Source organism: Lynx rufus, unplaced genomic scaffold (genome assembly GCF_022079265.1).
Source record: "Lynx rufus isolate CCGP_SWC_20201006 ecotype Redwood Valley unplaced genomic scaffold, mLynRuf1.p SCAF_7, whole genome shotgun sequence".
NCBI classification, from domain to species: domain Eukaryota; kingdom Metazoa; phylum Chordata; class Mammalia; order Carnivora; family Felidae; genus Lynx; species Lynx rufus.
Genome location: NW_025814889.1, coordinates 52,311,991 through 52,888,706, shown reverse-complemented (window position 1 = coordinate 52,888,706; position 576,716 = coordinate 52,311,991). Strand labels below are relative to the sequence as shown.

The 576,716-nt window shown below is 37.9% G+C and overlaps 2 protein-coding genes and 1 non-coding gene across 4 annotated transcripts; all 3 read right to left on the bottom strand.

The window, feature by feature from the left end:
* Positions 1 to 50,437: 50,437 nt before the first annotated feature.
* AEBP2 (AE binding protein 2) lies at positions 50,438 to 122,794 on the bottom strand. 2 transcript variants are annotated; one of them, XM_047066077.1, is made up of 9 exons: positions 122,043 to 122,794; positions 100,116 to 100,323; positions 92,279 to 92,386; positions 68,057 to 68,243; positions 64,114 to 64,238; positions 57,865 to 57,932; positions 55,193 to 55,306; positions 52,555 to 52,581; positions 50,438 to 52,017 (listed from the first exon to the last, which is right to left on the bottom strand). In XM_047066077.1, the coding sequence occupies exons 1-9, from the start codon at positions 122,708 to 122,710 to the stop codon at positions 51,972 to 51,974; spliced, it is 1,551 nt and encodes a 516-aa protein (XP_046922033.1). In that variant the 5' UTR covers positions 122,711 to 122,794; the 3' UTR covers positions 50,438 to 51,971. The 2 variants fall into 2 exon arrangements, with proteins under 2 accessions (XP_046922033.1, XP_046922034.1); XM_047066078.1 differs by lacking the exons at positions 64,114 to 64,238; positions 68,057 to 68,243.
* A 50,078-nt stretch (positions 122,795 to 172,872) lies between these two features.
* On the bottom strand, positions 172,873 to 173,059 carry LOC124502829 (U2 spliceosomal RNA). Its single transcript, XR_006960076.1, has one exon. It is a non-coding gene; the product is annotated as a U2 spliceosomal RNA (small nuclear RNA).
* A 3,226-nt stretch (positions 173,060 to 176,285) lies between these two features.
* Positions 176,286 to 418,613, bottom strand: PLEKHA5 (pleckstrin homology domain containing A5). Its single transcript, XM_047066453.1, has 26 exons — positions 418,522 to 418,613; positions 418,292 to 418,371; positions 415,916 to 415,973; positions 275,165 to 275,248; positions 274,122 to 274,242; positions 271,177 to 271,281; positions 268,369 to 268,441; positions 262,115 to 262,215; positions 257,994 to 258,109; positions 253,771 to 254,238; positions 247,236 to 247,701; positions 243,936 to 244,019; positions 217,444 to 217,506; positions 215,544 to 215,624; positions 215,262 to 215,411; positions 204,892 to 204,993; positions 201,619 to 201,730; positions 199,821 to 199,867; positions 197,876 to 197,993; positions 188,688 to 188,806; positions 184,977 to 185,186; positions 183,916 to 184,056; positions 183,159 to 183,283; positions 180,955 to 181,100; positions 179,220 to 179,325; positions 176,286 to 177,158 (listed from the first exon to the last, which is right to left on the bottom strand). Exons 1-25 carry the CDS (start codon positions 418,611 to 418,613, stop codon positions 179,231 to 179,233), a joined length of 3,357 nt encoding a protein of 1,118 aa, XP_046922409.1. The 3' UTR covers positions 176,286 to 177,158; positions 179,220 to 179,230.
* Between the last annotated feature and the right edge of the window lie 158,103 nt (positions 418,614 to 576,716).

Genomic DNA, 576,716 nt, shown 5'->3' with positions numbered 1-576,716 from the left:
CCCTCTCTTCCTGTTGTACATATGCCACAGCTCACTAAGAGGTAGGGGTAAGTTCCCCTTTCTTTGGACCTGGGCTAATCCTGTGCATATTTTCACCTATAGGATGCAACATAGATGATGTTTTGGGACTTACAAGCCCAAACTTTGAAAGAACTGGCTACTCACACTTTCTGCCACTTGAAACTGTGTTAGAATACGCTGTAAGAAGCCCGATCCAGGGGCACCTGGGTGGCTCAGTCAGTTAAGCGGCCGACTTCAGCTCAGGTCATGATCTCACAGTTCATGGGTTCAGGCCTCACATCAGGCTCTGTACTGACAGCTCATAACCTGGAGCCTGCTAAGAATTCTGTGTCTTCCTCTCTCTCTGCCCCTCCCCCACTCATGCTCTGTCTCTCTCTGTCTCAAAAATAAATAAAACATTTAAAAAAATTTTTAAAATACATATATAAATTAAAAAAAGAATCCTGACCCACATGGAGAAGCTGAATTGAGGAGAATCAAGGTCAGTGAACCCAGCTGAGCTCCAGACCAACAGCCAGCACCAACTGACAAGACATCTTAGATATCCTAGCCCATTCAACCCTTTAGATGCCAACAGCCCCAGTAAACATCCCACAGACCAGAGGAATCACCCAGGTGATCCTAGCCAAGTTAAAGAATCATGAAAGATAATAAAATGTTCGTTTTTTTACACCACTAGGTTTTTGGTGGTTAGTAATGCAGCAATAAATAACTGAAATAATTCTTAGGTGACAATATGAACATAGTATATGATGATAATATAGAAAACAAAGTCACATCATAAGACTGGAAACACTGTAAAGATCATCTATTTTAGGCCAATGTGTTCCTCACTCCAGGAGAGAAAATGTAGGCCACACAGTAAGTTCATGAAGAGCCAATTCTAAAACCCATTTCTCCTGCCTTCCTAATCTATTGAGGGCTTCAAACAAAATGGCTGAACAGACAGACCTATGTTCTCCCCATCAGTTACATTTCAGAATTATTCTTGAATGTGATATTAAATCCTATTTTATTCTTTCAAAAAAGAGCAGAGGCAGCAATTTCTTAGATGTTAATATAGAGTTTCTGAGCCGACATGTCTATGACTATGTGGTATGTCTGAGGCAATTTTTGATAAATTTATTTGAACGAATGATTTAGAGAATGTCTCTCTTCATATAAAACTTCAGACGAGAAAAGGCTGATGGAGGAGAAAGAAACGTTCATTTAAAAAAAATTCTATAAAGAACAGGAAAGATCTGGCTGTTGTTCACAGTCATTTTTCAGGTGGCAAGGAGGTCTGGAGACCATATGTTGTTTTCAAGGTGAGGAGAATGCTATGGAAAGCGAAGCCTTAAAACAGCTATACTGTGCATGGCAATCTATGCTGAGTGAAATAAGTCAATCAGAGAAAGACAAATATCATATGTTTTCACTCCTATGTGGATCTTGAGAAACTTAACAGAAGACCATGGGGGAAATGGAAGGGGGGAAAAGCAGTTACAGAGAGGGAGGGAGACAAACCATAAGAGACTCTGAAATACAGAGAACAAACTGAGGATGGATGGGGATGGGGATGGGGGAGAGGGGAAAATGGGTGAAAATGGGCATTGAGGAGGGCACTTGTTGGGATGAGCACTGGGTATTGTAAGCCAATTTGACAATAAATTATATTTAAAAAAAAATAAAAGTGGGGCGCCTGGGTGGCTCAATCGGTTAAGCGACCGACTTCGGCTCAGGTCACGATCTCACGGTTCGTGAGTTCGAGCCCCGCATCGGGTTCTGTGCTGACAGCTCAGAGTCTGGAGCCTGTTTCAGATTCTGTGTCTCCCTCTCTCTGACCCTCCCCTGTTCATGCTCTGTCTCTCCCTGTCTCAAAAATGAATGAAACGTTAAAAAAAAGGTTTTTTTAATAAAAAAATAAAAATAAATAAAAGTAATAAATAAATAAATAAATAAAGCTACCCAAAATGGAGGTGTCTAGAAAATCATTCCTTTATCCTTTGAAGGACCCTGAAAGAGGCACTTTTTCTCAAAAACTTTTGATGATTCATTCTCAAGCAGATTTACAAACACGCCATCATCTGCTTTTCTTCATTTCTGTGACAACTATCTTATTCTTTGGAAACATACACCAGAGGATTTGTAGTCTTTTAAACTGAACTGTTGTCTTTTAAAATGAGTATGTATTAAAATCTTAGCAGGGAAAACATTTGACGACAGTCTGATTTTATTTATGTGAACAAATGAGACAGAAGAGGGAGGAAAGTGTCCTTTTCACCGTCGTACCATTGCTAGTTTTTAAATAAACTTAATGAAATTCAACATTTTCAGTTTAAACGTCATCATGTGTCATATCACACAAATATTCAATGTACTTACTCAGTGTTGCCTGCCAAAGTATCAAAATTTAGGAAAAAATATAAATATGGATGATAGAGGGGGGCCTGAGTGGCTGAGTCTGTTAAGCGTCTGACTTCAGCTCAGGTTATGATCTTGCGGTCCATGAGTTTGAGCCCCGCGTTGGGCTCTATGCTGACACCTTGGAGCCTGGAGCCTGCTTTGGATTCTGTGTCTGCCTCACTCTCTGCCCCTTCCCTGCTCGCTCTCTCTCTCTCTCAAAAATAAATAAACATAAAAAATAAATAAACAAATGGATGATAGAGCTGTATTCTGGTAATTATATTACCATTATTTGCACCACAGGAAAAAAACTATGAGCTTTGAACAAACTGCATGGTTTGCCTTGGCTCCTTGCCTTGCAAAAGAAGTAAATATCTGGTACTAATTGCTAATTAAGCCAAAATTAAGACTCAATTCACCTCTTTAAATGGTCTTGATAAACCTACCCCTTCATTGTTCATAGGCCTTAATGAGTTGTGTTTTATAACTTCTATTTTTATTGCTTTCCAGATTATAGAATCTCTTTTCACATGAGACTTACTTATATAACTTGCTCTGACCCTTTTCTCTTCATAAAAATTCAATAAGCTTGTAACTAGCACATTATGCCTTTACAATGTGTCATGGCACTTTTTATCGGTAGGAAAGGGGGCATGGTTTCCCAAACAGAACCATAGAAAGTTTAATTGTGATTTCTGTCACCAAAACAAGAGAACACTGAATATCTAATAAATAAGATTCTTGAACACAGAACACCGAATTTTCCAAATCAGCATTCTTACGAATTAAAAGATGAATCTGAGATTTGGATGAAATTTTCTCTAAAATATGTATAGATTAAACAAAAGGGAAAAGAATTAAACAAAAGGGAAGAGAAATAAAAGCATCTTAGGTTTTGCTCACTATTTGGACAGATACTTAATATGATACTATCATATCTATTGATGCCATTATACCTATTTGTTCTTCTCAGGAAGAAAATATATCCGTCAATTTATCTTTTTAAAAATATTAATTAATATCAAAGTAATAAATGTTTAATGACAGTTTTGTTATTAAAATTTCTTTTAAAAAATTGTACTGATAACCAGTTTATGTAAGCCCTACTGATTACATTTCTATGACTTTTTCAAAATGTATTGTTTTTACATAATCTTTATTGATAAAAAATTATCTTTTAATTTTTTTACTTAAAATTCTTTTGCTACATACATACAACTCTTTTTGTTCTATGTATATAAAATGTATACAGGGGCACCTGGCTGACTCAGTTTGTATAGCATGCAACTCTTGATCTCAGGGTTGTAAATTTTGAGCCCCCTGTTGGATGTAGAAATTACTTAAAAATAAAATCTTTTAGGGGCACCTGGGTGGCTCAGTCGGTTAAGAACCTGACTTTGGCTAAGGTCATGAACTCGCTGTTGGTGAGTTCAAGCCCCGCATCAGGCTCTGTGCTGACAGCTCAGAGCCTGGAGCCTGCTTCAGATTCTATGTCTCCTTCTCTCTCTGCCCCTCCCCTGCTCACACTCTGTCTCCCTCTCCCTCAAAAATAAATAAACATTTAAAAAACAATTTTTTTAGAAGAAGGTTGAACCAATTAATAGTGCCTCCAAGAAATCGTGATTTGCCAATTTCTCCCAAATCTTATCAATGGATTTTTAAACTTTTGTTTATATTATTCTTAGCTTGCTTTCCTTTCAACAATTTATAAATGTTAAATGAATATTTGTATATCATTGTATGCAATTTCTCTATCACCATAGCCACTGTCCACTTTTCCATTGCAAACTTAATAATTTCCTTAAAAATATTTTTCTTTATAAATATTTTTGATATCAGGCTTTAATTGATCATTTACCATACATATTTGCCATTTCTGTTTCTTTTACTTTCATTGCACAGAAGTTTTATCTGTGCCTCTAAAAGGAAAAGGAATCTCATATTTAGATAAGCACACCACTTTTAATTTTTTATGAATCTTCTTTGAATAGTTAACACTCTAATTAATGGGTGACCTATGACACAATGGCTTAACATACATTTAACAAACATGTTCTCGCCCACAATTCTTTCAACTATGTTAGAGAAGTATTCTCTAATTTTTGTGCTATGTATAAATTCCTAGCTGCAGGACAAACTGTGTATAATAGTGGGATGGAAAAGAGAAGGAGAATACTCATGTTATATCTTCACTATATTTCTTATATATCTTTTTTGTTCTATTATATACACTTTGGCTATCTTTTATTTTTTCCTATGTATCTTTCTGAAAAGTTCAGGGAAAAACTAAAAAAACTGGTTCATTGTTTGTGACTACTCTATCATACTAATATATAAGATGTTCATAAGGGGAAATTGAGTGTGGGATATGTGGGAACTCTGAACGCCTTCACAGTTATTTTTCTAAAACTACTCTAAAATAAAATTTTATTTTCTAAAACTCTACTATATATCCAATTTAAAACTTATTCATCCAACACAACTTCCCAATCCCAAGCACCAGTCTCTCTTCCCCAGGGAAACCATTGGATCCCCCTAAGCATGATGTAATTGCACTTTATTTGGTTCAGTCCCTGTGACACTGGTTCCAAATCCTCCCATCACGTGGCTTAAGGGACCCATGGATAAAGACTCCTCTTCTATAAGGGCCAGAGAGATAAAATTTCACAAAACTCTACTACAAAATCCTTTGAGTAAATTTCTTTCTCTCTCCAATGAAAATTAGTAAATGGGTCCAGTATACCTCTTTAATGTGGGATTTTAATAACCATAGTACCCAGTTCTGGGACCTCAGCCAAAACCTAAGACAAAAGAAAAAGTTTCATTTAACATCATTTTACTCTAGCATAGAAGACTCTTCTTTCTTGTACAGTATTTCACTGAAATTTTAGTGGACCTGACTATTATATAGGTACCCCGGGTTTAGATTCAAAATCTCCCCAGAAATCACCACAACAACTCTTTAGGCCACATCTTTTGAAATCATTGAAAGGTAGATTAACAAATGTCCAAACCATCAATACACAATAGAACTCTGGCCATAAAGAGTACATTAATTCAATTTACACTAAATAGTCCTGCTGACCTCCTATTATCCTTGTTAGGTTAACATCTGGGTCTTAAAAATACTTAGCTTGAGACTATAATTGTAAATTAGTAGACACTGGTTAAGCCTCTCCTCTATTCTTCCTCACTTGCTTAGAGAAAATGTGTGTTGTTAAGACACAGCATGGGTGTGAGTGAATCTTGATATTCTTCAAGATTTTGGAATAAAAACTTGGCTTTGTCAAGCTTGGCTTTGGCTGAACAAAGTACTTTTCATGAAGATGGGAACTCAGGAAAATGAAGGTCTAGTGGGTAAGACAATGGATTTAGATTCAGACTAGGTAACTGAATGGAAATGTTAACAGATTAGGCAGATATATAGGTCTGAAGCTCAGGATAAAAAGGGATGGAATTGTCGACATGCAAAATACTTGAAACCAAGAAAATGGAGATTATTGAGGGGAAACATGTTAAGTGGGCCAGGAAGACAGCTCCAGATAGAACCCTAAAAATTGCCAACTTAAAGGATAAAGAAAGACAAGCCCACAAGGCTAAAATTGATGAGACAGGAAGAAACGTAGAAGAGGGGAGGGTCATAAAAACAATAGAAGGAGGCATTTGAAGAAGAAAGGAGTCCATAGTGTTAAATACTGATAAAGAGTCTACAAATAAAGATTGATAAATTTTTGGATTTAGAACATGGAGTTCACTGGTAGAAGAGATTCAGTGCAGTGGTGGGCTAGAAGTTAAACTAGAATCAGCTGAAGAGGGGAAAGACAATACATGGAAACAATGAATGAAGTTAACTCTTAACTGTTTTTATGAACATTGGTCATGCAGGGTATAAAGGAGTTCAGTTCACCGGCAGATAAATTTTTACACAGCTAAGAGATACTAGCTCTTTACAAAAAGGTGCCAATATGGTCTCCTGGCTGGCTCAGTCAGTAAAGCATGCGACCCTTAATCTCAGGATTGTAAATTCAAGCCCCACGCTGGGAGTAGGGATCACTTAAAAATAAAATCTCCAGGGGCACCTGGCCGGTTTAGTTAGTGGAGCCTGCGACTCTTGGTCTCAGGGTTGTGAGTTCAGGTCTGAGTTGGGCATAGAGCCTACTTTTAAAAAAATAAATAAGTAAAAATAAAAAATAAAAAATAATTTTTTAAGTGCTATAAAGAGGAACAGGTTGAAGTATTGCACAATGAGGTTTTCTGGCCATTCACTCAATTCATTACTTTTTCCTTTTCACTTCTAATTTGAAAGAAGTTTAAATAAACCAAGTAAAAAAGCAGAGGATTGTTAGCATCTTAACTTAGTGAAGTTTCACCAGATATGCAGAAAATGTAATAAAAGAAAATTACATTGTGTCTTTTATTCTCCCCTGTGGTCCACTGGAAATTAGTACATTAAATTGATCCAACTTGGTGGGAGTAACTATCCATAGGGCTTGTTTTTTAAAGAAAAAGTATTGTTGGGGCGCCTGGGTGGCGCAGTCGGTTAAGCGTCCGACTTCAGCCAGGTCACGATCTCACGGTCCGTGAGTTCGAGCCCCGCGTCAGGCTCTGGGCTGATGGCTCAGAGCCTGGAGCCTGTTTCCGATTCTGTGTCTCCCTCTCTCTCTGCCCCTCCCCCATTCATGCTCTGTCTCTCTCTGTCCCAAAAATAAATAAACGTGGAAAAAAAAAATTTTTTTTTAAAAAAAGAAAAAGTATTGTTTAGACAGCAAAATTATGAGCCTACCTAGGCATGTTGCAAAGGTATTTGAAAAATAACTCAGACCAAGTTGTATGAATGGAAATGTGGTGCTCAAGTTACATTCTGCTTAAAAAGGTTGTGATAAATAAAGATAAATAAAAAAACAATGTAGAACACACATAAGTCACTTCCTCATCTTCAGACATAATGACCCAGAAATAGCTCCCTTTTGATTTGTAGAGTATAAAATCTGAAAGTAAGAAAGAGGGACCAAGAAGTACTTAAAATTCTAGAGAGATTAGAAAGTTTTAAAATAGTCATTGTGGGGGCGCCTGGGTGGCGCAGTCGGTTGAGCGTCCGACTTCAGCCAGGTCACGATCTCGCGGTCCGTGAGTTCGAGCCCCGCGTCAGGCTCTGGGCTGATGGCTCGGAGCCTGGAGCCTGTTTCCGATTCTGTGTCTCCCTCTCTCTCTGCCCCTCCCTCGTTCATGCTCTGTCTCTCTCTGTCCCAAAAATAAATAAACGTTGAAAAAGAAAAATTTTTTTTAAAAATAAAATAGTCATTGTGGGTGGGGTGCCTGGGTGGCTCGGTCAGTTGAGTGTCTGACTTCAATTTGAAGAACTATCTGATGTTCTATTACTACTCACTAAATAGTGAATGCCAACCATGTGCTAAACATCATTCTAGAAACTCAGGATCCAACACTGATCAAGGTAAAAAAAAGACCTTATTTTCAATACATTTAAATTCTAGAAGGATGACACCAATAACAAAAAAGTAAACAACTGAATATTATTAATTATTATTTTAGATGATTGCCTGGAGATAGTTAAGAGAGAATAGGAGGAGCGAATGAGTATACAATGATTATAAACAACACTTTCAAGGAGGTTAGAAACAATAAATTGAGAAATGAGGAAACAGAGGAAAGACCCATGGGGTCAACCAATGGGAGACACTTAGGCGTTTATGTGCTGACAGAACCAGTCCTGGAAGGACAGGGACATCATGATGCAGGAGAGTCCAGGAGAAGATGAGAGGGACAGGAATCTGGAATATAGGTGAAGGAGTTGGTTGTGACAGAGGCAGGGGCATTAAAAAGTGAGAAAAGGCAGACAGCATGGGTATAAATGAAGGTGGGCTAGTAGATCTGAATGAAGGTAGGAAGACGAAGAAGTTCCTCTAGCTTTTCCTCAAGAGTATTTCTCTCTTATTTGCAACTTTAACTTGTTTCCCTTAATTGTATCATAAGAGACATTTCTTCACTTCTGAGGATGGAGAAACAGTATCCACATCTATGTGATTCTGACCCCAGCTCTGGGCCTTCAAAAACAGCACAGGTTTATACTGAAGTTTTTACTGTACAATCTCTTCCCCATCAGGACCTTTTTCCTTTTTTGTAAATCCCTCAATGTTACTTTTAGTCGGAGACTGAGACTCACCTATGTAGTAAACTTTTTACCTGAATTACTAGCCAGAGTGGTTTTTCCTTGTTGCCTACTTAAGAAAACGGCTAGATGGGGGCACCTCGGTGGCTCAGTTGGTTAAGCATCCAACTTCGGCTTAGGTCATGATCTCTTGGTCTGTGAGTTCAAGCCCCACGTTGGGCTCTGTGCTGACAGCTCAGAGCCTGGAGCCTTCTTCAAATTCTGTGTCTCCCTCTCTCTCTCTCTGCCCCTCCCCTGCTCAGTCTCTCTCTCTCTCTCTCTCTCAGAAATAAAATAAAAAATGTTTTTAAATCCCAAAACTACAGGGTTCAGACAACTTCTAAGTTAATGAACACATCCATGTGACAGGAAGCTGGCACACCCCCAACTCCAAGGGGAAAGAAGCCCTCATGCTCAGGACCCTTCCGGACTTTTCCCTATGTACGCCTTCACCTGGCTGTTTATCTGTATGCTTTATGATATCCTTCATAATAAACCAGTAAACATAAGTGTTTCCCTGAGTCAGGTGAGCCGTGATAGCAAATTACTGAACCAGAGGATGGGGTTGGAGGAGCCCCTGATTTATAGCCTGTTGGTCAAAAGTACAGGTGACAACTTGGGGCTTGCTACTGGGGGTGGTCTTGGGATCACTTGACCTCTGGGGTCTCTGCTAATTCTGGATAGCATCAGTTGAAGCATAGGACACCCAGTTGGTTTTGAAAGGGCTGGTGTGGGAAAAAACCCCACACATGTGTTGTCAGAAGTGTTCTGTGGGTAGGGAATTTTTTCTTCCTTTTAACAGGGATCCTGCTACCTCTATTCTCACCTTTCAATGATTTCTCTTCTCCTTCCTTTCTTCCTTGAGGCCACCAGTTCGCATTTTCTCTACAAAGAAAATCTCCTCACCATCACCAGTGTTTAAGGGGATGACTCTGCCGTGCTTGTGTTAATCCTTGAGAAATCAAAGTATAATTGTCATCATCACTCAGCATCAGAAAACTGAAGAATTTCCTCTTTGAAGGAACTTTCTACATCTTGTAGACAAGCTGTTTTCAAATAAATTTCAAGGAAGAAATGGTTGATTTTTAAGGAGCTCATTGTGTTTGTTTAATTTTTGTGGCATGATGACATTTCAAAGTCTTAACGGTGTGCTCTTTCCTACCTGCTCACCTGATCCCCCCACAGCATAATCTTTTGCTATAAAACAAGGAGAGAGAGAAAGACACCACATTCTTCATCTCTAAGGTCAACAGGAAATTGCCTCCCCCACCTCTACCCAGAGAAAGACAACAAAATATTACAAGTAGATCTAAACCGAGAGATTTTCTTCTGTTCCTCCACCCCTCACCACAACTAGATTTTTAAAAGCTTTCGAAGGGAGAAAGAAAAAGGAGAGCTTTGGAGAAGGAAACAGCATAATGTTTCCTTTGGAGAAGGAAACAGCATAAAAGGAGAGCTTTGGAGAAGGAAACAGGAGCCAGTCACCAGAGAAGACTATATGGAAAACCTGTAAACTAGGAAATCCCAAGGTAAAGAGAACATGTGTTCAGCTCCAAATTGAAGTATTTTGAAAGTCACAGCCTACAGATCTCTCTGGGCTCTAAGGGGGTAAGACAGCAGAGAAGGCAACAAGGCGTTATCCATACCACAGAGGAGCTAAAAACAAGCCCCTGGGTTTCCCTGCAGCTCCTAAGGGGATGAAGGAGATCCAGAAGTTTCCATGGGCCCCATGTGGGTAGACATGGATGTACACCTGCCTAGAGGCCATCTGCAGGGAAAAGGAACACGTTACAAAGCTAAGGCATGGACTTCCTGACGTAAGTAAAAGAGAACGCAGGTAAATTCGAGAGCCATCCTGTGTGCCAAGTTGTTTGCTGTGAATTCAATAAACACAGGCTAACTTGCCATTCACTCCCCACTGAAACAAGCCAAGGAAAGACCAAGAAATAAAGTGTCCCCTCCTCCACTATCTCAAACAGTGATTGTGTCAGCCCCTGGGGGTTTAGAATTGGGAGCTGGGTGAGGGAAAAAGAGAAAATCTTGAGAAGGGCCCATGTCTGCACCAGAATTGTTTAAACTGAAGCTGACATAGAAATGATGAGATTGGATTGAGGAAAAAGAAAAGGATGGAGCTAGCTCGGACCAGACCAAGCAATACTGTTAGGCAGACTGAGAGTCCAGGCAGGTCGAAATCAGCCAGTATACATTATAACTATTTTTAAAGTGTCATTAAAAACACCAACTTTCGGGGCGCCTGGGTGGCTCAGTCGGTTGAGCGTCCGACTTCAGCTCAGGTCACGATCTCACGGTTCGTGAGTTCGAGCCCCGCGTCAGGCTCTGGGCTGATGGCTCAGAGCCTGGAGCCTGCTTCCGATTCTGTGTCTCCCTCTCTCTCTGCCCCTCCCCCGTTCATGCTCTGTCTCTCTCTGTCTCAAAAATAAATAAACATTAAAAAAAAATTAAAAAAAAAAAAACACCAACTTTCAGGGCGCCTGGGTGGCTCAGTCGGTTAAGTGTCCGACTTCAGCTCAGGTCATGATCTCACGGTTCGTGAGTTCAGGCCCTGCATTGGGCTGTGCACTGACAGCTCAGAGCCTGGAGCCTGCTGCGGATTCTGTGTCTCCCTCTCTCTCTGTCCTTCCCCCACTCACACACACACACACACACACACACACACACACACTTTCTCTCTCTCTCAAAAACAAATAAACATTAAAAAAAAGCACCAATTTTGGGGTGCCTGGGTGGCACCCCAGTCAGTTATGCATCCAATTTACACTCAAGTCATGAACTCATGGTTCATGAGCTTGAGCCCTGCATCTGGCTTCGTGCTGATAGTGCTGAGGCTGTTTAGGATTCTCTCTCTCTCTCTCTCTGCCCGTTCCCCACTCGCACTTTCTTTCTCTCTCAGAATAATTAAATAAACTTTAAAAAATTTTTTTAAATACACCAACTTTGAAGGGTGCCTGGGTGGCTCAATCAGTTAGGCATCCAGCTCTTGATCTCAGCTCAGATCTTGATCTCAGGGTCGGAAGTTCAAGCCCCACAAGTGTGGCACCTCCTTAAAAAGAAGTTTATTTTAAAACACTGGAGACCACCATCGTATTTACCTTTATTCCAATTTCTTCATTTTATTATATTTTTTTAAGTTTTTTTTTGAGAGAGAGAGAAATTGAGGGGCAGAGGGAGAGGGGGAATCCTAAGCAGGCTCCACACCCGGTGCAGAGCCCAACTCAGGGCTTGATCTCAAGACCATAAGATCATGACCTGAGCCAAAATCAATAGTCAGACGCTCAACTGACTGAGTCACCCAGGCGTTCCACAGGTTTCTTCATTTTTATGATGGGACCCTGAACTATAACTTTTTTTTCTCTTTTTTTAGTCATCTTTGGGATATATATAAAATACACTAAATAGGTAGTAATTCTGCACCAGTGTTGCTGTTTTTTTGTTTTTGTTTTTTTTTAATCCAGACTTGCACATGGCCTCTCCTGTAAAATGATACAGGGAAGTAGACTAACCCTAGCACACATTAATCAAATTTGTCAAATGCCTGACGAGGCTCAGATGCTTCTGCCCAGGGCTTGCTCTTGTCAGAAAGCCACAGAAAGCTGTGCAGCAAACAAGTAACATATGTCATGATAATTATTTAAGCTTAGGATTTATGGTGAGTTTTGGATACGTTTTCTTTAAATTTTTTTGAAAAATTTCTAGTGAGATGAAGTAATTACCTTCAAAAGTAGAAATGAGTCATTGGTTGAAAAATTAAGCTTAATGAGAAAATATGTTAAATAAATATGATTGTACCTCATCATGAAAAGGGCCAATTTGGTACTAAGTGATGTTCTACTAATGATCAACCACAGCATGGTACAACAATACATGAAATGAACACAAGTGCCCATGATTATATGGTCAACTAACCCTTGACAAAGCAGGAAAAAATATCCAATGGAAAAAAGACAGTCCCTTCAACAAATGGTGTTGGGAAAACTCAACAGCAACATGAAGAATGAAACTGGACCATTTTCTTAAACCATACATAAAAACAAACTCAAAATGGATTAAAGACCTGAATGTGAGATAGGAAACCGTCAAACTCTTAGAGGAGAAAGCAGGCAGCAACCTCTCTGACCTCGGCTGGAGTAACTTCTGACCAGACACGTCTCAAAAGCAAATAGCATGAACCACTGGGACCTCATGAAGATAAAAAAAAAAGTTCTGCACAGCAAAAGAAACAGTCAACAAAACTAAAAGGCAGCCTACAGAATCGGAGAAGATATTTTCAAATGGCATATCAGATAAAGGGTTAGTATCCAAAAATCTATAAAGAACCTACCAAACTCAGCACCCAAAAAACAAATAATATCTTAAGAAATGGGCAAAAGACATGAATACACATTTTTCCAAAGAAAATGGCTAACAGACACATGAAAAGAGGCTCAACATCACACATCATCAGGGAAATAAAAATCAAAACCAAGATGAAATATCATCTCATACCTGTCAGAATGGCTAAAATTAAGAATTCAGGAAACAACAGATGTTGAAGATGCAGAGAAAGGGAACCCTCTTGCACTGTTGGTGGGAATACAAGCTGATGCAGCCACTGTGGAAAGCAGTATGGAGGTTCCTCAAAAACTTAAAAACAGAACTACCCCAAACCTAGCAATTGCACTACTAGGTATTTACCCAAAGGGTACAAAAATACTGATTTGAAGGGACACATACACCCCAACGTTTGTAAGAGCATTATCAACAATAGCCAAACTATGGAAAGAGCCCGAGTGTCCAACGACTGATGAATAGTTATAGAAGATGTGGTATATATATGCAATGAAATATTACTTGGCCATCAAAAAGAATGGCATGTTGCCATTTGTAATGACGTGGATGGAGCTAGGATGTATTATGTTAAATGAAATAAGTCAGGCAGAAAACACAAATACCATATGATTTCATTCATATGTGGAATTTAAGAAACAATACAGATGAACATAGGGGAAGGGGGAAAAAAAGAGAGATGGAAACAATAAGAAACTCTGATTTCTATAGAGAACAAACTGAGGGTTGCTGGAGGGAAGGGAGGGATGGGCTAAATGGGTGATGGGCATTAAGGAAGGCACTTGTGTTGAGCACTGGGTGTTATATGCAAGTGATGAATCAATAAATTCTACTTCTGAAACCAATATTACATTATATGTTAACTAGAATTTAAATAAGAATTGGGGCGGGGGGGGGAAGGAAAGAAAACAAGTGCCTATATACGTTTCACATGAAAGTTTTTGAAGGCAAGAAAGTACAATGAAAGCGGTCACCCAGTCTCATTCATTTTAGTGTGACTAAAATTGCTCAGCTTCTTATAGTTCAGGCAGTGAAATCTTCCAATCTCTTGTTCTGCTACATGATTTTGAAACAAAACACAAAAGTTCCAAAAACAAGCAACTCAGACACTCCTGCCTAACTGAACTACTTAGTGTCATCAACAAAAATTTCCTATGAACAAAACTTAAATCAGACAATAAAAGCTCCTTAACAGGCCCATCCAAAGTCACAAGTGAGGAAAAGACAAATTCTACCAGAAAGAGCTTTTTAAAGTCCGGGTTATGTTCAACAAGCAGATGTTTACAAAAACATAATCTCCCTTCCTGTCTGCTGGCATTTAAGGGAGACAAGTGAAGGTCAGTTAGCATCATCCTTGGCTCCAGAAAGGATGCCCTTAGGTATCAAGACAACCAAAAACGTCCCCCCAAATTTCCAAATCCCTATGAGAGCCCATCCCATGCTGGCTATCATCACTGATCTAACCCCAAATTAGACATTCAAAGTACACATCTGGCAAACTCCTTGAAAGTTTAGGTTTTATGATTCAGACCAATGAAAATATGGAGTTTTGGGTGTCTGTGTTTTGCTTGTTTTTACACAAAGTCACACAAATGAAACAAGGAATACTTTTAAAATGGGGGGAGGGGGCACCTGGCAGGCTCAGATGGTGGAGTGTGAGACTCTTGATCTCGGGATCGTGAGTTCAGACACCATGTAGAGTGGAGAGATTACTTAAAAAACAAACAAACAAACAGGGTACCTGGGTGGCCCAGTTGGTTAAGCACCTGACTTCAGCTCAGCCCAGGACACGATCTCACCGCTTGTGAGTTCGAGTTTGAGCCCCATATCAGACTCTGTGCTGACAGCTCAGAGCCTGGAGGCTGCTTCAGATTCTGTGTCTCCCTCTCTCTGTCCCTCCCCTGCTCACACTCTCTCTCTCAAAAACAAATAAACGTTAAAAAAATTTTTTTTAATGAGCACATAGAAGACTTACTACATAAAACATGACTGGAGAAAAAATTAGGTTTTTAGATTAGATTATGATATACCATCAAATAACTTGTCAAAAGTGTATCATATCTACTCCGATGACATAGAAATTGGTGCTCAGATAAAAGCAGTTGCTGAAACATGCTTGTGGTCATCATCCGTGTAGAATAATGGTCTACACGGCATCGTGAAAGGAGTTGGATAAGCATGAAAATTGACCAAATTTATTGAGGCAGAGTCTTTAAACTTAGGCGGACTTCTCAGAGTTATTTTAACGATAAGGGTGGCAAGTTCCTGAATGTATGTTTTCACACTGAAGTTTTTAGGAGTTCCAAGATAAGGTCCTACTACATATATTTCAAATTAAAATATAAATAACTTCTGTGCTTAAAAAAAAAAACAAAAACCTTCCATTAATTAAACATCTTCAAATGTAATTTAGTTGTAATCAGCTGTGGTAGCTAGATGCTATTTGTTTTTAATTTTTTTTTATGTTTATTTATTTTTGAGAGAGAGAGAGAGAGAGCATGACTGGGGGAGGAGCAGAGCGAGAGGGAGACACAGAATCTGAAGCAGGCTCCGGGCCCCGAGCTGTCAGCACAGAGTCCGATACAGGGCTTGAACTCACAGACCCAGGTGCCCCCTCATTCCCTAATTTTTTAATAAAGATGGTTATTTAGGATTCATCAATTATCTAATAAAATATAGCTTTTATCTACATTATGTACTAGAGTTTATGTAAGATTACATTTGCAAAGAGGACACTGCTATGAAAAACATAAAATTAAAAAAGTTCAAATTCACTGCCTCGGTTCAACCACATCACTCCACTCACCTGTCCACCAAGGCAGAGAGGGAGACAAATGACTTGCTCAAGATGACAGAGAAAATTCATAGTAGAGACTGAGCTAAGGCATGGACATCTCTTGATTTCTAACCCAGGATTCTTCTCCTGTCCCTCTGGATGAGGCTTCACTCTCCAGGGCTGGAAGCCAAGAATGATTTGAAAAAGACAGACTTTCCAACATAAAAATATTTAAATAGCATGGTTCCCACACAAAGCTCTCAAGAGACTGCCTTTCATATTGAAATAAATATCCATTCTTTACCATAGGCAGGTCTAGGTTTCATCATAAATCTAAAAACAATCCTCACGTATTTGGGAAGAGGGTTGAATTCTGCCCTTGATGATGGCAAAAGCAAACAAACTTCAAACAGTCGTATTCTATTGAGTCAGAAAAAAGACAAAAGAACAAGAGAACAGGGATTATGATGGCTACCACGTCCATTATGAATAAAATAACTACTTTTTTTCACCCTAAGAGATTACTTATTAAAAAGAAAAATAAAAAGGTAATAGCATCTTTATATTTCCTATCACGCTGGTGTTGCTAAGGGAAGCAACTTGCAGGGGGGATTTGGGCCCTTTTTCGGGAAGATATGTGCTCCAACGTTGTGCTTTGTCCAATCTTCAGAAGTTTGATCCAGTTTAATTTCTTGGCTGAGTCCTTGCCTTGGTTGAATTCTTTCCAAAGGTTTAGGTCAGAGGGGCCTCACTAACAACAGGCAGCCGTCTCTCCAAATGGAGAAAAGCCTCAAATTGGGAAAAGAATGCAAAGGCGGCAGTGCCTTTTCTGTTTCTACAAATCATCAGTAATAGGGAAGGTCAAGCAAGCAGGGCTGAGATGGAAACAGTGTGTTTCCATTTTAAAGAAGAATGTTAACGGGATGGGAAAAATTTGCAAACATGGAGATGAGTGGAGTTTAACTGAGTCTCAGGGACCAAAGGTGGAAAGTTCCTCTGCTTCCAGCAGCATCAAGAGGTCCTAAGGAATGGGGTGCCTGGGTGACTCAGTTAGTTGGACATCCGACTTAGGCTCAGGTCATGATCTCACAGGTTCGTGAGTTGGAGGTTCGTGTCGGGCTCTGTGCTGACAGCTCGGAGCCTGGACCCTGCTTCAATTACCCCTCTCTGTCTGCCCCTCTCTCACTCATGCTCTGTCTCAAATATAAACATTACAAAATTTTAGAGAAAAAAAAGATGTCCTAAGGACAAAACATGACTTGTCTTAAGGAAAACATGACTGGTTAAGAAAAAGTTCCAAGGGGCGCCTGGGTGGCTCAGTTGGTTGGGCAGCCAACTTTGGCTCAGGTCATGATCTCACGGTCAGTGAGTTCAAGACCCGCATCGGGCTCTGTACTGACAGGTCAGAGCCTGGAGCCTGCTTCAGATTCTGTCTCCCCTCTCTCTCTGCCCCTCCCCCACTCATGCTCTGTTTCACTCTGTCCCTCAAAAATAAATGTTAAAAAAAAAAAAGAAAGAAAAAGGTACTGAGCCAAACGTAATAAAGAAAAGTTCAGTCCTTGGCTGTAGAGAAAACAGAAACCTCCAAAAAAGCCCGTTTCTCTCATTGCTGAATTTACAGTTCTGAACTTGAACATAATCACCCTGGGAGGCATTGGCTGCTTCCTCCCAGCCCAGGCGCCCTTACACCTCATTCTTCCAAATGTGCTGTGTCTCTAGTCATATCTAGAACTTGCCATAAATCTAAAAATCATCACCACCACCTGAAAGCCATCCCAATTAGTGACAGCAGGTTTTGCACCCCATTTGGGCTGCACAGAAGAGCTGCAAGGGCCGAGTTTGTGTTTGGAGACCAGCTTTGAGAGCTCCATATGAGAGGTCGAGGGTGACTTCTGTGAACAAAATTTTAAATTATTTCATTCTCCCGTCAAGCTTCCAGAAAAAAGCTTGCCGCCAGATTTGTTTAAAAGGATTCCATGCCATGTGAGTGATTTCTTGGCACGAAGAACCTTTCCTTTCATGTTATATTAAGAGCGTGTGTACCACATTCCTTCAAAAGGCAACTTTTCTTGCACAAACAGAAAGTGAGCTCGTGGAGCCTACAGCAATCCTAAACAAAGCTACAGGTGGGTATTCCAATTCCCCAGCTTTGGGAAAGCCTGAAGTAGATTTACCACCTCAAACATCTTCCTTGCTTTGCCTGAATTGGTCACTATTTTGAAATAGTACTTTTTTTTTTTTTTTTTTGCAGAAAAGGAAACAAGTTTCTTTGCTTCTTGGTGCTAAAATCATACAGGGGCTTTCTTGCATTGGAAAATATGACTATGACACCAAAAACTATGTTTACGGGCGCAGCAAACATGCATGTCCCAATACTATGGAGAAGAAATCAAAGGCACTTCGTGGCGTCAACTGCCTGGCAGCTGGAATCTCTCTCCAGACAGAAAAGAAGGTAGAGACACAGAGCAAGACCTCAGGCAGTATTCAGCTGACGACAAGCAAGTTGATATGTGAGCAAGAATAAAAATGGCTCTCTTGCCCCACACCACAGGTGGTATTCCCTGTCTATTCACCTAGTTAATGTTGTGTATTGAGATTCAGAGAAATCAGTAGCCCCTTCACAGCCATGCAGACGCATCCCTTTCCCGGTTTTTACCTGAAGTCATTAGTGGGCTTCTGAGGTCAAACAGAAGATTTGATGCAAAACATCAAGAAATGCAGCTCTCCAGGTCATTTTCAGACTCAGTGGTTTGAAATTAATTTTAGTCCTCCACTTAAGACTGTGAGGCACATTGGGTATATTATTGCATTTATTACATCTGCTGTGCACAGAGAAGCATAACATTTTTATTTAGGAATTTCTGCTTTTCTCCTCTCCACATCCTTTTCCCATGAGAAGCTGTATCAAGTTAAGTACATCAGTAACCAGATCGTGTTTCACTTTTTTTATGCACACCAAAAATGAGCTATAAGATTATGAAGGATTTCGAAAAATAAGATCTTACACCCTCTGTTTTTAGGACAAAGAGGTAGAAAAATTAAGACTTCTCAGATGGGACCGGGCTCAGTCTCCCACTTGCTGAGATATCATGGACATGCTACCCAAACTCCAGCGACTTCACTGTCAAATGGAACAGATAACACCTTCCTTTCAAGGTTGTTGTGAGAATTAGAAACAATGCATTATGTAAAGTGCCTATTACATTATTCTTGTTATTATTGCCAAAACTATTAATGCCTAATAAAAATTACATGCTTAAAGGTTATTTGTTTTGTGGATGAAAGAATTGATAACATGAATATTTACAAGTGATTCTGCTTAAGGGTGCCTGGGTGGCTCAGTCAGTCGGTTGAGGGGCTGGCCGACTCTTGATTTCAGCTCAGATTATGATCCCAGGGTCATGGGATTGAGCCTCGCACCAGGCTTCATGCTGAGCATGGAACCTGCTTAAGACTTCCTCTCTCTCTCTCTCTCTCAGGGCACCTGGGTGGCTTAGTCGGTTAAGCATCCAACTCTTCACTTGGGCTCAAGTCATGATTTCACGGTTTGTGAGTTCAAGCCCCACATTGGGCTGTGCACTGATAGTGCAGAACCTGCTTGGGATTCTCTCTCTCCTCTCTCTGTGCACCCTGCTTCTCTCTCAAAATAAATAAACTTTTAAAAAAGACTCTCTCTCCCTCTGCCCCTCTTAACTGCTCTCTCTTTCTCTCTAAAATTAAAACACACACACACACACACACGCACACACACACAAATGGTTCTGCTTAGAGCCTCTTGATTATCTGTGATGTTATTCATATACTAAAACCGTGGGGCACCTGGGTGGTTAAGTGTCTGACTTCGGTTCAGGTCATGATCTCATGGTTCATGGGTTCAAGCAGACAGCTCAGAGCCTGGAGCCTGCTCAGATTCTGTGTCTCCCTCTCTCTCTGCCCCTCCCCCACTCGCAGTCTGTCTGTCTGTCTCTCTCTCTCTCAAAAATAAACATTAAAAAATAAATTTAAGGGGCACCTAGGTGGCTCAGTCGGTTAAGCTTCCGACTTCAGCTCAAGTCATGATCCTGCAGTTCATGAATTCAAGCCCCATATGGGGCTCTGTGCTGACAGCTCAGAGCCTGGAGCCTGCTTTGGATTCTGTGTCTCCCTCTCTCTCTGCCCCTTCCCTGCTCACACTCTGTCTCACTCTGTCTCTCTCTCTCTCTCTCTCTCTCTCACTCTCAAATAAACATTAAAAAATTTTTAAAAATATATATATACTAAAATAGTGCCTCTTGAACTTTAAAGGACCTACCAGTCACCTGAGAATCATGTTAAAATGCATATTCTGAGTCAGTAAGTCTAGGGTGGAGTCTGAAACTCTGCATTTTTAACAAGCTCCCAATCAAGGCTGACACCCTGACTTTTAAATTCCTAAATAATTCCATGATGGAGGAATAGAACAACCAGTTCTTTAGATACTCACATGACACCAACATATATTGTATCCAAATAAAGACTGAACACCAGTTAGACATAATTGTTTTTTTCCATCGCAGCAACTAATAATGGATTCCCAACAGTACTATTATCTCGGCTCAAGTGATCAGGGAGCTCAGCTCCAGTTCTCTCATCAATGAACTTCTCACATGCAATGAACTAAGAATTAAATGGCAGCCTATCCTTCTTCTTTTTTTCCTTTAATTTTTTTTAATGTTTATTTTTTTATTTTTGAGAGAGAGAGAAAAAGATAAGAGACCAAGCAGGGGAGGGGCAGAGAGAGAGGGGAAGACACAGACTCCAAAGCAAGCTCCAGGCTCTGAGCTGTCAGCACAGAGTGCAATGCAGTGCTCGAACCTACGAACTGTGAAATCGTGACCTGAACCAAAATCAAGAGTCGGACATTTAACCAGCTAAACCACCCAGGTGCCCCAGCAGCCCATCCTTCTTAACAAGACTTGGGTCACACCTATCTCTAGTTTTGTCTTACAACTCAGAAAACATCTGCTATGGCTCGTGGTAACTAGAAACTGAGTTTTGAAGGTCCCCATAACAAAACCCAAGAATACATGTGAAAATAACATTTATTTGTGACTCCAGTTTCTTTTGTGTCCATTACGTACCAGGCAACATAAACACCAGAAGTGGGGAAACACCGGTTCCATGGAACTTAACAGTCTAGTGAAGAAGACACATGGGCACAGATGGACACGAACACGATCAGTACTTTGGTACCACAGGACCTAAGCTAAAACAGGGGAGCCTAAGTGAGATAGAGGGGCACCAACGAATGCTGCTCTGAGGAAGTGATGCTCAAGCCAAGATCAGAGGATGAATGCTCAAGACCAGGGATTCAGGTAGAAAGGTGTGGACACTGTTCCAGGTAGAAGGAGCAGCATATTTAAAGGCACCAAAGCACAAGAGGGAAGGGAGCGTTGAAAGAATGGAAACTGGTCCAAAATGGCTTCTCTCCACCAGCTGAACATTCACATAGGGAAGATAAGAGGGTAGAGAAGCAAGAAACTCCACAAAACCCATATGCCAAGACCTGTCAAGATTTTTAATAAGCATTTATTTATTTATTATTATAATACAACTATAATAAATATTATACTATTTATTTATTTTACTTATAAGTAAATGCTTATTAGCTTTATATGGCATGTAACTAATAGGTACTATAAAAGTGCAAATAAGTAAACAAATAAATACCTAAATACATAAATACACTGCTGATAGGCTTTATTCTGCCAGGTCACTTGAGATCACCTGGCAAATGAACACGACAGAGAGACCTCTCTGTCCAAAGATAGAGGGGGAAAAAAAAAAAAAGACCAGAATAATCTGGTTTCCCTGTAAGTCTGGAAATTACTGAATGAAAACACTATATATTCTCTGCCCCTCTCCCACTCACTCCTTCTCTCTCTCAAAAATCAATGAATAAACTAAAAAATAAAAAATTAAACATTAACTCACTTTCATTCCCTCGTGATCTCAGCTGCCATGGCTATTTGTACTCATCATTCTCACTCATGTCTCATTTGAGCAGATTTCATTAAACCTTTGACACTTCTCTCCAACTGCCTTCAGGAGTCCTGTTTTGATGCGAGGATCTCATTTCTAACTCCCTGAACCACCCAGGCTAAGTCTCCACCTCCTATCCCCTTCATGGATGGTTGAAACCAAGTGCTTGTCTAAATCGCCAGGAGTGACTCACATCCCATCCCACATCCCCCATCCCTGCACATACATACAACAGACACCACCAGTATCTTTGTCCAGAGCAGTATCAACCTATACTAAGGAGGATATTCAGATCAGTCTAAATCACCATAAAACTACAACCAAAATTCACTTTCTGTGTTTACTCTGTGAACTGACACGAGACCCATTTAGTTGGAGGAAAATGGGACCTCCCATATTCCTAAAAAAATAATTGCTCAGGCAGAAGATCAAAACCCCAAAAAATTGTGAAGGAGAAGAAATAAAAGAAGAAAAAACGGGCACCTAAAAACCACAAACTTTTTTTTTTAATTTTTTTTTTTAATTTTTTTTTTCAACGTTTATTTATTTTTGGGACAGAGAGAGACAGAGCATGAACGGGGGAGGGGCAGAGAGAGAGGGAGACACAGAATCGGAAGCAGGCTCCAGGCTCTGAGCCATCAGCCCAGAGCCCGACGCGGGGCTCGAACTCACAGACCGCGAGATCGTGACCTGGCTGAAGTCGGACGCTTAACCGACTGCGCCACCCAGGCGCCCCTTTTTTAATTTTTTTTAACATTTATTTATTTTTGAGACAGAGAGAGACAGAGCATGAACGGGGGAGGGTCAGAGAGAGAGAGAGACACAGAATCTGAAACAGGCTCCAGGCTCTGAGCTGTCAGCACAGAGCCCAACGCGGGGTTCGAACTCACGGACCGCGAGATCGTGACCTGAGCCGAAGTCGGACGCTCAACCGACTGAGCCACCCAGGCGCCCCTAAAAACCACAAACTTTGATGCCAAGAGAGGGGAGCTTTGACTTTCCAGGAAGAAAAAGATTTCTGAGAAGAGAGTGGCCTTTCTTACAAAGATGGGCAGTTTTACAAAAACTTCTAGGGGCAGACAGCTTTAAAGACAGGGATTGGGTTGGGAATGCAAGCTGGTGCAGCCACTCTGGAAAACAGCATGGAGGTTCCTCAAAAAATTAAAAACAGAACTACCCTACGACCCAGCAATTGCACTACTAGGTATTTATCCATGGGATACAGGTGTGCTGTTTCGAAGGGACACATGCACCCCAATGTTTATAGCAGCACTATCAACAACAGCCAAAGTATGGAAAAAACCCAAATGTCCATCGATGGATGAATGGATAAAGAAGAGGTGGTATATACATACAATGGAGTATTACTTGGCAATGAAAAAGAATGAAATCTTGCCATTTGCAACTACATGGATGGAACTGGAGGGTATTATACTAAGTGAAATTAGTCAGTCAGAGAAAGACAAAAATCATATGACTTCACTCATATGAGGACTTTAAGAGACAAAACAGATGAACATAAGGGAAGGGAAACAAAAATAATATAAAAACAGGGAGGGGGACAAAACAGAAGAGACTCATAAATATGGAGAACAAACTGAGGGTTACGGGAGGGGTTGTGGGAGGGGGGATGGGCTAAATGGGTAAGGGGCACTAAGGAATCTACTCCTGAAATCATTGTTGCACTGTATGCTAATTTGGATATAAATTTAAAAAAATAAAAAATTAAAATAAATTTTTAAAAAAAGGATTAAAAATTCAATTAGACCAAAAAAAAAAAAAAAAGATAGGGACTGGGTGTTCCTGGCCTGGGTGAGAGGGACACTGGTTTTTCCTGGCTCCAAATTTCCACACTTCCTCCACCAGGACCAACTCAGGAGTTGTTATAAGAGAGACTTAGAAGCAGCAACACAATTGGTAAAGAGGCTAAAAGAATGATCCAGAGATGAATTTGCACAGAGTCTCACAATTCATACTTAGATTGTTAGGTAACATGTCAACTGAAGTAACAAAGTTACTTAAAAGTTATTTTCGGGCGCCTGGTTGGCTCAGTCAAAAGAGCATGTGACTCTTGATCTCAGGGTCATGAGTTTGAGCCCCGCATTGTGTGTAGAGATTACTTAATTAAATAAAAGTTAAAAAAAAAAAAAGTCTTTTCGTTTATAATTTACTTAAGTTTCATATAAGATCCACTGCCCTTGTCAAATAGTTTTTTTTTCCAATTTGAAGTAATTTTAGGGGTGAGGATGGATGAATTTTGAAAAAACTACCCCCATTTCACCTCCACCTTCAATCTCAGCAGATGACCTACCTCACCTCAGACTTCTAAGACGAAAGTGAATTCACCCATCAAGAACTTCTTCGTGGATGGAACTAGAGTGTATTGTGCTAAGTAAAATAAGTCAGTCAGAGAAAGACAAATATCACATGATTTCACTCACATGTGGAATTTAAAATACAAAACAGATGAACATAAGGGAAGGGAAGCAAAAATAATATAAAAACAGAAAGGGAGACAAACCAGAAGAGCCTCTTAAATACAGAGAACAAACTGAAGGTTGCTGGGAGGCTGCTGGGTCGGGGGGGATGGGCTAAATGGGCAAAGGGCATTAAGGAGGACGCTAGTTGGGATGAGCACTGGGTGTCGTATGGAAGTGATGAATCACTAAATTCTATTCCTGGAATCATTATTACACTTTATGTTAACTAACTTGGATTTGAATTAAAAAAAAAAAAAAGAACTTCTTTAGTTCCCTCAACTGTAAAATGGAGATAATAATAGTATCTATCACATAGCAGTGTTGTGAGGATTAAACAAGTTGTAATTCGTGAAGCACTTGGATCAGCAAGTGGGGTGGGAAGCACTGTCAGCAGCTGTAATTATTACCTCTCAACCTCCCCCAGCACATCTATAAACCTACCTGTGTCTGCACCCACCAACTTTCCTTCCCTCTTCCTGCTATAAGAAAGATAACTCCTCTCCTCCCCTGGTGCTCTGGAGATCCCATCTTTTCCAGCCTTCTACAGGACATATTAGCAATCATTTTCCCTCATTTCTGTATCTTCAACCTTGTCCTCTCCATAGGCTCCTTCCCATCATAAGAAACTATAAACTCATTTACATTCCCACAGCAATAAATCCATATTGTAATAACTTGTTCACTGTTTAGACAGATTGTTGCTAATTACTGGTTACGGCCCCAAATTTAACTCATCTAGCTGTTCTTGGAGACTATTGGTTCAGTTTCCCTGAAGGCTTACCTCGAATATTCACCATGAAATTAATATATTTCTCCTATATTAGTCTCCTCTCTTAGCTTGGGCTGCAGCAAGAGATAGCCCCCATTGTCACTAGTTTAAAACGATTGATTTCTTTCTTTTATTTCCACCATCTGAAACATGCTAGTCACAGCAGCAGTGAGAAGGAGATAGAGAGAAAGGGAAATTTTGCTGCAGTTCTTAAATGTTTCCTTTAAACATTTCCTTAAATGTTTACTTGAGAGTGTATGTTATCTCCACTCATATTTCACACAGCTGTAATACAAAGAGGTGAAATATAATCCACCATCCACTCAGCAGGAGAGAAGAAACAGTGGTGAGTGGTCCACGTGTCTACAAAATTGGAAATAATAATGAGTCATTCTTGTATCTACTACATCTCCTTGTGTCTGACAAATAGGACTAATAACCTGCTGCTGTTGTCTTTTGACCTTATCCAATATTTGATAATATTTTCCTAAAGGACAAATAATGTATACATTATGCAGTAGTCCCTCCTTATCCACAGGGAATATGTTCCAAGACTCCCAGTGACTGCTTGATGTTGTGGATAGTACCAAACCCTATATATACCATGATTTTTCCTATACATACATACCTATCATCAATCTCATACACAGTAAGAAATTAACAATAAAAGAATTATAACAATATATGATAATAAAAGTTCTGTGAACATGTTCTCTTTCAAAATTTCTTACTGAACTGTACTCACATTTCTTGTGATGATATGATAAAATGCCTACGTGATGACATGAAATGAGGTGAATGATGTAGGCATTGGGACGTAGTATTAGGCTACTATTGACCTCTGACCATACCTCAGAAAGAGTCATCTGCTTCCAGATCCCAGTTGACCACGGCTAACTGAAACCTCAAAAAGTGAAACTGTGGGTAAGGGCGGACCGCTGTATTTACATTTTGCAACAAGCATGAAAACATAAAATGCTTGCACACAGAACTAATTGTAAAGCTAAAACTATAAAACTTTAAAAGAAAACATAGGAGAAAATCTTTATTACTGTGAGGTAGGCAAACATCTTTTTGGCTAGGACATACAAAACCAACCATTTAAAAAAAAGCTAATACACTACACTTCAAAAAAAATGGAAAACTTTTGTTTTTCAACAGATATTAAAAAGAGATAAAATAGCAAACTGCATTACATATATTCATATATCTGACCAAACAGAAAGTGTATCCACGATATATAGTAAACTCTTACAATATAATAATTTAAAAATAACCAAAGAAGCTAAGTAAAAAATAAGCAAAAGATTTGAACACAAACTTCAAAGAAACATATAAATAGCCAATACATATACATCATTAGTCAACAGAGAAATACAAAATAAAAGCACAGAGATAATACTATACTGCGTACCAGATACCAGTTGGAATGGTTGAATTAAAAATACAAACAGGGGCGCCTGCGTGGCTCAGCTGGTTAAGCGTCCAACTTCGGCTCAGGTCATGATCTTGCGATTTGTGAGTCTGAGCCCTGCATGGGCTCTGTGCTGACAGCTCAGAGCCTGGAGCCTGCTTCAGATTCTATCTCCTCCTCTCTCTGCCCCTCCCACGTTCATGCTCTGTCTCTCAATAATAAATAAACATTAAAAAAAATTTTTTTTTAATGCAAACAATACAGGGGCACCTGGCTGGCTCAGTTAAGAGTCTGACTCTTGATTTTGGCTCAGGTCATGATCTCAAGGTTCATGGGATCAAGCCCCATGTTGGGCTCCGTGTGGACAGCACAGAGCCTGCCTGGGATTCTCTCTCTCCCTCTCTCTCTCTGCTCTGCCCCCATTCATCCTTTCTCTCTCTCTCTCTCCCTTAAAATAAATAAACTTAAAAAAATTAACATAAATAAACATGCAAACAATACCAAGTGTTGATGATATGGAACACCTGAACTTTTATTCACTAATGCTAGACATGGTACAACCATTTTGGAAAACAATGTGGCTATTTCTTCTTATACAATTAAACATACTTACACTTACCATATATCCCAGCATTTCCACATGTTGGTATTTACCCTAGAGAAATGAAAACATATGTCCACACAAGACTTTGACAGAAATACTCATGACAGCTTTATTCTTAATAGCCAAAAAATGGAAGCAATCTAAATGTCCATCCATTACAGGTGAATTGCAGTACATCCATGCAATGGAACACTACACAGCAATACAAAGGGACAAACTATTAATAAGCCGTGCAAAAGAAGTCTGACACAAAAAATTACAACATGATTCCAATTATATGAAACCCTAGAAAAGAATCCTACCTAATTCATGGTGGCAGGAAGGTGGTAAGCAGTTGCTTGGGGCTGAGCTGAGGGTAAAGGAACAGACTTGAATGGGACATAAGAGAACTTCTTGGGGTGATGGAAATGTCCCATACCCAGGCCTAGATCTTGGCTCCTAAATGTTCTCTCCCTTAAATGGAGCCAGGGCTCCTTAGAAAAATGCTCAGGGAAAGTGCAAAGTGAACAAAGCAAGTATAAGTTGAGTCTAGAACAACTCGTTGTGCCAGGAAAGAAGGGCTCACCAAATGGGGACACATCAAAAAAGAAAGGGAAAAGACAGAAGAATGCCAACAAATAAATACCTAAAGATGACAGAAATTGAAAACCATCATTTTATGATACCATCGTCATAACTGACCCAGGCTATAATTATGGATATTGAAACCACTGGATAAAAGACTGATGGAAAACAGAATTTAGAAAAACAAGGCAGACTACTTGCCAAAAGATCAAATATCAATAATAATTGGACAAACTGCTATTATGTGCCTCCTCATGTATTGCACTTAAGTGACCAAAACATCACCTACATATTACTGTAAGTATTGCTGTAAGTAAATGTTCCAGATCAGTCTCGAGAAAGATATTGGACAAATCTAAATTAAGGGGTATTCTGTAAAATAACTGACCTGGACACTTCAAAAACTGTGTCATGAAAGACAATAATAATAATAATAATAATAATAATAATAATAATAAAGCTACTAAACTATACTGGTTAGCCTAAAGGAGAGTTAAAGAGACAAAACAAATAAATGTATCACTTGTTCCTTCATTGGGTCTTTGTTATAATAACTATAAAGTTCACGTGGACAACTGGGGGAAATTTGAACATAATTAGGTAATACTGTTGCATTAACATTATATTTCTGGAAGTGATTAATTGTATCTTCTTAGGAGACAAGGCTGAAGTATTTAGGGGTGATGTCTACAAAGAGCACTCAAGTGGTTCAGCAAAATATATGTGCGTGATGCCAAGGTGGTCACGGAAAAGCAAACAGGACAAAATGCAAAGAAAAAAAAAAGAAGAAAGTGAAGAAAAAGCAAAACTTCATTGTCAGAAACAAAAGAACACTTAAATAAATGAAAAAGATACATGTTCCGGGTAGGAAAACTCAATACTGTCAAGATGTCAATTCTTACGTAGTAAGAATACTGTATTTCTCCATTCATTTGAAATGACACTTATATAATAACTCCTGTATTATAAAAGTGGCACTTTAATGAAGAATTTAAGATTATATTTTAAATGGTACTGGTTAGGGGCACCAGGGTGGCTCAGTAAGTTAAGTTCCAACTTTGGCTCAGGTCACAATCTCACAATTTGTGAGTTTGAGCCCTGCATTGGGCTCTGCGCTGATAGCTCAGAATCTGGAGCTTGCTTCAGATCCTGTGTCTCCCCCTCTCGCTCTGCTCCTCCCCCATTCTCTCTCTCTCTCTCTCTCTCTCAAAAATAAATAAACATTAAAAAATGTTTTAATAAAAAAGAATGGTATTGGTTAACTGTTAGAAGCAAAGGGCAAGAAGTAAACCCTAGCTTCAAAATATACATTAAAAAAAATCAGCTGCATTACAGAGTCAAAAAAAATTTTAAGCCATTTCTTCAACAAAAATAAGGGGAGGAAGGAAGGGGAAAATATGGAGGAGATAGCTACAGATTAAAAGAAACTTCAATATGTATCAAACAAAAGCAATGGGTGGACCTTATTTGATAACTAATTTCAAATTTTTAAAAACAATTATAAGTCAATTAGGAAAATGACACTGAACGACGGATATTAGGTTCTTTCCCTAAATTCTTTATGTGTTATAAGTGATCCTGTGGTTATGTTTAAAAACTGAAACCCTAAATATCAACAGATTAAATGATATTCAGATGTCTGGAATTTGTTCCAAACTGCCCAAAGAGGGTCTGGAGGCAGATAGAGATGGAATAAGATTGGCCATATATTGATATTTGCTAAAAATGAGTGATAGGTACCACAGGCTCATTATGCCTCTCTCTACTCTTAAATATGGTTCAAATTTCACATAATTGTTTTTTTTAATGAAACCAAGAAATAATCTGAAGTAAACAACTTATTCTGATATTAGATGGGAAAGGACTGTCTATACATTAACAAGAAAAGATCAATAATGAAAAAGCTTGAGATTTGATTAAAAATCTGTTTAAAAATAACAAAAGTTAGACAAACACTGCCTACAACATACAAAAGGATTAGTGTTCTTAGATATGTGAATAATAAAATAAGAAATATAACTGACCAGGGACACCTGGGTGGTTCCGTCAGTTGAGAGTCTGACTTGGGCTCAGATTATGATCTCGCGGTTCATGGGTTTGAGCCCCATGTCGGGTTCTGCTGACAGCTCAGAGCCTGGAGCCTGCTTCGGATTCTGTGTCTCCCTCTCTCTGACCCACCCCCACTCACACTCTGTCTCTCTCTCAAAAATAAATAAACATTAAAAAAAAATTTTTTAAGAAATATAATTGACTAATAAGCATAATAATATACCCAGGTTTTATTGTAGTAAAATAAATGTAAATTAAAACAATGAGCTCTCCTTTATACTTCTTAATGTTTTTTTTTTATTTTAATGATAATATTCAGGATTGGAAGAGCACTTAAAAACAATGCCACATATCATTTCTAGAATGCAAATAACAAAAGACACCAGAACTAAAAAAAGGCTTCTACTCTTTGAGAAAGTAATTCCCATTGCAGGAACTTAATTTAGAGAAGTAACCAAATACACAAAGTTTTCAGTTCAAAGATGTTTATGAAAGCACTATTTATACTGGTGAGACACTGGAAACTGAAATATTAAAGGACAGGTGACCTGCCCACTGAAGTACAGCACACACATACAATACAATATTACATCAGCACTAGGAGTCCAATGATGTGAAGATGCTCAACTTATCCACAATCCTTTAACCTAACCTGAAAAAAAAAAATGTGTAGATAGAAGAAAACATCCTCAATACGTTGATACCCAATATATTAACAAAACATGATTAGATCATATTCTTTTTTAATGTTTTTATTTATTTTTGAAGGAGAGAGAGAGAGACAGAGCATGAGCGGGGGAGGAGCAGACAGAGAGGGAGACACAGAATCCGAAGAAGGTTCCAGGCTCTGAGCTGTCAGCACAGAACCCGATGAGGTGCTCGAACTCACAGACTACAAGATCATGACCTGAGCTGTAGTCGAATGCTTAACCGACTGAGCCACCCAGGCACCCCGATTAGATCATAAATTTTGCTTATTTTTGTCAGTTTTTCCTAAATTCTCTACATAGAATATGTTACTTTCATACTTAGAAAATGTTCAAGGAGACTATTTCAGACTTTAGAAAATGTACTTTGTTGGCTAAGAATTACTCTAATTTTTTGTTCTTTTGATTTGTTTTGTTTTTTGAGAGGGGGGGGGCACAGTGAGCGAGGGGCAGAGAGAGAGTGAGAGAGAGAGAAGTGGGGCTCACCTGAAGCAGGGCTTGCTTGAGCTCACCTAACGTGGCACTTGAACTCAGGAACCGTGAGATCATGACCTGAGCCAAAGCCAGATACTTAACCAACTGAGCCACCCAGGTGCCCAATTTTTTGTTCTTTTACCAAGGGGCTCAGGTAAAAAGAAACACAAATGAACAATGCTCAAAATGAAGTCACCATTTTTCCTTGTATGCTATCCTGCTATTTTAAATGAAAACTATCTGGAGTGTTCCAGTTTCTTCTGAAATTTCAACCTGTTTTCTCCTCCCAAAAGTAAAGCCAACACAACTTAAATGGAGATTCAATACATATTTCCTCCTTATGAATTAGCTAATCTTGTAACCTAAAAGGAAGGCTACCTTCGGACATGACATACTATCTCCTGTGGGGTCCACCAGTCCCTGGGTCTTGTCACTGAGACAGTAATTGATTTAGAACCAAAACCTCCTTCTTCCATACTGTGTACATAAAAGACTGCAAACAACTAAGAGGTTTCTTCATCAATTTTCCAAATATCCTAAGTTTTCCTCTTAACTTCTATCTGGCTAGTCCTAGATAAAAAGCAAAAACTCCCCCAATTTCTCCTGTAAATCATGGCCAAAGGAACATTTCTCAGCTAGTTATATGGCACCTAGTAAAAACGAGTTCAGATATTTTTCATTAGATAAAGGGGAGAAATCTACAACCACAAAATTGGAGCAGTCTGCACAAACTATGGCTGTAAATGAGAGTTGTTGCCTAAGCCAAGTAGGCAAATAAAATTTGTCAAAGCCATTAGCCTTTCCAAACCCAGCTGCACTCTACTGCTCTTTTCACAGGGAAATGATCTCCATTCTTGATCACTAATGCCCTTAGCGGTTCTTAGGAGATTTGTAAATTTTAAAAGAACTCTAGAGACAAATCTAACATCACAACAACATCACCGTTCATTCACTTAACAAATACTTCTTGAGCACATATGTAGATAAAGGCTTTTTTTTTCCTGCTGCCTTCTAAATAGTCTATAAACTCAATATACTTCTATATACACTCTATGCCTGGTCCTATTCTTGGATTGATTTTTTTTAATGGGAATAAATTGATATCTCTATTTTTCTTTGTTTTTTTTTAAATCTTTATTTATTTTTGAGAGAGAGAGACAGCATGTGAGCAGGGGAGGAGCAGAGAGAGAGGGAGACACAGAATCCAAAGCAGCCTCCAGGCTCTGAGCTATGAGCACAGAGCCCGACGCGGGGCTCGAACTCACAAGCCATGAGATCGTGACCTGAGCTGAAGTCGGACACTCAACCGACTGAGCCACCCAGGTGCCCCTAGATACCTCTATATTTTTAATGAAAAGTGAGCATCTTGATTTAAAGAATATTCCTTTAGGGACACCTGGGCGACTCCGTCAGTTAAGCGTCCGACTTCAGCTCAGGTCATGATCTCATGACTTGTGAGTTCGAGCCTGCGTGGGGCTCTGTGCTGACAGCTCACGGCCTGGAGCCTGCTTCAGATTCTGTGTCTCCCTCTCTCTCAGCCCCACCCCAGCTCACGCTCTGTCTCTGTCTCTGTCTCTCAAAAATAAACATTTAAATAAATAAATAAATAAATAAATAAATAAATAAATAAATAAATAAATAAAACTCCTTTACAGATTACTTTTTAGGAGCTACTTAAAGGAAATGAGAAATACCTGCATCTGAGACTGAAATCCTTGAAAGAGAAAAGATCAAATTGCAAACATCAGAAATAAATTCATTTTCCTGCATTTGACCCAACTGAGTTTTAAATAACCCTGATCATATCTTATTATAAACATACTTTAGCTATAACACACTGGTTGTTCAATATTACAGATTACAAAATTCTTATTTTTTTTTTTTTTTAATTTTTTTTTTTTCAACGTTTATTTATTTTTGGGACAGAGAGAGACAGAGCATGAACGGGGGAGGGGCAGAGAGAGAGGGAGACACAGAATCGGAAACAGGCTCCAGGCTCTGAGCCATCAGCCCAGAGCCCGACGCGGGGCTCGAACTCACGGACCGTGAGATCGTGACCTGGCTGAAGTCGGACGCTTAACCGACTGCGCCACCCAGGCGCCCCAACAAAATTCTTATTAACAGAAAGACGTTATACCCTTTAGAATTATTTACATATAAAAAATTAGGAAATGGCACATACTTTAAGCAAAATATGCCAATTAGAACCATTATTTTCTACTTTCATCATGTTGTATTCACATAAAGGGTGAAAAACTGCTTCTGAAAAAGCAGTTTAATTTTAGGAAGTCTTTTATATTCATTCAATAACAATTTTTGAACATCTTCCAAAACATAAAACATGGTAGAGACTAAAATAGAGACAAATATAACATGATGCATGTCAGTTATAATGATTTTAGAGTACTTATGATTTATGTGACGCTTGCCTCCATGCATAGTCTTGATCTCCGCTACTATTCTTATGATCATTCTGATTCCAAAATGCATATAAAGGATTAATGGCACACTCTAGCCTCTCAGTTACTGGACTTCCTTACATCCAATGATCACATCCTCACTCTCACCTCAATCACCCACTCTCAACGGGATCTGTTGGATATTTAGCTTAGCAACTAATGTATCATGAGCAAAGTCTTAATTTCAAGCAGTCTGCTCAGACCAAACTCCTGCCTTTCCAGTTCATTTCCTCTAGTGACAATGAGTCCAATAGTTCTTCAACCCCACCAGAACCTGTGATCTCTTGATATTTTATTCCCTGACCAAACTGGATTCCACAGACCACATATTTTCCTAGGAATCTCTTCCTCCATTCTACCTGCCTAGTAAAATCCAACTTTTAGTTAAAACCAACCTTCCACTAACTCCACACCTGCACCCACATAGTTCACTGTGGCTGAGGGAAAATGTACATAGTAATGGTATCTGCTCTCACTTTAAAGTTAGGATGACGGGGGGCCTGGGTGGCTCAGTCAGTTGAGCATCCGACTCTTGAATTTGGCTCAGGTCAGTATCCCAGCATCGTGGGACTGAGCCCCAAGTTAGGCTCCATGCTGAGCATGGAGTCTGCCTAAGATTCATTCTCGCTCTTTCCCTCTCTCTCTCTCTCTCTCTTCCTCTGCCCCCACCCCACTCATGCACACCTGTGTTCTGTCTAAACTAAAAATTCAAATTAAAAAAATAAATTAGGATAAACCTCATGTTAGCTCAGTGCTATTACATTTCCTTATTCCATTCACTCTTCCAGATAATTTTCACACCTTTGTCTCTCTTCCTGGAAGAGAGAATGGAATACATCCAGTTGCCTACTCACTTCTGGCACTCAGACGTCTAAACAGGCATCTCAAATTTAACCTAACTCATTTGCTCCACCAAATCTTATTCTTCCCCAAACTAGTAAGGTGTTCCACCTTTTACTCAGTTGTTCAAATATCCTTAGTCACCCCTCTACACACACACACACACACACACACACACACACACACACACTCTCTCTCTCTCTCTCTCTCTCTCTCAACTCCTACCCCTTCTTCCCAGTCCCGCTACCTCAGTCGACTCATACAAAACCCTCAATAGCTTTCCCTGCTTCTACTCTTGTGTGAACAATACACTCTGTTCCCCATAAAGCAACCAGTAATCCTTTTAAGGTAAGTCCTATCCCATTCACCTACTCAACACGCTCCAGTGACTCTGGTCATATTCAGAATAAAACCCAGAGTGTTCTCCAACAGATTATGAGACCCTAAATTACTAGTTAGGAAACTAGGGTCAACAGGCAAAACCTGGCTCATTGCTTGTGTTTGTAAAAAAGGCTTTTATGAGGGGCACCTGGCTGGCTCAGTGGGTTAGGCATCTGACTTCTGCTCAGGTCATGACCTCATGGATCATGGGTTTGAGCATTGAGCTCTGTGCTGACATCTCAGAGCCTGGAGCCTGCTTCGGATTCTGTGTCTCCCTCTCTCCCTGCCCCTCCCCTGCTTGTGCTTGCTTTTGCTCACTTTCTTTCTCTCTCTTTCTCTCTCAATAATAAAACATTAAAAATTTTTTAAAAAAAGGTTTTTCTGGAACACAGCCACACCCGCTTGTCCATGTAACACCTGTGGCTGCTTTCCTGCTACAATGTCAAAGATTAGCAGCTATGACAGAGACCTTAAAGCACCCTAATATTTTTACTGAAAGAAGTTTGATGTGCCTCTGGTCTCCCCTCACTCGCTGTGCTGCAGCCACATTGGTGACCTTCTTCTTCCATGCTGAGCCCACTCCCACCTCAGGCCTCGGTACTTACACCCTCTGCCCGGAACATGCTTCTCCCACATGCCCCACATAGATCAGGCCTCTCTGCTCACATTACCACCACCAAGAGAACTTCCCTGACTGTGCCAATAAAATAGCGTCCGACATTTCTAGCTCCTCACTCTGCTTTACTCCTCTCTATGGCCCTTAGGAGTGACCTCCTATAGGTCATCCCTCGCTTCCCCATGGAATGTAAGTTCCATGAGTGCAGGCCTTTTGTTCCAGTCACTCCTGTATGCCCAGCACACTGCACATAGCAGGAATTCAGTAGGTACCGAACAAATGAATTTTTTTGATCCGCATTTGATCCTTCCTTTTTGCTCATTTGATTCCTTTTTTTTCTTCAAGTTCCTTTATTTTGAATAGATGGTAGAGGAAAAACAAAACTTAAAAATCGTTAAGAACAAAAATTCTGTAATTCTGCCTGAGAATGCTTAATGTAAGAGGATATAAATTATATAACAGGCCATCTGAAAATACATCCCTGATCCTTGTATATGCTTAATTCTCATTGTCAGTAATGAAGCCAGAGAAATGGATGAATCAATAGCAGATTACTATTTATTTCTAACAGTTTGAATTCTGGTTTCTAGTCCGGCATGGAAGGAATTTGGAAGACATCATCACTCTGTCCTAGGAACAAGTGAAAATGCTGAATTGTAAATCAACAACTCTTCTTAGATCCATTAGAGAATTGAGATCACATGGCCAACCCCTGCTCCCAAAACTAGAGAGACAGCTGGATACAGAGAATCACAACTTACCTGGGGCAGAAATCTCCATGGGAACCAGTACTGGGGTAGAAAAACCTAACCTGTAATTGGCTAATTGCCAAGGTCCGATGTGGACAAATCGGAGAGGTGAAAACTCCAAGGGGACCCAGTCATAGGGAAGGGCTTCCTGTAATTTTCTAAGTTTTACCTCCAGGAGTTCTAACAAATCTCATAGTGAAGACAGAGAAAAAGCCCTTTCCTGCTTTTGGCAGAAGAGAGAAAGTAGACATTTCGAAATACGCCCAAAGCATTCATCAGTTCTTAACAAGACCTGCCCTCATAGGAAACTATTTTACCAGAACCTAAATTTACAAGGTTTTATGAGAGCCTAGCTGACCGGGGAGAAGTCTTCCAGTGGGAGGTCAATACCCAATTCCAGCCTCCTCCAGCCATGCTGCCCCGCCTGAGGAAGGAGAAACAGGAAGCAGTTGTGAAGGTCACAGCCTCGGGGCACATGCTCACCTAATCAGGGGACTATAGACCACTTGCCCTCCCCCAATACCTTATCACCACACTGCCCAGGCCTATTCACCACAGCACGCTGTACCAGGCACATCATGTCCTGCTTTAAACAATTACATGGATACTAAAGGGCAAAAAGCACACTTTAAAGACACAGAGTAAGCCCTGAGATACAGCAGGCATGCTGGAATTATTAGACTGAGAAATTTTAAAACTTAATATGGTAAGAGAGGATTAATATGCTAATGAAAAAAGTAGACAACCTTTAAGAACAGAGTAATGGAAGCAGAGAGATGGAAATTAACAGAATCAAAAAAAAAAAAATGCTAGAGGGGCGCCTGGGTGGCTCAGTCGGTTAAGCATCCGACTTTGGCTCAGGTCATGATCTCTCGGTCCGTGAGTTCGAGCCCCGCGTCGGGCTCTGTGCTGACAACCCAGAGCCTGGAGCCTGTTTCGGATTCTGTGTCTCCCTCTCTCTGACCCTCCCCTGTTCATGCTCTGTGTCTCCCTGTCTCAAAAATAAATAAAACATTAAAAAAAAAATTTTTTTTAAATGCTAGAAATCAAAAACACTGTAAATGACTGGATACAGTTGAGGAAAGCATCTGTGACCTTGGGGTATATCAATAGAAACTTCCAGAACTAGGATGCTTGGGTGGCTCAATTGGTTAAGCATCTGACTCTTGATTTTGGCTCAGGTCATAGTTTCACACTTCATGAGATTGAGCCCCTTGTCAGGCTCTGCACTGACAGCAAAGGGCCTGCTTGGGATTCTCTCTCTGCCCTTCCCCCTCCCATCCCCCCCCCACTCTCTCTCTCTCTCTCTCTCTCTGTCAAAATAAATAAACATTAAAAAAAAAAAAACTTCCAAAACTGAAAAGCAAAGCAAACAAACAAACAAACAAGGAACAAAATGTCCAAGGACCGTGGGACCACTACAAAGGCACAACATACATGTAATGGGAATACAAAAAGAGAGAGAAATAAACAGAAGAAATATGTGAAGCAAAGGAGACTGAGAATTTCCTAACATTAATGTCAGACAGCAAACCACAGATACAGGAAGCTCAAAGAACAAGCAGGATAAAAATAAAAACAAACAACAAAAAAATTTACTACTAGGCATATCATATTCAAACTGCAGAAAATCAAAGATAAGGGAAAAATCTTGGAAGAAGTCAGAGGCAAAAAATATCTTCTCTATAGAGGAGCAAAAATAAGAACAATATCAGACAACACCTCAGAAACCATGCAATTAAGGAAAGTGGAATGCAATATTTAAAGTGTTGAGGGAAAAGGATAATAATAAAATACTGAAAGAAAAAAAAAGCTAGAATTCTGTATCCTGTGAAATTATCCTTCAAAAGTGAAGGAGAGACACAAATACCATATGATTTCATTTATATGTGGAGTCTAAAAAACAAAATAAATGAACAAAACAGAAACAGACTCAGATACAAAGAACAATCCAGTTGCCAGAGGCGAGGGGAGGTGGGAGGATGGGTGAAATAGAGGGAAGGGATTAAAAACAAACTTCCAGTTATAAAATGTACAGCAGAGACAATATAGTTAACAATATGATAACAATTTTGTGTGGTGACATGGTGGCTAGATTTGTCATGGTGATCATTTCATAATGTGTACGTGTGTATATGTTTGTGTGTGTGTGTATATATGCTTTCTCAGGCAAACAAAAATTGAGGGAATTTGTTACCAGTAACCTGCCTTGCAAGAAATATTAAAAGATGTTCTTCAGGGGGTTCCTGGCTGGCTCAGTTGGTACAGCATGTGACTCTTGATCTCGGGGTTATAAATTTAAGCCCCATGTCAGGCATAGAGCCTACTTAAAAAATTAATAATAAATAAAATATATTTTTTAAGTTCTTCAGGGGCACCTGGGTGGTTCAGTTGGTTAAGCCTCTCACTTAGGCTCAGGTCATGATCTCACTGTTCACGAGTGCTGACAGCTCAGAACCCGGAGCCTGCTTCGGATTCTGTATCTCCCTCTCTCCCTGCCTCTCCCCTGCTCATGCTCTGTTTCTCAAAAATGAATAAAAGTTAAAAAAAAATTTTTTTTTTTTAAGTTCTTCAGAGAGAAGGAAATGATATAGGTCAGAAGCTCAGATCTGTATAAAGGAAGAGCAATAGAGAAGAAATAAGAGGATGAAATACTTTTTTTTTTGTTTTGTTTTGTTTTTTTTTTGCCATATTTACCTTGTTACATGCTGCAAATTAAAAGTAATTTCAGGGGGCGCCTGGGTGGCGCAGTCGGTTAAGCGTCCGACTTCAGCCAGGTCACGATCTCACGGTCCGTGAGTTCGAGCCCCGCGTCGGGCTCTGGGCTGATGGCTCAGAGCCTGGAGCCTGTTCCCGATTCTGTGTCTCCCTCTCTCTCTGCCCCTCCCCTGTTCATGCTCTGTCTCTCTCTGTCCCAAAAATAAATAAACGTTGAAAAAAAAATTAAAAAAAAAAAATAAGAAATAAAAAAAAAATAATAAAATAAAAGTAATTTCAGGGGCACCTGGGTGCCTCGGTTGAGCGTCCAACTTCGACTCAGGCCATGATCTCGTGGTTTGTGAGTTCCAGCCCTGTGTTGGGCTCTGTGCTGACAGCTCAGAGCCTGGAGCCTGCTTTGGATTCTGTGTCTCCTCCTCTCTCTGCCCCTCCCATGCTCTCTCAATAATGTTAAAAAAAAAGTTATTTTAAGTCATTTCAATTTTTTTTAATGTTTATTTATTTGGGGGGGTGGGCGTGGAGAGGAAGAGGTGGAGAGAAAGAGAGGCAGAGGCAGAGGGAAAGAGAGAGGAAGAATCCCAAGCAGGCCCTGTGCTTTTATCACAGAGCCTGATACGAGGTCTCGATCCTTTGAACCGTGAGATCATAACCTGAGCTGAAATCAAGAGTCAGATACTTAACCGACTGAGCTACTCAGGTGCCCCCCGCCCAGTTTTTTAAAGTAATTTCAATCTGTAGGCAATCAGAGTTGTATTAATAAGTGGAAATAGGGGCGCCTAGGTGGCTCAGTCGGTTGGGCATCCAACTTCAGCTCAGGTCATGGTCTCACGGTTCATGGGTTCAAGCCCCACATCAGGTTCTGTGCTGACAGCTCAGAGCCTGGAGCCTGCTTCAGATTCTGTGTCCCCCACCCCACCCCCGCTCCCTGCCCCTCCCCCACTTACGCTGTCTCTCAAAAGTGAATGAACATTAAAAAAAAAAAATTAGTAAGTGGAAATAGCTTGGAAGCCGACAAGAAGAAGAGGAAAACTTGGTTAAAACTGTTTTCTTTCTGAGATCCTTAGTTAAGACTTTTTTGTTTTGTTTTGTTTTTTAAACAGGCTGCACGCCTATTGTGGAAGCCAATGCAGGGCTTGAACTCAAGACTCTGAGATCAAGACATGAGCTGAGATCAAGAGTTGGACACTTAACCAACTGAGCCAAACAGGTACCCCTTATTTAAGGTTTTTAAAACAGCCTTGACAAATACATCCAAATAATTAACCATGTATCAAAAAGGCATAGTAGTAAGGCCTCTGGGTTTAAAATCAGGCAAAACCAGTTCAAACTCCAGTCTCAGCAACTTGCTGGCTATATAGTTTTGGGAAAGTTACCTAAGTAACTCATCCATAAAACAAAATTAGTGAAACCCATATTTTGTACATTAATTGTAAGGATTAAATGTGAAGGATATGCAAATTAACTTAGCTCTCTGTCCAGCCAATGACAATTGGCTAAGGCTTAATGATGGAGTGTAAACACTATAAATCTTGTAACTTTCTGTTTACGTTAACTTCATAAACTAGCTTAAAGGTAACAATTTTATAGCCAACGTCTAGTAAATATATAAAATACCAGAGCATGCATTTTGTGGACATCACTCCAGCTGTACCTTATTTTAAAATTTTTCCTACATCTTACATTTATTAGTTTTTTTAATAAAATCGCTTCATAATAGTATAAAACCTTTGAAAACAAGAGGGGAACTAAAAAGGTAAGAAACAAACCAGTAGTTTTCTATATTCTCTAAGGGATGGAGGAAATGATCCTAGAAGGGCATTTTAAAAGTATCTCAACCTCCAGGGTGCCTGGATGGCTCAGTTAAGCATTCAATTCTTGATTTTGGGTCAAGTCATGATCTCATGGTTTGCCCTGCACTGACAGCTGACAGGGGATCCTCTCTCTCCCTCTCTCTGCCCCTTCCCCCACTTGTGCATGCACACTTGCTCTCTCAAAAATAAACCAACAACAAAATATCTCAACTTCCAATACTTCATAATATGGCATCTAGGCAGACCCAGTGGCCCATATTAACAGCCATAGGAAATGCCTGCTACATACTCTTTGTTGCTTACTATAAATCACTTCTGTATTTTCTTTTGCCCTTTTTTTTCCTAGCAAAGAAGATAAAATTTCAACTGATATTAGCTAAATTTGCTTTGAATTTGTCTTGTGTTCAAATTTCCTTACAAACTATAACTATCAACTGTCTTCTCCATACTAAATATTGTTCTCTACTTCAGGAAATATGTTGCTAAGTTCCTAAGTGGTTTGCCAAGATAAGTCATAATGCTGAAGGCAAAAAACAAATAATTTTTGGTTCAGTCCTATGGTAACAAGGCTGTATTTTTCCCTATTTGGAAATGCATCTAGGTAGAACTTGTCTGCCAGATTGAATATAACATACCATAAAGGCAAGACCCACTTTTAAGTGCTTTGAGGACATTTCTGATGTTTTACCTCTCACAAAGATAAAAGGAGCAACGCATTGTTCTGTATTATGCCATTACTTTTTTACATCCCATTTTAAAAGAAAACCTGTAATGGTACAATCAGAGCATCACAGAGCTAAAAAGGACACTCATTCTAGCCCCTTACCTCACTCCAAAGCAAGTCTGAATTTGATAGTATATTTGATTAAAACCTGATATTAGGGGTGCTAATGGGCTTACTCAGTTAAACATCAGACTTCAGCTCAGGTCATGATCTCATGGTTCATGAGTTCAAGCCCCACATTGGGCTCTTTGCTATCAGGGCAGAGCCTGCTTCGGATCCTCTGTTCCCCTCTGTCTCTGCCCCTCCTCCTCTTGCCCTCTCTCTCTCCAAAATAAACATTTAAAACAAAACAAACAAAACAAAACAAAACAAAACAAAACAAGACACCGGATCTTAACTTTCCCAATAATGAATTCTATTATTTTAAAATCTTGGGAACTTACTTTTCAGTAAAATTTAAACTTTGAAAATTATGATTTACTTTTTTTTTTTAATGTTTATTGATTTTGAGAGAAAGAGAATGAGCATTGGAGGGGGGGGGGAGAGAGAGAGAGAGAGAGAGAGAGAGAGAGAGGGAGAATCCCAAGCAGGATCCGTGCTGTCAGCACAGAGCCCAACATGGGCCTTGATCCCACGAACCATGAGATCATACCCTGAGCCAAAATCAAAAGTCAGACACTCAACTGACTAAGCCACCCAGGCTTCCTGATTTACTCCTTATTTTCTGCTATCTGGAAAGCAAGACAGAGCAACAGCCTTCGGACTGGTATTTCCATTGCCTCTTCACCAGGCCCAGCTTTGCATCTACTACTAGACAGGGTGGTCCAAACAAATCTGACCGTCATTTCCCTTCTTGCAACCTCAATTTACTTACACTAATTTTTTACGTAAAGTGCAAACTGTGACAAATGGAGACGAGACCCTCAGCAGGGGACCCTCCCTACCTCTGCAGACTTCCCACACACCCATTAGGCAACCCCTCCACCTAAACACCAGGCTGTTCCTTGCTGCGGCACATGGAGATCCTATGTTAAACCACCCTATGACCCCCTCCATTCTCCAGCACTAAGTTGGTCATAATCTTTAAAAGGTAACTGTGGGTTCTCCTCTGAGGGGAGCCCGCCCTGATGCTCTGGGACTGGCCAAATGCTCTCTGTGCTTCCACCATGCTCCAGACAGAGCTCCGACGTGACACTTCACACTGGACAGAAATTATGTTACACATACTTCTCCCTACTCCCAAGTCTGCAAAGCATAAAGAGAACGTATTCATTTTTGTTCAAAGTAGTAAGTTTGTGTTGGGTACTAAATATTTATACCATTGTACTAAACTTTTTGTCTTCTTTGAACATGCCATTTCCTCTGGCAAATTTCACCATGTCCTACATCCAGTTTATTTTTATAAGTAGGTTTCACGGCCAGCATGGAGCCCACTGTGGGGCTTAAACTCATAACCCTGTGATCAAGACCCAAGCTGAGTCGGTCACTTAACCGACTGAGCCACCCAAATGCCCCTTCTATGTCCAGTTTCAAAATTGCTTTCTCTGGGATATCACTCACAAATTCTGTAAGAAATTTCTCCAAATACTTGTTATTTACATGATCTTGGAAACATCATTCACCCTCTCTGCATCTGCTTCCTCCACCATAAAATGGAGTAATATCAACTTCAGTTATTGTAAGGATAAAATGAGTTAATGTACTAAGAACAGAGTCTGGTACTTGGTGTTCACTATTCCTATTATTCCAAGAGATAATGTTAATGCCTACTTAACCCACATTATTAAGGAAAAATATGTAAGATGACTCACTTAACTGCAAATGATATATCCAATTAAGGGGTTACATTCACAATATATATAGAACTCCTACAACTCAACACGAAAAAAATATAATCATCCAATTAAAAGATGGCAGATGGGGGCGCCTGGGTGGCGCAGTCGGTTAAGCGTCCGACTTCAGCCAGGTCACGATCTCGCGGTTCGTGAGTTCGAGCCCCGCGTCGGGCTCTGGGCTGATGGCTCAGAGCCTGGAGCCTGTTTCCGATTCTGTGTCTCCCTCTCTCTCTGCCCCTCCCCCGTTCATGCTCTGTCTCTCTCTGTCCCAAAAAAGACAGTGATTAACAGACACATAAAAAGATGCTCAATTTTCACTAGTCATCAGGAAAGTGCAAATCATAACCACAATGAAGAGGCACCTGGATGGCTCAGTTGGTTGAGCATCCAACTCTTGCTCTTGGCTCAGGTCATGATTGCAATCATGTTGTGGGATTGAACCCTACATGGAGCCTGCTTAAGATTCCTTCTCCCTCTGCCCCTCTCTCCCATTTACACTCCCTCTAAAATAAAAAACAAAACAAAACAACAGAAAAACCTATAATGAGGTATCACCTGAGTCACACTGGCTAGTATCAAAAACACAAGAAATAAAAGGTGTTGCTAAGGATGTGGAGAAAAGGGAACTTCTGTTCACTGTTGGTGGGAAAGCAAATTGGTGCAACCAATGTGGAAAACAGTATGAAGATTCCTCAAACAATTAAAAATAGAAATACCATATGACCTAGTAACTCCACTGCTAGGTGTTTGAAGAAAACACAAAACCTCTAATTCAAAAAGATATATGCATCCTTATGTTTATTGCAGAATTATTTACAATAGCCAAGATATGAAAGCAGCCCAAGTGTCCATTAATAAAGTATGGTATATGTGTGTGTGTGTAAAATATACAATATATATACATATGTATTGTAATATGTATATAATGTATATGTATATTATGTATGTACTAATATATATAATGTATTAATATGTATATATATATTGTATTGTAATATGTATATAACTATATTGTACACACACACACATATATTATGTATATGTAAAAATAATGAAATACCTATCAGCAATAAGAAAAAAGATCTTGCCTTTTGCAACAATATGGATGGACCTAGAGGGTATTTTGCTAAGTGAAATAAGTCAGAGAAAGGCAAATATTATGACTTTACTTACATATGGAATCTAAACAAATGAGTAATAATTTTTTTAAAAAGACTCATAAATAAAGAGCAGAAACTGATGTGGGGTGGTGGGAGAAGCAGGTGAAGGGGATTAAGAGATATAAACTTCCAGTTATAAAGTCATGTGGATGACAAGTACAATGTAAAGAATATAGTATTATGTAATGTACGGAACTGTTGAATAACTATGTTGTACGCCTGACACGAATATAACATTGTCTAGCAACTAGATTTCAATTAAAAAAATTTCTGGCTGAAACATAAAATAAAAAATAAAACGTTGTCACACTGGTTAAAAAAAAAGTGACTCATTTAAATTGGTGTTTGGTACACAGGCTGTAAGGGATAAGCAGTTGTCTTAGTGTACCTAAATTTTTTATCACAAGTAACTAGAACCATTGATCATTCTTTACCGCCATTTGGCAGCTGATAAGCATATCAAATAGTATCTGTCTCTACTAGGTCTTAGGTTGAATTCCTGAATAAGCATTCAGTTTTTAAATGCTTTTCCAAGGGGTGCCTGGCTGGCTCAGTTGAGAGCAGGCTCTCTTGATCTCAGGGTCATGAGTTTGAGCCCCATGTTGGGTGTAGAAATTACCTAAATAAAACTTAAAAAAAAAAAAAAGAGAAAGAAAATGGTCTTCCAGCTTCTGCCTTTGCTCCCTTATAGTTAATTCTTCAGTCTGGGTGACTCTTGAAAAACATAATCCAGATCCTTTTCTCAAATTCCTCCAGTGGCTCCCCATCTGCTCAAAGATAAAGTCCTTTCACATCAACCCCAGCCCTACAACACACAATGCATGATGTAATGTAAGCTCCAAGCAGCTAGAATTTTTAATGTTTTGTTGAATGCAGCATCACCAGTACCTGGAATCCTAGTAGGACAACGTAAGAAACTCATGTGTATTTAAATAAATGATCTTGCCTCAAGGGTTTTTACACTTGCTGTTCTCTCTGCCAGGAATGCTAATCCCTCAGATACCTGCATGACTTCCCACTCAGCCTCTCAGGGCTTTGCTCAAATGTCACCGATCAATAAGGTTTTACCAACTACCCTACTTAAATCACATCACAAATTCTCTATCCCTCCCTCCACTTTGTTTTCCTTCACAGAATTTCCACCACCTTTCCCCCTCTATATGTATTACTCATCTGCATATTGCCTGTCATCTCCCATCCCCACACTTGTAAGTTCCATGAGATCAAGAATATTTTATTTTGTTCACTGCTTGAACCCGTAGCATCCAGAGCAGCGCCTTGCACATTGCAAATGCCCTAAGAGTTTGTGTTCCATTAATCTTTTATTAAATTTGAAGGCTAACAGTTAACTTCATGACATTCCCTAGTACAACAGCAACAAATTTCTTTGCTAGAAATATTTGCTCTAAAATCTCCAGTATAAATACTTAGACTTCCATCTGAAGCCACACAAGTAACCTAAAAACTGACATAAATTATGTTAAACGGATAATTCATTCTTCAACATTGCCTAATCACATCCCAGAAGTCTTTTTGTACTTATAGTAAATCTGAAATAATGATCTGAAATAATAATCTGAAGTCAGAAGAGTTCAGAAATCTTGTGCCCCCACTACCTAAAATATGAGCAGAAAATAACAAAAAATGTTCAGTATCACTAGATCAGCAGAAAATGTAAATACTTACAGTATTTATTGATCTATTTCAAGATCATTATGCTGAGTGAAAGCCAAACACAATCGAGTACATACTGTATGATTCTGTTTATTTAAATTTTAGAAAATGCAAACCAATCTACATGGAGACTAGAGCTCAGTGGTTGCCTGGGCTGGGCTGTAAGAGAAGGACAAACAAGCATGAGGAAACTTACGGAAGTGATGGTAATGTTCTGTCTTAACTGTTGATTTCAAAGTTAGGTGCATCTGTCAAAACTCACCTAACTGTACAATTAAGATTGACTGGCAAATAAAATACTTACTGAAGTTAGTTAAGATTATTTTTGTGATCACCCATGACTGGGGAGTTTTTTATTCCCCAAGAATAATCAGAAAGATGAAGGAACCTACATAGATTTCTTCCAATGACAAGAAAAGACCATACATCTCAAGTGGGTTTGAAAGGATAAGATAAACAGGTTAAGACTGTACCCGTCAAACCATGCTCATCAAAACAAGGACTATACAAATCCTCTTAGGTAATAATAGCATGCCATTTTATAAATGAAAAAAAGCAGGCATAGAGGGTTCAACTTCCCCCAAACCACAGTTTTCAGCTGAACTGAGAATCAAACACAAGCGATTCTCTTAACTCACTTTTCCACCTTAGAATGACTAAATTTAAAGGTTGGTAATATTCAAGTATTGGTACAGGGCAGGGAAAAAAGCATTCACATCCAGTTTATGTTGGCACCACCCTTTCAGAAAAACATTTCAGTAATAACAAACTTAAAATAGACACAACTCACAACTCTTTTAAGCCAGCTAATACTCCCTTGCAGGAAATGACACTACAGAAATCTTTTCAACTATATTTTCAAGAATGCTGCTGTATTAATTACATGACAATAAATTTGTAAGCAATCTTAATGTCAACCAATAAGAAATGGCTAAATAATTTAAGGTGTATCACACCTGGCCATAAAAAAAGAATGAGATCTATACAGATGTCTTGAGTAAAAGCCAAACCCTAGAACTGAGTGTATAACAATTTAAGAAGCAAACACAAAGGTTGGGAAGGAATCATCAAAATACTTATCTGGAGACCAGGAAAAGCGTGCTCAGTTGAAGGTAATGACTTTCACTTTTATCCCTGTTTCTCATACTGTTAATTCCTTCATTTTTGCAAATATAATTTAATAACAAAGAAACTAAGATATATTTTTAACGACTATCAATGTTAAAGACAAATTCTGAATGAACTGCCAACTGTTCTGAATTACATTTAAAAAGAAAATTAGACATTTTGGTTGATTTAGGGAAGAACAAACAGTGAAAGAGATTCACAGAAACTTAACTAAGCTTTCTTACCTTCTATAAAGAATGACATTTACTACAATCTTTTAGGGGCATTATGCAGGTATTAAAAAGATATTTAAGTAATAAGAAGATAACCAATTAGGCTTTCTTAATCTCTGAAATTCAAGAAGACATACCTGGGAATCTCCTGACCCACTCTTCTGCAACACTCAATAACATTTATATAAAACTATCCACACTGGGCCCAGCTATTAAGAGTAAATATGCTCATGTTTTACAATCTATTATTATTCCTTTGCTACATATTCTCCAGAAAATTATTTCTGCTTTTCTAAAAGGAAAGACCCCAAATGTAAACCTAATATAAGAGCTGTTAGGCATAGATTCATGAAATGGTTGTAATAAACATATAAATCCTTGGCAATTTCTTAATAAATTCATAAGATTTGTAAGACACATAAATTCATTAAGATTTTTCTTTAGCAGAAGCATATAAATATCGGAGAGAAAAAGGTCCTTGAGTGGGGACAATGCTCTGGGACAACAAAACATTTAAATAAAGAAATCAAGTGCTGGATAACTCCTTCAAAATACTATTACTTAAACATATTACTCATATCATAAATACAATTGAGGTCTTATTGTAATAAAAAAAATGGGGCTTTACCAAAAACTACATTAAGCACCTTTTTCACAAAATTAAATAAACCAAAAATGGTTACAACTGAATATATAAAAATACAGCATCAGTAATCCTTTACACTGAGCATGTTTAGACAAACTACAATTCCCTTTATAGGTTTATAAATAAAAGTACATAACATTATCACAGTATGGTTTAAGCTGACTGCTTCAACCCTACTAGTGTTTTATGGACAGAATTCTCCAAAATATGTTACTATAACAAGTACTCACCTATAATACTCTTTCAACAAATCCTTTACAGACTATTTTGTGCCATGTATCATGCTAGGGACTGGCTGTGGCAGAAACACTGAAAACAACTTTATAGTGGTATTGCAATTGTACATTTATTTCCTCTCTCACATTGTGAAAAGCAGTGTGGTATAGTGAAAAGAATACTGATGTAGAAAAAAATGTGGGTTGCAATTCCTGACCTAACCACTAACAACTCCTTTTTATGTTCATTCAGAGTAATAGAACTATGTGTTATGTACCATGCAAAACTGATTCAGAAAAATCTGATTGGAGTATGTAAATGTTAAAAAAAAATTTTAATTAAAAATAAGAATACAGCATTTCATTACATTTTTAAGGCTCTGAGGCTCATAACCATTGGAAATGACAAAATACTCTAACCTAAAAAGAAAAAAGAATTCTGTAGGCTCTTATTTATATTAAAGCTATAATGTTAGAATTATATAACCTTCTACCAGGTCACAGATTCTTTAAGAATTAAAAAAGAAAAACATGTAAGAATTTTTCTAACAAATTTTATCCTTTTAAGAAATAGTCTCTAATTGTCTAGAAAAATATTTCCTCTCTCAAAAACCCACAACAGGGGCGCCTGGGTGGCGCAGTCGGTTAAGCGTCCAACTTCAGCCAGGTCACGGTCTCGCGGTCCGTGAGTTCGAGCCCCGCGTCGGGCTCTGGGCTGATGGCTCGGAGCCTGGAGCCTGTTTCCGATTCTGTGTCTCCCTCTCTCTCTGCCCCTCCCCTGTTCATGCTCTGTCTCTCTCTGTCCCCAAAATAAATAAACGTTGGAAAAAAAAAAAAAGAAAAAAAGAAGAAGAAAAAAAAAAAAAACCACAACATTCAGGGTGCCTGGCTGGCTAAGTCGGGGGAGCATGCAACTCTTGATCTTGGGGTTGTGAGTTCAAGCCCCACACTGGGCATTACTTAAAAATAAAATCTTAAAAAAAAAAAAAATTCAAATAACATATATGACTTAACTACTTTTCTAAAAAAGACTATGTATGTATATTAGCATCTCTTTGTAGGTCTACAACCCTAGGCCTTCTTTACAGATAAATATCAGTTTTTCGTACTGAGAATCTACCTAAACCAAGAATTTGTGTCTGCCTTTTAGAGAACTATGCAGTGGTATTAAAGGTTTAACAACAACAACAAAAAAAGTTTATACAGAAAGCACCCAACTATTTTACAGACTCCAACCATATTTTTCCATTTAAAATTTTATCCAAATATCTAACACTTCTGTTGATCATATATTATTAAAACAAGAATTCAAATAGCAAACAATAAAAGATGTTTTAAGTAACTGTGGCAAATTCTATCCTTTTAAGAGTACTTGCATATTTAAAACATTTTATTAAGGTGTGAAAGGGAAAAAAGTTTTACAGTCAAAGATTTACTGACATGATTATCAATGCTTTCAATCAGAGTTAAACAAATCTTAAAATACGCATTGAGAGTTAATTATTGTCCATCTTAATTTCCTTTCATCTGAAATTCAGAAGTCATGTGTCCACTTTAGGGAAGATTTATATATGAAAAAGTTTATTAGAAAAATAAACAACTTTAAATTTTACAATATTTTCCACTTCCAAAATTCTTTTATATAGAGCAAATGTGCCTTATGGTTTAAACAAAAACTTGACTTACAAAATCTCATTTAGTCCTAAAGATACAAAAACACAAATGGTGAAATTGAGAAATTCAATGTAAAAATTTTTTTTAAAAACACCATTTGTTGCAGATACCTAATATGGCAATATTTACTGAAAAGTATAAACAACTTTTACTGAACTTTACTGTACTGGTGTATTACCAAAATTAACATTATCAAATCAAAATGTAGATTAAGTTGTGTGGTTTAGGTTTATTTTTCCAAAAATTTTATCAACTATACCAGGAACTGGCAAATTTTTCCTTAAAAGGTCAGAGAGTAAATATTTTAGGTTTGCAGGCCCTAAGTTCTCACTACCCAACTCTGCTACTACAGGGAGAAAGCAGTCATACTTTCTCCTGAATGGATACACCTGTGGGCTGCAGTCTGTCTGCTGCTGAACTAGACAATGGATTTTGAGTAAGAGATTATTTCAGGTGCCATATTACAAATATGTCACATATAGGGGTCAGGAGGAACAATATAAAAGTAAACATCACTAAATGAACTATTATAAGTTAAAAATTTCACACTTATTTCCCAATCTTAATTGTATGTGTGTATATATACAAGTTACAAAACTATTTCAATTCCATATTCTTTTTGGTGTGTTAATATAGTATCAGACCGAAGTCAGATAAGCAGCAAAGTACCATCAGAGATTCAGTACTCAGAGGCTAGCTAATCAATAACCATGAAATTAGGTTTTGACATCTAAATATTTCTACACGAAAAAATTAATTTATTTGCTGTGCCCCTAAAGAAAATGAGATGTATATTTCAGATGTCGTTTTAAAATTCAATTGAATTGTTACAATTTTGAAGCTAAATGTGATTTGCTTTGTTTTATTAGAAAAAATACTCAGGCAAGGTCTACAATCATCGGTCAATTAAGAATGACTTACAAGAACATGAGGCAATAAAATAAAAAATACAGGTACAAACTATATATCTGAAACACTTCTATTTGGCAATTTTATAACAAATCAAAATTTTAAAAGAACAAAGGAGATCGCAGATTACTTCGTAGATACAGAATAAAGCAATTGATGAAGTGCTTAAGCAAAAGAAAACAAAAAAAGTAAAACACACTGCTTTCCTTTTCTTTTTAAAAAATAAATCACATTTGCTACAGATCAAATGGATAATACCCTTATTAAACAACCATTCCAGAATGTCTTATAGTAGCAGTGCTTTTATTTGCACTTCATTTAATTTTATATGACTCATTTCATGTATATAGATAGCTCTTTACCCCACTGTTAACGAATAAAGTCTCCCATAATTTTTATTATTTTAAAAATTTTTTTAAAGTAAATGAGAAATGATTTATGTATCATGGAACCTTTCCCATTTTGGAACCAAAGGCTTAATTCTATATTTTTGTCTATTCTTTTCTTTAAAAAATTTAGTGTAAAAACTGCTGGTTTTTATATCACTGTAGTAAAGTGAAAACTCCTCAATCAGGAGTATTTTTCTGCAGTTTGACTGCATATAACCACATATACTTTACAATATGTCCTTCCAACAGTAAGGAAATAATTGATTTCACGGTCACTGTCAGAAATGAGTGCCATAATTCTATTATGGGTATAGGTCCTCCCTCAAAGACTTTCTGGAAGGATGTTCAATGTGTTTTGTTCTTATAGATATTAACAGTAGTACATAGTCCCTTAAGTCTGCAAAGACATTTATTGTTAAAGAAGGTGCTTTATTAACAATTCCTCTGGCAGCACTAGTGAATTACAATATCCTTCAATATTATTTCTACCCATAATATATACATTTAACTTTCATGCCTCTAGAAAAACATCTACAGTACATTTCATAATATAAAAATATATTACAAATCTGCTGAATTATTTACAAGCAATGTTCTATTATCTCTATGCAACATTTGTTTGATACAATACTAACAAGTTACACATATTTCCATTTCTGTAAGTTAAAAAAAATCCATATGGCTTCTTGCTTACCAAGCAAGAAAGTGATTTTATTTTCCTTTTCAAAACCAACTTTGGTGCATAAAGGATTCAGTTTGAAGATACTTAAAAAAAAAAAAAATACAATTTTTCTTATGTTAAGATAAAACAGCTCATAAACCAAATGCTATCCTCAGAAAAAAAATTAGAGGCTTATATAGGTTAAAATGAAAATATGAGGATTATTCAAATAATTTGAAATAGAGGTTTTTCAAAAACCGTTAACAGATTAGTTATATAGGTAAATATTAACATACTGTACTCCATGAGAAAACCCTAGTCCTGAAAAGGGAGCCACCAGACATACTGCAACACTCTTTAACAGAAATTTTCAGCCCTAATTCGATAGACGAATTTTTAGTTGATTGCAAATGTCGTTCACTGTTTGCTTAAATACAAATTGAACACTTTTCTTATCAGAGTTCTGCAAAAGAACACAAATGGCAACCAATCACATCTATTTATCATAATTATCTCTTGATAATTTTCATTGTCTAAATATTTCCTAATATGACTTCAACTCAACAGACACTGTCAAGACAAATATCCTTACAGTGCTTTTGGTAATTTAAGGGCACATGTTGTAATTGTTTTTCTTTCCAATATAAACTACTGTAATTGCTAAAGGGGGAAAAAAAAGCAGCTTAAAGCAGCAAGCATGCAAAGCCTTTAAGAAGCTGTTCCACTAAGTTGCCAGAAGAGTGTTTGCTCAGTCTCCCACAGTACCATTCCATGAAAATGTGGATATACAGTAATATATTAATATATTCCACAGAAGAGCCTACTTCATTCACAGAATGTTTACACTAAGCATAAATATTATTCTAAATACCGGATTTAAGAAAAAAAAAAGGAAGGGGGTTATGACTCTAATGTGCAACTTTTACTAAACCCATTGTCAGTGACTAAGACTGCAGGTGTCCCCGCTTGTTTGCTTTTTATGTATTTATTTATTTTTTACCTCTTCAACCTCTTCTGCGGCATTGTTCTAGAAAAAGAGAAAAAGGAATATTCTTTTATTGGACTGAATCAAAAACACATTAAGTATTTCAAAAGAGACATTAAAAACATTAATAAGATACAGGCAGTGTGATAATCACTGATCATTAAAATTTATTTCCAAAGCATTCATACATTAATGGATGCAAATTTCAGTTATATAATATAGCTTTTTAATAAATCCTTTTTATGTAGGCTAATGTGATTCTAAAAAAGAATATCATGCCTAACACATGTATGTTAGCCAACTAGGACTTTAAAACTGATGTTTAAACCTTGAATAAATATGTTCTTTTTAGTTTCATTTTGAAGTTAATATATTTTTAGGTTTGTCATGCTTTCATTTTGAGATGTGTATAAGCCACAAAATATTTCTCCTAAAACAAGTCTGAATAATCACTTTATTCTTTTTACTTAATTTCACAAGTTCTCCAAATCAAAATCCAGACCTCGCTCACATGTTACACCACAGCAAATGTAGCCAGTTCTATTAATCTGTACCACTTTAGGAAAGACTCCATTCTAATTCCGGAATAGCAGAATCATGAAAATTTAGAGTCAAAATTAAATGTTAAGACCGGGGCAGGGGGCAGTAATACAGTTAAAGAAAATTAACTCCACAGATGCATTTAATATGTCTTAAGAACACCTTCATTACCCAAGAGTGACATCAATTTAGAATTGCAGACTTAACACTTTTCAGAACATACAATGCAATTCCTATGCTCTTTTGGACAATAGTTCTGCACCCAAATGGTTTTTTATTTTTTTAAGTTAATTTCACTAATATCTAAATTGCTTCCTATATACACAAAATAGCAAAAATAAGCTGTCTGTGAAAAAGGAAGAGCCTCAGAGAGGGAGAAGTAGAATGCAGGGCAGAAACACAAAGTTAGTCTGAATCTTGTAATTAAGATTCATGCCCCTTTGTCAACTCTCTGCCTAAGGGATGTTTACAACCAGTTCTAATAGCAGGGTGGCTCTCCCCAAATATCACTCTTTTAAAATGCTAATTTTAATTACTCCCTTCAAAGAGTCAGCAGAAATAAACCCTAAATTAAGTACCAGTAAATAAAGAATATTCAATTATTTTTCTTAAAAAGAAAAAGGTAAATCATGACTTGCCCGTATTTTTGATAGTGGATTTCCCTCAATCTCTCCTCTGAGGTAATTTCACCATTTTTTCTCAATAGTTAATAGTTAATTTCTCAAGAACACAGTTCCGTCACACAGAAAACAAGTTTTTATTGTACTTATTATTAGCATCTGCACTAGAAGATCTTTAAAACAATTTGCGGGGTTGGAGTGCCTGGGTAGCTCAGTCGGAAGCATCAAACTTTTCATTTCAGCTCAGGTCATGATCTCACAGTCGTTGGATCGACTCCAAGTTGGGCTCTATGGTGACAATGCAGAGCCTGCTTGGGATTCTCTCTTCCTCTCTCTGCCCTCCCCCTCCAATCAAAATAAATAAACTTAAAAAATAATAATTTGGGGGGAATAGGGAAAACTTAAGAATCTTGGGGTTTCCACAAGGCAAGTCCCATTCATTATGTGAGAATTTCCCTCAGAAGAGATCTTAAATTATAGAAATCCTATTATACTGAATTACATTCCAGAAAGTTGAGTCATAGAATAAACAGAACCTTCAGAGTGTTTAACTGCTACAGGATTTGACATAGGGACAGAGTCTCTTTATGACAGCTAAAATTCACACTTGGGATGATCAATTATTATATGCAACTTATTCTTATTCAACCTATTCCTATGCAAAATACGTATCAAGTTGAAATTGATTTTTAAAACATAAAAATCTGCTCATAAAGAGTGCCTTTTAAGCATTTTCCCCACTTTCTGAATCACCCTAGTATACGTCATTTGGATGGAGGCAGTGTGGAGTTCAGTCATACCCTATCTGTGTAACCTTAGGCAAGCTATTTAAACTCTTGCCTCAGTTTTCCAATCTGTAAAACAGAGATAGTAACACCTACTTCACAGGCTGCTGTGAGGATGAAGTGTATGTAAAGCACCTAGCAAAGTGACTCAGCACATAGTCAGAAATGTTGGTCTCTTCTCCTTCCCCCCCTATACCTTCATAAGCACAGCACACTAAAACAAAGGTCAGATCAGAAAATTATTAGCAATGTGAACACTGAGCTACCTCTTAAAAACAAACACAACAATATTTAAACTGTTCTAAAGGCTTGGGTAGAGTAGAAGTTTAAAAATTCATCATTTATGGTATTTTAGGGCATTTGTGGTATATTCCCAGATCCATAAAAGTCTGGTATTGTAAAAAGAATTACGTATGTAAACAAAAGACACTTATTTTCAAAATAGTATGTACATTAGAATTTAAGCTACGTAAGATAAATCTGGAATTAAGTTGGCATATAAACTTTACCAAAATAATTATCTTTCTGGATTCTACAATTTATAAGCTTTTGTGATGTAATTTCCATATACAAAGCTCCAGAAAGCAAGCTATGCTTGGTACTGAAATTCAGTACTTAAAATTAAGTCCTAACCTTATATCCAAAAAGTTTAGGGAAATTTAAGATTATGATTCAAAAATTAAAACATCTAATCAAGAATTAAATTACCTGTATATGTTTGGATCCAAAAGCAAGGCAGTATCTTTGGGTAGCTTTGATAAATGAACTACTTTAGTTTTTAATTGATGTCGTTCACTTTCATTCACCCACACGTCAGGCAGACTATGGATTAAAAAACAAGTCATAAATGAAAAAGCATTCATTTTAAACTTACCCTTTATATAACTTCACATTACCTAGACTTTTCTGTTAGTGTGACTGAGCCACAGAAATTAACAACCTTCTCAGAAGCCAAAGAAATAGCAACGGGATGCGGAGTCCCAGGTAAAATAATGACAGTGAAATTTCAGGCATGAATTTGGGAATGAATTAGGAATTTTTGCTGGCAAAGCCATATCAAACTTAGAAACACATATTATAGAACACTGCCTTGTCTTTTAGTTCAATGAGTAAATGTCATACTTGAGCTTGACTTGATGGAGTTTTTCTTTTTTTTTTTTTTATTCAAGTATAGTTGACATCCAATGCTGTATTAGTTTCAGGTATACAACATAGTAATTCGACAATGCCAAAAATTACTCTCTCACCATATCATATTATTATAGTAATATTGACTATATTCCTTACGGTAACACCAAGTTGAGAAATAAGTAAACACTCAAGTAGATTAAACTCTACTTTAAAAAAATGCACATGACCAAAATCCTGAATTCAAAGAAATTCAATCCTATCAGGAAATTCAAATAAAAACAATTTGATTGATATTTATACTGATCAATATCCAAAATACTAAAAATACACAGATATTTGACTATACTTTAAAGAAACTGTTTATAACCTTAATATAAAAAGAGCTCTTACAAATCAGTATGAAACAGGTGAATATTCATCAGGGTAAAAGGAACACGATAGACAAAGGATACAAACCAACAATTCACCAAAGATAAAAACAGTTTAAAAATTATCTTATTTGTAATCAAAGAAATATAAAATGTAAGAATGATAACAGTGTTAATAACCAGAGAAATAAGCTCTCTAATGTAGTGGGTAGGATTATAATTGGCACAAATTTTCAGGAAGGTGATGTGTATTGAAACCCATCAATAATTTGCATATTTTGTGCACTGGCTGATCTTAATATCTCTTTAACAGTAGAGAAAAACGGGGACCTTTAGTGTTTCAGCAAAAAAAGGAGTTCATTAAATAAATTTTACACAGCCATTTCAAAATATTTTACAGTAGCATTTCCACAAAACCTGGATGGAGGGGATGTGTGTGGAAAATATATTCTACGTTAATGGAAGTTTGATAGTCACAGGATTAAAAAAAAAAGCTAGATTTCTTTACTAATATGCTAACATGTATTGTAAACTCTCAAATCTATTGAAGAACTCTTAATTCACATCACATTAACATCTCCTTAGAATGAAGTCTGAGAAACAATACTGTAGAAAAATACTGAGTAACAAAAGATAAATGTTAACCACATACTATTAATTTCTGTAAAACCAAGTATACACAATGAGAGTCCATTCATTTATTCTATTCTTGGTATTTATTGATTTTACCCCAAACTTCTATGATTTATATACTTTTATTACCTTTTCTAACAAAAAGAATTTTAATAAAAACATAAAAGGAGGGGCACTTGAGCAGCTTAGTCGGCTAAGCTTGATTTTGGCTCAGGTCACAATCTCACAGTGCGTGGGTTTGAGCCCTCCATCAGGCTCTGTGCTGACAGTGCTGAGCCTGCTTGGGATTCTCTCTCCCCCTCCTCCTCCTCCTCCTCCTTCTCTGCTCCTCCCCCAATTGTGCTCTCTCTCTCTCCAAAATAAACAAATAAACATTAAAAAAAAAAAAGATAAAAGGAAAATTAAACATAAAAACATGAAAAACCTAAGGATTTTCAGGGCCAGAAAAATATAATGCTTTTGGAAAACAAGCCAAATGATTTTTCTTTATCACTGTGAGCTAGAAAATGTTTAGAATTTTTTTAAATGATTCAAACACAGGCAAAACTAAGGCTGCTTGCATACTGCCTGAGGGTCATCTAAAAATCATAAAAATAATTACATTCTAAAAATGATTAAAAATTGCTACAACAACTTTTATTGAAAACAGAAAGAGCTAGTTGTAAAGGTTGTAACTTGAGTCAGGTACTATAAGAACTTTCACAGATTCTTTAACCCTGACAGGTCAAAATGTTTTGCAGTCTAATTTCTGTAATTCTTTTATATTCAAACACAGTAACTATTCAAACACAGTAAATATTTGAGTATAAGATCATAATAAAAATAAGAGAGTCTATGGGGCACCTGAATGGCTCAGTTATTAAGCATCTGACTTCAGCTCTGCTGTCAGTACAGAGCCACTTCAGATCCTCTGTCCCCTCTCTTTCTGCCCCACCCCCACACCTGTATACTCACTCTCTCAAAAATAAACATTAAAAAGAAAATAAGAAGGATGCCTGAGTGGCTCAGTCAGTTAAGCGTCTGACATTGGCTCAATCATGATTTCGTGGTTTGTGAGTTTGAGCTCCGCACTGGGCTTTGGGCTGACAGCTCAGACCCTGGAACCTGCTTTGCATTCTGTGTCTCCCTCTCTCTCTCTGCCCCTCCACAGCTCGCACTCTCTCTGTCTCTCTCAAAAATAAACATTAAAAAAATTTTTTTAAAGAAAATAAGAGAGTCTATTAATTATACAGTATTTCAAATACTTACATGTCTTCAGGCATCCAATGAAGCAAAAGTTTTATCTTTCCAGAATCCTCTTTTCTCTTAGCTATTACCTAGCAATGATATAAGAGATCATAAAAATGATTTGTAAAACATTATTTTAATGCATCAATAAAAAGCAGTTTTGATTCTAATTAAGAATTTTTAAGTATTCATATCCTGGACCAGATATTATCACAGAATTTTGTTCTGACCTGCTTTAATAGCAGCTTCACCTTTTGATCATATATTTTCACAAAAGAAACAGAGGAAAAAAGGAGTTGAAAAAATTTTGTATGCCCAAATATTAATACCATATTATCTTTATTAAGGGACTGAAAAATGCTATTTATTTTACTATTAAAGTCTGAAGATTAGCTAGACTGCCAACCAACAATGCATTATTAGTTGAAAATTTTTTTTTAATTTTTTTAATGTTTATTTATGTTTGAGACAGAGAGAGACAGAGTGCAAGTGGGGGAGGGGCAGAGAGAGAGGGAGACACAGAATCTGAAACAGGCTCCAGGCTCTGAGCTGTCAGCACAGAGCCCGACGCGGGGCTCAAACCCACGAACCGTGAGATCATGACCTGAGCTGAAGTCGGACGCTCAACCGACTGAGCCACCCAGGTGCCCCTAGTTGAAATATTTTTAAAGAATAAGATGGTAAAGAAAAAAGAACTGCGGAGATGGGAGAAGTCTATAATTTATGACTAAGATATTTGTTGTTTGCTTGGGTGTTTTTGTTTGCTGGTTGGTTTGTGTTACTTTAAATGAAACAGCCAATCAGTGTTTAGGTTCAATTATAAGGAATGTACAGATCAACCTAAATTAAAAAGACCTACATAACATAAAGTATAAAAAAGGGAATATACTGGGGTGCCCAGTTAAGTGCCCAACTTCAGCTCAGGTCATGATCTCGCGGTCCGTGAGTTCGAGCCCCCCGTAGGGCTCTGTGCTGACAGCACAGAGCCTGGAGCTGCTTGGAATTCTGTGTCTCCCTCACTCTCTGACCCTCCCCGGTTCATGCTGTGTCTCTTTCTCAAAAATAAACATTTTTAACAAAGGGTAATATACTGGTCATTCATTACTAGATTCTGAAAATTAAGATAATGCTTAAATAATAACTGACCAAAATGGTATTTTGTAACTCTTACAACTTCCATATTAGCAAAATTAGCACTGTAGTGTTCTCATAATCGAAGTCTCAGTATTTTCACCAACTTTAAGCTGCAAACAGCCACCTCAAAACATGTTGAAGCATTATATTAAAGTAAAAACAGCACTTCATACATCAGTAAAACTTATAACTCCCATTACTTAAAAATCAATAGTTAGGTACTCTAATTCTAGACTTGACAATAAGATTAATTTAAAAGACTAAAGACAAATCTGAGGATGCTGAAACAAAACACCTCTACAAAAAATTATAATATAAAAACAATGCAAACCAACTGACTAGTAACTAGGATTCTGCTGACCTCTTCTGGAGAAGGCTCGGAAGAAAATGTTTCAATTAAAGACAACAAATTAGGCAAACTGCATATAGCATAGTACCACCTCACACATATACTTTTCTGCAAAACCGTTTCATTATCTACACAGTTATTTCCTATAAATGCTTATTTGATTACTAAGGAAACTTAAAATTGCAGTTCATATTGAATATCTGACTGCTAAAAAAAGCGATTCTGTTTAACACATACCACCTCCATCAAAACCTTTCTAGTCATGGAACTTGGGTGAACCTGTCCACCTAACTCCTTTCTTTTCTTTTTTTTTAAATTTTTGTTTACATTTATTTATTTCTGAGAGACAGAGAGATAGAACATGAGTGGGAGAAGGGCAGAGAGAGAAGGAGACACAGAATCCGAAGCAGGCTCCAGGCCCTGAGCTGTCAGCACAGAGCCCCATGCGGGGCTCGAACTCAAGTTGTGAGATCATGATCTGAGCTGAAGTCGGACGCTTAACCGACTGAGCCACCCAGGTGCCCCACTCCTTTCTTTTCTATTATGTCCACGAAGACCTGTTCCCAGACTGATGCCTCTTCCATCCACTTTCCTCAGCAAAAAGCATTCCTCAAGATTACACTCTACTTTTGTGGCTCTTCCTTAGTCAAGGTACTTGTGCTTCCACAAGGTCACTTGAGATGCAAATCATCCCTACTCCTTAGTTTTTATGGAAAAAAAACTTGTCATACCTTGTATGACAAACATAGGTATATTCTTAAAATCTCTCAAATGTTTTCTACAGCTAAAAAGCTTATTTTCATCTTCATAAATGGTTTTGTCTCTGTAAATTAAAAAAGAATTTTTCCAGACTCCTAATGTCATCACCACTATTTTTAGGTCCTTCACTTTTTTGATCATAACTATTCCTCCCATGGTGAACCTAAGGATTTCATCACAAGGGAGATGCTCTAATGAAAGCATGTGAATGTTGATGCTTCATTTCTTAAAACACAACTGTACTCATCATTGTCACCACTATTCCCTAATATGTAGAGATACTTGCTCATTACCAAACCGTTATTTCATCAGATTTATTGTCCTTTAAAATCAGTGACAAGCCCCAAATCTCACTCCTTAGACTTCTTTATTTATACTTAGTTCCTACATGATTCTATCCAGTCTGATTCCTTTAAATACCACTAATATGCTGAAAACTTACATATTTGTATCTGTGGCCATACTTCTTCTCTGAGCTCAAACTCTTACATCCGTGTGCCTAAGTTAAAGAGGGAGTAGATTCTCTACTGAATGTATCAAAATTATAGCTCTTGACACTCCCCTCTCCCCCAATCTGCTTTCCCCAAAGCCTCTATTAAATAGCAACTCCACTACTTTGCCCAGTTGCCCAGGCCAGAAACACTGTGGGCATCCCTTACTTTCATTACCAAACCTGACATCTGATCCATCATAATTCTGGTTAGTAGTACTTTCAAAAGATATCCAGAATCTAACCCTTCTCCACATCTAACCATTCTAAGCATCTCCACCATAACCATTCTGGCCTTTTCTCACCTGAGATAAAAAGGCTGATATCTCTTTCCCCCACCCTGACCTACATCCTGTCCTCAACACACAAAACAAGTGAGCACATTAAAATCCACATGAAAGAGGGGCACCTAGGTGACTCAGTCGGTTAAGCGTCCGACTTCAGCTCAGGTCATGACCTCAGGGTTTGTGAGTTCGAGCCCCATGTCAGGCTCTGAGCCAACAGCTCAGAGCCTGAAGCCTGTTTCAGCTTCTGTGTCTCCCTCTCTCTCTGCCCCTCCCCTGCTTGAACACTCTCTCTCTCTCTCAGAACTAAACAAAAAAAAAAAAAATCCACAAGAGAAAAGAGATCAGTGAGTTCACCAGGGTAGGGGATGGAGGCAGAGATGAACTATAAAATTACAGTAGAAAACCTTTGAGTGATGGGAATGTTCTGTATCTTAATTATGGTGGCAGTAGTGGTTTCACAGGTAAGTACAACAGATAACTGTTTAAGTGGGTACAGTTTTATTACACCTCAATAAAAATTATTATAAAAAAAAAATCAGACCATGGCTACTCAAATTTCTTCAACGGCTTCCCATCACACAAAGAATAAAAGCCACAGTCTTAGTCAAACAAGGTTCTCCCCACTCTGACTTAACTCTTACTCTCTCTGCTTTCGTGCATACTTGGCCTATTTTCAAACATACTTGGCATATTCCCACTTTGCAATTCTATATTTGATTTTCCCTCTAGCGATGATGTTCATCCCCCTAATAACTGAATGGTTCATACCCTCACTTCCTCTACTATTTCATCTTATCATGTCTCTTCCACTAGACATAGTTTATTGTTTTGTTTTAATCAGTTTTGTTCTCTGCTGTAACATTAGTACAAAGCAGGTGCTCAGTATTTAAGTGAATGGACAAATGAGTACTAATGCCATACTATGGGTCTGGAGACCACAACTTACTTATTGACCTTTGAAAAGAAGAACAATTATAGACCAAATCATAAGCCTACGTTACCAAACTTCAAAGGAGGACTTCAACCATCACTGCTGAACTTGCTGAATCCCAACAAAATTCCCATTACAGCCATTTTAACTTTGGTCTTCACAAAATCTGTTTTTCCTTTCAATCCTTTTATTCTTATTTAGATAACTATATTTCCAATGTTTTTTTATATTTATTTTTGAGAGAGACAGAGACAGAAAAACACAGACACACACACACGCAGACACACACACACACACACACACACACACACACACACAAAGGATCCAAAGCAGGCTCCCGGCTCTGAGCTGTCAGCACAAAGCCTGACGTGGGGGGGCTTGATCTCACGAACCGTGAGATCATGACCTGAGCCAAAGTCAGACACTTAACAGACTGAGTCATCCAAGTGCCCCTCCAATATTTTTTTAATCCAATTTTTCTTCATAGAGAATATACAGTTTCACCTTTCCTCAAACCCAAACTCACACCTCTCATGTGCTCCAATCTCAGAGCAATGGTCCCCTTGCTTTGTGTCTAATCTTCTACATTTGTTGCCTTTAATTCTGGCAATCATAGTCAAAACTGGGAATTTTTCATTGGAAGTATAAACAAATGAAAAAGTAAAAATGCAATGCAACAAAACCTCAAGGTTACAGGAGATGGAAAAAACAGATATTCAAACCAGCAGAGAAATTGGTATCAATATGATCTTTTGTATTTTATCCTTGTGTATTCTGATTGATCTAAATACTAAAACCTAAATTTAGTATATTTTATATTTCAAGAGTCAAAACAATCTCTTTCTCCAGAGATTCAAATCAACAAGGTCTGACCTAAAATTTACCTCGGGGTGCCTAGGTGACTTAGTTGGTTAAGCATCTGACTCTTGATTTCAGCTCAGGTCATGACCTCACGGTTCGCAAAACCAAGCATGGCCCACGTTGGGCTCCACACTGCATATGGGACCTGCTTGGGATTCTCTTTCTGCCTCTCTCTTTGCTCCTCTCCTCCCCACCCCCACCCCCCGCTCTCAAAATAAATAAACATTTTTTAAAAACACTTAAAAAAATAATAAAGATGACTGCATAATAAAACAGCAAAGGGCCTGGGAAAAAGAACAACTCTGTTACCTCCTAGCTAACCAAAAATAGTTACTGCTTTTTCAAATTTTCCTATATTGAACAACACAGTCATTCAGCAAATAAACGGACTACTGTGTGTCAGGAACAATTACAGAAACTTGGGATACATCAGTAGAATAAATAAATAAAAATTCCCTCCTTCAGGGCACCTGGGTGGCTCAGTCAGTTAAGCATCAGATTCTTGGTTTGGCTCAGGCTGATCTCACAATTTCATGAGTTCAAGCCCCATGGTGGGTTCTGTGCTGGCAGCACAGAGCCTGCTTGGGATTCTCTCTCCCCCACTCACAATGTCTCCATGTCTCTCTCTCTCAAAATAAATACATAAACTTAAAAAAAAATCCCTCTTTCATAAATCTTTAATTTGATGGCCATTATCTTATTTCTGTTTAATACCAACTTTAGATGTGTTTCTGAGGCTGAAGGAAAAGCATGTAAGCACTCAGGGATAAGACTTAAAAGAAGTCTAATACTCTAACTTTACAAATGAGGAAACCAGGAAAGACACCTAATTATAAGGTCAAAGCCTGATCTGCAAATGCCTACAAGCCCAAAAGTCACCCTAATATTCCTAAATAGCTCAAATTAAAGGCTAAAATATTCAACTGAATCATCAAAATGTTGAACTGTGGGGAATACAGTTGACTCTTGAACAACCCAGAGGTTAAGGCTGCCAACCACTCACCCAGTCAAAAACCCACATATAACTTTTGACTCCCCAAAAACTAACAGCCTACTGTTGACCAGAAACCTTACCGAAAACATAAACAGTCGATTAACACATATTTTGTACATTATGTGTATTATATACTACATTCTGACAAAAAAGTAAACTAAAAGAAAACACTAAAATCATAAGGAAGAAAAAATACATTTACAGTACTTTACTATGTTTATTAAAAAAAATCTGTATGTAAGTGGATCTGTGCAGTTTAAACCCATGTTGCTTAAGAGTTAACTGTATTTGTTTTACAACCAACAATACATGTAATTTTTAAAATACTGATAAAGCAGAACTTTTTGATTCTGTTAAAATATATATTCTAAGGTTTTGAGCAGTTTAGAAATGTGATTGTGAAAGTCAAAATACATGTTCTTGCAGACCTACATAGATAATTAAAAAACAAAAACAAATACTTACAGTACTATGAAAAACAACACTGTGTCCCTTCCCTAAACTTTCTATATGAGCTGAGAGGTTAAAGCATATGGCTCGATGTCTTATCGCATCCAGTGTTTGTGCATCGAAGAAATCATGTGGTCGTGCTAAAAGTCAACACAAAAGAAGTAAAGAATATTTAGAAAAATGTAACAATTTGCCAAACAGCCAAATAGTCCATTTTCTACAAAAAAATGTAATAAGTAAGGGTTAAAACAATTAACAAATATCTATCTGGTGTTTAAATAAAAAATTTTATTTTGCTTTCAGAACATGGGTTCTAGCTGACAAGAAGAATATACAAAAGCTAATGAGTGAATGTGGCTTAACTGTGCCGTTTGGTGTGGGAGGTTGTAACCTCAGACCTCATGATTCCACATTTCGCTATCTTTTCCATGTAATTTCATATTTTACTCCTGCATCTTGCCTGAGCACCAGTCCTGCATTTTCAACAATCTGATGAGTATCTCCGTCTATCAACACACTGAAATCTAATTCACCACAGCCAAACATATAACATGTATGTCAGGAATACTCTATATTTATAAACATGTAATCAAAAATTGTCCAAATTTGGGGCACCTGGCTGGCTCAGTGGGAGGAGCATGCGACTCTTGATCTCAGGGTCATGAGTTCATGGCCCACGCTGGGTGTAGAGATTATCTGAATAAATAAACTTAAAAAAAAAATTCCAAATTTGACAAACTGGTAATATTATTTTGGAGTTCTTGACAATTATTTTCTTGACTGTAAATAACTCTTCCAACAACAATCTAAGAAAATTATGAATACATCCTTGAATGCCAATGAGTCCGCCAAAATTCTTTCTAACTCCCAACTCCACCAGTTATTAGCTGTGCAACTTTAGGCAAACTGCTTAATCTACTTGGCCTGTTTCCTTATTTGTGAAACGGAGATAACAACAGCTATAGTTTAGGAAAAAGAAATGCATGTGAAAAATGCCTTCATAAGTCACAAAGCAGTTTATATTAATAAGCTTATACTACTTTTAAAAATAAACTCACAAACCTAGAGTAAGCTTTAGTGTAATCACAAAACTATACACTAAAGGTTTAATTTGGTAAGAACATTTTTTAAATTTCTATTTTCATCCCGCTAGTATTATTATAAATTGTGCTATTTTTATTCCTAATAAGAACATTGCTCACAACAAGGAAAATGAATTTATTTTACAATTGTGGAGCTTACTAATACATGTAATTTTTCAAGATCGTATGTAATTAAGAATTACATTTTATTGACATTAAAAGAGAGGGCTTGATTTCCTGTTACAGCATATTCTGAATTACATGTATGCTGATTTACCACATTATTCTGATTTACTACTATATGAAGTGGATTTTCCTCTACTAATCATGGAGTTCTCAGAACACCTACACAAATCCACCAGAGCTTTTGTGGGGAAATGTTTCACCAGTTGGCATACTCAATACAACAACCTAAATAGCTCTTTTTTTTACTGGATCTTTCTTCAAAAGGAAATAAGCAAACAACATCAAGTAATAAACTAGCAGAACCCACAACACTAGGAATGCAACAGGAAATCAGTAAGAAAAAAATATCTGACATTTATGGAATAAAAAAGTCATGATTTTACTTAAACACTGAGAAACAAATTCCCTTCCTGTTAGATTTGTGGCTACTGGGAGGAAAATAAAGCATACTCTATTCTGTCCATGCTCTCCAAATACGCTTTTTCCTGAGCATGATAAGCACTTAAGAAAAATAGAAACTAAAATAATAGTCTCCAAAGCAGGTCTTGCCATGATCCATTAGGGTAAGGGAAGAAAACAGTATCACTACTTTTTTTATTCCATCTCAATGTTTTTTTCATATATCCTTCTTGGTAATTGTTTTATAACGTGCATGAGCAGCATTACCTGTGTGTACTGTGTAAGTACATGTTGGGATAGGGTGCCCAAGCATTTTTTTTTTCTAACTGATGAGCTGTACAATCAAAAACTTCTGGAGACCACAAAAATAGAGACTCTATTTTCCTGTGGTTCAGAATTAAACATACCATCTGATTTCTTTTTTTGCCCTTCAGGTATGGTATTATGGGTATCCTTCCCAAGAACAGTACTATAGTTATGTAAAAGAATATTCTTAGGAGATGCATTCTTAGAATCTATGTTGTAATCAGAACAAAAAAACTACATATATAGGGAGATAAAGCAAATATGGCATATTCTCTAAATGAAGGATATGCAAGTATTTATTGTACTCTTCTTTCCACTTTACTTTGAAGTATGTTAAAACAGAAAAGCTTTGAAATAAATTTTATAAATTGTATCAAAGAGAAAATGACTTAAGCTGCAGTTCTACTGTTCATTGATATACTTCTCTCCCAGTTAAGTGAAAATGACCTTTCTGAATCACATGAGGAAGGCACTAGCAAAGTGATGATTTTACTACACTGCTACAGATAGGCACATTTTTAAAGAAGGAATGGACTGCAACAGCAGCAACCCTGCCATTCAAATCTTAATAGTGACTGCTCACAACGACAGCTCCTGAATCTTTTAAAGCTCATATACTCAGGATTATCTTTATTCTCCCCCCATAAAACAGGAAACAAAAAGATTGTTTTTCCCCACCACTCTCCCTACACAGCCTGTTTTACTAGTTAATACTGGAAAAAACAACACTCTCAAAAGAGGCCATATACTTAAGCAGGCACCAGTCCCTCCTTCTCTAAGAAAGAACTAGATATTTAACTAACCCATTCTCTTTAAAAGAACTAGCAAATTGCATAGATACTACCAAATAATACGAAACAGTCAGTAAGTTTAAATGATTACTACGTATACACAGAGATGAAAATAGTAATGAGGCTACTGAGTCAAAGAGGCGGGAAAGTGATTCCCAACTTTGAATACCATAATATGTATTTAGCAATTTTCTGTGTGACTGCAAGTACCACATCAATATTCAAGTAAAAAAAAAACAGATGTAATTTCTGTTTTTCTAAAAGGAAGTCAAAAGGAAAATGGATCCATAACCTAAATTCAATAGCCAACTTTGAAAAATAAACATTTATTTCAAAAATAAGAAACTTAAAAGAGAGCTTAGAAAAGTTTGTCACCCACGGTTTGTTCATTTGTCCACTGTAGCTTTGTAGTAACAAAAAAAAAATTGAACATTTTAGAGACAAGCCTTCTAGTCTGGATTAGTGTCTGGAGTCTCTTCTACGTTCTAATCAAATCCCAAGAGAAAAGGTAAGGTACAATCTATTTTTTTTCTATCTAGTTCACCCTTGCAGTGGACTCCCTTTCAATAACAGCTTCAGTCAATTCTCGCTCTCTATTCAGGATGTGCTGAATCAGCCAGCTGACACCACAAACCAGGCAGAGTGCTAGGCTCTGGAGCTTCAACATCAATTCCTGCTCCCCGCATATATAAAACTTATCATCTAGACTATATCCTAAATATTGAGGATACATTTCATAATCTGGTAATTAAACATATTAACATATGTGTTACAACACATTTAAGTACAGAGACACACACTACCAATAGTTTTGCTATTCACACATACCACTCTGCAGCAGATTGGTTACTTTTACTTCATTATTACCTTTAACATGTTCAAATTTTCTAAAATACCAACACCGCCATATTTTAAATTTTCTTGTTTTACAGCAGAATCAAAGGACCCCTCAAACTCTAACTGTATACAGACTTTGTATTCTAAGGCCACATATACTTACCCTCTCTTAACTAGAAAGGTAAGACAAAACATACATCACTGAACTCTCACACTAACACCCAAGGGATCCCATCTGTTTATTACTGTTAACAAAAATACACAGAGTTAAAGAACAGTAAAACCTGAATTTGCATGAAAGCCCAACATAGAAACAAAAGCTATCTACTACATACAGATTTTTAGTGAAAAACTTACGTAATGAACGTCGTCTTTTGTTCTTTAATTTTCTCCTTTTGTTCATTCCAGCTTTAGAAGGAGATTCTTCTTTGGCCTTTGGCTGGCTAGAAACTTTTGAGGAGTTCTGCTGACTGAAGTGTGTGGGTACATGGCGAGCTAGCCCTCCCTGAGAAGCAAAGCTGGCATTGCAGCCACCAACAACACACTAGATAAAGATAAAAAAGGATGTCAGGGATGCCATGCAAGGCACAAGTATATGAAGGAGTGAATATTCTGTTATTTTCAGAAGTAAATGAGTAACACTATAGAACTATTCCAGATAGAAACTACGAGAGATTACTACACCCTTTCTTTTTATAAGGTGCCCCAAATAATACACATTAGGCAGTGGCAGAGCTGGGAAATAAAACTCTAGTGTCACGACTCTCCAGTTTACTGCTCTTCCCACTGTACACAAGACAAAGATAGTGAGATCTTCTTCCCAGAAAAATCGGGTTTTGAATTAATCATTTTGCTAAGAAAAACAGTAACTTTTTTTTAAATCAGAGAATTACAGATCCTGACAATTACTTGGGACTCCTAGATTTCTTTTTTAATGTTTATTTATTTATTTGAGAGACAGAGCACGAGAGCGCGATGAGCATGGGAAGGATAGAGAGAGAGGGAGAGAAAAGAATCCTAAGCAGGCTCCGTCCTGTCAGCACAGAGCCTGACGCGGTGCTCAAACTCATGACATGTGAGATCATGACCTGAGCTGAAATCAAGAGTCGGATGCTTAACTAACTGAGACACCGAGGCACCTGGGGACTCCTAGATTTCTAAAATTATTTTTATCTTAACCATATATACTACTTCAATACATTCAGCAGCCTCCCTACTGTTCTACCCTGTTGTAACAGGGAAGAAATACAGTGATACTGACTTTTAAACAATTAGATCCAGCCACTCCGAGAAGACTTACCCCCTCAGGGTTGGTTTTACCCAACTCGTTAAGTTCCATTAAATACTGCCTGCCTCTTTAGCCTTCAGCACTTGCCAAGACTGAGATAACTACCCAAGTCACCTGGCAGATCTGCTACTCCAACAATGAATGCAGAACGTTTAGATATCACTAAAATTATAATAAACAAATTACCTACAGTACAAAGTGTATGACATCTAACAAGTGAATGTTAGTAATTAAAACAAATGCCATTTACAAAATGATCACCACAGCAAAATTCATAGCTAGATTTCCAGGGGCTCTTCTATTGGTAACTAAGCCAATTTACTTAGATTCTGACTTGACAACCAAACTCCAAGCATCCAAATCCGCCAAATCATGTCAAACACCAAATAAATCTATCACATTGTTCCTAGGTGGTTCAACATACAATAGAGTTTATCTAGATAATACCACAAAAAAATGTACATGTTTCCAGTCTCTTTCTTTCAATCCAGGCAACTTTACCATTTTAAACTTCAACTCTCTACTAGGGATCATATCTTTATTCAGTCTCTCTAAATCTACCCAACTTAAGAAAAGTTCATCCCTTTGCAACTACATGGATGGAACTTGAGGGTATTATGCTAAGCAAAATTAGAGAAAGACAAATATCATATGAATTCACTCATATGAGGAATTTAAGATACTAAACAGGTGAACATAAGGGAAGGGAAGCAAAAATAATATAAAAACGAGGGGGACAAAACCTAAGAGACTCTTAAATATAGAGAACAGAGGGCTGCTGGAGGGGATGTGGGGGGGGGGGGGCTAAATGGGTAAGGGGCATTAAGGAATCTACTCCTGAAATCATTGTTGCACTATATGCTAACTTGGATGTAAATTAAATAATAATTAAAAAAAACTCATCCTCCTTTGAAGATACCCTCACACTTTCAGACTGCTTATCTACGTATCGCAATTAATCCTTTCTCCATGTATTTTGAAGGCAAGAACATACTTATACGAATATATATACGTATACATATGTGTGTGTGTATCCAGAACCACCTTGCAAATCATAGCTATTTCTAAATATACCTGAAGAACTCAACTATTTATAGATTCTGGTAAAACTGATGCTGGCTGAAACATTTCAGAGCAAGCCCCTTAGGCAGTGCCATTCATAAATATTCTATTTATTCTGTATACAACAGACCTTTTATGGGCTTAATGGCACTCAGCATTGCTAATAAAAACCTTTGCCCATTCTAAGGTGTACACTAAGAGGCAGAGGAATGATTCAAGGTTTTAGTTCAAATACTTATTTAAAAAAAAATTTTTTTTTTTTTTAAGGGCACGGGGCAGGGGGACCAGAGTGGCTCTCAGTCAGTAGAGCATCTGACTCCTGGTATCGGCTCAGGTCATGATCTCAGGGTGGTGGGATCGGGTCTGTGTCAGGCTCAAGCACGGAGCCTATTTGGGGATTCTCCCCCCCCCCCATTTGCACACGCGAGCTCTCTCTCCCTCAAAATAAAATAAAAAATATTTACTCTATGTACTATGCACCATGCAAGATGCTAGAAGTATAAGGATGAATAAGACACAGTACCCCCCTGAAAGAGCTTACAATATGTCAGTAGGCATATGACACCTTAAAGAACTACAGTTAGGCTTAGGGGGCAGAGTGCTATGGGAACCCTGAAAAGGAGCAATTAACCATATCCAGTGCTTGAAAGTATTTCACTCAATTCTTTTAATATTTTTTTAAATGTTTATTTCTGAGAGAAAGAGAGACAGTCAGTCAGTTTGAGAAAGTGCACGTAGGGGAGGGTCAGAGAGAGAGGGAGACAGAGATCCAAAGCAGGTTCTGTGCTGACAGCAGACAGCCCCAAGTGGGGCTCGAATTCAAGAACCACAAGATCATGACCTGAATCAAAGTTGGACAATTAACCAACTGAGCCACCTAGGTGCTCCTCATTCAAGTCTTACAATGACCTTATCAATAGTGTTACCCTCAGCCTGTATCAAGAATGTTCAGCTACAGATTCTGGCGATGAAAAGTTTAGCATCTAATGGTTACTGAATTCTTAGAATTAAAAAATTTATATTTAAAAAAATATATATATTTCAAGTGCCAAGAAAAAATAATGCTTTTTAAAAGTTTCCATCTCCTATTGATTACCACACTGCCATAGAACGACACTGTCCACAAAAGCCACTAGCCAAATGTTGCTACTTAACACTTTAAGGCAACTGTAACTAAGAAACAAAATTTTAATTTTATTTAAATTAATTTTTATTTATTGAGGTGAAATTCATGTAACACACTACTTTAAAGTGTATAATGCAGTGGTCTTTAGTGCATTCACAACATTGTATAACCACCAGCTAGCTCCACATCCTTGTCAACACTTGTTATTTTCAGTTTATTTTATTAATCTTTTATTGAGGAGGGCACCTGTTGGGATGAGCACTGGGTGTTGTACGGAAACCAATTTGACAATAAACTGCATATTAAAAAAGAATAAATAATAAATAAATAAAATCTTAAAAAAGCAAAAAAAAAAAAAAGTAATCTTTTACTATTAACATTCAGGCCAGCCCTTCCATTTTAATTTCCAATTAAATACCTGATACTCAATTTCACTACTGAAAAACTTTTAAATGTATCTGCAATAGCTTGCTATGTGAATCTACCTCTCCAACTACAAATTTTTGAAATCTAAATAAAGATCAAGTATTCAGCATCTGAAATGAGAAGGCTTAAGTAAAATTACCCTCATGGGTTAGTTTTACACTGTCCAACACATTTTAATCATTAGATACCTATAGTACTAAGCACTTGAAATATGGCTCTTCTTAAAAAATATTTTAAGTATAAAATATGAACTGAACTTTGAAGATTTAGTACCCAAAAAAGCAAAAACTTTCATTAATTCTGTATATTGCTAAGATGTTGAAACAATACAAGGAGTTAAGCCAAAGATATTGTTTAAATTATTTTCACCCATTTCAATTATTTTAATGAAACACTGGAGAATTTAAAATTAGATATTTGGTTCACACATATTTGTGTTACACAGTACTGCACAGAATAAAGCCACAGAGTATTTATTTTTCTTACTTTTCAATTTTAGAAGATATCATCCCTGTATTTCCTAACATCTACTTTAAAAACATACATTAATTGTCTTTGGTGGCCCATGTGTCAGATACTTTAAGGAATACAATGTAAGTAAGATAGTCTTTGCCCTGGAATTCCCAGTTTAATAGTGGTTATTCAAACAAATCTGTTGGAAAAACATCACATTTCAAACTTCCGAATAGCTACCTGAATACAATTAAGGCAGAGATGACAGTAACAGTTTCAGATCCAAGCCCCCAGGTTTAAATTCAGAAGGATTTTGTGATATAATTCGATCCAGCATTACCCTTAATTATAAGGGTACCAATACACTAGCAGATACATTTTGTCCCAGAATCCTTCAAGACTGCAACGAATAGGCCCTGAAAGCATCTAGAACTGAGTAAATATCACAAGTGTATTTTAATCAGTGGTGATTCAATGCTCTGGAAACGAATAATGAGAATTCTACTAGAAAATAGTTTTATCTTTGCTTTTAATCATTCATCCATCAAGAATCATAAACAAATCTAAAAAAGAAAACCTAAAAGTACAATGAGAATTTAAAATGAAGAGCGTCCTTTATTAAAAAGAAATACGAGAATCACACACATTTCACTTAAATACAAATTTTACCCTAGAAAATAATTCTACGCATCATCTAATGAAAATTCCATCCATTATGTATATATCACAGAGAACAAGGTAAGAGACAAATCAGCTATTGCCTCAAGTGGACTTTCATTCCTCTCAACAAGAGCATTTCATGATGAATGTGGTTTTAATGTTCAAAGATTCATTTTTTCCCCAACACATACAATGATCCATGAATTCAAGCCACCACATTGATGTCCTGATTTCAACAATCAGGGGAAAATCTGGTTGTTGGATACCAAATGCTTTAAATGATCTATTTCCCAAATCCACTGAAATACTCTCTATATACTGACTACTATTGTGGTCAAGCAGCTGTTCTAAAATGTGGAATCACTGTTTTTATTTTTTGCCCCAAACATGTTCAAATTAAGCAATACTAACAATGTCTTTTCTAGTACTAAGACTGCCTTATTCATATATTCCCAGAAGTGCTATGAAAATCTACAAGGGGCTACTGAAACACCGAGGACAAAACATCAGTTTCACAGGAGACATGGTAGTATTTATTAATAAAGTAGGTAATCTAAAGAAAAATAAAAATTCCGGGCAGGTAGAAATGTTGGTTTTTTTAGTTGTGACAAATGTATCACAGTAATATGAATGAGGCAACACTAAGGGGAACAAACTAGGTGAAGGCACATGAATAGTCTGTTATATCTCTGCAGCTTAACTTTTCTGTAAATCTAACATTTTTCCAAAATAAAAAGCTTTTAAAAATTCCATGTAGAGGGATGCCTAGGTGGCTCAGTCAGTTGAGCGTCCAACTCTTGATTTTGGCTCAAGAATCTCACGGTTCCCGAGATCGGCCCCCATGGTGGGCTCTGCACTAACAGTGCAGAACCTGCTTGGGATTCTCTCTTTCTGTCTGTCCCTCTCCACCCCTCCCCTGTTCACATGGGTCCACACACTTGCTGTCTCTCTCTCAAACAAACAAACAAACAAACAAACAAAAAATCCAAGTAGAAAGCACAGCCACAATGATTGTGATTCATTTGAGAACTACAAGTAGTTCTTATGGCTGGAACACTACAGTAAGGAACAAATGAGTCATGAAGCAGATAAATAACAGGTATGAAGATCTTATTATGCATCATGCTAAGAAATAGGGATTTTAATTTGGAAAGAGAAGTTATCATGGATTTCAAACTGAGTGACTAACAGAACCACAGAAGATAAACGGGGGATAAAAGAGTAGAGTGAGAAGTAGCAGTCATATTCAAAATATAATGAGGATCTGTGCCTGGGTGGCTCAGAGTTAAGCATCTGACTTTGGCTCAGGTCATGACCTTGCGGTTCATGGGTTCCAACCCCACATTGGGCTCTGTGCTGACAGCTCAGAGCCTGGAGCCTGCTTTGGATTCTGTGTCTCCCCCTCTCTCTGCCTGTCCCCCATTCGTGCTCTGGTCCCTCTCTCAAAAATAAATAAACGTTAAAAAAAATTTTTTTTAATATACAGAGGGTCAAATTGACAGGATTTGCTAATGTATTTACAGGAGTACAGGAGAAGTTAAGAGAGGAATCAAGAATGATACAGGGCTCTTAAAGTCAGAGCCCTTGATCTTACTATTTACCGAGTCTAGAATAGAACCATGTTTGAAATGAAAAACCTCAAGATTTTGTCCATGTTAGGTTCAAGATACTCTATTAGACATCCAAGCCAAATATTCCATTCTGGAATCCAAGAGGGAATATTGTTAGGGCTAGAGATAAACATCTGAGAGTAATCAGAATATAAAAAGTATTTACTAGTATTTAAAACCAAAGGACACCTAGGGTAAGAACTTTGAGAGCACTCTCCAACATTTAGAAGTCAGGTATACCAAGCAGAGATCAGCAAAACTGACTAGACAGGAGCAGCAGCCAATGGCTTTGGAAATAGAGGTTGGAGGGATGAAGAATAGGCAAGTGTGGTATAAAAGAGGACTAGAGGGGCACCTGGGTGGCGCAGTCGGTTAAGCGTCCGACTTCAGCCAGGTCACGATCTCGCGGTCCGTGAGTTCGAGCCCCGCGTCAGGCTCTGGGCTGATGGCTCGGAGCCTGGAGCCTGCTTCCGATTCTGTGTCTCCCTCTCTCTCTGCCCCTCCCCCGTTCATGCTCTGTCTCTCTCTGTCCCAAAAATAAATAAACGTGGAAAAAAAATTTTTTAAAAAGAGGCCTAGAAAAGAAAGGTTACATCAATAAAAATAAGATCCCAGGGGCGCCTGGGTGGCTCAGTCGGTAAAGCGGCCGACTTCGGCTCAGGTCATGATCTCACGGTCCGTGGGTTCGAGCCCCGCGTCGGGCTCTGTGCTGACAGCTCAGAGCCCGGAGCCTGTTTCGGATTCTGTGTCTCCCTCTCTCTGACCCTCCCCCGTTCATGCTCTGTCTCTCTCTGTCTCAAAAATAAATAAATGTTAAAAAAACTAATAATAAAAAATAAAAAAAATAAAAATAAGATCCCAAATATGACATGCACACAGTACACACAGCTTATCTTTTTCCCCTCAATGCTTTCTCCCCCCCTTTCAAAGACCATTGAACTGGCAGTCACATTTACCATAGAAATGCTACTTAGTTAGTATAGAGTACCTGGAAAGAGAAATATCTTGTAGAACAGTAATTCTGAAGCCTAAGCACACATCCAAATCACCTAATTTTTTTTTAAAAATGTTAATTTATTGAGAGAGAGGCAGAGCAAGCAGGGAAGGGGGCAGAGAGAGAGGGAGAGAGAGAATCCCAACCAGGCTCACGCTGTCAGCACGGAGCCCAGTGCAGGGCTCAAACTCACGAACTGTGAGAGTCGGATACTAAACTGAGTGAGTCACCCAGGTGCCCCTCAATTTTTTTAAACATAGCAAAATGCCTGGCTGTGTGCCCCAGATTCTGATTTAACTAGTCCTGGATACAACTCTAGCACCAGGATTTGGACAGCCAGTAGCACAATTCATACAGTAAAGGAAGAACTACTTCAGTCTTAACAGCTTTCCAAATAATGAGATCCCTGTCATTGTCCAATGGTGACCAACTCGTTTTTCTTTTGGGGGAATAAAAGGAATCATTTTTTGTCTTTTAGAATCATGATGACCAATGCAGTTATTATTCTTATTTATAGTCAAATAATTCCATGTTTGGTCAGCAGGAGCCTCCTAATAAGCACTGGCTGCCAAGGCTAGGGAGCTTCAAATTTTTTTTTTTTCAACGTTTACTTTTTTTGGGGGACAGAGAGAGACAGAGCATGAACAGGGGAGGGGCAGAGAGAGAGGGAGACAAAGAATCTGAAACAGGCTCCAGGCTCTGAGCCATCAGCCCAGAGCCTGACGCGGGGCTCTAACTCAAGGACCACGAGATCGTGACCTGGCTGAAGTCTGACGTTTAACCAACTGCGCCACCCAGGCGCCCCAAGGTAGGGAGCTTCAAATACAGACATACAAAATGTCAAAGAAGAATTAAAGATAGCAGAACAGGGTATTTAAAGCTTCATATTATTACAGAGAATGTGTCTTAAAAATAAAAAGACTCTTACAAATATATATATTAAAATACATATATATATGAGGTGATGGATGAGTTAACTAGATGGAGAGAATACTTTCATAACTGTATACACGTATCAAATCACCACGATGTATAATTTAAATTTCTTACAATTTTATTTGTCAATTATACCTCAAAAGCCTGGGGAAAAAAAGCAAGCGATTTAAAAATTATCAAAATCAACTATCATTACAAAACAGGTCCATTAAAGAACATGAGAAGGAAATTATTTCATCATCCACCACAGTGAATACCAGTATCATTCACTATGTAACAAATTACCAGAAACTGCCTGAATGCACAACTGTAAAGTTATCATAGGTTAAATATGGTTTGATAAAAAATTTTTTCTTTATCAAGAATGTAGGCTAGGGTTTTGATTCCAAAACACCTAAAAAGAATGGTTACTTTATGTATCAAGCTTGAAAGAAAATCTGAGTTTTCAAGCACTACTCTAACACAATGAGAAGTTATTCAAATGTGTCAATATTACAAATGGAGTCAATCATATTGAGCTACAGGACGCTATCTGCTGAGGAAAAGTCACAATCAATAAATTAACCCGAGATAATTAAACAACTATACTCTGTTCAAAGTAAGGAGAAACATGTAAGGGAAGCAAAACTACATATCGAGCTTATCTCATAAAAAGTATAACTACATAATTTCAAACATATACAAATCCATCAAGACAAACCACGGCCCCATTAGCAATAAAGGAAATCAAAAGAATCACCAAATATGCTGTATATAACTACTTTTTTTTTCTTCAGTTAGGCAAAATATGTATTTCTAAGTGTGGTGGTATTGAAGCCACTTGGCTCTGATAAAGCTTAACACCAGATAACAAGAATCAAATTTAAATTGAAAAGGAAAAAAAAGACCAATAGTTTAAAATATTGCCATATTCTACTACTGTGAACACATGTAATGTTTTGTTTGCTTTTAAAGATTTTAAGTAATCTCTACACCCAATGTGGGGCTCAAATTTACAATCCCAAGATCAAGAGTCCCATGCTCTACCAACTGAACCAGCCAGGCATTCCAACACATGTAATGTTTTCCAAACCTTTAATAACTAAAATATTTCACTACATTTAACAAAATGGCAGCAGCAACTCCCCTTCCCACAAAGTCTAAATGTATATATAAAGCACAGGTATATATATCCGACAAAGTGAACGTGAGGTGGGGGAATTTTATCTAGGAACAATCCTTGTACTTTAATTATCAAATATAAATATCATAAAAGCCCTTGGCAAAGAAACTGTATTTGCATTTTAAGAGTACACTGATTTTACAAAACTAAAGTTTCATAAGCTAACATGATTATTTTCATATGATACTATCTTCTTATCAGACATTAAGTTTAGGAAACATAAAACTAGCCTTAAACCTAATGACACATCCACGACTTTCTTTTATTTCTAATAACAAGTTACTTAGGTCTTAATGGCTTTCAGTTTCAAGCCTCTGCCATTGCCAACACTACAATGGAGACTACTACCCTTCAAATATTTAGACAGTTGCCCCAGAAACTACATATATATTCAGATATATATATTCAGATATATTCAATATTTTAAAATCTGATTAGATGAGCATCAAAATAATAATAGTCATGAATTACAAACCAAGAAATAAAACAAGAACACAAGTTAAGGGGCGCCTGGGTGACTCAATCAGTTAAGCATCTTACTTCGGCTCAGGTCATGATCTCATGGTTCGTGGGTTCAAGCCCCAGCTTGGGTTCTGTGCTGACAGCTCAGAGCCTGGAGCCTGCTCCAGATTCTGTGTTTCCCTCTCTGCCCCTCTTCCACTCACGCTCCATCTCTCTCTCTCTCTCTCTCAAAAATAAACACTAAGAAAAATTAAAAAAAACAAAACAAAACAAAACCCACAAGTCCATTCCTAAATAAATGATTAATTGGCAGACAGACATATAAAGAACAAAGAAGGCTCTATAAACAGAATACTTACCAAAAAGTTTAGATTGAGAAGCAGAAAACATACTCATTTTGTAATCCTTATATTAATAATTGATTCAGCCAAGAATCATCAATAGAAACTAAAAGTAATTCCAATGGGAAACAACTTATTTACGTACGTTCAAAGTATCTCTCCAAAACTATTATAAAGGGACAAAGAATAAGTTTACAGTGGAGAACTTGGCAAATTCCACGTTCATTAAGTGATCTAGGTAACATTATCTACGATGGAACAAACTGTCATCAAGTATCCCTTGACATAATAGTGAGAATTTTGTTGTATTTTCTCCAAAAATTCATAAACCCAATCTCACCATTACCAACAATCCCAAAACAGGGAATATACTACAAAATAAAAGGTTTATATTCTTCAAAAATATCAGTGCCATGAAAAATACAGAAAGGCTGAGAAAACTTTATGAAAACTAAATGCAATATGAGATCCCCAACTGGATTCTAAGCAGACGGAGAAAAAAAAAAATTAAAAACAAATAAAACCAACAAAAAAACCAAACAAACAAAAAAAAACCTGCTACAAAAGACATTAGTGGGACAATCAGTGAACTTCAATAGCTAATAGCATCAATGTTAAATTTCTGGGTCTTGACAACTATTCTAAGGTTATGTAAATGAATATCCTTGTTCTTAGGAAATGTACACACTGAAGTATTTAGGGATTTTGCTCCTCTCAAATGTTTTCCAAAAAATGTGTGTGTAGGTAGGTGAGGAAGGAGAAAGAGGGAGAAAGGGAAGGAAGGTAGACAGATGAAGAAACGGATGATGGATAAATATAGAACAAATGTAGTAAAAAGTTAATTGGTGAATCCGGGTTAGGATATATGGAATTTATACATTCATGTGAGAGAGAGAAAATATATGGGAGCTTTTCATCTTCTCTGCAAGTTGAAATTACTTCAAAATTAAGTTTTAAAACTCTGCATTTTAGAAAAAGCACCATAAAAAGTAAAGGAAAAAAATCAAAATAAGAAAAATATTTAATTCCTATCATAGCAGGGAAATGTTTTTCCTACTTTTAAGCAGATTAATAAGATTTCCAACCTAAAATTACAAAAATAATACAGGAAGAAAGGTAATGAAAATATATAGAAACATATTTACATTGTGTAATCATGTATTTACATTTACATTGTGTGTAACTACATGTATATATGTAGAAATGTACAATATCAATATACAGAAGCTTCCAGATGGCAGAACAAACAAAATTTTATGAGAAATGACAAGCTAGACCAAAATATCTGTTACAGCAAACATGTACACTTTATATTAAGCTTTGGGGTTTTTTTTGAGAGAGAAAGAGGGTGCAAGTGAGCAAGGGGCTGAGAGAGAGACAGACAGACAGACAGACACGGAAGTGAGAGAGAAGCAGGGCTTGAGTTCACCAGATGGGGGACTCCAGATCAACCAAAGTGGGGCATGAGCTCACCCGATGTGGGACTCAAACTCACAAACCGTGAGATCATGACCTGAGCCGAAGCAGATGCTTAATGACTGAGCCACCTAGGGCCCAATATTAAGGTTTTTATAAATCAGAAAGAAAAAATCCAGGATGCCTGGGTGGCTCAGTTGGTTAAGTGTCCGACTCTTGATTAAGGCTCAGGTCATGCCCCTCCCCCATTCACACAAGCTCTATCTCAAAATAAATAAACTTAAAAAATAACAATAAAAAGCAAGCCTATACATACTCTTTGACCTAGTAACATAGGTTTTAGGGATTTGTATTAGCTCCCAAAAGCAGTTTATAAAAATGTTAATTACATTGTTCTTTACATTGGGGATAATTGTGCAAAAAACGATCCATCAAGAAAGGACTATTAAATATGATAAACTATCACATAGGAATACTATACAACCACTAAAAAGTAATAAATTTATAAATGTGAAGCAATGTCCAATATAGAAATGAAAACGTAAGTTACATGTAGGTGCAAAATGATTCCATTTATTTCTTTGCTTTGTACAGGTTAAGAAATCAAATAAGTACTAAAAAATAAACAATGGTTTTCTATAGATGTTAAAGTTATACTATCTTCCTGAAGCTTTTCAGAATTAAAATTCTTTAGTAGTAGCAAGTATTACATTTGTTATACTTATTTCCATGTGACAGAGTGGAAGACCAAGCAACTACTAGGAATTCAGAAAAAATTTTGCTGGTCGTGAAATTCCAAGGTCTGTCAGAGAGGGGCAAATTTAGGTACTATATACTAAGCCCTTCCTTTCCCTATTCTCCATCCCTTTTCTTTATTCAGACTTCATCCTAAAGAATTAAATATTTTTAGCAAAAACAGTACACATTAAAAAAAACCCATATCAATTTTTAAAAACTTTTTTATTTTTACTTACGTATGTACTTTTTTCATTTTAATTTTTTTTGAAAGAGAGAGAAAGGGAGGGGCAGACAGAGAGGGAGACAGAAGATCTGAAGCGGGCTCTGTACTGACAACAGAGAGCAGCACACTTCGGGGCTCAAACTCAAGAACCATGAGATCATGACCTGAGCCGAGGTAGGGGCTTATGCTGCTGAGCCACCCAGGTGCCCCAAGGTAATTTAATCAATTATCCACACACAGAGCACAACTGTAGAGCAGCCACACTGTCATTTTTTTAAGGTATGAATAAAACCATTTTTTTTTTGGTGAATGCTTAAAGCATATTATAAACACAATGAAAAGGCCAAAATATACAATGCAAACTCCTTAGAATCAAATTCCAAGCTAAGATACAGTGAGAGGTAATAACAGTAATCTAAACACAAATATACAATACATATATTACACAAAAGCCATTCTGCATTATAAATTACCAGAGTACAAATGGTTAAGGACACAGACCCTGGGTTTATACTACCCCTGAAGTCCTGAATCTGCCACTAACTGCCCATGACCTTAGAAAATATTTCATTTCAGGGCACATGGGTGGCTCAGCTGAGTAAGGGTCTGACTCCTGGTTTAGGCTCAGGCCATGATCTCACCATTCGTGAGTCAGAGCCTTGCATTGGGCTCTGTGCTGACAGTGTGAAGTCAGCTTGGGATTCTCTCTCTCTGACCCCACCCCTGCATCCCCTCTCTCAAAATAAACCAAAACTTAGAGAAAAAAAAGAAAATATTTCTTCTCTTCCAACATCAATCTCCTCATGTATAAAATGAGGGCAGGCACCTGGGAAGGCTCAGTCGGTTAAGCAACAGGCTTTTGATTTTGGAAGGTCATGATCTCACGATTCATAAGATTGACACCAACACGGGGCTGCTTAAAACTACCACTGCGGAGCCTGTTTGGGATTTTCTCTCTCCCTCTCTCTCTGCCTTCCCTGCTTGCTTTAAATAAATAAACTTTAACATTCAATGCAATCCCAATCAAAATTGCACCAGCATTCTTCTCGAAACTAGAACAAGCAATCCTAAAATTCATATGGAACCACAAAAGGCCCCGAATAGCCAAAGGAATTTTGAAGAAGAAGACCAAAGCAGGAGGCATCACAATCCCAGACTTCAGCCTCTACTACAAAGCTGTCATCATCAAGACAGCATGGTATTGGCACAAAAACAGACACACAGACCAATGGAATAGAATAGAAACCCCAGAACTAGACCCACAAACATATGGCCAACTCATCTTTGACAAAGCAGGAAAGAACATCCAATGGAAAAAAGACAGCCTCTTTAACAAATGGTGCTGGGAGAACTGGACAGCAACATGCAGAAGGTTGAAACTAGACCACTTTCTCACACCATTTACAAAAATAAACTCAAAATGGATAAAGGACCTAAATGTGAGACAGGAAACCATCAGAACCTTAGAGGAGAAAGCAGGAAAAGACCTCTCTGACCTCAGCCGTAGCAATCTCTTACTCGACACATCCCCAAAGGCAAGGGAATTAAAAGCAAAAGTGAATTACTGGGACCTTATGAAGATAAAAAGCTTCTGCACAGCAAAGGAAACAACCAACAAAACTAAAAGACAACCAACGGAATGGGAAAAGATATTTGCAAATGACATATCGGACAAAGGGCTAGTATCTAAAATCTATAAAGAGCTCACCAAACTCCACACCCGAAAAACTAATAACCCAGTGAAGAAATGGGCAGAAAACATGAATAGACACTTCTCTAAAGAAGACATCCAGATGGCCAACAGGCACATGAAAAGATGTTCAGCGTCGCTCCTTATCAGGGAAATACAAATCAAAACCACACTCAGGTATCACCTCACGCCAGTCAGAGTGGCCAAAATGAACAAATCAGGAGACTATAGATGCTGGAGAGGATGTGGAGAAACGGGAACCCTCTTGCACTGTTGGTGGGAATGCAAATTGGTGCAGCCGCTCTGGAAAACAGTGTGGAGGTTCCTCAGAAAATTAAAAATAGACCTACCCTATGACCCAGCAATAGCACTGCTAGGAATCTACCCAAGGGATACAGGAGTACTGATGCATAGGGGCACTTGTACCCCAATGTTCATAGCAGCACTCTCAACAATAGCCAAATTATGGAAAGAGCCTAAATGTCCATCAACTGATGAATGGATAAAGAAATTGTGGTTTATATACACAATGGAATACTACGTGGCAATGAGAAAAAATGAAATATGGCCTTTTGTAGCAAAGTGGATGGAACTGGAGAGTGTGATGCTAAGTGAAATAAGCCATACAGAGAAAGACAGATACCATATGGTTTCACTCTTATGTGGATCCTGAGAAACTCAACAGGAACCCATGGGGGAGGGGAAGGGAGAAAAAAAAAAAAAAGACGTTAGAGTGGGAGAGAGCCAAAGCATAAGAGACTGTTAAAAACTGAGAACAAACTGAGGGTTGATGGGGGGTGGGAGGGAGGGGCGGGTGGGTGATGGGTATTGAGGAGGGCACCTTTTGGGATGAGCACTGGGTGTTGTATGGAAACCAATTTGTCAATAAACTTCATAAAAAAAAAAAATAAAAAAAAAAAAATAAAAAAATAAAAAAAAAAAATAAATAAATAAATAAATAAACTTTAAAAAAATAAAATAAGGGGCGCTTGGTTTTCTCAGTAGGTTAAGCGTCCGACTTCACCTCTTCACCGACTTCAGCTCATGATCTCAACAGTTCATGGGTCCCAGCCCTGCATTGGGCTCTGTGCTGACAGCTCAGAGCCTGAAGTCTGCTTCTGATTTTGTGTCTCCCTCTCTCTCTCTGCCCCTCCCCCACTCACGCTGTCTCTCAAAAATAAATAAACCTTTAAAAATAAATAAATGAAATGAGGGCAAAACAGTAATTACTTCACAGAATTGTTTTAAGAGGTAGTTAAAATAGGTAATACAATAAAATATGTAGGTAATGTGCAAGCCACAAAGTAGCATTATTAAAGCCTTTGCTAATCATGATTATTTCTGACCCTTACCTTCATCTTGTTCATTATACAACAAATACTCAAACATTAAATATGAAAAACTTTTTTCTAATATTTGTTTATTTTTGAGACAGAGAGAGAGACAGAGAGAGAGACAGAGACAGAGAGAGACAGAGCACAAGTGGAGGAGGGGAAAAGAGAGATTGAGATACAAAATCTGAAGCAGCTCCAAGCTCTGAGGTGTCAGCACAGAACCTGACATGGGGCTTGAACCCACAAGCCACAAGATCATGACCTGAGCCAAAGTCGGACACTCAACTGATTGAGCCATCCAGGCATCCCAATATGAAAAAGTTATGAAACCAATTGCTTATACATTTAATTTCTAGATAGTCCAGGCTCACCAGTCTACAGAACTAGGTCTGAAAATATTTCAGGGGTGCCTGGGTGGCTCACTTGGTTAAGCATCCAACTCTTTTTTTGTTTGTTTATTTTTGAGAGAGAGAGAGAGAGAGAAAACACACAGACACAAGCAGGTGAAGGGCAGAGAGGAGACATTCCAAAAGAGACATATTCCATTTCCAAAGCCCTCCAAAGAGGGCTCCACGCTGACAGCAGGGAGCCCGATGTGGGGGTTGTGGGGCTCAAACTCACAAACCATGAGATCAAGGCATCCAATTCTTGATTATCAGCTTAGGTCATGATCTCATGATTCACGAGATCAAGCCCCATGTCAAGCTCTGCACTGACAAGGTGGAGCCTGCTTGGGATTCTCACTCTTTCAAAACAAATAATTTAAACTTCAAAAAAACTTTTTAAGGGGCACCTGGGTGGCTCAGTCAGTTGACTGTCCAACTTTGGCTCAGGTCATGATTTCACGGTTCGTGGGTTCGAGCCCCATGTTGGGCTCTGTGCTGACAGCTCAGAGCCTGAAGCCTGCTTCGAATTCTGTGTCTCCCTCTCTCTCTAGCCCCTCCCCTATTTGTGCTCTCCCTCTCCCCCCAAAATAAATACACTTAAAAAAAAATGTTTTAATATTTCAAATTCCCACAATAAAGTACCATCTATATATATGAAACATACTACTCCCTAAATAGTCCACTCATTCTTTTATGTTTCCTTTTCTTTCTCCCAAAGGCACTTCCATCTACAATTAAGTAGTGGTGATGGTTGCAGAACACTATGAATACACTAAAAAAAAACTACTAAATTGTACACTTGGGTAAACTTTACAGAATGAAAATTTATTTAAATATATACCTGAAATGATCTTCCTATAACCATAAAATAAAACTCAGCTTTTCTGTAAGAGCCTCCTCATCTTCACACACTAAAGGTAGGCAAAAATGTTTTAAACAATACAAAAGGCATTAACTATAAAAAATAAAAGCTAGAGAACTACAGGCCAATATCCCTGATGAATATGGATGCAAAAATTCTCAATAAGACACTAGCAAATAAAATTCAACAGCATATAAAAAGAATTATTCACCATGATCAAGTGGGATTCATTTCTGGGATGCAGGGCTGGTTCAACATTCGCAAATCAATCAACGTGATACATCACATTAGTAAAAGAAAAGAAAAGAACCATATAATCCTGTCAATCGATGCAGAAAGGCCTTTGACAAAATTCAGCAACCTTTCTTAATAAAAACCCTCGAGAAAGTCAGGATAGAAGGAACATACTGAAAGATCATAAAAGCCATTTATGAAAAGCCCACAGCTAACATCATCCTCAATGGGGAAAAACTGAGAGCTTTTTCCCTGAGATCAGGAACACGACAGGGATGTCCACTCTCACCGCTGTTGTTTAACATAGCGTTGCAAGTTCTAGCATCAGCAATCACACAACAAAAGGAAATCAAAGGCATCAAAATTGGCAAAGATGAAGTCAAGCTTTCACTTTTGCAGATGACATGATATTATACATGGAAAATCCGATAGACTCCACCAGAAGTCTGCTAGAACTGATACATGAATTTAGCAAAGTTGCAGGATACAAAATCAACGTACAGAAATCAGTTGCATTCTTATACACTAATAATGAAGCAACAGAAAGACAAATAAAGAAACTGATCCCATTCACAATTGCACCAAGAAACATAAAATACCTAGGAATAAATCTAACCAAAGATGTAAAAGATCTGTATGCTGAAAACTATAGAAAGCTTATGAAGGAAATTGAAGAAGATACAAAGAAATGCAAAAACATTCCATGCTCATGGGTTGGAAGAATAAATACTGTCAAAATGTCAATACTACCCAAAGCTATCTACACATTCAATGCAACCCCAATCAAAATTGCACCAGCATTCTTCTCGAAACTAGAACAAGCCATCCTAAAATTCATATGGAACCACAAAAGGCCCCGAATAGCCAAAGGAATTTTGAAGAAGACGACCAAAGCAGGAGGCATCACAATCCCAGACTTTAGCCTCTACTACAAAGCTGTCATCATCAAGACAGCATGGTATTGGCACAAAAACAGACACATAGACCAATGGAATAGAATAGAAACCCTAGAACTAGACCCACAAACATATGGCCAACTAATCTTTGACAAAGCAGGAAAGAATATACAATGGAAAAAAGACAGTCTCTTTAACAAATGGTGCTGGGAGAACTGGACAGCAACATGCAGAAGGTTGAAACTAGACCACTTTCTCACACCATTCACAAAAATAAACTCAAAATGGATAAAGGACCTGAATGTGAGACAGGAAACCATCAAAACCCTAGAGGAGAAAGCAGGAAAAGACCTCTCTGACCTCAGCCGTTGCAATCTCTTACTTGACACATCCCCAAAGGCAAGGGAATTAAAAGCAAAAATGAACTACTGGGACCTTATGAAGATAAAAAGCTTCTGCACAGCAAAGGAAACAACCAACAAAACTAAAAGGCAACCAACGGAATGGGAAAAGATATTCGCAAATGACTTATCGGACAAAGGGCTAGTATCCAAAATCTATAAAGAGCTCACCAAACTCCACACCCGAAAAGCAAATAACCCAGTGAAGAAATGGGCAGAAAACATGAATAGACACTTCTCTAAAGAAGACATCCGGATGGCCAACAGGCACATGAAAAGATGTTCAATGTCGCTCCTCGTCAGGGAAATACAAATCAAAACCACACTCAGATATCACCTCACGCCAGTCAGAGTGGCCAAAATGAACAAATCAGGAGACTATAGATGCTGGAGAGGATGTGGAGAAACGGGAACCCTCTTGCACTGTTGGTGGGAATGCAAATTGGTGCAGCCACTCTGGAAAACAGTGTGGAGGTTCCTCAAAAAATTAAAAATAGACCTACCCGATGACCCAGCAATAGCACTGCTAGAATTTACCCAAGGGATACAGAAGTACTGATGCATAGGGGCACTTGTACCCCAATGTTTATAGCAGCACTCTCAACAGTAGCCAAATTATGGAAAGAGACTAAATGTCCATCAACGGATGAATGGATAAAGAAATTGTGGTTTATATACACAATGGAATACTACGTGGCAATGAGAAAAAATGAAATATGGCCTTTTGTAGCAACGTGGATGGAACTGGAGAGTGTGATGCTAAGTGAAATAAGCCATACAGAGAAAGACAGATACCATATGGTTTCACTCTTATGTGATCCTGAGAAACTTAACAGAAACCCATGGGGGAGGGGAAGGAAAAAAAAGAGGTTAGAGTGGAAGAGAGCCAAAGCATAAGAGACTCTGAAAAACTGAGAACAAACTGAGGGTTGATGGGGGGTGGGAGGGAGGGGAGGGTGGGTGATGCGTATTGAGGAGGGCACCTTTTGGGATGAGCACTGGGTGTTGTATGGAAACCAATTTGACAATAAACTTCATATATTGAAAAAGAAAAGCTGATAAATTAGATTTCGTTGAAATTTAAAACTTTTTCAAAAGATCCCATTAGGAAACCAAACACAGAAGGGATGTGCATATAACTGACAAAGAACTTATATCCAAAATATATAAAAATTTATACAATAGGGGCGCCTGGATGGCTCAGTCACTTAAGCCATCTGACTTTGGCTGAGGTCATGATCTCATGGTTTATGGGTTCAAATAGGCACTTCCCCAAAACAGGAAATTCAAATAGCCATAAGCACATGAAAATGTGCTCATCATTATTCACTGGGGAAATAAAAATGAAAGCAAAAATGAGATACCACTTATATATCCACCAGAATGGCTAAAATTAAAAGACATTTGATAATATAAGATAGAGCAACTAAAAACTCTAAGTCACTGCTGGTGGAAATGTAAATAATATGACCAATTTGGAGAAGAGTTTGTCATTTCCAAAGCTAAAAATGCCCTATTCTGGGGTGCCTGTGTAGCTCAGTCAGTTGAGCATCCTTCTCTTGATCTTGGCTCAGGTGGTGATCTCATGGTTCATGGGATCAAGTCCTGTGTCAGGCTCCTCACTGGCAGTGTAGCACCTGCTTGGGATTCTCCACCTCCCTCTCTCTCTCAAAAATAAATAACCTTTTAAAATGTAAATAAATAAACTGGTACAGCCAGAACTAAACCAGATGACAGAAATCTAATATGGCCTGAGGAGAATAACAGAGGACAGAATAGACTGGAAAATCATAATATGGCCTGCGGGGAAAAACAGAGGACAGGAGAAGAATAGATTGGAAAGGGTCATTAAAGAAATTCTATTTTACTAAAAAATATTTTTCATCAGGGTGGTGGTGACACAGGTGCATACATCACAGGTACATACACACATATGAAACATATCTTTACACTGTTGAACACTTAAGTATAAAGACACTTTATTATACATTATAAGTAAAAACTTTAAAAAAAAAAGAGACTCACCTCAAACATCATCACCTCATGACCTTCTTTCTATAGCTGACTCCCACTTACCTTCCACTATTCCTCCACAGTCCCTATTATAGTATTTAATTGATACCTAATCTAAGTTTCCATAGAACCTTTCATACGTCACTATTAAAACACATAAAACATTTCATTACTTAAATTTAGATCTTATTTACCTTGCTTCCAAAGTGCCTAGCACACTGCCATGTACTATAGATATCAATAAATGCTTTCTGAATTTAAATGATTCCTATGACTTACAGAACAATGCCTCACTAATTCATACTCCTTAACTTCTGTCTTTTTTTTTTTTTTTAATGTTTATTTATTTTGAGGGAGAGAGAGAAAAGTATACGTGGTGGGAGGGGTAGAGGGAGAAGGAGACACAGAGTCTGAAGCAAGCTCCAGGCTCTGAGCTGTCAGCACAGAGCCTAAGGTGGGGCTTGAACTCACGAACAGCAAGATCATGACCTGAGCCAAAGTCAGACACTTAACTGACTGAGCCACCCAGGCGCCCCAACTTTTATCTTTTAAAGACAACTTCATTCCCCCTCTCCAATGGGAATCTTCTACAGTTTCTAAAAGGAGGATCTGGGAGAAAAAAAGCATTTGACAGGCTTTGAAATCAATCTGCACATCACAATCAACCAGGAGGATTGCTGCCTTAAAGAAAAACATATAGAAATACAGTAAAAAAGTAAATGATTCTTTCACTTTAACAACAATAATCTCTTATGTTTATTGGATACATACTGTATGGCTCTATGAGGTAACTATTCTTACTAGCTACATCTTAATGGGAAGTTTAAAAACTGTCCCAGATCATACACTTCCAGAACATACCAGGGGTAGGATCTATAGTAAGACCCCAAGAAAGACTAGGGTGTTAAAGTTATAAGACCCACATGCCAACAGAAAGGTCAAAGAGATCATTTATTTAAAAAAGAATAAAGAGGGGCTCCTGGCTGCCTCAGTCAGTAGAGCATTAGACTCTTGACCTCAGTATCATGAGTTCAAGCCCCATGCTGGGCAAAGAGCTTGCTTAATAAAAATTTTAAAAAAATTTTAAAGTAAATAGACAAAATTAAAAAGAAAGAAAAATAAACCCGAATAGTTAAACATAAGAATAGATAACCAGGGGCGCAGAGCTTGCTTAATAAAAATTAAAAAACTTTTTTAAAGTAAATAGACAAAATTAAAAAGAAAGAAAAATAAACCCGAATAGTTAAACATAAGAATAGATAACCAGGGGTGCCTGGGTGACTCAGTCGGTTAAGCATCTGACTTCGTCTCAGGTCATGATCTCACAGCTAGTGGGTTCGAGCCCCATATCGGGCTCTGTGCTGACAGCTCAGAGCCTGGAGCCTGCTTCGCATTCTGTGTCACCCTCTCTCTTTGCCACTATCCTCTTCATCCTCTGTTTCTCTCAAAAATAAACATTAAAAAAAGAAAAAAGAAAAAGAAAAAAAGGATACCCAAACTTCCTCATAATGAAAGAGAAGCAAATTAAAACTACATTAGGATGAAAACCAGAAAAAAACCTACACAACGATGGAATTTCTAATCTATTAGATTGGCAAAAATCCAAAAGTTTGAGAACACCTTCTTATCTTAGCACAGCTACTGAGAAGGCAGACGTTCTAACAATGATGATGAGGACACAAACCCTAAGGAGGGCAATTTGGCAAGATTTATCAAAATCATCAATGCTTATATAGCCTTTGATCCACCCACTCATGTCACTTCGGGGAATTCTTCCTCCATATATATTTACACATGTACAAAATGACACGTATGTTCCAAGATTTATCACTGCAGCACTATTTATAATAGCCAAAGACTAGAAATAACCCAAGTGTCTATACAAATTTGGTTAAATAAACTGAAAGAATACTCTCTAGGAGCAAATATAGAAAGATCTCTAGAATACAGTAAGTTTAAAAAGCAAGGTACACATACATGCAAGAAAGAGGTTAACAGTGGGAGAAACTTATACCCTATGCATAGGGTATAAGGGAACTTTATAATCCTTGTAATATTACTGTATATCTAAAACTGCTCTAAAATAAAAGGTTGATTAAAGAAAAAAATAATAAGGTATATGGGGTGCCTGGCTGGCACAGTCAGTAGAGCATGCGACTTCTGATTTCAGAGATTTGAGTTTGAGTCCCACACTGGGTATAGAGATTACTTAAAAATAAAATCATTAAAAAAAAAAAAAAATTACAGGGGTATCTGGGTAGCTCAGTCGGTTAAGCATCCGACTTAATTTCGGCTCAGGTCATGATCTCGCGGTTCCTGAGTTTGAGCCCTGCATACAGCTCTGCACTGACAGTGTAGAGACTGCTTGGGATTCTCTGTCTGACCCTCCCCTGCTTGTGCACGCTCTCTCTCTCTCTCTCTCTCTCAAAATCAATCAACCAACCAACCAACAAACATTAAAAAAAAATAGTTAGAAATAAAGTACAGACAGTATATAGTTTACTGGATTTTGTGTAAGAAAGAAGAATGAAACTACATATATTGGTTCATAAAGAAATACTAGAATTCACTAGAAACTAGTAACAGTGGTTACATATTTGAGGAAGAGGGAAGAAGGAAAGAAGAAAAGGGAGCAAGATTTCTCTACATAAATAATTTCCTTAAAAATTTTTTTAACTTGGGGCGCCTGGTGGCCCAGTTGGTTGAGAGTCTGACATTAGCTCAGCTCATAATCTCATGGTGCCTGAGTTTGAGCCTCGCATTGGGGTCTGTGCTGACAGCTTAAAGCCTGAAGCCTGCTTCTGATTCTGTGTCTCCTCTCTCTGCCCCTCCCCTGCTGGCACTGTGTCTCTCTCTCTCTCTCTCTCTCTCTCAAAATTAAACATTAAAAATTTAAAAAAAAAATTTTTTTTAACTTGTTAAAGATTGTCTTTTCAAAATAAACTAATTTTTTAAAAAGCAGCTCCATAAGAATTACCTCTTTCTCTAATGAAACCCAAGGGAAGTTTCTGGCACGGTATTTACATACCAGTAAATTATGGGTTTAACAGCTATTAAAGTTTTCTAAACACAAACTTTTAACCTCTATGGTATATGCTTTCCATAATTACAAACCAAAATATTTTGTTTAATTTTTAATGAAGATAAATGGAAAAACGGTTTTTACAGAACTGGTTCTTCATACAATTTTTCAGAATACATCTATTTGACACAGTAATTTACAACTAAACTCAGTACCATGACCTCAAACCTGAGTGAAAGCAATCAATTCCCTTAACGTTGTACAATTTCACTTTTTGGAATTATTAATAATCAGTGTTGTTTGCTAATAAAAAGGCTGAAACCTATAGCAGTGAAAACACACATCACAAGGTATTAAAAGCCACCAATTTTAAAGACATGCATTCAAACAGGTCTGCCCATTAGCTATTCTGAATCCACCCTCCACAGTGACTTTCTTCTGTTCTCCAAATTTTACAAATTGGATTAAATTATCTTTACCTCCATCGCTTTTTTAAATTCCATGTATCTACAGACATATTTTTAAACATTGCTAGAAGGGCAAAAATATGCCCATTAAGAAATATATCAACCAGGGGCACCTGGGTGGCTCAGTTGGTTAAGCGTCTGACTTCGGCTCAGGTTATGAACTCGCAGTTTGTGAGTTCGAGCCCCACGTCGGGCTCTGTGCTGACAGCTCAGAGCCTGGAACCTGCTTCAGATTCTGTGTCTCCCTCTCCCTCTGCCCCTCCCCTGCTCACGCTCTGACTCTCTCTGTCCTTCAATAATAAATAAACGTTTAAAAAAAATTTTTTTAAGAAATACATCAACTAAAAGTTAAAAACAACTCACATATACTTACTTACCTTAAAAGGTTTGTCTCCACTGTGTGTCAGCATATGCCTCTGTAACCAACTCTGACTGGTTGATGGAGTGTTATATACTTTACAACCTTTCCATAAGCAAACAAATACCTGTTAAAAGAAGAGCCATAATAATTTTCATCACTTATTTCAACAGAGTTTTATTCCTTGTAAGTTCAAATGAACATGCTGCAAGTCTTTAACTGACAGAAAGAGCCATTAATGTAGGAGTCAATCAAAATGCTTAACATAGTTAAACTTCTGAACTTCCAGTATGAAAAGCACAGTGTCAACCCTTTCCCCTTAAGGCTGCTGTCCAATTCCCTCAATGGGGACTGAAAAACCAATCCCAAAGTGTCACTCAGAAGGCAAAATTCAAAATATTAACAATATACCCTTGGAACCAGAACTATACACCATTATTTTGTATTTACTGCATGAGGGAACTAACATGTATTATTTATAACAGGAAAATATAACAGTATAAAAAAATAATGAAAATAAATCAAAATACTCAAATATTAATCTCTGAAGATGAATGTCAGAAAATGAGTATAGTAATTAAATTACTAAGTTAAAATTTTCTGCTCTAGATTCCTTATTCTCATATGCATGCTAATACTTATTTTTATACTGTTCTATTCTTTAAAAATTATTTCCCATTATCTTATGAAACAAAATCTAATACAAAATGTTAAATTAATACAGCTGTAAAAGCAATGGGCATAAGCTGTTTATCATAACAGATCCACATTCTTGGATTCAGGTAATTGAGTATGACTGGGTTTGGAAAATACCAGTCTAACAACTAACAATCTAATCTTTATCATCTTCTTACTAGTGACATATCAAGTTTCTAACTGATTGTATTTCCATCAAGCTGAACATTTAAAATTGCTTCCCAACACCAGTAAAAGAAGTCTGAATCCACTGTAGTTATAGCCTTCAAAGAGCCACTTATATATAAGCTCTGTTCTTTTCTAAGGGAAGAGTAATTATAAACAGAGCCATACTTTCAAGACTGTAACATACTACATGTAGAATAGAATGAAGATACATGCAAAAATGAAGCATCATTAAACAGTTTAAAATAAACTTTTTTTAAAGCCTAGAAAAATCAACAGTCTAAAATAACTGAATTTTTACTCAAAACCAAAGTCATTTTATATTAGATAGGTCTAACAAGGCAATACTGCTATTGCTGTTTGATATGACTGTTTATAGAGTTATCATGTATCCTGATTCCTCTATAGATTGGCTCATTTCTTTCAATTAAACAGACATAGAAATCAAAACATTTCTTCCTTCATATTTAAAATCCTTGACCCTAGTTTGTGTTTATAAAATGATTCCACAAGTTCCCAGAATTCAAAGCTACTTTTTAAAATGAATCCAAAAAAAGGAAAAAATGTTTTCAAAACTACATGAATTGTGTTGTGGAAATTAATTCAATAATGTTTAATAATCACATGCAGATAATCAGTAGTGCTATCTATCAACTTCCTGACAACTCTGAGTCTTAAATGTTCAAGCAATAAATAGGAATCAGAGATTGATTTAAAATTCTCTCACAAGCCATACCACATAAAGAGAGATGCATTAAAGTAACTGGAAACATATCTACCGTCATTTATGTAATAATTTTTAAAACAGTGAAGAATTCTGTTGTCTTAACTCTTAAGTAACTCTGTGCTGAGTTACTCTCAAAGAAACAAGAAGATAAATATTCAAACACTGCCCCTTACATTAGCCAACCACTATATGTGAAAGAAACAACAATCTCTGACTAGCAATTTTTTTTTCCTAGAAATAAACACAAATATGGAGACAATGGCAGACTGTAATTCCACCACATAATAGCCTTCAAGATGAGTAGTTATGGTCCAGACTCTAGATGAAATAATGTCTAGTAACACTATTAGAGCAACACCTTCAGGTTCAAAGAAAAACCATAACCTTCAACCTAATGAATTTTATAGGAAATGGAAGTAAGTGTAAAGAGACCAAAGCTAACTATATTTAGCTATACTGGGGTGAAATATTTAGAAAATAATTTTGGGGTTTGGAGAGAGGGGGAGAGGAAGCACTAAACTTGCACAAAGACAAAACAGGCACTAAAACTCCACACCATGGATCCACAAAAATCACAAAACTGTTAAAAGCTGAATTTCTTTCCCTAATCTATGTTAGGACACCCTTTGATAAAGAGTTAAAATCTGACAGAAGGGTCTTTCTTCAAACTTGAGAGTTTTTAGATGCACAATATATGAAAAACATTCTCAATCAATTTTTAGAAACTTCTTCATTGTAAAAATTAACTCTGAAAACCAAACACCACAGGAATCTAATCCAAATGTGAAAGGAATTATTCAAGCATAAAATCTATCATGCTTCCTCTATAATACCTTAAGATGAATTAAGTTCTAAAAAAAAATGAATTAAGATCTAGCTATACTAATCAGAATACTGAGGCACATAGGTACATAGTCTAGTCTCTCATAATAGACAGACTATATTAGGTTATTAGATGTAACAAAAATAGCACAAAGTAAATGACCTGAATTGTATACAGAGCTTTCATTCTTTGCAGCTTTGTAATCTTGGAAGAATCATTTCTTTAAGCGTCTATTTCCTTTCTCATCAAACAGACACTACGAGCACACATTTGCTAACTCCAAAATACAATGAAAATGCAAGATGATACTCTAAACTATTTAACAGAAAAATTGGGTTTATATTAGACACTGGAGGCCCCTTTTCAAAATAACTGCCACCAAATAAATTTTTCTGCCAAACTATCTTTAAAAATCAAATCAAAACACACAGTTATTAAAAGAATATTTGTGGAGGTGGCTGGGTGGCTTGGTCAGTTAAGCGATCGACTCCCTGATTTCAACTCAGGGATACCCACATCAGGCTCCATGCTGGGCGTGTAGCCTGTTTTGGATTCTCTTTCCTTCTTTCTCCCTCTCGCTCTCTCCCCTCCTTCTCCCCCAACCCCCATCCCTCCCTGGCTCTCTCTCAAACAAAACTAAATTAAATTAAATTAAATTAAATTAAATTAAATTAAATTAAACTAAACTAAATTAAATCAGAATATTTTTGGACTACCAAAGAATCTTCAAATTTACAATGACCCAACTAAAGATGTAGAGGTCTAAAATTTCAATTTTATAGGTTTGGGCTTTCTGTTGAGAAGTCCTTCAGAAATCCTCACTCATTCAAACTGCCAACTTTAAGGCAACTCCTCCAAAATGCCCAAAATGGAAAAGACTGGTACAAACCTGAGAACCAAGAGTAGTGTTAAGTGTTCTTCACTTTCATCAATTTCTTTGACCAAATGCAGCAACATATTTTTCTGAATTTATTCATGGCCTACACCTTTGACAGCTTGTGTAACAGTATAAAGATACTTGTACTTATCTGGTCACTAACATTTCACACTAAAGTGTGCAAATGATCCATTAAAATTTTCTGTAAGTAAATTGTAAAATCTACCGCAAAAAAAAAATGCAATGTAACCTGACAGAATCTAAGTATGCATAAGGAAAATTCAGTTAGTAGTAAGGTAAATTAAAATCAGCCAAATATATTCTAAATAGAGCCAGAAGGCAATATAATTTACATGCAGGAGTGGGGGAAGGGGCTGGCTTTACTAAGGAATTAGATTCCTTTTGCAATAAAATGATACAAAAAGATTTTGTATAAAGCAAGAGATAACACCATCTAAAATCAGGAAGGGATTGGATGACTTTTATGGATCCCTTAAACTTTCATTTCTTTTTTTGTTTAATGTTTTATTTTATTTTTGAGGGTGGGGGGCAGAGAGAAAGGGAGACATAGAATGTGAAGAGGGTCTAGGCTCCAAGCTATCAGCACAGAGCCCAACGCGAGGCTTGAACCCATGAACTGTGAGGTCATGACTTGAGCCAAAGTCGGATGCTTAACTGACTGAGCTACCAGGCACCCCAAGCTTTAATATTACTTAGAAAAAACCCAGCTCACTCTTTTACAAAATGCGAACAAAAGAGAAATAAAGTATTTTTTACATGTAATTATTGTTTCTAATCAGTTTGTTCTTCCAAGATCTAAAACAACAGCTATCATTTTATATCCTATTACTTTTAGCCACATTAAATGAACATTTTCAATTTTCTCTGTTAAAAGAACAGAGGACAAATTTAATAAAACAGAGGACAAAAATATTTAATAGAACACTCAAATTACAAGAATTAAGTATTTTTCCTTTATTACAAAATCTATGACCAATTTCATGCATGTTTTAGGAGCTATCATATAGGCAATCAAAACTCAAAGTGACTTCCTAAGATTGATTTCACTTTCTAGTCTCATTCCAATTTAACCCTGAGTGTCATTTTATGTAACATATAAAGGTAACTGATCTTATTCAAGCCTTTGAATAATACCCTACCATCCCTTCCCCAAAATCTCCTTCAGGCCCTCTGCCCTCAAACACACCAAAGAACATACACAAAAATGAACTTAATAAAATGACACGTGTAAAATAACTCGTGCATCAAGAAACACAAACAGGTTTCTTTCTGGCAAATCTGGTTTTTTTTTTTTAATAAGAAATAGTTAAGACGGAAAGAACACAACACTAATGGATGTTACTAAACCACAGAAATCCTAGAAGACAAAGTTTCCTGCTTACCAAGACTTCAGTGTATATGAACAGGACACTGGGATTTGAAATGTGATTAATAAAATACCTCATTCTAGTTTTTGAAATCCAATCATGCACAGAAGTATGACCCCAGAACCCGATTCTATTATACCTAATGAAAAAAAGTTAAAAAATGTTTTGCCTCTTTTAGTATTTTAAATAGGAAAAAGTACTTTCATGAGTCTTCCTTAAAAGGCATATTCACTCACGCACGCTCTCTCTCAAAAATAAACATGAAAGAAAGAAAGAAAAAGAAAGAAAGAGAAGAGAAGAGAAGAGAAGAGAAGAGAAGAGAAAAGAAAAGAAAAGAAAAGAAAAGAAAAGAAAAGAAAAGAAAAGAAAAGAAAAGAAAAGAAAAAAAAGAAAAGAAAAGAAAAGAAAATTGGGGCAGGTAGGTGGCTCAGTAAGTTAAGCATACGACTTCAGCTCAGGTCATGATCTTGCAGTTCGTGAGTTTGAACCCCGCATCAGGCTCTGTGCTAACAGCTAGGACCCTAGAGCCTGCTTCGGATTCTGTCTCCCTCTCTCTCTGCCCCTCCCCCACTCATGCTGTCTCTCTCTCAAAAATAATAAACATTTTTTTAAAAAGGTATTTTTTAAAAATTAAAAAAAAAAGGTACACTCACAATCTGGTGTTTAAGTGGTTAGCTTAACTTCTGAAATAGAAGAATCTACCCACTTTGATATATGAAAAGGTCAATGAAGACCCAAACTCTACCCAATTTCAGCCTCCAAATATAATTAAAGTCCATGTGACATGGAAATATAAAAAGCTTAAAGGGGGGATGGGGGGAGAGAGAAGTTTCTAAGCTATTATATGATGGTTTTGTTTTCCCAGGGTGAAGATTAGAGTGGGATGAGAAAAAGAACAGGAATTAATATAGTATTCAGATCTTGCTAACATACTACTCCAATAAAACTGTCAACTTTTAGTAAGTAGAAGCATAAAGTCCTCTAGAGTTACCAATTTTTTCCTCATTTGCTTCTGTTCCATTAAGACAGTTTAACACTTGGGGTAGAAAGAAGAGATAAGAAATCTAAACAAAAATTATGTTATGAAAATCAGCTGTTTTCCAGGTGTATGAGGTACCTAGAACAAAGTCATGAAGACTGAAAGTAGAACTGGGGTGCTGAGGAAAGGGAGCAATGGGGAATTATTGTTGAATGGGTACAGATGTCAGTTTGATATATTAAACAATTCTGGAGATAGACAGTGACGATGGTTGTACAACAATATAAACGTACTTAACGTCAATGAACTCTACACTTTTTAAAAACGCTTATTTTTTTAAAGTTCCCTTCAAAGAGGCCATAAAAAAAAAAAAAAGATGTCCCAACCAACATCCACTCTATTTTAAGCACAAAACCAGATCAAGATTTCCTGTTACATAGTTGTACATAGTTTTCAAAATTTCATTCATTCATCGGTATACAGACTGAAAGCTTGATCTATAGGCCAATGACTGATATGTAAAAATAATCTGAGTGTATTTTCTCTATTCTCTAATATTTGTAGTTTAGCAATTAATGTCCTTCAAAGATCAGGCCTCCTTTCTGTGGTCAAAACAGCATTAAGCTTAAAATTAGCCAGAGAATCCTATTTTTAATAAAGTAATTTTATGAGTATTTGAGAAATGACACGGGGGGGGGGTCATTTCAACAAGTTTATACTTATTGTAGAAATACCAAGACTTCATGCCTTGCTCTATGACATAAGGTAAATATAGCTGCCGTGACTACATGATAGATTCAGTCTGCACCTCGATTCCTTCTGTAGATCCTTAAAGAGCTGAAAACATTCTCATAAGGCTATGTACCAACTCCTCAATGTGTAAGATCTAAGACTTAGAAATGTGAGATTTTCCCACACCTACTACATGAAGCTCAGTAACCTTCTACATAGTTCATGATCCTATAGATAGTTGCTAAATCAAGTGACTAAAAAAGCATCATGCCATGGCTCAAAAGACTATCTTAGTGATATATACTGAATGATATCAAGCACTGGCTCACAAAAAACAACTCTATCATAACTAGGAAACCAACTTGGTTAACATAGCTCACAATAAAAATCTGATGTATGTAAGAAGGGAAAAAAGACTGTTACAAAAGTAACCTAACCACTGAGCTGGGTTGGGTTAAGCGGTGAAAATACCATATGATGGGCAGATTTCTTTAATACACTATCTGTTGTCTACCTAGACATCACAAAATTCAAATCTAGTAAGACAAATATTTACTTATCAAATTTCAGTAATCAAAAAATTGCTGATACATTACAACATACTGTGACAACGGCAAAGATTTCTTAAAAGATTTCAATGCACAAATACCACTGGTTACAATGTGAGAGGTTCTTATATGGTTGCATGTTTTTAAAAAAGATCAATGCAATCTAACCATCAATGCAACCTTGGAAACAGCTACCCACTCACTTAAACCATAATGATCCTAAACCATTTTAGTATCAGTAGATCTCAACAGTGATGGCAAGCTGATACGAAATATGTGGCCTAAAGATTATCTGTACTTAACAATGTGACATTAATTTCTGGAAAGTGCACTAAAGTGTGGTTAACTATTCAAGACAAACCTAGATAAAATTGAAAAAAGTTGTAAGTAACATTATAATACTTTGATCCATTACACTTTGACTCACCTAATTTGCTTAGCTCTTAAATCACTATCCAATAAAAATTATATAGACTGACACAATTAAATTTATTCCTAAAAAGGTATAGGTCAATACTCACTAACCAGAACTTCCTATCTAAGCCAGCTCTGTTAAGACCTGGGAAAAGATGATAATTCTCATTCACAAATAATGACTGCAAGCCGTAATTTAACAGAACTGTTTATACTAATCCTGTAGAAAGTCTAATATTACCGTTGTATTTTAGAAAACTGAATTTCTTCGCACTGTATTTTAGAAAGTCTAATCTCTTCTAAGAGCAAATTAAAATCCAACACATATGTTCATTTGATCCTATCAAGTTATGTGGGAAATAAATGAAAAAAAAATTGAAAAAAATAAAGCCTGTGTAAAAACAATCTCGAATTACTTTAAAAAAAAAAAAAAAAGCCTAGCTAGCAATTACAAATTAATAAAACTAATGAAAACAGGGAGTGAAAAAAAGAAATGACAAAACCAACCCCTCCTCGCTGACCATCTACATGTATGGAACGGATGTGATCTGCCAGATCTGGACTAGAGTTGAAGCAAGCCTGGCACTGGTCCCAACAACAATTATAGGCAATATTTTTGCTTGAAGAAGTAGTGCTTCCTTGTCCATTCATCATTGCTGGAGTTGAACGCCCACTGGAAATTGTGCTGTCTACATCCATTATAGTACTGCTTATGCTACAAAAGAAGAAAAAAGGCTGTGTTATTCCTAGAAATTCACTAACATGAATATGATCTTATACTTAATTAAGATTACTACTTGACATTCTGCTCCATACAAAGCATACTAAACCATATTTTCTATTAGAAAACAACACTGCTTTGAAATCATTTAGTTGGCAATAAAGTGCAAATCAAGGCAAAAAAAAAAAAAAAGAAAGAAATGCTGGTACCTCAAAACTAGATATGGGATAATTTAAGTAACTTTTGGCAGACATGAACTCGATACTATAACCTACAGAAAGCAAAGCAAACACACACACACACCATACATACAGCTCATCAAATTTCGGCCCTTGCATAGTTCTGAGAAGCACAATAGAGTTATAGTGTCCAGCTATAAATATTTCAGAACCAAGAGTATGTTTACAATTCTGCAAATCACTTGTTAATCCATAATCATTTCCTCTATTCACTAATCTAAGAATACAACTGCTGTCATATCCTACTTCTCTCCATCTCAAAAAAGTTGGGAAATTGTGCAATATTTTCCCTTCTAAATAAACAAGCAGAAGAGAGAAAACTGGGTGCAATAAAAAGTTTCTCCAATTTTACCAAAGTCCAAATAAAATGTCTTTTTCTAGACCTCAATTTTTTTTTTTTTTTGCTAATCTCTATCCACAAAAAAAGGACTGAAAAAGCCAATCTTTTTTATTTTTTATTCACTAAAGTATAACATATTAGTGACCCTTTTATTTACTAAGAAAATTACATACTAGTAGAAATAAAAGTAAAAAGAAAAAAATGGAAGCCTTCCTTTCAAAAGCAATTCATTTAAGGGGACGGCTGGCTGGCATAGTCAGTAGAGCATCTGACTCTTGATCTCAGGGTTGTAGGTTCAAGCCCCATGCTGGATGTAGAGATCACTTAAAAATAAAATCTTTTTGGGGCGCCTGGGTGGCTCAGTCGGTTAAGCATCCGATTTCAGCTCAGGTCATGATCTTAAGGTTCAAAAGTTCAAGCCCTGCATTGGGCTCTGTGCTGACACAGCCCAGAGCCTGGAGCCTGCTTCGGATTCTGTGTCTCCCTCTCTCTACCCCTCACTCGCTCACACTCTATCTCTCTCTCTCTCACAAATAAACAAAATTTTTAATAAAATAAAAATAAAAATAAAATTTTTAAAAAATTAAAAGCAATTCATTAAAACAATTTTTTTCAGTATCTTCCCAACAGAGACTACAGGAAAGTAGCTTCAACCAGAGGGCTCAACAGTAAGAATGTTTGCACATTAAATCCATCAAAAGCTATTTATTTATCTGCTTGCAATCTAAGTACCAATAAATTATGAAAATTATATTAACTTTTAAGGAGTATGCTTCCCGACTCCCAAGTTTTTACTACAGAAAATTTCAAAGACACAGAAAAGTTACATAAATCTGAACTTAATTTATATTTTGGGGACACCTGGCTGGCTCAGTCGGTACAGCCTGCGACTCCTGATCTCAGGGTTGTGAGTTCAAGTGTCATGTTGGGTATAGAGATCACTTAAAATAAATTTTTTTTTAAATTTACATTTTGTCCTACTTGCTATATGTAATTTGTTTTTCTCAATCATCTGCAAGTTGCAAACGTGATACTTCAACCACAATCACTTCAGCACACACCATCTAAAAATAAGAACATTTATCTATAATCACAACTTCATTTGCTTATATGTAAGAGTCAAAATAAAGTTTAACTTATTAAAGTAAAAATGATTTGTGTCTGGGGGTAGCTCAATCAGTTGAGCGTCAGACTCCTGATTTCAGGTAGTGATCCCAGGGTTATGGGCTTGAGCCCCGCGTCAGGCTGCAAGCTGAGTATGGAGCCGACTTGAGATTCTCCATCTCCCTCTGCCCTTCTCCTGCTAGGGCTCTCTCTTGAAATAAATAAATACATAAACTTTAAAAAAAAAAAAAGTGTCTAACATCCAATGCACCCATTTAAAAAGAGCTAGCAAAAATGTTTTTTTTTTTTAATAGGATGCTTCAGACATGAAAAATGTCTGATTCCCCTTTAAAGAATATTCACATGCTTAAATTCATCTGGCTATCTACCAGTCAATGTAAGTTCTAAATTAGAACTTTAAAACTTCATTCTAAACTTTGTAATCTTGGGGCACCTGGATGGTTCAATCCATAGAACATGCAACTCTTTACCTCAGGGTCGTGAGTTTGAGCCCCACGTTGGGTGTAGATATTAAAAAATTTTTCTGTAATCTCTATTAAGTTCTCAAATGCAAATAAGCTTGGTTATCTGAATACTTAGTCATATTTTTTGCAGGAATAAATTGTGACTATGGCGTTTTTTCTATACAGAAATACATTATTTTTATTTGGGCCCTAGGAATTTCAAGTTTCACGAGGCCCTTAACCCATGAAACAATCACCTATTTTCCTAGATTTCATAGATTTTAAAACATTTTAACTGTAATGCTCATACTTTTATAAACCATACTAATTAACACCAAAGGCAAATAAAATATTAATAGTTTTCAGTGGACAACCAACCACACTCAAATTATAAACCATCTTAGGAAAAGAGATTAATCTCAATGATCTATTGCAATGCAATCTCTAAGGTATAGCAAAGTGTAACACACACACACACACACACACACACACACACACACACACACACAGGGTAGTAATGCTCCAATTTCCATATCCATACCTAGGCCGGGGAGGGAGACAGATATAGACATGGGTGTTCTCTCAAGACAAAACTTTTGTTTTTTTTTTTTAAGGCAAAACTTCTTTTGAAGGATACACAAAACATCATCCATGTTTTTTTGGAGGGGCAGATGGAGGATCAGAAGGAGAGAAACTTTCACTATAAATACCTTTTTGTATCACTTTTAATCACATACCTGTACTGCTTTTATGGAAAAGTCCAAACTTAGTTGAAAATAAAACCAATTTTCTTTAAATTGGACAAAGAAAGGCCAAGAGACTCATAATAAATTCAACTAGCAATATACAGTCTATCTAGATAGTGCTTAATGTACTTTTGTTTATTAATCTTACCATAGAAGGGGAACCTTGTAACTGCAAACATCCATATACACTGAAGATCATGTAATCAGTCTATGTGCAGTATCACTGAAACACAAGCCTTCATGTGGATACAGATCCTCATAAAAAGACAGTATAATGCTGATATTAAGAATATGAACTGTGTCTATCACTGGCAACTGAGCTGCATATGCAGTGGCAGAGGTGGTAAGGGACAGACCTCATGCCCTAGAAGACTCAAGAGACCTTCACATATGTGCAGCATACCACAGAGCCTCCCAAAGCCTAGCAGGGCCAAATGGAGTCCTGCTGCGCAGCCCCTCTTAGGCTCCTGCAAATTCTAGATGTCCAAATCCTAAGCCTCCAGGATCCCTTTTGGCCCTAGATCCATGCTGGAATCTATGGTTTTCTCCACTCCTAAGACAAAAAGGCAACAGTCCTGACGTGGGAGAGCAAAAGAGACAAGTTATAGTTAATTTTTTATTTTGACAGGACACTGAGCTAGATATAGATCCCATAGAAAACAGTGTCCTTCCTCCTGTAACAGTAAGATAACAAGATGATCTGAACTAGAAGAAGACATTCCACCTGATCCTGTAATATTCCTAGGATCCTACATATTAACATTTTTCATTCACTTAGTTCTCCTTCCCAGTGAACACCTACTAATTCTGTAAAATGTGAACAAAAGCAGCCTAGTATTTGGAAGGAAACTTAAGCCAGAAAAAAGCACTCCTACTATTCAGATAGTTACAATAATCTAATGCAGTGCTTCTCAATTTAATATTCTAACAATCACCTGGGATCTTATTACGTGCAGATACCAATTTAGTGAATTTTGGGGTAGGACCAGAGATAACTGTATTTTTCTTTTGAGATACTGTATTTTTAATAAGCACCTACTTGTTGATGCTACTGCTACAACATTTTGAGTAGCAAGACTAAAAGATCTTTTACTATTACCCAAGTAAGACAGGTCAGACTATCTCATGAAGTGTGTGTCTGATACTGCACAATGATATAAACTAAAGCATACACAAAAACAGACACACACACACACATATCCTGTGACAACACATAATCCATAAGTTTCAAAAAAAAAAAAAAAGAAAATCCCACACGATGTTAGAAATTCACACGCAATATTTAGGGAAGGACAGGAAGGATTTTCAACATAACAAAATTTTCTCTCTTTTCCATGGACCCTTTTCCTCTTAAGAAACTACCCGGCACAACAGCCATTTCTACCATAACATCTAGAGTAAACTACATTGCTATTATGAAAATTATTTCCTCTGGGGGCACCTGGGTGGCTCAGTCGGTTAAGCGTCCGACTTCGGCTCAGGTCATGATCTCACGGTTTGTGAGTTTGAGCCCCGCATTGGGCTCTGTGCTGACAGCTCAGAGCCTGGAGCCTGTGTCTCCCTCTCTCTCTCTCTAGGCCCCTCCCCGCCCCTGCTCACACTCTGCTTTCTCTCTCAAAAATAAATAAACATTAAAAAAAAAATTATGTCCTCTGGGAACTCAAGGGCCAACCAACACATGTAAGAATATACCCTTCTTTGAGAACTCAAATTACTGTCAAGCAAAACATTTGTGTGTAGACATAACCATAGCCATCAGGGTTGCCAACTTTGAAAAGCAAAGGGCAGATTACTAATGACAAAACACAGGAATAGAGGAAGCAATACATGGATGTTACATTATCAAGATGGAGGACAAGCCCACGGTCTAAATGCAACAGAATAAGAAAAGCTCACTGATATAGTTTCAGATTCCACATTGCAAACACTGTAAAAAAACTATCACCTGTCAAGTTTGGGTGTATAATCAAATAGCCACACAATTAATCTAAAAAGGTTATTAAAAAACTCCTTCCTTTTCCAACTACATATCTGTATGAGGCCAGTCTTTACATAGTTCAACCAAATCAATTCACTACAACAGACTGAATGCAGAAGTAGATATGAAAAACTAGCTGTAAAGTCAGATATTAAAGATGTTAAATATAAAACAACATCACTCTTCTATTTTTTTAACAGTAAAAGTTATTTTACATTAAGGGGTGCCTGGCTGGCTCAGTTGGTAAAGCATGCAACTACTGGTCTCAGGGTCTTAAGTTCAAGCCCCACATTAGGCATGAAGCCTATGCTGAAGGAAGGAAGGAAGGAAGGAAGGAAGGAAGGAAGGAAGGAAGGAAGGAAACATATAATTGGTTTATGTTTAATGTTTCTAAAGTTCTTGGTTTTAATTTCTAATCCTATAAGTTTATTGATAAATATAACCCACAGAAACAAAAGATCTTTAATTTTTTTTAATAACTTTAACAGGTTTATTGAGATATAATTCATATTCCTAAATACTTAAGAAAGCAAAGGGGTTTTTTAAAGTAAAATGTTCAAGAACCACTGTTCTGGTGCAAAGTTTAAATGACTCTCTAAAATGTACTGGAAAGAGTAGGTTTCTGAGCTGGAATATTTTTATTTTATTTGGAGTTTAATTCCTGAATTCGAAATTGAATCTGAGGTCCAATGGGTAGAGAAGCCTTATCAGGAGCCTTCTTTTCAGTTACCTGTAAGGAAATTCATTTGTACTATGGATTCTCCTTGGTATCTTTGGGTCCTTTTCTTTCTCCTGCTCTTAATTACAAGGCTACTGAAATGTCTAACTTTATTTTTTTTTTAATTTTTTTTAATGTTTATTTATTTTTGAGAGAGAGAGAGAGAGAGAGAGAGAGCAAGCATGAGTGGGGGAGGGGCAGAGAGAGAGGGAGACACAGAATCCGAAACAGGCTCCAGGCTCTGAGCTGTCAGCACAGAGCCCAACACAGGGCTTGAACTCACAGACAGCGAGATCATGACTTGAGCCGAAGTTGGACGCTCAACCGAATGAGCCACCCAGGTGCCCCCCTAAAATGTCTAACTTTAAAGGAAAGTTAGGAACAGAGACCCGAATGGATATGGGTGTATAATTTGAATTTAAGTATAATTTACTCTCTTCACTCAAAAAAAAATTAAAACATCAGAATTTCCTATAAATATGTCATTCATTAGCAAAGTTGCAGGTCTGTACTATAGACTTAATTTAGGCCTCCACATGTCCATTTATAAAAAATTAGATCTGTAAATCATACCCTTATGCCCTACCCAATTAAACACCTTCCAAGAAGACCAGTTCCTTACTATGTGCTCTCCTCTCCTGGGGAGCTAATAACAAATTAAAGGGCTGACATAAGACAATTATTAAGAATTTTATAGCTTAAGTTTGAGGTTCTAGTCACTTTTGCATTTGTGATATAAAGACAATTAAGATCATTAGGTAATGGTGTTTTTCAAACAAAATTTCCATACTAGTAATCCCCTTTCATAGCTCTTGATCAGCAGAACTAAAGTGTAGTACATGGAGACTGAAAGACAAGCTGCCCATATCTGCAAGTCAAATTTTCAAGACTAAGCAGCCAAAATAGAACAAGGAAATTCTGTTTGAATACTGACATATATTTGTAACATTCACAAACCCTACTTCGAATTTAAATTTACTTAAAAAGTTATACTGTTCTGAGTGACTTTATAAATTAATGTAAAGTTTTTGAGATTACAAAAACTAAATACTAATAAAATACCATTTTAACATGTCTCAGGCACTGGAGTTCCACACAAAAACTCATTTGGGGAAAAAATTTCATCCACTACTCAATCTGTAAATTGTTTAGACTGTTTATGTTCTCAACAACAGTCCTTAAAATTATGAAACTACTAACTATGAAATGAATGGCATTTTACATTAAAAAGTGAGAAAACGGGCGGCTAGCTGGCTCAGTCAGTAGAGCATGCAACTCATAATCTCAGGGTCCTGATGGTGTAGAGCCTATTTTAAAAAAAATTAAAAACAAACAAAAAGTTAAAAAAAACCATAGAGCTGTATTACATACAGAGTAAGAGACATCAAGGATAAAAGATACCATAAACTTAAAGAATGTAGTAGCAAGGGGCGCCTGGCTGGCTCAGTTGGAGCCTGTGACTCTTGATCTGGGGATTGTGAGTTCAAGCCCCACACTGGGTATAAAGATTACTCAAAAATAAAATCTTAAGGGGCGCCTGGGTGGCTCAGTCAGTTGAGTGTCCGACTTCAGCTCAGGTCATGATCTCACAGTCTGTGAGTTCGAGCCCCGCGTTGGGCCCTGTGCTAACAGCTCAGAGCCTGGAACCTGCTTCAGATTGTGTGTTTCCCTCTCTCTCTGACCCTCCCCCATTCATGCTCTGTCTCTGTCTCAAAAATAATAAAATAAAACACTAAAAAAAAATTTTTTTAATCTTAAAAAAAAAGAATTTAATAGGAAAAAAGGATGATCAAGGCATTTAACCAATTCTTTCAGGATCTGGAAGTTCTTTTTTTTTTTTTTTTTTAACGTTTTTTATTTATTTTTGGGACAGAGAGAGACAGAGCATGAACGGGGGAGGGGCAGAGAGAGAGGGAGACACAGAATCGGAAACAGGCTCCAGGCTCCGAGCCATCAGCCCAGAGCCTGACGCGGGGCTCGAACTCACGGACCGCGAGATCGTGACCTGGCTGAAGTTGGACGCTTAACCGACTGCGCCACCCAGGCGCCCCAGGATCTGGAAGTTCTTGATTGAGGTTCCACAAAAGAACCTCACTAATCTCTAAAGAAACAAGGCGGTTTTATTTTTGTTCTCTGATGAAAACTATATGTTTAGGAAGTCTTAGGTTCATAGCTTCCATCTGAATTATTATAAAACAAATATTCGGGGAGCCTGGGTGGCTCAGTCAGTTAAGCGTCTGACTTCAGCTCAGGTCACGATCTCATGGCTTGTGAGTTCGAGCCCCACGTCGGGTTCTGGGCTGATAGCTCAGAGCCTGGAGCCTGTTTTGGATTCCGTGTCTCCCTCTCTCTGTCCCTCCCCTGTTCACACTCTGTCTCTGTCTCTCTCAAAAATAAATAAACATTAAAAAAAAATTTTTTTTAAACAAAAAAACCAAATATTCTATAATTCTCATTTTTAAAGAATGGAACATGGTCCTCCATAGGGACTGAAGAAAGTGGCATGAGATAAAAGGAAACAAAAATTCTACAGGTTTATAAGTTACATTTAACAAGGCAAAATCGAGCATTATAAACTTAGCTTAACTTTGTAATTGGTAATAAGCTTTGTGTAGAAATAAGTATACTATATAAAGTTTCAAAGTATTTACCAAATTATAGGTAAACATTATACCCACACATCAGGGATTCCTAATGTAATCACAGTGCAGGGTAAGTTGTTATTTGGCTAACAGGTGGGTGACGTTCCTTTCATCTATGAAATTGCCACTTACTAGTAGAATGATTATGTCTCTTCTATACTTATAATCAAATTTATTACAGGCTAAAATTCAAGAGTGCCAAGCACTTAAGACAAGCCTTCTTCAAAAGTATGAAGTTGTATACCTAATATTATATGGATATTATATTAATAATATACAACTTTAAGAGTGAAATTCTACCATTCCTCACCTCCATTTGTTGGAATAGACTATAATTTTGTGCCCTGCTCCTTATTCTAGGCACTGACAATGAGATTAAAAGCCAAAACTAAACCAGTTAAAAGAGACAGGCACTTCAAGGGGCGTCTGGCTAGCTCAGTCAGAGGAGCGTGCCACTGTTAGTCTTGGGGTCGTGAGTTCAAGTCCCACACTGGGTGTAGAGATTACTTAAATAAATAAAAACTTAAAAAAAAAAAAAAGACAGAAACAGGCAGTTCAAGAAAATTATGGGAGCTCCTGGGTGTCTCAGTCGGTTAAGCATCTCTTGGTTTTGGATCAGGTCATGATCTCATGGTTCACAAGATCCAGTACATCGGGCTCTACCCTGGCAGCACAGAGCCTGCTTGGTATTCTTTCTCTCCCTCTCTGCCCCTCCCCCAAACACTCTCTCTCAAAATAAATAAACATTTAAAAAAAAAGAAAATTATGAATTGCCTGCCTGTTACATTTTATAACTTTCTGTTAAGGAAAAAAAGGGATCATGTAACTTACTACATCAAAATTTGTATCACAAAAACAAGATAGCCTATCTAAATCTGACTTCCTATACTTTATCATAACTGCCAATACTTACTGAGTCTATTTCCCAAAGACAGCCACACCATATACACTTTCCACATCCTCTTCTTTCAAAATGGCATGGGGATGGGACTGAATATTACCTACCCTTGAATCTGAACAAGACCAAGACTACTGCAAAAGTGACACTGCAAGACTTCCAAGGTAAGGTCATATACTACAGCTACCAGCTGACTCTCTCAGGACACACAGCTTGGAAGCCCAGACCTACCATGTAAAGAAATCTGGTTCCCCTGAAACCAACCATGCTGAAGAGATCTTACGAAAAAAGTACACAGACCTAGAGAGAGATACCAGGGAGTCCCAGATGTTTCAGTCTTCTCAGCCCAGGCACACACGTGTGACTGATAATGTCAGTGGGTGAGTTTTTTGGTGACTACAGTCCCCAGCCTTTATGCTGTTCTAGGCTGACACCAAGTGGAACAGGAATGATCTAACCCTACCCAGCCCTGCTCAGATCTTAGATTTATAAGCAACGTGACTGTTTTAAGCCATTAAATGTTGGGAGTTGGTTATCATGCAGCCATAGTAACTAGAAGAATGCTTGATATGTAGTAACTCATTTAATGTTTACAACAACCATATCAGGTAGGTACTATTAGTATCCTCATCTTAATAAAACAGACTGAGACACAGAATTACATGACTTGCCCAAAGTCAGACAAATATAAAACACTAATGCCAAAGTTGATTGCCAGACTTACACATAGTAAAAATCTGAGTAAATCACAGATTTGAGAAATACTGAAATACAACCCATATCATACATCAAAATAACTGACAGTTTCACTTGGTGTGCACACACAAGAAGTTGTTTCTTTGCTTTTGCACACCTATATAGCACACACAAAGGATATTTAAGACTTAGCTATAACTTGACTCATTTAGGCAGATAGATAGCTTTGATAACAAGATAAACTATTAAATTTGATTCCTACAAGTCAATTAGTTTCATAAAAAAAGTAATTCAAGGTCACAGAAAGCAACCCAATCCTCAGGTAGAACTTGTCCCAAATTTAGAACTTAGACCATTAGAACAGGAGCCTAACAAAGTCAACATAAAATCCAACTCCAAATATTAATTTGTTTAGAGATAAAGGGGAAGTCACTTTCATTTTTCTTTATCAAGAACAAATAATGGGGGGGGTTTGGGTGGCTCAGTCAGTTAAGCGTTCGACTTAAGCTTAGGTCATGATCTCACAGTTTGTGGGTTTGAGCCCCACGTCTGGCTCTGTGCTAAGAGCTCAGAGCCTGGAGCCTGCTTCAGATTCTGTGTCTCCCTCTCTCTCTGCCCCTCTCCCACTCACACTCCGTCTTTCTCAAACACTAAAAAAAATTTTTAAAAAAGATCAAATAATTATGAAATTGGTCGTAAATGGGACTAAAGAATTTAGATCACATCAGATTTCTGTAAGGCCATCTAATTTTGTCTTCCAAACTGCTATGGTACCACAGGCTTTTAGATCTCTAAACTCAGAAGCAATTAGAAAAAATAAGTAAGAAAGAAAAAAAGAAGTAAAGACAAGTGCTTGTTTTATTACGTGTGCTACACATGCTCAAGTCACATCTCCCTAAGGCCCTCCCTACTCACCTAAGGTGGAAAGAATTCTGCTTCCTTATGATCTGGTTGATTTGTATTATGAATCACCTATAAGCCTCTCATTTGGAGTAAACTCCCTAAATCTAGGTAGTGCAGTGCCTTGCACACAGTAAATGCTCACATACTTTTAGTGACAAATTTAAGTAGGATTTTTAAGGCAAGGAAAATATATGGCTTTGTCACACTGAGATAATCATAAAAATTAATTGGAGGCACACTAAAAATCATTAGCCAAAACCAAGATATTATTATTACTATTGTTACTGTAATTACAAGCTATTATCACTGTAATTTAAAAAGCTAAAATGGGTTTTTCTAATCAAGAAAAAGACTACTCTCCATCCCTACAATTATTTCTCTGAATAAAAACAAAAGATTTTTTCCTTAAGACCCAGCAGCATTCACTAAATTGGTCAAAAGGGACTTTATGCAACAATGATGAAATATAGCCTATGGAAAACAAGTAGGTTGCATTCTTATATCACTACTATGCACTGTGCACATCATTTTAAATTTCCTTCTCATTTCTAGTCTAGTCCAGAAAGCAATAGTCTAGTCTATTGCTCTTTAAGATTACTCCACCCACATTTTTCACAGTTTAAGACAAGATCAGCAAGAAATTATCTTCAAAAACACTGTAATACTAGAAACGTTCTATTTCAATATAATTACGTTACAAGGAGTTATCTTTTACCTTTTTTATCTTTTACCTTCTTAAAAAGATTTCCAGGAAAATGTCTATATGCAAAGACAGTACGTAAAAAAATCTGCTGTGAAGGATAACACCCATTTTATACAGAAGCAATCATTACTTGGTTTGTTTTTTAAGTTAGTTTTAAATCATAAATATGATTTTATCAGATGATTTCAGTACACACATTTCTGACAAAAATGCCTCCAGTAGTCCTCAACACCTCAAAAGACATTTCAAATGACTGTCAACATGAATTTAAAGCACTAAAAAATTCCACAGCTGATTCATCCACTATCAGAACTTTAACAAGTATTTATAAAAAGCAATGACATAAGTTTTATAATTTAGAAATGAACTTGGGGCGCCTGGGTGGCTCACTTGGTTAGGTGACCAACTTCAGCTCAGGTCATGATCTCACAGTTTGCGAGTTCGAGTTTTTTTCAAAAAAAAAAAAAAAAGAATACATTACAATGCTAGTTTATATCAACATCAGTACATAGAAGGAAAAAAAAAGAAATGAACTAGTAAATGTATTTACTGAGAAATACAAATGTCCTTCTAAAATCCCTGTTTTCTCTAATTAGTATCACTTCATCTTTCTAGAATATTGAAACATAAATGAAAACCAGAAAGACAGAGACTTAGAAAAGCATTAAAAGAAATAAAATGCCAATAAAGACTCTCTATTCCCCTAAAGACTGAAAAACTACAACACTTAAATATCAACTTTTGTACTTCATAGTCTTAAAAGAGATACAGGCTATGTATATTATAATTACAAATGAAAATGAGGCCCAGAAATGTAAATGAATTCAAGTACTTAAGTTATTCTTTGCAAAAGAAACAGGTTGAAATTTAAAATAGCCACTGACTTAATACTATTTTAATTAAACTTTCCTAGTCCAGGCTGGTTATAAGAATCACTTAGGCAATATAGTAGCTAAGACCACATCCAGAGCCAGGACTGCCTACATTCTCAAGGAGCTGTGTAACTCTGGGCAAGTTATGTCTGTGCTTTCTCGCCTCATTAGCGGTTTGTGAGGATGCAGTGAACTGAAGTTCATAAAATCTTTTCAATTAGCTCAAGAGTCTCAGATTCATAAGCAAAATAGATACTCGCAGTTTTCTCCTAAAATAGTATATGCATTTATTTTTTGTTGTTGGGAAACAAAATATGGGAGGTCCACTTTCTAAATAATTCAAAAATCAAAAAATAAATAATTCAAACATCATGGTTTTTCTCAAATACTGTTTCCACATATGCTGTTAAAAAGAATGGGGGGAAGGGATGCCTTGGTGCCTCAGAAGAGCACGTGACTCAATTTCAGGGTCATGAGTTCAAGCCCCATAATGGGTTTAGAGATTACTTAAATCAAAAAAAAAAAAAAAAAAAAAAAAAAAAACTTAAAAAGAAAAGATTTTGGGGAAGATATAAGGCACAAAACAGTTCTCCTTATTTCTTATAGTCCTGATAGTAAGAAAGAAGAAATTGTGTATCAAGTACATTCACATGCAATTAAATTCAACCAATCCCTGAATTCTGAAGATAGGCAATGCAATAGGTGAGTGAGTGCAGCTGAAGGTAAGTAAAGGAAGTATAAAAATAAATAGAACCAGATTTTAATTCTTAAAAAATGTTACAGCCTAGACAAGACAAACACAAATGAATATTTCAATACAACACCATAAATTACGGTGATTTTTGAACCCAGAAGAACCTATCTAAAGTATCTTTGAGATCCTGGATAAAGCAAAGCCATGCTTGCAATATTCTGGGTTTGTCTAAAGGATAAAAGAGAATATTTGCCAAGTCTACATCTGAATTATCGTATTTGAGCTCCAAATTATTTTATGTTGTTTAAACCCTCACTTTTAAGAAAAAGAATCAATCTGAAGTTCAAAGAAATGAAATGATTACAAGCAGTCTCTAGTAAAGCCAGTACTACAATTTCAATCACTTATTTTCACCAGAGTTTTCTTTTCACATCTCTAGGCATGAGAAAGGGAAGGATAAATGACTCTCTGAATTAAATAGAGCCCTAGGCCCTTTACATATTCCATCTCATTTAATCACAACACGAAGGTATTCTATTTTGCAGGCAGGGAAACAACTTCTAAGAAGTTAAATTATAATTCCTTCTAACTTAAGGTTCATGCTCTTTCACTACCCAACTTTTCTTTTAGTTATTTTAGTGCTGGATATGTCTGGAAAAGTAAGCAAGCTATTGTTCCAAAGAAATCCTCAAGAAAAAAGCTTTTTACTCAGAAATAATAACAATATTTTTCTTACAGGGCACTCAGGAAATTACCTTTTCTTTCCTTTGATTCTGTTTCCCAAGCATGACTTTTCCTCCAACTTCTACCCCAGCTCAAATCTCTGCAGTTCACACCTGTACTATTCCTACTACTTCCTAATTGGTCTCCCAGCTCCCAAAATTTCCAACCTTTGCCACATTTTCCTTTAACACAGCAGTTTCATCATTCATCCAAAATACATTCAAGAATACCTAAGGGGTACCTGGCTGCCTCAGTCAGTAGAGCATGTGACTCTTGATCTCAGGGTTACATAAATTCGAGCCCTATGTTAGGTCTGTAGAGATTACTTAAAAATAAAATCTTGGGGCGCCTGGGTGGCGCAGTCGGTTAAGCGTCCGACTTCAGCCAGGTCACGATCTCGCGGTCCGTGAGTTCGAGCCCCGCGTCGGGCTCTGGGCTGATGGCTCGGAGCCTGGAGCCTGTTTCCGATTCTGTGTCTCCCTCTCTCTCTGCCCCTCACCCGTTCATGCTCTGTCTCTCCCTGTCCGAAAAATAAATAAACGTTGAAAAAAAAAATTTTTTTTTTAAAAAATAAATAAAAAAAATAAAATCTTGGGGCACCTGGGTGGCTCAGTCAGGGGCATGATTTTGGCTCAGGTCACGATCCCAGCATCATGGGAACTGCTCAGGGTACAACCTGCTTGGGATTCTCTCTCTCTCCCTCTGCTCCTCTCCCTCACCCCCGCACTGCTCACTCGCTCTCTCTCTCTCTCTAAAATAAAAAGAAAAATTTTTAGTAAATAAATAAAATCTTAAAAAAAAAAAAACCTAAAATAAGCATCAGGCACTGTGCCAGGTGCTGTGAATAGAACAATCATCAAGAGACACAATTCCTATTCTCAGGGAGCATACATTCTAGCAGGAGAGATAAACAGTAAATAATAAAATTGTTAACAAGGTCAAGGAAGAACCTGGGAATGCTAGCAATGTGACTAACATAGAATCAGGAATAGTTTGCCTGAGAAAATGCTTGAGATAAGATCTGAATGTGACTAGGATTGACAAAAACAGAAGTTGGGGTGAGGAAAAAGAATCTGATTCACAAACCTATACTGACAAAATGCCCACATCTGTGTTGGCATGCAAAATCTCACTTTAGCCATTCTTATTTCTCAGTTCCAATGTGAATCCTCTGATCTAGGCAGAAAGCTTCGTGAACATGGTGGGCTCTTTCTTTTCTGTTTCATTTAGGCTTTCTAAAAATTTCTCATCACTCACCTAACCCTAAAACTCAGCCCTCTCCCTACCAAAACTTTAATCACTGACTACAAAACTCTCCAGTTTTTATTTTAATGTACTGTGTCACAAACAATTTACAGAAAAACTAGGAAAAACAACGGAGTCATCTTTTTAGTCTTCTCATTAAAAACTAAGTATCTGGGGGTGCCTGGCTGACTCAGTCTGCCCAGCAGGGGACTCTTAATCTCAAGGTAGTGAGTTCAAGCCCCACACTGGGCATGGAGTCTACTTTAAAATAAAATTAAATTAAATTAAAATAAAAACGAAGTATCTGGGGAGGTGCTATCACATTTCTCTCTTATCACTAAACAGAGCACCATGCTAACTACCAGAGTAAATGCTCAAAATGTGATTTTTTTTTTTTTAAACATCCATCCATCCCTCTGATCCATGCCCAAAATTGTCCATTTAGTTCTAAGGCCAATATAACCACTATTTTCACAAAAGCAAACTATTAGTCATAAAAATGAACTCAACATGTGGTTAGATCACTGCAAATCCATTACCATTACTAGAAAACATACCCCAAAGACTTTTAGTAATAGGTCAGCAGCTTCGCTTACATATTAAAAACCATTAAAAAGTATTGAGGCCTTTTAGGTCAACCACTGAATAGATATACATGTTAAAGAAAGCTGATTAAAATGTAGATTTTGTAATGAAATATTTGACCTGGCATTTCCTTTTGCAAGTTTCTGCAGCACTCATTTACAGATACTTGCCACACATTTAACAGCTGGTCTGGCACTTTTTGGCATTCAGATCTTATACTGCTTCATAACAACAAAAGATCATTACTAGCTATTTCTAGTTCATTTGTACAGTCTGTCTCCCCTCCTCGTGAGGTCTCCTAGTCACCAGTTTAAGTGAGAGCCAGAATTCAAACCACACATTCAGACTCAAATCACAGACTTAAACCACTACTCCTTACACTTTCTCCTTAACTTCAAAATTTCCATTTAACTTTAATAAAATGTTAAGCATTTTTATACAATAAATGCCTTAACAATGATTTGGAAAAAACCCTCTGGTGACTATCCATTTTGGATTTTCCATACTCATACTCATTTATAAAAACGTGTTTTATAAAAATTCACAATTTCAGAATTGTCCAATCACTTAATAAACATTTATCATGCACCTCTGGACCTCCTCTAAGTTGGCAGGGGTTTTTTTTTGGGGGGGGGGGTTTGGTAAAGTAAACCCTAGTCCCAACATGGGCCTTGAACTCACAATCCTGAGATCAAGAGTCATATGTTCTACCAACTGAGCCAGCAGTAGTTCTTAACCTAGACCAAACTCTTTTGAAAAGCTGATAGAAGTTGTTGACATCTTCTCAGAGACACATAAAATTTTGCATATGACCTCAATGGCCTTACTGGAGTACACTGACCCAATACCCTTTTAAATTTATCAATACCACAATACAATGATCCAACCAAAGGCACTAATTCCTAGCCCTCAGTTTATAGTCTCCTTTATTTATACAAATTCTATTGTTGGCATTTCCATTTAATTATAATAACTGAGTACCCACTATATCCAAGATACTGTGTTTAGACACAATAAAGATCTAAATGAACTGAACTGTCCCTGTTCTCAAAAATACCACAACAAAAAAGGATAAAGCAAGCATTCAAATAGCATGGATTCTTCAGAAAATTTCACAGGACTCTTAAAATCTTCACAGTAAAAGCTAAACTTTCTTCACAGTTAAGAAACTAAGACTCAAAGATATTACTTAAAATCATAATACAAAGATCTGAATTGTTTCCTTTAACTCAGATTACATGCTCTTAATACTGAAATATTCTACACCTCTCCACCTATAGAATAGAGCCATAGGATGGGAGAGAAAAAAGACAAAAAATACATATGTGAGAACTAAAAGGAAAAAGAAATGAAAACCAGGAAAGGATTCGTTGTGGCATTTTGATGGGTTTTAAAAGGTGGCCTCAGTGAAAAAATCTGAAAGAATTATTGTGTAATAGGGTATGAATGAAAAGAAAAATAGGAAAAACTTCTCTGCTGAATAAAAAGACAGGAAGAATAAAACATAAGCAGGTATATTTAGGTCATAAAAAGCCTTTGTGGCTTCTTCCTGCTGTCTCAGATCACTTACTCTGAGGGAAAATAGCTGCTATGTCAGGAGCACACACAAACAGATATTGACTTGGTGAGTAACTGAAGCATCCTGCCAAGTGCTACAATAAGTGAGCCATCTTGGAAACACTTTTCTAGCCCCAGTCAAGTCTTCAGATGACTGCAATGCTGGCCAACATTTTCACTGCAACCTCATGAAACCCTGAGCCAGAACCACCCAGTTAAGCCTATCCACTCCTCTCAGAAACCACACGTGGTAAGAAATTCTGTTCCCTGAAGTTGCTAAAGTTGAGACAAATTTATTACACGGCAATAAACAGCTAATACAATTGGCAAGGTGTGAAATTTGACTTTGTTTACATTAGAGCCAATGAAGTTTTGTGCTAGGAACTAGAGCAAAACCTACAGTTGGAATTAAGTCTCACAGCAATATGCAACATGAAGTGGGAAGTATTTTTTCCTCCCATTTTCCACAATACTCAGTAAAGAGTCCTGCACATAGTAAATACCTATTTGGTTAGTAAGTCAACTTACACACAGGATTCTCTAACTGACTAAACATAGTAGTCTTTATGTTTCTTAAAAGTAAAATGGCCCCTTAGAATCTCTCCATAAATTCAACCCTGAAGTCTAGTTTTTTTCATGGTTTGTTTTTGGCACAGAGCCATACCTTCCTTAACTGACAGTTACAGATTATCAATGAAAACTGAGAGCTACTACAAGCTTCTTTCCCTAATCAAAATAAAAAGGTAGCTTAAAGAATGATTTCAGAGCCTATAGACAGCTGCTTCAGAGTTGAAGCGGCAAATACTGAAAGTTCATCATGGAGACACCTGGGTAGTTCAGTTGGTTAAGCATCTGACTCTTCAGCTCAGGTCCCAATCTCATGGTTCTTAAGATGGAGGCCCTTGTGGGGCTCTGCACCGGCAACATGGAGCCTACTTGGGATTCTCTCTTTCTCTGCCCCTCCCCACTCACTTGCACAAGCCTTCTCTCAAAATAAAAAAAATTTTTTTTTTTAAAAGGAGTCCAAGGGGCACCTGGGTGGCTCAGTCGGTTAAGTGTCCGACTCTTAATTTCTGCTCAAGTCATGATCTCATGGTTGGTCATGAGAGACAGAGAAGAGCCCCACATTGGGCTCTGGGCTGACACTGTGGAGCCTGCTTGAGATTCTCTCTCCCTCTCTTTTTGCCCCCCTCCCCCCCCCCCCCCCCGCCCCGCACACTCAGGCTATCTCTCAGAACTAAATAAATGAAAGAATGAATGACTGGTTAGCCTCTATGTCATAAGATCTTCCAAATCATACTAATGAGAAATTGGGCAATATAGGTCTATCTCACCAGCATCTGAGCAATGTTAGTTATACCTCAAAGTTTGCAACCTGTAAGGCTGGGATTCCAAATTTTGATCCACAAAATGGTAAGGGCCTCTGGCCTTCCTGATCATTAAGTTTCAAACTATATGCCCTTCCCTATCATCCCATCCTTACACATGCCCTTTTACTTAACATCTGGACTTACCCAGAAAGGCTGATAAAAGTGGCTGAAAAGTAGTCTTGGCTTTTTCAAAATAGGTCATGGTTTCTATTCTAGTTGAAAAAATATATATATAGACATATATACAAAAAGACAACCACAAAAAAGTTATTATCAGTTCACTTATACAGATAAGAAGGTAAGAATATTTTCAATGTATAATCTGACTCAATAGCTAAAATTTGTCAACTAAAAAAATTTCAGAGACATTTTAAATTCTAAAATTCTATTTAAACATTAATTAGCCTCTAAAGTAACCCAAAAGGTTGTAATTTTTAAGTGGTAATTTTTTAAAAAGTACTTAAGCTTAGGTTCAAAGTAAAAGAGAAACTAGTTTTTAATGGTCTTGCACAGCTCAATATTCCTCCAAAGAAAAGAAATTACATTTCTTTTTCTAACTTTATCAAAATAAACACACTAATAACACACTTACTCCGGTTTTGAATAACTTTCTCACAGGGAAAATAACCAATGTTTTTGTACCAAGTGTCATTTATTCATTTTATAAATTAGTCACTTTTCACCACACAACACTTAGAGTACACACTTGTAGACTGACACTTTGGATCATGAGCTTTCATATCTAAGTCTTTATATCTAAATGTTTCTTAAAAAGAAGCACTTACAGTCAAAAATATTTAAGATATTTCAACAAATGCTAAAGTATGCTAGATAAACTCAAAAGCATGATCTCATTTCAAAGTGAGAAAAACTGAATGGCATTCTAAAAGAAACAGTAAATTCTAATGATAAAATCATTTTGCTAGGAATGCCTCAAGTTTTTTAAAAGCACTTTAAAACCACAATATCTTTCCATCGGTTACAAAAATATACACCTCCTACCATGAAATCAACTTATAAAATCCACATAGATTAGTGTAATCTGCAGGGCAGTTCATAAGAACTATGATTCCTTCCCAAATTTAAAAGGACTCTTAAAAAAAAAAACTTAAAAGGCAACAAGGGGTCATTTCAGAATTAAGATTATCAAGACCACCATAACCAGCTTCACCAGTAAAGCTTTTTCATACAAGTGATAAATTTATTACCTTGAAACAGTAAAATGATTACAATATTTTGTACACTCTTATGTTCAAGCATGAAGAAAACCAAGTATGTTTGATTATCAGGTCTGAACCTTATTTGGACTTGTGGCACTAATATCTCTTACTCCTTACTCTGAGATATGATGTAAAATTAGATATTCCAGTGTATACCTTATAAATATGAAGTCAAAACTCCACTTCCTGAAATACTACTTGACCAACCATCATCCCCTAAAGGGATGTAGTAGACAGATATTTAAAAAAAAAAAAAAAAAAACAAGATTAAGAAAAAAAAATCCTGACACATACACTTTGCTATTTAAGGTGAAGTATTTTTACTCTTGTGAAATGGAAATAGCAGGGGACTTGATAATGTACTTTATTCAGATCCAGCTCTACCACTTGCATTCTATACTTACTGTTTTGAGTAAGACACTCAACTTGCTTCTTCATCTGTTAAATGGAAGTCAAAATAATACCTATCTTGCACCAGAGTTGTGCGAATGAGGCGGAGATATTTAAATTGTGCAGTACTAAGTGTGTGTGTGTGTCCGCACTCTAGATAAATGGAAGAACTATGGTAGATGCTAACTATATAAACTAATATCAACTTTCAAACGTCTACTGGTATCAATGAAGGAGGATATAATAAAATGATAAATAACATATACTTCATTGTGTGGTTCTCATCAATTTTTAGTGGTCTTGAAGACATTCTCCTTCCTGCCATGCCTATGTAGTTTAGTACAATTTTTGTAGTCTATTTTAGCCCATCGAAGATGTTTTCCTCACTAGCTGTATCTAAAGCTGTATTTTCATAATATTTAAAGCTTGGTATTCCTTATAATATTAAATATGAACCAAAATGGTCTTTTTATCAGTTACCAATCAGAATTTCTAGAACTTTAGAATAAAGCTTTTCAAGCCAAATCAATATGGATTGTTAAAAATTCTACTGTTCATCAAAATACTAGATGGTCAAAATACATGCTAGTATACTTTAGAAGCAGAACATACATGACATGGTTCTCTGTGCTTAAAAAAGTACATTAAAAACCAATTAGTTTCCAAAGTGATCAAAAGTAATAACAACAATTGAAACATACTAATAAATTTTAATGTCTTGAAAAAAATGAAGCTTATTTTTGTTGGTATCCACGTTATTTCTCACAAGCTTTAAAAAAATGTTACTTTCTTCAGCGAGCTCTCCAATACATGACTTTAAATATTATCCTCTAAAATCATGACATCCATGTTAAAGCACTACTATATAAAGATTATAAACCACACACTAATAGAGTGTTTCCTTCCAGACTGTATTTTATTATGATTCCAACTCTTTGATTCCGTAAAATTACTTTAAAGGATATCAACTCATTATTCTTTTCTACAATAATTTATACTTGTTTTAAACTTTCTCCCAGATTTGATCACAAATAGAAGCTACTAAAATCAGTTTGGAGATCATATTAATGACCACACATGAGGAATTTTAGAAGCACTGATTAAATATAAAAGACTAGTCTTTTCCCTATTAAGTAGCGAAAAGTGATAGTTGGGGTCTCCTCCCCGAACAAGGAAGTTCTGTTAAATCCAGGCGAGACCAGCCATGTTGGAAAACACTTGTCAATTATAGTTCTGACAAGTGTTCGCGAACACGGTTGGATGAAGCTAACCTTGTGTACTGAGGTGTGTACATCAAGGCCCTCTTAAGCCCTGCCAGAGGATCTGGGCCTACTTTGAGGATTGTTTCTGAGTTAGAGCTGTCCTTAGGTTCGTAAAGAGTGTAGAGCCGAGGGGAAAGAGGGCGGGGAAAGGAGAGTTGGGGGGGAAATGGTTTGAGAGTTAGAAGCGGCTATCCGCAGCGAGAGGGGCGCGGCGACCAGGAGAGATTTGCGAGTTGAGAAGCTGGGGGAAGGGCTGAAGATTTGGGGAGCGGGGAGATCTCAGCAAAAAGTCCCCTCGGCCCCCTCTGAGGGGCCCATGAGTGCAAAAGAAGGAAGAGAAGGGAAAACGCTTCAATGCACTGACCTGTCCTCCGAGTCCATGCGGCTCAGGGGTTCCCCATCCGACGACATCTCCAAGCTGCCTCGCCGGCCCCCGGAGGTCGCGCTGCTTCCGCCACCCCCGGTCCCGTAGCCCTCATCGCCGCCACTAGAGACGACGCTGCTGCTACTGCTGCCGCCCCCGCCGCCGCCCTGGCTGCCCCGCGGTCCCTTGGGTTCCTCCAGGCCCTCCTTGCCGTCCCCATCCCCGCTGCTGCTGCTGGCGGCGCCGGGGCTGAGCGAGCGCGTCTCGTCGCTGCTGCTCCCGCCGCTGCTGCCCACCAGGCTCTCGGCGCTACTCTCCTCCTCGCCCCCGCCGCTGCTGCTGCTCTCGTCCTCCTCCTCCTCGTCCTCTTCTTCGTCCTCGTCCTCCCCGGCCTGGCTGGCGCTCTCGGGGCTCGGCTCCGACATCGTCTCCGCCTCGCCGCCCCCCACTCCGCCGCCACCGCCGCCGCCCCCACCGCCGCCGCCGCCGTTCAACAGCAGCACAGCCACCGCCTCGGCCTCGGCCTCCTCTTCCTCCTCCTCTTCTTCCTCCTCCTCCTCGGGGGGCTCAGCCCGGCCCCGCGCCGCCGGGCCAGGGCTGCCGGGGGGCAGAGGGCTCAGGCGAGAGAGCTCCTCCAGGTCGGCCATGTCGGTGATAGCGGCGGCCATGGCGGCGCCTGCTCCTCCTCCTCCTCCTCCTCCCCGCCGCCGCCGCCTCCCTCTCCCGACTCTAGCTCCCTCGCCCCCTCCCAAACGCCCAAAACTCCGCCGACGCCGCTGCAGAGCAGGAGGAGGGCCCGCGAGCTGCGTCAGCCTACACACGCGCTACGGAGCCCGCGCGGGGACAGGCGCGCGACTGCGCGCATTCACGCGGAGACGGTTGCGCGCCTGCGCGGCGGCACGAGGTAGCGCCTCCCCCGGGCCGCGGATTCCGCGCCCGCGCCCCCACCCGTGTACCCGCCCGGCACCCGCCCGGATCCTCCGAGTCCTCAGAGTTTCTTTGGGGCCTTCCCACGCCTTCCCCTTCCTCGCAGCCGCCAGGACACGCAGAACGAAAGCTTGAGTGCTAGCCGGGGATTTTAACAGCCGTCTGAGTTCTCACGATAAAGTCATTCATTCCGGGGATGTTTGGGGAGTGCCCCTGGGTACCGGCAATGAGCCAGGCAATGAGCCCTGGGCTTCTGAGAGCTTGTAATGTACGAGGAGAGATCTTTAAAATGGATAAAAATAAGTAATACAATGCAAGGTACTAAATCCATACGGGCAGCCACAGGTTTTGGTCCAACCTTCGTTTGAATACCCCAAGAAATGGTTAAATCAGTATCAGAGCTAATGTGTCTTATGTTCAAGATCTTCAAACTTGTTAGCTCAGGAGTCCTGTAAAACAATTTTGTACATCCTTAATATAGTTTAAAAATAAATATACATTTTTCTTCAGCTTGTTATAAATATTTTATAACTGTCACACTTTTAAATGTAGCCAATGAACTCTAAATACTGCAGGGATTTAATATCCACCAATATCCACTTTTTAAAATACAATTTCTTTTATACTTGGTTAATTTCCATCCTTCCTTTATCTTCTGGAACTCTTTTATATTCGGCATTCCCTCCAGAATTTTATACTAATAATGAATGTCCTATTTGAACTGTTGTATTGATCATCTTATATTTCCTTGTAATAAAATGAAATAAATTGAAATTTAAGGGTTTTTTAATTTCCTGTTATCATAAAATCCTAAATCTTATTATTTCAATTGATTAAATACTTACATGTATGTAAGTATTAAACACAAAAGTTAAATTTTGTTGGAAATGCATCTTACAGAGATGGAACTCCTAGTTCCAACTAGTCTATTTTATTGGTGGATGAGTAATTACTAGAATGAGAACAAGTTCAGCATCAATTCTATTCCAAGTTTTCAATTCCATGGATGCATGCATTGAAGAAACTTGTTTCCAAAAATGAGTGGATGAAAATGAATGGAGTTTTTAGTAATGCCACTCGAATCTTTGAACCCTTTCCAAGTTATATACCAAAAAAAAAAAAAAAAAAAAAAAATCACAAAGATCTATAACAAAAAGTACTTTCATTTTTTATTAAATGTTTTATTTATTTCTGAGAGAGCACAGGCAGGGGAGGGACAGAGAGAGGGGGACAGAGGATCTGAAACAGGCTCTGCACTGACAGCCGAGTAACTGATGTGGGTGGGGTTTGAACTCCTGAGCCTAGAGGTCATGACCTAAGCCAATCAGAGACTAACCGACTGAGCCACCCAGGTACCCCTAACAAAAATGGTCAGCTGACAGCTCTTATTAGTTTATAAACTTTGTTGAAAGCAAGTAACCTGAAACCAGGAGACTTGTAAAGGATGTGTTACCCATTCTCATTTACCAGTCAACTGTTCCTTTTCTGATGTCCTAGGGATTTTTGCTCCCCCATCCCCACCCCGCCCCAGGGTATTGCACCTAGGTAAAATTTGGGATGGGGAAGAATAATGCCTTTCTTTTTTTAAAGTAGGGGAGGGGCGGTTGGGATAAGGAAGGCTGGAAAGAACTTTACACTCTGACCCCAGAGGCATACTTTCAGGCAGATCACTTTTAGAGACAGCCACCTGAGAGAAGTGAGGATCTGAAAACTGATTATGTTAAAACAGTAGTCTCCTACTCATACACATCTTGAAAAGTCTTCATAGACCATGAGTACTCCAGTTTTGTATCTGCTGCCTTAGGCCTTTGGATAGCTATTATATGTTCCATATGTTGCCTCAAGGGAAAGCAAAAAAATTTTAAATAATAGTATGGGGCATTATGGTTTACAAATACCTTTAGACACACATACAATGCAAAATCCTAACCTCAAACATTTCAGCCTCAAAGCCACTCTTTGAAAAAGACAAGGAATGTCCTATCCTGTATTGTAAATTAAGTACTATCAGAGAGTTTAACTGAAAAGTGTATACTAAGTGTATGTGCCAGGCACTGTACTAAACCCTGGAAATTAGGGTTAACATTTAGCTGAGCTAATCAAGGAAAACTTCATAAAGGATGTAGGATTTGAACAAATTTGTATAGTAACATATATAACTACATGTAAGCTTAATTAATTTGAGCTGAATCTTCAAGAGTGACGAATAGAATTCTATGTGAGGGGGAGTTCTAGGACTGAGAAATAAAAACATGGAAACACATAAAAATTTATCCTGGACAGTGTTAATCAACCATGAGAAAGCAATCTAGAAAACTAAAAAAGACTTTAAGATTAGATTGCATAAAATCTTGAACAAATTGACTTTGGAAGACAACATACACTGAGATTTGTTTTTTAAAGATGTGCTGATATGATTGAAGTTATTTGTGACGGTGGCTAATGCATAGGGGATAAGAAGAAAAGTGTGAAGAGAGTGAAAGTGAATGGGGATTCAACATGTGGAAATGGCAGGTATCAAAGCGACAAGTGAATGCATTAGCTGCAGTATTTGTTGGACTTGGAGAATACAATGAGCTATCTTGGAACTGGCTAAAGTTCAGGTCCCACCCATCCCCAGAGACTTTTTTTTTTTTAATTACAAATTTTCTGAAAATTTCAAAGAAATAATAAACAACTATACATTTGTATAGATTCATCAATTATTAACATTTTGCCACTTTAGCACAGCCTGTGTTCCTCTGTCTCTCAGTCCCTCCTCCTCTCTCTCTCTCTTTTAAAATTCATTTATTTAATTTGGAGAGAGAGCAAGGGACAGGCTGAGAGAGAGGGAGGCAGAGCATCCCAAGCAGGCTCCGTACTGTCAGTGCAGAGCCCAATAGGGGACTCAAACTCACAAACCAGGAGATCATGACCTCAGCCAAAATCAAGATTTGGACACTTAACCAACTGAGCCACCCAGGTGCCCCTTCTTCTCTCTTCTTTACCCCTCCACTTTACCCCTCCCCCTTCCTCTCTTCTAACCCCTACCTCTACCCCCTCTCCTTTTCTCTCTCCATCTGGGTTTAGTTTCAGATCATTACTCTGCATGTATCTCCTTAGAACAGGGCCACTCTCCTACATAACCACAATGTTAAAGTGTCATTATCCCACTCACTGAAGTGTGTGGCTAGAGGCCAGACTTGTGGATGATGGATTTCCTTCCGGTGGCATCAGGTGAGAGGTGGGTGGATAGGACCACCAGAAGCACTGTCTACCGACCTGTGCACCTCCATAAACTATTTGTTACTGGTCTGTAGCTAGATAAGTACTGAAATTAGCTTCTGGAAACTTCTATAACCACTTGACAGAGTAATTTTATGCCTACTGAATCTAATAAAAAAAATGGGGCTTATATTTTGATGTCATCAGTTTATTCTATTATTCTAGTAATTCACTTTTACTATATTTTGCAAAAGTATCAGTCCACTAAATTTAAGAAAAAAAAAAATACTGGTCCTTTGCAGATTGAAAATCACTGCTTCTATAGTTCCCTTCTTCCCGCTAGGAGAATATGTGATTCTATGCATATTAGAAGTTACCAGATAATACACCATTGCATAAGAACTATTTGATTAGGAATAGTATTCAAACCCATCGACCACAGTACTAATGGGGTTGGATTAGCAGTAATTTGAATTCCTCTGCTTTTCTACCTACCAAGCCTACTAACAAAGTAAGGACCCCTCTGGCTTTCCAGGAGCCTCTGGGGTGCGAGGTCTTTCATATACTCACACATTCTTCTCCCAGGGGCCTCTTCTAGGCATTGCAGGCTCCATTCTGGGACCTGTGACACAGGCAAAACAGGCAAAGCCACAATGTAGCCTGCAGAAATGGAGATGATTGTGTGGACCCGTTTTAGGGGAACCCTGAGGCAGACTGCTTGTGCCCAATATCAGAGAAGGTTTTCAGTGAAATAGCTCTTTATGTTTTTACTCAGAGCTCTGTTTCTCTTAGGCACCCAGACATGCTTTCATGGGCCTTGGATTGGCGACAGATTTGAGTAACAGCCACCCCAAGCTGCATTTATTATTCCCCATCCAATGACTAAGTCTTTCTTATAGAGCTTCTCTGTCTCATTCTCTTCCACTAAAATGAGTTCTGTTCTAGGAAGCAGTCTCAGCCCCCATGTCAGCAGGTTTCTTTCAGGCCTGCCTCACCAGTTTGCCAGACATGCCCAGACATGCTGGAACCCAGCAACAGACCCAGCTTAGATTTAAGCTGAGATTCCTGCTACACCACACGTGAGATACTTCTGAAAACGACAAATGATGTCTCTAAAACATGCAGCTGTCACACATTTTGCACCTTTACAGCCTCCTCATTCTGCATGTAGGTACTGCCATAGTGAGCAAGATCAATAGCAACATAATGACTTCATTCTCTGATTGACTTGGAGTCTAAAGATAGTATACATGAGGGTGCCTGGGTGGCTTAGTCGGTTAAGTGTCCAACTTCGGCTTAGCTCATGATCTCGTGGGTTTGTGGGTTTGTGTCCCCCGTCGGGCTCTGTGCTGACAGCTCTGGAGCCTGGAGCCTTTCTTGAATTCTGTGTCTCCCTCTCTCTGTGCCCCTCCCCCAATCACACTCTGTCTCTGTCTCTCAAAAATGAATAAACATTAAAAAAATTTTTTTTAAAAGTATACATGAAATGATAGAACATCTTACCAAATGAAGGAAAGATAGGATCAAAGCTGGAAAGAACTAGAAATCTGATGAAAGCTTTTCCAACCTATAGATTGTAATCCAACCAAAACACAACCAAATAATGATTATAGTTTTTTCATAGTCTTTTTTTTTTAGTTTATTTATTTTGAGAGAGAGAGAGAGAGAACCCGTGCAGGGGAGTGGCAAAGAGAGAGGAAGAGAAAGAATCCCAAGCAGGCTCTTGGGACTTGATCTCACAAACCATGAGATCATGGCCTGAGCCAAAATCAAGAGTTGGATACTTAACCAACTGAGCCACCCAGGCACCCCATTTTTCTTTCTTTTTTTTTTTCTTTCAGTTTTATAGTTGTGTATACATATATAGATTATAGTTAAAATTTGTTAGTATATTTTGAGACACAACTGCTTTTGGCTGGCAAATTCCCACAATAAGGAGATCATGTGCATGTCTGGTATTTTGAATAGTCAGTCATTTGGAATTTACTAAATATGCTTTCCTATAAGCTATCAGTGAATGGGTAGGCACAATGTGAAAGGTGAATAACTTAAACACATTTCTTGCTCTCTTTTGTATTTTGCATCTGACTTGCTAACCAAATAATTTTTTTCAATGTTCAAAATGCTCTCAATGATTAAATTTGAATTTTCTGGGTTAGTTATTGTAGCATACAACTTACAAGACCATCAAATCTCTAAGAAGACAGGGCAAAATCTAAACAAAATACATAATGGGTGAAATATTTAAAAAAGCAAATCAGCAGTTTGGATAAATTACCTTGGCTTCAAGCCAAAACAAAAAACAAAAAAAGGTATCCCACCCCTTCTTTTATTGAAGTATGCATGGCATCTATTTTGACCACTAACCTTACTCATACACTTTTTTCCCCTTTGTTCTTCCCTTTCTCCCTTATTTTGTTACTTGTTTTGATAGCTACTTTGTAGCCCTTTATACATCCTTTGGTAAATTATCTCAAATTATTATTTTTTTAAATAAACTCCATTCCCAGTGTGGGGCTTGAACTGATGACCCCAAGACCAAGAATCACATGCTCTACTGACTGAGCCAGCCAGTTGCCCCTCAAATTAATTTTTAAAGGTGTTTTGTGGGACCTGGGTGGCTCAATCAGCTAAGCGTCTGACTCTTGATTTCTGCTCAGGTCATGATCTCATGATTCATGAGTTCAAGCCCTGAGTGTAGCTCTGTGCTGATAGCACAAAACCTGCTTGGGATTCTCTCTCTCTCTCTCTCTCTCTCTCTCTCTGCCCCTCTCCCACTAGTGCTCACATGCTCACTCTCTCAAAATAAATAAATAAACTTAAAAAAAAATGAGTTTTGTGGGGTGCCTGGGTGGTTCAGTCGGTTGAACATCCAACACTTGATTTGGGCTCAGGTCATGATCCCAGGGTCATGGGATCAACCCCTGCATAGGGCTCTACTAAGTGTGGAGCCTGTTTGGGATTCTCTCTCCCTCTGTCACACTCTCTCTAAAATGAAAATAAAAATAAAAAATTAACCTCCCCGCATCTCTTACAGCTAGATTTGGCCATGTGACTAAGTTCTAATGAGCCAGGAGCAGAAGGATCACATCCTCCCACAGAAAGCTGCTTGCCCACCCTCCTTTCACACTTTTGTTGTGTCTTGTCCTTGGGCTGGGGCATATACTTGAACGGGGATGAGCCAGCCTCAACCACGCATACCAGAACCAGACCCTAGGATAACAGAGCCACAAGAGAAGGGACCCGTGTCCCTAGATGAGGATGAAGGAATCAGGGTATCATTTTACAGTGCCATCCACTCCCATTGACTAATAACTCAGATTTTTTGTAGGTAGAAAGAAATTTTTTATGTAGTTAGTCTGTTCTAAACCAGCCAAATCAGGCCCACCTGAGTGGATCAGATGGTTAAGCATCTGTCTCTTTATTTCAGCCTAGGTTGTGATCTCACAGTCTGTGAGATGGAGCCCTTTATGGAGCTCTGCGGCGACAACACAAGGCCTCCTTGGGATTCTCTCTCTCTCTCTCTCTCTCACCCTCTGTCCCTCCCCCTCCTTTCTCTCTCACTCTCTCAAAATAAATAAGTAAACATGAAAAAAAAATTAGGGGCACCTGGGTGGCACAGTCAGTTAAGCATCCAACTCTTGATCTCTGCTCCAGTCATGATCTCACTGTACTTGAGTTCTTGATTCTGTCTCTCCTTCTCTCTGCCCCTCCCCCACCTCTCCTCATTCTCTCTAAATAAATACATAAATAAACAAATAGCAGCATATCTTTTAAAAAATTAAAATAAAAAAAAAATTAAACCTTGCAACAACATGGGTGGAACTAGAAAGTATGATGCTGAGCATAATTAGTCACAGAAAGACAAATATCATATGACTTAACTCCAATGTGGAATTTAAGGCACAAAACAAATGAACATAAGGGAAGGGAAGCAAAAATATAAAAACAGGGAGGGGGACAAAACAGAGACTCTTAAATATAGAGAACAAACCGAGGGTTGCTGGAGGGTTTGCAGGTGGGGGGATGGGCTAAATGGGCAAGGGGCATTAAGGAGGACACTTGTTGGGATGCGCACTGGGTGTCATATGTAGGGGATGGATCACTGGATTCTATTCCTGAAATCATTATTGCAGTATATGCTACCTAACTTGGATGTAAATTAAAAAAAAAAATTTAAACCAGCCAAATCAATATCCTAATTAATGCAGGTAAAATGAACAAATTAGATAGCGTTCCTAACTACTTCCAGTTTGGCACTGCCCGATTGGAATCAATTTTGCTCATACAAACTCTTAAAAAATAAAATATGTAAAAAAATTTTTTTTTAATTTTTCTTTAACGTTTATTTATTTTTGAGACAGAGAGAGACAGAGCATGAACAGGGGAGGGGCAGAGAGAGAGGGAGACACAGAATCGGAAACAGGCTCCGGGCTCTGAGCCATCAGCCCAGAGCACGACGCCAGACTCGAGCTCACAGACCGCGAGATCGTGACCTGAGCTGAAGTCGAACGCTTAACCAACTGAGCCACCCAGGCGCCCCAATATGTAAAAAATTTAAAAATAATAGGGATACCTGGCTGGCTCAATAGGTGGATCATGTGACTCTTTTTTTTTTTTTTAATGTTTATTATTTGACAGAGAGAGAGAGAGAGATAGAGAATGAGCAGGGGAGAAGCAGAGAGAGAGGGAGACACAGGATCAGAAGCAGGCTCCAGGCTCTGAGCTGCCAGCACAGAGTCCAACGCGGGGCTCGAACCCACAAACCACGAGATCATGACCTGAGCTGAAGTCAGCCGCCCAACTGACTGAGCTGCCCAGGTGCCCCTGGATCATGTGACTCTTGATCTCAGGTTGGTGAATTCAAGCCCCTTGTCTGATGTAGAGATTACTAAAAATACCTACATACATACACAAATACACAAATAAAATAAATAGGGGTGCCTCAGTGGCTCAATCACTTGAGCATCCGACTCTTGATTTCAGCTCAGGTCATGATCTCACGGTTTGTGCGTGTGAGCCCAATGTCAGGCTCTGTGCTGACAGTGCGGACCCTGCTTGGGATTCTCTCTCTCCCCCCCCCCCCCTCTGCCCTTCACTCCTCTCAAAAAATGAAAATAAATAAATAAATAAACATTTAAAATAAACAAACAGGCAAATATCGTTTCTTATTTCCCAGAAATCTGAGATCCTCAGGACAGAGGTCTTCCTTTTTCTGCTCCTTCACCTATAAAATCATCTATATCCACACTCATTTTTCCTTCCCTATGTAAGCCTAAGCACTCTACTGTGGCAAACTCTTAGGTGTCCTGAAAAAGGAGGGAAAATGACCATATGTGTATATATGGTCTTTTTTTTCTCCTCACCCTCTACTTGGGCTCTTGGCTCCTTCATGCTCCCTTACATTTGGTTATTTAACCTAAGCAATATTTTGTTAATCCAAATATTGGATCCTTTCAGGTAGAGAGCAGTAGTTTCCAAAGAACTGTAAATATAACACGTTGTGTAAGCAAGGTGAAATTGCAGCTTTCTTTGTCCTTGTAGGTGCTCTGATGACAGGTTGAATGAAAGATACACTCAAAACAAATACAAAAACATCTCAGAGGCAGGATTCTGTGCCCTTATAGTTACCATCACAGAATCAGAAATCCAAATAGCTCAGAATAGGACAGCTTAGGACAAGCATCATGAGGAATCCCTAAGATACCAGATAGCAAAACTTGCTGTTCCTACAAACATAAGGAAAGTCTCCTGACTATCATAGATAATCCTTATACCTTGAGTAACTTTAATTTCACTGTCTCAAACATCCATCATTCTGTTTAACAAATCACTAGCTTCCCTAATATAAAACCCATTTCTAACATTCATTATGCCATTTACCAAGGCTTTGTGGAGATCTTGATAGTGAAAGATCATGTTGGCAGCAAATTCTGGAGTATGCCCCTTTCTGATGGACTGCTAACTAAAGACTACTGACCTGGGATTTTTTTTTTCTTAGCATATTAATTGAGTCTATAGAATTAAAGCTTACATTGTTGTTACATACATAGTATCACATAAACCACCTAAAGTACAGGACTTTGAACTGAATTATGGAAGTATTAATGGTTAATATTAGTTCCATGACTGAATTCTCACCAAGAGAATGTGAACAGAGGTAATATGTACAACTTCCACCTAAATTGTTCTTGACTTCCTTTCCCATGTGCTAGAACAGTGCTGTACCATTGACCCAACTTCAACATGCAGTAATGGAAGCAATCATATGGAAGGAATATAGGTCCCTGAGTAACTTCACCGTCTGGAGCTGGCAGCCAGTCTACACTGACCAAGCTGCTACATGGCAGAGAAATAAACGTCTATTTTATTCAAGCTACTGTATTTTAGAGTCTCTTTTTTTTTTAAGTTTATTTATTTTTGAGAGAGAGAGAGAGAGAGAGAGAGAGCACAAGCGAGAGAGAGGGAGACACAGAATCAGAAGTAGATTCCAGGCTCCAGCTGTCAGCACAGAGGCCAACGTGGGGCTTGAACTCAGGAACTGTGAGATCATGACCTAAGTCAGACACTTAACTGGCTGAGCCACCCAGGCACCCTAGAGTCTCTTTTTTTTTAAAGACAACTTTACTTGTCATTAAATGATAAACCTTTACATCTTGACCCATCAGCTTCCATCTCCTCTTCTATGTCTTCAACCTCACCCTCTATACCTGCTCCTTTTCAGTTTACAAACATGATCAAGTCCTTACAAAGTATTTCTTTCTTTTTCATCCAAATTTTTTTTTATTTTAAAAGCGTTTATTTTTGAGAGAGAGAGAGCAAGGGAGACAGACAGAGACAGAGAGTGAGGGAGGGGCAGAGAGAGAGGGGGACAGAGGATCTGAAGCAGGCTCTGCACGGTCAGCACAGAGACTGACGTGTGGCTCGAACTCATGAACCATGAGATCATGACCTGAGCTGAAGTTGGATGCTTAACCAACTGAGCCACCCAGGTGCCCCTTTTTCATCCAAATTTCTGGAAATATGAACTATACTTGCTTGTTCCATCTTCTTACCTCCCATACACTGTCTTTCTACTACAAAGTGATATCCATTCCCACATTTTTTTTTTTCCAACGTTTTTATTTATTTTTGGGACAGAGAGAGACAGAGCATGAACAGGGGAGGGGCAGAGAGAGAGGGAGACACAGAATTGGAAACAGGCTCCAGGCTCCGAGCCATCAGCCCAGAGCCTGACGCGGGGCTCGAACTCACAGACCGCGAGATCGTGACCTGGCTGAAGTTGGACGCTTAACCGACTGCGCCACCCAGGCGCCCCATTCCCACATTTTTTAAGATGACTCCCAGTAAAACTATTAATTAAATCTGGAGGATACTCCTCAGTTCTACACTTACAACTTGCTATCACCTTATAATGAAAATAAGTCTCAGGCCAAATTCTGCACCATGTACATCGCTGCATTTTCTCCTCTGCTCCGTCCTCATTTTCTCTCCTCTCTTATTTCAACAATGCCACACCTTCTAGACTGCTGGTCTCTTTCATAGATTTTTCTTGACCTCCCTGTTTTTGAAATGTTGGTTCCCAAGTCTACATCCTTGACTCATTCTCTTCTGGTTCTACAAAGTCTTCCTGGCAAATAACATCTCTCCTGCTGATTCTGATCTCTGATGAGAACCTCCTGGATTCATTCATTCATATTTTTGGAGAGCACTGATTCTTTCTTGAGGTAGAAGATCCTTGATTTATACTGACATCAATAAACAAAATTGTATGTGCTTTTGTCTCAGTTTTCCCCATGTATCGCAAATTGACTTCAGTCTATTTGGCCTTTCAGCAACTGTCAGGTTCTGTTAGTAAATGTCAATAGCATCTATTGATTGGACTAGGTGGAAGCTGGGCATGCCCTTCTCCAAACATTGATATCATGTGATAGATTACAAGGAAAGCAAGACTTCATTGTAATTCTTCCAAATGTATAAACTTTTATTAGCAAGTGGACAAAAAAGTCATATAACATGTTCATCTAAGTTTTCAGGAAATCCTCACTCTTTGTCCTCGGACATGCCCACAAGCATCTCGTATGAGAGACTCACTCTGAGGTGGCTGTAGCAATATCCAAGCAGCAGAATCAGCCAACCTTCTATTCAGATCTGTCAGTCTATGTCTCCAAACACTGAATAGAAGGCCCTGGGGAGAGGTGGATAACACAGAATCAAATAGAACTTAGACCAAGAAGGTAGTAGATTGCTGGGCTTCCCAGCAACTTCTTCACCATGTATTGATTATGTTGAGTGTCTACTATGTGTCAGGCACTGTTCTTAGCATTGCGTATATAGCTACGAATAAAGCCAATAAAAATCCCTGCTCTTGTGAAACTTATACTCTGGTCAGTTGTGTTGTATCTCATTCACACAAGAGTGACAGGGCTGTGAAATCTCTCTAACCAGCCATACATCTGGGACATCATTTATTTCACCAATGAAAATGTATTTCTAAACTCCCTTTTACTAATTAATGAACCTTTGGATATAAATTTCAATACAGATCCTTGAAATGCTTAAATAGCCACCTGGGGAGTATGGATCCCTGATTAGGGTACTTCAGATTATAACTAACCACCCCTAGAGTGTGAATTCCTAATAGGGTAACTCTAATGATAACTAACCTTCCCTAGAGTGTAGATGAAAGCTAATTTACACACAAGTACATTACACTGTTTATAAGGAAGTATTTTAAAGTAAATTATGACAGAGGTAATATAACAACATGGCATGAAGCATGGTTGCACAGAGCTCCCAAGTTTCACATATAGGTTTTAAAATACTGAAAGATACCAACCATCTCTCTTAGGACTTCTGAGTTCTCCTCGTGATCTAGCAACTACAGGTACAACAAAAGGTATGTCAGACCATCCTAGTGTAACACGGTTCGCAATCATTCTGAATGGCCAGTTCCCATACCACTCCAACCACTGAATATGTTCAATAGCATTGTTGCTCAAGTCTTTAGCCATGAAGAAACTGACAAGGCTCTCTGAATTTCAGCTCCAAATACCTTGAGGAAAAAATAATAACTGTCCCAGTCTGGACCTAAGATTCATGCCCAAATTGATTGGGATTGGTAAGGGCATAGGACCTTTATAACTTGTTTGATGGGATGATGGAGATGCTTGCAGAAACTCTTAGGAGGTTATGAAACTCTCAGGGTTTTGTCAGGAGAGTAAATCAAAGGGGGAAAGAACCAAAAGAGTTAGAGATATATACAGGAGAGTGAACAATGACATTTAAGCTGGGTAGAAAAGGAAGTAAAAACAGGATTTTATCAGGGTAGCTGGCTGGCTCAATTGATAGAGCATGCAACTCTTGATCTCAGGGTTTTGAGTTTGAGCCCCATGCTGGGTGTATAGATTACTTGAAAAAACAACAGCAACAACAATAGGACTTTATTAAATCATTTGTAGTAGAGAATAGTATTTATATCAAAAGAGATATTGGGGCACCTGGGTGACTCAGCTGGTTAAGTGTCTGACTTCAGCTCAGGTCATGATCTCGCAGTTCATGAATTTGAGCCCTGCATCAGGCTTTCCTGTCAGTACAAAACCCACTCTGGATTCTCTGTCTCCCTCTGTCTGTGCCCCACTTACACGTGTTCTCTCTCTCTCTAAAAAATGAATAAACATTAAAAAAAAAAAAAACAGAGAGAAAGATGCATACTTGAAATGCTATCTGTTCTGGTCCATTTATATAAATATATATATGTAGTTCCACAGATGATCTGGTAGTATTAATAACTGTTACTTTATTTCTTTTTTTAGGTTTATTTATTTTTGGGGGGTGCCTGGGTGGCTCAGTCGTTTAAACCGCTGACTCCTGATATTGGCTCAGGTCATAATCTCACAGTTTGTGGGATTGTGCCCCGTGTCAGGCTCTGCAGTGACAGTGTGGACCCTGCTTGGGATTCTCTCTCTCCCTCTCTTTCTGCCTCTCCCCTCCTCTGATGTGTTCACACATGTGCTCTTTCTCTCTCAAAATAAATAAACTTAAAAACGAAACATATATATATATATGTTTTATGTATATATGTATATATATACATATATGTATATGTATATGTGTGTATACATATATGTATTTATATATGTATATATATATATATACAGCTGAAGAATAGCATGTTTCTCATATTATTAAAATAGCAAATAGTTCAAAACTAGGAAATGGAAGCAATGAACAAATATTGAAAACCTATTATGCGCAAGTTCTGTTCTTGCAAATTAATATGAGACAATTTGGGCATGCACAACTCTTAGGTTCTTTTTGGCAGATACAAGTAGCCAAAAACTTTCTTTTCAAGTAAAAGCCAAGATTGCAGAGGGAAAATTGGGTCAGGCACCCAGATTCCTCCAGTGTTTTTTTTTTTTCTTTTTTTTTTTTTTTTTTTTTTTTAAATTTTTTTTTCCCACGTTTATTTATTTTTGGGACAGAGAGAGACAGAGCACGAATGGGGGAGGGGCAGAGAGAGAGAGGGAGACACAGAACCGGAAACAGGCTCCAGGCTCTGAGCCATCAGCCCAGAGCCCGACGCGGGGCTCGAACTCACGGACCGCGAGATCGTGACCTGGCTGAAGTCGGACGCTTAACCGACTGCGCCACCCAGGCGCCCCCTTCCAGTGTTTTTGACTAGAGACCCCTTGAAGGATTTAGCCTAGGGCATCATTGCTAAGGACATAGGCTATAAGCCTCTTGAGATTTGTATTCCCTACTTATGCTAGAGCAGGGAGAGTCTGGAATATTTTTAGATAACCATATATCTTGAATATCTTTATTTTGCCATTAAAAAAAAAACCTCATTTCCAACATTCATCATGTTGGTCAACAAGCCATTGTTTTTATCAGTAAAACCTATTTCTTACATTTAGTAGGCAAATTACAAAGAATCATTGTTATCAAGATACTGATAACAGAAGCATTTATAAAAGCTACCTCTGAATGTTAGAAAAACCACCACCCTGCACAGTGAATTCTTTTTTTTTCTTTAGCTTTTCATTATTACCATTTTTATATATATGAAATGTACAGAGAATAGTATAACGAACACCCAAACACTCATCACCTAGATTTAATAACTCTTATAATTTCCTCATTATTTGCTCAAGTATTACATAGTTAATTATAGACATCATGACATTTCACCCTTAATTACTTTAGTACGCACTTCTAACAACCTAAATACATTTCCCCATGATCACCCTTAAATACATTTCCCCACGATCACACTTAATAAAATCAACAGTAATACCCTAATATCCTCTAATGCTCAGTCTGTACTCAGATTTCCACATTTGTCCCTAAAGTGTCTTTTACAGTTGATTTTTAAATACCAGATCCAATGAGAATCTTGCCTTGCATTTGGTTATTAGTGACTTGCACCTTCCGGATTAGAATGTTGGCAGCCTCTGGGTTATAGTTTAAGCCAAATGGTACACACATAACATCACAATGTATATATTAAAATTTTTAAAAAATAATGACAGACCTCCCAATGACTTTACTTGATACTTTTGTCAACATTACCTTATCTATTTCTTTCTTTTTAAATACATATGTATTTTTAAGTAATCTCTACACCCAATATGGGGCTCAAACTCATGACCCCAAGATCAAGAGTCATAGGCTCTATCAAATAAGCCATCCAGGCGCTCCCTTATCTATTTTTTTCCCAGAGAGGAGGAAGGTTTCCAAGGGACTCAACCAGACTAACGTGTATTCTTTATAGAAAAGACCTTTTTAATCAGTTTGGGAATTCTTAAGTTAAAAGCACAGAGGATTCCAACACCACACTTTGAGAAACTGACCCATAGGGAATGACTCTAAAAACACTCTGGGATTTGGCCTCTAACCACTTTTCTATTGTCTTTTGCACCCATCTAGATCCCCTGAGCTCTTCAGTGTTCACTGATAAGGCCAGGATTAGGGTGAGGAGAGATGCCTAGGACAGAAAAAAGAAGGAGGAACTACTCTCATGTGCCAGGCCTACACTTATGTGACCGAAGAGTAATATCTGATGTGATAATAGTAATAATAATAATATTTATTAAGTCTTTACTTGTGCCAGGGACTGTTCTAAGAACTTTACATGGATTAACTCATTTAATCCTCCCAACCCCATGAGGTCGGAATTTGTAAAATCCCCATTTAGAGATGCACAAAAGCCCTCTCACCAGAGCGCTGGGGCTAGTCTGGCTCTACAGGCAAAAGAGGACATTCTCTCTTTACACAGTCACCTTTCTTCTCTAGTCCACGTGGCTATCTGGCCACCTTGGTGTTGTCTATCAGTCAGGCCATACACACTGCCTGCCCTGGGCCTTCCATGCTGAGATGGTGAGCTATATCCTCTCCTTTGACCACTCTCTAATACTGTGAATTCTCAGATTAGGTATACAGTTCTAAAAAATTTTTTTCTTCTTCTTCTTCTTTTCAATGTTTATTTATTGGGGCATCTGGGTGGCTCAGTTGGTTAATTTTCCGACCTTGGCTCAGGTCATGATCTCACAGCTTGTGAGTTCGAGGCCTGCATTGGGCTCTGTGCTGACAGCTCAGAGCCTGGAGACTGTTTCAGATTCTGTGCCTCCCTCTCTATGTCCCTCCCCTGCTTTCTCTCTCTCTCTCTCTCTCTCAAAAATAAAGATTAAAAAGAAACTTTAATGTTTATTTATATTTGAGAGAGAGACAGACAGACCACAAGCAGGGGAGAGACAGAGAGATGGAGACAGAATCTGAAGCAGGCTCCAGGCTGTCAGCACAGAGCCTGATGCAGGGCTCAAACTCACGAACCATAAGATCATGACCTGAGCCAAAGTTGGATGCTTAACTGACTGAGCCACCCAGGCACCCATCACAGTGAAGCTAGTAATGAACACTAGATCCTAAGATGATATCCTTGTTTTATGAAATATCAGAATAGATTTGTCTGTTAGCAGACTTGAATACTTTCAGAATATCCACTTCCAAATCCAAAAGTTTAAGTTCCCACACACAGACTTTTAATAGTTTGCTTTGCCAGTTCTTTAGTTTATGTGTCAGCAACAAGGGTGTGTGTTTCACACCTAACCTCCCTGGAAGCTTTCAAGGAGCCTACTCAATGCTGCTATCATCAACTTCTTCTCTGCCATTGATATGGAGGTTAACTCTAGTTTAAGTAACAAAGGTTCGTTTACCCAAAACAAACTATGCATTTTAGCAATTGTAAAGCACTTAAGCCTTCCCTTCACTGCCTGAAATGCAGCTATCTGCATTTTTAGCTAGCTACATATTTTAGCATATCACTGACAAGTCTCTTCAAGCTCACAGCCATGACACATCTTCCAAAGGCTTCCAGCCCCAGAATTCTTAGCTATCAAGATCCACATAGGCAGAAATAGTTCTGATCACTACCAGAAGTTCGGCAAACAGGTCACACATTCGATAATTTGGTATTTTTATTTATTCAACAAATATGCACTGAACACCTACTATGTGCCAGGATTTGTAAGGTCTCTGGCAAAGAATTCAGAACTCTTGTTTTGGTGGGAGAAAGGGTGGATAAAGCCTGGAAACTGGAGAGCCGCAATTCCTAAGGGCACCAACAGGCTTTGGAGAGAGCAAGGCATTCGCATTGACTCTCTTGGCTAGAGAAAACGTCTGTAAAGGACCAGACACAAAGCAGGTTCTGTCTCAAATATTTGAATCTATTCCATCTACACCATTTGGCTGGCAGGAAGTCCCTGCTCTCTGTGGATTTACTAATGGGAGACACAAACCTCTGACATAATGAAGTGGCAGGAGGTGTGTTTTACTCCAGTTTCTCTTGAAGGGCAAGAATAGCAGCAAAAGTTTCTTCGGTTAATCCCATGGCACACATTTCCGTGTGGGTGCGCATGCTGGTATGTGCTCGTCTGTTAAATACAACAGGCTTCGGCTCTGTAAGAGAGAGTGAATTAATTTATGTATATTTTTGAACAATAAAAAAAAAAAGGAAGCCTGGCAGTGAAGGTAGCACACTGGGCCTATTTTATTTTATTTTATTTTATTATTTTATTTTATTTTATTTCAGAGTGTGGGACCCTATTTTAAAAAGAGACAGTCTGATCTCTTAGAAGAGGTATGCCAGTACTTTTTTCTGGCCCTGTTTGGCTCCATTCTTACACATAGATGACAACTACACGAACAGGCTACAGGCTGAAATTGATTCCCTTGAGCACACTGAGATATCTACGAATTTAGGGGCTATTCTAGATTTTAGAAGGTTAAATCAGACAATGATTCAGAAAGTTTGTTTTTAAAGAAAGAAGCTATAGAATTGTTGCTCAGAAGAAAAATTTTAATGCAGCCCAAAGATAATTAGCTACAAAACCTAAATTAGATGTAGTACTTGCCAAATTGACTTTCTATAACTTAGAAAAAAAGATTCCTAAGCAAAGCTTACAGTGTTATAATGAAAAAAGCCGTCTACTAAGCCTGGTCTGATTGACTTGGTCAAATGGTATATAAATTAAATCCATCTGAAGAATCTGATCTCCAAATGGGATTTTCATTTCCATCAGACTGCAGTTTAAAAATGTACATGAAGTAAGAAAGTAAGAGTAAAATCATTTCCCCCCATGACTGGTGAACTTGGCAGCCCACGTGGAAAATGAGCCAGCTCTTCCCCTGCTGAACAAATCCATTCAAAATGATTTCATAGTTTTCCTTCCTCATCCTTTGGAATGTGGAAGCCATTTTCCAGTGGGCTTTTTAAAAAAAATGTCTGAATTTAACCCTTTGAAAGAAGATATTTATTCTCTTTTTGTTTTTGTTTTCCAAGGGTATGTAGAATAATGCAATGGGGATTTTTTTTTTTTTTTTTTTTTAGCACAATAGCTGTAGGCAGGAACTTGACTCCATCTTATTTAATTAGGACCCACGGGAGATAGTTGTGTCTAATATAATGCAAAGTTCTATAATTGAACTAATGTGATTTTGCAGCCACCTGCCAGGGAAATACCAATGCAGGTAGCTTAAATGATACAGGAAAAAGTGTTTTTTTTGCTTTGGTATTGCAAAATTAAATAAGCAAATTAAAAATCAGTAGTTGAAGACTGCTAGCTTTTGTAGTCAGGTTGGATTTGTTTTGGGGTATCTTTCTTCCTTGGCCTAATTTCCCCATATCTTATGCCAAACTCTATTCCAGGCAAAAAAGATATATACATATTTGCTTATATACACATAAAATATATCTTCTAGAAGGGAAACACACAAAAAACTTTAATTTTTGTATTTTTTATATTTTCTTTTTTTGTATCGATAAAGTTAATTCACATATTGGGACCCACAAAATGGAGGCTGCACCAGTGGTGGAGATCATGTCACAAAATGAATTAAGTCAGCCTGCACTTACAGGAAACACCTGTCAAGGAATCCTAACAAACATCACTCACAATCTTCTAACTCAGCTTTGGCTAGCTTACCTTAGTCTAGAAAATAGGATCTGCTAACCTTATAAGGAAATTCCGGACTCTTAGCCTACCATACCCTGTTTCTGGGTTGCCTCTTCTAACACTTTATAAAATTCACTCTTTCCCAAAATCCCTTGGGAAGAATGCTCCACTGCTTGTTAGGCATGGTACTCCCCCAATCCACAGATTATTTTCCCTTGAATAAAGCACATCAGATTTGTTACTAAATCATTTATGTGTTGTCATTTGACAGTATATACTCATTCATATTAATTCATTCACATTACTCCAAATTGAAAAAGGGTTTATAGTGTTGGGGAGCAAGAATATCCTGTCCCCTTCAAGGTCCTTCTAGCTGGACTAAGAATTAAATTGACATGAGATAGATTAACAAAAGAAAATCAAATTTAATAGCGTACGCACGGGAATCCACACAGACATTGAAATTCCAAAGACAGGCAAAATGAGGTATGCATGCCATCCTGAAGTGAGGAGAAGAGGATAGGGGTCTGGGACTTCCAAGAGAAGGAACGCAATTCATAGGGCAATAAGAAGAGCCGATGTTTGGCAATTAGATACTTGCCTTGCCATATAGATGGGTACTTAGAAAAATTTATCTTTGGTAATAATTGTAATTCTGGGAAAGACCCCAGATTTAGAATCTTCTGAGTAAAGAAGGGGCAAAATTTTCTGTTGAGTCTACAGGGTCTCAATTGCTTTCAGCTCAGAATAGTCTTCATGTGAGGGGTGCCTGCATGGCTCAGTTGGTTAAGCATGCAACTCTTCATTGCGGCTCAGGTCAAGATCTCACAGTTTGTGGGTCCAAGCCCCACATTGGGCTCTGTGCTGACAGCACGGGACCTGCTTGGGATTCTCTCTTTCTTCCTCTCTCTGCCCCTACGCTGCTCATGCTCTCTCTCAAAATAAATAAATAAACTTTAAAAAAAAACTTTTTTTTTTTTATTAAAGAAAAATAATAGTCTTCATGTCTCATGGCCCCTCTTGGGGCAGCCTGCCCTAGGCCCCTACAACAGGAAAAGTCTTTCCACCTTTACCTCCTAGCTACCCAATTTTCATTTTCAAAACAACTAATATTGTAAGTTTGTTTCAACTTTGTTTTTGTTGCAGTGAGGACTATAACTCTTTCTGAGACATTTTATAGATATTTAAGCAGCTATACACATACACATATATATCTATATATATATATCTATATATATATCTATATATATATATACACACATATGTGTGTGTGTGTATATATATATATATATATTCCATAAACCCCAATCTTTTTAAAAAAATTTTTTTTTAATGTTTACTTATTTTTGACAGAGAGAGAGACAGAGACAGAGACAGAGCATGAGTGGGGCAGGGGCAGAGAGACAGGTAGACCCAGAATCCGAAGCAGCCTCCAGGCTCTGAGCTGTCAGCACAGAGCCCATCGCGGGGCTCGAACTCATGGACTGTGAGATCATGGCCTGAGCCAAAGTCGGACGCTCAACCAAATGAGCCACCCAGGCGCCCCCCTTCCCCCATCTTTATATATATATTTTTTAATGTGTATTTATTTTTGAGAGAGAGAGAGAGGGACAGAGTGCAAACAGGGGAGGAGCAGAGAGAGGGAGTCACAGAATCGGAAGTAGGCTCCAGGCTCTGAGCTGAGCTGTCAGCACAGAGCCCATCGCAGGGCTCACACTCATGGAGTGTGAGATCATGACCTGAGCCGAAGTCGAACACTCAACTGACAGAGCCACCCAGGCATCCCTCTTTATTTTTATACAAAGGTTAACATTCATCTGTATCCTTTTTGTAACCCCCAATGTATATTTGACAAAGGAGCAAAGTCTGGAACAAGTGGATATCCATGTCCAAAAAATGAACCTAGATACAGACCTTACACCCTTCACAAAAATTAACTCAAAATGGACACACCTAAATGTAAAATGCAAAAGTATCACACTCTTAGAAGAGGATATAGGAGAAAAACTAGATGATCTTGGGTTTGATGATGACCTTTAGATACAACACCAAAGGCTGATCCATGAAAGAAATAGTTACTCAGCTAGATTCCATTAAAATTAAAAACTCTGGTCTATGAAAGACACTGCCAAGAAGATAAAAAGAGAAGCCAAAGACTGGAGAAAATAATTGTAAATACACATCTGATTACGGACTATTATTTAAAATATACAAAGAACTCTTAAAACTCGACAAATGGCTATAATAAAAATATATTTGGTCTTTGTTCCCAGTTCCTTTTTTGTTTGTTTAAGTCTCGTTTATTTATTTAAGTAATCTCTACACCCAATGTGGGGCTCGAACTTATAACCGCGGAATCAAGCGTTCCATGCTCCAGCAACTGAGCCAGCCAGGTGCCCCTCAATTTACACTCTTATCCGCAAAATATGAGTTTCTGCGTCTGTTTCTCACAACCTCAAAACAGAGTGCTTATCAAATATTTGGATTTTTGCCAATCTGATGGGCTTAAAATGTTATTTCAGGTCAGTTTTTATTTAAAAAAAAATTTTTTTTTTTTAACATTTATTTATTTTTGAGACAGAGAGAGACAGAGCATGAATGGGGGAGGGGCAGAGAGAGAGGGAGACACAGAATCGGAAGCAGCCTCCAGGCTCTGAGCCATCAGCCCAGAGCCTGACGCGGGGCTCGAACTCACAGACCGCGAGATCGTGACCTGAGCCGAAGTCGGACGCTCAACCAACTGAGCCACCCAGGCGCCCCTCAGGTCAGTTTTTTTTTTTTTTTTTTTTTTTTTTTTAATTTTTTTTTTTTCAACGTTTATTTATTTTTGGGACAGAGAGAGACAGAGCATGAACGGGCGAGGGGCAGAGAGAGAGGGAGACACAGAATCGGAAACAGGCTCCAGGCTCTGAGCCATCAGCCCAGAGCCCGACGCGGGGCTCGAACTCACGGACCGCGAGATCGTGACCTGGCTGAAGTCGGACGCTTAACCGACTGCGCCACCCAGGCGCCCCTCAGGTCAGTTTTTAAAACAATTTTTCTTATGGGTATTTTATATTTCCTGCATTTTTTTTTTATTTTTAGATTTTAACTTTTTGGTGGTTAATCCATCTGGAATTTATTTTGGGGAGCAGTGTGACAAAGAGATTACTATTTTTCCTTCAGTATTATGTAATAAGGAAACATTGTCCACTCTTTCTTTACCCATTTGAAAGGCTCCCTCTTTCTGGATGCTATTCTCTTTTGTGGCTGTATTTTATTATACCTAATACCAATATCTTTTTTTTTTTTTAAGTTTATTTATTTATTTATTTTAAGAGAGAAAGAGAGAAAGAGGGACAGGTAGAAAGGGTGGGAGAGAGGGAATTGCAAGCAGGTTCTGTGCTGTCAGTGCAGAGCCCTATTCCAGGCTAAAACTCACAAACTGTGAGATTATGACCTGGGCTGAAACCAAGAGTCAGACGCAAAACGTAACCCAGGTGCCCCCCAATACCAATATGTTCATGGTTTTAATAACTATGGCACCAGACTACGCTCTGTATCTAACAGGGCAAGACTTTACTTACTAATCTTTCTTCTCTAAAATTGTTCTTCTATTCCTTATCATTTCTTCTACCAAATGAATTTAAGAATCACCTTGCCAATTTACATAAAGAATCTCTATGAGAAATGATTAGGACTTACAGTGAATCCATTGGTAGATTTCATGGGACAACTGTATTTTTTTGGGGGGGGGAACAACTGTATTTCAATTTAGGAATATGACATATGTCCCCACTTAAGCCTTCTTTTACTTCCTTCAATAATGTTTTCTATTTCTTGTTTAATTTACTCTTAGGCACTTTTAGGGGTTCTGTTGTCATCATGGCCCAGATCTGTTTTTTTGTTTGTTTTTTTTTAATTTTTTAAATGTAATCTCTATACCCAACACAGGGCTTGAATTCAGAACCCTGAGATCAGGAGTCACATGCCTTACTGACTGAACCAGCCAGGAGCCTCTCAGATCTTTTTCTTATTACATTTTTTGAACTTTAGAATAGTTATACTTATTGTGTAAGATAAACATTTTTCTTTAATATTAACATTTTTTTTTTTAAATGAAGACATTTTCTTTTTTTTTTTTTTATTTTTTTTTTTCAACGTTTATTTATTTTTGGGACAGAGAGAGACAGAGCATGAACGGGGGAGGGTCAGAGAGAGAGGGAGACACAGAATCGGAAACAGGCTCCAGGCTCTGAGCCATCAGCCCAGAGCCCGACGCGGGGCTCGAACTCACGGACCGCGAGATCGTGACCTGGCTGAAGTCGGACGCTTAACCGACTGCGCCACCCAGGCGCCCCTAATATTAACATTTTTAATGAGATGTAGCTTATATGTGGTGACTCTCTTTCAGAATGAAATATATTATTTTCCCTGAAATGACATAAGGTTAAAAAAATGTTGGGGCACCTGGGTGGTTCAGTCAGTTAAGTGGCCAACTTCGGCTCAGGTCATAATCTCAGTTTGTGAGTTTGAGCCCTGTATCAGGCTCTGTGTTGACAGCTCAGAGCCTGGAACCTACTTCAGATTCTGTGTCTCCCTCTCTCTCTGCCCCTCCCCTGCTCACACTCTGTCTCTCTCTGTCTCTCAATAATGAACGTTAAAAAAAAATTTTTTTTAATGTTTATTTATTTATTTGGAGACAGAGAAAGAGAGAGCACTGGGGAGGAGCAGAGAGAGAATGAGAAAGAGAATCCCAACTAGGTTCTGCACTGTCAGCACAGAGCCTGAAGCGGGGCTCAATTTCGTGAACCGCGAGACCATGACCTGAGTTGAAATCCAGAGCTGGATGCTTAACTGACTGAGCCACCCAGGCACCCCAACACAAGCTTTTGAACAGGAATGAAACCTAGCATTTACTATGCAAGGAAAAGTACTATTTGCTGAATACCTACTATACTAGCAATAGCTAATACTTATTTAGCACAATTATATGTCAGCCACTATTTCAAGTGTTTTATATACTTTAATTCCTGACAACAATCCTGTGAGGGAGTTTGTAATATTTGTATTGTATAGGTGTATCAACTAGGTCACAGAGAAGTTAAGAAACATGCTCAAAGTCACACAGCTAGAGAGTAGTGGAGCTAGGAATAATAAGCAGTTGGCTTCAAAGGTCTTCTTTTTTTTTTTTTTTTTTTTTTTTAAATTTTTTTTTTTTCAACGTTTATTTATTTTTGGGACAGAGAGAGACAGAGCATGAACGGGCGAGGGGCAGAGAGAGAGGGAGACACAGAATCGGAAACAGGCTCCAGGCTCCGAGCCATCAGCCCAGAGCCTGACGCGGGGCTCGAACTCCCGGACCGCGAGATCATGACCTGGCTGAAGTCGGACGCTTAACCGACTGCGCCACCCAGGCGCCCCTCAAAGGTCTTCTTAATCATTAGGCCATATTCACCACTAGTTGCCAAATATTGAATTTTAATCTATTATTTCATTTTTAATCTGTATAGCCGTATCACATTGAAAACTATTAAACTCATTTTACATCTGGGGCAATTTAGGCTAAGAGAAATTAAGGAACATGCTCATAGTTCACATCACAGTCCTGGAGTTACTGGTATTCCAAAGTCAACCTGCTTTCCATTGCTCTTTGCTACATCTCATTTCGTCTGTAAAACTGCATTTTTATTTAGCCATTAATTTGATTTTTGGTCAAAGGTAAATAAATCTTGCAATCAGAGCTTCTTTTTTTATTTTTTATTTTTTTTATTTTAACATTTATTTATTTTTGAGACAGAGAGAGACTGAGCATGAACGGGGGTGGGGCAGAGAGAGAGGGAGACACAGAATCGGAAGCAGGCTCCAGGCTCCGAGCCATCAGCCCAGAGCCCGACGCGGGGCTCGAACTCACGGACCGCGAGATTTTGACCTGAGCTGAAGTCCGACGCTTAACCGACTGAGCCACCCAGGCGCCCCACAATCAGAGCTTCAAATGAGGGTGAGGTTACCAGAGATACCATATTAACACGTATCATTTCAGTCAAAACAAATGACTTGATATTTTAGCTAATCTGTGAAGCTCTTTTACAGGGAAATTCATTCTTTTCCTTGCACTTTTAGAAAATGGCACAGTGGCCCCTTTTCATTCTACCATCTTAAAGGGCAGAACTCATGCTCTCACGAAAAATAATTACCAGACTTTTCTCTTCAGTATACTATAAGATGCATTAATTTAATATTTATCACTTAAAATGGCAAACAACAGTCGTAGTCTCTACACTTACAGGAGTTTTATTCTAGTGGGGAGGCATATATTAAGAAATAATCTATGAAGTGTGATCATTGCTCCAACGGGAAACACAAAGTGATTTGAGAGCGACTGGTCTAGTCTTGGTGTGTGTTGGGCAAGGGTATCAAAGACAAGTTCTTCAGGAAAAAAATTTGAGCCAAGATCTGAAGAATGGGTCATCAAGGAGGTTATGTTCAAGGAGCTAAGAGGACTGGGTGGGGGGGGGGGGGGGCGGGGGGAGTTGGGTGCAGAGAACTGATGAGAGAGAGCAACTCACATTAAGGTTGAAGAAGTAACCGTGAACTAGAGAGCATGCAGGCTTTGTGAATTTTAAGGGCTTTTCCTTTTTGGCCCTAAATTAATGGGAACCCTTTGAAGAGTTTCAGTAGTTTCTATTCAAAACCTTTCTGACAGCAAATGAGATTTTTTTGCTTCCTGACACCAAATACGTGGTGTCTTTTCCAATACCACTTCAACTATCTGATACCAACTGGATATACAACAATTAATTTCGATTCTGACACTACCTGGAGTTAGCATCAGATCCCACAGGCTAAAGGACTTTGTCCCACAAGAGTGCTCCCACCTCAGACACCAATTACAAGTCTGCACTACTCTTCCTTCTAACTGAACAGCTATAAACTTGAGGGTTCCCACAACTCCTCTCTCAGGTCTGATAATTAGCTAGAATGACTCAGAACTCAGGAAAAGGGTTTTGCTTATATTACTGGTTTCTTATACAAGCTAGAACTCAGGGGCGCTGGCTGACTCTGCTGGTGGAGCATGTGACTCTGATCTCTGGGTTGTGAGTTCGAATCCCACAGTGAGTATAGAGATTACTAAAAAATAAATAAATAAAAACTTAAGAGTTAGAACTCAGACACAGCCAAATGGAAGAGATGCACAGAGCAACATATGGGGACAGAACTTAAAGGTCCCATGCTCTCTGGGTGGGTGTGCCATGCTTCTGGCATCTCCATGCGAGGTCATCATGGTTGGTGGTTGGTTATGGAGGTTTCATGGTGCAGGCATAATTGGTGAAATCACTTGGCATTGGCGGCTAGACTCAATCTCTGGTCCATCTCCCCTCCCTCGAATTTGGAGTGTGGAGCTGGAAGGTCCAGCTCTCTAATCACAGCATTTGGTCTTTCTGGTGAACAGCCTCCATCCTGGAGCTATCTAGGAGGCCCCGGCCACCAGTCACCTCAATAGCATACAAAAGACACTGTTATCACTCCAGAGATTCCAAGGGTTTGATGAGCTGTGTACTAGGGACTGGGGCAAAGATTAAATATTTATCTTTTATGGTACTGCAGGCTTTAAGTGGAAGGACATGCTCAGGTTTCCATTTTTTGCACATACTACTCTGCAGGATGGAAAATGGATTGGGGGAGATAAATCAAAGTGAGTGTTGATGGAAGCTTGATCCAGGGGATGGAGGAAGAGATGGAGAGAAGAGTGTACACAAGGGATATGAAAATACAATAGCAGGATGGGGAGGTGGCTAGGATGTCAGAAGTGAAGCAGGAAGAGGCATGTCAGGGATAGCTCCTTGGGGTCTGTCTGTACAGCTGGAAGGATGGTGATGAACGCATCATGAGGTAAGAACTGAAGGAGGACGAGGTTTAGACAGTGTGTGAATTCAGTACATTATATTAAAGGTAATATTGAGATATTTGATTGGAGATGTCAAACAAGCACCTGGAGATATTCATTTACAACAATGGCATGCTTCCAGATAACTCTGGCTGCAGATATTCATAAGATCACCAAGGGACATAATATAAAGTGAGAAAAGCCAAAGACTGAAGCATGGGTTGATTAGTTCATGAATTTGACCAAACTGTCTTCTCTTCTAGTGTTAATCGTTTGGTCCCTGATAGGTACTGAATAAATGTTTGAAGAATAAAATTTTAAAGATATTTCCTTTCTTTCTTTTTAATTTATTTTTTAAAAAGGTTTATTATTTTTTATGGGGGAGAAGGAGAGGGAGAGAGAGAGAAAATCTTAAGCAGGCTTCACGATGTGGAGCCTGACACAGGGCTCGATCCCATGACTCTGGGATCATGACGTGAGCCTAAATCAAGGTTCAACTGATTGAACCACCCAAGTACCCCTTAAAAATATTTTTAATGATTATTTGGACATCATCTTGGGCTGGTCATAAGAGCAAGTAAAATATCATTGACACACCTTCCTCATTCCTTCTCTATTACACAATTTTTAGGGCATGGAAAAGGGATAATGCTAGGAATCATTTATTTGGTACTTAGTTGAAACACAGTAGAAGAGAACTCTGACCTTTATCTGACCACTAAATTTCAACTGACATTTCCTCTGGGAAAACCTTTCCTTGTCCTCCTCATCTCTTTTAAAGTTCCCAGCAACCCCTTCCCCCAAAATGTTCCCAGGCCCAATTTCAACGTGTGTGTGTATGTGAGGGGCTCCTCCCACCCCAACAGCAAGCAATTCTTGGATAGCACCGAGGTATCCAAGAGTTCAACATAATTCTGATACTATCTACCTAGAAATAACATCAGATTCCACAGGTTAAGGGTTTACTTCTACAGGGGCACCTGGCTGGCTCTTTTGGTAGAGCATGCAACTCTTCATCTTGAGGCTATTAGTTTGAGCCCCACATTGGCTATAGAGATTACTTAAAAATAAAATATTTAAGGGTGCCTGGGTGGCTCAGTCGGTTAAGCGTCTGACCTTGGCTCAAGTCATGATCTTGTGGTTTGTGAGTTTGAGACCCGTGTCGGGCTCTGTGCTGACAGCTCGGAGCCTGGGGCCTGGTTCAGATTCTGTGTCTCCCTCTCTCTCTGCCCCTCCCCCGTTTGTTCTCTGTCTCTCAAAAAGGAATAAATGTAAAAAAAAAAAATTAAAAAACATTGATGAGAAATGTGTGACTTCTGTAAATAATAAAACCATGAATACCACACTGTTTTTTAAAAAAATAAAATATTTAAAAAGGAAAAAAGAATTCACTACTACAAGACTACTTCTCATCCCCTACTTCAGATACTAGTCACAAACCCCAGGCTGTTACCTGTGCTTCTGAGAAACCAGCTACAGATTGGAGGTTCTAACTGCCTCCTTCTTAGGTTCAAGCATGTTACAAGCATTCTGGTTCTCCAAGTGTGGAAGCTTTCTGAAGAAAAAGAACCACACTGTCCTCTTGGTTTTTTTTTTTTTTTTTTTTTTTTTTTTTTTTTATGAAGGCTTCATTACATAGTCATGATTGACTAAGCCATTGGCCACTAGCAACCTCTAGCCCCTCACCTCTCCCCGGAGCTCAGGGGGTAGGGTGGGACTGAAAGTTCCAACCCTCTAATGCTGGCAGTCAGCCCCCACATTTGGGTGGGATCCAAGAGTCGCCTTGATTAATAGGAAGACACCCATTTCACCTTTATGAAATGAACAAATATATATTTCTTATAAGTCATTATATAATGCAACATCCCACAGAAGAAAATGCAATCTTTGGATCTCCTTATACTCAGGATATATTTCCATCATAGTGCCACCCAGCATTCCGATAGAGTATTGAGCATTTCTTTGTTTACAGGTCTGTCTCCCTATAAGACTGAGAGCTCGTTAAAGGCATATACATTGTCTTAATCCATCTTTGTATTTACAATACGTTGTTTAGCATGCAGTAGGAAGTACTCAACACATTTTTTATTTTATTTTATTTTTTTCAACGTTTTTATTTATTTTTGGGACAGAGAGAGACAGAGCATGAACGGGGGAGGGGCAGAGAGAGAGGGAGACACAGAATCGGAAACCAGGCTCCAGGCTCCGAGCCATCCGCCCAGAGCCTGACGCGGGGCTGGAACTCACGGACTGCGAGATCGTGACCTGGCTGAAGTCGGACGCTTAACCGACTGCGCCACCCAGGCGCCCCTCAACACATTTTTTAAATTAATACATTTTATCTTTTAGAGTAGTTTCAGGATCACAGCAAACTGGAGCAGAAAGTATAGAATTCCCATATAACCCCTGCCCCCACACATGCAGCCTCCCACACTGTGGACATCCTGCTCCTGAGTGCTGTATTTGGTGTAACCGATGAACCAACATTGACACACTGTAATCATCCAAAGTCTATACTTCACATTAGAGTTCACTTTCGGTATGGAAAATTGTATGGGTTTGGACAAATGTATAATGATATGTATCCACCATTATAGTGTCACACAGCATAGTTTCACTGCTCTGGAAATCCTCTGTGCTCAGTCTGTTCCTTCCTCCCTTCTCTAACCCCTAGGAATCACTGATCTTTTAACTGTCTCCATACTTTTTCCTTTTCCAGAATGTCATGTGGTTGAAATCATACAATGTGTATGTAGTCTTTTTACTTTTGCTTCTTTCACTTAGTAATATGCATTTAAATTTCTTTCATATCTTCTCATGGCTTGACAGCTCATCTCTTTTTATCATTAAGTGACACCCATTGTTTAGATTTATCAGTTTATTTATCCATCCAGCTACTGGAGGATATCTTGGTTGCTTACAAGTTTTGGCAATTATGAATAAAGCTACTGTAAATATCCACGTACAGTTTTTTTGTATGGACATAAACTTTTGATTTATTCATGTAAATGTTGAGCAGTGTAAATGCTGGACTGTGTGGTAAGAGTATGTTTAGTTTGTAAGAAATGGCCAAACTACGGGGCACCTGGGTGGCGCAGTCGGTTAAGCGTCCGACTTCAGCCAGGTCACGATCTCGCGGCCCGTGAGTTCGAGCCCCGCGTCAGGCTCTGGGCTGATGGCTCAGAGCCTGGAGCCTGTTTCCGATTCTGTGTCTCCCTCTCTCTCTGCCCCTCCCCCGTTCATGCTCTGTCTCTTTCTGTCCCAAAAATAAATAAACGTTGGAAAAAAAAAAAAAAAAAAAGAAATGGCCAAACTACCTTCCAAAGTGGCTGTACCATTTTGCATTCCCACCAACAATGAATGAGAGCTCCTATTGGTCCGCATCCTTGCGAGCACCACTACATACTATTTGAGGGCCAAAGTACCTTAAAGATTTTTTTCCATGTAAATGGATGGATCGTACTTATTGGTAAGGTGATGTGAAGCAACTCAGAGCTAATAATTACCTAGGGGTTCCCTTGTAAATGAACTATAAATTCAAACTTCTAAAACTTTGGGAAAATTAGATTTAGAAACAAAATACAGACTTTATTTATTTGGCCCCTATTAGTGTGTAAAAATACTCTTTATTCTTTTTTTTTTTTTAAGATTTTATTTTTAGGGGCGCCTGGGTGGCTCAGTCCGTTTAAGCATCTGACTTTAGCTCAGGTCATGATCTTATGGTTCATGAGTTCAAACCCTGCATTGGGCTGTGCACTGATGATGCAGAGCCTGCCTGGGATTCTCTCTCTCTCCCTCTCTCTCTGCCCCTCCCCCACTCAAAAAATAGTAAGATTTTATTTTTAAGTAATCTCTACACCCAATGCAGGGCTCAAGCTCACAACCCTGAGATCACAAGTGATCATGAGTTGTCCGTTCTTCCTACTGAGCCAAAATACTCTTTATTCTTATAATAAGCATAACATTGGCAGATTAATGACAACAAGAAAGAACTAGATTTTGAGTATACCTGCAGACTGATTAAAAGTTGAAGGAACAATTTGGAAAGCTTATTGATCATTGTTGATTAAAATAAATGACAATGATTTGTTGCTGTATATCATTTGGGGAAAAAACAGGACATTAGGTCGCTAATGTTTGCCTATTTGTAAGATGAGCCAAAGCTATAAGTTATGTCTACAAGGCTGTCCTTATTCACTTGAAATGCCCTTTAATATCCTACCAAGAAACCTCCTATTCAATTACTTAGAACACTTAAACTTCATAAATTATGAGCTGTTTGAACAGGTTGATTCAATTAAGAGTATAGAAAAAACCCATATAACTATTGTCATAAAATTCCTTAAAATTATGCAAAAGCCACATGATCTTCCTGAGGTAGGACTGAAACACAAACAGAGCTGTTTTCTTTCTACTGTGTGTTATTAAGAGTAATTGCTTCATTCTCGTGATTGCTTTTGAAAGAGAAGGAATCAATCAAGCTTTCACCAAAAGCGGATGCCATTGCATTATGTATGAGGTTGGCAAGGGAAGAGAGACCTGTGACCTAGAAGGAAATCAGGATCTAAAGCACTTACAAATGTGAGGCTCTCATGTGTCCAAGTCTCCTTTGTCAAGGGGCATGCTTCCTTTGAACATGAACTTCAACATTATTCACGTCATATAAGTTTCTTAAGTTTATTTTCTAACATAGGGCAGTCCCTTGAATATGAAGATAATGTTACTGATATATTACAAAAATATAAAGACACACTTCCCCAGGAGTGTTGAAAGGCCCTGTCTACACTGCCTCTTCAGAGTCGCCTGGGAATATACAGCATTCATTTTTGAGATGGCAAAGCAGGATTAGGAGTATTGATGATTGAAGAAAATTATCCTCTGTTTGAATCTCCTGGCTCCTAAGGGCAAGCCCTTGGCCTCATTGGTACCATTGCACCCAATAAGGTGAGTGAATTGGCCTAGATTCTTTTTTTTTAAGCTTATTTGTTTGTTTTATATATATTTTTTAATGTTTATTTTTTTTTTCAACGTTTATTTATTTTTGGGGCAGAGAGAGACAGCATGAACGGGGGAGGGTCAGGGAGAGAGGGAGACACAGAATCGGAAACAGGCTCCAGGCTCCGAGCCATCAGCCCAGAGCCCGACGCGGGGCTCGAACTCACGGACCGCGAGATCGTGACCTGGCTGAAGTCGGATGCTTAACCGACTGCGCCACCGAGGCGCCCCTGTTTATTTATTTTTGAGAGAGAGAGAGACGGAATGAGAGTGGGTGAGGGGCAGAGAGAGGGAGACACAGAATCTGAAGCAGGCTCCAGGCTCTGAGCTGTCAGCACAGCACAGAGCCCAACACGGGGCTTGAACCCACGAGCTGTGAGATCATGACCTGAGTGAAGTTGGGGGCTTAACCGATTGAGCCACCCAGATGCCCTTGTTTATTTGTTTTTTTTAAAGTTTATTTATTTATTTTTGAGAAAGACAGTGTGAGCAGGGGAGTGGAAGAGAGAGAGGGAGAGAGAGAATCCCAAGCAGGTTCTACACTGTCAGCACAGAGCCCAACGCAGGGCTTGAACTCAGCAGGTGTGTATCATGACCTGAGCCTAAATTGGACACTTTAACACACTGACGGCTCGTGGGTTTGAGCCCGCATCAGACTCTGTGCTGACAGTGCAGAGCCTGCTTGGGATTCTCTCTCTCCCCCTCTCTCTGCCCTTCCCCCACTTGTGTGCACTTTCTCTCTCTCAAATTAAATAAATAAACTTAAACAAAACAAAACAAAAAAAAGAACCCGTGTTACCTCCAGCACAGTTCCAGAAGAGTTTCTTATTTTGAAAGCTTTCTCATTCAACCTGCCAGCAAGACCAGGATTCCTTAATGTGTGATTTGCTTGTCATCTTTGTATACACAGTTCAGTAGGCAGCAGAAACAGCTGGCAAAGGCAGGATATCTTAGGTGGAGATGAATCTCTGGAGGAAAAATAAGAATTTGGTAGAGAAAGCATCTTTAATGGACTTTTCTCTAGAGAAATCACATTGTCTTCTGGCCTGACAGAGACTGGACTCTAATCATTATGGTTCCATTGAACCCACCTATCATTAAGCAGCAACTTAAAATCCACTTTTCTATAAAAGAGGCATTTTTTTCTTAAGTGTCTAATTTCCCTTTTATTAAGAGTAGTTTTGGGGCGCCTGGGTGGCGCAGTCGGTTAAGCGTCCGACTTCAGCCAGGTCACGATCTCGCGGTCCGTGAGTTCGAGCCCCGCGTCGGGCTCTGGGCTGATGGCTCGGAGCCTGGAGCCTGTTTCCGATTCTGTGTCTCCCTCTCTCTCTGCCCCTACCCCGTTCATGCTCTGTCTCTCTCTGCCCCAAAAATAAATAAACTTTGAAAAAAAAAAAATTAAAAAAAAAAAAAAAGAGTAGTTTTAATGTACTAAATGCTTGAACATGGACTGGACTTCTTGAACACATATCCCTTTCTTCACAGCTCTTAGTAGGGTGGAGAGGAGGGAGAGGGAACTAACATTTTTTGAGACTTCGCAAGGGCCAGATTCAGGAGCTGGTAATTTCCCAACTTGCTTTGTAATCAGATGAGGAAACTCTGGGAGAAGCCAGGGTGTCTGAGTCCAGGCAGAGGGTTGGGTAACCTCTAAACAGGGACTATAGTCTGGTTCAGGCCACTATCCTTGCTAAAGAACTGGTCCCTGGTAGAAGGGAGAAAAAGAGGGATCACTAGAGTGGGTTATACAGAAAAGTGACACAAAGGTGTCCCCTTCATTTTGGCAACACTAATGGAGTGTCCTTCTGTGCTGTGACCATGTCCTACACAGCCCAAACAACACCTACTACAGTGCTGGGAACATGGTGGGTCCACAAGGGAGGTTTTTGGAAGTAATTCCCATTAACATCATTTAAAGCATGTGTTTAATGTCAGCTGTCACCACTGCTGTGACAGATTTTGGTCATCATTTGAATCCATTAAAAAAAATTTTTCTTAGGGGCACCTGGGTGGCTCAGTCGGTTAAGTGTCCGACTTCGGCTCAGGTCATGATCTCACGGTCCATGGGTTCGAGCCCCGCGTCGGGCTCTGTGCCGACAGCTCAGAGCCTGGAGCCCGTTTCAGATTCTGTGTCTCCCTCTCTCTCTGCCCCTCCCCTGTTCATGCTCTGTCTCTCTCTGTCTCAAAAATAAATAAACGTTAAAAAAAAATAAAAAACTAATTTTTTTTTAATGTTTATTCATTTTTGATAGAGAGAGAGACAGAGCCAAGCCAGGGAGGGGCAGAGAGAGAGGGAGACACAGAATCCGAAGCAGGCTCCAGGCTCCGAGCTGTCAGCACAGAGCCTGAGTGGGGCTTGAACCCATGAACTATGAGATCATGACCTGAGCTGAAGTCAGATGCTTACCCGACTGCACCACCCCAGCTCCCCAAAATCCATACTTAATATCACATTAACAGCTCAGAATTTGGTTAATCTCTTAGTTAGAAGGCACTAGGCATTAAAGACAAGCCAAATGAAGTTGGCCGTCAGGAGCTCAGTTATCTGGCTCCACGTGCTGCAGAATCTCTCAAGAGGTTTCCTCTGATGGGTTCAGGGGCTCTGCCAGCATGGCGCAAAAGGCTCAAATACCTCAGGTGCCACTCCGAAGGCAAGAGGAGATGGAAGGATACGTAGAGTGTGAGAAACTGGACCAGGGCTGCCTGAGCAGTAGGGCACCAAACAGACATACTGCCTCCGGGGGAAAATGTCTTACTTGTCTTCTGAAGTTAGTAGAAGTATCAAAACGTGGGCACTGCCCTTTCTCTCTCTCCCATTTTTAGAAAGATGTGGAGACAGAAAGACTTCTCTTTTGCACGATTTTATATTGAATTGAATAGGTAATGGTCGGACCAAGTTCCCCACAAAAACTTACATGCTCAAGTTGGAGTCTTGTATGGGTGTCGATGCCTCGTAACAAATGACCACAGATCCAGTGGCTTGCCACAGCACCCATTTATTAGCCACAGTTCTGTAGGTCAGAAGTCCTGGAGGCTTCAGGTCAAAATCAAGGCATCATGCTCGCCGCTTTATGATCTGGAGGCTCTGAGGAAGATTCTCTTCCAAGACCATTCAGGTTGTTGGCAGAATTCAGGTCCTTGTAGTTGTAGGACTAAAGAGGTCCCATTTCCTTGCTGGCTGTCAACCAGGGGCTATTCCTGCTCTTGGAGGCCACTTCTGTTCCTTCTTATGTGGTCCTCTTCATCATCGAATCAGCAACAGTGTGGTATCTAGCCCTTCAGATGTTAATCTCTGATTTTTCCTGCTGCTTCTTGACAGGGAAGTCTCCATGATTAAAAAAAATTTTTTTTGTAATGCTTATTTTTTGAGAGAGAGAGTGAGAGAGAGTGAGGGGCAGAGAGAGAATGAGACACAGAATCTGAAACAGGCTCCAGGCTCTGAGCTGTCAGCACGGTGACGTGAGCAGAAGTAGAACGCTTAACCGCCTGAACCACGCAGGTGCCTCCATGATTTTAAAGGGCCCTTTAGGGAGATTAGGTGCATCTGGATAATCTCCCTTTTCCATGTAATGTAACCTAATCATAGGAGGGGGGAGGCAGGTTTACCAGGGTTCGCTGGACCATTCTTAGAATTCTGCCTACCCTAAGTCACAAAATCTGTTCCTTTCTCAAAGGATGGTAAAGAGAAGAGATCAGGTAGGCACACTTGAAAGGCATCAGTTCAGTACTTCCTTTTCAACCTTCTTGCTGTCAGCATTGGAAAAGGCAAGACCTATTATCCTGATGGCCTAGGTGCAATGCTCTACCCGGGGCATGAAGAGGTTGGTGCGTCCCACCTTCCCACCTGAATGCGTTGCTCTCTTAAAGCAAGGGTCAGACTTTCAGAATGTGAAAGCATTTCTTGTTACTCTCTTTCCCTGTATCTGAGATCCCACATTCGTGCAGCCTTGGGAGACAGGGAGATAAAAAATTTGGTTGTTAAACAGCAAACGTTGGGACGCGTGGGTGGCTCAGTCTGTTGAATGTCTGACTCTTGGTTTTGGCTCAGGTCATGGTCTCATAGTTGATGAGTTCAAGCCCTGCATCAGGCTCTGCACTGGCAGCCCAGAGCCTGCTTGGGATTCTCTGTCTCCCTCTCTCTCCCTGCCCCTCCCAACTGTCTCAAAATAAATAAGTAACCTTTAAATTTTTAATTAAAAAAACAGCAAACATTTACTACATATTCATTCAGCAAAGATTTACCATGTGCAAAGCACTCTGATAAGCAGTGGGATTACAGTGATGACACAAAGGCTGACCTCCCAAGGGTCCTAAATGTTATGATAGGGGAGAAGCTAAAGCTGTGAGGGACTCAGAAAAGGAATGTTTTATCCCAAGAGGGATGATGTAGTCAAGAAATTCTCCTAGAGGTAGTGAGGTCTAAGCTGACTCAAGGGTAGGTGGGAGTTCCTTAGAGGCTAAGTGTGTGTGAGTGAGTGCCTGTGTGTCTGCCAGGGAGATGGTCACCAGCGGTGGGAACAGCATGGCTCTGTGGTCAGTATGGATCTCCACGCTCCATGAATGATGGGCAAGTGTAAGATTTGTGGTGACAAAGGTAGTGAGAGGCTTGTAATTAAGTGCACTGATTCTGAAGCCTTCTCTTTTTTAAATTGTGGTAAAATACACATCACATAAAGTTAACATTTTAGCCACTTTTTTTATTATTAAAAAATTTTTTTTAATGTTTATTTATTTTTGAGAGGCAGAGACAGAGCATGAGTGGCTGGGGTGGGGGGAGAGGGAGAGAGAGAGGGAGACACAGAACTCATAGCAGGCTTCAGGCTCTGTGCTATTAGCACAGAGCCTGATGCAGGGCTTGGACTCATGAGCTGTGAGATTATGACCTGAGCCGAAGTCGGAGGCGTAACCCACTAAGCCACCCAGGCGCCCCCAATTTTGACCACTTCGAAGTGTTCAATTCTGTGGCATTAAGAACATTTGCAATTATCTAGTTACAAATGTTTTCATCCCCAGATGGCAATCCTTTACCAATTAAGTAGTCATTTCTTTTTTTTTAAGTTTATTTGTTTATCTTGAGAGAGAGAGAAAGAATGAGAGTACGGGTGCAGGAGGGGCAGAGAGAGAGGAGAGAAAGAATGCACAGAGCCAGATGTGGGGCTCGAACTCTCGAACTGTGAGATCATGATCTGAGTCAAAACCAAGGGTTGGACACTTAACCGACGGAGCCACCCAGGTGCCCCAAAGAATCACTTCTTATATCCCTCCTCTCCCCAGCCTCTGGCAATTGTGTATCTGCTTTCTGTCTCTATGGATTTGCCTACTGTGGACATCTCACACTTATGGAATCATACAATATGTGGCCTTTTGTGTTTGGCTTCTTTCACTCCACATACTTTTTTTTTTTTTTAAGATTTTATTTTTTAAGTAATCTCTACACCCAACGTGAGGCTTGAATTTACAATCCTGAGATCAAGAGTCACATGCTCTACTGACTGAGCCACCCAGGCTCCCCACTCTGCATAATGTTTTAAGGTTCATCTGGGGTGAAGCAATAGTCCATTCCCTTTTATGACTGAATAATATTCCATTGTACGATATACCACAATTTGTTTATCCATCCATCCATTGATGGATATTTGCATTGTTTCCATCTTTTGGCTTTGTGAATAGTGCTGCAATAAACATTTGTGTACAGGTTTTTGTTTGAACATCTGTTCTCAATTCTTTTGGGCATATACCTACAAATAAAATCACTGGGCCATGTTGAGGAACCACCAAACTCTTTTCCACAGCGGCTGTACCATTTTAGGTTTCCGCCAACAATATGTGAGGGTTCCAATTGCTCCATAACCCTGTCTGGCTTTTGATCCTGGCTATACCAGCTTACCAGTTGTTAAACCTTGGCAAGTCCTTAGCTTCTCTGTGCCTCAGTTTTCTCTCATCTGTAAAGAATGAAATCATGATGCCTCCTTTACCAGGTTGTTGTGAAGATTACACTCAGTTAATAAGAATACACGTTGTTAATATGTGTATAGGGCAATGTTTGGCATGCATTGGTTGCACCATATGAAATTGCTGATCAACTGTTAATTGGTGTACAGAAAAGGTAATTTTATATGACTCAACCTGATAGCAAGCATTGTATAGCAGTTTGTTTTAATTAGGTAAGGGCCAGGTTAGCATAGTTCATCTTTCGTCTAAGACTAACAGGGTCCTCGTTAAGGGATTTGAAACAGAGCAGTGACATGATGACATATAATAAATAGATTGGAAGTGAAGAGTTGTGGCAAGGGTGCAGGGAGAACTGAAGAAAAGGGGGAAAAAAGGAAGCAAAAGTTAACTCTGCATGTGGTCAGTTTGGAAGCTGGTGCAGTAATCCAGGTGAGATACAACAGTGGCTGTGAGGATGAAATTAAGTAGATGTAATCAAGGGCGCTTTAGAAGGTAAAATGGACAAAGAGGGTATACTGATCACATGTGAGCATATGCCGCTTCTGTTGACTTTATCTCTTAAATGCAAATATTATTCAAACATCGTTAGTTTGCTCCATCTCTGTTATCACTCAGCAGTCCAAATTACCATCATCTCTCAAATAGCCTGCCGTAATGATCTCCTAATAGCCTTTCCATGTCAATTATGATTTTCATTCCATGTTGTTCCTCCATTTTTTCCAATCCAATCTCCATATTATGAAGTGGCATTAAGGAAGTACTTCAGGGGCGCCTGGCTGGCTCAGTCAGTAGAGCATGTGACTCCAGATCTCCGGGTTGTGAGTTCAAGTCCCACATTGGATGCAGAGATTAGTCAAAAATAAAATCTTAAAAAAAAAAAAAAGAAAATACTTGAGATACACAAAAACAAAAAAGAATAATGTATATCCACATATCCAACTCATATATTTACAAAACAAGAATACATATGGCTATGTCCCTCTTGTAACCCTCCCCAGTCATACTCTCCTCATTATGTCCGTAATTCAATGTTACAGATAGGGCTAACTACCACGCTGATTTTGGTATTTACCATTTTCTCACATTTTTATACTTTTATAGCATTTACAGGTGTCCATATGTGTATGTGTATTTGTATACTTTCTTCAATATTTTAATGCTTCATGTGGAAGAAATCACATTGTATGCATTCTTCTGTCACTGCTCCTCACCCCCCACCCCACTTATCTCATTAGTGTGAAGTTTTCACGCTGAAACATGTGTCCTACTCAGTCCAGCGATTTTCAGTGTAGCAGAATCTTCATCGTATGATTTTCAGTGCAGCGGAATCTTCATTGTACGAGTGTACCAAAATGACAGTTATCTATTCAAAAGGCAAATCCGATCATGTCAATCTCCTGCTTCAAATACCTCAGCAGTTTTCTACTGCTCTGAGGCTTAAGACTACAATCAGGCCTGGCTTCATTTCAAACTCCTTCCAGAGCAACGCCTCATCTTAGGCTCCTTGTCTTCTCCTATTAACGAACTCCACTCATTCTTCAGACCTCAGCTCAAATTTACTTCCTTGCTGACTGGTTAAAGCAGGACTACTTTTGGGGTGCCTGGCTGGCTCAGTCAGTGGGGCATGCAGCTCTTGATCTCAGGGTTGTGAGTTCAAGCCCCACCTTGGGTGTAGAGATTACCTAAAAATAAAATCTTGAAAAAAACAAAAAAACAAATCAAGGCTACTTTCCTTACACGGGGTAAAGGGAACCTCAGCACCAGGTTAGGTAACTGCTGAGCAGGCATGTGTTCATTGGTTGACCTGGGCCTTCCTCTTCTGGGAGAACTGAGCGTAGAAACTTAGTCAAGTTTTGCTTTGCTGCTACAGGGCTTAGCGTGAGCAACTCCATCTTGGGCCTTCCTGAGGTATTTTAGCAATTTCACAATATATAATTTAACAATATATATTCCAGAATTTAATTTAATTGAATTTACTTTGATGATGGGGTATCTGGGACTAGATACACCCTCCCTCCGTAAACAACTAGAGAACTGGACAAAGTCTATAAACAACTGTTTTCAGACATTGGACCACAAACAGTGCAGGACTATGATCCCTGAAAGAAGGGAAACAAGGCCAGTCCTACTAGGTCGTGGGGATATTTTTTTGGACGATGGTGCAGGGAGGGAGATCTTAAGCAGAGATAGCACTGGACTCAGAAGGAAAAAAGAAAACAGAACTAAAGAACAGATAAGACAATAGTAAACAAAGAGTAAAATGGCAGATTTAAACTCAACCATGTTGATCATTACATTAAATGCTGATAGTCAAAACATTCCAACTAGGATCCAGAGATTGTCACATTGAACATAAAAGCAAGGTCTGGGGTTCCTGGCTGGCTCTGTTGGTGGGGCATGAGACTCTTGATCTGGGAGTTGTGGGTACCAGCATGATACTGGGTGTAGAGATTACTTAAAAATAAAATCTTTAAAAAAAAGAAAATGAGGTCCAACTATTGTGCTATCTATAAGAAATGCACTTTATTTTCTATTTATTCTTTTTTCTTTCTTCTTTTCTTTTTTTTTTTTAATTTTTTTTTCAACGTTTTTTATTTATTTTTGGGACAGAGAGAGACAGAGCATGAACGGTGGAGGGGCAGAGAGAGAGGGAGACACAGAATCAGAAACAAGCTCCAGGCTCTGAGCCATCAGCCCAGAGCCTGACGTGGGGCTCGAACTCACGGACCGCGTGACCTGGCTGAAGTTGGACGCTTAACCGACTGCACCACCCAGGCGCCCCTTTTTTTTTTTTTTTTTTTTTTTTTTTTTTTTTTTTGAGAGAGAGAGAGAGAGAGAGTGCGAGCTGGGGAGAGAGGCAAAGGGAGAGAGAAAATCTCAAGCAGTCTCCATGCTCAGCACAGAGCTGATGCAGGGCTTGATCATGACCTGAGCTGAAATCAAGAATCAGACACTCAACCAACTGAGCCACCCAGGTGCCTGTATTCATTTTTTAATGTAAGCTCTATGCCCAACATGGGGCTTAAACTTACAACCATGATATCAAGAGTCAGGCCACCCACCGATTAAGCCAGGCAGGTGCTCTAAGAAATGCACTTCATTTATTAAAAAAAATTTTTAATGTTTATTTTTGAGAGAGAGAGACAGAGTGTGAGCAGGGGAGGGGCAGAGAGAGAGAGGGAGACACAGAATCAAAGCAGGCTTCAGGCTCTGAACTGTCAGCACAGAGCCTGATGTGGGGCTGGAACCCATGAACTGTGAGATCATGACTTGAGCTTAAGTTGGACACTTAACCAACTGAGCCACTCAGGCGCCCCAAAAAATGCACTTTAAATATAAAGATACATATAGGGTAAAAGTAAAAGTGTAGAAAAAGACACTAGGCAAACACTAATTATAAAAAAAAAAAGGTAAAGTTGCTATATTAATATCAACAAAATGGACATCAGGACAAGAAATTTCACCAGAGTAAAAGAGTGACACTTCATAATGACAAAAAGTGAATTCATTGAGGGCCATCTGGCTGGTTCAGTCAGAAGAGCATGCAACTCTTGATCTTAGGGTTGTGAGTTCAAGCCCCACATTGGGTGTGGAGATATGCATGCACCTAAAAACCAAAATTTCAAAATACGCTAAGCGAAACCTGACAGAACCAAACAGAGAAATAGACAAATCCAAAGCCACAATTTCAGTTGGAGATTTCAATATGGCTCTCCCAGTGATTTATAGAACAGGAAGATAGAAAATCTCTAAAAACAAAGATGAGAAACAATATTACCTCATCAAGTACACATGGAACATTTACCAAGATAGATAGTAATCTAGGCCATAAACTGAGGTCTCAATAAATGTGAAAACTACAGAATGGTTTTTTTTTTACTACAATAGAATTAAATTAGAAATTAATTACAAAAGTTATACTAAGCCCCCCACCCCCACCACAAATATTTGGAAATTAAACAGCATACTTTTTCTTTTTCTTATTTTTACGTAAGTTCCACACCCACCATGGGGCTCAAAGTAGGGACCCCAAGTTCAAGAGTTGCACGCTCTACTGACTGAGCCAGCCAGGCACCCCAACAACACATTTTTTCATAACCATGGGTCAGAGAAGAAGTTGCAAAGGAAATGAGAGAATATTTTAAAATGAAGAATAATAGGGGCGCCTGGGTGGCGCAGTCGGTTAAGCGTCCGACTTCAGCCAGGTCATGATCTCGCGGTCCGTGAGTTCGAGCCCCGCGTCGGGCTCTGGGCTGATGGCTCAGAGCCTGGAGCCTGTTTCCGATTCTGTGTCTCCCTCTCTCTCTGCCCCTCCCCCGTTCATGCTCTGTCTCTCTCTGTCCCAAAAATAAATAAACGTTGAAAAAAAAATTAAAAAAAATAATATAAAATGAAGAATAATATATCAGAGATAATCAATAAAATGGATAAACCTGTAATTAGACTGATTTAAAAAATAGTAATACAAATTACCATATCAGGTATAAGAGGGTCATCTTTGAACATACTGAAGGTCTAATAAGTAGTATGAACAATTTTATGCCAATCAATGAAATGAGCAAATCTGTTGAGGGCATAAGGTACCAAAATTATCTCAAGAAGAAATAAAAATTTGAGTATTTTTATATCTATTAATTAGATGGAATTTATTATTTTTTTATTATTTAAAATTAAAAAAAAGAAGTTTATTTATTTTTGAGAGAGAGTGTGTCAGTGGGAGAGGAGCAGAGAGGGAGACACAGACTCTGAAGCAGGCTCCAGGCTCCAAGCTGTCAAGACAGAGCTTGACATGGGGCTCGAACTCATGAACCATGAGATCATGACCTATGAGATCATGACCTGAGACAAAGTCAGACGCTAAACTGACTGAGCCACCCAGGCGCCCCAGATGGAATTTATATTTAAATATTTTTCCATAAAGCAAACTCCAGTCTCATAGGGATTCACTGGTGAAGTCCATGAAACATTTAAGGAAGAAATGGTACACCAGCTCTTTCAGAAGACAGAGGAAAGAACCCTTCCAACTCATTTTAGGAAATCACTATCCACCAACACTAGACAAAGTCATTATAAGATTAATATTGCTCACGAGGGATGGACATAAAAATCCTTAACATTAGCAAACGGAATCCTGAAATGGAAATGCAGACTAGCCAAAACAAACTTGAAAATAAAGAACAAAAATGGAGGTCTTGCAGTATCTGATTTCAAAGCACGTTACAGTAATCCAGATAATGTGAGGCTCAGGAATTTATATTAAAACAAAACAAAATCTCCAAATGATTCTGTTGATCAACGAGGTTTAAGAAATACAGACAGTTTAGGAAACACTGATAGTCAGGCACATTTTAAAGTGTGTTTTTCTTTTTTTATTAGAAATTTTTTTTAGTAATCTCTACACCCAACAGGGGCTTGAACTCACCACCCCGAGATCAAGAGCCACATGTTCTTCCAACTAAGCTGGACAGGCACCTCAGGCACATTTTAAAATTTGATTTTAAACAGTATATTCTTTGGGTTTCACCATTTTATGAAGCTGCTCAGTGAGCTCTATACTTGAGCGCCCTTAACCTTCATTATTCTCTTAGCCCTGATCTACCTTCTTCTGGTCCTTGCTCCCTTCTGCCTCCAATCCTCACAATTATATCCTTAATGTTGTTTCCAGATTTTTACCTTCTTTACTTCCTTTTTCTTTTGGATTTCTTCTACTTTTGTAAAAGGAGATAAAGGGGATCATAGCTCATCTATTGTTTCCGTAAAGTGTGTTGATTCTTCTTTTGGTTCATCCACTGGAATTTTATGACAATCGATTATTGTCACTTTGAAAATTATCACAGTTTTCCAGAACCCTTTCGACCAGATACTGTTAGTGTCAAAGCCTAGTGCCTCTTCAGACCTGAGGATTTGGGGACAATATAGATTTATTTATGCTACTATTTTTGAAAATAAGTTCACTTAAAAATTTTATTTATTTATTTATTTGTTTTGAAAGAGAGAGAGAAAGAGCAAGACTGGGAGGGTGAGAAAGAGAGGAGACAGAATCCCAAGCAGTCTCTGCCCTAACAGGACATCAAACTCACAAAGTGTAAGAACATGACCTGAGCCAAAACTAAGAGTTGGACGCTCAACCAACCAAGCCACTCAGGTGCCCCCAAATAGGGCTACTTTTGATTTAAAAATGTAACTCTGCACATTGTCTACACAATGTCTTTTGAGCCATCTATCAGCAATCAAATAAACCAGATCACTTGAAACTCCAAGGAGAGCTTATGCTTTATGTTGCTGTTCCTGAAATTTCCTTGGAGATGATACACTTACTGCAACAAATCCCACCGGACCAATTCACAAAGAACTTTCCACTTAGCGTCCTCAGCCATGACTTCTTTTTGGCATACCGATCAGCTTTCCTGCAGACTCTGGTTCTTCGTGATTTTGAACTGAGCGTACTCCTGCAGTAATGACCACCTGGCTTCACTGAGCTTTGGTCAGGCAATGGAGGATGTGCGGGAGTTTGTCCTCTTACAAGCAAAGTGAAATGTAGCAGATTGCAAGTCACGGTATTTTCCAAAATGACTGATTTATGGTTTTCTCTTTGTACTTGGCTTTGAGTCAACCTCGAGAAAGTTTTATGGCTAAGATTTGGAGGTCACTTGGGGGCAGGAGGCCTCATCAAGTTGATTTTAACAGACTAGTTTATCTCCTGTTTCAGGTCCAATGAGAACTCAAAACTGGAAATTTATGATCTGTTCTTTGTTCTAAAACAAAGACATGATTGCTTGCCAAAAAAATTCGGAGAATGTAGTCTCCTTAAAGGAGATCCAGAATTAATACCATGCATATAGCATTGCTAGGTAATTGTGAGTGTGTACTGTCCACGCGTTTTTAGCAAAATGGGATCTTGTGAAACACAGTGTAATTTACTCTTTTTACTAAATATTCAGCGAACAGGATTAACCACATAATACATGGCTGCATAGTATGGGTATTCTCTACTTTATTTAACCAGTTCCCTAACAACAACAACGGCAACAATGACAAAATAAATTTCCTATAGGTGAACATGTAGGTCCTGGGGTATTTTTTGCAACTTGGCTCATTCGACACTCACTTCAACTGCCTTTCACTGCTGTCCTCTATTCTAGAAGCTGGAAAGATAAACACTTGCTTTCCCAGGCACCCTTACAGGTCAGGCCGCATATCATTTGGTTCTGGCCAACGAGACAGAAACAGAGCTGCTGATAACACCTCCTGGGCTTCTGCTGTCCACGTGGCACACCCGAGGAAGAGTGGTCACCGCTGATGGCAGAGCAGGAAGAGAGGAGTCTGGCTCCCTCACAGCATTCCCTGCCATGGGCTCCCCACTGTTTGTTTATGGCAAGAGATAAATGATTTAAACCCTTTGCAAAACAAACTACAAATGCTTCTGGGTAGTCATTAGATTATTTCTTTAGGATACATCCCCAGAAGTAGCATTGCTGGGTCAGAGTATGTGTTTTTAATGCTTTTGAAAAGTTGTATCAACTGACAGTCTCACCAGCTCTATATGAGTAGATCTATCCTCTTCCTGCACCCTGCTGACTGGACATTATCACTCTTTTTTTTTTTTTTTAAGCACAGCTTCATTGAAGGTATGACTGATATACAAAGAACTGGATATATTTAATGTGTACAGTTTGATGACTTTGGACACATTAACACCTGTGAAACCATTGCCACAACCAAAGTAAGAAAGATATCCAACCCCTCCCAGAGTGTCCTTGTGTCCTTCGTGGGTATTGTTGTGCGCGTGGGTGGTTAGGAACACCTAACGTGAGGTCTACCCTCAACACATTTTTTCCAGCTTGATTTATTTATTTTTTAAAATTAAAAACATATATATTTTTTAATTTTAGAGAGGGAGAGAGTGCATGAGTAGGGAGGGGGCAGAGGGAGAGAGAGAGAGAATCCAAAGCAGGTTCCATGCTCAGCAGAGCCTGATGTGGGGCTCAAACCCACAAACCTGACCCAAAACCAAGAGTCTGATGCTCAACCGACTGAGCCACGTAGGCACCCACCTCTCATCTACCCATTAAAAAAAATGTTTATTTATTTTTGAGAAGTGGGGGGGAAGGGCTGAGAGAGAGAGGGACAGAGGATCTTAAGTAGACTCTGTACTGTCAGTGCAGAGCCTAATGCGGGGCTTGAACTAATGAACTGTAAGATCATGACCCAAGCTGAAGGTGGATGCTTAATTCACTGAGACACCCAGGTGACCCTCATTTACTCATTTTTAACTGATGTTTTTGTAATCCCCCAGGGCTAAAGAGAAGAAGGAAGTTTGAGCTGGGCATGAGAGCTAGATTCAAAATTCAAATACACTTGGCAGATGAAGGCAGGGCCAAAGCTTACACAGAAGAAAACAACAGGTAGTCTAGGAGGCCTCAACCTTTCTAGACCTTTGTATGTCTGAATGTTGCCTTTCCAAATCATTTGTCATGAATGATTGAGCCTGCAGGGCCCAAGAGGGATCTAAAAGCTCTGGATGGCACTCAGAGACATTGGAGCTTTCAATGCAAGGAGCAGATGGGCAATGAATTGTGAGTGGTAGCAGCAAGCATGTTTCTTGGAAAGATGGGCTGATGTCTTCTATTTGCCTGCTGGATCTCACATTTTCCAGCTGTGCCCTCAGAAGAGGCTGACCTATATGGACTATACAGGGAGTTCTCAAACTTTTGGGTCTCATGATTTTCGCATGCTTAATAACTATTGAGAAATCTAAATAGCTTGTTTTGTGGGTTATATCTATTGGTATTTACTGTAGTAGTAATTAAAGCTGAGAAATGTTGAAAATATTTACTCATTCATCTATTTTTATTTTATTTTTTTTCTTTTAAGTAGGCTCCATGCCCAACGTGGGGGTTCAAACTAACGACCCTGGGACTGTAGAGCAGAGTAGCACAGCGGAAGCGTGCTGGGCCCATAATGACTCTGGGATCAAGAGTTGCATGCTCTATCGGCTGAGCCAGTCAGAAGCCCCTTTACTCGTTCATCTAAAGCAACAGTAATAAGGGCACCTGGGTGGCTCAGTTGGTTAAGCGTTCAACTTCAGCTCAAGTCATGATCTCAGGGCTTGTGAGTTTGAGCCCCACACTGGGCTCCAGGCTGACAGTGTGGAAACCTGCTTCGGATTCTTTCTCTGTACCCTCCTCCCACTTTCTCTCTCTCAAAAATAAACTTAAAATAATAAATAAAATAACAGTAATAAACTCACTATGTGTTAACATAAATAACATCCTTTCTTATCTTTTAAAAGATTTTATTTATTTTATTTTTACAAGATTTTATTTTTTTTAAGTAATCCCTACACCCAACATGGGGCTCGAACCCACAACTCTGAGATCAAGAGTCACATGCTTTATACTCTGAGACAGCCGGGCACGACCAACATTGTTTTTAAATAAAAAACATTGCCTTCCATGTTTGTAACTCTCCTCAACATGTGGATTAACAGAAGACAGCTGGATCTTCACATCTCCTTCTGCATTCAATCAGTAGAAATATCACAGGTCAGACATCCTTTGGGAAAGGCCGTTGTTCACTACTGAGAGAATAGAAGTGAAAAAGGCAAATAACATCTTAGTATCATTATGAAAATAGTTTTGACTTCAAGGATCCTCTGGAAAGGTCTTGAAAACCCCCAGGCATTCCCAGCTACACCCAATACAACTCTTGTGACCTCTTAATCTACTGGGTTCAGCCAATAGGAGCCCTAGGGAGAAACTGCAGTGATAAGTCGGTGCCCAGAACATTTATTCTCCTGTCTTTATCCATGTAGGGTTGCCTACACTGAGGCTGGCTTTGTCTCTTGAAAAAAAAAAAAAAAAAGAGGAAGGGGTTCTCAGAAGTAACTCTCTTCTTTGGATTCCAGTTACTTCCCTCATCCCTTTGGGCCTTCGTGTGAAACATCTGAGTTACTACGTTATCTTCCTTAGTTCTTCTATGTTCTATGCACACCTTTGTCAATAAAAACCTCTGAATTTATCCGAATACTCTATCACCACATATAAATGAAACAAAAATTCAATATACAACACAGAGCCTTATTACATGTTAGTGGTTTTCCAAGACTAGTCCCTGGAGCATCAGCATTATCTGGGAACTTATTGGAATTAGAATTCAAATTTTTGGACCACACCTCAGACTGACTAAATTCTAGGGACCTGTTTTAACAAGCCTTTTGGGTGGGTTTAATATATGCTAAATTGTAACCCAATCTGAAAACACTGCTCAAACAAGATAATTAGTAGTGCCCTGGTAAAGTTAGAAACTGTACAGTTAGATAAAGTTAGCCCTTAGTTAATAAAACCTAATAGCAGCAAGCATTTACATGGTGCCAGGCAATATTGTAAACACTTGACACATGTTAACTCATTTAGTCTTTATTTTTAAAAATTATTTGTGTATGTATTTATTTATTTTTGAAAGAGAGAGAGAGAACGAGCTGGGAGGGGCAGAGAGAGAAGGACAGAAAGAAGCCCAAGCAGGATCAGTGCTGTTAGCATGGAGCCCGACGTGGGGCTCGAACCCACAAACTGTGATATCAAGACCTGAGCCGAAAACCAAGAGTCTGGCGCTTAACCGAATGAGCCACCTAGGCACTCCACTCATTTAGTCTTTACAACAATCCTAGGGTAATAATAACTGTGAAACCAAATTTTGATTATGTGGAAAAAAACTAGGCATAGACAGGATCAGTACCTTGGCCAAAGGACACACAGTTAGTAAGAGCAAGAGCTAGGCTCCAATCCAGGTAATCCAGTGCCAGACTTTGTGCTCCCATCTGCTACGCAATGGGGCCTGTAGCAGAAAAAAGGGTCTGGAGGGACTCGGGTTTCCTAGCAACAGAGGTGGTGGAAGGTCCCTTCAGCCAGCCCGCCAACCTAGGACGATTGCTTACACTGTTTCCCAGCACTGGAGGAAAGGAGGTGAGCCCTTTCTAGGAAGCAGCTGGAGTGAATGAGCCTTCCCTCAAGTAGACGAGATAGGCTTCTCTGAACATAGCTAATAGAGGATGTAAGGGACTTTCCAGGAAGTTTGTGAGGCACTGAGCTTGTGAGAGAGACACGGCTCTGGGGTTCTATCCTAAACTTAAATGTGTTCTCCCAGGCTTGATTTACATGAAACAGCTTGTGCTGTATTCCCTCACACCTCTGCCCCAGTCTTTCACCTTATGTTTTAGGTTGCCTTTTCATTTCTATTTTAAAATAAAAAATTAATGTTAAATGTAAAAGTTAAATTAAAAACATTAAAGTTTCTGCTTTTACAATACCAACCACATACTGCAAAGATTTATTTTCAACTTATGGATGAAGGATGTGATCCATTTTTCTGGAAGACTTCTGGGAAAACTTTCCAAATTTAGCATAACAGAAAATTTGTTTCTGCATTAAGTCAGCTTATTCCTCATACATAGTTGTTCAAAATTGTTGAATAGTGAGTTTCTCTGCCATGTGCTAAATCTATATAAAGCCTTTATGTGGTTAAAGTGACCACATATGCATGAATGAATACACTTAACACATATTTTAATGGCCAGATCGTCTAGGAATCCATTCAAATCAGTACACAGAAACATTTCAAAGGTATGTGGGCAAGGATGCTTTCAATGGACTTGGTACCCAGAACGTTCCCTTCCACATAAACTCCTGCCTCAAACATATCACCCCTCAGCCTCCTGAGATCAAGGCACTCCTTTCCAGAGCATTAGCTTCTTTCTCCCTTACACATGAAAACCTTACTTCTCTGAATCTTACCTTTACCCTTCAGGGTGTAAATCCTCCAGCATGGTGAAAAGTGAACGGCCACAATGGCTGAGTAACGAGATCTCACAGAAATGGATGGAATTAGAATTACATTTAACGTATCCTAATTTGTTGTGATCAAGTATGTTCGGGGAAGTACAATGGAAATGTAAGTTCAAGGAGAAAAAGAAACGATGTAACATTTCCTACTTAAAAAAAAAAAAAAAAGCTTTTGGGGCTCCTGGCTGGCTCAGTGCGTATAGCATGCGAATCTCAGGGTTGTGAGTTTGAGCCCTGTGTTGGGCAAAGAGGTTACTTAAAAAGAAATATTAAAAAAAAAAAAAATCTTGTGTGGCGCCTGGATGGCTCAGTCAGTTGAGGGTCTGACTTCAGCTCAGGTTATGATCTCATGGTTGGGGAGTTTGAGCCCCACGTAGGGCTCTGTGGTGACAGCTCAGAACCTGGAGCCTGCTTCAGATTCTGTGTCTCCCTCTCTCTCTGCCTTTCCCCCGCTGTCTCTCAAAAATGAATAAACATTAAAAAAAATTTTTAAAAACTTTAATAAATTTTTAATTAGCTAATTAATTTTTAATAAAAAATTCTATTTAATTGATTTAGTTAATTATTGAATGTTTTTTTTTTTAAGCTCCCCGAGGGAGTGCACCATTCCCAGAGGTACTGCGATACCAGGTCGATGCCCGGGGAGGACGGAGCAAGCTCCTATTCCATCCCTCTGCTCCAGAAATCCACTTAGTATATTGTCCTCGGATAGATGACGTCTCAGATATCAAACTGATACGAACAGATACTATGATATTAGCCAAAAGGCCAAGAAATGATTAATCTTTTTTTTTTTTTAAAGTAAGCTCTATGCCCAAGGTGGGACTCAAATTCACAACCCCGAGATCAAGAGTCATGCTCTACCAATTGAGCCCCAGGTGCCCCCTTGTTTGCATCTCGTAAAAATGGATAATGAGAGGGGTGCCTGAGTGGCTCAGTCAGTTAAGCACCCGACTTTGGCTCAGGTCATGATCTTGCAGTTCATGAGTTTGAGCCCCGTGTCGGGCTCTGTGCTGACAGCTCAGAGCCTGGAGCCTGCTTCAGATTCTGTGTTTCCCTCTTTCTCTGCTCCTTCCCTGCTCACGCTCTGTCTCTCAAAAATAAATAAACATTAAAAAATTAAAAAAAAAGATGGATAATGAGGGGTGGCCGGGTGGCTCAGTCAGTTAAGCACCTGACTTCGGCTCAGGTCATGATCTCTCAGTTCTTGAATTTGAGCCCAGGGTAGGGCTCTGTGCTGACAGCTCAGAGGCTGGAGCTTGCTTCAGATTCTGTGTCTCCCTCTCTCTGCCCCTCCCCCACTCATGCTCTGTCTCTCAAAAATGAATAAATGTTAAAAAAAAAAAAAAAAAAGAAAAAGATGATGAAGGGTGCCTGGGTGGCTCAGTTGGTTGAGCATCTGGCTTCTGATTTTGGCTCAGGTCATGATCCCAGGGTTGCGGGATCAAGCCCCGTGTTGCGCTCTGTGCTGAGTGTGGAGCCTGCTTGAGATTCTCTCTCTCCCTCTACCCCTCTCCCCTGCTCACACTTATTCTCTAAAGTAAAATTAAAAAAATAAATGAAACTATCAAAACAGTATTTAGATTCTGTTGGGCACATTTAAAAAACTGATTTAATAATTTTATTTTACAAAGCCAAATTTACAGTTTGCTAAAAATTGCATCTTTTCAACTTCAACTTTTGAAAAACCATAGATGTCAATTTTAAAATGTGCAAAGGGAAACATAATTTTTAAAAACACTCTTGTGGATGTGCAAATAAGTTTGCAGATTGCTTGTTTATGGTTATGTTTAATTTCTGACCACCATGGAAGTATGGCTATCAACCTTCTATAAATTGGGAGCAGGTGCATATGGGGGACTTGGATGTGATGTTTAACCGACCCAATAAGGCACACACTAAGCTTTGGAGCTTGCTTCCATGCTGGAAGGGTGGTGCCGGTGACGAACCCCCATTTGGAGTAAGGTTCTTTCCGGCTTGTCTGCCCTCCTTAGTATGAGTCTCTGTACTCCCTGGGCTCTCTGCACACCTCTCCAGTAAGATGGAGTTGAGTAAGGTAAGCTTTAGGTGAGATAGAAAGTTTTGATCTAGTCCATATTTTTGGAGAAGAGTCCCTTTTGCTATCTCCTGTTACAGGTACCCTTGCTGACCTACAGTTTTTAAGCACCTGATTTTCATCTGGCTTTGTGAAAGGTTGACAAAAGTTACAAGTACTCTGTACTGCTTTTTCTAAACTCCTTTGACTTGCAGGTATTCAAGTATGGGATGTTCTTCCTTCTTGAAACAGCTCAGAAAATGTTGTGTTTAATAAAGCCAAGTGACACACACCACATACACACATCAATCAAACCTAAAAAGCCTCACCAAGAAACCCCGAAGGGAAAACCCAAGAATAACAGTAACTCAACCCACTGACAAAAGATCTGGAACCATAACCATCTCGTGCTTGGAAAGAAAGTATAATCTTTTGCCTATTTCCTTTGGAAGACTTTGGCTGGCATGATGTCTTTAGATAAAGGTGGTATGTGTAAACATGTTTACGTGGATACAGAGAGCTGAGCCCTGTCCTTCCATCTTAACCTCTCTTCTCATTCACCTCCTACAATACAGACTGTATCTATTTGCATTTCATTTTGTGTGTTTCTGTTTGGAGCAGATGAATTTTTGTACATCTGCATTTTGAATTAAATTTAAATCCTCTTTACCATAGCATGGGAAAAAAAGAAAAAAAGAAAGACTGACCGGTGCCAATTTAGTTTCAGCCATTTCATATAGGAATCCAAAAGCATCAAATTTCCTTGTACTCTGGGAACAATATATAGCATGAACAAAAGGTTATAGAGGGAAGAAAATGTAATTGATTCTGAAGAGCGTGAACATCTGCAAAGAATGTATTGTAAGGGAAAATGATCTCTGAGGGTCCTACTCCTGATGATGAAACAGTTTCTAGTTCCCCATGTCAGAGGAATAACACTCCGCTCCACACAGGCCTCTCCAGGCCCAATGCACTGAGCAGAGTGTCAACGCTTGGAGCTAGTTTCCACAACACAGAAACAAACAGAAGTGTGAAGACTTCAGGAAACAAAACCTGCCCTGCGGTGCTGAGCTAATGGCCTCAGAGGAAAAGTGAAGAAAGAAAAGTATATTCTGGTCCAAACTCTGTCATTACATATAATGTGACTGTGGCCAAGTCAATGTATCTCTCGGAGCCTCAAGGTCCTCAAACTCTCACATGGGAGAGCCAGACTGGATGGCAGAAGAGGCCTTTTTATGATGTGATCTACAATAATACGATTAACAGTCTATTATTTCATAGAGAAGTCCCCTGAGTCTCAGACTTTCCATTTTATTTATTTTTTATTTTTTTGAAAGATTTTGTTTTTCTCAAGTAATCTCTACACCCAAAGTGGGGCTTGAACTCACAGCCCGGAAATTACGAGTTGCATGCTCCACTGACAGAGCTAACCAGGTGCCCCACAGTCTTCCCATTTTATTTTTTTAGTTTTTTGAATGCTTATTTTTGAGAGAGAGAGAGACAGACCGACACATGGAGTGCGAGTGGGGGAGGGGCAGAGAGAGAGGGAGACCCAGAAGCAGGCTCCAGGCTCTGAGAAGGCAGCACAGAGCCCGATGTGGGGCTCAAACTCATGAACCATGAAATCATGACCTGAGCCTAAGTTGGATGCTTAACCGACTGAGCCACCCAGGTGTACCTATTTTATTTTATTTTATTTTATTTTATTTTATTTTTAATGTTTTAACCATTTTCTGAGAGAGAGAGACAGAGAGAGAGAGACAGAGAAAGCAGGAGAGGAGCAGAGAGAGAGAGGGAGACACAGAATCCGAAGCAGGCTCCATGGCTCGGAGCCTGACGTGGGGCTTGAACTCACGAACCATGAGATCATGACCTGAGCTGTAGTCAGATGCTTAACTGACTGAGCCACCCAGGTGCCCCTAGGCGTACCCGTTTTAGATGGAAGAGAGCAAAAAATTCTAACACGAGTGATTTAAGAACATCAACATTTATTTAACATGATAAAAAAGAAATGAGATATGAACATTTGCATTTAAACAATAGTAAGTAGCCTTTAATACTTACATGTGCTCATTGTATAATATATACACAATGAACATAATTACATTTGTACACAAACTAAGTACTGGATTGGAAAACCTGCTTATTGCTGTACACATCTATCCCAATGAAGTATAAGCCCAGTACTTCAAAATACCTACATTTTAAATTGTACCTTTAAGAAACAGGAAGCGGTAACATTTGTGTTTAAGCTGACAAGAGTGTGGCAGTAACTGCTGACGCTGCAATCTGAGAAATAATAGTAGCAGAAAACAGGACATTCTTCACTTAGCAGTAATAAAATGGCACATTTTAAATATATATATAAAATTTTTACAAATCAAGTGTGAAACAAAGCATTGCAGTAGCCAAAAATGGGAAGGAAAAAAAAAAAAAAAAAAAAGGAAAACAAGCTTCATTCGAAATAATAACTAAATTTATGTACTGAAAAGCAAAAAGAAATATAAATCCACCTAAATTTTAGAAACATCAAAATCTGGAAATCAGCAACTGAGTAAGCTCTGGATGTAGACCGCACATTAAAAAAGCACCTTTACTTATGTGCTCTGAAATCATAGCAGCAAGCTGGTGTCAGAACAACAACCTTAGGATTACGGAGTGTACATATGAGCCATTAAAGCTGTTTGGAATAAACATTTTCCAGAAGTGATAAAATGATGCTCTGTGGCCAAAAGCATCAGAACTATGAATTTCATAGATTTAAAGTATACTGTACAATATCTTCTCACATTGCTGAAGGTCCACGTCCTTAGCTTTCAATGGTTTTGACAGAAGTCAGGGTAGCTGAAAAATAAAGACAGGGAAAATTACTTTGACACCTGCAAGTTAATGAGTGACCATTTCCTAAAGTAACTGAGGGCAATGTTCTACAACGGCAGAGCTGACAGGCATGGCCATGAAAATCCTAAAATATAATACAACAGAAGGACGTTTCTTGTCATTTCGTAGGTTTAATTTACCAGGCCAAGGATGCAATTAAATAACATTTCAGAATTTTAAAAAAGAGTACCCAAATTTATGGCTGAATCAAAAAGATCAACAAAATAAGCAAAGATTTGCATAACTTTGCTAAAATATCTAACAATATATTAAGCTGCCTGCACAGCAGTGTCCTGCACTGCACAGCAGTTTCCCAAAGTCCTGCCAAAACTACTAGGTCAGCAACATGACATACACTCAACGAGAAGACATAAAAAAATACAAGTCTGAGTGCTACTTGTCGTTCTGGCCATATGCCAGAAGACAAGCAAATACCCGGCAATAACTGGACCCCATTCCAGCTTATAATGCCACTGGCTCTTAGAGGGAAAGTAAAACAAAACAAAATCCAATAATAACAACTTAAGGAACCCGGAAATGTACTTGAGTTTTAACTGTACATATTCTTTATTGTCAGACAACATTCTTTCATATCATTGGTCTGTGTACAGAGAATTGTAACCTGTTTATTGAACCAAAGATAATGAGAGTGGACTTTAATTTACATTCCTCCATGAAGATGGACAGAGGCCATCTATCAGCTCTTCGCACAGGAGGAATCACACAAGCATGCTGCTATTCCTATTCTGGTGGTATTCTTGTCACTAGTTGCAACTGTCACTTCAGAACCTATTAAGTTAAAAGTTTAAACGCATGAATGACAGAGGCAAGACACAGGTAAGACTATAACAAACAGGTGGTTTGTCACTCCAGAAAGGATGTCAATCCTGCATAAATGCCAACTGACAACAAACAAAGGCCTCTTCTAGGCTCTAGGTAGACATAATCTCAAACAGAGGTTATAAATATGCCAAGACAGTTAGACACAAGTCCATCTGGATGAAAAAAAGGACACAGATTACAGTTGCTACAAAAGGTATGAATGGAAGTGGATTCTAGAAAATAAGCACTACTGGATGAACTTAGTCAGTGTTTGTACTAATTTGAGAATCTGTAAGTCAAAGCATATGTTAGCAACAATGCTTATAATGTCTCTATGTGTTTCTGCTGCTTATAATTGTTTAACAGAAATGTGCTGGTAGTCCTAATGCACACATTACTAGATCTGATAGACACTGAAGAAAAAAAAAGGAAAAAGGCATAAATAGCTTCACATCTCAAAGCTTTTCTGAAAAGTAAAAAAAAAAAAAAAAAAAAGGTATGTATTTACAAGTACAAAAGGCAAGTAAAATTTAGCAGCTGTTTATAAAAGTGTTAACAGTAAGACCTTAGGAAATTATTGTCAGTTCCCAAACTGTGGTCTATGGCACAATGTTCAGTCAGGTTCTGTCCTTCCCCCTGCATCCACCCACAGCTTTTTTAGTAGCTACCTCTCTTACTTAAACAAAATTAATTATTTAGGAATAGTTTCTGATAGATCTTAAGGACTGTAATATTCCTTGTAGTTGGCTGTACCACAAACACTTCTTTGTCCTTTTAAAATAATAAACTCCCGATGCGGTAGGTGGGTTGCACAAACTGTAAAAAAACATTACTTGATCAACATGTAATAGCTTCAACAGAATTCTCAGGTCCGACTACGGAAAGGAATGCTAAGTGGGGGCACAGCTGCAAAACCCTGTGCGGCCTGTCTTGGCACGGGCTATACCTTTCCCGTTTTGCTGTTTTTATGGACGATGAAATAAGAGACAGAGAAAATGTTGTCACACAGCAAATCACTGGAAGGGCTGATGGAGATCTGAGTTAGTGCCTGTGGCTCAAATATATGGCCTCCTTGCTCTGCCAACAATCTCTAGTGCACGGCCCAGAATTAATCTCAGTTTTTGTTCACTAAAGCAACAAATGAATACAACTCAAGTTAAAAACTCTGAAGTTAAAGCACGGACGCAAAGGGAACAGACGTACTTTTTCTGAGACTACACACACATGAAATGGGATCCTTCTGTGAGCTGCGGCTGGGCGGCTGGAACCGGAGATGCCGAGGACTCAGGAGATGGGGACAGACTTTTCACTAAAACAGACCAAGAGAATGCAAGAAGGTACACATGTTTAGGATACACTTGGAGAAGGAAATCCTGATGTTGTGATCCCATAAAATAGGAACATGTTTCAGGAAGGAATTAATAGTTGTACTTGGTTTCTGTTGTTTTCTAAATTGGCAATTGATTATTTAGCATGAAATGTCTCTTGAAGACTGTTAAAAGTCTTCTTCCTTATATACCTTAAACATCGTATACAATGTTATGTGTCAATTATACCTCAACCAAATTGGAAAAAAAAATTCTTGTCTTTTTTTTTTTGGCTTTGAGGTTAATTTTCAGGTGTCTGTCAGGGAAGCCCTCTTGTTGGGTCTGTTTATCTATCTATCTATCTATCTATCTATCTATCTATCTATCTATCTAGTAAGCTCTGTGCCCAACATGGGGCTTGAACTCATAATCCTGAGATCAAGAGTTGCATGCTCTACTGACTGAGCCAGCCAGGCACTGCTGGGTCTCACTTTAACAGACTTTCTAGTTTCATGCAGCTAAATAGTATGAACAGTTTAAATGTTGTGATTTTAATGCACCCACACACTTTATGCAGACGTGCCAAAACAGTAACAGGAAGTGGTCAGTGACAAAAAACTGCCTTATAAGCGACAGAGGCAAAAGACAATGCTTAATGTTGGCTACAGGGAAACACGACTCAATATAAATTTGCATGTTACATGCATGTAAGATACAGAAAATACTCTGCCAGAATCCAATGCTCCTCCTAAGAAGAACAGTACCAAATAATTGAATTTCATTGTATTTGCTTGTCTGCAAAATGATGGGGAGAAAGGTGAAGGGAGGCAGGATTAAGAATAGTTTTTTCCAGGGGTGCTTGGGTGATTCAGTCAGTTATCCAATTCTTGATTTTGGCTCAGGTCATGATCTCACGGGTTCAGGAGTTTAAGCCCAGTGAGGGGCTCTGTGCTGACAGCCTGGAGCCTGCTTGGGATTCTCTGTCTCACTCTCTCTCTGCCCCTCCCCCACTTTCGCTCTCTCTCAACATAAAGAAATAAACATTAAAAAATAAAGAATGGATTTTTTGCTTATGGACTATGAGAAGCAAGGCTGATAATATGCACCAGTGGTATGATCCCTCTCCCCACCCCTTGCCAAACATCATAAAGAAAAAAAGAGAAAAAAAATCTGTGAAGATTCTAAAAACAAAAATAGAAATTTTTTTTTGACGTACTATGGATCACGATTTTCTCTCAAGGAAACGTCCAAGTGTGGATTCTAGCGGGGGCTAGAGTAAACAAGGTCATGCTACTAGTTTAGATATTAAATCTTACACAGTTCCCGAAGTGGTAGGTACTCTGAGAGTCCAGCCTCAGAGAAGCAGGTACATTCTCCATGTACTGAAAGATCTTAGTAGAAATAATTTGTGGTATATGTGTTAAGGTTGAGATGGGAGGGAGAGAGAGAGAGAGAAGCAACAGATTCCCAAGCCAGGACAGACCCTGTGGATCTAGCTGGGTAGGCACGTGTCCCCTTTCCTTCCTTTCCAGTGACATCCTTCCTGAAGGTGCATGTGGGAAAGCAAAGGTATGCGTTGAGAAATTCAGAGGAAGCACCAGTGAGAAAAGTATGAAATGTGGAATATCTACCTGCCATCGTTTGATTTCCTCTAGAAGCCTCAGGAGTTTGTTCACAAGAAGCAATAGTTTCTTCCTGCTCATGAATATCGTCCTTTATATTTTCTTCAGGGTGGCTTTCTGCTTTATGATTTGGGATCTGTGTCTCATCCTGAGGGCTAATGAAAACAGATATTTTAAAATTTGTTATTACAGAATGCAATACATTTTTTCCTTCCAATTTACTGTTATGTAAAATTTTAACCATACACAAAGGATGTCACCATCTCCATATTTAGTAACTGCTGACATTTTGCTTGTAATTAATCTCTTTTCTTTTCCCCCCTTACAGAAATTTTAATTATAAAAAAATCAGAGCAAATAATATATGAAACTTATACCCTCAGCTTCAATAATGATCCATGTTTTACCAATTTTGTTTCATATACACTGCCAGTTTCCTACTCCCCAAATTATTTTAAAATAGATTCCAGACAAATCATTCAGTCTGTAAACACTTCAGTTTGTATTTATAATACCTAAATGTCATCAAATATCCAGTCAGTGCTCAAATTTCCTTGATAGCCTCATTATACCAATTTTAGAGTTATGTTTCAAGAAGATCCAAAGTCCACATTTGTATTTGCCTGACAAGTCTCTTAAACTTTAAAATACCCCACAACACCCATCCTTTTTATTCTTTGCCACTTATCTGTGAAAGAACCTGCTTTCTCCATCCTACATAGTTTATCACATTCTGTATTTTGATGATTTTATTCCTCTTATTTATTAAAAAAATTTTTTTTAAGTTTATTTATTTATGAGAGATAGAGACAGCATGAGTGAGGGAGAGGCAAAGAAAGAGACAGAGACACAGAATCCAAAGCAGGTTCCAGGCTCCGAGCTGTCAGCACAGAGCTGACATGGGGCTTGAACCCACAAACCGTGAGATCATGATCTGAGCTGAAGTCAGACGCTTAACTGACTGAGCCACCCAGGCGCCCCTCCTCTTATTTTTTATAAACTGATAGCATTTTGAAGCTTGATCAGATTTAGGTTTTTTGGGGAAAGGGGCAAACAGTAGATCATTAGGTGGGGTTTGTGCCCTACTGCATTAACAAGTTCTATTCTTTATGTTGAAAATGATTAGTGAGTTCAAGGGTTATCAGCTTGATCCACTCACTATAAAGTTCCCTGTCAGATTTTCAGCTAACAGCTTTTCCAGCCATTGAGGAGTATTGCCTAAATCCCTTATTTCTTTAAGGCTAGCAAAGCAGTGATAGTGTAAGTCTCTCATTCCTTATTGAATAAAATTCTTCTAAAAAGAAAAACATTTCCTCAAAAACTTTTTGGTTGCAATTTGTTTGGGAAAGGCAAGAAAAATACTTGATTCTTTGCCTTTATGCACCAGACTTTGGAATAAGAAGTCAACTCCTTAGCATCGTCCAGAGTGGCCAACAAATGATTTTTTGTTGTTGTATCATTATAAACTCATAGATTTTTAATTGAGGGTAAGATTGAGGGTATACACATAAGAAGGCTAGTTAAGAAATGCAGCTAAACAATAAGTAGCAAATCACTATAATTTTTGGAACACATCAGATAACTTAGATATCTGATCAATGTCTATCATTGCCTATCATTATGCAGGCAATACTGAAGTGGCTCACTTTGATAGACCTTATACATCTCTTGGCATTTTTAAAAAGGTATTTATTGAATTCCTGGGTGAGAAGCATAGTGATAAGTGCTATACTTGTATTTTCTTATTTAATCATTGCAACACATTTGTGAGATAGATACTATTATCATCCTCATTTTTACAAGTAAGGAACCTGCAGTTTAGGAAGTTTATGTAAATTGTTTAAGATCCTACAGCTCTTAAGTAGCTAAGCTGGGACAGGAATCCAAGACTTTTTGACTCTGAAGTTCACCATGCTTTCTTCTAATGTATGACTGTTTATTTTTGAGAGAGACAGAGAAAGAGAAAGGGAGGGAGGGAGCGCAAGCAGGGGAGGGGCAGAGAGAGCTGGAGACACAGAATCCAAAGCAGGCTCCAGGCTCTGAGCTGTTAGCCTGACGTGGGGCTCGAACTCACGGACCGCGAGATCATGACCTGAGCCGAAGTAGGACGCCCAATTGACTGAGCCACCCAGTCACCTCTGAAGTTCACCATTCTTAAGTAGTCATAGTATTTGGGGAATGATTCCTTTGTTGTTTTCCCTATTACTTATTACCTGAATGAAACATCCTCAGACATTTTCTCTTTGTTTCTCTCTTTATCCATCACTTCCTCAGAATTCACTCCATTTGGTTCAGGTTTAAAAAGTGTTGTGGAAAAAATGTCCTCAGTGCTTTTCAACTATAGAATAAGAAGAAAAATGATTCAAAAATAAATGTGTATTAAACAATTAGACCCTGTCAAATAGTTACTGAAATACATATTCAGATTCAAGTATATTAAAAATATTAACATTCTTTTTTTTTTATATGTTTTATTTATTGATTTTGAGAAGAGAGACAGAGCGCCAGCAGAGGAGGGGTAGAGAGAGAAGGAGAGAGAGAATCACAAACAGGCTCTGCCCTAAGAAGCGCAGAGGCTGACAGGTGTCTGAACTCAAGAACAAAGAGTTGGACACTTAACTGACTGAGCCACCTACGCACCTCTAAAAATATTAACATCCTTTAGTACTGGAAGCAAAAAGTTTTTTGCCTAAAGGGCTGATGCACGTTGCTAACAGCTGGGTGTTTTGGGACATAAGATTCTTTAACTGGGGTTAACAATAATTTATTCTAGCCTTACTTATGTTTTAACTTTTCAATTAACCCATTTTTTGATGTGCTGAATACATCACTCAAATTAACAAAACCTATTTCACTTAGACGTAGGGTCTCTGTGATGAAATGAAACATAACTATTTTCAACCTTACCACTTGATCTAATCTTCAAAAATCTACCCCTTTGGAATATCTGTTCAAAAGTAATCTCTTTACCTCTTTGCTGAAATCTGTATTTTGAGGTTCACTTTCTTTTAGTCGAACAATTTCTGCTGCAGGAGTTTCATGGTTTGGCTTCACATCATTTTCTCTAATGACAGTATCCAGTTCCTTAATGTTATCATCCCTTTTTCGAGTCTGTCCGAAAGACATATAGCAGAGATTCATACTATGTACAGTTTTTAGATAGCATCTGTTATTTTGAAAAAAAAAAAAAAAAAAAAAGGTTGATCTTCACGTACAAGGAGGTTCTCTTATGAAAACCAATAGGAAGAAAAAATATATATATATCAGTATTCCATGCATTTTTTTTCTCTTTTAATCACCCATTTTGTAATTTGAAGAATGTGCAATTTCAGCGGTTAATCTACTGAATCTTTAGTAGCAGTGCCTGGATGCTCCTGATTAGATGGAAAGGGGATTTCTAGGAAGACAGGGAAACCCTTTCAGCTGGTGCATGTCTACTAACAGGGACAGGCCAGACGGAAGCTACTGAAAAGGTTTGCCCGTCTGCTATCTCTGTATTTATGAATTGGGGTAACAAACAAACAAACAATAAGAAATGGAATGGTGTCTCTTTGCAAGGCAGGAGTTGGGATGTAAGGAATAGTAGACTTACGCTTTTACTGAGAAGCTCTGTCCTGCTACAATTTAGGTCATGTTAAATTAGGACACAGAGTAATACACATTTTATTGGAGGGGGAATTGGGGAATATCTCGTTAACTTGCGTGGCATTTTACATTCGCTGAGAGCACTTTTACCGTAGTATCTCTGTGAAGTAGACAGGGTAGGGCTGTGTCATCTGATTTACAGCAGAGAAGAGTAAGGCCACAACTGGTACAAGTATGTCCAACAAGTAAGATGGCTCTGGTTTTCTGAACCCAGGGCTATTTCCACTTTACTGAGCTGTCTTAGCTTATTATTATGGGCATTAGGTAAAATCAAATAACTATCCATACTGCAGACATTTGAAAACCCATCAATCATGTAACTCCAGATCCTGACTCAAGTGATACTACATTTACACACAAGAATGGTTAAAAGCAAATTGATGTACCTGGGTAATCCTGAACGGATTATCCCTTAAGCCTGAGGGACTTTGTAAGGGTGACTGGTCTAAAGAACCAATAACATTTAATCCTTTTTTCTTTTCCCTCAGGCATGCTTGTTGATGTCTCCTTATTCTTTCCATCTGCTCTTCCACAGTCATCCTAGGTCGAGTACTTTCAGCCAAACAGAGCTGTTCCACTGCACTTCTTGGTCTTTCCTTTAAATTAGAAATAGACATATGAATACATCAATACAGAATAACTTCTGAAAAGTATGTTGGGATAAAAAATGTTCTGAAAGGATTTATTTTGTTCTCAAAATCAGAAGTGGAGCTTTGAGTGTTAATTTAGTTAACACCAGAAAGGCAAACTGGTTTTTCCTTCACTGGTGATTGGTGATGCACAGTCAATGAAACAGGAAATTGTATAAAACTCATACTAGGAGAACACAGGGGGCACAGTTTCTAAATATAAGACTTTATTTTATTTATTTTAAACATTTTATTTATGTTGAGAGAGCAGGAGCAGGGGAGAGGCAGAGAGGCAGAGAGAGAGAGAATCCCAGGCAGCTCTCCGCTGACAGGCTGACAGTGCGGAGCCCAATGTGGGGCTGCATCTCAGGAACCATGAGATCATCACCTGAGCTGAAATCAAGAGTCAGAGGCTTAACTGACTAAGCCACAAAGGTGCCCCCCTCCTTTTTAATTTTTTTTTCCTAAGGTTTAGTTTTCAGTAATCTCTATACCAATGTGGGGCTCAAACTCATAACTCCAAGATCAAAAGTTGCATGCTCTACTGACTAGGCAGCCAGGTGCCCAAAGATATATTTTAATGAAAATTTAATTTGTTAAAAAAGTTTATTTATTTGTTTAGGGGGGGGAGAGAGAGAGAGAGAGAACCAGCAGGGAAGATGCAGAGAGAGAGGGAACCAGCAGGGAAGATGCAGAGAGAGAGGGAGACAGAGAATCTGAAGCGGGCTCTGTGCTAACAGCATGAGCCCAATGTGGGGCGAACTCACAAACCACGAGATCATGACCTGAGCTGAAGTCAGACGTTTAACCAACTAAGCCACCCAGGTGCTCCAAAATATATGTTTTAAGTCCAACATTTACTGTGAAAAGACTTCGCAGAGAAAACATCCTCAGTTTATGATCAATAAGGATTTAAAAATTAAACAACCAATTCTTAATCTCACTTTCTTATTAAAGACACAAAACAATATCGGTATAAAATGCCAAATAAGAACTTCAATATTAGTCACAAGCAAATTTTAGCTTATTTTATGTAACAGAAAATTTGAAGACTGAACATATTCTAGGATCTATGGCATAGAATCCATAGGTTTCTTTGGTCTGGGTTGGTGGGAACTGACTGAGATATTGGTGAAGTTGCTTTCTTTTGAAAAAACCAAGGGCAGAGATGAGCATTTCGGTGAGGAAGCAATATGTCAGGCAAACCCACTAAGATCCTTTTTTCTCTTGAGCAATCTGGAAAATGCTTGCAGGGCAGGAGTGATAGCTCTAGAGCCATTTTCTATTGTATAGAATAAATATCTTAAAGAGCTCAAGTAAAATCTAAAAGAGGAAAACTGAAAAGCCTTAATTTGCAGAAGTAACGATGATTTTCATTTATATGTAAAATAAAACACATTAGCTTTGGAAAGAAAAAACAAAACACCAACCAAACCAAAAAAAAAAAAAATTAAAAAAAGTAAATTCTAAATATAGATTGGGAATTGGCTACTATAGTCATCCCTTTCATTTTTATTTCAGATTTTATTAAAGTTTCTTATTTTATCCTTTTATTTTTAGTAACAATAAACATGCAGTCTTCCTGGCTTTTCTACGTTTATACAATAATGTCACACTGCAACTTTCTTCTCAGGTGGTCATATAGCAAAAATCTGTTTTTATTTATTTGTAATTAAAAAAATTTTTTTTTGAGAGAGTGAGAGAGCCAGAAAATGAGTGGGGGAGGGGCAGAGAGAGAGGGAGACAGAATCCAAAGCAGGCTCCAGGCTCTGAGCTGTCAGCATAGAGCCTGATGCAGGGCTCGAACTCATGAACTGTGAGATCATGATGGAGCCAGTGTCGGACGTTTAACAAACTGAACCACTCAGGAGCCCCTGTAAAAATCTGTTTTTAAAGGTCAGATATTGTTAATTTTTGGATCTTTTCTCTAATGATAACTGGAAAAGAATATGTCATTACAGTTTTAGTTATTAGTATTCTAAAAATTATTATGGGGTTGAAGAATATTTGTGAATTATTGTTACATATTTTCCATAGAAAAGAAACTCTTAAAAATAACTTATGTATATTCATTCCTCATATATTATGGAAATTTTGTGTTATATTCCAAGTGTTTTATTCTGACACTGATTTTGCTTATAAAGGTCTTTTTTGTACCAATAATAAACTGTAGTCTTCTATACTCCCTTCCCCACTCCTGTATTTGGTGATATAGAAGTCTTTCTTCTACTATTTAAGATAGTTACATATTAAAAAAAAAGAAAGAATATAAGTCCACTAATATCTTTCTTCTTTATCTCAACATACACTGTTAACTTTTTTAAAAAGTATTTTCATTTATTTATTTATTTATGCATAATCTCCACACCCAACGTGGGGCTTGAACTCACAACCCCAAGATCAAGAGTCATACCACCCTCTACCCTCCACCAACTAAGCCAGCCAGGGGTCCCTTAACTTTTTTTTTTTTTTTTTAACATAAACTCTATGTCCAGCGTGGGGCTTAAATTCACCACCCTGACATCAAGAATTGCATGCTCTACTAACTGAAACAGTCAGCTGCCCCTCAACATACATTTTTAAAACCTTTTTCTGTTGATTTTTTTTAGCATTACAATTTCCAAAGAAAATACCCTTTCCATCTGTAAAAAAATGCCTCTAAACAAACAATAGTATTATAGAACCATGACTGCAAATATATAGCTATTCATTTATTTTGATTCTACAATAATTATCTTTCTAGGTCTTTATAATTTTGTACTCATTAAAATATTATATTTCTTGTATATAAATTTGTCAGATGTTTTAGGCATATACTTTGTACCTGTAGTTTAATATCTCTCAAGAATAACCATAAATCTTATCATTTGTAGTACTTTTCATTCTTTTCTTATAGTTTAAAATTATCAAATTACCCATACCAAATAAGTATAGAATTTATAAAGATGAAAAGTAAAAGTTGTTTTGCACCCCAAATTTTTGAGACTACTTGGTAAAAAGGAGTTAAGTATGCTGATATCTTCTCAATATGACCAAGCTTAGACTGGTTTACAGCCAGTTTGAATTAAATGGATCTCAGATGAATATGTGAAATATAGAAGCTATTTCCCCAATCCCAATTCACATTTCTCAGAGTAACCAGAGGATTGGCAAACTCCAAATCTACCATAGCTGAAAGGCCCTGTAAACTCGGGCTGGCTTGGAAATCCATTACCTTGGATGACCATAGGACATGTCTATCACTCTCTTTAAGGAAATTCTTAGAGGTATCAAGAGATGTAACATGGGACACCTGTCTGAAAACAGATTCCACAAACTGTGGACTAAGACCCCATGTCAAAGCTGATCAAAACAAACCTAGACTAGGTATTGAGTAGGTCTGTCCCCTAGACACTAATTTCCTCAATGGAATTAAAACAATAAATAGGCCTTAAGAATCCTTTTAAAGATTAACTTCTAGTTAAATACCGTTCTTGAATCCATCATCTTCTTAGTTTTCCTTAAGGTTACATAAGAGGCTATCGTTGAAGATTCAGGTGTTGGTGATTTGGTCCTTGGAGGAACTACTCCAACAGGAAAATGGGAACCTAAAAATGAAAACACCAGTAAGTTCTACAAAACATCTTTCACACAACATTGCTTTCTTTTGAGGTACTCAATTTCTAATTAAAAACATTTTTTTTTAATTTTAGAGAGAGCAAGAGAACATGTGTGTGTGGGGGGCGGGTGGGGAGAGAGGCAGTGGGAGAGAGAAAATCTTAAGCAGAGCCCAATCAGGGCTTGATCCCATAACCCTGGGATCATCACCTGAGTGAAATCAAGAGTTGGATGCTCAATCAACTGAGCCACCCAGGAGCCCCTGACATACTCCATTTCTGAGGTTTTCAAAATCAAAAGGCAAATTTATTTTTATTGGTTTATTGTTTTAAAGATTTTATTTTTAACTAACCTCTATACACAACATGGGGCTCAAACTTACAACCCTGAGATCAATAGTCATATTCTCTACCGACTGAGCCAGCCAGATGCTCCAAAAGGCAGATTTATCGTTTAAAAAGAGCCAGGGAAAATGTAGTAGCCTTCCATTAGTTACTCTGTCTAAAGTTCTACAGATTTTTTTTTAATTAAAAAATTTAATTATAAAATCAGTAATAGTGGATCAGACACCTTCACAACAATCTTCTAAAGAAAAGAAGGTAAATGAACTGCAGTGTCTGCATTAATTTACTTCCTCAAGTCCATGCAGCTCATCAGCAGCATGGCTGGGGCCTCTTTGCTGTAGCCTTCTTTCCATTTGCAGTATTTTCAGAGGTTGAAAAGGACCTTAATCCTCTCACATGTTGCAGATCAGGAAAGGAATGGCCCAGAAAGGTTAAGTGATTTACCTAAATGCCCTTAATTTCCATTTGGTCTCTTTTCAATCACACTGTACTGTCTCAAGAGAATCCACTAACAATGTTAACAACAGTTAACTATAGGTAATCACTGTGACTTTTTTGCATTTTCAATAATTTCTAAAATGGACACACACCATAGAAAACAAAACACACAACACAAAATCATTAACCCAATAACAATAAAAGCTAAAAGTAAGTTAATACATAAAATGTACGTAGTTATATCGCATTAATTTTGTTTAAGTAGAATATATGCACTATTATCCACTGAGGACACTAGCAAAAGAACAAATTATTAAAATCTCAATGGCTTACTTAAAAAAAAAAAAAACAACAAAAAAACAAACCACTCTCTTTGAGCTCACTTAAAGTTACATCAACTAAGTAGAAAAAAGAAGTCTAGTTTCTCCCCCAAAGACAAATGGTACATCAGTCATTCAGGGTCCCTTTAATTTACACACCAAACAATCTGTAGCTTAGGTTTTAATATTGTTTATGAACTGTGTGAGTATTGTAAGGCTGTATATTTAAGAACGTGAAGTGCTGAACTGCTACACAATATAGGTAATTCTGCAGTTCAAACTAAGAGAAAGACTCTATTATCCCAGTTAGTGATCCATTTTTAAAAGTTCTACTTTAAGTCATGTGGCACAAATTACACCATAATTTATCTGTGTATTTCAGACAATTTATTCAGGTGAGAGCTTATAAGTTAAAAAAAAAAAAAACAACAAAAATTCAAACATCTAGGGATGCCTAGCTGGCTCAGTTGGTAGAGCATGTAACTCTTGATCTCAGGGTCATGAGTTCAAGCCCCACTAAGTGATCTCTTATTTCAGAGATCATTAAAAATAAAAATAAAAAATCAGGGGCAGCTGGGTGGCTCAATCGCTTTAGTGTCCCACTTTGGCTCTGATCTGCAGGTCGGTCGTGATCTCACAGTTTGTGAGTTCAAGCTCTGCATTGGGCTCTTTGCTGTCAGCACACAGCCCACTTTGGATCTTCTGTCTCCTCCTCTCTCTCAAAAATAAAGATTAAAAAAAACCAGACAATAGAATTCTTTCAAAAAATAAAAAAAACAAACACCTAAATTTTAAAAGCAGCAAAACTCTGAAGAAGAATCCAAACCCTACAGAGAACATATGCCAGACAAGGTTTTTTTTTTTTTAACGTTTATTTATTTTTGAGACAGAGAGAGATAGAGCATGAACGGGGGAGGGTCAGAGAGAGAGGGAGACACAGAATCTGAAACAGGCTCCAGGCTCTGAGCTGTCAGCACAGAGCCCGACGCGGGGCTCGAACCCATGAACTGTGAGATCGTGACCTGAGCTGAAGTCGGACGCTTAGCCGACTGAGCCACCCAGGCGCCCCAAGGTATTTTTTATGAGTAAAGATATGGCATTGACTTTTGTCCCCCCTCTCTGTACCTTCCCCCGCTTATTCTTTGTCTGTCTGTCTAAAATAAAATAAACATTAAAAAAAAGTCTACTGATGAGTTGAACTCACTTATTAAATAATTTCTAAATTTTGTAGACTTGACTGGCGACAATTATCACTTATAGATCATGGGGTATTATGACTATGTAGGAACCAGAAAAAGAATGGAATAGAAAATGCAAAATCAAAGCATAAAATGTAGTCCTTATTTTATATATGCTCTAAATACTTTGCCCACAGGGATTAAGAATGTTACACATGTGATAAATAGCAACTTCCTCCCCCCCCACCCCGCATATGCTTTTTGAAGAGGGTAGATGTTAGGTCTAGGAAACCAGTGCTGTTGAAACAGGGGCACTCTGGCTAGATTTACTGATTTCTTGTAATTTTTAAGTAATCTCTACACCCAACAATGTGGGGCTCAAACTTACACATTCAAGATCAAGAGTCATATGCTCTACTGACTGAGCCAGCCAGGAGCCCCTAGATCTATTGGGTATTTAAGAAAACCTAGGAAGTCCCAATTTTTATTTATTTATTTTCTTAAAATTTTTAGCTTGAAAGAGAGACAGACAGCAAGAAGAGGAAGGACAGAGAGAGAGAATCCCAAGCAAGCTTCACATTGTTAGCATAGACATGGCTGTGCTCAGCGTGGAGCTTGATCCCACGAACCTTGAGATCATGACCTGAGCTGAAATCAAGATTCTGATGCTTAACTACTGAACAACACAGGCACCTCTAAAGTCCCAATTTTTAAAAATTTTTTATTATTTATTTTTAAAAATCTAAATCCTAGTTAACGTATAGTATAATAATAATTTCAGGAATAAAATTTAGTGTTTCATCACTTACATGTAATACCCAGTGCTCATCCCAACTAGTGTCCTCCTTAATACCCCTTGCCCATTTAGTCCTTCCCTTCACCTTACACCCCTCCAGCAACCATCAGTTTGTTTTCTGTATTTAAGAGTCTCTTATATAAAAAAAAAAAAAAAAAAGTCTCTTATAGTTTGTCTCCCTCTGTTTTTATATTATTTTGGCCTCCCTTCCCTTATGTTTATTTGTCTTGTATCTTAAATTTCACATGTGAGTGAAATCATGATATCTGTCTTTCTTTGACTCATTTTGCTTAGGATAATACACTCTAGTTCCATCTACGTTGTTACAAGTGGCAAAATTTCATTCTTTTTGATCACCCAGGAATGTTCCATTGTATGTATGTATGTATGTATGTATGTATGTATGTACGTATATATGTATGTGTGTATGTATGTATGTATGTGTGTATGCATGTGTGTGTGTGTGTGTATCTTCCTTATCCATTCACCAGTCAATGGGTTATTTGGGCTCTTTCCATACTTTGGCTATTATCAATATTGCTGCTATGAACCTTGGGGTGCATGTGCCCCTTAGAATCAGCACTCCTGTATCCTCTGGATAAATTCTATAAAATTCTATAAAAATTCTATAAAGTTCTATTTTTAATTTTTTGAGGAACTGTTTTCCAGAGTAGCTGCACTCATTTGCATTCCCACCAACAATGCAAAAGAGAACCTCTTTTTCCGCATCCTCACCAACACCTGTTGTTGCCTGAGTTGTTAATTTTAGCCATTTTGACAGTTGTGAGGTGGTATCTCATTGTGGTTTTGATTTGTATTTCCCTGATGATAAGTGATGTAGTGATGTTGAGCATTTTTCACGAGTCTGCTAACAATCTGGATGCTTTCTTTGGAAAAGTGTCTATTCATGTCTTTTTGCCCATTTCTTCACTAAAGTCCCAATTTTTAAATGTTGGCAACCAACACTTTTTGAGCCAGTGGCTCAGTTGGTTGAGCATCCTACTCTTGGTTTCCACTTAGGTCATGATCCCAGGGTTGTGAGATCAAGCACCATGCTGCTTAAGATTCATTCTCTCTCTCCCTCCCTCCCTCTCTCTCTCTCTCTCTCTCCCCCCCTCTCTTTCTCAGTACCTGGGTGGTTCAGTAGGTTAAGCATCTGACTCTTGATTTGGGGTCAGGTTAGGATCTTGCAGTTTGTGGGTTTGAGGCCTCTGTCGGGCTCTGTGCTGACAGTTTGGAATCTGGAGTCTGCTTCAGATTCTGTCTCCCTCTCCTTCTCTACCCCCTCCACTTGTGTGTGCATGTGTGCGTGTGTGCTCTCTCTCAAAAATAAACATTAAAAAAACAAAAACTATGGAAAAAAAAAGTCTCTTTCTCTCCCTGTTTGCCCCTCTCCCCAGCTCCTGCTCTCTTTTTAAATTTTTTTAAATTTTTTTTTTTTTCAACGTTTATTTATTTTTGGGACAGAGAGAGACAGAGCATGAACGGGGGAGGGGCAGAGAGAGAGGGAGACACAGAATCGGAAACAGGCTCCAGGCTCTGAGCCATCAGTCCAGAGCCTGACACGGGGCTTGAACTCCCGGACCGCGAGATCGTGACCTGGCTGAAGTCGGACGCTCAACCGACTGCGCCACCCAGGTGCCCCCTTTTTTTTTTAAATTTTTTTTTTTTTCAACGTTTATTTATTTTTGGGACAGAGAGAGACAGAGCATGAACGGGGGAGGGGCAGAGAGAGAGAGGGAGACACAGAATCGGAAACAGGCTCCAGGCTCTGAGCCATCAGCCCAGAGCCTGACATCTTTTTAAATTTTTTTAATGTTTATTTATTTTTAGAGAGAATGAGAGACAGAGCATGAACAGGGGAGGGGCAGAGAGAGGGAGACACAGAGTCAGAAGCAGGCTCCAGGTTCCAAGCTGTCAGCACAGAGCCTGACGTGGGGCTCGAACTCACAAATCACGAGATCATGACCTGAGCCGAAGTCGGACACTTAACCAACTGAGCCACCCAGGCGCCCCAAGTCTATTTCTTTTCTTTATCTTATCCTTAAGCATGTACACTAAACTTATTAAAATATGAAGGTAATCATGATCATTACCATCCTCTGGAACAATACAAGGACTTTAGAACATGTTAATATCAACAAAATTAGTCCTGGTTATATGCTATTGGTATCCAATATTTTAGTTCTCTGCTTCTTAGACCTTCCCTATCTGACCAGTTTGCTTCCATCTGAAAACTGTAGAACTCTCTCAAGTGACGGTTAAGTGGCAAACTCTCTAGTTTTTATCTTTATCTTTACTGTTTCTTCAAGTTTTATTGACGCAAAATGTATAACTAAAATGAATAGATCTTAAGTGCACAACTGGTGAAGTTTTATAAATGTATTCTTACCCCTAGCTGCACATGCATATGCCAGTGTAATTATCTCAGTGAAGACAAAGACCATCTTCGTCACCCCACAAAATTCCCTTCCAGGCAATCCCACCCTTCTGCCAAAGACAACCACTGTTCTGTTGTCTATCACCAATAGATGAGTTTTGCCTGTTCTCAAACTTCACATAAAGGGATTCATACACTAGGTCTCCTTTGTGTTAAGCTTTTTTCACTTAATACAATTTTTTTTCACATTTATACATGTTGCTAAGTTACACATGTACATCTATCAGTAGTGTTTTTTAATTGTTAAGGAGTTTGAAGATACCATAATTTGTTTATCCATACTCTTGTTTACAGAAATACAGGTTGCTTCCAATTTTTATCTACTATGAATTAAAACTATGGTTAAAAATCCTTGTATAAGTTTTTTTGAGGAATGATGTTTCCATTTTTCTTAGGTAAATATGTAGGAGAATTGCTGGATATGATAATTGCATGTTCAATTTTGTAAGAAACTACAAAACTGTTGTTCTTTCTTACACCACCATCAGAATTGTGTTTGAGATCCAACTGTTCTATGTCCTAACAAACACTTGGTAGTCTTAATTTTAGCTATTCCAGAAGGTGTGAATTATGATTTTAATTTGCATCAAAACTGCATTTATGCTTGATCAGTTGTAAACTTTTTCATATACTTGTATACTTTATTTGTTAAGTGTTTAAGTCTTTTGCCTACTTTCTTATTGGGTTGTCTTTATTATTGATTTGTAAGAGTTGTTTATATATTCTGAATACGAAGACTTTGTCAGGTATATATACTAATGATATTTTCTCCGATTCTAATGGATAGAAGTTTTAAATTTTGATGAAATCTAATTAATCTCAGTTTTCATAGAGAGTACAGCCTTTGGAGGGTTCCAGCTTTCCTTGAGGGGGTGTCTTATCAGACTTGGTTTTTTGTTTAAAAATGTTGTTTATTTATTTTTGAGACAGAGAGAGAGACAGACGGACAGACAGACTGAGAGAGGCAGAGGGGCAGAGAGAGAAGGAGACACAGAATCCAAAGCAGGCTCCAGGCTCCGAGTTGTCAGCGCAGAGCCCGATGTGGGGCTCAAACCCACAAACCATGAGGTCACGACCTGAGCCATAGTTGGACGCTTAACCAACTGAGCCACGCAGGCGCCCCAAGACTTGTAATTTCTTCAGGATCTGAGCTTTGTCTTGTCACAAGGCACTTTAGTGCTCCACTTAACTTATTGGATCCCTCCTACTACAAACTGAATTATGACTTTCTAAAATTCATGTGAGGTCTTAACCCGTGATGTGACTATATTTGGAGATAGAGCCTATGAGGAGGTAATTAAGGTTAAGTGAGGTCATAAAGGCATGCCCCTGATCCAACAGGATTAGTAACCTTCTAAAAAGAGAGCTAACATGTGCTCTCTCTCTGCTTGTACTGAGAGGAAAGGCCTGGTGAGATGCAGCAAGAGGCAGCATCTGCAAGCCACGAATAGAGTCTTTCCCTGAAACCAAACCCAGCTGGACCCTGATCTTGGACTTCTACCCTCCAGAACTGTGAAAACAAAATTCTGTTGTTTAAGCCACTCAGTCTATGATATTTTGTTATGGCAGCCTGAGGAAACAAATACACTACCTTTCACATAAGGTAAGCATCCCTTTCTTTACTTTTCCTTAACTTGTTGAAGATTCTCAAAAAAATTTAGAATGGTATCACCCAGCAATTAGAATCACTTTCTATAGGAATAGGAGGATTGGCCAGGGCATCTAGTTAGCTATACTGCTAAAACATTTGTTTGCAGTTTAATATTTCCTGTGTATTTATAATAATATGCACCATTGGGGCACCTGGGTGGCTCAGTTGGTTAAGTGTCAGACTCTTGATTTTGGCTCAGGTCATGATCTCACAGCTGGTGACCTCCAGCCCTGCATCAGGCTCCACACTAATAGCATGGGGCTGTCCAATGTGAGGCTTGAACTCACGACCCCAAGATCAAGAGTCACATACTCTACAGACTGCCAGCCAGGTGTCCCTGCATATAATTTTTAATTACTCAAAATCTTAGCTACTAACAGCCTACTGGTGACCAGACAATTAACACATTATTCTGTATGGTACATGTGTTATATACAGTATCCTTACAATAAAGTAAGCTAGGAAAAAGAAAACCGTATGAAGAAAACCAAATGGGGGGGGTGCCTGGGTGGCTCAGTTGGTTAAGCATCTGACTTCGGCTCAGGTCATGATCTTGCGTTTCATGAGCTCAAGCCCCGCACTGGGCTCTGTGCTGACAGCACAGAGCCTGGAGCCTGTTTCGGATTCTGTGTCTCCCCCTCTCTCTGCCCCTCCCCTGCTTGTGCTCTCTTTCTGTCTCTCAAAAAAAATGAATAAACGTTAAAAAAATGTTTTTAAAAGAAAACCATATGGAAAATACATTTATAGTACTATACTGCATTTATTGAAAAAAAATCTGCATTTAAGTAGACCCTCATAGTTGAAACTTGTGTTGTTCAAGTCAACTGTATGTGAACACACACACACACAAATTTTGGTGAACCATTTACACATTCTCCTATACAACCACAATTTCACTTAACTGTCAATAATCTCCAGAACATATTTAAGTTTCCATAATTGTCCCAAGAACGTCTTTAGAGACTTAAAATTTTTTTATTAAAAAATATATAGTATTTATTTATTTATTTATTTGAGGGAGAGAGAGAAAGTGCAAGCTGGGTGGGTGGGGGTGGGAACACGCTCAACTGACTGAGCCACCCAGGCGCCCCGATTGAGACTTTTTTTTAAACCACAATCCAATCAAGGTTAAGTATTGCGTTGTATCTGGGCTTTTCTACCTTTTAATCTTGAATAGTGCCTCCTCTATCCTTTTTCTTCACAACACTGAATAATGACCAGCATTAAAAAAAGAAAAAAAGTCTGGCTCAGTTGGAGAGTGTGCAACTCTTGATCTCAGGGTTGAACTAACAACCCCAACGTTGGGTGTAGAGATTAGTTTCTGGTAAAAATGAAATACAATATAAAAATCAGAGTACACCCATAGTAGTATTATTTCATGGAATTTGTTTTTTAGTTTATTTATTTGTTAAGTAAACTCTATGTCCGATGTGGGGCTCCAACTCACGACCCTGAGATCAAGTGTCACAGGCTCTACTGACTGAGTCAGCCAGGTGTCCCTCAGCCCTTAATCTTTTATGTATAATTCTGAAACAGAAAAAACTTAAAACCTCCCTCTCCCCAAATCTCAGGAAACGGAAAACTTTTCAAAAGTTTGGCATATGAACCTTTTAGTCTTTATCCCACTTAGGATGAATATTCCAGGAATGTTAATTGATTTCAAAAGAGGATGCTGCCTCATGCCTAGCTGAAATGACATGTAATATATGGTTTACATATGGGTCATGTTACCTTCCTAATACCTGAAATTTCTGAATTCAGAAGCTCTTCAGATTCCAAAGGTTTCAGATAAGGGACTATGGATTTGTCTATGTACTGGGCCAACATGTACACTGAGCTTATTGCTAAAATGTCTGAAAAACACAGGAGATAAAACATATCCTAATGCTGACCTTTAACAGAAGTTTCCATTTCTGAAACAGGTTCTGATTTTTCTTCTCCATTAGACTCATCAACTTCTGCCACTGTTGTTAACTCTGGTTCACTTTTGTAGAGTCTATAATCCGGACCCTTGAAAAGAAGATGTGCAATTTTAAAACAAAAGAAAAAAAATTGCTACAAGTTTCTTTTAAAATGCTTACCTCAAATCAAACCTTGAAAACTAAAAGTCTCAGCCAGCTATATTGCGGACAGCACAACTGACATATATGTTACAGCTTAGGTGGAAAAAATCTGAAATATTTTAATCAGTAAAAGTTTTGGCTTTTAAATGAAAAATATTCCTCTTAGGGACAAAGTCAGAATATTTTTTATCATAGTAAAACTGAAATCTGAAAATAATTATATCATATTAACTCAATTGGCCCTATTCCCTACCTTCCTACTTCTCTTCTAGCTTACCACATTTTACATTTATTTAACCCCAAACCTCTTATTTTCAGCTTCCGTGGATAATGAATGTTTCTCCTTGGCAATGTCCATATCCTCTAATAGTTTTCTTAGATGGAATGGCCCATATCCCAACCCTTTTATCATTCTTAGAATGATCTTTTTCATTCTTGTTTCCTTCTGATCTAAATATATCATTTTGTCTCTAATATCCTGAAATGGTATATTTAAAATAAGACGTCTTAGACAAATGTAAAGTAACCACTTTGCAAAAACATTAGAAATATGAAATTATGAAGTATTAAAATTATAAAAACATTAAGAAATGAGAATGGTAAAACCAAAACAGGAAAAACACAGATAATAACATTAAATACAAACAAAAACCAAACAAACAAAAAAGCACTGGCTAAAAGTGGGGTTATAACAAAAAAAAAGTTTGAGTGTAAAATAAATTAACTTTCAAAAATGAGAGGGCATGTACATGATTGATTATTCTGTGGCTATTGAAGCCACTTACACAGTGAGATCCATTTCTTGGATATCCTTGAACTTGATGAATCTTCTTTTCTTCAGGCAGATGGACTGGGCCCCTGCTATAACAGAGCAAGGAGCTGCTATCACTGGGCAGAGGGGGGATTATGGGAGGCTGCTCTGTAAAGTCATAGGACCGAGGAAGTGGAGGACGAGGTGGGACTACTTCCTCTTCCTAAAGATTGTAGAATAGTCACCTTATTTAGATAAGCATATTGAATTAAGTATATCTAAATTCTTTGCAATGGTAAATTAACTTAAAAATCACTTTAAGATAATTAAAGGGACACTGCCAAGCCAAAAGTCAGTCTCATACTGAAAAGTAAAATAAAGAATGTTTATGATAGTCAGTAACTGGGTCTTAAAAAAATAGTTTTATCTAATTTTTTCCTGTAACATTCAGGTTAGCTTTAATCTGAAACTCAAAATCAAAACAGATGTGAGACTACAGTGTTTCACTTTAAAAGTAGAAGAAAATAATTAATTTAAAAATCTTATTGCCTATTTGTTTTTGCAATTTTTAAGGGAAAAAATAAACGTCTTTTTGTTTGGTTTTAATATAAAATTCAAGACCACAAATGCTTTCAGTTAGGTTGACAGTATCTCTTTGTAGTTGTAATTTCTTTATGGTATGCACGACACACAGCGAACTTATCTATCAATCATCCTATAAATTTTACCAAGAATAAGACACAATGATAAATATTCAAATTACTTATATTAGAAAAAGTATGACAATGTTAAAGTTCTAACATAAATGAAAAGTAATGATTTTTTTTTTTTTTTGCATTAAGGGAAGAAAAATTGCCATCTGTTAGAAGGATCAAATTACTGAAACAGTGAAATTTCAAGATTAAAACAATAACTTAAATATATTTAGGAAACATTTTTGTTATGAAGAAAAGACAATTAAATTCCAATTCATGTTTTACACATTTAAAATAATTTAGAGATAGACAAACAATCCAAACTTACCTCGTTTTTGTACTTAACTGTTGAGAAAGGCTTTGATCCTGCCATACCTATTAAAAAAATTATAAAACATAACTTATATTAAATATATCTTTTAAATCCACATAAAAAAGGAGTAATTTTATTTATTTTATTTTTTCTAGAAATTCCATTGTTAAGTAGTCTCTACAGCAGACATGGGGCTTGAACTAACAAATCCCGAGATTAAGAAAAACATACTAGGGGCGCCTGGGTGGCGCAGTCGGTTAAGCGTCCGACTTCAGCCAGGTCACGATCTCGCGGTCCGTGAGTTCGAGCCCCGCGTCAGGCTCTAGGCTGATGGCTCAGAGCCTGGAGCCTGTTTCCGATTCTGTGTCTCCCTCTCTCTCTGCCCCTCGCCCGTTCATGCTCTGTCTCTCTCTGTCCCAAAAAAAATAAATAAACGTTGAAAAAAAAAAAAAAAATCACATACTATACAGACTGAGCCAGCTGGGCGTCCCCATTTGACTTATTTTAAATGAAGCTTTCAGTTCTAACCCCTCATTTATTAATGTTTTCAGAATTGGAAGCCAATTACATTAAAAAATACAAGTTAAAATATCTAGTTTATTTTTATTTTTTAAGTTGATTTATTTTTTATTTTTGTTATTATTTTTGAGAGAGAGAGAGAGAGAGAGAGAGAGAGAGTGTGAGTGGGGGAGGACAGAGCATTAGAAGTGGGCTCTGTGTTGACAGCAGTTAAGTCCAATGCGAGGATCAAACTCATTAATACCGGGCTTGAATTCACAAACTGTGGGATCATGACCTGAGCCAAAGGTAGATGGTCAGTCGACTGAGCCACCCAGGCGCCTTTAAGTTTACTTATTTTTGAGAGAGAGGGGTGGTGGAGGGGCAGAGAGAGAGAGACAGAAAGAATCCCAAGCAGCCTCCATGATGTCAGTGTTGAGCCTGATGCAATGTGAGATCATGAGCCAAACCTGAGCCAAAATCATGAATCAGACACTTAACTGACTGAGCCATCCAAGTGCCCCTAAAATATCTAGTTTAAATAAGAGTACAGGGAAATGTGTTTTCTGAAGTACTGTTGATGTAAATATAAGTCAGTACCATTTTTTAAGAGGGCAATCTGGCAGTGACTATGAAAATGGAAGATGCGTGCTCATTTCCCACTTCTTCTAATCCATAAGTACTAGCATGTGTGTTTAGTCATATATACAGTAATGTTCATTACAGCATGGCTTATGATAGAAAACAAACAAACTCAAAACCTGGAAACAAACTACATATGCAAAAACACAGAAATGGACATATTATAATTCATCTATACAATGAATTCTTACACAGCTATTACTGCATTGTATTGTTAAGGAGAAAGAAACCAAATTGTTGAAAAATAAGTATAGTATGATTCCATTTTTTGTTGTGGGGAAAAAAAATTCCTAAAAGCAAAACATTTTGTGTGTGTATAATTAAATACATAAAACAGTAATTTATTTTTGTTGTGGGTGAGGTTGCCAGAACTTTTGCTTTTTACCGTCTAAACTTGTGTACTGACTCAATGTTACAGGAGTGCCTGTTTTCTGATGTCAAAAGTCCATTAACAAAAGAAACCCAATTCTATGTATCATTCCATTTATTTTTTAAAAAAGTTTATTTATTTATTTTAAAGAAATTTCTACACCCAATGAGGGGCCCAAACTCTTAACCCTGAGATCAAGAGTTGTATACTTTTCTAAATGAGCCAGCCAGATGCCCTGTGTCACTTCATTTAGATATAATATTATGGTCAATTACTGCAGAATAAAACACAAAGCTAATTTACCTGTTTCTGTAGTGCCTCTTTGCTGTTTGTGTTTACTCAGTCCTTCCATGACATCTTGAATTCTCCAAAGTTCTTTCTGAATCTGTGCACGCTGAATTCCTGCTGATTCAGTCTATCAGTAAAAAGAGATCACATACAGGAAAAAATAAAGTTGTAAACTAAACTAAGTATATATTTTAAAAAATGAGAACTGCAGTAGATTAAGTTTTGAGGACTATGAACTCTCCCAATTTTGCAACTTTTGTGGCAAAGATAAAAGTCGAAAAAAAAAATTCAGTTTCTCAGACCTAAGTGCATTATTTCACTTCTTTTCAATAAGCTTTGCCTTGCATTATTGCTGATCACAAGACACTAACACATGGAAAAAAAAAAAAAGAAAACAAAATAAAGTAGAAACTCACAAAACCCAAATTAAAAAAAAAAAATTTAAAGGAGAAGAAAAAAAAATGGGAAGTATACTAATTTCCTAAGTACTAGAAATTCTAGAAAATAAGATCATATTGGTATTATTGGTCTTACTGAAAGTAAGATTCTAATAGAACTCTATGACTTTATCAGTACTTCTGATAAAAAGAATTATGTTTTGGAATGTAAATTTATTTTTTTTAAAAAAAGGGCAATGAAGTAAGTACTGTCACAGTTACCAAAAAAATTTTTTTTCACTTGATATATGTTTTTGACAATCATAGATATTAGAATAAAATCAATATGTTTCATTAGTAAGCTAAAAAGTCCTCCAAGGGGTGAAAACATGCTTTCAAAGTCTATAAATGTAAAGACTATGTACTAATGCTGCTTCAAAAAGGCACTACACAACTTTAGTTATCCAGTTTTCTAAGCTACAGGGCTGGAAGCATCAAAGTAAATGAAGGAAATATTCACACAAGAGCCAAACACAATGATAACCCAGAGACGTGAATACTGACATAGACTTCTAGGGAGTGAATTTCAGTTATAAAAACCAGATATGTGCACATGTCCTATATAGAATATATATTATTTTTGCAGTAATTAAAAAAATATATAGCCTATCTGAAAAGTATACAATGAAAGTCTCATTTTTGTATTATTTCTCATTTATCTGATTACTGGTGCAAACAATATTCAAACACTTGTTAGCAATCTGAGTTTCACTTTCTATAGATTAAAGCTGGTCATATTCTTCATCCATTTTTCTAATGTATTGCTTTCCCAAACCAAAAAGAAAATTCCTTGGAGATCTAAATACTAACTTTTGTTGAATCAGTGGTTAACAATACTTCTCCCCAGTATGCCATCTTTTTGTTTAAGCCATTATCTTCTTACTGACTTATTACTTTTTAAAAAGTAGGTTCTATGCTCAACATGGGGCTTGAACTCACAACCTTGAGATCAAGAGTCGCCTGCTCTACCGACTGAGCCAGGCAGGCACTCTGTTTACTTATTTATTTATAAGCACTTATCAGTATGTTTTATATGCCTGATACTATTTTAAGTGCTTCAAAAATATCAACATATTAGCCATTATAATAACCCGATAGAGGTAGGCACTATTATTTTATAGTCATGAAAACTGAAGTGCAGAGTTGTCATGTAACTGGTCTATGTGCAATGTTATCTCTCATAGAGTGTGCCTTGTAGTTCTTTAGATTTTCAAAACAATAACTATTGTGGCTTTTATTATACCTTTAAAATATGAGAACCATTTTGTTAATTTTTTCGAAAATTTCTGGATGAAATTTGGTTAGGATAGAATTTGAGTTTATAGGAAGAATTTTTACTGAGATAATGTTAAAGCATGCCATCCATGAACATGGTATACCAATTCCACTTCTCCATTTATGTCCTATAACATAGAAATTACATTTTCATGATGAATGTTTTTGTTAAGTTAAATCAAGTTAAACTACTTTGGCCTGAAAGCTAAAAATGAATTTTCTCATTTAAAATGTTTCTCATTCTCAAAAACAAAACCATCCAAGATTATGTGACAAAGTGTATATACCTGCAACATCTACAACATTTTAATATCTGGCCTTATACAGAAAAAGTTTGCTGACCCATGGGTAAGTTCTTAGATATTACAGTTTTTTTTCTTACTGTATTTAGTATTTAAAAAAAATTTTTTTTAAATGTTTAGTTTTGAGAGAGCCAGGGAGGGGCAGAGAAAGAGAGAGAGGGAGACACAGAATCCGAAACAGGCTGCAGGCTCTGAGCTGTCAGCACAGATGTGGGGCTCAAACTCACAAACCATGAGATCATGACCTGAGCCAAAGTCAAACACTTAACTGACTGAGCCACCCAGGCGCCCCGTACTGTATTTAGTATTAACCCTACTGTTCAACATAGAAGTCACAACCACATGTGGCTACTTAAATTTACATAATTAAAATTAAATACAATGAAAAACTCAGTTTCTCAGGCATACTGGCAACATTTCAATTGCCCAACAACTGCATGTGGCTAGTGGCTACTATACTGAACAGCAAAGATGGAGGACAGTTGGTTTTCTCCAAGTCAACTTTACTAACCTTTACTCCTTGTATTGACTTGTCTGTTGAGTCCACAGAGTTTCCAATGCAGATGACCAAATTTACATAGGGTCACAAGCATGAAGTGACTTTTATTATTTTCTTAAATGTATATTATCTCCACTTCTCAGAACAACACTTTAAGACAGGTATTATTGTTCCATTTTATAGAATAGAAAATTAACACCTGGAACCTGATTCCAGATATGATTGTTTATGCTAAATGGTGCTGCATCTTTCCCCATTCAGTAATATACCAAAAGTCTATAGGCTAAATACAGTTTGATAAGAAAGAGACATTTAATATAGAATGGATTAGAATACATTTTTATTTTTTTATTTTTAAGTAATCTCTACACCCAGTGTTGGGGGTTGAACTTACAACCCCGAGATCAAGAGTTGCATGCTCTTCTGACTGAACCAGCCAGGTGCTCCAGATTAGAATAAATTTTATAAGACACAAATTACCCTTTATTTGATAAATCCATTTAATTCAACACTTTAATACTAACTTCCATATAGTTAGCTAGGAGCGCAAAACATGACAGGGATCACACCATGTACCCAACAGAATAAAGAACTTTTAAACAATGAGAGATGGGCTACTTTGTGGGATATTAAGAGTCCTATTATTGAAAGTATTAAAACCCAGGTCTTAGGTGGCCAGTAATGTAAAAACTGTTAAGGGCATGCATGGATAACAAGGTATACAGTACCAGTCAAAACCAGTTGAGACAATGCAAAAAGACATTCACTTCTGTACCTGAACTTCACCAAGGCGATCTAGCTGTTCTTGCATCTGGTTCCTGGTAACAGTCACATCATATTCTAACTTATCATACTCTCTCCATGCTCGTTCCAGTTCCTAAAATCAAAGAGCTTTAATTACTTTAATAGGGAAAATGTGCTTTTATATTGTTATCACTGCAGTGGCAAGCTTTCTAGATTTTAGAAAATTGTGTAAGTTTATACTGGGTGAAAGAAAAACTTTTGTAATTCATTTTCCCTTTCCTTTACTGTTTTAAAGCACTTTCTTAACTGCCCTGATTAAAATTTCTCCATAAATAAAAATACTAAGTAGGTTGTATTTTAGCATGTTGGATTTTCAATCATACCAGAAGCCTAACGTACCCTTACTTGTAATAAATTTACAGTAATGTAATAAACCTAACTCAGCTAACTAAACAAGTCAGCGAATCCTGCCCACAGAGACTCAACATATATGCTATCCACCTACTCTTTTCTTCTTTGGAAAAAAAATCACCAACCCTAAAATCAGAAAGGTTTTTCACATTTGGTTTTTAACCACCTGTCATCTAATACAGGATGTCAAAAATACATCATCATTTCATTGTTTCAGAACTCTATTCTACAGGAGTGCAAGTATTCTTCTATGGGTTGTAATTACTCTTCAGACATTTCAGAGCGGTATGAAGTCAACAAATTGATAAAGACAGGGGCTTTGACCAGTTTTATCATTAGTATTAGTGTGGTGTTGGCACATGTAACACAACCAACACATACATGCTGAACACTGTTATAAAATGAATTAGTAACTCTTGTCTAAGAACCTTTCATGACCAGAGATTTCTTGCCCTGAACTGTGCTGAATGAAGCCGCCCTGGGAAATGTCAGTTTAACAATAGCAACAGTCTTGGGATAAGGCAAGAAGATACTGAGTGTGGAGGAAAGGGTACTGAAAATAATTTTAAGAGTTTGTTTTTTTTTAATGTTTATTTGAGAGAGAGAGAGAGAGAGAGAGTGAGCGCACGCGCAAGTGAGCATGTGTGAATAGGAGAGGGGCAGAGACAGAGAACCCCAAGCAGGCTCCACACTCAGTGTGGAACCCAATGAGGGACTTGATCTCACAACTGAGAGATCATGACCTGAGCCAAAATCAAGTTGAGAGCTTAACTGACTGGGCCACCCACGCACCCCAACAAGGATTTTTTAAGTTGAAGAATAGTTGACACATGATACACAATAATCTTAACAGTTTATTTGTAAAGGTTCTCTTTTAAAGAGTTATTTTACTTTTCATACTGTGCAACTAGCTTAAAATCACTTTTAAAAATGCAGGTAATGAAAAATTATTCAAGGTACACACTTTTAAAAATTAAAATGAGTGTTAGAATATGGCCATTTGGAATAATTGCTTTTTGAATCTAAGATATTTCCTTAAGCAGGTTTTACAATGAATTATATTTTTTAAAAAGTAAAAAAAAAAAAAAAACAAAAAAAAAAACCACTGGAGATTTTCTTTTAAAGCTTTATTTTATTTATTTTGACAGAGAGAGTGTCCACGTAAGCAGGGAAGGGACAGAATCCCAAGCAGGCTCTGTGCTGTCAGCCCAGACCCCGACGTGGGGCTCATGAACTGTGTGATCATAACCTGAGGTGAAATCAAGATTTAAAGATGCTTAACTAACTGAGCCACCCAAGTGTCCCACCACTGGAGATTTTTTTTTTAATCATCTCTTTATTATATAGATAATTTAGGGAGTCTAACTGATTTCACAATAAAATTTTTAAAAGGCAAAGTGATAAAGGACTAACGATTTTTATGTCATCTATATTCGTAAATGCTAGTCGTCTTACTTGGCTTCAGCAAACTATTTTTAACTGAATAAATAAGGATATTGATCTCCTTTAATAAACTTTGCTTTTAGACATCTTCTAATTTGTGTACATCACAAAAATTACAAATTTAAATAGTGGGCCTTTGAAGGCTTCACAGGGAGGGTAAAACGAAGCTGACAGACCCAATGGCCGCCCAGCAATTAAGTACAGATGGCATTGCCAGGCTAACACCTGACCTCTCTTGTAGAAAAGCCAGTTTCATGGTGGATCCAAAGGCTATAGAGGCATCTAAATGTCAGAACATTTTAGTATGGTAAGAATCCTTGTCTTTCTTATGGAAACACATAATCTAGAGCTACAGACTAAGAGCTAGAAATTATTTTAAGGGTGAAGAAACTCAATATACTTTCAATTTTTCTAGCCTGGAAAGTGCACTCTAACATTTGGACTAAGTCCCATAATCCTCCGGGGCTTACCTGCTTCTGCCTTCACCTCTGGGCTCCTCAAACATGATTATGCATGGGCAGAACACAAATCAACAGCGGATGGCAAAAAAAGGGGCAGCACTGGAATAACATCAGTTTCTCCCAATACCTGGCTGAGCATTTCATTAAAGAATTTAATGGATTACACAAGTTGTTTTTTTTTTTTTTGTCAAGAAGATAATATACTTGTATGACAAAGCAATTAAAAGGGGTAATGACTTTTAAATATACAATTATCTTAAAATCACAGGCATTAAGTCAGGAAACAGTGCTTTTGATAAAAATGTGGAGAGTTTCATGCTATATACAGTTAAGAGAATGAATGAAATTTTGCAGTCTACAAACCATACGGATGACTGTCATAATGTTAAAAGAAGCCAAAGAGCATATACCATATATCCCATCCTTTTAAAGTTCAAAAATAAGCAAAAAGCTAACATATAGTTTAAAAGTCAGGTAGCGGTGTTCTAGGGAAGCAGTTGCTGGAAAGGGAGTTTCTGGTGTGCTAGTAAAATTCAGTATCTTGATATGGATGTCAGCCATACCTGTGCACATAAATTGTGTAATTTTCTGGCAATATGTTATACGCTAACAAAGGTAAAAAAAAAAAGTATGTTTTAAAAAAAGTATGTTTTTTTAAAAAGAAAGATTGTTACAGGGATGGCAGAAGACTTCTCAAAAATTTGACTTAGTCTAACTTTAGGATGTGGAACAAGTAACTTTTTTTTTTTTTTTTAAATTTTTTGTTTTTTTTTTTTATTTTGGAGACAGAGTGCACGAGCTGGGGAAGGGGGGCAGAGGGAGAGAGAGAATCTTTTTTTTTTTTTTTTAAATGTTTATTTATTTTTGGGACAGAGAGAGACAGAGCATGAACGGGGGAGGGGCAGAGAGAGAGGGAGACACAGAATCGGAAACAGGCTCCAGGCTCTGAGCCATCAGCCCAGAGCCCGACGCGGGGCTCGAACTCACGGACCGCGAGATCGTGACCTGGCTGAAGTCGGACGCTTAACCGACTGCGCCACCCAGGCGCCCCTGGAACAAGTAACTTTTAATCGCGGTGACTTCTTTATAGTCTACGCCGAGATGAGACCTGGCCACTATGGGGGAAAACCTTCAAGTAGGTCTGCAGCACTCAGATGTAATGAAATGCCAGACTACCAAAAATGAGGATTTTAATATTTATAATGGAACTATGGTAATTACACATTTTTATCTTTATTAAGAAAGTAATAGGACTAATGATTCATTTCCAAGTTTTTAATGTAATAAGATCTTTCCTCTTTTCTTTCAAGATCTTTCTTTCAAGATCTCTCTACACGCAATGTGGGGCTCAGCTCGAACTCAAAACCCCGAGATCAAGAGTTGCATGCCCTACTGACTGAGCCAGCCAGGTGCCCCACCTTTTCTTGTCCAGAATCAATCATAATTTATAACCAAATCCACCCATGGGAACAGTTACACAATATGCTACATACAAATAAATGTGTAATCTTTATTTATAATCTTTAACTTGTATCTGTAGTTTCTCTTCTAATCTCTTTGAAATAAATTCCATCTGAAAGAAGTGGTTATTGTTTGCTGTACAAATTTGAAATGTAATAAATTTGTATCATTATAAATGTAGAAAAGCTAGTAAATAGGGAAAGAAAAAGAAAAAAATACCTATTATTGTGCTACACTTCTGTTAGCATTTTCATGGATTTTCTTGTAACCTTTTTCACACATGCACAATGTCCAAATACACACAAAAGTAGGGCCCACTCCAATTTCAACAGTTATGGATATAGGGCCAGTCTGGTTTCATCTATAGTACTCATATTCTACCTCTTTGGGATTATTTTAAAGAAAACACCAAGCATCATGTTATTTCATTTATAAATACTGCAGTATGTATTTCTAAAGAAAAGAAACCAAAATGAAAAAAAAAACATGGAAATTCTTACTTTTAAAATCATTAATATGCATTCCTTAAAAAATTCCTTAAAAACAATTTCCCCTGTTCTCCTCTCTATTCCCTTACTACTTATTAAAAAAATTTTTTTTAATGTTTATTTATTTTTGAGAAAGAGAGAGAGAGACAGAGTGCAAGTGGGATAGGTCCAGAGAGACAGGAAGACACAGAACGTGAAACAGGCTCCAGGCTCTGAGCTGTCAGCACAGAGCCCGATGATCTGACCTGAGCCGAAGTTGGACACTTAACCTACTGAACTACCCAAGTGCCCTTCTGTTCCCTTGCTACTGATATGGGGACGAGATTGGGTCACTTACTCTGCAGAATTTCTTGTATTCTACATTTTGCCAACTGAATTCCTGTGGGATTCCTTAGCATGCTCTTCTGTTTGCTTTGTTTCCTATAAACTCGTAGTTAGTTACACACTGACGCTTGCTACATTCAGATTTGATTGTTCGTTAAAAATAGCTTGCAATTGTTGTTGGGTACTTCCTACTGCAGCAAATCAGGAGGCATATCATATCTGCCTACCTCTTTTTTGGGGGATGTTGTTAATTATAAAATAACCAAGTATTCAGAAATTATCTTAAAATCTTTCAAAACTTATTCCATAGCAATTCATGGATATTGATGGAACTACTACAAAAAATTACACTTTACTATAACCATGATTCTCAGAAACTCTTTATTACATTGAGAATGAGTATATGAAGGTATTTAATGTGTAAGCTTCTCCCCAAGACAGTTCATTTGTCCTGCTTCCCTGCCCCTGTAAATTTACAATCCTAGAATCTAGTATATCCACTGGAATCTAACATCCGTTTACTCAAGGTCCTCCTCCTAGCTAGAATCCAGCTTAGAACACAAATCAGTTTAATGGAAGTCTATACATACTACTTACTCATTGTAAGCCTGGGCAATCTGTCTCAGTTTTCCATTTTTAACATAGTAATAAGAGTACCCATTCCAAGGGGTTATGGGGATTATGTGCATGTAAAGCCCTTAATAACTGCTCCAAAAAATATTCATGATGGTTATTATTATTATTTCATATACTGCATTATTTCATAGTGGGTAAATGCATAAACTACCAGCATTATTTAGGATGAATGGGGGGCTTTTATACCTCCCTTATGATGGCTGAAATTCCAATTTTAGATTTTTGAGTTAATATAATCTAAATTTGATTCCAAGTTCCAGAAACTACAAGTTATGTGACCACGTAGATAGTGAGGCAGAATAGAAGGTACACGCAATTCATTTAGCTTCCATGAGCCTCAGTTTATCTGTGCAGGGAAGATAATAAAAATGAAAATAAATGGAGATAATAATTATATTTACTTTGCACATGCTTTTCTTAAAGATCAAACCAGGTAACATATGAGAGAAACAATTACAAATATATTTTGCTGCCATTATTGGATGAGTCACAAAATATCTGGTTCCTTGAATTGCTAGGTCGAGTAAGAGAAGCACCTGATGAACTGATAAAACCTAAGAATATTTCTCTTCCATTTGGAGACAAGGCCTAATGTAAATTCCCCAAGAGAGGTGCCTGCAGTGGACGTTTACGGAAGTCCACACCATACCCCTTTTGCCCACTCAATTTCAAGGAGCTATGTTAAGTTCCATGCCTGCTAGTGTCTCACAGCAAGCAAGCTAAGGCAGTTTGGAAGTATGGGTGAATTAAGGACACTGGGGCAACTTCAACCAATGCGTGATAGACACCCCAGTCTGTCCCAGACTTTGGTAGAAAATTCTGACGCATTCGGCTCATTTCCTCAGTCCCCAGTGGAATTAAACCCCAGCTGACGACAGTGGGAACCAGCTCGGTAGTGAAACCCTTACAGGCTTTTCTCCTTCTGTCTCATTCTTCACTCACACTCTCTCACTTCTGCTTCTAGAAATGATCCCAAAAGAAGATGGTGACACATTGAAAAATTTCAAGTATAACTGATTGTTGTAACAATCTTTGCCACTAATCAGGCTTAAGTAAAAAGAAGTAAAAGCAAGGTGAGAACACAGAGGCACTAGGTGCTTAAAACATGTAAGGTTGTTGGATGGGGCTTATGGAAAGAAGACACAATATCAAGAATTTAATAGAATATAACAGGAACACTGCCTTACATGCTTGCCTTGTGTTAATCCTAGTTTTACCTACTTAAATGGCCAACCAGGTGAGGAGAAGATGTTCTCAGAATCAAAGCTTTCATCTTTGGAGGCATTAATGTTATACCTCTTGTATCTTTTATACCTCATGACTTGGATTTGAACCAATGACCTCAATCAACTGCAAAAGAATCAGAAGAATCCTTCGGGATTCTGCTAGCACAAATGTAATTCAATTTTAAATCTAATCAACATCCACCCAGTGTCAACCATATGCCCAATATGATGTTAGGCATCATTTGTAGTCTTGAGCTACAAGTATGAACAACTTTACAAAGGCAGAAGTAACATAGTTTGTATTCTGTGTAGTAAGACATATCTTAGAAGAACATATTGAGGGTTTGTAATGACCAATGAATAACGCTGAAGACAAAGAAAAAGAAACTGGGAAAGTGATTACAGGGAATAACAACCAGAAAAATGGGATAATCAACATCATTAATGTCTACTAAAACATTAAAAACAATTTTTTTTAATGTTTATTATTTACTTTTGAGAGAGAGAGACAGAGCACGAGTGGGGTAGGGGCAGAGACAGAGGGAGACACAGAATCTGAAGCAGGCTCCAGGCTCTGAGCTGTTAACACAGATCCCAACACAGGGCTCGAACTCACGGACCATGAGATTGTGACCTGAGCTGAGTCAGAAGATTACCCAACTGAGCTACCCAGGTGCCCCTCTACTAAAACATTTTTAACAAACTTCCATCAGAGTTGGGAGTTAACCTTCAGATAAAGCAAATTGTAAGCCTACTGATCAAATTTAAGTTACTAAACCCATTTGGTAAGGGAAAAAAAAAACCAATTCAACTGAACACTGTACATCCTCAGAATTTTCTAAAACAGATACCAAATCATGAAAGTTTCCAACTACATTTTGATTCAATTCAGGTTGCCACAGAGATACCGAGTTTTTCATTAGCTTGGCATTGACAGCTTAGCCCCATTTTCCCTTTCTAATGGTATATTCCTGATCCTCTATTCCAGTCAGTTACTTCTATTTCTTTTATTTTTTTTTTAACGTTTATTTATTATTGAGACACAGAAAGACACAAAGCATGAGCAGGGGAGGAGTAGAGAGAGGGGGAGACACAGAATCCAAAGCAGGCTCCAGGCTCTGAGCTTTCAGCACAGAGTCCGATGCGAGGCTCGAACTCACAAACTGTGAGATCATGACCTGAGCCAAAGTCGGACACTTAACCGACTGAGCCACCCAGGCACCCCCAGTTACTTCTATTTCTTGTAGAAGAACACGTCTCCTACTTTCTTATCTCTGTGTTGTGGTTCAAGGCATTTTATCCTGCATGGACCACTCTTTACTGCCCTTTCCTATCCAAATCCTACCCACCACTGGTTAACTAAGTGACTATTTCCTTGTAGACAACATTTCAGGTGCAACTATTTCCTTTGTGACCATATTATAAAAATCTATGTAGATTTAAGTTTTCAGGGATTATGTTTAGAAGACCTGGGATTGAGTTCTAGGCATAGCATTGATTAGCTCTGTAACACTGGGTAAGTCATCTGGTTCAATCATCAAAATGTTAACGCACATCCTACAGTGTTGGATGCTAGGACTACAAAGATGAATGAGATAGGGTTTTGATATCAAGGAGTTCACAACTGAAAGGATATTAAATTCTTTTTTATTTCTTATCAGAGAGAGTGTGTGCAAGAGGGGAGGGGCAGAGAGAAAGATAAGAAGAGAGAGAATCCCAACCAGGCTCCTGAGCTGTCAGCATGGAGTCTGATGTGGGGGTCAATAGCACAAACCGTGAGATCATGACCTGAGCCAAAATGAAGATTCGGACGCTTAACCGACTAAACCACCAAGGTGCCCTCAAAGGGTCTATGAACATTACAGTATAACAGAATCAAATGAAATAATGGAAATAACAGTACTTAACAAATAGGAATAGGATATTAAATATAAGGTATTTAAGAATCACAAAAAGTATGTTTTGATTTATGATCAAGGTATATTCCTTTAAAAACTGCTCATGTTTGGAATATTAATTTAGTGTTTAGAACTGAAGCCATGTTGAGATTCTGGTATCTTGTTAGCTTAGACCTCTCTTAGTTTAGCTATAACTGTCTATGGATGACTTTCATTTTTTTTTTTTAAATGCTTATTTTATTTTTGAGAGAGAGAGAGCATGAGTGTGGGAGGGAGGATACAGAGAGAGAGAGAGAGAGAGGGACAGAGGTTCCAAAGCATGCTCTGTGCTGATAGCAGAGAGCCCGATGTGGGGCTTGAACTCACCAACCATGAAATCATGACTTAAGCTGAAGTTGGACACTTAATAGACTGAGCCATCCAGCTGCCACTGTCTGTGGACCTTCTTATATATTTTTTAATATGGAATTTATTGTCAAATTGGTTTCCATACAACACCCAGTGCTCATCCCAACAGCTGCCCTCCTCAATGCCCATCACCCACCTTCCCCTCCCCCCTTCCATCAACCCTCAGTTTATTCTCAGTTTTTAAGAGTCTCTTATGGTTTGCCTTCCTCCTTAACTTTTTTTCCCCCTTCCCCTCCCCTATAATTTGTTATGTTCCCCTCCCCCTTAACTTCTGTTAAGTTTCTCAGGATCCTCTGTGGACCTTCTTAGAAGGTAGCTCCTCCCTATCTGAATATACCCTTATAGACAAGGGTATATTAGCAGTTTTCTATAACTGGTGGCTTCTGCTAGGATTTTTCTTTCAAAAGGCCACTTGGGTAGGAGTTCTTACTAGGTTTAGAGATAACCGTCACAAGATCTAAAGCAGATGGTTTAAACTCAAAATAGTCAATTTATAAACTCTAAGAATTTTAGATTTGGTAATCTCAAGAGACTTTAAAAAAAATTTTTTTTTAATGTTTACTTATTATTGAGAGACAGAGAGACACAGAGTGTGAGCAGGGGAGGGGTAGAGAGAGGGGGAGACACAGAATCCGAAGCAGGCTCCAGGCTCTGAGCTGTCAGCACAGAGCACGATGCGGGGCTTGACCTCACAAACTGCGAGATCATGACCTGAGCTGAAGTCTGTCGTGAAGAGACTCTTTATAAAGTAACACGACTATGGATTAAAAGGTTCTAGTTATATTTCCTACTCAAAGCCTCTATCAAAGCTGAGATCACACCGCAGCTATGAGATGATAATGTCAGTGGCTGCTTAAAAGCATTTCACAGGTGCCTTTTATTGAAATGGTTGGTTAAATGAATCTAATTACCATCTTCTCCAAATTATTCTAACTCCCTAAAATCTATGAAATACTTTTCTTCTTCTTTTATTTAAAGATTTTATTTTTAATTAATCTCTACACCCAACTTGGGGCTCAAACTCACAACTCTAAGATCAAGAGTCACATGCTCTACTGACTGAGCCAGCCAGGTGCCCCGAAATACTTCTTTTCTTTTTTTTTTTTATTTTTTTTTTCCACGTTTATTTATTTTTGGGACAGAGAGAGACAGAGCATGAATGGGGGAGGGGCAGAGAGAGAGGGAGACACAGAATCGGAAACAGGCTCCAGGCTCTGAGCCATCAGCCCAGAGCCCGACGCTGGGGCTCGAACTCACGGACCGTGAGATCGTGACCTGGCTGAAGTCGGACGCTTAACCGACTGCGCCACCCAGGCGCCCGAAATACTTATTTTCTTAATGTAATAAATATTAACATATTGAAGGGTTTTCATTTGAATAATTCATAAACAGGAGTATTTGTCTCCCCTGTAAAACAACTATTTCACAAGGAACAGGATGTTTACTATAAGAGAAATAATTATATTTATTTTGCATCAGAAAATAAATCACCCTTTATTTTTATTAATAACAAATTATTTTTTGTTATAGTAAAGAACAATCCTAAAGTCAGTCCAATTACATAGAAACATAAATAGGAAAAAAGAAAAAAAAAAGAACCGCATAATATTTCAGTGACTCTTACTAGAAAAAATCTGTTACTTACGGCAGTGGCTCGAGAGAGTTCTCTACACGTACTAAGCAGTCCATTTTGTAAATCGTCCCTCTGTAACACCACGGTCTGAATGGCTGCTGGGTTATCTGCGTTCATTTCTATCTCTTGGCTGGCTGATAGCAAAGCTTGCTCAAGCGTGTACTATTATAATAAAAATAATTATACTTAATGTTCTGCATCATCGGATTAATTCTTTTTACTTTAGTTATCAGTGTCCTGATAATGAGCATATAAAGTAACATCAATTGCAGATAATAAACGTAATTGTCCTACTTTCTCCTTGTGGAGTTGCTGAAGTTTCTCTTCCAGAGCATGTACCACTTTATCTTGTTCACATAACCGGCTTAGCTTGGCCTAGGTTATAAGAGAAAATCTGTTGTTAGCAAATTTTCTTTTTTCCTGTAGTTGGAGGTAAGTGTAATAAGAAAACACATTTAAAATAGCCATAGAATACCTAATTAGGCCCATCTTTATTTCAATCAGTAAAATAAAAATTAAAATAGCTTTTAAAGACACAGTGCTTAACAAACATGCACATAAAGTGAAAAAGCATTTCAACCATACTATTTAACCTACACAATTCAAAATATTCGTAGTGAACAAGCAGTCTCATATAACTTTAATGGATTTCAATGTAGTTTTTTCCCTACAAACTGCTAGATAGGTTAAGCGACATATGCAGTCCTTAATTAAAATATCGACTGGATTCTGTTTTTATTTTTTTTTTAATTTTTTTTTCAACGTTTTATTTATTTTTGGGACAGAGACAGAGCATGAACGGGGGAGGGGCAGAGAGAGAGGGAGACACAGAATCGGAAACAGGCTCCAGGCTCTGAGCCATCAGCCCAGAGCCCGACGCGGGGCTCGAACTCATGGACCGCGAGATCGTGACCTGGCTGAAGTCGGACGCTTAACCGACTGCGCCACCCAGGCGCCCCTGTTTTTATATTTTAAAAATTATGCTTTTACGTTCAGAAAAGAATATAAACAAAAGATTGCTTTTAACTGCAATAATACAAATAAAACCTTGCTAAATGGAGAAAAAAATCACTTTCAATAGTTTAAATGTTTTGAATTCTTGGTATTACCCCAATTTTTAAATTATGAAAATATCATATAATGACAAGCGAGAAATCGGAGATTTCACTTTCTTTGCCATGTACCTGTTAAAGTAACTACCTTATGTTTATTAGACAACAAAACTCAAGCTATACCAAATGGCATATACTGAAATGAGAAGGTATAACTCAACGGAATAAAACCAGGGGAAATGAGGGAAGAATGAGATAAAGAAGAATGGGGCACCTGGGTGGCTCCGTTGGTTTAAGCGTCTGACTTCAGCTCAGGTCATGATCTCACGGTTTGTGAGTTCGAGCCCCACACTGAGTTCTGTGCTGACAGCTTGGAGCCTGGAGCTTGCTTCAGATTCTGTGATTCCTTCTCTCTGCCCCTCCCCCACTTGCACTCTGTCTCCGTCTCTCTCAAAAATAAATAAAAACTCAAAAAAATTTTTTCTTAAATAAAGAAGAATGCATGGCAAGTTAGTCAATCTAACTAATTAATTGTATTGATTGTATTTTAGATACAATTAAAAGACTAAATTTTAAAAAGGAAGGAGTTACAAAATTTCTAGAGACTGATACTTTCTCTAGAAGACAGAAAACTTTACTTTGTTTCCAGTTCTCCATACTTTTTTTAAAATCAGAAATAGTCCTTTTTACTTTAAAAAATTGTTTTTATTTTAGAGAGAGCATGTGCACATGTGCAGGAGCAGGGGAGGGACAGAGGGAGGGAGAGAGAATCCCAAGGAGGCTCCACACTCAATGCAGAGCCTGACCCGGGCCTGATTCCATGACCCCAGGACCATACCTGAGCCCAAATCAAGAGGTGCTAAACCAACTGAGCCAACCAGGTGCCCCTAGTCTTTTACTTTCATTTAAGTGATTTTTTCCTATATTCAACTGTTAATTATGGGGAGGGGGGATAGTTACAGAATAGGGGAGTGATGATATAACTTAACCTAAGCATAAAATAAAAGAAAATGCTAATTTATTTGGTGTTATTTTGGAGGGCAATAGAGGAAGAGGAAGTTTTTTGTCATGCATACTTCCAATGTTTTGGCAGAGAATATAACAGAGTACTGACAATATATATGTAGCATACTAACACTTACATCAATATCCACTTCTTCAGGTCTGTATTTGTATAATGTGCCTCTACATTCATCTTGTGACAGCTATAGGGAAAAATGTCAGGTAGCAAGTTTAAAAATAGTATTTAAAAAAATATATTTGGCCTATAGTTAACATTTTAGATTTATATAATAAGAAAATGGGATTTTAATGATTCTTATACTTTAAGAAGTTTAATTCAAACACAGATCATTACAAAAGTAGAAAAATATTTAACAGTGATGCAATATGCAAGATACATGAAAATGATGTTAACTTAAGCTTGTCAAACAAAATAATAAGTTGGTCAAACAAATTATACGGCACCTTACATCTTCCATTTGTAAGACACACGTCATTTTAATGGAAAATTGACAAATACAATCATGGCAACTGTACTGAATCAAATATTCGAACCAGGCATATTTCAGCAGCCAGAACCATCCTTCACGGTATACACATAACCACACAACTGTGTATGCGTATACTCAAATGCCAACACATCTTAGTACAACTTTAGTAACAAAACCTGTAACATACTGCATACATATACATAATATATAAACACACATACACAATATAGACTTATCTTGTTCTTCTGTCTTAAGAACTAAAAGATAATGGGGGAAAAGGATGGGTTTAATTGAAAAGAGGAAACTCATTCAAAACCTCATAGAACTGAAAGCCTATGTTATTAAACTATGAATAGTCAAATTGCATAAAAAGTTTGTATGTTGATTGACACCATTTGTTTTATTACACTATAAGAAATGCTTGCTCAGTGCATTTAAACATCCTTTCTTCAAACTCTTTCCCAGTATCTTTCAGTCAAAGGAATCTTCATTTTTGCTTGTGTTTATCAAGATTTCAAAAGTCATCCCGGTCAGTTATACCACAGCCTCTGCAAGCAATATTTCACTTTCTCCCTGGTCTTCTGACTTTATATCGACTGCTAGACAGTAACAAAAACATAGTTGGAAAAACTTACTTTGGGCTCACTGCATATTTACTAACTGGCACACTTTTTCTCAAAGTGGGGATGGGAGTAATGTTTCCCCACTACATTCCAGATTGGAAAATTAAACTTCATCTAATGCATCATAATGCATCTAATTCATCACAAATGCATAAAAATGTATAAGTTTTAACTATCTACGTCCACTTGGCAAAAAACTGCTTGCCAGTTACATCTTTAGAAGGAAGCATAATTTAAAAGCAGATAACTTTGAATGGATCTAGAAATGTAGGTTATCAGGAGGTTAAAAATGTAAGCATTACAAACATACAATAATAAATCCTGGATTTATGTGTTTCATTTCAAGACATAACTTTCACGTCCTCATGCAAATGAATCTGTGACTATTTAAGGGTATGCAGTGATTATTAAACAAAACTTTCATAGAAATGAGTTATCACATGAAAAATGAATTTAATGAGAAAAGTCAGAATACTTGTGCAGTATTTTCAAATAAAGAGCATTAAATATGTTGTAAGAAGTATCAATTTTTATTCTAAATTAAAGCACCTAGATCCAAGAAAATAATTTGTACTTTCATCTGAAAAAAAAAAAAGTAATGAAAAGGAAGTTTTAAAATGCTTAGATCCATGATAAAAAAATGTAAGACAATGCCAAAATTAAATTTCCCATTTATAAGAAATTAGAGATGTAAAGCCTTTAGCTACTAAATGTTCAAATATACTTTACTTAATAATATTTAAAGTTAAATGCAGAGCAGCTTTACCAAACCATGGAATGTAAAGTTTGAATGTAACTAATGCATAGTGCTACATGTAGATTAAAATATGAACATCGTATCCTAATTGCCAGGGTCAACAGAAAAAAAGACTAATATTTTAAAATGGAAATGTAGCAGTCTATAATAAAAATTTAGGGTGTTGGTATACTATTTTTATTTATGGAATCTTACTGCATATTCATTTTCTTTCTCTTTTTTTTTTTAAATCAATTTTCTTAATGTTTATTTATTACTGAGAAAGAGAGAGAGACAGAGCATCAGCAGAGGAGGGAGAGACACAGAATCCGAAGCAGGCTCCAGGCTCTGAGCTGTCAGCACAGAGCCCTACACGGGGCTCGAACTCATGAACTGTGAGATCATGACCTGAGCCGAAGTCGGTCACTCAACCAACTGAGCCACCCAGACACCCCTGCAATATATTCATTTTCACATCAGCTGACAAAGTAAAAAATGTGTACTGTGTTGATAGAATTTAAGAGTGATATATCCTTATAACCATATGAATATATTACCTAAGTTAGATTTACTTTATCATTATGTTTAGTACCACTGAAAAATTTATTAAAACCTTTTAGCAAGTTATTCAATAAAGATATTCATTATTAGACACTAATGAAATCTTAAAATAATCAGCCTTCCACTATACATTGCTTTTACCTATTAGAAGGAAAGAATAAAAAAACATGATTATTCTTTAAAAAAATTAACCTTTAAGCATGGCCTATTTTCCATTACTGATAATAATAACTGAGGCTTTTCTTAAGAAAAGATGGATATAGTTTATTGAAAGTATTTCCACTTGGAATTGAAGTTTGCTATTTGGTCCTCACTATGAAAATCTTACTTATAAGAAAAAAAGTAATTTCGTTAATATTCTCATTACTTAAGATCTCCATAAAATCATGTTTCACTTTTTATCATTTTTCAAATGCATCTTTAGCAAAAGGAAAAAAGTTCTGGGTTTGAATACCTTTTTTTTTGAAGTACCTGAGCAATACTAGAAAAGCACATGAAAAGGGGCAACGGAGAATGTATAAGGGTTAGCAGTGCTCAAGCTTCAACCTGAGAAGTGTATTATACAGACTTTACTGACATCTAGACATATGAAGATATATGCTCTATTTAGAAAGTCAGAACTTTTTCATAATAAAATATCTAATAACCTTTTAAAAAACTGGCTTGGCATTAAAACAAAATTACTTTTGTTTATCAAAATTCAACTTTCTATAGTATCCCTTTTAAGAATGTGAATATACATATACTTTAAAGTTAATGAATATATATAAACCCCAAAAAGGTTTTTTGGGGAAATATTTGATAGAATTAGACATTTTGTGGGGGCTCAAAAATAGTCACAGGACGGTAGGTATTTGCTAATATTAGTATGTACCTTTCAAAACAATTATTTATCAGGTGATTAATCTCACAGATATTATTTTATAAAAACTCTAGTACAAAAATTAATTGGGAAAGGCAGTAGAATGACTAATAAATGAGAAGATTTTTCAATACCAAGTGCGCTCATTTAGCATTTTTTTTTTTTCGGATTCAGTTTTAGATCCTTTTTATATCACCAATTCAAAGAAAATTAACTGAATAGGTAATTTTTCGGGTGTCTTCTTTCTTCCAAGAAAATGCAAACTTAAAGGTTCTCCTGAGAGAAAATCTAAATGGCTATGATTTAGAATAACAGGTCATAAAACATCATATTTTAAGTTGTATTTCAGGAAACTATTAACACAGCATTGTAATGCAATGTCAGAGAGGCATATTGTTAGAGTGTATAATAGAAACTTTCATAAAGATTTCCTTTGGATATTAACACGGTAAGGGAAATCTGGAGAAAAAAATAAGATCGAATTTCAATTTATGTAAATTAATAAGCAAATTTAAGAAATGTGTCTGAAAGTCATTTTTGTTTTTTAATGCTTATTTTGAGAGACAGAGACAGAGACAGAGAGAGAGAGAGAGAGAGAGAGAGAGAGAAAACGAGTTGGGTAGGAACAGAGACAGAGAGGGAGAGAAGGAATCCCAATCAGGCTCTGTGCTGTCTGTAGAGCCAGAGGGGCTTGATCTCATGAATCATGAGATCATGACCCGGGCCGAAATCAAGAGCCAGATGCTGAACTGACTGAGCCACCCAGATGCCCCTGAAGGTCACTTTCATCTACCAGCAGTGCCCTGTAACAATTAAGTACTTCATTAGTGGCTGACTTTTAAAAAAGAATTCTCTAAAGACACCCTCAATTTGACAGGACTGGCAGTCAACACTGATTACCTGGTAATCGGTTGCCTATCTCATGCCCAGGAATGGCTGCTGATGGTAGACGTTCAGATCTTCCAGTTTTGTACAAATTTAGTTTTTTCTTTCAAGTATTCATATTTAATGAGGAAACACATTTATACAAATCGATTGTTCTGGTCAGTGATGCTAGTATATAAGACCACTCTAACATATCTCCACACTTTTGAAAAACTCCGATTAGAACGTTTAGTGCAACTGAGTAATTTCAATCAGCGATGACTTCTGCATCACCAACCCTGATTACTGATCATTATAAAAAAGAAAAACCCAACCCAACAAAACTGAAAATCCAGGCTATAACTCTTACTGAGAATATGCAAAATGTGAAAATAAAACCCATTAAAACATAATACCTTTGACTTTTACCAATATAAAAATGATAAAGTGCAGCTTCAGAAAAAGGTATTAATTCCAGAACAAAGGCTAAGGTTCTCAGCAGTGGCATTTTGGAATGAAGTGTCAAGTTCCTTTAATCTGGTTACTTTAAAAATGAAAGATTTTCTTTTTTTAACTTTTATTTTTTTAAGTTTATTTATTCATTTCTAGAGAGACAGAGTGAGTGGAGGAAGGGCAGAGGGAGAGGGAAAGAGAGAATCCCAAGCAGGCTCTGTACTGTCAGTGCAGAGCCCGATGCAGGGCTTGAACTTGTGAAACCTGAGATCATGACCCGAACCAAAACCAAGAGTTGGACACTTAACCGACTGAGCCACCCAGGCGCCCCAGAAAGATTTTATTTTCTTTTGAAAAGTAAAGCTGTTTAACTTTAAATATTTAATCCTTTGTTTCTTTATTGATAGAATAAAAACTGGGCCCAGAAACAGGGCTCACCCTTCTATCAACTGTTTCAATCTCCCAGCTACAAGGCCCATGATACTGATCCCTAGGTGACTAAAGCAAACCAGAAGACTTTAAAGCCAGTGAGCTCAAGGTGCTTCTTTTCACTAGGTGCTTTTACACATGTTAATCAAAATACATTCATTTTTCATGTTTGTTAATTTTCTTCTTCGGTATGAATTTTAAAGTACTATAACAGGTCATAGGCCACAGTAATTTGAAGGTGTTGAAGTGGAAGAAGCTGATGTTGCAAAACACACAGCTAAGAACATTTAGACCATGAAATACAAAAAAAAAAAAAAACAAAAAAAACAAAAAAACAAAAATGACTGGATAGGAATGTATAAAATGACTTCTTTTGCAGATCTGCAGATTACCAAGGTCCTAAATTAAAGCCAGCCAGCTCCATGGCACATATTTTGAGTTAGGGAAAAGAATGAGGTAAGATGATGCATATGATGGCATAAGAATGGTAAGAATACAGGGAGAAGATATCCCCAGTATGTTAAGAAGTGGCTATCATTAGGTCTTACTACACCACAGTACAGAAACTAGATTTAAACAACTCCCATACAAATATAATCTATTCCTGAAACAGTGGGTGGGGGTGGGGTAGGGTGGGTTGCGGGCCGCCCCTAAAAGGAAAAAAAAAGTTTTTTAAAGTTCTCCCTAGAAATCAGTGAAAATGCTTTTAGAGTAAATTGGAATTAACGGCAATCCAGTACCAAATTTGCAAATGTACTGCAGACCTCCAAGTACGTACGTATCAATCAAATACTCTGCACAACAACTTCAGGAAAATGGCACACTTAATATTCAACAGCAAAATGTTCAGCAAAGCCATGCTAAGAATACTGCAGCATCTTAAAAAGCATGGATGAATTGCATTTTTCCAAATAGACATAAACAAAAAAAATGAAATAAGAAAACACTAATGTTATGAGTAACTCTGAGGATAAACCAAAACTGTCACTGAGGGATTTTGCAGATGATAAAGCAGTATCATTCACTGTCCAAGACCTTACTTGCTGGTACAGTTGGGGTCTTAGCGCCGAGTTCTCAATCATTGTGTGAACCATGGTGATAATAGGTTCATTTTCTTTCATCTATTTCAAATCAGGAGGAGCATACAGCAAACATCAGTTTACAGCACAGCTAGATTTGAAAGACGACACTGTAAATATAGCCTCTACTTTAATATCTTCCTAATAGTGCAGTTGCTTACATTTTACCCCAAGGTTGTACAGATTTAACTTACATAAACCATTTCGAGCAAGTATTAAATGATGTTAAAATACCTCCAAAGTTATATAAAAGCTTATTAATTGCAATATTGCTACAACTAGGTTTTACCTTATGAATATAATCATATAGTCAATGAATATTTTTACATGTACTACAAAAGATGATAAAGCAGCACGTCTTATTCAAAGAATAAAGTGCAAGGACCTACTTAAAAGGAGAAATGGCATAATTTGACTGTTTAGTAAAAAAGCTTAAAACAATATTCAGTTCTTTGTAAAGTTAATCAGAAAAATATTAGTCCTCTGCAAATATTAAAATCTTATAATAATCAGTATATCTTATTGAAATAATTACATATTTCATTAATGTTAATTTTGATAGATATCTGTAATACACCGTTTTGGATTTTCTCCCAGTATAACACCACGTGTAAAATTATTTCAAGGACATGCAAACTGAAATTTATTTAGCAAAGATCAATGTATCTCCCTAGTTCCTAAAAAGGCTGAAACCATATTTCACATTTCCAGCTATGTTGTACTTAATTACTGCCTCCAGAAAAATACTTGTTTTAGTAGGCTCTGGACTCAACAGCTAAAGCATTCAAAAGAGAATCATCATGACATATAGAGAGTAGAAGGCCAATGAAGATTGTACTGTTTATAAGCAGACAAGTCTGTTTATAATTGCAATTTGCAACATATAGTTTACATAGTTTTCTTCTGCATAGTATAGAAAATAAGCATTTTTATCATGGTTCACAAATGCTACTTTAGTGGCTTATTTAAATCTACAATAAAGGTTTACTAATCTTAAGATTAATAAATGCATCATGTAAGTAAAAAATAAGTCTTGAAAACTGTGTATCTAGACAATTTTTTATTCAAGCTAAATAATTTCTTTTTAAATGTTAACATCTGTATTATCAGTTAGACTCAAACTTCTCTTTCTCTCCTGCAATACTATCCCAGAAGGATGTGTTGATATGTAGTTCAGAACACATTTTTTACGTTGTTGGGAAGTAACTTATAAACAACTACAGATATTTTTTTTTTCTTTAGGAGAAAAAATACTTTTATTATAGAAATTTAAGACCTCTTTATGTTTTCAAGTACCCTCTATATTTTACAGGAATGCTAATTATTTTATCTTAATCAAATGGTGATCTTGGAATAAATTGTTACTGCTTTTTGTTTTGGCTTACATTTGACTGTAAGGATACACATTTCATACAGCACAAGTAAGCTTAAGTCTCTACTTCTAATTTTAATTTTCAAAGCAATCTCATCATTACTATTTTTCAATAACATGCCCTGGAAATTAGTCAAAAGAATACTGGATTCAGATTTTCTTGTGTGTGGTGGGTGGAGGTCAGGAGCATGAATGTTTTAAGAAATAATGGAGATCAGATAGCATCCAAATGTAAATGATACTCAAAGTCAAACTGAAATTGCCCATTGAGTCTTGGAAATCTGCCACCACAAATGGGCCTCTGTGTCAAATGACTAGGTCAACATGGCTCACACCTCTAAGCAGAGTTTCAATAGAGTCAGATTAAGGACAATGTTCATACTCTAAGCTTGGCAAATTTATTTGAAGGGACAATATGGTTTTTGTAGAAGGATAATCAAGCCTGATTTATTTAGTGTACTACTTTGAGATGGTAAATATGCATGTATATACAGGGATGCCATATATGTGATTTAAAAATGTCTGTTTAACTTACATGTCATAGCTTATTAAATACTGAGTCACTGAGAAGGGTTCTTTGCAAGAAGAAACTAGCTTAGGAACAGAAAAACTAAAAGTAAAAAGAATACTTAAAATATACAGACTGCAGAGTGTTTCAGAGATCATTTCTGAAACTATTTCTCATTATGAAAAATTTCAAATATACGTACCAAATCCTAAAATATTAAAATTAGAAGTCATCTCTAGAAATCGACAGTTTAGTACAACAAAGGAATAAAAATGTTAGCAGCAATTATTTTGTTTTTTAATTTCAGAGAGACAGACAGAGAAAGAAACTCAAGCAGGCTGTATGCTCAGCACAGAGTCTGATGCAAGGCTTGATCCCATGACCCTGAGATCATGACCTGAGGTGAAATCAAGAATTGGACACTCAACCCAATGAACTACCCAGGAGCCCCAGCTGCAATTATTTTGAATTGTGGGACTGTGGATTATTACCTTTTTCTTTCTCTATACTTTTTTTTTTTAATGTTTGTTTATTTTATTTAAGGGGGTGGGAGGGGCTGAGAGAGAATCCCAGCAGACTCTCCATTGTCAGTGCAGAGCCTGACGTGAGGCTGGATCCCACAAACTGTGAGATCATGACCTGAACGGAAATCAAGAGTTGGACACTTAACTAAGGCCCCCAAAGCACCCCTTTCTTTTCTCTAGACTTCTCTGCATTTGCCAAGTTTCCTCCAGAGTAGATACTGCTTTTGTTTCTTTTTTTTTTTTTTTAATTTTTTAAATGTTTATTTATTTTTGAGAGAGACAGAGAGACAGAGTGTGAGCCAGGGAGGGACAGAGTGAGAGGGAGACACAGAACCTGAAGCAGAGCTCAAACTCATGAACTGTGAGATCATGACCTGAGCCAAAGTGGGACGCTTAAGCGACTGAGCCACCCAGGTGCCCCAGATACTGCTTTTCTTTTTTTTAAACATTTTTTTTTTCAACGTTTATTTATTTTTGGGACAGAGAGAGACAGAGCATGAACGGGGGAGGGGCAGAGAGAGAGGGAGACACAGAATCGGAAACAGGCTCCAGGCTCTGAGCCATCAGCCCAGAGCCTGACGCGGGGCTCGAACTCACGGACCACGAGATGGTGACCTGGCTGAAGTCAGACGCTTAACCGACTGCGCCACCCAGGCGCCCCCAGATACTGCTTTTCTAATTTAAAAAGATACTAAAGAGTCAAGGATAAAAATATGTAAACATGAAATAAACAAAATTAATGGGACAACCATATCCTCTGGCAAACACCCTTTGGTAATGCAAGGAAGCTAAGAAAAATTTTAGCACCATGTGTTCGTATCATGTTCAAGTCTGAGAGTTAAGGTGGAAGAACCCTACTGGAGTCATCTAGTATAATGAGGACCTGATCTAGAAAACTATTCTTATAAACCTTTAGTCTATCTTAGGAATCTGTATCCATGTCAGAAATTTATTAGGAAATATGTTAATTAATTAAAAAAGGTAAGCTACCCAATATATTTATAAATACATGTAACTACCTTGTAATACCCCCCCCCTGCCATTTTTATTACATCTTCAGAAATCAAAATTCAAGTTTAGACCAGGGGTTCTGAACCCACACTCAAACTACCCGCAGAGCCTGAAAAGAATATAGACACCCTGATTCCCAGATAATTCTAATGGGCAACTTCAGAATCTTTGATGTAGACAATATCATTAAAACAAAAAGGTGACAGAGATGGGATAAGACAATCTATGGAAAGGCAGAAGAAGCAGGATCATTTCAGAATTTCCTAGGGCACCACACCTACCTGACCAAGAGCTGTTAGGGTGGCTGAGTAATGGGCTGCTAAGAATGATCCTCAAAGGTGAGTGGTCCTGTATGTGGTGGCTCTACCTTTGCATGTGGTGTGCAACAGCTGAAGACAAGTGAACACAATAATCATGATCCAATATAGTGAGAGTTTGGTCCCTATGAAACAATTTCAGCAAGTTGACTGAACTTTCACTCTTTCCAGATTTATTGAATTGGAAATACTAGACCTGCTTTATCTCCCAATGCTCCTAGAAATAGGCTAGTGGTTCCCCTCACTGAAACACCTCTGAAATACTGTATATTTTAATACTTAGAAACTGCCTTGTTTCCGTAACTTACACTGAAATAGCACATTCTATCTGGCTTTGGTCATGTAAACTTTATAACAGCTTTTCAATTAAAGTAGTAAATTATGGCCTAAAAAATACATAATGCTCCATGAGCAAGTTGGAATTTCATTCTCAAGTTCTTAAAAAAAAAAAATCCACCAATTCTCTTTTGGTTCGAATACAAGGATTCTAGACAGTATTATGATAGTGGTGTTAACAGTTGATGTATTTTGTTTTAAGGAAGCAGAGCAAGAAAAAGACTAGTACATGGAACATGTTTATTCACTTGAAAATGAGTTAAATAAATGCTTTGCTTCTAAATACTTTAATTCCTTGTTTGAAGTAACAGGTAATGTAAGTTTATGTTTCATTTAACTGATAAATTATAAAGCTATTAATAATAAGACATTATTTTATAATAATAAAAATTAGAATGCTTGACTCAGGCATTATACTATTTTCCTGACTTCAGCAATAAATAAGTAAACAAACGTGGAAACATCTTGCAAATACATTTAGGTAATGTCAATGTATTTCTGTTTAGAACAAAACCACCTATTTTTACTTGACATTTTAAAGTCTAAATGTTTAGAAAAACTACCTAGAAGGTCTGGTACTTAATTCTAGCCTCCTTCTCAGTTTTGAAGTATGCTGGGCTAATATAAACAAACAGTATTCTTTGATGTTACTCTCAGAAATAACTTAAAAACCCATCACGAAAAAACTTTTCAACACAATTCTATGTATCTGTGTCATACTTACTAGGCTCTTGAGCAGAACTTCCCAACTGACACCTGTGGGTTGGGAATGGATTACAGGTGTGGGGGGATAGGGACCACCTCAGTCCTCCCTGGGCCTAACCTGCTGATGACAGGGTGTCATTTAGTTCCTGACAAGGCGCTGCACAAATATCATCACTTTCTATGTGTGCCACATATGAAAAAGATAAAAAGCACTAAGATAGTGTTTTTATTTCAGAAAAACTAGACTTGACTTCTTTCTTTGGTGTTTACTGTCATTTATCTCAGTAGTTCTCAAACCTGACTGAAAAAGAAAATGGCCTATGGACATTTAAAAACATATGGAGGGCTGGGCTCTGGCAATTCTGACTGGGGACTAGGGGAAAGAGGGCCCTGAGTATTGTACTTTCTTTTTGTCTTTTCTAAAGATCCACTGGTAGTTCTGATAGGAGATCAGGCTTGAGAACTATCTTGGCACTAATTCAAGTAATTGGAGGACTAATTCAACTGTCCCCAGTAAGGAATTTTTCAAGGTCCTGATGAGATGGTATTAAATGTTAATCAAGATATCTGCACAAATACCAAAGGACGAAAAATTCCAAACTATCTAAATACAAGGATTGCATCTACATTAAGATAATTATCTTTTCTTTGTATGAGATATAGCATTAAGATACTAACCTCCCTTAAAAAATCCAATGAATCTCACACTTAGTAATATTGGTGGACTCAAGCATAATCATGGGGGACCTGGGGTGTCAGGAGTCCAATTTCCAATTGTGTTGTTCTATTTGTCTAGCAACTCCTAACTGTTTCAAAGTCTCTGTATAGAAATTAGATAAGCTACTAATGTAGAAGGACTAGGATATTCTAAATCATGAGATAAATGCTCCTGAATAATTTTGGAGGTAAGCGGCAGGAAAGAGAAAGATTAGTAGTGAGCAGAGCCAACCAAGACAGTCATTGATATAATTTAGCCTTGGAAAAGATTAATTCTTGAATCCTCCTGCAATATTAAGTAGTGGCTTAATTGGTCTTTAAAAATTTTATATAATAAATCATCCGGAATAGTGTTGTCCAACAGACCTTTCTGTGATGATGAAAATGTTCTATACTGGTGTAGTCTAATACTGTAGACGTGTGCCTATTCAGCTCTTTAAATGTGGCTAGTATGAGGAAAAGAATTTTACTTTTATAAAAATGTAACTAACTTAAAATTTAGTCACATATGGCTTAGTGGCTATCACAGTAGACAGTAAGTTTAGAAATTCTAGACAAGTGAATATAGTATAATTTTTTCCCTGATCTAGGTCTTATTCCCAGAAGGAGAAAACATTTGCTCAAGCTCTGTCTTGTAATTGAATCTGAGTCTAAATGCTGTGCTAACAGCTTCCTCCTTTTTTGGAGCAAGCAGTCTGGATGATTCTTATCTACCCCACAGAGCTTTTGTCCTGATAACCAATGAGAAGACCCATTTCTGTGCTGTCATTTTCCATTTAAATGGAAAATGGACTTTTCCCCAGTTCTTAATGACTTCTTAGGAAAAGAATTTTTAAGTTGAGAATCTGTCTTAACAATAGCAAAACCCCTGATGGCCTAATCACTGAAGAATTCATTTCTCAAGAATGTCCTCCTGTGTCTAGATCAATAAACTCTTAAGAAGTGTGGAAAGACTAAAATGCTAAAGAATTTGACATGCCTAGGGTGAAGCTTTGAGGAATGCAGGGGTCTTTATAAACAGGTCATTGAGATAATGACAATGTAAATGCCCTTCACTCTCATTCTAGGAACATCTGAAAGTCCAAGAACCTGAGATTGAAGGGTATGACTACCTATTGAAACTACTCATTGTTTAACGGGGAGCAGAGAAATCTGAAGTGACTTTTTAAATAGAGGAATGTAAATAAGTCTCTGTATAACTGATCAGGCAAAATACTGAGGTCTATTACTGTGAAAATTTTAAAGCAATCTGAATAAACTGTCCATGCTATATACGTCTTCTAAAAGTAAAATTTGGGGAAAATATTACTATTATTATATTTCAGAAGAATCAATGGTACTTTGAAAGATGCAGCTAGACAATATAATATTTTCTCTTTTTCTTGAAGGGAGGAAGATTTTTAAAAAAAGGAATAACAAATTGGGACGCTAACATAGGAGTCAAACATATCTGATGTTCCCTTAAAAGAAAAAGCAGACACATTTCTAAGCTGGATGATGCAGTAAGTATTGGCTTCAGGATTACTGGTAAGGTCCATTTATTGAGAAACATTATGAAAATACCCTGAACCCAGCAGAACAAAAGAAGGGTAATCTCTACACTCACAACCTTACTTAAAACTGCTACATTTTTAGGGCCCCCATTTTGAGATACATATACCTGTAGTATATTTTGAAGAAGACTTTTAAGGTCTCAGCTAATGTCTTTCCAAATAATTTATTTATGTAATTTACTCACAGTGAGTTTCTACTCTTTTTACCTAGGGTCTTTTAAGTTTTTGTTTAATTAAAATCCTTTTACTACAGGATAAACTTTACAAACCTGACTTGACTTTAGTGGCTTAAACTATTTTCCTTGTTTAGCTATTCTTAACCACTGTTCCTTTGGCTTCACGGAATATATTACTATCTGATGCTAGCATCTTTATTCCTGGCATTCACAGCCAACCAGAAATATTAAAAGAACTCAAAATCAATTTTGTAAAAATGCTTTATTGTGGACATAATGTTTGATATGGTTATATTTTCCTCTTCTTTGCATGTATTTTAATACCATCTTAAAGGAACAAATATTCCAAAAGTGAAAATCTGATACCTCTGTTAGTAAAAAAAGGTATTTGTTTTGGCCGTGGGTAAATCTACTACAAAATATATTTGAGCTTTAAATCAAAGTTAAAATATCTTCTGGATACAAGGATCTAGGTTTTATTAATAGCAATTGTATATTCTGAGTTACAATTAGCACTGAGTAGCAGATTTCCTATCATTATTTTAAAGATTTATCAGCTTATGTTTTAACTACATAATCATACTCTTAGGCCAATCTTAAAAATGTTTTTGGCATTTATGCTCAACTTTACTTCCTTCCTGGGCTTTGAAAATAATTAAAGAATCTACTTTGTAAGCACTAACTTCCTGCCTTACACTGAGCTCCATCAATCTCTGCTGAATGAATGTTCTGAAAAAATGAATAAAAATAAGATAGAAGCCACAACTACAGACACTGGGCTACAAAAATATTTGCTTTTATAAATACAAAAGCGAACTGTATAAATATTATGCATTTTAGGAGTGGTGGGGAAATTGTCTTCATGTTCTTATCTAGGAAAATATAAGAACAACTCCATTAATATTCAAGGAAGTCAAATAGATTTAAAAAAAAAAAAGGGAAGAAAATTCATTAACACAATGTATTCATCCTAGCTTTGTGATTTGGGGCAAGTCATGAAACCTGGCTTCTGGGGACAAAGGTAACTGGCCCACATGCTACAGAGGCTTACATAGAAGAAGTCAAGTGGGATATTGTATGTGCCAGTGCTTTGGAAACTGTAAAGTGTTACTTAAGCTGTTAGGATGAACAGGTACTGGACAGGTGCACAGTGTAGAGAATAGGATTGCTTTTAAAGTAGTATTTGAGAAACAGTGAGTTGCTGGCTGAAAAAAAGGGATGATAGGATAGGAAGAATTTCAAGGTTGGGGAGGTGGTAGATAGAGAGGGGGCTTGGATGATAAACCAAAAGGAGATCTTATTTTGTAGCAAAAAATTTGTGAAATTTCTGGAGTTAGCTGAGAGACATAACGTGGCAGGTGCTTTTATTATTGCCAAGATTTTGTGATTAAATGGTAATAAGGAGCTTAGTATATATAGGGTGTTATGATGGCCTCTATAATCCTGACTAAACACCATGAATATATCATGTATTCAGTTAAACAATCTACAGAATCTCATGATTTTCCTGCTTTCAGTAAAATTGTTCTTAAAATACTTTAAATTCAAGTTTCAAGGTATTTTAAACTTTAATATTCGGTGGTATTGGGTGGATGAGATATTAGGAGAACATAATATAACTCCAGGAAGCTGACTTAATTTTTCCATTTTTGTAGATCTGTATTCTTTCCACCCTTAGAGTGGTGGAACAAGAGAACTGTCATACCTTCGCTCCTTCTAGGTAGGCTGCTACTTATTTTTCTTTTCATCCACCAGGCAATCAGACTGCCATAGGCTGGTTATCAGGCTCTCCCAGCCATAGCTGGAGGTGGAGACTGGGTCTCATTTTTTTCTTTTCTCTTGAGGGCTTAAACCAGTTCTAGGTCTAAGCAAACAGCTAAAGTAAAGGTCCCGATACTTCCCAAAGTCCAACGAGCTCTTTCCCAAGGATGATGTGCTCAATAAATGTTACATCATTCACGTTAAAGGTGAGCAGTATTTTGAACTAATTTTGCTTTTTAGCTTTTTGATCCGACTACTGAGGTATAAAACAACAATTCTAAATTTGGATATGTTGGGCAGGTAATGAACTGAAGGCAGAATGTCCAAGTGCAGATTTCCATAAGCAACTAGAAACACATAACTGGAACTGCAGAGAGAGGTGTTTTAGATACTTTTGTGCCTTTTTCCACATCTTACTGGCCCAACTTTTGTTTTAACTCTTGCTGAGCCAACCAATTCATGTATTGGGACCCACTGGGTGCTAATGTATGTATAATGTATGTATGTTGGAGAGTTAGTCTCAAGAGGCAACCCTTGGTCAAAGGAGGATGGGAGCCAGTACAAATGCTTTCTTTTGTTGGTCAGTCGGGCAATTCTGCAGTGTTTCTTTCATCAACAAGTAGTAGTCAGATGAGGCCCAACTTGTCTATGGCAGTTGCTAATATATTCTCTCCTTCCTTGCTCACTCTCTTTACTGCTGTGCCTTGGTATCACTTCCCAAAGAAAACTTCCTGAGAACAAGCCCACATCAAGGACACACCACAGGCTCTGCTTCCTGAGAGAAATCCAGGGGCTAGAGATGAAGAATAAGAGACAACTAGTAAAATGTGTGGATAAATGCTCGGTTGAAAGAACACGGCTGAGATGAGTGAAAACAGTTAGCAAAAAGGGATAGATTAATTACTAGTAAGAAATAGGAAAGTCATGATAATAATATGTAGGCACTGATAGGCCAAGAGATCAGAGAGTTAACACATATAAGTCCTTCCAAATTTTCAATTCTAATCTACCCACAATTTATTTTAGCCTTCTTAGAGTTCTGCCATTATGATGTCATACACTGCTTCAGAACTTTCTGGGTATCATCCCCCTCTCCCCAATATTTCTGTGATTAAATATGCAGAGGAAGGGAGAGACAGAAAAAGAAGAATGAGGTGTGATGGAGAGAAAGGATCACTCTTAATAGCAAGGCATAAAAAAACACAGATATTCTATACCATGTAACTAGTTAATAAATGTTAAAGTAACATACTTCCAATTTTCTAGTTTCCTTAGTTTGCTTTTGCCAAATGCCTATTCTACATCCCCTAGAAAGATTATCTCAATCATCCCTGAAAATAGAAGCTCCAGGACCCCTTGAAATATTAGAGAAAATGGGATCTTTGCTTAATAGCTCAACAGAACAAACTTGCTGAATTGACATGAACAATGAAAGCCATCAAGAATCTCTTCAATCATCTTGTTAGCATTTCTTCCCTTATAGGGAAGCTGTCTTTCATGAACACAAAGAACAAAATGCAAAAAGGTATTCTTGGATTTTTACCTTGAATGGTTCCAGTACCAATTACATATATTCAGTTAATTGTTTCTTTTTACATTTCCCTTGGTATAAGTATGTTTAAAGGTGGCCAGAGTCTGTGTCTGCATAGTTTTTTTCACTATTGTTTCTTGAAAGGATATAGAAAGCATACTGGTGAGGAATGTCCACAGCAGCCAATGGGGAATAAATGGGGAATATCAGACTTCTTCCAAAAGTCATTAGTAGCTTTAGCACACAGTTCATAAAATATTTGTATTTATAAAAAGAATTACATCATAAAATCTCAATGCTAATACAAAATCTTTGCAAATTATAAGGTTTAGTTTACTCTTCAAGATTTTTTTATTTTTATTTTTTCATGGATAAACTATTTTATAGTTCTTTTTTCTTTTTTTAAATTTTATTTTATTTTTTTAAAAAAAAATTTTTTTTTCAACGTTTTTTTTATTTATTTTTGGGACAGAGAGAGACAGAGCATGAACAGGGGAGGGGCAGAGAGAGAGGGAGACACAGAATCGGAAACAGGCTCCAGGCTCCGAGCCATCAGCCCAGAGCCTGACGCGGGGCTCGAACTCACGGACCGCGAGATCGTGACCTGGCTGAAGTCGGACGCTTAACCGACTGCGCCACCCAGGCGCCCCTAAATTTTATTTTTTTAACTTAATTTATTTTTTTAAATTTGCATCCAATTCAAGATGTTTTTTTAAAAGTTAGTATTAAAACAAAATGATTTTATCTTCCCCACAAGCATCTGATAAAACTTAAAAAAAATATATTGATAAGACACAAGGATGTAGCTATTGGCTGTTGCACCTTTTAAGCATTTTTATTTTTTAAGTATTTTTATTTTTAAAATATTTATTTATTTTTGAGAGAGACAGAGGCAGAATGCGAGTGGGTTAGGGGCAGAGAGAGAGGGAGACACAGAATCTGAAGCAGGCTCCAGGCTCTGGGCTGTCAGCACAGAGCCCGACGCGAGGCTTGAACTCGCAGACTGTGAGATCTTGACCTGAGCCGAAGTCGGACAGGCAACCGACTGAGCCACCCAGGCGCCTCTCCTCTTAAGCATTTTTTAAAAAATGTTTATTAAAATTTTTAAAAATGTTTATTCATTTTTGAGAGACAGAGAGAGGCAGAGCATGAACAGGAGAGGGATAGAGGGAGAGGGAGACACAGAATCAAAAGCAGGCTCCAGGCTCTGAGCTGTCAGCACAGAGCCTGACGCGGGGCTCAAATCCACAAACCGTGAAATCATGACCTGAACTGAAGTTGGATGCTTAACCCACTGAGCTACCCAGGCGCCCCCACAAATATTTACTTTTGAGAGGGAAAGAAAGAGAGTGCACTCAAGAGCACGTGAGCAGGGGAGGGACAGAGAGTGGGACAGACAGAGAATCCCAAGCAGGCTCTGTGCTGTCAACACAAAGCCCCATACAGGGCTAGATCTCACAAATTGTGAAATCATGATCTGAGCTGAATTCAAGAGTTGGATGCTGAGCCACCTAGGTGTCCCTTAAACATTTTTATACAACAAAGAACACCGTAGGTAAGCTTGGGCTGTATTTTTCTTTTATTATACTATGGCAAACTGCTTTTTCAGGAAAAACGTCCAGTTTTTCCAAGAGAATTTGAGTATAATAAGATCCTTTAGCCATCTGATGTTAAAGAATATACTATTTGATGCTACATCTGGAAACAAGTATGTTCCAGCAGCAGGTAGACAGCTCCAACTGGGTAAATCAACTTCATTAATTACTGGAACAGAGGCATATTCTTTTCACAAGGAATTTTTGAGTACATGGGGAAGAGACAATCTGCAACCTGAGTGTAGCTTAGATCTGTGTCCTCCTTTCCCTTTCTCAAGCAAATGTTTCTGATGCAATTAACTATGATGACTCTTGAAGGGAGAAGGGTAAAGGCAGAATGTCATAATTTTAAGGGCATTCAATGTTACAGTATTTATATTTAAAAGATGAAAAAATAAAATAACTGCTGTAGTATCAGTGCAAGTAAAGCTTAGATGTGTAGAAGTCAAACTCCATTTACCATAACAAGTATTCTATTCTATTATTATTATTATTATTATTATTTTTACTGTAGCAAGTATTCTTAAAGGAGGAGGTTAGCTACTGGAGTGCTAGAATAAAATCAGAGTGGGGTGAGGAGCAGTGGTGGTGGAAAGGGTTGGGATATGTTTAGTGTACCCACAAGGGGGCAGCACACTGACAAAGGCCTGTGAAGCATGGCCCCAAGTTCCTTGATCCTTCTATCCATGTCTTCCTACCAATTTCTTAGTATCTCATTTTCTGTTATCATTGCCTACATGGAAAGCTGGCCGAAAGTTTTAGGAAGAAGGGAAAGGGAACATCATCTAAACTGTCTCATAACTGCTTTTTACTCAATAACAGGGGAAAGTCAGAAAAAGCAGGTGAGGAAGAAAGAAACAAATGGAAGGAAGAGCTAAAATAGGGTGGAGAATATGGACAAAAGGATGGAATTGTTCTCATTTCCCCATTCCTATTAATCCTCCCTTCATGACTGACCAAAAAAGTTATGTATTTATTCATTTTATAAATAGAATCTGGATGAGGTACATGAAGTATATCCAGTTAGGATTATTGTACATTCACAGGTTATCTTAAAATTCACAAAAATGACAAACCTAGCCTGGTCTTATTAAATGTAGTCTGTGAATAGTCTACTAATTGGGCTGTAAAAGCACAAGCAAATGATAATAGTGTACTCCAAAATGAAACAAAAAGCAGAAGATAATTCTGCTATATAATTAGTATAGCTTTTGTTGTTTTTAAAAACACTTTAGTACAGAACTCATCCTCAAAATGTGGCTAATCAGAAGCCAAATTACACTGCTCAAGTTATGGGGGACCAGAAGTCAAGATTTTTGGATTGATTGTATAATATGCAGATCTTCAGAATTACAGGGTAAGGCATTTTTATTTTTCATTTGTTATAACCATCCTGATATCAGAAATGAATTTACCTCTGAAGCAACTCAGAAACCACACTTGGTTCTATTTTTCATGGACAGTGATAGCAACAGAGAATTTCAATCAATAAAAAACTTTCTTTTGACTAGCTCCCAAGAGGCAGGAGAAAGACTACATTTTGCTGCTGGCCTTAAGTTATTCTAACGATGTATTTGAGCTAGGAGAACAAGTGTTGAAAGTGAGTATTAATTAGTGCATGTTCATTTGTAGGACATATTGTATAAAATGTGACCAGAGCCTTTTCTTTTGACTTTCAGATTTTAAAATCTAGCTTCCAATTTCTAGTTATGAAAAAACTGCTGATTTTTTTATATACTGGGCAAACAATAATGCCTATAAAAACAACAGACTTGGCAATCTAAAATAAGTTACTGGCAGTAACAAGATTAAAAGCTGGAAATGCTTTCTTTTTTTTTTTTAAAACTAGAAGTGTTTGAGCTGAATGAAAAAAATTTCATTAAAACGGAAAATGATCGAGAATTCTTTTTATATAACTTAATAACTTTACTGTTGATATAAAATATAGAACAGTTCAAAAGTAAATGTTTCATTTACATTAAATGTAATTATTTGAAACCATAAAAAATTTTGATTTATTTAAAGAGGGATTTTTCTTTAGGAAACCTTAAGGATCTATATATTTAGGCATATCTGAGTTTCTGGGCAAAGTTTCCACCTTGTTTCTATATATTGTCTATTTATTGCCTAAAAATGGCCCAAATTTTTCCATCAGAAACAGTCTTATTTTGATCATGCAAATTAGCATTCAAACAATTACTGTAGTTCTTTTCATTACTACATTTTAAAATTGGACTAATATACTTTTATTTCAGGATCTAATATAAAAAAAGGCAACTACTAGAAAACCTCTGCTGATGTGTAGAGGCAATAGAGAGGATCACTCAAAAGTCGAGATTTTTAGAGGCCACCTGTAGACCACTAGCCTGGTCCTCTCCAACAACAAAGGCTCAGTGGAGCACACTTCCAGAGTACCAAGGGCAACAGAAACCTCAATCGGATCTGGGTCACTTGGGTAAAGGGAAGAAACAGCTCAACCCGGGAAAGGGAGTCGAGGAGAAGTATCTTAGCAAATGGTGGTGTTTTCAATATATTCACCTGTCTTTTCCTAGGATTTCTTTTTTTACGTTTATTTATTTTGAGAGAGGGAGAGCATGCGTGCGTAAGCAGGGGAGGGAGAGACAGAGAAGGAGGGAGAGAATCCCAAGCAGGCTCTGCGCTGACGGCTCAGAGTTGAAATCAAGAGGTGGATTCTTAACCAACTGAGCCACCCAGGCGCCCCTCCTAAGATTTTTTTTTTTTTTTTTTTTTTCAGTTTCTCTATGCTCAATGTGGGGGTTGAACTCACAACCCGGAGAGTCACATGTTCCACGCACTGAGCCAGCTAGCAAGCGCTGGGATTTTCTAAAGCTCTTTGTCTCTGTAATTCTAGTTTTGATTTATTGAGGTAAGTAATAAATTACAATGAACCACTAGGTTTATTTCCAGAGATACTATATAACTTTAGATTCACATTTATATCATTGTTTTTTACACCTAATTTTTGAAATATCCCCTTATTTTTCAGAACTATTGCTAGCTTTACAGACAAAAGAGCTTTTATGAAAGTTATTTACCAATGCATCTTAGAAGCTTTCTTGGCAGTGTGGCATTTTGAGGGAAGACTTCGTGTCTTTATTAGATTACTTTCAAAGTGTGAATATACACCGTGGTTAAATTTCAACAGCAGTCTCTGGAGTGGAGACTGGAATTTGGACTCATGAAATGCTGATTTCTAAAGCTTTCCAATTGGCAAAATCATGACAAAAACATGTTGTGGGACAAAAAATAAACTCTGTATTTAAAAAGTACATTTCTTTTAAAAATTATCAAACACGATTGAACAGTTTTAAAAGGGTCATCCTAATGCAAAATCCCTCTTTAAATAGAACTAATTTAAAGCAGTACCTTAGTATTTTAAGGAGGCAAATATAAATATGTAAACATTTGTCTTATGACATTTTCCACAGTAACCTCTTTCATTTGGTAAAATGCTCAAGTTTGAATTGTTTTGAAACAGGCTAAAACAAGTTATAGCTTAATTTATATAGATAAAAAATGCATTCACAGGACGAAATTCAGTGTTTAAGGACATATCAAAAGCTCCCATAAAATTAAAATTAAATATTAATAGAGAATTTCATAAAAACTAAAATATGGAAAAAGCAGTCCCTGTTCATGAACTGCCATTCACCCTAACCATCCGCACTCACTGCTACCACTGAGGAAATGGTAGGAACTATAGCCCACTGTAAAAATGATTCTACAGAGCTTAGTGAAGACCAAACACCAGGAGATGGCAAACAAGGGCTGAAGTTACAGAATTAAAAATGGTCACCATACTTTTCACCCATAGCGAAACTACCCTTTGAGAGCACAGCACACCCGCCCCCTCTTGATCTTCCAACAAGGCATTCACAGTTTGGTACCTAGTTCTTTAATCAGGTCAACCCCAAGCAGAGATAAACCTAATGAGTAGGAGCTTTCTTGGGATAAGAGAAGGGAAGTCTGGAGAATTCAGGCTCCCAATTTTCCAGCGACCCAGTATTGCTCCTTACACTCACAACTATTCTTTTTACTTGTTTATTTTGGTATTACTGAATTCACCGTTAGGAATTTCTTATTCTGTTACTTATAAAAGTCATGCTATTAGTTCCAAATAACCTGGAAAACTAAACTACATTTGAAAAGTTCTATTAGGTACTTTAAGCAAAAAAATTCTACAAATCCCACCTGATGATCCAAATATATGGTGTTCCTTTGAAGATGATGTGAAAGAATTTCATTCTAGTAGGCATCAATCAAGAAACAAAGGGATAGAGAAAGAGGGTGTAGAATTCATGAAAAGGTCAATTTTGAAATAAGAAAAACAGGTAGTTTACCACAACCTATTATATCATGGTACACAACTTTCACATACATGCTCCCTGTAAATTGTACAGATGACATATTAAATTATTAAAAATTACACTTAGTTTTGTAAGAAATTAAATAGACATGCACAGAAGCTAAAATATTCAGCAGGAAAATCCTTGAAATGGCTTTAGCAGATTCAATGTTAGAAGTTTTACATGTTAATACTTTTCTGTGACACAGTACGACTTCTTTGGATGTTTCTCATATAACCAGAGGCTATTAAACCCTTTGAGAAATGTTTGCATGTGTTCATTCTTTTAGTCAAGAACAAAAGAAATATCTTAATCTCTGACATTTGTAAGGCAGTATTATTACAGTTACAACCAATTTTCAACTCATTACTTTCCAGGAAATTATAGGACTTTTCAATCATCTGTTTCATCAGCTGTGGAAGCTACGGTACAAGGGGAATGAAGTCTGTATGCATTTCCTTCCTCACGACCAAAAGTTGGCGGGTGAGTGGGCTGGAAGGCCAAGAAGAAATCCATCCTACCCGTATTTCCCTTTAATAACATATAAATAAGTGAATTCTCAAAGGGTCAATAGGAGATCATAATGTCACTGCAATGATTGTATGGGCTCATGCTCAACACTAATGACACCGATCAAACTGATTAACGAATGGCTCAAGGTAAGTGGTAATGGCAGATGACACATACAAAACTCTTCATAGCTGACCTTTGGGCTGTGGGCCTCAAGTTTCAGCTGCATGAGCTGTGCTAATGTATGCTCCCGGACACTACTCAGTTCGGCCTGCTGCCGTCTCAGCTTTATTAGCAGCAGCGTAAGCTCCTCTGGCTGAAGGAGTACAATTTAAGAATCCAAACAGTGGAAAACAGATTAATTGTTGTCTTAAGTGACAGATATTAAACCAAGATTTCTTGGCAAGTTTCCTCTTACGGTTGACATCAAACATAGTGCCTAGGCACTATGATGATAGGTCCTACATAAATGCATAGATATCTAGAGAAATAGAAGGAACAGTGTTACTTTAAAAGATACAGCAAAACAACAGTATATTAAGGCACTTTCTCAGAATTCATGAGAGAATACTAAATGTTAAGTATTAAAAAGCACAATGCCAAAAAACAACTGTAAAGGTTTGTACATAAGAGTTATTAAAAAATTATCATTAAAAGATATTTTTAAGTGATGCCTAAGACTTTTACAGCAATAGAACAATACCTGCATGTCCAACATTCTATTTTAGAGACAGAAGGTAAATAAAAAGCATTCAAATTCATGTAAAACTTGGATGATACCTTCATATTAAACTCAGTACCTGGGGTCTATTAATTGCTTCCCAGTTATATTTCTAAATGTCACTGCTAATGCATTCAGAGGATATTTTAAATAACCAAAGATCAGTTTTTATTTTTTAAGGGGGGGGGGAAGGACACCATTTAATACCAACAGAAAGGTTCCATGAGTACATAAACTCTCCTCCCACACTCTGGTTCCTGATTGGTTACTATGAACACTAAGACGAATAAATTTTCAAAGGTAGATAAAATTCCTTAACAGGCCAATCTGATACATTTTTCTTTGTTAGAAATGCAATAAAGTATGGTCATTGGCAGTCTTATAGGCCGTAAAACATTATTTGATGTTTCTGTGAGCTTTGTTATGATTAAAAACTGCAGATGGGCAAGAGAGAGACTCATCACTTCAGGGCTACAGCATGGTCTTAAAACTTCCAGGCCAAAAAATGGTCCTGAGATTGATTTATATTGCCTATAACACAGTATTACACCAGCTCTCTTCTGTTCTGTTCATTTGCCATGTCTTTATATTCTATACAATTTTTTTAAGGGACAGAAATAATTTTTAACTGTTATTTGAAATTTTATATGAAATTTTATTATTGCATTTAGGTGAGAAAAATGTCAGAAGTAAGAGTTACTACGGGATTCTTCAGATAAAGCTATCTATGTAGATGAGACAATGCTCTTTTATATTAAAGAGTAAAAGAATGTGTATGTGTGTGACTTAAGGAAGAAATTTCACGACAGGAGAAGAATAACTGCTTTTGTTCTGATGCCAACCACATCTGGTGACCTCGTGACTATGGGAGAGCCCAGGTCTTATGACCACCATATCAAGCTCTTGAGGTCTTGCCAAGGAGAAGGTAGGGTCGTGTAAGGGATTCAGACAGTCTAAGACCCAGAGTGGTATTTGAAAAAAATATCAAAAGAAGGAATTTTGAAACTCTAGTTTATTATTTACTGAGTTAAAAAGATTAAGACATTTTCAAAAGGATGAAAGATTCCAGTAAGTTTGCTACATATTTGAATTTTGAGGCAAAATAAAAACGGGTACATTTTTTGACCCACAAAGGTGATAAGTACATTTTATCCTAACTATCCACTAGAGGGAGCAAGGCAGAAGATAAAAATTCATAAGACGATACTTAGCATTATCTTACGATAAATGTTTCTTGGCAGATCACCAATCTAATATTTAAAAATTACAACATTTAAAAGTTTTCAGTTTTACTCAAGCAATATTTATAACCTTTAATAAATAAGCTGGAAACAGTTTAAAGCCAGGACACCTGTCTTATATCTTAGCATGTAAAAGACTCAGAGATGAAATAAAACAACATCTGCAAAACACGTAAGATGAATTTGTTTTGATTCCTGCAGGAAGAGAATTTTAAATGAACACATCTTCACAGGAACTGAGACTACCTACTCAAATCACATCTTCACAGGAACTGAGACTACCTACTGATATTAATGCACAGATAAAACAATGCCATTAAAATAAAATGAAGTAATGAAAGTCATCTTTTCTATTTAATGTGAAGAATAACACTGTCCTGGTAATAAAAACTCCTTCCCAATTTGAACATAATACTGACAATGAAATGGTAATGGTAAGTACTTGCTTGCACCTAGTATTTTTATAGTCTCTCTCTGCATAAATATGTAAATCAGGTTTTTCCTCTGTAAAGTAGTTAATCTATGCAAAAATTTATGGGAGAAACTTTTTTTAATTTTTAAATTTTATTCATCTGAGAGAGAGAATGAATGTGGGGGAGGGGTAGAGAGAGGGAGAGAGAGAATCCCAAGCAGGCTCCATGCTGCCAGCAAAGAGCCTGATGTGGGGCTGGATCCCACTAACTGTGAGATCAGGACCTGAGCTGAAATCAAGATTCGGATGCTTAACTGACTAAGCCACCCAAGTGTCCCCTAGGAGAGACTTCTTTTTTTTTTTTTTTTTCCAACGTTTATTTATTTTTGGGACAGAGAGAGACAGAGCATGAACGGGGGAGGGGCAGAGAGAGAGGGAGACACAGAATCGGAAACAGGCTCCAGGCTCTGAGCCATCAGCCCAGAGCCTGACGCGGGGCTCGAACTCACGGACCGCGAGATCGTGACCTGGCTGAAGTCGGACGCTTAACCGATTGCGCCACCCAGGCGCCCCAGGAGAGACTTCTTAATAGGCCCATACTGTGACTACACACGGTTGCTTGCTAGATTTGTTCCACTAATCAACAACTCCAACTTCTGTTTTAAGAATGAGGGAATCGGACCACATGGGTGGCTCAGTCAATTGAGCATCTGACTCTTAATTTCGGCTTGGGTCATAACCTCACGGTTCGTGGGTTCGAGACCCCATGTTGGGCTCTGCCCTGACAGTGCAGGGCCTGCTTGGGACTCTCAGTCCCTTCCCACTTGTGTGCTCCCTTTCTCTCTCAAAATAAACAAACTTAAAAAAAAAAAAAAAAAGAAGGAGGTAATCCACATCCAATGAAGTAAAGAAACCCACCCAGGTTATACAATAAGCCCTGAAAATATAATCTCATATTTAGGCAATATGACATTTTGGGAGATTTCTCTAGTCAGATAGAGAAGTGGCTGCACGATCCCAAACTCTTCTGATGAGCTCTCTTTCACAAAAGTAGCAACGGTTTTTCTTTGGGAGGAACCTCTCTGAAAATTCAAACTTAAATGCTCTGTAAGATATGTGCTATCATGTGTAGCACATAAATAAAACATGATATGATAAATAAAAATACTGAACTCACCGTTTTGCCTTGGAGGCTCTGGGGACTAACAGACTGTAAAGTCAGGCCAGCTGGCATTGACCTTCTGTCAGGCACATAGACATGCTAGGAAAATAAAGGTACAATATAAATTCTGTGGTCAATGTCAATGATGAGAAATCTTAAATTTACATTATAAAGTATCATTTAAAATTTGTTATTAGTGCTAATGAAAGTAGATATTAAAAGTTAGTTGCAAATGTTATCTGAAACTGTATCAATGACCTTTTCACATTAACACCTATTACTTTACAGGCATACCTAGGAGATACCGTGAGTTCAGTTCCTGACTACTACAATTAAGTAAATTATGCAATCAAGCGAGTCAAATGAATTTTTTGGGTTCCCATTGCATGTACAAGTTATGTTTGCACTATGCTGCTATTAAATGTGCAAAGGCATTATGTCTAAAAAATATATATATATATATATATACCTTAATTAAAAGATACTTTACTGCAAGAAATGCTAACCATCATCTGCGCTTTCAGTGAATTGTAATCACTGATGACAGATCCCCATAACAAATATAACAGTAAAAGAATGGTTTGAAATAATGTGAGAATTACCAAAACATGACAGAGACAGAAGTGAGCAAATGCTGTGGGAAAAATGGTGCTGACAGACATGCATGACACAGAATGGGAGCAAACTTTAAATCTGTAGAAAATGCGGTACCTACAAAGTGCACTAAAGTGAAGCACACAAGAATGAGGTATGCCTGGTGTTTACACTTTAAATGAATTTTTTACCCATCTCTGATTTTGTAATAGCAAACACTGGTCATGTGGAAAGTGCTGGTTCGGTGAATTCTGCAGATGTTGACACATATCAGTATACAATACCAGTAACACACATTTGTTAATACTGCTGATCTTTAAGCACCAGAAATCTGTCAAGCTCACAGTGGCAGATACAACATTTCCAAAATTCTAATTTTTGCTTGAAAGCTCAAATTTGTCATCAGTGACAAATACTGTTGGTTGTTTTCCTGGAAGTGACAGGATAGCATTTCACTCTGAGAAGTGGCTGTCAAATACTGAGTGTGAACAACCGTACAGTGTCTGTCATTCATCCTTTCAAGTAAAAATGGTGTTTCAGGAAAAAAGGAGCTAGTTCAGCTTGCAACTCAATCACACGTATCTTTTTCTGAGTCAACCTTGATGTTAGTAGTTTGGTACGCAAGAGAAATGCTTTATGCACCATTTCCCATTTCATCGCACACACTATGAAAATGATGTATAATGAAAGGTCAAGATTGAATAAAATTATCTTTTATTGCTTCATCAAAGGGATTTTTAAGTGAATTTAAAAATTCACAGTTGGGAGCTGCCCCCCTGATTTACGCTAATGTGCCAGTACCCATCGTTGCTTTTGCACTCAGAAAATGGTAACGCAATGAATGATGTCTTATTATTGCCATTATAAAAATAGTTTTGAGCTTACAGACTAGACTCCTTGCAAGGGTCATGGGAACCCCACAGGGGTCCACGGACATATTTTGGGAACCAATGATCACATCAAGAAAAATGACAGGAGAGTTTGAAAGAAAATTTTGGCAATGTTTAAGAAGTTTTTTGGGAAGAGGAGTAGACCAGTAGTTGATTAGGAACTAGACAGAGAGCATACATTCATTTTATATTTGTTTTTGAAACAGATGATACATTTAGGTCAAAAATAATAAAAAATGCTAATTCCCAGGAGAACATGTTTCAACCACACACTATTGAATCAGATTTCTCTTAAATATTGTTACCATTTTTTTTTTTAAATCAAAGATGATTTAGTTGTTGGATGTACAAAGTGACAAAACACTGAACTCCGTTATGATGGAGTTCAACGTGAGCCTTTTTTGGTGAGGCAAACTAAAGCTTCCTCCAAGAAGAAAAATTCCTGACTGACTTATTCATTTCTAACTAATGCTTATTTATGGAAAACATACACCTTATTTATATCAAACATATACTTTATGCAATGTTATAACTGAAGGATTCAGTCTGTCAGAGGGATAAGAGAAGGTACATTTTAAAATGGTGTAAAGTAAGAAATTCTTTAGAATTAAAAAGAAAATGACAGAAAAATTCCTTTTCATTTTAGGATAGACATTAAACAACTGGCTGCATACAGGCTGAATGATCAAAACATGTGCTTTAGTATTATAAAAAGCTAACCAACACAAAAGCTAATTATTTGAACTAACTCCAAATAGTCTACTAAGCAATGCTTAAACCAACTTCATGTACAAATTAAAACATGATCTCTATGTGTATCTTAATTTTTAAAAAGTATATATGCCACCATGCATTGTTATCCTAATATTAAATTGGGTACATAAGGAGATGATTTCAATAAGCCACATATGCAGCCGGTTAGAAGAGATTAGCAGTTTTCTTAAAAAAAAAAAAAAAAAGTTTATTTATTTTAAGAGAAACCAAGAGTAAGAGTGAGAGAGTGGATGGGGGGAGGGCAGAAAAAGGGAGAGAGAATCCCAAGCATGCTCTGCGCTAACAGTGGGGCTCAATCTCATGGTCTCATGAACCATAAGATCCTGACCTAAGCCTATACCAAGAGTCGAATGCCTAACCAACTGAGCTACACAGGCGCCCTGAGGTCAGCACTTTTATCTTAGCAAAGTGCAGGATGAACCTGATGCAAGAATACAGGTATGCTGCTGGAAGAGGACAGGAACAGAATTTTCAAGTGTGTGAAGAGCCAATAAAAATGCAAGTGGTCTTAACCTACATGGAAAGCTGATGACATAGGCTATGGAGCATAGAAGAATGCATAACACATCTGCTCAAAATAAATATTTTTGTGCTCTCGAAAGATGATGTGTTGCAAGCTTAGGTTTTTATATGTGAGATTTTGATACTAGAGATTATTCTTTTTTTAATTTTAATTTTTTAAAAAAGACATTTATGATTTTTTAAAAAAGTTTATTTATTTATTTTTTGAGAGAGAGAGAGAGAGAGAAAATGCCTGCCAGGGGGAGGGGCAGAGAGAGAGAATCCCAAGCAGGCTCTGCACTGTCAGCACAGAGACCGATGGCGGGGCTCAAACTCACAAACTGTGAGATCATGACCTGAACTGAAACCAAGAATCGGACGCTTAAACAACTGAGCCACCCAGGCGTCCCATATTCTTCCTTAATTTTTAAAACAAAGGAGCTGTCTTGCCTACCTATTTTTTTGTCTCTCACATTAAGAAAAAAGAATAGGTGGACAGAAATAAAACACAACATCCGTAAAGTAGTAGTTAACACAAGATTAGCAGATATGTTACCTTAGGGTGATGGGCCCTGTGCCTGCGGTCTATCGTCACATCTCCTCTCTGAATTGGCGAAGACACTTCCGATCTGTATGTTCGTTGAGGGGAGTATCCCTGATAAGCAGCTATTGACCCATGGGAAGGTGATGTGGGAATAGAGTGCATTGTCTGATCAGAAATATTAACCATGGTTTTAGGACTGGTCAAAGTACCGTGACGAGGGAGGGTGCTCTGCTTATTATAAAACTGACGCTGCTGCCATTCGTAAAGCTGCCACATCGTGTCATCTCTCATTGATCTCCGTTTCTCTTCTGCTCCAGGCCCTACTGTTTTGTCACGAGTGGAAGGGGTTACACTGCAGATGCTTTCAGGCCGGGTCTTGCTGTTTCTGGGGAGTGTTCTGTAACCTTCTGGATAGCGGGCCATAACCTGGGCTCTGTGGCTTGGCATATTTCTTGGTAACGTTTGGTATGAAATGACTCTAAAATTAAAAAAAAAAAAAAAATTGAAATATAAAAACGAAGAAAAGAGTTGTTTTCCAGATTCTAAATTAGAGTAAATTTTTTTTTTCCTGCCGGTAAGTAAAGTATATCTTGGGACTTACTTTTAAAAAGTTGATCAAAATATTACACAGGTATAAAATATTAACAAACATATTTCGACCTTTTTATGAAATTCAATTTGATGACTTTACTACATTAAGTAAAAAGTATCTTTGTTATTTACATAAAAGACTGTTAACTCCACACAACGTGCAGTTTGGTTAAAAAAAGGAAAAATACTTATTTGTAAGAATATCCAAGATCTAATCTTAAGTTTGTCTCTGTAGCTTGTTTTTATATAAACAAACTTCTAGGCTCTTTTCATAAGGTAAGTAGGAATGGAATACTAAGGGTTTGAGTTGTCCTATAGAGCAAGAACACAGGAAATGAATCCCTGCAGGTATATGTGACTCCTCTATTACAATGTTTCTTTCAGAAAGCAGGACTATTTCTGGGAAGAAGCGCATCAGTACATTTGTGGTTTGAAGAGAAAACTCTCCTTGATATCTTTTCTTAATTTGAAAAATAAAAGTGACTGGAAGCTAAAGCTCGAAATTTAACCATTTAAAGGCCAAACACTTAAACGTGGTAATATTCAGATACACAACTGCAAATCTCAGGAGTTTTACATGTTTCTAGCATGGAAATGAATATTCCACCTTGGTATAAACATTTGTGGCAGGCTTTTTAAAGCAATCTAAAAATTCTCATGTATATTAAGCATCTAAAATAAAGTTCTTTTAAAATGCTATATTTTGGGGCATGGATACATAAGGCATATTACTAAGCACAGATTTCCTAATGTTTCCTAAAATGAGAGAATAAAGTAGAATTTTAGTTTACAATTTTTAAAAAAGACTCTGTGATAAAAACAGTTTTAACTATCCTTTGCTAACCTCATGCTAGGTCAGATACATTATATAAAAAAGTTTCTTAATAAGTTAGGATTTGTGTTCCCCCATTATCTTCAGAGGTAGGAATAAGGTACAATTAAAATTCAAATTCTAAATGCAAACACAATCTTTTTAATAACAATAACCACAATAAAATCAAGATTTAAAAGATCAATATTATAAGTATTCATCTTGCTAGCATCTACACGTGGCATAAATCTATATTCTAATATAAAATGTAATTCAATCAACTAAACGTGGGGGAGTTGGGACCCCATACACCCAGGTTTTCCAACCTCTTCTTTCAACATTAACACATTTCTTCTGTGCACTGTATTTTCAACATAGAGTGTAGTTTGCAATTGTGCACGCATGATTGCATACTATTTTGCTGCCTCCTACTGGGTGTTAAAATGTCAAAAAAGGTGGTGATGACATAGGCCAGAAAGGGTAGAAGACTTAATGCGTAAATTACCTAACCACACTCTTTCACCATCTGGGAATCCTTGGCTGATAAGCTGGATGTCAGAGCTGTTTGACCCAAGACTGTTGTCAGTGACAATGTGTAAACACTAACGTACCGTAGTAAAAAAAGATTTCATTGTGATGATTAGGTGTAATGAATTGGGTGCGTTTGAGCTAAGAGGAATGGTGATAATAAAAATCCCTGCATAATTTGTGCCTACTAGGGCCGTAAAATTATGTTACCTTTACAAAAACACCAGAGGAAGTCTCAAGTTAAATACACTTTTTTGTGGCTTAAAGCACCCACAGAGGGGATAATGCTGTGAAAAATATGACAAAATAATAAAGTGGGAAAAAGCAGCTGATCAAGAGTCAGGAGGGCCAAGATTCTTGCTCTCCTACTTATGTATAAGGAGACCTTGGATGAATTACATCTTCTGGGACTCAGAGAATGTTAGAGAGCATGGTGTTTTTGTTTTGTTTTGGTGGGGGTGGTGTGTGGAAAAGACCAAGAGCGCATACTTCTCTTAATGTTTTCTCCTCTTTAAATTTTTTTTTTTTTTCAGCGTTTATTTATTTTTGGGACAGAGAGAGACAGAGCATGAACGGGGGAGGGGCAGAGAGAGAGGGAGACACAGAATGGGAAACCAGGCTCCAGGCTCTGAGCCATCAGCCCAGAGCCTGACGCGGGGCTCGAACTCACGGACCGCGAGATCGTGACCTGGCTGAAGTCGGACGCTTAACCGACTGCGCCACCCAGGCGCCCCAGTTTTCTCCTCTTTAAAGTGATCTCTATACCCAAAGTGAGGCTTGTACTCATGACCCTGAGATCAAGAATCACAGGCTCTTCCAGCTGAGCCAGCCAGGTGTCCCTTATGCTCCTTTTAATATGTGGGTTAAAGGAAGTTAGTGAGCCCACTAGGAGTGGCATGTGAGCTCTTCCTTAAGCAGCACTCTTTTCATTATGCCAATGATTCCTAGACTTTTGGATTTAATGAAGAAGCAAAACAATCCTTCTATGTAAAAAAATTTCCCCCAAACCACGAAAATTATTTTAAAAACTTTACTCTTTAATTAAAAATAAAAATACACCTGGAAGGGCATAATCTTAAAATGCTACTAGAGTCCTTCATATGCTACCCAAATCTAGCAAACTGAAACTTTGGGAGATTTGGTTTTCTCATCTATGAGATGATGTGATCATAAAGCCATCTTACGGTTCTAAACTCCATGTCTTATATATTCGAAATATTTCTATTTCCTTGAACCATTCCCCCTAAACTAAATTTCCTTCATCACGCTGGTTGTTCTTCAGCTTTTCAATGTCTTTACTTACAACAGGCTTGCTTAAAATTGAACATGCCCCTCACACCCCAACAGGAACTGCTGCAGTGAGGCTAACCACTGGAGGTCTTTGGGGCTGGAGTGAAGAAAAAAGGTACCCAGTACTCTGATACAACCAGTATAAAGGTTCTTCTATTCTTTGCTGCTTTCTTGCCACAAATATTTCCTATTTTTTCCCCCCCTGCTTGGTCTCCCTTCCTATCCCTACCTTCTCTGTTAACAACAAAGCTAGAAACTGGAAGAAGTTCAGAGTTGGCAACCCCACAGCTATCTGCTAGGAAGCAAGTCAGTCACAGAAATAGACACTATCCTAGAACTTCTGTCCTAGTACTAAAGCAATTTACCCCAATATACCTTGATTTGGTCATTCGCAAATTCAAGAACTATTATAGAGACTTTAATATGCAAAAAGCTCTGTACTAAGCAGTGAACTATACCATAGAAGCACATACCGAAAATATAAATGTTAACTTTGTATCTAGTTTGGAAATGTGGGAAAAAACTATTTCTAACCATATAACGAATGGACATATATTTTTAATTTAAAACACAATAAAAACTGCCCATAAACTAATGTTTGAGTTCCAGCTCAGAAAGTCTATTACACCAAAACCCTCCATCAGTGCTCTGAAGCATTCACAATACGTGAGCTGGACGCTCCTGTAGACATGTATATTCAACTGGAGCCATTAACCTATCCTATGATCATTAACAGTATGCTATTTCCCTACTGAGCTTGGCTAATTAATGACTACAAAGTTTAAAAGGCTCTTCTGCCATCTTTGGAACCACTTTTGAAGAATTTTAATACAAAGTTAGGTTATTTTCAAGTAAATTTATTTTTACCACATATACTTTCTAGCATTTTGAGACCTGTTTTTCAAAAACGGGTTTCCTTCAGTGGTTTTCCCCAAAGAAATTCAAATTAAGCAAAGTGTGATTTACTTTTAAGTGAAAGCTTAAGAAATGAACACTGTAAGCTCCTTCATCAGGTTTGGTGCTCCATTCACTAGCAGCTGCCTGTCAAACACCATGAAAACCCTGTCCCTGTGATTCTGCCATGCAGAACAATGGATTAAGGCACCATGCATCTTAACAGTGCCTGCCACTCACAAAGAAACTTTAAAGCTCTGTTCACAGATGCAGGGATCTACTATTTGACTAAATATTAAACCCCTTTTCTTTCTATCAGAACTTTAATAATAATAGCAAGGCTTCCACAAAGTTTTACAAAATGAATTATACTATGAATAACCCTTATGCTTCTTTCCACCAATAAAAATTATTGTATTATAAAACATCCTATTTTTTTAAAATATGAAGTTCATATAATAATGTAGGTGTTATATCTCACTCAATGACCCAAAGTAGACTCTAGCCAGTGACTCCAAAGTTGGAGAGGCAAGGCAGAGAAAATCTTAGCTCAAAATACCTTCAGAAGCTGTAAGTCTGCTTTCAAAAGAAAAAAGTCACACAGAAAGCCTTTATGTGTGTTAATTATACCTATCCAGAGACCTAAAAGTTCTTGGAAAATATTATTTACGCTCAACAATTAAGAAAACCCTAACTTCCAGATGTTTGTCAAACCACTTTAATTATACAGGTTCAACTGTAAGAAAGTATAGAATCATTGAGGAGAAGTGATTTCATTAAGAAGTGAGGTTTAATTTTCTGGGTAGAGATTCAGAAAATTTTCTGGCTGGCATTTTTATTATTGTTTCCTTGAAAATGGTTACCTTAAGTACTACCAAACATCTGTTCATTTATCCCCCCCAGAATTAACTCTGGCTTTCCTTCTGTCTAATCAAACTTTATTTTTGAAATAGCAAATATTTCTCACAACCTTTCCTTGGGAAAATCAGAAAAGTGAGCACTGAGGGTGGAGAAAAAGAAAATGGAAGTGAACAACACACTGCAAGAGTGTTTCGCAGTGCTGGTTGAGATAACAAAAGATGAGGCCAAGTGTACCCAGGCCTTTGAGCTGCTCCTGAAAGGAGAGAGACTTTGGCTGACAGCTGCAGACATCAGCCATGACAACTGAGCAAACTGGAAGAACTGTTAAGTTAATCTTCACTTAACCAAAACATCATTAATGTCATTGGTTTTTGGTTTTCTACTACTGAGAGGTAAGAGTCACAATAACTCTTCAGGTAATTTTTCTGCCCACAAGCACATTAAAGTCTTTTTTAGGTTTTGCATCACCAAATTCTGGCCTAATGACAGAACACTGTTTCCCATTGTAGGGGCCCACTTTTCTTCCATCTCCTCTGGCCTTTATTTTTCATCTCCTTTGCGGGTCCCTCAATTCTTTTTCCCTTAAATGTAAATTTTCTTTCAGGTTTTCCTGTAGAATCTTTATTTTATCTAGCTTCCAGCTGAATGAACTTATCTATTTTCATCCTTACCTTTAAGCGCTTTGGATACGATGATGATGCCCCAAAACTTACTCAAGTCCAGATTTCTCTTTGGAGCTACAGACTACATACAGGCCGCCTCAAATTGAACCTGTCCAATTATTCATTACTTTCTCTCTTCCCAAATCTTTACCATGCAGTAAAAGGCACCAGACAATCCCTGATGACCAGAGTCCTAAAAGCAGGTGTCATGCTTGATTTTCCCCTATCAGACTGAGACTAGTTTGCAATCAAGCACATCCAAGCACTCAACTAGTCTTGTCAATCCCAACTTAAATACATCCCCTCTCTCTCCTCATTTCACTTACTCCAATAGTGTTTGAACTTTCTCTAATTCATTCTCCAGATTCTTCGGTGGGAGTGATCTTTCTGAAACACCAAATCTGAAAACATCTCTTCTGGCTTATCTCTCCAGCCTTGGTTCTCATGCATCATCACAGAGGTTGTACCTAAGCCTGGATTCCAGCTCTGTTCAACTCTGCAGTTTTGCATATTTAAGCCAATTATCAGCCTGCCACCCTTTACAACTCAGCTCGTATTTCATTTCCTGCAGAACAGTTTTCCTGGACCCCTAGGTTGGGTTGGGTGTCCCTGAAACCTGTTTTTGTAAGCACCCTGTTCTTGCCTTCATTTTGTAACAGTGTATTGCACTTGTTTATCTGACTTTCTTCTCTACCAGGGAAGGACCTCTGTGAGAAATCTGGATAGCATAATGAGAAACAGAGAAAAAACAGTTACGTCTGATTACCATGAAGAAAAGATTGAAATGAAGCTATAATGTCTAAAACACAATTTAAACTAATACTTTTCAACAGGTGTCTCAGAAACCAATCTTCACCAACATAGTATGAAAGAAACGTGGGTTCAGGACATGTTATGACAAGATACTTACCCCCTGGTTTCTTCTTCATGACCCCTCCCCTTCTGGATTTTAATCCACTGTTCCAACTGTTGCATTGAGTTTGTCCTCTGTATGACTCGATCAGCCTCTGTGTGTAAGGGCCCAGTATTTGGGTGGTTTCCACCTCTAAGATCTGCTAGGCTGACATTGACAGTTTTGTTCTCTGAACTGTTTACGTTGACTGGTCTATAGTGTCCAGTCTGAGCTGGACATGTTGACCCGCTCTCATATTCAGATGGCAGAGAATTCAACTTCACACTGTTAATTTTTGTTAAAGGTCTATCTTGACCATCCTTCTGAAATCCGTATTTTTCAGCTTCCAATGCCTTTTTTTCTTCATTTTTGCTTATTTCTTTGTTTTTCTGGTTATTTTGGACCTCTGGTTTAATTAGCACTCTATGGTTGGGAAAGTTATTGATTTCCTTAGTTGGGGCATTTTCAGATGTAATCTTGTCCACTCTGAAATCAGAGAAGAAAATCATAGTAAATCAGATGAAATAATGTGCATGTCATTTCTTGGATTCAATCTAGGAAAAATGTAAAATTACCTTTGACTTTATGGAAAAACCTGAAAGGGTCACAGAAAACAAGTCTGTACAAACCCCCAATGTTATGATATGAAAATTCAAGCACAACACCAAAATGCATAAATACAAAAGTGGGAGGGGAAGAAAACATAAAATGTATGGTGTATAAAGCACTGGAGGATAAGAAGTGATGAGTGTCCCCATAAGAAATCTGGAAATAAAGCAAATTAAGATTGCCCTTTGACAGTAAAACCTCAAAATCCACACGTAAAGGACCACAGCAGCTAGTCATTTGAAATACATAATGTGGCTTCCAGCCAGGAGGGTTAACTCATCTTGAGACAAACATGAATCTGGTTTGTGGAAATGGCTGCACCAAGAAATTACAGTCTGATGCTGTCCAAGATCTGAACCATATGACTTACTAACTCTATGTTTGTATTCAAGAGGACCTGACTTTTGGTGAAGAACTCTTACAGCCAGACTGCTATAAGCTCTATCTCTTACTAGCTATGTTTTTGGACAAGGTGTAGAAATTTACTGTGGGGATAACTGTAGCACCAGGACTACAGGATTGTTGAGGACCAGATTAATATTTCAGTGGCTGCCACAGACTTTATTACTATTATCATTCTGTCTTATCAAGCAATTCTGGATTAGAATCTGGCATCCCATATCTATCTCCCCACAGGAAGAATGTGCTGCTTAACAGTACATTGCTGGGCCACCGGACAGTTTTATTGCTCACCATTCCAGTTGTTATATCTAGGACTTTCTGAAGAGAGTCAGCTTCTCTGAAACCAATCACCTCCAGACTCTGACAAGACCAAGCTGAGTGTCTGAACCTGCATGAAATTGCCAAGATCATGCCAAGCTGGGAGGCCTTTCAGGAACTGGCCAACCTTCTACATTTCTGTATATAATAATGTTCCTATCAGATCCCAAGTGCGATATTGCTGCCAGTTTTGGTGATGAGTAGGAAATACATAACCCATACATACTTAGCTATAGACAGAGTTTAGAATACAATTAGTGAATGTAAAAAAAAAAAAAATGAAAAGAAATGTGACTGACTACTTTTCTTAGAGTAAATTTATAAGCTATCCACATATTTAGGTTGGATATAACCCATAGCTTCTAGATTGGAAGCAATATTAGACACTGGGGAAGTTTATTAAGATACGCTATGGAGCTTCTTTATCTTAAAAGATAAAAGTGTGAGAAGATTTACACTAAAAGCACACTGACCTTTACTAAATTCTAGGAGTGAGGGGGTGGGTTTAATATTGAATATCAAATATCTGAAAAAAGTTTTTAGATTTAGTTGCCTATTATTTTAAAGTAGAACAGCATTGCCTTTTTTATCTGCATTTTTCCAAAGACTTATCATTTAAGACATGTAACAAAAAGACATATATACTGACTTTTCGAATGGAACAAATGAATTTAGAAGAAATTAACTACCTAGTTAAAAGCTGGATGTTTTATCTCTTATGATAGGTTCCAATAAATATTTGTAAGTATTTTGGCCATACAGGAAAGAGAGCCCATTACCTTAAAACCAAGCACACAAAATCTCCCTCTACTTATGAAATATTATAATAATTAGGTTCCTTCAGTTTGAAATATTAAGTAAGGCTAACAAGGCGGGCTAAAAATGCCAACAGCTAGCAGTAGAATAAAAAGCATAATTTCTACAGGATAATGGTGACCAACATCAGGCTGGGCACAAAGGTGGTTTCCAAGAATTTCTGGCTAGGGCTTCCTATGTGGGGTTAGGCATCAGACTTCAGCTCAGTGTGATCTTGTGGTCTGTGGATTTGAGCCCTGCTTCGGGCTCTCTGCTGTCAGCACAGAGCCCACTTGGGATTCTCTGCCCCCCCCCCCCCCCCCCGCCCCTGGCTCATGCTCTCTCTCAAAAATAAACAAACATTAAAAAAAAAAAAAAATTCTGGCTGAGTAAATTATATCAATACAACCTGCTAAACATTGTTACAGGCACATAATCAACTAATAAGTTGTTAGAAGTCCAACCAAAATATTGACTATTATTTTTATCACCCTAAATTATGAGTAATTATCAGTTTTTAGAGTGGAAAATACAAGAAAAGAAAATGGAAGTTGAAATTCTGAGATAAGGACAACATATATTATGAGACTATCTGGAAATCAAATATGTAAACTATGATGCTGATTTCTTTATTCTAAATAACTCCTTAAAAATTTTACTCTGATGTTAAAATTGTCTTAATACTTTTAATTAATTCTTTTCACCTACACAATTCCTCTACCTATTAGTGCTAATCACCTCAATTTTATGGCCATTTGGGTAATTTTTTTTTAAGTGAATGCTATACCATACATGGGGCTCGAACTCATGGCCCTGGGATCAAGAGTCCCATGCTTCACCGACTGAGCTGGCCAGGCAATCCCCATCAGGTAATTTTTACACATGAGATTCCAAAAGCAATTTTCCTTTTATTAGCTTGTCACATAGAATACGCAGATGGTTGAGTTTTTTTTGGTTTTTTTTTAAATAGGTGTCCTAGAATTTAATCCTGGGCCTTCCTTTTTCTCTTCTTACTTTTCCTAGCTGTAATTACTAGTGATTGGTTAAGTTGATTTGGACTTGATATTAAAAAAACAAACAAACCACAAATATATACATCAATTTCAGTCTTTTAACCAACAAATCAAAAGACTTTACTAATGTGTACACTAACCCTCCCCCACCACCAAAACGAAAAGGTTTATATTATAACAGTACCCTAAATCCCTGAGAAGAGAGAAAAAGAGAATAAACTTGCAAGGAAGCATCTTTCTTGTATGAGACATATGCTCAACTGTAACTGACTGGAAAAAAACTTAATGGTGTCACAGATCTTTCTTCAAATTACAGGAATACAATTTTTTTTAAAGCATATTATTCAGCTGCTATTTAAGTAGTTTTATAAACAGATTTCCTCTCACTAGTTCTTCATATAGTTGATTATTAAAATGATTCAGATGTTCAAACAGAAAAAATCACAGGTCAATTTTAATGGTACATATTTGTACTCTCAAGGAATCTGAATATTGAAGTTTCAAAAGAAAGAAGGTAGAATTTATAAAAAAGTAGACATATTTAAAAATAATCTAAATGCTTGCTGAGTTATTTTCTGGAGACATTCATCATAAAACCATCAGAATTAACCAGGAAATGCTGAAGAAATGAAACTCATCAAAATTTTTTATTTCTATTTATTAAACTTCAAAAACATACAACATAGCATAAAAACACAATAAAATTAACTTCATGAATATAAATTGTTTTCTAAGATTTAGGCTTTGAAACAGTCTCGTGTAGTTTTAAGATAACAATTAAAAACGTACTTACCGGAAATTAAAGGTAATTCTGTAAGAAGAAAGAATATTCAGTTTGAATGTTAGGATTCTGGATTCACCTCAGTACACTGATAGGTGAAAATGAATAAAGAGGAAATGGGGAATAAAAACACAGGTGGTATCTCAAATTAACTAAAGGTATATTAATTTAATACAGAACATGAATTAATCCTTGCTTTCTGAGGAAGAAATGATTTCGTATCATGAGTAATAAAATGATATGCACTATGATAACAATATACTTGCAGGGCATGGAATAAAATGTAAGTGGAAATCACAGTTATTTTCCCTACAAGCTTTTACCTTTTCACGGGTTCTGTCTGTACTAGGGCAGCATCTAACATGGCTTTCATCCACAACTCCATTTCCTTTCCTGTATCAGTGCAGAAATAATAGGTCCGCATGTTTGGATGGGCTGCCTGATTGAAAATGATAGGATCATTTTAAATAGATACATGGGATCTGTAAAAGAAAAAGAAAGAAAGTTAAGTAGTTCCTACAGAGATCATTACTGTCAACTTTCAAAGCAAGCAAGACTTGTCTCACACACAGAGTTACAGAAATGACTGACTTAAGAAAAATATAATTCAATCTTAAAAAAAATGTAACTATTAAAATTTCCTCCCAACACTGCCATTTTCCTTTGAAAATTAAAACAAGGGAAACGGTGTATGGGAAGGAAAGGAGGTAAGAAATGAAGCACCTTTTCGTGCCCCTTTGCTGTCCTTGTCCATGCCCAATTCCCTAGCAATTCCCATTTACTACAATTCATACCTCTTATTCAAGAAGGTTCCATAAAAATTGAACTACCAAACAAGGCAGCAAATCCACTTCTTATTTAAAGAAGAAAACACTAATTCAAAGTGATATATGCACTCCCACTGCAGCATTATTTATAATAGCCAGATACAGAAGCACCCAAAGTGTCCGGTGATAGATGAACGGATAAAGCAGATGTAGTAGACAGACAAAGACAGACTGACAGACACACACACACTGGAATGTAACTCAGCCATAAAAAAGAAAATGAAATCTTGCGACAACATGGAGAGACCTGGAGGCTATCACACCAAGTGTTCTAAGTCTGAAAGAGAAAGACAAATATTGTATGACTATATGATGGAGCCTAAAAAACAAAACAAGTGAACAAACATAACAAAACAGAAAGACTCAAAGATAACAGGGAACAAACTTTTGGTTACCAGAGGCAGGAGGGATTAAAGGGTAGGTGAAATAGTTGAAGAGGATTAAGAGGTATCAAATTCTAGGTACAAAATAAATAAGTCGTGGGGATAGAACATACAGCATAGGGAACACAGTCAGTGACACTTGTAATAACTTTGTATGGTGACAGATGGTAACTAGTCTTATTATGGGGATCATTTCATAATATATAAAAAATATCAAATCATTATGATGTACACCTGAAAGTATTGTTTGTCGATTATACTTCAATTAAATAAAGAATGTTCCAGAACAACCAGCCACAAAATTAATAGAAATGTTCATGTCCTAGCATTTCCCCTTTGTGTTAACAACTCCTTTAGTCTTCAAAAGGTGCCGCTGTTAAGGCATTTTGTTTAATCCTTATAGATGTCTACACACAAACATACAAGATTTACAAACGATTCAAACGGTATTTCCCTTTAGCTTTTCATCTCAAGTTTCAGAGTTAAAATGTAAATGTTTGGGTTGAGGAAAGCCTATGTAACTGGAAAGTGCATTTTTATTTTTTTTTAAAATGCTTATTTATTTATTTTGAGAGAGAGAGAGAGAGAGAGAGCGAGCGCGCACGCGTGTGTGTGCGGTGGGGGGAGGAGCAGAGAGGGAGAGAGAATCCCAAGTAGACTTTGCACTGTCAGCATACAGCCGGGTGCAGGGCTTGATCTCATGAACCATGAGATCATGACCTAAGCTGAAATCAAGAGTCAGACCTTTAACTAACTGAGCTACCCAGGTGCCCCTGCCCTTTTTTTTTTTTTTTTAAGTTTATTTATTTATTTTGAGTGAGAGTGTGTGTGAATGGGGGAGGGGAAGAGAGAGAGAGAGAGAGAGACAGAGAGAGAAAGAGAATATGAATCCTGACCAGGCTCCACTGTCAGCACTCGGATACTGATGTGGGGCTCAAACTCACCAACCATGAGATCATGACCTGAGCAGTAATCAAGAGTCGGATGCTTAACCGACTGGGCCACACAGGCACCCCTGTGGGTTTTTATCTTTATAGTCGTTCAATCTGCCTGTTTCTGAGAAATGAAATAAAGATGTCAATCAGGAACTGGTATCCAACATATGAACACTGAGTGCTCAGCTTAATGCATGGGCTGACAAGACAAAGAAGGACAGCAGTAGTAGCTGTATCAAAGTAGAAAAAGAGGCTGAGGTAGAGACTTCTGTGAAGGAAACATTCTTAATTTCCATGTAAAAATGCCTGTGACAGTTTCCTATCACATAACTGAAGAACAAAGAAAAACAAAGACTCTTTCGGCATACAGTGAAGTAAAGGAAAAGAGTAAGAAGTATGTAGTTAGTCTGCTAAACATTAAAAGATGAGAGGAATAAATCTGGAGCCACACACTTTACTCCAAAACCTAGACTATCTGCTTTATTTAAACAAGATCAAATGAGCTTCTTCAATTTTTTTTTTCCAGAAAGAATCAAGATAGAATTAAATGAACACAGTGATCCAAATAACTATGTAAGCAACAAATCTCATTTGACTGATCAGAGATATAAAACTATCCACAGAAACAATTTAGAAGAAACAGCTGAAATGTTACATGTTGTTAAATGATTAAAGCTACCACAAAGTGTCATTGCACTGCTTTAGTGGAGTTTTGGAGAAATGAATGAAAGACCACGGTCCATATTTGTGATCAGTGGAAGGAAGACTGGGCTAGTGCTAAGAAGATCCAGGTACAGCCATGACTCCTAGGCTAACAAACCACACCCATGCTTGACAGATGTCAAATGGAAATATTTACTAGATGATGATCAAGTTTGCTACCTAGCTTCAAGTCCCACAATCGTCCATGAAGTTTCTACTCACCACTATGACAAGCAGTAGATTCAGTGTCCAAAGGTGCTCATAAATTCAGAGGAAACAACATTGCAAAAGAGAGTTTGAGAGAGAAATTACTATCCTTGTACTTGTAACAGATAAAATATACATCTTTAAGTCTAAGAACCCAGTAAAAAGTCCTACAAAGAGTACAAATTCAATAACCTCTTGCCAAATTGATGAGCAAAGAAACAAAAAAAAAATTCATTATCAAATATAAGTATCAAACGGTTTTACATGTAAAAGTAACTTTATGAAGTTATTAAAGTTACTAGAATTAACTTTGTTATAGCATTTTAAAATATTTAATTCTGTTTTATGGTTCACACTGTTAATAAAATTTATTGAAATTCTATGCCATTCCCTTCTTATCCACAGTGTTTGCTCAGATATTACCTTCTCATTGAGGCCATCCACCCACACCCAACCACTATTAACTTCTTTGCTCTTTTTTTTCCCAGAGCTAATAATGCAACGTATGAATTAGCAAAAGTTGTAAATCAGCTGCAGTCCTGAGTACTCTTGAAAAAAGAGTGGATGGGAATTAAAAATGGAATAAATTTTATAATCGGGTAAACATTTCCACTGTTAAACGTGTTACCCTAATTTTTCCCCTTTTCCTTAAAACAAAGTTTTTACATCAAACCCTTTAGAGTTCTTAATTTAAGACTGACTTAAAAAACAGGTGACCTCTGAAATTTATTTCAGCCATAATCCTGAGGCAAAAAATGCAGTATGGTTTTTGAAAACAAAAAATAACCAAACTATCATTAAAGTGGCCTTTTAGTTGAGGTATTTTACAAACCAGTGTTATCAGAAGCAGATGGGTATTGTCAGAGGAGGTGGGCTCAGGTCTGCTTGGATTTAATAACCGTTTTTAATGTCTCAACTTCCATATTATCTCAAATGTACCTGATGCTCATGATGTACTTAGACCCAAGAACATTTTTGTAAATATTCTCTGAGGTCATAAATGTACATATCTTATGTTAAAAAACATAGTTGTTCTCTTTCATAGTACTCTTCCCCTAACTTATAATGAAACATTTCAAACATACAGTAAGTAACCTTTGAAGAATAGTACAGTGACCACCAGGACACCTACAGCTGTATTTACCAATTAGTATTTTCACATATTTGCTTTATCTAGAACCATTCTTAAGTATAAAGACACTTGGCCCTTGGATATCTGAGAAAACGCTTCCTAATTAAAAGGGAACCTAAGACTATTAACTAATATATTTTAAATATAAAAATGACCATCACTAAAATATTTTTGTAATAATCTATGGGTCGATATCCATTTTTTTAAATCAGTGCAAGATTCAAATACAGAATTAAAAAAGTATGACTACTTCCTTACCTTAAAAGCATATTTGCGGTTAATGTGATCCTCTGAGGTAAGCATGGCTATCTGAAAACTAGGTAATAGTATGCTTCCCAGGATACCCTCTTCTTTCTCATCTAAGAGATAATTGAACATCTGATTAGAATTTTAAATGTTCTCACGAAGCAGAATAACTTTTCTCAAAATGTATTTTGACCAAACCAAAAGGTTCTTACATATAAATGAACTGTATTCAGTGTGCTGTTTAGATAGTTCTTTACAAGGCTTTAAAGGAAATATTAATAGCAAAAACATATATGCTTCTTCACCTTCATTAAGCTTCCCTATCCTAAGCAAATCAGAAATGGGTCTCACACGTCAGAAAAACGTCAATTAGACACGAAAACAGCATACATTGGTTTAGCATATATACCACATTCTACAAAACCCTTGACAGGTGATTCATTGAAAACATATCAGTACATAAGTAACGACACAGAAGCTTTACAAAATTAATTCACCCACATTTCTGGTAGGATTTAAATGCCCAACCATTTCAGGCCAAGACAAATGCACAGCTCACTTGCTCACACTCTTCAGGGTGGCTCAAATGTCTCATGATAGAGCCTTCCTTTACTGCCCTAATTTTAGCTGCTATTCATCTGAACTCATCCCAGAGCCCTCTCTTCTCTTTCTGCAACTTCACCACCACCCCCTCCCCATACCTCTGACACACTGTGTTCTATTATTTATTTATCAACTCTTTCCTCACTAGAATGTCAACTCCAGGAAGATACTCAGAATGACAGGAGGAGACACTAAAAAATTTTCAATAAATGAGTACATATGTAAATACATATTTTTAACTATGCTGTAAAAATTATATGTTTGAAACATATAACCGTGGTTACCTTTTACCAGTCATTCTGATACACAACACTTATGGAAATAAATTACAGGCCTACAAGGCAAGCACATAAAATATACCCAGGAAAATGACAAAATATTAATCTTGGCACAGTATGTATTCACATTATTAGCTTGCTGCTTGGGGGCAGACATGTTTATAAAACTTGAAATACATATATAGTCCATTGTTAGAAACCCATAAGGCAAGTTAATAAAGCTGAGCATTAGGCTGATGAACTCAGTAATGGGAAAAACCAGAAACGAGAAATAATTTATTTTTAGTATGCTTGTCATGTTTTTTATTATCCCAAACTTAACAAGGAATTTTATTTATTTTCCCCTCATTTCTAAAATATAGGTGTAACTTCCACAAGAAAGAAAGTTGCATTAAATTGAGGTTACTTCTGTAGCTTTTTTCATAACACAACAATTCTGCTCTTACTATACTGTGCTCATTCATGTGCAGTTCACTAATACAAGGAAGAATGAACACAAGTGCAGACTTAGTCTAAAAGGTTAAAAAAAGAAGAGGTAGAGACCAGTCATCAATTACGGAGAATATGATGATTTAAATGAATGAGTCACATTCCAATTTTAAATCCAATTTTGTTTATATAAAAGCATATAATCAGAAAAAGCTCATGAAGACATCTTTATTAAAAAATCATCTTTATCAAATAATAAATTCTCTTTTGTTGCATTACTGGAAACTGTGACTCTTCCTAAAGTTATTACAGAATATGCACAGGCATTATATAGCACAGGGCGATTTTACTGGGTCGTCATGAATTGTTTCCCAGATGGACACCAAGCCGTTATGAGGGCTTGTCAAGTCATCCATGCAGGGCATCTTGGCTTCATCAGCTACAAACCTGAGGAAAACAGCACTTAATGCAAAGAACTGCTGTGAGGGTCACATGAGCTAACAGCTATGAAGAACTCAATAATGCACTCAGCCTGTTTTAAGTCTTCAATAAATACTGCCCTCATCATATTACTGCATATAGAAAAATCTTCATCTTCTGTCAAATGACTGTCCTAAGAGTTCTTTACTAGATTCTCCAAATGTTCTTAATCATGGCACTCTTCGGTTTGGTTCTGTGAAGCCTGACCTACTGTCTTTTACCCAGAGGGCTTCACATACTGACAAGCAAAGAGTAGGTACTGAGTGATATTTGTAGAATGAATGAACTCTTTGGGGGGCGGGGGGTTCAGCTAGGCCTTCTTTAGACTGGATAGGAGCCCAACTCCCTCTGTCCCATTCTAGTCCCTCCCCTTTCCTGCCACAGGTAATGGTCCCAAGAACACTTCCTAATAAGCCTCTTGCACATTAATCTCCATTACAGAGCTTACCGCTTGGGGAACACAACCTGTGACTGGAACCCCTTAAGAATCTCAACACTGACTGGATTCAAGTAACATTTTAGACTCCTTACTTGTACTTTAGCTTTAAAGACATTTGGATTAAAGGCAAAAAAATACATATAATTACAGCTGGGTATATAACTTACAGACTGGAATATTATCACTAATTATCATTACCTAGAATACTTCAATACTTTAACTGGTCTCTTGGCTTCTCATTTAAGTGCTAGGGTGATTTTTCTAAAATGTACTCTAAATGTATCCTATTATTATTCTCACTTTTAAGACAGAGTTAAAACTCATGAGGATGGCAAACAGATGCCTTTTGTGCCCTGAACCACTTGTTAGCCTTTGCTCCTATGTCCTTAGGCATAACCTTCTTTTCAGTAACACAAGCCCCATGTGTCATTTTACAAATATGTCGTGCTCACTCATGCTTTGAACATGTGAAGTTCTTTGCCTAGATCATCCTTATTTCCCAATCCTTTCCTGGTACTCCTGGTCAATACTCATTCAACATAACTGGACACTATGACATTCTTTCTTAGACTCCTTTAGCTAATCTGTGAGTTCCATGGAGATGCGTTTATATTGTTCATTTCTGTATCCTACTACCTAATAATACATCTGGTGCATCAAAAGTGCTCACTGCTAGCTACCACCTTAGTCTAAGCCATCATCACTTCTACCTAATAATTCCTAACTAGTCTCCACTTCCTTCCTTCCTCATAATCCATTCTCCAATAGCAGCTTGAGTAGGCTTTCCACAATGTAAGTCACAGCATATTGCTCTTATACTTAAAAACATCCAATTGTTTCCTAATGGAATTTACAGTAGAACTGAAATTCTAGTATGGTCTGACATTGGTGCAATCTCCTCCATTCCTCCCACCTCCCTCCCTACTGCTCCCCTTCTGTGGGCTCCTTTGATGTTCCACTTTCCTACCTTCCAGCCTTTGCACTCTTGCTCCCCCTGCCTGCAATACACTGCTCACTCTGGCTCTTATTTACATTTTGCTATCTAAAACGTCTGCTGAGAGAACTGATCCAAAGAAATCTTTCATCCATGCCTGTCTTTAATACAATGACCTTATTTTCCCAAAAGCACTTGTCATGGTATTGTTTATTTGAACTTACTGTCTCCTTGACTTCTCTAGAATGTAAGCTTCATGAGTGCTTTCACTTTTTTTTTTAATGTTTATTTTTGAGAGAGAGAGAGAGAGAGAGAGCGAGCAGGGGAGGGGCAGGAGAGAGGGAGACACGGAATCCAAAGCAGGCTCCAGGCTCTGAGCTGTCAGCACAGAGCCCGATACAGGGCTCAAACCCACAGACTGTGAGATCGTGACCTGAGCCGAAGTTGGACGCTTAAACGACTGAGCCACCCAGGCACCCTTCTTTTACTGTTTGACAGCATCTGCTCAATAAATATTTGTTGAATGAATTAAGTCCTATGATACGTACTGTCAACAGACTGACTATAAAATAGAACAATCTAAGTGCTCTGTCATAATATGCCTGATACTCTGCAAAGATCAGTGGGAACCTGAACTTCCATCTGGTATTGGCTCCTAACCTATTGTAAAAAATAGCAAATCACTGGGGCGCCTGGGTGGCTCAATCGGTTAAGCGGCTGACCTGGGTTCAGGTCATGATCTCATGGTTCGTGGGTTTGAGTCCCGTGTCGGGCTCTGTGCTGACAGCTCAGATTCTGTGTCTCCTTCTCTCTCTGCCCCTCCCCAACTTGTGCTCTGTGTCTCTATGTCTTTCAAAAAACAAATAAATGTAAAAAAAAAAAAAAATTAAAAAAAATAGCCAATCACTTATTTTCTGTCTTACTCTCCGTATCTGTGAAATGGAGACTGATGGTCAAAAAATTCTGACAGTGCACTGTGTATGTCAGTGTACCAGACACTTGGAAGGATATAGAAGAAATGAATGGGGATGCTGTATTCAGCACATAAGAGATCTGTGAAAGGAAAAATTCTGTGGTTAAGAGAAGTAATCTTGGCTATGACACATGCCAGTTGTGAGCAAACAGTATGACCTCTCTGCCCTTTGGGTTCCTCTTGTGTAAAAGGGCATAATATTTCCCACCTTGGAAGGGAAGACATAGACCATCTATGCTACATGCTCAGCATATAGTAAGTGCTCAAAAAAAAAGCAAGGTATTATGACCATCTCACTAAAATATGGTCATTTTTATTTCAAATCTGACATTTCTTATTGATAAAACAGAGGAAGTGTATAATATCATAATACTCATTTCCAAGCGTCTGAAGAGAAGTGAGTTAAATGATATTTCTTTCCTTTTTATATTTTCTTCTCTTTTACATTGTTTCTGTCTGGGGAACCATACTAAAATTAACAAGTATAGTGAATGTAAAATGCATATAGTTAATAATAATACATAATCTCAGATTCAACACAGCTTCTGAGGTCAACATTTACATTTTAAAAATTCGGTTAAAAGAGGAAAACTTTTAAAAGAGGTGGTAGGCAGCACCTTTCCATGAGCAACAATAGCAAATCACAAGGAACTCAGTGTTCTTTTTGTGGTAAATTAACATTAAGGAATTTTGTATGAGAAGTGGTAATAAACATTTTCCTGGTCTCATTTAAAGATCTAAAAAGACTATAAATAAACTGAAAAGAGGAGGGAAGTACAAACTATAAGCTTAGAAATTATGCCTAAGTTATATATAACTCTTGACTTTTTGAACGAGTGGGAAAGCCTTTAAGGAAAATTGTAGAGTAAGGTTGGCATAAGACTAAAGATAATACCGCAATTGCTGCCTGACCAACATCTCTGTGACAAAATGAAATTTTATAGGTTTGTTTAATTCTGACTCAGCAGTACTTTTCAACCACAGTTTGCAGTGGGGGAAAAACAGATGAATATAATTCTAGTAATTTCTAATTTTGAAAGTTAATATACATTATATTGCTTTGATAGATGACCACAGAATTTCATCACCCTTTTGTTTGTGCAATCACAAAGCAAATTTTAAAACTGCTAATCAGTTCTAAAATCCTGTTTTATCTTGTGATATACTCATCTAGAAAAGTTATAAACTGTTCAACACGCTTTGACAATCTAATTCTTTAATGAATGTTTCCAACCAGACTTTAAAGTAGGAAAGAAAGAACTACTATCCAGGTTCATGATTTTATATTATAATTGAAGCAGATTTCTATGGAGAGTGCAGCCTATATAAACTTTTTCACGGCTGGGTACCAACTGTATCGTATCTAACAGATCCACGTAGCATATGAGGAGAGACTTCTTTGGACTTTGAGCTGAAACTGTATTCATCAATAATTTACTAACAAGAAAACATATTTAAAAAAGGAGTTTATGGCATCCATATAGGAAAAATGGAGACAATAACTCAATACCTAAGATAATACCTTTATTTACTCTCCACCAACTTTAACAGCCTGGTATGTATACTTTCCACAACTTTCTCCATGTTTCAGGGAGTCTGTCATTGTTTGAAAAAAAGGGGGTGGGGAGGGTGGGAATCATAATAAGTACATATTTTGTACTTAAAAAAATTGCCAATATATCAGAGTAGTCTTTGATAGTCTAAAGACATCTGCTGCAGAGACCTGAACATTCAACAATTCAATAGCTAGAGCTAACAGAGCTGACACATAAAAAAATTAAAAAAAAATCTTATCAGACTAATGACTTTTGTCTATTAGGCAACGAATTCAAGGATAACATTACAGAGTGAAGAGTCATACACTATTTACATGAAACAAATCAGATTAACACAATCACACTACAGAAATTGGACCAAACTCAGACTAATCTGCTCGAAGCACAATATCGTCTTCAGTCATCCCTCAAGTACTCAGTATTATATATCGATGAAGAAAAGGTTTTCTTGATATTGTTTGTTGGTAATAAAACAGCCAAAAGAATTGTAATGTTTTTTCTTTAAAAAAAGTATCTACTACTTAACATATCCTATCATGAAATACTACACTAAGACAGTTTATAGTAAACTTACCTCTGTAATAAAAGAGGCAAAGGTCAGAAAGCACGAACCAGCGTTTCTTCCATAGCTTCATGCCGGTACTGTCCTATATTAAATCAGCATATTAAAGGTTTTTTTTTCATTTCAGAAAATTCAAATTCATTTCTGATACCTTTATTTAAAATAAGCTTTTATTTCTTAAAAAAAAATTTTTAATGTTTATTTGAGAGACACACATAGAATGTGAGCAGGGGAGGGACACAGAGAGAGGGAGATACAGAATCTGCCCTGCAGCAGGTTCCAGGCTCTGAGCTGTCAGCACAAAGTTTGATGTGGGGCTCGAACTCATGAACAGTGAGATCACGACCTGAGCCGAAATTGGACATTTAGCCAACTGAGCCACCCAGGCGCCCCTAAAATAAGCTTTTAAAACAAGATGTAGAAACCTAATATACAAAGCAAAAATATGGAGGTAGTTTTCTAGGGACTTGTATCACCTTAAGACATTCCCAAGTATACAGGTCTCTGAAGAGTAATACCATCATGTAAGAAATACTGTTGAAGCAATCTGATTTAGCTTCATATTTGTAAGCAATCTGAAATTACTTTTTTGAACATATATGTCTGCTAACATGAGGAGAGTGTAACCATGCAGCATTGTGTGCATTCTGGTAGAACAGATTTAATAAATGTTAATCTCCAACAAGAAGAAAAATATGTGATTTGAAATTATCCCAAAGGTAATGTGATTTAAAATGACTGTGAATAAAGGAAACTTAGCATACAAATAGATTTCATAAACACTTTTTTCTTCTTACATATACAGTTTGGGTTTTGCTCACCCTGCAAAAAACAGTGCTTCTTTGGCAGCTTTTTCTTAGTAATTCAGTTAATAAAAATACCAAGCTCAAACAAAATTACAGTTTTAATAAAAACTGCAAGAGTAAATGAAACACGCACACACACACACACACACGCAAAAAAGAGGTCAGTTTGGATGTGCATTAACATTATTTTTAGTTGTAACAATCAAAAATGACTTTAGAACTAAAGAAATTATATAGATAAAAATCTTAAATAAGGGATTTGTCCTTAAAATTGACAGCTACATCAAAGAACCAAAAAAATTTTTTTAACAGTATATGGTATTCTTAATGTCCTAATAATATTCTTTAATACAAATAATTTAAAAGTTTACACTTTTATTTTAAACAGGCTCCATGCTCAGCAAGGAGTCAATGCGAGGCTTGATCCCACAACCCTGGGATCATGATCTGAACCAAAATCAAGAGCTGGACACTCAACCATCAGAGCCAAACAGTTGCCCCAAAAAGTTTACACTTTTAAGGAACTCTGCAAACAAACACTCTGTGTAAGTCACACAGCTATTACAAAATAAACACTCATGGTAGAGAAACTGGTTGTTAACACTTCTGCAATACAAATTAACCAAGGGATCAAGAAATAAGAACAAATATCATTTTAAAGAAATTCTGTATCGTCTATTAGGCTCAATATTACACTGAGCTATTTGAACATAACTTGGACTTATTAGAAGACTAAAGAAATCTTTTAGTATAGATAAGTTTAAATGTCCGATGGTGAAAATACAGATGATGTTTTTTTAATGTTTATTTTGAGAGAGAGAACACGTGCGCACGTGAGTGGGTAGCAGAAGGGCAGGTGAAGGGAGAGACAGAGAGAATCCCAAGCAGGCTCCTCACTGTCAGCACAGAGACCACCGCGGGGCTCGAACTCAGGAAACCGAGAGATCATGACCTAAGCTGAAACCAGGATGCTCAACTGACTGAGCCATCCAGGTGCCCCAAGATGGTTTTTTTTAGTAGACGATTTTTAAATAAAAATAAAAGTTGGTATTCAAGTTACATACTCAATCAACTCAGTGACACACTGGCAAAACTAATTTGCTTCAATGATTGGGAATTCTTTGGATTTTAAGATGGCCCTCTCTCGGTAAGTTGCCACCTCAGCTTTCATATGGAACGATGTCTAATGAATGTATCCTCCGTATACATGTAAAATCAGAGACAGAACAAAGATAGATAAAGGTCTTGAAGGCTGAATATATCATCTCAGTTATCTGGTGGTCACTTAACTTGGAAACCCAGGTGCAAACCAGAAAGTAAAAAAGAAAACAGTCTATAAGCATGAAAAGAGATGTCAGGAAGTCCAATGTACATGCATCCTTACTAATTCCCAAAGTAATGGCAAGGTTCCAAAAAAGCTTAGTTATCAGGTTTTCCAAACGATAAAACAATATACACCCCAACTTATCAGGATGTCTGACAGTGAGCCATACTTAAGCAAACAGATCAGAAAAGAAGGAAAAGAAAAAAAGAAAAAACAACACATTTAAGAGAGTAGTCTTGAGAGCCTAAAAGTAAAAATCTGAGAAAACTATAAAAATCTCAATTACGATTTCTCTATAAAGCAGAGAAGTATATAATTGTACACTTCTCTAATGATTTTTAAATGAACAGAAAAATGAACAGTATCTCTGTATGTTTTTTTTCCCCATTTAAAAAATATTTCTGCCTGGATAATTTTAGCATAGTATTCCTAACGATTTCATACAGCATGTATTTAATTTCAAATCTAGAAATACCTACAACAAAGACACACAATCTGTGTTCTAAGTAACATCCATTACTTTTTCTTTCTTTACTATTCTAACATTCTTCAGTGGTAATAAAAAGAATCTGGATGACTAATTCTACAGTTCCTTCTCTATTTTATATAATTGTCCTAGGTACATTCAGCTGAAAAGGTCTTTTGATTCCATTTTTCTTTCACATCAAATAGAACACAAACAAAAAATACCTGTTTATAAAGCCAGCCTCGCCTGACCACAGGTGCATTAGGATTCCTTTTAATTGAATTTGATCTTTTTCCAAAATTGTGAACTTTTTTTGAAGACCGTGAAGTCTAAATAGAAAAAAGAAAAACAGAAAATGTGTTATTAATGGTTGGTATTTATATTTCTTCTTCATAATTTTATCTCTCCAGATTTCTCTGAAACATGCAGGACTTAAATCTTTTCAGATGAATTATAGCAATTCTGCTTTTTGAGGATTTACTTATTTCAAGTGTAAGAATTTTGCACAAAGAATTTTTCCCCAGGATATTACAAAGAATCACAAGTTTTACAATCTGTCCTTTAAAACTGGGATATACAATTTTTAAAAAGGCACAATGTGTGGCACTATTTTGTCCTACCTGCTATATAAATTGAATAAACCTTGGGTAAAAATGAACAAATCTTTAAGAATAAATGAAATGTAGAACTTTTTGCTTTATATCTGATTTAATAATGTTATTTCAATTACAGAAAGTGAACAGTGTCAAGGGTCAAGAGAAATACTCAGATATAAAACATACCACATCAAGTCAACACAAGACTGGAAAGATCTGCTTAATGTCATGTACTGTATTCTCCTTTATGGGCAATTCTGAACTTGAATGATGCCAGATAGATAGTGTTTACTATATATTTAAAAGTATACATAAGGAGATACAATCTTTTGAGATACTGCTATGTTTATTTAGTATGAAGATTTAGCAGGAATGGTAGTGGTAACCAACAAACAAAAACAAAGAAGCTGAATTTGAGTTCTCTATAAAGGTAAGTAATATCAAATTATCTTATTGTTTAACTTATCTAGAATCCAGCACATTTCATGAGAATTTTGTTTTTTGAAGCTTATATTAGTACATAACAGAATGTTAAGACCCAATATCAACCACATTTTCCCAAAGTATGTTTTGTTGATACGTTTCACTTTATTTTTGAATACATAATGCTTAAACATAGTATACAACTCAAATGGTACAAAAAGATACACACTGGGACTGGTCATCTACTTCCTACCTCTGGGCTCTAGCACTCAACCCTATGAGGCAACCAATGTCAACTGTGTGTATGTGTGCACTTATTCATCTAAGATAACTGTTTTCATAGGTATGGAATATCTTTTTTTCCTCAAATGATTACATATATAATACCTACTATTCTGTTCTACTGTTTCTTGGAGCTTACTACATAAAGAAAATGCCTATTTACCCACATTGTTGTCAAGGTACTGCGCTAGAAAACTTCTTAACCTTTGCAAATTCGATATGTGAAAAATGGTGTCCTTTGTTGTTTTAATTAGCATTTTTCATATTATGAATGAGTTTGAACATCATTTTCATATATTTAACAGTAAAATTCCATTTTCTGGGTGGGGATTTTACATAATATGCCCATTTAAAAAGTAGGCTGTAAGCCTTTTCCTTATTGATTCAAAAAACTTCTTTTGATTATAAAGGAATTATTCGTGAATTATTACATGAATTGCAGATATTATGCATGCATAATTATTTATGGTTCAATCTCCTTATTTTCTATTTTGATTTTTGGGTTTTATGTCATATTTAGAAAGCCAATCTGCATTCTGCGTTTGTTTTTTTAAAAATCTTCCATTGTTCTTTGTAGTGCTTTTATAGTTTTGTTTTTAACATTTCAACACCTGATCCATCCGGAAAATTTTCAGTGTAAAGTTTGAGGCAGAGATCCGACTTTCTTTCCAGATAATGACTTGCTGGCCCTCAACCTACATATCATTTCTCTAGATTTTGATTAAAATATATTAATGAAGTATTATAATACTCAGTTACCTTACTAGCATTTTATGTTACATAAGAATTAGAAAATATTTACATTATTTAGAAATTTATATTAACTTGTAATACTCTACAAAATTTCATTTTAAAAACATTAAAACAAAAATGTCACAACAGGCATTTAAAATAGATAACTGCCTATTATCCATTTCTTTATAATAATCATAATTTACTATAACTGTTCTATTATAAAATATATTATTTTTTAATAAAGATTATTCTTTTATTATCACTTGATTCTCTTGCTATCCATTAATTTAGGAACTGAGAAGCAACTTTAAGGCAACTATTTATTCAGATTTAGTAGCATGTGTTTTAAGAGACATAAAATTTTCGTATTAAAATTCTAAACTTAAAATATTAGCACTGTAGTTTAAAGTATAAGAAACAATAACTACAGGGGCCCCCAGGTGGCTTGCTCAGAGGAGCATAAGAAAGTCTCTTGATCTCATGGTCATGAGTTCGAGCCCCATGTGGGATGCAGTGATTACTTAAATAACTTAAAAAAATAAATAGAAGCAGTAACTACAAATTTTTATAGACACAAAGTCTGGGACCTTACATTAAACAATTAACATTTTTCTTTGTGATTATAAAGAAACACCACCCTCCTCTATTTCCATATGACTATGGCACTTTTTGTATAATGGATTCTAAATATGTCAGAATCATCAAGCACAGTGGCCTAGGGTTTCCCTTTGGCAGTGATTCTACATTTCTTTTTAAAAAGTTTGTCTGTTCAATCTAGGGATTTATAACAGTCAGAAAATGGTATTTCTATGCCATTATATTAACCCTCATCTTTAAAACTTCAGTTGATTCAATAAATTGCCATTTTTTCACGTAAACATCCATATATTTGTAAAATTATTCAAAATCTGAACTCTATAATAGTTTTAAAAAGTCATTAAATTATTAAAATATAATCTTATTATTTTATATTCCACATCATTCCTTAAGTAAATTATCTCAAATGTAATTTGGTTCATGTAATAAGAAAAATGAAATAATTATTTTTTAATTCTAAGCCCATTAAGAGTAGAGTAATAGATGCAACCAATTATACCAGATATCAGTAATTAACAGTAAGCAAAAGAACTTACTCTGCCTACAGGGCTCATCGGATGCACTCCATAATCTGAAGTCATATTATAGTTAGAAGCTTCATTTATCATGCTTATAGGTCGTTCCTTCTTTTCTTCAGATGTCATGGTTGCAACAGTCCTGAAAATATGTCAGAATGCTAAAACTTGCTATACATGTTGACTGCTTTACAATAAACCTTCCCTAGAAATTATAATGCTGATGTCCCACTTTTCCAAAGAGCTGGATACTAGTTAGAGCTTAATAAGCTCTAGAGTCAGAGCTTAATATTTATAACTATTTTAAATATAATTAGCATATCTCCTAAGCACATGATAGGTTAAAATCATGTTTATTTTAATAAGCATTATTATAGATATGCTACTTGGTCATCTAACTGGAAAATTAAAACCTCAGTAAAGATGAGCTATTCTATTATCGAAAATAAAAATAATGATATCAAGAGCTATTTTTTTTTGTGTGAACAAATTTATAGTATATAAAATATTTTCACACATATCTCATTTGATGCTTATAATAATCCTAAGAAATGGTAATTACCACTATCTCTGATTTAAGGACGAGAAAACTGAGCTCACATTAGTTTAATAATCTGACAAAGTTTATAGTTTCTCTGACTTTAAATTCTGGGCTCTTGAGCTTACTGTCTGTGTTTGTACCAACAGCTTCTGAGATTACATTCTTCATCAAAGAAAGTTTTAAGTTATGTTCCTATGCCATCCATAGTAAATAGATGGGTTTCTGTTATACCTGACTGCAAATACCCAGATAAGAAACTGTTAAATTATAATGTATTAACATATGGACAACAGCAGAGTGCCTGGGTGGCTCAGTTGGTTAAGTGTCCTAGTCTTAACTCTTGATTTCGGCTCGGGTCATGACAGCATGGAGCTTGGGATTCTCTCTCTCTCCTCTCACTGCCGCTCCTCTTGCTCACACTCTCTCTCAAAATAAATAAACTTAAAAATATGTTTTTGGATAACAGCAATCTTAATGCTAACACCATTTAAAACGAAGGCATTCCATGAAACTCTTTACTTACTGTTCATTCACTACAAAAATACAATTGTCCTGTGATGGCTGTCCTGTGACTGGATGTTTACAGGTTACTTTCCTTTCATTATGGCTAAAAGAAAAGAGAAAAAGAGAAAATGCATGTACTTCTATTATCACAAATGTTTTTCTAATATCCTGGTAGGAAAATAGTGATTTCTTTATTATAACATTAGTGAATAAAAGAGATGAAATTCAAACTCCCAGGTGATGAAATCTCCAAACACACCCTTTCTACTACCTACCATGTACACATGTATGTGTGAATGCTACTACAGTTTTACCATATAGGTAAATGAACCTCCCACCTCCCAAGCCTGACCTCAATTCTTTCTTCTCACTATTTTATAAAAAAGTAAGTTGATTTGGCTCCACGATCACTGCATTTCACATTTGATAGGTGGGACACAAAGAATGAGTATCTACCTACTTCTATTATTTTGTATCTTTATTTAGGCACATCATAGAGAAGTAATGCCAAATTCATATACTATTCTTTTTAGGCTGAGTGATAAGATTAGGTCTCCTGCTGTCTTCTTAGAAATGAGAGGGAAAAGAATTCCCAAACGATTTATCTAAATAAAAAATACTGTAGGCCAAAAAAAGTATAATATATACTGATAAATAATACACATTATTATTTATAAATTAATTTTCCCCCTTTGGGTCACATACTATAAGGCAAGATCTATAAGGAAGATCTATCATTTACTTTCCTTACAGAGAAAAATTTCAAGATGTTGTAACTGAATATTGCTTTGTTAATCTTAAAAGATTATTAAATGTGCTCTATAACCACAAGCCACAAACTTTCTGGCAAACTTTAGATATTTAAATTCCTTTTCCATATCCTAACTTTTATTAATATTATTTTTATTGGTAACATAGTACTTGAAACTTTATCCATTAAATAAAACTAAAACCACAAAAAAGAAAAGGTACAGATACATATTGACTATTGTGGGAGTAGAATGACTGATGGAATATAATGTGTTTCTATTATTCCTTTATTTTATTTTATTTTTTTAACGTTTATTTTATTTTTTTGAGACAGAGAGAGACAGAGCATGAATGGGGTAGGGTCAGAGAGAGGGAGACACAGAATCTGAAACAGGCTCCAGGTTCTGAGCTGTCAGCACAGAGCCTGACACGGGGCTTGAACTCACAAACCGCGAGATCATGACCTGAGCCGAAGTCGGCCGCTCAACTGACTGAGCCACCCAGGCGCCCCACTCTATTATTCCTTTAGATAACCAGTCTAACAAGCACACAGGACTACTAAATTATCAGCTTTTTGAGGTGGTTTTGTTTTATGCAATAGAGAGATTAAGATTTGGTGGGTTTAAATATCCATTTGGAGTGATATTTTCACTACATAAAAAGTATGTGAGTGGGGCGCCTGGGTGGCTCAGTTGGTTAAGCGTCTGACTTCAGCTCAGGTCATGATCTTGCAATTCAGGAGTTTGAGCCCCACATCGGGCTCAGTGCCAACAAGCTCAGAGCCTGGAGCCTACTTCAGATTCTGTGTCTCCCTCTCTCTGCTCCTCCCCTGCTTGTGCTCTTTCTCAAAAATAAATAAACAGTAAAAAAAATTTTGAAGTATGTGAGTTCAATGGTGGAAACTTAAGGTCTCATGTGGGATAGTAGTTTATGTAATAAGCAGTGAACTGGTAACAGAATAACTAAGAAAGTACAGCCTCTGCAGGTAAGTGGAAAATTCTGAAGAACCCAGATGTGATGAACACCATGAATGTGTCGAGGTATATAAATTGTGATGTTTAACAGAATAAAAGTGTGGAGAAAAAGGGAGGGGGTAAAATAATCAAGGATAGGGATTAGGACACCTTAGTGATAAAAAAAAAAAAAAATGGAAGATAGCATCTTTTGTTTTCTTAAAGCCTCTCCTAGGAAGCATTAAAAAGGCTGAGGTAGATAGAACAGAAATATACAAATTCTTTCCATAAAAATCCAATATTGCAAAAAGAAAGCAAACAAACCCTTATATATTGCATTATTTCCCTAGGCTATGTCATCTTGCCTAGGAGGAATACAGTAGACTCCAATCCCCAAATTCTGGAAGATCTAAATTGTAACAACATGGCTCTGCAATAGTTATCTGGCTAAGAGACTACTCTGATATCCTGACCACTACATGGATTTGGGTATCCATTAGAAAAAAACATAAAGGAATGGAGATACCTAAATAGTGAATGGTTTAAAAAGAGCACACTCTTTTGCCTAAAAGTGGATGCTGTTTTGAATGAAATGGTGATTTTATTATCTAGGTACTTTTCAGAGCACAATGTCTTAAACAGTAAACCTAATAAAAATCTTACTATTCTAGCTTAAAAGACCAGTGACTAAAATCAATATGAAATACAAATATATTTATGTTCTTCATTTCTTCATAGTATCCAATGTGTGTGAGGTTTTTTTAAATTTACTGTTGATATTATATTGACATAAAATTCCTATAAAATCTACAAGGACACTCTAACACGAAAGTATTTTACAGGCATATTTTAGAGGTATTGCAGGTTTCATTTCAGATTACTGAAATAAGGTGAGTATCACAATAAACTGAGAAATGAATTTTCTGGTTTCCTAGCACATATAAAAGTTATGTTTACACTATTAAGTGTACAATAACATTATGTCTAAAAAAAACCCCAATGTACATACCTTAATTTAAAATGCTTTATTGCTAAAAAATGCTATTTATCATCTAAGCTTTTAGTGAGTCTCAGTCACTGATCACAGATCACCAGAACAAATGAATAATGAAAAAGTTTGAAATAATTGTGAGAAATCACCAAAATGTGATAGAGACGTGAAGTGGGCAACAGCTGTTGGAAAAACAGTGCCAAAAGATTAACACAAGCAGGGCTACCACAAACCTTCAATTTGTAGAAAACACTATCTGTGAAGTGCAATAGAGAAATGCAATAAAACAATATGACCGTAATATTTTTTAATGAAAGAAATAACCTTTCTCACTACATAAGCATAACTGTAACATAAAATAAAGATATCCTCTCAACTACTGGGACCTCATCCAGTAGTTGAAAAAAACCTTCTGCACAGCAAAGGAAACAATGTGCAAAACTAAAAGGCAACCAATGAGATGGGAAAAGATATTTGCAAATGACACATCAGATAAAGCGTTAGTATCCAAATTCTATAGAGAAGTTCTCAAAAAACAATCTAGTGAAGAAATGGGCAAAACACATGAATAGACACTTCTCCAAAGAAGATATCCAGATGGCTAACAGACACATGAAAAAATGCTCAACATCACTCATCATCAGGGATATACAAATTAAAACCACAATAAGATACCACCTTACACCAGTCAGAATGGCTAAAATTAACAACTCAGGCAACAGATGGTGGCAAGGATGTAGAGAAAGAGGATTTCTTTTGCACTGCTGGTGGGAATGCAAACTAGTACAGACACTCTGGAAAACAATATGGAGGTTCCTCAAAAAATTAAAAATAGAACTACCCTATGACCCAGCAATTGCACTACTAGGTATTTACCCAAGGGATACAGGTGTGCTGTTTTGAAGGGGTACATGCACCCCAATGCTTATAGCAGCACTATCAACAATAGCCAAAGTATGGAAAGAGCTCAAAGGTCCATCAATGGATGAATGGATAAAGAAGATGTGGTGTGTGTGTCTGTGTGTGTGTATATATATACACACATACACACATATGTATGCATATATATGTGTGTATATATACATATACATATATATACACACATACACACACACACACACACACACATATATATATATATATATATATATATATAGGAGTATTACTCAGCAATCAAAAAGAATGAAATGTTGCCATTTTCAACTATGTGGATGGAACCAGAGTGTATTCTGCTAAGTGAAATCAATCAGAGAAACACAAATACCATATGACTTCATTCATATGAGGATGTTAAGATACAAAACAGATTGATATAAGAGAACGGAAGCAAAAATAATATAAAAACAGGGAGGGGGACAAAACTTAAGAGACTCTTAAATACAGAGAACAAACTGAGGATTGCTGGAGGGCTTGTGGGTGGGGGGATGGGCTAAATCACCAGAATCTACTCCTGAAATCATTATTGCACTATATGCTAACTAACTTGGATGTATAATAAATAAGCAAACAAATAAATAAAAAGTCCTCTCAAATGTTTATTTATTTGTTCTGTCTTATACAGTATTCCTAAAATCTGGTTCCTGAAAACTAATTTAAACAACATAATTATCAAATAGAAAAGTCACAGTAACATTTTCTAATTATTCCATTAAAAAAAATTAAAATTGGGGTGCCTGGCTGGCTCAGTCGGTTAAGCATCCGACTTCGGCTCAGGTCATGATCTCATGGTTAGTGAGTTCAAGCTCCACGTCGGGCTCTGTGTTGACAGCATGGATCCTAAAGTCTGCTTCAAGTTCTGCGTCTCCCTAGCTCTCTGTCCCTCCCCCACTCACACTCTGTCTCTGTCTCTCTCTCAAAAACAAATAAACGTTTAAAAAATTTTTTAAAGCAAAATATCAATTCCAGTCTTAACTGTTTAAATGTGGTAATTTCCTATCACCTGATAGGATTGCCAATCCTTACTGCCCCTGAGCAAATATATTTTTATATATATTTTTATATATCTAAAAATTTATTTTAAATTTCAAAATCATTCCTTATGTTGGCATTTACACTTCATTTTTATACTAATGTTTCATTTTAAGGTATTGTAATGGTAAGGGTAAACATAATTTGGAAATTATAGACAGAAACTAAAAATATGAATTAAATGAATACTGAGTGCCAATAAGTGAAAGAATTGTAAATGAAATCCAAATGAGTCTTTAAAAATCTCCACAAAGCCATCTCTGTTAATGTTAGAGTTCATTATATGCTATCCATATATACCAACTGGGCACTGTGGGAGATGGCTGGCCTACTGTTTAAGTATCAAGTCAGGGCCACTGTCTCTGGCACGAAGGAGGACTGTCTGCTCAGGACCAGGAAGGAGGGTAGGGACAACGATTCTCAGCCTTTCCTCAATTCTACTGAAGTTTGTCCCTTGCACTGTTTACAAAGCATATGTTTTCATCCTACATCTGCTATCCTTTTGTAGTCCACCAGTTTTTTTCTTTTATGGAAGGGCCTCAAAATTCAGATCAGGAGTACTATCAGTTCTGTTGTAACTGATATGTGGAATACATTCCATGTAAATGTGGAAAAGTGTGTTCTCCAACGTGATTCATATGTTAGGGAACACTTTGAATATCAGTCACATAAATTCCACATTTTTTATGCATGCTCTTGTCTGTGATCCTGTCCTGTTTGTGTGTACAGGAGTACATCAATCATACAATTGCACAACCTCAAACATCTGTCAGCTACGTTAGTTCACTGCCTGTTTTATGCAACACACCCATCCACATGTAGTGATACAACTTTCCATCTAATTTCAGATTCCCGTACTTCCAAAACTTCCCAAAACTCACAACTTAAAACCGTCCCAATGTCCACTTCCACTATACAAACTGTGGGTCTTTTTTCAAGGCAAAGGGTATCTGCAGTATTTTTGTGTTTCCTAACCATTTAACAGTAAAATTGTGCAACCACTTTTATTAGTTTCCTATCTTTGTTTTTATGTGTCACTAATGAAGTTTTTGAGGGGTCTTCCAGTGAAGTTCTTTTCCACAAAAGCCCCTGATTTCCATTGCCTGATTTTGCAGTGATGTGATTTTTAGGAACATACATGTTGTGTTATAGCAAAATTGATTGGACCACTTAGTTCCAAACTAACATACGTCTATGCTGCAAAAAGTGCATTTTGAAGCTTTAATAGAAAAGATGCCATTTTAAAAATCCTTGCCAGAGATTTTTATGCTCGTCATGAACGAAAAGAAGTACTGGAAAGGTATAATGTTACATAAATTTGTGTTTCTAGTGGAATCCTTATAAAGCAGGGATAAAATTCAGGTCTTGATATAAGACATTCTTAAGATCACAGAACAAACCATTTCCCATCGTGTCTTTGAATTCTCTGTGGCATAGCAGAAGTGCTAACTTTAACAAATGTGATGCCCAGTATTTACCTACTCATACTTCCTGGCTTCTCTGATGTTTTATTTTTTTTTAAAGATTTTATTTTATGTTTTAAAAGATTATTTATTTATTTTGGGAGTGGGGAGCAGGCAGAGGCAGAGAGAGAGAGAGAGAGAGAGAGAGAGAGAGAGAGAGAGAGAATCCCAAGCAGGCTCTGCACTGTCAGCACAGAGCCTAAAGCAGGGTTCAATTTCATGAACCATGAGATCATGACCTAAGTTGAAATCAAGAGTTGGATGCTTAAGTGCCTGAGTAAACCCCTTAAAGATTTTATTTTTTAGTAATCTCTAAGCTCAACATAGGGGCCCTAACCTGCAACCCCCCGAGATCAAGAGTCAGCATGCTCCATCCACACTGACTGAGCCAGGCAGCAGCCCTTGTCTGTGCTGGTTTAATGTCTAAGTCTAGACTAGTGGATCTCAACTGGGAGTGATTTTATTTCCCAGGGGACATTTGGAAATGTCTGGTAATATTTTTGAATGTCACAAGTGGGACTGGTATCTAGTGGGTAGAGTCCAGGATGCTGCTAAATGTCTTACAATGCACAGGCAAGATTTCTCCACAGGAAAAAAGTATGGAGCCCAAAATGCCAATAGTGTGAGGTTATGTAAGCCTATGCTAGACCATCATAGCCCTCTAACAATTAACTCTGCTGAATACGCCACATTTACTATTTCTTTGTGTTTCTGTATTTCTCTAGAGACAACAGAGGCAGCAGGAAATAACAGTAATTGAGAGCACAGGTTCTGTTATCAGGCCACCTAGGCTTAAATCCCAGCTCCCTGACTCATTAGCTAGGTATCTAAATTACTTTAACTTTCCATGCCTCAGTTTCCTTAGCTTAGTACCAGTAACTGTATCAAGGTTGGTTATTTTTTTCAGAGTTGCTCTAGGCACCGGGGATAGCAGTGAACAAAACATAAAAATCTTTGCCCTCATGAAACTTACTTTATAGTGGAGACGTTTATGAGGATTAAAAGAGTGAGCGGTATAAACATGGCCTGGGACAGAGTAAGTCCTCCATAACTGTTGGCTTATATTTATTGTGAACAACAGGACTTTCAGCATGTCATTGTCATTAAATTACTGGTCAGTCAACTGTTTATGTTAAAAGTTTAAGATAGTACCCACCTAGTAGCCCCCTCTCACCCGTGGTTTTCCGCTTTCTGTATTTCAGTTACCCATGGGTCAACTGCAGTGATGACCCTTTTGACCTATCCCCAGAAGGCCACTGGTAGCCTCATGCTGTGCGTTAATACCTGTGTCATTCTACTCACTTCATCTCATCACATAGGCATTTTATCATCTCACATCATCAAAAGAACAAGGTGAGTACAGAACAAAATATTTTGAGATCATATTCATATGACTTTTACTACAGTAGACTATAGTTGTTCTATTTTATTATTATAGTTGTTAATCTCTTACTGTGCCTAATTTATAAATTAAGCTTTACCATAGGTATGCATGTATAGGAAAAAACATAGTATATATAGGATTTGGTACTATTTGTGCAATCAGGCATCCACTGCTGGGGGTAGGGGGTACCTTACCCCCTAGAATGTATCTTAGAATGTATCCTCTGCAGATAAGGGGCTACTGTACTCAGTATTTACTGTAAAAGAATAAAGTTGTAATCTCTCTTGGTTTTCATGCTTCTGGTAAAGATACCTGCCCCTAATATGTCAAAAAGACAGAGGAGAAAAGTAATTCTAATACAAAAGTTCCAAAGAAAGATTAGCTGTGTTTTCATGCTAGCAAAGGCAGGATGTGAGAAGATTCTTAAATAGTGACAAGCAACACTTAAAAAAGAAAAAAAAAATGGACTCAGCTATTCTGGAGAGTTCAGGACCAAAGAAAATAGGGCATATTCACTAGCTTAATCTGAGGATCATGCTCTATTACGAGTCCAGATAAAAAGGTTGAATCAATTCCATTTTCAGGAAAATATCAAGAAATTGACAAACAGCAACACAAATTACTTGTTTTCTGGCATTATGCCTTCTTCACTATTTATTACCAGACATGTAATCATTTACTAAACTAGAAGACCAAATGCAAGACCTGCTTATTTAGAGCCTCTATGAAAATACTTCGTTCAATAATAATTTAGTTTTAAAAGATCTTAAGATGAATAAATCAGTGTGTGTAAAACATTGTGTCTCTATCAGATTATATAAATAACAAATTAAAAAAGACATGTCTGCTGGAGATGGAATATACTTACTACTCTACCTTATTTCTTTTCAAATCTTGTATTTAGGAACCAAATAATGCATCATGTAGGTAACTGTACTAGAAAATCTGGGTGAAGCTGTACCATTTTAAGCAGTACTGAGCTTTCTAGCAGCCTACATGAACAGGGAAAGCTGATAAACTACATTACTCCTTATAGCCTCGTTGTGAAAACAGAGCAATTCACTGGGTTTGAGTCAACTCTCAGTGACAGGTGCTTTTATATGAAGAATAATTTAAACTACATGGCAGCACATTGAAGATAGGAGAAGCTGGTATTGTGTCCCTTTCCAGGGTCATTGGAGCAAGGCATTTTGTGTTCAGTCTACATTGCTAGTCTTCCCTCAGCAGAACACTTTTAAGGGAAGGTGCCAATGACATTGCTAAAGAAATACCTCCCTCCATGCACTAAGTACATGCATAAAATGCACAAAATTGCACATTTCATATACAAACCCCAATAGGGGTTTAGAAAGACAGAGGGGAAAAAAAGATTTAAAAATCAGTTGCTATTGGGTTGTAAAAGTTCTTTATATATTTTGGGTATTAACTCCTTATCAAATATATGATTTGCAAATATTTCCTCTCACCTGGTAGACTGCCATTTTTTAAAATTTTTATTTATTTGTTTTTTGAGATATAGAGTGCTTAGGGGAAGTGGGGGCGGAGATTGAGAAGGGGGGGGAAGAGAGAGAGAGAGAGAGAGAGAGAGAGAGAGAGAGAATGAGAATATGAATCCTAAGCAGGCTCTGCATCATCAGCTCAGAGCCTGATGCGGGACTCAAACCCACAAACTGTGAGATTGTGACCTGAGCTGAAACCAGAAGTCAGATGCTTGACTGTCTGAGCCACCCAGGCACCCCTGTTATATTGCTTTTTCATTTTGTTGTGCAAATGCTTTTTAGTTTGATTTAGTCCCACTATTTTTGCTTTTGTTGCCAGAATTTTTTTTTAATGTTTTCGCCAACTAACAGCAATGTTCTGGATATTTAATTAGAATTGCAATTTTCTCCTATGGGAATACTTATTTGTGTGTGTGTGTGTGTGTGTGTGTGTGTGTGTGTGTGTGTATGAGTTTCAACGCTTTTGTATCATGCATAATTTCAATGACTGCTTAATACATAAAATCCATTGTTTTTTAAGAAATAAATATCAAAACTGCTATTAACATTGCCAATAACAACCAATATAATTCTTCTGAGTAATAATACATTAGACAAAGTAAGCTTTAGTAGTGTTTTATATGTGTAACTGTGGCAATACAGTGAAAATTTATCTACTGTGCATAAAAAATATGTGGTTTTAGAAAACTATTCCACAGAAGAGATTTTGGTTGTCTCTTACTAAACTCAGATGCAAACCCGTTTATATGATTTGCTCTGAATCATGTGTTTCCCTTATGGGGAAGAAAGAAGGATTTAATTTAGTATAAGAAAAACAGGGTATCATAGAGGTTTGGCAACGAAGCCAGTATCATGACTTGGATTTTTACAAGGGCTCAACGCATAAAAGGTGCCACATATTCACAATGTTGTTAGAAGGGAGCAAGGTGGAAGAGGTGTGGGAACTACGGAGGCTATTTAGTTCCCAAATTAGTCTGAAAGCTGTAGAGCAAACAGCTCATATGTGTATTTATGACTCTTTTGTTTTTAGTATCCTTCTAACACAAAATGGAGTATTGTACATTCTCAATTTGTCCTTGGTTTCAGTATACTATTAGACAATAACACTCTCCAGATTATTCTAAAATTGAAGAGCTTTTATCGCTAGAAATCATACAGCCTTATCACTTGGAGACTCAAAGAGTCTCAAATTAGGTTCTGAAAACATGTTTGTAGTTGTGACTTAGTTATTAAATTTGTTCTAAGGTAGTTCAGAGAAATTTTAAAAATACTGTTACATGTTAAGTTTGTTAATGTTTTATACAGATAACTATTTTATTTTTCTTTTAATAAAAAGGAGAAAATGTTATGTCGAAATCTGACTACCACAATGACTATGTCTGCAATTTATTTTTAAAATGAAAAAATGTTGGCATGGAAAACTGTGCCCACAGTTAAAGGCAATGTTTTAAGAACAAGAGAAAAACACTATAAGTGCCCTGCCTTTTCTTGAGACTCAATTCTTGAACCTTATGTGAAGAGATAACCACTGAGTTAGCAGTCTAAAAGAGTGTATTTTTTTTTTTTTTGCAAAACATGAAAAGTATATGTTTCCTTTCCCTGCATTTCTTCTAAATGCCATTTGCCTTTAACTTAAGAACTAACTGCTTCCAGACATCCTGCTCAAACCTCAGTGATTCATTTACCCACCATCTCCTTAAGGTCTTAACTCTTTCTCTCCTTTCTCCTCTCATCATTTAGCAAATGGATCATCTCCCATTTCTGGGGGGTTAAAAAGAAAGGATTTCTTAGGTGCGAGTACCTCATTGATCCTCACTCTCAGCAAAAAGTATCAAAATTATCATCTTGATCATCACTACCACTTGAGCAGGACCGCGAGTGCTGCTCACACACTCAGCTGTCACACCTGTGCTTAAAATGTGACTCTCGATCCTCACATAGACCCTCTGAGGTTACTATCTTCACTTTACAAAATGCATACACTGAGGCTCACAGGATTCACAAAGCTGTCAGAAGTCACACAGTGACAAGGCGAGGAAGAGGCAGCCCCAAGGCCTGAGCTGTGTCCTTTTCAGATCCCCAACTTTCAATAGCTGCCCCTGCCTTGAATCTTATCTCAGCCAATGAGACTTTTCAGTTCTGCCCTCCATCTTCTGCGTTTCTGCCCAATGGTACTAAAACACAACACAACATAACACAACACTGTACTTTCCTCAGAGGTCCTTCCCTTTTTCCACAGACCAGTGACACACAGCCTCCTTCGCTGCTCGTCTTGTCTCCTTCTGCCTCACTGCCTGGCATCACCCCAAGACCACATCTATCTGAAGCAGAATAATGAAACCTTCCCAGTTCCAATTTAATTTTAGATTCCCTATCTCTTTTCCATCTTCCTATTCTCTAAGGCTTCAGAATCATTTTCCAGTCTTAGATGCTCAGATAAAATTATCTCAGCATAATCATAAACACTGCCTCACATTCCCAATTACAGGTACCAAAGAATTTAAGTACAAATAACTGTAAAGCATGGGTTTACAAAAGCACCCAACAGGAACTGAGTATCTTGTTTTTCCCAGTAGGAAAATATGAACATGGTGTAATGCTGTAAGTATAAATATGAAAACATTATTATAGACTAGGAACAATAAAGACAAAAAATTAAAAATATTAGGCTCACATACAAATTCATTTGTTTTACTTCTGGGTTATTTGTAGATAATTTCTAATCCAGCTTTTCAACAAAACCTTAAATAACAGCAACATGTTCATTTACAATCTATAAATACTTTTTAACAGATTTAAATAATTTTGGAAGTAACATCAAGAATAATTCAATTAAATCCATGCTAGTTACAGACAAAATGTGTCTATCACATTAATAATTGCTACATATCCTGAGTGTTATGGCACCATTACCTTTTAGAACACTTGATACAAAACACTTGAATTACAAAACACATTATAGGCAAAAATACCTAAAATAATTTAGGTAATTCTTTCACTTGTAAGTCATCTGAGTGACTCTTAAGGAGCTTTTAAATGGCAAGGTTAAATGGCACTTAATGGTGAGAACAGAAATAGGATTCTTCAAATATACGCACTAATCCACCAAAGTAATTTCCTGTCAAACATTCAAGAATCAGGTGACATTTCTGGCTGTCACCCACACATCACCCTAGAGAACACACAACTAAAGACATCTCCATCACTGCCCTTGTTTAGGCTCTTATCTCCCCAAGCGTCTTTTAACAACATTCAAATTCACCTCATTTTAACTAGGCTCTCTCCTATTTACAGCATCCTCCTCACTGAGCCTTAAATTCTTTTTTGAACTAAAACCCAAACAACAATAATAAACCCTATGCAATAGGACTTTTAAAAGAAAAAAGTACGTGGTAGCACAAATACACATTACCTGGACCTAAGTTCTCACTAAATAGCAGCTAAACTTGACTGTTCTAGGAGAGATTTCTTGAAAAGTAAAATGATGTCACTTCCTTGCTTTACAAAGTTGCTGGCTCTCTGCTCTTTTTTCTTCTTTTGAAAAAATGTTTATTTCTGAGAGAGACAGAGAGAGTGCGCGTGCACGTGTGCGGGAGAGTGCATGCAGGGGTGGGGCAGTGAGAAAGAGGGAGACAGGATCTGAAGCAGACTCTGTGCTGACAGCAGAGAGCCCTACATAGGGCTTGAACCCATGAACTGTGAGATCATGACCTGCACTGAAGCCACACACTTATCTGAGCCAGCCAGGAGTTCCTCTCTGCTCTGTCTTAAATACAAAGTACAATGGTTTGTATAGGACTATAATTTAATGAATGAGGAACCTGATAATTTGACCTGAGGTTAAAGTTTACTGTTGAATGACCTATGCAAAAAGCAACTGTAATACCACACATAGGAACAAAAAATGATCATAGGGTATATTAAAGTAGTTTAATTTTTTTTTTTTAATTTTTTTTCAACGTTTATTTATTTTTGGGACAGAGAGAGACAGAGCATGAACAGGGGAGGGGCAGAGAGAGAGGGAGACACAGAATCGGAAACAGGCTCCAGGCTCTGAGCCATCAGCCCAGAGCCCGACGCGGGGCTCGAACTCACGGACCGCGAGATCGTGACCTGGCTGAAGTCGGACGCTTAACCGACTGCGCCACCCAGGCGCCCCAAAGTAGTTTAATTTTTTTAAAAAATTTTTGAATATTTATTTTTGAGAGAGAGAGAGAGAGAGAGAGAGAGAGAGAGACAAAGCATGAGCAGGGGAGGGGCAGAGAGAGAGGGAGACAGAATTTGAAGCAGGTTCTGGGCTCTGAGCTGTAGCACAGAGCCAGAAGCAGGGCTTGAACTTACAAACTGGGAGATCACAGACCACAAGATCATGACCTGAGCCAAAGTCAGACACTTAACCGACTGAGCCACCCAGGTGCCCCTATAGTTTAAAAGAATACTTATTTGAAAAATTAGAGTCACTTGTATAAAAAAGTTTTATTTACAGAAGTCTAATGGAGTTTTAAAATAAAACTAAGCAGAACTCCAACTCAGAAACATTTCAGTAGTCAGAATATTCTTGGGGTGCCCTGTGTGGCTCAGTCAGTTAGGCATCTGACTCTTGATCTTGACTCAGGTCAGATCTCACGGTTCATGAGACTGAGCCCCATGTTGGGCTCAGCGCTGACACTGCGACAGTGTGGAGCCCGCTTGGGTATTTTCTCTCTCTCTCTCCTCTCTGCTCCTCCCCTGCTCTCATGTGTTCTCTCTCTCTCAAAATAAATAAACTTTTTTTTTTACCATTTTATTTTTTTGAGAGAGACAGAGTGTAAGTGGGGGAGGGGTAAAGAGAGAGGCAGACACAGAATCCGAAGCAGGCTGCAGGCTCCAAGCTGTCAGCACAGAGCCCGATGCAGGGCCTGAACTCATGAACTGTGAGATTATGACCTGAGCCGAAGTTAGATGCTTAACCTACTGAGCCACCCAGGAGCTCCAATAAACTTAAAAAAAAAAAAAAAGAATATTCTTAGCATTTAAATGCAATAATGTGGCATTCAATGCCATACTCAATATATATAAACATAGAATTGCATTAATTCAGACAACTCTACTACTTGCTAATGAATGCTAATTACTAATGTTTTATTGTAACATGCATTAAATAGAAGTTTACTACCATTGGTAAGGAAGCAAACAACAAATTAGAAAAAGTTGAATTTAAGCACTATTTCTTCTATGTGTGGTCATATACCACTTTAAAAAGTTAATCTAACTCTAACCTACACATAAAGAACCACATGATTTCAAAAAAGATCCAGTTATTTTACTGTAGGTGAAGCATTCTTCCCAATAGTCAAACTGACAGAATAGCTCAATTCAAACAGAAAAAAAATCAGTAATTACTGAATTTTACTCTTCTTCACTGCAGTGTTTCATCATTTTAATACTGCAAGAGCTTTGTCTGAGCAATCACCTCAAGAACAAAAATGTAGTTACTACTACCAAGTCAAATGATACTTCTATGAAACAAAGATTTTATGAACAACAACAAAAGGTAGCTTTTCTTCCAAAATGGCTATATTTTTGTGTAACTTAAATACTTCATTCAATATCACACAGGCACTGGTGACACAGCCTTAATGATAATATAAATAAAGAAACAGGAAGAGTAATATAACCATAATCAAAATATAAAGGGGAGACCAATTAGGGACTGATCTTGCTTAGAAGGGAAAGAGCAGGGAAGATGCCACAGAAATGGGTGCCACTTGAACTGAGCTTCAGGATCAGCAAGAGTAGTCAGTCAGATGTGGTGAGAGTGCAGCACATACTGAAAAGAGGGGATACGGAAATGGGGCAGAAAATCTAGGCTTTGAGTAACAACACACTTACACATAAAACATTTAGCATGTAAGTTTTGGAGCAATGTATTTCCTCTACTCCTAGGAGCAAATATATTTTTTATAACTCTGAAAAGGTTCAACGCACTTGTGACGCACACAGCACTTAATTAAGGCTCCATTTAGTCAACAAATCATTATCCCTGAGTACTGAGAAATTTCTCACGTACAGATGAGGTGGGATAGAAATCTGACCCAGAATAGCAGGGGTAAGGCTCACTTCCTACGATAGAGATAGATACAATAAGTAGAGCCACCAATGAAATCCAGTGGCCACTGCTGGCTATGGACTTGGCAGGTACTGTACTCCCGAGATACAGTTCCTTCTAACAGAGTACAGGTCATGGTATCCTATTAGCCAGTTTGCTAACTAGTAGGTTTGCATTATCAGAGTGAAAATTAAATCTCTCCAATACAAGGATCAAGGGGGTCTCCTCATTCATTTAACTTGCTTAATCAATTCATTTACTCATAGTCAAATATTTATTAGGGATCGATTATGCGCAAGATTTTGTACTGTATGCCCCTAGAAAACAAAAATACAGTTTAAGACTATTAGTAACTTCAAGAATATGATTTCATCTGAGTTTTACTATGCTAAATTTCAAACTTAAAGAATGGCGCAATTATATTTTTCCATCAGGCTTCAATACTGATGGAAAGAGTTCCTTAAAGCATACCTATTCATTAGAAAACAGACAAGTACTTTATTCTCTACTGCTTTAGATTTCAGTAAAACTTTTATGTCAGTTTCAGGTTATTTCCCCCTGCAGTTCTGCTCATCTTCCCCTGACCCCTCCTTTTTGGCTAGATTTAATTTCCTGTTCATACAAAGAAGTTTAAGTAACTTCCCTTCAACTTTAGTAGCATTTAGGCCAATGACCTCTGATGTCATAACGCCTCAAAAACATCTTTGTTTAATATGTATACTGGATATATTATAATTCATTGTGACTACTGTAACTTTCTGATTAAGTTTAAAATACAGGCTATTTTAAAAACATGTTAAAATATTTTAAGTGGATTCAAGATAAAATTTTAAAGGGAATAAAAATATTCATGAGTGCTCCATATACTTAAATTTTCTGGCTTTGGGCAGAATTTTCAGCTTCCAGCTGAAAATCTTGCAACTCAAGGGAAAAACTGTGAATCGTGAATTAAGGCCATCAAATCAAATAAAATGAATTTGAGACCCTACTTCTGTATTTCTCTGCTTCCAAATATAGAAGTATAATGTACTAGGAGTCATGTATGAGGCAGTTATTGCAAATTCCTCAAGTCTGGTATTTTTGCACATTCACAAATAAAAAGATGACGTAGATAATTTCCTTTCAATACTTACGTAATTCACACAAAAATGTGTACAAGGAGTCTTATTCTTTGTTTCAGTAAATTGATGTGAAAATATTTAAAATATTAAGAATTTCCATATTGCTCTTGCTTCAACTAGACTTAAAAAGCAGATGGTGCCTGTTCTTTAAGAGTAAACTTTATTTGAAAATTCTTCTAAAAAAACCTTGAAATCACAAGGCTGCTACTAAACCCACATAAAAAGAATTATACCAGAAATGGCAAAATGTAAAAAAGTAAAAGACTTTAAAGGCTTCAGTTTTTACTATATAAATAATATGATATTAAAATATTATTCATCTCCTCACAGTGGAGAAGAGAATTATAAGCAAAATAGCTACAGACAAAAAAAGTCTTGCCCAACCTAATCTCCTTAAATTAATGGTTTCAAAACAAGTAAATCAATATACATAGTGAAATTCAAAGAAGCATGAATATTGTTAGTAAGAAATAAATCTGTAAAGACATGTTGCCCAGCCTTTATAGCCAATTGCAGTAGTAACTTTATTTCTTTAAATGCCAAAATACTGTCTATAATAATTTCCTACCATTATATTGCTTTCAAATTTTAGGTTAATGAAGATTCCTGTTTCGAATCACATTACTGAAACAGACCAAATAATTAAAAACTTAAATAAATAGAAGCAGCTTCAACCAACTGTTAATTAGTTTAAGCTAGTATTAATATACATGCTAATAAAAACATTATGTAATGAATACTGTTAACATCTCCACAGGAATTTCTGAGAATTGTTCATTTAGTTCTCTTTAAGGAACAAAAAAATATATACAAGCTTCTCTTCCAAGTAAGTTAAAAAATAGACAAGATAAATTTAAAAATTTTAATGAAAATCATTGGGCTTTAAAGCAACATGCAACTACTACACGTTTATGTAGTTTAAAGTTAAGGACAGACTAAGAGGAAGATTACATTTTAAAATACCCAAGTCATTTGAAAACCTAATGATGTACAGTATTTACATTGTTACAAAAATACAACACTTTGGTTATAGAAATATTTATGTCAATTTTTTACACTAGGCACTGTGCCTGGCACTAGGGCTACAAAGATTATTTACCACAGGATTGTGAGCGGAGAAAAAAGTCCTAACTAATGCTCATTTAGCCATGACTTATTTATTATTAATACATAAAAGTAACAAGAAATACTCACCAGCCTTCATCAAAATCACATTTGTGAACAGACATTCAACTATAGGCAAAAAGGATACTGGAATACAAATCAGACTCCACTCCTTTTGTCTTTGAGCTGCTCCCAAATGAACACTGTAGGGACGAAGCACTAAGGAAATGCACTGTGGCTGTCAGGCTGGTCTGCCACTCTGCAAGTCTGACACCAGACTGACGTCATGCACCAACATGTCAAATGCAGCCACAAATTCAGGCAGCTTCTCCAGGAGGAAACTGTTGTGATTATGCATGCCTTCCAGCCATAAGAGTGAAATATGATTTCAATTCTCTTTAAAGTTGGCATACATCATAGGGTAAAATATCAGCATATATGGTTACAAACAGCTCTTGAAGAAAACATGCCGTGAGTAATTTTAAATAACCTTAGCTCAAAATAAATAGACATTTCCTGTTAAAACTGTAAGCATACCAATTTAAACGACTCCTCTAAAAACATTTTTTGTTGTTGTTTCCAAAGTTGATACATACTTATTTCAAAAATTCAAGCAATAAAAAGGCATAAAGAAAGCTAAAATTACCTGGTGTTCCACTACCCAAAAATGATAATAGCTGCTTAGATTTATTGATCATTTACTATGTCAATCACTTTATAAACTCATCTGAGCCTTATAACCCAACAATAGAATTTCTTCATTTTACTAAAGAACGTGAGACCCAGAATAGTTATGGAACAGTGCTATTAGGCGACAGAGCAGGACTCAAACCCAGATAGAGTGTCTCTACTGCCTATGTATTTGATCACTAAATTATACTATCTAGCAGTCAAGATACCAATTGTTTAAATTCTGGTAGACCAGAGTTTGTATATGTATACAGATTTCAATATAAGAAAATCAAACTACATATGTTGTTTGCAACCTACTTTTTTCATTCAACAATATGCCACGGACAGTTTCCCATGTCAATAAATATACTCTTAACTCTTCCTTTTTTGATGGCTGCCCATCATAATTATGCAAACCTGATTCCTACAGAACACTTTATTATTAATTTTTTATTATTATAAACAGTAATATTAACTGTCCAGACATCTTCGTGTTTTCTTGTGTTTAGCTACACAGGATAATTCTTAGAAGTGGGGCAAACAGGTCAAACTATGTGCGTACTTTCAACATTTACATGTTTCGTCCTCCAAAAAGGGGTAACAATATGTATTTGTATTTCAATGCATTAGGTTTCTCCTTTCCCCACAAACTGGGTATTAACAATTACTTTTCTTCTTTCCAAACCTAACAGAATATACAATCACACAGTTCTAATTGTGTGTGCGTGCTTGTATTTTAACTGCAAGTGAGGTCAAGTCTTTTCTTTGTATGCCCATCCTCACAGGAGGCGGTCCAGCTTCCTGGTCACAAGCACCTGGCCATGGAGTCAGAGACAGTAGTCAAGCTCTTTTTCTGGGCACAGGCAAATTACTTTGCTTCTCCATGCTTCCATTCCCTTATATAGAAAATACAGATAACAATTTAATCTTCATGGGATTTTTGTGAGAATTATATGAGGAAAATCGTCCCAAGCGACTAGAACAGTGCTTACCACAAAGTAAGTGTTTAATTGTTATCTCATATTTAATGACCGACCATATTTGTTCTGCATTTCATACCCTTTGCCCAAAATGGGGATTTCTTAACGGAGTACATGAACACACCATTTTATAAAACATGTTGTAAATACCTTGTTAGAGTGCTAATGACATAAAAATGTTCAGTGACCTTAGTTGTGAGTTGTCTTACAACTAAATCTAGAGTGTAACGTAACTGGCGCTGAAAACACTCCTTTCATATGAAACTGCTACAGCAAAAATTAAAAATAACATCTCAAGTTGAGAAAACAAAATTGTTTCATCATGTAGCTTGAAATATAGACAAGCAAGCCAACACAGTTTGCTATAACCAGAAGGGTTTGCATATGTTTTAGAAAAGTAGTGATTCACGATCTTTCCCATTTTTTCAAAGTGAAGGTTTTGCTGGTCTCAATTAAATTTAAATTTTTCACACAAAGAAAGAAAACAAAACCCATTCTTGAAAACATCAAAGTCAACCACTTTTCTCACAGTTCTGAAAAGTTCTATAGCCCCTTTTAAATGACACAAATAGTAACAACCTATAAACAAAAAATATATGGAGATTGAAATGTATTAAACTTATAGTCCTACTCCCAAACCAAACAATGTATTATTATTATATAATAAAGCCTTCAACTATTCTCATTATCAGGCTACTTATAACAAAACATCTCTAAAAATACTGAGAAGAAAGTTTTATATTATTCTAGCAGATTTGGTTTAGATGTATTCATTGTTGTATATGCTATAAAATTATCCTATGCAATGGCAAACATTTCTGTAATATGTTTGTAGAATCACAGTGGCATGGTGGTTCTGCATATGGCTGCCAGGGGGAAAACAATAATAATGCAGCAGCAGAGATCTGTCAAGATTCTGGAAGATTAACAGGAATACTGAGAACTAACAAATCGACCAAGTGTTTCGTTTATGGAGTTGCCAGCACCCTGTGCAATTTCTCTAGAACCTGGGAGGCTGGGCTTCCCCCTGCTCCAATCACAGCTTACAGAAGGACTTCCACAGGGATAAAGAGGGAAAAAGGTCCCTCCTTTAAGGCCATAACAGCGTAGAACTGACAGTTTAATAGGGAAAAAAGAGCTGTAAACAGATCATTATACCATAACCTGATTTGCAGAGCACAGAAGAGGAAGTGGCTAAATGCCTGGGGGAATCTGGAAAAGGCTTAACAAAGTAAATGACAGCTGGCGAAACTATTTCAAGAGGAGATTTCAGTTAGCGGTAGCAGTAGTTGTAAAAGTACAAATTTAAGATTAATCTAAATTTTACACTGGTGCCTAATTAACAGAGAAACTATTCATTTAAGGGGAAAAAATGCATACCAAAAAGGCAATTCTCCCAAATGCCTTATAACATTCTGTCCTGCTTTTCCTAAATGTCAGTGATATCTAGTTTGGTTTTCTCAATTCTGCTCAAACCACATTTTAGAAAAGGAAGCTGAGGCAGACTGTGGATATATGTCCCACTACTATGTCAGAGCTAATAAACTTCTTTAAATCAGTAGGAAATCTTAAATCTCAATTAATCCTGACTCCCTTTTCATGTATCTCTATGCTATAGGGCATGACTCATAAAAAGCTACAGAAGAAAGTCCAACAAGAGTCTCCAAAACATTCGCCACCAAATAATGTGTTTCAGTATATTCTTTAGGGATGTTTGTGATAATGACTAAAGATTCAATTGTGAGGACTCTAATTTTTTCATTTAACTTCACTTCTCAGTGGCAATTAAAACTCTTGACTACTCACTTCTTGGAAATGTCACTCTTTATCTTAACTTATGTAACCTGGTTCCCAGCTGATGTGAGAACAAAGGCAAAAGAAAAAAATTAAATTTCCTTACAACTTACAGACCACTGACAAGTCCTTGAGACAGGCAGAGTGACCTTCCTCCAGGAACTCAACTGCCTTGATGTCAATACTTTGCTAAGGGCAAAGGTAACCTTGGCTTAACATTAGCCCGACCTCCAGGATCCTGTAAGTCTCTTTTAACATATAATAATTTCTTTGGAAACTTCCTTTATCTCTAACCACCCCTGCGCCCCCCCCCCCACCTCCCGCCCCAAGATAATGTTAGCAATCATCCTCCAAGCAAATGCCCATTTATATACATCTGACGGATCTCATGATTAGACAGTAGCAAATGACGATTCCCTCTAAGGTCCTGGAAACCTTACTTCCAAATTCCTTAGGGATTTAACGCTATTCCTAACTCCCTCCCAACTTGAACGTATATACTTGAAAGTTTATAATCTGCCACCCCTCACAACCCCAGTGCACCTCTTTCTGCCCCTTGGGTCCTGTCCCCGTGCTTTAATAAAACCACACTTTTTGCAAAGATGCCTCAAGAATTCTTTCTTGACCGTTCACTTTCGAACCCCAACATTTTCTTATCACCAGCCTTCACTTTGCAAAACAAGCTTAATTCCAAACGACTCAAACCAGCACACAACTGTCTCCATAATTTGGTGCCAATTTACTCATCACTAACACCCAAAGGAGAAGTCCTCTTAATGGGTGAGAAACAAATCTACTAATCTCTTTTGCACATACTAATAGTGCTAAGTAACAGAAAGTACTCTAATGTTCTATCTGTTGATTACTGATTTTTATCTCTTAGGTCAGTAATATAAATCTTTCAGATCAGAAAAATACTAGGACATTGAGAAGGCCACAAATGCTTGTTTCTGATGTGTGTTTTTTCCAACACCACTAAGCATTTAACTCAATTCTGACACCGTGTACCTGGAGACATGTTAGAACACACAGGTTAAGGGCTCTGTCCCACAAGACTGCCTCCACTTTAGGTAACAATCTTTATTTTGTTTATTTATTTATTTTGAGAGAAAGAGAGAGTGTGAGTGGGGAGAGGGGTCGAGGGAGAGGGGGAGAGAATCTTAAGCAGGCCGCACAGAGCCCAACATGGGGCTGGATATCTCATGACCTGAGGAGAAATCAAGAGTCAGATGCTTAACTAACTGAGCCATCCAGGTGCCCCTAGATAACAATTTTTTTTTTTAAGTTTTATTTATTTTGAGAGAGAGAGAGATAAGGAGCAAGTGGGGGAGGAGCAGAGAGAGAGAGGAAGACCAGAATCCTCAATGTGGGGCTCAAACTGACAAACCGTGAGATCATGACCTGAGCTGAAGTGGGATGCTTAACCGACTAAGCCACCCAGGCGCCCCCCAAATATATTTCTTACATATATCACAGTATTCATATGCAGTTACAAAAAAGTAAAGTAAGAATACCAACAGCCTCCTTTTGCTTTCTCCCAAATTTGCAAACTCACTTATCTTGGCACTATACCATATCTTCATGACTTAAAGAGAAACACCAAAGTGCACTAATTAGAAAAGTACATTAAAATTCGCAAATACGAGGATCTCTCTCAAATATCTTTATTAGCTTCTGTTAAAAGGCAGTAATCAGGTAGAGAGTGAATCAAACTCACAGAAATTAAACACTAAACCCAAAGATAGCCTGACAGAGATCCCAGGCCAACAACTTCTTCTAAACACTAAGTTATCATCATTGAACACTGTGAAAATTAGTAATGGGAATCCTCACTAAAATGGAGTCAGGAGGTTTTGGCACTGGGCACTATGTCCTACTGTTACTAAACCATCTATCATTGCTGCTAACTGAGGATTTGAATGGGTAAGCCCTTGTGCACCGTGTGGCCAACTGCTCTGTTCCGGGGATCCTGAGGAGGCTGAACATATTGAAAGCATAGCTCCTGGCTGGGTTTGCCAACACTGTTGTCGAACAAACTCAGACAAACCCATTACAAGAGAAGGCAATAGCTCATAAGATGAGCGTTTGTAAAAGAGAAAGGGAGAAATTTATTTTAGATGCTGGCAGCCAGGGAAGGCGGCAGGCTCAAGCCTTAACAACCACCTCTGCTGGCAATATGGACACCTAGATCTTTATAAGGAGAGGTTGGGAGCAGGGGTACATGCAAGAGAGTAGGCAGGGAACCTGTGATCATGGGTGAGAGGCGGCAAGGTCAGTGTGTGTTCTGCCCATGATCATGGGCAGGGAAAGGGTTGGGCTGAGTGTGGTTTTCTAGGCATTCTGCTGCTATCAGAGCTTTTCTGGCCTGGTGGCTGTAATGCTGTGGCCACTGCAAAATGTCTTCGTCAATGCCTCAAGACAGTGTGACAAAAACAGAACAATAAGAAAAAAGAACAATGGGTTTCAGAGCATGAGTTGTGAAGTTGCCTTGTCTATTTCTGGTTTCACCTGTTAGGGTCTATAGTTTAAGCAAGAGGGCTCCCTGACACTAACACTCCTGGTCAACTGCATACCCAACAGAAACAGATGGACTTGGCCTTGCAAGTAGACACTACTCTACTACTTCAGTGGAGGAAGAGAGGCTTTCTTTATCTCCCTCCACTAACCCCAACAGCTCAGCCGATGAAAAGCTACTATACTTCCTACTCCTAGGTTATTCCAATGGACTTTAGTTTATAACACTCTTCCCAACAAAGCGTACCTCTCCTTTGTTGCCTGGTTTTTCTGCAGCTTGTTTGTCCTAGATTGCAATTTTTTTTAAATTCCAAAATAAACCCATTTTTTTTTTTACTGGTAAAATAACTGGCAGCTTTTATTTTTAAGGTTAACAACACTGACATTAGCAGTTTTAGATATTCTCAACTTACTACCCAAGGAAAGGCCAAGTGTTGTTCTATGTTATCATCTTGGTTTTCTATTAGAGCTAAAATTTCACAACACAGCAAATTCGGAAAAAGTGGAAGAGCCAAATGATTTAAGAATCAAATTAATCCATAAACACCTGCTTAGGAAGGGACCAATTATAATGAAAGTCCTTTGTACCACTAGGATCTTCTTCCCCAGGGAGTGATAGCTATTAAAATATACTTGCTAACAGGACTCAGCCTTCTAATTTGAAAATGTCCAGTTCTTAGGTCATCAATTAACAAGTTTGGTCCTTGAAAGCCAGTTTAATAAGATGATGACTTAGCCATTTTATACTCCCTTTTATTTCATCTAATCCTTTCTAAATTCTTTCCACTTTTTGCGTGAGATTGATAGCCACAGTTCCTCCTTTGCGTGAGACTGATAGCCACAGTTCCTCCTTCTGAACTGTCATAACTTGTGTACCTCATCAGTTTATAGGATTTAGGTCCAGCTCAAATGTTGCATCCTGAGAAGTTTCCCTCAATCTCCCTCACTCGGATAGCGCCAGTACGTATCTGGAACAATTAGCATAACCAGTAAAATATTCAATCATGCATATTTACATCTCAAAGAATCTGCCAATAGGGATGTATATAAACTATTTTGCACAATAAACAGAAAGTGTATACCCATGGAGAGCAGACTGACTCTAGTAAGTTCATTTATATAAGCAAATACAAACCAAAATGAAAGAATTTAAAAGGCAACAATGATAAGGCCATTAAAACTGATCATCTTTCTTCCCTCTTCCTATTATCACGTGACATATCAACTTCTCAGCTAAAAGTGAGATGTCTGGTTATATTTATATCTCCTTTGAATATGTGAACTCATCTCTGAAGACAATTTCACTTGATAGGAAAAAAAAAAACTGGATTTTGAGTGGTGAATTTAATGGGCTCTGGAATCTTTAACTACATTTTCACCTTAACCATTACAATTCTAGAAAAATTCCAAGTCAAAGTATATGTGTGCAAGAAACAAATGATGCTAACTTTCAATTTAGTAATTTTGTACTTAAGTGTGCAATGGTAACTAATAGGAAATTGGAAGTACTTGTGTTTTATGAAAAATAATCTGAAATTCTAGCACAATAAAGAAATTCAGACTTAGGAACATGTTGATGACTATGAAATAATAAATCAACAACCAAGTTATAGGAGCAAGAAAATAAATATAAATTTAGCTAAGCTCTAGCTTCCTTGCCTAGGTTCTATTTCAACTCTGGATGAATACACATTTTTGAATGATAGTTTGTAACTTATATTCTATCTACATATCTATTGATTTTCATTCTGAAAGAAATTTTAAAATCTAACTGGTTTTCTACAGAGCCTGATTTACTAACAAAGCATCTATTATCCAAGTAACTAAGTCAATTCTACACTTGAACCATCTGCTTAGAAGACAGTCTGTTTTTGATGCAAGAATAAAATCAAACATATGACAGTGTTACCAGTTTCATTATCATAAAAAAATAGTCTCAAAGAAACTATAATGGTTTTGTGAAAATAGAGGAAATTTCATTTAAAATGTCAGGAAGCCCTGAAGGGGGAGCTCTCATGCACTACCACTCACATCCCCAATAGGAGGAAGCTTACTTAAAAAAATTTTCTTTTAATGTTTTATTTATTGTGGCTTAGAAATTTTCCTTTTAATGTTTTATTTATTTTTGAGAGAGAGAGTGTGAGCGGGGAGGGGTAGAGAGAGAGGAAGACACAGAATCTGAAGTAGAATTCAGGCTCTTAGCTGTTAGCACAGAGCCCGATGCAGGGATTGAACCCACAAACAGTGAGATCATGACCTCAGCCAAAGTCAGGCTTACCTGACTGAGCCACCCAAGTGCCCGGGAAGAAGCTGACTTTACATGCCCCAGCAGTACAAAGAATTTCTCCTTGCCCATCAACAGCTCAGCCAATGAGAAACTGCCACACTCAGCCAGTGAGAAGTTGTCACCACCCAGAACTCTTCAGCCCCTCCTGGCTGCCTCCTTTCTTTCATAAAAGCAAGCCCTTCTCTGTTCTCCACACTTGCCTATGGTTTGCCATACTCAGCTTATCCTGAACTATAATCTTCTGCTACTCCCGAATAAACTCATTTTGCTGGTAAAATGGCTGGCTCTTTTGTTTTTTGTTTTTTTACAGTCAACAGCTGCTTTTGTGTGTTGGCTTGACTTCCCAACAAGAAACTCATGCTTACTCTCTTGGAAGAACGCAAGAAAACGTGCACGTTTTTTAAGTTTTACTACCATGGAACATGACAGAATACATTGTGGAGACTCATGATCCAGACATAACCTTGGGAACTAAGAGATACTTTTATATCTACAACTAACTCAATGAAAGTAACTGACTTCCTTAGTTGTCCCTTTGTCAGGAGAGTACACTGAAAAAGGACTTTACCTCCATTTTGACCTCAGTCTGTACTTTCTAACTGATTAAGTTCTTCTTATCTTTGAACTCCAGCACAAGACCCAATGTGCAAAGCATCTTGTGATGGGAACTGAAACCACCCCCTCAAGCATTAACTGCCCTGACAACCAACAAGACCCCACATGACTGATCTGAAGACCATGGTCGACTTGACCTTTACTGCCCAGCTGTATATGTACCCACTGACCTTTGTTCCATACTTTCCATATATAAACTGAGAAGTATTTTCAGCACTTCAGAGGCAGTCTTTGAGACATCAGTGCACTGTCTTCCTGGTGTTGGCCTCATTGAAATAAATTCCTCTCCTGTTTCGCCACTATAGGTCTCTGTGCCTTTGGATTTTGTCAGTGGCAAATGGCCAAACCTGCTTTATTTGGGGCCCCTGGAGCCAGGTGATCTTCCTGCACCCTTGAGCCCCAGTTACAACATAACAAACACAATCAGGTGGTCTTATGGCAACAACCCCAACCACGACCATTTGCTTATCAAGGCCAAGTTTTATTGAGGTGTGAGCATTTCCCCTGAAGACCAAAAACAAAACTGGTTTTAACTTGCCAAACTTCTACACTTACATTTCAGGCACAAGAGAGATAATTTCTTTTTATCTCTCTGTTTATCTATCCATCTATCTTAAGAAAGACAGAGTGTGCGTAAGCAGGAGGGGCAGATGAGGAAAGAGAATCTTAAGCAGGCTCCAACATGGAGCCTGACATGGGGCTCGATCCCATGACCCTGGGATCATGACCTGAGCTGAAATCAAGAGTCAGACACTCAACTGTCTGAGCCACCCAGATGCCCAAATTTCTTTGTTTTTAAATCTCATTTGTACAAATTCCTTGGCCCACAAGATTTTTCTTTTAGATGAAAATTTTTCTTTTAGATGAAAATACTTTATTTTGGAAGTTTACTGGAAATGTTACACATTTGCTATCTAGTGTTAAAGAGAAAAATCAAGCAAACAAACCTGGGTTGAGATTTAATCTCCTTGGCTACTGTTAATACATTTTTAAATTCAGTCAACAAATATTTATTGAGGATAGTGTTTCTTTTGTAGAAACACTAGATCCTGTGAGAAAATTAAAAAAAGAAATGAAATGTCCAAACTAGTTATGGGTAAATAAGTACATAATTAAAATACAAGTAAGAATATGAGATGCTGTAACATAAATGAATTCTGGAACCAGAAAGCCTAAGGCGCAATTTTGGATCAGGCCTTAGGAAAACTACTGTACTTCTACGTGCCTCAGTTATCTCTAAAATGGGTATAACAATAGTATCTTCTTCACAGAATTTTTATGAGGATTAAATGAATTCAAACATTAAAGCCCTTACAACAGTACTTGATACATAATTAGAGTTCATTAAATAATAACTATTATTGTTCTGAAAGACATGTGGACCAAAAAAGCTGAGGTAAGTGAAATGGCCTGTCAGCATGAACCCAATAAAGATGGGTGGGATCTGGAAAACATAAATTAGGAAGGTCATGGTGAAAAAATATTGTGGTAAAAATGAGATGACTAGTTTGACTTGGTTATAATGCAGTGGTTTAGAAAGGTAGGTTGGGAACAGGGTTGAAGGTTGTGAACATTAGACAGAATAGCCTGGGTGTCATCTGACAGGCCATGGAGAGCGACTAAAGAGAGAAGGGTTATGACCAAAGGAGATTTACCAGCAAAGATTTATAAGTGACATAGAGGGCTAGTGAGTTTTCACAAATGCCATTGAGAAACTTGATTTTCCTTTACAGCAGTTTTGCTTACATATAAAGTAAGACTTACACTAACAACCTCATCACTACAAATGAAAGCACTAAAGCTGGGATATAAACAGGCTTCCACTATCTGGAAATGGACTGAATGAGTAAGCAAACGAATATGAAAGAAAATGAGATTTGATACTAACTTGAAAACAGGTTTGACTCAGCTCATATTACTGTTTAGATTGTTTTTTTAAACGTTTTTTATTTTGAGATAAAAGAGAGAAAGCGTGTGTGCTCGCAGAGGCATAGACAAAGGGAGAGAGAGAATCCCAAGCAGGCTTTGTGCTAACAGCATGAGCCCGATGTGGAGCTTGAACTCATGAACTGTGAGATCACGACCTGAACCGAATTCAAGAGTTGGAAACTTAACCGACTGAGTCACCCAGACGCCTCGGGATTATGAGTAAAAAGTTGCCAATGAACTCAACACGGCCAACCTTTGCCAACTGCTGATGGTACACACTGGTCACTGCCACACACTGCCCACTCTCCCTTTCCTGCTCAGTCTCAGTCAGGGTAGCAACGCATCCAACTAAAGCATCCTGTTTCCGGGCTTCTCTTGCGATTAGGTGTTAATGAGGTGTGCCCACTGAGATATAAAGAAGAATGTCTTATGGAACCCCTGGAAAGGATGCTTAGAGGAAGCTGACTCATACATGCTTTTGCTCTTCTGATCTTTCTCCTTTTGGACATAAGGACAGCCACTGTGGTCCATGAAGTAATCTTGACAAAAGAAGTCTCATGTTAGGATGGTGAAACAGGAAGACAGAAAGGTCTAGGGCCCCGATTTCAATCTTAAAAGCCTGTCTCTGAGATTGCTCTACTTGAGAAGATAAACTACTCTGTGTTTAAACCGCTTCCAGTCACTCTCGTCAGAGCCTAACAGATTTCCCAACAAACAGTGCTAGTTACTCGATGTTGTTAGTTGAACTAACTACAACTAAGTTACTGTAACCACAATGTGTCTAAATTCAGGGATGTATGTCACTCGTTCACACTCACTAGACTATTATAAGCAGTCATTCAAGAGAGGGTCCTCCAGGGTGATGAAGCTCTGGGGACGGGGTCTGAGACCTGCTGGCAGACACTGTTCTAGCTCTGGGGAGGAAGCAGGTCTGAGATAATGAGCCAAATAGCAGTGAGAAGCAGCAAACATCCTGCACAGTTAAGGGTCACTGCTTCTAACCCTTACTGCCACTCCCCAGCCCAGCTGCACCCACGCCTTCTATAGTGTCAGTATATAAGCCACTTAATTTATCTTTTTGCCTAAAAGTGTGAGTTTGATTTCTTTTAAAAAAAAATTTTTTTTTTTAACATTTATTTATTTTTGAGACAGAGAGAGACAGAGCATGAACAGGGGAGGGTCAGAGAGAGGGAGACACAGAATCTGAAACAGGCTCCAGGCTCTGAGCTATCAGCACAGAGCCCGATGCGGGGCTCGAACTCACAGCCCTCACGGACCGCGAGATCATGACCTGAGCTGAAGTCGGCCGCTTATCCAACTGAGCCACCCAGGAGCCCCATGAGTTTGATTTCTATAACAAAAGAGTCTTGAGTAAGACAATATATTCAGGGAAAAGTGGCTTATTAGGTACACAACAGAAAAGGAATAAAACAAAAAATTCCTTTTCTCTAATTATAAAATATTAGAAATTATGTATCTACATAAAGCTGCACTAAATAAATGGTGCAGAGAGAACAAAGAACAAATTCAAGAACAGTACTTTCATGCACATTACATATCCTTGACGGGCAACATTTTAGTATTAATTTAGCTGCTGAAATGTGAAATTCAAGCACTTTCTTATTACCAGCAAATAAAAGTAGCAGTACTTAGAGTTCCAAAGCATTGAGAAATTTAGACATTTGCCCTGGGGTCAGTGGTTACTAAACTCAAAAACTGGCTGCCTCAGAATCATGGGAGAACTGGTTTAAAACACACATTACTAAGCCAAACCTCAGGAGATTCTGATTCAGCAGGTTTGGTTTGGGCATTATATTCTAAGCCACAAAACTACTTTCAGGCAAAAATAGGCTTGAGTAGCTGATAGGTATATGTGAACAAAACTAGTGAATATTTCTACTTGTTTTTTTCCTCAGATAAACCCCATCTTTATTTATAATTTATATGATGAACTACATAGTTACCTCAAATGTAAATGTGAAGAGTTTAAATGTCTTACCTTTTTTTCTACCTATAAAATTCCAGAGTTTCACATGTAAAAACTATAAAGTATAGGAGCAGTTTTTTCACATTTTAACAAAATACTTCTCATCTTTTCTTTGGTAGGAGTTAGGATGCTTTCAGCACCAGAATGCCCAATTAAAAAAATGGCTCAAATAATGAAGAATTTAGTATCTCACATGATAAGAGGGCAGTCTCTGGTCTAATTCAGAGACTCAATAATGCCTCCGTGATTCTCTTCTTCTCTGTCATGGGTCCACAATTGCCACTGTGGCTCCAAGCATCATGTTCTTACAGTAAAAAAAGGAAACAACTTCTTATCTTAGATGCTCCCCCCCACTTTTTTAAAGAAAATGAAGAAAACTTTCACATTAGTTCTTCAGCCTACACCAATCACTGGCATGGGGGATAGGAGTAACTCCCTAAGAATAATTATTATTTATACTCTAAGGCTTAGGAGGCTAACCTTTCCAAAGCACATGGAAGAAAAAAACCCTTAGAACAAAACCTGGACTCTTTCCAAAAGGAAGAAGGTTGGAGGGAAGTGTGGAGAGCAATAGCAGTTTGTTAGGCACCAACAATGATCCACCGCATTCTGTCACAAACTAATAAACCATATTTAAAACAATCAAAATGTAATTTAGCATGGAGATACCAGTTCAGTGCATTAAACGACTGGAAAACATTAACAATGAACAACAAAAGGAAGATTAAGCTGCCAAAACTTTGAATCCTGCACAACAGAAAAAGAAACAAAAGATGTACCTAACTGGAAACTTGAAGGATATAACCCACTTCCTTACGCAGTATAATTACTGTCAGTCAAGGGGCGCCTGAGTGGCTCAGTCAGTTGAATGTCTGTGAGCGCCCGACTTCGGCTCAGGTCATGATCTCACTGTTCATGAGTTCGAGCCCCACATCAGGCTCTGTGCTGACGGCTCAGAGCCTGGAGCCTGCTTCTGTGTCCCCCTCTCTCTCTGCCTCTCCCCTGCTCGCCCTCTGTCTCTCTCTCTCTCAAAAATAAATAAACATTAAAAAAAAATTACTGTCAATCAATTAAAAAGCATCTTGCAAATTACTATTCAGGAATGTTCTCCTACTCTAATCTGTGTATCCATTACTCTCTGATTTCTAAATCAGCTAAATATTTCAAAAGTGTCACATATTAGATATAAAAGACAAAACAAGGAATAGGTATTTTAATTTAAATAGCAAATTCAGTTTTTAAACACTGTTTCTTAAAAATTCTGTTCGGATGTCAGAGGATCAATGGCATAACAAAATAACAGCAACTTTAGAAATGGACCATTTTCATAGGCCTCCTTTGAAAATCTTCATGAAACCATATACACTAATGTTACCCAAAAATAAAAAAATCCTGATTGTTCAGAATTTAATCTGGAAGCCCCAGAGTCAGTTCAGGATCCCAGCATAAATATTCAGTGTTGGCAATAATGTAAAATAGCACAGCCGCTATAAAAAATAGTTTAGAGATCCCTCATAAAGTTAAACACAGAATTACTACATGACCTAGCAATTGAACTCTTAGGTATATATCCCAAAGAACTGAAAATAGGTATTCAAACAAATATTTGTAGACAAACATTGCTAGGAGCACTAGTCACAATAGCCACAAGGCAGAAACAACCCAATCGTGCACCAATGGGTGAATGAGTAAACAAAATGTAGCATGTACATACAATTTATTCAGCCATTGAAAAAAAGTATTCATAGATGCTACCAACATAGATGAACTTCAAAACCATTATGCTTGTGGAAGAAGGCAGACACAAAAGGTCATATACTAATATGATTCCTTTTATAAGAAATACTCAAAACAGGTAAATCCACAGTAACAGAAAGCAGATTAGTGGTTGCCAGGGGCTGAGGGGAAGGGGGAAATGGGGAGGGAGAGCTTATAGGGCACAGGGTTTGCTTTTGTGGTGATGAAACTATTTTGGAACTAGACAGAGGTAATGGTTGCCCACCACTGTGAATGTACTAAATGCTACTGAATTATACACCTTAAAATGGCTAATTTTACGCTCTATGAGCTTTATAACAATTAAAAAAAATAACTGATGTATCTGTAATATGAATTTTGTACAGATCTGAAGGAAGATGTGTGTTGGAATTTAACCAAGGCTGGTCAACAGTATTCCAACTTGCTTGAATACAGTATAGTATTACACAATTCTTCTGATTGGATATAATCTGGGATCCTCATTCCACCCAGCATTCTAAGATTTAAAATGGGAGACTACAATACTGAAGTTCAGATTAGTTCCCACACTACAAATGGAATTGCCCACACAGCCAGTTCAGAAGCAGGATAAGTCAAAGGGCATTCTGATTTAAATCACAAATGAAAGAGACCCTAATTGTTTAGGGTTATGGGGATCCTTGGGGAGTTCCTTGGTAGTTTATAGTTTAGGACCCTCTGACATCACCTTATAAGGCTGTTTTGCTTCTCATGAGAAGGATGGGGTAAACAGATTGTTTACCACTGCTGTTTTAAAGTAAGGGTCTACAAGGATCAGAGTGGTCCTTTCCAGAAGGCAGACGATACAGTATAAAGTAACAAGGGAAAAGAAGAACACTTGCAATTTCATTTTAAAAGTCCACAAATTCTGTTTTTAAAACTCCATATTGGTCTAGAAATTTTATTTATTTGCAAATGTTTTGGATGTGATAAGAAAGGCCTGCACTGGTCCAGAATTTCTGCCCTGAGGAAACGAACAAAAGGAGTCGCGTACTTCCAAGGGAACTGGCTGGGGCTTTGGGGCAGGCACCAGGCACCCCTGCATCATCTCTCCACAAAGATGGAGCAAACACATGTAGTTCTGAGGCCCTGCAATACTTCAATACTGCAATTCTCACCCTTAGGGAAGCAGACCGGGATTGGTAGCACAGGCGGTAGTAGCTAGGCATTTCATACTGTGTGGATGAAGGGGCTGCAAAAACTCTTCAGTGGTCCCTTACGGTCTTAAAATTGCTGTCCTCTTGTGGTTGAAGGAGAGGAACCCCCAATTTTGACAGACCCTTATACATTTATAAACATAAAGCATACATAGTTCAAAGTTAATGGCGTAAGTTTTACTCCCAGAAGGTGTATATTTTAAAGCCGTATACTTTTGAAGGATTATCATATTTGGTTTATTAGAATACTCACTGATAATTATGAAAATGCTTTAAGTGGAAATAGTCACTGAGGTACTGTCTACAGTTCCATAAGTCAGTCATACTTCCTTAAGATTATTTCATAAAACTATAAATCTGAAGGGCATTTAAGCTTAAATTTCTGCAACAAATCCTTTAAAAAATTCATAAGACATTATTCTGTTATAAAGGTAGGTATTTTCCTTGGGACAGTATATTACCAAGAAATGAATTTAAATGTAGACAACTGGCTTATCTACCAAATAAGAGCACCACCATCCACCGACAACATAGTCAAGTGAGGAAAGGAGTTAATGGTAGAATATTGTTTAGAAAAGCCATTTCATTAAATGTTCTGTCCACTTCTGCCATGTCAGAATATCACATGTACTATTAACAGTATTTACTTTATATTAAAAAAGCAAGTTAAGTCGCTTCATCCTAAGCAGTATCTGCAAAATTGCAGGTTTTATCCACTAGCTGTGTTTTCTAACATGTAACATATATTAAAATGTGAAAATTTCATCCACATATTGCCTTGTTACACTGTAAACAACTTTAAAATAATTCAATATAAAGGCTAAGAGAAGACAGTTGGTTAATATTTTAAATACCTTATCAGCTATCCACGTTCAAGGCAGCTAAGACCATCACACAAACTCTTCAAATCTCACTATCTAAATCTGCATCAGAGGGTTTATTAGGGTAAGGGAAGTTGGAACTATTTTCTCATGGTGAAATAAGTGATAATCAAAGTATGTGGATGGCCAGAAGGTCCTTGCATAAATAGGAAACACGAATTTGGCTAACCTAGTAGCCAAGCGCGTTTGGACTAGTGCCCCATTATAAAATTTCCTTTGGTTCTTTGTTCCCCTCATTGAAGGGTACTGCTTGCTGAATTCATTAAGTTAGGTGATCTTTCTGTCAGAATATTGTTATATCTGGAGCACATCTTTCGTGTTAAGGTGTTTGTTGGAATGCTTAAAAAAGACACAGAGTAGGGACATTGCTATTCTTAGAGAAAGACTTGTGTGTATGTGTGTGCATATATAATGTTTTATTTTTGAATGAGAGGTGGGGTGGTGGGGAGGGAAAGTGAGGGAGGGGCAGAAAGAGAGGGGACAGAGGATCCAAGGCAGGCTCCAAGCTGACAGCAGGGCAGCCCGATGTGGGGCTCCAATGAGATCATGACCTTCACCGAAGATGAATGCTTAACCACCCAGGCACCCTGGGACTTAGTCTATTCTTACAGGAATAGGTTAAATGGCTGTTTTGGTATCTACTTGCTAATAGTGTGTGTAGCAGAATTCAGTGCAGGACTTGTTTCCATCACTAACATACCTGGGAGCAAGGCTGTGGGAAAGAAACATATATGGGTCACATCTACCTGCAGCTGTCAGAGGCTTACTTACCAAAAGAATTAAAAAAGGCAAACACCCGAATTGGCTTATCTCAGCTCCCAATAGGCCTAAAAATTATTTTATATACTACCAATGACACAGGTACCAGGCTCTGAGAAATGAGAAGTTAAACCTTATGTTAAAAAAAAAAAAAGCAACTATTAAATCTAACAAAACAAACAACTATGGCTGTAGATGGAAAGTTCCCTATTTCCTAGATGAGTTGCTGCTGTTCGAAAGTATTAGTCTACCATCTCACAATAAGAACTACTATACAAACATGCTTCAAGTACCCTCTTTCATTTATTCTAAGAAGCAATTAAAAAATCATTTTAATAGTCCTGAAATTGTGAAACTCGTCACATCTCATGGCATTTTAGGATCATTGTCCACGAGGCAGATTGTGATATTGTGATATTCTCATTACCTGTATGCTCAAATGTCAGAAGCACGGTGTGTCCGTCAACATCTTGGATCACACTTTTTTTACCTTAGGATCCAATGGTTGTGGGGTGGGGGCACTTAGCAACATTTTGGATGCAGGAATCAAAATTAGGTTTGGCTGGTTAGCATCATAGATTTGATAGACTAACTAAAGAAACAAAATTAAAGAGAAAACTTCATTCACATCTATTGTTTCCCCAGTAAAACAAGTATTTATCTAATAACATCTTTTGGATTATATGAGCTGATCCACTGAACAAAAATTTAGGCCAAAGCAATCTGGCAGCTACGTCCCCAAAGCATGGTGTTTGACAAAGTGAATGGCCTTTGACCCAAGTGTACATATTTATAGTATCTACCCAGCTCTTGTAGGCATTGGAACTTGTCATTCCCAGAATTAAAGAGTTACTAAAAGAAAACCTGAGGTGCTTTATATTTCAAAAATATTTACATATACTACTGGGTCTGAATCAAACTTGTATTGTCTCTGGAACTGATTTCCACCTCCCTTATTTATGTATTATTAATTTATTGTCTTTTTGTTATAAGCCATTTCAAATTCTTCAAGGGAGGCTGGTTATGAATAAATGGAAGTTTTTAGGACCTGAGCCAGTTCTTTACTCATTCACTGTCTCAATCAACAATTACTGAGTGTGCCCAGCAAGCAACAGCAGGTGGTGTGTGTAAGGTGTGTGCATGTACAAATGCACTATGTACCACAGCTGGCAATAAAATCATTAAAAAATCAGGCACTGTGTTCATTATCAAGACATTTCAATCAAGATTTTTATAAACTATAAAAAATATTTGGTTTTTATAACAGATGAACTGTAGGCACTAATGAGGAAATGAACACAAATATGACTAAACCCAGTTCTTCTGTAACTCTGAAAGATAAAAAATGTAGCTTTGAGACATGTTTGTGCACTGTATCTCATAGAAAGCTGGACAGGTCAAAAAAAAAATTTTTTTTAAACTAATTAAAGGCCATAGTTTGTATGAATTCTCTTAGTTTTTACCTAATGTTCTTTTTCTGTTTCAGGATCCCAACCCGGGTACCACATTATATTTAGTCATCTTGTCCTTAAGCTCCTCTTGGCTGTGACAGTTTCTCAGAGTTCGTCTGCTTTTGATGACCTTACTGGAATGAAGTATTATGCAGAAGACTACATAGTCTTCTGTCTTTAGTCTTATAGACTCCACTATTTCCAAAGTTACATAGGTCATTATCTTTTTTGCCCCATCTCCTCCAAGTAAGGTAGTGCCGTGCATATACACATTCTTTTGTCACAGTCTGCATTCTATACTGGGGTCCCTTGATCTCCTAAATGATTTCTTAAGTTTGCACACAGCCTGGTTTCACTTGTTGTCCTATAAAGTTCCGTGGGTTTTGACAAACGCATTGTGTCATACAACCACAATTATAGTACCACACAGAATAGCTTCATCACCCTAAAAATCCCCCATGCCTTACCTATTCAGCTCTTTCTTCTTTTCCCCCAAGCCCCTGATCTTTATATCGTCTCTATAGTCTTAGCTTTTCCAGAGTGTCGATGGGAATCATATACTAGGTAGAATTTTTAGACTACCTTCTTTCATTTGGCAATAGGCACTTAAGATTCACCTCTGTCTTTTTGTGGCTTGACCATTTCTTTTTACTGTTGAAAAATATTCCATTATATGGATGTACTGCAGTTTGTTTAGCACTCATTTACTAGAGGGTATTATCTCAGCTGCTTCCAGTTTGGGCAATTATGAATAAAGCTGCTATAAACATTCATGCGCGGGTTTTTGTATGGACAGAAGTTTTCAACTCATCTGAGTGAATACCAAGGAGTATGATTATAGGATCATATGGTAAGACTATGTTTAGCTTTATAATAATAGATTGCCAAACTATATTCAATTTTGCTTTCCCAAAGGCAACGAATGAGAGTTCCTGTAGCTCCACAACACTGTGAGCAAACAGTATTGTCAGTTATTTGGATTTTAGCTATTCTAATAAGTGCAGCATAGTATCTCACAGTTAATTTAATTTGCAATTCCCCAATGACAATGTGTTCAGCATCTTTTCATATGCTTATTGGCCATCTGTGTATTTTCTTTGGCAAGGTGTCTGTTCAGATCTTTTACTCATATTTTAATTGGGTTGTTTTCTTATTGAGTAAAGACATTTTAAATGAAGGAATGATGTTTTTGTTCAGATTTACATAATTTACTAGAGAATAGGTTATAAATCAATCTCATCATTTCATCTAGGACAGCAAAAGTGGAAACAATAGCAAACTACTTGAGTCTTTGATTTTCTTTTTAAAAGCAACACATAAAACTGAATCAACCCAAGTGTCACAATCTCATATGGAGAAATAATTAAAGAAATTAAGGCACATTCACAGAAACAGCACACTAAAAAGTTTCTAACGTGTTCATTATAAATCTTGACCACATTTTGGCTTTACAAAAGATTGAGTTGTATTTTTTTTTTTTTTTTTTTGAGAGAGAGTGAGACTAAATGCAAGCAGGGGAGGAGAGAGAGGTGGAGAGAGAGGGAGATAGAAGGAGGGAGAGAGGGAGGGAGAGAGAGGGAGGGGGGAGGGAGGGAGGGAGGGAGGGAGAGAGAGAGAGAGAGAGAGAGAGAGAGAAAATATCTTGAGCAGGCTCCATGCTCAGCAAGGAGCCTATGATGGGGCTGGATCCCACAACCCTGAAGTCATGACCTGAGCCAAAATCAAGAGCCATACGTTCAACAACAGCACCTCAAGTTGTACTGTTTAAAATATGAGCCACGTAAATGATACAGCGTATTCCAGTATCAGAGCTTTGGCAAACGTCTATGTTTCATTTTCATACTTTAGTCAAGCTTAATGATATAGACTGCAAGTCAGTTAACTGATAACTTTCCTCAAGTAGTTTTGGGCATTTTATTTGGAGATGTGGCTAATAATAATTTAAAGGAAATTAACTTCTTATTTTCTGTAGAAATTATAACTGCATTCAATGAGTCAATGTGATGGTAACATTCAACCAAAGGTTAAAAAAAAAAAATCAACTAGAGTTTCTTTGACTTTCTCTGTGTGAATTTGGTTAAGGAAAAAAAAATTCCACAAACTTTGGCAAGGGTATGCATTAACTGATATTCTGCAGTGTGTCTGACACAACCAAAAAGAAAAGTGCTTCTACTATTCCCATTTTTTAAATGACTCCCCCTTTCATTTCCACCAAAGTTTCATAACACATCAAACACCTTTCCTCCTGAAAAATCCATAGGGAAAAAATTCAATTAAAGTCTGAGATTGAAAACAATCTAACTGTATTTTTAAAATAAAGGGATATGTAAAATGTTACAGTAGTAACTAGTACCTAGCTTTTTAAATAACAGGTAAAGCATTCATTATATATATAGCAAATTAGTCTTTCCTTCTAAATTATGACCCCCAATTCACAGTAAGAAATTAAAAAGAGAGAGAAACAGAAGTAATCTGGAGCAGCACATATCCAAATGATTCACAAATCTTTTATAGTTGTTTCTAATAACAAAACAAAGCAAGTGCACACACACACCCGCCCCCAATCAACAACAAAGAATAAAAATAAATGTAGACCTACTGGATTAAAAATTGAAGTATAATTGACAGATTTGTTGTTAAGAGGGGTGACTGGATTAAGGGTGAAAGTACAATTATATTTTGAAGTATCTTATATTATATCTCACTACACACATAGTGTAGTTTCTTTTAAAATGAATCTTTATCAGTGCTTTTAAAAAATGTTTCTTCTATATAGAAGAAAATAGAACAAAAGAGGCCAAATGATTCCAATGCCCAGGATAACCTGCTGACATATAAAAACAAGTAAATTTGATAGTTCAAAAGCTCAGTTAGGCAGAGTGTGAAAAGTGAAATGCATTTAAACCCTATCTGCCCAATCGAAGCAACCTCTGTTTCGACCTGCTTCAGATATACAAATTATTGAAATCCCTTCTTCCCTTTCACTACAGCAAAATCAATCACACAACTTTAGACATATTTTTTTATAGGGAAAACAGTTTACACTGAAACATTTCTATTCTATAGCATTTTTGGACACTGCTGCTAAGATCATGAACTTAAATATAAAAGAATAGGTTCTCTCTTGTTCTTGTTGGGCCTAATGAAATTAAGGTACCCTTAGATATCATCAATAGTGTACAAACTTGTAGTGGGTAGTGAATAAGCCATACATATCTCATGTATGGTGTAATGAATGTATACAATAATATTGTACTACAATAGTACTGTGGCAAATATCACTGCATTGGCAGTCATATTACAATATATAAATATATCAAAGGAACATGCTGTGCACCTTAAACTTATACAACGTTACAGAGCAATTTTATTCCATTAAAAAAAAAATTAAGGGGCGCCTGCCTGGGTGGCTCAGTCAGTTGAGTGTCCGACTTCGGCTCAGGTCATGATCTTGCGGTTTATGACTTTGGGCCCCATGTAGGGCTGCGTGCTGACAGCTCACAGCCTGGAGCCTGCTTCGGATTCTGTGTCTCCCTCTCTCTATGCTCCTCAACTGCTCATACGCTCTCTCTCTCTCTCTCAAGAATAAAGATAAAAAATTTTTTGACAAAAAAAAAAAAGAAAGAAAGAAAGAAATTAAGGTTCCCTTCCCATATGAGAATAAAACATACTTATTTTGGTGGTTAGCACCCCAATCCTCATCTTGTAGTATTCTTGAGGACTAGATTAAATAGTTGGTATTATTTAAAAAACCCATCAGTCTCCCCAACTTTGTAACTTGCAAAAGAAGGTTAAGAGCTGGAATTTAGGTTAAAAAATTCAATTCTATTATATGACACTGCAGGGGTACAAATTTTCAATTAAAATTACTGGTAACTTCTGTTACAGCTGTCTTTGGAGCTGAGTCTCTAATACCTCTCAAACAATACTGCTTGACAATCCCATTCCTCTGGTATTCATGTCCCCAACTCCCAGAGAAGCTACTTTTTCTACTAGCCTCAAGTCTCTCTAGAGGTCTTAGCAGATGATCTTTCTCATTTACTGAGTAACGGAAGTCATCTGACACACATCCTCTCAATTACTACCCTTACTACCTGTGATAGTAAGCCTCCAAGATGGCACCCAATGATCCCAAGCCAGAACCATCCAGCTGACCCATGACAAATTCCTGATCCACAGAAATATTTGCTATTGTTTTCAGCACTACATCTTGCTATGATTTGTTATGCAACAATAGATTAAGTTAATGCAATCCATTTTATTTTCCTATTAGCTTGCAAAATTTAAGTTTTTCTCCAATGTAGAAAGCACATTTCCTTCAGTATTTTTATCTTTCTCCTTCTGCCAAACTTCTCCAGAGAGTCCACCCCAATCATGCTATTAAAACTCCTTTCTCAAAGGTCAATCGATATTCTCATAATTGCTACATCAATGGGCTCTGTTTCTTTCTCATCCCTTTGACGTTTGTGCAGCTTTTGACAATTAAAAATCTTTACATTCTTGGCTTCCACAACACTGAATTCTCCTTAGTTCTCTCCCAGGCTCTGTGCACTAATTTTCTGACTTTCTTCATGTGCTATATTTGTATTCATACCCTTTAAACACAGGCATTTCTCCAAGATTCCGATTTCAGTCCCCTCCTTTCCCCAAAATAGGTGTGACAGCAATAATAGTAACAACCAGCACAACCAAAATATACTGAACACTAATGTGCTAGGTCTTATGCCAACCTCTTTACATATCTCATACATCATCCCATATATGTTTAGACTTTCCATTATAACGCTTGTTGCTTAAGTGTGTCCTACAGTTTGGATAATCTACCATATTAGTCAAGCTTTCTTTCCCTTTCCAGGAGTAAACCACACTCCAAATGCCTCATCCTTTTGTTTTTACCATCATCTTCCCAATGTTTACAACACTGCTTGATACACAGTAGGTATTTATGGAGCACGGGGTAGGACTCTTGTTGCATAAATGATTGGAAAACTCACACATATCCCATCTCTTTTTGAGAGAGGGTGGGCTGCAATAAAAAATAAGACTACTGGGGGCAACTGGGTGGTTCAGTCGGTTAGGCATCCAACTCTGGGTTTTGGCTCTGGTCATGATCTCACGTTTCGTGGGTTTGACCCCCGCATCGGGCTCTGCACTGACAGCACAGAGCCTGCTTGGGATTCTCTGTCTCCCTCTCTCTCTGTCCCTTCCCCACTCACACTCACTCTCACAAAAATAAATAAACATAAAAAAAAAAGATTACTAGCTCACAGTTACAACTAGTATAGTAAGTAATTCAACCTGCTTGTTGCATTTTCTTGTTTTGTTTTTAATTTTTTTAATGTTTATTTTTGAGAGAGAAAGAGACAGAGAGTGAGTGGGGGAGGGATGGAGAGAGAGGAAGACAGAATATGAAGCAGGCTCCAGGCTCCAAGCTGTCAGCACAGAGTCCAAAGTGGGGCTTGAGCCTACGAACCATAAGATCGTGACCTGAGCCGAAGTCAGATGCTTAACCAACTGAGCCACCGAGGCACCCCTGCTTGTTGCATTTCTAAAGCCTATGTCTCATTCAATGCATATTATAAAGTACCAACATTTCAAAAGTTGTGCAAAACTTCTACACAAAAAACTTCACAATACTACTATGTGAAGTTTTAAAATTTCTTAAGAAATAGAGAAATATACCAAGGCATATAATGAAAACTCAATATTGCAAAGATGTCAGTTATCTCCAATCAATCTATAGATTTAGTTCAACCCCAATAAAAATTCCAGCAAGACCTCGTGTGGAAATTAAAATTGACTCAATACTTACGTGGAAATGCAAAGGACCAAAGTAGAATAACAATCTCTAAAATAATGAATGACAATGCTGCCCGGTGAGGATGTAGAACAGCCAGAACTTTCTTACAATGCTTTTGGAAGCCTAAATTCATGCAACCACTCTGAAACAACGTTTGGCAGTATTTTCTAAAGTTGAACGTACACATATCCTGTGATTCAGGCAATTCTCTTCTTCAAAATGAATTCAAATAAAAGGTGTAAATATGAGCACTAAAAGACACGCAACAATGTTAATAGCAACATTGTCTATAATAGTTACAAACTGGAAATAATCCAAATGTCCCTCTACAGAAGAGTGGCTAAAATGAACAGTGGCATGTTTATACAGGGGAATACTACATAGCAATGACGATGAAGAAACTCCTGCTACATGCAACATGGATGAATCTCAAAAGATGCTAATATGTAAAACAAGCCAGATGCTAGATTGCACTGTATCATATTTCATGATACCTTGAATTTGTTCAAAAACAAATACAACTATACCTTTGGTGTTAGAAGGTAAAACAGAGGAGGTACTTTTAGGGCAAAGGAGTGGGGGCAGTGATTGGGTGGAGACATCTAGTGGTCTTTTAGGATATAAGCCATATTCTATTTCCTGAGTAGTGGTGCACAAGTATGTTCCCTTTGTGATGCTTTTTCAAGTCATACACTTAAGATACATGCACTTAAACGTTTATTATATTTTAAAGCAATTGAAGCAATTGAAGGAAGCAACATTCAGGGAAGGCCGTGTAAACCTGTGGTCCCTGATGAGTTTTTAAACCAGCAATCACAATATTGAAGATGCAAGATTCTTTGAGAGAAACCACACCTACTTTTTAATTCTCACAATCCTATATTTATTGACTATAGGAAGTTTAAAAATCATACTTATAACATAGGGTTGAATCATACGGCATTGCTGTTTTTGGAGGTCAAAAGCAGCCACAGATTGGCAACTGCTGTTAATTTAGTCAATACTGTTTAAGAGGGTTTCACTGGTATGGCTGTAAAAACACAATCAAAATAATCCCACCGGTGGTTACATGTAATAACAGTATTGAGGAAAGCAGTCTTGGAGGACACTTTCTGGATTAGAAGCATTGATAAGAATCCAAGTTAGGATTAATATTTTAAAAGGTAACAGTTGCAGTAGACAACTGGCGGTACATCTAGAAAACAAGAGTCCTAACTGCATGCAAATATGCTGTGTCCCACCTTTACCTCCTCCTTGTTCTAGAGGCGGTCCTTGGGCCACAGCCATCCAGTCAGTGAATCCTGACTGGCTCTGTCCTTTTAGTTTGGACCCTTTCAGAATCACCTCTATTAAGATGTGTCCAATGTTACTCTCTTAACTTTTCAAAGGCAGCTGTAATGGAGAGATATTGGAGGTCCGCCTGTTGAGCTGTAAAAGTTTTGTACAGCACATTGTTTATTACCACTAAGTGTCCCTAAATAAAAACTCACAAGAGAAATACTTTTCAAGGGAAAACCATCTTCTGGATGAACTGACAGGCATCTCCTTTCTGACAGCAAGGGAACATATTTCCCTTTTACACCGAGAAATAGCCAAACCGAAGTCCAACTGTGGCAATTCTAAGGACTGATGTTTAGTAAATTTGCATTTTATTATTTTTTTTATTGATTATATTGCGTTACCTTTTGTTGGACATTTCCTAGAAAAAAACAATATAAGTAAATCCAGTTCATGCCAACTCAATATTATATAACTTTTTCTAACCTACCATAAGTTGGGGGCTTATTGTTAAATTATTCTACCTTTAAAGATACAAATTTAGTCAAAAACAAAAACAAAAACAAAACTCAGCACCTCAGTGAGCTACAATGAGATCTGCTAGATGAACTCAGCTCTTGAGCACCAATTGGTTAGAACAGATTTCTTTAAACCTGATAAATAATGACATGTCATTAAAAGTGCTAAATAAATTTTTCAAAGGGGTCTCAGGGACTAGGACTGGGTCCTCTACATGGCTTACTATGACATTTTTTTCAGAAGGATATGAATATATGGTTTCAAATACAAAAATGCTTTAAAATTTTTCTTAACTGTAACTTGAAGTAGGGTATGTGGATACTGTTAAGCAAACTACTTTATGTACCCTCTTCCCCTGGCTAAAATCTCAGCTACTAATATGTCAGAGTCCATATTACCCTGGCCATCTCTGCATGCTAGAGAGCACTAAACACTCAATAAATATTCAATGTCTGGATTCTGTTATAGCTTCTGTATTATTTATAACTCATAACATATTTTTTACATTTCACATTAAAAAACTTTTGGCTAACCTAAACAAGCTTAAGCTGACAGGGGTTCCAAGTATTGCAAAAGAAGGAACAGTTTTCAGTAAGCAAATACATTCTAGAGGGGGAAGAAAAGGAAAGAAACATACTTGCTTTCAAATGAACACCAGCATCTGCCCATACAGATTGATGTGATTAACAATTCCTCGTTTCCAACTTCAGACAGGTTCTTAACACTACTTTGCAGGCAACTTTTTAGTTTACTTTCATTCTCCCTTCAGCAGCTATTCTCAAATTTTTGCCACTCCTCTTAAGCCACCTATCCAATCCCTCTGGTGCCCCCAAGTAATCTTTAGTTTTGTTGCCCTACAGCTCAAATCTGAACGGTAGTTATGCCCATTCTCACTTCTTCCTTCAAGTCTTCAGAAGATGAAGTCACCACCCTCTGTTCCGTATCTCTGATCAGTTTTCTTCCCAACTACCCTGGGACCTTGTTCTAACACCTGGTTCTTCTCTTTCCCACATCTTCAATCTCTTTTCTCCTGGCTCCTATTTAACAGCTAAAAAAAACAGACTTTTAGCCATTCCCGTTTTTGGGTGCATCTTGTCAGTGAACTTCTGATTTCTTTCCTGGACAAAAGACTGGTTCACACAGGTTGTGAGCACTCGCTCCAGCCTTGTTCACTCCTCCCCTGACTGTTAATCTGTAATCTTACTTACATCCTTCCTCATCCCTCAGTGAAGGTGGCTGATGTCTTCCTATTGGGCGAAGGATGCTTCTTCGTCCTCATCTCCCAGGACTAATGTGTGGCTCTTGACACCGTTAACACTCCTTCTGGTTTTCTTTAACGTTTATTTATTTTTGGGACAGAGAGAGACAGAGCATGAACGGGGGAGGGGCAGAGAGAGAGGGAGACACAGAATCGGAAACAGGCTCCAGGCTCTGAGCCATCAGCCCAGAGCCTGACGCGGGGCTCGAACTCACGGACCGCAAGATCGTGACCTGGCTGAAGTCGGACGCTTAACCGACTGCGCCACCCAGGCGCCCCTCCTTCTGGTTTTCTTAATCTCACTCCTCTAAGTTCTCTCATGCTAATTTTTTCTTCTAGGTGTCCTGTGCCCACTACCTAGACACTGGGTTTCCTTTAAAGTTCTGTCTTCAATCCTCCTTCATTTACACTCTCCATCCTTAAATGATTTAATCCACTCCTTACTTAGTGACTCCTGTTATCGTTCAATAACACTATTGGTAAAGTTTTAATTAAACTTATACATTCCAATCCATATCTGTTGCCCTGATATTTCTTTCTTGCTCCACAGGTCCCTGTACCTAAATTTCTGCTCTCTGAACAAAAGGAATATCCTACACACATTTCAAACTCAAATTGCCCAAACCTCTTTATTCCCAATTAAACCTATTTTTCTCTTAAGTTTTTCATCCCAAATATAATCCAAATGCTGGAGTGTGGTCTTTCCCTCTCATTTGCTAACTCCTATCCCAGCTGATCAAATCCTAAGATTCTTAACTTCCATATCATCTATCTTCTCCCCCTTTGTGCTGCCATAGTTTAAAATTTTTATCCCATTTTCAGTCATACCATTTCAAACATCAAGGAATTCATGCCCAATCTCCTCCGCCTCTAAATGATCCTCTATACTGCTGCAGGTTTATCTAATACACAGATTTGTCTTCCTCTCCTCCCTTATTAAGCCCTTAAAAGCGGCCCGCCAATGCCTATGGGATTGTCTGTGCCTCCTCTGCACGGCTCATAATGCTTCTCTGATCTACCTTCCTCATCTGTCTAAGCTTCCTGCCACCAAGCACCTCACAATACTCTAATAGCAATGAAGTAAGTAACTGTTCCTTGAAGAGATCTAGAAGACTTTGGTCTTGTCATTCAATTTACAGTGTTATCCACCTCCCCCCACCCTGACCCCGGTGTTCTGCTTAGCAAATTCTTCATCATCCTTCTTCAAAACCCAACATAGCTGTCATCTGTTCTGGGCAGTCATCCACACCCTCACATCACTGGGCAAGAATAATCACTTCCTTCTATGTGCTCCCTCACACTGTGCACACATCTCTCATGGTCCTCAGCCCTTACCCCAGAGGGATGTCATCCATCTTTACAGAGATTTAGGTCACCTGGGTCCGGAATGTGTAGATGTTCTTATGTTTATTAATTTGAAAGAAATTATCTCTTTCTAGGACCTATTCCCCTCTGCTGGGTGGGTTAAGAGCTGTCTGAGGCTCACAAGAAGCTAGCACAGGAACTGCAATATCAAAAACACAGCGTCAGGGTGCCTGAGTGACTCAGTTAAGCATCCAACTCTTGGTTTCAGCCCAGGTCATGATCTCATGGCTTGTGAGTTTGAGCCCCACATCAGGCTTTGCACTAATGGTATGGAGACTGCTTGGGATTCTTTCTCTGCCCCTCTCTTGCTCACACGCACTCTCTCTCTCTCAAAATAAATAAACTTAAAAAAAAAAACCATAAAAAACACAAGGTCTTTTAGGTTAAAGATAAAAAAAAATATTGGAATTACACAAAAGTGAGTTTAAATCTTGGCTCTGCTACTTTACAAGTTCTGTGAACTTGAAACAAAGAACCATTCTCAACATGTTTTCCTATTTCCATAGATAGCTGTGAGCATTATACTAGAAAACAGGCACTCAATAACTAACCCAGTGTATGTAATGTTTGGTGAATTATGAATATATTGATCATGTAACCAATTTAATCCAAAAGTCATTTCGAAAAGTCCCAAATATTTAAAGTTAAAACTAAACATGTAAGCACAGATTAAATTTTTTGAAACCTACCTAAAGGTAATATTTTAACACTTTACATTTTATTTACATTTTTATTAAAACCAAACTTGAGAATTTTTCTCTTCTGACTTTGGTTGATGGCTGTTCCATGCTTAAAATCTTTATAATCAAAAGAAGCATGAAATCTCTAATTTAATCTATTTCCTCAAACTCAGCATGACTGGGTTTCAACTGCTTCCTCTACCTCGCTGTTGAGTAACTCTGTACTTCAAAACAAAATTAGAAAGGAAGTGACTGAAAGACACGCTAAGTTAGTAGACATTAGAAACTTTGGAAAAAACCTAGATAGGAAAACACCTTTGAAGTTAACACAGCTGTTACTCAGTAGTATCAGATTGAAGGCAAGCACATAAAAATCTAGAGCCACCACGATACCAGTATTAAAGTGGCAGTGTCATGAATAATCTTTTCATGCTTTTACTTGTTCATGTTCTGTAACATTTTCTACAATACGCATGTTTCACTTTTTAGAAGAAAAACATTAAAAAAAAGTTTGAAAATGCTCGAAATAAACTGTCAGGTGAAAAAGCAGAATTACAACACTGTATAGTCCATATACTCTCAATTACAGAAGAAAACGTGTGCACGTGGGACATACATAATGTGGGAGAAAAACGAGAAGGCAATACGCAAAAAATGTATGGTTCTCTGGTGAATTACCAGTAGTTTTTATGGCCTTATAGTTTTCTGTATTTTCCAGTTTCTTTATAATAATCTAGTATACTTAAAAAAAAATAACTGCTTGATTCACATACCATAAATTCAACCATTTAAAGTGTACAATTCAATTGGTTTTGGTACATCCACAAAATTGTACATCACCACAATTTTAAAACGTCTTCATCACCCTAGAAGAAAACCTGCACCCACAGCAGTCACTCTTTATACCCTCCTTTCCCCAGCCTCTAGCAATTTCCAGTCTATGTTCTGTCACTGTGGGTTTGCCTATCCTGGATATTTCATACAAGTGGAACCACAGAATACCGGGTCCTTTGTGAATGGTTCCTTTTCCTTAGCATAATGTTTTCAAGGTGCATTCATGTGGTAGCATGTATCAGCACTTCATCTGTCACCAAGCAATATTCCATTGCATAGATAGAATGCATTTCATATATCCATTTTTGAGCTGGCTGTGATTTGAGTTGTTTCCACTTTTTGGTTATAATGAAAAACGCTGCTATGAATACTCACATACAAGTTCTGCGTATATGCACGTTTGCAAATCTGTTGGGTATGTAGCTAGGAGTGGAATGCCTGGTCATTTGGTAACTCCATGTGTATCTTTGAGGAACTATCAAACTGTTTTCCAAAGCAGCTGCATCATTTTACATTCCCGGCAGCAGTGGAGAAGAGCTGTAATTTTTCCATATCATTGCCAACACGTGTTATTGCCCATCTTTTTGATTATAGCCATCCTAGTGGGCTTGAAGTGATAGTTCATTATGGATTTGATTTGCATTTCTCTGATGGCTAATGATGTTTAGCATCTTTCAAGTACTTATTCTTCTTTGGCAAAGTGTTTGTTCAGATCTTTGCCCATTTTTAAATTGGGTTATTTGTCTTTTTATTATTGAGTTGTAGGAGTTTTCAAAAATATATTCTAGTCACAAGTCTCTTATCAGATATGTGATTTGCAAAATGTTTTGTATTATATTTATAAAGACAAAAAAGAACTCCATCTCTTCTGAAAATTCAATTAGCAAACACTGTGGTCATGGGGTATAACATGGCAATGACAAATATTAAACAACTTAAAATGTGAGCAACGTTTTATAATTTTCTGCTTAATCCTCGCATGGATTTAAAATAATAGGCCTGGTTCTCAGGTCAATAATCGAAGGTCTGTAGAGGTAAGTTGATTTATTCAAAGTCTCTCCTAACTTCATTATTTTTCTATCACTATTTTTCTTTGCTTTATCTTTCTTATTTGTCTTAAATTAATGTTCCCCCTCTATGTTGTTTTCAAATTTGTTTGCAAACTGTCTTAAATCCTTTTAGAACGAACTAGATATGTTTACACAGAAATTAAAAAAAAAATTTTTTAATGTTTATTTTTGAGAGAGCGAGAGACAGAGCATGAGCAGGGGTGCGGCAGAGAGAGAGGGAGACACAGAATCTGAAGCAGGCTCCAGGCTCTGAGCTGTCAGCACAGAGCAGAACGCAGGGCCTGAACCCATGAACCGTGAGATGATGACCTGAGCCAAAGTTGGACACTTAACTGACTGAGCCACCCAGGCAACTCTACACAGAAATTTCTTGAAGATTCATAATGAACTAGGATTAATAATACCCACTACTCTGGGTATCTGGTACAGATCTTTCTCTGCTATGAGATTATTCATATGCTCTCTGATAGTGCAATAGGTCTGACAGGAGGCACGGTGTAGCCTGACAGAGATTTGTGAGGACTGACATGACAGGGTGGAAGGTGAATGATCCCAATGAACCCAGCTCTGTGGGCTCTATTAGTTTCCTATGACTACTGTAATTACGACATTGGTGGCTTAAAACGACAGAAATCTTTTCTCTCTCAGTTCTGGAGGCCAGAAATTCAGGCTGTAATCTGTTCCACTGTACCAAAATCAAGGTGTTGGCAAGGCCACAATCCCTCAAGAAGCTCTAGAGGAGAACCAGTTCCTTGCCTCTTCTAGCATCTGGTGACTCCTGGCATTCCTTGGTTTGTGGTCCCATCACTCCATCTTTGCTTCTAGAGTCACAGTGTCTTTTCTTCTCGGGGCTGAAATCTCCCCCTGCCACTCCTACCCGCCATGAGGACACTTGTGACTGTATTTAGTCCTGGCCCCCCAGATCCAGGATAATCTCCCCATCTCAAGGTCCTTAACTTAATGACATTTGCAAAGTGTTTGCCACAAAAGGTAACTTTCCAGATTCTAGGCATTAGAACATTATGCAGGGTATATGTGTGTGTTGGCGGGGGGGTCCTTACAAAACTCAAGAACAAAGTACCAAGGGGCAATTCTCCACTGTTTTCTTTTCTTTATATTCATAGTCTACTCAATTCAGATACAAAAACTGCTTCCACAGTTACATTCTCTCCTAGCCCTGACGCTATCCCCAAATATTGCTAAAAGTCACCATCTTAGTTACCTGATCAAGTAGCTTCAATTACTGCTAAGAACACTTTCATACAGAAGAAAACACTCTCTAGATTCAAATTTGTTATAACAAAACAGTTGTAGGAGGAAAAAAGAGAAACTGAACAATATACTGTTTTCTCTTAAAATTATTTACAAATCTATGCTATAAATCTAACATTAAGGAGGAATTCGGTATTTAATATTACATCACTCCCCAGCTACCTAAAAGTAATCAAAATTTGTAATACAATAATAATGGTTCACATACAGTATAAGTTTTGAAATATATTGGCAATTTTTTTTTCTCTTATGCTAGATAGGGAGTATATGGACATTCTTAATTCATATCCTTTGTATGTCCATAATATTTATACAGTATTATAATTTTTGAGTATTAAAAAAGAAAAAGGATATAATGCCATCCTCCTCCACAAGCCCTAGAAAGCACCCCATGTGCTAAGCTTCAGATTAATGTCTGGAACTACATCAATAACTCTATCATAAGCCACTGTTAAAATCTACAAACAGGGCAACTCTTTGGTTATGAAAAAATTCTTGCTTCCTTATTAATTCTTTAGGGAAGTAGAGAAAAGGTAGTGAAAATGAGAAAGTCTAACCAGGAAACAGATACAGATATATGCTGATTAAGTTGCCCATCTCCATATGCCTTGCCCTATAATTTCTACTTGTTTATACGGAAAGATTTTTGCGCTATTTACCAAGATGAAGTTATCCATCTCCCAGATGGATTTTGCAGGCTAGATGTTAACTGCTGCAATTCTCCTTTTCTTGCCACAAGCAACTTGTCCTCAAAGGAAAGACATGTTTCTGGAATACTTATAAAATCGCTTTTAGTAGACAAATCATACTTTCTCATTGACTTAAGCTGTAATTTCAGAGATTTATTCTTAAGGAAAAAGTATAGCTCCAAGGAAAATTTATGCTTATATCCAAAACATACTTTCTTTCTGACAGAAAGGAAAAAAAAATTCCATCATAGTTCATCTGAACTGGGAAAAACCCCAAAGATGTGTGCTAGACAGCAGACAAGCTGTGTACCAGACATTAAGGAGACCAGGAGAAGGTCTTGGTTCCTAATCCTAAACCTCTTCCATTGGAAACTGTCCATGCTAAATGATGGCTAAGGGGGGATGTTCCATCTGTATTAAATAAGCCATAGATCCTGTGCTCTAGACTTGTGGTTTGTGGTTTTCTATCTTTATAAAGTAGATTTTAGACTCAGACTTCAAAATGTCACTGATAAAAATCACAGAATATCTGTAGCATTTTACTAAGATATGTATTTTTCATGAGAGATTCACTATACTGCATATTCAATGCCTAGTTCTTTACACTAGAGTATATATGGCTTACTAAACCACCAAAATACCAATTCCACATTAAGCTTAGTAAGAAAGCTGGCCGATCTCCATTCTCAGAGACCAAACAAGACCCACACTGAATCTGCAGAGGATCCTGGGGTCAAGCAACCAGCCCATCTGAAGTTCCTAAGTAGCTCAGGATAGGACTCCTTCCCCCTCATATCTGTTAATATGTATACATTCCCTTGTAAGAATAAATGATGATTTGAGAACATGCATACTCATTAGGTTACAGCAAGGAAACCCACAGTTTAAATTAGGTTTCATATTTAACAGAGGTGCCAGAACAGGAGCCTCTAAGCTGCTAACTAATCAACCTGTCCATTTTTCAAAATAAAATTAAAGCAAAAAACCCTTAAAGTAAGTGGGTGGGCCAGGGGAGCAGCCAACAGATATTTACTTTCATAGGAGTCTGATATGTTTCACAGAAGAGGCAGAAGGCCCGAGACTCAAGTAAACTAAGGGAATGACGGCCATTCTTTAACATCCTGGGCAGTATTCAGGATCATGGGGAAGAAACAACATAGCCTGAGGGAAGAGAAAAAGTTAAAAAATCTGGTTCAAGGCCAGCGAGCTGAGGAGTTGCTGAGGAGAAATCATTCTGAAATTATTATGGAAAACCATAATTCAAACCATATTAAGGCTTAACCCTTGCAAGGAAAATTTGTGACAATTTGGCAAGATGAATATGCCAACAGTTAGTCACTCAAAGGAAACAAAGGCATTCTAAAAACTGGAGAGCCCCAGGCTTGTTTGCGTTCTAATATCAAGCTTAACATGGGTGGGAGGCAGTCTGAAAATGATGTGAGGCTACTGTTGTTATTGTCGCTGTTCTTACTTTAACTTTTATTCTGACCTGCAGCCTTTACTTTTTATTACGCAGGCTGATGACACCTGAGGAAAGCTAGGGGACAGGAACCTGAAACTGTCTGGAGTGAGCTAGGCAGGACTGAGCTTGCACATGTGGCTTACTGAAAGCATCCTATGTGATAGGTGCCAGCAAAGATCTGGATGTCTAAGTTGAGGAGTAATGTGGAGAAACAGCAAAACAAACCAAAGAAACAGAGATCCCAAACCTTGATTCCTAGACTAAATGTATGAGCTCTAAATGCAAGAGGGGACTTGATAAAAGGTTGCTGAGAAGAATCTAGATGCGGAACAGTAAGCCAGGAATGACAACCAAGAGATTGTGAATTCAGGTTCAAGACAACCTGAAATGGAGTGGGAATCTGGGCACCATCAACAAAACACTGAGGAAATTACAGACTGAGGTTAAACTCACATGAATTTGCTGAATGTTTTGTGGCCATCTATTAATAGCCTAATTAAAGACATAAGTTATGCCAAGTTAGGGCAAGTAATGGTATTATATATATACTTCTGATGTACCTATCTTAAATCACTGATACCCCTGAGAGCTCATTAGTTTTATTATCAGGCCAGCTAACTGACCTTGAATTTGCCAAAAAGCCAGTATAAGAAGAAATGTATTAGGGAGAAGCTAATATACAATGGTCATGGCCCCAGTGACACAGTATTTGAGGTATCTTTCCAGAGCCAACCTATGCACCCGTTTGCTGAACAATCTTGCTATGTAAGGGCTACAATAGGCCAGATTTCAACAAATTTTCAATGGATAAGCCACACAGTTCCAGAGTTCTGGGGTATAAGTAATTACAAAAGTCTATCAAGGTCAGCAAAGACCTTCTTCTTTCAAAAGAAAAAAAGCCCCTGCTAATTCATATTATCAGCTCATTTGTGGAGATTACATTATGGAGTCTAATAATTTTAATGTCTCTCTTAAGCAATAATAGTATGGGAAGGGCTTCGTTTTTAAAGAATAGCAATCTTCACAAAAGTAGAGAACACAGAAACGGAAAATAATAAGCTCTAAAATAGTGTTATTCATTGATATGGACTGAAAACCATGAAAGAGAAAAACATTCAATGCCAAATGTGTGCCAGGCACTGCTGGGTTTCCACTAATTTAAGAGTTCATATTTCACTAAAAGTGATTTTATTTATACTAACATTGTTTTATAGTAATATGAACAAATTTGAGGTATTTTTTTTTAGCCAAAATATTCATCACTTTGTCTGCCAGGTCAAAGACAGCTGAAACATTTAGGTATTTACAAGTGACTCTTATAAAAGTTGGCTCAGCAAGTTGAGTCTCTTTCAACATTTTATCACGTATACATGCTGGTTTTAAAAGTAAATTATATAGGGGCGCCTGGGTGGCTCAGTGGGTTAAGCGTCCGACTTTGGTTCAGGTCATGATCTCACAGTTCGTGAGTTCGAGCCCTGCGTCGGGCTCTGTGCTGACAGCTCGGAGCCTGGAGCCTGCTTCACATTCTGTGTCTCCCTCTCTCTCTGCCCCTTCCCAGCTCATGCTCTGTCTCTCTCTGTCTCAAAAATAAATAAACATTAAAAAAAAATTTTTTTAAGTAAATTATATAAAGATATTCTAAGCATATTATTATTTATAAATCAGCATACTTCTGAGGGTCTGGTATTTAAAATAGGATAAGTAATATTTTTAAAAAATTATAATACAGAAAAAACATAATTGTTTGAAACAGAAATTAAGGAGACATTTATTGAACACTTCATGAGTGGCAACATGCTAGGCTCTTTATATAAAATTAAATTTTCATAATCTAAAAGAAAATATTGACATTTCTGTGTATTACTGAAAACACAGAATGAAGAAAAGAAGACACTTGCCTGAATCACAAGTGGCAAAGCTAGTCTGCCCCACCAGACTACAAACACCACTAATTTACCATTACAAACCATATTTTAAAAATTAGTTTGTTTCTCCACAGGAGTAATCTAGGAGTAACTTTAAGGGAAGGGATGAAAATTTGTGAGAATTATCAAAATCTTTATTTGGCCGTATTGCCCCCCAAATACCTCATACATGTTTGCTCACTGCTTGTACGTTCAGAGTTTAAGGCTTTCAAAAATGTAAGTTCAGCTTATATCACTAGCTTATATCACTAGCACTATCCCCAAATCTAATCATACCTTTTATATCCCATTTACACTATATTTCTAAGATTGTTCTTTTAAATGTAAAACAAGAAAAGAACTGAGGCAATTTTCTGGAGGACAGAAGCAAACTCATAATTCCTCTTTCACTTATCCAGACACTTCAAATAGAAGGGTTCAAATTCAGAATTATTTACATGTTTGGTAAATGTTTATATCATATATTAATTAAACTAATTATAATTAAATATAATTATATTTATATTTATATATTATATAAATATAATTATATCATACATTACAATTAAATATATCATATTTCAGAGAAAACTAAGTTCTAGAATAAAGTTCTGAACAAGATGTTAAAGGCCAAGAAGTTCTGCCATAAATAAGTCCTTATGGCCCATTATTCCCAGACTTACTTGACCATGAGGGAAGACCATGAGGAAAGATCTTTAAGCACTATTGAACTTCATAAAAGTTAGGGAAAGAAGTCATCCTTAATTGGTAGATGTTAAGTTAAATAAATAAATGAATAGATGAACTTAATGATTTGGAAATGAACAAAATATACAGGTATGTGCTTAATCTGCAGAAACCTGGCAAAGAAATCCTTGTCATCAGTCACTCTTCTTCTCATATTTCCCTCCTTTCACTCTCCCAGTATTTCTCTCTAATTTTTTTTTAGTGCTTATTTATTTTTGAGAGACAGACAGAGCACAAGTGGGGGAGGGGCAGAGAAAAAGGGAGACACAGAATCTGAAACAGGCTCCAGGCTCTGAGTTGTCAGCACAGAGCCCAATGCGGGCTGAAACCCGCGAACCGCAAGATCATGACCTGAGCTGAAGTCGGATGCTTAACCGACTGAGCCACCCAGGCACTCCTCCATATTCTTCTTTAACAGACTTCAACTGATTATCGATTTCTCTTCTATTGAAGATCTATGAAGGTCTATGAATAGAGGCAAATGGGACTAAATACATAAGAGAAAACAGGGTAAAGTACGATTCTTCATGAAAATTTCATGATTATTCACAGACTAAATATGTATTAGCAAATTAGTTTCAAAGACCACAGAAGACTTATAAAGCAACACTTGTTTGTTTCCCCACAGTAGGTACATGGGAATGACTTACAGTCCTCACAAATCTTTGTAACAGTCCAAGAAATAATCTTATTACTTTAGAAATCTTAAATGAACCTCCATGATACAGTACTATACTAAAAATAAGTAGAAACAAACAGAGTGTGCATGCTGCCCAAGGTCACACAAGTGAGTCAGTATGTACAAGTGGGAACAGACTTCTCGAGTATTGCCACTTAGTCCTCATCTCTAAGTGCTAACCCTCCCTTTCCACGAACATACAGGCTTAAGTATACACCCACCTCCTTCACATGTGCCAATCCTGGAAAATGGCATAGTGGGGGCAGTTCACAAAATAAAGATATTTCAGGAAAGCATCACATAATTGCCTGGCATTTGAAGGCACTAAGCCTTTAGTATTCTCTTCCTATTCCTCCCACCCCCTGCATCGTTTTTCTAGAACTCTTTAAAATACCTTCTCTACCTCAAATTCCCTACCTGACATTTACATTTACTAATGAACATGATTTTCCTCCAAGGAAATAAATATGGTAATTTTATGCCTTTTCTTCAAATCTTTAAAAAATACAATGATTTATCTCATGCTGAGTATGCAATTTTAACTTTCAGAACACTCTGAAGATTTGGCTGCCAAGTTTATCTATGATAAATATAAATCAATTGAATATGAATTAATAATTTGTAGACTTTAAATGTTATGATATTATGAGAGCATAACATAGGAAAATGCACAAAAACTTCTCTCTTTAACTTCACGGTAAAACATGAGCACTTGGATAACAGAAACAACCACAAAACATTTCCTAGCAATCATGCTAACATGAGCTCAAGGGAAGAAAGAAGAGCCCAGAACGGCAAAACTATTATGTGCCAAACACTTCTGTAGCTACTTTAAGAACTAAAAACAGAACGGTTTCTAAATATGCATACTAAGTAAGTGGAACATATTTCACAAAGTGTTGTCAATTTCATTTTATTTTAGTGTACTGTAAATGACCAATTAGATTACAAAGCCAACTTATTTCTGAATCATCTATATAACAATATGTACATATACTATATAACATACCCTCTCATTTCAAGAATTCTTGCTTTTAAGCTAAATGAAATCTTACCCACTACTTTTTCTTTTTAAGATATAGTACAGAAATGTGAAAGCAAAAATTATAATTTCATCAAAATACAAGAACAAAAATGCTAAACTAGTCCAAGCAGACAAATCCTGCGCTCCCTCAGCACACAATCCTGCCAGCATTATTCAGCACCAGTGAGCAAATGAAATTTGTGGAGAACACGAAGGAGTATCATCATAGCAATTTATGAACTTGTCACCTAAGGAATGTACTGAAAATATTTCAAGAGTGAGATTTGGACAGCAGAAACAATTTTCTCCCAATCTCAGCTAAGTTACTTGCTACATAAAGCTTCAGCTTAGTACAAAACAAGCAGTAGATAGAAGTAAAGACACAGCCTTGCTAGGAATTACAGAATAGAATAAAACAGCTAATTAGCTCACCAAATAGCCTTTTGCTAAAAACCTGCATTCTTCGCTTTGTCTCAGGCTTCTGGTTTCCAAAGACAAATTACATGCCCTCTGACAGAATGATGACAAAAGGGCACTCGGTGAGCTCTTTTCTTCTCTTCCCACTAGAAGAAAACTGAACCACACTGCAGTCTCCAAGAGTAAGTACTTCATATGAGCATGCTCGGTATCTAATTTAAATGACTTGGTATTTCATCTCAGCATGTGATGGCCTACTTCCAAACAAACCCAGAGAGCTGCAAATTCAATCGAAGATCATTAACTGCAATAAACTAAACGGAACTGCCAAATGATAATTGATTTGTTTTTGACTTCATGATTTTTGTGGTTCATTTAACTTGATGTGACTGGAAGTAATTATCTCTATACTTTTTTTTTTTAAACAAGTCCTTAGGCTTCAGTATTTCATTAACTATATCAACATAGGTATCTCCCAAAATACTGAAATGAACTGAAAATATCAAGACATGCAGGATGTGATTCCAAAAAATAAATCTGACCACTGAGTAGGCAAACTATAAACCATTCCCATTTCACTTTTTAACCCCTTATTCTGTACTCTTGGCTATACATCAAATAAAACAATCTGCAAACTATCCAGTAGTATTTTAATTTTGCCTTTGGAAATATTAATACACATCAATAAACTGAAATGTTCATTATCTTTATTAAACATGTCTGCTATCTTCAAAAATGTAGCAGTAAAGATTTTCCCAGCTATAGAGTATATATTATATAATGAATTAGAAGCTTATGTAACAACAGACGTCACCCAAATATTGATAAAGCTATACAGGATTAATAATTTTTTTTTGCATTCTTAAAAATAATTTTTACAAAAATTCCCCCCGCCCCCACACACAAATCAACCACATAGTTTGCATATGTATGCTTATGTAATCAAATAACTAATTTGCCTGGTTTGCCGAGTAAGTTGCTACAAAGGTCATACACTTTTGCAAGATGGAAATATGGTCAAGATGCTCATTATGACCATTTAAATCTTTCAGGAAAAAAAAAAAAATCTAGCACAGCAGATATAGCCCCACCAAAAACAAACAGAAAATTCTTATGAATCCACTTCCCATTTTCACCTTGAAAATTGGAAGTGTTCATACACTCGATACACGTCAAGCTTAAGGATAGCAAACCACAGGCAGAGTGGGGCTAACCCATCTAACTGTGTCCATATACTAATTTACGATTTTCCTTTCTACAATTCCCCATCATTAAATACCTAACTACCCCAATACAAATGTCTCATTTTTTAAAAAAAATTTTCTTTAATGTTTTTTTTTTGAAAGAGAGACAATGTGAGCAGGAGAGGGGTAGAGAGAGAGAGGGAGACACACAGAATCTGAAGCAGGCTCCAGGCTCCAAGCTGTCAGCACACAGACCAACGTAGGGCTTGAACTCATGAACCGTGAGATCATAACCTGAGCCGAAGCTGGATGTTACACCGACTGAGCCACTCAGGTGCCCCACAAGATGAGACCATTTTGTAAATAGTAGCCTTGCTTCCCCTTCCCTCCTGACTCCAAATTAATCTGGAAGACCTGGGGAAGTAAGAAGGCACAGGAAACAAATTCCATGGGAGCAATGAAGATAAGGCCCTTCTTTCATAGATGGTGAGGCAAGATCATTAAAAGGCTCAGAGAAGTTATTAAAAAAATGTTAAAAAAAGAACATGGACAACTATTTACGGAACCACACCTGACTCCAATACCTTTCCAAAAAAAAAAAGTGTTAAGTTCAAAGAAAGCTACTAACATATTATTTTCTTTAGCATTCTATCAAAGCAGCTCATTCTTATTGCCAAGGAGTGTTAGGTAAGTTTAATTGCAAGGTCTATGGGCAATGTATGCTACATAAGCATCCTCTCTCTAAAGAAAAAGCCCAGGAAAAGAAGGAGCACAGAATAAAAGCAAATACCAAGAGTCATACAAGGTATCAAAAAGTGTCAACATGAATATGTTTTATGTATTGTTAAGTCTAATAAGTTTTGTGCACAGTATGTGTCAGGGTGATGATTCTGTTTTAAAAAAGAACTTTTAGAAAACTATGATTTCTGAAGGAGAAAGGAAAAGTTCTTCACTAAAACAAACAAATCTACTTTTTTTTTTGGTGCCATAAATAAATATTTATTTTATTAGAAGAAAAAACTGCTTCTTTATCATTATTTTTTTATTTTTATTTTTTATATATTATTTATTGTCAAGTTAGCTAACATACAGTGTATATGGCGTGCTCTTGGCTTTGGGAGTAGATTCCTGCGATACGTCACTTACATAAAATACCCAGTATTTATCCCACCAAGTGCCCTCCTCAATGCCCATCACCCATTTTCCCTGTCCCCTGCTCCCCCCCCCCCAACTCCCTTCCACCCTCAGTTTGTTCTCTGTATTTAAAAGTCTCTTATGGCTTGCCTCCCTCTCTGTAACAAATCTACTTCTGATCTATAAATACTTATTAAAAACATGTTACATATGAGGCATGGTGCAAGGCAATGTACAGTAGAAACAAACACAAGGAGGATTATCTCTGTCTTCAAACGAGCTTGTAGAAGATGAGGCAAGAATACATGACACTATTACAAGGTGATCACAGCAAAAGAGAGAGGTGCCTTGCTGCACTGGGGAGTTTAGAGGGAAGAGAGACAGCATTCTGATGAAGGAAATTTAGAGAAGGCTTTGGGAGGGGGTGACCTTTTTGAAATGCCTTGGATAAACACTGAGGATCTGGACCAGAAAGAAGACGCAGGGAAGAGGAAACGGCCAGACTGGAGGGAGGCAGAGCAGCAGAGCAGGAGAGGACTGGGAACTGGCCGCACTGGTGTGAGTGCTGGGAAATGTAGGCTGTCAAAACTGGGAAGAGAGAAAAGAGAGGAAGGGAAGCTAATATTCAGGGGTGGAATTTGGAAGCAGACAGCAAGAAGTGCTTTATATCCTGCATAATGGAGGAGCTAGGGTCATGTGCTAAACAGCTAAATGAAGGACATAACTTTGGAAAGATAGGCAGACACAAAAGTAGGTAAAAAAGGCATTAATTCCAGCCCACTGGCACAGCACAGCCATTTTTTAATTTACGTTTTGGATTCTTCCATATTACTTAATAATAGCTCTTTAACCTGAATTTTCTCTCTCCTACACATTCAACTTTAGCATTGTGATTTAACATGGAGGTAATCTTATAATTACATTTACCTTTGATCTTAATTAGAGATCTTACCTTTTTTAAACATCTTTATCTCATCGTTTTTTTTTTTTTAATTTTTTTTTTAACGTTTATTTATTTTTGGGACAGAGAGAGACAGAGCATGAACGGGGAGGGGCAGAGAGAGAGGGAGACACAGAATCGGAAACAGGCTCCAGGCTCCGAGCCATCAGCACAGAGCCCGACGCAGGGCTCGAACTCCCGGACCACGAGATCGTGACCTGGCTGAAGTCGGACGCTTAACCGACTGCGCCACCCAGGCGCCCCTCTCATCGTTTTTTTTAATGTTTGTTTATTTTGAGAGACAGCACGTGTGCACACACACAAGTGGGGGAGGGGCAGAGAGAGAGAGAGAGAGAGAGAGAGAGAGAGAGAGCCCGCCACTCCCAAGCAGGCTCCCTGCTGTCAGCACAGAGCCAGATGCAGGGCTCGATCTCACAAACCGTGAGTCCACTGACATGAGCTGAAACCACGAGTCGGATGCTTAACTGACTGAGCCACTCAGGGACCCCTCACCATTGATTTGCTTACCCTTTCTCTACCTACAAAACTTGATAAAATGTTTCCTGAATATTACTCTGCTAAGAATGAATGAATCTGTAAAAATTCAACAAACGATATAATCTATTTCTATCTATGACAAGTGAGTAACCTCTAAAGACTTTGGACAGTTCTGGTGCAGTGCAGGAGGATGGACGGATATCTCTATGACTAAACATACTTGCCATTCGTTGGACAGTGAACTACAGGGAGGGAACCGGAGACAAGAGGAGGGAGAATGGAAGGGAGCGCGAGAACCTTCTACTGCAACTTGTCGCCATTTTGGTTTTCACCATAGTTCACATTAGGATCATTTGTGTAGCTGAAAAACTCAGGCACACATAGTCAGGGTCCAGAAATCTTTCAATCTGACCAGTTGGTGTGGGGCCAGACATTATGAAGAAGCTCTCTACATGATTTTGAGGTTCCTCTGGTTACAAGCCACTGTTCTAGGCACTCGCTAGTGTGCAGGGAGACATGGATACATAAATAATCATGAAGTACTGACACTACACAACTTGTCGGTAAAAGATTCCTTTTTATTTTTTACTGTTTTCTCACTCAGAAATCTTCAGATGGCATTTAAAAATGTGGAAGCACTTTGCTTTTTAAAAGTCTTCAGTCTTAATGCAATGAAATTAGGAATTTTTTTCAAATACATACAGCAAAAAAGTGAGCCCCCAGAAGTGTCCAATAACAAAGAAGTAGTAACAGGAAGAATCCCTACAAAATCTGGGGCATGTATTTGCAAGAATCATGGGCAAAGGAATACATTTTGCATGATAATTTGTTGTCTGAAAAAGCTAAATTTTAAAACATATTTCATAAAATAAACTTAAATATCCTAGTGACTTTTACTGCAGTGATAAGCCCTTAGCATCTACTTAGCATGCGGCAAGATAATGAATAGACTTAATTATACATTATTTTGGCATTCAAACAGTCTCTTGCTTGAGACAATGCTTAGAGTATAAAGAAAACTTCTCATGCTTTCCTAGAAAAACAAAAGCAAACACAAAACAATTTTGCTTCTGAATAAAGACATAAGAGAAGAATATTTTGAAAATACTGTATTGTGCACATGAAAAGAGAAAATGAGGATGGGGTGGGACTATTTTCTGTTTTCTACTAAGACACAGAGCACTAATGCCTCTTTCCCCAAATCAGAACAATCATATTTTTCTCCCATTATTCTTAAGGATATTCTTAATCAGTTAAAATATTAAGTATTACAGAAATTTGGAACTCTTAAAAAACAAGTTGTTCTCTGTTGTTCATTTATTCATACAGTATACAAATACTTGTCAAGCATCAACTCTATCAGACACTGTTGTATGTATTAGGAAAATGTTTTCAGTGGTACAAAAGTTACAAAGACCTCTCACAGAGCTTATATTCTTATTAGGGAAAAAACTCAATGAACAATATATAAGATAGTGGGAAAGGGTTATTATGCAAAGAACTAAGACAGGCTGAGTAACCGAGTGAATGGATGGTCAAGACAAGTCCTGAACAGGCAACATGTAAGCAACATCTTACACAGTAGCAGAAAGAGGGAAAAGGAGTCCAGATAGAGTGGACAGTTAGTCTAAAGGCTTTAAGGTTAGCATATCTAGGGAGAAGAAGGAAGGCCTCAGTGTCCACAGTGTGGTAGGGATGAGGGGAAAACAGTTAAGAGATGAGAGACAGCAGGTCAACCAGTGCTGGATTTATAAGCCAAAGAAGGGACTCTGGATTTTACTGTAAGTGGTATGGAAAGCCACTGGAAGGCTGTGGGATGATCTGCTTACCTTTTTACATTTTACAGAAGATGCTTCTGGCTACAGTGTGGAGAATGGACTGCAATGGGTCAAAAATAGAAGCAGGGGAAAAGCTGAGAGGCTGCTGCTGTTGTTTGGGTGAGAGATGATAGTGGCACAGATGATTTGGGACACTTTCTGAAAAGAAGAAGGGTCAACAGGGCCTACTGATAGACTGAAGGGGAAGGAAGGGTCAATGAAGGAAAGAGAGAAATTAAGGATGCCTGTAAAATCTTTTTGTTTTCTGATTACATCCACTAGACACTATGTGGACAGGTCAGTGAGTAGAGACATGCAAGAGCCCAGACATCTAGGCAGGCGATGTTGATTTATGGATGACTGGCATACAGTGTGCAAAGAGCCTTGGAAGTGAATGAGATGACTTAAAAGAGAACACAGGATAGATGCTGTGTTTTCATCAATCAACAATGCCTACTACGTGCCAGGCCCTATGCTAGGTGTTTGGTGCAATCTATGGAAACAAAATCTAGATCCTTGCCCTCATGGAGCTTATACTCTATCAGAGAAGATAGACAAACATAATAAATAAGTAAACTATGTAGTATGATAGAAGGGGTAAATGCTATCGAAAAAGGAAAAAGTTAGGAGTGTTGCAAGGATAACAGGGGTCAGGATCTCACTCAAAAGATGGGAAGTGAGCAAAAAGCCAAGCAGAGAGGGAGAGGTCAGTGCTAAGGCCCCGAGGCAGGAATAAGTAAGATTTTCCAAAATAATTTCACTAGCGTATTTGAAGAATGGCAGAGAGACCAAAATGGCTGCGGCAAAAGAAAAAGAGCCAATAAAAGAGTAGCCAGAAAAGCAGCAAAAAACCCAAAAGTGCATGATGTCATAGAAGCCAAGGGGAAAAAGGTGTCAAAGGACTCACTATGCTGAATGTTGCCAAGAAATTGAGTAAGATGAAAACAAAGAGATTCTTAATGTTGGAAGAGCAATGTGGTCAGTAGAGAAGAGAGCCATCTCTGCAGAAAGGCAGGGAAGGAGACACATTTGGCAAGAGATACGTTCATTTCTAAAGGTAGTAAGACAAGTTGGCTCTCAGGACTTGACTAAATTCTTGATTTACTGCAGCCAACAAACAAGGACTTAAAAATTTTTTTTTCAATATTTAAGGTTTATTTATTATTATTGAGAGACAGAGCATGAGCATGGGAGGGGCAGAGAGAGGAGGAGACACAGAATCCGAAGCAGGGTCCAGGCTCTGACCTGTCAGTACAGAGCCCAATGCAGGGCTCGAAGTCACAAACTCCAAGATCATGACCTGAGCCGAAGTCGGATGCTTAACCAACTGAGCCACATAGGTGCCCCAAGGATTTAAAAATTTTAATAGTCAATATCATCAATCAATTTTAGCATCCAGAAAGCCCATCCTGCTTATGTTCTCACTCCATTAATTATAAACCACCCAAAAATTACTACTCTAAGTGATTTTCTAAAAATAAAGAAAAAAGAAAGAAAATCACAGACAGAAGAAAAGCTAAAAATTCATAAGCCAGACCAGCAACTTCAGCAACACCATGATACCAAGTATCATTTATTGAGAATCACTTCAGGTATTGTGGGTATGCGACTGATCTTTCTTTTGCACAAGAACACCATCAGGTGGGTTTTACTATTCGCACTATATATATGTGAAAAGGTGAAAACAGACAGAAGCTATTTAGGGTTGCATGGCTACGAAACTGAAGAAAGGGGTAAGAAAGAGTGCGTGTTTTTCCTGCTCTGCCACATGGTGTCTCCCTTCTATTCATACTCTTCTAAAACAAGAGGGCAAACGGGTAGGTTTTCTTCTTTGCTTTGCTGGACACTCCTGCTAGCCAGATAAGGTGATTTTTATTCTTTCCAGTTCTACTACAACCATTAACATTGTTGTACTAACAAATAGATAACTTCCTCAATTTTTTGTCTCCTTCCTCTCTCCTATCCAACCATCCATCCATCCATCCATCCCTTCATTCATGTAATAAATACTACTACATACAAGTAGATACTTTGTACTAATGCAGAAAAGTTAGTTTTCTAAAATACCAATAGTACTTTCCAAAATAAGCATCACTGGTGTATAAAAAGAGTACTTTACCAGTATGTCAACAATGGTGTTGTACTTTTTTAAATAAGTTACTAAATTGATACCAGGAATTAGGTTAGATATCTTAATGCTCTTTTAGAAAAACTACTTTCTGACAATTCATGGCCAAATTTTTTTTACTATATATATACAATCATGTATAAGGTTTACAGTCTAATGGCCTATGAAGAATCAACTTAAGTCATTTAAAAAAAGTTTTAATGTTTATTTAATTTTGAGACAGACAGAGCAGGAGTGGGGGAAGGGCAGAGAGAGAAGGAGATACAGCATCTGAAGCAGGCTCCTGGCTCTGAGCTGTCAGCACAAAGCCTGATGTGGGGCTTGAACCCATGAACTGCGAGACTATTACCTGAGTTGAAGTCAGCTGCTTAACTGACTGAGCCACCCAGGTGCCCCATCAACTTGTCATTTTTATGTGATAATTTAAAACTTCTGATGGAGATAGCTCATCCTTAAATTTTCTTGTTATAATTGACATACAAATTATAATCTGCTGATAACTGAGAAAAGAATAAAGATTTTCAAGGAGTTTAAGAAAGGGTCACAACACCTGATGATACAGAGACAAAATCCTATTCAAGAAATCAGACTCAAAATATCACTAAGGTCACCATTGCTTTTTAAAAATTATTTAGAGTGATAGATAAACTTCAGTCATTTCAATTAGTGTGTGCAAGGCAAGCACCAGATGCTCATTAGGCCAAGTTATATAAACAGCAACAAAGACAGAAAACAAGATGCCATAAGTGAAGAGAATAATCAATAGGAATCGCTGCATAAATTAAAGTTTCTGTACTGTGGAACATGTCACACAGCTGTTAAAAATAGGAAGGGAGAAAGAACTGTATGTCCTGTCATGGGAGATATCTATGATATCTATGTATATTATCTTGGGTAAAAGAAGCAAGAAGCAAGAGAACAGTATGGATAAAGGCTACTTTCATTTTTTATTTTATACTCTTGTGCTAAATTGTTTTTGATAGTACATATTAGTTATATAATTAACAATAAAAAAAAAGAAAGGAAACGGGAAAGGTAAGAAGAGGTGGGAGGAAGGGAAAAGGGAAAAAAAATAAAAGGAGCTAGGAACAAGATGACAGATTTAGAGGCTGGCAGTGTGATGTGGAGACATCTGGAATGAGATGTCCTCAGATTGTAAGTCCTAGTCCTACTACTGGATTTGGGCAAGTTAAACTCTCTAAGGTTCAGTTTACTCATACGTTGAGTGAGGATAACACTATTTCTTATCCTATGGAGTTACTGAGAGCAGTAAATGAGCCACTTTTTGAAATGTGCCTAGTACAGAGCCTGATTAAAATGCTAAAACAACTTCACATCTTTTCTTCTTTATATCACAATCTTAACGTATATTCTATTTGGTACAAATTTTTCCCACTAATTTAGAAAAACAGGTTTTAACAATGACCACAAAGCCAATCCGGTAAGATAACTTATGCTGGTGGTACTATTAGAACTATATTTCACCTGGGATTTTCTAGTCCACCTGCACATGAGTGCCTAGGTCCTTGTCCTTGCTCATATAGCCCTGAGCCCTAAATTTTGGGCTTCTTATTTGGAAATTTCATTCTTCAGTTTGTCTGCAGCACACCATTAAGCATATCTCTTTAAGTCATTCTGCAGAAGGGTAGAAAATAGGTATTACTCAGGGGACATATTCTGAAGACTATACTTTCATGTTTTTTTTTTAAAAAAAAAGGCAAAAAAGCAAAACTCTCACCATAAACCAGAAAAGATTTCAAAGTAAATAATAAAATTCTTAACTTCTAATTCAGATTAAGAATAGATTAAAATTTTTAGATTGGTTTTTCACACTAACCTAATTCAGTCAACATAATGTTCACATTTGCTTTTCAAATGCTGGCTTCATATGTTCCCACATGGGCCCTATTCAAAGCTCATGAATTTTCTTAATAAGCAAAGTCTTGCCTAATGAAGCATTATTCTTGTGAATCTTACAATATTCTGTCCCTCCCTCTTCTAATTAATAAGACTTTTCTTCTAAAAAAAAATTACAATGCTGTTCACAATGCATTTTTTTTTTATGTTTACATGCTACTGTCTGTAGATTTATGCATCCATTGGCACTCCAAAACCTAATCTTGTATTTTAAAATTCTAAAATCTAGAGCAGGGGTCAATAAACTTATTCTTTAAAGGGCAGCAAATATTTTAGGCTTTGTGCACAGTCTTTGTCACACAACTATTGCCTCTGATATTGCAGTGAGAAAGCAGTCACAGACAATATGGAAACAGATGAATGTGGCTGTGTTCCAATAAAACTTTATTTACAAAAACAGGCAGCATGCTGGATTTGGTCCACAGGCCCCTACTGCCAAATCCTAATCTAGAATATCAATTAACTGGAATGTTATGACAATCTTCTAAAAGTTTAGTAACACATGCCTCTGTCCAATTGGTTTAATAGATTATTTTACTTGTTAATGATTAGTTTTTACCACTTTTAGAGAGAGTAAATTATTTTCTATTCATACTCATTTCATTTAGGGTCTTCCTAGTATTTAACTAATTTTTCATAGTTCTGTACTTAGCTAACTAAATGTCAGTATGTCTCTGAAAATGCTTTACAAAATTCACAAATAAAACAAGCATTTACATGTTTACTTTTTCCTTCATTAAAAATTCCCACTAGTTTAGAAAAGTAGGTCTTAACAATGACCACAAAGCCAATCCTTTAGGATAATATATGCTGGCAGTACTATTAAATATATATAGTTCACCTGGAGTTTCCTAGTCTACCTATACATGAATGTCTAGATCCTTGTCCTTGCTCATACAGCCCTGAGCCCTAAACTTGGTTATTAACAGAGATATTCACTTAAGGTATGGCAGCTAGTCTCTAAGATACCCTTCAAGGATCCTCACCTCCTGGTATTCACTCCACTGTAGTCCCTTTCACTGCAGCTTCTGTCTTGGTTTCTTAGCTCACTCTGGACAAAGCCAGATCTTGAGGGCCACATAACCCTGTGGAGGGGCCCACATGGAGAGAAACCAGCTAGCCAGACCCAACTTGCCAGCCATGTGATCCTCCAGCCAAACCTTTCAAACCTGTAGGGGCTAAAGCCCCATGGAACTAAAGCTTCATAAGACACCCTGAGACAGAACCGCCCGACCAAGCAGCTCCAGAATTCCTGCACCACAGGAACTGTGATAATAAATTATTATTGTACTAAGTCTAGGGGTGATCTGAGGACACAGCAGATCCTCCTTATCTGATTAGATTATAATTTAGCCTATTTTGTAGACCTTAATGAATATTTTGGTTCATGGCAGCTACAGTTGATAAACAAGCATCTCCTGTCTTGCAATGAGTTCAGAGGACAAGACTGATATTAGCAACAATCAATTAGGCTGCACAGTAGTGATGACTACAAAGCTGTTTGTTCAACAGCATTCAACGTTAACTTGATGCTTCCTGTGTGGAAAGCAGTGTGTCAGGATGTAAAGGTTGTTTGATTTCTCCATACTGGCACATGACGCACAGTAACAGTTACATGCAAAAACAATCCTTACTTTGCCTCCATCGGTGCCCATGTAAATCTCACTGTTGCACAGAGCAGTATTTTTAAATCGTGGTCTAACCCATTAGAAGATAATGAAATGTAGTTAATGAGATGCTTTCTATCACCTCTTTTAAATAATTAAACAGAAGAAACGATACAGGTAATAAAGGGAAAGCATTTTTTTTAATTTCAGTTTTATAGGAAAAAAAATGTTATGTGGATAATACATTTTGTAATAATATATATTTCCTACTGTGGATCCTGGTCAAGGAAGTTTGAAATCAGTGACATGAAGTACCAAATGTTAACATTCTTAGGAACTAACAAGTCGCCACGTTCCCAGTTCTCACCCATCACGTTCTTCTTTTCTGACTTCTATTCTGCCTGCCTGTTAAACCTGGGTTTCAACCACTTACTTTATTTTCACGTTGAGATTTTATTAATTTTTAAAAATTTTTTTAAACATTTATTCGTTTTTGAGAGACAGAGCATGAGCAGGGGAGGGGCAGAGAGAGAGAGGGAGACACAGAATCTGAGGCAGGCTTCAGGCTCTGAGCTGTCAGCACAGAGCCCGACGTGGGGCTCAAACCCACTAAGTGTGAGATCATGACCTCAGCTGAAGTTGGATGCTCAACCGACTGAGCCACTCAGGCACCCCATCACGTTGAGATTTTAAAATCTATGTGGAAATTGGCTCTGGCCCAGTTGTTTTCTTCCCCTATCCTCAGTCCTGCCCATTTTGAGAATAGGGAAGTGCCTTCTTCTTGGGAATACCCCTCTTAAAACACACTTAGTGGTTGTCTCAAAAGAGTGAGGCAAGTAATGAGAGGAAGATCATATAGGGAACTTGAAAGGACCCTGAGATCATTGAAATTTCTGACTAAATGAATCATATTCACTTCTCCAACATGGTAGAAATAATTACATATGCTGGACTTACGAGGTTGTTTTTTAGCTCTATAATGCCCCAGAAACAATGGTATTTTCCACTAGTGGACTTTCAGATTGTTATGACTTATATGCAGTATATAAAGTTGTATGCTTTTATAACAAACCTTACAGACAAAGTATCTTGAGTCCAAGAATTATCCCCCAGCTCTCTCTTCTGTAGTGCCTGGCACAGATTTTGCATTAAAATGATAAATGACAAAGCGGCACCTGGGTGGGCTCAGTCGGTTAAGGGTCCGACTTTGGCTCAGGTCATAATCTCACCGTTTGTGAGTTCAAGTCCTGCGTCGGGCTCTGTGCTGACAGCTCAGAGCCTAGAGCTTGTTTCAGATTCTGTGTCTCCCTCTCTCTCTGCCCTTCTCCTGCTCAGATCCTGTCTTTCTCATTCTCAAAAAATAAATACACATTAAAAAATAATAGAAATAAATGTTTAAAATGATAATGAATATTTTCAAAAAGACATTTTGGTAATCTAAAAAAAAAAAATCCAATCAAGTGATCGTTCATTTGCTTATTTATAATGCTTCAAGAGAAAGGCATTGTTATCAGTAAGGAAGTTTTTGTAGCTTTAAACCAATTATTTCTACCACTGAAAATATAAATACTAATAAACAGAGCTAAACATTTCTTTGAATAGGAGGATTTCAAGATTACTCCAAAATGAGTCAGAATAAGCAAAAGGTCAGGATGATGATACTACTGCACATAGATGGCTGTCTTTCTACCAAAAAGGCACAATGAAGCTTAAGAGAAACTATGGGAAAGATGATACTAAGATTCAGCTAATTAATAACTTGTAAAAAACAAGCCACAAGGAGGAAATGGGGAATCAACATGCTGTAGCCAGACCTCAACATTTAATAAGGAAATGGACTGATGTCTTTGGAAAAGCACAGAAAAGTAAGTAATCAAATTCCTCTAGAATGAGATCAAGAAATGAAAGGGCAGAGGGCATTAAATCACAAAAAGCTCTAATAAAAAAAAAATTCTTTTCCAAAGTTCTTTTCCTAAGCCACATTCCGATTTTTATTAATTATTCAAAAAGCAGTCATTTTTCATGTCAATAAAATTTTAGCACAGTTATGTCATCCTCATCCTATCCCCAGTCTAAACAAGACTTAAGAACATGTCTTACAGTCTGTCCTTTGGCCTAAATTGCAGAATGTGTTGGCATTTGCCAAATCTACTTTTCTAACCCAAATGCCTGCCTGGAATCTCTACTAGGTTTTCCCACAACCATTTCTAACTCACCCTACCAGGAAACAAATTTCTTTTGACCTCCATCCTTCAATCCACAACTCCTCCCTAACTTGCCACCTTGCCCTGCTCCCAAAAAGAATAAACCATTTCTCTCATTTCAAAATATGGAGTTTCCAACCCAGCTGCCTAAGTCACAAAGCTGGAAATTATTCTTCCCATGTAATCCACCAGATGCTGTGTGCTTGGCCTCCAAAATTTCTCCCCCAAATAATCTACTTTCCTGTAACTCTGCTGATGCTCCCCTTAATTCATGCAGCACCTTTTCCCATTGGGACAAATGCAGCAGCTTCTTCACTATTCTTCTTCTATTTAAGTTTGCATCATTTAATTCTCCACCAGGCAGCCAAAGTCATATACAAGATGGCACTCTCCTATATAAAACCATCACAGTTTCCCACGGCATCTGAAATAAAGTGCTAAGACCTTAACTGGGCTACAAGGCCCTGCACTGTGGCCGCTGGCCCTGTCTCCAGCCGCAGATGGGGAGGCTCCCCTCACTCCTGCAAGGAATCCAGATGCTTTCAGACTCTGTGGATTTTTACAGCCCACGAGGTTCTTTCCCAGCAAACTAACTCCCCGTACTTATCTGTCAGGTCTCAGCTTAAGTACTTAAAAACACACGTATATATTGGGGTACCTGGGTGGCTCAGTTGGTTGAGCATCTGACTTCGGTTCGGGTCATGATCTCACAGTTGGTGAGTTCAAGACCTGTATCGGGCTCTGTGCTGACAGTTCAGAGCATGGAGCCTGTTTCTGGGTCTCCCTCTCTCTGCCCTTCCCTCTCTCTCTCTCTCTCTCTCTCTCTCTCTCAAAAATAAACATTAAAATATATATACACCTATATATTTACCTGTGTGGTTATTAGTCTAATGTCCATCCATCTCTCCTCTGTGCTGACAGCTGTTCAGCTGACAGTAACAGTGCCTATTTTGTTCTTCAACACTGACCCCAGAAACTACCATAGGCTTTGGTATATAATACAAGCCCAATAAATATTTGTTCAGTGAAGGGAGTTTCCTTTAAATTCATCTCACCACTAAGATTGCATAATGCATAAAATTTTATATGTAAAATTTTATATAAAATTTTTATTCAATGTTCACAGGATAAGAAATGAATAAACTCCTAAGAAAAGAATACTGTCAGTGAAAAATAATCTCAACATATAAAGTACTATAAATCTATCCATTTGCCTTTTGGGATTACATTAATTTAACGAGTCAAATCTGCAAAATAAGGCCTTAAAGATAAACAAGCATTACAGGCTATTATAGTTATGCCATGGAAATATTTACTCTAGGTTGGCTATTACCAGAAGCATTAATAAACTGCAGAGCCAGGAACATCATTTCTAATATGATTTGCTCCCTAAATGGTACTGAAATGATTAGATGAAAAACAGATCAATTTTAATATTTTAAATTGTTTATATCCTCCTACGTTTTTCTTTCTTATACATTCACAGTGCTGGAAGTATCACTGTTATATTTTCAAAATGAACATACTAACCTGAAAACAGATATGATTTATGAAAAGGATGTATTAAGACAGAAAACAGAGAAGGAAAATAACTTGGGGGAAACGCAGCTGAGAGGAGTGACTTTAATTTTCCTTACTAATTTTATTTCACAGTCCTGATGTTCTTAATACTAAAGTAAAATTCTGGTTTAAACACTTTACTCTCAGTTCTGTTCATATCTGTTATTAACCTAGCAATGTTTAAACCTACATATGCATGAAGTGGCCACATTCTCCTTACCCCTCAATCAACTCTATTATTCCCATTATTCATCACGACACTGATGAGAGTAACAGTGTCAGGTTGTAGACCCAAAACGGTCCTCTCTGCTCAAATTTAAAATATGTAAGTAATTTGACAAAGAAATCTTTGAAAAACAAGCAGTAATTTCTATGACGCTTGGTCAGCCATCACTAAGCACTCTCTCTGCAATAGTATTTCTCACCATTGAATGACACAGAAACATAAATAAATAGATCACATTAAAAAAATTAAAATGTCCCAGTCTCACTTTTATAGCATGTTCTCATAAAACTCATTTCTCTTACCATTCTTTTCCTATTTCCCATTTAAAAAAATTTTTTTTTCAACGTTTTTTAATTATTTTTGGGACAGAGAGAGACAGAGCATGAACAGGGGAGGGGCAGAGAGAGAGGGAGACACAGAATCGGAAACAGGCTCCAGGCCCCGAGCCATCAGCCCAGAGCCCGACGCGGGGCTCGAACTCACGGACCGCGAGATCGTGACCTGGCTGAAGTCGGACGCTTAACCGACTGCGCCACCCAGGCGCCCCTCCTATTTCCCATTTAAAAGTACAGCTAGGGAACACTGAGAACGTAACGCCATTCTCCCAGGGGAATGAAGAATGGAAAATTAAAGTGAAGATGAGCTGGTCTGATTTTTCAACCCCATATTTCACTCTAAAATACTTCCATCTGAAGATTTACTTGTGTCTTCTTCACACAGGCCCAAAGCCATTGACCGATGCTTACAACAGGGCTATAATACGTGGTAGCCAGCGTACAAGGTGGTCCCCAGTGATTCTCACCTCCTGGTACTCAGGCCCTTACGCAGGTATCTTGCACATGAAACACACCTGACTGTGAGATACAACAGGATATTGCACAAGTGACAAAAGCTTGACTGCTAAGGACAGGTCACTGAAAACACTGGCTTCCCTCTTGCTCTGTCTTCACTCACTCACTCTGGGTAAAGCCAACCAGGATCAACTTGGAAGCAGATCCACCAGCCCCAGTGAAGCCTTCAGGTGACTGCAGCTCTGACCAACCTCTTGGCCACAATCTCTTTTTTTTTTTTTTTTTTAATTTTTTTTTTCAACGTTTATTTATTTTTGGGACAGAGAGAGACAGAGCATGAACGGGGGAGGGGCAGAGAGAGAGGGAGACACAGAATCGGAAACAGGCTCCAGGCTCTGAGCCATCAGCCCAGAGCCTGACGCGGGGCTCGAACTCACGGACCGCGAGATCGTGACCTGGCTGAAGTCGGACGCTTAACCGACTGCGCCACCCAGGCGCCCCTTGCCACAATCTCTTAAAAGACGCTTCGCCACAAGTGCCCAGTCAAGTCACTTCCATAATTCCCGACTCAGAAACTCTGATATTGTTTGTTGTTTGAAGGCTAAGTTTTGAGGCAACAAGAGACTAAAACACAATACTTCCTCATTTTTCATCCATCACATTTACAACCAATTTGAAGCTCAGCAGGCCTAGAAATGTTATATGTAGATAGGAAAACACTTTGTAACCTAAATGCGGCATCCCCAAAGTCATGAAAGCACGCTTTTGGAATTCCATTTGTAAGACCTCAAAAATGTTAACTACTGCTACCACACCAGACAGGGACTGTCATACAGAAGATGCTCATTACATGCTTAATAAATCAGTGAACCCATAAATGATACAGGAATAAAAGAAACAAATGATACCAAGGCTAGTAAGATTCACAGCACACATCTTTATTACTTGTTTGCAATGTTTCTTTCAACCACCAGAGGGCAGGAACTGCACGCTGTTCTTTGGACTTCCTACAACTTAACATAAAGCATTTACTAGTAATAAAACAAAAATTCTCCACAAATGAGGAGGAGAGAAAGGGAGGATGCTTGTTCATAAATTGTAAGAGATTAAGTCTTACTAAGATGCCCAAAAAAGCTTCCTGGAGTATAAACTGAGTTAGAATATAGGATATCATATATTAATATCAATTAGTACTAATTCATATATTTCATAATTCAATACTAACTCATTAAGGGTATTCTGTAAGGGAATAAAGCAAAAAAGCACAGAGGCTGAAAACATCATGCCAATTTCAAGAAACACATGACCAGAGCGCTGGGAATGTGGACTGGGATTCAAACTCAAGCTAAACTTCTTACTCTTGCTCCGTTTGTCCTACCTAATTAGAAATTAGCTGGGGTTTATTGTTTTTTTTTTTTTTTCTTCCCCTGAAATGTCTGTTTCTACAGGAAACAGTAAATTTAGTATGTTAAATTCAGGCACATTCTCAAAGTAACCACGGGTAATTATAACTCCACCTTTTTGCTCTGTATAACCAAAACAAGCTTGATTGTGTACCTAGCAGGAGCTACATCCAATGCAGGTACAGCACCCAGAAAGAAATAATCACCCTCTCTGTGGCCAGACTCATTAACTCATACCTATTAGGTTACCACAGATGTCACAATGCTCTCTGAAATCTTATTATCATAGCAAGTACTTTCCAACTGCCTTATTATTTTTAATGTTGCCTTGCAGCAAATCATTGTTATTGAATTGTATTTTAAAATATCCATCATTTTGTATTGAATTGGAAGCTTACTTCTAATAACAAAATCATTTTCACTTTTCTTCAAGTTACTTAAGTTAGCTAGGGTCAGGGATGACTTCATATTTGAATTTTATGAGGCCTTTGGTGAATTATGTTGCTTTTATGGTTTATGGTCTGATTCCTAGATCTAAGAATTATGGTTGGCAAGAATATTTATAAGCAGAGAGAAACAGATAATGAATAAAATGGAATCTCAACATTTCACAAAGGATATCCTTGCTGAAAGAAGCTGGGGGAGATAAATGGGTTAACTCTTGATTAATCCAAGAGGCATTAATAAAAATATCCCATCCACTCAACTGTAATAAATAACAAGATGTTATATGTATGTAATAAAGATCAAATTGTCCCATGGATGACCATTAATTAGTTAATGATAACAATACTGGCTCTGGATTTATAGAGAAAATCTTGTTGGTACTAATGTTAAGCAGAATAAAGCTGAGGCATTTAATTTGGTTCAGTGGGCCTCTACAGATCTGTAAACCCCTGATCCTTTGCATACTTTAAAATACATAAGCACATAGGCATTCTTTAGGAGAATGAAATTCTTCTTTCACCCTAAAATGACAGAAAATCAAATTCAAAATAGCTTAAGCAAAGGAAGTGAATTCACTGATTCAAATAATTGAAAAATCCAGAAGTAGGTCCAGTGACTCAACTCACGATAAAGGTGTATATCTGTCTCAGCTCCTTCCCTCCCTCTTCACCCCTTCTCTGTCTCAGAGATACTCATCCAGGAGGGCAACTCTAGGCTTACACCTTTACAGCTTTAATCCAACAAAAGAGATTCTCTTCCTCCAGAGCTTAAGGAAAGTCCCAGGATCAAGTCACACTGGCCCAGTTACATCCTGTGCACACCCTTGAGGTCAGGTCTGCAACAAATACTTACCCCTAAGACCAGGCCTGACAGAGAGGAAAGGAAGGAGTTACTATCCAAGGAAAATATGGATTAGATTCTCGGAAGGAAGGAAGGAAGGAAGGAAGGAAGGAAGGAAGGAAGGAAAGAAGGAGGGAGGGAGGGAGGGAGGGAGGGAGGGAGGGAGGGAGGGAGGAAGGAAGGAAGGAAGGAAGGACGAATGATGGGCAGGGAACAAAATAAATGCAAGTCATCTATGTATATCCACTTGCACAGAGGTCCCTGAATGCTTCTTCGAAGTTAAGAACCACTATAAAAAAGGTTTAAGAAAGAAGGGGTACACCTCTAACATGTTACCGTAAACCGAACACAGCACCACATTGCTCCTAATTAAGTAAAGGATACACTAATCAAATCTAGTGCCTCACTTGGCTTCCTCAATTTAGAAGCACTGCCATTTCCTTCCACTGACCCCATATTTATCTTAAAGTGGTGTTCTGTCTTCTGACTTTGGCTTCCAGGATACACATGACTCAGGCTCCACGAACTCTCTTTTTCAGGCATTCATTCCCCAGCTTCCTCCCCTCTTTTTCTACCTCATTCTATCACTATTCCATCTTATCTGTCACTTTCCTTCAAATGACTCTCAAGTATTCATCTCCAGACCAAAAAAACACTTCCACTCCCACATATCTAAAAACCAAATATATTACCTCAGAAGCCTAGGCACCACACCCCAAATATTCAAAACAGACATCTTCTCTTCGACAAAACCAGCCCTTCTTCCCTCTCAGTTATCTATCTGAGAAATAACCTGATCACTTGTGCTTCAGGATTCAGCTCAGACCTTACATCTTCTGTGAAGGCTTCCCTCCCCTCTCCAATCCAGGCTGGGCTAAGTGCCCACTGCCCACTGTCACAGTACTCACGCCATTTCAGTGATGCCTGGTTCACTTCCTGAGTTCTTACGCTAGACTACATACTCAGTAGCAAGGACACAGCTGAGTCTTACATCTGCATCCAATATGCTGAGCCAAGTGGCTGGCACATAGAAGGTTCCCAATGAATGTTTAATGGAAAAGGGAGGGGGGAATTTAATTCTCATTAAAGATCTAGGAGTTTAAAATATTTACTACGTGCTAAAAAGGACTGTCAGGAAAAAAGATTTGTTTGATTTACCATATGAGCAGACTGTATCTTGGTAAAGTAAGGTCTAGCCAACAAGACTGCTACTGAAATTTATAAAATAAAAGTCAGGGACCAGAATTAAAGTGAAAAATCACCACTCTCTTCTTTCCTTTTTTTAAAGCAAGCCCCGAGGTTAAAAAAAGAGGGAACAATGGTGGACATTAAACACTAGGAAACTCTTCTTTCTCCCCAATGGACTTTAATAACAACACCCCATCAATGGGCACCAGATGTGCTTGCTCTTGAGACCTTAAATCTGTCCTCTCAGGGATCAAGCGTCCTAGCCGCCATTCCTTGCTTGACACACCAAGAGATGGCTTTTTGAGACAGAGCTGACTGGAAACGACTCCATCCTTTTATCCAAAAGCCTTTGCTTCTTTGTGATATTCCTCCTAACTTTAAAGAGTCTTTAATCCTTATGACCTGAATTTCAGTCTGAGAATTCATTATTTACTGGTTTCTAGCACACTGACCACATTACTTAAGGTCTCAATTAAGAGATTAGCGATCTAATTAATCCGAATGTCTAAATTTCCACATCTTTAAAATGGGAATTAAAAAGCTGCCCCACAGAGCTGTTAACGAGAGTACACGAAGGAGCAGGAAAAGCACCTGAGGCACAGGTGGGCTTGTAAGCGAGGTTATGACGACAGTGGTTACAGCTACTCCCTGTTGTTCATAAAGGCCACGAAGGTTTGCTGGCTTCCTGACCTGAGACGTCTTCCAGGTCACTTGATGGCAGCTTTCTTTAACCCGCTGCAGGCAGGTATTATTCAAACTCCTCTTGTTAATACATATATTTTAAAAGCATTTCATTCCTTCTCCTGATTCCTAAAGTTGTGTAAAATTTTACACATGCTCTCATCTCACACTTGCTGGTTCCCCCTTTGAATTTCCTTCAGTTCAATCAAGTTTTCATGACATACTGTCATTTTTTTTAAGACTTTAATAAGCAACAGCTGGTTCTCTGTTTCATTGCTATGCACAAACTTAATTGATAAACCTCAACATTATTCTCTCCTTAGTTTTCTCCTTGGATTATTCACATCGACACCACCTAGCTGCAGTCTGTATTGTTTTTAGTACCATTACCTATAACCTTGGAAAGCTTGTGCTACTCAACCTAGCCCCTGAGACAGCAATCACTGCAAATAAAAAAGTTACACATACCATATTTCTGATATTTTATTTATAGGTGTCAGATTGCAGTCATTTTCATTTATGTATTTGGGGTTTTGTCTGTTTGAAGACAAAATGCTTCTGATATTTTATTTCCTTTCCATACTTCTGAATGACTTTAGTGGAGATGCGAAGTGACACTGATTCACTACCACATGAGCATTGGAAATTTGGTGAGGAGGAGAGGAGAGTCTAGTCAATGCCACTTCATCATGCCATGAACAAATGGAGTACTAAAATTAGATTAAAAGTATATTCCAACTTCTATTATTAATTATGAGCAAAACCACAAAACACTTAGACATTTACTTTCTTAAAATTACTTTGTTACACAGAAATTTTGTCATTTAAGTTTCCAAATATAAAAACTTTGCAAGAAACTGAAGCTTTTCCTTTTGGGGAAAGATCAACCTATAAGAATAAACACAATCAAAACATTAAAAATGTCAAAACTATTTCTCTCACTGGCAATAACAACAGAAAGTAAGTAACAGCTTGCATGGGGAAAAACAAATCTGCTTCACAGTTCAAACTTCACAAATGTAAAGAAAAAGTGCCCTCATCTGGCCAAACAAAAAACTTAACATTCTAGACGTACATACTAAAACTCTTGCTTGAGCATAATTTTCAAGGCTTTAATTGGTATAGAAATAAATCTGAAGGTTTAAAAAAATAAGCAGCAAATCCAACAGTATAACCTTTTTTGCTGTCTTCTACAAATGTAACTATTTGCTATTTAATTATTTAACAATAAAATATAAAGCAAATTATACAATACATAGTCTCTTCCCAACCAGATATATTAGAAATATAGTAGGAAGAGCATATATTGCTACTGGTCCCCTTACTTGTAAACCATTAACTATAAAATGGCATAAATAACCACATAGCCTAATGAGAAGGCTGATTTATGAATGTCATATGCTATTATCTGGAAAAAATATCTTGGTAAAACTTTCAAGAATTTTTCTTCCTGAGTACTTTTAAAAATGAATGTGCCATTTAAAATTAAATATTGGTAAATCACTTATATTCTCAGCTGACATCTCTGCCAAACAGACCCGGTAGAGCCCTGACTGGAAATACAATTTTCAGCAGTGCTGTGACACTAATATTACAATTGAAGTGCGAGGGATGAGTAATCCTACCATTAACAGTAATGATGATGAGGCAATACTAATATTAGAAATCACTCAAAAGTTCACTATTTGCCAGGCCCTGTAGGAGGTAGGCAGAATGCCCCTCCGCCTCCAAGAAGTCCGTGTCCTAATCCCCAGAACCTGTCGTTACCTTACTACCTCACATGGCAAAAGGGACTCTGCAGATGTGGTTTAAATGGGGGAGCTAAGGCAGACTGTTCTGCATTATCTGGGTGGCCTGACATAATCGCAAGGGTCCTTATAAAAGTGGAAGAGGGAGGCAGGAGAGTCAGGGGGAGGTGCAACCATGGAAAAAGGGATGGTGATGCAACACTGCTGGCTTTAAAGATGGAGAAAGGAGATCATGAACCAAGAATATGAACAGCCTCTAGAAGTGCAAAAGCATGCAAATAGATTCTACCCTACGAGCCTCTGGAAAGGGACAGCCCTGCCAACACCTTAACTGTGGCCCAGTGAGTCCTGGGTCGGACGCTTGACCTACAGAACTGCAAGGTAATGAATCTGTGTCGTAAGCCACAAAGTTATGGTAACTTAACAGCTAATAATACACAGCGCTAAACTCAGTTACTCCTCATACTAGCGAGACGGATACTACTGGACTTGGGCATATCCATCTGCCATCAGTGTCACGCAAGGATGATGCCCACCTCTTAGATCACTGCCTTCAACCTGTAAACATGACACCATTGCTCCTTGGTACTGAAAGTGTTCCGTTCATTTCTCCTACCCTCGCACCCAATGAGATCTTCCAGTTACTGCTGTTTCAAACTACCCCATCATTCTCCTTGTTCAACCAATCTTTGGATCATTGTATCCTTTATGTATTTTCTACTTTCCACATCCACTGGGCCATGCTGAAGTAGGACAAATCACTTGAATAAAAACATTCTAACTCACTCCCTATTATCAGTTCCAGTCATGTAATGTCCCACTTGAAGGCTTTCAATAGCTTTCCAGTATATAATCAAGTAAAACCGAAGTTCTTTTAGGAGTCTGACTTCAGGAATCCTTTCGGGATTTCAAAAGGATCCCATCTTATCTTTCCATCTTCTTCTACTGCTTCCCACATACTACAAGATACATCCAAATATAGTCCGCAGGCCCATATTTTGGCTCTCACTTCCACATCCTTTGTTGTGTTGTGATGTTTATCTAGAATGTTTGTCTATCAAAAGCCACACTTGCCCCTTAAAAATAGCACACCAGCCACAAAGCCCTATAGCATTTTGCTTATACCACTCATTAGTCCCTACCTTGTCCAGCCCCATTTGGCTTCAGACACTAACAACCCAGTTAGGCTAAAGGAAGTGGTATACCCTTGTTATCTCTTAGGCTAGACATCCTGAGTCCTAATCCAAGCACCACCACTTTCTAGCTTTGTGATCTGGGCCATTTATTTCACGTCACTGGTCTAGGTTTCTTTACCTGGAAAATGTAAAAAATAATAGTACCCCCCTCATATGGTCATTTCAAGAATTGAATAGATAACTACCTGTAGCTGGCATATAGATGTTTAATTTTTACTACAGTTCCCCTAGAGAAGTACCTTCTTCCTTCAATCTTAGTCTACTTGGCTGGTATACACATGATGTATCTAATCATCACCTTCCCTTCTCCTAGAAGGCTGGATCTTGTGATCTGCCCCACAGTGTCCAGCCTCTACTTCCACGAGACAGATCGCAATTCCCAATCCCCAGTACTACAGTACGGAAATCAGCATGAATCAGGACCTCCTTTCACCACCTTTCCCCTTTTCCCTCTTGACTAATCCCCTATTCCCAGGTCAGACACTTACCATATTTTCTTAAGCACAGGTTTACTCTATCAGTTTAGCTACTGTGACTTTAATAGCTGACTGCCCTAGCTCCGTAGATGAGTTAGTCCTTGCAGCACTGGCTTCTCCAGCAAACCTCTTTTCCTATTATTGCATCAATGAAAAAGGTCAACCTGCTGTTATTGTTGTTATTGGTATATGTCTTACCTATACAATTAGAGGTTTCTTGAGAGCAAAGACTATGGAATAATAATCTTTGAATTTCCCAGACCTAAACACATTTTTATTTTTGATTAAGCTGACAGATGAAATGAGTCACATGTGACTCACAGTTGAGTACCAATCAGCAAAAATAGCTTTCTGTTTACCACCCATTCCCCAACCACTGGTACTAAAATACAAACACTCACAAATTTATCCTTGCCTAGAATTACGAGTTTTATTTTTTATTATTATTTAAAAGTTTAAAATGTTTTTATTTTAGAGAGAGAGAGAGAGAGAGAGCGCGCGAGCATGTGAACAGGGGAGAGGGGCAGAGGGGGAGTGAGAATCTCAAGCCCAATGCAAGGCTCAACCCCACGACCCTGGGATCATGACCTGAGCCGAAATCAAGGGTCAGACGCCTAACCAACTGAGCCACCCAAATGAGTTCTTAAATGACTGATACCACTATAGTTTCCTCAGGTTTTCGTGACATATCTTTATATTACCTTACCTTAGTTATTTTAATGTACTAAAGTGTGTTCCATACAAAGCTTTTTGAAATTATTTAAAAATACTGTAATAATAATCAATATAGGCACATTAGTGCTTTTCAGTAACACTTATTATACTTAGTATACCGTAAGCTTTCAGAGCCTACACTTTAATACTATGAAATTATGCTGCATTCAACAAGAGACTTCAAATATTTTTTAAAAATAACAGATACTGTTGTTCTGCTTCATTTATTCACATGCTTCTCCTTTAATCTGAGCTTAGTGCTAAATTTAACTTGCTTGATACTCTAAGTCAAGTTCAAGTGTAACTCATGCCAATATTGGTCTATGGCTATTAAATATTCTATCATCCTTACAATAAAATAAAATAAAATCTCAAAAAAATATTCTATCATCTTCTATTTTCTTATGTTTACTTCAGGCCATCTCAAGTAAATAACGAAATTTTCTTTTTTTTTTAAAAAAAAATTTTTTTTTTAACGTTTATTTATTTTTGAGACAGAGAGAGACAGAGCATGAACAGGGGAAGGGCAGAGAGAGAGGGAGACACAGAATCTGAAACAGGCTCCAGGCTCTGAGCTGTCAGCACAGAGCCCGACGCGGGGCTCGATCTCACGGACCGTGAGATCATGACCTGAGCCGAAGTAGGACACTCAACCGACCGAGCCACCCAGGTGCCCCAATAACGAAATTTTCTTAGAGGGAGGTGCTCATTGTAATCTGACATTTTCCAAAGTATTAAAGAAGTAAAATTGATCTGTTTCTTTTTATGGTTACTACAAGACACCTACAAGATTTAACTCTCTGCCTTTCCATGTGAAATATACAAAACTCTACAAAACAGTGTGGTTCAGAACCCTGACTGTACACTATAAATCTGTGGAGATATTTAAAAATAGATCCCCTGGTCCCAAGCTAGCAGGCCCTGATTTGGTTAATCTCTGGTGAGCCCAAGTTTGAATGTTGTTGCTGATGATTTTAGAGGACCCAGAGTGAATAAGAAGCACAGCCCAAGGAATCCTTCATTCCCTAAAAGAAAACGTTGTATGTCAAAGATCTATGTAAGACATATGTAGGTACAGATTTAAAATATGTATGTGTCATCTATAATCAGTCACCTAATTGAAATAACTCACATAACCAACATATTAAGTTTTTTTTCTTAATTTGAGAGAAAGGGGTGGGGGAGAGAGGTAGAAGGGGAGACAGGGGGAGAGAGGGGGGCAGAGAGAGACAGAGAGAGAGAGGGGGAGAGGGAGGATGAGAATCTCAAACAGGCTCCACATTCAGCACTGAGCCAGATGCAGGACTTGATCCCACAACGCTGGGATCACAACCAGAGCCGAAATCAAGAGTCAGATGCTCCACTGACTAAGCCACCCAGGCACCCCACTAACATATTTTAAATCATCATTGTACTGCCTAGGTCTTTGAAAATATAATTGCAATAATCACTGTCAATTTTTTTCTCCCAAATGGTCAGTCCTTATCTTGGTGATTTTCTAAAATAATCTTTCAGGCATAAATTTTTTTGTACATCAAAATAACAGAGTATATTCTAAATACCTTTAATCCTCAGTATCTGACCAAATCATTCCCTATCTGCTTGCTATCAATTTAAAGTTCACTTTCTGGATTAGTTTACAAAACAAATCCCCCTGTGTTTCATTATTATTTTTTGCATGTGGAGCACCCCAGATTTAATGCCTTAGCCCTGAGAATAACTCCCCCCTCTTGGGCTGATGGAGGAGTTTTCTGCTGGGCCTGCAAAACAGTCTTGAGAATGAAAATGCCCTTGATGACTGTCAAATGACCTAGTCTTTCAGAGTAAAATTTAAATCCCAATGGTGATTTAAAGTCTATATTCAGCTGTTAAGCTCTTTTGGACTCAAACAGCAGACACACATAATAAATCTCAGAGCTGACAGTTTGAGATTTGCTTACTACCTCTGGCACTTCTAAGCTCTAAAAAAAAATAAATAAATTCATCGGCATAACTGCACTCTGATACAAAGCCTAAAACCAAGTATAACATCAACTAGATGGGGGAAGAAGGAGGCTGAGAGACTTTTGCTTAAATACATGCCATGTTTTCATATAAATTTTTCAAGTACATTCTACCTCATTTGAATTATATTTTTCTGTATCTCCTGCAAAAAAAAAAAAATATATATATATATATGTGTATATATATATACACTATTTTTTTGCAAATAAGAGTCTGAATTTCAACACGCCTGAAATTAACTTGCCTGTTACTACTTCAACAGGCCCATCCCTCCCCCATACACCAGGGAAAAACCTATATCCTGAAAAATCTATATTTAACTAACCCTTCATTCATTTGCAATGCCAATTGTTTTCCAGATTCCCGTCCAGTCTTTAGCAGATGCATAAATTTATAAAATCGTGATCACAGTTGTGTATCAGAGTTGTTTCTTCTGTTTCAATATAAATATTGTTAAGAAGAGGCCTTTAATAATAACGCAGGATATAAAAAAAAAAAGGAAAGGCATTCAAGAACAATTATACAAAACAGTCAATTTCATATCTTAAAAAATTTTATCCAAAAAACTGATTTCCCAGTGCCAAGGAATTAAATGTCTTCCTTTTAAAATGCAGTGTAATCATCAGAGTCCTAAAAATCTCTGAAGGAGGCAATATGTGCCTGTAATTAAAAATTTCCCTCCTCCTAAGTATTTGGTTTCTATTCCAAGTAAGATATGTAAGATATATGCAGATTTCTAGATTTCAACTAGATTAACATGTACCACCACCAATCACTATAAATAATTTTTCCTTTTTTAAAAAAGTCATTAATTTTAGCCGATTTTAGCCCATACCTCCTCCATAAAGATGAAGAAACTAACACCCAGTTGGGCAGATGCCATGTGATTCTGCAGTGCAAGGGAGGAGTTAGTTACCACCTTCTGCACTGGATGGGGCTACATCAACCCCAGATCCCTCTATCTCCCCAAAGAGAAGTGAGCAGTCTCCAAAAGCTACTGATTATTACCATACCACCTTTGTACAACATCATCACAATTTACTTCATTACATGGACTTTGTAACTTCAATCATGAAAATTAAGAATAAAATTAACTACCCACTTGGAGACTGTGCTTAAGCATTCTACCACATGTCACGCTTCACAGAAACCACACTGTCGCAGTCTGTTTCTCCAGGTCCGGATTTCCTTGTTTTTCTATAAATTGAGTATGCTGGGCTAGTGTTAAATAATCCCCAAATATGTTACTGTCTTCAACTAATGATGGGATCAGTTTGACGTTTCAGCTATTTCTGCTGCACTAACTTGGGAATAATGACTTCTGAACAAAATGTAACAACTGAAAATCGAACCAATATCTGTTATACTTTTATAAATACCTGGTTTGCTAGCAGTGCTTCCTCAAGTCTCCTCATGTCGCAGGCACATAAAGTAAATGATAATACTTGGGCAGCACACTGGAGACTGCCAGAGGTGGGTGTAGGGGAGTTCAATGGCTCCTGAAACCTCATCATGGCTGTGTGCCATAGCTGTGTGCTAGAGTAGGAAGTGATGACACAATCACAGACTCAACTGCTGTAATAAATGACATGCTCACTTTCAAACAGAGCCTGTATTTCTAGGGTTAACTCACAAAGCTATGCAATTAGTCACACACAAACTGATCACCAGCACTGGCTAACTCACTGAAAATTAACAATGGCAGCAAAATACTCCAAGCACTGGAAAGAGAAATCAAGCATTCTCTTCCTGAGAAACATCATGGAGCTCTGAGTGTATTGATTAGCCAGAGTGGGAGATGAAGGGCCTGGGTACTGGGATTTCAAAACAAAGCTGATCTACAGGACAAGTGTCTAATTCCCCTCACCCATAGTTTCCTTTTCTATCAAATAGAGCCAGGATCATCTTCCTTATTGGGTTTCTCTGAGGATTAGAGATAAGAAACTTGGTTTCTACCAAGCATATCTGGTACTCAAAATACACTCAAAAAGCATTACTGTAGCCACTGGTACTATTTTGTGTGTTTTATCATTTACTTAACTATAACTTATGTATCTTTTTACAAGTACCTTCCCAGTATCTGTGTTCCATATTTTTAAAGGCCACATAATATTCTATCTTGTAATCTCATGGTTTAGTCAACACGAGTCAACTGCTGGAGATTTGTATTACAATCATTTTCTACTAATATGAAAACTTTTTATTTCCTTAGCATCTAGATCCAGAAATGGAACTACAGAGTCAAAGAATATGATTATCTTTATGGCTTTTGGTAAACATATTTCTTAGAGATCTATCTTCCTAAATGAAGACTTGGGTGTAGAGTATGAGTTGGGTTGAATCTGATTGATTTTGAAAATTTTCTACTTCTAGCTCAATCACTTTAACTAAATCTTAGAACTAACCATGCTTTTTTAAAAGAGAAATTAAATTATAAAGAAATCAAGAGCAAGCTTTTCAAAATTATTTAAAAATAAGAGACGATTTCCTCAGTTACAAAGCAAAATCATTTTAACAATGAACACACTTACTGTTTTAAAACTTTCAAACACAAACAACATATATACAACATAGACTGTGTATATATCTTTCTTCAGAAAATACAGACAGATTTAAAGTGAAAATGAAAGCCTCCTCTGCTCCATCCTTGATTATTTCTTACCAAAACTCAATAAAATCCAAAAGTCATTAACATTTTCATTTGTATCCTACTAGAATCTCTACACAGAAAAAGCTTAAATATGTAGATCTTTATTAGTACACAAACTGTAAAACTTGATTTTTTTCCCTCTTAGTAAACCTTGATTTCAACACATTCAGATCTACTGCTACATATATTTTTTATTGCTCTATAATTTATATAACTAGTTCATTATTAAATGATACTTGAGCGATTATCAGTTTTCACTTAGTTTTTTTATGTGTGCGTATAAAACAAAACTTCAGCAAGTCGTACATACATCACTATAATATAGATGAAAATTCAACCTCATATTAATTAATACTATGATATTTGTAGGACAAGGTTGCAGTTATAGACCTGATGAGACAAAAGGGTATGAGCATTTTATATTTCACTATTTTCACCACGTTACATTCTTATCAGTAGTAAAAGAGAGTGACTTATTTCCCTCTACCTTCACTAATGGGAGGTATTACCACACTTGAAACTTTGCCAAGCCCCTAAGCAAATAAGAGATCTCATTCTAGCTGGCTTTTTGCTTTTAAGGGTCTTTCTGTATTTCCTTTAGTGTGAGCTGACTTTCCTTGTTCCCATCTTTTATTCATTTTCTACTAGCTTGCTCATTATTTTCTTCCTGGGAATTGTATGTTTTAATTTAATTAACTTATTTAAAATTTTTGAGTTTCATTCATATTTGATCTAAAATGTTAACTTGAGGGGCACCTGGGTGGCTCAGTTGGTTAAGCGTCTGACTCTTGATTTTTGGCTCAGGTCACGATCTCAAGGTTTGTGGGTTTGAGCCCTGCCTCAGGCTCTGCCCTTACAGCACAGAGCCTGCTTGGGATTCTGTCTCCCCCTCTCCCTACCTCTTCCTCTCCCCCACTCGCTCTCTGTCTCTGTCTCTCAAAATAAACATTTTTTTAAAAATAAAGTTTCACTTAAAAAAAATAATGATACAATGTAACCTTAAAAGCAATTAGGGAGTTTGACATTGACCTCAATATACTCTGTGTCTATAACCCTGGCACATCTTTTCCATTATTCTTTAATTTTTTTCACACGCTTTGCTTTTATGTTTTTCCTTAAATTTTTAAATTTGAGGATAGTTGACACGATGTTACATTAGTTTCAGGTGTACAACACAGAGATTCAACATCTCTATACATTACGATATGCTCACCTCAAGTGTAGCTACCATCTGTCAACATATAACACTATTAAAATATCTTTGACTATAGGGCATCAAATATTTTAAAATATTTCTAATATTCAACATTATGCAATAAAAGTTACAAAAATAAATCTGAAACCTGGCTGTAGTTTCCTTGTTATCTGAATCAACTTATGAATACTTTCACACTCCCTCTTGTCCAGTGGAGATGAATGCATGTATATTTGTTTTTATATTAAGCATAAATCTATTGTAAACATCAATAGATGTGGAAAGAGCAAACAAGAATATAGCATCATGCAGGTAAAAGGTTAAGAGGCCAGGGTCATCTAATTCTGGTCTCAACTAGGCCACAATAAGCTGAATGATCCATCAAAATATTAGCCCTTCAATCGATAAAATGAAAAAGTTGGGCAAAATGATCCCTAAGATTGCTTCCTGGCATAAATCCTATGAGTCTAAGAGGTTTCAACATTTTTCTTAGCACTATGAAGAACTTACAGTAGGACATAATGAAATAACTTGATTATTATACTGTAAAAATATAAATGATAAATATAATCAAAAAGTCTATTTTTAAAAAATAAAACTAAACAATAATATAACAAGATTATCAACATGGTAATACCCAGGTTTCTTAAGACATTTGATTTTCTAAGTCCTCAATATAGGAATAAAATATAAACCTACTTAAGGGCCCACTGCTATTAAAAGCTTCCTTTTGTTGGAATAATATCATGCCACTTATTGGCATTTATGCTATATTAATTTTTCAACTCTTGCTTTGTTTTATTATTTTTTAAATGTTTTATTTATTTTTGAGAGCAAGAGAGACAGAGCATGAGCAGGGGAGGGGCAGAGAGAGAGGGAGACACAGCATCCGAAGCAGGCTCCAGGCTCTGAGCTGTCAGCATAGAGTCTGACATGGGGCTCGAACTCATGGACTGCAAGATCATGGCCTGAACTGAAGTCAGATGCTTAACTGACTGAGCCACCGAAGGGGCCCCTATTTATTTTTTAAAGTTTATTTATTTTGAGAGAGGGAGGGAAGAGGAGAGAAAGAAAGAGAAAGAGAGAGAACCAGTGGAGGAGGGGCAAAGAAAGAGATGGGGACAGAGGATTCAAAGCAGGCTCATGCTGACAGCAGTGAGCCCAATGCAGGCTCAAACTCACAAACTGTGAGATCATGACCTGGGACGAAGTCAGTCGCTTAATCGACTGAGCCACGCAGGTTTCCCTCAACTCTTGCTTTAAATGAGATATATCTGTAAATCAAATGAGACTTGTATTCAAGTTTACATCCTGAGCTCCCACCCATAAAATCAGCTGAGATTTCTGATCAAGTCTTCGTGTTTATATGCAAGAAATTATAAAACCAAGTCACCTTTCTGCCATTTGAAGAATTATTTCAGGGCCATGATGCCTACGCTTATTCATTTTATACTTTTAAAAACCGTGTTTAAGAAAAAACTGTCTCAAACACAAATTTTATGTAGGCGAAAAATCATTGCTATAGCAACAGTAGCTTTAGTTTATGAGAACTGAAAGGTGAAAAATTCACATTTCCAACACTTAAAGCTTAACTATTTGATTTTTGATGGCTGATGGCATAGGGTGGTAGCTCCTGACCTTTCAGCACTACTATCATTAACTGGATCCCAATGAGACTTGGCCAAACTCAAAGCCTTAAAAGATAAAACACGATGCTTTCTTTAATGATAAGATTAATTAATATAATTCAAACATTTATTATTTAGACCATCCCCCAGGCTGTTCTGCTCTTCTGCCTCCCTGCGTTCCAGGGAACCAAAGGAGTTACTGGGACAGTAACAGCCTCAAATGGTGAGTGATTTGCATATCTCTGAGGTCTTCCAGCTGAAAGAACAACAACAACAACAACAAAAAAAAAAAAAAAAAAAAAAAAACACCACTAGCATCATGCCATTGCACTGGTCCCAGCTAGAACTGGCATCTCCAAACTTAACTGTGGCTGGTTCCAAGTATGCAACATGATCATTTCCTTACTATTCTGATGGGCACAGGTTAAAAACTAGCAACAAAAAGAAATTAAAACAGTATTTTTCCATAAACAGATGGCAAAATTTGTGAGTATATGTATACAAGAAAAGGAAATGAGGATCAATTTTGAAATACTTTTTCCCATTCTAATGCCTAGCTGCAAAACATACCCCTGGCACAAGGGGAATGATCACCACTAATAACTTAACCCAATAGCACATGACCCACTGAATATGGTAGAGTTATACAATGTTCATATAAGTCTGTAATAATATATTCCTGATTCCGCGCTTTACCAGCTGTGTGACTATGGCCAATTTATCTAAGCCTCAGATCTCTCATCTGAAAATATGCTTTTTTTTTTAATTTTCTTTTTTTAACCTTTATTTATTTTTGAGACAGACAGATCATGAGCGGGAGAGGGGCAGAGAGAGAGGGAGACACAGAATCCGAAGCAGGCTCCAGGCTCCGAGCTGTAAGTACAGAGCCCGACACGGGGCTCGAACCCACAAACCGTGAGATCATAACCTGAGCCAAAGTCGGATGCTTAATTGACTAAGCCACCCAGGTGCCCTTGAAAATATGCTATCTTATAGTTTGTTATACAGATCAAATAAGTTAATATATGTAAAGCATGCAGAACTGTCAGTGGCACATGGTTAAACACTTAATAAAGGGAATAGTTACTTTCATTGTTCAGTTTTGAGTCATTCTAATAGGGATGCAGTGGTACCTAACTGTGGTTTTAATTTGCACCTCTCTCAAGACTATTGATGACTATTGAGTATCTTTTCATGTATTTATTTATTTTTTAATGTTTTATTTATTTTTGAGACAGAGCATGAACGGGGGAGGGTCAGAGAGAGAGGGAGACACAGAATCTGAAGCAGGCTCCAGGCTCTGAGCTGTCAGCACAGAGCCCGATGCAGGGCTCGAACTCACGGACCTGAGATCATGACCTGAGCCGAAGTCGGATGCTTAACCGACTGAGCTACCCAGGCACCCCTTCATGTATTTATTTTTAATCTGCATATCTTCTCTCTTGGTGAAGTGAGTTTTCAAATCTTCAGCCCATTGGATGGTTTGTCTTCTTATTGTTGAGTTTCAAGAGTACTTTATGTTATTTGGATATAATTTATTTGTCAGATAAATGATTTGCAAATATTTTCTCCCATTCAGTTGCTTTTCTTTCTGTAACAGTTTTTCACACAGCAAAAAGTTTTTAACTTTCATCAAGTTGAATTTATTACTTTTTTTTTCTTTTTGCAGATTATGCTTTTGGTGTCATCTCTAAGAAATTTCTGCCTAACTCAAGATCGCAAAGAGTATCTCCTATATTTCCTTCTAGAAGATTTATAGTTTTAAATTTAGGTCTATGATCCATTTTCAGTTTTTGTTTTTGTTTTTTTAAAGTAAGCTCCACAGCAACGCAGGGCTTGAACTCATAACCCCAAGATCAAGAGCTGCATGTTCCACTGAGCGAGCCACCAAGGTGCCCCTTTAGTAGATCCTTTTGTTGTTGTTGTTGTTGTTGAGATTTTTTTTTTTTTAAAGTAATCTCTATACCCAATTTGGGGCTCAAACTCGCAACCCAAAGATCAAGATTGCATGCTCCGCCAACTGAACCAGTCAGGTGCCCTGAGTTTTGAGTTTTATGTAAAGTACAAAATGGGTCAAAGTTCTCTCTTTCTTCCATGGGAATGTCCAACTGTCCCAGAAGTATCTGTAAAAAAGACTAACCCTCTCTCCATTTCAATACCTTTTCACCTGTGTGCTGAAAACAATGACCTACTGTGTATGGTATGGGCCTATTTCTAGATTCTGTTTTGTCACAATCCCCACCCTCCCCAACCCCAGCCCGACTATCCTTTCTCTGATGCCACAACGTCTTGATTACTGTGGCTTTCAGTGAACCTTCAAATCAGGCAGTATGAGCGTTCCTACTTTGTTCTTCTTTTTAAAATACTCTGGCTACTCTGTAAATAAACATATAAATATAAATTCACATAAATTTTAGAAGAGCTAACCAGGCCTTCTTAAGCAGGGCAAATTTATACTTATAAGCAGCTATTCTTACAGGGTGTTGTTGGAACTCATAGCTAATACAGTGTCTCTTCATCATTACATTAAAAGAAATGCTAAAATCTTCCCAGAGGTAGATGAAGGAGCTGATGATCTCCATGTTTCCCAAATTGTGACAGAATTTAAATACTCATTCCCTAAACTGATTTCTTCTTAATGTCAGTCTTTTCAGAGATAATGATGTCACAGGCCTCAGCTATAAGTAAAGCTGTTTTTCTGTGGCATGTCCCCCATAAGTCAAACCAGGCTGTTTGGGGGTTCTCTCTGGCATGGGGGAAGGGAAAGGCTAGGAAAAATATCTCTATCTCTATTCTAGTTGCTAGTCTCATTTTACGTCTCAAATTGCCGAAAAATTTTCACTTGATTAAGATCTTATGAGCTTCTTGCAACTGCCTTGTTAGCCAAAAGCCAAAGACATCGATCAGAAAGCAACAATAGTAACAGACTCCTAACTATGTAAACAAGGGTTTTACAACTGTGGTTTTGTAAAGTGTATGGGCTGGGCACAGTCATCCTCCCCAGTAATTCAACTACCTTCCCTGCTCATTTTAAACTGTAGTATGTAAGGAAAGACAACCAAGTTTACAAACATTATGTAGACTCCAGAAAGAAGGGATGATAAATTACTTATAAAATCATTACAGGGAGATTTTAATTATATTTTGTGCAGAAAGTTACTGATCTGCATTAACTGGGTTTAAAAGCCCAACAACAAAACCCTATAGACAATCAGAGCCACAGATGTTGCCCCTTCCCTTTAGTTTGTTTACTGGAGGAAAAGGCTCTGTAAACACACACAACTGAAAATCAAAAAACACAAAAGAAAACCATTAAATTACTCATTTAGTAGCTTTAAGGCCAAATTTTAAATTAACCCCTATAAATACAAAATATGCCACCTCTGCTGGTCAGACTGGCTAGCCATCTTCCCATATTCCACTTCAGAGCTTAAGAACAAACCTTAACAGTGATAATTCAATTTCTGACCTGATTTTCCCACAATTTAATTAAGCTAAAGCCAACGACAAAGGGAAAAATGCTGTCATTAGAATCTTCCAATTTGCTACCTGACAAGTCTCCTTCATACAAGTAAAAGGGTTTTTTTTGTTTTTTAAAAATTATTTATTTTGAGAGAGCAGGGGAAGGGCAGAGAGAGAGAGAGAGGGCAAGAGAGAATCCCAAGCAGGCTCCATACTCAGCACAGAGCCTGATGCAGAGCTGGATCCCACGACCGTGAGATCACGACCTGAGCTAAAAACAAGAATCTGATGCTTAACGGACTGAGTCATCCAGGTGCCTCTAAAAGTTTTTATGTCACTCATTCCTAAGCTTTCAACTCTTATTATTTAGAAACAAAATACTAACAGAAACTTCAATACCCAAGTAGAGGTATAGTACTGGGTTTATTTTTTTAATTTAAGGAAGAAAAAAAGAAACATTCCGGATTAGCCAGACACAAAAGAGGTTTTTTTTGATCACATAGCAAAGATCACACACTTCACTTTTAACAATAAATGAAAAGAGGCAAGAGCGGGAGTTCACAACACTGAGAGCAGGGTTTCTATTTGATCTTATTTCATAGTATTTTAATGCAGACTTGATACATAGGCTACACTCTAAAATGGTTCACTCAGGACTAGAGGTTGCTAGGGAGCTCTACAACAGACAGAACACACATAATTATAAATTCCTTTACATATTCCTTTTTCTTTACGTATAATGCTTAATATTCATTTCTTACCTAACACCACTGAGTGAGGAATGAGAAGATTATAACAGAAACAATTTACAAAAAGGAGCAGACTTTTGTGGGGAATGCTGAAAATGGCATATGCTATCCATGTGCAGGGGCCAAGGGTAAATGGAAAATCTCCACCTTCCTCTTAATTTTGCAGTGAACCTAACATTGTTCTAAAAAATAGTCTTTTAAATAAGAGGGGGGAGAAAGTTACACAACAGAAGAAAAAGAAGTACAAGTTATCAGTAATGGCCCAGAAAGATGCTCAGTCCAAGCTTTGTCTAAAAGACTGAACCCCAGTGAAATCTTGACCCAATTTTTACCCAGGCTCTTTCTCAGGAGCCACTGGTGTCCCTGCAGGATGCAGAAGACAAGGTCTGGAAATACCTGAATTGTATCAACACTTATAATCGCCAACAAACTCACTAATGAGTTCTTCAAATTACATCCTTCTTGTATTTATACATTTTGTTTCACACTTTAATGTTTATGAAATTGGGTTCGTCTTAGATTCAATGTGTGCATTTTATGTCCTAGTTTATCTGTTTGTTTTTCCCAACAAAAGTCTATATTCAAACCACTGGCACATCTTTCAAAGAGTCTCAGAAGACAATAGGAAACTCAAGTCTACCACTGCTGGTCAGAGAAAGCCACGCAGCACTGACATACACATCATTGCTACCTGAATGGGTAAAGGCCAGAAAACGCTGGAGGCCCTCCCAGGACCGGACAGAGAGGGAAGGCTCCGATTGCCTTCAATGTAATATCAGCAGAAACCAAGCAGGGAAGTGACACTAACTTCATTCATCTGTGGTGGCTTTAGTTTACAACCATCCTTTTTTTTATATATATACTTGATAATCTTTAAATAGATCTTTACTGAGGTCCAAAGATAAAACTGAAAATTGATTTAAGTCAGCCTCCTGGGTGTAAACTAGCTGTACAACATTAGCAAAGCTGCTAAACCATTACTGATAATTCTTCTTTAAGGGTAAAAACAAGAGAAAGATGACATATGCTTTCTACGACTACTACCAGAATAAAATAAATCAAACCATTTGTTTTATCTTTGATAAACTAATTAAAAAATAATGACGGCACCTTATTATTCACATATCTACTACGTGCCAGGAACTCAATCAAAGTATATAACTTTAATCCTCTATGGCAGCTGTTAATCTCACATTACAGAAAAAGAAACAAGAAACTCAAAGAAGTTATATGGTTAGAATCAGGTCTGGGATTCAAAGTCAAGACTGGTTGATTCCAAAGATCTCTCTGCTTCACCAAGTTGCCTCCAGAATACTAACTTACTACTTTACCATCATTCATTTAACTTTAACTGAGTTTCTGTTTAGAACACATTCTTATAAGAAATCTCAATATTTGGTATTATCCACTACTAATATACTCTTTCCCTCATTCAAAGAGCTCTTTCTTACTGATGTTACCTGTAATACAGCATTATGAAAATCAGAATGTGTCGATATGTATGGGCTTGCAGGTGTGTGTATGGGGGAAGGAGAATGCATAGGGAGATGAAGAATTTTTGGTAAATTTAATATTCAAATAACAGAAAAGATACTGGTATCAAATTTTTATTTCTCCCACCCAAAAGAAGCTGTTTTGCAGTTATTTCTCTGTAAATCACTGCAATAAACTGCCTTCAACTCAGAGTCTTGTGGTTTCTACAGATGTACTTGCCACAATTGATTTGTTTCATCTATGGCATAAATAAGGTATAACTAACTCACTTTGGCTGTACAAACTCTGAAGTTTATTTTGTATTAGAATAGCCCATTTACACATAAAAGAGAATATTTTTTTTCCCCACCAACAGAATCCAAATACACGATTTTAATGAAAAGTTAAGTCTCAAAAAACCTTACATCAGCCAAGGAGAATAATGAAGAAAAATGGCAGCCAGGAGATGGTTCCTTCTGTTCATCTAAAACAGCTTATATCCTGAAACCAATCTAAAGGTTGTCTCTATTCAAAACACACAGCTTTAATGGATTGACACCACAGTTCAATGTAATCAAGAAGTCCTTCAGTGGTTGGGTGGGGTGGAGACAAATGGAAACTTTCAACTAGAAAGAACTAGTATGAAGCAGTAGTCTCTCCATGAAAACTGTACAGTAGCCAGTTTTACACTAGAACAGTAACACAACCTGCAGTGAAATACGGAATTAAAAATGACCACAAAGAACCCATGCTACCATGGATGCTTACAGCAGATTGACAACTAGGAAAATCTGCAGCCATCCAAAGACAGAAAAGAGCCATTTCAAGAATTGTGTCATTTTCCCCAACAGTACTTAGCTTCCCTCCATAGGGAATTTGACCCAGGGATGAGAGTTTTTCTGGGGGTTTGCAAGAAAAGGTAAAAGAAAGAAAGAAAGAAAGAAAGAAAGAAAGAAAGAAAGAAAGAAAGAAAGAAAGAAAGAAAGAAAGAAAGAAAGAAAGGAAGGAAGGAAGGAAATCAAGCTCTGTGGAGTTGAGAAGCTCAAAGGAACATGTAGTAGACATTACTTGGGGAGGCTCACCATCTCATGATTCTCCTGACACTTAGAGGAGCCCCCCCCAAATATGTCTGTGCTTATTAAGCTGAAGCATGAGAAACTGCTTTTTCTTGAGGCAAAAACCGTCCAATTAGCAAATTAATATGGCTCAGTCTACTACAGATGGCTCTATCCTCCCATCCATCAAGCAAATCAGATTCTCTCTCTTGGGAATTTGACACTTGAGTGACAATATGGTCACAGCTGTGTCACCCTGATGAAAGCACTCTAGGGAAGGTTCAGAAGCTCCCAGTGTTCAAGGCACTAGATTCTTGCTCTGTGCAAAATTTAGCCATGCTGCAATTCCTTCAAGATTGCAAGCTCCCCAAGAATCCTTTCAATAACGAATTTTAGCAAATAACTTCTTTTGATGAAGTGTGACTTAATTTCTATCTTTGCAACCAAAGGAATCTCAACAAACACCGTGAGCCTAGGAGGTCAGACAGGTGGTTCCACCAGATCCTTGAATTACCAGTCCAACACCCAACTTTTTTTTTCTGTTGTTCACAAAACCTGAGCATGATTGCTGATTAAGCAAAGTATATCAAGCAAGGAAGAAAGGTTTCCCTTTTCTTTTTTTATTTTCAGAAGCCTTATAATTGCTGCAAATATACAGACTTGCTCAACGCATATTCTGTAAACTGAGAGAGAAAATTATATTAATAAAATGTCTATCAGGATTCAAGGACTTTGGTTATTTTCAATAGCAACTTTAATAGTCACATATGCTATATAAATTAAAATGATATAAAGTGTTCATTAAAAAAAACAAAACAAAACAAAACAGTTGGGGCTCCTGGGTGGCTCAGTCAGTTAAGCGTCCGACTTCAACTCCGGTCACGATCTCGCGGTCCGTGAGTTCGAGCCCTGCATCAGGCTCTGTGCTGACAGCTCAGAGCCTGGAGCCTGCTTCAGATGCTGTGTCTCCCTCTCTCTCTGACCCTCCCCCATTAATCCTCTGTCTCTCTCTGTCTCAAAAATAAATAAACGTTAACAAAAAATTAAAAAAAAGAAAAACAGTACCTGAAGTTATCGCAATCTTAATTCCCACTAAAAAGAATCGATTTCAGCTTCAATGGGCACTCAGCTGGGCAGGTATACTGCCCCTCCCCCGTGAGGCGTATGAGAAGGCACAAAAAGCACAGGAAATAGAGTCAAATGGAGCCTCATGGAAATTAGATGGTAAACCTATAACTGGCCACCAGCTAGGAATATGGAGAGGATTTTCCAAATATAAGAGCCTATCACATCCTCTGAGCCAATAAAAAGGACTTACTTCACCTTCTCCATGATATAACTGCTAATGCTTAGTGATGCTGCCTTGTTTAAAGCAATGTGGCTTTCTCTGCTTCAAATGGCCCAGAGAACTAATACTTTCTACCTTGCTCCACTGTAATCACTAATTATTAAGGATATTTTAAAACACTTGGTAAGAGTTTTATATATATTCACAGAATCCTATATACTAAACAACAACAGAAAATTAATGCTATTGGGACAACTAACCAACATTTGACAAAAAAAAAAAGTTCTACATGCAAAACCATTTCTCAATGGACTAGAAATGTAAATATGAAGAATAAAAACATGAACATATAATACAGCTATTTTTATAATCTAAGGGTTAACTGCATGTATGATACCAAATGCAGAAATCAAAAAAGGAAAAGGCTGATCAGTTTCACTACAACAAAACAAAAATGTCTCTGAAAATTAAAAAATGTCAAAATACAAACGAAAAACTTATTCAAAAATAGTAAGAAAATGATTAGTATGCCAAACAAAAATGGACACCGAAGGCAATTAACCTGGAGACCAGTATAGGAATGTGTATCAAAACTTTAAAAGGGGTGCTTGGGTGGCTTAGCTGGTTGAGTGCCCTACTCTGGATTTCAGCTCACGTAATGACTGTGCAGTTGAGGGGTTCCAGCCCCACGTTAGGCTCTGCAATGACAGTGTGGAGCCTGCTTGGGATTCTCTCTCCCTCTCTCCCTCTCTCCCACTCTCAAAATAAATAACTTAAAAAAAAAAATAAGCCTTAAAAACAGGCTTGCTTTTTGACCCATCAAATTCTATTTTTAATAATTTACCTTACAAAAACAATTTTCTTATCAAGTATATTCACTTTTGCATTGTTAACAGCCAAAAAACCTAAAACAAACAAAACTACCATTAGCATGTTAAATTATAATTCATTCCATCTGTTCCATCAAGTAATGTACTGCCATTAGAAAACAGAAAGAGATCCATCCATATTCACTGACATGAAAAGATACATGAAAAGATACCATGTACTAGAATGATGGGAGGAAAAAAAACCCAGATTACAAAACAGCAAAAAATAATGTGCATAACAAGGCCCACTATCAAAGTACATTTTTCCTGGGCACAAAGGTAGACTATATTTCCACCTCCTAGCTTTACTCCTAACACATGCACACTTTCGTGTGCCTTGTGATTGTGTTCTTTCTCTGCAACAGAAATATAAGCGTGGGTATAACCTTGGAGCCACAGGTTGAAGATGTCAGACACAACCCTGGCCCGAGTTCCTGCAAGAATGCAAGGAGGCCCCCACCCAGATCCCAACCTGGAACACTAACCCCAGACTGCTGTGTGTGAGAGAAAAATAAACACTTGTTGTGTTTGTGCCATTTCACTTGGGCCTATATTCAGTAGCTTAGCCTACCTACCCTAACCGAGTAGAAAATCAGCAGTCTGTGCAGTATTTCATTATGTGCCCATATCACAACTTATGTATCGACTACTGATGGGTACTTGGGGTAATTCCATAGTTTCTTGCTATTATTACACAGCTATTCCATGAACACTCTTGTATATGTCTTTTGGTGAACATATATTCAAATTACTGTCAGGTACTAACCTAAGAGAGAACGACTGAGTCAGGATATGAGGTGTTCAGCTTTAGTAGATACCAAACAACATTCCAAAGTGAGGGCACCAATTTGCACTCCCACCAGCAGCACACGAGAATTCCAACTGCTCTATACCCTCATCAACACTTTGTATTTTCTTACAGTTGCCATTCTAGAACTATACACTTTTAATTATTCTCTACATAAAATACTTTATTATCTAAAATTAAAGAAGTTTAGTTAAGGGGCGCCTGGGTGGCTCAGTCAGTTAAACATCCCACTTCGGCTCAGGTCATGATCCCACGGTTTGTGCGTTTGAGCCCCGTATCAGACTCCACGTTGGTGGTACAGAGCCTGCTTGGGATTCTCACTCTCTCTCCTCTCTCTGCCCCTCCCCCACTCATGACCTCTCTCTCTCTCTCTCTCAAAATAAATAAACTTAAAGAAGTTTAATTACAGCTTACCTCTACAGTGGAATAACGTGATTTCAAAACTATACATATTATAAAATGTATATATTGATTTATATATAATCAATGATTATATATATTATATATATATCATTATATATATGATTATATATATTATATATATCTATATATTGATATAGATATTATATATATCATTACATATGATTATATATATATAAATTGATTGATCAATTGATTTATATATAATCAATATCAATATATAATCAATATATTTATAATAATTTATATAATGTCTAGAAAACAGTAAAAGAAAAGAGTTGCAACTGTGTAAAACGAATGTTACAGACATTTGAAATCTGACCTTCCTTTAAAGAAAACTATTCTCCTGATGCCTGTAATTTACTTGGAAACACTGCAGGGGATCTGAAGTCAGAGTTCTTGGGTGAGGGTCCTGTTTCCGTGACATACTGTGCAGCGTGAACTTGAGCTCTAACCTCTCTAACCTGCCACTTCTGACCTCTGACCCGGATCTGCAATTTCGTAAATCTCTCTGGGCCTCATCCTCATCTCTAAACAGAGAACATAAGGGGCGCCTGGGTGGCTCAGTCGGTTGAGCGGCCGACTTCGGCTCAGGTCACGATCTCGCGGTCTGTGAGTTCGAGCCCCAAGTCGGGCTCTGTGCTGATGGCTCAGAGCCTGGAGCCTGTTTCGGATTCTGTGTCTCCCTCTCTCTGACCCTCCCCCGTTCATGCTCTGTCTCTCTCTGTCTCAAAAATAAATAAACGTTAAACAGAGAACATAAAAGTTCCAACACCTCATGAAACTGAAAGAGAAATAAATGGATGTACATATGCAGAACACTCAGAACAGTGTCTGACACGTATGCATTTGCTACTCATCAGTGCCACTGCTGCTGCTCCTGTCACCACTGCCCCAACCACTATGAGTCTCACTATCTAACAGAAAAAAGAAAAGAAAAAAAAAAAGAAACCAATTAATCATCAGAAGGCACGATGACACTTGCACCTCGATACACCCTAGCTTATTCTCTGAAACTGACAGTGGATTATCTGAGACCAAGTGGCCACAGAGCTAGAGGTCTCAAGCACCCTTCACTTTCACATACTTCCAAGTAGACTCAGGGTCCTTTGCAAGGCCGATGGAGAGATAAGCTTCCACTATGCAAATCCCAAATACAAAGCACAAAGATGGTGAAATATGGGCACATTTTATAACTGAAAATTCATTAAAATGACATTTGTAATAGCTTACTGGATTTTCCTACACCCATTCAGGCCTGTCTAGTCTCTTGTCACAGGATGAGTTTTTCAAAACAGAAATGTGATCTTAGATCCTGCTCTGAGGATAAACACAAACATCTTAGGCCATCCTAACATGGCTTTCACGGTCCTGCTTGGAATGACCCTGTAACCTACTTCTCCTGCCTCAGCTTCCTTCAGATTTCTCTGTCTACACACTCCAGATACACAGGTCTTCCTTGAGTGCCACAAACCCACCATGCTTCCTCTCTCCATGGGGCTTTCTGGCAACCACTTCCTCTGCCTGCAAAGACCTGCCTTTCCCTCTTCGCCTGGGTAATTGTCATTTATCCTATGGATCTCAGTTCAGTCTACTCCCCCGCAGACTAGTCTTATGACACTGTGCATCTCTCTTCACTAAGCTTATCACAGTTGTAGTTAACAGTGATTTGTGCGACAGCTGATTTAAGGACAGTCTCCCTCACTGACATGAAGATTCCACGTGGACATCTGTGTCTGCTCACCACAGTAACCCCAGTGAAGGACACACTGGATAAAGGACAGGCTGAATAAACATCTTTTGGTTGGCTGAATGAATACAATGAAAGGAAGAAATGAAATAAAAAACTGGAGTAACACAAGTCAAACAAACAGGGAAAAGACAGGATTTCAAAACCTTTCAGCAAACTAAGAACCACAAAAAAATTATCTCAGCACCAAGACAGAATCTGCCCAGTAGCCATGTTTCCAAAGCAAAAAGGAAATAGAGGCCTTAGAAGACTTGGAGAGTCTTCTGTAAGATGAAGCCAACACCAAAAGCAAACCTTCTTCCCGCATAGTTTCCTAAGTCAAATAAGGTACTGCATCTGTTGCCACTTTTACACATTTTGTAAGTATTTGTAAGCTACATTCAGTCCACTCCTTTTGAAAGACACATTCTTTTTAGCTCTCCTTGGTTCCCAGAAGAATCTGAGATCAAATTACTGTTCCAAGGCTACCCTAAAGAATGTTTTCATCACTGATCTATATGCAAAGTATGGATTGCAAAATGGGAAACAATCCTAAACAGATGTAACAATTGGGTAAGCAATGAGGTGGGAAAGGTGGGGCTTGGGTGTGTGAATAGTATCGTTTTATTAATGAATGCAGCGAGTGGGTATTATCTGCTGGGGGTTAAATATATGCTAGCAATTTCTTTTACTTTTTATTTTTTGGTAGTGGAAAAATAATATATAGAAGAGAACTTTGAAAGTCAATGACTCATGGGGCACCTGGGTGGCTCAGTCAGGCGTCCGACTTCGGCTCAGGTCATGATCTCACGGTTTATGAGTTCGAGCCCCGCACTGGGCTATGTGCTGACAGCTCAGAGCCTGGAGTCTGCTTTGGATTCTGTGTCTCCTTCTCTCTCTGCCCCTCCCCCACTTGTGCTCTGTCTCTCTCTCTCAAAAATAAATACATGTAAAAAAAATTTTTTTAAGTCAATGACATATAATAATCTGTTAATTCCATTTAAAAACAATATAAGGTGGACCACACATTAACAGACAAGAGTCACAAAGAATGACAAATCAAAGGTCAAATGGTTCACAAAATTAGAAAAAAGAAAAAAAAAACCCAAATTTACATTGCTATGGTCACTACTATCTTCAAAAAGAAGCAAAGAAAAAGTGCAATACACAGGTTGTTTTTTAAAAGTTCAGTTTATCATTATCTACATTAATAATAGTTACAAATGTGGAAACTTGATACTTAACTATTAAATTGCAGAGGCTACAGAAATTATGATCTGGAATGTCTGTCTCCTGGACAGCTGACAGCCTTTGTATAGGCAAAGAAAGTCAAGCTCCTGGTTCACAACCACTAGTCAGCTGAGGTAAAATAGGACGAGTTTGGGATGTGGCACACCATTTTAGGGGTGATACTCAGTGATGCGTGCAAGTGGAGTACAAACACAAGGATCCTACCCAGGAAAAGAGAGCCAGACCCTCAAGTGAAAAAGAGAGGCAAAAGCAGAGATAATGATGTAACACTGTTATCTTTTGCCATTTGGATATAAAATGTTAGGTACGAGACATTTAGTACCAGGAAGTATTTGTGTAGCTGCAATAGTTTCAATGAGGTCAATAACACAAGGAGTAAGCTACATAAAATTAAGTCAAGTGTTAAATTTAGGTTAAACTCTCTTCAACCCTGATCTAATTTTGAACTTTTTTTTTTCATGTTTTAGCATTTGAAAAGAATGGTTACTATTTTTTTTTTTTTTTGAGCCCACACACAATTTATTTTAGAAAAAGGAACATAGGAGAGACTGCATAGTGTTGCATCGAGAATAAGGATTCTGAAGCCAGATCCCAATGCTACCACTTATCATCTATGGGACCTTTAGGCAATCACCGTTCTCTTTGTGCCTCAGCTTCCTTCTGTATAATGTCAAAAACAATCGTATCTACTTCGTGATTACAAGGATTAAGTGAATTAGTATTTATAAAAGTAAAAATACCTGGAACATGGTATGCCTTATATAAGTATCTGTTAAATAACTATTTTAGTTTAATTAGGTTAAGTAGATTTATAAAATCTCATGTCATAAAACACATGAAAGAGTTTAAGTATATATTTTAAGAGGCCTAACTGCTAATACCTTCACAATAAATTCTATTAAAAGTGCCCATCTTTTACTGATTCAACTTAAAAGGAACGGCAACAAAAAAGCTATCACTTACTGAGTACTTACTTTGTACTATAACACACACTTTATGCTAACTAGCCCTTAGAACAATCCTATACATGTTATTATCCCCATTGACGGTTGGGGGAACAGATTCCAAGAGGTTAAATGACTTGCCCAAAGACACAGCTAATGTCATTAAAGCTGGAATTGAAATCCCAGTCTTTCTGATTCCAGAGTCTGTCTTCTTAATCGTAAAATACCTTGTTCTAAAACTAGCTTTGTCATCTACTGAGTTCCATGGTCTTTAAATGCTTAGCTTAGACATAAGTAGACTTTAAAGAGGTAGATCATCTTAATAAAAACTAGGTTTCTAAATAGCAGGTATTACAGATCTTCTGTCTGATAAGCACACAGTAGTTTCACATCTCATAACTACTTCTAAAATCAAACTCACAACTGAAAAAAATGATTGTGCTAACAAGTATCACAACACTAAGTTGAAAACGCTGGGTACTGTAATTTCAGAATATTACTTCTGAAAGGGGAGAAAGGAATTCTTTTATTTACTTTAATTTAAATTTATTTTATTTGGCGGAAGGAGTAAGATGCTGAGACTTGGGATGTGGACATCTGTGTCCATGCACAATAAACTTTGAATCCCCAGATACCTGTGGAACCTCTATGACCACTTCTCCCTATGAAAAGCTAATGCAGCCCCCTTGCTTCAAGATGATGAAGAAGCCTCTGCCTTGCAACGCAGCAGGGCCCCCTAAGTGGTTTCTGCTAAATAACTGAGGAGAAGTCCTTTTGTCCTGGCTAAATATTAATTTAACTGGCGTCAATACAACGCAAAGAAGTTGAGTGTTAAAATGAAAATACTTGAATCACATTTTTACATTAAATGGGCCATTTGTGAAAGTAAAATGTACAAATAATTATAATGGGGACATTAAATGTAATTGCCAATATTCCATTCCTTTTTAAAGGAAGGAAGAGGTAGGAGGAACAATGCAAAAGACAGTAAACCTGTGGCATCCAGGGCATGGAACAATCTCTGCTATTTTGGTAAATAATGGGGCAGCCATGTTTGGATTTACCCTAGATCATCCTGGTTAACCACTTATTCAGGATGAAATAAGGTTTCTTAGTTAAATCTAATTTCCTAGTCTGGAAACTTCTCTAGCACATGCACGTACCAATGTTATAAGATTCTAGGACTCTATCACAGTGCCTCCAAAGTTAACCTTCAACAAATCTTTGCTAGTGAAAAGTTATTAAATTTTCTACACTTCTATATATTTTACAAAATTAAACATAGTTAAATAATGGTACTTGGGGCAATACTAATTACTTTCCCTTCTGTGAATCCTCTTTAAAATGGCTCACCATATAACTATGATGTAAGTACATCCCCTTAAGTGATTTGTGTGTTTGAATAGTTTGACCAAAATATACAGAAGTTTTAGAGGATAAAAGATATTACAAGCCGCTAGGTGTAGGAAGTTCCCCAAAGTGCCTTCTGCAGAGAACCTGCCCAGTCTTGGTTACAGCACAGGCAAAACAGGTATTACGGGTTTCTAGTTTGAACTCTTTTCTATACTCTATACTTCAGACCTCATCTCTGAATGTCAAAGATTCTATCACTACCAATGTAAAGCTGATTAAGGATGTGGGTGAACGAAACACTGTCCAAAGATCTATAAAAATGATGTCTAGGATGCTACTAACATAAAACATCCCTATCCAAAAATAAGATTTTTCTGACCCAAGATTTACTCTATGAATTGAAAGGAAACTAGGGTTGAACAAGAAAGAAATGGGGTACTCATATCCTCAGTTTCAGCAGAGCTGGAAGAAGAGTTTCTCTTGGAAGAAAATATTAATAGTCACCTCTTTAAAACAGGGAGAAAAGGGGTCAGTTAAGGGTCTGACTCTTGAATTCAGCTCAGGTCATGATCACTCGGTCATGAGATTGAGCCCTGAGTGGGGTTCCGTGCTGAGCTTGGAGCTGCTTACAGTTCTTTTCTCCTTCTCTCTCTGCCCCTCCTCCACTCGGATGCACTAGCTCTCTCTCTCAAATAAATAAAACAGAATGGAAATGAAGTCAGGATAAAACTATATCTCGGTTTGAGTCGGCAGTTTCACTTTTTTCTAGAGAGTAGGAACAGGGTTGGTGGGTAACCTCTGCAGAGGTGATTACAGACCACTTAAGGGGCACTGGGTATTACTGGGGATCCAGATAAGACTTGGAAATTGGAGACCTTTAATGGCCCCAAAAGGCAGAGTTATTTTATTTTTCCCAAGAGAGAAGAACAGATAGGTGTGCAACCCACAATGAAAAAATTGGGAGTAGAAAAACATGAACAAGAGGTCAACCACAGTTTTCCAGAAGACACTGAGACTCACTGGGCAAAACCCAGCAGAGATAACATTTCCAGGCACAGAGCGTCCACCTCAGACAGTTCAGCAGAAAGGTCAAAGACAAGTGGATTCAAATTATGGGGCCTGGTTAACTAGCTATGATGTTGGTCAAGCTGTTTTTTGTTTTTGTTTTCTCACTTGCTCACAAAGGTTTCGGGGGATTGTAATACCTGCCTTTATAAAGTTATTCTGTATATTAAAGGAGGTAATATATGAAAAGACTCAGTATTGTTTCTGACACTTCATAGGCACTAAATAAATATTAGGGTTTTTGTTTTTTTTTTCCTGTACAAAATGAGGACATTAGACCAGATGTAGAGTCCCATCCCACTGCACAATTATTTCTAGATAAATTTGTGTTGGCCACAACTCACTCTTTGAATTTTGTGAGCTACTTTTCATCACCAACACCAAAACTAATAATGATACCATCTTATGTTTGTAAGGTGCTTTGTAGTTTTAAAAGCGTTTACTTTCAATTACCTCATTCATTAGTCCTGACAACAACCCTCTGAGGTAGACAGAATAGTTAACTGCCATCAATCTGTGTACAGGAAACTCGAGAGGCAGGGAGATTAAATGACTTGTCCCTAGGTCAATTTACTGTTCATTTAGTTATCTTTGTTCTGTAAAGTTGCTGAAGTTCATTTAAAAAAAGACAACCTGTCCCTGTATAGAAAATAGGCTCCCTTTGCTTTTATTTTTATAAAGCTGACTTACTTCTGATTTCATTCACAGCTTATTTTGCACTGTGCTTTAATTTGCCAATCATTTCACATGTCTTTCTAAAAAGGCACAAGTTAAATGCCAACCATAAGAGAAAATATCTAAAATCAAATACAGTATATAAAAGTACCTCGACTGGTGCCTGCTAACCCCCACATTTCTAAGATTTCCCCTGCATTCTATATGTACACGTATAATTTATTTCATTAAAGAGGGACTATAATTTTTAGACGAAGATGGCCACTAATTTGCTTTATGCCCTCCATGAAAATAGTACCCCAAGGAATCAGGGGGAGAATACAGGGATCTTGGGATGGAATTCAGAAAATCCATTAAGTTAGATGGAAGAGAAATTATTCTCTATCTTCACAGATCTCGAACTGAAATTTGGCATTTCCTTCAATTTTGAATACAGATAAGTCACACTTACATTAGCAGCACTTCTCATTTTTATCACCAATAGAATTCAGATATTTTCTATCATATTATAGTCATTGCAGATATCTTGAAATATCATTTACATATCACCACTTCAAAATTACCAGTTATTAAACTCACTTCTAGATTTTATTATGTGTTAATAAAGAAGCATGTATTACCATATTACAAATTGTTTTAAAATTACCCTCTCTATATTTCAATTTAATTGGCCTGCTTTGAAACATAAATATTTGTGTGTATAACATAAATAAAACAGGTTAAGAACTTCTGTTTCAAAGGATGGCTTAAGACCCTGCCAGGGTGCCTGGGTGGCTCAGTCGGTTGAGTGTCTGACTTCGGCTCAGGTCATATCTCATGGTTCGTGAGTTCAAGCCCCCAGTCAGGCTCACTGCTGTCAGTGCAGAGCTCACTTCAGATCCTCTGTCTGCCCCCTCAGTGTCCCTCCCCACTCATGTTTCCTCTCTTGAAAATAAATATTAAAAAAAAAAAGACCCTGCAGAACTTCCCTCTTGATCCTCTACTTCAAGAGATTTCTTCTTCCCCAATTTTGCCTTCCTTCCCCCCTTCTTCCATCCTGCCTGGCTTCAAATACAAGGAACTCAGAAAGAGAAAGAGGTTTGTGGGAGAGTAAAACAAGTAAAACATATGGCTAATTCTGCATCCCTTTTCCTCTCTCTCCTCAGATACAGGCACCATATTTATTATTTGCATCCACAGCTTCTAAATTCATTTTTTCTCCTAAATTCTGAAATGTCCTTTGTTGCCCTTTGCTCCTTAAGTCCTAACACCCAACATCAGTGATAAAATGTCTGGGGTGTCAGAGTACCCTTATGAAATAGCTTTTTTAACATTCAAAGATGTATAATCTATGTGGCTTATATGACTGCTGGAACATGGTCTACTAAGAAAAGAGAAGATAGCCAGGATGGGGTGGGGGTGATTGGTAAAGGGAGGTGGACCATAGAAAGAGTTTTCATTTCTCATCTTCCTAGCAACTGGAAGGAAAGAAGGAATGAATAAGGAAAGCACATACACATATATTCACACCCGTAGAAACCACCACATGGGCTGTGAAATTGCTTTTGGGAAAGCAGAAGAAGTGAGACCGAATCCCTACTGGAAGTGAGCCAGGAAGACAAGATGCACTGGCTGAGTGAGAGAACAGTGAAAATGGAGGGCATGTTGGTTAGTTCTTAGTAGAAGAGTCAGCCAAACACCTAGGTCAAGACCACGAAGTGTCCAAACAGGAAGCTCAGGTTTGTTCATATTTATAGAGCTCTTCTCCCCAGCTTCCACATACCCAGAACAAAACTTCCAATGTAGTATTCATATTACCAGAGGTGCCATGGCCACAGGAGCCATTTGCAGAAGCTAAGAAGAGAGGTCTCCATCGCATTTGCTTAAAAAGTGAGGGGGAAAGCAAAAAAATCCTTACAAGATTACAAGAGAGGGATGTATCTGTCCAAAGAAACACTGCAAATGAATTTAAGTCCTCCACTATTATCAGTACTATACATCATGAGCTGGCCAGTTGGAGAGCAAATCTACTTCCACGATACTGTTTATGTGGGAAAACGTACTACAAGTTCTAAACAAATGATTATTACATAAAATCTGAGCATGACTCATGACAGAGAGCTACTTTTATTAATTACCCTCCAAGGTACCAAATGACAAATGTAACAGAAAACGAAGAGGTAAAAGTTTAAGAAAGGATGAAAACATTGAGACAGTGGTAAATATCTTTAAAAAGTGATACTGTGATATTCTACACAAACTTTGATTACACTTTAAATTATTAAAAACTAGGACACACATAGCTTAAGTCAAGTTTGAATTCAGTGTATTAATTTAACAATTTTTTAAAAATACATACAAATGGGCTATTCTCTATGGTATTCCCCTATAAAAACATTTTTTTAAGTTTATTTTGAGAGACAGCACGAGCACAAGTGGGGGAGGCACAGAGAGAGAGGGAGAGAGTCCCAAGCAGGCTCTACACTGTCAGCGTAAAGCCCAATGTGGGGCTCGAACCCACGAACTGCCTAAGATCATGACCTGAACCAAAACCAAGAGTCGAACACTTAACCAACTGAATCACCCAGGAGCCCCCAAAACATTTTTCAAGTACATGTCTTCTTTTCCTTTGTCATTAACAAAACACATTCTCAATTAACCAGAAAATCAATATAATGAATAGCATTTACGTGACATAATAATATCCTATTCTTTTAAAAGCTAAAGCAAAAATTATGTAGCTATAAGGCATAGAAAAAAAAACAGATTTTTTTTTTTGCCTTGTTCATTAGTAAAAATCAGCTTAGGAAAAAAAAACCTTGTTATTCTAACAATTAATGTTCAAATAAGAATATTTAAAACTCAAGTTAATGTAGTAACATCCTATTGCTCCCTGAACATACTGGGATAAAATGACACATTAAAACTATAAACACTTTGGGGCGCCTGGGTGGCGCAGTCGGTTGAGCGTCCGACTTCAGCCAGGTCACGATCTCGCGGTCCGGGAGTTCGAGCCCCGCATCAGGCTGATGGCTCAGAGCCTGGAGCCTGTTTCCGATTCTGTGTCTCCCTCTCTCTCTGCCCCTCCCCCGTTCATGCTCTGTCTCTCTCTGTCCCAAAAATAAATAAACGTTGAAAAAAAAAAATTAAAAAAAAAAAAAAACTATAAACACTTAAAGAAAATGGAAAAGCCTGTTGCATTTTTCCAAAGTAATTGTGAATGTTGACCCTTCTAATGAAATTGTAACTTGTGTCATTACACTGTCTAGTTTTTGCATCTCCTATAATTTCAAGTATTATTTCATCACTACCTTGCTAATATAATACTTGGAATGAAATTTCTATCTGAATTTGTTATAAGGTCCACATTTTTACAAGATAAAACATTCAAGTGCTTTGTTCTTTACCTAAAGTCACAAAGCAATCTGACAAGGAATATATTAATATCCTAAAACTGAATGGCTGGACTAGAAAGTGCATACAGAGACGTCCTTTTAATTTTGGTTCCTTTAAATATTAAAACATTACAGAAAAAAAAAAAACTGTCTTCAAGGAAATAAGTTGAAGGGATGAATTATGTCCAGCAATTCCATGTTTAAGAAAAATCAATTTTACCTATAAATAACCTATTTTCTTTGCCTACTTGCCTCAACAGAAAACATTTTCCCCCAAAGTGTTCAATATAACACTCTTACGTGGAAGAAGGATTAAAATAAAGTACAAACCCATTTTCTATGAAAGAATAATGGTAGTAAAATAGCGGTCACCACTTTAAAATCCCCTAACAAAATGCCGACAGGAAAAAAAAAAATCAGAGCTTGCCTGGAACATAGTAGGAGCTCAGTATTTGTTGAATAAAGTAATTTAATGTTGAGAACTTTCCGGGGGGAATAAAATGAAAGTTGGAATAGCAACTTGTTCCTCTCAAATTACTTAAATATAAGTTCTGTAATAACAAAAAACATTAAACTAAGGCAAATATATAATTCCATTTTATATTAAAACAAACTTGTATTTTGACATAAATACAAAGCAATTGCTAAAGCAATAAACCTAACTATGAACTTCCTGCATTTTCCCCAAAATGATTGCATCATAGTACAACTGCTTTTCAGAAGTTAAATGATTTCTGATTCACATTAGATGACTAATAAGTTTTTTTGGCCATTCACTTAAATGAGTATGTGCACAAATCTGTATTATGGGAACAAAAGTAAGACTACTTTATGGTCCCAGAAAAATCTACTCATTCTGTTTTGAAAAAGAATATCTAATTTGAATAATTGAGATTATATTACTTTCCTTTGCCCTGAAGGAAAGAACATTCTCAGTTCCCGTTTTGTAGCTGGCACCCAAATACTCAATCTTGGTTAATTTCCAAAAGCACACATGTTATATAGTAAATCCTCTTTCAGTGCCAAAAAGTTTTTCGCTCCCGGAAATTGTTTTACTGGCATATTCTCAACATATCAGTATCTCAATACCTGCTAATCCTAGAGAAGTGAGAGTGGCCATGTACTTTAGAAAGTAAAGGCTCCATTTCAAATCTATAAAAGGCTGAACTATTACTTTGAGCAAGATCCTATCTGCAAAATCTGAGAGTTTAAAATAGTAGCTCTCAATCTTGGGTGTGCATGAGAATCACAGTTAAGACAGGGGTATTGACTGTTTTAATATGTAGCTACTAAACCTATTAGCTCTTTAAAAAAAAATTTTTTTTAATGTTTATTTCTGAGAGAGAGAGAGGGAGACACAGAATCCAAAGCGGGCTGCAGGCTCTGATCTGGTAGCACAGAGTCCGACGCGGGGCTCTAACTCACAGATCATGACCTGAGCTGAAATCGGCCGCTTAACAGACTGAGCCACCCAGGCACCACAGCTCTTAATAAAGGAATTTTGTACAAATGAGGTAACACTTCAGTCTTTAAAAAGACACAGAAACATACTTTAGCCAATTCAGATGGAAGTTTTCTGACAATCACTGAAGTGTTTTTTCCAGTAAAAAAACAAAACAAAACAAAACAGTAATCAACTCAAAATGAGCTATGAGAGAATTTGCTTTTTCTTCTTTTAAACAAATGGAGGTAAAGCCAAAGAGTTAGGAAAATATTCCATAAAAATATTTAAGTTTTCCTACTCTCCGTCTTTAGGGAATGGTCTGAACACTTCTAATGTAAATACTAATATATATATCCCTGCTAAGAAGGGACTTGAACTTCTAAAAACTTAAATTAAGTTTAAAAAAACAAAACAAAAAAAAACCTTGGGTGCCAGACATTTCATTAAGACTAATGTTTGTATAATAAACCCTTTGCTTTAAATGAAAACAAAAGCTTTCCTGCTTTCTTTCATACATGTGGGTTATTATTATTACTATTATTACTATTGATTTTATTTACTATTTTAGTAGCAAAAAAAAATTACTTCTTAGAATAGTAAATTATAAAGCTTTTGTGTTCCCTATCCCCCTTCAAATTAAGTTTAATTTTAAAACACCTTATTATAAAGCATCAAGTTTAAAATTCATACTCACTGACCCAGTAATTCTGTAACTGTGAACTTATCTGAAGAATGCTTTAAGAAATTTATGTTCAATAATGTTTTTTATAGAATTAAATTAACAACAAGGATTAGAAAAACTAACCACTGAAAGTAGGAAACAAATGAACACATTATGATATATAGCTATACAAAACTATGCACTCATTATAAGAAATTGTCACCAGTGGTTGGAGAAGAAGGGCGCGAAGAGGTAGGGAAGAGAGTTGAGGAAATTTCCAGTCCTTACACTCTTCAGACTTTTCAAAACTTTCTGGCCAAACTATGAAAGGGTAGGTAGATTATGACCACAACTACACGAAAATGGGGGATGATGAAATTGTGGGTAAATCTATTTCAAAAAATATTTTAATATTATGGGTATATCACTGTTTTAACTGAAAAAGATAAGGCAATTTTTCTAAGCCTAAATGCCCAGTCGGCTTCTTTTGAAATCCAGATTTTAAGTAAAGGAATAGAATTGAAAGGAAAAGAATAGAATTGAATGCACAGCTGTTTGCTTCTAGGAATACACACAGGCGGAAATAAACAGAGGGAGGCTAATGTCTGTGAGACTGGGCTAACTACTTCATTCCCAGCTGTGTGTTAATTTGTATTATTAAACAGTAACAAACCCTTTTTATGATCATCAGAAGCTGAGAATTTCCATTTGTACCCAGCAAAAGTTAAAGGCACACTAGAAAATACTTGGAATGTTAGATTCAGTAATTTATTATCTGGTCTGTGTTCTAAGTTGTAAAACATCAGTTGAATTATTCAGCTGTTAACTCTAATTTAATGCCATTTAAAATCAGAGATGCGTGATCACTTACAACTGGCTTAAACTATAAGAAAGATGGGCAAGTTAAAAACCATACCCTGTTTTCCATGGTAAGATAATTAGGTCCATAATAAAGAAAGCCGGTATTGACTGAGGTCAGTTTATGCCACTGGATCATAACTGCAAAGAGTCCTGTTCTCTACTTTTCAAAAACTATACAAGATTCCTATGACAGCCACAGAAACCAGCGAGGCAGGGCTATGTTCAGACCCAAGTGAGGCAATACTACGGAAGGTGAATGTCTTTATTATTATTGCTACTTTACACACTAGTTTTGGGTTTGTTTTCTTATAAACAGACAACTGTAAAGTCAATGGAAGCCCAGAACTTTCAAGAAATCAAGGGGGGAGAGGCATTCAAAAATGTACCAAAAACCAGATATTCTTTAAACTATCAATTTTTTAAAGCCATCAGCATAAGATGACTACCTTTACATAGAACATCGGTTACCTTTTCTTACTGGTTGTAAGAAAATACATGAAATTTCCAGCTTAATTTTATGGAATTAATTTTTTAAAATTTCATTATGAACTTGATCCTAGGTTTATGGCAATAGCTGCATTAGTTGAAATGGTTAGAAGTCTTTTTGTTTGTTTTTTTAAAGCTGGTCATAACAGACACAATATTGGTTATTTAAAATGATTAATTAATTCCATAGTTGAGTTCCACTCCTATCTTTTATTAACTTTCTGAATTGGTGAATTTTAAATAATCTGATCCTCTATTATTTATACTGTAGATGAAAATTTTACCGTAAATTTACCAAAATTTACCTCAACTGCTAAAAGATCTTTTTGGGTAGGATACAGACCCACAATTGCCAACCTACCCCAAGTTTGAATCCCAGCTCTGCTAATTCTCTAAGGCTTAGGTTCCTCATTTGTAAAGAGATGAAATGCTCACACAGTCGCAGGTACATAAAATGCTCAACAACTGGAGGGGAGGTCCATATGGTGTGTGCAATAAATGACATAACACATACAAAATACAGAGCTGAGTGCCTGGAACATAGTTACATGCTCCACAAACAGCAGGCATTGCACAAAACAAGTAGACAAAAAGTTAAAAATAACATGTACAAATGAAAGTAGTTTCTAATTCAAATAATTGTCTTCTCAAAATCTTAAAAAAGCGCCACTATTATCATGCAATTTGTTATCCCCTAGCATCTAGCATTCTATCTAGCAAATAACAGATATTGGATAAATATTATTATATTACTAAATAATGACTATCAAAATCAATTATGAAGTTCTAAGAATAACTGGTTTGTAGATCTTGCCTATTTCATCTTTACAGCCCACTGCCTGACAGATTATGTAACACAGTTAATTTCATCTTTTCTCATTCAATTAAAAAACAAATTTACGTAAAATTTTCAAACTTTTTTAAGTTTATTTATTTATTTTGAGAGACAGCGAGTGAGCAAGCAGGACAGAGGCAAAGAGAGGGAGAAAAAGAATCCCAAGCAGGCTCTGCACTGTTATCGCAGAGCCCAGTGTGGGACTCTATCTCATGAACTGTGAGATTATGACCTGAGCCAAAATCAAGAATCAGATGCTTAACTGAGTCACCCAGGTGTCCCAAAGTTGTCAAACTTTTGATCTGTAACTGGAAACTCATTACAAGGGGTTTTGTGTTAGGACTATGGCATACACAAGGGTAAGGGCCAGGTCTGTTTGGTTCATTAGTATTTTGCAAAGCCGGTCAATATTTAACATATATTAGGGGCTCAAATGTTTGAATAAATGCATGAATTTTTTTTCATGTTCTATATTAAGAGGGAAACAAAACCGTAATTCCTAACCGGAGTTCATACCCAACAAATGCATGAAACGACCATAATGAGAAAATTACTGCTGGTTAGTTGTACTTCAATAAAAAAGTCTTGGCTTGGTAGACGTCAATTATCTCTCAATAAAGCTAGAAAAAAGAAAAGGAAGTGACAAGTACAAAAAGCCAATCGTTACAGTAAGGGACCAACAGAAAGCAGTGGTATCCTTTTGGCTGCCAGAAATATTTTCTTTAAATGGAATACTGATTTTTTTGTGTACTTTCTTACTAAAACTAAAACATAAAATTCAGTGTCATATATAGTTTCACCACTAAACCTGAGAAACTCTACACAACCAACTTCCGACACTTCTATAAAAGTCTCCCAATTACTTCCTCTTCTGTTTCACAGAAGTTGTAATGACTGGCTTGGTTCCAGTCCCCAGTGGGGAGGGGGGAGAACCAAAGCAAGGAAATGCTCCTATCTAAGCTTTTTGAAGGGAGGCCCCTGCAATACTAACTCTGTGCGGTAATAACTGATACAGGAAACTTAAAAAAAAAACTGTAAAATGGACACTACTTCCTAATACAAATACTTGTCTCAAGAAGCAAACAAAAATGACACGTAGCAATGATAACAATTACCTTCTCTGTACACCTGGGTCTAACTATGTAAACTTAAATGAAAAGGACTGTTCATTCAATGCACACTTTTCAGGAATGTCTCTGAAGATAAACAAAATGTTCAATCAGAGGTGAGTTATTTTCAGAGAGCCATGTGCGTTGTTTCAGGGGTTATTAGGATATTTGGGTAATGTGTTATCATGCTCAGTTTCACAGAAGTCAGAAATTGTTACTGTTCTTCCCCATGTGTCTGAATCACTATGAAGATTATGAGAAAGTAATTCTACCTCTCACAGAATCTTGTCACCTAAATGAAGGCTTTTGCAACCCTGAGTGCAGAGTAGACACAAATTCTAGATAGATGAATAATAATATATGCCCAAGGTTATGATTCACATCTTTAAATTGTTACCTTCTCTTGCAGAAGAAAATATATTCCATTTGATTCGAAGTCACATTCAAAGTCCTGATATAGGTGATTCCGAAGCTTATTTAAAAATCTATAGATCTTATTAAAAACCATTCCAGATCAGGAAGATGTCCGACTAAAGGCTAACAGAGTAACACCACACAGGACCTGAAGAAAAACCAAGGTGGAGGGACTTCACAGGAAAGACTTGCTTGCCATCCCTGGCATCCATTTCCTTGCTTCCATCCCTGGCAGGGCCTCTGACTAGACACAGTTGGGTTCATTATTCAGAAGCATCTAATAGAAGTGTTTTTATTTAATCTCATGATCAAAACAAGTTTGGGGGGCGCCTGGGTGGCGCAGTCGGTTAAGCGTCCGACTTCAGCCAGGTCATGATCTCACAGTCCGTGAGTTCGAGCCCCGCGTCAGGCTCTGGGCTGATGGCTCGGAGCCTGGAGCCTGTTTCCGATTCCGTGTCTCCCTCTCTCTCTGCCCCTCCCCCGTTCATGCTCTGTCTCTCTCTGTCCCAAAAATAAATAAAAAAAAAAAAAAAAAAAAAAAAACAAGTTTGGGATTGTCCAGATTTCCTTCTTGCCAGGTAAAGTAGCTGATATTATAAAAACACACCACACTTACTTTACACAGACCTTGTGAGGTCTCCCAGTATGTGACAATAAGCTATCAGATAAAAACTAAGAGTTCAGACATACATCCTTAAATAATCTCTTTAAAGATAGGCAACTGAAGGAGACCGGAGTATCAGTGCCACTCTGTTCCACCTACACACCCCCCAGTAGAATTCCTTCCTTATTTTCTGACTCTTCCTTACTGTATCTCACCCCCTTGCTTCATTTTCCTTCCTAAGCCTCAGTCCTGCCTCTATGAACCATAGGTTTAGCCCAATACTGACACCAAAAGAGGTTTCTCTCTCTCTCTTTTTTTTTTTTAATTTGAGAGAGAGAGAGAGAGTGTGTGTGTGTAAGCAGGGAAGAGGGGCAAAGGGAAAGAGAGAGAATCTTAAGCAGGCTCCACAATCAGTGCAGAGTCTGATGCAGGGCTCAATCCCAGGATCCTGGGATCATGACCTGAGCCAAAATCAGGAGTTTTGGCCACTCAAAGGACTAGGCCACCCAGGTGCCCCAGAAGTTTCTCACTCTTATTTAGTATTAACATCAGGGCAAGCCTATGATTTCTCTGTACTCACAAGGTACAGACCTTAATTACCTTAATTACAGAAGGCACTCAGTGTTAGCTGAAGTCTTGATAAAAAATTACATTTTATTTTAAGCCACCAGAAAGCTAATATAAATATCAGACTACTAGTAAGAGATTCTAGTTAAGTTTAAAAAACACACGAAACATTCTGCTTCCATCGATGAATACAAACAACAAAACAGCAAGAAGTATTTAACCAGCATATTTCACTATGCCAACTACACAAAAAAAACAGTCTCTAATCTTCCTTGGAATTACTTCTTCCAAAATTATGAAGACCTTTTAGCAGCCATTTCCTCTAATAACTTCTTACTAAGTTTGTGGTACATACTGAAATCTAGGTCTCTTATGAGTCAACTACTAAGGTAAAAATTTATTATCTACTGCTGTCTAAATATTGAGGTCTATACAATATAAAAGATTATATAATATATAACCTATTATATAATATAATAGATATATAATCTATTATATAATAGATATATAATCTTATATATATATAATAGATTATCTTCTTAAAAGAACAAAAAAAGCAAGAGAAGAAAGTATAAAAGAGAAAAGCACAAAATAAGGCATAATCTTAAATACACCAATGATCACAAGAAACATAAATTGACTAATTTTCTAAATGAAAAAAATTTTTCAAACTAGATATCTATATGCCATTTAAAAGAGATATATAAAAGATGGATGGATAAACAAAGGTGGTCTTTTTTTTAACAATAAAAGAGTAGAAAAGTTGTATTAGACAAGTACTAAATAAAAGAAGGCTAGTATGATATATTAAAATCTGACAAAATAAGCAAGGCCTTGAGTATAAAGGGAGATCAAAGTCCCTTCTAATGATAAAATGCTGAATTCATTCTGATGACATATTCTGCACTTAATAAAACATATCAATTCCACACCATAGTCATCTGCTAACATAATTTCCAAAGTTAAAGGGGGGCACCTGGATGGCTCAGTTGGTTAAGCGTCCAACCTCATCTCAGGTCATGATCTCACAGTTTGTGGGTTTGAGCCCCGCGTTGGGCTCTGTGCTGACAGCTCAGAGCCTGGAGCCTGCTTCAGATTCTGTATCTCTTTCTCTCTTGGCCCCTCCCCTGCTCATGCTCTGTCTCTCAAAAATAAATAAACATTAAAAAAATTTTTTTTAATTAAAAGCACAGAACTTCAAAGAGAAAATGAAAAGTCACCATAACAGCAAAAAATTATAACTCCCCCCAAATTATAACAATACCTTCCTCAGTAATTAATTCCAATCTCATGTAAACTATCTCAGAACATAAAAAGTGGAATATCCTCCAATTTACGTTTTAGGGCAAGAATAACCTTGATATTAAAGGCAGACAACGACAGTACAAGAGAAAGAAACTATAGGGCAATTTTGCTTATTATCATAAATGTCAAAGTCCTAAACAAAATATCAACAACCAATATTGCAATGTATAAAATAGAAAGCACATCATGAGGGGTGCCTGGGTGGCTCAGTCGGTTAAGCGTCCGGCTTTGGCTTGGGTCGTGATCTCACGGTTTGTGAGTTCGAGCCCTGCGTCGGGCTCTGTGCTGACAGCTCAGAGCCTGGAGTCTGCTTTGGATTCTGTGTCTCCCTCTCTCTCTGCCCCTCCCCCGCTCATGCTCTGTCTCTCTGTCTCTCAAAAATAAATATTTAAAAAAAAATTAAAAAAAAAAAAAAAGAAAGTACATCGTGACCAAGTTAGGTTTATTCCAAGAATGCAAGGTTGGTTTACCATTAACAAGTGTATTACATAATTCATAGTAATCCACTGAGTTAGCAAATTAATAAGTCATGTCAAAAATAAAAAAAATTTAAAAAGACATTTCAATGGATGCAGAAAATATACTCAGTAAAATTCAACACTCACTCACCTAATATATTAAAGTTCTTACCAAACTAGGAATAGCAGAGAATTTTCTTAACTTGGAAGGGATACCTTCCAAAAACCTTCATTAAATAGCATTCTTATTTATTATTGACAAAGTCAGAAGCAGTTATTTTTAAGTCAGAGAGGTAGTTGCTTCTGTTTATCACTCTACTAGAAGTACTAGCCAGCAATACAAAGAAATACAGGGACTAAAATGGAAACAGATAAAAAGGACTGGAATGAGGGGGGAAAAAAAAAACCCTATCATAACCTAGAGAAGACTGCTAATAATTACACTAAGATTAAGAATTATGTTCATCAAGCGAGCCCTTAAATAAAATGAAGGCAAGTTACAACCCTGGAGAGTAGATTTGCAAAGGTGATTATCTATAATGAATAAACATAAAAATTATAAAAACCGTAAGAAAAGATGCCAAGTAAAGCAGACAATATATTAATAGGTATATCACAGACAAATACACAACGGACCTAATAAAAGATGCTAAATTTTATTAATCTGGGAAATCTAAAGTAAAAGCCACAATAAGAAAATATCTGACAAACAGCAGATTGTCAAAAATGTACAAACCAGACAATATCAAGTGCTGACACAGATATGAAGCAACAAGAACTCATATACTGCTGGAGGGAGCTTAACAGTACAACCACTTCAGAAAATAAATGTATTGGGGCGCCTGGGTGGCGCAGTCGGTTAAGCGTCCGACTTCAGCCAGGTCACGATCTCGCGGTCCGTGAGTTCGAGCCCCGCGTCGGGCTCTGGGCTGATGGCTCAGAGCCTGGAGCCTGTTTCCGATTCTGTGTCTCCCTCTCTCTCTGCCCCTCCCCCGTTCATGCTCTGTCTCTCTCTGTCCCAAAAATAAATAAACGTTGAAAAAAAAAATTTAAAAAAAAAATAAAAAAAAATAAAAAAAAAAAAGAAAATAAATGTATTCAAAAATTGAAATGCACATACCTTACAACCTCAATTATAGTTATATATTCTAGAAAACTTGCAAATGTACATGAAGAGACATACAATATTGTCCACATAATAGCCATAAAATAGGAAACAAATGTCCACTCGTGGTCAAACTGTAGTATAATCGTACAGTGAAATACTACAGTCATAAAAACAAACCACATCAACTTTGGATAAATCTCCTCAAAAAACTGTGTTTAACAAAATTAACAAATCACACAAGAATAACTTCACCACTGTAAAGTTAAAACAAAGCAACAGGGGAAATTATTGTATATGGACTCAGACATATGTGGTAAAATTTAAGAAAACCATGAGAAGGTAGGTTATAAACACAAATCAGGATGGTGGATGTCTCTGAGGAGGGGGCACAGAAGACAAAGGGATGGGATCAAGTAGGGGAAAGAGGGGGCTTCAAAGATCGAAGATGTGATCTATATCTAAAGCTGAGTATCATGTGCATGAGTATTATGTATTATCTGACAAATGTTATATTTGGCATGTATTAAATTTTTTGTAATGAAATAAAATACATACTCAAAAAAGGCTTAAAAATTCTTAGCATTAGATAGAAGTAGCAGTAAGGTGAATAATTACTTGATCCACAGAGTTTAAACTATTGCTAATTGCACAAAACAAGCTAGATGAGCAGTTAAATTACATAGATTTTAACCTGCCTTGCTTCTTTCAATGGAATAAGTCTGACCAAAGGGTTAAAGGCCACAAAGTAATTACTATTAATTATTCTTTATGTTAAACGGTCCCTATTTATGAGCTTATAATCAAATACTTTTCCTAAAATTATTTCCTCGTGGTTCCAGGAATTTATAAAATCTTCCACTGTTGTCATTCCTTCTCTGTTGTCTATTAGGTAACTTTGAGGTTTAAAGATTATGAAATCTTGCTCTGGTTCACCACACAATTTGAACTTCCAAAGTGACTAAGAGCAAAAGGAAGAGATTAAATATTTACATTTAAAACATCTACTTCTGCTAATACCAATACAAAAAACTTTATGACCAAAAAATAGAAAATACTAATTTCAAAATCCTGATCTTTGGATTTCAGTAACGAACAGTACTACATAAATTAAGTCATTGTCCTCTAGTATTTGCATATATCATTAACGTTTCACATTTTTAAATACTTTTACATTTTAAAAATGTCATTTGTTATTTAAAAAGATACTTAGACATTCTGAAAAACCTCCAATGAAAGCTGAAACTATTTAATGAGTGTATGTCTGCTTATTGTGTAAGCCCCTAAGAGTTCAAAATAGGTCTACCTCAACCCCATTCACAGAGGCAGAGGCCAGAAATTCCTGGGCTGACCATTGCCCTTGGCCAAATGAAAAATGGCCTCTGGTCATTAGCCCCAGGGTCACTTCTGTCAGACTCTACTGAAACTAAATCCATCAAGCCCCTGGAAGCACAGGTTCATACCATCACCATTCCCTTTCTCAATCAATCCCCTGACCCAGCATTAGCCCTACAAAAGGCTTTGTTCTCCCGTCCCTGACCTAGCCTCCACTCCACCTTCATTTTGTAAACTACACTACCTATGGAAGTGGTGCTCCCTAATTAGCAAACTTCCCGGTACTGGCAACCTTGTCTCAAAGCATTACCCCAGTATCGTGGCTGTCAAGGACTTTCTCCAGAGGACATGAGCTGTACTGCTGCACACTCTCAAAAGCAGCTGTTTAGTTCCTACCCCTCAAGGTCCTTCAACCACCTGAGCCATTCATTCATGCCCATGCATGCCCATAACCTGGCACAGTGATCACACTGCATCAACACAGCCCCTAACTTCCCAGCACACAAGTTTAACTACTTTCCCTCTGTGGATTCTCCGGTCTTGAGGGAATCTCTATTCCAGTCCATCAGGTTCTTACTTCACCTCCTTCCTTCCCGGCCTGAAGTCCAAGGGTCTAACATTCCAACAAATTTATCATACCCTAAAGTCTCCTGCTCATCTGCCTTCCATTGCATTCATGAAAAGCCCTCTGTGGCTCCAACTATTCATTTTCTCTGAGCTCTCACGGCCCATGAGCCTCCCTCAGCACTGCATAAATACTTCATGAGTGTCTGAGTGTCTACAATGTATCAGAGACACAGCTTATAACACTCTTACCACAAAATTTTCATTAAGACTATTCAACAAATGGGGCACTTGGGTGGCTCAGTTGATTAAGCATCTGACTTTGGCTCAGGTCATAATCTCATGGTTCATGGGTTCGAGCCCCACATCGGGCTCGCTGCTGTCAGTGCAGGGCCCGCTTGGATCCTCTGCCCCCGCCCCCCGAACTCACACACTCTCAAAAAAATAAACATTGAAAAAAAAAAAAAAAAACTGTTCAACAAATGCTTTACTAAGCATCTCCTAAGAAGAGAAAGGCACTATTTTAAGTTCTGAGAATTCAGTAGTGAAGAAGTCAGAAAAGGTTACTGCTCTTATGAAGCTTACATGCTAGTGGGGGAAGGCCAACCACAAAAAAAGTAAATGAACAAGAACTTGAGCCAGTGCTATGTGCCATGAGGAAAATAAGACAGCAAGTACTGATCAATGGGTTTTAGGTATGGGCAGGATAGGGGAGGGGAGGTCTTCTGTTTGAAAGAAACACACTAAAACCTACAGTATCTTCTCCACCACAACCCTCCACAACAAAAATACTAGGGCCCATTCTGAACCCTAACCAGACATAGCCTCAGTGAGATTACCAAACCAACTAAATACATTATCAAAAGAAAAGAAAATAATAACCCTACTCTACAGGAGTCAGAAACTAACAGATTTAATAACGAAGAAAATCCTCCACACGTCCATCTAATTTTCTATGTAATCAAAGGAGTACATGGATCAGCAGTTTGGCCATGATCAAGTGTAATCCCTTATTTAAGACTAAAAACCATAAACTTCCGCTGGGTTCAATAATTTTTTTTTTTTGACATGTGTGCTATATGCATTACAAAAATGTTCCAATTCACCACCTCCCACCCTCTCCCACCCCCATATCCACAACCCTTGCGGTGTGAGTTTCCAATTCCTCCCTCAAAAGATGGGAGTCTGTTTCTCCACTCCTTGAATCTGAGCTGGCCTTGTGACTTTCCCTGGCCAACAGAAAGCAGTAGAAGTGACTTTTCTTCCCAGTTGTGAGCCCAGGCCTCAAGAAACCTGGAAGACTTCTGCTTGCTCACCTGGAATTTGCCTTCACCACAGGAGCAAGCCTGGGCGAGGCTCCTGGAGGATGAGAGATGTGTGAAAGCCAGTCTAGTCATTCCCACCATCCCAGATAATGGCCATCCTAGACCAGCCAAGATCAGCAACTTTCCTACCTGACCCACAGCTAATCTTAGACAAGAGCAACCCAACAGAAACTAGATGAATTGCCCAGCCAACACAGGGATGTGTGCAAAATAACACAGTTATTGTTTTTAAGCCACTGAATTTTTAAGTGGTTTGTTATATAGCAATAACTGATAATGGCAAGATTAATTAAACATTATTTGACTCAAATAATCTATTACATTTCTATTTTCATGTTTTTGAGGAATTAAAGCCAAAAATTGTGAACTGTTTTAATTTTAGGCTTTTCTGCAATGAGGCTTTAAAAGCAGACCAGGCAAGAACTGTTATATACAGAAAGGATTTAAAACCTCATCAAAGGATTTTACTTCTCCTACCAATACTATTGCTTGTTTTCAATTAGAGTTTTTCTGTTTTTTGTTTGTTTTGTTTTGTTTTTGTTTGGGGGAGGGGGGTTGCAGCTCCACTGACAAAGGAATAGCAGCTAAACTGAAAATTGCTCATATTGGGGCTGACTTGAGAAAGTAAAAATCTGGATTATTAGGTAAAGGTTCAAAATGACCTAAAGGTCCTCAGGAAAAGAAAAAAAATAAGTAGTTGATTTCCTTGTCCTCATTCTTTTCTGAAACACAGAAATTTCTCCGTGTGAATGGTTTCTGACAAATGCATCTATTTTTCAGTAAGGATTTCATTTCTTGTTTGCCTACTGTCTCTCACCTCCTCCAACTAAGTTTTGGAAAATAGATACAGTAAGTAGACGTTCTACCCCCACCCCCTTCCCATTCATCTGGGTAAGCATAAAAGGTTTAGTGACCTGAACTGGACGAGGCCTGTCCTGCTTTCTACCCTGTGGGGCTGTTCTAAGAATCAAATGAGAGGGAGGGAGAAGAAAGTGTTTAGAAGGAATGTGACCTCTCTTGGCTCACCGCCCACAGTTCTCAGTTCCAGCCTACTCCAACCACTCCTGGTCATGGCCTGGCCTGTGCCAGTCAGCAGAGGGTGCCCGAGAGTGCCTGTTTTCCAGCACTTTTGCTGAGCCTGAATATTAATACATTTTAAATATATTTGCACAGCTGTGATCTCAATTTTTTAACTCCTATTTATTAACGACCAGGGTTTCAGTTCTTCTCCATCCTTCATTCACCCTCTTCTGCAGGTAATTTATTCTACAGCTAAATTTTTTTCAAAAAAATTTATAAAATGTATATTTTAAAAACACCAACATCTACATTCAAAATGCCTTTTCATAGTAACTCCTGGGCATACTATATTATATATTGCTTTAGCATTCTCTCAATTCAGTTCCACTTGCCTATGTAGGAGTCCCTAATGTTATGATGCCTTAAATTCTTCATTACCCTGGAGAATATATTCGAGCTAGGCCCTGCCTTTTTTATCTGCAGCCCTAGACAAGAGCTACTTTACTCTTAAAGAAAATCTTTCTTAGTGCCACCAGGCAATTCACAAATAAACTGATTTCTAATTCCTAAATCACAAGGCTTTCTTAGGTAGAAAACAGCATTTATTTATAATTTATTTATTTTAATATATGAAATTTATTGTCAAATTGGTTTCCATACAACACCCAGTGCTCATCCCAAAAGATGCCCTCTTCAATGCCCACCACCTACCCTTCCCTCCCTCCCACCCCCCATCAACCCTCAGTTTGTTCTCAGTTTTTAAAAGTCTCTTATGCTTTGGCTCTCTCCCACTCTAACCTCTATTTTTTTTTCCTTCCCCTCCCCCATGGGTTTCTGTTAAGAAAACAGCATTTTAAAAACCAAATATAGAGGCACCTGGGTGGCTCAGTTGGTTAAGCCTCCGACTTCGGCTCAGGTCATGATCTCGTGGTTGATGAGTTCAAGCCCCACATAGGGCTCTCTGCCCGTCAGAGCAAAGCCCACTTCAGATCTTTTTTCTGTCTCTCTCTGTCCCTCCCCCTGCTCACGCTCTCCCTCTCTCTCAACAAATGAAGAAACATTTTTGAAAATTAAATTAAAAAAACCCAAATATGTGTATTATTGAAAATATACTACACTATCACTAATACTTGCTGTTACATATAATAGTAAGTGTTGGTGAAGTTCCTACCTTCAAGAGGTCTAAAATCTACATGGGCTAAAGACTTAAAACGATGTTTCAGAACCACTATTAGTAGCCCTGATTCTTAAGCTGTTTTCCAGCATAAATAACATTGAAATGAATTCTTTTTACCCAATGTTATGAACTTGCAAAACAAATACTCATGTGAATTAAAATTTTAAAAATAAATAAATACTCAGGTATTTCATACCTACACCATGTTTCACAGTTTTTCAGAGTTTGTTTATATAAATTAACTCATAACATCGTAAGCCTATATAATAGGCAAGACAAAAAGAAACTGGTACATAACAGGACTAAGACATATTCTCAAAGTGATATGGTCAATAGAAGTAACAGAACCAGGGGCGCCTGGGTAGCTCAGTCGGTTGGGCGTCCGATTTCAGCTCAGGTCATGGTCTCCCGGTTTGTGAGTTCGAGCCCCGCACTGGGCTCTGTGCTGACAGCTCAGAGCCTGGAGCCTGTTTGTGATTATGTGTCTCCCTCTCTCTCTGCCCCTCCCCGACTCTGTCTCTCAAAAAAATTAAATAAACATTAAAATAAAAATTAAAGGGGCACCTGGGTGGCTTAGTCGGTTAAGCGACCAACTTCAGCTCAGGTCATGATCTTGCCGTTTCCGAGTTCAAACCCCGTGTCGGGTCTCTACTAACAGCTCAGAGCCTGGAGCCAGTTTCAGATTCTGTGCCTCCCTCTCTCTCTCTCTGCCCCTTCCCCACTCATGCTCTTTCTCTCTCAAAAATAAATAAACATTAAAAAAAATTTTAATTAAAAAAAAAAAAAAAGAAGTAACAGAACCAATGTCTGACCCATGGCTACTTTCTACTTTACTAGAGTACTCAGTGCCCACAGACTTACAAATTATGTACACTGTGGTACAGAGAGCGCATTCCTCTTAGCAAATCTAAGTGGCTGATAAAGGGCCTAAATCATAGCTCTGAACTCGTGGTTTTCTAGGTGAATGCACAGAAGACTTTCCATTGGGTTGTGGCAAACCATATTTAGCACCCATACATACATGAACTTTTAAATCATGATAAAATAAGAAAAAGTAAGCTTTACTAATATGTAACACATGAACTGACAGCAATAGATGTACATAATTTATAAATACACATGAAATGGGGGTGTATAATCAAAAACTTTTCACCTGTAGGGTTACAAAACCAAAAATACTTTGGAGATCTCTACTAAGCTAAATGGCTCAGGCATCAAAAATACAAATCTCTGACAGAACAGAAAAACAGAAAATATATGGAAGAGACAATTCACAAAGACATTCAAACTGGCAACAGATAGGAAAAAAGATGCCAAGCATAGCCAAAACCAAGAACGTGCAAATTCAAACAAGGTACAATTTTTGTCCATGACATTAGCCAAAACTTAAGTCTGGGAATACCAAGTGCTGGCAAGAATACAAAAGAGGATAACTCCAAACACTGCCTGGTTCAAGGATAAAATGGAAAAGATTTTTTGGAAGACAGCTGGACTAAGTGTAAACCACAAACAGTAAAACCATGAATGTGTCTATCAAATGGTTCCAATAGGTGGCCCAACTCCAATTCCCAAACGAATTCAGGAATTGAATGTACTGTGATCCGGGGCTCTCTGACTCATTACACAGTCACTTTTGCACAATGCATCGCTTTTTATCACTTTTCTACTTTTTTGTGTGTGTGTGACTCCATGGTCTTAGTGAGAAATAATGTTTTCATTAATCTTGTAAGTAGGCATTTTAATAATTTCAATATTTTTAGACTCCATTTATGGTGGAGAGCAGGATTTTACATTTACCAAAAGCTAAAATACACATATAGCCTAAGCCAGCAATTCTATATCTAACAAACATTTTCTAAAAATATTTGCAAATGGGGCGCCTGGGTGGCGCAGTTGGTTAAGCGTCCGACTTCAGCCAGGTCACGATCTCGCGGTCCGGGAGTTCGAGCCCCGCGTCAGGCTCTGGGCTGATGGCTCAGAGCCTGGAGCCTGTTTCCGATTCTGTGTCTCCCTCTCTCTCTGCCCCTCCCCTGTTCATGCTCTGTCTCTCTCTGTCCCAAAAATGAATAAACGTTGAAAAAAAAAAAAATTAAAAAAAAAAAATTTGCAAATGACCACAAAGTTTATGTAGGAGTATGTTCACTACACACTTTTAGAAATTGGAAAAAAAAATTTTTTTTTCAACGTTTATTTATTTTTTTGGGGACAGAGAGAGACAGAGCATGAACAGGGGAGGGGCAGAGAGAGAGGGAGACACAGAATTGGAAACAGGCTCCAGGCTCCGAGCCATCAGCCCAGAGCCCGACGCGGGGCTCGAACTCACGGACCGCGAGATCGTCGTGACCTGGCTGAAGTCGGACGCTTAACCGACTGTGCCACCCAGGCGCCCCGGAAAAAAATTTTTAAAGCTAAATGTCCAATAATAGAGGTATGCCTAAATAATCAAAGCGTATTTTGTAGCTCCTGAAATTGACTTATAACTACTAATATGAAAAGACATATTAAATAAAAACTACATAGTTTAATCTCAGTTTTTAAGTACAATCTCAATTTTGTTTACACACACTCACACACACGTGAATCCAGAGAAAAGACAGTATATATAGTATGGAATAATAATATTTTCCTTTAAGTCTTCCTTTGAATGCAGTGTTATAGTGCCTACTCAGAAATACTGCCACTGATAATTACTGTTTAAATCACATGAGTTGATCCAAAGGTCAAGTTGACAACTCAGTCCAGCACTTAAAATCTCTCCCCACACAAATACACATGCAAATGCATACATAGGTGAGACTATCTATCTATCATTGATATTTTATTCTATACCAACTGTTATTAACTGCCAACATGAAACCAGGACGAACAAAAGGTTAAGACTCATTTTACTCAAGTACTCAAATATTTTTTAACTATTTGGGCTTATATACAAGCTCATGGATTGCTTTCATTTTTTAGGTTTGTGGCTTTATGGTATACATTCACAGACATTAAAGTACGGTAAGTACAATCAGTATACCCACATCCTCATTTAAACCCTTACAAACATCACTAGCTCATCACCATATGCTTTTCTACTGATCCAGAAGCTGGTCTCCAAATTCTTCTGAATACAGTGCTCCAAACTGCTATTGCTAAGCAATTAGAGTTGCAACTTATTTCCCATCTCTGGTATTCACAGGCTTGTGTAGTCCTCTCCCACTTTTGATTTTGGCCTTAGTTTGTGACTTGCTTTGAGCAATGGGACATAAGAAAGTATAATGTGAGCAAAGGATTTATAAGTGCTCTGCACTAGGGTTTGTCCTCTTAGAATGTTCCCCCTTAGAAGTCAGCTGCCTGGTTACAAAGAAACTGTACACAGCACGAAGTGATGAGAGGCCATGAGACAAGACACACTGGATATTCCAGCCATGGCCAAATGCCAGCTGAATGTATCTGCATGAATAACCTCAGTTTTACCACAAAGAACAGAGGGATGGCCTAGCTGAACTCAGTCAACCCAAAGAAAGGGAAGAAACTATAAACCACTATTGTTTTAAGCCACTAAGATTTGAGGTAGTTGATTATGTGGCAACAGGTAACTGGAAGACTAATCCCTGTTCTAAACCATCTGCATCACTAACAACAATCCATCTAGATTCTCTATCAGTTACCTTTAAACTTCACCTGTCCAATCAAGAGTGTTTATTACAGAAATGGGGGCACTTTCAAGTACTCTCAGATACTGCAGGAGAGAACATAAATGTACACAAATCTTCTAGAGAGCAATTTGGCAAAATGTTAAGGTAGTGAAGCTTTTAAAAAGGTCATATCCTGGGGCGCCTGGGTGGCGCAGTCGGTTAAGCGTCCGACTTCAGCCAGGTCACGATCTCGCGGTCCGTGAGTTCGAGCCCCGCGTCGGGCTCTGGGCTGATGGCTCAGAGCCTGGAGCCTGTTTCCGATTCTGTGTCTCCCTCTCTCTCTGCCCCTCCCCCGTTCATGCTCTGTCTCTCCCTGTCTTAAAAAAAATAAATAAACGTTGGAAAAAAAAAAAAATTTTTTTAAAAAGGTCATATCCTTTCCAAATAATTCCAAGTCTAGGAAATAGACATGCATTATAAGAATGTTACATAGAATTTTCTCACCACAAAAAAGTAGAAAACATAGCCATCTAAAAATAGAGAAGTATTTAAACAATTATATGCTCACAAGACAGAATATCAGAGTTATTTAAAAATCTTCTCATGAGTATAACACACAATAAACCTAATGAAAATAGTATTCAACACAATATTAGCAGTAAGACCCAAAACTTTAAAAAAACACATGTGTATGCATATATACTGAAACATTAACAAATTCTCTTGGCACAACAGGATTGGTTGATTTTTTATTTTCTCCATATTCTTTAGTATTTTCCAAATGTTTTTATTTAAAAAATACATTACTTCTATAATCAGGAAAAAAAAAACATTATATAAAAGGTTGGGAAGGGGCACTTGGTCGGCTCAGTCGGTTAAGCGTCTGACTTCTGCTCGGGTCACGATCTCACGGTTCTGGAGTTTGAGCCTCGCATCAGGCTGTTCACAGCTCAGAACCTGGAGCCTGCTTCGGATTCTGTCTTCCTCTCTCTGCCCCTCCCCTGCTTGTGCGCACTCACACATACGTGTGCGCACTCTCTCTCTCTCAAAAATAAACATTAAAAATTAAAAAAAAAAAACAGGTTGAGAAAAAAGTACACACATTAAATATAGATTCTTGCTTGACTTGGAATCATTATTTTTTGAGAGTGCATGCATGTGAGCAAGGAGGGGGAGAGGGAGAGAGAGAATCCTAAGCAGGCTCCACACCAGGATCAGGGGCCTACAGGGGGTTCCATTTCACGACCGTGAGATCATGACCTGAGCCAAAATCAGAGTTGGGTGCCCAACCGACTGAGCCACTCAGGCACTCCTAGTGAATTATTTTAAATGTCATCATTATTACAATGCATCTGTATTTCTGGGATTGAACAAATTTTTCAAAATAAATGTAATACAGGAGCGCCTGAGTGCTCAGCTCAGTCGGTTGAGCATCTGACTTCAGCTCAGGTCATTATTTCACAGGTCATGGGTTCAGGGCCCCACACTGGGCTCTGGGCTGACAGCTCAGAGCCTGGCACCCGCTTCAGATTCTTAGTCTCTCTCTGCCCCTCTCCCACTCACGCACTCTCTTTCAAATATAAACATTAAAAAATTAAAAAAAAAATAAGTGTAGCATAAAAGATTCATTTTCAACAGAGGGAAAAAAAAACTGACTAAATTTAACATGTTACTTTCCCTCTATCATCGTTTTGTACTATGAAGCTGGGCAAGGAGTTCATTTCAAGACTCTGCTATACTGTTCTACTTCACTGTGTTTTAAATTTTAGTTTGAACAGCTTTATAAATAAATATTTAATAAAATGGGTATTATATGCACCTTCAACCAAGTTTAGCAAAAGCTGTTGGAGTGAACTCAGTGTGAAGACCAGAACTATTTTTCATCTCAGAGGAAAAATGTGTAAAGAATCTAACTCTTTTGGAAATTAGAAGAAATAGGAGATATGTAGCAAGCAAGTTTTGGTAGCATTACTCAAGCACTGGTACTATTTGGCAATGAGTCTCAGCAGTGGCCAGTAACTTCAGAAGAACCAGATGGAATCACTGGCCTACCACAGCAGGGTAGAGTTTTGATCACGCTGGGGGTCTACTGCTACTTGTACTAAATCAAAGTTGATTTCTTCCATCTCCTTTGCTCACAACAGCCAGTTTAAGATTGATTTCATAGTTTCTTCTCCAGAATTCAACCCTTCTGCTCCACTGTCCCAGATCTAGGGCTGGTCACTCTGCAAGGTACTATACAAAGCTTCCTTGAAGATCAGTGATACTATCACTTCTTGAAATTCTGCAGATGTTCAGGTTCACCATCTTCCTGGCCTTAAGCACATTGTACTACATTATAAGGGAGGAGCAGCAGACCTCTGATCTTGTAGTCTTTCACACCCTTGCTTCCTATGGTGAACTAGACCTTTCCAATCACATGGTTTCTGGAAGGTTTGCCAATAGTAATTTTGACTGCAGCCAAGGACAGAAAACTGCTGAAGACCAGAGGGTCAGTCCTTGCTGTGATTCAAGGTGGTCAAAGTCCTGTCTAAGATTTTTTTTATTTGAGTATGGAAAAGAAAACTTACCTTTTGGACTTAAAAACTAAAATGGTATTACTTGGGGCTGGAAATAAGCTGTCTAAAGTGAAAAAAGGTAAGAGCCTTGAAGAATTCATTTGTATGCCTCCTGGAATTAATGTGGAAAAACAGTTCTGTTTTTGCATATACCATTGGCTTAGGGTCACTGATATTTGCCACAGTAAGAATCCTGACTGGATGACAAGTGGAAAGCAGAAAAATGCCCTGGGATGTTCAGATTTGGGTAAAAACTTTCTTTTCTTACAATCTGTAATAGGTCATCATTTCAAACATCTAATTGCCTATTATGTGCCGGATGTGGAAAACATAAAGATTATTATGACTTCAAAGAGTTAAGTGCTTCTGAAGTTGCTGGCCACTTCAGAGAATAATTCCCAAATAGCTCAGAGGCTACAGCCAAATGGCCACAGAGTTCCCCAACTGGCTCTAAAACTTCTATCATCTGTACCTCATGAGCACTACCTTCTATTTCTCTCAGGTTTCTATAGGACCCACTGATTTCAGTATATTAAAGACTGGTCTACATTCACTTTACCCATGCTATTCACAACAGTATGGACTTCAAAGTCTCCCTTGTGTTCTAAAAGCCACAGCAGCCTGATGTGAAAGTTTCTAAATGGAAATGTCATGGCAGTTGGTAAGGTCTGGATTTCAACTGTCTCCCAAGAGGCCTCTCAGGTCCCTGCATTATCTTGGCATAGTCATGGATCAGGTCCTACAATCAGGCCTCTAGGCAGATCCTTTCTGTCTCACAAAGAATCACATACAGCAAACTTGACAAATGGATGATTTACTAATTCATATAGGATAAATAAATGTCACATGAAGAGAGTATTTAATTTCACAAGGAGGCAAATTTTAAGGTTTCTGAATAAGCATGGAATTAAGCTGGCTGTCATCAAAACTCATTAAATCAACAAATATTTATTGAAGACCTACTATGAGAAAAGCTTAGGCTGAGGGACTAAAAATACAGCAATGAACAAGACTGCTTTTCATGAAGAACAAGACTGCTTTTCATGAATCTTACCTACCATACATACACAGTGTGAGCAAGTAGGCATTAAACAAGCGTTGCCTTGATTCTAACATGTACTTTTTAAATACACTGTCTCTGGGGCGCCTGGGTGGCTTGGTCGGTTAAGCGTCCGACTTCGGCTCAGGTCATGATCTCACGGTCCGTGAGTTCGAGCCCCGCGTCAGGCTCTGTGCTGACAGCTCAGAGCCTGGAGCCTGTTTCAGATTCTGTGTCTCCCTCTCTCTCTGCCCCTCCCCTGTTCATGCTCTGTCTCTCTCTGTCTCAAAAATAAATAAATGTTAAAAAAAAAAAAATTTAAATATACTGTCTCTGAAATAAGGATGGAGAGGTTTATTTAATATGGCCATGATGCTCCCTCCCCCCCCCAAAAGCTGCTATTAACGGTAACTGATCATCAAGCAGCTTAAAAGAAACAGTAATTATGCAATTCAATATTTAAGCATAATCTCGTTAAATGCTAAGAAGGAAAAATATAAGGAGAAAAATCTCACGTGGAAGAGAACTTCCTCTGGAAGGGCTCTGTTAGCTCTCCCAAATCTCATCATAAACACAGCAAAGTGACCCTTTCAAAGGGTAATGCCGGATCATGTGCCTCCTCTACTCAGCCTGCAGTGACACCAACCAATGAGGCCCCAGTCTAACCCGTCACCTCTCTGATTTCAGCTTTCTTCCCACATTCATTCCTCATCATTGCTCTCCTGATGACCAAACCTTGCCCTATTTTTGTCTTATAGCATTTGCATATTATCACACTCTAAAATTTATTTACTAATGCTTACTTTGTCTGACACTCTGCACCCCGCCCCCCACCCTGCTCCCCAGAAAGATAGTGTTCTGGTCTATTTTGTTTAGTGATAGATCTTAATCACTAAGGCACATTTAGGAGTTCAAAATGTGTTGAAGAGAATCGCAAGAAAGAATGTATCCGTGAACAAGTGATTGGAAGACCCTGTCATTGGGACTAAAATAACAATCAAAACCAGTTGCTGAAGACTTGCCCTTCCGTAGTTTTTCTCCTTTTACTCAATTTCTATACCACACCAATCCACCCCAAGTCTTCAGACAGGGCAAAACTTTCACTCAGGTTATGGTCCAGTCTCAAGCCCAAGATGCTATTTATTTTTCATTTTTCAGATGATTTTGTGCTGCTTTGTTCTGATCCACTCTGGGAATTTCACTGCTGAACTTTCAGAGGCAGGCTTATTTCTCTGATTTGTGAGAAAGTCCTCTTCCAGTAACCCTCATACTGGGCCAAGTCCGCTCCATATATCTGGTCAAAGCATGATGTACACTTCACAGAATGTATCACCATCTACAAGTACATATTTGTGATTATTTTATTATGGCCTCTCCCACAAAATACCTGTATGCTCCTTACAAGCAAGGTCCATGTCTGTCCTTCACAAAGCCTACAGCACTTGGCACACAGTAAACACCCGTAAGTATTTGTTGAATGAATAACTGGATGGGTGACTATGGCATTTCTGGCTTGGATGTATATACATGTACAGTCTACTAGGTAGCTGGAATAGGATGTTTTGGGGAGAAAGGTTGTGTTTCTTGTTTGTGAAGGAGAAATAGAAGATAATGTTGGGACTGCTTTGGAAAGGCCGATTTTTGCCACCTAAAATGCTATGTCCTCTCAAACAGCTCAAAGACTAAACCATGATTAACACTTCCACCTAGAGCTTCCCCCCACCCCCCTCCCCGCCACCTACTCCCTTATTCCAGTCAGGGTACCAATCATTCTTGTAGTCACTCAGACACAAAGACTTTGAGTAGCTTATGACCTCTTTCTCTGTCAACCTCCTAGCTCAGCACGAGTCACAGAGCCTGTCAACTCCTCTTTAATATCTTTGATCGATGGCCTTCTTCCTTTCCATTCCTGCTACTACTAACTTGGTTCAAGCAACTAACTCACAGATTATTATAGCAACAGATCCAGAACTTGCTCTCCTTGATTCCAGGTTTGCCCCTTTCTAATCCATCTGCCTATATTAAATTTCCCTTAAAACCTTCACTTTGCACTATTAATGCTATACCAAAAATTATCTGCCATGGCAAGCTAGAAAATAAAAATCTCAGCCTGCCATTCGAAGACCAGACACAATATAGCTCCAAACAGTATGGCAGCATTTTCTATGTTAATTAACATCACTTACCAGCATGGTAGTTATCACTAGACATCACACACATTATACATGGTTCCCACCCCCATGAATTTACCCTACCGGTCATTTATATCAACCCATCTGAATTCCATCCATACCCTCACATCTACATGTAACTTTTAATATTTGACCCCAATTTATACATAATCTATTACAGAAAAGTTAAAAAGTCACAGGAGAGGTGCATTTATCAACAAATGCTAAGAAACACCTTATCTACCATGGACAGATAAAGGTGTCTATACAGGGATGTATACATCTGGCCAGTCTCCAGGGCCTCCAATTCTGACTCTTCTAACTAACTTTATATTTTTCTACTCTTCATTTCTTTCTCCTTCCTAAAGATACACCAGGCATAAAAAAAAAAACAAAGAAACAAAACAAATCTACCCACATTAAGGGAAAAAACATTTGAGAAATCCAAAAAGGGTTCTCAAAATGCAACTACCTGAGTTATGCGGATGCCTGTTATTCGGTCCCAGTTAACTCCTTCAAAGACTGGAGGCCAACATCATCACCATCAGTACCACTTTTAGAGACTGACTGGATGCCAGGCATTAAGCTACCCACAGAAACTATAAACACACTGAGCAGGCCTGGTCCTGGCAGTGGTCCTGGGGCTAAAAAGGAGAACGGGATTCCAGGGTAAAATTCACTAAGACTGGAAGTCTGATGTCCCAATCTTGAAACTCTAAATGTACTTCATCATTGAAACTTTCCTAAACTGTCACAAAACACTCTACTTTTCCTTTAAGATGATACTATTTTAATTTTTAACTTTCTTTTAATGTTTATTTTTGAGAGAGACAGAGACAGAATTTGAGTGGGTTAGGGGCAGAGAGAGAGGGAGACACAGAATCCGAAGCAGGCTCCAGGCTCCGAGCTGTTAGCACAGAGCCTGATGCAGGGCTCGAACTCACAGACCGCGAGATCATGACCTGAGCCAAAGTCGGACATTCAACCGACTGAGCCACCCAGGCGCCCCAATGCTATTTTAATTTTTAAAAAATGTTTATTTTGAGAGAGAGAGCACTCATGCACAAATGGGCAGGGAGAGAGAGAGAGAGAGAGAGAGAGAGAGAGAGAGAGAGAGAGAGATGCCCAAGCAGGCTTTGTGCTGTCAGCATAGAGCCCGAAGCAGGGCTTGATCCCTTGACTGTGAGATCATGACCTGAGCCAAAATCGAGTCAGAAGTTCAACCAACTGAGCCCCCAGGTGTCCCAGAAGATATTATTTCTAAACTACATGTTTATTCCATTTTTTGTTTTAATGTCTTGTTTCTACTACTAGAGTATAGGCTCCAGGAAGGCAGGGTCTCCCCACTGTATTACAGAACAGTGCCCAGCATTTACTAAGTGCTCCTGAGTGAAGGTAAATGAATGACCAAATTGCAAGACCCTGTTATTATAATACTAGTCACAGGTTTTTAGGGGGTTGAACAAGCTTTTATTTGTAGGTTGGCCTACTAACCTAACTACCGTATTTGTTTCCATGAAATGACACCTCTAGCCCCAAGCAACCCACTTATGGAGAAATACATATTATAGGGCTGTTTATTATACTGTCCGGTATTTTTAGGTGTAGAGGGGCTTTAGCCCTGAGATCTTAATTTGAATGCTAGTGACTAGTGAGGCTATGTGCCTGTTCTTTCCAATATTACAGACTCCTTGAAGGTTGAAACCATAGTTGATAGCTGTGCTGTACCTAATGGATTAGCGTAAACTGCTTCACACGTGTAAGAATCACATGTTATAGTCCAAAACTCTCTGTTATGAATATAAAAAATATAATGCCCATAAACTGTTCTGAAGCATTATATTGCTAGATCCAATTATAATATTATGGTATTAATGTACCCAACAATTTTAAATATCAAATATATAGGAATATATTCTAAGATTCTTGGTGGCAGTTGTGTTACGTTCCCTACCTTTGCTTATAGTTCGAACTGTGATAATCTATGAAGAAACACGATTTTTCCCCCTCACTCACAACCTTAAGTGGCTATGTCAAACTAGAATTCCCTTCACTGCAGGTTAGTTTGAAATTCTAAGCACACATTAGATCCAGTCATTGAAGATACTGAAATGAAACTTCATTAGTGAAAAATCAAACACTGCTCTATTTGCATATCTAAGAAAAAGTTCAATTTTCAGAACTTAAAATTTTAAGTCAAGAAAAAAATCAGTATGAAAATATAACCTCACAAAATTTACATACTACTTTATTACCCTGCAAAGACTTTTTATGATTCCTAATTCTACCACATAAGACAATGACCTTTAAATAATCAGAACAAAGTTTCTCACTATTCAGAGAGCATTGTTTTAAGATTTATTTGGCACCTAAAGTTAACCATCTTAAAGCTTTGAAGCACAAAGGAATAGTCAATGACACATCCATTTTAAGCTACCATGACCTGTCATTACAGAGTCATTAAGCAGTATTTTCAAGGAGTAGCAGAAAGCTTTAAAACTTTCAAATATATAAGACTGTCTTCTGTACTTCATAAACTAAGTTATTTGGATATCTAGAGTTACACTTCATAAATTATAAAATGCACTGATAATTTTCTGCATTCTTCCTAAAGATAAATAAAATGAATTGTTAAAAAGCAATATGGAAACTCAATAACCAAATTCAAACACTGTATATATGTATTTATTATACATAAACGTGATAATTTCGAAGCTGGCTAGCTTAAAGTATACAGAAAAAACACTTTTCTCAGAAAAAAATTATCCAACTTTAGGATAATTTTCAAGCATTAACATTTTTTTGACCAAATGGATTTAAAATAAAATACATTCTCTATATTATATATTCTTTTATCTAACTCTAAGCTTTTATTAAAGAACCAATTCCAAAAATTGTATAAAGTAAACTGATGACCCAATTCAAATCTATACAACTCTTAACGCTGATCAGGTCCTCTGTTGACATTAGCACCATTAACTGTTTCCATGCAGCTCTCCAGGGAAGATATGTATACAAAGCACAAAACGCAGCAGCAACAGAAAGAAAGCACACACCAGTCTGGCACTACACACTTCACACTCATCTGCAGTTAATCTACACAAAGTTTAAGGAAGAAACTAAAATAGTTGGCATGATAGGAAAGCTAAGTAGCTTTCCATATTTCCCACATCATCTCTTCTTGACCCTCTGAGTTCATAATTTTGTAGACTTTTGCAAATTCCCAGAACATTATAAAATCCAAAGAATTTTTAAAAATTGGATGGAATTTAGAGGTTGCCATTTCCAGCCCGCCTAACTTAAAGGCATGAAGACTGAACTCCACGGTCTTGAAGAAGGTCCAGACACAGCCTAGCTCTTACAACTTACCCCCACTGCAGTCCTCTTTCCCCTTTCACCACCCCTAGAGATGCAATGGTCACTACCAAAGTATTATTCAAAAATAAATTATTCTTGGCAATGTGCCATTTTGAACAACCACTAACATTTGTTCAGAAGAGAAATGACCTGAGAGTCACATGTACCTTACTTGGGAACAAAAGTAGAAATAAGTCAAGTACTTTAGGTCTTTCTTCTTGCTAAGGGAGCCTCCCAGGAACACTTGCTTAGGAATAGCAAGAGGGTCAACGTGTCTTTAATTGACCTATCTTCCCTCTTCCCATGAGAACAAAAACTACCCTGTTCCCTGTATCACTTCCTTTCTTATAATTTGATCAATAACCTCCTTTCTTCATCGAAGAAAGAACCAACAATGAGAAATATATCCACCAACATTAATCAGTTTGCTACTTCAGAGTCCTACCCTTTCTTCTCTGAACATTCTAAATATAGTTCACATTCCTGCTGTTTCTCATCTTGCTGTCTCTGCAGACTATAAGTTCCAAAGGCATGTTTCTGTTGTTTTATTATGTGGTGTGACAATGGAAACAGTAATTCTTCTGACTACTTCCAGGATTAAAATGAGATTCAGACATGACAATATATGTGAAAGCACTTGGTGAACTGCAAAATTTATGATAAAAGTAATGTCCCATCATGTGAAAATGATAAAGTATTCTTAATTGCTCATAACAAGACAAGCAAAAAGTTTCTAGGAAATTACGGCCTACATTAGAGATTTAACTATCTTAAATTAGTCTGATACATCTAGAAAGGAAAAGTAGTAGCACCTAACATTCAGCAAATCATGTATTTGTCAATGATCATTTTATTTCAAAGAAATTTAATGACTGATATATTTATATAGCATGCTCAACTTTAGAACAAATTACCTTCACAGTATAAATTTATTACTACTTTCTGATACAATTATTGGTTGTCTATTAACACCACATGATTAAAACCCACTAGTTTAAAATGTGTTCAGAATTAAACTAAAATTATTACAGCTTTCTTAATATTGTCCTCATTTTCCTGAGAAACTTACTTGGGCATGACATTCAAGTAAGATTCTAATTTGTTTAAGTCAACATAAAAGAAAATGTAATCAAAATGGCTAGAAAAAAAAAAATTCAGTCTTTCTAACAGCTCAGTTCTGGATTAAAACATATTCAGCCCACACAGAATAACATTTTGTACTGTTGAATAAACGTTCATCTAAGAATGTACCTATTCACAGAAATTAAAATATTATGAGAATTACACTGTTACCCCTATTCTTGTAAGATCAGCTAGACTTAATGTACAGTAAAAATATATTGGCTAAAAATAAATGAACTCCATCAAAAAAACCTTCTTTCAGAAATATCAATACTACATCCAAAAAAAGAAGCATCCTTTTCATGGCAATACAAACTCACTTTAATTCAGCATGAATACAGTCACTAAAAAAATACTTGGTGACTCTGCACTTACGCCTTTATTTTTTAGATCATATAATGATGTATAGCACAATCTGCGAATAAAAGATGTGATAAAAAACATCCAGAGAAGAACCACATCATGAAATCGTCCATTCCTATAGCTTACTTCTGCTTTCTCTATTTCTATATTCAAATGCAAGCATTCCTAATACCTATAAATATCCCTTGACATTTTACATAAATATCATTCTGAAAAATTTTAAAACCATACAAATTAATTATAATTTAACACAAGTATGGTGTGATCCTAAAAATATCACTTAGTAGGGGCACCTTGGTGGCTCAGTTGGTTAAGTGTCTGATTTTGGCTCAGGTCATGATCTCAAGGTTTGCGAGTTCAAGCCCTGAGCCCTGTGTTGGGCTCTGTGCTGACAGCACGGAGCCTGGAGCCTGCTTCAGTTTCTGTGTCTCCCTATCTACCTGCCCCTCCCTCACTCATGCCCTCTCTCTCTCAAAAATAAATAAACATTAAAAAAATTTTTTTTTAAATATCACTTAGTAAAATACCTTACTGGGCCCAATGAAATAAAGGTAACTTCAGCTAGGTATCCATCATGATTAATAAACTATTGACATCTCAATCAATTCTTGTGTTTTAAGCATTCTCTTTTCAGCCTCAGTTCCTTAAAATTAAACAAAAAATTCTAAAACAACAAAAACAAGCTCTTAAGTAAACAGTTTATCTAATTTAAAATGAAGATAAAACCACCTTTATTTTCCCCTTGGGGAGTAAAAAACTTTCCTACATACTGTTGACCTCAAGCATTGTATTTGTCCCCAAGTACTACCAAGAGAACACTAAATAGAAATTAGCTTAATGTTCTATAGAATTAAAAGTTAGGACTGACTGGTTATCCCTCCTTTGTAAGCTCTAGAGAGAACCTTGTACTGAATCACAAACATAAATTATCTGTATTTTAAAAACCCTGATATATTTAAATAAACTGAGGCAAATTACAATGCTCCAACAGATATTTGTGAAATAATCAGTATTTATTTGTTTTTACTTTCAGCTCTGTCATTGTTCACCCAACTGTGACCTAACCTCAAGTCACTTTTGCTTCTTATTAACAACTCTGGTCAAAATACACATGAACAGAATTCACTTCAAAAGAAAAAAAAAGAGGGGGTGGCGACATGCTAAAGACAAAATACTATAATGCTCTATCACCCAGGAATATATGCAGGAGCACCAAAAATGTACTTGTGGCCATAAATGATCTGATTTCCAAATGAATGAAATGTCTAGGCAAGTAACACAGAAAACTAGGAGTGTTGCCTTTTCTCTCAAAATTACAACACTATAAAGGATAAAGCCAATATTATATGATAGACCTTAAAAATCATGATCATATCTAGAGATATAACTATTCAATTGAAGATTAATTACAACATTTAAATTACTGAGGGAAAAAAAAATCACAATGAAAAAACTCACTTTATATAGTATCTTGCACCTTCAAAAGTATATGCTTCTTCCCAGCCAGTAGGCAAATCTAAAAAACATACATTTCACAGTTAGTATTACTTCAATGGGATAGCAAAATAAGTTTCAATCTATTTTAATTATTCATTTTCATGATCAGGTTATTTTCATTTCTTAGGATTCTTAAAAAAAAAACGCTGTACTGGTAACAAAACTCGTAGTCAACGTAGTATCGTTTTTGGCAAAATGGTAATTCAAATTTAAAGCCACCAGAAAAGTATGAACAATATTAGAGATTATCTTACGTGATTATACACTTTAATGATCAAAGTGAAAAGGAACTACTCTTTGGCATCCAAAAAAAGCAAGGAAAGCCTTCTAATCCTAGGTAAAATACCCATGATGGTTGGCCAAAAACAAACAAACAAAAAAAAAACCCAACACTGCATAAAAGGCAACACCTGCTTCTTCTCACTGTGTCTATTTAAAACGGTACCTTTCAGCTACATAAATGAATCCATCCAGAAAGTGTCACCGATGAGAAAAAACTTCCTAAGTACTTAATTAGGGGAAAAGAACTCTGATATCACATACTTAATACATGTGTTTCTACAAATTTGACTTTAAGAGATGTGAAGTTTCAAGTAATAAACCTGGGAACAATTCAGGTGAATGATGGTAATTTTATTTGCTACACATTACAAATGACAAGTGGCTTGGATTTAACCATAGTCTCTCTGAAATAAAAACCAATGATGTGTGTACAAAACCACACAAAATAAACCAAACCAGAAAAGAAATCATGATCCGTCTTAGAAATTAATGTGAAATCATATAAAGTAAAATTTTTCTGTAGTGTCAATGTTATCAAATCTGCGGAGGTAATTAGGATACAAATTCATATTACACATAACCAAAATAAGCATGAAATAATTCCACAAGATGATTAGGCTAAATAATTATACCATACTGTCTTTTGTGAAATAAATTTATTATCCATATGGCAAAGAGGCCATCAGAGTTGAGATTATGTATGCAAAACACTGAAAAGTATATTGAAGTCAAAGACTGCAGCGGGAGTTAAGAAATATGACCGTGTATTAGTCAGAAATGCCTTAAAAATGTAACCTCATCATGCTTGCTACACCAGCTTTCCCTTTCCTCCTCCACCTTTTTGCAAATTTGGGTATTAGTCACTTAACTCGACTCCAGAATTTAATAGAAAAGGCAGGCTTGTTCAATATCCTGGCAACTCTCATAGTTGGAGAGAAAGTATCCCAGAGAGCAGCTCTAAAGGACTGCTGAAGCCGGCCTCACCTTCGACCCAAACAATTCACAAGCCTTTCCAATTACCAGAAACAGAGGGAGGCCAGTAAGAGAACACATGTTACATTTCAAAGACAAACAAGTTTCACGAATGTAAACAAAGAATGACAAAAGAAAGCCAGACCAGCACTGAAGCTACCATCAACCTTTCTCCACTTCAATTCATATTTAGATTCAAACGAGCCAGCAAAGGCACTAGAGAGACCCCCATCCAAGCCGACCCTCTCCAATTAGGGCACAAATGCCCACACGCGGGACAGCCCCTAGCACGCCCACCGCCTCCTGGCGGTCTGTGCAACCTCTGTGCTGCTGCCGGGGACTTTGAATCTTCGCTGGCCAGCAACTGCAGCTGCAAATGCCTCCTTGGGTTCCGGCTGCTGCTCTGGTGGCAGGAGGAAACGCGCCAAGCGTTTCCTGAGCCATTCACTGTCACACAGAGGAGCGCAGCACCCCCCGAACTCCTCTCCTCCTCCTCAATCAGTCACCTACCCACAAGTCCCACCTAGGAGGAGGAGGAAGCCGCACGACTAGAGGCAGCTGTCCGACGAGCAGGGAGAGGATGTGGATCCCATTATCCCGGCGGACGAGTGCCAGGGTCCCGGGCTGCATGGAGGGGAGTGGGGAAGGACTTCCTAAAGGTTAAAAGGGGTTGAGATCAGGGAACGAGGGTGGTGGTGGAAGGATTTAGGAGTGGCTGCGGGAAAAAAACTCAGGATCCCAGATTCCTGGTAGAGGAGAGTCGGCCTCCTGGGGGCGGGGGGGGGGGAGCGGAGGGGGAGGGGTCCAGGTTGGGATGGGGGAGAGGGCCCAGGAAGAGAGGGCGCCGTCTCCAAGTGGCGATGAAAGGCTGAAGAGAAGCGTCCAGAGACTCGAAAGAACTCCCGCGGCGGGGCCCCCGCCGGCCCCTCTACCTGCGGCCACCCCCGCTGGCCTCCGCCCCACTTCGCCGCCTCCCGGGGACGGCGGCTGGGGGCAGGTTGCGGGGAGGCGGGCGGCCGGGGCTCTGCCGCCTCCTCCCGGCGGAGCCCAACTCCGCTCGGGCCCGGCCGGGCTCAGCGTTACCTGTGCTCTGCCGCCGGTGTCCGGTGACCACGGCCTCGCCGGTGACGGGGTGCAGCCAGGTGGTGCTCTTCGCCTCCTCGCTGCAGGGATGAGAGAAGGGGCAGAGACGGAGCGTGAGTGGGGGCGCCGGAGGAGCCGAGAGGGCTGAAGCGGCACAGACCCGGCTCCCTCTTCCCCTCCCGCCAGCCTCCCGCACCCTCCGGGGCCCCGCGCCGTCCCCTGCTCTTTACTTGATGAAGAAGACTCGGCCGCCCCTGGTGATCCCGTAAGTCCAGGACCGGGGCAGGGAGCAGATCCACTCCAGGTTCAGATCCGCCGCCATGTCTGATCCCCAGCCGCCGCCGCCGCCTTCTCCTGCTGCCGCCGCGGCTGCCGAGGGAGGAGGGAGCGAGCGAAGGGAGCGCGGAGCGAGCGCGGCCGGAGCGCGCCTCCCCGGCCCGGCGCGCCCCCGCGCGCGCCCTACCCCCTCGGGCGGCGCCCGCCCCGCCGCCCCGGCTGGGTCGGGCCCGCGTCGCCGCCCCTCCGCATCCTCCGCGGCCGCCGGTCGGCCGCCCCGCCGCGCGCTCGGGGGATGGGCGAGTGGCGCCGCGCCCCGTAGCCAGACCCCTCCCTCGCGCCCCTCCCGCGCTCCCCGCCCGAGCGAAGGTTCCGGGATCGATTAAAAAAAAAAAAAAAAAAAACAAAAAAAACCCACAACAACGCGTCCTGCCCCCAGGGCTTTGCCCGAAGGCTTCCCAGCCTAGAGCGCGAGTCAAAGGGAGCGTAATCCCTGCGCCCCAGATTGCTCTCTTTCTAAAACAACAGGAACACAGTGGCTGAGCTTTGTTTTATTAGAGCTATTGGCTATCAGAGGTTTTTCAAAAATATATCGCTTTAAAATGGAAAGCTGCTTTATTAAAGCACACGGAAGGCTTTTCCTGTTTGTGTCTTGTGTGCCAGATAGCAAAGGTTTGACTAGTTATCGTGGGCCCATGAAATATGAGTAGATTCTGACTTGACAAAACAAGTTTGCTTCTTCCTAGGCCCCTTAAATCATACAATGTTTTATAAAATGAAACCTTGACTTTTTCTCTTTTTTTTTTTTTTTTTCAAAAAAAAGATTCCCTTATTATCAGTCTGGAGTTCTGCTTTCCTCTATTCTCCCATAGATTACAATCATAACCAACTTTATGGAGTCCTTGCGACGGTATACATTTTTAAATCCCCACAACCCTATGGATACTGTGATAATCCCCATTTTACAGATTAGAAAAATTAAGTTTAGAGAAACAATAACTTTCCCAAGGTCACAGTAGTAAATGACAACGCCTGGATTCAAACTGGTTCTAGTATTTAAAAAGTCTGTCTGTATAACCACGTTGCTTTACTTATTTTAAGTCTTGTTTCCTCTGTAGCCCACCCCCTTTTTGTTCTTTGAACAAGTGAAGGGCAGATTTCACTGCAACTGAGATTCCCCCCCCCTCCCACCACCACCTGGGAATGCTTGCCTCTTCTCATTGTCTCTGGTCCTCTGCCACACTTGAAATTGCTTATGCATCTTTGCAGCAAGATGACTCATTCCAACAGTTCAATAATAATAGTACTACTTGATATTCCTCTAACACCTTTTCTGACCAGTTTTGGGTGCCTCTGAAGCATTATCTCATTTATCTTTCCAGTAGCTCAAAGCAGCAAACCATCTCTCTGCATTTAAGGAAACTAAGGCACAGAAAGGGCAAATGACCTTGGCCAAAGCCATATCCAGCAAGTCAGATGGGGCCTGGGTGAGAATGCAGTTTCATTGGACATTTTCTCTCATACTCTAATTCCCCAAGGCCAGTCTGTCTTTGGAGAAAAGAAGTCTACAATTACTGCTATAATTTTCCTGTCCATCTGCATACACAGGGAAAAAAATAACATCACTTTAATGTTTTCTCTTTTTGGTTCCTTTGCATTCTCCTCTTTCATTTTGCTACTTATTACTTCTTGACATCTTATCTCCTGCCCAGTCTCTGGAAAAAGTGCCCCGCCCCCCCCTTTTCAAAAAATCAATGAATAACTAGCAGGAAATGTTCCACATTACCATCAGTGGTTACTGGTTATTACATAACAAGAAAATCAAGAGCTATTGAATTTATATTGTGCTATCTTACAAATTAAAAAATCTAAAGTGAATCTTTCTAATACCATTATAACTTTAGAAATCTATCTATTAGTCGAGCTATATTTGACTTTTTGACTGCGTTAAGAAGTCTTTAAGTTGGCCATTTGTTGTATGAGAATTCCTTTTAGCTGTGAATCTTTGATTTTACAAGATTCATTAGTGCAAAGCATATTTCAAAAAGTGATAGATTCACTTAATAAAAATGTGTATCTTAAGAAATTACATTCACAGTACTTAAATAGTAACCTACAATCTTAAGCATAATTCTATATGTCCCTAAATTTAGGAAAGCAGTAAATAAAAAAACTAAAATTTATATATATATATATACTATATATATATATATAGTATATATATGTATATATATTTGTATATATATATAGTATATATATGTATATATATTTGTATATATACATACATATATATACAAAATGAGGCATGCTTCTGATTTGGGGAAATGATAGCCCTCATACCTTCCAGGAACCAATAAAAGCAGCTTCATACATTAGACTGTTGTGTTCTCTGGATAATTTTCACCCTTAATGAGTAAAATAGTATTTTTTCCAAAAATTTTCCTAGAATGCCCTTTGTCTGAAACTTTATTGCCTTATCCTGGGCTGCTTTGCCTTTTGGTTGTATGTACATGTGTGTCTCCTTCACTGCAGGAAGCTGGGAGTCATGTCTTCCCCATCACTGAATCCTTCCCAGCCTTGACTCAGTACTCAAATGGTTCTTGAATTTCATTTTCTTGCCAATGCCTCTACCTCCCAACAGAGTTATTTCCCAATAACATATCCCCTTTTTATCATCGTGAACCTCTTCAGTAACTGACTCAGACCTAAATTCATATCTAACCTCTGCTTTTTATTGCATTTTTTTTCGTATTTCCAACCTATGAGACTATTCAATTTCTCATGTCGTGATCTAACTTTTTGAGGAGTAATATCCTATGACCATTACAGCCTTTCTGAAAAAAAAAAAAGAGATTTCAACAGTACTGAGCACTAAAAATAAACATCACTCCATTGATATGTAGAGGATGATCCTTGTCCTAAGGGGCTTCCAGTTCAAATATAACAGAGAAATACATATAATGATAAGAAAAACTCAAATGAAAGTTTCTTAAAATATGCGAAACAAAGAAGAACAAGGTGACATTTTGGAAAACAGCAAATCGATCCCCCCTCCCATTTTAATAAATGGGAATGAAAAATGGATGAACTCTGGAGAGTACAGAGATTCTTGAGAGAGAAAAATATTCTTTTGCTACCAAGAAACACCTATTTATACACATTAATGTTTATCAAAATCTACCAACAAAGTTTTGTAACTTTGATTAGGTCGTCTCTCCAAATATATCTGTGTTACTCTAGATGATTTGTTACACTATTAGTACACAAAATTAAGAATATTATAAACAGTTCCTTTAATAAGTCATCTGTAGAGTGTTCTAGATCATGAAAAGTTATAAGGAAGGGCAAAATAGAGGACCCAATGAGCTCAGTGGAAATCTAGGCAGAAAGGATGGCAATTGAGGGTTTAAGTCAGGGAAGAAAAATACTTGGAAGTTGATTTAATAGGGATTTTTTTTTCTGTTAAGGAATAAATTGATAGAAGAGTTATGGATAAAATAATTTCCCTAATTCATTCAACAACCATGTATAGGCTCCCTGTTATATATGGTGTGCCAGCCAGTCTGCTGGGTCACAGGGATTAAACGACTTGGCCTCCTTTGGGCAGCTTAGAAAGGGAGATAGAGATGTAAATATTTAAGTACCTTGTAGAAGCAGCATGTCTATCCTTGTCATAGAAAGAAACCTCTGTTACAGGTGTTTTCCAGAGTGTCCTGTGAACTGCTCAAGGCCTGTCTCAAACAACAGTCTTCTAACATTGATATTTTGGAGAACTCTTCAATTATGAACAGGGATAATTGAAAGAAATATGTAGCAAGCAGCACTAGTTACCCTGCTGCTGGCCAATCCCTCTGCTACACTGAGGCTCTAGACTAAGTTGGTATCTGCCTGGAGGCTTGGAAAGAGGCTTGAAAGGGTGTTCAAAAATGTCTTCGAGGAACTTACATCTGAACTTCTGGTCATGTTCAAATTAAACACCACTTCCTTTACCCCAGTTAGGAAAGTCTCAATCATCTACTTCTCTCTTTGCTATAAAAGAGAAAGACCAAAATTCAAATGGTGGAGAATTAGGAAGTATGTTCGAATGCAGGGGGCAGGATAGAGTGAGTCAGCAGTCTGGCTGAATTTTATGCCTGGCTCTGCCATTAATTAGCTGTATGACTTTGAACAAATCATTTAACCTCTACCCCTCTTAGACCTCTGAATCCTCATCTGTAAAGTAAGAGCACTGGTGTGTTTAAGACATTACATCTGATTCTTTTTCCCCTCTAAAGTCTTCTGCTTTGACAGGGTGAGCACTCCATTAACTAAAGTTGGGGATGTTTTGTCACAGTGCAAAGACATGAGTAGGATCCCTGCTTCTAGAACTGCTTAGGATTTTCTGCCACTTAGATGGTTTGTTAATAGAGAAGGTTGGAAGAGCAATTAACAAAGTTCTTTCACATCATATTTAACTTGTGCAAGTGGCTCTGTAACATCGACACTATTAATGTGTTACGAACAGGAAAATGGGCTCCATGAAGATACTATATAATATAGCCATCAAGTGGCAGACTTAGGGTTTGAACCAGGTCTTTAGCATATTAGATTTCAAATTCCATCCACAAGGTATTTCCTTTCTCGACCTTTGTTCCTTGTGTCCTCTAGTTCCTTACTGCCAGTCGCTCTCCTACCTACTGCAGATTGTGTCTGCCCTCACCACCTCACCACACCTGCTCTTCTGCGTCACTGTTGTCCCCCTGCGCGCCGCCAAGTCTAGCGGATGCTTTCAGTTCCAAGCTTTCTCGACTTCCCTGCTGTATTCACATGTCACCACTTTTACTCCTTGAAACTTTCTACTCTAGGGTTTCATGACACCACTTCCCTGAAATTCTCCTGCTCTCGCTGTAGACCATCTGCAGTACGGTCACCAGGGAAGCTTATTTAATTATTGATTCCTGAGCCTCTCTCCAGACCCATTCAACCACAACCTCTGAGGATTAGACTGAGGAATCCACATCTAACAAGCATTTTGGTGATTTCTTGTGTATGGTAACTTCTGAGAACAATTCCCAGTATGATAAAATTCCCATATTTGTATTTCCAGTATAGAACTCTCTCCTGAGTTCTAGACCATATACCAAATTTCTTTGTAGACATGTTCCTTCTGGAATATTCTTTCTGGATGTTCCTCAAGTATGTCAAACTCAGCATTCCAAAACAAGTCCCTTTTGCTCCAGATATGCACCACTCCAGTGTAGTCCCCTCCTACATGGTACCAGCATCCAAACAAATAGCCACATCAAAAACTTCCAAATCATCCTCCCACAAGCAGTTGGTTAATAAATTCTATGAATTGTTCATTAAATATGTCACGAAGTTAAAGTTATCTCTCTTTCTCATTTCCTGTATCCTAATATAAGCATTCACCAATGCTACCAGAATGATCTTTTTAAAAATGCAAATCTGATTATGTTCCTTTCTTGCATAAAATCCCCTCATGGCTCAAAAAACTTAAAGGATGAAATGCAAAGCCTGTTGCCTGGCATTGGAGGTTCTTCTTGATCGGAGCACTGCCCACCTGCATGTTAGCCATATAGAATGGCCTACTGTTCTCTGAACAAACCACGCTTTTTCAAGTCTCTGTACATGCTGCTTTCTCTCTAGAATGCCCTTTTCTCTGTTTACCTAACAAACTCCTACTTATGTTTAAATTCTTAGCTCAAAAGTTATTTCCATTAAGAAGCCAGCCCTTATTCCTTCAGGGCAAATCTAGCTCCTCCTTCCACCATTCATGCTCCCATATCTTCTCTACCGAGTTATCGTTATAATCTACATCTCGTTCTCCCCCCTAAACTCCATAAATGAAAACATTTTATTTATTTATATTTATCACCTCACTTTCAATAAATGTTATTTACATGAATGAATAATAGTACTGACATTTACATAGTGCCCTATATTTCACTCCATATTTGATATTTATTTCTGTTTGTATTACAGCCACTTGCCAGTGAGTCATGTTTCTATCCTTTCTTAGATTTAACATTCCCTTTAGCTTTTTATAGACTATCCCATATAGAAGAGAAAAAAATGGCATGGGCCCAAGAGCAGCATAGCAGTATATGAAAATAGCTGCTTTCTATAGAGCTGTCTACCTGGCTTAAAGAATTCTAAGATTTGTAGTTATATTGAGTGAGATATTGAAGGACAGGAAGGATTCTGCATTACATTTAATTTCTTAAAGAGATCTATGGAGCCATCTTTTGAATGAATTTTTCCTAGAAAAATATTGATAAAAATAATATGCAGTATTTACAAAAATCACATACTATAGCTACATGAACTGGGGAAAAATTATAAGCTATAACATATAAGGTATAAACACACCATAATTACAACTATATGTATAGCTGTAAGTGATAAAGATTATCAGATCTCTTGCCTTAAGCCCGAGGAATAAATGGAAAGATAAAGGGGAATCCTTTTCTCCCTCATTGTTGGTGTTTTACATTGTGTACCAGTATTCTCTGAACAATTTTTCTTTAATGTTTTAAGTCGCTATCTGCTTAAAACAAAAAATTTTCTCCCATCAGATAATTCATATAGTTTAATAAAAAAATTATGTACACACATGTGTATATGTATATATTTTTTCAACCAATGTTTCTCAGTTTCCATTTCTTCAGTTTCCAATTGTTTATTTCAGTTCCATGTAGAATTATATAAATAGTAATCTCAGATGGAGTATCTGCAGTTAACTGTAATATATCATATAGCTCAAATTAAGGAAAATGTAATGTGAATGCAAATTTTGTATCATCATAGGCACTGCCTTGTATATAGTTAGTATTCAATAAATGCTTAGTAATGGAGTGCATCGTAAAATAACAGTGCTAGGGGAAAAACTGGAGGCTTTTTAACAAAGCTCTTCTGTTTCGGATACATTTTTCTTAAAATCAAGCAGTTATAAATTCAGAAGTGTCTCATCACTGAATTTCTGATCTGAAGAACATGCATGTTTGACCTAGGAAGATTTTTAAAAATATATGAATAATTACAATGGGAAATTAATAGGTTTAAAATGAAAAAGGGCTAAAAAATATAAATCACATCTGCTTAAATTTCTCTCTTTCTACATGGTTGCGTATGGGTAACCGAGGGAAGAAGAGAGACTGAGCTGGAGCACAGCTCCAGCCTTGTTGTCCACTCGCGGCCTGTCCTGCTACAACCGTGTGAGGATCTGAACCTAGGAAACAACACTGTTTAGAGTCGTGTGTGTTACTCTATTTCCAGGTGTGTCATTTTGTGCCCAACTTGACCATTTTGTTTAATGTTTTTATTATTGAGAGAGAGACAGACAGACACAGAGCACAGTGGGGGAGGGGCAGAGAGAGAGAGGGAGACACAGAACCCTAAGCAGGCTCCAGGCTCTGAGGTGTCAGCTCAGAGTCTGACATGGGACTCGAACCCATGAATTGTAAGATCATGACTTGAGTCCAAGTCGGATGCTCAACAGACTGAGCCATCCAGGTGCCCCTCTTTTTTTTTTAAGTTTATTTATTTATTCTGAGAGAGAGAGAGCACAAGCGGGGGAGGAACAGCAGAGAGAGAAGGAGAGAGAGAGAATTCCAAGCAGGCTCTGCACCATCAGCACAGAGCCCAAAGTGGGGCTTGAACCCACGAACTGTGAGATCATGAGCCGAAACCAAGAGTCAGATGCTTAGCCAACCGAGCCACCCAGATACTCCCCAACTTGACCATTTCTATCAAAGAGACAGAATTAGCTATTTGTTTTTTACTAGACCATTTTTTTAAAGTTTTTTGTTTTTTTGGGCAATCTTGATAAAAGGGTAATTTTCAGATTTTTATAATTGTCATAACATTCATCATAGGCAAAATGCAATTAATTGTGTTTGTCAGCAATATTAAACATGCTCAGAAATCAGTTGCTATTCTAAATATTGATGAAAATAAAAGAATCGCTTGTGTTCACAAGCAAAAAAATTGGTGCTAAATATTTTGATAGCTGGAGAAATTTTTCTTTTTATACCATTGTGTGTTCTGTAGTAACTAATCTTTATTACACTTGATTAGAGATCCTTTATCTGCAGTTTATTGATTCATCCACTTTAAGTAATAGACACTTTTCATGAATCTAGTATATATCATACACTAGGCTAGAGATAGTGGTGACACAAAGAAATAAAAATTCAGGTTTGGGCCTTCAAGGCATTGCAGTCAACCTGGGGTAGAAAGGAGTGGGGAAAAGATAAACACACAAATAATATATCAGTAACAAATGGTATGATACATACTGCGCATGATGGAAAACAAAAGCTTGTAAAAAGGGCATCCATTCTGCAACCATGGGGAGAGGTGATCAGGCAGGCCTTCCTGGAGAAAGTGGTACCCGACTTACTGTTGTTAATTAATATTATCTCTACAAGGATTTCTTGAAATGGTAAATGATACCTTAAGCTGATTCTGCCCTTCTTCCCCCCTCCTCCAGTTCTTTTAAGGTACTAGGTACAAGAGGTCCAGAGCCATGCATGGCAGAAATTATTGACCCCAACATCACTTCTCCTTTGTTAGATCCCACCCCCCACCCCACCCCAATGATTTTTTTTTGCTGGGTGTTTGGATGCTTTAAATAAAGATGCATTGGGGCACCTGGGTGGCTCAGTCGGTTAAGCGTCCCATTCTTGATTTCGGAAAAGGTCATGATCTCACAGTTCATGAGTTCAAGCCCTACATGAAGCTCTACGCTGACAGTGTGGAGCCTGCTTGAGATCCTCTCTCTCTCTCCCTCTCTCTCTCTCTCTTTCTCTCCCTCTCTCACCTCCTTTCTCTCTGCCCTTCCCCTGCTAGCTATCTCAAAATAAATAAACAAATTTAAAGATGTATTTCCCAGGTACCCTTTTATCAAGATGTGAGCCCTTGGGTTGGGTTTAGGTAAGTGGGATATAAACAGAGAAATGGGGGCGCCTGGGTGGCGCAGTCGGTTAAGCGTCCGACTTCAGCCAGGTCACGATCTCGCGGTCCGTGAGTTCGAGCCCCGCATCGGGCTCTGGGCTGATGGCTCAGAGCCTGGAGCCTGCTTCCGATTCTGTGTCTCCCTCTCTCTCTGCCCCTCCCCCGTTCATGCTCTGTCTCTCTCTGTCCCAAAAATAAATAAACGTTGAAAAAAAAAATTAAAAAAAAAATAAACAGAGAAATGTATGGCAGATTATGGGACATGTCCTTGAAAGATGATTGATAAATACTTGGTCCTGCTTCTCTCCCTCTTTCTCAGCCTCCTGCTTGGAATGTGGATGAAGTGGCTGTAGGTCTTTGTTGGATGAAGAAGGCAAAGGCCACCCAAGGGATGGCAAAGTGGACATCTGGATGTAGCCTAAGTCCCTAAGAGTTACAGGCAGTGGAGCCAACATAACTGCTCTGAACTTACAAGTGGAGGAGAAATCAAATTCTGTCTTGATTAAGCTAATGCTATCTTGTGGGAGAGGGGAACTTCTGTTACTCTCAGATAAACCTAATTTTATCTAATGTATCACATCTATCTTATTTAACAGCACTTAGTACATGTTGGGTGCTCAATAATTTCTTAAATGAATGAATTAATGTATGAATCTCCAAACACATCAAAATTTCATACATAAAATTTGCCTCATGCCTCAGTAACTCCTGATTATTCTTTTGGATGAGGCAGCTTTTCTCTCACTTACCTTATTATTTACTGAGAATAAGGTAGACCCTTACAGATCTTTAACTCATTCTGATAATTAGACTATTAATATCTTTAAAATTAAAAGGATTTTTTTTTCCAACGTTTTTATTTTTTATTTTTTGGGGGACAGAGACAGAGCATGAACGGGGGAGGGGCAGAGAGAGAGGGAGACACAGAATCGGAAACAGGCTCCAGGCTCTGAGCCATCAGCCCAGAGCCCGACGTGGGGCTCGAACTCCCGGACCGCGAGATCGTGACCTGGCTGAAGTCGGACGCTTAACCGACTGCGCCACCCAGGCGCCCCTAAAAGGATTTTTAAAAAAATCTTTTTTTTAAAGCTTATTTATTTATTTTGAGAGAGAGAGAAAGAGAGAAAGCATGGCTTGGGGATGAGCAGAGGGAGGAAGAGAGAGAGAATCCCAAAAGGCTCCACACTGTCATCATGGAGCCCAATGCATAGGGTCAAGCCCATGAACCCCCAGATCATGACCTGAACTGAAGTTGATGCTTAACCTACAAGCCACCCAGGAGCCCCTAATTTCTTTAATATTTTAATTTGAACTACAATAGTAAAATTTAGTTAACTAAATTTTCCAAATATCCATACTACTTTACTCTCTTTGTAGACTACACATTGCCAATATATCATTGCAAACAAAAAGGAAACTTGACAGAATACTTGAACCAATAGGTACCATTGCCAACCATGCACTGATGGACATATGTTGTGTTGTGTTTATGTCTTGTCTACCCAGCTCTCAGGGACAGGCTCAGAATACTAACCATCACTTTTATCAAAATTCTCCCCAAAACACGGTCTGCAAAAAAGTTCTACTCATTATAGGCAATACAAAGTTGTCAAGAAGATTTATATCATCTAGATTGTTCTACATATAATGAAATCTGAAGAGTAATCATTTTAGAAAACATTAAAAAAAACTTTCAAATTGTTCCAGTCCATTACTTGGTAGTGCATTTTTATTAAACATTTTGAGATGCAGCAAAGAGCACTGACTCAGAGATCTAAGCTTTGAACAGCTTTGATACAGGTTATTGTCACTTTCCATCTCTCTGTAAAATGGCGGAACGTTTACCCACCACATTTCATTATGTGTGTTGAAACAGATAACATCTTGAAATAGCTTGAACTGCTCAGATATAAATGTCTTAAAATAAAGATGGCATTTTCCTAGAGTAGAGAAGAAAGAAAGGTAATTTAAATTAGTAGTAATTTGCATGCTGTTCCTATCTCTGGGCAGCTTGCTGTGATTTTTCCTCTATAGTCCATCACTTATTTTCAAAATGATTATTCAAAAATAAAACTAGAGCAGCAGTTGTTTCCTTCTGAAATAGTTGTATATAGGAATTGTCCTCTATGAAATTATACTTAATTTGGCAATGGAGATCAGGTGCTTCTAAAAACAGTTGAAAGGAGGAAAGGAAGGAAGGGAGGAAGGAAGACAGGGAGAAAGGGAAAGGAAGCACACTATCCAAGATTCTGATTATCTATGAGTTAATGCTTAGAAGCTCAAATTGATTTTCCAAAGTCTTTCTTTTTTTTCTGCTCAATACCCTCATTATAGAAAACTTCATCGGATAATTTTTTCTTCTGGACCAAAAGAATCCTTCTTCAGAAGTAACTTTCTTGGGGCACCTGCTGGCTCAGTCGGCAGAGCATGTGACTCTTGATCTCCAGGTCATGAGTTTGAGCCCCACGTTAAGGGTAGAGATTACTTAAAAAGAAGAAGAAGAAGAAGAAGAAGAAGAAGAAGAGGAGGAGGAAGAAGGAACTTTTTCTTTTCCTATCCCTTCATACTTAAAGGTTAATGGTTGCAATGCTGCAGGAGTACATATAATCCAGTGCAATGAGAATCAGAAAGGAGAGTACAAAGAAGGCCACTGGTGGAGATGGGTTAGGGAAAAGGGCTGAGTGATTCACAGAATGAAGGATCTTCATCAAGCAATAAGAATGGATTGCAAAATTGTTCCAAGATAATTTATATACCTAAATAGTAGCCTCCTGTACTATTATATTCAGGAAAAACTCCTCAAATCAGAATTGCTATGACTTGTATGAGCCTCATTTTCTTTATCTTATCTTGTTTTCTTGTTTTTGTTTTTGTTTTTGTTTTTGTTTTTGTTTTTTTAATCTTGTTTTACAGATGAGGAAGGAGAGGCAGGATCAGCTACATAATTTCTGGGGCCCAATGGAAAATAAAAATGTTGGGCTTCTTGTTCAAAAATCATTAGGCATTTCAAGATGGCGTCAATAAACCAATCATAGCATACTTCTGAGGGCAGAGGCTTGTGTGACTGCACAGGTTGCATGCCTAGGAAGCCAGTTGTGAGGTCACCAAGGTTAAATTATTTGCTGAAGGGGATGAAACTGGTTAGGAACAGAAGTAACCTCCTGATTCCTTGTTTAGTTTTTCTTTTTTTCCTCTGCATTTTATTACTTTTCTATATTCACTTCATTTTTAGCTCAGAATAATGTATATTTATTCTTTCATTCTTTAATAAGTATTTTTTGAATACAGACTGTGTGACAGGCACTATATTAAGCATTGAAGAAACAATTATAAGATAATTCCCTTCCTTAAGTACTACTTTACACTGGGTGCATAAAAAGGACATTAGGAAAAATTCCATTTCTACAGAGGTGTGGGGAAGTTGAACTCCCATATACTATTAGTGAGAGTTAAATAGGTGTTAATTTTTTGGAGGGCAACTTGGCCATATAAGAAAAATGTCTTAAAATTGGTATGCCCTTTGGCCCAGAAAGAACACTTACTGGAATTTATACTAAAGCAAAAATAAGAGATGTGGGCAAAGTTATATGCACAGAGTTGTTCATCACATGATTTGTTTTTTCATAAGTGCTCAAGAATTTGGGTTTTATTGGGCACATTTTGTTATACCCATGCTGTTAACACATGACCATTAAAAATGTGGTTTTAGAAGACTACTAACATAAAATGTTTGTAATATATAATTAGTGAAAAATCAAGGTTTAAACTAGTATGTATAGCATGATACCTTTTTCTTTCCTTCTTTCTTTTTTTTCTTTTGCTAGAAAATATCTATAACTAGGAAAGCAGGGAAGGACACATACCCAAATGATAGTAATTAACCTTTTGTAATTTGTTTTTCTCTGTACTTAGTTGTATTTTTTAATATTTTGGTTTTTTATTGAGATATAATTGACATATAACATATTATTTTCAGGTCAATATTTCCTTATTGAGCATGTATTATTATTTTTTAACGTGTATTTATTATTGAGAGACAGAGAGAGACAGAGCATGAGCATGGCAGGGGCAGAGTGAGGAGGAGACACAGAATCTGAAGGAGGCTCCAGGCTCTGAGCTGTTAGCACAGAGCCTGACAAGGGGCTCGAACTCACAAACCCAGTGAGATCATGACCTGAGCCAAAGTCAGACGCTTAGCTGACTGAGCCACCCAGTTGTCCCAAGCATATATTATTTTTATAATGAGACAGAATTTTAAGTTCTACCTGTATTAAACTGTGAAAATCTATGTTTTCTTTTTTTAAATTTATTATTAATTTTTTAATGGTTATATTTGAGAGGGAGAGATAGAGAGAGGGAGAGAGTGGAGGAGAGCTAGAGAGAGAGGGAGGCACAGAATCCGAAGCAGACTCCAGGCTCTGAGCTGTCAGCACAGACGTGGGGCTCAAACTCATGAACCGTGACATCATGACCTGAGCCAAAGGCAGGCACTTAACTGACTGAGCCACCCAGGTGTCCCTATGTTTCCTTTCCTTTTTTTTTTTTTTTTAATGTTTATTTATTTATTCTGAGAGAGAGCACAAGTAGGGGAGGGGCAGAGAGAGAGGGAGAGACAGAATCCCAAGCAAGCTCTGCACAGCCAGCACAAGAGCCTAATGCTAAGCTTGGTCTCATGAACTGTGAGATCATGACCTAAGCCAAGATCAAGAGTCAGATGCTTAACCAACTAAGCCACCAGGCACCCTGAAAATCTTTGTTTTCTTAAATATCTTCAAAAGAAGGGCAGCAATTCTACATTTTGCCATTGGAAAAAATTAATGTTTAAATGTCACATGTAGGGGCGCCTGGGTGGCGCAGTCGGTTGAGCGTCCGACTTCAGCCAGGTCACGATCTCGCGGTCCGTGAGTTCGAGCCCCGCGTCGGGCTCTGGGCTGATGGCTCAGAGCCTGGAGCCTGTTTCCGATTCTGTGTCTCCCTCTCTCTCTGCCCCTCCCCCGTTCATGCTCTGTCTCTCTCTGTCCCAAAAATAAATAAAAACGTTGAAAAAAAAATTTAAATGTCACATGTAAAAGTTCATGATAGACTAACCTAAATGTCCATCACAAACGTGGGTGAATTGAAATATTCCCCTTGTAGTTGAAAGAATTCTTACAGGTCATATGATCTAATCTCCCAACTAAAGTAGAAATTGACTTTGTCATCCTTGAAAAGTGATCTAAACTTACTGAATTTAGAGGTAGAATCTTTTTATTCACAAAATACAGGATCTTACCTACATTACAACAAAGAGAAGCCAGTTTGGAATCAGAGCACCAATATTCTGTAACTACACTTGAATATTTAGGTAGAATTATGCATGGTAAAGGAAGGAATTGGTATGTTACTGAATAGATGTTCTCTAAAAAAATCCATCCAAATTGGAGAGTTGCTTTTGGTCACTATACCTTTTATTTAGTGTGTGTTTCGTGTTACCATCCACCAGAGACTTTGCTTTTAAATGCAGGGCTAAGAAAATGAAGAATAGTTCCCCTGGAACACTCTCACAGGGGCCGATCTTCCAGATCTAACCATAAAAACACCTAGTATAAGGGCTTCACTCGGAACCTCACTTGGCAATTTCTTGTAATGTTTGTAATATGGGTAAAAATTTGTTTTTGTAATCATTACATTGTGTAAAGTGAAAAGGCAACTTTAAAAAATATGAAATTTAAAAAAACCCAGAAACACACACAAATAATCAATGGTCTCGTGCCATTTTTATTTTTTTAAGTTTTTTAAAAAATATTTTTATTTATTTTTGAGGGAGAGAGAGAGACAAAACATGGGGGGGGGGAGGGACAGAGAAAGAGGGAGACACAATATTGGAAGCAGGCTCCAGGCTCTAAGCGGTCAGCACAGAGCCCAACGCAAGGCTCAAACTTGTGAACCACGAGATCATGACCTGAGCCAAAGTCGGACGTTTAACGGACTGAGCCACTCGGGCACCCTGTTTGGTGCCATATTTAAATCCTAATTTTGTAAGAAAGAAAATATGTTTAGAAAAATGTGTAGAGGATCATGAGAAAATATGAATAGTAATTATCTCCGGGGAAAAGCTGATGATAAAATTTCAGAATAACAAAATGATTTCTAAGAGGACAATTCCTTTAGAGCAATGCTGAATGCAGCACACTACTAGAAAGAAATTCAACACGTCTTAAGAGCGTGCTGCCGGAAAGAGTCTATTGCATCGAACTTGGCCATTCCCTTACTCCAAAATTCCATTTTGTTTTGTTTCGTTTTGTTTTTGTTTACCTTCTGCCCTATAAATACCACTTAAATGCTCTACACTAGTGGATCTTAACATTTTTTTTTTTAACTTCAAAAAAGGTCATTGATAATTGTTATGCTTCTAGTGTCTACACTGACTGGGATACACACACACACACACACACACACACACACACACACACACACCCCGACAGACACACAGGCACACACACTTTGATTCCTACTCACTGTACTTGCTCTGCACCCCAGATTTCCAAGACAAATGGTCTTTAGAAATTGCTGCTCTATATCTTTTAGCATTTGATAAATAAACTTGGTTTAGTGCCCTGTGTAATGACAAAGATGGTAGTAAAATTACTTTTCCTTAAAAATGACAGCTGCCAAAACAACCACAAAAGCCCATGTTTCATAGCTTGCAACATACTTTCTTTTCCAGAAAATATTCCAAAAATATGTGTTCACCACTGGTCTTCTGTGAATTCTTTAAGCCCCACAACAATTCCTATAGTGTTCCCTGTAACCACGAACTTGACCAACTTTGTTACAATGCAGTCAGATTAAATTTGTGAGTTAAGAATTATATCTACGTTAGTTTCCTCTCTCCTCCATTTTCCCTGCACCTGCAAAAACACAATACAAGCAACAACTACACATCCCTTCTTAGCATCATGGTGTCTTTTCTTCTCCTCCTCTCCCCGCTTCCTAGCCGCCAGAGCTCACGATCCTTTCTGGTCTCTGTGTAGTTCTACCTTTTCTCCCACCCACCTCCTTCCAGATACCCCCTCGGCACCAGTGTAATCCTAAGAGCTACTGGGGATTTTGCCACATCCTTCTTTTTAAAACACGGATCTAGAGAATAGAGAAGAAAAGAAATTTGCTTTAAAGTTGAGTGTTTGTTTATTTTGCAGAGGTCACAGATCATGGCACACCCATTAAAATTAATGTGACTTTTCAACTTAAAAGAATTAACCCAAGGAGAAACTCTTCAAGGACAAATAATGCTTTATAGACTGGGGGGAAGATGGCCAGTAGAAAAAGGTCCTTTTGAGAGTGAAATCTATCCAATCATATGAAAACCCTCCATTATTAATAGATCTCATTATTAATAGATTTGTAGAATTGAGTGACGTTGGTAAGATTTTTAAAAAACAAGTAGCCTATGTGACAACATTAACTAATGCAGTAAGTAAAGACTATAACAAAAATTCAATAGTAAGAAAATGAAACATTGAAGATAAAAATATTCAAAGAAATGATTCATTTTGCCTTATCCCTGGGTAGGTAAGAATAAAGGAATCAAAAGGGTAAAAGGGGGAGAAGGCATCAAGGACACTCAGTAGGATGCCAACTTGAGAAAGTGACATTGGGGAAAGATTTTGCATTGATCCATGGTTGAAGCTAAGAGGAAGGGAAGAAAGAGGGGCCAATATATTTTTATTGTCTTTTTAATTTTCTGAATGTAATGCTTTGTGAGTATAGCAGTTTCCTCCTACCACATCTTAAGAATGTTCTTTAGCCCTAAATATTGTGGAGAAATTGCTTTTTCTTATAAAATAATTATGATTAAAATTCCTTGAGTGCCTGGGTGGATCAGTCAGTTGAGCATCCAACTTCAGCTCAGGTCATGATCTCACAGTTCATGAATTCAAGTCCCACATCAGGCTCTCTGCTGACAGCTTGGAGCCCTCTTTGGATCCTCTGTCCCCCTCTTTCTCTGCCCCTGCCCCACTAGTTCTCTCTCTCTCTCTCTCTCTCTGTCTCTTAAAATAAATAAATAAACTTAAAAGAATAAAATAATATTCTTGCTAAATTTTATATATTCTTAATATGAACTAGAGCATAGACTAGCAAAATTGAGAGTTTATTAACTTAGCAATTAAGAAAAATATTCAGTCAGGGGCATCTGGGTGTCTCAGTCAGTTAAGCATCTGACTTCGGCTCAGATCATGATCTCACGATTTGTGAGTTCAAGCCCCGCATTGGGTTCTCTGCTGTCAGCACAGAGCCTGCTTTAGATGCTCTGTCCCCCTCTCTCCCCCCTTCTCTTTCTGCCCCTCCCCCGCTCATGCTCTCTTTCTCTCTCTCTCTCTAAAAAATAAATAAACATTAAAAAAATATTCAGTCACATAAAAAATGAAAATACTGGTTCCTCTAAAAGTTAAACATAGAATTACCAAATGATCTAGCAATTCCACTTCTAGGTATGTAACCAAAAGAATTGACAGCAGGGATTCAAACACATGCTGTATACCAATGTTCTTGGCAGCATTATTCACAATCGCCGAAAGGTAGAAATAACCCAAATCCATACAACAGATGAATGGATTTAAAAAAATGTGCCATATACATACAATGGGATATTGTTCAGCCTAAAAAAGAATGAAAGTCGGATTCATGCTACAACACAGGAGAACCTTGACAATGATGCCAAGTGAAAAAAAGCCAGATACAAGAGAACAAATATTATATGTTTCCATTTATATAAGGCACCTAGAATAGGCAAATTCAGAGAGACAGGAAGTATATTAGAGGTTACCAGGGGCCGGGGGAAGAAGGGAATGAAGAGTTACTATTTAATAAGTACGGAGTTTCTGTTTGGGATGATGAAGAAATTTTGGAAACATATAGCAATGAAGGCTGCACAACCTGGGAAATGCACTTAACGCCACTGAATTGCACACTTATAAATGGTCAAAATAGTAAATTTTATGTTATGTATATTCTACCACAATAAAAATGTATTAAAAATAAAAATAAAAACATTGACCATATTTCCCACCACAGAAAATTTGAAAGATGCCATAACGTCATACCAGAAATGACTCCTGGTTTTTAATGTACATTATATTTAATCTTTCAAAGCATATAATTCAATTTGAGCTGTAAGTATTTTTCAAACTTTGAGATTATTTTGTTCTTCAAATTTTTCAGCAATCAGGGCCAGGCTCCAGACTACTGAACACACTATAGGGGAAAGATGTTCCATGCTATTAACTAAACAAAGCTAAGCAGGGTCCTTAATCAGTTATTATTCAGGAAAAAAACAAACAAAAAAACTCCACTGTATAGTTTCAAATGTAAATGACTACAAACCTTTCAGTATCTCCCTGACCCAATGTTCCTTGAGATACAGTTTTGGGGAATACTGCTAACCAGTCACCTACATGGCATAACTTATGGAGTTGGCCCCCACAACTGATTGATTCGCTCATTCCCTTGGTATGCTTTCATTATTTTATTCTTTCTTTTATTTATGGATCAATGCAACACATTTATTGGGTACCAACATTGTGCCAGTCAGTATGCTAAGTGCCATTCAGTGTCCTTGGTGAACTTTGTATGTATGTCTAGGTATGAATAACATAAAAATCCTCTGGTTAGCATTCTCAATTATCCCTGAGTCTATCCAATTAAAGACTTGCCCAGTTTTGTTAGATCCATCTAACTTTATTATATGGAATAGATGGAAGAAGAGGAGCTTCTCAATTGGGATTGGTCAAGGTCTAGGATGTGGAATGAGGGTCTTCACCTATGTCCCCATATTTTCTGCTGTGCAAATCACAATGGGAGTAATACTTGAGGTGAGTCTTGATGGATGAGTCGCATTTCATCCAGCACCAGGTAGAGGTATGTATGTGTTGAGATGAGCAGAGAGGGCAGAGGAGAAGGGATTATTGTACATACAGTTGTATAAGTTGTGCACAAGAATGTCCAGGTAAGGAAATGGGGGGAGAGGCTAGAATCTATACCCGCTCTGCTCACTGAGCTATGCACCCTGGGGTGCATCTGCTCCCACCTGAAGAGGGTACAGTTTGCATGAAGATACTGTATATTATTCTTTCTATTCAGTTTCTAGGATTAGTTTTGTGAGACTGACCAACTATAGATTAAAATTTAAACTATAGAAGCTTGATGGTAAAGACTCTGTTTGTGCTTGTTTTTTGATTCTTGTCTCATAATTCCAGCCCTCAGATACTAAATGTCATCAGAACTGCCTTCTAATCATAACTGATCCTGTCTGCCCTCCAAATTACCCCTATTCCAGAAGTAATTCTTCCTCTTCTCTAGCCGTAAGAATATGTCCACATTTTAAAGTACATCTAGGAATTGATTGGTTCTTTCAGAGTTCACATTAAGGTGTGAGAGACAGATAACCTGCCCTAAAACTCTAAAAAGAGATTGCTTACTAATAGAAAGCACATGAAATTAGTAGAGTTTCATGTGGTAGTGGACACATGTTCTCGGCCAGAGGGAACAATCTGATAACTTGTGAGTGAAATTAAGAAGTCTCTATCCACCTGTGATCTGTTTAGTTTCAAGAATCTTATAGTAGCGTTTACTCTTACTTGGACTCTCCATGCAATGAACCCTAGAAATATACTATCAAGTGCATACTTTAGATCATTTCTTGTCCTTCCTTTAGGCCCATGATTAACTTGATTTCTTTGTTCTTTTGGGAGTTGGGCTGTTGCTCAGTTGACAACTGTCCTTTGTCCCACATCCACCCCAGAAAAAATAATCTCCAGTCCAAACTCTACTTCCAGCTTGGATAGACTGAACCTGACCAAGATGGTTTTTTTTTTTTTTTTGAACATTCAGCATGATGATCCGTCCCCGATCCATTAACTAATATTGTGTAATATAAACTCCACATTACGTAGGGTTGTTACTCCTAGCAAGCTCAGAATGTCCCATTGCCTTTTCTCTCTTAAGTTCTTTTTTCAAAAATGCAAATAATCCAGGTGTGAATAGCATGTTTGACTAATTTACACCAAGGTGTAGGTGTGTTTTTTATGGGCTTTTTCCTCAGGAAGCACTTTGACAGAGAGGTTAGAGAATGGAGGAGGGAAGATATGGAAAGACAGGGAAGAGAGAGAACAAGCTTAATTGAAACCGATAATACCTAAAGACTTCATAATTCAGCCATTTCGTAGTTTTTACTTTGGGGACAACATCTAAAACTTTTTTTTAAGTTTATTTATTTTTGAGAGAGAGAGAGAGAGACAGTGTGAGTGGGGGAGGGGCAGGGAGAGAGGGAGAGAGAGAGAGAGAATCCCAAGCAAGCTCTGCCCTGCCAGTGTACAGCCCAATGCAGGGCTCAAACCCACGAAACTGTGGGATCATGACCTAAGCCAAAACCAAGAGTTGGTCGCTCAAACGACTGAGCCACCCAGGCGCCCTGGGGACGACACTTTAGAGTAATATCTGGAAGAAGTGAATCAAATGAGTTTACACTTTAACTGATATGCATAAGGAAACCAAGAAGACCTATTCTGAATCCCAGGTTTCCAAATATGAAATTTTTTATAAGTACTGATATTTCACGGTATTTATTACAGAGAGGCAAACTTTTCCACTCTTGATAATAAGAGACAAGTTTTTCTACTCTTGTAAATAAGAAACAAGTTTTCCATTCACATATCTCATGGACTCTGAATTCTTTAAAGTTTGTGAAATAATAAAAACTTTCCCCTCAAATGTGACAATATTATACATGCCTTAAGACATGTTTGATATAAGAGGCAGATTTCCTCTAAGCAATCTAAAGAATAGAAGGATCTCTTATAAAGAGGCAAGGTATGTCATAGAACCCAAGGACAGGAAACGGCCAGTTCCCCCATGAGACCAGAACTGAGAACTGTAACGTTCTCAGTGACCAAGGCAACTCTTGGTCTGTTTTTCCTTTCCCTCAATCTCATCCCCTCCCCCACTGCACATTCACCACAGTCTTTAATTTTCCTTATCTCTGTGTTTCTAGTCCCTTTTTACAGAGCAGCGCTCATCACTTATACATGGTTCATCATATAGGGTTGCCAGATTTAGCAAGTAAAATTATAGGATGCTCATCCTTTACCTGGCAACCCTAACATCATGCCCAGCCAATCCATTGCCCTCATTTCCTGGGTCTACCTGACCCATAACCAGAGCTAATTTACAGGAGTTTCTGTGTCCTCATTCAGTAGAGAGAATCTCATTAGTCAGGTTGGGCTAGTGGCCAGCCCTCATGGGTAAGGCAGCCAGAGGGCCCATCTCTGGTGTGATGCACTGGAAGAAAAAAAGTGCTGAGTCAACCCAAAATGTTATCTACTAAATATAAATTTAGGCTATAAGTACACCTTGCTATACATAATAGAAGTTGCTTTTGCAAGTATCTTGAATTCATGGACCAACTTCTATTGGTATTTGTATCTCCTGGTGTCTGGCATCTGGTACTTCATACATATTAGTGAATTGAGTTAAACAAGAAAAATTTCATAAATTTTTCTATTTCTCTATTAACTTGAATATCTATAAATGTAGACAAGGACAGAGCAACTTTCCAGAAGTGGTGTTTCAAGTTACTAATGTATTCTTTAAAGTGATAGTACATATAGTGGGGGATCAAATGAAGAATTATATTGACCTAATGTAGAAAAGAGTTGGAGGGCCTGGGTGGCTCAGTTGGTTAAGCATCTGAATTTGGCTGAGGTCATGATCACCCTGTTCTCAAGTTTGAGCCCCGCATAGGGCTCTGTGCTGATGGCTCAGAGCTTGGATCCTGCTTCAGATTTTGTGTGTGTCTCTCTCTCTGCCCCTCCTCCCCTCATGGCTCTGTCTTCGCCTCTACCTCAAAAGTAAATAAACATTAAAAAAATTTTTTTAATGTAGAAAAGGTCACTGAAAAGCTTCAGAACACTGAAAATTTACCAAATATCTTTTGAAAGTACATAAACTATCCCAAGAAGGTTCATGTATTAGCCAATTACTAAGAGGAAATTAATTTATTAAAATTTCAGATTGAATGGTTTTCTCCTAATAAACAATAAAAAAAAACCCTCTTATAATGGACCTGCTTATTTATTTTCTTGCTTCTCTCTGGCCATCAATAATACTCTTTACATGGTGATTTACTCTAATTTTTCAGGTTGCTTTATGCAAATGGCAGCTAGTGACTTTTAATCTATTACCTATCACTTAGATGATGCAAACCACATATGCAAACCAGTCATCTATATTATCAACATCTACAGCCTGATGGATAAAAGTCATGGTACCATCAACCTAGCTGGGGTCATAATGTTATAGGAAGCAGAACGTGGAGGGGAGGAAGCTGAACCTGGGTCACATGACCTGGGCTTGATGACACCTGGCCTCGGTTTAGCTCCTGGTTCTCCTTCTTATTTACTGTGATGCCTTGGGCGAGTTTCATAACCTCTGTAAGTCTCAATTTTTTTAAAGCAGGGATAAATATGCCTGCCCTGGCCGCCTACCAGGCTTGTTAATCAAATGAGACAATGTATGTGAAAGTGTTTGTAAACTATAAAATGCTTCACAGACATAAGATTCTTCTTGTTATTGTTTTCTAATAAAAGATTTTTATAAATCATGTTAACATCGATGCCAAAATACCACTGTTATATTGATGATTACTATGAGCTAGAGGTACAAGCTCTAAAAAGTAGAATTTTTCAAAGAAAAATAGTCTTCCTGAAAGGAATATTCTTTTACATACCACTTTTAAGGACAAAACTATTCTCATTGCTTATTATTGTTTTTTTTTTTTAAGTTTATTTATTTTGAGAGAGAGAGAGAAAGAGAGAGTGTCCATGTGTAAGCAGGGGAGAGGCAGAAAGAGAGGGAGAAAGAGAATCTCAAGTAGGACCTGGCTGTCAACACAGAACCCCACACGGGGCTCGAACCCACAAACGTTGAGATCATGACCTGAGTCAAAATCAAGAGTTGGATGCTTAACTGACTGAGCTGCCTAGGCACCCTTATTGTTTTTAACGCATAATTTAAGATGAACAGAAGACACACTAGGCTGGGGGGGAACATGAGCCATAATCAAACATATCTGAGTAAAAAAGCCCTCATGGTTGCCATATTGTTAAAGGTAGGAATCTTTGAGTCCCCCCTATTGGATTCCCATGCTGTCCCACTGTCTTGTCCCTTGTCTATATCCTGTTGGAATCCCCAGAGAGAAGGAAGAACATAGCTATTAATGCCTCCCTTGCCCTACAGACAGACTTTAGTATCAGTATCTATTCTCTTATCATTTCCTTTCCCTCTTCTTAAGCCCCACCATTTGGTGAAAATGAGAAATAGTCTCTCTGACAAAGTGGTGGGAGCCTTGTGGAAAAGCAAAGTTTTCTCTGCTGTAGAAATCTCCTTTCTTCTAGAAATGAGTTTGGAACTTACGGATATTGTCAATGGTGATTTTTAGCCCCTAACTGGGGCCTGGTATATACATAGGTGCCCAATAAATGACTAAATGAATGGATAAATGGATTGATTGTAGCTTGGTTGAATTTGTATATTCTCAAGAAGACAGATAAACATCTTCTTGTTAATTAATCCATTTAACTATATTTAAATGGTATGACAGAGACTTTTAACCTTGAAATTGTCTATGGATGCAATTCCCTAATATAAAGTAGTTGTGGAACCATATACTATTGTATCAAATGCTTGTGACTTGTCTTATTTGGGAACACTTGTAAATATCCATTTTGAATATTGATAAAGCAATGTCCATATATCCTCTTTTGCATTAATGGTTTTATTAGTTTCTATTATTTAAAAATTTTAAGTTAGTTGAATTCATATCTAACCAAACTGAATTAGATTTCAGGTCTGTGCTGTTAACTTGAAAATGATTAACATTCACAAAAGAAAAAGAAGCAGGCTATTTCCAGGAAAGTTTTATGTTTACAAGTTGTAGAAAGATTGCTTATTTTAACCAGTGAGATTGATCTAGGGTGATGAACTTTTAAAAAAAAGATGGACTATGGCCAGTTTGACCTAGAGACAGAAAATGAGTTCTGAAAACAAAACATAGGCAGGATAGAGTTGCACTGAGGAGCAGTTTTTAATATGGGATTTAAGCCCTGGTTATTATTCTATTTCTTTTGTTAGCTTCATAGATTCTGTAGTTGAAACATTTCAGCTAGTTAGTGTATAAGGTTTGCTCATAGGCTTATTGCAAAGTCTGTCATTGCTTATCATTTCATGATGTTTTATTTGTTGTATGCTGTTGTTCACCATCACCATCTAGGCTTATAGAATTCTGCCCCTAGTTTATAGTGTTGGTTTTCTGCTTTTATGCCTGAAAAAATTATCTCCACTTTGTTGCTTTCCTTTGTGACTTGTCTCTTGCTTAGGTCCCCAGTTTCTGCCTAACTGGTTGGAGGAATACTTCTGGGCTTGCCACTGTAATTTGTTTAATCAGGTCCAGGTCATGGGAACAGAGCAATGATTCTGAGAATGATTTGCTCTCAGCTGAGGTCTGGCCACCCCAGAGAATAGACACAACATTATGGGAGCCACAGCATCCTGTCTCAAAGTAGGAGGCATGTAGCCCTGAGAAATCATTCTGGGAAAAAAAATCTAGAAATTAACCTGAAAGTAGGAGACTGTAGTGGATAGACTGGAATAAAATATCTGCCTTGTTCGAATGGCAATTCCAGTGGTCATAAACCTTGGTTCAATTGACTTGCCTTAATTAAAACGAACATAATATATTTTTTGCTTCTTCATAAGTGATTACATTTATATATCAGTTAAACTTTTACTTTTGGATGCCAACAAAACTTTTTCTGTAAAATTTTACTAAAGTGAGTTTTGGAGTATAATTATTAACTCATTTATCAAAACAATATTTCTAGCAGAGAAATAGATACAATCTTTAAAAGAAATGGCAACCAATCTTAGATTATAATAAAGGAAACATCTTGACATTCTCCAAAGAAGACTCTGGTATTAAAAATACAGACAAAACATTAGAATAATGGTACAGTAACATAATGGTTCTATCTTCATGTTTGTCCACATATACAATAGATTTAGTGATTGCATAATTGTCTTTTGCCTCCCATACTTCAATATGCCACTGAGGTTATGTAAAATTACATTTAAGAACCTCTTCTGTTCCATTTGAAACAGGGAAAAAAGTGTCCCATTGAGAGTAATTAAAGATTCTCTTTTTTATCCACAAACTGTTTTCTTAAAGAATGACTTGCTCACCCCAAAAGGATTTGGGGGACAATAAAGCTTAATTACTTAAAATTACTATGCAGCATACAAAAAAAACTACTTAAGTATGATTCTTTGGATGTTATAATTTTAAATATGCTTGCTTATCTTCAGCTCAAAATACTATTAAGAAAAACCTTGCCATATGCATGGGATTCTTAATGACTAACTTTATGATTATAGCAAACCCAGCTAGAACCTAATATTTGGGAAATCTGGTCTTTATTGGGAAGACTAGTCAAGGGTGGGGGGTCAGTGTTGTAAGAAATGAGGTTCTCATAACATTCTCATGCAAGCTCAGTGACCAAAGGGAAAAAAAAATTCTTCTGTGTTCTTATCGTGTTTGTGCAACATTAAAAAAGATTACTGCTCTAAAAATTGTGCAATAGAAAGTAGTCATACTTAGAGCTTTATAAGATTACAATACATGAGACACAGATGTCATTTAATTATGTACCGATTTACCTGTTTAGACATGCCTTTGTTGTCCCTGGGTGTTCATCAGAAGTTTAGGTATAATTGCAATTAAGATTTTAAGAACTTGGAAATATACATAGAATGCATTTGTATAATTACTTCTTTTTGATAAAAATAGAGTAATAGGTTTGTTTTGGAGTTAGAGACATGAGTATAAAACAAATGGCATTTCTTGAGATCATGCTTCAAGTGTGTTCATTTTTAGCTGATGAAAAGAAACTAACTTTGTCAGTAAAACTCTATTTTTTTCCCCACTACTGCTGAAATTTAAAATATAATAGGTGATCAAGTTTTATCACAAATGTAAGTATGTGAACTGTCAGTTGACGTAGGGGTTGCACATAAACTGTTTGGCATAATTTAAAACATGATAAACTTGTTGAGATAGTATCCAAAGCTTTTTGCTTTCATTTTATAGATAAAACTACCTCTCCTCCTTCAACTTTTACTGAAACGGTTAAGTTTTCTAATATTGGTGTACTTACCGCACACAAAGTAAATAAGATAATTGGATACTACTTCCGTACTGCAGAAACAACCAGAATTCAAAATAAGGGCAGAGAAACTTCTAGGAGCCTTCTTTCTGACTAAACCTACCACACCCGTCACAAGAGGACAAAGTTCAATCCGTGAATAAGCACAAGCTGCCCTTAAAGCCATGGCTCACAGTTGTTTTGTTTTGTTTTTGTTTTTTTTTTTTTTTATCAAAGTGGCTCTTTTGCCAACAATATGCCACCATACTCCCTTCCCTTCTTCTCTGTAATAAGTAGTGCTTTTCTGAGGTTTACTTCTTAAGTGATTATTAACCTGTCCCTTACTAGCTGAATAGCTCCTAAAGTTACCAACAGTTTAGTGCTCGAAGAATACAACAAACACGTTGGCTCTCAGGAATTGTCCAATTAGCTTCATGATGATAAGACAGTGCTTAAATGTAAGAATGGGGAGAAATACAAGTCTTAAAGCTGCATACAAAAGGAAACAAATCATACAGAAATAGTTATGCTTAAGAAAAAAACAGAGTCCTTGAAATAGCGGAGGTGATCTACGACGATGGTAGATCGTAATAGTTGTAAACTGCTGACGGGCGGAAGAGGAAATACAGTGTTCTAAACCACCAAGCGTTCTTACCTGCCTCTTTGCAAATGGGAGAAGGTGAATTTGTTTTAGGGTAGTGTCCTCCTTTGTTTCCGAAGGACTTCTATTTCATAAGTTAGATATTTGCAAATTAAGTAAATAATATTTCTTTTAGTTGAGTATTTGTAAATGAACTATCCACCATTGTTAGTGGGAAAATCACTCAGAAATAGATCCCTAAGTCTACTGAATTCTTTGGGGGGGGGGGGCTATGTAGCTAACAGAAGATACTTTGATGATGTGACCCGGTTCTGCTTCCTCTAGCTGAGTCTGAGACAGCGGGTTGGGGACACGGTACTTGGGAAAGAAGAGATGAACAAGGAAACTTTTGGCTAGTGGAGATTAAGTGGATTCTGTAAATACCCAAGCAGACTGGGGCCCAAAAAAGAGTTCACTAGGTAATTCCTTGTGAAAAGGATGTCAATATTTTTCTTTTCTTTATTATAATTCCGTTTTAGCTTCTTTGAGCTTTAGTAAATTATGCTAAAATGTGTTAGCTGTGTTTGCTGAATTCAAGGTGGCAGGGGGTGGAAAATCCATTTCTATGCTTTGGGGGAATCTGTGTCTATACGTTGGGAAGTTAAGGAGCCTGGAGAGTTCCGGCCAGAGGTGAGGAGTGGAGAGCTCTGAAGCGGCAGCCCAGAAGGTGTTGAGACAAAACTCCCAGGATAGATTTGTGAAAGGTGAGAGTACTCACTGAGCATCTTCATAAAGTCTGAGGGAGGAACCTGGCTCCCTGCACTCCCTTGGATGGAGGCTCAGATCCTTTTATTTAGATATTAAAGAGAAGAGTGACATTGAAAGCCTAGAGACATGGTGTTATATAATTCACGTCACAAGAATATAAGAACTGAAATGCAATGTCACACTGATGTGCTAGCATCTGGCAGTAAAGTAATAAGATCACATCAGCTGATTCCAGAACAATTTGGAAAGTACAGACAGGAAGCTTAAAATATCAAAGCCTTGTATCGCTCCATGAAATATGACACCTTTACTATTGTATAAGGGCACATACAAAAAATCCATAAGCATGCAAGGAGAAAAACTTTAAATCCATATAAATAAAAAATTATAAAAGGTCTATCGTTCACTCATTATGCTGGCAAATGCAAATAAGTTAGAAAACATAACCTTGCCCTTGAGAAGTTTACCATTATATAGTGTAATCTGCATTACAAATAGAGGGACACATAAGAGAGATCAAAGGAAGATGTGCAGAAATCCATACCTTTCTTCCCAGACAGGACACACTGTTCTGGACAGCAATGACCACAAGTCTTAGAATGTGGTGACTACTTTCAGACCAGATGTGGGATCAGAAGCAGAGAGACCAGTGGCAGTTCTACAGAAGAAATGTCTAGTGATCCTTAGGATGTGACCGGGCCCTCTGCGGCTGGCCAGAATGCAGTGGAGGAGATGGCGCAGGGCACCGAGTGGGGCTGTGTGGTGCAGAAGTCCAGAGAAGGAACTCTAGAACCACACCACCTGACTTCTAACTTACGCAAGTTCCTTCACCAGTCCAAATGCTTTTCCTCAAGAAGTCACCTTACTTTCAATTACAATCAATTTAGATGAATCACTAAAGGGGTGCTGTTTTAAGACGTGATTTGAGTCTTTCCTCCTAGTTCTTAGATGAGGTCTTACGTGGTGATTCTGCAGTCAAATGCTCTACCCCGAGTTATACCCTGTAACGTGACGATCCTGGATGGCAAGTGGTTTCTGCCTGTTCTGGATTCATTTGAGAAGTAAAAATTAATGTTGGCTAAAAGCAATGGAGTTGTATCAAGGTGGATTCCTTCCCCTACAACTGAGGCTAGCTCTGAGACATCCCAGATTTAGGCTACATATGGGCTCAGGGAGCATCTCCAGGATGATTAGCTGTAAATATGTTGGTTACAGGCTACCGGTGCCATCAGGACAGTTTCTGCAGTCACCACAGTTTTTCTGCCACAGCCTCCCACCTGGTGACTTGGCAGTCTCACAGAGTGAAGGAAACAGTGATTGAGGAAAAGCCAAAAGATATTTCTCTGCTGACTGGTATAATACAGAAACTGTGTTGTCTGGTTAATTGGGAAGCTCTACAGATAAATAATGATGTAACAATACCCTTAATTGCAGTATTCTGTAAAACTAACTGAATTCCCTTGAGATCCTAAACTACCTTTTTATAAAAAATGGTATTTCTTTAAAATCATAGCATTTACATTTTCATTTAATCTCCTTCTTTTGAAAAGAAAACATGCTATGGTGGTAAAATTGGTTTGTACTGCATTTACTTTGCCTAACGATAGTTTTTCTGTATGGACAGTACTTTTCTGAGCTGACATTCAGAAATAACCTAAAGCCCAGGAAAGGAAAGCTAGGAGAAAGAGGGATGATAATATAATCAGGAACAAACAAACAAACAAACAGTTGTACACAAGAAGGAGCTACTAGGAGCACATACAAATAGTACACTGAAAACACCTTCCGAAAAGTACAGTTCTCATACACATCCTCAGAGCATCTCAGGTTAGAATTTTAGGTACTATACAAATATTCAACCTGCCATTGTTTAAATTTTCTTGAAGACAACACTAACTACACTTGCTTTTATAGATGGATAACATAAACCAAGAATTAAGAAAAATAAATTGTCTCAAGAAAGCAAACCAGAACTCCCGACTCTTGATACCTGCTGCAGTCAGTAAGACACGCATCTTAAAAAGTTCAACTGTCCGAAACCTTCTCTCTAGAATCTTAATTGTTACACCTCTTAATGTCCAGAAAGCATGTGGGCTAAGTCTCTTTCTCCTTAGTAGGGGGTTTTCTTGGTCTGCAGAAGGAAAGCTGTGTCTATGTAGCAAATTGTAGCAGTCTTCATCCTGGGGTTGAACTCATCCTTGCTAAGACCCACCTGTCTGGCACATTTGTTTAGAAGCCTAACACTGGTGAGTCCTGTACTCCTTTGCAAGGCTCAATGGTCCTTGCACTTTTGCGCTGTGGTGACAGTGGTCCAAGAGGTGTTTGCTAGAAGCTGCACATAAGTAGAGCACCCCCACAACTGCCCACAACCCTGAACTCTTATTGAAACAGTGGTTCATTCTGGGCAAAGCTGCCATAAGTTGCAGTCACCGTTCTGCACGACCAAACAGCAAAACTTCTTGTTCAAGCTGTAGCAGACAAAACCATCTGCCCATCTCTTAAATCACCTTGGCTAGCGTAAGCCTCTACAAACCACTGAGGTCAAAATGTCCTACCCATATACTGAAGTCTAAAGCCCTAAGCCACCTGTCTGGACCCCATCAAAAATTACTCCTCTGTATATATTCCACCCCACCCCCCGCCCCAACTAATTTCACTTCTTTTATTTCTCAACGTTAGCAGCCAATTCATCAAATTTGGGGGTCTTTGTGAAGGTCCACCAAATAGAGTTTTCCTTCCCCTTCTGGCTTCTGAACAAATCAAGAAATAAAGCAAAAGAATAAGACAGGTGAAATGCCCAAATATCACCATTATTACCATGAAACCTTAATTCAAGAACCAAATGGACTCCCTCATACTAAATCCCACGATGAAAGTCACTGCAATGCTGGGCCCCACACAGGGTGTTCTAATTTGCCACATTTAATGGAAATGAAGGGAGGTCCTCCTCAGAAGTATCAGATTAGTCCTATTGTATTGCACTATTTCATAATTCAGAGCAATCTTATTTTGCCCAGTAATCTGAAATTCAGTAGGAATTCCACGGGATCCCTGTCTAGGATAAAAAATAAACCACTGGATGGGGCGCCTGGGTGGCTTGGTCGGTTAAGCGTCCGACTTCGGCTCAGGTCATGATCTCACGGTCTATGAGTTCGAGCCCCGCATCGGGCTCTGTGCTGACAGCTCAGAGCCTGGAGCCTGTTTCAGATTCTGTGTCTCCCTCTCTCTCTGACCCTCCCCCGTTCATGCTCTGTCTCTCTCTGTCTCAAAAATAAATAAACGTTAAAAAAATAAATAAATAAACCACTGGGATCTGTCCTTCACCTTTCTTATGAAGTTTAGGGTGTAACAACTGCCTTCTGCTAATTACAGAAGCTCTGTTTCATTTTTCCAGAAACACTGGTTAGGTCTGTTCTAAATCAGCAGCCAATCAGCTTAGCTACTTCTAGTAAACATGAGCTATGCTCTGCTCCAGTCCTGCTTAGGCTTCTGGATGCAGATGAGTGACATTTTAGCCTGAGAGATCTGGTTTTTACTGTTGCTGTTTTGTTTTAGTTGTTGTTATTGTTACTGGTGGTGGTGTGTGTCTATTTGTAGGTAGGACAGTGAGGAGGGAAGAATTTTATGGCAAATACACTTAAATAATGAGAACAGGCTACTATCGTAGAAATGTGCCTTTGGCTGGCAAACATGTGAGATAAAATTAAATGCATTGGCTGAAGGTTTATTGGGAAAACAAGGAAAGAATAAAATATTGGAGGAAAATAATACTCAGAAATAGAAGGATAGATAGAGAAAAACAAATATCTAACACTGAGAGTTTGTAATTTGCTAAGAAAATGTGACCTAATCTTTTCTAAATAGAGGGAAAAGAAGTTAAGAAAGAGCAGAGATTTAGAAGTATGGTATCATATTTAAGAAAAGAGTCTGCAAACAATAGGGCAATAAAAAAGCAGTGTTCATCTTACATGAATGCTGAATTAGATTTTTTTCCACAGTGAAAGGCCTAAGGGATTTTGCACAACTGTGCAATTTAAAAAGACAGCCTTTTTTTTTTTTTTTTTGACTTGCAAAAAAATTATGGTAGACGTGTTAAAGCTCATTATTATTTATTTTGATTTTCAGGGAAGGGAGGCTTTTCTATCCAGATGTAAGCCTTTATCTTAACAGAAGTCACAGTAATTCACAATCAATAATTATATCTAATAATAGAAAAACATATGGTTAAACTACATGCAGTTATTTTATAATATGTTCTTCTAAAAAACTATCTTTCGGAGTTGATTTTAGAATTAAAATAGGACTATAAAGGAAAGGCAAGGAAGAAATAAATTTTCCAAGTTGAAACTCATCAAAAATTTTCATCTCCATTGATAAGGCTTTTACAAAGAATTACTTTTAGAAAATTACTGGCAATTTAAATTAATGTTTGAGTGTGGGAATTCATTCATTAAACAATTTAACATTTTTGACTTTTCAAAAAACATGGTCACTACAAAGTCTGAATTATCTGTGGGAAATAAATGATATGCAATTGAAATTCCTTATAGATTACCAGAACTAACATTTTTAGTCTTTTTCCGTGATATATTTTAAAAAACTAACAATTAGAAACAAAACCTCAATTATAATACCTATTTCTCTCGCTGTAGGGCTGTAATAAAATTAAAAGAGATAATATAGCATTGACCTAAGTGTTTTCCTAAGATTAATAATGTTTTAAACATTGTGGTTAAATCAATAAGGAAACTCTAGATTAGATAAAATTAAACAGGTCTTTCTGTTTAAAATATTGCAGAGATTTTAATATGCTAAAATAGATATCCAAGAATATCTAGGAGGTAAACATATTTCCCGGTGGGTTTTATTTGATTACAGAATATTTATTCTCAGACTATCTCCCAAGGGTAGCACCACGCACAGTATGTAGCTGTTGTTATTTTTATTTAGACGTCTGTGAACAAGAAATAAGGGACCCAGATAACACGTAATCTAGATAGTCAACGTCCAGTGTGGTAGTCCTTGGTGCCACTTATCAATATCCAGTCCTTCTCTCCTTCCTGGCATATTGAAAACTGAACTTTCTAGGCAATGAATTTTGTGGAAGGTACTGTGAATTATTTTTAGCTGGAGCATATATATACATCAAAGCAAACTCCTTAGGGCTCTCTTTTTCTTGACCACAACTCTTGGCTATTCTAGAGGGTAGCTACTTGTCAGTCTGGGTCCCATAATCAGGAGAGCAGAAAGTGGAACAGAGGACAGAGGAGCAGACCCTTCAGCTGACTCTCAATGGACACGTAGCAAAAGCAAGAAAAAAAAAATCTTTGTTGTTTTAAATTGCTGAGATTTGGGGTTGTTATCATAACCTAACTTAATTTATACTGACAGCTATGCTAAGTGATCAAGAGTAAATTGTATTTTTACAGCTAGAAAAAAATCTTCACTGTTTAGTAGAAAGAAAACTGGGTCAGAGCTTAGTCAGTGGTTAGACAGGCCGGAGCAGAGAAAGCAAGGATCTAGAGAAGGGCCAGATCCACCAAGTTGGCATTGATCACCAGGGGAGGTGGTAGCTATAGAATAAGCCCCAGGAAAGTCATGAAACAGAGTCATAGTCAGGGAGATTTAAGAGCTGCCAAGAAGGATCATCATGAGCTGGTGTTTAGGGACAGGCCCCACAACGAGGGTTGGTCAGAAAGAAAAAAAGCAGAGCCTATTAATTAGAACAATGCTTGACCATTGTCCAAGACAATTAGATGATTAGTCTATGATTATTAAATATTGCCTGACTAGGGATGGCTTTAATTTTGGAGCTTGGAGTAGGGCTGAATCTATAGATAAAAAATAAATGGCTCACAATTAGTAGAAGAGTAGTAGAAGGAAGCCAAATGAGTTACTAAAGTGAAAGATTTTGTGAATGGGTCTAGAAAATGGAAGAACAGTTTTTTTGAAATAGTACTAGAAAAAAAATGAGTTTCTATTGATTTTCTACCTGTTAACTCTCTAAGATGGAAAATATTTGGTTACGACATGGTCATGGTTCTTTCTTAAGTTTAGGGTATCTGGTAGAATAGTCTGGGTCAAGATCCCTTCATGGACTTTTAATTGCACTTGTGGCACCTTTTGTGAACTTGGGCTAACTTGACAGAATGAGGCTATCTACAGCACATGTATTGGTTTCCTAGGGCTGCCGTAACAAAGTACTACAAACTAGGTGACTTACACAACAGAAATGTATTGTCTTCGTTGGGAAGGTAGAAATTTGAAATCAAGGTGTTACAAGGTTGGTTCCTTCTGAGGTCCATGGGGAAAAATCTGTTCCATGCCTCTCCCTTCCATCCCAGTGGTTTGTTGGCCATCTTTGACATTCCTTGGTTTGTAGAAACATCACCCCAAACTTTGCCTTAATCTTCCTTGGGACATTTTCCTTGGGTATGTGTGTCTGCCTCCAAATTTCCCTTTCTTTTAAAAAATGTTTATTTATTTTGAAAGAGAGAGAACATGCATGAGCAGGAGGAGGGGCAGAGAGAGAGAGAGAGAGAGAGAGAGAGAGAGAGAGAATCTCAAGTAGGCTCCACACTGTCAGCACAGAGCCTGCGGTGGGGCTTGACCTCATGAACGGTAAGATCAGGACCTGAGACGAAATCAAGAGTTTGGATGCTTAACTGAGCCACCCAGGTGCCCCTAAATTTCCTTTTTTTATAAGGACACCAGTCATATTGAATTAGGAGCCCACCTTACTCCAGTATGACCTTCTCTTAACTTAACTAATAACATCTGCAATGGCCCTATTTCCAAGTAAGGTCACATGCTGAGATTCTGGGGATTAGGATTTTAATGTATGAATTTGGCGGGGGTGGGGTGGGGGGGGTGGGGTGAGGACATAATTAAACTCATAACAGCACCCATCAAAGATTGGTTTTCCCACCCTACCTACTTGTCCTTGTTTTTTTCTCTTTTGCATAGCTTTTTACAGCAGCATTTACATGTCTTTTTTTATTTCCTAGACCATGAGCTTCTTAAGGTCAGAGACTACACCATTTTAATTTGTCCAGCTCCTGGCACAGGACTATCGCAAAGTAGTGCAGTCATATCTCTCCTGAACTAGTGACTACAAGAGCCTTATAATTGCATTGCCTGTTTCCTCTACTTTTGGTTTATCCATTCTGATTCATCTTGCATAAAATGGCCCCCTCATTAAAGAATAAACCTCACCAAACTCACATTCACCCTTCAAATCAGATCAAGCACTACCATCTCCAATGCCTTCTGTGATATTCCTGGGCAAAGTTAGGTAGCTAATTCCTCTTTACTCCCATATAACATTGTTAAGGTCAGAGACTACACTATTTTAATCTGTCCAGCTCCTGCCACAGGACTATCACAACGTAGCGCATACCTATGGTAAGTATTAGACACTCAATAAATGTTTGAATGAGTATTTGAATTAATTAAATTCATGATTTGTAAGGCAAATCCCATAGTAATTTTTGAAAATTTTAGGAAATATTTTTCTATTTCTGTTTGCACTGCTGAATTAAATGGGTCATACTCTAGAATTAGTCTTCTTATACCTGCAGTCCTTCTAAAAAATGTATTTTTAAAATTGAGATATAATTGACATATCCTGTATCACCTTTAACTCTGAAGAACTACCCATAAATTTCAAAGAATGTAATTAACAAACAAGGCCGTTCACAATACAATTCACAACATTTTGTCAAAGAAAAAACAAAACAAAACTGTAGGGTCTTCAAATCTTCTTTCAAATAGAGATTGGTGTTCATAAAGCAGCTAAAAGAATACTGTACCAGGGGCACCTGGTTAGCTCAGTCGGTTAAGCATCCCACTTCTGCTCAGGTCACCATCTCACGGTTCGTTAGTTTGAGCCCTGAATTGGGCTCTGTGCTGACAGCTCAGAGCCTGGAGCCTGCTTTGGCTTCTGTGTCTTCCTCTCTCTGCCCCTCTACTGCTAGTGCTCTCTCTCTCTCTCTCTCTCTCTCTCTTAAAAATAAATAAACATAAAAAAAAAAAGAATACTGTGCCATTAGTATAACTACCCAGAAATACCTTTAGCACCACTTGACAAATCAGAAAACTTCATCTCTAAAAGAAGGCCTTGGAATGTACCACTCCTTAACAATCTAGGCCATGATAGCCAGGCATCAAGACTTTGGGTAGGACACATGAAAAGTGGTAGATGGCAATCACACTGACAGAGTGGATTAGGACAGTAAGTGGAGCAATTCGAAGATGTGCTGAGAGCAATTTGAAAAGCTCCACACCATCATCATTACGGACGAGTAGGAAACTATTGTTGCTTAGTGTATTTTGGGTTTGGGATTATCTCCCCTATAACAAAATGCTGACCACCAAGTCCAGAAACAGCCAAACCTTCCATCCTCTGCCTGTCATCCAGTCTCATCTCATCACTCCTCGCGCACCCTTCTCCAAAAAGTCCTCCCTGTTTGCTGTCCCCACGTTCAATTCCCTTTCACTTTCTTTTGGTGCATTTCAATCTGGCTTCCATCACCACAATGCAAATAAAGCTATTTTTCTTCTTTTTAAAAAATATTTGCTCGTATGTTTTACTAGTTAGCTATTTTATGAATGTTTTTTTCTTTTTTATTGTAAAAAACACGTAACATGAAAAACTCCCCACATAACATGAAATCTACCCTCTTACATTTTTAAGCGTACAGTAGTGTTAACTATATGCACATTGCTGTTCAGCAGATCTCTAGAACTTTCCCATGTTGCATGACTGAAACTATGTCCACTGAACAGTAACTGCTCCTTTTCGCCTCCCTCCAGGCCCTGGTAACCACTATTCTACTTTCTGAAGCTATTTTTCTTCCTTTAAAAAAAATTTTTTTTAACATTTATTTATTTTTGAGAGAGAGAGAGAGAGAGAAATCGATCAGGGGAGGGGCAGAGAGAGAGAGGGAGACAGAATCTGAAGCAGGTTCCAGGTTCTGAGCTGTCAGCACAGAGCCCGACACGGAGCTTGAACTCACAGACTGAGAGATCATGACCTGAGCCAAAGTCAGAAACTTAACTGACAGAGCTACTCAGGCACCCCTGAAGCTATTTTTCTAGGTCACTGCTGACCTTTTAAATGCAAAAACCTATGATGCTTTTCTGTCTTTATCTTACCAGATATTCTGGGGCATTTCACACTGATGATGAAATCTTTCTTCCTGGAACTTTTTGTATTTCAGTTTTCCTGATACTTCTCTACCATTCTCTACTTCCATCACTGACCGCCATCTTTCTACCCATCCAGTAAATGTTGGTGGCCTCACAGAACCCAGTGGTCTTCTCACTCTCACTCGCCAATCCCCTCCTTTCCTGTTATATCAACACTGATTTCTGCTGTTCTACCTGCTCATGACTCCTCCAAGCCTTGGAGCTATAATTCCTGATGGTCATCTACCTGAAGGTCCTATATGCACCTCAAACTCAACTTGCCTAAAATTAAATTCCATATCCTCACCTATGATTTCCCTCAAGTGGTGACTCTAACAGTCTTACAGTAACTCACACCAAAGGCTGGGGGATCCTGTAGGACTACTCCTTTTTTTTGCTCTCCACATTGGATCATTCACCAAATTCTACTGATTTTAATTTCTAAAGTTTTCTTGAATGTTTTGCACCTCTCAGTGTGCATCACTAATTAGTTCAAACCTTCATCCTCTCTGATCTGAAATTCTGAAGAGACTTCCAAAATCTCTTACTGTTTCCAGTTTTATTTTCTTAAATAGTCCTCCACAGAGCAGCCAGCCATTTAAGTAAAACACAAGTTCAAATACATTGTCCCCTACTGGTGATTTGATCCCTACCTGGGGATCATTGAGTCTTGGGCAACCAGAGTATCCAAGGTAGACTCATGAGCTCAAGGAACAGCTACTAGCAATTTCAATAGTTTAGGAATCTGTACAACTGTACCGGCATGTACCCGCCACCGTGTTCTGTTTCCTATCTGCACCTTAGCTCCGGCCCTGCCAGCTCAACCCTAACCTGGCTAACTTCTCTCATTCTTCAAAAGTTGCTTAGCTATCTATTCCTCCAAGATGTCTTCTTGTCACCTCCCCTAAATACCTCATCCCTATGCTTCCTAAATACAGCTGTGCTTCATACACTCCTTGTAGATAGGGACCATATCACAAAGCCATGTTGCACAGAATCTGATATATACTTGCATGGTGAAGGTTATTGTGAAGGGGATGGTTGGTGCCTGGGAAGATGTGGGACCCAGATAGGCAATTTTTTATTTTCACTCGGACACTTCCTATTACAATTTTTACACAGGTGAAATCAGGTCAAAATGTTTATACATAGGAAAACAAAGAGAAGGAAGAAAGACATCAAGGACTTCTCAAGGGATGTGGGTATGAGGGGTTGAAGGGCAAATCCACATCTTTGCTTTGGGAGATCGAGAGCTGGAGTAAATGGGCCTTTAAAATGTGTATAAGGTTTTAGTGTCTTTTGCATTTGATGACAGGGCCACGTCTTTCTTCCCATCAAATTGTATCCTGATTTATTGCCTTATGGGAGCATTGTGAGTGAATGTCTAGGTGCTGTCAGGGACTGTCCTATTTTTAAGAAGAGTTGAATTCTGCATTAGAACTCTTGAGTAGAGATCTTAATATTCGCTATGTGTAGTAGATATTTGTTTATTGATTTATTTCCTGGTTCATTCTGCAAAAGATTTGAGGCTAATTATAAGAATACATATAATAAAATAATAGTAATATATGAACAGAAATAGAAAGACTAAAGAAAATAATACAAATATGCAAATCATCAGGGCCAATACAGTTGTTTCACTCATTCATTTAATTATTGACTCTTTGTTTCATCTGCCAAATATTTAGTGGATACCTACCATTCCTAGCCATATACGGGGTCCATATTTGGCTTTGAGTTTCTTAGGAAGTCCAGTCAACAGGGAAGTATGATTAATTACATAATCCTTATTATTAGATAGGAAGAAATGTATAGTTTCCTCTAGGAAAATAAAGCTTTCTCTGGTACTAAATTCTGAAAAAAACAAGAGCTCCTATGGTAGTAGACATAGTAGACAATAAGTCAAAAGACAATGTCTTCAACAACTTAGAGTAGTAGATTTTTATGTTCTGATATGTGAACCAGATAGAGGGGGTTCTTTGATCAGGTTCTAAACAGATCAGATACTGATATGCATATACCACACATAAATACTTAACTAATACATTTAGTAGTAGTTTAGAAGAAAGAATAACAGATTTGGAGTAAGGAGATCTGGAATCTTGTCCCTGGCTCACCAGTAATTGAATAAATTATGTATGCCTTTTGTGTCTTGAACCATGCATCCATCATCACTATTGTACCATCCCACTTCCTGCAATGTTGCTATGAGACTCAAACAAGGGTATATGTACAAAGTGCTTTATAAATCGCAAATTACAATACAAATGTTATTTCTCTGAAATTATGAGAGCTTTGATGGTAAAAATTATATCTTGTTTATTTTCCAGCTCCAACATCCCATCTTCTCACCATGGTTGTAGACAAGCAACATGTGTTTGTTAGTAAAGTCGAAAAAAGGATAGGGGAGGGGGCAGAACAAAATCCTGTCTCATGCCCCTGGAGATTATTTGACTATTCCAGTTTTGTTAAATTATTAAAATTTCAGGTTTCTGAGTACCAAAACTACTTGTCTGTCTATAGAATCTGTCTATAGGTAATAAAATGTATAAAAGAAATGCAACTTGCCTTGCACTCGGGTTGGAAGATCTCTTTGGGGTGGGAGAGAGCCGTCCCATTCAACAAGGGACTTACTCAGCCTGAGGTCTGCTTTCCCTTCACATAAAAATGGAAGTGAGAAAACACAGTGTTCAGTTTGAGTAGCAAGCTGATATAAAGGGTTTGAAAATAGTGGGGTTTTTTTCTGCATATAAAACAAAAAAATGCTTATTGTAGAAAGTTTGAACTATTTATTAAAGAACATTAAAATCACCCAGAATTTGAATATGTGGAGGAGGTAATTTTTAACATTTAAAAAAAGTTTTCTTTTTTTAGTGTGTATTTACTCTTGAGAGAGAGAGACAGTGACAGAGCATGAGTGAGGAGGGGCAGAGAGAGAGGGAGACACAGAATCAGAAGTAGGCTCCAGGCTCTGAGCTGTCAGCACAGAGCCCAACACAGGGCTTGAACCCATGAACCACGAGATCATGACCTGAGCCAAAGTTGGATGCTTAACCAACTGAGCCACCCAGGTGACCCAACATTTTAATGATTATCTTCTAGTTGTGTGGGGTTTGTTTGTTTGTTTTCAATGCAAGAATGAATGCATGCACAAATTTGACATCCTAGTATATATACTATTTTGTAACCCTTTATCTCAGTGTGCCTAAAGATTCTTTTTTTGTTGTATTTTTTTAAACCTTATTTTGAGAGAGAGAGAGAGAGAGAGCAAGACAGAGTGCAAATGGAGTAAAGGCACAGAGGGAGAAAGAATCCCAAACAGGTTTAGCGCTGTTAACGCAGAAGTTGATGCGGGGCTTGAACTCACAAACTGTGAAATCATGACCTGAGCTGAGACCAAGAGTCGGCCATTTAACCAACTGAGCCACCCAGACCCCCCCTAAATATTCTTTTATAATGGCTCCCCAACACTTCAATTAAATCAACAATATTTGTTGCCAAGACCTACTGAGCACTTGCCATGTACTAGAGCTAGATATACCTTAAATACTCATTTAATCCTCATAGTAACTCAGCAAGTTTATTTTAATATGAGGGAGTGGAGGCTTAGAAAATTTAAATAACTTTCTCATTTTCACACAGGTAGTATATGACTTGAACCCAGATTTGTATCAATCCAACTACTAAGACTTTAGTTGCGGTCGACTACTGGCTTATATGTGGACATAATATAGTACATTTACCAGTTTTGTATTCTTGGACATTTAGGTAATTACTAATTTGATGATATGAAAACACATACTGTGATTAACATCTTTATAGGGAAATTGATATACACAGGGAGATTATTTCACTAAGTTACATTGCTAGAGGTAATATAGCTCAAAGGAACTGCACAGTTTTATTTTATTTATTTAAAAATTTTTTTAATGTTTATTTATTTTTGAGAGGGAGAAAGTCAGTGCACGAGCAGGGGAGAGATAGAGAGACAGGGAGATACAGAATCTGAAGCAGGCTCCAGGCTCTTAGCTGTCAGCACAGAGCCCAACTGGGGCTTGAACCCATGAACTGTGAGATCATGACCTGAGCTGAAGTCAGACACAACTGACTGAGCCACCCAGGCACCCCAGAACTGCACAATTTTAAGAAGACTTTTAAAAATAATTATTGTTTAATTGCCTTCTAGAAATATTGAAAAAAGCTACAGTACCTGGTTTCCTAAAATCTCAACTCTGGGTATTTTTTTTTTCAGCTTTTTGGCATAAGATTTTTGAGGTGTGTTCAGGAAGGTAATAATTCTATATTTTTGAGGGAGTAGAAGATTATCCTTTTTGAAAATTTGTCTGAGTAGATCTTTATTACATCTAACTGGATTGTATCTGAGGAATTCAATCAATAAATAATTTGGTGAGAATTGGAAATCAGAATAGACTTTGAAAATTTATGTTAGCAAGAGTTCTTCATCCCGATTCATTAAAGAACTTAAAGGGAATGGGAACTAAAAGGAGGATTTACTTTGTGTTGGCCTGAGGGGTATATTAATGGTAATGAATCTTCTTTGTGATATATTACCTTATATACACCTACACAACTTGATAGGAAGAGTAATTTTTCAATGTCGTTTTTAGTTCTGGGAGATGTGAATTATGGTGTTATGTTTGATCTTAACAAAACTTCTTTCCAAACTTCTTTAGATATCTGAGGTCAAAGGAGAGGAGAACCAATGTTAGATAAAAATCAGAGCTAAAGGACAGCAAGTCTAGTAAGAGGATGACATGGGAGCTTCATGACCTGGGTTTTTGCCCCAGCTCCTTAATCCTTGGGCAAGCTTCTTAGCTTCTTTTGGTGATATTGTCTACTTATAAAATATGTTTTGACTAAAGCAGTGATTTTCAGATTGCTACAGATATTCTGAGAACCTTTGACTCAAATTTCAAAAGATATTTTTGAGTATTAAAAATTCAACTGGTACAAACTAAGGGTGTTAAATCCCAAATTTTAACATATTAGAGATCACCCATACATTGTCACATCAACTTCTTTTTTGGTGTTAACCCTGGAATAAAACTTCCTGTGCTTATATTTGACTGCCTTATAAATGTGTCATTGACTAAGAAGAATATAGGTCTTACTGAAAGCCCTTCAAATTTCCTACAAATTTTAGCCCAGGTTCTCACTCATGAGATTATACAACTGAATACAGAGGCTGCTGTCAAAGAAATGGCAAGCTAGTGGTACACACGTGTGCCTGGCCAGCTTCCACTTACCATGAAATCACCAGTGGTATTGTCCAGAGTGACTGTTTTCCACATCTCTTTTCAACAATGCACTTGGCAGTATGTTTAAATGCTTACTTTTCACTTTGAATGCTTGTTACTTGATCTTTTTGATAAAGTTGTTGCGTGTTTGGGTGCTTTGTGTTTAACTTTTATACACACACACACACACACACACACACACACACACACTCACACATTTTAGGTGAGGTGGAATAATTCACCCTGCAACTAGAAATGGGTTGCTGATTAAAAGCAGGGCATTTAAAAAGCAAATGTGCAGATGGAAATGATAATATTGATCAGGCCCACATTTGACGACAGAGGTGCTGTATTGATTAGGCTCAGGATAAAACAAGTCATACTATAAAGTACTAAATGTATCTTCAGATTTTATCGACCAAACTGACAGCACTATACAAAATGAAAGCAATATGCAGAAAATTCTCTTCAAAGTCACTATGATACAAGTTTATATTTGTTTGGCAGTTCAGGGTCCCAATGAATTATAGCTACAGGTTAAAGTATCAATAAAAAGATGAAAACTTAAAAGCACTTTTTTTTTTACCATTATTTATCATTGGGATTTACCTTTGTTGCAATAAAAATGCTTAAATTTTCAATATGATATATGTAATCAGATTTTGCAAGATACTTATCTGTTCTATGACAAGTTACAACACCATTTGGAAATAAAATTTTGTGAATGTAGGCAGAAGGATTCCAGATTCTTTCAATATTGTATAGCTTCTCATATCAAGAGGTGGTATCTCTTTTTCCATTCTTTGAATCTGAACTTGCCTTGTGACTTGGTTAGACTAATAGAATGTTGCCTTGGAGCTCTTGCCTCTCCCTCTAAGAATGCTCTGGACACCACGTAAAGAAGCCTAGCTAGCTACTGAATGATGAGAAACCACAGAGAAAAAACAGCACCAAAACCCAAGACACAAGTGACTTTCTGACCCCAGGCAAGTCATTGATCTATGCAACCACAAGAGTGAACCAGGCAAAACTAGCAGAACGGACAAGTTAATTCATAGAATTGTAAAAAAAAAATGATAAATTGTCTTTTTGAGCCACTAATCTTTGGAATGGTTTGTTATACAGCAACAAATAACTGATATAATACAGTAACAAATATGGGATTGGATCAGTAATATTATCTGATAACACAATCTAGAGAGGATTTAAGAATACATCCATCGAACTTGATGTGTTAGCAAGGAAGCTGAGATTATATGAATTCTTTACAGTTCAATTGATCATATTGCAAATAATGTGACTCTCAGTTTTGTTTAATTTACGGTTTGTTCTGACATGCATATATGAAGAAGATTTAATGCTCTGTCAAACACATGATTCATAGGAACCAGAAAGAAATGATAAGAGTTAAAACCAGTTTTCAAATACTATGAATGTAGGAATGTCTTCAATAACTGTGTAAGACCAATGGTAGGGACAAAACAGAAGCAACTCATGGAAAAGTTGTTGCCAAAATGTGCCTAGTCATCATATGTTGTATAAGACAAGCACTATCTCTTAATAAGATTCTATCATCTTTGCACACAGTGTTAGTGCCATACAAATCTCAATTTTGTTAAAACTTGCATTTAAAAATTTTTTTTTTCAACGTTTATTTATTTTTGGGACAGAGAGAGACAGAGCATGAACGGGGGAGGGGCAGAGAGAGAGGGAGACACAGAATCGGAAACAGGCTCCAGGCTCCGAGCCATCAGCCCAGAGCCTGACGCGGGGCTCGAACTCACGGACCGCGAGATCGTGACCTGGCTGAAGTCGGACGCTTAACCGACTGCGCCACCCAGGCGCCCCAAAACTTGCATTTTAAATTGCAGGATTTTCAGGATTATTTGTAATGACATGGGTAGTAAGTTATAGAACTTGAACAAGCTCATGTTAGTTTGGCAATTCAAGATCCCAATGAGTTATAGCTACAGACTAAAGTGTCCATAAAGAAATGGAAACAAAATTTAGACTCAATATACAAAATAACATAAATCCTATTATTTTGAGAAGTAAAAGAAATATTGGACAAAATTATTCCTCAAGTATGGGTTTTAAAAAAGACACCATTGAAACATGTCATATTTTTTTTTAATGTTTATTCATTTTTGAGAGAGAGAGAGAGAAACAAGAGTGCAAGCAGAGGAGAGAGAACAGGGGCAGAGAGAGAAGGAGACACAGAATCTGAAGCAAGCTCCAGGCTTTGAGCTGTCACCACAGAGCCTGATGCGGGGCTCGAGCTCATGAACCGTGAGATCATGACCTGAGTCAAAGTTGGACCCTTAACCAACTGAACCACCCAGGTGTCCTGAAACATGTCATAATTTAACAAATATATGTTTAAAAATCATTTTTCCAGCAAGCAATGACAGCCTGAAAAAGCTATTCATTGATTCTCTCCACATTGAACATTTACCAATTAAGAAATGTTTGTAGATATTATTAAACATTGAGACTTCACTTTCTTTCAAATATCTTGATTGGTTTTCCTGAATGTGGTAGCTATTTCTAAAGGGGCCACCATCAATTCTTTCAGCTCTTTGTATGAACATACCATTCTCCCATTGAGAGAGTCTATTCCTCCCTCTCCTTGAACTTGGGCAGGTCTTAGTGACTTATTTGATCAACAGAATATATTGGAAGGGATATTCTGAAATTCTGAAACCAGGTCACAAGAAGGCTTGCAGCTTCTTCCTAACCTTCTTAGAAGGCCCACTTTTGGATCCCTGAGCTACCATGCAAGAAGCTTGCCTGCTTTGCTGGGGTGACCACACCGAGAGACCCTGAGTCTGCATGGAGAGGGGAAAGGGCCCAGCTAAGCCTACCTACCAGCTGTGCCCACCAAAGAATCAGACCTGTGAGTGAAGTAATTTTGGTTACTCCAGACAAGGTCCTCTATCAGCTGAGTACCGGTGAAGAATGACTACATTTAATGCCACATGGAGCAGAATCAAGCATCCATGCTCTGCCTGAATTCTGGACTTACAGAAATTGTTGTGACTTTTTTTTAAGCCACTAAGTTTTAAGATAGTTTATTGTATTGCAATAGATACTCAGAACATTGACTAATAATCTGAGATGACAAGATAAGCTATTAAAGTTGTTACCACTTCAATAATGTATCTTGTGAATCAAGCAATGGAAATAGAGAAGACAAAATACAGAAACAAATTGAGCATCATGTCTGATATAAGACCACAATGAAAGGCAGTAACCTCCAATTTTTAATACCTTTGCATTTGCAAAACAGCTTTACTGTTTTCATTGGCTGTCTTTAAAATACATATTATAAATTTGAGTTAAGAATTAACTTTTGTAGGGTGCCTGGGTGGCTGTCTGTTAAGCGACTGACTTTGGCTCAGGTCATGATCTCATGGTTCATGGGTTTGAGCCCTGTGTCAGGCTCTGTGTTCACAGTGTGGAGCCTGCCTGGGATTCTCTTTCTCTCCCTCTCTTTCTGTCTCTCTCTGTCTCTCTCTCTCTCCCTCTCACAAAATAGATTAAAGAAAAAAACTTTTAAAAAAAGAGTAAACTTTTGCTAGTATAATGCCACTTTTATCTCTTGGGGGTATCTAATAATATTCTACTAGGAATATGTGATCTAGGAAATAATTTCTGAATTTAAAAATGTTTGAAAAGCACTAGACAAATACTCTTAGTGTTTCTTTTTAGTTCTAATATTTATAAAATATGTCACAGTTGGTATGATGGATTTTGAGTGGATTTTTACTTGAGCCACAATCTCTTTTCATCAGGGATATCAAAAAAATTCTTCCTGGTGTTTAGACAGGAGGTTTTTTTTAAAAAAGAAAGCAGAGTTTCTTAATAACAGCACCTTCCTGAATAGTGGTTAAATGACTTCCATTTTATATGCTTATATAGGTGTTCTAAATCTCAGGTCACAGATCAAAGTATGTAAGAAATGTACCTTCATTTTTCAATAACTCCATTTAATTTCTGTTTGCACACCCATTCCTCCAGCATGGTAGAAACTTCACTGTGGTTCATGTGGATGGTTTTCCAATATCTCTACTTCCCTTCTCCTTGGGTTGCATTTAAGCCCTAGAGAGCTCACTTGGGTCTAAGCCCTCAGGGCTGAAGAGGACATTTGATCACACATGCATCTTCAAGGCACCCATTGCTCCCTCCTGTCCATACAGCTCAGCCTGAACACTCTTCATTTCCACCTGAATGAGGTCTTTAGGTCAGACAGGGCTCTCAGCTACATCCACACTGTTCTAGGGTCTTGAGAATCATACTACTGCTCCCATGTCATGCTAGAATTTGTAAAGCTCTGTGAGGCTAAGACCTTCTCTTGCCAACTCTTAGGGGACTGTTCATAGAGTTGGGCTCCAGTGTCCTTTGCTCTAAGATCCCAAAGACTTATCTGGGAGTTATTCTGTCTCATTGGAGCTTGGTTGTAGGAAAAAAGCTCTGGGTCCTAATTACCCCCATCTCCCCATGTGATAGTCAGAGGCCTTATCTTTGGGGGATGGGGAAGCCTTGCTCTTGCTTTATGTTTTTTCCTAAATTGTTCTTATGTCATGAGGCCTTACTAGTCCTTACCTTTCTATGTTCATGGTGTCTTAAGTGTGTCAATTTTTTTCATGGCATCTTTAGGTCTAAGTAAACAAATGAATAACAAGCAAACAAATAAAACACTAAAATCCTAGTGGCCCCATTTTTTATTTTTGTAATTAATTAACTAATTTTTAAAAAGTTTATTTATTTATTGAGAGACAGAGAGAGAGGCAGAGAGAGAGAGGGAGACAGAGGACCCAAAGCTCTGTGCTGAGAGCAGAGAGCTTGATGTGGGGTTTGAACTCATGAACCATGAGATCATGACCTGAGCCGAAGTTGGATGCTTAATTGACTGAGCCACCCAGGCACCCCATGGTTCCATTTTTTAAATAGTTAGGTTCAAACAAGAAGTTAATAGTAGCAGCTTGTGCACTGACAGCTCAAAATTTAAGGAAGCCACAACAGTCTTGTAAATTCACCATGGCACTTAAAGAAGTATGTGCATAGGCCACTGAAATACAAAATCCAAGGAAACTCCCCTCTTTGCTGTTATATGCCTTCATATGTACAGAAGCTCAGAAAGGCCTACCTATTTGATTGGCAGTAGTGAGTAGTGGAACAGGAAATGGTGGGGAAAAAAAGCCATAAAAACAAGTAAGTTCAGTCAGGAAATTACAGCCATTATAAATAGTACTGGAACAAGAGACTTATTATAAGAAAGGGAAGGAGCTTGGGAAAGTGAATGTTTGGAAGGAGGAAATGAGAAGATTTGATAGAGGGGACGCCTGGGTAGTTCAGTTAGTTAAGTGTCCAACTTTGGCTCAGGTCATAATCTTATGGTTCCTGAGTTTGAGTCCCTCATCAGGCTCTGTACTGACAGCTCAGAGCCTGGAGCCTGCTTTGGATTCTGTGTCTCCCTCTCTTTGACCCTCCCCTGCTCGTATTCTCTCTCTCTCAAAAACAAATAAACATTAAAAAAATAATTAAGGAGAAGAGTTGATAGAGAGTCACTAACCAATCTGTCGTGTGGGCGATGAGAGGCTGGGTGCACAGGTCTCAAAATGTGAGCTCACAGAGGGGCTGATGGAAAACTGTTAGCCCTCTGGGGAACATAGCCATGTGTCTGGAGCCACTGTTGGTAAAGCAGTATCGTAGAGGAAAAATATATGTTCATATCTGTGCAGTGGTGGTAGAGGGGAAAACCAGGAGAGCTGAACAAATAAGAGCTTTATTTAGGAAGATCAGGAGAAGACAGCTGCCTCAGACATCTAAGCAAATAGCTTCCAAAGAGAAGAAGGACAACATAGGATTCCAGGGGCTGGAAAGTTTTACAGACAGAATAATAAAACTAAGAAAGCTCTCTTGAGAAGGATTACCTATCTTGCAATAATTTGCACCTCTTTTATTATTGCCATTATCTGTAGTAAAGTAGCTGTTAATATTCTCAACAAGAATGATTGTCATGTCACTTGCTAAGAATGAGGGAAATCAGGAATAAATGGTGTGAGGAGACAGACTCCTGTTTCTAAGTTCATAAATACAAGAGGAAATCTTCAAAAGCTCTGGTGGTCACAGCAAAGGCAGTTGGTAACTTTATTGCCACATTTCCAGAAAAACTGGGTCTATGAGTTCTACTTGAAACTCGCAGTAGTAAAAGCCAACAGACATAGAAAGGATTACCCTTCCACATAACTCAATTCTGACCTTAACTACATGGGCATAGTATAGTGAAAATATGAATTAAGCGTTCATATCTTTAAGTCACTTTACTGGTACTAAAAGGTTGATTTTGGGGTGGTTAAAAACCATAGTCTGCAGTTCTCAGTGAATACAATCTTGACAAATTTGAACAGAATCTGCAGAAGATATTCATTAGTCAACTAATGCTGGATAACAAACAACCACAAACCCTAGTGTCATAAAACAACAAGTATTTATTTCTTGTTTGTCCATTTGTGTGTCAGCTGGAGTTCAGCTGCCCCAAGTCTGACTGAGGGCCGGGCTTAGGTCTCTTCCATGAGTATTCATTTTAGAGCTTGGGTTACAGGGGTAATGGCTACACACTGGAAATTCTTCTCATGGCAACTGGAAGGAGGGCAAGAGGGTAAGTCCAGCCACACAGGCACACTTCAAGTCTTTGTGCAAGTCATGTATGCTGACATCTCATTGGTCAAAGCAAGTGATATGGTCAAATCCCACATCAATGGGTATGGAAATATATTCCTCCAATGGAAAGGAGAGGAGTATTTCCTTAGCAACCATCTAATCTGTTTTATATATTATTTTCTATTATTTCTTAAATTTTAAATTACTTAAGTTCTAATTCAACTCAAAGTGATAAAAACCCCTAAATAAGAGTAGCTTAAACCACATGGAATTTTATTTGGTACATATAAATGAAGTCTACAGGAAAACAATCTAAAGTGGCACGGGACCTTCATCATCTTCAGGAACCCAGTGCTTTCTCTCTAGCTTCATCCCTGTTTTTAGGCCACCTTCTGACCCAAGATAGCTGGTAAGTTTCAGCCATCAAGTCCACCTTCCAGACAGCTACCTGGAGAATGGGATGAAGAAAGTTACATCAGAGGTCACACAAAATTCTTTTGCTTCCATCTTTGGCCAGAAATTTTTTTGCATAACTATGTCAGCAAGGAAAGATGAAAATGTATACTTTATTGTTAGAAGTCTCCAGTTGGCCATGTTTCATATGCAAAAATTACGTTTTTTAAGAGGTTAATATACTGAAGAACACCTGTTGATGTAAATACTTGGTAGTCTTTGCCAGAAAATTCCAGAGAAACTGTTTGCATTCTCATCACTACTAAGCGTGTACATGAGATATTTCATGTCTTAGAATAAAAATGATTGTTAACAGATAAAAGCTATTGATATCATTCTTTAAATTTCTGAATTATTTTTAGTTACAGCTGGCAAGCTGCCAAAAAGAAAAAGGTAGGGGGAATAAAGTTTAATTTTTCATTTTTTAACATTTATTTATTTTTGAGAGACTGAGAGTGACAGAGTGCAAGCAGGAGAGAGGCAAAGAGAGAGGGAGACACAGAATCGGAAGCAGGCTCCGGGCTCTGAGCTCTAAATACAGAGCCCAATGAGGGGCTAGAACTCACAAGATTATGACCTGAGACAAAGTTGGACCCTTAACCAACTGAGCCACCCAGGAGCCCTGGGAATGAAGTTTTTTAACATGTATGTTTATTCTCAGCATCCTTCCAGGTTGCTCCTCAAAATGAATCCCAGGGAAAACTCATACTTTATATTTTCCACTGTAGTATGTTAATGCCAGTGCATGAGTTCTTAAGAGATTTCAGAAAAGAGGACATTTCCTGTCATGAATAAATAGTTGAGATTTGAATTAGCCCATGGACATTGATGGATCACTGGTTTTTGTCACAATCATTAGCTTGTAATCCAGGTTATCCACGATCTGTTCCCAATATACTTTTCTAGGCCTATCTCACATGACTCTTTTTCAGGTATCTTTATAAAATTCATGACATGTTGCAAAATGTCAAGTATCATTTATGACTTTCTCAAACTAGATCAATTGTGCCACCCAAACATATTCTGTATCTCCCTTTTTTGTTTTTTTGCCTATGCTTGAGCCATCTTAGAAGAGTGACCCCCATCGTACCCACTATAACCTTACCCATTCATTTAAGATGTAACGCAAAAATTTATATTCTTATAAAAGCCTCTCTAGAATCTCACAATCAGATGTGACTTCTCTCTAAATCCCACGTAACTGCATATCATATGCATTCTCTCTTTCATTAATTTATAATTAATACTTACTGAACAGCTACTGGTGCCACTGTGCTAGGTTTAATTCGTAGCATTTATAATCTAGTGAAAGGCATTAATCAAATAGTATTTTCTTATGTATTATACCACAGCCTATCTCACATTATACTTCTATTGTTCATCTTGCTTACCTTTATAAGCATTAGAAAGATACTTGCAAAACAGTGTCTTATCATCTGTATATCCTTTTGACACCTAGGACTATGCTTGCACTGTTACTCAAATGTTCAGCAAAAATATTTGATGAGTGAATATTCTTGGTGTGTTTCACTTACTGCCTTCCACTTTCCCCCAGGGGAGGCAAGTCAAAGGAGGTATGTTATCATTAAATTAACTGCTGTAGAAAAATCCACTCAAAACTGAAGCACACATTTTAAAACATATACATGTAACTTCATACTACAGTGGTGAGGATGGAGAAAAATCAACAAGATGAAATCCAGCATTTGCCTTATTAGAAATGGAAAGTGTCCCAGTGAAAGATGATGTGAATTTCAAAAGGCTGAGTATCAGATGTCCAGTGTCCAGGCTTGCAAAAATCACACAGATAAAAAGCAAATCTCTGTCTAATATATATGTGCCTTCTATGATTAAAAGAAAGAGTAAACAATGAAGAAATGATATTCAGACATTTCTGAAAATACTTGCATCCTGCTGCAGTCATTATATAATTGTATGTTTTCTGGGTCAGCAGCCTTTTCCTTGTTTCCCATTTATTCAGGCTTCAGATCTGTGGTGTGGATCATAATTAGGAATCTGGTCATTCTTTCCCCAACTCGGATTCAATTAGCCATATGTTACAGGTAACAAACACAGTGACTGTCAAACTTCAGCAACTACCAAGGGAAAAAGAAGGTAGTGGGGTCAAAACTGTGGATGTATAAAAAGCTCTTGAAGTAGAGGTGACTCCTAATTATGAAGCATTAATCAGAATTTTGTCTGCTCATTCATCAGCCATCTCCATGGACCACTCTGGAAATAGCAGCCTCTTATTCACAAGGGACAGAAGTGTGGAGCAAAAGTATCAGAAAATGGAATGGGTAAATATGCAATTCTGTTTACATTCTTCATCTCAACAATGAAGAAAAATCAATAAGGTTACAGAATACGGCAATTGTACTTTTAAATGAAGACTCTCTAGAAGACAGGTTTTTATTTGTTTGTTTGTTTGTTTTAACTCATAAGGGCTGATTCCAAACAAGTGATGTCCTTGTTGTGGAACTTTTTATGCATAATTAGGGCTGCCCTGGGTCAGCCCTGCAGTGGGAGAGCCTTGGCATGGTGGGTCAGCATGAAATTCATTTTACTTGGAAAAGGTGGAATTAAATTTAAGCATTAGAAATTGAAAACTGTGTTACTTCAGAACTTTTCTTCTCTGTTACATGCTGATTTGTTAGAGAAAAAGGTTGGAAATCCTGGGAGTAGAGAACAGTTAAAAAAGTAGTTAAAAGAAAATGAGTATTGAAGCATGTGGTTCTTGAGGAGAAACTCACATAATTAGATAGGCTTTGTGAAGAAATTTACCACTTAGAAAAAAAAAAACTGTTTAATTTTTGGCTAACCTACCCATTCACACTCTTCTCTGAAGAAGAAGGAACTAAGTTATAATACAGCCACACTCCATTTAAAATAACATTTATTCAACAGCAGGTCAGCCTCCTAGGCTTACTTCCTCACAGAAAAGGCCTATTATAAATCCCACTAATTTTCCCATGAGTTCTACAAAGAGTGTTTCTTCGTGGTGGGTTTGAGAATTTTAACCACTACAATTTAAATGTCTCAAACGATGTCGCTTTAAATCATTTCCCTGGAGGCTGCTCTAGTCTGAAAAATTTCTTCATTAAGATATTTCTCTAGTATTTAACCTGGAGTTTTAAAATTCTGTTTTATCTGCCATCAGAAACATGTCCTTTTTGCCCCAGCCTTGACCACTGAACTTTATCCAAGGAGTTGGTGTGTGCTGTAGCACAAGAAAGGTGGTTGTCTTTTCTTCATAAAAGAAGTGATTTTTAGCTCAATGGTACTGAACAATTCCCATTTGATTTCTTCTGCTCCATGTATGTCTACAGGGACTAGTTTTGAGATTTTTGTCAAGGAAGGTTGAGGTTTGGTTGGGGGAGGGTGAAGAACACTGGAGAGGATTTTTAAATATAATTTTTATTTTCTCATATCAAATCGAGGTTAAAAATTTTTTTAATGTTTATTTATTTTTGAGAGACAGAGCGTGAGTGGGGGAGGAAAAAGAGAGAGGGAGACACAGAGCCCAAAGCAGGCTCCAGGCTTCGAGCTGTCAGCACAGAGCCTGACACAGGGCTCAAACCCACAAACCGTTAGATCATGACCTGAGCTGAAGCCAAATGCTCAACTGACTGAGCCACCCAGGCACCCCGAGATTTTTGTTTTTAATATTGAAAGATTAAACTTTACTCTGGTAGAATGCAAATTGAGGAAAGGAAAGAATCTACAAGAATATAGGTGTGACCCTTCAGACTTTTTTCTCTTTAAGGAAAAACAACTGGGAAAGCATCTTGCTAAGAATTTAGGGCACAGATTTCTGACCCTTTAAAGAACTTCTACCAAAACACTTGAGCTTTAAGCATGTCTACTTTAATTTTAATAACATAATTGGAACGACAAGGGAGGCAAGGGTTGTCAAAGCCAATACATTAAATGCTTATCGAGGAGAGTGGGCTGCTCTGTGGAGACAATTCACTCAGCTCCATCGCTCCCTACTGTGATGGGGGCCCCAGGGGTGAGGATCTTTGCTGCTGGCCCTCTCATCAGTTTTAAGTGTGTCTGTACACACTGACAGTTCTCCTACAGAAGGCAGAGCACACTCCAACAGAGGTCCTAGAAGGTTCATAGATGGTACAGCAGAAGAGAATTTTTTTTTCTACTAGGACAGTTTGGTTAAAACTACTCGTGGTCTGAAATGGATGCTGTTCCTTCTCTTCTGACAAACTTTGCGATGCACAATAAAAAGAATAACTCTTAAGTCCTTCATTTAAATCAGTGAGATGATCGCTTCAGTGAGGATTGCTGTGTGGGCTTTAATATAAGATTGTTCCAGGCACACTTCAAAGGCCAGGGCTAAATTTAACAGGCCATTGGCTGTAAGTGTCAGTGTCATTGGACATCACCAACTGGTTCATGTGGAAAGTTTCTTTAGGCTTTTCAGTTTTGGAATTTAAAACATATATGAGGAAACCTTGCCATTTGCAACAGCATGGATGGATCCTGAAGGCATTATGCTAAATGAGATAAGTCAGACACAGAGAGACAAATGCTATATGATCTCACTTATATGTGGAACCTAAGGAAACAACAACAACAAAAACTCAACTCATAGCTTCAGAGAATAGATTGGTGATTGCCATAATTGAGGGTAGTGTGTGTGGGGAGGTAGGCAAAATGAGTGAAGGAAGTCAAAAGATAAAACTTCTAGTTATAAGATAAACAATTCGTAGGATGTAATGTACAGTATAGTGACTATAGTGAATAATACTGTATTGTATATTTAAAGGTTGCTAATGGGGTGCCTGGCTGGCTGATTCAGTAGAGCATGTCACTCTTGATGTTGGGGTCATGAGTTCAAGCCCCACATTGGGCATAGAGATTAATTTTAAAAAAGCTTGCTAAGAGTGTAGATCTTAAAAGTTCTCATCACAAGAAAAAACTTATAACTATGTGTGGTAATGGATATTAACTAATCTTATGGTGGTACTCATCTCATGATATAAATATACATCAAAACACTACGTTATATAGACCTAAAATTAATACAATGTTATATGTCAGTTATATCTCAATTGAAAACAAAAAGAACCACCCAAACCCCTATTATTACTAAATTAATAGAGATACACCTTGAAAAAAAATAAAACATATACCAAAATTTATAAAACAAAAATGTGTGGCCTAATAATTTATCCTAAAGCCAACCCTAATGTAACCACTACCCAGATCAAGAAATAAAATCTTGGTAGTACTTCCAAAGCCCCTGTCCTATTTCCTCTATCTCCCCTTGCCTAGAGTGGTAATTGCTTCCTTGCTTACTTTATAGTTTCAGTGTATCTCCAAACTCCATGGTTTTCTGGTTTGAATTGTACAGTAAATGAAGTCCTACAGTATGAGTACTCCCATGACTGGCTCCTTTTGCTAATGTACTTGTGAAATTTATCCAGGATTTGATTTGATTGTTCAAATTCCTCTTTCATAATCTTCCATTTTCCTCTTTCATAATCTTCCATTTTATAAATATACCTACAGATTATTTACCCATTTTACTCTTAATGTACATTTGGGAATTTCCAGTTTGAGGCAAAAACAAATGATACTGTTAAGAACTCTCTTCTACCTGCCTGCTGGCTCATATGTGCACACATTGCTGTTCTATCTGGTCCTAGAACTGGAGGTACCACATCAGAGCATGTGCTTGTATTTTACTCTGTAGATAGCATCAAACTCTTTTCTAAAGGGTTGTATTAATTTTCTTGCCAAACTGCAGGGAAAGAGAATTCTTGCTGCTCTATACTTGACTTAATGATTCGTATTATCAATCTTGTAAATTTTAGTCATATTGATGGGTCTCTGGTTCAAGGGAAGCTCTTTCTCTATTCACAGCATTTCTGGTACCAAATGTGTGGGTTTTCCACAAGAAGAAATTCTCTAATTCTCTGTGGACAACAACTGGACGTTGTACAATTTAATTCAATTCTGACTCTAACTACCTGGAGTCAGTTCAGACCTTACAGCTTAAGGGCTCAGATGCACAAGACTGCCCCCACTTCAGACGCCAATTGCAAGAGTGGCTCCCGGGTTATTCACACTTCTGTCTGACTTGGCTATAGATTGGGGGCTCCCACAACTCCCTGCTCAGGCTTGATAATTTGTTAGAGTGGCTCACAGAACCCAGGGAAACACTTTCATGCAAAGGACACAGATGAAGAGGTACAGCACTTTCATGTGTCCACCACCCTGGAAAACCTCCAAACTTTGTTTTTTAGGGTTTTTGTGGAGTTTCATTAAATAGGCGCAGTTGATTAAATCACTGGCCATTGATGACTGGCTGGATCTCCAGTCTAATTCCCCCACCCTGGAATGTTCTAACTCTCTAATCATGCTTTGATCTTTCCGGGGACCAGCTCCTACCTATATTTTGGTAAATTCAACTTGTTGATATTTTATTTAGGATTTTTCAATCCATGTTCTAGGTGATACCGCCTTGAAAATTCTTTCTCATAATGTTTTTTGTCATGTTTTAATATCAAGGCTATGTGCTCCCTCAAAAATGATGGGAAATAAATAATCCCTCATTTACTGTTCTCTAGAAAAGTCTGTTTAAATGTTTGGTAGAATTCACCAGGAAAGCCATCTGTGCCTGTTGTTTTTCTCTGTGGGAAAGGATTAAATTAAGAATGCAGTTACTTTAATAGTTCTAAAACAATCTAGATTTTCTATTCTTGTTAGTTTTGGTAATGTGTTTCTACCTATGCCATTTAAAATTTTAAGTTTATTGGTATAAAGTTTTTCAGGGGTGCCTGGGTGGCTCAGTCCGTTAAGCATCCGACTTCGGCTCAGGTCATGATCTCCTGGTTCGTGAGTTCAAGCCCTGTGGTGGACTCTGTGCTGACAGCTCAGAGCCTGGAGCCTGCCTGCTTCGGATTCTGTGTCTCCCTCTCTCTCTGACCCTCCCCAATTTGCTCTTTGTCTCTCTCTGTCCCTCAAAAATGAATGTTAAAAAAATTAAAAAAAATTTTTGTAATTTTCCCTTATGATCATTTTAATATCTGTATGATCTAAAGCAGGAGTCAGCAAACCACAGCTCTCAGGCCAAGTCTAGCCCATGGCCTATTTTTGTTTGGGCCAGTGATCTAAGAATGATGTTTATATTTCTAAAGGGTTGTAAAAAACAAAACAAAATAAAACAATAACAACATACGTATAAGAATATATGACAGATACCTGAATTCCTGCTCTTAATATTTCCTTTATTTTAAATTTTTTGATTTAATTTTCTATTCTCAACTGTCTTCTTGAGATTCCAGTCTTTGTAGATATTCCATGTGTATTGGAAAAGTCAGGTTTGCTATCATGTTATTTAAATCCTCTGTATCCTTACAGATTTCTTAACTCCTTATTCTATCAGCTAGTGAGAATTGTGTTAAAATCTCTCTTTTTTATAGTGGATTTGAATATTTATCCTTGTAGTTCTGATAAAGTTTTGCTCCACATATTTTGAAAAATGTTATTAGATACATTTAAATTTAGAATTGTTGGGGTTCCTGGGTGTCTCAGTTGGTTAAGTGTCGAATTTCGGCTCAGGTCATGATCTTGTGGTTTGCAAGTTTAAGCCCCACATCAGGCTCTCTGCTATTAACACAGAGCCTGCTTTGGATCCTGTCTCCCTTTCTCCGCTCACCCCTCTAAAAAATAAACATTAAAAAAATAAATTGAATTGAATCTCTTATTATTATTAATTGGGGTGGAAGGGAGGTACATTCTAAGCAATGGAAACACCTAATAAAACACAGATGGGAGAAAATGTGAAACATATTTTGGGAGATGAAATTATACCATTTAATTATACTGTGAAGTCCGTTTAGGGAAACAGAGGAAAAGGAGGCTGCAAAAATATAAAGAACCATTGGGCGCCTGGGTGGCTCAGTTGGTGAAGCGACCGACTTCGGCTCAGGTCATGATCTCGTGGTTCACAGATTCGAGCCCCGCGTCGGGCTCTGTACTGACAGCTCAGAGCATGGAGCCTGCTTCGGATTCTGTGTCTCCCCCTCTCTCTGCCCCTCCCCTGCTCATGCTCTGTGTCTCTCTGTCTCTCAATAAGTAAATGTTAAAAAAAAAAAAAACTAAAAAAAAATATAAAGAACCATCAATCAACTGGATTAATTGATATCTCTATACCACTTCATCCAATGAGAGCAGAATGCACACTTTTCTCAAGCTCACATGTTATAATATTCTCTAAAATAGATCACATTCTGAGCCATAAAACACACCTCAACCAATTTTAAAGAATAGAAACCACACAATACTACCTGTGGGCTATAATAAAATTAAACTAAAAATCAATAACAAAGCATTAGAAAATCCCAAAACATGTGGTTAAGGAACACACTTCTAAATGGTATATGTGTCAAGGAAGAAATATTAAGAAAAATATAAAAATACTTTGAACTAAATAAAAATGCAGGGCACCTGGGTGTCTCAGTTGGTTGAGCATCTGACTCTAGATTTCCGCTTGGGTCATAATCCCAGGGTCATGGGATCAAGCTCCCCTGTTAGGCTCTGTGCTGAGCATGGAGCCTGCTTGGGATTCTTTCTCTTACCCTCTCCCCTGTTCACGTGCGCACTCTCTGTCTCTCTCAAATAAAAAAAAAATTTAAAAAAATGAAAATACAACTTCAGAAAATTTGGGGGATGCAGTGAAAACAGTTTTTAAAGGGAAATGTATAGAATTAAATCCATAAATAAGGAAAGAAGAAAGATCTAAAACCAATCACTGAAGCTTCCATGTTAGGAAACTAGAAAAAAGATGAGCAAATTAGATCCAAAGTAAGCAAAAGAAATAAAATAAGAATTAGAGGAAAAATAAAAAAAGAAATTGAAAACAGGAAATCAATACAGAAAAATCAGTGACATCAAAAGCAAAATCTTTAGAAAGAGCAATAAAATTGACATGCCTCTAGCCAGGCTAACTAGGAAAAAAAGAGAGAGAGAGAGAGAGGGAGAGAGAGGGAGAGAGAGCAAGAGAGAAAGAGTACACCAATTATTAATATGAGGAATGAAAGAGGGGACATTAATACATATCCTATGAGCATTAAAGGATAATAAAGAAATACTATGAAGAACTTTATACCTACAAAGTTGATAACCTAGATGAAAAACACTAATTCCTTGAGAGACACAATTTGCAAAAACTCACAAAAAGGAATGGACAATCGGAATAGGCCTGTATCTATTAAAGAAATTAAATTAAAAAATTAATAAACTTCCAAATAGAAATCATCAAGTCCAGATGGGTTCAGTGGTGAATTCTGCAAAACATTTAAGGAAGAAATCATACCAATTCTCTACAATGTCTTCCAGAAGATATACTCATTCTATGAGGGCAGCATTACCCTAATACCAAAGCCAGAGGAAGACATTATAAGAAAACTACAGGCCTATATCTCTCATAAACATAGTTGCAAAAATCCTCGATAAAAACATTAGGAAGCCAAATTCAGCAATGTATAAAAACAGCTATAGCCTTGTCCAAATATGATTTATTTCAGGTATATAAGACTGGTTCAACATTCCGAAATCAATTAATGTAATCCATCATATCACTAGGCTAAAATAGAAAAAAAATTCCTTGATTTTATCACTACATAAAGACAAAGCATTTGACAAAATTCAACACTCATTCATGATAAAGACTTTCTGCAAACTAGGAATAGAGAGCAACTTTTTCAGCTCGATAAAGAACATCTACAAAAAATCTATAGCAACACCATATTTCATAGTGAGAAAGCTCTCTCAGTAAAATCAAGTACAAGGCAATGATGTCCCCTTTCACTATTCCTTTTCAGTATTGTACTGGAAGTTTTAGTTAATGTTCCAAAAAAATAAAAAAGAAATAAAAGTTATACAGACTGGGAAAGAGGAAATGCAACTGTATTTGTTTGCAGATGGCATGACTATCTATACAGAGAATAAAAATATCACTAATAAAACCTCCTGGAACTAATAAATATTTATAGCACGATTGCAGGATACAAGGCTAATATACAAAAGTCAACCACTTACCTATATACCAGCAATGAATAACTGGAATTTGAAATTAAAAACACAAAACCATTTCATTAACATCCCCAAAATGAAATACTTAGGTGTAAAGTAACAAAATATATACAAGATATGTATGAGGAGGGGCGCCTGAGTGGCTCAGTCAGTTAAGCGTCCGACTTCAGCTCAGGTCAAGATCTCAAGGTCCATGGGTTCTGGCCCCGGGTCAGGCTCTGTGCTGACAGCTCAGAGCCTGGAGCCTGCTTTGGATTCTGTGTCTACCTCTCTCTCTGCCCCTCCCCTGCTCGTTCTCTCTCTCTCTCTCCCTCAAAAATGAATAAACATTTTAAAAAAAGATATGTATGAGGAAAACTATAAAATTCTTATAAAAGAAATCAAAGAATTAAAGAAATGAAAAAGTATTCCATGTTCATAGATGGGAAGACTCAATGTTGCCAAGTTGTCAGTTCTTCCCAGCTTGATCTAGAGATCCAATACAATCCCAATAAATATGCCAGCAAGTTATTTTGTGGACATCAACAAACTGGTCCCAATGTTTATATTCAGAGACAAAAGGCCCAAAATAGCCAATGGAATATTGCAACGTAACATGCAAAATAGTAATAAAAAAATCTAGACACAGATCTTACAGGTTTCGCAAAATTAACTCAAAATGGATCATAGAGTTAAATGTAAAACACAAAACTATAAAACTCCTAGAAGATAACGTAGGAGAAAACCCGGCTGATCCTGAATATGTGATGATGTTTTAGATGCAACACCAGAGGCATGATCTATTAAAGAAATAATTGATAAGCTAGATTTTATTAAAATTAAAAACTTCTCATAATCCCTATAAAAATAACACCAGCATTCTTCACAGAGCTAGAACAAACAATCCTAAAATTTATATGCAACCAGAAAAGACCCCAAATAGCCAAAACAATCTTGAAAAAGAAAACCAAAGCTGCAGGCATCAAAATCCTGGACTTCAAGATGTATTACATAGCTGTAGTCATCAAGACAGTATGGTATTGGCACAAAAACAGACACTCAGATCAATGGGACAAAATAGAAAACCCAGAAATGGACCCACAATTGTATGACCAACTAATTTTTGACAAAGCAGGAAAGAATATCCAAAATGATGCTGGGAAAACTGGACAGCAACATGCAGAAAAATGAACCTGGACCACTTTCTTATACTGTACACAAAAATAAACTCAAAATGGATAAAAGACCTAAATGTAAGACAGGACGCCATCAAAATCCTAGAGGAGAAAGCAGACAAAAACCTCTTTGACCTCAGTTGCAGCAACTTCTTTCTCAGCACATCTCTGGAGGCAAGGGAAACAAAAGCAACAATGAACCATTGGGACCTCATCAAAATAAAAAGCTTCTGTATAGCAAAGGAAACAATCAGCAAAACTAAAAGGCAACAGATGGAACGGGAGAAGACATTTGTAAATGACATATCAGATAAAGGGTTAGTGTCCAAAATCTATAAAGATCTTATCAAATGATCCAGTGAAGAAATGGGCAAAAAGACATGAATAGACACTTCTCCAAAGAAGACATCCAGATGGCCAACTGACACATGAAAAAATTCTCAACATCACTCATCATCAGGAAAATACAAATCAAAACCACAATGAGATACCACCTTACACCTGTCAGAATGGCTAACATTAACAACTCAGGCAACAACAGATGTTGTTGAGGATACGGAGAAAGAGGATCTCTTTTGCATTGCTGGTGGGAATGCAAACTGGTGCAGTCACTCTGGAAAATAGTATGGAGGTTCCTCAAAAAATTAAAAATAGAACTACCCTACAACCCAGCAATTGCACTACTAGGTATTTATCCAAGGGATACAGGTATGCTGTTTCGAAGGGGTACATGCACCCAATGTTTATAGCAGCACTATTGACAATAGCCAAGGTATGGAAAGAGTGCAAATGTCCATCAATGGATGAATGGATAAAGATGTAGTATATATATACACACACAATGGAGTATTACTCAGCAATTAAAAGAGATGAAATCTTGCCATTTGCAGCTACATGGATAGAACTAGAGGGTATTATGCTAAGTGAAATTAGTCAGTCAGAGAGAGACAAATATCTTATGATTTCACTCATATGAGAAATTTAAGATATAAAACAGATGAACATAAGGGAAGGGAAGCAAAAATAATATAAAAACAGGGAGGGGGACAAAATATAGGACCCTCTTAAATACAAAGAACAAAAGGTTGCCGGAGGGGTTGTGGGAGGGGGGATGGGTTAAATGGGTAAGGGGTAATAAGGAATCTACTCCTGAAATCAGTGTTGCATTATATGCTAACCAACCTTGATGTAAATTAAAAAATTAATTAATTAAAAATAGAATAAAATACAGTAAAATCTTTAAAAATAATAATAAAATAGTAAAATGAAAAAATTAAATAAAATTAAAAACATCTCTATAAAAGATACTGTTAAGAAAATGAGAAGACTGGGGTGCCTGGGTGGCTCAGCTGGTTAAGCAACTGACTCTTGATTTTAGTTCAGGTCGTGATATCATGGTTCGTGAGATCGAGCCCTACATCGGGCTCCATGCTGACAGCGTGACAGCTTGATATCACGACCTGAACTAAAATCAGGCTGTCAGCGTGGAGCCTGCTTGGAATTCTCTCTCTCTGCCTCTCCTCCACTTGTGCTCTCCCTCTTTTAAAATATAAGTAAACTTAAAAAAAATGAGAAGAAAAACTACAAACTGAGAAAATACTTGCAAAAGACACATTTGATAAAGTACTGTTATCCAGAATATAGAAAGAACCCTTGAAACTCAACAATAAGAAAAAAAAAACAGATTAAAAAATGGGCAAAATGCCTGAAAAAAGACCTCATCAAAGAAGATATATAAATGGTAAATAAGCATGTGAAAAGATGCTCCACATCATATATCATAAGAGAAATGCAAATTAAGTCAATGAGATACAACTACACACCTATTAGAATGACTGAGATAAACACACGACACCAAATACTTGAGAGGATGTGAAAATAAGAACTCTCATTCATTGCTGGTGGGAATGAAAAATGATACAGACACTTCGGTGATTTCTTACAAAACTAAACATACTCTTACCGTGATCAAACAATGAGGCTCCTTGGTATTACCCAAAGGAGTGGGAAACATATGTCCCCACAAAAACCTGCACATGGATGTTTATAAGCAGCTTTATCCAGAACTGGCAAAACTTGGAAGCAAGTAAAATGTCTTTCAGTAGGTAAATGGGTAAATAAATAATGGAATGATATTTGGTACTAAAAAGAAGGGGGCGAAAAGCCAAAAAAGGACACGGAAGAATCTTAAATAGATGTTACTAATTGAAAGAAGCCATACTAAAAAGCCTACATAGTGTGTGATTCCAACTATATGACATTCTGGAAAAGGCAAACCTATGGAAAAGTAAAAAGATTGGTGGTTGCCAGGATTGGGGGAGTGGGGCAGAATGAATAGGTGAGTACAGAGGATATATTTTTTCTTTTCATTGTATCTACGCGAGATGATGGATGGTAACTAAACTTACAGCCGTAATCATTTTGCAATATACGTAAATCAAACTATCATGCTGTACACCTTAAGCTTATACAGTGATATATGTCAACTATTTCTCAATGAAACTGGAAAAAAAATAGATGGGGACTTTATTTTGCCTGTAAGTTTCAGAGGCAAGAGATTGTATCTAAGCCTTTTACAGATTTTTGAATGGCATTTTTCTTACCTAAATTCAAGCTGGTTGCAATCACAAGCAATTAAGAAAGACTTTGATTTAAGGCTTTACACCATCTTTCAATACCTTTAAGCAAGATAAATTATCTTAGCCATTTAATCTTAAACATTCCATTTTAATAATTTTTCTACTATCTTATTTCATTTTTCTCAAGAAATAAAGGAAGTTGATTTTTATCAACAAAAATAGTGAACGAGTGCTTGTTGATTACCCTTATGTGAAAATACTCATGCTAGATTTTCCTTTGTTTCTTCTGAACAATGACCTTTGAAATGAAAATAACCGATAGATAAACAAAAGTAAAATCTTGGCTCAGAACTGGCTCAATGCCAGAAGGATGTATGTTCTAATTTTTACCTTAAAGAGTGGCTGCAGTGTGATTCTGGTTTGGCGGGTGGAGGTGTTATGATTCAGGACCCCATTCAGCTGTGGCACAGTTTCAGGGGGACTTACTTAACACCACATGGGATGAAGACAACTAAAGAAGGGTTTGGTGGGACAAACCAAGAAATATTTTCTTAACTATAGAGACCCAGAGGGCTCTGGTTAACAGAGAAGCAGTGTGGGGAGAGTGGGTGAAATAGGTGATGAGGGGTAAAGAGTACACTTATGATGAGCGCTGAGTACTGTATAGAACTCTTGTATCAGTGTATCATACACCTGAAACTAATATAACACTGTTAACTGTAGGAGAATTTTTAAAAACTTAATTAAACAATTAAAAAACAGAGAAGGGCTTGGTGGGAAGGTCAGCAAAGGAGGGGTCCTGCAGACTTTATAAAATACATAAACACTCATCCAATGGACAGAAAACCACTTGGAACTGTAGCCTCAACTCCTGCCTTACCTCATAGCAACCAAGTCCACAGCAACCGTATCTGCAGTGATTTGTTGGTGACTGAACTATTCGTTTTTGTTTCCCGAATAGGACCCCATCTTCCCATCTGTTCGTCAGTTGGTACTAAAGGTTCAGAAAAAGGCAGTTCCCAGCTGGGGTGGGGTGCTGGTGTCCTTATCTGTCAGGAGAGGTGTCTATTACATGACCGGTTCTATTCCCTGCTCAACTACTTACATGTAGTGAAGCCATAGATAAATTACCTTATCAGTCTTTGCTTTTTTTTTTTCCTTTCTGTATCTGTAATCTGAAGATAACAGAATTATACTGCCTTCTTACACACTTAGTGACATACCTGTGAAGACAAATTGAGGCTGAATTGCAGTGTGTCTGCAAAGTCTAAAGAGGTCTCCGAATAAAAACTATGTATAAGTAAAAATGTATTACGAATGCTTGAATATTAACAAAGGCTTTTATATTTTACCCTCATGACACTCTAGAAAATCCTAACTGTTGAATATCAAACATTTCCGGGCTACCCAAATAATATTTCCCAAGCTCTCCAACTTAGTCCTTAGGAAATAACCATGAAGGAGATAAAAATCTGCCTGTGCCCCCAGGTCCCCCCTTTTCCTCCTCCCAATGATGCATCTACACCACCACTGCCAATAGGTTCAGGGCTCTCATGGACTTTCTGCCACTATTAAAAAATGCTCCCAGCCAAGCATTTCATGAATGTGTCCATTGAGGTAGAAGTGACTGACAGACCGAGTGTGTTCTTTCAGTATTTTTTAAATTTTGAAACAGTACACAGTCTTTAACCAGATGGATTAATCTAAAACGGGATTTTCAGATTTCCATTTGAGTATCTGTGGGGAGGCTTTGTGTTATTTGTCTGTTTTCTGAAGGTGGTAGGGGCGAGAGAAGGAGGAAAACAGCAAGCTGGAGCTTCTAAAGTCTTACTACATTGGTACAGGTATTAAAAAATAATTCTAGCATTAACCTAGAATATATAATTCTAGCATTATATGTCATCAGCCTTGTCTATACATTATCAAATGCACCCTTTTACAGATGAGACTACTGAAGCGGGCTGAGGTCACACACTTAGGAAAAAAGCTAACTGCGCTCAAATTTGAACCCAAGCTTCTTTGACTCCAAAGTGCTTTTCTTGTCACATACATTAATGAGACAAATCACAATTATATACAACTGCCTCTAGGATTAACTATGGACTCAGCTCTTTTTGTGTCATCCACACTAGTTAAGCACACATGTTTTCATGCTAACAGGTCTCCATGCCTTCCCTGGCTCTGTAATGTTTGCCACCAAAATAGATATGCATATATTCAGCATATTCTCCAGAAATAATTATGTTGTGGTGAAATGTCATCAATAGATCTTTGGTATCTTCCAAATGCTTTTCAGAATTTCACCAAATTGAATGATGAATGTCTTTTAATTAAAAATCAGGAAAAAAGTTAACAATGTAATAATATGTTTATGTACGACTCAATTTGAAGGCCTTTTCTTTAGCAGCCAATTTCCTTGACATATGTTCAGCCTATTCCTGAATCTCTCTTTACTTCAATTATATTGTATTCTTTTAGTTCTCTTGCTCCTTCTTCAGTGAAGAAGGATTTTTTTTTTATATTTTGCTAGCTTTTCTTTCTTTTTAACATGTATGTCTCCCAGAGCTCTTATAAAAATTGTTGTGTTTTTCTTTCCCAATACTCCTTAAGTGTTTTCAGTCTTCATGTTGGCTTTCATTTCTTTCCAGCATGAAGCTTGGTTCAGGCAATTCAGGCTTGAGTTTCCATCCATTCCCCCTACCCCCTTGCTTTTCCATATATTAAAAAAAATTTTTTTTTAATGTTCATTTATTTTTCAGAGAGTGAGAGAGACAGAGCACGAGCAGGGGAGGGACAGAGAGAGAGAGAGACACACACACAGAATCCAAAGCAGGCTCCAGGCTCTGAGCTGTCAGCACAGAGCCCAACGCAGGGCTCAGACTCACAAACTGTGAGATTATGAGCCAAAGTCAGACACTTAACCGACTGAGCCATCCAGACGCCCCGCTTTTCTATATATCTAATGCTTGTCTCTCACACAAACATGTCACACATGTATCCCATTCAGTCCAAGCTCTGTGTTGCCCACAGTATGGTAAATTACCATGCCACAGAATTCAGAATCTTTGAGGGTTTTTTCTATAATAATAGAAAAATTTAAAGTGACAGAGACATATATCAAAGTTAAATTCCCAATAAATTAGTGATACCTAGTGAAGCGTATTAGTATAATTAATAACCAATATTAACCAAGTAGAGTCATCAAACTTTGTCTATCAGTGTGCCATTTTGTTTTCTTATGTGATCTCTCATCCATGGACTTCTCTCTACTCATTCGCAGGTCTTTGCTCACTGCCATGACATGACTCAGCTGCCTGTCAACAAAAGTATTAACTGGGACCACTGATGATATGTCTTCTTGTCACTTCTACTCACTCCACTGTCATTACTCTGATCATTTGGTTTTTTATCCAGAACTCTCCCTAACCTAGCAAAATTTTTAAATGTTTCAGGTTTCACAATATGTCAAGGTAAAAACCCCTGGTTTTATCTATTAATATCCTCCTCCCTAACTCTGTCCTAAAGTGGAGGGACAGGCTCTCACATCAATAACTGTACCTTTTCCTTTTAAAATCTGTCTACCATTTCTCCAGAACATACTGAAAGTATTTAGAGGAGAAAACATTCTAAAAATATTTCTTTACAAGTTGTGAGGTCTATTTCTTTATATAGTAGAGAAATACCCTATCAAATTTTCCTCTCACGCGTCTCTCCATTGAAATCAGAAATAGTTTACAAATTATCTTTGAAGATTCAGTTCTACCTCTAGGGCATTCTATCAATGTCCTTAGTTGTGCTCAATAGAAACTGACTGCTGTTATCTTAAACAAAAGAGAGTTTATTTAAGACTATGGTGGCAAGCATGAGGTTGGTATGGTGCTTGTGTATGTAGGGATAACAGGGTAGGAGGCTGTGAGGCCAGGCTTGGGTACAGAGAGGAGTAAAGGGTGCTTGGGAGGACCAGGAAGTAGGAAAGACAGCAACCACCCCATGATGAAAGGTGGTCAGCACACCTCTTCTCTTTCACTGCCACTGAAACGAAATAATTTCTACAATAATTTCTTCACTATTGCATCACTCACTCAAGATTCATAGTTTCAGGAGACAGAACTTGGATGGCTGAGGTTATCATATGTCCGAACTTTGGGTATACCAGAAAAAAGACCTGGGTCTCTTAGCCTCCAAAGACAGTCAATTGCCCTTCTAGCATGGATGAGATACTTTCCTAAAAGAAAATCAGGAGTGGAGAACCTAGCTGGTTCAGTTGGTGAGCATTTGACTCTTGATCTCAGGGTTGTGAGTTTGAACTCTGTGATAGATGTATAGTTTACTTAAAATAAATAAATAAAATCTTAAAAACAAAAAAAAAGAAAGAAAAGAAAAGCAGGGGAGGGTGAGTGGATTGGGCAGCCATTAAAGACCAATGTGCATAAAGGAACTAGAATTTTGGATTGAGTTGCTCATCTTTTGAAATGTCATAGGGAAATGTCAAATAATATCCATTTTGTACTTACTTGTCATGGGAAATAATTCTAAATAACTGGTTCCAAATATGTCTTCCTAATAAGAATTTACAATAGTAAACACAAACAAGTAGTTCCCAAGTGGGCATAAGAGATGGTCTTGGATCATAGGGCTGCTGTTGAACTGTTGTGGGTAAGGAGATGAGAAGAGAGGGAATAAGTTTGAATGGAAATAAAGACAAGAGAGGCTATATGGACAAGAAATATGAGTGTGTAAGCATTTTACATGTCATCTGCAAGTCTAGTTCTTTGTGGAGACTTGGAGTTGACTGTCAAACCCTTTAGGGAGCCTGTTTCCTTCTTTTCTATTCAACTTTCTTTCTGTACTCCAACAGGTAGACTTTTCTGCATATTGAATCAAACATTTGAATAGGTGGAAAAGCCACATATTTTAGTATCCACTTTTCTCTTCAGCAATTTCTCTCCCTGTTTTATGCATGCTGCTCATGGGTTTCAGTAGTAATAAAGATTCATTTTTCAAGAGGGAGCATCAAAATTAAGAGACTTGTAAAACCATTCAGCAACCATCATTCTTCTTATAATTAGGTTGAGGGCAAGATAAAGTATATGTATTTCTAAAATCCTTTTTGGTTTCTTTTTTTTTTTTTGCAGATGACAAGGAACATTGGGCTGTTCATTGTCTAATTTGACAAGCTGAATATTGTCAGGCAGATGTCTTCATTAAGTCTGTGAAGGAAAAGGGAAGAGTCAAAGGGTAAAAGTAGAGAGTTTTCTTTCAGGTAATCCATAAAGGGGTCATATATCTTGCAGGATGATCTATGAATACAAGAGTAGATTACAGTATTTTGGGTGAAATGGTAAATTTTTTTAGTATTACAAATACCTTTGGCAAACATTTGTTGGGTCCTGACACGCCATTTGGTAGTCTTGAGATAAAGAGTATTATGATCCACTTCAGGAAGCAATAACAATTTAAATAGATTTTAATTTTAAGTATTTAGGTCATGAAGCATAGCAGAGAGGTATATGGCAATTAGGTGAAGTTAATCAAAGGTGGGGAAGACTGAAAATGAGCTGGAATAATATCCCCGCCTATAGCAAGGCTTGATATAGATGATATCTATCAGTTGTTTCTGCCAGTAGTATCTATCTAATTTCAATCTTGTCCATTCCAAGTTAAGGAACTAACTACCCAAATGTGCATCCTTTTGCCATTTATTATTTTTCATTTCCTTACAACCTTCCAGTTGTAAGGTTAAAATAATCTTCCCTCTATAATTTCTTAGATTTACTTCTTTTTTATGTTCTTAAAATCTTGTCAAATACCCACTCTCAGGATTTATTCTTGTTTTTGATGATTTGGTTCTTTTTAAGTGATCTCATATCCTCCCCTTGGTCATATTGTGATTTTTTTTAAGTAGCAAAGACTCTCTACAATTTCTGAGGTAACTTTCTGTAAAAACAGCTAGGTTACCCCAGCAGGATGATGTGAGAAAATGGCATCACAGCAAGAAGCATGTATTGTGCTAGTTACGTAGCAGGAATGACTAGTAGTATACAATCAGGGGCTGAGACTAAACAATAGTGGCAGCTATTTTGGACAAATTCCTGCTCTCTTAATTCAGTTATATATTGTGATAACTACTATGCATCCTTAACAATAAACTGCAGGTAATCAAATTATGCCTCTCAATCATCATGATAATGGAGAACAACATTATAAGAGCAGCAGATATAAAATGCCACATACTCCGAGTAACCCAAGAATGAGGATTAGAAAATGGTGCTTCCAGGGAGAGCCATTTTTCTTTTCTTTCCTCCTATCATCTACCTTTTAAAATTACTGTTTCCTTCCCAAATCACTAGGAAAATGCCTACTATACATTTTAGCACCAGATCTGATCCTTCTTTGCCTCCTCAGGTGGTACAATCTTGAGATATGAAATAGAGAAAAAAGCATGACATTTTGGATGTTATGGTCAGAGGGTACTGTCACATTTAAAATTAACTGATAGGGGGGCGCCTGGGTGGCTCAGTCGGTTGAGTGTCTGACTTCGGCTCAGGTCATAGTCTCATGGTTCCTGAGTTCAAGTTCCACATCTGTGCTGACAGCTTAGAGCCTGGAGCCTGCTTTGAGTTCTGTGTCTCCCTCTCTCTCTGCTCCCCACCGCCCCACTCATGCCCTGTCTCTCTCTCTCTCAAAAATGAATAAACATTTAAAAAAATTTTTTTTAAATAAATAAAATAAAATTAACTAATGGGGTAAGGATGAGGGAGGGAAACAATGGACAATGACAAGTCACTTTAAAACAAAGCACATGGGGTGCCTGAGTAGCTCAGTTCGTTGAGCATCCGACTCTTGGTTTCAGGTTAAGGTCATGATCTCGCAGTTTGTGAGATCCAGCCCCACATTTGGCCCTGCACTGACAGCATGGAGTCTACTTGGGATTCTCTCTCTCTGTCCTTCCCCATCTTGGGCACACATGCTCTCTGTTGCTTTCAAATTAAATAAATTAATTTAAAAAAACAAAGCATATAAAAATATGGAACAAAGTAAATTTAACAAGAATATTTTCATTTAAAAATTACTTCTAGGGGCGCCTGGGTGGCTCGGTCGGTTAAGCGTCCTACTTCAGCTCAGGTCACGATCTCGCGGTCCGTGAGTTCGAGCCCCGCGTCGGGCTCTGTGCTGACAGCTCAGAGCCTGGAGCCTGTTTCAGATTCTGTGTCTCCCTCTCTCTCTGCCTCTCCCCTGTTCATGCTCTGTCTCTCTCTGTCTCAAAAATAAATAAACGTTAAAAAAAATAAAAAAAAAATAAAAATTACTTCTAGTATGTCAGGAAACCTTTACTAATTTAGAGATGTCAAACAAAAGATTAAAGATAATGCAATTACTGGGGGGCCTGGGTGGCTCAATCAGTTGAGTGCCCAACTTCGGCTCAGGTCATGATCTTGCAGTCTGTGAGTTTGAGCCCCGCGTGGGGCTCTGTGTTGACAGCTCAGAGCCTGCTTCAGATTCTGTGTCTCTCTCTCTCTTCCCCTCCCCTACTCACACTATATCTCTCTCTCAAAAAATAAACATAAAAATTTTTTTTAATAAATAAATAAACATTAAAAACAAGACATGCAATTACTATATTAATGCACCCAATCAACAAGAATTTAATGAATGCCTACATGCCAGATATTGTTCTAGTTGCCCAGGAAAACACAGGAGTGATAAAGTAAAATTCTTGTTCTTATGGAACTTATATTCTAGTGGTGGTGAGAACATACAGGCAGTAACTAAACAGTAAATACACAGTATGTTAGTTGGTGAGGAGTGCTACAGAGAAAAATTAATCGGGGAAGCGTGAGTGGATGGTGATTGGGGGAAGGAGCTAGCTGTTTTATACAGTTTTATCCAAAAGAATCCCCAGTAAGGGTTCAAGGAGGAAAATAAATAAATAAATAATCCTCAGTGAGAAGATGGCATTTGAGCAGAGATGGGAAGGAAGTAAGGAAGCTGTCTATGTGGATATTTGGGCAAAGAACGTCCAGGCAGAGGAAACAGCAAGCATAGAATCTCCAAGGAAGGAGCATGCCTGGTGTGTGTGAGGAAAAGCAAGAAGGTCATGGGGCTGGGCCAGACTAATAAGAGTTGTAAGAGATGAAGTCAGATAAGTGGGTGGGTGTGGTGGGCAGGTCAGATCACGTAAGTACTCCTGTAAGACGTAGCACTTTGAAAGATCACCTGGCTGCTATTTTGAGAATATTACTGTTGTGGCTGGAGACAGGACAGAAATACGGAGATCAGTTAGGGGGTGTCTTAGATCAGGCTGCTATAACTGCTATAACTAAGTGGTTTATAAATAACGGAAATTCATGTCATGGTTTGTGAGGCTGAAAGTCTGAGATCAGGGTGCCAGCATGGTCAGGTTTTGGTGAGGGCTCTCCTCTGGGTTCTAGATGACTGATGTCTCAGTGTAATCCCAAATGGCAGAAAGAAGGAGACAGAGCTCTTTGGGGTCTCTTTTATAAAGAGTGCTAATCTCATTCATGAGGACTCCACCCTCATTACCTAATTACTTCTCAAAGGCCCCACCTCCAGGTACAATCACAGGGAAGGTTAAGATTCCAACATATGAATTTTGGGGGGACACAAACATTTACTCTGCTTCAGGAGGGATTATATTAAATCTAAAGATGATGTGACTTAGAGTAGATTTTGTTTCATTTGAGGTATTGGGAAATGGTTGGCTGTTACAAATAAAACTTCTATGAACATTTATGTGTAAGTCTTTGTATGGTCATATGTTTACATTTCTCCTGGGTAAATACCTTGGAGTGGAATGGCCAGGTCACATGATAACTATACATTTAACATTTTAAGAAACTGCCAAACTGTTTTCCAAAGTGATTGGTCCATTTTATGTTCCCACCAGTAGACTATGAGAACTTCAGTTGTTCCATATTGTTGCTAACACATTTTACACTAATTGTAACCACTCTAGTACATACATAGTGGTATCTCATTGTGGTTTTCATTGGCATTTCTGTAATAACTAGTGATGTTGAGTGTCTTTTCATGTGTTTATTTTGCCACCTCCATTTCTTCTTTGGTGAAGTGTCAGTTCAAATCATTTGCCCACTTTTAAAAATTGTATTGCTTGATTTCTTATTGTTGAGTTTTGAAAGTTCTTTATATAATCTTGATGCAAATCCTTTATCAAACACATGATTTGCAAATATTTTCTCCCTGTGTGTTTCTTGTCCTTTTATTCTCTTAAACAGTATCTTTTTGAGGAGCTGAAGTTCTTAATTTTAAAAGAAAAATTTAAAAGAAAATTGGGGTCCATTATTCAGTCTGGAGTCACATGTTGCCCTTAGTTTTTATGTCTCTTCGGTCTCATTTAATCTGGAAAAGATCTTCAGTCTGCTTTTGTTTTTCATATCCTTGACATATTTAAAGAATACAGGCCAGTTATTTTTGTAGAATGTTCCTCACTTTGGGTTTTTTTTTATGTTTCCTCATGATTAGTTTGAAGTTTTTTGGCAGGAATACCACAAAAGTGATGTTGTGTACTTCTCAGTGCACCATATCATGAGGCACACGATATTGACTTGTCTTAATTCCAGTGATATTAACTTTGATCACTTGGTTAAAAGTTTTTCTGTTGTAAAGTTTCTGGGTTTTTTTTTTTTTATGTTTATTTATTATTGAGAGACAGAAAGACACAGAGCATGAGCAGGGGAGGGGCAGAGAGAGGGAGAGACACAGAATCTAAAATAGGCTCCAGGCTCTGAGCTGTCAGCACAGAGCCCAATGCGGGGCTCGAACTCAGAAACTGTGAGATCATGACCTAAGCTGAAGTCAGTCGCCCAACCAACTGAGCCACCCAGGCACCTTTGTTTTTTTTTTTTAATGTGTATTTTTTAGAGAGAGACAGAGCATGAGAGGGGTGGTGAGGGGTGGAGGGGGGAGGGGCAGAGAGAGAGACACAGAATCCGAAGCAGGCTTCAGGCTCTGAGCTGTCAGCACAGAGCCTGATGCGGGGCTCAAACTCACGAACCATGAGATCATGACCTGAGCCGAAGTCGGACACTTAACTGCCTGAGGCACCAAGGCGCCCCTGTTTTTCTATTTTTAATCAATGAATTTTGGGGGGAGATAATATTTTGTAAGAGTATGTAGACCTCTTCACCCATTAGTTTAAGTACCCATTGACAATTTTTGCCCAAATCAATTATTATGATGTTTGTTGTATAAAAGCTTTTTCTATCCCTCATTCATTCATTCATTCATTCCCTTATTCATTCCTATGCTTTCTATATCAGTATGGATTCGTGGATTCTTATTTCTTTTAATAGGTTTTAATCTGTTAATATAATTATTTTCTTGCTGAAATTGTCCCAGATTTGGCTAGGTAAATAGGTTCCTGTGCTTTTTTGACATTCCCACTATTTTTGAACCGCTTTCTTACGGTGGCATGACAAGGTGTTTGAGTTTCCTCTTATATTTTCTCTGCTTCAGGCTGGAATCAGCCATTTCTCCAAGGAGCATTGATTTCTTTTTATAGACAGTATGTTTAGAAGCTAAAATTTGGGCATTAATTGTTCTTATTGCGATTGGGAACTGATTACTTATAGGCTTTCTCAGCAGACGATGCTAAGAAATATTCTTATTATATTAAAAATCATATATTCACACAGTTCTTTCCTTTTAGAATGAAGTTATAGTGTTAAAATGCCATGCTCAAAGGTGACTTGAACAGCCCTTCCTGACTCTCTCCCCCACTCTCCCACCTCAGGGGCGGTTATGCTATTCTTTTGAATGCAATAAGAACACAATTATTATTATATTCTTCAGATACTAATAGTTTGTATTCCTTTTAAGGGTTAAAATATATTATTATTTTATGAATATTAAAAAGTAACATGCTTCAAAAGTTGAAGTGATAAAAATGATAAACTTAGAGAAGTATCACTCTAGTCATTTAAGTGAGTAGACTTCTAGCTTTCTTAAAACCTTCTCACAAACTATGCCCTCCACCTACTCATTTCTACTTTTTAGCCTTGTTTATAATTCTTCAAACTCCGGGCTCAAGTCAAATGCCATTTCCTTAGGGAAATCTTCTCCCTGTAAACATCCCCCAACCCTAACCACCCCACCCCCCAAAAGAACTGGATCTTCCTGCTATTAAATCCTCCAAACATTTTCTTCATGGCACTGATCACGGTTAACTCTTATAATAAATATTTATTTCTTTGAATCATGGCTACCTGGCTCACCATGCTTCAGATTCCATGTATAGCAAATATTTGTCGAAGAAATGAATGTACATCAGAAAAAAATTAAGGTTTAGGTTACTATGTAGTATCAAAATTAAATATAATAAAATTATGTGGCCATTTTAGCTAATTCACAGTTACTTTAGCTTTGTTTACAAATTCACGTATCTTTGGTTTTTTGGTACAACTATAAAAATTTAATGTAAATATCAGTCTGGCCTTGAATAATTGAAAGTAGTTGTATTGGCAAATACCATCCTATGCTTTTTAACTAACAAAATTATACAAAAGGAAGATTTTTTTTTTTTTTGAGAGAGGAGGGGTACAAGTGAGCAAGGGGCAGAGAGAGAGAGAGAGAGAGAGAGAGAAGTGGGGCTCACCCGGGGCTCACGTTTTACCCAAAGTAGGGCTCATGCTCACCCGAAGTGGGACTCGTGCTCACCAGATGAGGGGCTTGAGCTCACCTGATGTGGGACTCAAACTTATGAACTATGAGATCATGACCTGAGTCAAAGTCAGATGCTTAACAACTAAGCCACTCAGTTGCCCTAGCAAAGGAAGATTTTTAAGGAAAGAAGTGTGAATAAGTAAAATAATCGCTATATTTCTTGTTGCTAAGTAGAGGAAACAAATGGAGTGAAGTAGGAGATAAAAAGAGCCATTATTTGACAACATGAAAGATAGCTATTTTGGTATATGACTGAAAACACTTTTCATTATTTTTGCCATATTTTCCAATATTACTGCAAATATACTTAAGACCCTAATGCAGAGCAAATGCCTTTAATTTCTATGGCCAATAAGTATAATTTTATCTAAAATATCCCAAGCAACCATTCTTTTTTAAAAAATTAACTTTATTTTACATAATTATTTTAAATAGACTTTGTATTTTAGAGAAGTTTTAGGTTAATGGCAAAATTGGGAGACAGATGCAGAGATTTCCCATACATCCCCTGACCCACACATGCATAGACTCCCTCATTATCAACATCCTCCACTAGAGGGGATTATTTGTTACAGCTGATGAACCTCCATTGACATATTATTAGCATTGGAAGTTCATTGATTATATCAGGGCTCACTCTTGGTGTTGTACATTCTATGGGTTTTGACAATTTCATAATGACATATATACACTGTTATATCATATAGAGTAGTTGCATTGCCCTAAAAATCCCCTGTTTCCTGCCTACTTACAAACCCCTGGCAACCACCAATCTTTCTATTGTCCATAGTTTTAGTGTTTTCAGAATGTCATATAGTTGGAGTCATAGTATAAAGTCTTTCAGATTAGCCTCTTTCACTTAGTTCTATATATTTAAGTCTGTTTTTTCATGGCCTGGTAGCTCCTTGCTTTTTAGCACTGAATAATATTCCATTATCTGGATGTACCACAGTATATTATCCGTTTACCTACCGAATGAAGGACATCTTTGTTGCTTCCAAGTTTTGCCAATTCTGAATAAAGCTGCTATAAATATCCACGTGCAGGTTTTGTGGGGACATAAATTTTCAACTTTTTTGGGAAAATACCAAGAAATATAATTGCTAGATTGTATGATAAGAGTATGTTTAATTTTGTAAGAAACCACAAAACGGTTTTCCAAAACGGCTGTACCATTTTGCTTCCCACCAGCAATGAATAAGGGTTCCTGTTGCTTCATGTTCTCACCAGCATTTGGTGTTGTCAGTGTTTTGGATTTTGGCCATTCTAATAGGTATATAGAAGCATTTCATTGTTTTAATTTGCATTCCCTTGATGACATATGATGTGGAACATCTTTTCTTTTTTAAAATTTATTTTGAGAAAGAGTGCACGCACACTGAGAGGGAAAGGGGCAGGGAGGGAGAGAATCCCAAGCAGGCTCCATGTTGTCAGAGAGCAGCCTGACATGGGGCTCTTTCCCACAAACCATAATATCCTGACCTGAGCCAAAATCAAGAATCTGACACTTAACCAGACTGAGCAGCCCAGCCACCCGGAAGCATCTTTTCATATGCTTATTTGCCATCTGTATATCTTTTTGGTGAGGTCTCTGTTCAGGCCTTTTGCCCATTTCCTAATATGGTTTTTGGTTTTCCTACTAGTGAGTTTTAAGAGTTCTTAATATATTTTGGCTAACACTCCTTTATCAGATATGTCTTTAGCAAATATTTTCTCTCAGTCTGCGGCTTGTCTTCTTATCCTCTTGACAGTGTCCTTCATAGAGCAGAGTTTTTAATTTTGGTGAAGTCCAGCTTATAAATTATTTCTTTCAAGGATCATGCCTTTGGAACTGTATCTAAAAAGTCATCACAAAATTCAAGGTCATCTTAGATCTATAGGATCTGTGCTGATGTACCCTCTTTCATTTCTGATAATAGTAATTTGACTTCCCTCTTTCTTTTTCCTAGTCTTGTTAGAGGCTTATTGATTTTATTGACTTTTTCTAAAACAAAACAAAACAAAACAAAACAAGCTTTTGGTTTCATTGATTTTCTGTATTGATTTCCTGTTTTCAATTTCATTGATTTCTGCTCTGATTATTATTATTTCTTTCTTCTTGCTTACTTTGGATTTGCTCTTCTTTCTTTAGTTTCTTAAAGAAACTTTGACAACTGATTTTAGACCTTTTTTCTTTCCTAATATATGCATTCAATGCCATAAGTTTTCCTCTTTGCTCTGCTTTCATTGCATCCACAATTTTAATAAGTTTTATTTTCATTTAGTTCAAAATACTTTCTAGTTTTTCTTGAGATATCTTCTTTGACCAATGTATATTTAGAATTGTGTTTAATCCCCTTGTATTTTGAGATTTTCCCAGCTATCTTTGTGTTATTGCCTCTGAGTTTAAGTCCAGTGTGGTTTGAGAGCAAACATTTTGTGATTTATATTTTCAAAAATTCGTTAAGATGTATTTTATGGTTCAGAAGTTGTCTATCTTAGTGAATGTGTCAGATATTAATTTAGGGAAATTCTCACTTATTACTGCTTAAAATTGCTTCTGTTCCTTTCTCTCTTTATTTCCTTCTAGTATTCCCATTATGCATGCATTTCTCCTTTTTTAACTGTCCCACAGTTCCTGGATATTTTGTTCTTTTTTTTTTTTCCCCAGTCTTTTTCTCTTTGCATTTCAGTTTTGTAATCTACTGTCATATCCTCAAGCTCAGAGATTCTTTCTTCAACCATGTCCAGTCTACCAAGTCATTCTTCATATCTGTTACAGTGTTTCTGATCTCAAGCATTAAAAAAAATTTTTTTTAACATTTATTTATTTTTTGAGAGACAAAGAGACACAGAGCACGAGAGGGGGAGGGGCAGAGAGAGGGAGACACAGAATCTGAAGCAGGCTCCAGGCTCTGAGCTGTCAGCACAGAGCTGGACTTGGGGCTCAAACTCACAAAGATCATGACCTGAGCTGCAGTCAGATGCTTAACCAACTGAGCCATCCAGGAGCCCCTCAAGCATTTCTTTTTGATTATGTCTTAGAATATTCATCTCCCTGCTTACATTATCCACGTGTTCTTATATGTTGCCTACTTTTTCTTAGTTAAAGCCTTTAGCATATTAATTTTAGTTATTAAAATTCTTGGTCTGATCATTCTAACATTCTTGCCATATCTGACTCTGGTTCTGATATTGTTCAGGCTCTTCAAACTGTGTTTACTTTTTAGTATGCCTTGAACGTTTCTGTTGAAAAGTAGACATGATGTACTTAGTAAAAGGAACTGCAGTAATTAAACCTTTAGTAATGTAGTGATCAGGTGCCCAGAGAGGGGAAGCCCTGTTTGGTTCTATGGTTAGGTCTCAGCCTTTTGGTGAGACTGTGCCCTCGACTATGCACTTCACCACTACTTCTCAGTAGTGGGAAAGGATGGGCTAAGTGGGGGCTGCGGTTGTGTATTGCCCTTCCCTCAGGTCAGGTAGGATCTGGTAAAACTCTAGTAGGTTAGTCTCTGGTGAAGTAGTTTCTCATGGGGGCAGACTTTGTTAAGAACACAATACCCTGGGTAGCTCAGTTGATTAAGCATTTATCTCTTGATTTCTTGATTAACTCTTGATTTCTACTGAGGTCATGATCTTATGGTTTGTGACTGCAAGCCCCCTGTCGGTCTCTGTGCTGGCAGTGCAGAGCCTGCTGGGGATTCTCTCTCTCCCATCTTTCTCTCTGCCTCTACCCTGCTTGCTCTTTCAATATAAATAAATAAACTTAAAAAAAACAAAAATAAGAAAGAACAGAATACCACTTGCATATTTCAAATATTTTTTTTTTACATTTTATTTATTTTTAAGAGAGAGAGAGAGCACAAGTGGAGGAGAGGCAGAGGGAGAGGGAGACATGGAATGTGAAGCTGGCTCCAGGCTCTGAGCTCTCAGCACAGAGTTTGACGCGGGGCCGGAACTCACAAAGGTGAGATCATGACCTGAGCCGAAGTCAGGCACTTAACCGACTGAGCCACCCAGGCTCCCCACCCCTTGAATATTTCAAATGGTTCCTTTTCTCTTTTCCCTGCAGGAAGCATGAGGGGTTCTTCTGATATTCACTGTGAGAACCTGGTAGAAGTCCCTGAGATGAAACTCACAAAAGCGTGCCCTCCTCCCCTTAATGGGTCTTTCAGAGATTTTAACTCTCAGATTTGTCCATACTGAGATTCCAGGAATTTGTCAATTACAATTCAGGTTTTCTTCTTGTTCCTGTGAAGGTCTGTGCTTATAGGTTTCTGCTTTATTGAATTGTGATTCTCTGTATCTGCTTGTTTGTTTTTCCAGTTTGGGAGATTAGCAGTTTTCCCTGTGATCTCATTTCTCTGATGAATGTAAGAAGAGTTGCTGATTTTTTTCAGATTGTTTAGCTTTTTATTTGCTGTTCAGATGGAATGGCAACTTCTAATTTATTTATTTATTTTTTAATTTACATCCAAATTAGTTAGCACATAGTGCAACAATGATTTCAGGAGTAGATTCCTTAATGCCCCTTACCCATTTAGCCCATCCCCCTCCCACAACCCCTCCAGTAACCCTCTATTTGTTCTCCATATTTAAGAGTCTCTTATGTTTTGTCCCCTCCCTGTTTTTATATTATTGTTGCTTCCATTCCCTTCTGTTCATCTGTTTTGTATCTTAAATTCCTCATATGAGTGAAGTCATATGATATTTGTCTTTCTCTAATTTCGCATAGCATAACACCCTCTAGTTCCATCCACCTAGTTACAAATGGCAAGACTTCATTCTTTTTGATTGGAGTGGCAACTTCTAAGCTGCATTGTGCTCGAAACTGGAAGTCTTAACTGCTCTGTTTTAAAGGATCAATGAGGTTAGAGGCCCAAGCAACTTTACTGTGAAGGTAATAGAGGCTTTTGTTTGCATTCCCTTTCCAAGGCCCTGAGAATGGTCCAAGCAATGTGTTTACATGGTCAGATGATTTGTAAAATTTGCAAACTTTGATCTATAATTGGTTAAGACTCCTGTCTCCACACAGACTCTCCCTCACATTTCCTCTGGTGTCCGCCATATTGGGAATGCAATAATGATAGTCACTTCTCTGTATAATTAGCCACCTCTTTGAAAGAATTGCTTCCAGAAGATCCTGCTGCCCACCTGGCATAATGACACAAAGCTTCAAAGTCAGAAGTTATATTGTGATACGCAGGTGTTCTATAGTGCCAGGCACTGCAGTATGTGGACAGCAGAAGAGGAAAATGTTTTTAAAATAGGAAGCCAGAAGCTAGTTTGTGGCAAATACTTCTAAACATCAGAAGTGTAGAATTATAACCAGAGCATCTACTTCTCATTATTGCCTCATCAAAATGGTTGCTCTCCTGTCAGGAGAGTTAATGCAGAGTGTACAATTATAAATGCATCATGTTTTTTCCTTTTTTGGATGAGAACCACACAAAATAACATTTGTCCAAGAATTCCTGTGTTTATAGGTCACAGACTTTAGAAATATTACAGAGAATAAGCCTCTTGACATAGTGCTTACTGCATTCCAATATGTCAGATCACTTCTTAGAGTATCTGACATATCTTGTCCTTAGAACGTTGTGTAGTTCCAGATGAAATCGTACACAAAATTGCCAACAGTGCAGAAATATGGACTGAAAAAATAAGTACTCGGATGGCAAAATACCTACATGTATTCATCAACTTAGTCAATGTAGTAAAAGAGTAATTTGATTATGCTTCATGCAGTTCTGCATAAGGTAGCAACAATTTAAAACTATGTTTTAGTTCCTCTTGTGTTACAATTAATTTTGCATATATTTTTCAGAATAGAAGCAAAAAAGGAAAAAAATTATTAGAGGGATTTATCAAGTAATTAATAAAGTATTATGTTATTTTTCTGTATTGTGTATTTCTGGAGTATATATTTTCTGTATTTTGTATTTTCTCTTCCCACACATATATTTGCTTTTATTCCCAATTTTATATTTGTAGTTTTGTGTTCTTTTCCTTAAAGTATGTCCCTTTAGGCCAGAAAATATCTGGCCCCACAGAAACTTAATCTTCCTTTGTTTGGGTGAACTAAAAATGTTTCTGTCCTATGAAAGTTAGGTGTTTTCTGTTAACCATAAAGATAATTAAGCACACAAATACATATTGCCCTTCATCAACAATGCACTCCAATATTTATGAGATAATTGTTCAGCTTTCATTTGTGTGTATACGTTTGGATTATGAATTAACAGAAACTGGGCCAATGGAGAACTTTTAAACACCACCCACCCCCTTCAGAGATGGGTCTTCTTTTTCCCTTGGTGAAGGTAGACAGCATGCAGTGGAAGATGAGTCAGAGTTTTGAGCCAGCTCAGGAAACAGAGGGACATAGAGCTGGATGGAGAACTAAATTTAAAAAAAAAAAAAAAAAAGGAAACGCAGCTAGATTCTACTGTTGCTTTTGGTATTAAAAATGGAGCTGAGAGATATGCCTAGGAATTACCTACTGAATACAAAGAAACCAAAAAAACCTCTGAGTTGAAGTTTGAGAAATGATGAGACCCAGAAGCTAAACATCTATGTAAAAAAACAAAAAAAAACAAAAAAACAAAACAAAACAAAAAGAAACAGAAAAAACCCTAAGGAAATAAAAGGAATAGAAAACAAAAGATCAACTGGACGAAGGGTGTACTGTCAAGTAGGAAGCCCTCTTGGAAATAATTTGAAAAGAACAGTTGGTTCCCTTCTGACCAGTTTTGATATGAGAAGTCCAAGCCTCTGCTACTTGCTTTTGTCCAGCCTCAGGTTTTGGTGTCCCTTCTATGGGGCTCACGTATCTAGTGAGCAGAAATAACATTGTGCTTCCATAATTCCCACAGAGGCTTTGCCATTGGATCTCTTTGAGGCTCTTAGTCACCTTTCCTTTTGGGGCTTATTTATTTCTGCTTAAGGAGAGGTGGGAGTTGAATTTGCTACTGGCAGCTCAAGTGTCTGAAGCTCTTTGATGTTTTCATCATGGTTGAAAAATTCAACGAATCTACAGGTTATGAAATACGTGCAACAAGAGTACATGGGAGAACGGATAACAAAACCCCCAATTTGAGGACAGGGTACTAGGTGCTAAGGCAGGCGTTAGTATCATGGTTGGTACCTCCAAAACAGTGTAAAAGGCTAGTCAATCGAAACACCCAAAGCTTCACCATTCTTCTTGTGCATCATTTCACTGTCCCCCTCCTATCTTAAAAGATGATACGACTCTTAAGAATTTTGGGGAGTAATCAGGTTACTATTACTGTTACTATTACAACTATCAAACGAGTTCATCAAAAAAATTACAAATTCTGAGCTGCATTAAGAAATAATGGGTCAGTATTTTAGCAGAACATCCCAAAGTCTCTGCACGACAAATTACCTCCTCTGGAGAGCTGTAATAATATGACCCTGCTGAGTGTCACCAGATGCTTGTTTTGAAAATATTTTGCATTTCTTAGATGAAGGGCACGCTTTAACACTCCAGATTATAATAACACGGGCTTACATTTCAGCTACTTCAATTCATATCAATCTCACAACTTGGCAGAAACGTTTTTTACCCAGTCTGTGTTTGTTCTGGTCACACTGAGAATTTTATTTTTAGAAAAAGGTGTTTAAAACAGAATCACAACCACAGATTTTTAAAAAACTGTTATCTCGAAACTTATGAATGCTTTTCATATTTCAGTCTTAGGAAATAAGAGTTCGTTAATTTCTATGGAATCTTCTACCTTCCTTGAATTGGAAAAGGAGAAAATAACACAAAAGAAATAGAAATACATCCTAGCAAACTCAGAGAAAACTTTTCTCTCTCTTTCTTTTCAGGGGTAAAGTGTAAGGGTGGAGAACTATTTGTTGTTTTCTGCTAGGATTGTGTTTCATATTTTGATGTAAATTTTGCTCTTGTGTTTAGAGGCCTCTCCATAAAGAAAGAAAGGAAAAAAAAAAAAAACCCTGAATACCCAGAAATGCTTATTAAATCTAACAGCACACCTGCTGCAGATTAAATGCCAGTAGCTCCTTGACTCATACTGCTTCTTTTCACATCCCAATATCTTTTTTCACCGAGGTGTATCATTTTTTACTGCAGGAATCCGGAGAAACATCGGAGTTAGACATGCAGGCCAGTTAAAAGCAAACAAACCTTAACACTTCAACATTTTTGAGAAAACATTTGAGCTTGCAAAGCTTCTGATACTCGTTGCCATAAAACACGATTGTGATTCTTCTGATAATCATGCACAGCCGTGCCTCCCCAACCCCGCCACGGTACTTGGAAATTGTTAAAAAAAAAATAAATAAATCTTACCTTGCTATCTCAGAAGAATAAGAAATAAGAAAGCTCTCTTCTTCCAAAGGCAAGATCTTCTTGATAGATACCTCACCACTGTAAGCTACTTATTGTGGTTTATTTTTATAGTCCCAGACCCTTATGGAGGGAGGGGCCTGATGAGGACCTCGACTGAGGGCAGAGCTGAGTGAGGGAATCCACAGCTGAGGTAGAGGCAGCTGGGAGAAAAGAGCCCTATTTGGGAAGATGGTGTTATCCTCGGGGGAGGGGGGTGTGTGTGCCAGTCCAGTGTGTGGTAAACAACTGCAGAATTTAGGGACCCCCCACCCCCCCGCCCCACTCTCCCGTGAAGCTCGGCAGGGGGGTCAGAGGCAGGTTGTAGGAACAGGCATTTGTGTAGCAAATGAGGAAAAAAAGAAAACCCTGAAACGGTAGCTGGCACGCGGCCCAGGCCAACACAGCTGTGGTCAGGGAGGCTGTGGCCTAGCGGCAGGAGACAGGCTAGACACAGGTCATCACATTTAGCAGTGCAATACATTTTAAGGCCCTGCTGCCTAGTGTGTCTAAGCCTCTACGGGGGTGTAAATGCAATCCACTCTGGTTGCAGTTATGGCCAGAACTCAAGTTGTTGGTGTCGGGGCCTGCAGCTAAGACATTTAGAGAAGTTTCTGACAAGAGCCACTTGCATGGTTTCCCTAAATCCACTTCTGTCCCGTTCCAGTCTATTTTTAGCTGAGAAGTTGGAGGAGTCCTTAAAAATGTATCTGATAATTTCACCCTCCGCTTAAATTCCATCCAAGGTGTTCCTTTGGCCTTTAGGCTAAAACCCAACCTCAACAAGGCCTACGGGTCTGTACATCTAGCCATTCTCCCTGTCGATTTCTGCCCTGCAGCCACAACGGCTTCTCCCCAGCTGTTCCACACACATGCTCCTGCTTTATACACCGTTTGCCTGAATTTCTCTTCCCTGTTTATTAGCAGAAGAAGCCCTCTTGTCCTTAGACTTGCAAGTCAAAAGTCACTTCCTCATGGAGGTGGGGTATGTGAGGTCCCCTGTTTTAGCCTCTCTTGTAGCTTTTGTTTCATATTCAATGCATTTACCACAATAGTGATCAAATAATTAAGTGTCTAGAAGTGCGTGGGTGGCTCAGTCATTTGAGCATCTGACTCTTGATTTCGGCTCAGGTGGTGATCTCACAGATGGGGGATCAGCCCTGCTTTGGGCTCCACACGGAGCACGGAACCTGCTGGGGATTCTCTCTCTCCCTCTGCTCTGCCCCTCCCCCACTCTTTCTCTCTCAAAATAAATAAATGAACATGAATGTTTGTTATTATTATTATTATTATTATAAACATCATTTACTTTGAGGGAGAGAAAGTGCACAAGAGGAAAGGGACAGAAACAGAGGGAGAGAGAGAGACAGAACCCCAAGCAGACTCCACGCTGCTAGCCGAAAGCCCGACGTGGGGCTGGAACTCATGCACCATGATTTCACTACCTGAGCTGAAATCAAGAGTCAGATGCTTAATCTTCTGAGCCACCCAGACAACCCCCTCACGGCCACCTTTTAAAAAAAATAAACATTAAAAAAAATTAATTGTGTAATTAATGTTTGTCTTCCTGGCTGGCTGAAAGCTCTATTAGACTAAGACCACATCTGTGTTGCATTCCACTGTGCCTATCTATTGTAAGTCCTTTTGCAAAGTAGGTGTTTGGTGAAGAGTTACTGAATGACTGTATACACAAGGATTATCTCATCATCATTAGGTCTTAATACAGTCAGTAATCTATTTTGCCTGTTTACAAGGCCAGCCCACTGCAAGGACTGGTCTTAGTAAAGCATCATATCACATGATATTACATTAACTAGTATAGCATAACAATACATATCGATGGATTGCTTTGTATACAACTAAACCCATTTTTTTCTAAATTTCCTTTTTTAGAGTTGGAAAAAATACCACTTACAGAAAATGAAAGAGAAAAGAGACAACAAAATACCACATCAGTCTTCTGGAATTGATAAGTCAAATGAATACTCTGTATTGGTGACTTTTCCCATGATCCATAAGGCACTAAATCTAATGCAATTTCCCACAAAATCCCATCAGTCTATGAACCATTATACTCTCAGTAGCATAGAAGCTTTGGAATGTTGCAAGAGGCCCTTATCTCAACTCTCTGTGGTAATGCATTGGAACTGAAGTGAAGCAAATCAATCCACCAATGGGGAGAGGGTAGAGTGTGTAGTTTCCTGCCTGCTATGTCCAGTCAAACATTGTCAAAAACCACTACATGTGTAGTAGGAGTGGTAAATGGCTGTTCATCCAGTTTCTAAAACATCTCTAGAATCTGTTCCCTCTTTCTACTTCTGTTCATACTCTTAACTATCACTACCTTGGTTTGGACCCTTTGTCATCCCCATTGTGGGCTATTTTAACAGTCTAACTAATTGCTTTCTGGCCTTTCATGTCTCCTTTCTCTAATCTTTCCTCCTGTCCTACAGCCAGAATCCGTGTTCTGAAATGTAAATATGGTCATTTAAGTTCCCTAACCAAAGATCTTTTCTGACTTTTAGATGCTTACATGGGCAATGTTAAAACTTGAAAATAACAGCTGGCTTCTACTTTCAAATTAAAAATATAAAGGAGATGTATGAAAGATACAAAGTGGAGTGGAGTAGGGTGGAGGCCGGAGCTTTGGCCTTTGGACCCACCCTGTGCTCCCGTTATGGTGCTTCTTTGGAAGCTGTAGGCCCATTGGATGCCCTGGTTGTCCTCAAAAAGGCCAATCTATTCAGAAAAGCATTCATGATATTTCACAACCTGACCACACTTTTTCCTTCTAGCATAATGTCTTGCTAGTCCACTTGTGAACTTTCTAGCCCCTGGACTTGTCATTCTCCAACACTCCATGCTTTTTCATTCATTTTCACCTTGGCATAGGCTGTTAGTGCTGACTGGAAAGGCCATTCTCTGCTGGTGAAATATAGGACCCAGTTTGAATGTCATCTTTTCTGAAGGCTTTTCAGACTTCCCCAGTAAGAGCTGGGATCTCTCCATCCCCAGCACTGACTCTGTACTTAGGCCCATCACAGCACTTAGCATGTTATATTGTCTGTCTCCTTATTTGATGGCAGAAAATATTTTATTCATCTTGGTGAAACTAGTGCTTTCCTAACACAATGTCTGGTTTATAGTTAGGTGTTTGCCGAATACAAGACAATTCTGTTCCCTTTTCCCAGGACGTAAAATTCCTAAGGGATGAATTCAGACTAACTCTTTCCTCACGGCCTCTTCCCTTCCTATGCAGTATGGGCTGCTGTAGATTGAATGTTTGTATCCCTCCCAAATTCATATGTTGAAGTCCTAATCCCCAATGTGATGGTATTTAGAAGTGGGAGGCAATTACATCATAAGGGTTGAGCAGCACCCCCCACCCTCCACTGAATGAGATTAGTATCCTTATAAGAAGAGATGTGAAGGATATGATCTTTCTCTATCATGTGAGGATACAGGAGAAGGTGGCTGTCTGCAGGCCAGGAAGCAGTCTCCTGCCAGATACCAAATCTGCTGGCACCTTGATCTTGGACTTCCCAGTCTCCTTGGAGAAATAAATGTTGTTGTTTACCCGTCTAATTTATGGTATTTGTTATAGAAGCTCAAGCTGACTAGGATACATATCTTCATATTTAAGATGCTGCCTTTCTTTTCTCTCTGATTTGCACAGACATGAATATCCCTCTCTTGGACTTTGAACCACATTTTGGATCACTAAGAAGAGCCTAGGGACACAGTGGGGTCACTCCTAAGTGCACTAGAGGAGAAAATGTAACAGTGGTGTCAAGGCTAAAAATAAAAGATCTTGGAGAGAAAAAATTGAGAGAGACACAGAATTTGTTCTTCCCCGTGTGGCATATAGTGAATACGAATTTCTAAAAATCCAAAACTCAGATATGCGAGAAAGAAAAGTTTTTAGATTTCTTTTTTCTAAATTCCAATTTACGATTTATTTAGAGACCCTATTCTCCCTGAGGGCAGTAACCACAACTTTAGTAAATTCCTGGCAAACTCAGTCACTGCAAGTTTTAACTCAGATGATTCCCTGGTTGCTCCTGGCTCCAGGCTCCAGGGATGAAGCAGTATCTGGGTCTCAGACAGCAGTTGTCCATGCTGTTATTTGCTGTAATCATCACGTATGGTTTCCAGATGTAGTCACCACTTACAGTAGCTTCTTTTTTTTTTTTTTTAATTTTTCAACGTTTATTTATTTTGGGGACAGAGAGAGACAGAGCATGAACGGGGGAGGGGCAGAGAGAGAGGGAGACACAGAATCGGAAACAGGCTCCAGGCTCTGAGCCATCAGCCCAGAGCCCGACGCGGGGCTCGAACTCACGAACCGCGACATCGTGACCTGGCTGAAGTCGGACGCTTAACCGACTGCGCCACCCAGGCGCCCCCACTTACAGTAGCTTCTATCGAGATGTTCATGTTCCTACTAATCCCCAGCTGTACGGTCCAAGCTTCCTTATGCTGCCCTGTTCCCTTGTCACGACTACAAAATTCTTTCAGGTGTCTGCACTCTCTGTCGTTTTGTGGGGGTTGTTGTGACTCTAAGCTGGTTTGGGCTTGTACAGCTTTAGATTATTTTAGGAAATAATAGTAACCGCCACAAAAGCGGTTTATTCTCCATAAATTATGCCACAAGTGCAGACCTTATTAAAAGAACATTTATTAGGAAGCAGTCTTGAAAATATTTATACAAACTATAAGACTGATGAAGTCCCAGCTCTCTGTTCTTTTGGAGCGTTCTGACCACCTCTTTGCATGAAATGTTTACTTGAAGCAGATAGAACAATATGCAGAGGCAGGATCCTGTGCTCTCAGAGTGAGCATCAGGCAACAAGGAATCCTCTGACTCGATCGCGCACAGGTTCATCTGTGGGTCAAGCCTCAGGCCATATCCTTATTGGTACAAGGAACAGGCCTGGGTAGATTTTCATATTATATTAAGCTACGCATCTCGAGTTCCACTCATTTCCACAGTGAGACCCTATTTTCTAACATTCGTTATGCTAATTAGAAAAGCTTCTGGTATTTACGGAGATATGGATGGTAGAAGGTGTATATTCATATTGGCTGGAGTGTGGGCTTCCTGATTTGCATGCTAACTGATTTTAATTCCTGATTTGGGTAATCTTTTAGTCAGTTTGGGTTACTGTAACAAAAGTGCCATAAACTAGGTGTCTTAAACAGCAAATACTTATTCCACACTGTTCTGAGAGCCGGGAAGTCAAGATCAAGGCGCCAACAGATTCAGTGTCCGGTTAGAAACTTCTTCCTGGCTTGTAGACAGATGTCTTTCTGTTGCATCCTCCTGTGGTGGAGAGCAGAGAGATAGGACTGGGCGAGAGCTCTTTCTCTTCTTAGATGGACACTAATTCCATCATGGAAGTTCCACCCTCATCAGCTAATTACCTCCCAGAACCCCCACCTTTAAATACCACATTAGGGCTTCAACATACGAATTTCGGCAAGACAAACATTCAGTCCCCACCTGGAAACTAGCTGGACCTTAGGTTGTAACTTATACCAAAAAATCTATAATATTACATTGGTTATGCTAAAGGATTTTATATTTGTTCCCTTCATACTCTGCCATAATAACCATCCTTCTGGGCAGTGGTGGACCTGTGTTAAGTTGCCTGGGTTTGAGTGGAGGGTAGAGTGGGATGGAATAAGGATATGTGGATTAGTACTTCAAAATACTATTTTACTTTGTGAGTGTACTTTGCTTTCTTGAGAGGAAACATAGAAGTCTGTTTTCTCATAAACCTTCAGTAGGAGGTAGATAAGCCTTTTGGATGAATGTTAACATTTTTCTTTCTGACAAGGAAAGCCCACTGACAAGTTGGGTAAGAGAAAAATTTAAACTGACCTGATCTAATTTAGAAAATAAATCTTGGAGATTTTCCTTTCTTAACATACTGTAGTTTATCCTCATTTTAATTAATCATTACACAGCAGAAGTTTGCCTTTTCTAATTAACACATAAAAAGGCAGTGATTATAAAGAACCTTGAAACATCTTAATTCCAAGGTATGGAAACCACGCATAGAGGAAAAATAATTTTAAGAAACTCAATAGTAAGTATCTGGCACACAGTAGGGCTTCACTAAACATTTGTTTTTGAATGAATGATTGAATAAATAAAAGTCTGATACTAAAAGAGCTCAAGTCTGTGGGTATTAAAACACAGGCAAAGTCTGGCAACCTTTTTGCACATTAGAAACTTGTAGATGATTGAGAGAATTTGTTTCTGTGGAAGTTATCATAGAGAAAACTACACTCTGCCAAAATCTGATAGAAGAATTAGGATAAAGCATCTCCAGTGACTCCCTCAGATCTGTCCCTTTGAACTCAAAGCTCAGAGTCTTGGGGTCTAAGGCATTTTGATGGGGACCGAGAAACTGCTATGGAGACAAGAGGTGAAGCACCAAGAAGGCTTTGTCCTGCTTTGAATGCCAGAACACAGAGTAAGGCAGAAATTGCCTATCAGAAGAAATTTAGTGTGCTGCCTGGGTGGCTCAGTTGGTTAATGTCCCACTCTTTTTTTTTTTTTTTAAGTTTATTCATTTCTTTTGAGAGAGAGACAGAGCACGTGAGCAGGGGAGGGGGCAGAGAGAGAGGGAGAGAGAGAAACCCAAGCAGGTTCCACACTGCCAGTGCAGAGCCTGATGTGGGGCTCGAACCCATAAACTGTGAGATCATGACCTGAGCCAAAGTCAAGAGCCGGGCACTTAACCGACTGAGCCATCTAGGCACCCCATCTTCCCACTCTTGATTTTGGCTCAGGTCATGATCTCAGGATCATGGGATGGAGCACTGCATTGAGCCCCTTGTCAGACTCCACGCTGGGAGCTGAGCAGGCTTAAGATTCTCTCTCTCCCTCTGCCCCACTAATGGGTGCTTATGCACCATCTCTCAGAAAAAAAAGGAGAGGAAAAAGAGGGAGGAGGAGGAGAAGGAGAAGAAGAAATTTAGAAACATTTACTAAACTGTGACTTCTATGGTGGAGTAATTTATTTTTTTAACTTGATTTTCCTTTTTTTCCTTTTCTTTTTTAAATCAAACTAATGCCAGAATAATTTAAAAGATCAAATAATTTTATAAGGCTTATAACAATAACAAAAGTCCCTCCATTACCTCTCTCTATCTCTCTTTCGAAGGGGTAACTAATTTTTAAAAAATATTTTATTATTTAAAAAAATGTTTATTCATTTTAAGAGAGACAGTTCGGCCATTCTGTCAGCACAGAGTCTCACACGGGGCTCGATCTCATGGACCATGAGATCATGACCAGAGCCAAAATTAAGAGCCAGATGGTTAACTGACTGAGCCACCCAGGGACCCCCAAAAGATTTTATGTATGTATGTATGTATGTATGTATGTATGTATGTATGCATTTTTCAATTTACATCCAAGTTAGTTAGCATATAGTGCAACAATGATTTCAGGAGTAGATTCCTTAATGCCCCTTACCTATTTAGCCCATCCCCCCTCCCACAACCCCTCCAGCAACCCTCTGTTTGTTCTCCATATTTAAGTCTCTTATGTTTTGTCCCCTCCCTGTTTTTATATTATTGCTGCTTCCCTTCCCTTGTGTTCATCTGTTTGTATCTTAAATTCCTCATATGAGTGAAGTCATATGATATTTGTCTTTCCCTGACTAATTTTGCTTGGCATAATACCCTCCAGTTCCATCCACATAGGTGCAAATGGCAAGATTTCATTCTTTTTGATTGCCGAATAATACTCCATTGTACATATATACCACATCTTCTTTATCCATTCCATCAATGGACAACTGGCCTCTTTCCATACTTTGGCTATTGTTGATAGTGCTGCTATAAACATTGGGATGCATATGTCCCTTCAAAACAGCACACCTGTATCCCTTGGATAAATGCCTAGTAGTGCAATTGCTGGGTTGTAGGGTAGTTCTATTTTTAGTTTTTTGAGGAAAACTCCATACTGTTTTCCAGAGTGGCTACACCAGCTTGCATTCCCCCCAGCAATGCAAAAGAGATCCTCTTTCTCTGCATCCTTGCCAACATCTGTTGTTGTACGAGTTGTTAATGTTAGCCATTCTGACAGGTGTGAAGTGGTATCTCATTGTGGTTTTGATTTATATTTCCCTGATGCTGACTGATGTTGAATGTTGTTTCATGTGTCGGTTGGCCATCTGGATTTCTTCTTTGGAGAAGTGTCTATTCATGTCTTTTGCCCGTTTCTTCACTGGATTATTTTTTTGTGTGTGTGTTGAGTTTGATTAAGTTCTTTATAGATTTTGGATACTAACCCTTTATCTGATATGTCATTTGCAAATATCTTCTCCCATTCCGTCTGTTGCCTTTAGTTTTGCTGATTGTTTCCTTCACCGTGCACAAGTTTTTATTTTGATGAGGTCCCAATGGTTCATTTTGCTTTTGTTTCTCTTGCCTCTGGAGACATGTTGAATAAGAAGTTGCTGCGGCCGAGGTCAAAGAGGTTTTTGCCTGCTTTCTCCTCTAGGATTTAGATGGCTTCCTCTCTTATATTGAGATCTTTCATCCATTTTGAGTTTATTTTTGTGTATTTTTAACTAGTCTCTACGTGCAATATGGGGCTTAAACTTACAACCCTGAGACCAAGACTCACATGCTCCACCAACTGAGCCAGCCAGGTACCCCCAATTTTTAAATTATTTTTTTAAGTAATCTCTACACCCAACTTGGGGCTTGAACTTACAACCCTGAGATTAAGAGTTGCATGCTCTACCAACTGAGCCAGCCAGGCAATGGGCAACCAATTTTAACTCTTTTAGTATTACCATGCTTATATTATTATTTCCTAATTTTTCAATTTTAGGCATTATCTATTAACTTATCCCTCTGCTTCTCTCCCATTTTGTCTTTGTAAGGGAGGAAACATAATTTTCCCTCTACCCTTGTGAGTTCTTGGCTGAGACTCCTATAATAAAAGGGGAGGGTAAGTGAATTTTAAAAAAGACCAATGGGCCATTAGAACAGATAATAGGTATGATAGTAGGTGACAAAGTTTGTCTGGGTCGGGGTGGTGTCCACCTGTCATCTCCTCTCCTGTGATGATAGTCAATCTTCCCTGGTTAATGAAACTCCCCAGGGAAGGGATTTATAACAATTGAGCTCCTTTTAAAGGCTCTTTCAGTAAATAAGGGGAGCTCAGAGAAAACCTCTCCCTGCATTAGCTGTTTTTACTTTTTTTTTTTTTTTTTTTTTTTTTGTGAGAGAGAGAGAAGGTGCAAGTGAGTGAGGGGCAGAAGGAGAGAGAGAAGCGGGTTCACCCGAAGCGGGACTTGAGCTCACCTGACATGGTACTCAAACTCGCAAACTGTGAGCTCATGACCTGAGCCAAAGTCAGATACTTAACGACTGAGCTACCCAGGTGCCCTTGTGTTGGCTGTTTTTTCAAGTGCCCACAGGTCAAAAATAATTAATATATGGAAATGGCATATTTTGGGCTGGCATATATCATCATATATTTCTTTGTTAAATCATTATTCAGTATTCATTCTCATTGGACTATGTAAATATTAGTTCCATCATGTAGTATGATTACATTTCCTTTCTGGTTCAGCTTTTTTTCCCTCCTTGGACTGTTTGCCTCAGTTTTGTTTGTTTGATTGTTTGGCTTTATATGTATTCATCCCCTATCTTCCACGGAGTTACAAATCTCTCACTATATTTAAACACATCAGGCATTTACTTGGTTTCACTGTTTTCTGGCACACGCAGGGTATGTTGCAAATGAGAGCATGAGGGTCCTGAGTTTAGATCACTTGGTTTGAATCCTGGCTGCACCACTGATTAGTGGAGATCTTGCCTCAGTTTCCTCATCTGTAAAAATGCAGAACTGGTAAAGCCTATCTCATAAGGTTGTTAAGATAATGATTTAAGCATTAATAAATAGAAAGCATTCAGAACAATGACAGACACATCATAAGTGATCATTTGTAATATTCATCTTGTAGCCTTGTTCTTCTGTTCTGCAATATTCTGGTCTCCTTTTTTTTGGTTCACTCCTTGTTCTGGAGAAGCACATCCACTGGTAAAGTGTTTCTCAAACTTTAGCTTGCATCTAAAGGGCTCATTAGGACATAGACTGTAGTGTGAGGTCTCAGAATTTGCATTTATAAACAAGGGTCCTAGTGATGCTTTGGCACTTTCCTGAAAAAGAACATTCAGGAGATAAAACATCTGAGACTTTGCTATCTTTTTTTTTTTTTTAATGTTTATTTTTGAGAAAGAGAGAAAACACAAGTGGGGAGGGGCAAAGAGAGAGGGGGACAGAGGATCCGAAGCAGGCTCTGTGCTGACAGCAGAGAGCCTGATGCAGGGCCTAACTCACAAACCAGGAAGATCATGACCTGAGCCAAAACCAAGAGTCAGATGCTTAACCAACTCAGCTACCCAGGTGCCCCCTAAGTAACACCTTTTATCTGTGACAGCTCCCACATGTTCACAGAATTGCCAGAGTAGGGATTAGCCCAGCTGCCTGCACACACTGCCTAGTACTATCCCAACTCCCACTGCCTTCCACTCTGCAAAGAATGAAAGGACAGCTGGGAAGTAGAAGGAGAGTTATGCCAGTTAAGTCGGACGCTCAACTGACTGAGCCACCCAGGCGCCCAGAGATCTTGCTTATCTTAAAATGTCTTTATTCTGTTATCACACTTGCTCAATAATTTGAATGGGTTAGAATTCTAAGTTGCAAATGATTTTCTTTTGAAATTTTGACTGCACTGTAACTTTCAGAGCTGTTAATCAGCCAATATCGTTTTCATTCCCGATCACTTCGTATGTGATCTGCTTTTTCTCTCTAGAAGCTTTAAGGACTTTTTTTTTTTTTTCCTGATATCCTGAAGTTTTTCTATAATATGCTTTGGTGTGTGTATGTGTGTTTTAACTGGGTTGGGTCATCACCGGGCACCTGGGCTCCTTCAATCTGAAAAGTTACCTCTTTTAGTTCTGGGAACTTTCTTGGTGTTTTCTCTTTGATAATTTCCTCTCTGTTCCCCAATCCTGGAAATTTTATCACTTGAATGTTGAACTTCCGTGCTGATTTTCTTCTTCTCAACTTCTTTATGTATATTTTTTTACTTATTGGTTGTTTTATTTCCTTTTGGGCAATTTCAAGTTTATCTTTTTAACACTTTTATTCACATTTTATTTCTATCATATTTAAATTCTAGGAGTGCTTCTTCTCTGAGTAATACTTTTAAGAAAGCCTCCTGTTTTCATTTCATGGATTTGTAGTAGTTTCTCCTCTCTACTTGAGGGTACTAGAGTTTTGTTTATGACATTATCTTTTGCTTGTTGTGCTCTATGTCATCCACTGTTCCTATTTTGGCCTCTACTTTCATATTAAAAGCCTTCATCATGCCCAGTGATCCTTGACTGTCTTTTTATATTTAACAGTAAGGGACCAGAAAGATGTTGGAAGGCTCTGTGTGTGGCCACAGGGCTTGTTGGATGATTAGGACCAAACCTGGCTTTTTCTAGAGCTGTCAGCCTCTGTGGGTCCTTTTTCTCTTGGGTTGGTCGGTTCCTCTTGAGAGTGATTCTCTTATCTCCTGTTTGAGGTTTATAGTCCAGGCTGCCAGATTCTGGGAACAAATGGGTAAAGGCATTGAAGATTTTGCCGTGCAGACCGGAGATTTTTCACTTAATCCTGGTTTTCATCCTGGCACACATCTCCTGCCTCCAGTTCTGCCTGTTGTCAAGTTCATATTCCTTTTGATTCAATTTCACCAAAGACGAAACGTCCAGTCTTCTGCTGGAGTTAGTGACGGGTAGGCTCCTAGTTCAGGGAGCTGGGTGGTTGATTGAGAGATTTAATTGATTTTTATATCAGACTTTCAAAAAGTAGTCCTGCTTTCACTCCACTTGAACTCCACTCCTTCTTCTTCGAGAGGTGCTTTGCCTCTCCAATTGCTGAGACCTTCTGGGGGTTTGTGGGGAAATCCATTTACCCGACTTTCTGTATTCCTTTGATTTGTCATTCAGCTACCTGCTTCTCGTTCTTAAAACGTTGTCACTATTTCTGTGATCATTTCTTATGTATTCTTGTTCTTAAGTATTTATACATTTTGTTAGGAGGCAAAGAAGTATGTTTAACAGATTTTTTTCTGTGTTTTCAAAATAGATCGAGAAATATATGTATCCTTACACATGAAATCTGATCATTGAAATACCTTCTTAAATTTTTTTTTTTCAATGTTTATTTATTTTTGGGACAGAGAGAGACAGAGCATGAACGGGGGAGGGGCAGAGAGAGAGGGAGACACAGAATCGGAAACAGGCTCCAGGCTCCGAGCCATCAGCCCAGAGCCTGACGCGGGGCTCGAACTCACGGACCGTGAGATCGTGACCTGGCTGAAGTCGGACGCTTAACCGACTGCGCCACCCAGGCGCCCCTGAAATACCTTCTTAACTGTAACGGTTCTTAAACGAAGCAAGGACAAAATATACAACAAGAAAAAAAAAATGTGAATGGTGAATATAGGCACCAGGAAGCAGAAGAAACTTGGCCTTACCATGAAGAAAGAAAAGAAATTAAGAGAAAAATATATCCTTGGAGCTAATTGGTTGGTTTATTTTCTATACCACCTACTTGTTCAAACTAAAAATTTTGAATTTACCCTTAAAATGCCCTCTTTTTCATCTTCGTATCCAACTTTTCCCTAAATTTGATTTATTTTTCTTCGATTTATTTTTCTCATTGCTCCGAACTTAGTCCAGATCCTTTGCTATCCCTTACATACACTGGAGACCTCTATACACTAATAGCTTCTGTGATGGTTAACTTTATTGTTAACTTGTCTGGGCCACAAGTTACCCAAATATTTGGTCAAACATTATTCTCAATGTTTCTGGGAGGGTGTTTTGGATGAGATTACCATTTAAGTGAGTGGATTTTGAGTAAAACCGATTCCCCTCCATAGTGTGGGTGGGCCTCAACCAATCAGTTGAAGGCCTGAGTAAACAAAAACTGGCCTCCCTTGAGCCAAGAGAAAACTTTCAGCAAACTGCTTTGGACTTTGACTGCAACATTGAAGGACTTCCTGGTGCTACAGCAGACAGCTTTTGGACCAGAACTGAGGCATCAGCTCTCCCGAATCTAGCCAACCTGCAGATATTTAGACTTGTTATCTTCCATGATCATGTGAACCAATTGCTTAAAATAAACCTCTTTTTATAATGTGCACACCTCCTATTGGTTCTGTTTCTCTGGAGAACCCTAATACAACCTCCTTCTTGACTTCAATTTCATCCTTATTCTTATCCATTCCCCAAATTGCAATATTCAAGTGTCTTTTGAAACTCAAATAGGATACTTTCACTTAGGTGTTTAAAAGATCTTCAGTGTCTTCTCTAGAAGACAACCTTTTTCAAGGCTTTAAGCTGTATTTCCAACTTTATGCCTAGCCCCTCATTGGTGAAATGCACTATGGCCTTTCCTCCTCTGTTCTTTTTGAATGCATGATTTCTTTTGGAAATGTCCTCCCTCATTTGCATTTGGAAAATTGGTCTTCTTTTAAAAAATGTTTTTTTAATGTTTATTTTTTTTATTTTTGAGGGGGAGGGGCAGAGAGAGAGAGAGAGAGAGAGAAAGAGAGACAGAATCTGCAACAGGCTCCAGGCTCTGAGCTGTCAGCACAGAGCCCAATGCAGGGCTCAAACTCATAGACCATGAGATCATTACCTGAGCCGAAGTAGGGTGCTTAACCACCTGAGCCACCTAGGCGCCTCCAAAATTAGTCTTCTTTTGAGTCCTGGCCCATGTGTCACTCATATGAAGTGTTAGTAAGGACTTTTCTCTTTCCCAGTCAAGTTAAGGGCTTCTTTTTCTAGCTCCACAAGACCTCTACCATAGTATATGTGCAAAGAAATGCAACCAAAATGAATCATATTGCATTGTGATTATTTGTTTATGTTTCTCTTTCTCATTAGAATCCAGACTCTAAGGAGGCTAGTACATAGGAAGTATGCCATGACCATGTATTTAGTTACTATTACTAAAACTGTACCTGAGATTCTGTCAGCATTTTTTTTTTTATTGTAGCTGGAAGGTGAATGAAAAAGAATATGAAGTGAATTCACTACAATTGAGCTGAAAAATGTTTTTAAATGTTTAATTTTATTTAAATCCAAGTTAGTTATTGAACTGAAATTTTAATTCTGTATATCACAGCTGACATGATAAAGGTGAAAACTGTTCTGTATTTTCTGGTACAATTTTTCCCCTCCCTGCCTTCAGGTGGGGGCTGCCCTCATTAGGTCCCACCTTTTTGTTTTTACTCCTGACTTAATGTTCTAATTGTCGTAGTGTTCTCATAGTGTCTATTGTATGGAAGCCTCCACCTTTTTTGGAAATTGGTAGTTCATAAATAATGAATAGCCTGAGCCAGTATATTGTTTATGTTCCCAAGAGACTTTACTAGTTGTTTTTTGCGTTTGTGAGACTTTAAATGATATTAAAAAAAAAAAAAAGACGCAAACGAAAAATATCAAACATGAAGGGGGTATAAATGAACTGCTACTTCCTTCTGTCTTTCCCAGAGCCGACCTCTCCCCACGACGGAGACACATCCTTAGGACTCCGGAAGTTAGAAGAAATACTATCAAGCTGGCTCTTGAAGTTACCCTCACTTGGCCCCAGTTTTCACAGTGCGAGCCGAGTTGATGAACCGAGTTGATCTCCGGCTTCAGAGCTCAGAGGGGATGGATGCCTAGCTTGGCCTCCGTGTGTTTTATCTGACTCTGATTTCCAGCACAGACGGGTTTCCTTTCACCACACAGGGTTTTCCCTTTAGAACTCTTCTTCCTGACCTCACGAAGTTTCTTGCTTCTTTGTTGACTTCCCTGACATTTGTGATTTTTTTTTCCTTCAAATTCAAGTTAAAGTTTCAGCCTTTTGTGACTCAGTTCTTAGGGCAGCAGCTGTGCAAACGAAGCCTTTTCTTTGTTGCTAGTGGCTGAGCCTGAAAAAGAAGGGGAGAAGATGTCAACTTCTCTATTAAGGCAGATCCTCCTTTGTTTATTTTAGGGAACCACTCCCTCTCTTTTAATGTTTGATTTTTTTTTTTTCTTTTAAAGTTCTTCTGGGATTATTGGATTCAGTGAGTTTCAAGATTCTCCTTTAATCCCACCATCTTCTTCCTAATCTTTTCAAAATTTTGTTATGGAGTCACAGGTTCACCTGAGGAACGAGGAATGAATGTAAATTTACAGCAGGGCCCATCCAGCAAATAATTCTTTTGTGTAGGGATTCTAAGACCTTTTTCTTTACTAATAGGTATGCAGGAGAAAGCTTTTCTTTTAAGACAAGGCTGAATGGGAAGCAATACAAGGAACCTAACACAGCAACAGAGCAGCAACAAAAAAAAGATTTCTTTTTATAGTTTCCAGAAAACCAAAGTCCAAGCTTCCAAAAGAATATTGGAGTCTTGTTACTTTACGTCTGTTGTGGTCAGAGTTGATAGCAACCAGTTTCTCTCCCCAACTTGAGTTGTGCAATGAATATCTCTATTCAGTATCATCCCAAGAAACAATGAAAAGCGGCCTCATGGCTGGGAGAATAATCATCCGAGGAAACTTGACATTCAAGTTTGTTTTTGATTAATTATTCCTCTAAAATAGAAGCATGCGGTAAAAGTTTGGGTTCAAATTTTGTATTCTTCCCCACCCTGCCTCTAACATTCCCAGTCGGGCTGGTATTGTTTCACGAACTGCTTCTCTCGGTATCAGTTTTTCCTGCGAGCGAGAAATTTAAGTTCTTATTTAGAGAAAGAAAAGCAATCTACTTCATGCGACACCTTGTAAATGGTAATTTTATTGGATGTAAGTGAAATAGGTAAATAGTTTCGTGTCCCTTTTATTGTTATGGACTCTAGATGCTGAGAAAGGGGTTGTTTTGGTCAGAACTTTGTAAATCTTTTCTTCCTCCTACTTAAAGGGACACTCAATAGGTGGAGAAACAAAAGCCCTGCAGGTGGCCCCATGCAGAGTCTCAGCCAAATGGAGATCAGCATGCAGAAATAGCATAACAAAGCTATGGAGGTGGCCTTGATGAGCGAGGGGTTATTTTCGAAGATCAAGCGTAAGGATGCAGCTGTTTTCTGGCGAGGTATTGGCTATTCTCCAAAAAAGGAAGAGAAGGAAAAGTTTATACATATGATGAAAAGTTCATGTGGGTTATAAAAATTTGCTACTTTCCCTCAGAATCACACCAATATCACCAGGTAGAATAAACATCGCCTGTTACTCATGCAAAACAAGATAATTATTATCATCTATGGGGTTATTTACTATGTGCCTAGTACAATGCTAGGCACAATATGTGCATTATCTGACTTAATCCTGACCATTAATATTAGTTTCATTTTATAAGGGAGAAAATGATCTCAGTGAGGTTAGGAGACTTGTCCTGTGGGGTGCAGCTAATTAAGAGTGTATGCACCCCTTTGACATATTCAGTAGATTGAAACACTCCTTTATAGGAACCCAATGATTTAGCAATAAATCTTGTATTCACTTTATTTGAGAACCTGTTGTTTGAGAGCAGACATTTTATTTTTTAATGTTTATTTTTGAGAGAGAGAGAGAGAACGAGTGGGAGAGGAGCAGAGAGGGAGACACGGAATCTGAAGCAGGCTCCAGGCTCTGAGATGTCAGCACAGAGCCGTTGTTATAGGCCAACCATTCTTTCAATGTAATAATTGTATATTGTATGTCTACTCTGCCATGCTCTGTTAAAACAGGTGCTGGCGAGATAGCAGTTAATGATAGTGCATCAATTGTAAATAGAACTATGTAATTATTGCACTATGCACATGAAAGTGACTTTTGACTTTGTAAACTTTTTTTTTGAACAACACATACAAGGGATCTTCAAATTGGCCTCGGCCCAATTGCATTTCATATTACCTTCCAAACCCAGAATGGATAAGGGTCCTGACGTGTAAGGTAGGGATTGGGATACATCTAACTCAATAATGTCCACATTTCCACAAGATTTCTTCTTGTGGAGTTTAGTATTAGCCCATAGAGTAAGAATATGGGAAAGTGGTTCCTTTTAAAAATGGAAAATGTGTCTATTAATCACCTTGATAGGAATCGCTTTTGCTAATCTTCTCTGTCGAGAAGAATTTTCAAAAGCAGGTAAGGACTTATTTATTAGTAAATTCGCTGATAGGTAAATTTTTGTTTTATTTTGTAGTAATAGGTAGGATTTAAGCTTGAATGGAAAGGAAAAAGTTTTGATGAATTTTTTACAGTTTTGCCAATGCCTTTTTCCTTTGTTGGTACCACTATACAAAAAAGATGACCTTTTCTAAGTGGTGGTTTGCATTAGGGAGAAACACAAAATCTTTTGGAAGTGAGATTGTTTTTAATATGCAAGAGATTTTTGAATTACTGCAGAGTGCAAAGCCTGGAGCAGAAAGAAGTTCTTAATTGATAATGTACCCAGTAGGGAGCTTATCCATTTAGGTATAACATTTCAGAAGCCACTGGGAGAAGGGGGGATGGGGAGTGGAGGGCGGGAGGGGTTGGGAGAAGAAAGAATGCTTTTGAAACTCTGAGTACTTAGGTGAAAAATGATGCCATATATTTGGCATATGTCTCTTCCTGAACCTGTTTTTAAAAAGGGAACAATATACAATAAAAGATTTGGAATAATGTCACAACGTATTAAAACCACACGTAAAATACCGAGAAAATGCAGGGAATTAAAACCATAAAGGCTCATTTCTTGCTAGGACAAATACCTTCTCCAAAATGTATCTGAAAATCATCAGGAACTCAACAGAGACAGTGAATTCAATGATCCACTGAATCAAAGAGGCTGCAGTGATTACTTTTAACTAATTCTTTGTTTAGATTAAATTGAACAAACAGCCTTCCTAGGCAGTTTTGATATTGGACTATTTTTTCACTAGAAGAACATAGACTAATCGATAACTCTTATTTAAGTTATTAGGACTGCTTGAGAAATTTACATAATCAAAGGAAAGACCTCCGGAATTTGAAGAGCTGTGCCACTAACAATAGCCACACATGTAACTGTTTAACAAAGTACACCACATGGGTGCATTAAACTGTCTGACATAAATCAATACATATTTGGTAGTCATTGGTTAGTTCTTTTAAACACTCCTGGCTAACCTTCCATATCTTCCTATGTCCGCATTCCAATAAAGGAGGCTATTACCGACTTAAAGGCCATTTGAATCAAATAGTAGGCCATTCTGCCATTTTTTGCAACTTTTTAAGAGTCCCAATAAAACCACAAATACATGTATTCATGTACATTATTCAATCAGAAATAAGTGCATTTTCCTTTTTTTATGTTCCAATACTAGGAGAATAGAAAGTTTTTAAGTCATCTCAGGAACTGAAGCAGAATTCTTTTCTGGTGTGACACAGGAAAAATAAAAAGAGCAAAATTGAGCTTTTGATGCTTCAGGCATTCATAGATTAATGAGAATATGAGTACTTGCCACTATAAGGGAGCTCTGCATTTAATATTATCTCCCATTTCTGAAGGTGGTACTTACAGGTTGATCGTGATGCCAAAAACATGAAAACTTTATTGTTTTCAGGGACTATTTGTATCCATTAGGGTACATAAATTGAAGACGTCACAATAAAATGATGCAAACTAGAAAGTTGCTTATTTCTCTCTTTGCTGATAGTCCCGAGGCAGATGAGCTGACCAGGGCAAGTAGACAGCTGTGTTTCACAAAGTCATGCAGGGACCCAGGTTCCCCCCATCTTTGGATTATACCCTCCCTTAGGGTGGCTCATCACCACCATATCTGTGCTCCAACCACCAGGAGGCAAAAAAATGAAGTACAGGGCAAGCTGAAGCTGATTCCTTTTAAAGTTATGACGATATTGAACTTCACCTGAGCCCCGTGACCCTGGAAAACAGCAGTGGTTAAAGAACAACCCCTACCCCCCACCCCCTTTGTGTTCTGGGAAACAGCTTATGGCAGAGAACGACCCTTACTTAGATAAGACTCAGGGATGCCCCTCTCGTTTACAGATGACAAGGCCAGACACCGACCCTTCAAATTCCCATTCTTTGCTTTCCAAATGATTAGCTGAATTGTTTTGTCTCCACTGATCAATGGGAACAAAATGCTTATTAGCCAAGCTTTAATTAAGATTTTCTCTGTCCCCAGGGCTCCTGAACTTTGGCCTGCCCTCAGCCTGAGGCAGCATACAGCCTCTCCTTAAGGGTCTCTCTCAGCAAATAGGCTGGCTGCAGGGCAAAACGTTTTTTGACCAATTGTCTGACCTTGACACATTTTCATCTGATTTCTCTACACCCAGTTCTTTCTAGCCTTCTTTACTCCTCTCTGTGGAGGAAACTCATGTTGCCTGACACTTGCAGATCTCCTGGTCATAGTGTCCTCTTACTACTATCTTCCTCCCGAACCCTTTGCAATAATCTTTTCGAAAAGAGTCTAGATTTGTTATTTCCACTGGTTGGAACCTGGCTGCAAAGAGGGCAGGGAAGTGTAGTGTCTAGCTGAACAGCTAAACCCAGCTACAACTCGGGAGTTCTGTTATGAAAAAGAAGAAGGGGATAATAGATGTTAGAGGACAATTCCCAATATCTGCCACGCTCTTCATAAAGTCAGCCACAATTGGTAGTTCTACAATCTCTTCTCTCAGACTGTCTGATAGTTTTGCTCAAAATAGATGACCTAGAATCTAGCTGTCCTGTGCCACCTTGGTTTTCCCTCACTTTTGCTGAACTCCTCTGCTGTATTTCTGAAAATGTGTCAAGATGGTCTTCCTTCCAGGCAAAATGCTTCTCCAATTCACCCTAGGACTTAACCTAATCCAACTTTGGAAAATGTATTTTCGTGGAAAGAGAAAGGCTTTATTTAGCAGGGCCATTGTGTATGATTGTACAGGTTGAACTGCCTATCAGGCCATCCTGGTCTTTAGAAATGGATGATATATAATCCTGGCTCTGTCAGTTACTACCTTACTGGCTGAGGACCTCGAAACAAGGAATGTGACCTCATGAGGATTTGTTTCCTTATCAAAAAATCAAGAATATTTAAGACCTACCTTGTAGAATTACTGCAATAATTAGAGATAAAATTCATAAAACATCTAGTCTAGTGCCTAGCCATTGGCATACGCTCAATAAACGGTGGATGCCATGTTAACTATTGGATCAAGCTTTGCTTTGGAATTCTCCAATCACATCTTGTCTTCCAGATGCTTCCTCATTTCTGTTGCTCACCCTAGTCTAGTTCCAGTCTGGTCCCAGAGGAGTCTTGCCAGGCAGACTCTTCTCTGCTGTCAGAATTGCCTAATCTGCCTAATCTGTGTTTCATTACTTTAAGGATTAGTTTTCTGGCTTTAGACATAGAATCCCCTTTAAAAAAGCAATTCTGGGACTATAACAGATAAGATGACTTGGATCTTTGGTTGTTTCAAACTGTATCATGCTGAGCTATTGGACATTGAAATTACCCTGTGATATCTTCTCAACTATTCTCCTGTTACCTATTTTCTGTGCATATGAATTGCATTGCTTTCCCTTGTTGAGAAAAATCCCACAAAGGTGTTTAGCCAGAATAAATTACTTACCTTGGAAGCCTGCATTTTGATGGGATATGCATCAAGTGGTGATTGAGATTAGTTACAGATCTACTCCTTGACAGGGAGAACCACAGAGTCACTCACACTCTTTCCTGGCTGAGGAGTGTTTGTGGGTGAATGCACCTGCATTCTTATTTCAGGTATATAGGGTTTTTAAATTCAGATTTTCAAGTCATACTGTGTGCTTCCTTGGATGTTCTTTTGGTATAAATCTTTAGAAGCTTTAAAATTCCGGCAGTAGATTAGTTGTTTTTCTGAGAATGATCTTTACTCTTTGAGTTCTTACCAAATTCAGCCTTAATAATTATGTAACCAAGTATTCCATACCATCTGTTGGTGTTGTTTACAAGGGAATGAAAGTAAGTACATAGAATTTGAAACAACAACAAAAAAATCACTTTGAAAATAATTACTATAAGGTAGGGAGTTCTTGAAGCTTTCAGGTAAGGCAAAAAGCAAATTTCATATAGGGGAGGATTTATAATTTTTGCTGCACTAAATGAGATTGAAGCTAGACTTCACGTATTACCAGCATCTTAGCTTGGTGCTAAAAAGGAAAGTTTTCCTGATGATGAAGCATTTTTACCTTTCCCTAAGTCTTTCTGTAGGATTTGAGGAATAGTGGCAGAAATGGGGGAATGTGTTGTAAGTTTCTGAAAAAGTGGCTAGAGAATAACTAAACAATTGTAAGAAAATATTTAAGGGTAATATCTACAAGTATTTTTCTGCCATATCCTCTTTTGGAGAGTCTACAGGCTGATTGGTGATATTACAGGTGTGAATATCAACAGGAAGAAATTCATGCCACCACCACCACATCTCCCTCCACCAGTCAATACCATGGTGAGAGTCGATTTTACTATTTTTATAGTATATTTCAAATTCTTCTTTCTCTCTTGCAACCCTGCCATTCAGTCTAAGTCGCCATCACCTTCTTCCTGGATTATTGTGATAGCATCCGAACTTCTCTATCTATTTCTTTTGCATTTTTCCAAGTTGTTACATGATAGCCCAAGTAATTTTCTTCTTTAAAAACAAGTATTGTTTAATTAATTATTAATTTACCATCTGTCGACATTTCTTTCTTTTTTTTTTAATTTTTTTTTCTTATTATTTATTTTTGAGAGAGAGATAGCATGAACAGGGGAAGGGCAGAGAGAGAGAGAGGGACAGAGGATCCAAAAAGGGCTCTGCACTGACAGCAGTGAGCCCATATGGGGTTCAGACTTGGGAACTGTGAGATTATGACCAGAGCCAAAGTGGGATGCTCAACTGACGGAGCCACCCAGGCGCCCCCCAAGTAATTTTCTAAAAATAGAAATTAGGAGCACCTGGGTGGCTCAGTGGTTACGCATCTGACTTTGGCTCAGGTCATGATCTAGTCGTCTGTGAGTTACAGCCCTGCATGGGACTCTCTGCTGACAGCTCAGAGTCTGGAGCCTGCTTCAGATTCTGTGTCTCCCTCTTACTCTGCTCCTCCCCTGCTCATGCACTCTCTCTCTCTCACTCTCTCTCTCAAAAATAAATAAACATTAAAAAAAAAAAATTAAATCATGCCACTCTCCTTTTTAAAACTCCTCAATAGTTTTCCTATTGCACTGAGAGTAAAATCCAAACTTCTTCCCAAGCCCTTCAAGATTCTGCCTTTTCTGTGTTCTGAAGATCTTTCAGCCTTATCACTGCTTCTTATTGAGCATCCTCCAGACCCATGGCCTTCTTCATGGCTATAGATTTGCCAAGAGGCTTTCTGCTCAGCCTCTATTTCCGGTCTTCTTCCACTTGTCAGCCGACATTTTTCTCATCTGCTCGGTTGCAGTTTAAAGACGACCGCCTCCAGGAAGCCTTCCCTGATTACCCCATCTAAAGTAGGTCCTCCTTTCTCCGGTGTTCTCTATCACAGCACCTTGGCTTCTTCTTAGTCTTTGTCACTAGTTGTGACTTAAAGTCCATGCTGCTAACCACTATGCTATCCTGATGTCCATACATCCTGAAAATGCTTACTAAGAATACAAAGTGAACAAAACTACTGAGAAGTAAGGAACAATAGTAGTAATAGTACTTTGTTTCAAATGTATAAACTCTTTGGCATTTAAAACATTGATGGATGAAATTACCGGAGGCTATTTATAAAGCCGACTGGAATCCCCATGTGTGCAGTCCAAAGGGCCCACAGAGTACAGAGACGACCCAGAGTGTGTGCGCAGCGGTTGATGGGAGCAGAGCAGGCGGCGGAGAAGGTGATGGACGGGACTTGGAGAAGCCTCTGACTCAGCTTGCTTTGCTACTGGAGAGGAGACAACGGCTGTCCTAACAAACGACAAGGCTGCTTTTAGTGTGACAGGAGCAGAGCTAAAATCAGGTTTTCAGTCTACTTTTGAGGAAAGTAATGGTAATGTTTATGTTACAAATGTTTGTAGGCTCTGTGGAGAAAATGTCCTTTCAAGCCATTTGAAAATGTTCCATGGATCTCTGTTGTTCTGGTGATGCAATGGCACAGCTGTAGAATAGATTTGTAAAGGGAAAACAAAATCCAAGTCCTAATGCTTTCAGCCTGGTTTATCAGTCTGATTTATTGTTCTTTCAAAAATGGAGGGGTTCTTGGAGAGTTAGAAAATGTGAAACCATTTAGAGTTTGCTCCAGCCTTTGGGTTTTCATCGGGTTGAATATTAGAATATTCTGATTAGAATATTTAGAATACACAATCACATGAAAGCATGAAGAGCTCTTCTCAGTTTATCTGTTTCAAAGCAGCAACTTTAGAGGTTTTCTTTAAAAAGAATCACAGACTTGTTAAATAGCAGAAAGTTTTGTTTGAGCAAAAGCTCAAGGTACTTGACATTATACTTTTCCATGTATCCCTAAAAATCTCGGAAAAAATATTGTTTTGGTCAATCATTTGATTATCTGCTTTTAAACTCATTTATTGCATTAAGGTCGAGAATGCGTTGTACAAAAGCACACATTGCAATTAAATTTATTTCAACACCTCCTGTTAGGTGTTTATTTGCAGACAGAAATGGGATATTTCAGATACTGATTGGACTGATTAATGGCGCTCATCAGGAAGAACCAAGGGATCATAATTAAACACCAAAACTACATGGTCTGTTGGTTTTATGTGTGTAAATTATGCATGAGTTTGGCATTTATATTTCATGGAAAAATTACAGTGCTGTTTCCTGGATGCAGTTTCTACATAACGAATACAATACGTGTGTGAATGTGAATATGAATTTACAGCCTCTGATGTGCTACTTTTTTTTTTTTAATAAGCAAAAATTTCAAAGATTCAATGGTCTCAGCTTAAGAACATACAAGGCTCCATCTGCTCTCTCTACTCTATTGGTTCTTACAAAATAGCCAAACTATTTAACAGAAAAGTCAATCTAGATACTGTTACCTTTTGTATCAATTGTGGATTTCATAGGCTACAGAGACACCCCAAGTCGGGTAAAAATAGATTTGGGGGTACAATAGTTCTGATTTTTCCAGGTAAAGGCATGGAAAATAAAACCGTCATCCCTATTGTTTCATGAAAACCTAGGAAGGACATAATCATAAAAATCAAAATTAAATGAATCCGTCTTTATTAAGAAATCTCCATATTGTCCTTGTTTTTGTTACTTCATTTCCAAGCACTAACATTTATTATTCACAGCATGGCACCAACCTATGAAACAATTTTTGGAAATTTTTCATCACGGGTCAGTAACCCTAACTTCCTAGGTAGCATTTGCACATTGTTGGCAATTGGTAACACAGAGCCATAGCACTAGCCTCTTGGGATATGAGTTCTAGGCTAGCTATTAAGAAAAACATGATAAACCTATTTCTTAGTTTCTGTTATATGACCTTCTAGTGTGCTGACCAGGCCTGAGCCACAGCAACCTTCTTCCAGCTTGTAGAATATTCAAGTTCTTTCCTGCTTCAGAGTCCCATACTGTTGTTCCTGTCCACACCGATCTCTCCAGCCTTCTTCACCTGGTTAATATCAGCTTATCCCCTTAGGACTCAGTTTAAATATTTATCAGAGAAACCATCCCAGACCACACATCACAGTTAGGTTTCCTTGTTAGGTATTCTCACAAAACATGTAGCCTTCCTCTGATGCACTTAAAAAAAAAATTCTTTTTTATTGTTTATTTATTTTTGAAAGACAGAGTGCAAGTGGGGGAGGGGCAGAGAGAGAGGGAGACACAGAATCTGCAGCAATCTCCAGGCTCTGAGCTGTCAGCACAGAGCCCGATGCAGGGTTTGAACACAGGAACCGCGACATCATGACCTGAGCTGAAGTCGGACGCTTAAGTGACAGAGCCACCCAGACGCCCCATCCCCTGATGCACTTAATACAATTAATGGACTATAAGATCCCTGAAAGTATAGTGCAGCCATCTGCATATCTTTGTTTTCTCACTACCCAGCTTGTCATACAGCTGATGATCTAGAGACACTTGATGAATGATAAAAAATGATAACAAAATGATAATAGCAATTACTTTTACTATTCACTGAGTGTAAACTTTGTTTCAGGTACTTTATATGTAATCATTGTCTCTCATCTTTACAATAAGCCTGGGAGGTATTTCTTTCTGTTCTTGTTATGTGAATAAAGAAATGGAGAGCCACAGGTTCAGTCTTTTGTCCATGGTTGCCCAGCTAGTAAACAACAGAGCCAGAGTTTTAACCTAAATATGTCCTGTTTTAGAGCTTCATGATCTTGGCTCTATAAAGCTAACGCATCCTTTTAGTGAAGAACAAGGAATTACTGATACACAAAATAAGTTAATTAAAAAAAATTTCGACTGATTATTATATAAAAGCATTTATCAGTTGCTTTGGTTATCTGTTGCTGCATTAAAAATACAACCCAAGCCCTTAATGTCTTAACATAGCCAACAGTCATTTATTGGCTTATAATTCTGCATTTGGAGCAGGGTTTGCTGGGATCATTTTTTCAACTGGAGCTGTGAGCCCAGGTCTCGATGGTCCTCCATGTGGCCTCTCTGTGGAACTAGGCTGGGCTTCTCAGGACATGGTCACTGCATTCTGAGAAGGAGTGTCCTAAGAGCAAACATTCCAAGAGAATAACTCCATATGCAAACCTCTATTTTAATCATGCCTATGAGTGTACTCTTGGCCAAAGCTAGTCAAATAGCCAATCTCAAAGTCAGGGTTAGAGGGGACTGTGCAAGGAGTCATAGTTCACTGTGGGCCACTAAAGAAGCAATCTATTACACTGCTATTTAATGAAGAATGGTAAGAACAAAGATCTATTTTTAGTCTTTGTAAAAATGTGAAACGATGGCTACTCATAGACAATCACTTCCCGAATGACTACTCTTCTGAGTAAAAGCCCAGTCATCTCTATATTAGTCAGGATAGGCTAGGTGTCTAGCAGGAGTAACAACCCCGAATAATTAACTCAATGCAACACAAGTTTATTTCTTCCTTTTGCTGTATTCCCAGTGCAAGACAGGAAGGAAGCTCTGCTCAGTTTAGTTCCTTAGTGACATGAGCTGATGAAAGATTGATCTTGACAAGTACCTTCACAATTACCTGAGCAAAAGGGAGATAATGTGGTGAATTATGCACTGGCCTTTAAAGCTTCGGATGGAAATGGCATATGTCACTTTCTTCACATTTTATTGGCCAAAGCAAGTCATGTGGTCACACATAATTTCAGACAGAGTGAGGAAGTACAATCCTCTTTATGCTCAAAAGGGGGATAGCTAGACATATTTGGTGAACAGCACTGCTATGGGTTGAATTTTGTACCCCCCCAAATTCTCATGTTGAAATCTTAACCCCCAATATCTGAGAATGTGACCTTATTTGGAAATAGGGTCAATGCAGATAATTAGTTAAGATGATGTCACATTGAGAGTAGAGTGGGGCCCTAATCTGTAGTGATTGGTTTTCTTATAAAAAGGGGAAATTTGAACACAGACACACACATAGGGAGAAAACTATATGAAGATGAAGGCAGAGATCAAGATCAACCAACAGGAGCCAAGGGCCATCAGTTGCTGACAAGCCACCAAAAGCTGAAAGAAAGGCATGGAACAGATTGTCCCTCACAGCCCTGGGAAGAAACCAATTCTGCAGATTCCTTGATCTACCTGTAGCCTACAGAACTGTTAGACAATATAGTTCTGTTTTTCTAAGCCTCTCAGTTTTTGATACTTTGTTACAATGGCCACAGGAAACTACTACAAGCACTAGTGATTGACATAATCGCTAACATCTCTTCTATCTTCTTTTTATAATACTAATTCACTCTTACCAGTTTTCCTTTCTGTTCTCCTCCTGTAGATACTGTGTATGAACAACGTGTTTTTCCAATTCAAGACTTTGAAGTCGTTGGCAACGCCTGTTTCTCTTTTGCTTCTAAGTAGAGCCAATTTCTGAAAATATTCCCCCACAGTATTGCTTGCTTATTTTTCTTTCTTTTCTAGTCTAAGCCTCCTTGTGTCTTGCCTAGCAGAGTGATAAGTTTCAAATTCATTTCTTGGTCTCAAGTCATGTCCTGCTTCTATTTACATCACATGTAGCTTTCAGGATGGCCTTCTCTGAACACCAATATAATTTCTGTACTTGGTCTAACGTGCCCTATTATTTCGTACTCTAGCTTTTGCATCTCTGGACTTATTACCTCATAGCTTCTCTTCCTCTATAACTTCTTTCTCAATTTTCATTATGATTAGCTGTCATCTGTCTAATGCAGCTGAATACACCTGATGGTTGCCCATTACTACACTCATCTTTGTAATTTTATCTCAGTGCTTTTGTCTGACATTTTCTACATGGAATGTTCACCCCAGTAATTCATGTCTTTCTTTCCTGATTATCTCAGAAATCACCCCGCCAGGAAAACTTAATGGATAGCACCATCCATACTACTCTTGACATTTTCAGCAGTTATTTAGTTTACATTATAATTATTCTCATTTTGATCAAGGCATTGTGCTAAATAGTCTATATGAATTATTTAGTAGAATTCTCTTGCCTCTGTGATAGAGTATTATTCATATTTTTTAGATAAAGTTTCAGTGAGATTAAAACCCAGTGAATTTTTTTATAACTAGTGAGAATGATCATGATTTAAAAAATCACTTTAAGTATAATTTACATAAAACAAATGCACCAATTTTAACAGTACAATCTGATGAGCTTTGAAGTATGTGCATGGGTGTTTATATTCCCTATAATCATCACACTGAACAAGATAGAGAATATTTTCATAACCCCCAAAGCCTTTCTCATAATGCTTTGTGGTCAGTTCTCTATCCCCAGGCTCAATAATCTGATTTCTGTCACTATAGATTAGTTTTGCTTATTCTAGAACTTCATATAAATGGAACCCAATAGTATATTCACTTTGGTTTTCACTCAGCTTTATGGTTTTAAGATTCATTCATGTTGTGTATGTGTATTAGTAGTTCTTTCCTTTCAATGCTGAGTAATATTCCATTGTACGGATACACTATAATTTCCTTACCATTCACCTGTTGATATTCTTTTGTTTCCATTTTTCACTATTTTAAACACAGCTAGTATGAAAATTTTTCTAGAGGTTTATGTTCATTTTTTTCATGGGAAAACATCTAGGAGTAAGAAATGCTGGGTTATATAATAAGTATACATTTAACTGATAAGAAACTACCTGACTAGGGTCACCTGGGTGGCTCAGCTGGTTAAGTGTCCAACTCTTGATTTTGGCTCAGGTCATGATCACATGGTTCATGGGATGGAGCCCTGCTGATAGCACAGAGCCTGCTTGGGCTTCTCTCTCTCCCTTTCTCTCTGCCCCTTCTTGACTCATGCTTGTGTGCTCTCTCTTTCTCTCAAAATAAAGAAATAAAAACTTAAAAAAAAACCAACTGGTCAACTATTTTTCAAGGTGGTTATACTGTTTCACATTCCCACTAATAGTATAACAAAGTTCTGTTTGTTTCCTATTCTTTTTTAATTTAATTTAATTTAATTTAATTTAATTTAATTAATTTTATTTTATATTATTTTTTTAACGTTTATTTATTTTTGAGACAGAGAGAGACAGAGCATGAACAGGGGAGGGGCAAAGAGAGAGGGAGACACAGAATCTGAAACAGGCTCCAGGCTCTGAGCTGTGAGCACAGAGCCCAACGTGGAGCTTGAACTCACAGACTGTGAGATCATGACCTGAGCCAAAGTCGGACGCTTAACCGACCAAGCCATCCAGGCGCCCCTGTTTGTTTCCTATTCTTGTCAACACTTGGCATTGTCAATCTTTTTAATTTTTAGCTGTCCCATAGTGCGTATGCAGTGATATATCTCATTATAGTTTTATTTTTCATTTCCCTGATGGCTAATGATGTAGGGAATTGTTTCATGTGCTTTTGGACCATTTCTATATCTTTTGAGGAGTTTCCGTTTAAATATTCGGCCCATTAAAAAAGAGCAAAATATTTTAATTTTGTTGAAGTCTAATTATTTATTTATTTTTCTCTTATAGGTAGTGTTTGTGTGTGTGTGTGTGTGTCTTGTCTAAGAAAAATTTACCTTTCTCAATGTCATAAAGAGATCTAGTAAGTTGTGTCTTTCAAGAAATTTGTTGATTTTATCTAAGTTGTCCAATTTATTGGTATAAGTTTTCTTAGAATACCTTCTTAATATTGTCAACAACTGGAAAGAGCTGACATTTTACTCTACTTGGCAGTTAATGAATTTGCCTGTTCCAGTTTCATGGATACTGGCAAAAGACACAAGACTCTTGGATCAGAGATGAAAGATAGTTTATTACTCATAGCAATAGCAGTAATTATAGTATTAGCATTTCTTCTTCCCCAAACTCTAGTTCCCACAGGGTGATAGGATGAAGGCCATATGACACCTGCACATGCAGTGGGTTGTATTACGGAAACAAATGCTAAATTTAGGGAAGCTAAATTTTTCATGAGAGGCAATCATACCTGCCCTTTGTTCTAGAGGGAGTCACTATCTATAAATTCCAAGGCTGTAAGCAAGCCTGATAACACTATCAGAATCATCATTAAAGAGTCCCTTAGCTAGCAAGAAGGGTGCTAATTTAATATATTTAATAAGTACTCATATAGCATTTATTTGTCAGCCACTGATCTTAGCATTTTGTAAACGTCAACTCATTTAAAAAAAAATTTTTTTTAACGTTTATTTATTTTTGAGACAGAGAGAGAGCGTGAATAGGGGAGGGGCAGAGAGAGAGGGAGACACAGAATCTGAAACAGGCTCCAGGTTCTGAGCAGTCAGCACAGAGCCCGACGCGGGGCTCGAACTCACAAACCGCGAGATCACGACCTGAGCCGAAGTTGGACGCTTAACCACCAAGCCACCCAGGCGCCCCAAACGTCAACTCATTTAATTCCCATAATGACGCAACTAGGTAGGCATAATTAGCATCTCTATTTCACTGATGAGGAAAAAGAGGCAGAGAGTTTGAACAACTTGTTCAAGGTTATGTGCCTGGTAGCAATTGGCACAGCCAGATTTGAACCCAGATAATCTGACTCCAAAGCACACGTTCTTCATCATTATACTATTTCTGCTAGAAATATTTTTTTGTCAGTGAAATAAGTGTTATGTTTATTAACTAGAAATAATATGCAATACATGTATAAATGTTGCATAACAATATTGCATCATAATGTTACATATTGATAAGAATTTCAGAGTCCATCAGCCTAAAAGTCTTTGAAAAAGCACTCAGGCCAAGGATTCCATTTGGTTCAGCATTCTATCACTTAATGGAAGATTCTGTTGTCTGATCCAAGTAGAAGATTAGCTGGTTCTGTTGCTAAAGTATTTTCACATCTACCATGGCTGCAAGACACATGTTTTGAGTCCCTAAAGGACTTTAAGAAGCTCAGATTGTATGGCATTTTTAGTGACTGCCTACTAATAAAAATTTGTATGTGTCACAATATTTGGTCTGAGATTTGTTTTCATTATAACATCCTACCTATTAATAGGACTGCATATAGAATTTTCATCAACTAGTAATTGCTAGATATTATAGACATCTGCCAAAAAAACAAAAAACAAAAAACAAAAAAAAAAAACAACAAAAAACAGAGAATTTTGAAAATCTTAATTGGTTTAGGTCAGTTAGTGATGCCAGGCTTGTCTGACTCCAAAGACCTCTGCTTTTGCTGTGATTATATCTAGGTTATAATTCTCCATTCTGGTCTCCCTTTAGAAAAAGACAACTTATTTATTTTGTTTTTGAAAAGGTGATACAAACACATGGCAAAAATTTCAAGTTGTACAAATGGCAAATAATGCAAAGAAGATGTCCTATCCTCTCCTATCTTACAGTTTTCCTCTGCAGAGGAAACCATTGTCATTATGTATTCTAGAATCAACTAGCTAACAAAAGAAATTTATAAGCTACGATGGCCTCTTAACTGGGAATTAGTAATTAAATAATTCTTTATTATACTTTATGTGTGATTTTATATTCCCAAATAAATTTTGAGTTCATTAATGGAAGATACTTATTTCTTTTCTTCTTCTTAAAAATTTTCCATACAGCTTAATGTAGCTTCTGAACAAGAAAACTCTCAGTAAATACATACTGCTGTTTTCTATTTGGATAGGATACATAATCAAAGGAAGAGAGCTGGATCAAGTTAAGGGTGATATTTTGGTGTCCAAATATCTACAAATTTTAGACTCTTAAGTGAACTCTCTCTCTCTCTCTCTCTTACACACACACACACACACACACACCACACAAATGGTTAACTTTGATTAAAAAGGACAATGATTTACCCACTTCTGACTACATACCAAATATCCCCAAATTTTAAAGGCCTGTTAGCTTAAAAGTTTGTTTTTTTTTTTTAATTTTTTTTTTCAACGTTTTATTTTATTTTTGGGACAGAGGGAGACAGAGCATGAACGGGGGAGGGGCAGAGAGAGAGGGAGACACAGAATCGGAAACAGGCTCCAGGCTCCGAGCCATCAGCCCAGAGCCCGACGCGGGGCTCGAACTCACGGACCGTGAGATCGTGACCTGGCTGAAGTCGGACGCTTAACCGACTGCGCCACCCAGGCGCCCCTAAAAGTTTGTTTTGTTAGCTACTTGATTTCCCACCCACACAACCCCTAAAACTCCCCAGTAATTCCTGTGATTCACCTGTGTTCATAAATCCCTCTCAGGCTACTCCATTTAAGCATCCTTATTGAGAGCTGCTGGTCTCAAGGTGCTTTTGAGCGGCCTGTGTGGGAATGCTGCTTCTCTAGTCAGCATACTTTGTCACAATGCTCCTAGAGCTGCAAAATCTCCAAACTGCCAGATACTACCGATTCCTCTCCATTTTTACTAGCACACCGGAGCCATGCTGGGTTATTGGCAGAAATGACGAAATGCCTTCTCCCTACCTCTGTTTTGGCACCAATCTCATGAAGGTTCTTGGCAAATGGCCACTCCAGGCTTTCTCTGCAGCCCTTTTCCCTGATGCTTCAGACTGAGTCCTTAGGTCAAACTGTAACGTGGACTAGAAACTGTCCTCTGCATTTGTTCGTCTCTGGACCCATGAATCCGCACATCAAACTGTTCTTTTCTGTCCTCATTTTCCATCTGGCTCCTACAAATGGATACTGAAGCAGGGTGGGGTAGGGTCAGTGCTGCCAACCCAACACACCAATGTCAGCCACGTAACATTTATTCCAGGTACTTAATGGGAATACAGAACATGGTTTACCAAAATGTCTGACAAAATATAAGGCTTCACACGCTATTTGATGACATTTAGAACTCTATATTTTGGGGTATCTCTATAACATCAGCATTTCTCTTAATGTTTTTCAAGTGGAGAATCTTTGAGCACTGGATTATAAATAACTGTGTTTTGGTAGTTCACATATTAAGTATTATGCTGAAATCCATGAAGACATAGTCTGAATACTGATTTGATAGAAATGCTCCATTGCTTTTACTAGAGCTGAGCCAAATTCATTAACAGCCTCAATTCATTAGGAGGCACTATTAATTCAAGGAAAATTAAGAGAAAGATTAAATTCTTTTATTGTGTTTTATAAAGCATCACACGTTAATCAGAATTTAGTATATTTGGTTTTAAGACTCCTGCCATTTCATCTATGAATCTTTACAGAGGACACAGTTATTAGTTTACTTACCAAATATTTATTTGTGCTAGTCACTGTGTTGAGTTTTGTGCGACTGTGTGAATTACAGAATGGTTGTTTTTTTTTTTAATCTTTGCTTATTTATTTTTTTGGCGGGTAGCAAAAGTGGGGAGGGGCAGAGAGAGAGGGAGAGGGAGACACAGAATCCGAAGCTGGCTCCAGGCTCTGAGCTGTCGACCCGGAGCTCAACACGGGGCTCGAACCCATGAACTGTGAGATCATGACCTGAACCAAAGTCAAATGCTTAACAGTCTGAGTCGCCCAGGTGCCCCCTCAAGATAGCTTTTTAAAATCTTCGCCCTTTCATAAGTAAAGTGCTTACCCTCTTATTCCAATCTAGAATAATAGAAAATTGGAAAAATGGGCAAAGAGACATAAATTCTTTAGAACAATGCATCAGAGCTCTGCAATCAGCTAAAAATGCTTCATCTGGTTCTGGTCAGAGTGAGGCAGTCCTCTTCTGTTCCTTCTTTCTGCACACAAAATACAGGCTGAGGGGATGTACAAGTGGAATTAGAGAGGAGAGGCGAGTGGGTGAGGAATCACAGGAGGAAGAGAGAAAGGGACAAGGACAGGAAAGAGACTTCTTGACATTCCTCTGAGCTGGACTCAACAGGGACTGGCTGTGACTGCAGGGAAAGGTAAAGAGCTCTTTCCACCATCTTTAGAAGTTGGGTTTATCCTTGCCCTTCCCTCAATAACATTTATTTTTGGGGAACTGTGCTTATAAGCTGAGGTGATGCTAAGGGATCTTGGTGTCTTCAGAGCCCTCACAATCTCCATCAGAATCCTAAAGCCACTTAAGCAACCTAAGTGAAAATAGTGTGCTAGCCATGCAAATGCTACTTCCAGCAGTCTCTCATGTCCTCCCTGCCCCTGCAGCCAGATTTCTAAACCTTTCTTCACAGAAATTCTAGAACCTACTGCTTCCTGCCCTTCTAGCACTTAATGGCGTCACTAAAAGATTACACTGTATGAATAAAATACAATCTCTTGTTTTTTTGGAACATACAATTTAGAAAAAGAAAAGGACTTTGGGGCGCCTGTCTGGCTCAGTCAGTAGAACACGTGACTCTTAATCTCGAAGGGAGTTTGAGCCGTGCGTTGGGGTGGAGCTTACCTAAAACAAACAAACAAAGCAACAACAACAACAACAACAAAGAAGAAAATGGCTTTAACACAAGTAACTAAAATAAAATCGGAAGATAACCCTTGTTAATTACCGTGATGTGCTTGGGAACAGTGTTGAAAAAGAAGGTAGGGATTTGAAAGATGTTGCGAGCTTGACTGATTTTGAAGTATGGGTCAGGGTAAAGGAAGAATTAAAACAACTCTGAAATTTTTCAGGTTGATCTGAGAGCTAGTGGTATTGTTCATAGAACTAGGTCACGTGGAGTTGGTGTCTGCGGGGAGAATAGGAGGATCTCCATTAGGGAAATATTCAGTTGAAGGAGTGAAGGGACAGACTGGTGGAGATACAGGGTAAGCTTCTGAATGTTTGGGTCTGGAGATGGGAAGAGTGTTCGGAGCTAGAGGCATAGATTTGCTGTCACTGGATACAGGTGAAACCTGAAGGTCTGATGGGGTCGTGGGTGGTATTACAAACAGAGAGAGAGCAGAGAAGGGGCTGATCATTGAAACATATGTTTAAGCGGGTTAGGGGATGAAGAAAAGATACAAACAAAACAGAAAAGAATAACGAGCAGGAAGAGGGAAGGGATAGGCTGTGTGAAATGTGGCTGAGAAGTTAAAAAGGAGTGCTGAGTAAATTCCATTAAACTTGATGATAAGGAGGCCACTGGTGTTGCAAGAATGGGATGGAAAATTGGTGTTGGATTAAGGAGTGATGAATACAGAGAATGTAGAAGCAGTGAGTGCAAATTTCAAAAGGACCGTTGCAAGAACCAATACCTGCTTGAATGAAAATATTTAGAAGTTTGAATTATTTACATTTCAAGGCTCACCAATGGTGAGCAAGATGAGCAATTAAGCAGTTTTCAGATGCTATGAAACCATTATTATTCAAAAGGTGTTCAGATATAGTGAAACAATAATTTGTCTATTGGAAGACAGTTGGTGTCAGAATTTTTTTCTGTGGCGAGAAAGGTTGACTAATCTCTATAAAGTCAAGTAGTGATCAATATATGTGGAAATTTTTTTTAAATGAGACAATGGTGACTTTATCCTGTATGTGCCTTATCTAAATTGCTCTGAGATCTCAAAGGTATGTGTTATGCCTTTAGGGTAAAGTAATATTATTTTATTTTATAAGAGGGATAAAAAGGTAGTTTTGATTTCTAGTTAATTCAAATTCAGTTAACTACACTACCCGTTTTCTACTATTATATTTTAGAGAGTAGGTTTTCAAGGTCTTAATACTTATTAAGAAACAGACCTTGGTATAAATGAGGTTTTTTTTTCCCCAATACCTTATATTTCTGGAAACAATTACAAGACTAATGTAAAAGGAACTTAATTAAAAAAGGAAAAAAGTTCTAAACGTTTAGCTGCTCTTCTGTGTCTTCAAGTTGAATTGCAAATCTAACTTGATGAGAAGAATCTAATTTGTCATAATTACTTAGAAGACACTGAACATAGCTCTAGGAAAAATATAAACTAATTTAAAACACAGGAATACATATCAACCTTGTGCATAGGGAATCTTGATTTTAGTGAACTAGTTTTGGTGTTTTTAACATTCTCGTTCTGAGTCCAGTGCTGCAATCAAGAACATGGAATTGCAGAGGGCAGGACTATTTTTCTAGGCAGACATCACATGAAGAGAAAATCTAGCTAGAAACAGTCTGAGAATTCTTTAAGAAAAATTTAAAGCAAAAATAGCCTCACTCTCGAACTTTTATTAACCTGTAAGAAAGCTTAATCTTAATCTCTCTTAATCTCTGAGTACTCAATCTTAATCTTACTCAGTAAATATTACAGGGACTGCATTATACCAGGTACCACAATGGAGGATAGACAATGAACACCATCATGAGTATTGCCAACAATACAAAATAGTATACAAGCAGTGTCCAAATAAATAAATGGTACAAGAAATGTGGCAGGAAAATCTTAATCTCTCTTAATCTCTCTTTTCTCTGAGGAACAGTCCAAAGTACTGAACAGATAGGAGAAATGTCATTCCCCATGAATACACAATATACAATCTATGGAATTTTGAGGATCCTAAACTAGGAGACATTTGCGCATAGATGACAGATATCTTAAAATATCAATCACTGAATTATTTTTACAGGGAGGCAAGGATTGGCTTTGTCTTCCAATATGGTACTGGGGCAAGAAACCTTCAGTAAGGGCATCAGATAGTTGGGTTTTGTCCCAGTTGCTCTCTTTACTACAGCGTGACCTGGCAAGATTCTTTTTTGACCATTGGTTTCTGCATGTAAAAAATGAGGAAACACATATCTCACAGGATTGTTATGAAGGTTAAATAAGACAACAGATGTGTGACTCTTGACTCAGAGATCACCTCCATATTTTCCCCCTCACATATAGAATAGACTTAGCAAGGTGTCAGGTGGAACCATATGAAATTGCTGATATTCAACATTTTTGACCCAACAAAATGACAATTTCATATGACCCAATCTAATAATCCTATTCAAGCCATACAGTCCAACTCAGATCCCAATATCCAATGTGAGATTTGAGCTGGCTTGCCCCCCAGACACAGTCATATTTTCCTGTCACATTTCTTGTACCATTTATTTATTTGGACACTGCTTGTATACTATTTTGTATTGTTGGCAATATTTTTATACGAATGTATCTTGTTTTCTCAACTATTTTGTATATTCATTGAGGGTGTTCATTGTCTATTCTCCATTGTGGTACCTGGTATAATGCAGCCCATGTAATATTTACTGAGTAAATTTTTTCATGATGCTAATAATAATAAATAATTCATAATTATTGACCTGACTGCTCTGAGGATAAAAAATTTATACTATGCTTTCTTCCAACATTTAACCTTTTCATCCATGTGTCTAACATTAACGAAGGAAATTTCTTTGGTTTTGAGGAATCTTCTAATGATAATACATGTAACAATAATGCTGTCCTCAGTACACAATGATTGCTACTGATGAATAGTTCAGCACGAGTCTTAGACTGTTGTCCCACTAAAGGTTCTAGAGTTCCAGGAATCATTATGTTCTCTCTTTATGTTCCACTTGGTTAGAGAGCTAGGGAAATTAGGATGTTAGCCAAGGTGAGATGGAGCAAAGTTAAATTAATTAGTCCATGTGGGGATGGATTCCTTGTTCTTGGTATGATTTATATTGTACTTTAATCGACAAACAAACACAAGCACCAAATAAAGCTTATTTTAGAAATGAAAATGATCTTTTTCTTTGTGATTCCAATCTCATATTTTTAGCAAGAAATAGGGAAGAGGAACCAGGGTTGTTGTATGTCCTAGAAGGCTAGAACTGGCAGAAAGATTCTTGTACAGAGTTCAGTTTGATAAAACTAGGGAAGTATGTACAAACCAAGAGCTGAGCTTCCAGGCTAAAAGAAAGGGTCTACATGAGTCATCAAAATGAGGAACAGGGCTTAATCTGAAGTTTGAGGGGTCAATAAATCACATTCTTCTACTCTGGCTTCAGTTTAAGTAGTAAATATGATTTGAAATGTACTCTGTGCCCAAGGCCAAAGTAGTTTCCTGCTCTTTCTCCCAGTGAATCAGACTGGCTTGGCCTAGGGCAAGCAGAGCATCTGAGCACCTGCAGGGCAAATTCTGTGCTCCATGGAAGAGAGGCCTGAAGCCTGAGAGCAGGTTGATTATAAGAGAATAAGAAGCACAGAGGAGGATAAACCACCTTAGAACAACTCTTCTTCTAGTCTGAGCTACTAGTCAGCTCCCTTTTCTTTCAATATGGAGAAGCCAGTGAGAAGTAAAGAGAAGGGAAGAAATTTCTCCTTAAAATTCAGTCAACATAACAGAACCTAGTTTTAAGGCTGGCAAAACTTCACAGCTAGGGAAAGAACACTCCCCATCAACCCCCATCCCCCCCCACCCCAGGGGAAATGAACTTGAAGGATTGAGGAGAGATAAAATGTCAAACTGGCAAGCAGACTGGACATTTGCCAGAGAGAGGGGCTCAGCTGAAACTAGCACTTAGGGCCTTCCTGAAGAATGAATGTGGATAGCTGGCCTCATAATAAGAGGCTGAGACAAAGCAGATGCCAGAAGTCTATTGAATTTTCACTTTGTTTTTTTCAGCATCCTCATGGATAATGTCTTCAGTCTTCTGCTTCTGATTGTGATGGAGTTATTGGTACAAGGCTAGTCTCATGCCATAAACAACCATGAAACCAGATAAGATATATGAGGCAATGCTCTTTAGGTTTTAGATAATGGGCAACGCAAGATTCTGATCCCTGAAAAAAGGGACACTCATAAGATGAACCCCATGATTTACCTGGATGTCTGCCTGGGAGACATTTGTGAATCATAGCACGGGATGCTGAAATTCACAGTGCTTATGCTTTGCTGAAGACACAGTGATTAGAAATCAAGACAGCAGAAGCAGTTGGAATATGTGGGTACTGTAGAGGAAAAGGCTGTGTAGAGGGGGAACCTCAGAAGTCTGTATGGAGGTTTCCCACCAGTCTTGCCTGAGGACTTGGCCACATATCTGCCCTGTGACACTACTCAAGGCTTACCCACAGACTTGAGGCTTGTAGCTATCAGGTCGAGAGCAGAATAGAGATACTATAGCTTGAACAATGTTGGGGACATTGGAATTCCAGCTCAGCCATAGTGGAGAAATCTAGTTAACATCTCACTAATATTTGATAAAATCAGGCTAAGACATCAGAAAGGTCTGTAAGGACCAATTCCTATAGAAAAGCCTATGGTACACCTGGGATTACAAGGCCAAACATCATACCTTGACAAGATCCACAGCACAGAGTTTGGAAGTTGAATTCTGCCAAGTAAGGGACGCTTGGAAAACATCCTGTTCTTTCATTGAATCCTCCCTAGCAAGCATAAAACCAAGGAAATAAGATTTTCATACAAGGCTCAAAGTAATCATCAATTAATTCAGCTGCCTACAAAAACAAGTCAACAAGTTCAAAGAAAGATAACAGAATTCAGAATCTTTACAATGATTCATCCACAATATGCAGTGTAGAAAAAAGTTATTAAAAACTTAAAAAAAAAAACCTAGGAAAATGTGGCCTATCATCAAGAAAAATATTTAATAAAAGCCAACTCCAAGATGGTCCATGTGTTAGATTTAGCCAACAAAGAATATAAATCAGCTATTATGGATATGTTCAAAGAATGAAAGGAAAACATGATAGGATCTCTCAGACATCTCTCAGAAGAGAATTTTAAGATACATAAAAGAACCAAATAGAAGTTCTAGAACTTGAAACTAATTTTTCAATGAAAAATTCACTGGATAGTCTTAACAGCAGATTGGAAATTACACAAAAAAGTTTAAAGTCTTCAAAATGAAAATTCACCCAAATCAACTCTTTGATCTAAATGTCCTCCACGACTTATGCTGAAAGCTTTGGAATCACTTTGGAGGGAATTTGCTCTTTTCTTAGTTGTACTCAAGCAGTCACCAGGACCCATGGATCTTTTTTTCAAAATATTTTTCATATGAGCTCTTTTCTTTTCATTTCTATTTCTACTTCCTTAGTTAGAGGGTGCCATTCTCTTGTGCCTAGAATACTGGTACAATCCATCTAGTCTTACGCACTGCTGTAATTGTTCATTTAGTCAACAAACATTTATAAAGCACCTACTATCTTTCTGATACATATCTCTGTTCTGAATTCTTTAATAGTTCCAATTTTCCATCAATAGGGAGCTAAGTTCTTCTGTCTGGATTTCAGGGTCCACTATAATCATTTCTTCTGTTTTCCATTAGCTATCCCAATCATATTTTTATTTGTCATAGACACCATAGCCTTTTGGCTACCCAACAATGGAACTCTTTTCTTATCTACGGGGAATCCCCTGCCTTATGAAGCAGAGCTGTCTCTGTGCTGTAGACACAGCAGATGCTAGATAATCACTTTTCCTGGCTTCTTTGCAGTGCCATCATATGTTATAGTATATGATCTAGTCTCTCTCCTTTGGATATACTTCTCCCAGACTTTGGGTCATAAGTGTCAGTGACACTCTGCGACAGTGCCCTCACAGAATGCTTGGTGATGTGTGGCACCAGTGTCAACACCTACCCAGTTCCCAGAAACATCAGTGACAGTATGTGGAGTCAACAATACAAACTGAGGTGGCTGTATCCATCAATGGCTGCAGAAGAATCTTCTAGACCAGTCTTGCATTGCAATTTTGCTTACCTCAGTCTTCTGCTACAGTTTTGGTCATTGACCTTGGCTGCTTAGCCTCTACAACTGGCTCTATGTTTCTTCTGGAGATTTTGTGAGCTATCTGCATCCTTCTATTAGCCAGTGTTGTTTTCTAATGCACACAGCTAAGAATTTTGACTGAACACATACATATATACTCCACCCTAGACAGGCCAATCTTCCCAACCCAAAAGCATGCCAAGCTCATCCTGGACTGGTAGGTTTGCCAGGGCCATTCTAATCACTAGGATTCCTCCATTTTCCATGCCTTTACTCAAACTGTGCATATCTTCAAGTTCCACTGCTTCAAAGAAGTTTTTCCTGATTTTTCTAGGCCTTACTAATCATCCTCTTCTCTATACTTTATACCTTAACACTGGGTTATACACAGTTTTCTGTTTTTCACTAATTTTAAATACATATTAACTTTCTTCCTGGATCCAGAGTGTACGTTTACTAAAGAGATTATAATGCATACCCTAGATGCCTGGCTCCCACACCTTGCTTAGCACTGTATTTGGAACATTGTACTTATTTATGATACGGTAAAAAGAGCATGAATTTCATGAAAGACTTTGCTTTTATTTAGTATTTCATGAACAGTGATAATATTCTGGATAGTGTTAAAACATGATAGCCTTTGTGTGGGAAGATAACACTGGTTGAAACCATTTGACGTGAGCTCTTTCAGTCTTTTTCCTTCCCATTTTAATATTTTCTTAAGGCTAATCTTTCTTCTCATTATTCCTGCCTCAGAGGAAAGAATGTGACTCTTTCTACCTTGACCCTCTTCCAACTCTTTTGAAATCTTATTCTATTAATCTTTTTCCCTCCCATATTCTTTCTGTCTTGGGACTGATTCCCCATACTAAAACAACAACAAAAGCTCTCACACTCTATTTCTCTCTTCTATTACCTTCAAAGTTGCTGAATTCTTTCTGTCTTTTTCATGACTAGATTTACCAACGCAGTGATCTTGCTGAATACCTCATTTTTTCCCCTTCCTATCACTTCTCAGCACCTTGAAAGACAGACTTTTCCTTCACCACTGTAGTGAAGCTGCTTTCTTGATGCTTACCCAAAATCCTGCTCTATCAGTATGGTCTCGATCTTAGTGAAAATCTCAGCCTTAAAGTTTCGCTTCTCACTCCTGCTATACAGATGATCATCGCAGTACTGTGGGTGGGCTGGGGCTGCTGCTCCATGAAACATGCAGGCTGATGAAGCAGCTCATACCTTGAACATTGCAAGTAGCCTTGGCAAAAGAAAACAGAATTCTACAAGGTTTTGCACTAGCAAATTACATTTTCTGGCCTGGAAATGTGACACGTCACTTTTGCTCAAACTCATTGGACAGACGTAGTCACATGGCCATATCTAACTAAAGAAATCAGTTGAGAAAGTACAAACCCCCCATGCGCCCAGAATGGAAATATATTCAGTGGACTGCCATGTCTCCTTATTATCAAATCAAACAGATTTTTCTCTCCATTCTCCTTTATTTTTCCACAGCATTTGATATTATTGACTTGATTCCTTCTTACAACTAACAGCTTGCTGTATGAATGAATCCAGGTAGTGTTTTGCTGGTACCTCAAATTCAGTACAGTTGATCCCTGAGCAACAGGGTAGGGTGTTAGCAGTTACGTTTTAGGGGAGTCCAGAGTTATACATAGATTTTTGACTGTGTGGGGTCCCTAACTCCTGTGTTGTTCAAGGGTCAACTGTATAAACAAACACAAATTCACTATCATCGTCTGCCTTCCTGACTCCTACTGGATACTTCCAACGCTCTCATTTCTATTCTTATTTATGGAAACCACCATTTTCCCTATCACTGGATTTTCAATCTTTCTATATTTTTAATCTCCCTTCCTTCAATAATTTCTTCCATCTAATCCACTGCCAAATCCTGGCTATTTCCATTTCCCTAGCATTTCCTGAATCTGTTTCCTTTCTCACTGAGATCTTGAATATAAGCTCTCAAGAAAGCCTCATTTTGGCTGCTTTTATCCAGATGCCCTGTCTCCAATGTGTCACATGCCTCTACCAGTTTAGGTCTTCAGAATTCTAATCAAGTTGTTGCTGTATTCTAAGAAAATATTCTAAGAATTCCATGTTTCTTAGAAGACAAAGTTACAATTATCTGTTTACTAGTCAAGGCCCTCTATTATCTAGTTTTGATCTTCCTAGAATTTTCTCTCAAATTTTCCTATAAATTACAAACCAGATTTTATTTTTTACATAAAGTCACTTTTTAATTTTTTTTTAAACATTTTTAATTTATTTTTGACACACAGAGAGAGAAAGACACGGAGGGGTAGAGAGGGATGGAAATACAGAATCTGAAGCAGGCTCCGGGCTCTGAGCTGTCAGCACAGAGCCCGACATGGGGCTCGAACCCACGAGCCACAAGATCATGACCTGAGCCGAAGTCGGCCACTTAGCCGACTGAGCCACACAGGCACCCCTCCATAAAGTCACTTTTGATCACACTAGCTGAACATGAACTCTCTGTCTTTTGTAAGACCCTGAAGGTTTTCAAATTTCATGATACTTATTATACATCTTATTATGTTTACCAATTCTTCTTGCTTATATTGTTTCTGTTTTATATGTCTCAACCTTATCATTAGGCTTTATTTCTTTGTTGGGCAGGATGTCTCTGGAGACTGCATGCCAGATTGTAAGCTGAGCTGCTCACCTTAGTTTTCTTCTTACCTGGCACATTAATTACATTGTACCCTGCAGACACAGGATATTTATTTCTGAATGAATGACCCACCAATTTTCCTCCTTTTTGTGAGCAATGATGATAACTTGCCTTGAGCTACCCACCTCCTCTCTCTTAATACTTCCTAGAGCTCACTGGATGTTTTTTACATGACCGGCCGGATTTAGGAGTTTAACCTGTACCTATGGAATGGTGGTTTTGCCTAAGTGAAGTTAATTGGCTCATGCAGAGATTGAATCCACAACCTTGGCCTCATTAGCACCTTGCTCTAATCAGTTGAACTCTCTAGCTCAATGCTATAAAATATCCACAAAAGACAGAAATAAAGATGTGTTTAAACCTAACTCACACTTTTCCCTGTTTACTATGGCAGAGGTGAAAATTAGTTGCCCATTAAGCTCGGACAAGTGGTTTAAATTGAATAGTGGAATTAATGAATGCAATTTTGAATGAATAAATAAATTTAATTGAGTCAGAATAGGCTAATTAAAAGCAATGGAGCAGATGGAGCCTTTGAAATATGTAAGAAAGAGAGTGTCATGTGATGTTTTGTACCTTGCCCACTCCTGAAAACGCTAGACAACTAACTACTCAGTGGGGCTTTCAAAATTTTGAAGAGAAATGCCTCAATGTCAAAAAGTGGTCCAGTGCAGCACGGTACTTCTTCAAAGCCTCAACTTGATAGCTTTTTGTTAGAGCGAGGAAGCGGCTGTTGCTTGGTCATATTGGGTTGGGGACAATGTTGAGCCACAACTACGAAGAGCAGCTTTGATGGGATTCTTTGTGATATTAATATGGCGGTGCCTTAAAGTTAACACTCTGGGCTAGGGAAGGTACCTGGAGGTGGGGAGGGGGGGCACAGTTGACTACTCATAACCTATTTTCTTGTCCCTTCATGGCAGAGTGTCCAGGGAAGTCAAAGGATCTTTGGAGGTTACAACTTACCTCCAAAATCAAAGGGTAGGAGCCCATATAAGGGACCAGGCACCTGAGGTCTGAGTTGAATGGATTAAAAAATCCTAGTATTATTTGCCAGTTGCCTGTTTCAAACTGTATTTATTTATTTATCTATTTATTTATTTTTTAAAAATTTTTTAATGTTTTTATTTTTGAGACAGAGAGAGGCAGAGCATGAGCAAGGGAGGGGCAGAGAGAGAGGGAGACACAGAATCTGAAGCAGGCTCCAGGCTCTGCGCTGTCAGCACAGAGCCCGATGTGGGGCTCGAACTCACGGACTGTGAGATCATGACCTGAGCCGAAGCCGGACGCTTAACCAACTGAGCCACCCAGGCGCCCCTCAAACTGTATTTATATCATAGTCCTAAAACAGCTCATTAGCTAATATCCTAAGTTGAAATTTTAAATATTTAGCATGTATACATTTGTTTATTTATATGTCACCTTGTTATGGATTTAGGGTGGAATTGAGAATACATGTCTAAATTTGATATAGCATTAATTCTGCTTTAAGATAGTAATTGCCAGTTTTCCCCTCATGTACTTGAAAGATTGAGAATTGACACATTTGAAGTAATTTTCTTCCGAATATGGAGCTCTGAGGGCAGCATCACTATCTCTGAAGTATGAACTTGTGTATTTGAGGGCCCTTTTAACAGGTCTGAGAGGTTTGTGAAAGGAAAATGTTCATTAAGCCCAGGCCTAGGGGGAAAAGGTCAGTCTAAGTTACTCAGAGAAAACATTTAAAAGGGATCATGCAATCGTAATGGAAAAAAAAAAAAAAATTGGCAGAAAATTTGTAAAGAGAAGAATGAAGTTTTGGTGAAGAATGTGAAATATAGCAAGGAAGATGAATGTCTTTCCTTATTTCCTATGATGAGCAGTTTAAATAACTAAGAACAGTTTGATAATCACACTGCCTCAAATGTAATTTCTTTTTTATTAGTTTATTTTTCCTGATTGTAAAAGCAATCAATGTACATTGCAGAAAGATGAGAAGTCCCTAACATAATTTCAAATAAAGTGCTGAAGTCGGCTTAAGGGGAAAATGAAATCAGACACAAGTTGATAGATTTTAATACTGTATCCTTCATAGGAAGTGTTCCAAAAGAGTATTAGGAAAGAATCACAGTTGGACCGCAACAGACCTTCTTTCCTGAAATCTCTCCCGACTAGTATTGATTCAGTTTAGAAGTGGGGAATAACAACAACAGCAGGTAGTTGGGCAGGAGAACTAATTTGTAGACATCAGTGTTCTGTCTTCATGCGATTCTGACAAGAACCTCTTCCTTCTTTTTTTCCACTGCTCGGGACTGCTCCTTCCAGGCAGAGGCAAACGGAGATCTGCTTTCACAGCAGTGGCCTCTGTTAAGAGACTGCAGAGTCATCCACTTTGCGGGTACTTCAATGCTCTCTCTCGAAAGAATCAAGCAGTCGTTGCTTTCACAGTTGGGCCTTTCGCTCTATAACCACGAAACAGTAAGCTTTTCTTCTGAGCTGTGCTATTTGATTGACCAATTTTATTTTTAAATCTACCTGGTGGACTGGATGCTGTAAAGAAGAAGCAAAGCGTTTTCTACCCGATAGACACATGTATAAATTAACAAGCTACGTAGCATCGCCATGTAATGAACAACCCTTATTTTCATTGCACTATAAATAGTAAGGAGTCATCTAAAAGGCTAGGAATCAGGCTGAAGATTTTTCTTTAATACTACATTTTTAGGACTCTGTAGATATTTTGTGGAAGTCTTTCTCTCTGACGCTTAATCTAATTAGGAGTTGAGACTAAAATGATGTTCAGTCTAAAAGGGCTTAGAATAAAAGGCTTTGCCCAAAGTATTTTTCACTGAAAATAGTGAGGTCTTTGTCTTTCCTTTTTTTTTTTTTAGATTTCACTTCTAAACTACAGGGAAACACTGCTAACGTACCTGTATTTGCAGTGAGTTGTTATAGCCCAGTGTCAGAAGAGTAAGATAAAATAAGAATACTATAATAGTTCTGTGGGTAACAAGTGCAAATGAATGAATTTATTACCTAATGAATGTTGTTGAAGAGAATGTCAGCAGTGGATTGTTTCTGTGCCTTTAATGGTAATTCAGCGTTGAGGTGCTTTCAAGAGGTGAAACTATGACTTCTTTGTTTTGTGATCAAAATAAAACCAAAATACGCAGGTGCAATACAGTAAGTAGTTAGACTTTGCTTTATCTTGTAAACGAGAGGAGCTTCTGAATATTTTCTCTTTTCCTTTAAGGTAGCTTTTGTATTTGGAGGCTTAGAAGAAAGCATTCTTGTGATGAAGTAGAAATGATTTACATGACGAAAATGTTGATTCTGAAGTAATTCTATTAACAAGACTTTCGCAGAATCAGAAACTCTTAAACTAGCACTCAGGCCCTCCTATGATCTAAATGTCATTAAAGTGATCCTAGAGTACACCTTAAGGGACTGAGCCAGATGTAGTTGATGATTTACCCTCTTCTAAATAAACGGGGAGCAAATAACCATCATTTGACCTGGGAACCAAGATTGGTCAGAGTCCCATCATATATCCAGATTGTAATCAATTTCCGGCTCTTCGTATTGAGAAAGAAACTTTGCAGTTTTTTGTTTACTTAAGTGGCTGGCTTTATGTTTATAGAAGTCCAATTTTTAAAGCCATAGGTAATATCTGGCTAAAATTCACTTGCATGACAATCCATGGGTGTATATAATGAATAATCTGTTATGGCATAAACAAGATAATTTGTGTCTGATGACTAGCTCCCAAATTGGTTTTTATAAACGTAGTAGTAGAGAGTAACTGTAGAATGTTAAACCTAAACAATCACACAGAACAACAAAGACAGAAACAATTAAGCATCCTTAAAACAGAGAACAAGCAGGTCTGACGGTAATAAGCCACAGAGCAATGGCTTACAGCGTAATTATCTGATGCTCATATTTTTCAAGTTTCTAGTGAGAAATATCTCACTTTAAAATAGCTTAAAAATCTGGCTGAAATGTACAGAAAAGGTGATACTATGCAATTTGCAGTTAGCATATTGTCTACTCTGGTGGCAAACTTTTCAATGGCCTTGCAAGGTCTACTCGTGTAAAATCAAGTCCAAACTACCTTGCGGAACCAAAAAGGCTCTGTGTGGTTTGGCCTCTGCCTTAGGGTTCTGGCCTCCTCTCTTCCAGTCTCCTCCCTTAGACTTCCAAGTCTCCTCCCTCAGACTTGTCTCTTTGTCTAGCTAAATCCTACATATTCCTTAAGAATCATTTTAGGAATCTATTCTTCTGGGAATTGCTCCCTTGTCTTTTTGCAAACATGGCAGTATTCAGCCATAATGGTTATTCCTAAAATTTCTGTATAGTAGCTACATTATGTTGGACTCATAAAATGCTTCATTATTCCTTCCAGAGTGTGCAGTCAACTAGAGAGTTAAGCTTATAACTCTATGCATACAGTTTTCTGGTATTTCTTTCTTAGAGTGGAGCCATTAGAGAAAGAATTAGAGAATAGAACAGCTCTGAACAACTTTTGTTAAACATGTAGTCCAAAGGAGATTTGGGGGTAGGATAAGGCAAAGTCACCATTGTCTTAAAGTTTCTTTTAGAGTAGTGTATCAGAAAACACATTAATCTAGCCTTTTTTTCTTAGTAATCTCCCCAGTTCTTATGAAAACTTGACTAGACAGGTGATGAGCTGCTAGGTTATGGTTTTTTTCCTAAGAATAGAGTATTTAACTTTGTGATCTCATTTTCTCCTCCCATTCCTTTTGGGAACACATGGGACTATTTCCATAGATTCTCTTCTCAATTTTAATGTTAAACCATTTTTCTGAGATTGCCAAGTTCTTCTTAAACCCCCAGTAGGACAGCCTGGTGCTTACACGGTTTCTATTGTACCAATAAGGCTCAGGTAAGAAAAGATGTCTGGATTGCTGCTTTAATATTCATTCAATAGTTCAGGAGGCAAATACATCTCCATATCGGTCTCATCTGCTTTTAGCTATTTAGCTACAGCCTTTAACAGCACTAAACAACAAAACATTGATTTTTTCCCCCCCTTGATTTTGGGAGGGGTTGGGAGATGCAGGAGGAAGGGAGTAAGTGAACCTTTAAATCAAGTTCAATCAGTGAAGACTTTCAGGGAGCAAGCCTTTCCTACATGCTTTTATGCCTTCTTTTATAATATTCTAATATTCCCTCTTAAAGGGAGAGGAAGAGATTATTTGAGACTCTGTAAAAGTTGCATGGGAAGCTAGTTGAAGGGGCCAAAAAGAGAAGGCGCAGACTTCTTTTCTTTTTGGACTTTAACACTGTAAAAAATGACAGCAATATCATAGACTATATTTACAGGGCCAGTTCTTTCCAAAGCAATTTGCCTCATATTATCTCATGTGATCTTCACAGGAAGGTTAGGGCAATTCATATGACACATTTCATTAGACAAAGTAAGACATTTTAATGGTTGTCTTTTCTCAAACACAAAAGTAAAATTCTAAGGTTCTTTCCAGTTCAAAGATGCATACATCTATAAAAGTATTATTAAAGTGTGGTTCATTTTGAGTTGTCTCCAAACACAATTTTTTGAAAGTTTTTATTAAAAAAAATTTTTTTTTAATTTAAGTAATGTCTGTCCACGTGGGGCTTGAACTCACAATTTTGAGATCAAGAGTCGTATGCTCTTCCTACTGAGCCAGCCAAGTGCCCCTCCAAAACAATTTTTATTTTTTTTAATAACGGTTTATTCACATATCATAACATTCACCCTTTTAAGTTATATAGTTCAATGGTGGTCAGTATACTAACAAAGTTGTGCAACTACCACTACTGTCTAATTTTAGAATGCATTCATCATCCCTTACAAAGAAACACTTAACCCATTAGCAGTCACTCCACATTCCCTCCTTCCCCCCCCAACTCCTGAAAGCCACTAATCTACTTTCCGTCGCTATGGATGTGACTGTTCTGGACATTGCATATCAGTGAGATCATATAATTTGTGGACTTATGTGTCTGACTTCTTTCATGTAGTATGATATTATCAAGGTTTATCCATGTTGTAGCATGTCTGAATACTTCATTCCTTGTTATGGCTGAATAATATTCCATTATATGTATACCATATTTTGTTTATCCATTTATCATTTGACCGACATTTGGGTTGTTTTCATTTTTTGTCCATTATGGATAATGCTGCTATGAACATTCATATACAGGTTTTGGTTTGGACACCTGTTTTAATTTCTTTTGTCACTTAGGGGTAGAACTCCTGGCTTACATGGTAACTCTATATTAACTTTTTGAGGAATAGCCAAACTGTATTCCAAAATGGCTATACCATTTTATATTCCCAATATAAATTCCCAATATATATTCACCAATAGCCTATGAGATTCCAATTTCTCCACATTTTCACCAACACTGTCTTTTCCAGCAATTTTATGTACCTGAGTAGATGTGTAGTGGTATCTCATTGTGATTTTGATTTGTTCATTTGATTTGCTCATTTTCATTGTTCATTTCCTGAATAGATAATGGTGTTGAACATCTTTTTCTTGTGCTTATTGGCCATTTGTAGATCTTCTTTGGAGAAATGTCTATTCAGATCCTTTGTATATTTTTAAATTGGGATATTTGTCTTTATGTTTTTGAGTTGTAAGTGTTCTTATTATATACTCCATTATCCAAGTCCCTTATTAGATATATGATTCATAGATAATTTCTCCCATTCTATAGATTGTCTTTTAGTTTTCTTGATTGTGTCCTTTGAAGCACAAAAGTTTTCAATTTTGATAAGGTCCCATTTATCTGTTTTTCTTTTGTCACTTGTACTTTTAGTGTCATAGCTAAGAAACCATTACCTAATCCAAGGTCACAGATTTAGTCCTATGCTTTCTTCAAAGAGTTTTATTCTTGTAACTCTTATATTTGGGTACTTGATCCATTTTGCATTAATTTTTGTATATGGTATGAGGTAGGACTCCAGCTTTATTCTGTTGCATGTAGCTATCCAGTTGTCTCAGTGCTATTTGTTAAAAAGACTATTCTTTCCTTATAGAGTTGTCTTGGCAGCCTTGTTGAAATTGAATGACCATAAGTGTGAAGGTTTATTTCTAGACTCTTTAGTTTTATTCTATTGATCTATATGTCTATCCTTATGCCAGTAGACAATTAATAACTTGCCATCTTAGAGATTTCTTTATCATCTTTGTTCAATATCAATTTTGCTATCTTCTGTGAGAAGTATTTTTTTAGAACTCAAGGAAACAGAATCATGAAAGAAAATTATTTATGCAATATTTCATGATTATTCTCATACGTCAGTTGCTTCAACAAAATGATCAAAATACAGGGGAGTGTTGCTAGGGAAGGAGCATAAGTCTAAAAGTAAATCTCTCAAAATGTTTATTTTTTTCTCATAAGAGTTTAAAAACTATCATAAAGTTTACAATTACTAAAAATGTGTCTTATGTCACTTGTCTGAAAGTACACATTTCCTGGAAATAAAAAATATCCCTAGACAGTTTTTTGTGTTTTCAAAGAACTTAAAATCTAACAAACAATGACTTATATTCAAAGACTATATTATACCTAAGAAGCTGAAGCAGATGTTTTGTAGGAAAATTTGTAGAAAACTATGATCCCACAGCAGGACTAGAAATTTTGTTTTACTTTATTTATTCATTACCTACACATTAAGAACTTAGTGCTTACTAAGTACTGTGTGACCAAGGCTTGAGACCATTTTTGCTTTGGGGTCTTAGGCACTAGCATGGGGAAACTGATGGTTTATATCTGTGATGGTTTATTTTGAAATGCTTCCCTACCAGTATATACTGTGTATTATAAGGAACAATTGTGAAAAACTTTAAAATGGGCAAGATTTGTGTTAAAAGATTTGCTATTATCATAGCAGTCTACTTAGAATCTGACATTTTCCTTCTTAGAACACCAGAATTTCCCATCCATCCATCCACCCATCCAACTAATTTATTTATTCAGTGCCTTCCGTGTACTAAGCACTGTTCTGTGCCCTAATGATGCAAGCAATGAATAAAATAGAAAAAAAAACTCTGCTCCCTTGAAGCTCACATTCTGGTGGGTAAGGGCTTAAGAGAAAACAAAGTAAGATACACATATAAAATATATAAAATATTAGGCCCTTTTTGGAGACTGTCGTTCTGTGGGTACCCGTTTTGGCAAACAGGTGCTCAGACTTCTGCAGAAAATGACTTTAAAATCTTTAAGAGAGATTTGGCTATTTCAAAACTCTTTTTTGCATTTTGAAACATTGTTTTGACACGTTGGAAAATGTATTACTCATCTTTTAATAAAACTTGATGACTGTAGAGTGGACCTCAACTTTTTTTTTTTTTTTTTTTCTCTTTCCTTAAACTAAAAAGCCTGCCAATCTAAAAGCCTCAGAGCCTTGTGGGGACAATTTGAATTAAGCTTTGAGGGTAAACTGCTCCTTTGTTTTGGGAAATTCTCTTGACAAGGCTTTTAGATATGCAAATAAAAGCCTTCTTTTGAAAGTTGTTCCTTTTCCTCTTCTATTATAGTTGGGGAAGGCCTAAAGGTCGTGCAATAACGGGAAACAGATGTTTCAGATGGAGATGGTGGGAGTTCTGTAGACGGGGACATTGAGAGTATCCTTATGTTTTCTTTAGAGACTTTTTTTCCCTGTAAATGTAGACCCTGAGGTCTCTGAAAATTATTGTTTGTTCTTGTGGGGATTATGTATGTATTCTCCCTCATGCCGTTGTCCAAGCATTTGCCAAAGATTAGAGGGGAGACACAAGTAGGGTAGAAAGGATGCAACTGGACAGCTCAGAGACAGGGAACCCTAAAAATGATTTAACTGAGCTGGTTAAAGCTTATTATTCTAGACTGTTCTGTTGAAGCCCCACAAAGAGTGTGATTCAAAATTAGGGGCGCCTGGGTGGCTCAGTCGGTTAAGCGTCCGACTTCGGCTCGGGTCATGATCTCACAGTTGGTGAGTTCGAGCTCAGCATCAGGCTCTGTGCTGACAGCCCAGAGCCTGGAGCCTGCTTCAGATTCTGTGTTGCCCTCTCTCTCTGCCCTTCGCCAGCTCGTACTCTATCTCTCTCTCTCTGTAAAAAAACAAAACCAAAAACAAACAAAAAACCAAACCAAAACAAAAAACTTAAAAAAATCAAATAACCTCTAGAGTTTATCTAGAAAATGTGCAATTATTGAATTATGATGGATTGTACTATTATGACTCCAATGGGTTGGAAATAGTATGTCCTTATAAATTACTGTGGGAAGAAGACAATTTCGGGGCAGAGAAGTACACATTCTTGGAAGCAAATTTCAGATTTCTACTCTCTCTGAGTTAAGCAACAGTTTTGCTTAGACTATGGGGTGCAGACAGAGCTCCTGAACCTCTCCTGTGGTGGAGGGGGTGAGCTGGCCTCTGTTACTTGGAGGAATTGTGGGAGCCAGACAAGAGATTCTGAAGTTGAGTTTGTAGTTTTAGGTTCTAAGAAAAGTGGTCACTTCTAGTAGCAGTTTAAACTACTCTTTGCTTGGTTGGTCTCTTAGTTATCCTAACTCTGTTAGAAATGTTGGCCTGTTTTTGAGCTGTGGAACATTGGGGACAGGACTCTCTTGCCCTTAGGAAGAAGGGATGGAAGTATGGTAGTCACAGTGGGAGACAGGTGGACCTAGCAGAGGAGATTTCTGAAGGAACTGGCACCTATAGTTAGCAAGAATGTGGTGAGAATTTAATTTTTGAAACTGAGACAGGTGGGGAGTCTGAGCTATTTTTATTTGACATTAAGAAATGTGATCTTCTTTTGGTGTTCTAAGTTTGTGAGATCTATGACATATTTACTTAGTCAACATTTATTGAACTCCTCATATGTGCCAGGTACTGCTGTATGTATTTGGAATATATCCATAAACAAGACAGACAAAAATGTCCGGCTTCATGGAACATGCATTGCAGTGTGGGAAGATAGACAATAAATGAGTAAATAATGTAGTATGTTGGAAGATAGTAAGTGCTATGAGGAAAAGTCAGAGCAGGTAAAGTAAGGGAATAGAAAAGGGAATCAGGAACGTGGGGGTGAGGAGTTGTTGAGTGTTGCCATATTAAATAGGTAGTCAGGGTTGGCCTTATTGAGGCCAGACTTGAGGGGGGGGGGGAGTAAATCAACCATGTGCGTATCTAGAAGAAGAGTGTTTCCTGCAGAAAGAACAGCTAGTGCCCTGAAGTGGGTTTGGTAGGCTGAATAATGGCCCTACCACATATATTTATGTCCTAATGCCTAGAACTTGTGAATATTATCTTATATGCAAAAGGGACCTTGCCAATGTGATTAAGGGTCTTGAGATGGGAAGATTATCTGGATTATCCAAATAAACACAATATAATCATAATAAGAAAAACACAGAGCAATCAAAAGCCAGAGAAGGTGTGATGATGGAAGCAGAGGTTGGAGTAATACAATTTGAAGATGGAGTGAAGAAACATACGTGGCCACTAGAAGCCGCAAAAGGCAGAAAATAGATTCTCCCCTCAGAGCTTCCAGAAGGAACCAGCCAGGCTGACACCTTGGCTTTTGCCCAGTGAACTTGATTTAGGAGTTCTGACCTCTAGACTGTAAGAGAATAAATTTGTGTTGTTTTAACCCACTAAGTTTGCAGTAATTTGTTATAATGGCAGTGGGAGATTAATGCAGTGTGAGTGTGCCTACGTTTGTTCATGCAACAGAAAGGCCAGTGTGACTGGAAGGAGAGATGGTAGTAGAAAAGGTAAGAGAGATAAAAGGGTTGGGGAGGCTCTCAGGAATCCAACTGACAATTTTGCGCAGAGGGGTGAGTGATCTGACTTTTACAATAGACTGTGTGTATGTGTGTATATCGGGAGAAGTTTGGGGGAGCCTAGGGCAGTAGAAGGGAGATCAGTTGAGGAACCTATTTCAGTAATCAGTAGAGAGATCAGATGAAGGTGGTAAGATCCACTTTAATGATAAAGCCAACAGTATGTCTTGAGAGATTTGAGGTGGGATAGGAGAGAAAGAGGAGTCTAGGATGATCCCAGATATTTGGTCTGAACAACTGGAAGGATAGAATCACCAGTGAACTACACTGAAGAAGACCACAGGTGGAATATGGATCTAAAGTTTGAGTATGTATTAGATATCCAAGTGGAAATGTTGAGTAAGGTTGGAGTTCAAAACATGGCCTGGGATGGTGATACAAATTTGGGAGTTGTTGACAATTTACATGCTATTTAAGCTATGGGATTGGGTAAAATCACTGATGGGTGATTGCAGGCAGAGGGGACTAAAGCCTCGATACTCCAGTGTTCAGAGGTCTGGGAGAAGTAGAGGGACTGGAGAACAAGACAGAGAAGAGCAACCAGCGAGAAAGGAGGATAAGAAAACAGGTTTTCAAGTGACAACAAATTCCTGTATTTTAAAAGGACAATACACATCACTCCACACCCCCAAGAAAGAGGTCACTACTGGGACACGGTTCTCACTGTCTCTCTTGTTTCTACACATTTTGTGAGCAGAGGCACTGACAGTTTTTATCCCAGTATCTCCGTAAGGATATTTGTACAGTGAACAACCTTGGAAGATAGAGATAGTGTCTCCCTCTGGAGCAGAGAACAAGTTTGTTTACTGTCCAGTATAATAAGGATAATGCCTCCTTCCAGAACAAAGTTTAGGCCATGTGGGTTAGTTGCATTAAAAAAGATTGGGGATTGCTAAGCTTGTGTTTCCTCAGCTGTGACACAAACCCCCCTGGGCCCCTCTGGATAGCCCTTGAGAGTCCAGGGGTGGAAGGAAATTGGCACAAATAAGAAGCTCCTGTTCCTTGCTGTGCTGTGAGTAACAAGGTCCTTTGTCTCTGACCCAGGAATCTCCAGGCTTCTGTCAGCATGACACTGTGGCGGGTTAACTTGTCAACTTGTGACTAGGGTAGAACCTCAGGCCCTTCACAGTTCTTGACAGTCACAATTCTGTAATTATCTGGATGTATTGATAATTATCCTGTTGCACATGAAAATAATAAAACACTAAATTCTTTGCATATTAACAATTCTAAAGGATAATCTTTCTTTTTTTAATTTTAAATTTATTTTAGAGAATAAGTGAGTGTGAGTGGGGTAGAGGGGCAGAGGGGGAGAGGGAGAATCTTAAGCAGGCTCCATGCTCTGTGCCTGCTTAAGCAGGCTTAGCCCAATGCAGGGCTAGATCCCATAACTCTGGGATCATGACTTGAGCTGAAATCAAGAATTGGATCAAGAGTCGGATGCTCAACGGACTAAGCCCCCATGTGCCCCTAAGGGATAACCTTTCTAAAATTGATCACATATCTTCCCATTTTCTCAAAGAGGAAGACTCTGATGTAATCTATGATGTATGATCGGGCCCTGAAGACCTACTGAGTAATATAGAGTTGTCTGGGTCTATACCTGTAATTCACAAACTGTCCTTTATGAATGAATTCCCTGATGTGCTTGCGAATATTGTACTTTGCCACACCCCAAAGATTCTGATATGGGTCTCAGGACTTTACCTTTTTAACAAATTCTAATGTAAATGCTCAGGATCATGATGAGAAACTCTGCTCTCTGTAAAATGGTTCTGGACTAGCAAGGGTTTAACCTCTTTTGACTGCATTTAATAGTTGCTTATCCTCTTCCCTCACTATACATTGGAAATTATTTTTTATTAACAGTGTGACTACTTCAAGCAGTTTCTCACTACTGCTTCATATTCTCTTTGCCCTAAGGAATACAATAACCCATCTTGCTAGAGTTGTGTCTAAACAGAGTTAAAAGAAGCTATAAGTGAAGGACAGAGTTGTTTTCCTGGTGTAACACCATGTGATCTTTGGTGCAAAGCTTTTGTAACTAGATTGGAACTGTTTAGAGTCTTTTTAATTTACTTTTTTGATTATCAACTGTGTTTCAGAGAGTCAATGTTGCCATAAACGCTGATAATTGAATTTACTGATTCCAGTTCTTTCCCAGAAAGAATTTGAAGTAGCTTTTGCCATATTTACTGATAACCAATAGAATTTACTAACAATCCTTTCCATAAAGAATTTGAAGTAGCTTTTGCAATTAAAAATTTTTTTTAATGTTTATTTATTTTGAGAGAGAGGGAGAGAGAGAGTGGGGGATAGGCAGAGAGAGAAGGAGAGGGACAGAATCCCAAGCAGGCTCTGCACTGTCAGCACAGAGCCTGGCATGGGACTGGATCTCACAAACTGCAAGATCATGAACTGAGCTGAAATCAAGAGTCGGATGCTTCAAGGGCTGAGCCACCCAGGTGCCCCAGCTTTTATGATGTTAATAAAAATACAATAAAATAGAAATGGAAATAGAACAAAGGAAAAATGATGAATGTAAAATGGTGCCATATAGGTTACTTATTGCCACATTGAGCTTCATATTTTGAGATTCCTGGCAGTCAATGCAAAGGGGGAAATACAACATGTTACAGTTTCTTGTCATTTAAAAGCAAGAAACACAAACCTTAGAAAAGATAAAGCTTTTCCTGGCAGGATTTTCTGGAATAAATTTTGTCCAAGGGGATTTTTCTTTATAGGATACATTGAGTGATAGGTTCTATAATCTACCCAACTATTTTTTAAACAGCAAAATGAAATGGCAAATTTCTTTTGACTTCCTTATAGCAACATTTCATGGAAGCTAAAGGCATCATTAAAGCATAACTCAGTCAAAGCAATGCTGTGAGGTGCTGAACTCCTGTGAGTCACAGATACGTTATTTTTATAATTTAATAAAGTGAGGTATAACTATGTTTAATTTTTGCAGGAACAAAAACTGCTTGCAGAAAACATGTTCACATTTATCTTCCGGGACAAATGGCTGATGTAATATTTCTCAATGAGAGAATGTAACCATGACATAGAATGTACCTACCTCTCTGACTCACTCGCTGAGTTCACACATCCCACACTGTGTTGCTTTTCTTACATAGAGAGCTGAAAATACCGTATATGGATCTTGCTGTTTGTGGCTTTTGTTTCTCAGGTTGTTGTTCTGCTTGCCACGGTGATTAAAAGAGGCTTACTTTTTAACTCAAGCCCTAAAACTTGAGGGTACTCTTGCCCTGTTATCACTTGTGCTTGTGTTGTGTGTTTTGAACATGTCATTCATCACTTAGCCCTGAGGCTCTGTATAAAAATTACCACCTTGACTATAAGACATTATGTTAGCCAACTGTGACTGAAAATGGTGTTTAGATGCTAGCTGTCAGCATGGTTTGAAACTCCCACCTAAAGATGGAAATTGCAACAACAGCAAAAAAAAAAAAAAAAAAAAAAAAAAAAAAACTAACATACTTCTCAACACAATGCTAAAGAAACAATGGCTGCCAATATCAATCAAAACAGAACAATTGTAGAAAGGAAGGACCAGTGAATAGAAATTTGCTGTAAGTGAAAAAAAGTAGGCATTTATCTTTTTAAGTATCCAGCTTAAGTTAAAAACAGACAACACATTACACAGTGCTTTATGATGTATTACAGCAAGATAAAAATTTCTGCTAGTTTCAGGTTTTTACTTGTGTGGCTGGAGATAACTTCTGTGTATGGTAAACATCTTTGTTGTTGTTGAATGAATTTTTCCTTATACTTTCGTATAATTCTCTCAAACCAACTTCTTTCTTAGGGCCTAGAGGCCTTTTCTCAGCTAGAATAACATTTGTGTTTTTAATTGGAAGGCCAGCATAAAATGTCTCTCATTTCTATTTGAGCAAGTTTTTCTGTGTTATCTTGATATGCTTTTTACCATTCACCAGCAAGGAGCATAGCAACCAAGATAATTATATAAACACTCTATGTAAAAATATTCTATTTAAATCTGTAATTACATAATAACATAATATATAGTAAGCTATATTTTCAGATCACTTCTCAAAAAGAGATTGTAAAACTTGTATAGAGATACGTGCTCTGGGACATATAGGACTCTGAAGACAAGAAGAGATTTTAAATTTGAAAACAAGGTTAAAATAGTCTGTTTTCCAGATTTCTCATTTGGTGTCTTAAATATTAAGATGTTATAGCAATAAAAACAAATATTTGCCACTTCACAAGAAAATTTTATTCTTGATAAAAAATGATAATGATAATCTGAATCAAATGGCTAAGCATTCTTGTCATAAATTCTTACCCTCCAAGTGAGCAGTTTAGATATTTTCCAGAATGCTTGACTGGACATTGAAGAACCTTTTGGGGGCTATTATGGCGGGTAAAATGGGAATTTAACAGTGGTGGTAATCATGGCTTGCCGTAGCTAAACACATCCTCCATTCGAGTGTTTGCTAATTCTTGCAAGCCAGGACAATTGGTAAACAGTCCCTGTAGGGCAGAGAAAAGAGAAAATCAAAGTAATTAATAAGATAAACAAAATGGTTTTGTAGGTGACTATGATTAAGTGATAGGATAAAAGCCAGTGTAACAGGTAGAAAGGCAATCTGCTTTTTTCTGTTTAGTTTTGGGGATTTATTGATCCTATCATTAGTTTGTGGTTCATGAGTTGAGAAAAGGCCAAATTAAAAAAAAAAAAAAAACAAAAACAGGAAAGAAACAAAAGAAAAGGCCTAACCATTTAAGTGGGTGACTCAGGAAGAGTAATGAATGACTCAACTTGATTTGCCTTCTTTTGACAGCTTGATGTTAACTTTGTTTTTCCCTCTTGGCTTTGCATGAAAGTAAATAAGAGCTCTTTAAAGCCAAATTATATATATATATATATATATATATATATATATATATATATATATATATATTTTTTTTTTTTTTTTTTTAATTTTTCAACGTTTATTTATTTTTGGGACAGAGAGAGACAGAGCATGAATGGGGGAGGGGCAGAGAGAGAGGGAGACACAGAATCGGAAACAGGCTCCAGGCTCTGAGCCATCAGCCCAGAGCCTGATGCGGGGCTCGAACTCACGGACCGTGAGATCGTGACCTGGCTGAAGTCGGACGCTTAACCGACTGCGCCACCCAGGTGCCCCCCAAATTATATTTTAAAATAAGTAAGCCTATTATTCATTGAGCATTAGGATATCTTTTTAATGGTGGCAACATCTTAAATTGTCTTAAAATTCTAGTTGGGCAAAGTTTTCTATTGTTGCTTTGTCACCATTACTAAAAACTAAGACAAATATTTAATTTTTTAAAAAAGTTTATTTCTTTTGAGAGAGAGAGAGAGAAAGAGAGAATGAGAAGTGGAGGGACAGAGAGAGAGGGAGGGAGAAAGAATCCCAAACAGACTCCATGCTGTCAACACAGAGCCTGATGTGGGGCTCTATCTCATGAGCCTGAGCTGAAATCAAAAGCTGTACACTCAACCGACTAAGCCACCCAGGTGCCCCAGTAAGAAAAATATTTTAAAAACTACTATGTAAAACTAAAACACTAAATGATATATCCAATAAGGGGTTATTATCCAAAATATATAAAGAACTTATAAAACTCAACACTCAAAAACCAAATAATCCAATTAAAAATGGCAGGGCACCTGGGTGGTTCAGTCTGTTGAACATCCAACTTTGGCTCAAGTAATGATCTCACAGTTCATGAGTTTGAGCCCCATGTTGGGCTCTGTGCTAACAGCTCAGAACCTGGAGTCTGCTTCAGATTCTGTGTCTCCTTCTCTCTCTGTCCTCCCCCGCTTACACTTTGTCTCTCTCTCATAAATAAATAAACATTAATTTTTTTTTTTTTAAAAAGTGGGCAGAATACATGAATACACATTTTTCCAAAGAAGGCATACAGATGGTCAACAGACACATGAAAAGATGCTCAACATCATCTATCATCAGGTAAATGCAAATCAAAAGCACAATGAGATATCATCTCACACCTATCAGAATGGCTAACATCAGAAACTCGAGAAACAACAAGCATTAGTGAGAATGTGGAGAAAAAGGAACACTTGTGTACTGTTGGTGGGAATGCAAACTGGTGTAGCCACTGTGGAAAACAGTATGGAGGTTCTTCAAAAAATTAAAAATAGAACTACCATACGATCCAGTAATTACACTACTGGGTATTTACCTAATGATACAAAAAGCTAATTCAAAAGGATATATGCACCCCTATGTTTATTATAGCATTATATACAATAGCCAAACTATGGAAGCAGCCCAGTGTCCATCGATAGATGAATGGATAAAGAAGAGGTGGTGTATATATCGGAAGATTATTCAGCCATATAAAGAATCAAATTTTGCCACTTGCAACAACATGGATGATGGATGGATCTAGAATACAATGCTAAGCAAAATAAGCCAGTCAGAGAAAGAAAATACCATATGATTTCACTCACATGTGGAATTTAAGAAACAAAACAAAGGGAAAGAAATAGACAAAACCATAAACAGACTCTTAACTATAGAGAACAAACAGATGGTTACCAGAGGGGAGGTGGGTTGGAGAATGGGTGAAAGAGATGAAAAGGATTAAGAATACACTTATACGGGGGTGCTTGGGTGGCACAATTTGTTGAGTATCCAACTCTTGATTTCGGCTCAGGTCATGATCTCACAGTTCATGGGATCAAGCCCATGTTGGGATTTGTGCTGACAGTGTGGAGCTTGCTTGGGATTCTCTCTCTCCCTCTATCTCTGCCCCTCTTCCACTTGTATTCACTTGCTCACTATCTCTGTCTCTCTTTCTCTCTAAAAAATAAATGAATAAATTTTTTAAAGAAAAGGGTACACTGGGGTGCCTGGATGGCTCAGTTTGTTAAGCGTCCGACTTAGCTCAGGTCATGATCTCACAGTTTGTGAATTCGAGCCCCGCACTGGGCTCTGTGCTGTCAGCTTGGAGCCTGGAGCCCGCTTTGGATTCTGTGTCTCTCTCTCTGCCCTTCCCTGCCCGTTCTCTGTCTGTCTCCCTCTCTCAAAAATAAATAAACATTAAAAAAATTTTTTTGTTAAAGAAAAGTGTACACTTATCTTGATGAGTGATATATGGACCTGTTGAATCACTATATTGTACACCTGAAACTAATATAACACTGTATGTTAACTACACTGGAATTAAAAAAAATAAATCCTTAAGCCACAGTGTTTATTCTATTCTATTATTGCTATAGGGTGGGCATTCTACCCTATGCTCTCTTTCAATTTTACAGATTAACAAAATTGAGAGTAAGTGGGTTTAAGGAATTCACTCAAGGTCATGTGTATTAAATACATTGTGGGGATTTATACCCAGATTTGTCTAAATGGGAAATTTAAATCCAGGTTTACCTAATTCCAAGGCTGGAGTTCTTTCCATGAGTTTCCTAAATAATGAGCTCACACAGCTTTAGCTTGATTGATTATATTGGAATCAGCTAAGCAGAATGACTTTCACCACAGAGCACTTATAAAAAGAAAAGAAGTCAAAGAGACCTGTTTCATCAGATGTGTTCAGAAGAAAACAGATTTACTCTAGAGAAAAGTTCAAAGGGTTCAAAAGTTCAAGGACCCATAGGAAGAAGGCTTTTCTTCAAAAGAAAGGATTTTAGGACAAATGTTGCTGTAGGGCAGTGTTTCCTAAATTTACCTTACTATAAGGCTCAATTGTGATGCTTGTTAAAAGATACAGATTGTTAGCCCTCTCTTTTAGAGAATCTGATTCAATAGGCTTCACGTGGTGGGACCATCAAATATGTATTTTAACGAGGACGCTTCCACCCAGGTTGTTTTTTGATCAGGCAAGTTCAGGAAACATTGCTTAAAAAGGATGGATCAATATTCTGAACTCCCAAAATTTATCACAGTTATGTATTTTAAATATTGGAAAGAATATAACAAAAAAAATTATTCAGGAGATTTTGTTTGGAGGTGTCTGCAAACAGCAAGCTGTGTGAAAAAAAGAAATCAGAGTAAATAGGGTTCAAGAAAAATGAAAGATGGCACACACATGTTATTAAGAACCTTTCCGGATGCATGTGACTGGAAACTAGCTCATACTCTTTTAAGGAACAGTGTGTGTGTGTGTGTGTGTGTGTGTGTGTGCGCGCGCGCGCGCGCTAAAAAAAACCAGTGACGTGAGTACCCTCACACGCTGTCATTATTTTCCCTTTATTTTGCACCATATTTAAGAATTTGTGTAAATTGTGAATATTAATCATATGAAGTATTGTAAATAAACTCAGCACTGTAATTAAAAATGTATATGTAACCCTGAGTCCGATCCAAGCTCAAATTAACCATGCCCCTCGCTTTTCCTTTACAGTTGAATGGAGAAAGGACATGTCTTACAGGCCAACTAACAAGCTTCTTCAGGACCTGCCCAACTCCCAGATAATGAGTACATCTTATTTCATTTCCTTTTACACCCAACCCTTCCCTAAAGTACCTGTTTGAAGTGATAAGTTATTTTTGGAAATTGATTTATGTTCCAAATTAAAAGTATCAGTTTTGTTTTGTTAGTTTTCCAGCGATATTTCCAAATAAAAATTCTGAGACTTCTTTGCCTGTGCCTTAGCCTCCTTCCCAAAAAAGATTTCATTCTCAATAGTTGCAATGATGAAGCAATATAATGATATTTACACACATTTTACTGAAAAGTTGCAAAGACTTTCAAATATTTTTAGCAGTTTAAAAATAGTGGTTATGCTGGCAGCTTTTAAAGCAAAATGTCCTTTAAGATCAAGGACAAAAGAGACAATAGAAGAGAAACCATTCATTCAACAGATCTTAAAAAAACCTACTATGTGGCACATTACAGTAAGTACTTTGGGAATCTTGGTATTATTTGTTAGATAAGATAAGTGTTTCTGGAAGATTAGTCCTCTAAGTCTTTCAGAAATCTGGTGCATGACAGCTTTTTTGCTCGGTAACATTTGGAGATTCATGGGATTGTTGCCATCCCCAGAAACATAGATAAGCAAAGTTGGTCATTGGCACTCCTTCTTTGCCCTGTTCCTGCTCCTTCTGGTGGTGTCTCTCTGCATACCCCATGTCCTGAGTGCTGTCCCTCTGGAATTTCAAAAGACCTCATTCCTGGCTCCCTGCCCAGCTCTGCCCTCTCAGAGTGTGTCTCTTAAAAGGACAGCTGTGTCCTCATTAATATGCTACAACCCATGCTTCCCGGGCCTCCCTTGTCTACACACACATGGTGTCATACTGGAGGTCATGCCCATGTCTCTCTGGCTCTTGCTTCCACCTGGTCATGTACAGCTCTTTGGTGCTGCTCCATGAAGTTGTTTCTGCCTATATCCAAGCCACATCTCTTTTGTGCTTAAGAGCAATTCTATTGGCTAAAGATAATGCCAAATCTGCCATGTTCTTTCCCTCTCTGGCCCTTTTGACCATTATGACCATCCTGGGGGTCACTGCTGTCTGGCTGCTGTGGCTAGAATCAGTGCTCCAGGCGTGGTCAGTGGCAGTCACTCAATGCTCCCAAAAGGCCACTTCTGAAGTCTCCAAGCAGCAATGTTAGAAGTCCAGGGAGGTTTCTGTAAGAGGTCATATCGTTACTCAGTATTACTCATTAGCTGGAGGCCAAATGCAGTGTGGGACCTCTGCCCTATGATTTTCAGAATCTCTCATTCAGCTTGGCCTACAGTCTGTCTCCATAAAACAGCTCAGCATGAGTCCCTGATGCTGGATCTGGGAATCCAGTAGGTGACAGACTGCAGATGGTACGTTCTGCTCTTCTTTCCCCTCCTTCCACCTCCTCTGTATGTGTCTTTTCTCCCCCCAGGTAAATTAATTCTTGCAAATAGATGCTTCTTGGCCACCTGCCCCCTTTTCTCATATATATGCCTTGACCAGTTAAATCCCAGAGTCTGGGACGCCTGCTATGCTTACTTAGTGTATTTCATTGCTACATTCATTCATGTAGTTTTTAGAGTTGCCAGATAAAATACAGGATGCCCAGTTAAATTTGGATTTTGGATACATAGTGAATAATGTGTAAAGTATAACTGTGTCCCAAGTGTTGCATGGGACATATTTACACTAAAAAATCATTTGTTGTTTATCTGAAATTCAAATTGAAATAGTCATTCCATATGTTTATTCGCTAAATCTGGCAACTCTAGCCTTTCTTACTTTGTTTCCATGTTTATGAACTCTTTAAGGAGCTGTTTATGATCACTCTGGATGGTTGTCCTGAGGATCCTATTTTTCAAAAATGTTTATTTATTTTTGAAAGAAAGAGAGAGAGAGAGAGAGAGAGAGAGAGAGAGAGAGGGGGGGAGGGGCAGAGAGAGACTCTGAAGCAGAATCTGAAGAAGGCTCCAGGCTCCACACTGTCAGCACAGAGCCAGATGTGGGCTTGAACTCATGAACCATGAGACCATGACCTGGCCAAAGTCAGACACTTAATGGACTGAGCCACCCAGGTGCCCTGGATCCTTTTTTTTTTTTTTCTATAAGGTTCTCTTCAATCAAAAATTCATCTATAGAGGCTTTCAGAAACCTAAGATCAGAAGTTGGAAAGTTGGCTGTCATAATCAAATTCTTCCCCAAACTTGAGAACTCTGCCTTAGAAAGTAGGAAGTAGCCATTGGAAAGGCAGAGAGGGAGGAAGACATTCAAACATGCTGAGAATAGGGGGTCTGACTTCCCACAGGGAAAGGAGGTGATCTGAGGAGCATGAAGATCTTGGGCATTTTCCAACAGAAGGAATTAGAAGACCTGGGATTATTACTCATGCCCCTGGTTATTGCTCAAAGCAGGTGGAGCCTGTATAAGAAAGAGTTACCCAAAGTGGGATGTTAAGAGAGCAAGAAACCCCTGAGTAGACTGTCCTAGCCCTTCTGATGCTAACAGTTATATATCCTGAGTTTTAATATTCTGTGTTGAAAAATTCTGAACTAAGACTCTGTCGATTTATACAAAATGACAGAAAATACTTTTACCTTAGGGAGCTATAAAAATAGAAATAGTGCCTTGAAAACTTTAGCTTTAGAAATATAGTCTCTATTGATCTGAATTGCTAATGCAAAAATATTGTGTTTTTATTTTTAAATCTATATGTCTCTGCCTTAAAATTTTCATAAATATTGTAGCAGAATATTAACTTTCATTATTTATGAATCTGTTGAACTTTGCAAGGATTTGCTGACAGTTAAAAGATTACAATTTTAAGGATAGTTCATTTTACATCATAAATAACCTAAAAGGTCACTTAGTATCCTACAATAACATCTAAAGACAGCAGATATTGAGAGTAAGTATTAGAAGGTAGGAGAGTTGACAATTACTTTTAAAAAAGTCCATTGGTTTTTTTTAAAAAGTTGGAAATAAAAAATATCAAATCCAATCATGGTTAATATTTATTGCAAAGTGGTTGTTTTACTTTATGCCTTTTCTGAAATTCTTATTGTTCTGGTAGTATTTTCCCTCTTTAAGCATGTTGGTTTGTACTTTGTGGCAGTGTATTACAGGCTAGGGAGTTCTAACAAAAAGACTCAAAATTAAAGTGGTTAAGGGGTGCCTGGGTGGCTCAGTCGGTTGAGTGTCTGACTTCGGCTCAGGTCATGATCTCACGGTTCGTGGGTTCGAGCCCTGCAAGGGGCTCTGTGATGATAGCTTGGAGCTCAGACCTGGCAGCCTGGAGCCTGCTACAGATTCTGTGTCTCCCTCTCTTTCTGCTCCTCCCCCGCTTGCACTTTGTCTCTCTGTCTCTCAAAAATAAATAAAAACATTGAAAAAAAGTAAAGTGGCTAAAAAAACCTTAAAGTGGTTAAAACAAAATACAAACTCCTTTCTCTCTCTCTCTTATACACACACAGACACACACACCTAAATGTGTGTGAGAAGGCAGGCCACTTTCCTTTTCTCAACCTATAGCCTCCAATGTGTGGGTCTATGATGGCTGCCTCTCCCAGCCATTGGAAAAGAGCAAAGGAATCAAGAGACTTGAGTTCAGATATGTTGCGAGTAAGGCCCAGAAGTGGCACACATTATTTTTGCTGACATTTTTCTGACCGGAACTTAACCAAATGGTCGCCAAGTAGCCACATAGAACACTGGGAAATACCTGGGATCATCTCAAAGTGCTATTTTCTGATTTATTTAATTAAGAGGTGTTGACAAGCAATGGATTCTTTAGGCAAAAGCAATTTTTTATGTCGTTTACTTTTTAGTAAAATTTTATCTTGATTAACTTTCATTTAAAATAATAAAATAGGGGCACCTGGGTAGCTCAGTTGGCTAAGCGTCTGACTCTTGATCTTGGCTCAGGTCATGATCTTGGCTCAGGTCATGATCTCACAGTTCATGGGTTCTAGCTCCGCATCGATCTCTGTGCTGACAATGTGGAGCCTGCTTGGGATTCTCTCTCTCTCCCTCTCTCTTGCCCCCTCTCCTGCTTCTTTCTGTATCTTTCTAAAAAATTAAATAAAAATAAATTTAAAAAATATAATAAAATTAATTTACTGGGGTGCCTGCATGGTTTAGTCATCAAACATATGACTTTCGCTCAGGTCATGATCTCATGGTTCATGAGCTCAAATCCCACATCTGGTGAGCCCTGCTTCTCTCTCTCTCTCCCTCTCTCCCTTTCTCTCTCTTTGCCTCTCCTGGGATTCTCTCTCTCTCTCTCTGCCCCTTGCTCACTTACGCTCTCTCTCTCTCTCAAAAAAAAATATTAATTTATCTTATTATGTAATATTATCAATAGCATCTGTTCATCAGGATATTTTTTTTATAATTATAAACTTCATGCAGGATGTGTCTAGCCAAGTATGATTGTCATTGTATAAGGAAAATAAGTTACTATCTAGATTTTGTCTTAGATGGGGGGTTTCACATACTTATACTTCTATTGGATTTGCAATTTAAGGCAAAACTTCCTTTTTTTCAGAAGGCTGGTATACTAAAAGTGGTTTTCAAATATTATGCCAACTAAAGCATTTGTTTTGACTTTCTGTTCCAGAAACACTTAGAGAGAGTTGATGGAAACAATTTCTCTAATGAACTACTATTTCCTTCTATGCTGCTTAATTATATAATTTTGTTCATTTCATAAATATTTGGTTATTTGATGACATATAGGCTACACTGCTTAATGTGGTGGCAAATATGAAGGGTTCTTGGTACCTCTGGAAGCTGGTTGACAAGGTGATACCTAGACCAGTGAACAGGGCCTGCCACCCAATTGGTTAGAGCCCAGGAGGTTAAAGGAGAATTATGAATGAAGACTTAGATTTCTGTGCTGTTTCCCTTGCTTCTATGAAAACAAGAATCACTCCGGGCACTTACTAAATATTTAACATTCCAGGCTCCTCACCTACAGATTCTGATTCAGTGGTTTCAGGTGGGGCTTGGGAATTTGCATGTTTAGCAAGTACCCCAGATAATTCTTACCATCAGAGAAGTTTGGAAATGCGGCACAGTGACAGGCCTTATGCCCTGCGCTAGAGGGCAAAGATGGCATCCTCCATCGGGTGGGTCTGCTCCAAGTGATAGACGGGGCGGCCTGCCAATCACTGCTCAGTGGCTTCCTAGGTTCTTCCTTTGCCATGGAAGAGAGGGCTTGAAGGGAGCAATTGTCCAGTGTTCGCACTTTGAAAAGCATACCTTTGTTCTGTGACCCCAGGTTGAAAGATGGCATATAAATGCTTTCTCTCTGGTCCCAGACTCACTATCTAAAGACAGCTACTGTCACCTGAGAGGAAATAGTTTCATGACCATGGATACTGCCCTAGCTGCCCTTCTTTATATTCCAGTCCCGAAGAAGAATTGACAGTACTTTGTGATGATGACTGCATAAAAATCATAGATTACCTTGCTACCAGTGATGGCTATTTTATTTTTTAATCATGCTTTAATCTCTAGATTCTTGGTATCCAGAATATTTTCCTTTTCTTCTTTTTATCACCAACAGAAGCAGGAAAAGTAATGGTCCGTGTACAAGTCTGCTTTTCAGAAGTTTGCATTACACCACCTTGCTTTTATAGAACATCTACATCAGTACCTGTTTTCGTTAACCAAGAGAAATCCAAAGAGGGTTTTCACTTTTACAAAAAAAAAATCAAAGAGTAAAAACAGCATTCAGTGTTCGTTTTGCAGCAGCCATTACAGAGGCAGTATGTACCTCGAGCAGTGAGAATGGCACTGTGAAGTTCCTTCCCTGGGAACCACCTTGAGCATCTCAGCGTTGAGCCACCACAGCGTTGACCTGTGTCTGTGGGTGTCTGTGTTTTATCTCCATTTATTTTGTGCATCTGTTAGCAAGGTGTGTTTTAAGGGATCAGAAAACCCCAGGGGTGGGCATTTTTTGGGTCTGGGAACACTAAAAAGATTTTCCATGTAAACTGATTCATAATTGCTTCTTTGCTTCATGCCATTTCGGCTTACAAAAGGTTTCATAGAAACACTCTACTTTGGTAAAGCAGGGAACACCTGTATTGAAACTCTTAGGCTTTCTCTGGGCTTTGAATAGTTCAAGCTAGAGCCCATACATAACAGCATAAAAATAGACAGGGCTTTTGATGAGCAGACATATGAAGACTATTTTTATTAAACATCTGAAGTGACAAGCTCCTCTTCTAAGATTCTGGATCCTTGATCACCAAAATGAGGCACTATGTAGACTCTGGTTTTACATAGGGGTTATTACATAAGGATTTCCACATTTTTTTTCATCAAGTTCCAGTGCGTCTATGTTCCACTTCGTTTTGGGTACAGTTCTACTGTTTGGGATAGCTATAGATTTTCTAGTTAATTCTAAGTGGAATTGTGTAACTGTACCATGAATAAAGAGCCTTGAGTCAACAGTGAGAAATTTTGAAAAAGTAGCTTGCCTTAGTAATGGTCTCTGGTTGCTCTGAATAATTAGTAGGCAAGAGAATTCTTTTTTGATATGGGATAATAAGTGACTCTAAAAGTACACCTTAATTTTTAGAATGTATCTGTGAGGCAACCCCATTGGGGCAGGTTCTGTTTAGTGTAGGGTAAGTATACCAAGTTGATGTGATGTAATAGCTCACTAAATGTCAGGAGACACCGAAAGAGTAATTTTGAAAGTCCCAAGCAAGCACTCATGTATAGTAAAATACTAGAAACAACAAATATGCTTTTACAAACTGCAAAATGAACAACTATAAGTTTCATGGATGCAGGGGCCATACCTATCTTGTTAATTTCTGTATCCCTAGTTTCTGATACCTAATTGATAATAAATATATCTTGCACAAATCAAGAAATGAATGAATATGCATTCTTGTTAGAATAGAAGGTTATATGTAAAGACTGACCTTGAAGCAGTGCTGGAAGAATCCTGTTTTGAAATCCCTTTAGAGACCATCTTGACCCACTTTCTGGATCACTGCACATTAGCATCATTCATAGTAATGATGATGACATCTTTTCTGGAGAAATAGTGGCAATTTAGTAAGTACGGAGCAGAAGTCTTTCTTCTGTCTTTCTTTCCTCTCTGTCATTCCTAAAATGTGACTTTGTTCTCACTTATTTCTACTGTAAATTGAAGGGAAAGAATAATAGAATCATAGGATCTCATACGTTCAAAAGAATCCTGATGGTTTTCTAGTAGCCGGACCATCTCTTTAAAGCCAGAGAAAATTTTCTATTCCACCAAAGTGCCAGGCTGACATTTATTTGTTGCAGGGACTAGAAGCAGCTTCCTATCTCTTGAGGTGAATCATTCTCATCTTGTATGGCTCAGATTGTTCAATAGATTTTCCCCAAACTGAGCCGAAAATTGTTTCTAAATTCTACCCATCAGGACCATTCAGAACATGTCTCTTTTCTTCCATATGGCCGCCCTTTACATATTTGCTGACAACATTCACACCTTCCCATGAGTCATTTAATAGTATTAATGATAGGTGCCATTTGCAGTAATCCAGGTCCTGTGGTAAGCGCTTTTCTGGCATCATCTCATTTAACCCTCACGATAAACCTGAATGTTAGCTACCACTATGATCTTCGTGTCACAGATGAAAACCCTGAGGCTTAGAGATGTTAGGTAATTAGCTTACAGTGAGAATTAGGAAGCTGCAGAACTGAGACTTGACCATGTCCATATTGGGGTTTGCGTTTAGGTTTACCTTACCATGAATTTCCCATTGTTTGCTTAAGAAGTTCAAGTTGCTCTCTGCTCTTGGTGGCTAAAATTGGCCTAACAAATATACTCAGTATTCTGCTTTTTGCGGTTTCCAGTTTCCTCTTGCATTTGGAAAAAAGGCCAATTTTTTTGTTTCCTATCTCCAGTCTCACAGCCTTTTTCCTTTTCCTCTAGATTCTTAAAGGTCACTGAACATGGTTTGAACTACTTCTGACGGGAATGCACCGTGTCTACAAAGCAGAACAAGCAAATTCCTACTGTGCCAAGCAGTGTTTCAGACGTAGCACACAACCACTGCTCTACCTATCCCCTCTTTCATGAAATACAAAACAATTATGTTTCCCCACAGGGAAAGGGAGGCTAGGTGGCAAGATGAGAGAAGGAATATTTCCTTTGAGTTTTATTCTCTCATATGAATACATTTCTTTGTGGTTTAGAAAACTAGGAAAGACTTATGAGATTACTTTCTGAGCAAATTTTGGTCTTTATATGGCCATTGTCTCAGTATTTTGCCATTCTGGGTTGACTCACTAGAGACACATCATCCTAGCATTTTATCAGATAAAGCAGAACACCCCACCTGACTATTGTTATATCAATGAAGACAGATTATCCAAGAGCATGGGAAAGAAAAGTGACCCTAGAGGTAAGGAAAGAGGAAACATATTTAGCCAAAAAAGTAAAAAAAAAAAAAAAAAAAAAAAAAAATCAAACACAAACATACACACTACAATTATATCTTTAAAAAAGTGTGTGATTCCAAACATCTGTAACACGTCTTTCTCCAGGTTTTTCCAGCCTGGTCAGAAATGCGACCACAGAATTATTTTAAGAGTAATTAATATTTCCCTGGTTGTTATCCATTCAGATCTACTCCCAGTGTATCTCATGCAAACTCAGATTCAGGTCCTCTCTTCTTTCATGGGATGTGAAATTCAATTCCTTACTTTCCACATTGGTTGCTCTCAATGATGTCTGATGCTGAGGTCCTGGCTGCCCACCAAGCCAGACGAGGTGCACTGGCCATTGCTACTGGATGCCATTGTGTGACATCCAGAGAACTCATGTTGCTCCTGGTTACTGGAGTCACTCTGTCACCCCCTTCCTGGGTCTCAAATCACAACACAACACAGTTCAGAATCAAGTTTTGACAGTCTCCCACCACTACAGAGCATTATTAGAAAGGCAAAAAAAAAAAAAAAAAAAAAAGCCTATTGAGATTCAGCCAACTCTCATTACTGCAGTGGAGATCGGGTTCATTTGTATATTGATTATGATTCTCCTGTTGTTGTCATTTAATCATTCATCTGCTTATTATCAACATCACTTTCACCAGTGAGTTAGCATGCTCAGGAGAAGAAATTGGAAATGTAATCAATTTCATTAGCAAATTCTGTGACATGTTTGGCAAAGAAAAATCCTAAAAATGTAGTACTGGCTACAAAGAGATTTCAGGATTTTTTTCATTGGCTTTGCTTATCCATGCCCTTCCAATCATACACTACCGCAGATAATTGGAAATGTGCCATATATCCATAGCCATGTCAGTACATAACACGATGACATGCTGTGAAATGGCAGATTTGGGCAATGACGTTAGGTTGGTCTAAAACAGCATGATAAAATCAGATAGCTGTAAACAAATCTGAAAACAAAAAGATAAAGTTATTGAACAAAACAAAATGTAAAATTGCTTTGGATATAACAGAAAGAAATCCATGTGTTTAATATTCAGTGTACAGACCCATAAAAAGTCAATTAAAGGTTTAAAATTTCAGTGCTGATCCATCCAGACTTCATGTTTTCTTTAGCCCTGGTGCAGAAATGAATATTTCTAGTAATAATCCTTTACTTATGAGGTCCCTTAGGCCTACCATGCTCACAAGTGAGAGTCTGTCAGTCTGGTGAAAAGAAGTGTTGGATATATTATAATACTTCTCCTGATCTGAGGGATGCTATATACAAATGGCTCACAGCCAGTGCAATTGACATAATTATTTACAGTTCAAACAATTACGGACTTTCTTCTATCATGGTTTGTTTGCAGCCTCCTGAGATCGTGACCTGTATTTTTACTCATTCTTTTTTTTTTTTTTTTTTTACCCCTCCCAAAGTGAAAAAAAAGAAGTTAAATGCTAAGGAACTGATGTGATAAAGATGGCAATAAAGTAAGAGGGTTCTGACTTCCGAAATTCTCTGCAGTAAACCCCCCTTCACTGGGAAAGTGCATTCAAAATGATTTCAGCTCCGATGTTTGATTCTGTCTAAAAATAATAAAATAATTTGATTCTATTACTCCTCCCTTCCCCTTGAAGGGGTAGGGTGGAGAGCTGCTATTTATTTTTTTAATCTTTATTTATTTTTGAGAGAGACACACACACACACACACACACACAGAGCGTGAGCAGGGGAGGGGTAGAGAGAGAGGGAGACACAGACTCCAAAGCATTCTCCAGGCTCTGAGCTGTCAACACAGAGCCCAACATGGGGCTCAAACCCATGGACTACGAGATCATGACCTGAGCTGAAGTCGGATGCTTAACCAACTGAGCCACCCAAGCACCCCAGCTGCTGCCTATTTAACACAGTCGACTGAGTCCATGCAAAGAAAGCAGATCCTGAAGGCTCTGGCCTGCGGATGTGGTGGGGCAGCTGGGATAGTCCAGTTAACACGGTTGAAAACTCACCTCTGCTGTCCCTTTCTCTGCCTCTCCTGGCCATGTGCCAGGGCAGATAAGGGGGCAGGAGTGGCTGTGCCAATATCTGACTTCTCAAAATTCAGATATGATTGACCCATGATTTACCAACCCACAGAACCCTTGGCTCTTTGTCTCTTTAGCGTTCTAGGATAAAGGAGAGGGATAGCTGTGCCACTTGTAGTCAACCCATGATACTGGGATGCAAAGAAGACTGGACAGGCTTCTGAGCAGGACTTATGGAGCCATCTCTCAGTAAATGGATAGCGGTAATTATTTTAAAGAGAGGAAGAAGGTAATGGGGCTTAGAAGGAGACCACTGTGGGATTGTGAGGGATGGAGGGAGCCAGGTAAGGTCAGCTCAGGGGATTATAAAATACTTGGAAAGGGGTGTGTGGGTGGCTCAGTTGGTTGGGCATTTGACTTCGGCTCAGGTCATGATCTCCCAGCTCATGGGTTGAGCTGTCAGCACAGAGCCTGGAGACTGCTTTGGGTTCTGTGTCTTCCTCTAACTCTGCCCCTCCCGAGCTCATGCTCTGTCTCTCTCTCTCCCTCAAAAATAAATAAACATGAACAAAAAAAATTAAAAAAATTTTTTTAAATGTTTGGAAAGACACGGGGAAGCATCTTTATGTTGTTGTTGTTGTTTTTTTTTTTTTTTTTTTTTTTTTTTTTTTGCAGACGAAATAACCGAGATTCATGGAGGCTATGATTTTACCAAGATTTCAGAAAAATAAGATTAAACATTTATGGATGGGCTTAGATGCTGTGATAGCAGGTGCCAGCCCTTCTATCTGCAGTCTGGGCTACACACAGGAATGAGTGCTGGCCAGTGTGGAGAGCGGTGGGTGTGTCAGCATGCCTCCTGGCCAAGAATCTTCTTAAGAGCCTTGATAGACTTTATCACGCCTCCAATCAGGGTACTATCCTGAGGCTAGATCTTATCCACACAATATGCTCTCTACTACTCAGAGGTTTAATTTCAGAACAGAATAGAAGGAAGCTTTCCAAGCTTCAATTCCAATTTGCATTAGTGCACTCCTATAGATGCCTGTGGGGGGCATATCATGGAGGGCAGAAAATGCCAGCTCCCAAGCAGTAAGATAACGGCCTTTCTGCATTCTCTTCCCCTGGTTCCCCAGGCGAGATTGAGAGTGAGGTGGTGGTAAAGACAGCAAGCATCCATTTTTTTTTTTTTTTTCAAAATGCCAGTTTTTTTTCTCGGTCCCATGATTCTTTGTATAATTGGAAGAGTTCCTAGAGCAAACTAAAGCCTTGGTAGTAACTCAATCATCCTTGAATTATATAGTCCCTTACAGTTCTGTCTGTCATGCTGAGATTACAAACCCCCAGGGCATGGACTGGGTCTTCTTTTCTGTTTTATGCAATACCAAACCCAAGACTGGCCCTTAAGAAATCACAAATAACAAACAAAATGAATATGATTTCATATAAATGTCATCTCAACTACCATATATAAAAAAGGAAAATCCTAGTTAAACCTGTAAATGAATTTGAGATTGAAACAGAAAAATAAAACATCTTTTATTTTAAATATATGTGACATTCTAGCAGAATATTGCTTGGTTCAGTATAAAATGTGGTAATAGTTTCTAGAATTTGACCAACACCCATCATTTGAAGCCTGAGTTGAATTAGTTTTAAAAACCTGTAGCTTCTTACATAGAACCACTGGTATCCTCTGCTTCTTATTTAAAAAAATAACCAATCATAGTCGCCTAGTTCTTGAATTCTACTATCTGGTATGTGCAGAAATTCATAAACATTTAAAATTTCCCAATAATTAAAATGTTTTAGTATATTAGAATTTATAACTATTTTTATACCATTCATCCATTTATTCATTTTGGTATGAAACTGGTTTTCTCTCTACATATACTATGATATAAAGTCTTTCCCAGGACACGATACTTTACAGCATAGTAGTGGCAGTTTTTTCCTTCATGCTTGCTTTTCAGGTCGTGTCCGAAGCTCTGGAGTTTCTCATGGCTTTAGGGTCATTGGATGGATTCCAAAGCAATCTAGATGGTAGTACTTGCCCCAATCACCCTTTATTCCTCACATTTGATTGTCTTAGTGTTGTTAATTTTCCATAAAGACAGATGACCAGTCCCCTCCAATTCCTGAATCTGCTTGATTACTTCTTCTATTTCTTTTGTTTGACTTTTTTTTTTTTTTAATATTTTTTTCAACGTTTATTTATTTTTGGGACAGAGAGAGACAGAGCATGAACGGGGGAGGGGCAGAGAGAGAGGGAGACACAGAATCGGAAACAGGCTCCAGGCTCTGAGCCATCAGCCCAGAGCCCGACGCGCGGCTCGAACTCACGGACCGCGAGATCGTGACCTGGCTGAAGTCGGATGCTTAACCGACTGCGCCACCCAGGCGCCCCTGACTTTTTTTTTTTTTAAAGTAAACACTACCTCAAATGTAAGGCTCAAACTCACGACCCTGAGATCAAGAGTCACATGCTCTACTGACTGGGCGATCCAGGTGCCCTTTTTCATCCTATGCCCAACTGGAGCCATTCATGAACTCTTTTGTAAACGCTTCATAAATGC

Coding starts and splice junctions, on each gene's coding strand:
- AEBP2 (XM_047066077.1), bottom strand. CDS start 122,710: ATGGCCGCCGCTATCACCGACATGGCCGACCTGGAGGAGCTCTCTCGC. Junction 92,387..100,115: donor TAGATGGTCAGCGAGGAGGG/GTTGGTTTTGTC, acceptor TTCTTTTAACAG/GTATTTGTTTGCTTATGGAA. Junction 52,582..55,192: donor TTGGATCCAAACATATACAG/GTAATTTAATTC, acceptor CTCTTTTTCTAG/AACAATGCCGCAGAAGAGGT.
- PLEKHA5 (XM_047066453.1), bottom strand. CDS start 418,613: ATGGCGGCGGATCTGAACCTGGAGTGGATCTGCTCCCTGCCCCGGTCC. Junction 418,372..418,521: donor GGCCGAGTCTTCTTCATCAA/GTAAAGAGCAGG, acceptor TCATCCCTGCAG/CGAGGAGGCGAAGAGCACCA. Junction 184,057..184,976: donor ATCCGTTCAGGATTACCCAG/GTACATCAATTT, acceptor TCTTTCGGACAG/ACTCGAAAAAGGGATGATAA.